This window comes from Amblyomma mixtum, chromosome 3 (assembly GCF_055824585.1).
Source record: "Amblyomma mixtum isolate Tamu chromosome 3, ASM5582458v1, whole genome shotgun sequence".
NCBI lineage: Eukaryota > Metazoa > Arthropoda > Arachnida > Ixodida > Ixodidae > Amblyomma > Amblyomma mixtum.
The window spans coordinates 7,192,052-7,675,858 of NC_143014.1; the positions used below are offsets into that span (position 1 = coordinate 7,192,052).

The 483,807-nt window shown below is 47.7% G+C and overlaps 3 protein-coding genes, 2 long non-coding RNA genes and 3 pseudogenes across 12 annotated transcripts; 2 read left to right on the forward strand and 6 right to left on the reverse strand.

Moving 5' to 3' along the window:
- Window positions 1-10,080: 10,080 nt before the first annotated feature.
- LOC149349161 (uncharacterized) lies at window positions 10,081-12,216 on the reverse strand. 3 transcript variants are annotated; one of them, XR_016289384.1, is made up of 5 exons: window positions 12,074-12,216; window positions 11,244-11,391; window positions 10,981-11,131; window positions 10,710-10,875; window positions 10,081-10,339 (listed from the first exon to the last, which is right to left on the reverse strand). It is a non-coding gene; the product is annotated as an uncharacterized LOC149349161 (long non-coding RNA). The 3 variants fall into 3 exon arrangements; XR_016289383.1 differs by having other exon boundaries at window positions 11,244-11,431; XR_016289385.1 differs by lacking the exon at window positions 10,981-11,131 and having other exon boundaries at window positions 11,244-11,431.
- A 33,247-nt stretch (window positions 12,217-45,463) lies between these two features.
- Window positions 45,464-424,458, forward strand: LOC149349162 (heat shock 70 kDa protein 12A-like). Of its 2 annotated transcripts, XM_089578106.1 has the most exons (11): window positions 45,464-45,528; window positions 83,166-83,290; window positions 156,104-156,506; window positions 233,728-234,429; window positions 234,609-234,785; window positions 266,350-266,525; window positions 316,138-316,359; window positions 319,539-319,722; window positions 337,646-337,977; window positions 371,512-371,775; window positions 422,036-424,458. In XM_089578106.1, exons 3-11 carry the CDS (start codon window positions 156,425-156,427, stop codon window positions 422,528-422,530), a joined length of 2,634 nt encoding a protein of 877 aa, XP_089434232.1. In that variant the 5' UTR covers window positions 45,464-45,528; window positions 83,166-83,290; window positions 156,104-156,424; the 3' UTR covers window positions 422,531-424,458. The 2 variants fall into 2 exon arrangements, with proteins under 2 accessions (XP_089434232.1, XP_089434233.1); XM_089578107.1 differs by lacking the exon at window positions 83,166-83,290 and having other exon boundaries at window positions 45,493-45,528.
- Window positions 79,214-81,621, reverse strand: LOC149349163 (uncharacterized; annotated as a pseudogene).
- On the reverse strand, window positions 151,482-156,426 carry LOC149349164 (uncharacterized; annotated as a pseudogene).
- Window positions 223,818-224,672, reverse strand: LOC149349165 (uncharacterized; annotated as a pseudogene).
- Window positions 381,915-383,689, reverse strand: LOC149349166 (uncharacterized). Its single transcript, XM_089578108.1, has one exon. The coding sequence runs from the start codon at window positions 383,679-383,681 to the stop codon at window positions 382,377-382,379; it is 1,305 nt and encodes a 434-aa protein (XP_089434234.1). The 5' UTR covers window positions 383,682-383,689; the 3' UTR covers window positions 381,915-382,376.
- Window positions 424,459-431,081: 6,623 nt separating the features above from the next.
- LOC149349167 (transmembrane protein 230) lies at window positions 431,082-468,352 on the reverse strand. 5 transcript variants are annotated; one of them, XM_089578113.1, is made up of 6 exons: window positions 468,253-468,351; window positions 449,461-449,566; window positions 447,544-447,655; window positions 447,366-447,488; window positions 433,430-433,508; window positions 431,311-431,450 (listed from the first exon to the last, which is right to left on the reverse strand). In XM_089578113.1, the coding sequence occupies exons 2-5, from the start codon at window positions 449,535-449,537 to the stop codon at window positions 433,458-433,460; spliced, it is 363 nt and encodes a 120-aa protein (XP_089434239.1). In that variant the 5' UTR covers window positions 449,538-449,566; window positions 468,253-468,351; the 3' UTR covers window positions 431,311-431,450; window positions 433,430-433,457. The 5 variants fall into 5 exon arrangements, with proteins under 5 accessions (XP_089434235.1, XP_089434236.1, XP_089434238.1 ...); XM_089578109.1 differs by lacking the exon at window positions 433,430-433,508 and having other exon boundaries at window positions 431,082-431,450; window positions 468,253-468,350; XM_089578110.1 differs by lacking the exons at window positions 433,430-433,508; window positions 449,461-449,566 and having other exon boundaries at window positions 431,082-431,450; window positions 468,253-468,352.
- A 736-nt stretch (window positions 468,353-469,088) lies between these two features.
- Window positions 469,089-477,792, forward strand: LOC149349168 (uncharacterized). The gene is made up of 4 exons (XR_016289970.1): window positions 469,089-469,178; window positions 469,271-469,328; window positions 469,785-469,897; window positions 477,612-477,792. It is a non-coding gene; the product is annotated as an uncharacterized LOC149349168 (long non-coding RNA).
- Window positions 477,793-483,807: the final 6,015 nt, after the last annotated feature.

The following is a 483,807-nucleotide window of genomic DNA, read 5'->3' on the forward strand; positions in this document are numbered from 1 at the left end:
GGCTCTAGCTACGGGCTGTGTCAGCGCTGTTTCTACAATGATCTTAAACCAATTAGCCAAACTCTCCACTGTGCTGAGTTTCATTCCTTCGACATCGGGACCTTTCTCTTTTGACGTTATTCACCCTCTCCGCAATCATTCCCTCTGTACTACCCTGCTTGCATCACTTTCGTGCTGTTCTCAGCTCTTCACGTTCCAGCGCCTGTGTAGTGCTCTAGCTGCATGCTGTGTCAGCGTGGTTTCTACCATGATCTTAGACATTTAAACCCTGCTCTCCACTCTCGTGAGTTTCATTCCTTCGACATCGGCTCTTTCCCTTTTGACATTCTTCTCGCGCTCCGCAATCGTTCCCTGTGCAACACGCTTCTTGTATCAGTTTCGTGCTGTGCTCAGCTCTTCACGTTCCAGCGCCTATTTTGTGCTCTAGCTATGTGCGGTTTCACCGCTGTTTCTACAATGATCTTAAAACAATAAGCCAAACTCTCCACTCTCCTGACTTTCCTTCCTTCGACATCGGGCCCTTTCCCTTCTGACATTCTTCTCGCTCCCCGCAATCCTTCCCTGTGTACTACGCTTCCTCTATCAGTTTCGTCCTGTGCTCAGCTCTTCATGTTCCAGCACCAGTTTTGTGCTCTAGCTACCTGCTCTGTCAGCGCAGTTTCTAGAACGATCTTAAACCAATAAGCCAAACTTTCCACTCTCCTGAGGTTCTTTCCTTCCACATCGGGCGCTTTCTTTTTTGATGTTCTTCATGCTCTCCGCAATATTTCCCTGTGTGCTACGCTGCTTACATCAATTTCGTGCTGTGCTCAGCTCTTCACGTTCCAGTCCCTGTGTTGTGCTCTAGCTTCGTGCTCTGTCAGCGCTGTTTCTTTAATGACCATAAACCTGTAAAACGAACTCTCCACTCTCCTGACTATCATTCCTTCAACATCAGGACCTTTCTTTTTTGACGTTCTTCACACTCTCCGCAATATTGCCCTGTGTGCTACGCTGCTTGCATCAGTTTCGTGCTGTGCTCAGCTCTTCACGTTCCAGTCCCAGTGTTGTGTTCTAGCTTCGTGCTGTGTCAGCTCTGTTTCTTTCATGATCTTTAACCTGTAAACCGAACTCTCCACTCTCCTGAGTTTCATTTCTTCGACATCGCGACCTTTCTCTTTTGACATTCTTCTCGCTCTTCGCCATCGTTCTCTGTGTACTACGCTTCTTATATCAGTTTCTCGCTGTGCTCAGCTCTTTACATTCTTGCGCCTGTCTTGTGCTCTAGCTTCGTGCTGTGTCCCCGCTGTTTCTACAATGATCTTAAACCAATAAGCCCAACTTTCCACTCTCCTGAGTTTGATTCCTTCTTCATCGGGCCCTTTCTCATTTGACGTTCTTCACGCTCTCCGCAATCCTTCCCTGTGTACTACGCTGCTTGCATCAGTATTGTGCTCTCCTCAGCTCTTTACTTCCCAGCGCCTGTGTTGTGCTCTAGCTTCGTGCTGTGTCAGCGCTGTTTCTACCATGATCTTAAACCTTTAAACCCTGCTCTCCACTCTCCTGAGTTTCCTACCTTCGACATCGGGGCCTTTCCCTTCTGACATTCTTCTCGCTCTCCGCAATCCTTCCCTGTGTACTACGCTTCCTCTATCAGTTTCTGTGGTGCTCAGCTCTTCACGTTCCAGCACCTGTTTTGGGCTCTAGCTACGGGTTCTGCAAGCGCTGTTTCTAGAACGATCTTAAACCAATAAGCCAAACTCTCCACTCTCCTGAGGTTCTTTCCTTTGACATCGGGCCCTTTCTTTTTTGATGTTCTTCATGCTCTCCGCAATATTTCCCTGTGTGCTACGCTGCTTGCATCAGTTTTGTACTGTGCTCACCTTTTCACGTTCCAGTCCCTGTGTCGTGCTCTAGCTTCGTGCTGTGTCAGCGCTGCTTCTTTCATGATATTTAACCTGTAAACCCAACTCTCCACTCTCCTGAGTTTCATATCTTCGACATCGGGACCTTTCTCTTTTGACATTCTTCTCGCTCTCCGCAATCGTTCTCTGTGTACTACGCTTCTTGTATCAGTTTCGTGCTGTGCCCAGCTGTTTACGTTCCAACGCCTGTGTTGTGCTCTAGCTTCGTGCTGTATCACCACTGCTTCTTCAATGATCTTTTAACCAATAAGCCCACATCTCCGCTCTCATGAGTTTGATTCCTTCGACATCGGGCCGTTTCTTTTTCGACATTCTTCACCCTCTCCGCAATCCTTCCCACTGTACTACGCTGCTTGCATCACTTTCGTGCTGTTCTCAGCTCTTCACGTTCCAGCGCCTGTGTTGTGCTCTAGCTAGGTGCTGTTTCAGCGCTGTTTCTACAATAATCTTAAACCGATAAGCCAAACTATCCACGCTGCTGAGTTTCATTCCTTTGACATCGGGCACTTTCTTTTTTGACGTTCTTCATGCTCTCCACAATATTGCCCTGTGTGCTACGCTGCTTGCATCAGTTTAGTGGTGTGCTCAGCTCTTCACGTTCCGGCGCCAGTTTTGGGCTCTAGCTACATGCTGTGTCAGCGCTGTTTCTACAATGATCTTAAACCAATAACCCAAACTATCCACTCTGCTGAGTTTCATTCCTTTGACATCGGGCACTTTCTTTTTTGACGTTCTTCATGCTCTCCACAATATTGCCCTGTGTGCTACGCTGCTTGCATCAGTTTATTGGTGTGCTCAGCTCTTCACGTTCCGGCGCCAGTTTTGGGCTCTAGCTACATTCTGTGTCAGCGCTGTTTCTACAATGATCTTAAACCAATAACCCAAACTATCCACTCTGCTGAGTTTCATTCCTTTGACATCGGGCACTTTCTTTTTTGACGTTCTTCATGCTCTCCACAATATTGCCCTGTGTGCTACGCTGCTTGCATCAGTTTAGTGGTGTGCTCAGCCCTTCTCGTTCCAGCCCCTGTGTTGTGCTCTAGCTTCGTGCTGTGTCATCGCTGTTTCTACCATAATCTTAAACCTTTAAGCCCTGCTCTCCACTCTCCTGAGTTTCATTCCTTCGACATCGGTTCTTTTCCCTTTTGACATTCTTCTCGCTCTCTGCAACCGTTCCCTGTGTACAACGCTTCTTGTATCAGTTTCGTGCTGTTCTCAGCTCTTCATGTTCCAGCGCCTGTTTTTGTGCTCTATCTACGTGTTGTGTGAGTGCTGTTTCTACAATGAACTTAAACCAATAAGCCCAACTCTCCACTCTCCTGAGTTTGATTCCTTCGACATCAGGACCTTTCTCTTTTGTCGTCATTCACGCTCTGCGCAATATTTCCCTCTGCACTAAGATGCTTGCATCAGTTTCGTTCTGTGCTCAGCTCTAGACTTTCCAGCGCCTGTGTCGTGCTTTACCTTCGTGCTGTGTCACCGTTGTTTCTACAATGATCTTAAACCGATAAGCCAACTCTCCACTCTCCTGAGTTTGATTCCTTCGACATCGGGCCCTTTGTTTTTTTTTATGTTCTCCATGCTCTCCGCAATATTTCCTTGTGTGCTACGCTGCTTGCATCATTTCCATGCTGTTCTCAGCACTTCTCGTTCCAGCGCCTGTGTTGTGCTCTAGCTTCGTGCTGTGTCAGCGCTGTTTCTACCATGATCTTAAACCTTTAAACCCTGCTCTCCACTCTGCTGAGATTCATTCCTTCTACATCGGCTCCTTTCCCTTTTGACATTCTTCTCGCTCTCTGCAATCGTTCCCTGTGTACTTACCTTCTCGCATCAGTTTCGTGCTGTGCCCAGCTCTTTACGTTCCAGCGCCTGTGTTGTGCTCTATCTTCGTGCTGTGTCACAACTGCTTCTACAATAATCTTAAACCAATAAGCCCTCATCTCCGCTCTCATGTGTTTGATTCCTTTGACATCGGGCACTTTCGCTTTTGACGTTCATCACGCTTTGCGCAATATTTCCCTGTGTACTACGCTGCTTGCATCAGTTTCGTGCTGTGCTCAGCTCTTCACGTTCCAGCGCCTGTGTTGTGCTCTAGCTACGTGCTGTTTCAGCGCTTTTTCTACAATGAAATCTAGGCAGTTAAATTTTCATGTAAGCTTAACTTATAGTGGAGCACCAATACAAATCACAAATAATATCAAAATTCTGGGTGTTACATTTTCTCAGAGTATGCTATGGGATGGTCACATTGATGCTGTTTTAACCAAGTTATCTCGAGCAGTTGGCATTATTTCCCGTTACAGAGCTTTTCTTCCGTATCAAGTAAAGATTCTGCTTTATAATTCCCTGTTTTACTCTCATCTTAATTACTGTTTTTTAATCTGGGGCACAACCACGTATACAAACTTGCAAAAGATCTTCATACTTCAAAAAAAACTTATCAGAATACTTTTCAATCAATCATACAACAGTCACTCGCAAGGTCTTTTCCCAAAAGCAAACATAATACCAGTATTCAATCTATACAATTATAAGCTAACACTTGCATTCCAGCGCGAATTAAAAAGTCATCTTGAATCTTTGCATGAGTTGTCTTTACTGGAAAAAAGAACTGTTTGTTACCCTACACGTCATAAAGAGGAGTGGATTGTACCAACTCCTAGAACCAACTATGCAATGGAAAAATTATCCTTCACCCTTCCAACACTATTAAATAACTATAAAAAATCCGGGACTGACCTGTTTATTATATCTAAACGCGAATTACGACAGCTTCACTGCATACACTCCTAAAAATTGTACCTTTGTTCCTATGATATGTATAGTTAATGTTTTGTTTATTGTACCTCTTTGTGCCCTCTGTATTTATTGCATTGTTGTTGTTTTTTCTTCTTTTTTCTTTCTACTGTATTTTATTTTCGCTCTGCTAAATCGCGAAGAGTTTAGATGTGTATATTTATGTTGTTCCATGCCTTGCTGCTGTTGCCCTGTACAGGGGGGTTGTGGGCCTTTGTCAAGCTGCCGTTTACGAGCAGCTTTTACCCACAACCTCCTCCATCATACCGATGGAAATAAAGATTATTATTATTATTATTATTATCTTATACCAATAAGCCAAACTATCCACTCTGCTGAGTTTCATTCCTTTTACATCGGGCACTTTCTTTTTTGACGTTCTTCATGCTCTCCACAATATTTCCCTGTGTGCTACGCTGCTTGCGTCAGTTTAGTAGTGTGCTCAACTCTTCACGTTCCGGCGCCAGATTTGGGCTCTAGCTACGTGCTGTGTCAGCGCTGTTTCTACAATGATCTTAAACAAGTAAGCCCAACTCTCCACTCTCCTCAGTTTGGTTCCTTCGACATCCGGTCATTTCCCTTTTGACGTTCTTCACGCTCTCCGCAATATTTCCCTGTGTACTACGATGCTTGCATCTGTTTCGTGCTGTGCTCAGCTCTTCACGTTCCAGCGCCTGTGTTGTGCTCTAGCTTCGTCCTGTATCAGTGCTGTTCCATTCATGATCTTAAACCTGTAAACCCAACTCGCCACTCTCCTGAGTTTCATTCCTTCGACATCAGGCCCTTTCTCTTTTGACATTCTTCTCGCTCTTCGCAATCCTTCCCTGTTTACTACGCGTCCTGTATCAGTTTCGTCCAGTGCTCATCTCTTCACGTTCCAGCGCCTGTTTTGGGCTCTAGCTAGGTGCTGTTTCAGCGCTGTTTCTACAATGATCTTAAACCAATAAGCCAAACTATCCACTCTGCTGAGTTTCATTCCTTTGACATCGGGCACTTTCTTTTTTGACGTTCTTCATGCTCTCCACAATATTTCCCTGTGTGCTATGCTCCTTGCATCAGTTTAGTGGTGTGCTGAGCTCTTCACGTTCCAGCCCCTGTGTTGTGCTCTAGCTTCGTGCTGTGTCAGCGCTGTTTCTACCATCATCTTAAACCTTTAAACCGTGCTCTCCACTCTCCAGAGTTTCCTTCCTTCCACATCGGTTCCTTTCCCTTTTGACATTCTTATCGCTCTCCGCAATCGTTCCCTGCGTACTACGCTTCTTGTATAGGTTTCGTGCTGTGCTCAGCTCTTCACGTTCCAGCGCCTGTTTTCTGCTCTAGCTACGTGTCTTGTGAGTGCTGTTTCTACAATGATCTTAAACCAATAAGCCCAACTCTCCACTCTCCTGAGTTTGATTCCTTCGACATCCGGCCGTTTCTCTTTTGACGTTCTTCACGCTCTCCGCAATATTGCCCTGTGTACTACGATGCTTGCATCAGTTTCCTGCTGTGCTCAGCTCTTCACGTTCCAGCCCCTGTGTTGTGCTCTAGCTTCGTGATGTGTCAGCGCTGTCTCTACAATGAACTTAAACCAGTAAGCCCAACTCTCCACTCTCCTGAGTTTAATTCCTTCGACATCCGGCCATTTCCGTTTTGACGTTCTTCACGCTCTCCGCAATATCTCCCTGTGTACTACGATGTTTGCATCAGTTTCGTGCTGAGCTGAACTCTTCACGTTCTAGCCCCTGTGTTCTCCTCTAGCTTCGTCGTGTATCAGCGCTGTTCCTTTCATGATCTTAAACCTGTAAACCCAACTCTCCACTCTGCTGAGTTTTCTTCCTTCGACATCGGTTCCTTTCCCTTTTGACATTCTTCTCGCTCTGCGCAATCGTTCCCTGCGTACTACGCGTCCTGTATCAGTTTCGTGCTGTGCTGAGCTCTTCACGTTCCAGCGCCTGTTTTGCGCTCTAGCTACCTGCTGTGTCAGCGCTGTTTCTACAATGATCCTAAAACAATAAGCCAAACTATCCACTCTCCTGAGTTTGATTCCTTTGACATCAGGCACTTTCTTTTTTGACGTTCATCATGCTCTCCACAATATTTCCCTCGTGCTACGCTGCTTGCATAAGTTTAGTGGTGTGCTCAGCTCTTCACGTTCCAGCGCCTGTGTTGTACTCTAGCTTAGTGCGTTGTCACCGCTGTTTCTACAATGATCTTAAACGAATAAGCCCAACTCTCCACTCTCCTGAGTGTGATTCCTCCGACATCGGGCCCTTTCTCTTTTGATGTTCTTCACGCTGTCCGCAATAATTTCCTGTGTACTGCTCTGCTTGCATCTGTTTCGTGTTGTGCTTAGCTCTTCACGTTCCAGCGCTTGCTTTGTGCTCTAGCTACGTGCTATGTCAGCGCTGTTTCTACAATGATCTTAGACCAATAAGCCCAACTCTCCAATCTCCTCAGTTTCATTCCTTTGACATCGGGCCCTTTCACTTCTGGCGTTCTTCACGCTCTCCGCAATATTTCCCTGCGTGCTACGCTGCTTGCATCACTTTCGTGCTGTGCTCAGATCTTCACGTTCCATCCCCTGTGTTGTGCTCTAGCTTCGTCCTGTGTCAGCGCTGTTTCTTTCATGATCTTAAACCTGTAACCCCAACTCTCCACTCTCCTGATTTTCATTCCTTCGACATCGGGCCCTTTCCCTTTGGACATTCTTTCGCTCTCCGCAATGCTTCCCTGTGTTCTTCGCGTCCTGTATCAGTTTCGTGCTGTGCTCAGCTCTTCACGTTCCAGCCCCAGTTTTGGGCTCCAGCTACGTGCTCTGTCAGCGCTGCTTCTACAATGATCTTAAACCAATAAGCCAAACAGTCTACTCTCCTGAGTTTCATACCTTTGACATGCGGCCCCTTCTTTTTTGACGTTCTTCATGCTCTCCACAATATTCCCCTGTGTGCTACGCTGTTTGCATCAGTTTAGTGGTGTGCTCAGCCCTTCTCGTTCCAGCCCCTGTGTTGTGCTCTAGCTTCGTCCTGTGTCAGCGCTGTTTCTTTCATGATCTTAAACCAATAAGCCAAACTATCTACTCTGCTCAGTTTGATTCTTTCGACATCGGGCCCTTTCTCTTTTGACGTTCTTCACGCTCTCCGCAATATTTTCCTGTGTACTACGATGCTTGCATCATTTTCGTGCTGTGCTCAGCTCTACACTTTCGAGCGCCTGTGTCGTGCTCTAGCTTCGTGCTGTGTCACCGCTGTTTCTACAATGATCTTAAACCAATAAGCCCAACTCTCCACTCTCCTGAGTTTGATTCCTTCTTGATCGGGCTCTTTATCATTTCACGTTCTTCACGCTCTCCGCAATATTTCCCTGCGTGCTACGCTGCTTGCATCAGTTTCGTGCTGTGCTCAGATCTTCACGTTCCAGCCCCTCTGTTGTGCTCTAGCTTCGTCCTGTGTCAGCGCTGTTTCTTTTATGATCTTAAACCTTTAACCCCAACTCTCCACTCACCTGATTTTCATTCCTTCGACATCGGGCCCTTTCCCTTTTGACATTCTTTCGCTATCCGCAATCCTTCCCTGTGTTCTACGCGTCCTGTATCAGTTTCGTGCTGTCCTCAGCTCTTCACGTTCCAGCGCCAGTTTTGGGCTCCACCTACGTGCTGTGTCAGCGCTGTTTCTACAATGATCTTAAACCAATAAGCCAAACAGTCCACTCTCCTGAGTTTCATACCTTTGACATCCGGCCCCTTCTTTTTTGACGTTCTTCATGCTCTCCGCAATATTCCCCTGTGTGCTACGCTGCTTGCATCAGTTTAGTGGTGTGCTCAGCCCTTCTCGTTCCAGCCCCTGTGTTGTGCTCTAGCTTCGTCCTGTGTCAGCGCTGTTTCTTTCATGATCTTAAACCAATAAGCCAAACTATCTACTCTGCTCAGTTTGATTCTTTCGACATCGGGCCCTTTCTCTTTTGACGTTCTTCACGCTCTCCGCAATATTTTCCTGTGTACTACGATGCTTGCATCATTTTCGTGCTGTGCTCAGCTCTACACTTTCGAGCGCCTGTGTCGTGCTCTAGCTTCGTGCTGTGTCACCGCTGTTTCTACAATGATCTTAAACCAATAAGCCCAACTCTCCACTCTCCTGAGTTTGATTCCTTCTTGATCGGGCTCTTTATCATTTCACGTTCTTCACGCTCTCCGCAATATTTCCCTGCGTGCTACGCTGCTTGCATCAGTTTCGTGCTGTGCTCAGATCTTCACGTTCCAGCCCCTCTGTTGTGCTCTAGCTTCGTCCTGTGTCAGCGCTGTTTCTTTTATGATCTTAAACCTTTAACCCCAACTCTCCACTCACCTGATTTTCATTCCTTCGACATCGGGCCCTTTCCCTTTTGACATTCTTTCGCTATCCGCAATCCTTCCCTGTGTTCTACGCGTCCTGTATCAGTTTCGTGCTGTCCTCAGCTCTTCACGTTCCAGCGCCAGTTTTGGGCTCCACCTACGTGCTGTGTCAGCGCTGTTTCTACAATGATCTTAAACCAATAAGCCAAACAGTCCACTCTCCTGAGTTTCATACCTTTGACATCCGGCCCCTTCTTTTTTGACGTTCTTCATGCTCTCCGCAATATTCCCCTGTGTGCTACGCTGCTTGCATCAGTTTAGTGGTGTGCTCAGCCCTTCTCGTTCCAGCCCCTGTGTTGTGCTCTAGCTTCGTGCTGTGTCACCGCTGTTTCTACAATGATCTTAAACCAATAAACCCAACTCGCCACTCTGCTGAGTTTGATTCCTTCTTCATCGGACCCTTTATCATTTGACGTTCTTCACGCTCTCCGCAATATTTCCCTGTGTTACCCTGCTTGCACCAGTTTCGTGCTATGCTCGCTCTTCACGTTCCAGCCCCTCCCACGAAACACAAAAAGCGCTAACAGACGTCTAAAAAAAGTCTCGGAAAAAAAAAGCTTGACATCTAGAAGTTTCATCTAAGGAGTGTTTTGGACTTAGACGTTTACTAGCCCTCTATTAGCTCTGCTAGCGCTACGCTTGTATACGGCTAGAAAACTTCTGAGGTAGAACTTTTCTAGAATTTTTTTAGACGTTCCTTTTTTTTCCGAAATGGGTGCCTATAATATCTTACGCATTTGAAGACTAATTTTTAGTGCTGCCTTTAAACCCTCTAAGGCTTTAAAAATGTTATAGTTCATTTTTCTGGAATACACTCAAAAATGAACTCAAAGCTGATTTGCAATGACCCGAACAATAAGCCCACATTACAAGGGATCTATGGCTGTAGTAATGAGCCATAAATGCATGTGCTAGCACAGTTTTCAGTCACTGCGTTACTCTTTATTGAATCCAGTGCATACACCCTCGCAAAAAAAGAAAGGGACCAGGAAATTAATGTTAGAAGCCATGGAGGAGGTAGCTTTACTGATTTGACTGACAATACAGTAAGCACTTGGATGGCGGGAAAGTGTCGAGCAGCAACCAATTGTTAAATCAAAAATTCATTCGGCCCCAGGCCTTGTTCACAACAGATGCGTTGATGATCAAGTTTCTGTGATGTGGACGGCAATGAAGAGCTAGCTAGGTGTTCCAAACATCGCTTTTCTTGGAAGAAGGATGCCAACTAGATGGTAACAAGGGGAAGTCAAATCCAGCTCTGTTCAGCAGCCTGCAGAAGTGAAAAATATTAGAGTAACCAAAAGCACAGTCAGTCAGCTGCATGTAGAATGGCCAATGAGGAGTCGGAAGCAAATAAGACCAGGAAATGGCAAGGAGTGACAGCACAGGCAATAAAATAAGCTAACCAAAAACATATATGCATATGATGTCATTGCAAGCGGCCTTTCAGCAGAGTGCTAAGGCTCACCATAAACTCAAGAAGTCAATCACTGTGGAGGCCTTTAACAGAAGCAAAATTCAAACAGCGTGCATGGACACTGAAAGCCAAGCAGTCAATAGCAAGTGCACTGCCTTACTGTGATGCACACTGCACTCACAGAACCTTCTAAGCTGCATCTTGCAAACAGGTTTTCTCTTACCTGCAAGATGTGGCTGAATCAAAAGTGGTTGATGGTTGACATCTTGCACCGTCGCACGAAAACATAGCAGAGATGCTGCTGTCCTGGTAATACCTGCATCACTTCAGTATACACCAGAGATGGGTTAAATCTTGGACCTTTCCTTGACAGCCACACAGGGGCACATCTGAAAGATAAGAGTGTATGTATAGGGCTCCTAACACTGCATTGCAAAACAAGCCCTTTCTAATCTGTACGATGAAGCTCAAACAGCGGGCAAGAGATTACTTACACCACTGCAAAAGAAGCATTTGTCCAGATTCCCACCTCAGAACTGAAACAATCTCCCAGCCAAGTTTTCTGAACAATCAAGTACAAGGTGCTGCGATTAATTTGCGTGAAACTAGACCAGGTCCTTGCTCCTCTGGCCAGCAGTTGGGGTTCTAAAGGACAAACAAATAATGGCGCTTGAGTAATGAACATTAGCAAACAGCCTAGACATATACAAGAAATCATGAAGTGAAAGAAAAGGTGTCAGCTGCAAAGCGTGCTTACCAAAACTTGAGAATTTGAGCAGGCAAGGAGGTCCTCTGAAAATCACTGTTGAACAGCCTGTACCCAAAACGAAATGCACGCAGTGAAGCAGGGACAACGCCAGCTGTGCACGGCGCAATGGTTTTCCAAAAAATAAAAGCTGCCATGCCTGCAAAGAGCCGTAGTACTTCACTGCACTGTCAAACAGCCTGCACACATACAGAACAGCACCACTGAGTAAACTACCTTTGTAACGGGGCTCTCAATCGTAATGAAATAAAAGCTTGCCGCAGTTAAGATAACCAAAAACTGAAGGCACAGCGCACGAAGGACAGGACAGGTCCTTCGTGCGCTGTGCCTTCAGTTTTAACAATGTACCGACTAGCCCAAACAAATACCTTAGTGAAGATAACCAAAGCCTTTTTAGCAAGAGTTTCACTGACGGCAATCACAGCAAGAATTAGAGCACACAGGTGGCCAGATAAGAGTCCTTGGCAAGAATAAAACCCTGCCAGAATGCAATAGAGCACAGACTTTAATCAACGTCTAGGAAAAAATTCGCGCCTTATCAACGTATGTTTAAACAAAGCTGGTTGGTTTGAAGCTTTGTCACGTTCACCTTGTCACCGCCTTGGTAAAGAAAGCAACTCGCATGCGAGAGCAGCCTAGCTGTATCCACCTAACAATAGCTCAAATAGTACTTTGGTATATAAAGCACTGGCTGATACTGTTTTGTGATTTGTAAACCAAAGGAGTGACACACTAGCCGACCGTTCAATCAGGCGCGTTAGAGGCTTAGCTAAAGCAAGGCCGACACTTTCACTACAGAAACGAAATGAAAGGTTACTTACTTTTGCGGAAAACGAGGCTCACATCTCAGTGCAGCACTCGTAGTAAACGATACCGCAGAAAAATGGGAAACTGCGAACTGCAGCGGCGTGAAGTGTCAACCAGCGCGGAAAAAAGTGCGCAGCGAAACGTACAACGTACACAGCATCCACTTCACGCGCGTAGCTATCGCTAGGCTCTGCAACGCTAAATGGCGAAATGAAGTACTAAATTTCTAAACGTAAAAATAAACAAATCATCAAAGAACCAAAAAACAAATTGAATCTAATACTTTCATGTAAAACTAAGCAATTGCAGCTTGCACTAAGATTTATTTCTGCTTGAAACGGTTAAAACCACTTTGGCAAACTAGCCTGCATCGCCACCGTGCGGAGCGACACCAAGCAGCAAGCCGCGGCGTGACTCAAGAAACCACGGAAAGATTATTGCCTCCAAGATCTGCCGACACGATAGCGCGCGGGTGATAAGTGCGCGAGCGAGCTCGGCGAAGGCGGCGGGAAGGCGGCGAAGGCAGTGTACGCTGTGCCTGTCAATCCGCGTGCTGCCGCCAGCTAGCCGAGGCGTAACAGGCGTTCACAACATGAAGCAAATTTTTTCGCTCGCGTAACTACCGTCGGCTTTCAGGGCCATCATATGTTACCTAAATCTAGCCTTACGAGTTGCGGGTTAGCTGCACTCGATGTGGAATGTGATTCGGGCTCCGTAGGAGAAAACGCGCTTTCAGTATTCGAATACAAAGAGCGGTCTTTGCACCGGCGCGCCTGCTCTTCGAAACGTCAAGCAGAAGAGCCATCTAATTTATGTGCCGTGATTTACAGCATGTTTAATCCACGGCGGCAACTCTCTGCTGATTGCTAGGCGCGTCTCCTTGACGTGGTCTCAAGTTCCACGTGTTAAAAACAAGTCTAGAAAACATCTGACTGCAGAAGTTTCACAGAAGTTTCACAGCAAACATCTGACTGCAGATGTTTAAGAGACGTCGCAGAGGAAACTTCTTCTTGTCGACATCTATGAGACGTTTGAACGCAGCGCAAGACATTTGTAGTCATTTGGAGCTGTCTCGAGACGTTTGTAAGACATTTTGTGTTTCGTGGACTGTGTTGTGCTCTAGCTTCGTGCTGTGTCAGCGCTGTTTCAAGAAAGATCTTAAACCAATAAGCCCAACTCTCCACTCTCATGAGTTTAATTCCTTCGACATCAGGCCCTTTCTCTTTTGACGTTCTTCAAGCTCCGCAATATATCCCTGTGCACTACGCTGCTTGCACCAGTTTCGTGCTGTGCTCAGCTCTTCACGTTCCAGCCCCAGTGTTGTGCCTTAGCTTCGTGCTGTGTCAGCGCTGTTTCTACGATGATCTTAAACCAATAAGCCCAACTCTCCACTCATTAGTTTGATTTCTTCGACATCGGGCCCTTTCTGTTTTGACGTTCTTCGCGCTCTCCGCAATATTTCTCTGTGTTCTACGCTGCTTGCACCAGTTTCGTGCTGTGCTCAGCTCTTCACGTTCCAGCCCCAGTGTTGTGCTCTAGCTTCGTGCTCTGTCAGCGCTGTTTCTACAATGATCTTAAATCAATAAGCCCAACTCTCCACTCTCATTAGTTTGATTCCTTCGACATCGTGCCCTTTCTCATTTGACGTTCTTCGCGCTCTCCGCAATATTTCTCTCTGCGCTACGCTGCTTGCACCAGTTTCGTGCTGTGCTCAGCTCTTCACGTTCCAGCCCCTGTGTAGTGCTCTAGCTTCGTGCTGTGAAAGCGCTGTTTCTACAATGATCTTAAACCAATAGCCCAACTCACCACTCTCATGAACTTGATTCCTTCGGCATCAGGTCATTTCCCTCTTTACGTTCTTCACCCTCTCCGCAATATTTGCCTGTGTACTACGCTTCCTCTATCAGTTTCCTGCTGTGGTCAGGTCTTCACGTTCCAGCACCTCTTTTGGGCTCTAGCTACAGGCTGTGTCAGCGCTGTTTCTACAATGATCTTAAACCAATGAGCCAAACTATCTACTCTCCTGAGTTTGATTCCTTTGACATCGGGCACTTTCTTTTTTGACGTTCTTCATGCTCTCCACAATATTTACCTGTGTGCTACACTGCTTACATCAGTTTAGTGGTGTGCTCAGCTCTTAGCGTTCCAGCTCCTGTGTTGTGCTCTAGCTTCGTGCTGTGTCATCGCTGTTTCTTTCACGATCTTTACCCTGTAAACCCAACGCTCCACTCTTCTGAGTTTCATTTCTAGGACATCGGGACCTTTCTCTTTTGACATTCTTCTCGCTCTCCACAATCGTTCCCTGTGTACTACGCATCTTGTATCAGTTTCGTGCTGTGCTCAGCTCTTCACGTTCCAGCGCCTGTTTTGTGCTCTAGCTACGTGCTGTGTCAGCGCTGTTTCTACAATGATCTTAAATCAATAAGCCCAACTCTCAACTCTCCTGAGCTTGATTCCTTCGATATCCGGACGTTTCTTCTTTGACATTCTTCACCCTCTCCGCAATCCTTCCCTCTGTACTACGCTGCTTGCATCACTTACGTGCTGTTCTCAGCTCTTCTCGTTCCAGCGCCTGTGTTGTGCTCTAGCTTTGTGCTGTGTCAGCGCTATTTCTACTATGATCTTAAACCTTTAAACCCTGCCCTCCACACTCCTGAGTTTCATTCCTTCGACATCGGTTCCTTTCCTTTTTGACATTATTCTCGCTCTCTGCAATCGTTCCTTGTGTATTTCGCTTCTTGTATCACTTTCGTGCTGTGCTCGGCTCTTCACGTTCCAGCGCCTGTGTTGTGCTCTAGCTTCGCGATCTGTCAGCGCTGTTTCTACAATGATCTTAAACCAGTAAGCCCAACTTTCCAATCTCATGAGGTTGATTCCTTCGACAACCGGCCGTTTCTCTTTTGACGTTCTTCACGCTCTCTGCAATATTTCCCTGTGTGCTACGCTGCTTGCATCAGTTTCGTGCAGTGCTCAGCTCAACAGGTTCCAGTCCCAGTGTTGTGCTCTAGCTTCGTGCTGTGTCAGCGCTGCTTCTTTCATGATCTTTAACCTGTAAACCCAACTCTCCACTCTCTTGAGTTTCATTCCTTCGACATCGGGCAATTTCTCTTTTGACATTCTTCTCGCTCTCCCGAATCCTTCCCTGTGTACTAAGCGTCCTGTATCAGTTTCGTCTTGTGCTCAGCTCTTGACGTTCTAGCGCCTGTTTTGGGCTCTAGCTACGTGCTGTTTGAGCACTGCTTCTACAATGATCTTAAACCAATAAGCCAAACTATCCACTCTGCTGAGTTTGATTCCTTCGACATCAGCACCTTTCTTTTTTCACGTTCTTCATGCTCTCCACAATATTTCCCTGTGTGCTACGGTGCTTGCACCAGCTTCGTGCTGTGCTCAGCTCTTCACGTTCCAGCCCCTGTGTAGTGCTCTATCACCGTGCTGTATCAGCGCTGTTTCTACAATGATCTTAAACCAATAAGCCCAACTTTCCAATCTCATGAGTTTGATTCCTTCGACATCCGGCCGTTTCTCTTTTGACGTTCTTCACGCTCTCCGCAATATTTCCCTGTGTGCTACGCTGCTTGCATCAGTTTCGTGCAGTGCTCAGCTCAACAGGTTCCAGTCCCAGTGTTGTGCTCTAGCTTCGTGCTGTGTCAGCGCTGCTTCTTTCATGATCTTTAACCTGTAAACCCAACTCTCCACTCTCCTCGGGACCTTTCTCTTTTGAAATTCTTCTCGTTCCCTGTGTACTACGCTGCTTGGATCAGTTTCGTGTTGTGCTCAGCTCTTCACATTCCAGCGCCTGTGTTGTGCTCTAGCTTCGTGCTGTGTCAGCGCTGTTTCTACAATGATCTTAAACCAATAAGCCCAACTCTCAACTCTCCTGAGCTTGATTCCTTCGATATCCGGATGTTTCTTTTTTGACATTCTTCACCCTCTCCGCAATCCTTCCCTCTGTACTACGCTGCTTGCATCACTTACGTGCTGTTCTCAGCTCTTCTCGTTGCAGCGCCTGTGTTGTGCTCTAGCTTTGTGCTGTGCCAGCGCTATCTCTACTATGATCTTAAACCTTTAAACCCTGCCCTCCACTCTTCTGAGTTTCATTTCTACGACATCGGGACCTTTCTCTTTTGACATTCTTCTCGCTCTCCACAATCGTTCCCTGTGTACTACGCTTCTTGTATCAGTTTCGTGCTTTGCTCAGCTCTTCACGTTCCAGCGCCTGTTTTGTGCTCTAGCTTCGTGCTGTGTCAGCGCTGTTTCTACAATGATCTTAAACCAATAAGCCCAACTCTCAACTCTCCTGACCTTGATTCCTTCGATATCCGGACGTTTCTTTTTTGACATTCTTCACCCTCTCCGCAATCCTTCCCTCTGTACTACGCTGCTTGCATCACTTACGTGCTGTTCTCAGCTCTTATCGTTGCAGCGCCTGTGTTGTGCTCTAGCTTCGTGCTGTGTCAGCGATATTTCTACTATGATCTTAAACCTTTAAACCCTGCCCTCCTCTCTTCTGAGTTTCATTTCTACGACATCGGGACCTTTCTCTTTTGACATTCTTCTCGCTCTCCACAATCGTTCCCTGTGTACTACGCTTCTTGTATCAGTTTCGTGCTGTGCTCAGCTCTACACGTTCCAGCGCCTGTTTTGTGCTCTAGCTACGTGCTGTGTCAGCGCTGTTTCTACAATGATCTTAAATCAATAAGCCCAACTCTCAACTCTCCTGAGCTTGATTCCTTCGATATCCGGACGTTTCTTTTTTGACATTCTTCACCCTCTCCGCAATCCTTCCCTCTGTACTACGCTGCTTGCATCACTTACGTGCTGTTCTCAGCTCTTCTCGTTGCAGCGCCTGTGTTGTGCTCTAGCTTCGTGCTGTGTCAGCGCTATTTCTACTATGATCTTAAACCTTTAAACCCTGCCCTCCACTCTTCTGAGTTTCATTCCTTCGACATCGGTTCCTTTCCTTTTTGACATTATTCTCGCTCTCTGCAATCGTTCCTTGTGTATTTCGCTTCTTGTATCACTTTCGTGCTGTGCTCGGCTCTTCACGTTCCAGCGCCTGTGTTGTGCTCTAGCTTCGCGATGTGTCAGCGCTGTTTCTACAATGATCTTAAACCAGTAAGCCCAACTCTCCACTTTCCTGAGTTTGATTCCATCGACATCCGGTCATTTCCCTTTTTATGTTCTTCACGCTCTCCGCAATATTTCCCTGTGTACTACGATGCTTCCATCTGTTTCGTGCTGTGCTCAGCTCTTCACGTTCCAGCGCCTGTGTTGTGCTCTAGCTTCGTCCTGTATCAGCGCTGTTCCATTCATGATCTTAAACCTGTAAACCCAACTCTCCACTCTCTTGAGTTTCATTCCTTCGACATCGGGCAATTTCTCTTTTGACATTCTTCTCGCTCTCCCCAATCCTTCCCTGTGTACTAAGCGTCCTGTATCAGTTTCGTCTTGTGCTCAGCTCTTGACGTTCTAGCGCCTGTTTTGGGCTCTAGCTACGTGCTGTTTGAGCACTGCTTCTACAATGACCTTAAACCAATAAGCCAAACTATCCACTCTGCTGAGTTTGATTCCTTCGACATCAGCACCTTTCTTTTTTCACGTTCTTCATGCTCTCCACAATATTTCCCTGTGTGCTACGGTGCTTGCACCAGCTTCGTGCTGTGCTCAGCTCTTCACGTTCCAGCCCCTGTGTAGTGCTCTATCACCGTGCTGCGTCAGCGCTGTTTCTACAATGATCTTAAACCAATAAGCCCAACTTTCCAATCTCATGAGTTTGATTCCTTCGACATCCGGCCGTTTCTCTTTTGACGTTCTTCACGCTCTCCGCAATATTTCCCTGTGTACTACGCTGCTTGCATCAGTTTCGTGTTGTGCTCAGCTCTTCACAGTCCAGCGCCTGTGTTGTGCTCTAGCTTCGTGCTGTGTCAGCGCTGTTTCTACAATGATCTTAACCTAGTGAGCTCTACTCTCCACTCTCCTGAGTTTGATTCCTTCGACATCAGGCCCTTTCTCTTTTGACGTTGTTCACGCTCTCCGCAATCCTTCCCTGTCTACTACACTGCTTGCATCACTTTCGCGATGTGCTCAGCTCTTCACGTTCCCGCGCCTGTGTTGTGCTCTAGCTTCGTGCTGTGCCAGCGTTGTTTCCTCCATGATCTTCAACCTTTAAACCCTGCTCTCCACTCGTCAGAGTTTTCTACCTTCGACATCGGGGCCTTTCCCTTCTGACATTCTTCTCGCTCTCCGCAATCCTTCCGTGTGTACTACGCTTCCTCTATCAGTTTCGTCCTGCGCTCAGCTCTTCATGTTCCAGCACCTGGTTTGTGCTCTAGCTACCTGCTGTGTCAGCGCTGTTTCTAGAACGATCTTAAACCAATAAGCCAAACTTTCCACTCTCCTTAGGTTCTTTCCTTTGACATCGGGCCCTTTCTTTTTTGATGTTCTTCATGCTCTCCGCTATATTTCCCTGTGTGCTACGCTGCTTGCATCAGTTTCGTGCTGTGCTCAGCTCTTCACGTTCCGGCCCCGGTGTTGTGTTCTAGAATCGTGCTGTGTCAGCGCTGTTTCTACCTGTAAACCCACCTCTCCACCCTCCTGAGTTTTATTCATTCGACATCAGTCCCGTTCTCTTTTGGCGTTCTTCACGCTCTCCGCATTTCTTCCAAGTGTGCTAGGCTTGTTGTATCAGTTTTGTCCTGTGCTCAGCTCTTCATGTTCCAGCAGCTGTTTTGTTCTCTAGCTACCTGCTGTGTCAGCGTTGTTTCTACAACGATCTTAAACTAATAAGCCAAACTCTCCACTCTCCTGAGTTTCATTCCTTCGACATCAGGACCTTTCTCTTTTGACGTTATTTATGCTCTCCGCAATCGTTCCCTCTGTACTACGATGCTTGTAATGGGTTTTTCGGGTACAACGCACAACGCACAGGACGACACAAAGCACAAAGCGCGGAACGGCGTTCAACGACAGGCACTGGTTCCAACGGCACCAACAGGAAGCGCGCGCTCGCCGAGAGCAGTCCCGCTGCCTTTCGGGCACTTCTTCGTCATCACAATGGCCCCCGGCGAAGGAGGAGCCATCCTGGCTACTCACGGCGTGGTACACATCACGGGCTCGTGGTAGGGCTTGAGGCGGCTGATGTGAACGGTTTCACGGCCACGGCGGCGGTGGTCAGAGGAGGGTGTCAAAGGTTCCACAACGTAGTTCACGGGGGAACTCTGACAGACAACACGGTAGGGGCCGTGATATTTGTTGAGGAACTTGGACGACAGGCCAGGAGGACCAGAAGGGATCCAGAGCCAAACAAGGGAGCCGGCGGGTAGGTGGGCAAAGGGTTGACCAGAATCACGCCGTTCTTTCCGACGATGTTGATCGTCAGACGTGAGGGATCGGGCTAGTTGGCGGCATTCTTCGGCGTACTCGGCGATTTCAGAAGCAGGTGAGCAGTCAGATGCGTCAGGATGGTAGGGGAGAATGGTGTCAATCAAGCAGGTAGGTTCGCGTCCATAAAGGAGGAAGAATGGCGAAAACCCTGTGGTAGACTGGACGGCGGTATTATAGGCGTACGTCACAAATGGGAGTACGAGGTCCCAGTTAGAGTTTTCGGGAGTGACATACATAGTGAGGATGTCACCGAGCGTCCGATTAAACCTTTCGGTCAGCCCGTTCGTCTGAGGATGGTACGCCGTGCTTGTTCTGTGAACTACGCGACATTCTTGTAGAAGCGCCTGAACAACGTCGGATAAAAACACGCGGCCGCGATCGCTGAGAAGTTCGCGGGGAGCACCGTGGCGAAGAACGAGGTTGCGAAGAATGAAGAAAGCGACTTCTCTGGCTGTAGCCGTCGAAAGAGCGGACGTCTCGGCATAGCGCGTAAGATGGTCGACAGCGACGACAATCCAGCGGTGACCAGAAGTAGAAGGCGGCAGAGGCCCATAAAGGTCGATGCCCACACGATCAAACGGACGGGCAGGGCAAGGTAAAGGCTGCAATGGCCCGTAAAGGCGCTTCGGTGGTGACTTGCGGCGTTGGCAGTCAAGGCATGAGCGAATATACTTTCGTAGAAAGGTATACATGCCGCGCCAGTAGTACCGGTGCCGAAGGCGCTTGTATGTTTTTAAGAGACCAGCATGGGCGTTCTCGGGTTCGGCATGAAAAGATGCGCAGACTTCAGCACGTAAGTGGCGAGGTATGACAAGCAGCCATTTTTGACCATCTGGCATGTAATTCCGGCGATAAAGACCGTCTTGCAAAGTGAAGTGGCGGGCTTGACGTCGAAGCGAGCGGGAGGGCGCTGACGTAGTGCGGCCGGAGAGGAGGTGCACGAGAGAGGTTACCCAGGCGTCTTTGCGCTGCTCCAGATGCATGTTTGGAGGGCGTAACGAAGAGAGCACGGGGTCAATGCTAGAGATTGTCGCATCGTTGGCAAGTAGCGGTGAGCGGGAGAGGGCGTCGGCGTCAGAGCGCTTGCGTCCGGAACGGTAGATGACTCGAATGTCGTACTCCTGAAGTCGCAGTGCCCAACGACCAAGTCGGCCGGATGGATCCTTCAAGGACGACAGCCAGCATAAAGCATGGTGGTCGGTGACCACGTCGAAGGGGCGGCCGTAGAGATGTGGTCGAAAGTTGGTTATTGCCCACAAAATGGCCAAACATTCTTTTTCGGACACGGAGTAATTGACCTCGGCTTTAGAAATTGTGCGGCTGGCATAGGCGACGACATATTCATGAAACCCAGGCTTCCGTTGTGCCAGCACAGCACCAATGCCAATGCCACTAGCATCCGTGTGGATCTCGGTCGGAGCGTTCGGGTCGTAATGGCGAAGTATGGGTGGTGAAGTAAGGAGCCGGCGCATTGTAGCGAAAGCATCATCACATTTGGAGCACCACGACGACAAGGAATTTTGGGCTTGAAGTCGCGTCAAAGGTGAAATGATGGTGGCGAAATTCCGGATGAAGCGGCGAAAATATGAGCATAGACCGATGAAACTCCGCAGGTCTTTGGGCGTGGACGCCTTCGGAAATTCGGCGACTGCACGAAGTTTTGCGGGATCCGGAAGGATGCCGTGTTTAGAGACGACGTGACCGAGGATGGTCAGTTGGCGAGCTCCGAAATGGCACTTTTTCAAATTTAATTGGAGCCCTGCGGTGGTGAGACGAGTGAGCACTTGGCGCAGGCGAGTCAGATGTGTCGATAAGTCGGCCGAAAACACGACGACGTCGTCAAGGTAGCAGAGGCACGTCTTCCAGCGTAGGCCCCGCAGGACATTGTCCATCATTCTTTCCAATGTAGCAGGGGCATTGCAAAGCCCAAATGGCATGACGTTAAACTCATATAACCCATCAGGCGTGACGAATGCTGTTTTTGCGCGATCATCGCCGGCCATGGGTATTTGCCAATAACCAGATCTCAGATCGAGTGACGAAAAAAATTCTGCTCCTTGTAGGCAATCGAGGGCGTCATCTATGCGCGGCAGAGGATAAACGTCTTTCCGGGTTACAGTGTTCAGCCGTCGATAATCCACGCATAATCGGATAGAGCCGTCTTTCTTTCGAACGAGAACGACCAGGGAAGACCATGGGCTCTTCGAGGGCTGTATAATCCCGCGCTCTAGCATGTCGTGCACTTACTTGCTCTGTGATGAAGCGACTCTCCGGAGCTGACACGCGATATGGTCGCTGGCGCAGAGGAGGATGGGTGCCAGTATCGATGGTATGTGTGACAGCGGCAGCACGGCCGAGTGGAGTTTGGCACGCATCAAAAGACTAACGAAATTCGCACAAAAGGGCGAACAGCTGGTCACGGCACGCCGAATGAAGGTCTCCATCGATAGCACTGTACAGGACATCAGAGGGTGGTCGGTGTGACAGGGGAGCCGGAGTGAGAGCATCGAGCGACGGTGTAGGAGCGGCCTGGGCGTCGTCAACGACTTGTAGGAGTTCAGCCGATGCTACGTAACCAATGCATTCACCACGAAGCAGACTCAAAGGAGAGGGCAGATGATTGCTGATGAGCATGGTTGCGGTTCCAGAAGTCATTGTGAGGACAGCGAAGGGAAGCGGTAGGTTCCTGCGGCGAACGAACAATTCCGAGGGAGTAAAGAGTAGAGCTGTGTCGGGTGGGTCGGCTGGAGAGACACAGGACAGGGAGACTACAACGGACGAGGAAGCAGGAAGTTCGACATCATGGGAAAGGAGAAGTTTGTCCGGATACTCAGCGGTTTCGGCAGTGGAGTCGTCGGGTAGGACAGAGAGTCTGACTTCCGCCCGGGCGCAGTCGACGACAGCAGAGTGTTCCGACAGAAAGTCCCACCCAAGAATGACGTCATGCGAGCAGGAGGAGAGTACCACAAACTCAACTGCGTAGATGGCGTCTTGGATAGCAACTCGTGCAGTGCAAGCGGCGAGCGGCTGAATTTGCTGGGCGTCAGCAGTACGCAGTAAAATACCAGGGAATGGCGTCAGAACTTTCTTGATGCGGCGGCAAAATTTCGCGTCTATAACTGATGCGGCTGCTCCGGTGTCAATCAAGGCACACGTCGCAACACCGTCTACTACTACATCAACGACATTCGCGGGGGACGTCAGCGGCCTTGTAAAGTTCGCCGAAGGCGCAGCTCTTGCCTCGTGAACTGCTCTCACCAGTTTTCCGCTTCACTGGGGCTGACGCGGCGGCGCATCGGGGAGATGGAACGGCGCCGCGGAGAATGGGAGCGGTGCGGCGTTGCGGACTGGTTGTCAGTGTTGAACGCAGATGGTGGCGAACTAGGCTGCATGCGGTACCGCTGCGTGTGAGGTCCGTATGCTGAGTGCGTCATGACGTCAGTAGGCGGATAATAAGAGTGATTGCGGTAGTAGCGAGCGACATGTCCGGCAATGCCACAGGCAAAACAAATGGGCCTGTTGTCGCGAGTGCGCCATGGGCGACCGTAGGGAAGGGGGGCCGACGCCATGTGCGGCAACGATGGTGGGGCGGGAACCCGACACGGACGGACAGGTTGTGGTGCCAAGGGCGGCGGAGCTGCTGTGGCGTCGGCATGAGGAGCCGGGCGGGACAGGACGGCGGCGTAGGTAAGCGGGGCAGCCACTGCCTGCTGGGGGACTGGTGGCACGGCATCCGCGATCTGCAGGGCGTCTGCGACCTGTGCCTGGATGGACTGCTGAAAGGCCGGCGCCTGTTTTGGGCTCTAGCTACGTGCTGTTTCTGCGCTGTTTCTACAATGATCTTAAACCCATAAGCCGAACTATCCACTCTCCTGAGTTTGATTCCTTTGACATCGGGCACTTTCTTTTATGCGAAGCATATTGCTAGAGCTACCACTCACGCCGTCGCCGTAGGACCCCCACGTGACACCATGACGTCACACCACGTGACACCGTGACGTCACACCACGTGACATCGGATGAGAGAGCCGGCCTCCACCTAGCGCCGTCGCCGTGGGACCCCTAGCCGTCCCGCCACGTGACACCGTGACGTCACACCACGTGACATCGGATGAGAGAGCCAGCCTCCACCTCGCGCCGTCGCCGTGGGACCCCTAGCCGTCACACCCGCGCATTCCCGAGCATTTCGAACGCGCGTTCACACTCGGTGTAGGTGAAACGCTCGCTCCACCGGGCAGGCAGACGCGGCTTCCGTGGCAATCCAGGTGCTCACCCAACGCGCGTCTCGGGGTTAGTCGGCGTTCCGCTGTAGCCATGCCGTTGTCTTCCCCCACGACGAAGGCTTCTAGTGGTTGTATTAAAATGACCAAGTATTCAACCAAGGAAAGTCATGTATTACCAAGCCTACCCACTAATATGCTTCGCATTTCCCAGGCTTAGCCAAGCTGAGCCTCAGCAATTTTTTTTACGTTCTTCATGCTCTCCACAATATTTCCCTGTGTGCTACGCTGCTTGCATCAGTTTATCGGTGTGCTCAGCTCTTCACGTTCGAGCGCCTGTTTTGAGCCCTAGCTACGTGCTGTGTCAGCGCTGTTTCTACAATGATCTTAAACCAATAAGCCAAACTTTCTACTCTCCTGAGTTTGATTCCTTCGACATCGCGCCCTTTCTCTTTTGACGTTCTTCACGCTCTCCGCAATATTTCCCTGTGTACTACGATGCTTGCACCAGTTTCGTGCTGTGCTCAGCTCTTCACGTTCCAGCCCCTGTGTTGCGCTCTAGCTTCGTGCTGTGTTAGCGCTGTTTCAACAATGATCTTAAACCAATAAGCCCAACTCTCCACTCTCATGAGTTTGATTCCTTCGACATCGTGCCCTTTCTCTTTTGACGTTCTTCACCCTCTCCGCAATATTACCCTGTGTACGACGATGCTTGCATCAGTTTCGTGCTGTGCTCAGCTCTTCACGTTCGAGCGTCTGTGTTGTGCTCTAGCTTCATGCTGTGTCAGCGCTGTTTCCACCATGATCTTAAAGCTTTAAGCCCTGCTCTCCACTCTCCTGAGTTTCCTTCCTTCGACATCGGGGCCTTTCCCTTCTGACATTCTTCTTGGTCTCCGCAATCCTTCCCTGTGTACTACGCTTCCTCTATCAGTTTCCTGCTGTGCTCAGGTCTTCACGTTCCAGCACCTCTTTTGGCCTCTAGCTACGGGCTGTGTCAGCGCTGTTTCTACAATGATCTTAAACCAATAAGCCAAACTCTCCACACTCCTGAGTTTCATTCCTTTGACATCGGGCCCCTTTTTTGACGTTCTTCATGCGCTCCGCAATATTCCCCTGTGTGCTACGCTGCTTGCATCAGTTTAGTGGTGTGCTCACCTCTTCACATTCCAGACCCTGTGTTGTGCGCTAGCTTCGTCCTGTGTCAGCGCTGTTTTTTTCATGATCTTAAACCTGTAAACCCAACACTCCACTCTCCTGAGTTTCATTCCTTCGATATCAGGACCTTTCTTTTTTGATGTTCTTCATGCTCCCCGCAATCCTTCCCTGTGTACTACGCTTCTTGTATCAGTTTCGTGCTGTGCTGAATTCTTCACGTTCCAACCCCTCTGTTCTGCTCTAGCTTCGTCCTGTATCAGCCCTGTTCCATTCATGATCTTAAACCTGTACACCCAACTCTCCACTCTCCTGAGTTTCATTACTTCGACATCGGGCCCTTTATCTTTTGACATTCTTTTCGCTCTCCGCAATCCTTCCCTGTGTACTACGCGTCCTGTATCAGTTTCGTGCTATGCTCAGCTCTTCACGTTCCAGCGCCTGTTTTGGGCTCTAGCTTCGACCTGTATCACCGATGTTCCATTCATGATTATAATCCTGTAAACCCAACTCTCCACTCTCCTGAGTTTGATTCCTTCGACATCGGGCCCTGTCTCTTTTGACGTTCTTCAAGCTCCGCAATATATCCCTCTGCACTACGGTGCTTGCACCAGTTTCGTGCTGTGCTCAGCTCTTCACGTTCCAGCCCCAGTGTTGTGCCTTAGCTTCGTGCTGTGTCAGCGCTGTTTCTACAATGATCTTAAACCAATAAGGCCAACTCTCCACTCATTAGTTTGATTTCTTCGACACCGGCCCCTTTCTGTTTTGACGTTCTTCGCGCTCTCCGCAATATTTCTCTGTGTTCTACGCTGCTTGCACCAGTTTCGTGCTGTGCTCAGCTCTTCACGTTCCAGCCCCAGTGTTGTGCTATAGCTTCGTGCTGTGTCAGCGCTGTTTCTACAATGATCTTAAACCAATAAGCCCAACTCTCCACTCTCATTAGTTTGATTCCTTCGACATCGTGCCCTTTCTCATTTGACGTTCTTCGCGCTCTCCGCAATATTTCTCTGTGCGCTACGCTGCTTGCACCAGTTTCGTGCTGTGCTCAGCTCTTCACGTTCCAGTCCCTGTGTAGTGCTCTAGCTTCGTGCTTGGTGAGCGCTGTTTCTACAATGATCTTAAACCAATAGCCCAAATCTCCACTCTCATGAACTTGATTCCTTCGGCATCAGGTCATTTCCCTCTTTACGTTCTTCACCCTCTCCGCAATATTTGCCTGTGTACTACGCTTCCTCTATCAGTTTCCTGCTGTGCTCAGCTCTTCACGTTCCAGCACCTGTTTTGGGCTCTAGCTTCGTGCTGTCTCAGCGCTGTTTCTACAATGATCTTAAATCAGTAAGCCAAACTCTCCACTCTCCTGACTTTCATTAATTTGGCATCGGGCGCTTTCTGTTTTGACGTTTTCTGTGTTTTGTGTTCCTGTGTTTTGATGTTTTCTGTGTTTTGACGTGTTCTGTTTTGACAGCGCTCGTCTTCGTGTCCTCTTGCTTCGTCCGTCATCTTGCTCGCGCTGTTCCCTCCCACGATGTATTCTTCATGCTCTCCGCAATATTTCCCCGTGTGCTCCACTGCTTGCATCAGTTTCGTCCTGTGCTCAGCTCTTCACTTTCCAGCGCCTGTTTTGTGCTCTAGCTACGAGCTGTGTCACCGCTGTTTCTGCAATGATCTTAAACCAATAAGCCCAACTCTCCACTCTCCTTAGTTTGATCCCTTCGACATCCGGCGTTTCTCTATTGACGTTCTTCACGCTCTCCGCAATATTTCCCTGTGTACTACGCTGCTTGCATCAGCTTCGTGCTGTGCTCAGCTCTTCACGTTCCAGCGCCTGTGTTGTTCTCCAGCTTCGCGCTGTGTCCCCGCTGTTTTTAGAATGATCTTAAACCAATAAGCCCAACTGTCCACTCTCCACAGTTTCATTCCTTTCACATTGGGCCCTTCCTCTTTTGACATTCCTCACGCTCTCCGCAATATTTCCCTGTATGCTACGCTGCTTGCATCAGCTTTGTGCTATGCTCAGCTGTTCACGTTCAAGCTCCTGTGTTGTGCTTTAGCTTCGTGCTGTGTCAGCGCTGTTTCTTTCAGGATCTTAAACCAATAAGCCCAACTCTCGCCTCTTTTGAGTTTTATTCCTTCGACATCAGGACCTTTCTCTTTTGACGTTCTTCACGCTCTCCGCAATATTTCCCTGTGTACTATGCTGCTTGCATCAGTTTCGTGCTGTGCTCAGCTCGTCACGTTCCTGCGCCTGTTTTGTGCTCCAGCTTCGTGATGTGTCGGCGCTGTTTCTACAATGATCTTCAACCAATAAGCCCAACTCTCCACTCTCCTGAGTTTGATTCCTTCGACATCCGGCCCTTTCTTTTTTGACGTCATTCACGCTCTCCGCAATATTTCCCTGTGTACTACGCTGCTTGCATCAGTTCCGTGCTGTGCTCAGCTCTTCACGTTCCTGCCCCTGTTTTGGGCTCTAGCTTCGTGCTTTGTCACAGCTGTTTCTACAATGATCTTAAACCAATAAGCCCAACTTTCCACTCTCCTGAGTTTGATCCCGTCGACATCGGGCCCTTTCTCTTTTGACGTTCTGCACACTCTCCGCAATATTTCCCTGTGTACTACGCTGCTTGCATCACTTCCGTGCTGTGCTCAGCTCTTCACGTTCCTGCCCGTTTTGGGATCTAGCTTCGTGATGTGTCAGCGCTGTTTCTACAATGATCTTTAACCAATAAGCCGAACTCTCCACTCTCCTGAGTTTGATTCCTTCGACATCCGGCCCTTTCTGTTTTGACGTTCTTTACGCTCTCCGCAATATTTCCCTCTGTACTACGATGCTTGCATTAGTTTCGTGCTGTGCTCAGCTCTTCACGTTCCAGCGCCTGTGCTGTGCTCTAGCTTCGTTGTGCGTCACCGCTGTTTCTACAATGATCTTATTGTGGCGAACATTTCGGCAGTGCCACTGCACAATCTCGAGGTCCTTGCCAAACGCCATTATGACAGTGGAGAGGTAGAGGCTCGCGGTGGTACGCGTTCCTTCTTTTTGCTGGGGGCAGTGACTCATGGACGGATTGGAGCATAGAAGTGAAATATTCTAATTGCTTTGATTATGCTTGGAGGGTGGTAAGATTTGGAGATCCGATGTCTCTAGCTTAACCAAGCGAGTGTGGTGTGCGTGTGTGGTGGTTTCGACAAGATCAGCCAAAGGGGCGACCTGGGCGGTGGAGGAGGGAGTGGTGAACGTGGCAAGGTGCTCATTTAGCTTTGTAAGCTGGGCGGTAAGAGAGGAAGTGGTTATCTGGAGGGTTTGGGTCAAGGCATCGATCTGCTGTTGTAGGTCCTGGGAAATGCGCTGCTGCTCTCGCTGTTGGCGTTCGAGCATAGCGAGCCGGAAGGCGAACGAGCGGCTCTCGTCAGTCAGGGATGGAGAGCGTGGTGTAGGGGAAGAGAGGGACGCTGGAACCGAGGATCCTTTAACTATGGCGGCATAGGAGCCTGGTGGTGGTGGTGGTGGATAACATTTATTTACACATACACTTCTGAAGGTTATACATGAGCTGACCCAGAGACGGCCAGCCCTTACAAGTACTAGGTGGAGGTCCCTAGTTCGGGACCCCAGTGGCGTCGGCCGCCGCCCGGGCTCGCGCGACCAAGGCCCGTTGGGCCAGCAGATGACTGCACCGAGCAGGGTCGCCTCCCAGTCCTCCCGGGTTGGGTTAGGGTGAGGGGGGATAACAGGGTTGGAGGGGCAGGCCCACACCATGTGGTAAATGTCGGAAGACTTCTCCGCACAGTGCGGACAGGTGCCCGAGAAAGAAGGGACGAAGTGTTTGAGAGCTGCCGGGCACAGCAAATTATTGGTATACAGGTGAAGCAGAAGCCGCTCCTCCACCTTTGAGAGACCTTTACTCGGGTTGGGATAAATACCGTGGCCAGATTGATGAAGTAAAACAATGTCTTTAAAGGAGTAAGCGGGAGTGAATTCGAGTTCCTGATCGTCGGGGTCGGAGGGGAATGTCCGGTGAGAGAGCGCGCTGGCGGCGGCGTCAGCTGCCTCATTTCCCTCAAGGCCCATGTGAGCAGGAGCCCAAACGATACGCCGGTGCTGCACAGAATGTCCTGCTACAACTAAATAGGGATGTCCTGGAGCCCGTCGAATGCCCTCACAATGACAAGGTCGTACTCGCCTTGGATTTGAAGGGTGCATTCGACAACGTTACCCACGAGATCATTCTCACCCACTTCTCTCAAACTAACTGCGGCAGAAATGCCTTTCAATACATTCGGAAATTTTTAACCGTCAGACAATCTTACTTTGGAATCCAGGATAAAGAACATGGCCCTTTTCATTTAGGAACCAGGGGTACACCCCAGGGCGCGGTTCTATCTCCCCTGTTGTTCAATTTGGCTATGATGCGCCTACCGGCCCAGCTGGGCGCTGTCGCCGGTGTGCAGCATGCGCTGTACGCCGATGACATCACCCTGTGGGCCACACAGGGTTCTCTTGGAGACATTAAGGCCAACCTGCATTAGGCGGCGGCCATAGTGGACCGTTATGCTCGCCGCTGCGGCCTCCAATGCTCCACCCAAAAGTGTGAATTTGTGCACATACGCCCCTCACCAAAGTGCACAGCCAAAATTTCATTGTCTCTTGAGACAGGTCCAATTCCTGAAAATATCGAAGTCCGGGTACTGGGGCTCTTCATACATCAAAACAGACAGTCAGAAACAACATTGGCCAAACTCCGTCAGGTGGGGGACCAGGTAGGCCGCTTGGTCAGCCGGGTTTCTAACAAGCGTGGGGGGTTACGATGTAAGGACGCCTTGTGGCTGGCGTATGCATTTGTAACCAGTCGAATTCTATATTCGACTCCATACCTCCACCTGCGGAAGCAAGACGAGGATTCACTCGAAGTCATCCTCAGCAAAATTATTAAGCGGCCTATGGGCCTCCCCGTGAACACCTCCAACAAGCGCCTCTTGGGGCTGGGCATAATGAACACATTTCGGGAGCTCCGGGAAGCCCACTTGACCAACCAATACACACGTCTCTCAAAGACATCGTCGGGTTGCCGCCTCCTTGCCCGACTGCACATCCAACACACCACTCTTATAGAAGAGAGCGTACGTATTCCATCCCAGTGGGAATGCGCCCTCCACGTGCGCCCTCTTCCCGCCAACATGACCCATTAAGACCATAATGGCCGGCGCCTGGCGCGGGCGGAAGCCCTGGCCCGCCACTATGGATCGAAATCCGGCGTATTCTACGTGGATGCCTCCGGCCCCCACCATGGGGGATGGTACACGGCCGCAGTCGTCCACCAATACAAAACAGCGAACGGCCTTGCTTTCCGAGTCCGTGACATAACACACGCGGAGGAGGTCGCCATTGCGTTGGCTGCATCTGATTCCAATTCAAAAACAATTATTTCCGACTGGCGAGGGGCATGTCGTAACGTCGAGCAGGGCCGGGTACCATATCTAGCCTACCGCATTCTCCAAAACAGCGTCTACACCGTGGACCCCGCGCCTGGTGGTGACGTGATCGGAGCTGACGGAGGTTCATGATTAGAGGAGAAAGAGGGGGTGGTGGGTTGAGTGGCCCGGCGCAAAGCTAGGCGTCGGAGGTATGCAGCTTTGGCACACTCGTGTTGTTTAGCAAGGAGGAAGGGGCAAGTGGGGTCGAGGGAGGGGTGGGTGTTTACCTGGCAATGAACCCACCAGGGCTGGTCACACACATGAGTGGAAGCGTCAGTGGGTAGAGGAGCAGCACAGCGACGGCACTTGGCCGGAACGCTGTGCTGGGGGCATTGGTGGGCGCGGTGTCCTAGAGTGAGACAACGGGTGCAGGTAGGAGGCGTAGGTTTATGAGGACGGCACCGGAAGGCAACGCGTTTGTAATATACAAAGTGGGGGATGACGGTACCAGCGAAAGTTATGAGCACCGATTGAGTGGATCCCATCATGCGAGCAGCGAGAATATCTATTTTGAAGGATTCGAGATCATGCATTAGATCATGCATTAGTGAAGTGGCCCCCGACGTTATGGATGACGCCGAGGCATGAGATGGGAGCATGGGGGGTATAAGTTTTGATGGTGACAGGTTTACCATGAAGCTGAAGATGCGTGACAGAAAGTAGGAGTTGGGCGGTGAGAGGAGAATGAGTTTTTAAAAACACAAGGCTTTGGGCTGGCTTGGCCTGAAGGGTGATGTCGGCCCTGGTCTTGGACGAAAGTTGTGCAGCGGAGGCGACTGCGGCGAGTACGTCGTTGAGAGGTAGCTTGGGGGTGAGGGTTCCAGGGGGAAGCTGGATGGCAACTGTGATGAGCTTGTCGCGGGGTCGGGCTGCGGAGGCAGGCTTACGGTTGGCACCGACGGTGCTCCAGCCGCTTTCCTGGGATGGAGTGTCGTCTGCCGGGAACGTCGTAAGGTCCATGTCTGAGTCCTCAGCCGGAGTCTCAATCTGCGTCGCGGGTGCCTGGCTGCAGGTCTTTGTGTCAGTGGGGCCTTTGGCTGGAGTAGGCGCAGTGGCTCCAGCGGCGGCGACGAACGTAGCCGGCTGCGACGTGTCTATGGCCCCGAAGGTCTTGGCGTCCCTTAGAGCGTGGAGTTGGCTAGCAGTGGACGCTGCGCCGACGACGAACGCTGCCGGCTGCGCCGTGGCCGTCGGTCCGGTGCTCCCAGAGTCGCTCAAGGCGTGCGATGCGGCAGGAATCTGCTCGGTGGCGTGGGTAGCGTTGAAAGTAGCCGTTTAAGAGACAGCTGTCGACGTGGTTGGAGCAGGCCCCGCGGTGGCAGCATCGGTGGGTCTGAGCTGCAGGGGCTTGGTCAGACGCTGCATTGCGGCGGTGCAGGCGCGGCGCGTTAGGGTTAGCGAGGCGCCGCGCCGCTTCAGTTTTGGAGACGCTTGGAGGGCCAGTTGATCCCCTGGCCCAAGCCTTCGGAGGACGGTGAGAGACGCACCCTTCGCCGCACCATAAAAGAAGTCTACCTCGAGCTCCGCCTAGACAAACGCCTTTACCCTCCCCGTCATCCATCGCTCACGGTGCCGGAGGCTCGCCTTCTTCGGCACATCCAAATGAATGCAGTTATCACCCCGTCTCGCCTCTTTCTCTATCACTATCGATCAGACCCTTCCTGTCCCAACTGCCCCTGTATCTATGCGGACCTGGCCCATTGCCTCTTCTATTGCCCACCTGCTCAGCAGTCGGGTTCCTAGCCCCCACCTTCTTTATCCATCACCACTTGGCTCATCTGGCTTGGCGCATGAAGGGGAGGAAGAACAGCGACTTCTGGTCGCCCAGGCGGTCGACATGCTCGGCCTGTAAATTATCGCCGGATAAAGGTCTTGTACTACTACTACAATGATCTTAAACCAATGAGCCCAACTCTCCGCTCTCTGATTCCCTCGATATCGGGCCCTTTCTCTTTTCACGTTCATCACGCTCTCCGCAATCTTTCTCTGTGTACTACGCTGCTTGCATCAGTTTCGTGCTGTGCTCAGCTCTTCACGTTCCAGCGCCTGTGTTGTGCTCTAGCTTCGTGCTTTGTCAGCGCTGTTTCTACAATGATCTTAAACCAATAAGCCCTACTCTCCACTGTCCTGAGTTTGATTCCTTCGACATCGCGGCCCTTCTCTTTTGACGTTCTTCACGCTCTCCGCAATATTTCTCTCTGTACTACGCTGCTTACATCAATCAGCTTCGTGCTGCACTCGGCTCTTCACGTTCCAGCGCCTGTGTTGTGCTCTAGCTTCGTGCGCACAGCACCTTCTTTCTACCTGCAATGCAGAATAACTTCCTGTTTTGCTTATAATGTACTGGCTCTTCAACATCCAATTTTCGTATGAAGTCCTCAAAACGGTTACTCTTCTGGAGCGGCTCTTTTTGAAGGTGAGTGCTATTACACCGCGGACACGCGTCGCGAAGTTTTTGAACAGGGTTGTGGAAAAGAAACTTGAAGTGCCAATGTGAAAAGTGGGGCGTTCAGTAGGATTTTCCAAGTTTTGATTGCTTTCAGATTTAAACTGAAGTGTGAGGCAATACTTACTCTGATGGATCACCACTTGTGAAAAATGGAAGCCAAGTGCTAGTTTTATTCATAGCATCTGGGCAGGATGAGCCAATTGTTTAGTGTAAATAAGTTTTATTTCTAGCAGTTCTGCGGAACCCGTGGTCCAATTAGACTCTATCACTAATACGTTTTACAAAGTCTGGACTACCTCTTTGTCCACGCTCTAGGTGACCAAGTAGGCATAGCTTGTAAGCGTAACCAGAGTAATAGCTCCAAGCGATCTTTTGATGTCTAGAGTTCCAGGTGCTTTGTGTTTCTGAAATGCCATCCAAAGACATTCTGCATGGTTCTGCCGAAAACCTTCTTGGGATCCAGCCATTTGTACAATACGGTGAGTGGGAGGTCGGTGCAAGCTGAATACGAGCGTGGATATAAAGGACGTCTCAGATGACTGACCACTGCTCTCGCCTGCAAGCGGATCTTTGGCATTTTCCACCGGTTGGTTACACTTTTATGTCCTGAATTTTTCCATAACACTACCGACCGCGGCTGTGCTGCGCCATTTCCTAGCTGTTGCTTTAATAAAGACATACAAAGCCCTTCATGAAGCACAAGGTGGAATTTGCCGAAGAAACACAGCCACTGTATGAGCACGTAGTATACATGCGTAAAGAACGCCCGGCTTTGAGAGGTGCAGATCGAGCACCCCGACTGCAAGGGTGCGGTTCCGAACCCCCATCGGAAAGGGGCTGAAATATATATCTCGAGGGCGCTCCCTATGCGACAAGTCATTTGCACACTTAAAGGGCCACTGACCAGGGTCCGGACATTTTTGAAAAACAAGCCCACTGCATAGATGAGGCATCGAAGATAACCTCTGCAAAATACTAGAGCCATGCGCGCCCCGAAAAGCTGCGAAAATTCAAATCAAAGCCCGTTCGTTCTTTCCTTCCTTCAAAAACGGGCCCGGCCCACTACTCTGCACCCCGCTGACGTCAAGGGAGGCTACCTTCGCTAAAGGCACTCCATTGGTGCATCGTTCTGACTGACGGGAGAAGGTTGGGCGTAGCCTTGGCGTCGCGTCGTCTGCACAACGCTTTCCGCAGCGCCTTCTGTTCTGGCTCATGCCTACAAACCCGCATGAAGGAACAAAAAAAAAACTGCGGAGGGAGCGTGCGGCGACAGCCTTGAACCCTAGCCATAAAAAGTAAAAAAACAGTAAAACTGAGGGAGTTGGCTCGCCCCCCCCCCCCCCCCCCCGCTGTGATCCCGTCACGAGACGCTCTGCGTGCGCGCTCCCTTCTCAGTTTCTTTTCTATGCGAGCCCCCCAAAACAAGGTTTTAATTAGTAGTGCAGCAGAGCCTTTCCCTCGCTCGCCCACTTTACCGCTCCGCACACATACCGCTTATCTTTCGTGCATCTTGCGTACGCCTTGACTCCAATGAATGACATATGCTTTGGAGCGGAGAAAAGACAAACACACAGAACACAAACACGCATGGAGAAAAGCAAACGGGCGGTTGCCGGGTCCGCGCTTCGCCGTGTGTTTCGAACACAACCGACTTCCGCCCCTCCGCTCGTGAAACGGTGGGGAGGCCTAAAAGAAAATGAAAAGGTGGCTCGTTAACTGGGAATGACAAACAGATGTATGAAAGGATGCGCTCGCTAACAAGTCTAGGTGGTCGAGCCGATCGCGCCTCTCGATCGTTCAGTGTGCGGAGAAAATGCAAAAACCAAGAAAAGAATTCTATTGAAGGCGGGGCCATGACGTCGCCCTGTGACGCACTCCACAGACACCACGCCTCCGGCTTACACCGGAGAAGGAAGGGGTGATTTTGCCTTGCCGAGCCTACTCGACGAGGAGCGGGAGAGAAAAATTTCTAGGAGGGAATGCAAGGAGAGGAGGCTCGCTCAAAGTGAGGTAGAGAGTGTCTGCTGGCCGCGGGTGGGCAGGGGGCCTTTAAAGGGCCACGGACCACCCCAGCTCAGCAGACACTCTCTACCTCTCTTTCAGCGAGCCTCCTCTCCTTCCACTCCCTCCTCGAAATTTTTCTCTCCCGCTCCTCGTCGAGTAGGCTCGGCAAGGCAAAATCACCCCTTCCTTCTCCGGTGTAAGCCGGAGGCGTGGTGTCTGTGGAGTGCGTCACAGGGCGACGTCATGGCCCCGCCTTCAATAGAATTCTTTTCTTGGTTTTTGCATTTTCTCCGCACACTGAACGATCGAGAGGCGCGATCGGCTCGACCACCTAGACTTGTTAGCGAGCGCATCCTTTCATACATCTGTTTGTCATTCCCAGTTAACGAGCCACCTTTTCATTTTCTTTTAGGCCTCCCCACCGTTTCACGAGCGGAGGGGCGGAAGTCGGTTGTGTTCGAAACACACGGCGAAGCGCGGACCCGGCAACCGCCCGTTTGCTTTTCTCCATGCGTGTTTGTGTTCTGTGTGTTTGTGTCTTTTCTCCGCTCCAAAGCATATGTCATTCATTGGAGTCAAGGCGTACGCAAGATGCACGAAAGATAAGCGGTATGTGTGCGGAGCGGTAAAGTGGGCGAGCGAGGGAAAGGCTCTGCTGCACTACTAATTAAAACCTTGTTTTGGGGGGCTCGCATAGAAGAAAAGAAACTGAGAAGGGAGCGCGCACGCAGAGCGTCTCGTGACGGGATCACGGCGGGGGGGGGGGGGGGAGGGAGAGGGGGGGGGGCGAGCCAACTCCCTCAGTTTTACTGTTTTTTTACTTTTTATGGCTAGGGTTCAAGGCTGTCGCCGCACGCTCCCTCCGCAGTTTTTTTTTTGTTCCTTCATGCGGGTTTGTAGGCATGAGCCAGAACAGAAGGCGCTGCGGAAAGCGTTGTGCAGACGACGCGACGCCAAGGCTACGCCCAACCTTCTCCCGTCAGTCAGAACGATGCACCAATGGAGTGCCTTTAGCGAAAGTAGCCCCCCCTGACGTCAGCGGGGTGCAGAGTAGTGGGCCGGGCCCGTTTTTGAAGGAAGGAAAGAACGAACGGGCTTTGATTTGAATTTTCGCAGCTTTTCGGGGCGCGCATGGCTCTAGTATTTTGCAGAGGTTATCTTCGATGCCTCATCTATGCAGTGGGCTTGTTTTTCAAAAATGTCCGGACCCTGGTCAGTAGCCCTTTAAGGGCGTAAATTTTTTGCTGTCTACTTTGTACTTTGAGTTGCTCAAGCTCTTCTGGGAACCTAATTAAGTTCAAGCTTCCACAGTTACCTTTCTAACAGTTGACACAGTGGTTGCTTCAAGAAAAAAGTTAATTTTGGTCATGTTTCTTATGCCTGATTTCGTGTGTAAAGCAGAATGATTTCGTGCAGCCACTACTCTCACTGAAACGTATTGTCGCAAAACTTCAACGCAATGCTTTCTCTATTCACTGCGATGCTGTCGTAACTGCTTTACCTTCGTATGGATTCAGTCCAGGAGAACGTTATTATCAAAAAAAGCCATGAGCACCGACATTCACGGCATAGGTATTATTCCAACAATTTATATTGGCATTTGTAACAAAATCAATAACTCGCATCTTTTTTTTTCTCAGCTGTAACTAAATTAATCATTTTTCTCGCCACTGCATATATGTTCTCACGGTCTCGAAAGATTGAAACCACGCCTCAAAGAGAAATCCTCAAGAGCGCATACTATGCATCTTAAGGCAGCGCGATACACAGGACGAGTGAAAGAAACAAGAGACGACACGAGCGCTCGTGTCGTCTCCTGTTTGTTTCACTCGTCCTGTGTATCGCGCTGCTTTCAGATGAATCCGTTCCAACTTGCCCAGTTTTCTGTTCTCGTTAGCATACTATGCGCGCAGCCAGAGCGTTTTTACTGCTTTCATAGTTTGGAAACTTTAAAAGGGCGCAAACACACGCGACCACAAAGAACAAGAGACGAGACACAAGCGCTTGTGTCTCGTCTCTTGTTCTTTGTGGTCGTGTGTGTTTGCGCCCTTTTAAAGTTTTCAAATATGAACCAACTTGCCCAAAAAGAAGTGTTCATAGTTTGGATCACCATGTGGAATGTTGCCTTAGCAGTCGCGTCCATGCATGTAACGTGCATGTTACTGCTTCACACGTGGACGTGACGTTGTCACAGGAACTACGCTAGCATCCTTAAATCACATGAGCTAGGGCTATATTTGTTGTTTTCCACATTTTGTTCCCCAATTAGTAAGGCATGCAGCATCGAGGTGAAGCCAGCTTTACGGTTTCAAAAGTAGCACCCTTGCACCTGGCGCATATTTTGTCTCAACTTTGTTTCAACTAACACCTAGAGAACACACTCATGCCATAAGAAACCGCGATAAATGGTTCATTCCCCAAATACGTACTAACTATGGACGTCAAATGCTCAGCTACCACTTACCATTTTTCCTAAATGATTTGTGTTAGTCTTACAAACCAGTATTTTTGCATCTTATTTCTTTTGCTGTTTTTGTCTGTTTTTATCTCTTGTTTATTTATTTTTTCCGAGTCAGTTGTGTCTCGCTTATTTTTCCTCAAACGCAATTTTTTTTTTAGTTGCTGCCAATATATGCAATCAAACAAACCTTGAAACCTTGTACAGGGGCGCCGGCGCGCAATCAAGCTCCAGTGAGAGCTTTTTGTCTGCGCCCCTAACATCTGGATGATGTAAATAAAGATTTGATTTGATTTGATTTGATTTGATTTGATGTATACAGCCGCCCCTAATACGCTGGTGTGCAGGATGGGTGCACGTGTAACCGAGGCACCTATTTTTTTGGCTGCGAGTGTAAGTTAGTCAGTGTGTTGCCTTAAAGGTGTGATATGTTTTACAGTGCAGACGCGAAGAAACGATTTCATTATTTTGCCGACAAATCATGGCCGTCGCCGCTCAATGCACTGCATCTACAACCTAGATCACTCGAGCCGCGGGAAACTAAGCGCACTCATATATTCGCGCTCAGTTTACTGCCTAGCTTCGCACGTGTTCAATTATTCTTAGATGAAAGCACTGTCGACTGTGGCGACGCAATGTTTTCCTCTAATGCCGTGCGATCGCGCCCGCATGTTATACTCGTTAATGCGTCTTTGGGATCTAATGCGCACTTTTTTTTTTAAACTGCGCTCAGATTGTGTTATTTTTTTAGGGTTTCTACAGTTTATATCCGCGGTCATGGGTCTGTTCAAAGAGACGATAACGTAGCTATATTACCGTGAAGGAGCTATGCATTTATAGGTTACAAATTAGGACAGTGAGCTAAAAGCGCTTCATGCCGTCTCCTTTTATTATCTTTGTGGCAAGCTGCAACAGTTGCTCTGCGACAAGTTTGTCCAGCTTTGGAAGCAAGACAGTTAAGTCCTGGGAGCAGCCAAAGCAAGCGAATTTCGAACCTATACGCTCAGCTTGACCATCGCATTGAGCCCATGCACCTACTGTTTCCGAAATCAAGCGCGTTCTTTATGGCAGCAGGGAAAGGCTGTTAACAATGCAAGAGCTACTTGGTGCTTCATACTGATCAATTCGCGCTAAAAGAGACTGACACACGAAAACACGCGCTTCGTCCGTTTGTGTTTTCGTGTGTCTGTCTCTTCTAGCGCGAATTGATCAGCAGGGAAAGATCCGCGCAACTCTCAATAGTGTTGCGTAAAGAAAAATTTAAGATCTCGCAATACAACTCTGTTTCCTGGAATTCCTCACAGCACCCTGCTGCAGAATAAAATACACTTTATTTGCGCAAGTAAAAAATGCGAAAAGAACCGTAGCTGCAGTATTTTAAATTGTATATCTGTGCATTCCTCTAGTCATTATCGACTCCTAAAAGTGCAATATTCTCTCCAACCCCGTCTTACTTAAGGCGCGTAATGTGGCGCTACAGGAGCTAAAACAGCAAAAATCGACAGTGGCAATGGCGCCAAGCTGACGTTGAAAACAGCTGAGGTTGAAGGAATGGTCATACTGCAATGAACGCAGCTGCTAACGTCGGCGCGCACGATAGTTTAAACTATCACGGAAGTTGGTGAACCCTCAGCGCAAAACAAACGCCAGATAAATTTTCGTTCACTTGAAACTAAAATAGCTTTAACCGGTGCTTAAATCCACGCAATAAAAGGGCTCAGGCTTCGGCTTTACAACACACTTCCCCCTGCCATTGGCGCCAAACATTGAGCGAAGCTGAGCAAAATGAGGAGTACAAGCAGCGCCGTGGCTTTTGAAATTCCACTCGCGAGGTGACGGAGATGCAGGCCAGAAGCCAGACAGACAGTGCTTTCCAGTCTCCAGTTGTAGTGCTCATATGTCTAAATTTTATAAATATTGCGAAAGCATTGCATGTCCCATTACCGCAAAAGCCAGCGTCCGCCGTCAATGGGAGGAAATTCAGAGGATGTCATAATGCGGGTGTACATGTCACAGCACAGGCAGGCGAACATTTACAGCCATGAATGATGAGACGCAATGTACTATGGCCTATATAAATCATCACTCATTAATCATAGTCATCCTGTAGCAATCATGACTCAGCTCTTTTGCAGGCTACGTAACGTATGGTGTCGTAATCATGAATCATGACGCTTAATCATTCTGCAATATAACATGACTCAGCACTTTACACCTATTGCAGTCATGACGTGTGTAATGGGAACGACCGGCATCCGTTCACGCGGTACGGCGAAGAGGAGAACGAAGTGCTGTGCTGGTCCCTGTGTGACTCCTGGGTGTGTGCCTGCCGCGACGCGTCTTTGATCAACGGCCTCCGACCTGAGCTTCGAGGACGCACCCGTACACTTGGTGGAGGTGCTTCGATCCCCGTCCCGGTGCTCAACCTGGAACTTAGGAGCGGAACGTTACTCGCACCGCAAACAATGCCAAACGCTCCGACTCAGTCATCGCCGGCCATCCCTCCCACCGTCCTCTGTTCCTGAGTCCAACGCCAGCGTGACCCTTCCCCATTTAGCGGTACGGACGACCAAGACGTCGACGATTGGCTGGCCTCCTACGAGCGCGTCAGCTCTTACAACCGGTGGGACGACGCCGTGAAGTTGAGCAACGTCCTCTTCTATTTCACAGACGTTCCCAACTTATGGTTTCGTAACCATGAAGCCGACCTTGTCACCTGGTCATCATTCAAGGCAAGCTTCGCAGACGTTGGCGGCCACCCCGCCGTGCGGAAACTTCGCACCGAGCAACGTCTCCGTGCTCGAGCCCAGATACCGGTTGAAACATTCACCAGTTATATTGAAGACGTCGTCGATTTATGTAAGCGCGTGAACCCTTCGATGCCCGAGACTGGCAAAGTTGACAACATTCTCAAAGGGATAGCCGATGACGCTTTTCAAATGCTCCTGGCGAAGAATCCCACCTCCATCAGTGCCGTCATCGAGCTGTGCCAAAGCTTTGACGAGTTGCGCAAGCAACGCGCTTCTACGCGGCAGTCTGGTGCGCCTACCGAGAGTCTTGCTGGCTTGGCCTTTGGTCCCTCACCTGCGGACCAATCACTCTTCATGGAGCGCGTCAAAGATTTTATACGCGAGGAAGTCACCCGCCAGTTTTCTCTTCTCCATCACGTTCCAGACCCTGTCTGCCCTACTGCCGAACTCGCGCCCCCCTTGCGCCGACTATCCGCCGTGTTGTTCAGGATCAGGTCGTTGCAGTCCTGCCATCCAGCCCCCCGCCTCCTCCTGTCGCAGCACCACTCACCTATGCTGAAGCCGTCACCCGGACACCGGGCTCGCTTGCCTCCCCCACGTATCGCAGCAGCCCTGCCTATTATGCTCCACCCTAGTCCATGCCACTTCCCCCAGCTTCGATTCCTCGCGCACGACGACACCCTACGAGCCCTTGGCGCACCACCAATAATCGGCCCATCTGCTACGCTTGTGGGCTTCCAGGGCACGTCGCACGTCTCTGCCGTCAGCGCTTACCTCGCTCTGGGGAGGCTATGCATCCGTACGGATACGATCACGAGCCGCGCTTGACCAATGGCTCTTCTGGCTCGTCTATGCCTCGCCCCCAGTATTCTACTCGCCGCTCGCCTTCCCCTCGGCGCCGTTCAATTTCCCCAATGCTTCGGCGACCGGAACCCCTCCGAGAGGAAAACTAACTGCCGCAGTTCCGGAGGCAAGAACTGCGTCTTTTGCGACCTCGCCAAGTCCTCCGATTCCTCCGCCAACGTGATTCACGTGATTGTCGAAGGTCTTCCTGTTCTCGCGCTCGTTGACGCGGGCGCTACCGTTTCTGTGATTAGTGACTCTCTTCGCCGCAAAATTCGCAAGGTGACGACGGCCCTGTCTGACTTTTCGCTCCGTACGGCCAGCTCACAGAGCATCCACCCCATCGCAGCCTGCACGGTACGAGCTTCTATCAACGACGTAGCATATCTCATCGAGTTTGCTGAGCTGAGTGCGTGCTCTCACGATGTCATCCTAGGATGGGACTTCCTCTCAACCCACCATGCAGTGATTGATTGTGCTCGTGCTGAACTCGCGCTATCTTCCGTGTGTAAAGTTTCCCTGTGCGACCTGCCTGTGACCTCCGCTAAACTTCTCGTAGCTGCCGACACCGCCATACTTCCCTTCTCTTCTGCCCTCTTCCCGCTCCTACCTGACTGTGCCCTCACCAGCCCTGTTCTCTTCACACCCACCACAGCTGCCACCCGCCGTCACCGCCTTCTGATTAATTTCGCCGTTCTCACGATTTCCGATGGTCACTGTACCATTTATGTCTCCAACCCTTTTGCTTGCCTGTCCTCTCTCCTTCGCGGCGAATGCCTCGGTCGTGCCTGTCCCGAGGTTGCTCCCCTCGACATTTGTGGGACCACGCCCGATCCGCTTCCCGTCGACGTCTTTCAACGCGCCATCGCTGCCGACCTTCTCCCCGCTCAACGTGACCAGCTACTGACACTTCTCCAGCGCTTCAGCACGTCTTTTGACCTTTCCCAACCTTCTTTGGGCCGTGCGTTTGCTTTCTCTCACCAAATCGACACCGGTACGCACGCCCCCTTGCGCCAGCGACCGTACCGCGTCTGGCCCACAGAGTGCCGCGTCATCCGTGAAAATGTCGACGATATGCTACAGCGCGGCATCATACAGCCCTCTCACAGCCCTTAACCCTCTCCTGTTGTCCTGGTGACGAAAAAAGATAGCTCCATCCGGTTCTGCGTGAACTACCGTCGTCTCAACCAGATTACTGGCAAGGATGTTTATCCTCTACCCCGAATCGACGACGCACTAGATTACTTGCAGGGAGCGGAGTATTTTTCGTCCTTAGACTTACGCTCTGGCTACTGGCAAATACCGATGGCTGCTGCTGACCGGCCGAAAACCGCCTGTATGAATTCAATGTCATGCCATTCGGCCTATGCAATGCTCCAGCCACATTCGAGAGAATGATGTATAATATTCTCAGCGGGCTCAGATGGGAAACGTGTCTGTGCTATCTGGAGGACATTGTTGTTTTTTCCAAAGTCTCATTTACTGCGCCTCCAGCGTGTTCTCACGTGCCTTACTGCTGCCGGGAATGATACTTCGGTGCCACGAAGCTGACGATATTAGGCCATGTCATCTCCAAAGATGGCGTTCTTCCTCACCCTGCCAAACTTCGCGCCGTCGCTGACTTTCCCAAACCGACCACCTTAAAAGAACTTTGCAGTTTTATAGGCTTGCGTTCCTACTTCCGCCGCTTCATCCGGAATTTCGCCTGTAGCATCGCCCCTTAACACAGCCTCTTGCCGGCAGCCCGAATCTATCGTCTTGGTCCACCGCTTGCGATGCAGCATTCACCACTTTACGTCGCCTCCTGGTCTCCCCCCAATACTCCGCCATTTTGATCCCGACTGTCCGACCGAAATTTACACTGACGCGAGCGGTGTGGGGTTGGGCGCAGTTCTTGCCCAACGGAAGTCTGGTCATCCGGAATATGTTGTCGCTTACGCCAGCCGCGCCCTCACCAAGGCGGAATCTAACTATTCTGTAACCGAAAAAGAATGTCTCGCCATCATTTGGGCGATTGCCAAGTTCCGCCCTTACGTCTACGGCCAGCCGTTCTATGTCGTCACCGACCGTCATGCTCTCTGCTGGCTGTCCTCGCTCAAAGATCCCTCTGGCCGACTTGCCCGCTGGGCTTTACGTCTCCAGGAATTTGATATTCACGTCATTTATCGCTCTGGACGCAAGCACTCCGACGACGACGCACTTTCCCGTTCCCTTGCGATTCCGCCTCTGCTCTCGTCTGTGCCTACGATTTCTCGTCGTTCGGTGTCGCTGATATGCTCTCCGAACAACAGCAGGATCCTTGGATAAACTCCCTCCTCACCTTCCTGTCTAATCGCTCGCCACTTTCTTCGTCCCGGACTCTTCGTCGCCAAGCCCACCATTTTGCCATTCGCGATGGCCTCTTATACCGGCGTAACTACCTCTCCGACGGGCGGAAGTGGCTATTGGTGATTCCTCGCCACCTCCGTGCTGCGATCTGCGCCTCTTTCCACGCCAATCCACCATGCGGCCATGCCGGTGTATTGAAAACGTATGCTCGCCTGCGTCTGCGCTATTATTGGCGCGGTATGTACCGCTTCGTACGTCAGAACATTCGGTCATGTACAGCCTGCCAACGTCGCAAGAACCCTCCCCGCCACGACCCCGCTCCATTGCAGCCGTTACCCTGCCCCGCCCGCCCCTTTGACCGCGTTGGCATTGATCTTTACGGTCCGCTTCCAACGAGTTCGGCTAGCAACTGCTGGGTCGTCGTGGCCGTTGACCACCTAGCCCGCTACGTAGAAAGGTCGCCTCTCCAATCTGCTACCGCCCAGGATGTTGCTTCTTTCATCCTACACCGTCTTGTTCTTCGTCACGGAGCCCCGAAAGAACTGCTCAGTGACCGTGGCCGTATTTTTCTATCGGAAGTCATCGCGGCGCTGCTAAAGGAATGCCAAATCGTTCATCGCCGTACCAGCGACTATCACCCACAAACCAACGGCATGACTGAGCGATTCAACCGCACACTCAGTGATATGCTCGCCATGTACGTTGATACCGCCCACTCCAACTAATACAAAGTACTTCCTTTCTGTAACCTACGCCTATAATAGGGCTACGCAGACAACGACGGGATTCTCCCGTTTCTTCCTCTTATATGGTCGAGAGCCTACATCCACCATGGACAGCATCCTCCGCTACCGCCCTGAGCCTTCCGAGACCACATCCCTTTCCGAAGCTCACATGTATGCCGAATAATGTCGAAAACTTGCGCGCTCTTTCACCACACAACTCCAGCGGCACCAGAAGCACCGTCGGCACCCCTCGGACCCTCCCGTGTCTTATCCCTCCGGTGCACTCGTTTGGCTCTGGGTGCCTTCCTCCACTCCCGGCCTCGCCACGAAACTGCTTTCCCGCTATCACGGCCCTTACCGCGTTCTACAACAAACTTCTCCCGTGAATTACATAGTTGAGCCCCTTGAGCCATCTCCGGATCATCGTCGCCGGGGGCGTGAAACTGCACACGTCGAGCATCTTAAGCCCTACTTCGACCCGACAACTCTTTCGTGCCCGTAAGTCGCCAGGATGGCTCCTTTTCGCCGGGGAAATAACTGTAATGGGAACGACTGGCATCCGTTCACACGGTGCGATGAAGAGGTGAACGAAGTGCTGTGCTGGTCCCTGAGTCACTCCTGGGTGTGTGCCTGCCGTGACGCGTCTTCGATCAACGGCCTCCGACCTGAGCTTCGAGGAATCACCCGTACACGTTAAACGTAACATTCTATTACCTATGAAAGTCATCACTGAGCGATTCTGCAACGTACTAGCAACATTACAAGTGAAGTAATGAAAAGTGTAGAGTTTTCACGGAGTATGCATACTTTTTAGGCGTTGTCATAGTCATAAAACCATTCTCCAACGTAGCATGACTCAGCACTTTAATTCTTTCGTATTCTCACGCGTAAGCAGTCATAAGTGTGCCGAATTTATTTGTGCTGCCTTCATTTAACTCTTAGTTTCATTGTTTAATGAACTTGTTAGGTTTCCTACGCTAAATCTTTGGTAAGTAGGTATCTATGAACGTTTTTTGGTTAAACTAATAAATTTCGAGACTTGTTCAGTCTAAAAATTGGTCGATTGAAGTTTTCGTTCATTCAGCGCTCTTTTCAGTGTAAATACTTCAAGCAATAACTGCGCAATTTGTTGCGTTATTATAACAAATTTCTATTACGCGTAGCACTGTAATTCGAAGCTTTTGGTCCAGAAAACTTTCCAGGCTAATGCTAAACTGAAAATCATTTCGACTTGACACATCTCCAGTTATTTGTAATTACAGTGAGGCCTCACTGAACCCAGGCCAATCCCCCGTCGTGGGTATGTGCCAAGCCACCAAGGCAAAAACAACAACAACAACTAAACAGCAGATAAACTTGGATCTCTAATTGACAAGTCAAGCCTGTTTCCTGGCATCCGGCTACTCGCGCAAACCATGCTGAAGAAAGCATTTAATACGTGGAGAAGTCAAGTACAGAAAATATAACAATGTTTTTTCTTCCATCAAAGCGAGCAACATTTCCATTTCAGTTAGACCACCATAGCCGACTCATCCCGCGGCGCGGCCCGCGTAGCATCCTCCTCGCGACAGCGATGACGACAACGGTGTCACGCTCTCTCTCATTGTCGCCCCGCAGTCCTGTGAGCGGTCGCAGCTGCCCTGAGAGCACGGAGACCTCGGCAACGCCGCTTCCAGCCGTCGCAGGTGAGTGGAATTTTCTCCCTTTTAGCAGGCGCACTGTCTGGCAAAGTTTCCCTGCTAGCAGCAAGTTCTCGAATATTTTACTGCGAGAACAAGCTCCTGACGAAACCACCCCATAGATGGTTTGTTGTTTAAGCATAAACCGCGTTTACTCTAATGATCCCTTTGAAACAGTTGTCCCCAAGATCGTCATCGAGACACACCGGTCGCAGGGTTATTGGCTGTGGTGTTGAAGCTGACTGGTTGTGTAGTGGCCCCGTCTTTTTCCCTTACGAACGCAACCCGCGGCCACCGCAACGGCTACATTGCAAGTGAGGTAGCGGTGGTAAACATTTTATTGAATGGAGAGCTTCGCCCCTGCCGGACTGAGAGGCGTGCTTGGTACAGGGCTTCAACGGCTTTAGCTGTTCCCTGCGCCAGCTGAACCAGCTGTCTTTGGTACCCTAGGTTTGGTAAACTAGACTGCACGGCCTCTACTTCTCAGATTGGGGGTTGCATTTTTCAGGGCGACCTGCGTACTTTGGCACAGGAGCACGTGTTGTCGGGCTAGTTGGTTCAATACTTCAGACATGCAGTTGCGCGAAACAGACACAAGACAGCGTACGAGACGAGCACAAACTTACAATTGATTTTATTCAATGGATACAGCGCATATTTGAAGGAAAAAGAGTGCACTTCGATCCTGCGTAGCGAAGGAGTACAGCATGTGTCAATAAGTAGCACACCAAAGCCAGAACTTCCACCGTCTTATCGAGGAAGGCTACCCCACTATTGAACAGTACAACAGAAGAATCCTTGATACGTGCATCTCCTCTTTTCTTTATGTAATAGGCTTCCATATCTTCACGTGCAATGGAATCGCCACTCTTGCCCAGAATTCTAATCTCATTCAGCCATGGGCGACATTGACTGCAGGACAGGGAATGCTTATCCAAATTATATCCCTCCCCCGTTGTTAGCGATAAACCATGTTCCCATGCACGATCGTTCAAGCTGCGTCAAGTCTGGCCTACGTACGTTTTTACACAACTCAGAGGTATTTCGTATACAACTCAGACGGCGCATCTCGCAAGGGGCCTAACGTGCTTCTTGTCACAACCACATTTCTTTGTTCCTTGATTGGTGATGCGGGGGCATAGCTTTGCCAGTTTGGACGATGCTGTAAACACCATTGGCACATTGTACTTTCCCGCCACATTCTTCAGGTTGTGTGATACTTTGTGCACGCACGGCATGGCTACTCATCTTGCTTTGCTTTCAGCCCTTTGGCGCCCTTTCCCTTTCATCTTTTCCATTAGCGTCTCAGCCACAGCCGCCAGGATCGCACAGGGGAACCCGGCAGAGAAAAGCCTGCCGACCTGATCATTAAAACTTTCCGGCATTCTGTAAGGAAACGATTTCATGAGGGCAGACTCTAGACACAGAGCAGCAATCCCCCTCTTAACAGTTTTTGAGTGCTCCGAACTATAGGGCAACAGATCTTTTTGGGCTCTGTAGCGGTACAACCAGCACACACCATAGTTCGAAAAGATCCCGTGGATGTCTAAAAACTGCAGGCAGTCCCCCGAAGGCATTTCATGGGTAAAAGTTAGACCTTTGCTTTGTTCCCTGAGCTGAAATAAAACCTCATTCACCGTATTCTGGGACGTCATAGCGTGGTTGTTGCAAATCATCCCAATACGTAAAAACTTTTAAAACCTTCCTCCCATCTAGGGCAGCTGCCAGCGACTGGTCACTACGTGCTAAAAAGGAAGAAACAGCGCGACGAAACACGGACAAAGGAAGAAACGACACACACACGAGCGCTGACTCACAACTGAAAGTTTATTCTGGTGGAAAGACCCTTAAATAGAAAACATGAGGGGGTGGGCAACAGGGCTGCTCCAGCGATAACCGGCAATCAGTGTGGTCGCGTCACAATATGACACAAAAACACAACAGGGAACAAAATAAAGTTATAAGCGAAAAAAAGACGGTGTAAAGGGCCGCGTAAGGGTAGTCAGGTAGGTAACATTAACGAAAACTATGAAAAGGTACCCAAAGGGCGGGTAAAGGTAAAAACTATGAAGGAGACAGATGAAAATTATAGAGGTGAAAACATAAAAATATAAAAAATGTAAAAACATGAAGAAGGTAAAAGATTTAAAAACGTGCCCAAAAGGGGGTGTGGAACTAAAAGTGAGCTAAAAGCGGTAGCAACGAGGATTCCGTGAATTAATCAGCTCTGTGTGGCGCACCAGAAACCTTAAGCGTTAGTCAACACACCCAGAAAATCTAGCTCTTTTTCTCACAAGGAGAGGGATGGAGTACTGAAGCAGTCTTGACCGGCATAATGGTTTTGAGGGCTTCAACGATTTCCCAGGTCAACCTATCTCGTCCTCGCCCAATAGTGGTGCAACGATTAAAGTCAGGGGTGCAGATTCTTTCAGGGGTGGTTTCTCCGATTTTGCACATCTTACAGTGCTTAGCCACGTGCCCAGAAATGGCTATACTTTTAACATTGTTGTCGTGTTCTTGGAGTCTGATATTGATACACCTTCCGGTTTGACCTATGTACCTCTTCCCACATGACACTGGCACAAAGTAAATTATTCCTGAATCACAGGGGACATATTGGTCAAAATGTGTCACCCAGCACCCTCGGTGTTCCTGCGGCTTATTCACTTTTGGAACAGAGGGCGGAAAGCTTGTTTGGAGACGTGAAGACGAGATCCACACCAGCGCGCTGTGCGACTGTTTTTAGACGGTGACTGGCTGTGTGGAGATAGGGCATTACCACAATATTTCTGCGCTTATCGTTTGATGTATCACGTTCGATGTGCTGCCGGGACTTCTTGATCATGGAGCCAGCTACGGAGACTAGCAGGTGTAAAGGGTAGCCTGCTGCTATAAGGCGATCGGTCTGGTTATTGAAGCTGTCCAGGAAGAAATGCTCACATGATTTTTGCAGCGCGTTTTGGAAGCCCAGTTTTACTTTTCCACGCTTGAAAAGTTTTGTGTGGGCTGACGCGAACGGCAGGAGTGCCTTCTTGCCTCTAGGTTGGTAAGACCAGCAGGTGTGGTTTTCAGAAAATCGGCGGCTTAGGTCAAGAAATCTGATTGACTGCTCGTTGGGTGTTTCATGTGCCAAAGGGAGAGATATGCATCGTTCAAATAAGGAAAGGGCCTGCGATACTGCTGAGGTAAAAGATTCGTGGCTGCAATTTAAAAGAACGAGATAGTCGTCGACGTAGCGGAAACTTTTTACCACGGCCGTCTCAGGGGTCATGTTATGAAGATTTCTGTCATTCTGGGCTAGAAAAAGTTCGCTAAGAATGGGCGCTACACAAGAACCAAATCGTTGAAGCCCTCCAAATCCATTATACCGGTCAAGACTGCGTCAGTACTCCATCCTTCTCCTTGTCAAAAAAGAGCTAGATTTTCTGTGTGTGGTGACTAACACCTAAGGTTTCTGGTGCGCCACACAGAGCTGATTAATTCACGGAATCCTCGTTGCTACCGCTTTTAGCTTGCTTTTAGTTCCACACCCGCTTTTGGGCACGTTTTTAAAACTTTTACCTTCTTCACGTTTATACATTTTTTTATATTTTTATGTTTTCACCTCTATAATTTTCAACTGTGTCCTTCATAGTTTTTGCCTTTCCCCGCCCTTTTGGGCACTTTTTCATTGTTTTTGTTAATATTACCTACCTGACCACCGTTACGCGGCCCTTTACACCGTCTTTTTTGCGCTTATAACTTTGTTTTGTTCCCTGTTGTGTTTTTGTGTCATCTTGTGACGCGACCACACTGATTGCCGGTTATCGCTGGAGCAGCCCTGTTACCAACCCCCTCATGTTTTCTATTTAAGGGTCTTTCCACCAGAATAAACTTTCATTGTGAGTCAGCGCTCGTGTGTGTGTCGTTTCTTCGTGTGTCCGTGTTTCGTCGCGCTGTTTCTTCCTTTAAATGCATTACCAACTAGCCCAGAACCTTGCTCTTCTGACGTGATAAAAAACGTTGGTTAGTACAGGTGCTACACGTCAACCAATGCATATGCCATGGCGTTGCAGATAATGATCTTTGTGGAATAAAATTTTCATTTTTCATTTTGTCATTCGACAAAGATCATTATCTGCGACGCTGTGGCATATGCATTGGTTGATGTGTAGCACCTGTACTAACCAACATTTTTTTATCATGTATTGATCAGTCACTGGCAACTGCTCTAGATGGGAGGAAGGTTTTGAAAGTTTTGGGGTATGTGGATGATTTTTTAGTTCTTTTGAGCAACCACCACGCTATGACGTCCCAGGATATGGTGAATGAGGTTTTATTTCAGCTCAGGACACGGGGTAAAGGTCTAACTTTTACTCATGAAATGCCTTCACGGGACTGCCTGCAGTTTTTAGACATTCACATGATCTTTTCGCGGGTTCGATCCCGGCCGCGACGGCTAGAATTTCTTTGGAGGAGAAATTCTAGAGGCCCGTGTACTGTGCGATGTCAGTGCACGATAAAGAACCCCAGGTGGTCGAAATTTCCGGAGCCCTCCACTACGGCGTCTCTCATAGCCTTAGTCGCTTTGGGACGTTAAACCCCATAAACTAAACTAAACTAAACATGATCTTTTCGAACCACAGTGTGTGCTGGTTGTACCGCTCCAGAGCCCAAAAAGATTTGTTGCCCTATACTTCGGAGTACTCAGAAACTGTTAAGAGGGGGATTGTTGCTCAGTGTCTAGAGTCTGCCCTCATGAAATCGTATCGTCACAGAATGCCGGAAAGTTTTAATGATCAGGTCGGTAGGCTGTTCTCTGCCGGGTTCCCCTGTGCGATCGTGGCGGTTGTGGCTGAGACGCTACTGCAAACGATGAAAGGGAAAGCGCGGCAAATGACTGAAAGCAAAGCAAGACCAGTAGTCATGCCGTACGTGCATAAAGTATCACACAACCTGAAGAAGGTGGCGGGAAAGTACAATGTGCCAATGGTCCTTACAGCACCGTCCAAACTGGCAAAGCTATGCCCCCGCATCACCAATCAAGGAATAAAGAAAAGTGGTTGTGACAAGAAGCACGCTAGGCCCTTTGCGGGATCTGCCGTCGGAGTTGTCCACGAAATACCTCTGAGTTGTGGGAAACGTACATAGGCCAGACTGGGCCGTTGTTCGGACGATCGTGTATGGAAACATGGTTTATCCCTAACAACGGGGGAGGGATCCAATTTGGCTAAGCATTACCTGTCCTGCAATGACTGTCACCCACCGCTGAATGATATTAGAATTCTGGGCAAGAATGGCGATTCCATTGCGCGTGAAGTTATGGAAGCCTATTACATGAAAAAAAGAAAAGATGCACGTATCAGTGATTCTTCTGTTGTACTGTTCAATAGTGGGGTAGCCTTCCTCGATAAGGCGATGTAAGTTCTGGCCTTGGTGTGATACTGATTGACACATTCTGTACCCCTTCGCTGCGCATGCTCTAAGTGCCCTCTTTTTCTTTCAAATATGTGCTGTGCCCACTGAATAAACTCAGTTGTAAGTTTTCACTCGTCCCGTACCCTGTCTTGAGTGCGTGTGCGCGCTCGTGCGTGCGCGTGCGTGCGCGTGCGTGCGCGTGCGTGCGCGTGCGTGCGCGTGCGTGCGCGTGCGTGCGCGTGCGTGCGCGTGCGTGCGCGTGCGTGCGCGTGCGTGCGCGTGCGTGCGCGTGCGTGCGCGTGCGTGCGCGTGCGTGCGCGTGCGTGCGCGTGCGTGCGCGTGCGTGCGCGTGCGTGCGCGTGCGTGCGCGTGCGTGCGCGTGCCTGCGCGTGCCTGCGCGTGCCTGCGCGTGCCTGCGCGTGCCTGCGCGTGCCTGCGCGTGCCTGCGCGTGCCTGCGCGTGCCTGCGCGTGCCTGCGCGTGCCTGCGCGTGCCTGCGCGTGCCTGCGCGTGCCTGCGCGTGCCTGCGCGTGCCTGCGCGTGCCTGCGCGTGCCTGCGCGTGCCTGCGCGTGCCTGCGCGTGCCTGCGCGTGCCTGCGCGTGCGTGCGCGTGCGTGCGCGTGCGTGCGCGTGCGTGCGCGTGCGTGCGCGTGCGTGCGCGTGCGTGCGCGTGCGTGCGCGTGCGTGCGCGTGCGTGCGCGTGCGTGCGCGTGCGTGCGAGTGCGTGCGAGTGCGTGCGCGTGCGTGCGCGTGCGTGCGCGTGTTTCGCACAACTAGCAAGTCTGAAGTACTTTGGCAGGCCGATGTAGTGTTATATAGTCTAGGTGTTCGACACAGTGGCATCGCCGGCAACCAACCGAGCGGACAAGGCCGCTCGAACTGCTCACCACGAGGGCGGTTGTGTTCATCCCCATCTCGAGAGCCGACGCAGCAAGTAGTCTTCTAACACTGCCGCTTTAGATCACGCTTTCTTTGTGGACTACCGGCCAGCCTTCGAACCTGCGTCTATTATCCCTGGATCCTCACCTGAAGTTACGGCTTCCATCTGGCATACAACGACGTGAAGCAACTTTTAGGGCGGAAGCCTTTAATGCCTCATCGTTGTAAGCAGCAGTTGTCGACAGCAATGTCACGCTTTTCAATAGGTCGAAACGGTCGTGACGTCACAGTGCGCGAATTTCAAAATGGGCCAATTGAACTTTGGCTAGTAACCATGCAACCAATGAAAGGGATCGTATAGTGATGCTGCAAGTAAGTGGGAATGAGTTTAGTTCATTCCTTAATTACTCAATTAGCCTAATTAGCCCTGCTAGGCAGGCCGCATAAATAAATAAAACCGAGTAGGAAATTGGTCGAGTTCGGGAATCGAACGCCGGTCTCCGGAATGCGAGACGAGCATGCTAACCACTCCGCCATGCCCGCTAGATGATTTGGAATGAACAAAGACGCGTCTAGTGAATACGGTGTCTTCGTTCACTTCCATCTTCCTCCCTTCCCGTTATGGCGAGGTTCAGGTGTCCACCGAGATATGCGAAACAGATACATTTCCCTTCCTCAAAATCCAATTTACCGACGAGCAAGCCGTAGAACCGAACGGGCGATGGCGTTCTATGGACTCCCTGGCAGCGTTGCAAGACGCTGTCGCGTTTCACTCTTAGAGGCCAAGCTTAACATCTTAACAACACATCAGCGACACAAGCACCAACACCCTGCTTAAGGCTTTCGCCTCACGGCACTTTAGGTCAACAAAGTGCCCCCCTGAACTTTTCTGTGTCGCCTATGGCTTTATGTCGCATAACCACTTCTCTACTGTGATCGGCATGGGTGATAACCTGCCTGTGACATCTGTGGCCGTGATGAGACCATATCTCGTATTCTTTGTGAATCTCCAGCGTACAGTTCTGCAATGCGTTCTCTCCGCGTTGCGCTAGAACCCACCGCTTCACGCCCGCTAACGGAGTTCCAGATTCTGAGACACTGGCCGGAGAGATAATCGACGGTGAGCGCCTGCCAGGCCCTCCTGCGGTTCTTGCGAGTGTCGGGCCTGCACTACAGGCTGTGTCTATGCCTAAGCCTTTTCGTTCTCCCTCTTGATTTCAACAAGGATTTCGTTAAGCCGCGTTTGTTCCCGCACCCACATCGCCCGCTTCCAGTCTCTTTACGTTACACCCATCATTTTTCGTTCCATAGCACACTGCGTTGTCTTTAACTTAAGCCGAATCATCTTGTTAACCTCCACGTTTCTGCCACATAGGTGAGTACCGGCAAGATACAGCTGTTTTATAGTTTGCTCTTGAGGGATATCGGTAAACTGCCATTCAAGGTCTGAGAAAACCTGCTTCCACACATTCTTATCCTTCTAGTTATTTCCGTCTCATGATCTGGATCAGCGGCCACTACCTGCGCTAAGTAGAAATATTCCCTTACTATTTCCAGCACCTCGCCACCAATTCCGAACTGCTCTTCCCTTGCTACACTGTTGAACATTACTTTGGATTTTTGCTTGTTAATTTTATACCGACTGTTCTGCTCTGCCTGTCTAACTCATTAACTATGCTTTGCAGTTCATGTCCTGAGTGATTTAGGAAGGCAATGTCATCAGCAAATTGCAGATTGCTAAGGTATTCTTCATTAACTCTTGTCCTCAACTGTTCCCAATTCAGGCCTCGGAATGTCTCCTGTACACGGGCGGTGAATAGCATTGGCGAGATCTTGTCTCCCTGCCTGACACACTTCCTTATAGCAATTTTATTGTGGACTATATGACGGACTATGATAGCTGTGCAGTGGTTATAGATACCTTCCACTATTTTGCTCATAACTGTCTCCTACATCCTGATTCCGCAATGCCTGCATGATAGATGAGGTTTCCACTGAGTCAAATGCTTTCTCGTAATCGATGAACGCTATTCATAGGGGTTGGTTATATTCTGCGCATTTCTGTACCATCTGACTTATATCGTGAATATGTATGGTCTATTGTCGAGTATTTTTGGTTCTGGTAGCGGCATGGCGAACGGTTCTTGCAAACACGTGTGCTTCATTTTGCAGATAGCCGCAAGCATCGCTGGTCCATACTTCCAGAGCAATGTTTTTTCTTGAAGCTTCCTTCACTAAAAATGAACCCTCACGGGCCCTCCATTCAGTTCCTACTGTCAAACGATAGATGACAATGCATCCATAGCCTCATGTTCCGTCGATCTAGCCTGTCTCGACCACGCATGGCACAACCCCGGAACGTCTTCGACACGGACCCGACGGGACATAAAAGCGACACTCCGGCCAATCCTCTTCAGTGGGTCTGGCAGCGGCATAACGAACAGTTCTTGCAAACACGTGTGCTTAATTTTGCAGATAGCCGCAAGCATCGCTGGTCCACACTTCCTGAGCAATGTTTCTTCTTCAAGCTTCCTTCACGGAAAATGCACCCTCACGGGCCCTTCATTCAGTTCCTGCTGTCAACCGATAGATGACAATGCATCCATAGCCTCATGTTCCGCCGATCTCGCCTGTCTCGACCACGCATGGCACAACCCCGGAACGTCATCGACACGGACCCGACGGTACATAAAAGCAACGCACCGGCCAATCCTCTTCAGTGGGTCCGGCAGCGGCATTGCGAACAGTTCTTGTTCGCTATGTTCGCTTGATCGCTGGTTCATCTTCCTGAGCAATGTTTCTTCATCAAGCTTCCTTCACGGAAAATGCACCCTCACGGGCTCTCCATTCAGTTCCTGCTGTCAACCGATAGATGGCAATGCATCCATAGCCTCATCTTCCGTCGATCTCGCTTGTCTCGACCACGCATGGCACAACCCCGGAACGTCATCGACACGGACCCGACGGGACATAAAAGCGACTAACCGGCCAACTCTCTTCAGTGGGTCTGGCAGGGGCATAGCGAACAGTTCTTGTTCGCTATGTTCGCTTGATCGCTGGTCCATACTTCCTGACCAATGTTTCTTCATCAAGCTTCCTTCACGGAAAATGTACCCTCACGGGCTCTCCATTCAGTTCCTGCTGTCAACCGATAGATGGCAATGCATCCATAGCTTCATCTTCCGTCGATCTCGCTTGTCTCGACCACGCATGGCACAACCCCGGAACGTCATCGATACGGACCCGACGGGACATAAAAGCGACGCACCGGCCAATCCTCTTCAGTGGGTCTGGCAGCGGCATAGCGAGCAGTTCTTTTTCGCTACGTTCGCTTGATCGCTAGTCCATACTTCCTGAGCAAAGTTGATTTATCAAGCTTCCTTCACGGAAAATGCACCCTCACGGGCTCTCCATTCAGTTCCTGCTGTCAACCGATAGATGGCAATGCATCCATTGCCTCATCTTCCGTCGATCTCGCTTGTCTCGACCACGCATGGCACAACCCCGGAACGTCATGGACACGGACCCGACGGGACATAAAAGCGACGCACCGGCCAATCCTCTTCAGTGGTCTGGCAGCGGCATAGCGAACAATTCTTGTTCGCTATATTCCTTTGATCGCTGGTCCATACTTCCTGAGCAATGTTTCTTCATCAAGCTTCCTTCACGGAAAATGCACCCTCACGGGCTCTCCATTCAGTTCCTACTGTCAACCGATAGATGGCAATGCATCCATAGCCGTCGATCTCGCTTGTCTCGACCACGCATGGCACAACCCCAAAACGTCATAGACACGGACCCGACGGGACATAAAAGCGACGCACCGGCCAATCCTCTTCCGTGCGACATGGAGAACGGTTCTTGCAAACACGTGTGCTTCATTTTGCATGTAGGGCAAAAATATGCTTTCAAATGTTATAGGAGCGATAATCGTTTTTTACTGCTGCTGCCAGACCCTCAGCACTTTGTGGGCATTTTTTGTTGCCTACTCCATTCCTTAAGAATTTTTGTTGCAACTGTCCGCCGATGTCGAGACTAATCCAGGGCCAAAGACAGAGAAAATGCTAACATAGCTGCTAGCTGGACAAGCACGAATCAGCGGAAAGCTTTCCGCTCTCCACTCTAGAATGGCTACCTTTGAACAGCGTATTGCGCACATAGAGGCGTTGGCTTCAACTGCAAACGACGCTCTTCAGCGTGTTCATGATCTTGAGATAACTGTTGCGAACCTTAAAGATGTCCATACCAAACTTGGCCGCAAAAATGATTCCCTGGAAAACCGATCCTATAGGAATGACTTAATCATCTACGGCTTGAAGGAACCATCAAATGAAACTTCTGAAGGGCTATTAGCTTCTGTATTGGAGTTACTATCTTCCAAACTTGGAATCTAATCTGAAGGTATTGAACGCTGTCACAGGCTTGGCACGCAAACAACTGAAAAGACGAGACCTTTAATTTTTAAACTGCTAGATTTTAGAACCAAACTTTCCATCCTTAAAAACGGCCGAAAACTAAAAGGATCTGATACGCACATTAGGGAACACTTTTCTGCGCGTGTACGGCAAATTCGAAAGGCTCTCTATGACAATTCTGTTGATATCCGCAAAGAAGCAGATAAGTGTAGGTTGCAAAACGATTCCCTGATAGTCTGCAGGGTTCGCTACACTTAGGATGATGTTTCCAAAAGGCTTGTTCAGGCTCCACGTTCTGCAGTGCCTAGGGAAACAGAGTGACTCGTTAATGAGCAGAAAGATAGAAATGAGCAGAAAGGAAAGCAGAAAATGACTCTTTTGAACTTAAACGCTAGAAGCTTACTTAATAAGATTGAAGATTTCAATTGGCTTGTAGAGTGCTACACTCCGTCAGTTTTTTGCGTAACAGAAACATGGTTGGACAACTCTATATCAGCTGTGGAATTTTTGCCTCCAGATTACCGGGTTATCAGAAACGACAGGAAGTTTGCTAGAGGAGGGGGCGTAGCTCTGTTCATTAGAAAAGTCATTGAAATTTTTGTATTGCCAGAACTTCCGAATGCTGAGTCTGTTTGCTGCCGGATAAACAGTTCTGGTTTCGTGACAGTTGAGGGTGCGGTGCTGTATACCGTCCGCCCGGTTGGGAAAACATTTTCTCGCACATTACAGAATACATAGCGGAACACGGGCTCCACAACTATAAAATGATCATTACAGGGGATTTCAATGCTCCTTGTATCGATTGGACGTTGTTAATTTCAACAGGTCGTGACAAAGTTGTTTGTGAATATCTAATTAATATGGCTACATCATTTGATTTAACACAAGTGGTTGAATGTCCAACTCGACTAAACCTTGTTCTTGACTTTGTTTCTGTTCATGAACAGTTGCTACAGCACGGATTTCAGTGTGATGTAGTCGACGGACTGTCCGATCACAAGGGTGTTTTCATGCAATTTAACGTGGTTTGTGAGCCCCAAAAGCCGAAATTCAATATTGTTAAAGATTTTACCCGTGCTGACGACCATGCTATTATTGAACTGCTAGCGTCGTCTTTCGGCGATTTCATGACAAGAAGTGAAACGTGCGGTGTTGATGCTTTGTTAGAGGAGTTTCATAATTTAGTACATAGCTGTGTGCTTCATTTCGTCCCCTCAAAATCTGTGAAACATAACCCGAAGCATCCGTGGTACACAAGAGACATAATTCATCTCATAAGACGCATCAAACGCTTGCGCAATCGCAGCCGGTCAGGAAACGAAAGCCGCGATTCACTACTTCTTTCACTCAAGTCTGAGCTAAAGACAAAAATTACACATGCTAAACACTTTTACTTCAACACAACACTGTCAACCTTTATGAAAGAGAACCCATCGAAATTTTGGAAAACAATATTACCCTCTTCCCATGACTCTGTACCCTTCATTATCAACGAGCAGCCTTGCGCTGATCCCGTAACCATTTCTGAAGCATTAAATAGCTACTTTCACTCTGTCTTTCATCTTGATAATGGTACCAATCCTCCTTTCATTCATAGCTCGGAACACCAGTTACCCAACCTAGAAGTAAGTTACACTGGGGTTCACAATCTGCTAGTAAAAGTTGACACAACTAAAAGTACGGGACTAGACGACATACCTAACATGTTCTTAAAGAGGTACTCGGAATGGAGTGCCCGTTATCTTAGTCATTTTCAACACATCACTGGATACATCCTCCGTTCCCCAGGCTTGGAAAATAGCCAATTTCGTCCAGGTGTTTAATTCTGGCGATAAACAAATTAGTAGTTACCGACCGATGTCCCTAATTTCCACTTGCTGCAAGCTTCTTGAGCACATTATTCACAAGCACTATTGTTCAGTTCTTAACTTTTCATAACCTACTGTCACACTGTCAGCACGGTTTTCAATCTGGTTTTTCCACTCTTACTCAGCTCATTGAATTTACTCACGACATCGCTTGCGCTTCAAATAACCGTGATCAAACCGATGCAATATTTATAGGTTATTACAAAGCATTTGACATGGTCTGCCATAATAAGCTTCTTCGTGAACTACGCACCATATTTAACGTCAATAAGTTACTGGACTGGATCACCGACTACTTATAAGTTCCCAGTTCGTCACTTAGTATCGGTGCTTGGGCCTCTACTCTTTATAACCTTTATTAATGATGTAGCTACTGCTAATAATGACACCCCAGTGAAGTTACGCCTATATGCCGATGACTGCGTGCTTTACCGCAACGTTGCTAACGCCAATTATCAACAGGAACTCAACAAAGTGTTTTCATTGTTCTGTGAATGGAGTAACACATTTCAAATGAAAATTAATTTCACTAAAACATTTGCAATGACCTTTGGCAACAAAAGAATCCGCTGCATTTCTCTTACAGTAATAACGGTAACTGCTTGACCCATGTCAGCGAGTTCAGATACCTGGGCGTTATTTTTTTTTTTATTCAAATACCCTAAGGGCCCGTGTGGGCATTACATAGCGGAGGAAATAACAGTGAAAAAAAGGAAACAGTATAAAAACTGCAATGACTACAAAGGTAGCAGCTGCGTACACCATCACGAAATACACATAAACCACTGTAAACATACATGTTCATATGACTGCGGTTTTTCACAATACATACACAATATGGAAGGGTCAACACTACAACTCGAGGTAGCGTGTCAGAAAGACCAAATTTGTCGTGATCTTTGAGAGATGCAACGGTGCGAGCGAGCTCATTCCACTGACGGATAGCGAGGAGGAGAGGCGAGTGAAAAAAGATATTGGTTCGGGCAAAGATAGGTTCTACTTTCAGTTCGTGATCAAATCGTGGAAAAATGTGACGGACCGGTGTGGTATGGCACATAGCAAAGGAAGAATGACTATGATATATCTTGTGAAAAAAAGAAGTGAAAACATTCTCCGTCTTTCGAGCAAAGGCAAGTGCAGGTCCTTTTTTATTTCTGTTACAATCGATGTTCGCCAATAGTTCTGGGATATAAACCGGGCGGCTTTATTTTGTAAGGACTCTAGTTTCGCTACCAAGTATGTTTGATTTGGATTCCATATCAAGGAGGCGTATTCCACTTTCGAGCGCACTAACGAATTGTACGCCAAGAGCATTGTGTTAGAGTTTGCTAAACGAATGTTTCGTCGGAGGAAGCCAAGAGTTTTCGATGCCTTGTTAATAATTGCATCTATGTGACGGTTCCACGATAGGTCGGATGCTAAGTGAACCCCTAAGTACTTGATGGCGGGTACTGATTCTATGGGCACATTGTTCAGGGTGTAATGGCATGGTAAAGGACTAGAAGCTGTGGTAAATGTGATTGTTTTTGTTTTCGATGTGTTAATTTTCATTTGCCATTGCGTGCACCAGTCATTAATCTTGTTAATATCTGACTGTAGATAATTGGTGTCGAAAGGATCATCTATCTGCCTGTGTATTACGCAGTCGTCTGCAAATAATCTCACCGTAGAATCCAGGTTGTTACCTAGGTCGTTATTATAAAGTAAAAATAAAATAGGTCCGAGTACAGACCCTTGTGGTACTCCAGATTTAACGTGAGATAGGGATGATGAATGACCATTTACAAAGACTGATTGGAGGCGATTGGTCAAGAAACTTCTGATCCATAGGATAAGCTTCGAATTTATGTTAAGATTATGAAGTTTTTTTATTAAACGTATGTGAGGGACTTTACCGAAAGCTTTCGCAAAATCAACAAAGACAGCATCTATTTTTGACTGAGCATGAACAGCATAATGAAGTTCAGTAACTAACTCAAACAGTTGAGTCTCACATGACCTTCCGTTTAAGAAACCGTGCTGATTAGGAAAAAAGAAATCTTGCTTCGTCAGATAGCCTATGATAGCAGATGAAATTATATGTTCTAACAATTTGCAGATGGGGCTAGTTAACGAGATGGGTCTGTAATTTGATAGATTAGAAGCATCGCCGGATTTAAAAACGGGAATGACGCGAGCAATTTTCCAGTCGTTTGGGACACAGCCCGTATCAATTTACTGCTAAAAAATAGCGACTAGGATGTGGCTTAACACAGGCTTTGTAAATTTCAGTAGTTTAGGGCATATTCCATCGGGACCGGGAGCCGAGTTAGCGGGGAGACGGTCGATGGCGCAGGATACGCCTTCTGACGTGACAGTTATGTCAGGCATTGTGGAATGTAGCCTTTGGAATTGCAGATCTAATGGTAAGGGGCTCTCATCAGTAAACACTGAGCAGAAAAACTTGTTGAATTCTGCTGCCATCTCAGCTGTTGTAAGGGGCTTTCCTTCTCTAGTCATTGGTGCTAAGGCCTTTGAACTATAATTTTGATTAACAACCCGCCAAAATTTTGGGGGGTTGTTTTTTAACATATTTGAAAGATCGCTATTATAAAACTTTTCCTTCGCGGTTTTAATTTCAGTTTTACAAAGCTGCGCATGCGTGCGGTAGTTACTCCAGTCTTGTTCAGATGATGATAGTTTAGCTTTTGCGTACAATCGCTTTTTTTTATTTATACATCGTTTAACGCTCCTCGTGAACCATGTGCTTCCTGTGGACGTGGTGATGGTGATTTTAGGCACATACTTATCTTTAAGCAAAATTAGTTGATCCCTAACAAGAGACCAGTTGTCATTTATATTCCGCGAATTGAAGAGAGGAAAAAAATCGACAGAGAATAATGACAGTTCATTCAGAAGCATGTCAACATTTGCTCTGGTGTAATCAAATATAACTTTGCTTCTTTCTTTTTTTCGCTTATTCATAGTTACCATGAAATCGCATTGCAAAATTTTGTGATCACTGACACCGTCTAGGACATTCACGGATGTCCTGTCTGGTGGTGTTGTCAGGGCAAGGTACAAAAGTGAATCGCCACGCGTGGGAATAGAAACCGTTTGGTGCAGATCAAAGAGTGATAGGAAATATAGAAAATTCTGGCATTCGCGCTTTCTTGTGCCGTGGAGGGGACTGCATGTCTGCCAGTCAATATTCGGGTAATTGAAATCACCAGCCAGGAATATTGGTAGGCGTGGAAATTTGTTCTGTACGCAGGTTAAAGACTCATTCAGGTGTTCCGGAAATTCTTCCTGCGAATCGGGTGGGCGATAGCAGACCCCAATAGCACAAGTTACAGAAGGCGATAAACACAAAGCAACCCACAGAATTTCGAAACATGATTTCGTGTCTACAACGTACGCTTGCAAGCATTTTCTTACGGCGATTAACACCTCGTCACCGCGTGAAGCAGCGCGGTCTTTTCTCAACAATGAAAACTGGGCGGACAAGGACAGTTCGGAATCAGTAACATCGGGAGATAACCACGTCTCTGTGCCTAATACAAGGTCAGCTGAGCATGCTTCAACATATGGACAGAAATAATCTTGCTTTGGAACGAGGCTTCGGAAGTTACACACTAAAATTGACAGCTTTGAATTACTGCATTTGCGTGGCAGTCAATGGTCTGCAGTGGACGCGTCGTGTTCGGGAATGTCAGGCACTTCAGGGGTGTTGGAACCCGAATGGGCCGTCGCGGTTTTTGTGTCAAGCTTTGGAAGAGCGGTCACCTCTCTAGTGGCATAGTTGAATGAATATAACGTATTGTTCAGAAGTAGTTTGTCAAATAGGAGCTTATATTTCTCGCCTGGATTCCGATTATTTCGAGCGAAATCTCTAAGCTGTTTTCTAATAAACTGCATCCTAGGCGAAAAGTCTTCCTCTATCCAAACGGAAGCAGATTCAAGGTCTTTGAGCTTCGAAGCGTTCTTTAGAATACTGGTCTTATCTTTAAAATTTAAAAACTTCACAATTATCGGACGGATACTGTTTTCCGTAGGTACTCCGATTCTGTGGGCACGCTCGATTTCACCGGTTGAAATTCCCAAGTTTTCGGTTACAAACGTTCTGACATCTTCGGTATCTTTCCATGTTTCTGTTGTTTTTTCTTCAATATCTTGAAAAATCAAGTTGTTACGACGCATTTTGTTGTTGAGGTCGTCAACAACGATGCTAGACTGCTGCGTTTGTCTTGTCTCTATAATCTGAAGCTGACCTTTGGGATTCTTTCAGCATCGAGCCTAAGTTATTGACCTCCTTGGAAACGTCACTGACAGCATCAGAGTTCTCTTCTATTTTATATAAGCGCCGCTTGATTTCCGTAACACTCAATTGGACGTCTTTAACCTTTCCAAGGACGTCTTTATGAAACTTGTCACTGGACAATGCAATCTCTTTAATCGCGGAGAGAATCTGATCCACCTTGTCAGGGCCGGGATTTGTCTCAATGTCACCAGCACAGATTAGCAGGAGGCATATGCAGAACACGGCCAAGGTCAGCCGAGCGCCTACGCGTAAATTAGCCGTAACTGACCCCGGGCGAAGCCATACTGGTGACAGTGACACAGTTGTCCCGTCAAACGGATGGAAACAACCTATTCGAGCGCAGTAAGTGCAGAGATCAACACCCATCACTGCAGGATTAACGGTTCAGAGCAACACAAAGCAACACACAGTTGGGATCTGCAGCCAAGACTTAGGTAGTTGTCTACATGGGCAATATAATTGTGACACTCACCTAGAATGTGAAGAACAGCAGTGTGTTACGGACAAGAATTGGGCTGCAAATCCCACTTGACAGTTGGTCGTCAGTCCTTTTATAGCAAACCCGTTAGGGGCGTTGTCACAGGCGATGATACAGGCGATGATGTCACAGGCGATGATGTCAAGGACGATGATGTCACGGGCGATGATGTCACAGGCGATGATGACGCTTGTGCTGTGGGCGATGCTCACGGTCGTATGATACTGGTCAACACGTGGCAGTGATTAGCTGCCACGAACGGTCAATAGTCAGATGGGCCGCGTGGGTTATCACGGTCCCTAGAATGTGAAGAACAGCAGTGTGTTACGGAGAAGAATTCGGCTGCAAATCCCGGCTGCATAACTTAAAATGGAATGCTCACATAAACAACATATCTGGGAAAGCACTTCGCAAACTTGGCTATCTCAAACAAACCTTTAAAAAATGCCACGAAGGAATGCAAATTAACTGCTTACAAATCACTACTTCGACCCATCCTTGAGTACGCCTCAATACACGTAAATGATATCACATCTGTTAGCCCTGTTCCACATTATATATCCTATGCAGATGACACTATCTTATTATTCCACGAGCGTAACCTTCAATCCTTAGAGGCTGGTATTAACACGATCCTTCAAGATCTCTACCAATGGAGTAAAGCGAACTCCCTGGACATTAATACGAAAAAAACAAAGGCAGTCATGCTCACTCCCAGGCAATCGAAAGCACCACACTTCTTAAATATCACATTAGGATCCGAACCAATAGAATTTGTTGATTCAGTTAGAGCACTTGGCGTATATCTGCACAAAAATATGCTATGGGACACTCACGTTAATTATGCTATAACAAAAATATCTAAATCTGTCGGAATACTAGCGAGGTTCCACTCTTTCCTACTACAAGCAATTAAACTGCGCATATACAATGCCTTGATTCTATCACATATAAGTTACTGCTTTCTTGTTTGGGGGAGAACAACCGCCACAAATCTAAATCGTTTGCACGCACTCCAAAAAAAATCTATTCGGCATATTGTAGGGGTCGACTCGCAAGCCCACACAGGTGAATAATTTATGCGGCTTAATGTAACAAGTGTACATAATCTATACCTAAATACATTGTCAAAAAGATACAACCAACAACTTCGTAACAGCCAGCAAGAATTAAAATGTATGGCACAGTTAACTCGATCAACACTTGTACGTGATACACGCTTTTCAGAACCTTGGAAAGTTCCTTATTCGCGGACAAATTATGGTCAACAAATGCTACGTCATTCATTACCAACACTTTTAAACAATCTTGAACATAACGAAATTGACATTAACCACATTAGTATTTCAAAAATTAGGTCTTTCCTGTCGGAGCAAGCATCAGACAACCCATACTAATTAATGCAACTGAAATAATAACATGCAATTCTGTTGCAAAACCGTTTGCCTTTATGAATATGTACCTGTATGCACTTTCCATTCTGTTTGTAAATTACTACAGTTTATTTTTTTGTCTTTGTACTGGCTGTACATATAAAAAATTGTTTAAGTTCCACAAGAGAGCTTTGCAAAACCACTCTATATTTTTTACCTTGTACGGTTTGTTTGCTTTGTTCCATATTTCCATACTCCACGAGTATGTTTTATATAATATCCACCTGTGTGTCGTCACTGCATGTCATGTAAAAGTTTGAAGTTTGAAGTTTGAGGTTTATTTTCCTTCAAATAAATGAAAGAGGGAACTGTGACAAAAGGCGGTAAGGCCTGACGAGGTCACAGTTCCCCAATACAGTTCATGCAGCAGTGTGCAGCACATAAATAACAAAATTTAAAGTAATATGACAAAAATACATTGGGACAAAAAAACATTGCAGCAAGCGACAGTATTTCAATAATAAATAAAACAAAGACAGTTCACCATAAATCACATCAAAGGTAGTATATAAACATGGCAGGGTCACAAAAGGAAACGCAAACACACAAACAATTTAACATGAAAACAAGAGATGCTACGCTAAGTAAAACCGAAATTATATTGCGTCAGTGCTGATTAGTAACCTTTTGATGTCTTTTTTAAACTTGTTCTTTGGGAAATCAAACATGACACTTAGAGATGGGTTATTGAGAACGACTGGAATCTGATAATCGAGCTTTTGTTTTCCGTAATTTGTTCTTGTTTTAGGGACCAAGTTTCTGTATTGCCGAAGGGGGTATTTACTAGGAGGGCGGTTTGGAGAAATGGAATATAAACGATTACGATGGATGTACTGTAACAGGCGAAATATGTAAACATGGTTTGCTTTAAGTAAATTATGCTTATGATAGAGTGGTGATGTTGGTAGGTTTTCCGGCCTACCATGGTAACCCTCAATAGCCCGTAATGCCTTCTTTTGCAAAATCAGTAACTTTTGAAAATTACCTATTGTTGTAGTGCCCCAGACCAGTGCACAATACGACAATTAGGAAAAAAATAGTGCATAGTATATGGACACTTTTAGGGAAACGGGCAAGAGATCGCTGATCCTGTAAAGACAACCAACAGTTTTACTGAGGTCAGTGAGAAGTTTGGAAATGTGTGGGTCCCATGATAAATGTTCATTAAACCAGACACCAAGAAACTTCTGAGTTGTTACCTGTTGCAGTTTTGTATTGGCATATGTAAGGTTAAGTGTGCAATGAACAGGGGCATTAATAGGCCTGAAAATTATGTACCTGGTTTTTGGCAAGTTTAAACTAAACTTATTCGCCTGCAGCCAAGTTTATAATTTTACCAAATAAGTGTTTACGATATTTTCTAATTCTGGCAGAGTACGTGATGTGAAAAAAACATTTGTATCGTCAGCGTACATAACCAAGTCTGGAGAATCAGGTATGTTACAGATATCGTTAATATACAATAAAAACAAAAGTGGACCTAATATAGACCCCTGAGGAACCCCTTGGGTTATGTACAAACGGTTCGAGACAAAATTATTCCATTTAACGTACTGTATCCTGTTAGTTAAGTAGCTTTTCAGCAGGTTTAGAGCTATTCCGCGTATACAGTAACTGTTCAGTTTACTTAAAAGAATATCATGCTGTACGCAGTCAAAAGCTTTCCGCTGGTCTAAGAACAGACCAAGAGTGTATGCTCTGGATTCAATGTTGTCAATAATCTTTTCTTCTTTTCTTTAACGGCGAGTAAAGCTTGCTCAGTCGATTTATGTTTCAAAAAGCCATACTGAGAGGGGTTAATAATGTTATGAACGCGAAGGAACTTTTCTGATCTGCTATTAATGGCTCCTTCAAGTACCTTCGATAACACTGATAAGATGGAGATCGGGCGATAGTTCGTGATTTCATTTCTGTTTCCTCCTTTATATATAGGACAAACAGGAGCAACCTTCAATTCATCTGGGAACACACCACATGTGAGCATCAGATTTATAATATACGCTAAAACATCGCATATTAATGCAGACACATACTTCAAAGGTACAGCTTTGATGTCGTCATGGCCTGCTGAAACATTGTTTTTTTTTATTTTCCCAATGTAGGCAGCTACTTCTTGTGGGATCACAGGCAGCAACGAAATAGAGTTAGGTAAAGAGACAATGAGGTTGCTTACGGGAGCATTAGAGAGAGCTTGATCTAATGTAAGCTTGCCAGCTTCAATGAAGAAGTTGTTTATGGTGTTAGCTAATTGAGTTCCGTTAGCTTCGGAATTAGTTGCAGCGAATTCTGAGTTACCCCTGCACTTGTGTTTGTTTAATAGCGTTAATCTCGCTCCAAACTTTCTTGCGGTCATTATAAATTCTGGAAAACCGTTTTGTATAGTAAACTGTTTTTGCAGACTTGAGGTCTTTATTTAGTTTATTTCTGAATTTTTTGAACTCTCTAAAAAGTGCAGCATCGCGAGTACGTACAAAGTCATGATACATTTTATTTTTAACACGTATCCTGTTATATAACACTTTATCAACCCACGGCTTTCTGGATTTTCGGAAATTGTGTTTTACCTCGATTGCAGGAAACGCAGCATTATAACATTCCATGAATTTTGCAATAAAAGCAGTATACGCCGCGTTAACTTCAGATATGCTGTATACGTTCTCCCAACACATATTCTGTATAAGAGTCGTAAATTTGGCTAGATTTTCATCAGAAATTACACTAGTTACCCTCGAGGCATTTTTAGATACTGACTTAATGCGGTTTACTAGAAGAAAACAAAAAATCGGGATGTGGAGGATAACAGGCCTGACTCAGTTTCTGGAGACACCATATTTGTGACACAAACATCCAACAGGGAAGCTGTAGCAACGGTAATTCTAGTAGGTATGTTTATAGTATTTAAACAACCATAAGATGCAATAAGGCTATTAAATTCGCGCGTACTGTGATCATCGTGCATGAGGTTAATGTTAATGTCACCCATTATTACAAAAGGCAACCGGGAATCGGCGAGGTTCAAGAGTAAGCTTTCAGGAAACTTGAAAAATAGTAGTTTGTTCCCTGCGGGAGGTCTGTACAGAACAGCTACAATGACACTGGAGAGTGATACGGCTAAACACTCAACATTGGAATTTGTCACAGAAATTTCGTTTAACACACAATGTGGATAACAACTGTTTACGTACACGGCAAGACCACCACCTCTCATATTCCAACGAAGGAGGCCATGACACTGGTAATCCTTGAATGGAAGATGATCATCATGGCGCCGCCGCGGTGGCTCAGTGGCTATGGTGCTCGGCTGCGGACCCGAAAGACGCGGGTTCGATCCCGGCCGCGGCGGCTGCAATTTCTTTGGAGGAGAAATTCTAGAGGCCCGTGTACTGTGCGATGGCAGGTGGTCGAAATTTCCGGAGCCCTTCACTACGGCGTCTCTCATAGCCTCAGTCGCTTTGGGACGTTAAACCCCATAAACCAAACCAAACCAAGATGATCATCATGTGTTGTAAGCCATGTTTCGGTAAACAAAAGTACATCAAACGGTCGGTTTATAGACCCAAGAAACATGTCTAGACAGTCGCGTTTGTTCTTCATACTGCGAACATTAACATGCATAGCAGAGAACATATCTGTGAGAGGAGAAACCTTATTGTTAAAGCAAGAAGTATCGCAAATAATACATTGGGGCGGGCAATCCATGCCAACGAGTGCCTAGTCACTAGCTGACAAAGATGTGGATGCCTACTCGGTCATTTTATTCAGGTCAGATCGTGCACAAATTTTGATTGTGTCAGACGTTTCATCCCTGCGTGCAAAAATTTTGCCTCCGTTTGTCCAAACAAATTTCCAACGTACTTCCTTCTTACGGGCAATAGTTGCTCCCAGCAGTTGTTTGTTGCCGTAAGTCAAATGTTCATTGACATAGATGCGCCCGCTATCAGTGAGACCAAGGTCCTTGTTAGATAGCTCGTGCTTTCTAGCCTTAGAAAGAAATGCTTGACGCTTATCTCGGCGAACAAAGCGGACCAAAATGTTGGTTTCGCCTTTAGTGCTTGTGGGAATTCTGTGACACGTGTCTAAGTCGGCGATAGAAACTTGTTCATTGATGGCCTCGCCAAGTTTCTCAATTACTTCTCGGGGTTCAATATCTGACTTCACACCTTTGATCTCTAGGTTGTTTAGGCGTCCGTATTGTTCAAGTTCTTCCACTTTTTGAGCCAAGCGTTTGCTTTCAGCTCGAAGATTTTCGTTGCAGCTTACAAGATCAGCAATCTCCTTTCTTAGGGCCTTGATATCAGAGCTGATAACTTTCGTCTCGACACAAGTGTCGCTGCAGAACTTCAGGCTATCCTTGACGGACCGCAGCTCAGCCCTCATCTCACGTTTGAAATCTTCTAAAGCCTTCATGATTTCTTTTTCTTTCGACATGGCACAAGAACAGCAGAAAAGCAAATAAGCAAAAGTTCAAGTTTGGCAGCAGTGCGCAACAAACTATGCACTGAATAAGAGGCGGTTTCAAATAGCTCACCTGCAAAGAGCAGAGGGAATTAGCGACGTGCTTTTCGTTTGCGCACCGCTGCCAAACTGTTGCAGATCCAGGAGTGTCGCTCTTTTAAAGCTCGCTGAAGACAGCTGTCGGCCGTTGATTGGTCGAAGATTGCGGCCCAGGTACCGCAGGAAAACCGCTCTGTCCCGGCGGGGGTGACAGCGCAACGAAGTCCGACGGAACTCAAGCACGGGTAGCTCGGGCACGAAATGCCGACGTTTGATGCTGCAAAGAGCAGAGGGAATTAGCGACGTGCTTTTCGTTTGCGCACCGCTGCCAAAGGGGGCTTGAGCGCAATCAAGTGAACATGTTTCACTTTTTGCTCGAGCCTCCTCCGTTGATTTCTTTCTGACGGAAATAAACTGCATTTTATTTGATTTGTCTGGTCCCCTCATTACGTTTCCGGCATTGACCGTTTAGAATCAGTTCAAAAAAAAAACAATACGCTTCATCTTCGGCCGGTACGATCACAAGTTTTCTCCTTCTTCCCATATGCACAGTTTATCTTTACAAACGTTAGAACATAGGCGCACACGTGAACGCATCATTATGCTGCAGAAGATCGTTCACATGTCATCTGGCATTCAGGCACCCTTCACATTTGTGTCCTCAAGCGCACGTGGAACCCGACGGAACCACCCATTAAACATTGTTCCTTTCACACCACAGGAAAATTGCTTTAAATTTTCTTTTTTCCCTCTAACTGTTTAAATCACGAATCGACTGGACGGCTCACTTCGCTTATTCCGAACTGAAGAGTTCGTTGTTCAGTGCCTGACAATTTGAACTGTTGATCTGTTTCTAATACTGCTATGTTACCTATTTCTATGCTACCCATGTTATTTGTGTTCACTAATGTATGTACCCACTCCTGCTATATCTCTCCCTCGAGACTGCAGTATTTGTAAAAAAATAAATAAAATTCTTTATTAAAGCCTGTCTGATCATTTCGTTCATTGAAGTCTGAGGTGGTCCTGATTCTATTTGCGATTACCTTACCTTATTAAAGATCTTGCAGGCAACGGACATAAGCTGATCGGTCTGTAATTTTGTAGCGATATCTCCACTACGCCATCTCTTCGAGCCTTCAGCGTGACTCCCCTTGAGCTCCGTGGCCTTGAGCCGGTTGGTCACGTGGTGCGGAGCAGCAGCTGCTGCCTGCGAAGCCGAGCTGCAACAGCTGTGCGCATGCGCCTTGTCGAGTGGGGAGGGGGAGAGGTGTCGCAGCTCTATAAGTAGGCGGCTAGGCAGAGCTCCAGGTTTAACCAGAGCTAAACCACAGCCAATTTTTTCATGTCGTTGACGACTCCTTTCTTAAAAATTAAGATTACGTTAGTGTTCTTCGGAGCTTTTGGCGCGCTCGAGGCCCAAATTCATTGCCACCCCACCGCGGTGGCTCAGTGGTTACGGCGCTCGGCTGCTGACCCGAAATACCCGGGTTCGATCTCGGCCGCGGCGGCCGAATTTCGATGGCGGCGAAATTCTAGAGGCCCGTTTACTGCGCGATGCCAGTGCACGTTGAAGAACCCCAGGTGGTCGAAATTTTCGGAGCCCTTCACTACGGCGCCTCTCATAGCTGGAGTCTCTTTGGGACGTTAAACCCTAATAAACAAACCAAACCAAGCATTGCCCATACTGGGTGGCTAGTTTTTCTAGCGCAAGCATCCCCCCGCCGATTAAAAGGTCTGCTGCTACCTGATCCTCACCAGTTCCTTTCCCCCAAGACTTTCCTCACCAAGGTTTACTTCCTATTTCTTTGCTGGCGGGGTGTCCCATTGCTGTGATCTGCTGCCTGTTTCGTTGACATTTTGATTACTTTGGCTGCTGTATAGATCTGTGTAGAACACTTGGGCTACTCTAACTATCTTATCCATATTGCTAATGGCATTTCTCTGTTTGTCTCCTAGCACATACATCTGGTTTTTGTCTATGAGTAGTTATCTGTTTACTGATTTTAGGCTACCTCTGTTATTTAGAGCACGCTCGATTTTCTTCATGTTAAACTTCCTTATGTCGGCTGTCTTACGCTAATTAATTAACTTCGATATCTCTGCTCGTTCTATTGTGTGCTAGGGCTGGCGGCTTTCATGCTTTGGCATTTCTTGAACAAGAATAGTGTCATGGCTGCGCAAAAATTGCATACAGCTTTCACGTATGTGGGTATAGAATTCTATATGAGAGCGCCCGGAAATTCTATTAAACTTCGGCCGCAAGTATTCCTGGCAACCGGTAGATTACAGCAGTTGTTCGGTGGAGCTCTTCTACTGCGTCCTGGTAGGGTAAATAAGCTTAATGGCAAGGGGTAATCATTTACTGTTATTCTATGTCATACCAGCAACACTTAATACATGAACAGAGTCCAGCAGAAGTACACGCTTCGGATGAAACAGGGTTTTGTAGTATCCGTTCTGCTTGAAATGGTAATGATTCTAACTGCTCTTTCTGTTAGCAGCTAATAGATTTTAAGTATGTTTTGTTTATGTATTTAATCATTTATTTATTTATTTATCTATTACAAGTACCTACAGCACCCATGAGACATTATAGTAGGGGGATTCCAGTGTTTTCCAGTATTCCAGTGTTTTTTAAGCTTGTACCCTAAACATGCAATAAATAAACCTTGAACCTTGATTGACAACATATACCGTATTTACTCGCATAATCCTCGCACTTTTTTCGCAGAAAATCGGTGCGAAGTTAGGGGGTGCGATAATTACGCGGGGAAAATTTTTGAACAATGCTTTGGAGTGCTGAAAGCAAATGTAAATAGGCTGTGAACCGGGGTTCTCAAGCCAGCTATTGTAAATTTAACCAAAACTTCAATTGCAAGCAGGACTTACGTTTGTAATAAAACCACAGAGACGACAAACACTAGCTGCAGAAACACTTTATTTGCGAAGGCTGGTCGCCCGCAACATCACCATCACTCAGAGTCCGCGGAGTCCACGTCGACATTGCCATCGCTATCGCTGGTCGCTGCTTCGTCGGCTTCCTCAGCTTCACCCTCTTCATCTTCGTCCCACACCAAGTGGTCTTCTGTCGCGTCCAGGGCGTTGGAAATGCCAGTTTTCTTGAAACTCTTCACGACCACGTCAGCGCCAATCATGCTCCATGCATCTGCTACTCAGCTGCACAGCAGCTCCACAGATGCCCTCTTTATCTTGCCACCCGGCGTAAGAGCGTGTTGGCCTTCGGCCATCCATTCTGCATACAGCCTCCGAACGTTATCTTTGAACGGCTTGTTCAAAGACACGTCCAGAGGCTGCAGCATCGATGTGAGGCCACCTGGTATTACTGCGATGTCCGTACGCAATTCCGTCAACTTCGCGCGAACAGAGTCCATGAGGTGACCGCGGAAGCTATCAAGAACGAGAAGCGACGGACAAAGAAGTGCTCCCGGTCGCCGTGCCCACACCGTCTTCAACCAGTCGATCATCAATTCTGCCGTCATCCAACCTTTCTCTTGCGCCCGCACGTGTATTCCGGAGGGCAGCTTTCCTTTTGGCAGGGTTTTCCGCTTAAAAATCACATATGGTGGCAGCTTCCGCCCGGCCGCAGTCACGCCTAGCATGACCGTGCATCGTTGTTTTTCGGCACCAGTCGTCCTTATGTGCACAGACCGCGCACCTGTCTGCTCCACTGTAGTGCTGCTCGGCATATCAAAATTGAGGGGCGTTTGGTCCGCGTTTCCGATATGGGAGAGCAAGAAGTTTTTTTCCTGCCGAATTCGTATCACGAAGCGATGGAAGTCCACAATCTTGTCTTCATAGGCTGCAGGTAGCCGCTGGCAAAGCGTCGTCCGCCTCCTGAGCGAAAGTCCATTGCGCCGCATGAACCGCGTGGCCCACCCGTTACTTGCCCGGAAATCTTGCGCCGAGATGCCTTCTTTCCTTGCAATTACGCGCGCCTGGTTCCGCATCAGATCTATTGACACGGCGCAACCATCCGCCCGTAGAGCCTTAATGTAGTCCAGCAGTGCAGTTTCAACCCCAGGAAACTTTCCCGTCTTCGGACCAAGGAAGGCACGCCGAGTCTTGCTGGTTGCCTTGAGCTTGTCGTGCTGCCGTCTCCAGTAGCGGACACAAAACTCGTTGACTCCGAAGTGTCTGCTGGCAGCGCGGTTGCCGTGCTCCAAAGCGTACTCGACAGCTTTTAGCTTAAAGGCAGCGGTGTAGCTTGCGTATCGCCCCATGCCGAAGCGGCACCGAGAGCACGGTGACAAAAGTAGCACGCACTGAGCGAGGCCTACGAAAGTCTTCGCAAAATGGCAGAACTATGCGCGGAACTCGGGAGAACGTGCGGCGGTACCAGCGGAACAAAACTGACGAAACACCTTCTCGCCTTCTCGCTCTCTTGAATGTTTTTATGTAGCCCAAAGATTCCGCTTTGCTTTGAAGTAATCATTTTCTTTCCTATCTGAGCTGTAGTTGTCTTAGGCTGTAGCTGGGTCATCCGCTCCTTTGTATCTGTTAGTCCTTTTATCATTAGTTTGGTAATGCTATATTTTGATAGTGCATGCACTTTTCCTTAGTTCTGTCGAGTGATGTTGGGGATGCGATGATTATGCGAGGAAAAAAAATTCCAATTTTCGATAGGCAATGTGGGGGGTGCGAGCATTATGCGAGTGCGAGCATTATGCGAGTAAATACGGTAATATCACACGCAAAGAAGATATTCGGTAACACAACATAAGAAAACAAGGAGAAATGATTTTACAACTAGTTAGTATCAACGATAACATAACATCAGATAGGTCAGGTTATTATCTCAATAACTGTTTGAAAATTTGGTGCGCAAATCACATCATTCGGAAGACTATTCCAGTGAAGAATTCTGTTAGGGAAAATGAATACTTGAATAGGTACTGCGCCATGATATTGTAACGTACTTGCTGACGAAGGGGGGCTTTATTAGCAGGCACGAAAGGGAAGGCCAGGCAAGCTGGGGCAACAACAGCGACAGACTCCACACGGCGCGAGCCCTACTTCGTCGTCGTCGCCCTACTTCCTATGCGCCACCTGGCAATACTAGGTGGCATTATTCCCCCCTTATGAAGGAAAAAAAAAAGAGCGCTGTCGCTGTCGACGTAAGGGTGAAACAAAAAATAAACAAAAAAAAGAAGCAAACTGCCGCAACTGAAGCGCGCGAAAACATCAGCACGGTTGCGTCACCGTGTATAGTACGGCTTAAGCCGCACAACGTGCACAATGTCAGAGTCGGGCTGTCGGCGTCGCGGTTGCGCAGCACCGTCCGGAACCACTTCATAGTTAACCTCACTCACACGCCGTACCACTCTGTAAGGGCCAAAATAGCGGGAGAGCAGTTTCTCACACAAGCCTTGGCGACGAACAGGAGTCCACACCCAGACTTGGTCACCGGGTTTGTAGTCAACCTGTCGGTGGCGAAGGTTGTAACGGCGCGCATCCGAGCTCTGCTGTTGCCCGATGTGCACGCGGGCCAGCTGACGGGCTTCTGCAGCACGTTGGGCAAACTGTTGGGCGTCTGGGGCGAGTTGGTCATCCTCTGGGCACGGGAGCATGGCATCAAGCATGCTCTGGACTTCGCGTCCGTACACAAGGCGAAACGGGGAGAAGCGTGTAGTTTCCTGCAGGGCGGTGTTGTAGGCAAAGGTGACATACGGCAGGACCTCATCCCAAGTTTTGTGTTGAACATCTACGTACATGGACAACATGTCCGCAAGGGTCCTGTTTAATCGTTCGGTCAAGCCATTGCTCTGCGGATGGTAGGCCGTGGTCTTGCGGTGTGTTGTGCAGCTCAGCCGAAAGATGTGGTCGATTAGTTGCGCTGTAAACGCCGTCCCTCTGTCTGTAATCACGTGCGAAGGAGCGCCATGTCGCAGGACGATGTTGTGCATGAAAAACTCTGCGACTTCTGAAGCTGTGCCACGAGGGATCGCCTTGGTCTCGGCGTAGCGAGTCAAATAGTCGGTAGCAACTATGATCCACTTATTGCCGCCCTGCGACAAGGGGAAAGGGCCGAGGAGGTCCATGCCGATCTGGTCGAACGGAGCACGAGGGGCAGTAACGGGCTTGAGAAAACCCGCCGGCTTAAGTGGGGGCGTTTTCCGGCGCTGGCATTCTCGGCAGCTTTTAACGTATCGTTTGACAACAGCAGAAAGTCCAGGCCAGTAATACATGTTCCGCACTCTGGCGAGCGTAGGTGAAAAGCCCAAGTGGCCAGACGTGGGCTCATCGTGGCAGGCGAAAAGAACGTCAGATCGGAGGTCGGCTGGAATGACGAGAAGGTAAGGTCTATCGTTGCCTCTCGAGTTCTTCTTGTACAAGAGACCTTGCCGCAAACAGAAGGAGCCAAGACGTCGAGAGAAGTGGCGAGGTATAACCGTATCACTACCTTCAAGGGCGTCAATGAGAGGGCGAAGGTCCGAGTCCGCCCTCTGCCGAGTCAGTAGGTCGGAGGCGGTGAGAGTACCAAGGAAGCCGCTGTCGTCATCGGGCGCTGCGTCGGCAGGATCAACTGGTGCACGCGACAGTGTGTCGGCGTCTTCGTGTCTGCGGCCGGACTTGTAAACAATAGTAATGTCAAATTCCTGGAGCCGTAAGCTCCAGCGTGCCAGGCGTCCAGATGGGTCTCGCAAATTTGCCAGCCAGCATAGGCAGTGGTGATCGGTGACCACTTTGAATGGGCGGCCGTAAAGATAAGGGCGAAACTTCATGGTGGCCCACACGACCGCAAGACATTCTTTTTCAGACGTGGAGTAATTGCTCTCGGCGCGGGAGAGAGTACGGCTAGCATAGGCAATAACCCTCTCAAGGCCGTCTTGGTGTTGAACAAGGACCGCGCCAAGACCGATGTTACTGGCGTCGGTGTGGACCTCGGTATCGGCATCTTCGTCGAAGTGCACAAGAACGGGAGGTGTCTGAAGGCGCTGGCGGAGCGTAGAGAAAGCGGTCTGTTGCTCAGTGGTCCAGACAAAGGAGGTGGTATTCCTTGTGAGGCGCGTCAACGGCTCAGCAATCGTGGAAAAGTCCGCAATAAAGCGCCGATAATACGCACAGAGACCCAGGAAGCGCTGGACAGCTTTCTTGTCGGTCGGAACGGGAAAACGTGCGACGGCGGCAGTCTTTTCGGGGTCCGGCCGCACTCCCTCAGCGCTCACAACGTGACCCAGAAATTTGAGCTCTTCGTAACCGAAATGACACTTCTGGGGCTTCAGGGTAAGGTCTGCCGAGCGGAGGGCTGCGAGGACAGCCCGCAGGCGCTGGAGATGTTGGTCAAACGTTTCCGAAAAAACTACGACGTCGTCCAAGTAAACAAGACAGCTTTGCCACTTGAGGCCTGTGAGGACGGTGTCCATCATCCGTTGGAACGTAGCCGGGGCGGAGCACAAACCGAAAGGAAGCACTTTAAATTCATAGAGGCCATCTGGAGTCACAAAGGCGGTTTTTTCGCGGTCCCGTTCGTCTACTTCAATTTGCCAATAGCCGCTTTTTAAGTCAATGGATGAGAAGTACTTAGTGCGCCGTAATCTATCCAGCGAGTCGTCAATGCGCGGCAACGGGTAGACGTCCTTTTTGGTCACACTGTTCAGTTTGCGATAGTCGACACAAAACCGGAGAGTGCCGTCCTTCTTCTTAACAAGGACTACAGGTGAAGACCACGGGCTTTGGGAAGGTTGAACAACGCCGTCGTCAAGCATTTCCTGAACCTGAGTTTGGATAACCGCCCGTTCTTTAGCAGAAACACGATAAGGCTGCTGTCGTATAGGGCGAGCGTCGTCATAGGTGATGATGCGGTGCTGCGTGATGGGTGTTTGACGAACCTTCGAGGAGGAAGCGAAGCACGACTTGTATTCCTTCAGCAGCTGTTCCAAAGCCAGGCGTTGCTCCCGAGACAGGTGGCAGTTTATGTCGACGTTTTCAAGGGAAGGTTCGTCAGTGCCGGCTGCCTCGGACGCAAAACAAACGGGAATATCGGTAATAGGTTCGGCAGAAGCGATAGCCGTTCCTGCAAAAAGGTGCCGGTACTCATTAGAAAAATTAGTGACCAGGACCGCAGACCGGCCACCACGAAGCGTCAGTAGACTGCGAGCGGCGCAGATGCCTTGAGTAAGCAGGAGTGAACGGTTAGCCTCGGCGACTGCTTCTGCGTCATGCAATTCGTTGCAAGTGACTTCAACCAAAACACTGCTCCGTGGCGGCAACGTGACACTGTCTGCAGAAACACGAAGGGCGGCACTGCGGTGGCAAGAGTCGGCGAGGTGGGTCGCGTTACTGGTCGAAAAGGTGATGATTCGTCGGCGGAGGTCGATGACAGCACCATACTCCCGCAGAAAGTCAATGCCGATAATGAGATCACGGGAGCAATTGCACAGAACTACACAACTGACGACGAACGTAGATCCCTGAATCTGAACGCGAGCCGTGCAAATACCCTTTGGAGTAACGAGATGACCACCGGCAGTACGGAGATGCACTACAGAACAAGGCGTAAGGACTTTTTTAGAAGAGTCGCCAATTTGTCACTGATAATTGAATAGTCGGCCCCGGTGTCCACTAATGCACTGACTCTGTGACCGTCGAGAAGAACAGGTATGTCCAAGGAAACGCAGCTGTTTTGGTCAGATGACGGTACTATTTGTTCACGGTCGGAGCGTAGCGGCGGCGGCGGGAGGTCTTCAGCGCAGCGACTCCCAGCGACCTCGCCCCCGAAGGTCGCTGGTCTCAGTTTTCCCGGCGAGGGCTCGGCGAGCGACCCTGTACTGCTCGCGGGGAGTTGTGCGGGTTCGGGGAAGAGCGCCGCGGAGAAGATGAGCGCGGCTGATGCGGCGCACGGGCTGAAAGTCGCTGTTCCGCGAGGAAGTCTTCAATGGCTGGAGGACGGTGGCCAAACCGGGGTCTGGGCGAATCGGCTCGAAAGCCCTGCAGACCGAGGCGTCGATAAGAGCAATTGCGGTAGAGATGGCCTGGTTCTCCGCAGTGAAAGCAGAGTGGCCGGTTGTCAGGTGTGCGCCAGACATCGGCCTTCCGCAAGTGCACTCGGCGATCGTCGAAAACGGGACTGGTGGAACTGGGGACCGCGGTGCAGGAGGCGTTACTGGAATCGGCGGTGGCGAAGCTGCAGCCGGGCGTCTCGCAACTTCGGCATAGGTGGGGCGGCTGTAGTCCCCCGCAGAGGTGGTGTTTCGACGGTAGGACCCCTGAACGCCTGTTGCACCTCCTCGCGAACAAGAGCGGAAATCGAACCAAGTGCAGACTGCGAAGGGCTGCAAAACTTGAGGACCTCTTCACGCACGATGGTGCGAATCAGTTCGCGCAAATCGTCAGGGTGGCTCCTGGCGGTGGCAAACGATTCGGTGACTGCAGCAGCATGCACGGGCCGGTTGTAAGTCGCAGAACGTTGTTGAAGAACCTTTTCCATCGTCGCGGCCTCGGCAAGGAAGGCAGCGACGGTCGATGGTGGGCTGCGCATGAGGCCTGCAAAGAGCTGTTCTTTGACGCCGCGCATGAGTTGGCGCACCTTTTTCTCTTCGGGCATGGCCGGGTCAGCTCGCCGGAAGAGCCGAGTCATATCCTCCACGTACATGGCTACAGACTCATTCGGCATTTGAATGCGAGACTGCAAAGCCCGTTCAGCCCGTTCTCGGCGATCCGTGCTGGTGTAGGTCTCCAGCAGGCGTCGGCGGAACTCATGCCATGATGTTAGCGCATCTTCTCGGTTCTCGTACCACGTACGTGCCCCATCCTCCAGGCTAAAGAAGACGTTTCGAAGCTTGGCTGCGTCGTCCCACTGGTTGAACGAGGCCACGCGTTCAAACTCGACCAGCCAGTCTTCGACGTCTTCGAGCTGACTGCCATGGAATGGTTTGGGCAGTCGTGGATTCTGCAAGGTATAGTAGGCTGCAGCTGGCATAACAGGTCGATGGGTGGGTGCTCTTGCAGACTCCAAAAGCCCGTGTTCGGGAGGTAGGCCTTGGTTTCTCCGGCTAGCACGGTGCACAGGGGTGTCCACACCAGCGAAGGACTGGAGCCCAGGGTATGCGGAGGAGTATTAGACATATACAGGGATCTTACCCAGCGCCTACACCAGACTGTAACGTACTTGCTGACGAAGGGGGGCTTTATTAGCAGGCACGAAAGGGAAGGCCAGGCAAGCTGGGGCAACAACAGCGACAGACTCCACACGGCGCGAGCCCTACTTCGTCGTCGTCGCCCTATTTCGTATGCGCCACCTGGCAATACTAGGTGGCAATATTCTACAGCAACTCAGATAACTATGTACAAATGAGAAATATAAAATACATAGAATTGTTGCGTCAAAATATTCACGGCCTTTTAATATCATGTTGCAAAAGTAAGCTAGCTTCGAAAATGTCTTACAAATATCCCAATGCCAATTCATACCTGAATCAAAAATTACCCCTAAATTGAAGTAAGACATGATGTTGGGCTAGTCGGTTCATGGTTAGAGGGAAACAAAACTGCGCGAAGAAGACGGGACAAAAGAAAGGCACGAATACACACACACAAAGCGCAGACTTCCATCTGACTTTATTTTGTAAAAGCAGGGTGCTTATAAAGGCAATCACAGCAAACTAGGAGACAAGCAGAAGCAACGTGCGAACGGCAGTGACAGAGTCAACAATACCACGTGTGATTACAACGCATGAAAAGTTCGAAGGTGACCATCTAAGAAATTGATTTCTTGACATGAAAGAGATAAAGAAGGGGCGCTAACACACTTATCACCCCTTTTAGAAATGAAATAGGCCTCGATAATTTCTATGCTTTTATTTTTAAGTTTTATGCTTCGTCGATGACGTTTAAGGCAACATGATGAGTTGCGCTCGTCGCAGCAGGTACGGCTTTGTCCGTGGAAAGCTTGATCGACTTAGATAGAAGGTCGATCATCGCCCGATGTTAATTCAGGAAGTCCATTCCCAAAATCACGTCTCGCGAGCATTGCTGTAGGACTAGGAAGGTTGTAGCATAGGTTCTCCCATTTACAGTAACTCTCGCCGTGCAGCGTCCTGACGGCGTAATCAGCTAACCACCTGCGGTGCAAATCAGCAAGCCATCGCAATTAGTTGTTACCTTCCTGAGTCGAACAGCGAGCGGCCCACTCATGACGGAGTAGTCAGCTCCGGTGTCCACCAAGGCAGTAACCGCGTGACCATCGGCCGTAACTTCAAGGTTACTTGTTCGCGTTTTCATATTGCACGTTGTCTTCGGTGTACGGTCTCGGCTTTGTCGGGCAGTGAGACTGCGGTCGGCGTATTCCGACGTTACTTCTCTGGGCGGTGGTATAAGGTTTAAGTCTGGCCGCGTCCTCGTCGTCGTCGTCGGTGTAGTCGTCGTAGTTGAGGAATGGTCTTGAGTTTTCGTCGATGGAGGATCTTTGTTCTTGCGCTCAGAAGCAACATCACCTCCAGAGGCTGCTTTATTTAGTTTAACCTTCGGGGGCTGGGGGAGCGTCCACGCACTGCGTAGCCTCGGCTAGGAGATACATAGCGCGGTGACGATGGCGACGGAGAACGCGGTAGGTGGCTCGGCGATGAGTATTCTTCCCGACGCAAAAACTTGTCCATTTCGGCTGGTCGCTGGCCGGGTCAGGGTCGTGGAGCGTCGTAAGAGAACCCTCGGATGCCCAGTCTTCTGTATGGGCAGTGCAGGAGGACGTGACCGGCTTCGCCACAGTGGAAGCATAGTTGGCGGCGCTCGTCGGGAGTTCTCCACTCACCGCATTTCCTCGGCTGTGTGCGACGCTTGTAGGACGGGTGGGTTGGGGCGAGAGGGCGGCGGTCTAGCGCAGCTGGCTGAGGGCGATAGGGGCTTGGGTCCCGTCGTCGATGTGCAGGACGGCGCACTGCTGCGGCGTAAGTCATGGCTGGGGGTTCCATAGGCTGCGTGGTGGTCGGCGTCACACCCAAGGCCTGTTGAACCTCGTCCCGCATGACGTCAGTGAGCGATGTAAGCTGCGGCGGCGTTCCTGTTGGCAGCAATCGTCGGAGCTCTTCTCGCACAACTCCACGTATAACCTCCCGCAGGTCATTGTTGTTAGCGGCGTCCAGGCAGCTTCCTGAGAAAACGCGCTGCTGGCGGTCATACTGGCGGGCTCGGGCATCAAGAGTTTTTTCCATCGTGGATGCCTCTTCTACGAATTCCGTGACGGTTTTCGGTGGGTTGCGGACGAGGCCGGCAAAGAGTTGTTCTTTAACTCCTCGCATAAGCAACTTCACCTTCTCTTCTTCCTTCATGTTCGTGTCGGCACGCCGGAAGAGACGCTTCATCTCCTCAGTATACACTGTAACGGTCTCGTTTGGGTGTTGTATGCGAGACTGCAGCAGCTGCTGGGCTCTCTCCTTTCGCACGACGTTTGTGAAGGTCTTCAGAAGCTGCTCCTTGAAGGTTTCCCAGTTCGTCAGACTAGCTTCCTCATTTCCAAATCAGATCTTTGCTGGTCCGTCCAAAGCGAAGAAGACGTACCTTAATTTCGTGGCATCGTCCCATTGGTTAAAAATAGCCACATGGTCGAACTGTTCTAGCCATTCTTCGGGGTCGGCGCCAGGCGAAGCGTCGAAGGTTGGTGGCACCCGGGGCTGCTGAAGAATGATTGGAGACATCGTCTGGGGCAAGCTCATGGTAGACGTTGCTGCTGGCTTTCGCTTTCGGGTAGGGTCCGGCAGAATCCCGAACTCAGGTGCGTCCCCTTGCAGGCGTCGGCTTGCGCGGTGGACTGGACTCAGGTCCTGCGGTAGATGACTCAGAGGGCTGGCGTCACGACTTGTAGTGGGTTTCCCGAACATGAGAGGCTACCGAGCACCTCCACCAGATGTCACGTTGTAGTGACGGCAGTCCAGCCGTCACGAAAACACCAACAAGACTTGGAAACGAAGCTCTTTATTTGGGCTGACTTGCGCCCGCAAAAGAACTGAATCACTCGGCGGCGGCGCAAGCAACAAACGTGCTCGTCAGTCGTCGAAGTACGAATGCCCGCTGCTCGCGGCATCGTTCAATTTAAAGCCGGCAAGGAAACTTCGAGATAACAGGTCGAGATCATCTAGAGTAATCTGGAAACACGTAGATGCAGCTGTTCATGGCTGTGAACAATCGAGATTAGACCGGTCGCTTTCCCAGTAGCACAAGGTGGCGGGCCCATGCGGGTCCGACATGGGCAATGAGGGCTGGTGGCTGCCCGCAATAAACCCACGTGGGTCCCCCGTGGGTGCAGTGCTGGCACAAAACTCTGGGGCTGCCCACTTCGTGCCCGGATGGGACCCTCGTCTGCTAGGCATGGGCTTAAACAGACTGGGCAGCCCACCTAGGTCCCACCGCAGATACACGCGGGCTAGGATGCGGGCTCTATTATGGTGAAGCGCGGGCAACCCAAAAGGGGGCTGCCCGTACACCACCGTGAGGTAGCCGCAGTGTTTTTGTGTGGGCAAAGAGCTAGTATTCCCGCCTTCAGCCTGCATGGGTCCCACGTAGGAAATACAGGGGCTAAACTATGGGCTTCACAGTGTCCAAGCGTTTCAGGCATGCAGTTTGGGCTGTCTTAACAACACCGGCGAAGGTCCCTCGTGGGCTGGGCATGGGCACATTTGCCATTCCGACGTCTTCGCCGCCATCTATTCTAAATCGGGTATGAAAGGGGTAAGCATGGGCTGCGTCCAGTTCGAGTGCATAAAAGATGGGGCTACATGACGGTGAAGTGCGGGCACACCCAACAGGGGCTGCCCGTGCAGCGCCCTAACGGAGCCAATTGGGCTGTGTGTGGGCTAACACCAGTATTCCCGCCTGTAGCCTAAATTGGTCCTGCATAAAAAATATATGGGCTAGGCATGGGCACAATTGCGATTCCAACATCTTCTCCGCCTGTATCGTGTATATCTGGTAGAAAAGGCCTAAGCGTGAGCTGCGCATTAGCAAAACATGCAGTGTGTGAGGGCAAACGGCTAGTATAATATCCGCCAGCAGCCTTCTTAAATCCGGCGCAGATTACTCTGGGCTTCACAGTGCAGAAACATCATGCGCCATTAGCGAGTTGCCGGGCAAAACCTATCGACAGTCCCACGTACACTAGTTGTACACGGGAAGAGTTGACATTCTCGCATTTAGTCTGTCTGCATATCCTACATCAGAGGTAAAAGGGTTAAGCGTGCCCAAATAGCAAGTAGACCTTGCACGTTTCACTCTGACGAAGAGCTGCTCTTTTAACGTCGTAATAACAAAATAACCCGCTTCTGAGATTTGTTGGTGCTTCTTTTGCGTTTATCTCATTGTATTTTTTATGGTGTGCTACGGTCACCGCGGAGGAAGCTGCCAGCATAAGGTTTCTTGCTTGTTTCAGTGCACTTCAATTACGCCAGCACTGCAAGCGCTTTCGTCGCCTCCAGGCAACATGAGGCGCATGGAATTCATGACTGGTTGATGAACATAGCGAGCCTCCGGCGACTGCGCCAGAGGCTGCAAAAGGTTTGTTACTGTCGCGTTCATTGCAGCAGCTTTCTTAATGTCCGCTAGCAGCAGTCTATAGTGACGCATCGATCATGACACAAAATTCTTGGTTTTTGTGCAGGCATTCTTAGCGCGTCTTCTTCGTCAAGTGATCGCACATTGATAACGCAACTTCGCCAAGTGCCATCGCGAGCGGCCCCACCCTTCACCCTATCAGGAAGACATACTAATCACAAATCTCCGCGAACATTTCTATCGACGAACAAGAAAAGGTTAACACAACGGAGCCGGCAGCTTGGGGTGTTGCTTAAAGGGCGACAATTCGAGCTAGCGAAAAGGTACAGTGCTAGAGAGAACAAAATAAAAACAAACTCCTGTAGAAACGTCCCACGAGTAACCTGTCTTTGCGCAAACATTTTTTTTTTCAAGTTTTTTCTTTCCTCTCACCACCGCCTTCCCTGCTTTTCCTGGGTCCGCTCTCAAAAAGAAAACCTGCTCAACCCTGGTTTTTCTGTCTGCCTTTGTTCCTTCCCCGAGGACTCCTCTGTGTCTGTCCTGTCCCTCCCAGCCCCCTTCCCCGAAATGGCGCGGAGGCACTCACTCTACAGCCCACTACCGAACATTTTAAGCCGCCCTCCCGACCACACTCCCAGCGACGCTGCCATCAAGTGGAGAGGGGCTCCGATGCTACTTTTTCACTGTGTCCGGTCGCTTCGCGGTGATGTTTGCAGAAGTGCTCCCCCGCCTTTCCTGCGTTGGTTTGAACAGGTTTTTCTTTCCTGCGGTTGGGTTGAGTGTCAAGGGAAGAAGGTAGCTGCGAAAACACGCTGGCACTCGCTGAATTTGTGTTATACAGTTGAATTTGTGTTATACAGTTTTTTGTGCCTTTCCCTGTGTTGCTTGATCAATGCACGATCGAAGATGACATCGCCTTCCATGCGTACGTCCAGTGCAAGTATGGTGGAATCCTGTCGTCCTTGTCTCAGTGTTGAATAACTTCGGTCCCAAAGACGTGAGTGGTGAACAGTAACATTTACTGACATTTGAGCGCTGGAGGCCACGGCGGTGAAGGCGGATTTTATGACGGCGACGTCGTGCTGCTAGGACGTAAGTACGCATTTGAAATCACTGTTTTCTGAGTACTGCCACCGTCTCAGTTATATGCTCGGCGTCAACAGAAACTTTTTAGATGTTCAGTTTCTTTTTTGAACCAGCCAGTTGTAGATTGCACAGCGTAGAGAGACAAAATACCGAAACATTTTTTCTCAGTTACATACCGAAATTTCTTGTCCTTCATGGTAACAAGACTAAAATTAGTTTTGTGGTGTGTATTCTTTCTTTACACAGGCATATGGTGCATACGTGCGAGCGCAATCAGCGACGAGCGTCCTGAGGGGGAGCGGCTCAAGGCCCTGAACAAGCATCACGCATCGCTTCGATGCTGAGGAATGAGCCGTAAATAAAGGAGGATGACCAAGCAAGCATTGGAATCGTACGAGCAACCTGTTTACACACCAACAATATTACGACACACATTTGCAACACAATATTGATTCAAATACGAAAGGCGTGAGGTGCATTCACGATACTGAGCATTGCCAATGTCCAGGGCCAGGCGTCATGAGACGCCTGGCTTGTCCGTACCTTCTCTTTCGTCCTGGCTTCTTTTGCACGCATTATCTCTTTTTAAGTAATGTGACGTACAACTTCTGCTGCATGAGATTCTCGGTAGCTGCTTTTCCTCTTTTTTTCCCTTTCTTATTTCTTAGCGATTACCAATCCACAGTCACTTTACCGATAACGATCGTCGATTACAATCCCAATTATCCATTACCTATCATCAATCCTTATCTAGCTTACACAGCACGGCATACTACGCCACTTCTACACATACACACCATTTGTTCCAGTACACTGAAGCACCATAACAACCCTTTTCATTCCGTCCAATTTCTGACGCGTAATTTGCATATTAATATTTGTCTGCCTCCGCGGTGGCTCAATGGTTACGGCTCTCGGCTGCTGACCCGAAAGACGCGGGTTCGATCCCGGCCGCGGCGGCCGAATTTCTATGAAGGCGAAATTCTAGAGGCCCGTGTACTGTGCGATGTCTTTGCACGTTAAAGAACCCCAGGTGGTCGAAATTTCCGAAGCCCTTCACTACATCGTCCCTCATAGCCTGAGTCGCTTTCGGACGTTAACCCCCATACACCAGACCAATATTTGTTTTTTTTTTCACTACTGTCGTACCAGAGCACATCCCAAACACAGGTTCCTAAGCCATACACCCGACCATGCGTTCAATGGGTGTCGCTCAAACACGCCTGAAGCAATTACCCTTCGTGGCCTACGGGAATAAGGAACAAACAAAAAACCTTCGTGGCATACGCGTTACTTGCCCACCTGGCGCAGTGTGGCTATTTTCTTTTTCTATTTACAGGAATTAGCCGCCGCGGTGGCTCAGTGGCTATGGTGCTCGGCTGCTGACCCGATAGACGCGGGTTCGATCCCGGCCGCGGCGGCTGGAATTTCTTTGGAGGAGAAATTCTAGAGGCCCGTGTACTGTGCGATGTCAGTGCACGTTAAAGAACCCCAGGTGGTCGAAATTTCCGGAGCCCTTCACTACGGCGTCTCTCATAGCCTCAGTCGCTTTGGGACGTTAAACCCCATAAACTAAACTAAACTATTTACAGGAATTGGGTTTTTTTTTCCGACGGACGGATCCGGGATTTCACCTGAACGAGCTCCTTACGCTGTCGCCTAATATCTGCGACTGTCCATAGACCTTTCGCAGAATGCATCACAGCTCGTGTTTCTTGTTCAATGGGAAAACGATAGCGCGCACCGAGGTGTCTCTAACAAGAAGAAAAAATTGGGCGGGGGAGCCATCACCCAAGGAAAACCGGTTGAGAAGCAAAAGTGGACTGTTTTGCCTGTGGATGAAGTCCAGATTGGGCTAATTAGTGTATATTCATAATGGTGGTTCAACAGCGCGAACACACCAAGACCAAGAAAGAGAGAGAACACACACACCAGCGCTGAATTTAGCGCTGGTGTGTGTCACGTCTCTTTCTTGGTCTATGTGTGGGCCGAACTTCGGCTAGCCCATGTGGACCGGACACGGGCTAGCCCACGTGGGCCGGACTTGGGCTAGCCCACGTTGGCCGGACTTGGGATTGCCCATGTGGGCCGAGCATGGGTTAGCCCATGTGGGTTCCCGCTGCACTGCCGCCTAAGCCCCCCTGGAGGTCCCCTCTGAGAAGCTCATTACTGCCCCTATGGGTCCCACAAAGGACCGAGGAAAGCCCCCTTTATCGTTTTTATGCATGCAGACCATAGGGGTGCCCTGCTGGTCCTATGTAGCAAGCCCACTGGGCTGCCCCTGTGGGTCTCGCGCGATGCCGAGTTGCAAATCCCGCACATATCCCACATCGGGCCCCCATGGGCTGCCCGTGTGGGGCCCACGAGGGCGCCCAATTACGAGCAACGTTTGTGCTAGTGGGGTTCTCTCGTCACGAACAAAAATGATAACACCCCTTTTCTACGGCCTTGCGCGAACGAACGGACGCTACAATGATACGTGGCATTATTATTGGTTGCAATACAATACAATACAATATTTTACTCACACTATTTATTTAGTCTGGGGGAATACTAGCGCTACAAATTTAAGACATGTGCTACATTGCAGAAAAGAATGTTGCGACACGTTTTCCATGTTCCACAGGATCACGCATCTTTGCCTTTATATGAAAAACTGGGGATTATAAACAATAGTCAGATATACCCATATTGCCTTAGGTTAACTTATAAGAAAGATGCCAAATAAACATAAACGTCCTTTCTTGCTTAGCTTCTATGTCAGAGAAAACAAAATCCCGTGATACACGTAGTAGGGAAATTTGGAATATAGAGAGGCGCATAACGAACTATGCACAGCAAATGATTAAACAAAAACCGCCAAAATTATTGCATCTTTGTTATTGATATGCCATACACTCCAAAAAGACGTCAAAGCAGAAGCTGAATTGTTTTTTCGATATTAAATGTATTTCCTTGTATTTAAATGTATTTCCTTGTATTTCCTTGTAATTGCTTCCATCCTAATATACATCTGTTAATATTCTCTTGGTAGTATTTACAATTTTCTCGGGATTTTTTCTGTACGAATTTTTTTATGGTCTGAATATACCCTTTGCCATGTGTAAAGGTGAATTCGTACTTTTATGTAGGTCTTCCACTAGAGCCATGTGCATATGGAATATATTAAACTGCACTGAAATTATCTCATTCTGCCCAGATAGGCCTCATTGTTAATACCATGGTCTTTCTTTTTGTCTGCTCCTCACTTCTTTTCGTGCGCGCTATTTTTATTTTTTGCCTTTATTTTTCTTCCTTCTCTCCCGCAGATCATTGTCATGACTGGGTTTATTTTTTCGATAATGAAAATTGAAATTCCCTGTTTTGTCTTCTGCTGAACTCTGTCTTTGTTGAAGCAAATATGCATCTTATATGAGGTGCGGTGGGAACTAGCCATTCTGTCCACCTTTTTCCCCAAACTCTCCCATTACGTTGATGGAAATAAAGACTATTATTATTATTATTATTATTATTATTATTATTATTATTATTATTATTATTATTATTATTATTATTATTATTATCTGTGTTGCCTTGTTTAGCGCAAATTTTAGAAAAACAAGTGTCCAGAGTTATGCACAGTTTCCTGGATTCACATCAAACGATTGCAGACAATCAGTACGGATTTGTGGCAGGAAAGGGCACACTGAGCCTGCTGGAAGACGTCTCGGACCTGTTGCACTCTACTCTTGAACTGAATCAGGTTGCCTGTGGTCTGTTCTTAGATGTGTCCAAAGCATTCGATTCAATAGACCATCAAATACTGCTTCAAAAATTGCATATTTATGGTTTCCGTGGTCATTTCCATGACTTTTTGAAGAGTTACTTGTGTCGTACTCAACTTGTTTGTATAGGAAAAAAGAGGAGCTCCCCCGTAGAACTTAGGTGTGGTGTTCCGCAGGGGTCTATTCTATCACCTTTGTTATTCAATATTTTTGTCAATGACTTGAAACAAAGCATTACTTCATCTAACCTGTACCAATATGCAGACGACACACTTCTTATTTCTCGCCACATAGACTATTACGCCTGTGTTGAGCTGCTCCAAAAAGATGCGACTGCCGTATTAGACTGGTATGACTCAAACCTAATCAGTATAAATAACACAAAGACCCAACTAGTATGTTTTAGAAGCCCTCTGAAGATTATCAACTTACATGCTCCTCTAAGGCTACATTCCTCTAACTGCTGTTCCTGTCAATGTTCGCCGGTTCCCTATGAAGAAATGGTAAAGTACATGGGTATTTATCTAGACTGTGACTTAAGTTGGCGCTCTCACCTATCTTATGTTTGTAAACAGCTGAGAAGTGTGTCTTGCCTTTTATACAATGTCAAATTATACACGCCTGTCTCGGTTAGAAGGGTGATACTTCACTCATTAGGCTACTCAGTGTTGCGATATGGTATTTGCTGTTTTTTTAACTGTGCGGAATTTTGGAAAACGCGGGTAAATAATTTGTTAAAGAGTGCGTTAAAAAGTGTAGCGTACAACCCTTCTGTGCCTAAGGAGGATTTGTTTCTTAGCTTTAGTTTCCCAAAATTTAACAATGTCTTTCTTCAGTATGCTGCCGTCAGACATATGTGGACTAACGAATTCAAAGTTGCTCGGTCATCTGGTCATAACCTCCGTTCTGTCTCCACCTATGAACTACCAATTACTAGAACTAAATACGGAGAAAGCCAGCGCTGCTTTTATGTCCCCGCAATATTTAACAGTCTACCTAATGAAATAAAGGTACTGAAGAATAAGAAGGCAATAAAGAAAGCCCTCATAACCTACACTGTCTTAAAGGAAAAGACAGTATAAAGGAAGAAGTGCTCCAGATTTGTTTTCTTGTGTTCTTAGGGTATAACGCTCTCATCACCTTCTTTTTTTTTCGGTTTCAGTAAGTAACCTAAAGCAAACCACTTGATCATTTCCTGTTGTTAATGACTTTATTGTGTTTCCTTGAAGTGTTTTTTTCTTTTCCTTGTGCATTGTCAATTTGAAATGTTTTTCCTGAGTAGGAAAAAAAGAGATTTGCCGCCTGCTGCCGGGTTTTGCCCAACAAGCCACTGATGGCTTTGGCATGCCCGGAATTGTATTGTATTGCCTGACAGGAAATAAAATTATTATTATTATTATTATTATTATTATTATTATTATTATTATTATTATTATTATTATTATTATTATTATTATTATTATTATTATTATTATTATTATTATTATTATTGCAGTCGGTGGCAACGAGCGCGGCCAGCACTTTTCTTCTATCGTGGGACAGTGCGAAGTCGGAATCTTCGCGCGGAACCATCTTGACAAATCAGCGCTGCAAGCCACGTGTTAAAGCGGGCGGACACTCTGTCAGCGGCGCAGTCGGTGGGAACGAGCGCGGCCAGCACTTTTCTTCTATCGTTGGACAGTGCGAAGTCGGAATCTTCGCGCGGAACCATCTTGACAAATCAGCGCTGCAAGCCACGTGTTAAAACGGGCGGACACTCTGTCAGCGGTGCAGTCGGTGGGAACGAGCGCGGCCAGCACCTTTCTTCTATCGTTGGAGAGTGCGAAGTCGGAATCTTCGCATGGAACCATCTTGACAAATAAGCGCTGCAAGCCACGTGTTAAAACGGGCGGACACTCTGTCAGCGGTGCAGTCGGTGGGAACGAGCGCGGCCAGCACATTTCTTCTATCGTTGGACAGTGCGAAGTCGGAATCTTCGCGCGGAACCATCTTGACAAATCATCGCTGCAAGCCACGTGTTAAAACGGGCGGACACTGTCAGCGGTGCAGTCGGTGGGAACGAGCGCGGCCAGCACTTTTCTTCTATCGTTGGACAGTGCGAAGTCGGAATCTTCGCGCGGAACCATCTCGACAAATCAGCGCTGCAAGCCACGTGTTAAAACGGGCGGACACTCTGTCAGCGGTGCAGTCGGTGGGAACGAGCGCGGCCAGCACTTTTCTTCTATCGTTGGAGAGTGCGAAGTCGGAATCTTCGCATGGAACCATCTTGACAAATCAGCGCTGCAAGCCACGTGTTAAAACGGGCGGACACTCTGTCAGCGGTGCAGTCGGTGGGAACGAGCGCGGCCAGCACCTTTCTTCTATCGTTGGACATTCGATAGGTTGGGGCAACCAAAAGGAAATAAGAATAATAAGCCTAGTGCGAAGTGCGAATTTCGCGCGGAACCATCTTGACAAATCAGCGCTGCAAGCCACGTGTAGAACGGGCGGACACTCTGTCAGCGGTGCAGTCATTGGCAATGAGCGCGTCCAGCACTTTTCTTCTATCGTGGGACAGCGCGAAGCGGGAATTTTCGCGCGGAACCATCTTGACAAATCAGCGCTGTAAGCTACGTGTTAGAACGGGCGGACACTCTGTCAGCGGTGCAGTCGGTGGCAACGAGCGCGGCCAGCACTTTTCTTCTATCGTGGGACAGTGCCGAGCGGGAATGTTCTCGCAGAACCATCGTGACAACTGTTTGCTTCGAACCACAAGTTAAAAGGGGCGGACACTCTGTCAGCAGTGGAGTCGGTGGCAATGAGCGCGGCCAGCACTTTTCTTCTATCGAGGAACAGTGCGAAGCGGGAATCTTCTCGCGGAGTCATCATGACAACTCTGCGCTTCAAGCCACAGGTTAAAAGGTGCGGACACTCTCTCATCGGTGCAGTTGGTGGGAACGAGCTGAGCCAGCATTTCTCTTCTCTCGTTGGACACGTAGTGTGAGTTTGATCTTGTTGCATAGACCCACTTCATTATCGTGATGCTAAGTTGTCTGAACTTTTTTACCGGTGATCGCTGATGATTGTCTAGTCTGCCAGAAGCCATTACCTGACGATGGCCGCTTCGTGAGATGTGCAGACTGTATACAACCGTACCACTTGGGGCAAAACTGTTCGGAAATCACTCCAAATACATTCAGTATTGCCGCGGATCTTTGTAGCGTTCGTTTGTAGTATTTGTTTGTTCATGCTTCAAGGCTGCCGACGCGCCGCTTTATCGCTTCGTTTGTGACGCAAGACGCGCCTAGATTTATCTCGATTGATCGCATGCGGACGGAGCCGGTTCTAGTTTGTGCGAGAAGGTTCTAGTAACTTCCTAAGCTTTATCCCGAATGCTCGCTATCAGCTTTAAAAAGAGCATGGCCGACAGCGGCGGGCACTCAGTTCGACGACCGCCGAGCACGCTTATTGCTGCACTAGCTCTTGCTCTTGTGTGTCGGCATGTTTGTTATGTGGCGGCAGCGTGGAGCTGCTTCCTTAAATGGGCGTCCGCAAAGAGCAATGTTTCCGATGTTGCAGCGCCTCCGCACGCGCCTCTTTGAGCAAGCATGCGTGGACGCACTGTCAATGAGCGAGGCGGAGTTTTTGCGCAAGTGGTCAACATACTTCATCGTGCCGCCGCGGTGGCTCAGCGGTTATGGTGCTCGGCTGCTGACCCGAAAGACGCGGGTTCGATCCCGGCCGCGGTGGCTAGAATTTCTTTGGAGGAGAAATTCTAGAGGCCCGTGTACTGTGCGATGTCAGTGCACGTTAAAGAACCCCAGGTGGTCAAAATTTCCGGAGCCCTCCACTACGGCGTCTCTCATAGCCTTAGTCGCTTTGGGACGTTAAACCCCATAAAACCAAACCATACTTCATCGTCCTGCGCGGCGGTCCAGTATCGGCTTTCTTATTGCCCTACTGACGTGCTGAGGGCAGCGGCACTGCGCATGTGCATGTGACATCAGACCTTTGAGTTCAGCCGTTTTTTTTGTGCTTTTGTTGACATTAGAAAAAATAAACTTCTCTTTCTATGCCCGAGCTCGTCCAGACCCAGCGAAGATTTTTCGGCGCTGGCTTGTTGAGAAGTTTCGTCAAGTGCAGGCGGGCCTCGGATCCACTGCGACCCCGAGGTTCGGCAACCAGCCTCCCAGCCCAGGCGCCGTGCCTTTGCCGGTGCTCGGGCAACTTCGAGAGCTTCAAGCAACAGCCCAGTCGGCCGCCCGTGACGTCATGGGAGGCCCGGGACCTGCTGCCTCTCCGGTGTTCCGTGCGCCGCCCCCAAAGGCGCACTGTTTCCAGTTTTCAGTTACTTCCGACGCGACTGCTGACGACATCGTCGACGGCATCGAGTCGGTTGTCCGCCCGAAAGGGCTAGAGAGCCTCCAGCACCATGGAGGCATGAAGTTCTGCGTCGCCATGGCCTCGGCTGCGGCGGCGGAGAAGATGCTCGTGGAAGGCGCCTTCAACGTGAACGGCACTTCCGTCCCAGTAGCCTGCGTGGGTCCTGCCGTGGTCCACGTGACGGCTTTTCGTGTGCCGCTGTTCGTGGGAGACGCGGCGCTGGCGGCGGCACTGAGCTCCTACGGCAAGGTGCTTGACATCACCCATCCCGTCCTCAAGGGCCGTCGTCACGTCGGCAACGGGACGCGCGTGGTCCGGATCGAGATGAAGCACGCGGTGCCGAACTTCTTGACCGTCCAGGGCCACCGCGTCATGTTTGACTACCGAGGCGTCCGGAAGGTGTGTTCCCGCTGCGGGCAGGACGGCCACATCGGCGCGGCGTGTCGAACGCCGCGGTGCGCTCGCTGCGAGGTGTTCGGCCACGACACGGCCGGATGCGGAGCGGCTTGCAGGCGCTGGGGTGGAAGCCACGCCACAGCGGACTGCCTGCGGCCACGGTCCTATGCGCCGGCCGCCGCCTCGAGGAAGGAACCGAGTAAGGACCACGTGGCCGCAGAAACGCGGAGCCCTCCAACCGTCCGGACGCCTGTTGCCGACGCAGGCCCAAAGACCAGCCGCCCGAGCGAGCCCGAATCCGCCCCCGCGACGGAGGTGCCTGAGAAAGAGCAGCACCATGAGGGATCACCTTCAAACGAGGTGGAACCGTTCGCTGCAGTTTTCGCCGAGCCCTTGGCGCCGTTTCCCGGCACAGACACCTACGACACCGTGAGCAGCAGCGACGAGTCGAGCGTGGCGTCGGGCGACCTGGTGGACGTACCAGACAAAGTCACGCCGCTTCGCCTGACAGGCGACTTGACGTGCGGCCAGGTGTCAGGACCGACGACTCCTGGAGGTGCGGACGACGCGCGCTTCCCGTCACCAGCCAGCCACACCCTCCCATCGGCGACCCGGGCGTCGGCATCGGCTTCAGCTGCGAGCGTCGCCAAGAACACGCAGCAACCGGTGAGCGAGGCCACAAGCGCCGACGACCCCGAAAAATTAGGAGTCACTTTGGCGACTAAAGTGGTGCAAGGCGAAAGCCTTAGTACAGCATTCTGTCACGAATGTGGTTGTGAATGATGATTCAAGTGCTGCCAGCGAATGACGCGTCCATTGGCTGTCTGCGTGTGTTACTGATGTGTGGTTAACATGTTAAGCTTCGCCTGTAAGAGTGGAACGCGACAGCGTCTTGCAACGCTGCCAGGGAGTCCACAGAACGCCATCGCCAATTCGGCTGTACGCCTTGCCGGACGGTAAATTTATTTTTTGAGGTAAGGAAATGTATCTCTCTCGCATATCTGGGTGGACACCTGCACCTCGCCGTAAGGGAAAGGGGGAAGATGGGAGTGAACGAAGACGCCGTATTAGCTAGACGCGCCTTTGTTCATTCCAAACCATTCAGCTGGCATTACGGAGTGGCTAGCGTGCTCGTATCGCACTCCGGAGACCCTGGTTCGATTCCCCAACTCGACCAATTTCGTTCTCGGTTTTATTGATTTATGCGGTCTAACTAGAAAGGTTATTTAGGCTATTTCATATTTATATTATTGTATTTCTATCCATCGTGTTCTGTCATTCACCTGTCAATTGTTGGAACTGTCTAGGATGTTCGACAAAACGTATACGAAACGAGCAACGTCGAACTGAGTGGGGAAGTGCGTGGTGGTGGAGGGAACGCGGCTTCGTACTTATCTGTTTTTTTTTCAGCAGCGTCTCCTTCCGCGGACGCTGTTGTCGCTGCGGCGCGCGTCTTTTCTTTTCCTCTTTCTTCTGACCTCTTCGAAGTACAATTGGCCCCATTTGAAATTCGCGCACTGTGACGTCACGAGCATTTCGACCAATTGAAAAGCGTGACATTTTCTGTCGACAACTCCTGCTTACAACGATGAGGCATTAAAGGCTTCCGCCTTAAAACATGGACTTTTCCCGACCAGACTTCAAACGTGCCCACCCCCAATCATCGGAATCTGAAGGGACAGTTAACGAACGTTGTAGTAAAAAAGTGGCGCGCGCGTCAAGCGCCACCCATGGCAGCGCTCTTTAGGTTGTATGTTATGCCGTCGGTGCCCTTGGCAGTCATGGCGGTTGTGCATCTCCTCTCCCTGAATGTTCGGGGATTCCAATCCGTAGACAGACAGAGAGAGGTGATGCACTTTGCCATGGCTAGGGGCGTCGACATCCTGTTTTTACAGGAATGCAACTTCCGTACTTCACTTGATGTGCTGAATTTCACCACCCGGTTTTCTGTTTTTGCTTACTTTTCGTTGACTGATTCTCATATGTGCGGTGTTGGTGTCGTTTTTGTAAACCCCTGCCTGCGCGCGGGTGCTCATTGCACTTTCGGGCTGGACGGCCGCACTCTTGCGGTCGACTTCACACTAAACCAGCGGCGGGTACGTGCGTTGGTTGTATATGCGCCAGCACGGCAGACTAGTAGTTCTGATTTTTTTGAGCGCCTCGACTCTTTCCTCCTTGATCCCTACCCCACTTTCATCGTCGGTGACTTTAATTGTGTACTTAACATCGACCGTGACGTCCGCGGACAGGGTCACGGTCGCCGTTATTGGGGTGCCCCCGCGCTCCGCGATCTCGTGACTCAGTTCCGCTTGTCTGACGCGTGGGTGCAGCTTCACGGGGATGCCTTTGGAGCGACGTGGGAGAGAGCAGAGTCAGCGAGTCGGATAGACAAATTCTATTTTCCACCAGAGCTCGCTTCTTTTGTCGTTAGCTGCGAAGTTCTCGCGTTCCCTGCAGGCACGCCGGTGATTTCCGATCACCACCCCTTGTCAGTCAGGCTCGACTTTGGTGGGGACACCCCACGTACTGTTACGTGGCGCATGGACACGAGCCTACTGGCGGACCCGGAAAGCATGGCGTCACTGCGTACGGCGTTGGCAGCATCGTCCAAGAGCTTCGTTGCGACTGATTCATGGGACACACTCAAGGCTCGTTGGCAGGCAACTCTGGTGGCGGCCGGTCAAGACCGCAGACGCCGGGTAACTCATGCACTGAATGACACCCTCAAGCGTATCCGTATAGTGCAAAGGGGAGCACCCTTAACCTTTGCCATGAGCGATTATCTGAGTCTACTTAAAGCACGTTACCACGTGTTGCTCTGCCAGTCATCACGGGCAGCTAGTCGTGCACACCAGCTCGGGCGGCCGATATCAGACCCGGCTGTGCTACGACACGTACGCGCAGGCACGGCAGAGGAATTCGCTCCCGCTACTGTACCTTTCGTGACACTCCCAGAAGGCACCCAAAGCAAAACCACGGCCGATATCTGCACGATCTTCGCAAGCCACTTTTCGAACCTGTTCTCTACGGACAGTTGGCTACATCTTCAAGATGGTTATGACGGGCTTCTACAAAGTTTTTTTGGAAACTTGCCACGAGTAGCTGAAGAGTTGCATGAAAACCTTTGCGCACCAGCCACAAGCCAAGAGCTGCACGCCATCCTGCAGAGTATGAATGCAGCCTCTGCCCCCGGTCCAGACGGCATTCCAACAAGTTTTTATTCAAAGTTTTTTTACGAGATCCAAGGAGCGCTCCTGAAAATGGTCAACGGCTTCCTCGCGGATGGGTTACGTCCAAACTCTTTCCGCGAATGTCGCATCATACTCATTCCGAAAGCGGGCGGTGACCCCTCCGACCCACAAGCATGGCGGCCCATAAGCCTCTTAAACGCAGACTACAAAATAGTCACATCTTTACTGAACACAAGAATGCGGACGATCCTACCTCACCTAATCCACCGGGCTCAAACCAGCAGCGTGCCTGACCGCTCTGTGTTTGATGCATTGGCACTCACTAGAGACCTGTTCACATTTGCCAGCAGGACGGGCTTCAGCGGGTGCTTTGTTTCGCTTGACCAGGCGAAAGCATTCGATCGGGTGGAACACTCGTATCTGTTCGGAGTCCTTGAAGCCTTCGGATTCCCTCCGCAAATTGTCAGCAGGCTGCGCTTACTTTACGCAGACCTGAATGCTCGTCTCTCCGTAAACGGCCACCAGAGCGCTCCCTTCTCAGTCACCCGGGGCATAAGGCAAGGATGCCCTCTCTCCCCAACATTCTTCGTGTTATGCCTGGATCCACTCATCCGGCGCATTAACGACAGCCCATCCATACGCGGCTTCCCTCTGCCTGGCCAGAGCCAAATCAAGGTATCAGCCTACGCCGATGACGTGTCGCTTTTCCTCAAGGACGAGGATAGCTACGCCGCTTTTTCGCGGCTGTTCCTCGAGTACAGCGAGATATCAGGGGCCCTAAAGAACAGGGGCAAAAGCAAGGCACTAAGGTTTGGCACCTTCACACCGAACCTTGCGGGCGAGGTGGAGTGGGTGCAGGGAGTGAAAGTCCTGGGAGTAGTATTCCTCGCCAGCGGAGAAGTAGCCCGCGAAACCTGGACTAACCTCCGCACGAACGCTGAGAAACGCCTCTCGGTGGTGTCAACTTTCCGCCTTTCAATGGCAGAGCGCTGCTATTTAGTTAAGTCCACAATCCTAGCCGCATGTTTTTTTGTCGCCCTCGTCGCAAACCCACCGCGCACGTTTGCTCGCAGGCTAACCTCGGCCTGTGGCTCTTTCGTTTGGGCGGGCAAAACCGAACTTGTGTCACGAATGTTCATGCGCCTTCCATCGTACATGGGTGGGTTTGGTATACCTTGTATCCGCACCATGTGCAATGTGCTCGCCTTGCGAGGAGTACGAGATCTTGTACGCAACCCAGACTATCCCGGGAGAACACTCCTCACATACTTTCTGGGTACAGCGCGTAACGTGTTTTTTACACAACACGTGGTTGGCCCTACAGCCGAGCAGCCGCCGGAATTTTTCGTTAACGTGCGTCGCACACCGGCGTCGTTTTCTGCCAGCGTGCCCGATCTGGATGTTGATGAAACCCCGCCCTCCAGGATGTGTGAAGCACTAACGGTAGACTTTTAGAACTAAAGGAGTGCAGAGGAGTGCCCAGAACACACTTTGGAGGAGTATTTGCTTGTCCCATATTCCACTCCTTTTTCCAGAATAAAATTACTCCCTCTGAACAAAGAGTGATTGAACACCTACTCATGGAGTACTGTCCTACTCCTGCAATAGAGTACAGGCACTCCTCCAAGGGAGTAAAGCTACCACATTGAAACAGCATCCTACTACTCTTTCAGGTAGAGTTCCAGGACTCCGTTTGTTAGAGTGACTATACTCCTTCAAGGAGTATCAGCCCAGATCTTATTTTACTCCTTCAAAAGGAGTTTCACGTGTTTTCAATGTATCCTACTAATTTTCTTATTTCACGTATTCTTCAGAACAAGTTGGTCATATGTTTTGCAGGATCCACCTGCGCTGCATCTACAAAGGAGTAATGAGCAAAAGGGATTATAATCTTTGAGTAGAATAATTTTTGCTCATACAACTACTTTATGGCTACACTACAGTTTGCACATTAGTATGGTGCTCTGTCTGCGTTGGGAGTAACAATGGTTCAAGAAATAATGACACATAATGTACAACACTGATAACTTTTATTTCTCAAGTCATTGCTGTGATTGCTGTGGCTGCCCAAAACACGCTCGGGAGGCGCTCGCTAGGATCAAGCCCCATTAGTGTCTCAAGCAGCAGACAAGCCCGCTTTGTTTTTGGGGTGTACTTGACATTAAATGCCAACAACACTGCCAAAAGCAAAGTAAACCCATCTACCAAATCCACCGCAGTGAGCTGTAAGCGCTCAAAAGAAACTAAGATGCTGGATGATGCCGTAGCTTGCTCGGCTGAGTGAAGGAGCTTTGGCTATGCGTGCATTTCTCCGGGTGCCTGCAAACATGAATGAAAATAATGCAAGTAAGAGTCAATTCCAATGCCCTTTTCATATTATCCTGCATATAACCCCATGAAAAAAAAGAAAGAATACAACTAGAATGTACTGATCGTGTGTGTCATGTCACCACTAGTGTGTACCTATATTGTGACCAAGTGCAGACACCTTTCATTGCAAACCTTCATTCAGAGCTACAATTTTATGAAGCCCAATACAATTATCACTATGCTAGTCATTTCAAAAGCTGTGTGCATGTAAAACAAGCACATATTTACCAAATGAAAATTTTAACATGAGCAAGCTCTTATGCAAGTATCATCATCAGCCTGACTACGCCCACTGCAAGGCAAAGGCCTCTCCCATGTTCTCCAATTAACCCTGTCCTTTGCCAGCTATGTCCACCGTGTTCCTGCAAACCTCCGCCCATGGAACTTTTTGCTGCTTCCTGCTACGCTTGCCTTCTCTTGGAATCCACTCCGTTACCCTTAAGGACCAGCGATTATCTTGCCTTCGTCTTACATGCCCTGCCCAAGCACCCTTTTTTCTCCTGATTTCGACTAGGATGTCTTCAATCCGCGTTTGTTCCCTCACCCACTCCGCCCTCTTCCGATCTCTTAACGTTACACCTATCATTTTTATTTCCATAGCTCGTTGCGTTTTCCTTAACTTAAGCTGAACCCTCTTCGTTAGCCTCCACGTTTCTGCCCCATAGGTGAATACCGGTAGGATACAGCTGTTGTATACTTTTCTCTTGAGGGGTATTGAAAAACTGCCATTCATGATCTGAGAGAACCTGCCATATGCACTCCACCCCATTCATATTCCTCTAGTTATTACCCTTCATGATCCGGATCAGCGGTCACTATACCTGCTCTAAGTAAATGTATTCCCTTATCACTTCCAGTCATTTCTAAAACCACACCTATTGTGCTTGACGGTTTCTTATCACATAATACATTGTGCAGTTTAAAATATAGGGTAACCTTGAATCGGGAAAACACTTAAACCAATGACAGTTTTCTTGCTGAAGAGAAATGGCTGTTGCAATTCCTGTTTCTCAGATACCTTTAACTGAATTTCATGCTCTAAAATAGTGAAGGAAAAATTCAAAATTTTTCACCTCAAAGAGGCAGACAACAAATTTCAGTTTGGTTTGGGTTGGTTTATGGGGTTTAACGTCCCAAAGCGACCCAGGCTATGAGAGACGCCGTAGTGAAGGGCTCCGGAAATTTCGACCTCCTGGGGTTCTTTAACGTGCACTGACATCGCACAGTACACGGGCCCCTAGAATTTCTCCTCCAAAGAAATTCCAGCCGCCGCGGCCGGGATCGAACCCGCGTCTTTTGGGTCAGCAGCCGAGCAAATTTCAGTTGCACATTTTTTTTTTTTTTTTAATGATGCATAAGGCATTACTATGCACGGATAACCACACAGTATTCGCCTATGACTGGTAAATAATTTGTAATTAAATATCTTCTCTCTCCTGCTTCACTTTTAAAAACTGAGCAATGGCAATGGCATCAAAGGTCAGTATAAGCCAGGGGAGGCATGAGGAAAACTGCAATATAATTGCGGCTTCGTCATTCATTGTGATTCCGACTCTTAAGGCAGGCTGGCTTTAGCATTGTAACTAATTAAAACGATGAAGTAGCGATATCGTAGCTTTTTTGTGCCTTCCATAACCTATACTGAACATTGATGTCATAGCAATTGCTATGCTATTGAAAAAGGGAAGAAAAGAAATCTGGTTGTAATTATTTAGCGATTGGAGACGAATACTATGCAACAATTCTATGTGTACGAATGCCCAGCACCTCGCTACAAAGAGCACACATAACCAAAAATTTAGTGTTTATGCTCATTTAAGGTAATACTACTTCCCACGCAAGAACACGACAGCCATGTGTAAACTTTTTGCTTTCATAGTAATAAAGTCTATCCAACGACAAGTTAGGCGCAGCATGTCTGCTCTTTATAAATATGCAATACTGACAATGTTCGACACTAGCATTTGGCATGAACGAGATAACTGTGATTACTTCGCACATTACGTGCCAGTCCATACTATTATGCACAATTTAGATTTGCAAATGTAATGTGTAATTCTCTATTACTGCCACGTTAGTGCACTGCAAACCAATGAAGTTGTCTTGCATTTGCAATGTTCTCACTACTTTTATGCAACACTGATCACTTCAGTATATCTGCATCGTTCTGTTAGACGGCCACGGGATAGCTAGAATTAAGGCTATTTTATGTGATGGAAACCATTGACTAGACAACAAAGAAGAAAAGCCTCAACTACTGTCCTGGTGCTGGGACGTCTAATAAGAGCTCAGAAAGACTCGGTTTCAATACGCCAAACCCTCCGCATAACATTACCCTGTGCGAAAATACCCCACCCCACCCTAGCTTAATTTCTGTCCACATGCACCAAGGCTCACTGCACCTGTTATAAATATTGCCCTAAATATTGCAATCAAGCTGCCCGTGTATGCATAGGCTATCTGTGCATGGAGAAAGAAAGAAGTTGTTAGGAATGTTTCACACCAAAAACAGAAAAAAAGGCAGCCTGTTTCTCAGAAACAGCTAAGAGCATGAAATGGTGTGTCCAAAAAGATTAGGCTGCTTTGTACTTATTTATGACAACGAGAACTGTCAGAGCTGCGCTTTCAAAAATTCAGGAGCTTTGTGCACAAACGTAGCTTCTGTATGCACGTCTTGCAGCACCAACGCTTCCGAATTGAAACGACCGATGAATATGCACAGGAAAAAGCAAATAGAGAGCGCTTGAATTTAAAAGAAAAGCTACCTTGCACAATCAGAAATTTTGCGACAGAACCTTCCAAACAGTGACGTGTACTGGTTGCGGTATACCGAATATATACCTAGCAAATAAGTGTGTGCTTTGTTAAGGAGCGGGATTCTGTGGCGGCAATGCTACAGCTCCAATTCCGAAAACCTAACGCTGCAAAAATTCAGTTTTCAAAATACGTGCGAATGCACGATACACTTTTGCACGCATTTAGAACTTTCAGTTGTGAAACACAGACAACGAATCTTGTGTATGCGTCTTCCTTGGCTGGTAAAAAAATTCTTCTATAAGTCTCCAGTTTTCCTGTGTACTCCACAAATTCTAGGATCCCTGTCCGCTACATGTCAAATTTCACTGAAGCGAAAGTAATACAACCTACAGCTGATGATCTGCTAGGGCAACAAGATTTCAAAAGTTTGAGAAGGACAGTGGGAGCCCAATCCAGGTGGAGTAGTGAAATTTGACTAGTAACAGACAGGTATCCTCCAATCTGTGGAGGAAACCGGCAAATTGGAGACTAAGGAGGAATTTTTTTACCCGCCAAGGAACACGCATACACAAGAGAGAACCACAGAGGAGTACGGCTTTTACCAGCCCTTGTCCTGTGCGGTTCTCTCTTGTGTATGCGTCTTTTTTGGCTGGTAAAAAAATTCTTCCATAAGTCGCCAATTTGCCTGTGTCCTCAACAAACCGCAGGATCCCTGTCCACTACTAGTCAAATATTTCAACTCCACCTGGCTTGGACTCCCACCGCCCTTCTCTGTGGAGAAAGGGTGACAGCAGCTGGCAAAGGACAAGGTTAACTGCATATCAACTGGGGAAGCATTATCCTGCACTGATTTTGACGGCAGGTTCACAAGACAAACAAAATCAACTCGAGGAGCGGGGTCCACATCATGCGACTGAATGTCAATGGCCAGTGAAAATGGCACCAGCACTGTGGAATGCACATGCAGAAAACCAGACGCATTTTTTTGTCAACTTTGAGTAGCAGTCTACTGCGCTTTTAAACAGCAAAGCTCTCAAGTATGGCAACACTGGCACTTTTTGTTTTACTGGGGTGAGGGTCGTCGTGAGGGTTGAAGTCCATATTTCTTTTCCATCCACTGTGTTAATTGCGAGCTATGTTTACCTAATAGGGGCTGGACATCTAACATCACCGTTATTTCTTTGCAGCAGTTAAAACAATACAGCATATATTTTATAACATGCTTAACGAATTTTTGGGAGCAGCATGCTTTTACCCTTCTACTATTTGTTGCTACTGAATCAGTTTGGCATTGACAAAAGATCTGTAATAAGGAGTAATTACTCATTGACATCCACTCGAGCACAGCCAAACGGCTACAAAGGAAAGCTATACAGCTTTCACAGAAACTTCGTAGTTAAAGAAAGATTCGTACTGGTCCGGTGTTCGAACTCAGAACCACCACTTCACTGGAGCAGTCGCTCTACCAATTTGTCCAACCTGGACGGCAAGCTTATAATAGGGCGAGAGCGAAGTGATCAATAACTCAAGTGGGAACTGTGTTGGTCCAATGCTTTTAGACCCCTAAAACATTGGACAAACTCAGTTCCCGCTTCATGTTACCTCTAAAACATTGGACAAACTGAGTTCCCGCTTCATGTTACAATACTGAGTGACATTTTGGTCTATACACCAGAAATACCGGTAAAGCATCATGATAGAACACAATGCTTTTAAAGGGATAAAGGAATATGTTCGCCCTTTCAGAGGGCACATATGCATAAGAGGCAACATGTGTGAAATAGTCACTGCACCTGAAGCAGTGTAAACTCCATTATGTTAACAGCAGCAGTCAAAAGCTTCATGAGCGACTATTTCATACAGATCATGCAATTACATTCATGTAATTTAGGATCAGATTCATGTGATTATACAGGGAGGTACTGCTGCTAAGTGCACGTAGAGCTCTGCATGCATTTCTAAACCCGGCTGTGAGCCTATGTCTACGAATTTTTTCTCAATAGGCAGGTAAGGTATGCATCACTGGAAAACAATACCTACCCCAAACAGCTGAGGAGAGATAGCAGAGCCAAAAGCTGGAAGCACGAATGGCCCAGTAGATACTGGCAGCTGGCAACTGCAAATAAATATGTCAGAGCAACTGTTGTCAGTGGCCGTAACAATGTCATGAATGACAAGAGAAGAAATTGTCTACTGCTTCATAAATTAGAATAAGGTATTAACATAGGAACACAAAAAGCAATGAGATGGCCCATGACAAAAGAAATGAACAGATTGTATGTGATGACCGATATACATTTTTTCAGTAGATATACATGACTGTCACAACCGCATAGAAAGATGAGCAGGCTGGAATACCACTATTTTTATGCATGATGAAAAGAGCGTAACTATTCGAATATAGCATGCACAGGATTTAATTATTACTACTAGATTGCTTTGCAGCAGCACCGAAGGTATTTTTAAATTGAACGTAGCGACCAGTAGACCCGTCTGCTTTGCACAAATGACGAGAGGATGGAAAAGGCATGCATTCATTAGCAAGAAGCACGATATCTCACATCACAGCATGAAACGAAAATTGGTATTGCATTTAACAAATCTGCACAGAAATAAAAACTGCCTAGTGGCAATGCAAGTAAGAGCAAGAGAAAAAAATACCGAAGAAAACTGGTGAGTGTGGTGCAGGGAGGTCTGTGGGTAGGGTCTCGTGCCTGGGAATAGTTCCGAGCGCGGAGAATCGCCGGCAGCACAGCTGGTGGCAGTCAACCAAGAATAAATAAGAGAAAGTGAAAATCAATAACAAACCATCACCGATATAGCGAACGACTTGAAAGCGGGCCGCACAAACGAGGGATATAGCAAAAAGCTTGAAATTCTAAATAAGTGCGCAGTTGCATCCGAAACAGTTCTCAAAATCTGAAGGCGAGGAAGCATCGACACCTACACCTCAGGGCAGACGCAAGAACGATCTAACTTTGACATAATACTGTGTCAAATTCTGTTCCATGGGGAAGCACAGATGAAAATTTACAAATGACTAGGCAAGGGATATGCCCCAGCCTTTTACACGCGATCATTGTCCCCTATAAAATTGTATGACAAATATTAAGGCGTAAGCACTAATCCGACGAGTACACACACTGAGCACTGTCTGTTGGCAGCTGGCCTAGCGCGAGTGCTCTGTCCCGCGGCACTGCCGCTCATCGTCATCTTCTAAGTAGCACAAATCAATCCGACGGGCACCAGCCGCGAGGCAACTCGACCGTTGTCAGTTCCCTTGTCTGTCCGCAGCTGGCCTAGCAAGAGCGCTCTTTAACGTGGCACTGCACGCTCATCATCCTCTCCTACGTAGCACAAATCTATGCTATTGGAATGTAGTAAACATTGTCTGTTGTTTTTCGCAGCGCTAGCAAGCGACCGCATAACTCTGTTGTGATAACTGGTGGCATTTTTATTTACCGCGGCACCCGAGTACTAAACGCAGATAGAGACTATAGAGCAACAGTTGCCATGCGGCCTCTACGCCCGTTCTTTTCTGGTAAAGGCCGATTCACACGACGGTCCGTTCGCCCGCTGCCGCGGCCGACAGCGCGCCTCTCAATGTGGTGACGCATGAATACGTAGTGCGCGGGCCGCGGGCCGCGGGCGAACGGACCGTCGTGTGAATCGGCCAACCGCACGCAGACTGCCTGCACTGCCATCCCTATATAGGCGCACACTAATAACGCGTGCGAATAGAGATCAGAAGTAAAGAAACGTATACACGGGACTCACCGTTCAGACGGCTCATCAAGGCTTAGCAAAACCGCACATTCTTCTTCGTTGCCTCTCCAGATAACGTGCTAGGTTCGATGAAGTCGTTGCAATACCCATTTTTCGGCCAAATATGTCGAAGAAATACATGGCTCAGGTGAGACTGCCCCTTCATAGAGTCACCCATAAATCTGCAGTGCGAGGTGATTTGTGACAAGGAGCTGATACAAATGTCATTGCTGCAATCTTCTAATTCATAATGGTTGTATAATTACTTTAGTTTCCTACATTCAGCACTGATTTCTGCATTGTTCATGCTAACATATAGGAGAATGCAATTGCACGCAAGATTACTCCAGCAGTGGTAACAGTTACGAGGGGGTACCCAAAACAAACCGGACTAAATTTTTTGGTCGGCAAAGCTTCTGTGGTACTGAGTTTTGCCACTACGAGCGCATAGAACGAACATTCCAGAGTCAGTAAGCCGAGTGCCGTCGTTGAAGGAGGTCAGACTACTTTAGGCTGAGTTTTAGAGTGACGACTGTTTTGTGTGAATGTCGTTTTTGCAATGGCTGATTTTCGTGCACAGCGTGCGCCGGTAAAATTCTGATTTTTTCTCGGAAAAAGTTGAATGGAAACTCTTGAAATATTAAGAAAGACGTACAAGGACGATGCTATGGGGACAACTCAAGTGTTCCTTAATCGAATACTGAATCAAAGCAACAATCATGCCAATGGTAAACTTCAAATTCACCTCGCCTCAAGAAAGCTCGTTAGGTGAAACCAAACCTCAAGACAATGCTGATTTGTTTTTTCGACGCGAGAGGAGTCGTCCATTGAGAATTTGTTCCGCAGGGTCAGACAGTTAGCCAGGCTTTCTACTTGGATGTTTTGAAAAGATTGGGCAACAGTGTGCGGTGGAAGTGGCCAGATTTGTGGCGGTCGGGTGACTGGTTTTTCCATCATGGCAAAAATGGCATGACCCCTATTTCACAACCCTCATATCTCCCGACCTTGCCGCGTGCTACTTTCTTTGTTTCCTAGAATGAAAAAATAGGTGAATGGAAAGCGTTTCGCTGATGTTGCTGAGGTGAAAAAAAAACGACAGAGGCACTGTCAAGCATCACAAAAGATGAATTTAAACAATGTTTTGAAAAATGTAATGAAAGATTCGACAAGCGTATCATTGCAAGTGGGGAATACTTTGAAGGAGATTGAACGTATCTGCTTAAAATGTGAACAAATAAGTTCAAACAAAAATAAGACCGGTTTCTTTTGGGTACCCCCTCGTACAACTAATGCTCGCTTGTAACCTTGGCTATGAACGAAACATTTTTCATATAAAATATATGCAGTGTTACGACCCAACTTGAGACCCGCGATGATAACGGTGGCGCATTCAACAGTGGAAATTTCGAAAGGTCGTTTGACCCCAAGTTGACCTCACCAAAAAGAATGACTAGCCGGGAAGCGGTCGATGAAGCTGTTCCCACGCTCGCCTCGGTGTGAACGACCTTCCCTTCTAGAAGCGACCGACGATGGACCGACGACAGGGGAAGAAAGGATTCAGCTCGTCTGAGAGGAACCGGAACGATTCAGAGGAAGCCAGCGCAGCTGCGGCCGCGGCGCCATCATACCACACCTGTGTTCGATGGACAAGTGCTGCTTGCAGGAATGTAGCACCGCAGTGCGAAAGAGGTGCAGACTTACGTTTCCTCCTCGCCAGTTCCCACGTGTGGACTCTGCAACAGGTGCCTTCGTTTGATGTGTTGTGTTGTGCCGATCTTTGTGTCGCGATGAATTGCCGCCTGGTGAAGGGGGCGGAGCCTTAGGCTATTTAACCAGCGCCCTAAGTGAGAACAAACACTCTCGGCCCTGGGTAAAAGGCTCATCCAGTCGCTCGACGTCATGAACTCTTGAATTTTTGTTTCTTTGCTCTTTTCTTCATTCTGTAAATAAGTGTCTTAAAAAAAGTGCCATTAAACCTGTTTGTTTTCGTATCCCCAACCTTCGAAGCTTCAGACGTTTCTCATCCCGGACGAGCCCCCTTGGTGATGCAACAACTGGCCACGCTACCTTGAGCCGTAACAACTGGTGGCAGCGCTGGGATGCTGCTACCCTACCCATAACAGCAGGTTGTCGGCTAATCAGTTCGGTCATATGTAACCCATGTAGCCCACATGTAACCGATACCTAACATGCAGTTAGGTATGCTTACTAATTCTACCTCGTTCAAGGAACAGGGCAAACTAGGATCACAAGAAAACTACGGACAGAGTAGCGGTTTGTGTGAGTCGGACAAACTACTTTGAAGATATTTTTGCTGACATTATAAAGAACCATTCTGTCTGGCATTATGTATGGAGCCAACACTAGCTTTGGATATGGGTTCAGTACCGTTGTAGTGTTTCATTGTACTTATTTCAGTTTTCAAATAAATAAAATTCTAAAAGATACTCATGCATGCGGCCATCTTCTTGACGTTTGAGTAGTTTCTCATTCTTTCTGCCAGTTCAGCCACACTTTTCAAAGAAAAGGCAAGACTGATGATCCACATCCGTCGTCCGAACATACAGACGAGGTCACCAGATGGAAGTGCCAAACACATCAATTTGGTTGCGAGGGCCAATATCGTTTTCTTCTGATTTTGAAAGGTTTACACTCCCAGTGTGGCTTTGAAGTTCAGTGGAGTTGGGTTTTGAGAGTTCAGCGTGACAAATAAGCTGAAAAGGAGAGTTGTAAAGTCAGCAAGAATAAGGTTGGTACCACAACTTACCGGTCAATGTCGGCAATAAGCCTTGCTGTACCTTCACATCCACTGAACTGTGGCAGCTTCAAATGCAGAGCGAGTTTCAGGCTTTTGCTCACAGGGGAGCTCAGCGTATGGGCGTCCAGCTCCATTTTCATTATTTGCCGATAATATTCAATGTGGCCTCTCCTTAGCATGTTAGAGGCTCGGAGGCCTACGGCCTCTTGGAGATCTTGTAGTTTTTCAATATAGCCCCATTCACTTGTCTGCAAAACAAAAATATTGCATTAAAACCTGCATGGTAGCCAGTCGCATAAACTGCTTCTTACTCCATATTCACTGCTCCGTAGAAGTTTTTTGTCTCCCAGGAGATTTCGAAGGCGTTTCAGGCCATGTACAGCATGAAATATTATTCGTACTTTTTGTAATCGTTCTTTGGGATGGGGGATTAATGTCTGGAAAAGGCTGCTGCAGGTTTCATGGACGCGATATCCAAACAACTTTGCCATTGAAACATTTCCTGCAAGCGCATCACATGTTACTGCTACCACATTTTTAGGGAGCATTCGCTAAGCAGGACTATAGCTTCACTAGCAATGTTCCTAAGTGTTTCCCCGCTGATGCCGTTTTTCAGAAAATGTCCAATTGGAATCTTCCATGGAGCAGCCACACCCACACCCATTATCACAAAGGCATCACCAGCCAGACATGTATCATCAATTTCCCTAGGATGCTGGCAGTTTCCCAAGTCTACATAACCGAAGACTCGACCACTTGGACTGTCCAAGTCTGACTTTTTCCTGATAGCCATGCCATCCACCATTACACAGCAAAGCTTTTCTCTGTCATTTTTTTTCTCTGAACCTTTCTTTGATGTGCTCCAAGGCCTCATGAGTGAACCCTGGCCAAGCATCCACCACTCTATGTCATGTCCGAATTGTTTGCCGGCTTGGCATCGGCAATATGCCGGACAGGCAGTTAGTTGTAGGCGCTGGGGGAATGGTAGTAAAGTGTTGTTGCAAACTTCTGCAGCTTTTCACTGGAGCTCCTTCGCCCTGGGGCTTTTTGGATGTTGGCACTCCAGTTCCTTACAAGTTCTTTCGGAAGTTCTCCAAATGATTCGAGTAGCTGCTGTCCTTCTGATGATAGCCAAATTTTCTCCTTCATTTCCTTTACCAAGCTGTTTAGGTTTATCAGTTTTACTTTTTTTCTTCAGCTGTTTCTTTGCGGCCTGGAACTTCCGCTTCATTTCAGAAAGTTTCTTGCTAGTACTGAGAAGCCTCGATTTTGGAGATGAGCGTGTAGAATATCTGTGGTCGTCGCTGTAGATTTTCTTCTCTCCATGAGGCCTAGGAGGTGATGCTGCCTGTAATGGAAGAAAAGCTACTGGTACATGTATAGCAAACATAATGTTACAACGGCATTGCACCTTTGCTATTTTGAGCAAAATTTCTTTGACCAGCCAAATTAACGAAGAAGCCATTGGTCACACCATACTATGATGTAGCCTCTAATGGCAACAGCAGTGCCATTTTAAATTTGCGATATAACATCTTATGTCAGCTCCATAAACAAATGTACTTCCATGCTGAAGTGCTACCATTCAAGGCAGAGCAAGTTCCACGTGTAGACATATGTACTTCTCACCATGTTTGCTACCAGCAGTGGCCTGTTTGGAGCCTTTGTTTCTATACTGGCTGCAGCTTCGCCTTCACGGGAGGTCCCCTGAAAGACAGCCCCTTACTTGTTGGCACTGGCCACTCTGCCCGTAGTGCATTATCATTGGGCGCTTGATTGGTGACCTGCGCGTTGAAGTTACGCCCTGAGAAGGCGTTTTGGTTGCCTTCGTCAGAAAAGCGGAGAATAACCAGAGGAATAAGCGCCACTTCTGCATGCCTGTTACCTGCAGTCGCCTCCTTGGTGTCACCGATTGCGAAGTGCCCGCAACTTGAGCTCCACGGTGGGGAGTAAAGTTCCCCTGAAAGAAAGACAGCTCCTCACTTGTTGGCACGGGCTCGTTGTGCCTAACGTTGGCTGCTCGTTGTGCCTAACGACTGGGCGCTTGATTGGTAACCATCATGTTGAAGCTACGCTAGAGAAGGCGTTTTGGTTGCCTGTTTGAGGAAAACGGAGGATAACCAGAGAAATAAGAGCCATCGCTGCATGTCTATCACGTGCAGTCCCCTCCTTGGCGTCATCGATTGCTAAGTGCCTGCAGCTTGAGCTCCACGGTGGGGAGTAAAGTTCCCCTGAAAGAAAGACAGCTCCTCACTTGTTGGCATGGGCCAATCTGCTCTTTGTGCCTAACGACTGGGCGCTTGATTGGTGACCATCATGTTGAAGCTACGCTAGAGAAGGCGTTTTGGTTGCCTGTTTGAGAAAAACGGAGGATAACCAGAGGAATAAGCGCCATCGCTGCATGTCTATCACCTGCAGTCGCCTCCTTGGCGTCATCGATTGCGAAGTGCCCTCACTTCAGCTCCATGGTGGGGAGTAAAGTTCCCCTGAAAGAAAGACAGCCCCTCACTTGTTAGCACTGACCAATCTGCCCTCTTTACATTTTCTTTGTCTTATGGTCGGGGCAACCTTGTTTTTTGAAGTTTTAAAACTACCTCACAAATTAAGTGTAAAGACAGTAGGTAGTAAATAAGTGAATGCGCTGGCTAGGAAATTAATCCACTGCGGGCCGATATTTCTATTCGTTATTGTGGACATATTTCTACAAAAATATGAGCGATAGAATACAAGCTGGGAGTAATTACAACTCGTTTCTTTTTTCAAATATATGAGCCACCGTCGTGGTTCCAAACTGAGGTAGGGCCGCCTTCGGGGACTTTTCCGTGCTGGCATAGAAAAATATTTGAATATTTGTAAGTATAATGCACATGGTTTCGCTTTTGTTGTTACTTACATGTTGTCGTTCTTGCAATGCAAAATTGCTCGGCACTGCGTCAGGTTTCAAAACCCTCATGATTCGGCCGGTACAAAAGGAAGACGGGTCAAAATGCTAAGAGCAGATCAGCGTCCTCAGGACAAGTTGAGACAGTTGTAACCCCGTTGCGACCAGCCACCTTCTCAGCAGTTCCCTATTCTTGTAAACAAACCTTTAAAAAAAAGAGGCTAATTCGCTTTGTGTCATCCGCCTTTAGAAATAGGGTCCGGGAGATTTTCGTTCACGGGCCTTGCAGTGCATAGCCCCTGTAGCTTTCATTAAGGAATGTAAAACCTATCGTGAAAAGTGCAGATGTGTCATTTGGTGCGCTTACTCACAGGTGATGCCAGATGGCCGATCCTTTTGAAGCTTTCGCCTTGCATACAACGCATGACAGAGGCATCGCGGTGCATGATAGCGAGAGTAGCTCTTTGTCCTATGCGGCTCCTTACTTAAGTGCCTTAATCCCACAGTTTAATCCCTTTAACCAAACCGAAACCTTTCTCCCGAAAGTTTGAAACCGGAGGAGGTTGACACCCAACTGCGCGGGAACGCGGACGTGCTCTGCATGGGCTGCGTGAATCGTCAGTGTTCTTGACCGGAAAACACCAGTTTAATGCAAAGTGTTTATTGGATGTGTTCCGTGAAGTTACGAGGACCATCTGGACACCAATTTTATCTCTGTGAGTAGAATATCTTTCCACTTACGGGACATTGAAACCTTGAGGCGGCGAGAGCCACGCTACACCTAACGCCGACGTATACCGTCGGCCGTGGCCGAAGCAGGAGACGCATGGGCTTCGCTGGCCCTACCGGGGCCGAGCAGCCTCGACGGCGGCATGGCATCAGCATCGACTGCGGCACACATTACGGCCCCGGTTATTGAAAATAACCCGGGTACGGACCAGCCCCAAGCCATGGAGCTTGCAAGCACCAACAACGCAGGAGCTACGAGGGGACCGCAAGAACAACCAAAAGTCTACCCAGTCAACGAGACCCCGTGGCGAGTGATGAAGGAATTAGTGAAGCGCAGAGCCCAGAAGGATAGGAAAGCTACCGGTCAGGCAAGTACACCTTCGGAGGCAAACAAGACTCCAGTGAGAACGAGCGAGCCACAGCAGCAGACACCTGGGACGCCGGGACTGAACGCCATGGTCCCGAACGCGCCACCGGCGTCCGCTGCCAACAACCAACTGAAGACACTCCCTGGTAACAGGCGAGATTTCGTACAGCTCCCGAAAGGAGGATACAAAATCGTATTCCGACCGAAGAGCCACAACCTAAGAGTGGGAGATTTCAAGCCCAGCGATTACATACAAGCCCTGGTGAAGGAATGCAATCTGGTATACATCGGCGACATGCTTGTCGCGGTGAAAGCCATCTCAAACATAATAATAGTCCGGACGCCAGATGGCGCGAAGGCAGAAGCTCTACAAAAGGCGAGGAAGTTGTGCCTCGGAGACAAAGAATTCGAGTTCAATGCCTACTGCTCCACGGCGGAGGGAACTGTCCGGGGTGTGGTGCATGGAGTGATGGCCGGCACCAAGCAAGAAATCCTAATGAACCACATCCAAGTAGCAACGCCGGGAATTCGTGCAGTCTACGCGAGAATGCTCGGGAAGTCAGAGTCAGCGCTCATCGCGTTCGACGGACCGAGGTTGCCCAAGACAGTCGCAGTGATGGGAGGACTGTACAGAGTTTACCCTTACCAACCTACGAAGCAGGTGTGCTTCAGATGCCACCTGCAGGGGCACCGATCAGACGTCTGCCCGGAACCAGAACCCATTCCGCAGTGTCCTAGATGCAAACGTGCCAACGTCGACGGACACGAGTGTGGGGAGCCCAGGTGTGAGTGGTGCGGCGAAGCTCACGCCACGGGCGATATAGGATGTAAGAGACGTCTCAAGCGGAAAGGCCAGCAGAACCGCGGCAAGGCAAGAAAAAAGAAAGCAGTTACCACGGTGGCCACAGGCCGCGGTGGTTCGACAGCGAGGAAGCCGAAACGAAAGGAAAGAACGGATCTTCGAGATCTGCGTCTCGGAACAGGTGCGGCGGCAGCAGAAGCCGAACGCCGTTCTTCAAAGAGGGAGACTTTCCGGGGCTAGCAGACGTGAGAACCACCGACCACGGTGGCGACAACGCCTGGGTTCGAGGGAACGCTCATGGCGCTTCCGCATCCAAACAGAAGACCAAGCAGTCCAAGAAGGTGAGTCAGTCTAGGAGCGAGTCTCCAGTCTATCCCACTGCTCTAGACTATTCGATACAGGCTAGATTCGAAGCTCTAGAAAAAACAAACAGGGAACTTAAAGAGGAAAATGAAAGACTAAAAAAGAGGCTCTCGTTTATAGAACAGCGACAACAAAGAGAAGAAAATGATACAAACCGAGGAAAAGTACACGGAGTACAATCGCCCACGACGAAAACAAGCACGCAGGGGCCAGCAGCCGTACAACCGCAAGTAAGGGAAGAAATGGATGCTACTATACCACTACACCAAATACAGGAGCAACAGAAAACAGTCTTGACGACGCTGGAACAAATCATGAGCAGACTGAACGCGACCGATCAGAGATTGGCAGAACTGTTCAGGAGACAAAACAAGAGAGGACCGGAACAGGTCGACCTAAACGAAAGCGCAAAGATCTTCGCGGCGCAGCAGTAGTGTCACATCATGGCTAACGCAGAAGAAAAATTTACAATATGGCAATGGAACTGTTGAGGATTTCAAAAAAAAACCGATTTCAACATACATGTAATGCAGCATAAACACCCTCCCACTGTAATAGCGCTGCAAGAAACTAACACTTCGCCGAAGATAGTCGGCTACGACACCATAGTAGATGAAAGATTTAAAAAAGTGGCCATTTTATGTCAGAAGGGGGTCACTACGCACAAGCACACGACACCAGAAGAAGATATAGAACACCTTTTAATAGAGGTAATACCTAAGAAGCGCGGGGAGAAGAGCCTATTCGTACTTAACATATATTCACCACCGCGCAAGAAGAGACATGACTTCAGAGAAATCATTAGAGCGGTGATCGGCCTGGTAAAACAAAACCACCTTGTGATTGTAGGAGATTTCAATGCTCCGCACAAAGAGTGGGGCTACAAGATGAATACAAAGAAAGGAAAAACCATCCTAGATGTAGTGGACACGCACGGGCTGGAAATCGTTACCGATAGCAGATACCCTACTAGGGTCGGAAACAGCGTTTCAAGAGACACTAGCCCTGATTTGACCATCATAGGAAATATCCTAGACTACGAATGGTCTAACACCGGGGAGCAGTTCGGAAGTGACCACTACGTAATTCAAACGCAAATTAAACTTACAAGGTTCAGCACAATCCAGAGAAAGACAAAAATCACAGATTGGAAAAAATTCCGTGCACAGTTGGAGAATGAAGCCGGAAGAACTGCGATAACGGACATCGAAAAGTGGACCAAACGACTACGGGAGGTCCACAGAGACAATACTACGGAGCTAGAGGTCACCGATGAATTTCCACGTGCGGATAAACGATTGCTACATCTTTGGGAGGCTCGTAGGGGACTGACGAAAAGATGGAAGAAACAAAAACATAACAGGAAATTGAGACTCAGAATAGCTCAAATCAATAGGGAGATAGAAGACCACACTGCAAACTTACTTAGAGATAATTGGCACCAAATTTGCAATGAACTAAACGGCAACTTGGGTAGCGCTAAAACATGGGCGCTGCTCAGGCACCTCATAGACCCGACAAAATCGAAAAGAGAAAACAGCAAAACGATAGAACGTATCACGCGCAATTTTCAGGGAACGGACGCCCAGATTACAGATTTTCTTTGGTCCAGGTACGTCGGAAGCACGCAAGTGCCACCCTGCACCATGGTATATTCAGGGACAAGGAACTCGAAGCTGGATGAACCGATAAAAGACTACGAGGTATACGCGGCTGCCAGGTCATTCACAAGGAACACAACACCGGGAAAAGATCAAGTAACAAATGCAATGATCAGAAACCTCAGTGATGACCAAATCGAAAGCCTGACTGGACTAATCAACGAGCACTGGGAAAGGGGCACGGTCCCAATGGAGTGGAAACACGCTGAGATTATCGTGATACCTAAACCAGGGAAAACACCCAGTTTAGAGAACCTTAGGCCCATTTCACTAACTTCATGCCTCGGTAAACTATACGAGAAAGTGGTCAAGACTAGACTGAGTATTTACATGCAGGACAACGGTCTGTTTCCGGATACCATGTTCGGGTTCAGAACGGGGCTCTCCGCGCAAGACGTGATGCTCCAGTTAAGAGACACGGTACTAAAACAAATATCGGGCACTCGAGAAGGCGTAATCTTGGCCGTAGACCTCAAGGGGGCCTTCGACAACATCGGCCACAATGCCATTCTCACAGAACTCTCGGCAACAAACTGTGGGGAGAGGATCTTCGCATACGTAAAGGCCTTCCTGTCTAACAGAACAGCAACGATCGGCATCAACAACATTAGGTCAGAAAAGAAGACGACGCCAAACAGAGGGACGCCACAAGGATCCATCATCTCACCTTTGCTCTTTAACATAGCAATGATTGGACTAACTAGGAGACTGAAAAACATCAAAGATGTAGAACATTCAATTTATGCGGACGACATCACAGTGTGGACGACAAAAGGATCGACGGGAAACAAGCAAGAAATACTGCAAAGAGCGGCGGATGAGATCGGTCAATTTGCTTTATTTAGCGGGATGCAGTGCTCCCCAGAAAAATCATAATTTATTAGACTTCACAAAAATAAAGAGGACAGGGGGACGATAGAATTAGAGATAGATGGACAACCCGTAAGAAGGACAAATAAGCTTCGCATCTTGGGAATATGGCTGCAGGAGAAAGGCAAACGGGACCATACCATCCAGCTCTTGGAACACTCCACGAAACAGATATCGCATTAAAAAAAAAAGATATGCAGGATGTTAAGCCGGATTACGAACAAGAGAAAAGGGGTGAAGGAGCGAGATGCGTTACGGATCACTTCTGCGCTCATCATACCGAGGATGACGTACGCGCTTCCGTACCTACAACCTAACAAAGGGGAAAAGAACAAAATGGCATCAGAAGGGCGTATAAGCAAGCCTTAGGCGTCATGACCTGCGCCTCGACAGACAAGCTGATGAACATGGGTGTGTACGGCACCTATGAGGAGCACAGCGAAACCATGCTCAGATTTCAAATGGAAAGACTTAAAAGAACAGCCGCTGGCCGCGCACTACTGGTCAAGCTAGGATACCCGGCAGAAGACGATGGCGAAGACAAGACAGACATTGACAGCCAAATTAGGAGCACTTTCTTGGTTAAACCAGTGCAAAGAAACATGGACCCGAAGAACCACGAAGGAAGACGGGCGGCGAGATCATTGGAGTTGGACAGGTTCCTAAAGAAGAAACAGATGGTTCTGTATGTTGACGCGTCCAAGTACAGAACGAAGGAAAACGCTAGGGCGGTAGCAGTAGTGAACGCCAATGGGAATATAGTTACTGGTGCATCAGTGCGCACAAGGACAACACAAGCAGCGGAAGAGATCGCCATAGCTCTAGCCCTCACTGAAGCCAATCGGCAGGGACTGAGTTACTGGATAGCCACGGATTCTCAGGCTGCAACAAGGGCATACAGAGATGGAAGGATCGGCCGAAAAGCCGCGAGTATTCTCTTCCAACAAAAACAACACAGACATGGATCAAACAATACAAACATTCAACACACCATCATTTGGGTCCCTGACACTGGGGTTGAGGGAAATCTCATGGCAGACACCGTTGTCCGAGGGTTCACGAACCGGAGGGCGGGTTTGCCTGTCGAACCCTTCAGCACGCCAGAATCTTACGGGGAGGCAATGAAGGCGTTGTTGGGAGCGCGCAAGAAGTACTCGGCTCCGGCGGATATCCTCGACAGAGAGCAGGCCACCCCGCTCAGACGACTACAAACAGACACATACCCAAGCAGAGCCATGTATCACAAAATGTGGCCGAACAGATACGCGAAAGAGTGCGTGTGGTGTGGGGGCTACGCCACAATGTGCCACGCCACCTGGGGCTGCGAAAAAAGCCCTTTACTACCAAAGGTAAATAGCCCTAGTCTAGAGCAGTGGGAGGCCCTCCTGGCTGACTCCGACCCGAGCACACAGCTTATGCTGGTGACGAGGGCCAAGGCAGCGGCGGAGGCCAACGGGATCCTGGACTAGGGAAGACCGACCACTGAAGCTCCACGTCTATCTATCCCCATCCCCCTACTCCCTAACTCTTCCTTCTGAAAAAAAAAATAAATAAATAAATGTTTTCACTACTCCTACTTGAAACCGGAAGTCAGCGTTTTCTCGGCAACGTCATTCACAATCGCCCAAAAATAAATCAAAATACCTCAATAAATATTTAAGCATCTCAAAATTTGTTTAAAACAAGAAATTACACGTAAGAGTGGCATAAGATTATTTTTTCTGCCGCAGCTTTCTGAACTCGTTCAAAGTTTACCCATCCTTGACTTCAGAAGAAAAAAATGTGCTGGCCATTATGATATGTGGAAAGATGGCGTCCAAGATGGCGACTTACATGCATGTACCGGTCTGCTAGCTCAGCTTTAGCCCCCTGTAGCACTGTACACGGGTCCCTAGCATTTCGTCTCCATCGAAATTCAAACTCCGCGGCCGGGATCGAACCCCCGTCTTTTGGGACAGCAGCCAAGCCCCATAACCTCTGAACCACCGCGGTGGCTTAAATGGAAAGCTTACACTAAGAAAAATCCACCCATATTTCAGACATGTGTTAATTGTATTGTGTGCTTAAATATTGCATTGTGTACTAAGAAAGCAGAGTGTGAGCTTAACTGCTTAGCTTGGGGGGTGCTCAAGCTCCGCCTTTAACGGTATGGCGCGACAGCGTGCATAAAGACTTTAAGAATAGGGGGCCCCTATCGATTAAGGGCATAGCGCAATAGCGGGGCGCCAGTGTGCATGTGCAGGACCGGAGGGCGCTATTGTCCTGCAGGCGCCTGCGCCCTGGCGCCCCGCTATTGCCCTATGCCCTGAACCGATAGGGTTCCCCTTTTCTAAAAGTCCCTAATGGTTTCTTTCAGTGGTTTCTTTCTACACGCAATCGATGTTTTTTGTTCACATTCACACATTTATCACGGTTATCACAACATGGTTTCCACATTCTTGTTTTTGAACTTTTCTGCGCTACTCTTCCAATTGTTACTTTGATTGGTATCTAACTATCACGTCTCCCTTTCGCTCTACTAATTACCACATTGCTGAGGTTCAAATTAAGACAGTGCCACATACATCACCCCCCCTCCCTGCATCTCATGTGCTGGCGTAGTCTGTAGCGTGTTTGTCTGACCCACCCAAGGGTTGTGGGTTTGAATCCCGACTAAGAAATATGTAAAATTTTCTTTACGTAAATTGAATTACTGTATAAAGTTAATTTGTTTGAGACATTCGCTGAGCTGCCGGCTATGTGCAACGCTACAAGTGTGCAGACGAGCCGCCGAGGTGGCTCAGTGGTTGCGGCGCTCGGCTGTTGACCCTAAAGACGCGGGTTCGATCCCGGCCGCGGCGGTAGAATTTCGATGGAGGCGAAATTCTAGAGGCCCATGTACTGTCCGATGTCAGCGCACGTTAAAGAACCCCAGGTTTTCGAAACTCCCGGAGCCCTTCACTACGGCGTCTATTATATAGCCTGAATTACTCTGGGACGTTAAGCCCCCATACCATAAACCATAAACAAGTGTGCAGACGAGATTTTAAAACTAACTTGTATTCCTTGCAGTGAAAGGCCGTGTCTCTATGCGCTGGCTTTGTACGCGCCACTGCTCTTTCGAAATGCATCTGCAATAGCAGCGAATCGATCGATTGCACCACTCCGGCGAAAGTGGCTTGACACGCTAAACACATCGACCGCTTGACCGCCGTGCGTGCAAAAGAGGAGTCGTGCATAATCCAATAACGGCAGTGCAAAGACAATGCAGAAAAGTGCTCAGCGGCCGTCCATGAAGCAAAGCCAAGGATTCCACTGAACAAACGTGGTGGCCTCGAGGACAGCAGTACACGAGCCAAGTTGTCGCTCCGGAAATGAAGCAACACATGGGTCATGCTGCTTATCTCGGAGATGGCGTGAGAACAGGAACGTATGCGCTTACTTACTCAAAAGAATGACATAGGAGTTGAAACTGCTCGCCAGGAATTCAATGGGAATGAATTGGCAGAATCATATTTGCTAGCGCTTAGTGACACACGGGACAAGAACACAAATACACAGAACAGACGCTAGTCTTCAACTGCCGTTTATTCGAAAAACAATCCTGTGCCCAGTGTGTTCACTAAGCGCTAGCAAATATGATTCTAAACGCTTTCCAACTAGCCCAAGTTTCCGCCTTAATAAGTGAATTGGCAGGAAAGCACGGCTTTCAATGGCCACAGTTTAGTCTTTCCTACGGGGAAGCCGTAGAAGTTGTCGACTGCATTGAGGCGAGTACACACCAATTGTACGGGAACAACGAAAGAAGAATATCAAGCTGAGGCCAGGAAAGACCCATGTTAGCGTAAGGGCTCGCCGCATTCTGCCTTTCCACACAAATCCGCCGAAACATAAGACGCGAAATAAGCCGAGTGTTTACTTCGGTGAGTCGAGACCCTTTGATCATGTTTGCGGGTCCGGGCCACAAAGCTGACCGAAACGCTTGGAACACTAGCGCATTGTTTCTCGCACTTATCTGTCACCCCTTACATCGTTTCCCAGCCGCGTGGAGAACCTTGCACGCCTCGTTGAACGCGAACGTGAGCTCCCTCCAGCAAGCTGACAAGGGACGGGGAACAGTGTCACGGAACGACTGAGGCCGGTTCGCATGGGTGAAAACTGTACGCCATGGGGTTCTGTGCCGTGCCACCTGTTTCGGTTTCTGTCCCAGTGTAAGGCTAGACCACAGCTTTCGCTTCTGCGCTGCTGGAGTGAATAGCGCAACTGCAAGGCAGCTGCGAAGGGAAAAGGAAGCGCCGTTCATGTTTACGTAAACATGCGGAAGGAAGCAGCCGCGGGCAAGAGCGGAGGAAAACCGAGGAGATTTATTATTTAGCACGCAGCGAGACGGGGCAGAGTGGCCATTGTTGCGCCGAAGCTGGATGCAATACCATTACGTGCCGCACGTATACGAGAGCGCGCTCCAGATGCTGCATGCAGGCGGATGCAGTGTTGAGTTGAAATACTCCCAGCTCGCTTGCTCTGTTTCGTTCGGCACGAGTGGGAAATTGCTTTTAACGTCGATTATTATTTTATCGCTATCAATGGCGCCATTGAGCACGGCCGGCCGGCCGGACGCGACCATCTAGCCTTATTGGGAAACGACGGGCGGTGCAGATCGGCCTAGGAATCTTGCTCGCCTTTGAAACTTCGTGGGTGATTATGTGCTCCTAAATTAGTCACTCCGACGCTGTTCAGAGCCCTTTGGACCCAAGTTTAGACGCATTGCAACAGGTATGCCATCGCGATATCACATGCACAAACCGAATGCGCTGCTTTCTTCAGAGACTTTCGCCTTCTGTCGCTGCGTCCGTGCACACTCTGGCTTCCCGCCATTCCCTCTTCGCGGCCATGCAAATGCAGCACCGTCGGCGCAGACGCAGCCGCCTCCTCTGTCGCAAGGCCTGGCTGGTCGATTGAGATCACGTGTCAGTGGCAACGCTGCGTTTAGCCTAGCCTGCTGTTTCTTTTTTTTTGTCATTTCGAATATCCTCACGACTCGGTAAGTGGTACGCGAAGCAGGCAAATGAAGAGCAACTCAAAGTAAGTACTGATGGCGTTCTGTGACAGGGTGCAGGAACCTTCAACTAGTGCCTTGTTGTTCGCCTCCCGGAGATGCCGCGAACCCTGTCGCACGCATGTTCTGCTTGCTCTGGCCGCTCTGATTACACGACGGCGGTACCCGCTGATAACGGAAAGGGGAGGCGCGGAAGTAACACGTAAGAGAAGCGACAGGGCAGAGTTGGCCAGCCCTGGGTGCCAAAGCGCAAAGTAAGAACGGAGCCGGGGCTCAGCTGGCGACTGGTGCTTTCTACTCAGGGGCGTCTTTACAGGATACGGGCTGTTGTACGTGCGAATAGACGGTCAAACATCAAGGCACAGTAAGCACTGCTGTGCGCAGTGTGCAAGCCAAAGTCGAGAATGATATAAGTTTCGAGGCATCGGTAATACGCAGCGGTATCGGCTTTAAGCAGTCGTGATACCTCCCAGTGCACAGAGGGTTTGATTTTATTATTTTTTTGCAAACATGCTGCATAAACATAAACTACCTAACACGCTGTAATTTAATCTGTGCTGAATGAAACGTTAATACAGACCACCTAGAAATTGTTTCATTTCATTTCATTTCATTTATTAAGTCCTCAAAGGCCCCATTTAAGGGGTATTACATGAGGGGTGGGCGGGGAGTACGGCAGTTATGACAAAAGAAAATGATTTTCGATGGCAGTCTTGAATTGTTGAAGATCTTCAAGGGAAGCGATATGGCCGGGAAGGTCTTTCCAGTCCAGGGCAGTACGGAGGAAAAAGGATTTTTGGAACGTTGTGGTATGGGCGCGCTGGGGGTAGACTGCTCTGAGATGGCTGTGACGGGATAAACGATGGGCTGGGCGGATGAGTGCGTTGTTCGGTGGCAAGCTGTGAAAAAATGTATGATAAAGAGAAAGGCGAGCTAGTTGACGACGGGATGCTAGGGTACGAAGTTCAAGTCGAGATTTTAGTCCAGTTACACTAGCGCGATATGAGTACTCTGAAAGAATAAATCGTGAAGCGCGATTTTGAATAGATTCCAGTAAATTCGACAGGTTGGTTTGGTGAGGATCGAATATAGAACTGGCGTACTCTAGTTTAGGTCGGACAAGTGATATATAGGCAATTAGTTTGACGGAAGGGGGTGCTAAGGAAAAGTTACGCCGTAAGTAGCCAAGGACGCGATTGGCTGAGTTAGCTATATTAGTAACATGACTGTGCCAGGATAGGTCACTGGAGATATGGACACCTAGGTACTTAATATTGTCGGTCTGAGTTATGGGACAACCGTAAAGGAGGTAGTTGGGAGGTGAGTAGTTACGTCGGTTTGACGTCGGTTTGAAGTAGTTAGGTTTGACGTGGAATACTGAATCAATTGGTCCCTCTAACAGCGATAGTAGTTCTCTTGGAAAAATTAGAAAGGATGTTGGCGGTGTTTTGGCGGCAGATTACTGTTTCTTTTCTTAACTAAAGCAGCGTACTTATTACAGCAATGAAATCTATACTAACCACTCCAGATGACGGGATAGCAACCTTTAATGATGTTTCCTTCGACGAAGTAGACAGATTTTGTTATTAGTAGCTGTCGGCTTTTGTTATGAGTTATCGATTATTTTTATTGCGCTATTGTTAGTTTCCGTAAATAATCATAATAAGCATAAAGACATCATTCACTGGTGTAATTAATAGCTACAGCTTAAATTTACGCAGAATCTCTAAAAGCGCGCGATGTTCAGCTAGCTCCGTAATGTTGTAAATTGTTTGAATTTCATGCGTTTCATTTACTGATTCCAAATGTATACAACTCCTAATATTCTACCCAGTGTGGCTGTATGTAGCTATTTTACAATTCCTACACTGAACGTGCTGCAATGGGTGGGGGGCAGTAATGTCAGAGGACTGATCTATTAACTAGCCATGATCACACATATATATATATATATATATATATATATATATATATATATATATATATATATATATATATATATATATATATATATATAATATTTACGCATCCCGGGTTACGTGCTCAAATTTTGGTGCACCTAACAAAAAATGGCTCGCGGGCGTGATTGAAGTTACCGCGTACGGCTATAATTGGCAATGGCAAGTCATCTTGTGGGCACCACAGTTTCGCGTTTGCTACGACTGTTCACCTGGCCGTTCTCTTCTTTGGGGCATCATTCAAGTGTAGAGCTTATGCACGCATGATTCCCTCATGTTTTTTTTTTTTGTTTTACCGGACGTCAATGACTTTGGAGATTAACATTCCTCGAAAAACGTCGACTATAAGGGCAACCTTATTCCTTCACACGACGTTAATGGCACGGTTGAGCAACATATGAGCACTGAGACTGCCTGCAGCTGCATTAAAACAATTCTGGAACATATTGGAATAACTGAACGCCTTCCACGCGTCACGCATTCTTAGCGTAAGCGTGAACAATCGTGGAAAACCGCCGACTTTTTTCATCGTGCTCTCGTGACGTCATCTTAGGGTGAGACTTTCTTTCCCAACATCCCGCCGTCATTGACTACACTCTTACCAAGGTCGATTTTTTTCCCTTTCATGATGATCAGATTAGCTAGACCCCAACAACGTGGACGAAATTAACTGTGGTCGACGATATCGCGATACCACCGTAATCATCTGCGCTAATCTCCGTATCCTGCGCCTCTCCTTCCGACGAACCTGTCGTCTTCAGTCTGTCCGACACCTTTGTTGCTCGCAACGGTCTCCGCCTGCCCTCCACCATGCTTACAGTCGCAGCTGGCTGTAGTGCAATGCCCGTCACAAACCTCTTTATGTGCCCTTTTACTTTGCATCGCTGCCAATAACTGGGCTTTGTACAGCCCTTTGCTTTTCTACTCGTCTGCAACTTTTACGAGGACGAGTCCGACGGTCTCCCAATGGATTCACTTACTCCTTGCGCCGCTCCTACTTATCCTGCTCTCATGGACGTCTTCGCCAGCTCTATCGACGCTACCCTTACGCCTGCGCAAAAGACCCAGTTTCTTGCCCTGCTAGCCCAGTTTCGTTCCCCCTTTGACTTTGCTACCCACCGTTTGGGCCGTACGTCAACCGTGACCCACCGGATCGACACCGGCTCCCACTCGCCGTTGCACCAACGACCGTACCGTGTGTCACCGGCCCAACGTCATGTCATCGACGAACAGGTGAACGACATGCTGCAGCGTGGCGTCATACAACCGCCCCACAGTCCTTGGGCCTCTCACGTAGTTCTTGTCACCAAGAAAGACGGCTCTATTCGCTTTTGCGGGGACTACCGCCACCTCAACAAAATCACTTGCAAAGACGTCTATCCTGTGCCCCGAACAGATGACGCCCTGGACTGTCTGCAGGGCGCTGAATTCTTTTCATCTCTAGATCTACGCTTCGGGTATTGGCAAGTCCCGACGGCCGACGATGACCGCGCCAAAACAGCCTTTGTGACGCCAGACGGGCTGTATGGAATCCCCCTAATGCCGTTCGGATTATGTAATGCCCTCGTAACGTTTGAGCGCATGATGGACACTATACTACGCGGCCTCAAATGGAAAAACTATTTGTGCTACCTCGACGACATTGTTGCTTTCGCCCCGGACTTTCAGACTCATCTCGCACCCCTGGGACATGTGTTGAAATATCTCACAAGCTGGGCTACAACTGAATTTGAAGAAATGTCGCTTTGCGGCCCGACAGTTGACAATTTTAGGCCACATAGTATCTAAGGACGGCGTGCTTCCCGATCCAGCAAAACTTTGTGCTGTGTCTGTGTTCCCGAAGCCCTCCACGATGAAGGAACTTCGCAGTTTCATCGGCCTATGCTCCTACTTTCGGCGTTTCATCCGTAATTTCGCTTCAATCATCGCGCCTCTGACTACGCTTTTTCGCGCCAGCAACGACCTCAGCGGCTGGAATCCTGCCTCTGACGACGCATTCAGAACCTTGCGCCGCCTGCTTACCTCTCCGCCCATATTACGCCACTTCGACCCCAATGCCCCCACTGAAATCCACACATATGCCAGTGGCGTTGGTATTGGTGCCGTCCTTGCGCAACACAAACCGGGCTTTCCTGAGTATGTTGTTGCATACGCGAGTCGCGCACTCACGAAGTCGGATTTGAACTACTATGTGACTGAACAAGAGTGTGTGGCAATCGTTTGGGCGATAGAAAAATTTCGGCCTTACTTGTACGGCTGACCATTTGACGTCGTCACAAACCATCATTCATTGCGTTGGCTGTCCACCATGAAGGACCCCAATGGACGCCTCACTACGCCTGAAGAGTGTGACCTTCATGTGGTATATCGCTCTGGCCGAAAGCATCAAGACGCCGACGCTTTGTCACGCTCACCTCTGACCACTGAACCTGCTTTCCCTCCCCGCGTCGACTGCGCTTCCTTATCGATGACCACCATGGCCACCGAGCAGCTCAAGGACCCATGGATCGCTTCTATTTTCAACTTTCTTTCGAACCCTTCCCTCACCTCGGTCGCACGAGCACTGCGCAGTCAAGCTGCCCCCTTCAAAATTCGTGATGGGCTCTTGTACCGCCGCAATTATATCTCTGACAGCCGCAAACAGCTCCTTGTGATCCCGAGACAATTACGTTCCAAAGTATGCGCCGCCTTTCGCAATGACTCAGCAGCCTCTCACGCCGGTGGCTTCAAAACTTATAGACGCCTTCGCCTCCGTTATTACTGGCGCGGTATGTACACCTACGTCCGCAAATTCGTCCGTTCTTGCTCAGACTGGCAACGCCGCAAGCCCACTCACCACCATCCGACCGGCCCCATGCAGCATCTACCTTGCCCATCCAGGCCTTTCGACCGGGTTGGAACTGACTTGTACGGGCCGCTTCCCTACACGGCTACAGGAAACCATTGGATCGTTGTCGCTGTCTATCATCTGACACGGTACGTCGAAACCGCTACCCTTCCCTCTGCTACGGCGCGGGATGTTGCAGCCTTCCTCCTGCACCGCTTCATACTTCGCCACGGAGCGCCACGTGAACTTCTGAGCGACCGTGGACGTGTGTTTCTGTCCGAAGTTGTTTCATTCCTTCTACAGCAATGCAACTTTACCCATCGCACCGCGACGGCTTACCACCCGCATACTAACGGGCTGACTGAACGCTTTAATCGTACGTTAGGTGACATGCTGTCAATGTACATGGCTGCGGACCATTCCAACTGGGACGCCGTGCTATCCTTTGTTACTTACGTTTACAACACTGCCATTCAGGGTGCTACTGATTTTTCGCCATTTTCCCTCCTCTACGGGCGTGAACCTTCGTCTCCACTTGACACCATTCTTCCTTACCGGCCCGATTACTCGGAATCCACAACTGTTTCCGCAGCCTCTCGCCACGCTGAAGAGTGCCGGCAGCTCGCTCGGGCGTTCACAACCGCCGACCAGGGGCGCCAGAAATACCGCTTCGACAGCACGCATGACAATTACAGTTTTCTATCACAATCCCTTGTTTGGCTCCGTGTTCCTCCTGCCTCAGCTGGCCTCTCTTCTAAGCTGCTTCCGAAGTACCATGGGCCCTACCGCGTCCTGTAGCGTACTTCCCCGGTTACCTACATCATCGAGCCTGTGACGCCTTCGCCAGATCACCGACGACGTGGGCGCGAGACAGTCCATGTGCCTCGCTTGAAGCCACATTACGACCCCTGCGTCTTGACGTCCCCTTAAATTGCCAGGAGGGCTCTTTTTTCTCCGGGGGGCTGACTGTAAAGAAGACGACGATCAGAGCCCGCAGTGGGACCGCCAACGCCCCGCGCGAGAGGAGAGCGCTGACTGTTCGGGCCTGGACGTGCGATTCTGCTGCTCCGCCTGATCGTCCCGGTCAAGCGCCTTTTACCAGTAAAGCCCGTTACTAGCGGTACATTGTGCCTTCTGGCCACTTTTTTGGGGTTTGCGAAACCTTACGCATCACCTCTGGTTTGGCCTTCGCGCGTTCAGAAGCAGCCGCCTTTTGATTGGTTTGGTTTATTCGGGTTTAACGTCCCAAAGCTGCTCAGGCTATGACGGACGCCGTAGTGAAGGGCTCCGCAAATTTCGACCACTTGGGGTTCTTTAACATGCAATGACAACGCACAGCACACGGGCCTCTAGAATTTCGCCTCCATCGAAATTCAGCCACTGTGGCCGGTATCGAGCCCGCGTCCTTAGGGTCAGCAGCCGAGCGCCGTAACTACTCACCCACCGCGGCGGGGCCAGCAGCCTTCTGACGGGATCCACATTTCTTGAGGCGGGCTACGGAAACTGCCGTGAGAACCGCGACCAAGAGAAGCCAGCGGCAAGCAGCCTGCGTACCTGATAGTCAAAACTATCGGGCATTCCGTGCGGACACGACTTCCGAAGCGCCGGTTCCAAAGAGAGTAATGCAATGGCTCTTTTAAGTCTTGGAATGGGACGATTCATAGGGCAAGTGCTCTTTTTTCACACATGGGAAATAAGCCCAACAGGTGTGTGCCTTCGATACTCTCAGCCTCAGTTCTAAGCAGTGAATCATTCAATTCTGCGGGAGTTCATGGGTGAACGACAAGCCTTTACCATTCTCATTAAACTTGCCTACGACATGTTGCGCATAATTTTCAAAAGAAGATTAATCATAGTCCTTTCAAAAGACGAAAAAATCATCGACATATCGCAAAACCTTCAGAACGGCGCCTACCATGAAGGACTGATGCAAAAGACAATCAACATGAGCTAAAAAAATATCACATAAAATGGGCGCCGCACAAGAACCTGTAAAAATACTATTACGCTGCAAAAAAGGCAGCTTGTCAAAAAGGGTAAAAGTGACACCGAAATAAAGCTCTAAAAGCTTTAAAACGTTGTCTAGGGATAGGCCTGCTGAGGACTGAAAAGAAAATTCTCCCGATACTTGAAGAGTTTCTCTCAAAGCAGCGAAAAGTTCTGTTTGAGGAATGGAATAAAATAAATACTCGACATTCACGCAGAATGTATATCCCACCCGGTGTTTAATATGCAGAAACGCTGAAACTTCTTTGGACTTCTCGGTCAAGAAAGAATCATTCACATTAATCAACCTAAGCTTATTCAACAGAAACCGGCTGACACATGGCTGTCAAGAGCCATTCTCATTAACAATCGTTCTAAAACGAATGCTAGGTTTTTGAGTCTTAGTAGTGAAAAAAGCATTCAGGAAATTTCCGTCCCCATGTCCCCAGTAGGCAAAATGAGGTCATTGTGTGCCTAGATTTTAACCATGAAAGCGGGGCTCCTGGTTGCCATTAAAGGTTTGTAGCTGACCGTCAGCAACAACCAGAGCATTTCTGAAAATTCTAAAATCATGTTCCAGTCATTCTAAAAGTAAATATAGCTTTCATTAACCGTCAGCTAGACAGCTCTAGTTACAGCCCCGTGGCTGGCTGCAGAATTTAAAGAGCTGAGCGGTATTCACTCGCTTTAATCTCGGCCACTGACCCCGTGCAGCCTGGAAGGGGTTGCGCGCACATTGGGATACGCTCCCCTGCAGCAGACTCCAAACTACGGTTATTTAAGGGAACATTGATGGCATCAAAATTATGATGTTAGCTCCGCCACCGGCGCTTTTTTCGAAGCTCCTAGCAGGGTGGTCCGTTCTTCCTTCTAGGTGCTCGTTTATTTGGCGATGGGCCCGTTCATCTCAGAACGCAGGAGAAGAGAAGAGCAAAGACGAGGCACAAGACCTTGTGCTCTTCTCTTCTCCTGTGTTGTCTTCCGGCTCGTTTTATGATGAATCACTACCAACTCGCCCAGCCTCGATGGACTCGAAGCAGGCAGCCAAACGATGGACGCACGATGACCCAGGAACGAAGGAATTGACTTTTATAACACTTAAAAATGAACTGCACCGAAACAAATACACACGGAGAAGAATATAGAAATTACGCACTGATCTTTAAGCTTTAAGCTGCGAAAGCAATAGAGCGGGAGCTTGGAAAGGAGAAAGTAAAAACCCAACCTCCTCCCCTCCTTCGCAACCGGCGTGCCAGTGGGGGGCGCAGCTGTGCATAGCAACCGTGACGTCACGCAGTAGCAGTAGAACGAGCGCGCGCGCGTCGGCGGTGGCAGCTACACCGCCGCTCCTTCGCCAGACGTCTCGTTGCAGTCGAGTGAGTGAGATGCATGGCTCATAAGCGGCCGAGTGATTCCGCGCCAAGCGCTTACACCTCAATCGTGCTTTAATCTATGTGGAGGTAGTGACACATGTGCGCGGCATGCTTTGGCATTGACAACGTTGTGCCAGAAACGCTGCCACCTGCCAGGGTGGCAGGGTGGGTGGGGACTTTAATGTAGTAATGAAGACAAGCGGGAATTTCTTACCACTTATACGGGAGAACATCCCGTTCCTGTCACTCGTAACGGCTCCTAGAGCTGTGACAACCTCGCGAATTACTTGCGCAGACCTCGTCTTTGAGAACCCGGCATTGGTGCAGCAAGTCGAGCATATATCCATCTATTTCTCCATCCACAAAGCTTCCTTCATGGCAATCAAGAACTGTTAGTGGAGTGTTTCTTCAAGAAGGAACATGTGTGAAAAATAACAAGTTTTCTGTAATTGCACGTGCATGGCTTGCTCAAATTCTTTGCCTCAATCTATCGAAAAGCTCAAACAGCTGATGAGCTGCGCTAAAATTTCGCATTAGGAAAAAACGTAATCGTCGGCAGTTTTTTTATGCGCGCACTGCAAACGCCTTGCGCTCGCTGCAGCGGCCTTACACTTCTGTTACTGCTGAGTTCTACTCGCCGCGGTGGCTCAGTGGCTACGGCGCTCGGCTGCTGACCCGAAAAACGCGGGTTCAATCCCGGCCGCGGCGGCCGAATTTCAATGAAGGCGAAATTCTAGAGGCCCGTGTGCTGTGCGATGTCAGTGCACGTTAAAGAACCCCAGGTGGTCGAAATTTCCGGCGCCCTTCACTACGGCGTCCCTCATAGCCTAATTTGCTTCGCGACGTTAAACCCCAATAAACCAAACCAAACTGCTGAGTTCTAGTGGAAGTGTTTTTTTTTTAATTTTCTAGGCAATAAAGGCGCTGTTGGACAGATATGAAATCCGTCAGAAGTAACTTTTATGGAGGAAAGTTTTGTGTGCGCTTAGTATCACTGACCCAAAGAAGGCGCTCTCGAATGCAGCATGGAAACACCGCCTAGGGGACCATCCGGCCTTGGGGCCTCGCCGACCGACATCTTGGACAATTGGCGCGTTGATCCGGCCGCCCCACGCCGAGGTGAGTGAAGGCGGTCCTCCTGCATGGCGTCTGAAAAAAGGGCGGGCAACCTCTCTACAAGGTGTCCGGAACAAAAATTTTATTGGCTTCAGTAGTTGTGAGCGATCTTCGTTCGTTAGTGCGTGATGAATTTTCTCTTGCTACCAAAGAAACCGTTCAGTTACGGAATGGCCTAAATTACTTGAATATTTATTACTAAAAAATGTATGGCACAGCTGTGACGACTCCGAGGATTTTAGCTGATAAGGTTTCTCGCATAAAATTGGCTTCTTGGCGAGCACACTTGTGCTTCTGAATCAGGAATGCGTACCGGGTAGCCACCGCTGGCACCGAGTCAGATTCCGGGAAAGGCTGCCTCTTTTACACGTGCCTCTTGCGCCAATCCACTCTCCTTGTGCGCGTCGTGTGTAGCTGCTCCTTACAGAGGGATTCCTACCATGCCTCAGCCTCATTTTTTTTTTGTTGGCGTTGCAGCCTGCCTATCCGGCTGTCAGTGCGGGCGGGCTTGGTGAACGTTGGGTGAACTGGAGGTATGGCTTTGGATGTTCGAAACATCCATCAACCGACACACTATGGACACCCTGCGAACTGTAGCGGGACTATAACACCGCTTAAATCGGCCGTGGGTGACATCCCCATACTGCCATGGTACGGGCATCCTCAACGGCGGCACGTTACATTTCGCTCAATCGGCAGCTGGAATGCATTTCTAGGTCTAGCCAGTGTTTTCTACCGAGTTTGAGGGTAACGGTTGATTTTTGGCTTTCCTAGGCCAGAAGTGCACAGTAATTAGCTTTCCAGTTGGTAACAATTTCTAAACGTACATGTGCTGAAAGCTTAGTTTATAGTGCAGATACTAGCTATTGCTTGGTAAGCCCATTGCGTCCCTTCGTGCTTAGGACTGAGTAAGAAAAATCTATGTTTGATTCTTCATACAGCAAAAGAAATGAAAATGCCAGCAGTCTATGTGCAGCTGCGGGGGCACTTCAGAGACTGGTGCGAAAATCTCTAAGGGCAGAAAGCGCACCGGCACGATGTACTTCGCTCGATGGGCTGCGCGGTTCACGCGGCGGCGGATCTCCTACGGCTGACCCACATCGGGATCCTCTTTATTAATGCATACGGCCCCAGATAAACTGGTTCCGCGGAGAACCCGCAGTCCACTTTCGGAACAGTGCGCAGTGCCTCTGAGGAATACGGCTGAAGCCGTTCGGCAGCAACTACGGGACAATGCCTATCTAGAACGATGGAGTGGGCCTTCGTTCTTCCAGGTAAGAAATTGTAACGCACTAAGCGCGACCAGCCAGCTCGCCGGCGGTCGTTGAAAAGGCCTGCGCTCCTCAGCGGTGCAACCGCCACTCCTGGCTGCAGGACATGTTCTGTTGCAACTGGTCGAGCGCGTTTTGTTGGCTATCCACAGAAAGCGAGGTCAGTACAGCCCTCTCATAACACCCATGTCTTATTTTGTGAAATGTGAAGCTAATTTGTGAGCACTCGGAAACTTGCGCCAGCCAAAGACATCATAGAGCACCCTTCAACTATTCGTTACCCGGCGTTGAGCTCCATTCGTCCTGTGTGCTTCCCTTCTGTCTCCCGTCCACTGCGCAGTTTTCGTATCTAAAGCAGTTTTTCCATGGCCCAAAACAGAACTGTAAGTGGCCCCTCAGACAGAGGCCGAATTTTTTAAATACTCCGTGGTGAATTCAAACTGACAGTTACAGTTTATCATTTTGTGCAAAGCTGCTTCATATGCGTTTCTCTGTTCCACTGAGGCCTGTCACGTTTAGACAAACTGTCTTGTCAATGTGGAGTTGCCTGAAAGGACAAATATGCGGAAGAGAGATGCGCGCGCCCAACCCAAGTGATGTGTGTGCACGGCTTTCAATTCCTGCTCCGGGCCGTCTGCTGCGGTGACCTGGTTATATCCCTGCTCGGTTTCCAATCCAAAGGTTGTGGGTTCCAATTCTGGTATTTTCATCTGAGTTTATTTCTTTTTCTTTGTTGTTGTTGTATGTAATAGGTACTGTCTCAATCATCCTGCTCTAAATTACGCCGAAAATCGCGCTTCGTTTCCATTTTTTTTCCCGGAGAATAACTGTTGCACACCTCTGCAAGGAGTCTAGTAGTACTTATAACTTTTGCAGTTAGTCTCTTAAAGGACGAATGGCAGTAGCAGGTCAGTTAGGCCCCAAAATGATTAACCTCTGACCTTCTTTTAGCCTTTTTTCTTAGAGAGTGTGGCCCTTTATTTTAATATCGGACGATTGTGAACGATGTTCCCGGATAGACGTCTTTGGGGTTTCGGTTTCAAACCTGTTTTCGAGAGTGGTTTCGGATTGCTTAAGGGGATTGAGCTATGGGATTAAGCCACTTAAAGCCAGGATTCGCATGCAATAAAGAGCAAAGCGCGCTCTCATATCCCGCGTTGCCACCTTCGTGCGTTGTAGGCAAGGCAAAAGCTCTATGCGCATCACCTGTGAGCAAACGCCAATCTGCACATTTCATGGCAGATGCTACCTTTCATATCGACAGATACATGAACTATGTACAGCAAGGCGTCTGAACGAAAATCTTCCGATCTCGGTACTCTTTCTGAAGGAGGACGACCCCAAGCGAATCAAAATTGCTGCTGTTTACTTTTTCACTGCATTCGGCTTTCTTATGGACATTTCTTCACTCAACTTGACAGAGTACACACTGGTGATACTAATAAAGGTTAACGTGGTTATCAGCACCGCTATGCGTTTAAGATTACGTTTTGCATCACTAATGCCTGTGGTAAGTAAAGGGGACACTGTTTTGGGCATTTTAACGCGATAGCGTCAAGGGCCCCGTGTCGCTGAAAAGCCGTGGCCTCGTCGGCGTCGGCAGCGAAAAATCCCAGAGGCATTAATAAATGAAACATTTTCGGGTGATAGCTTGGATTAGTCTACAAGGTTTTAACTATCTAGAGTACTGAATACCAGGACGTCCTGTCCTATACAAACCCTGTCACGCAGGCCTTCGCCGGTACGGAAATGCAGCTACAGCGTTCGCCGGGTGCCTCTGCAAAGTTTTCAAGCATAAACATAGGGTAGGGGGGGAAGGGGGGGAGCGATTAGCTGTACGAACTTGACACACTGCTGCTTCAACCAGTTGCTTTCTGACACTTGCATCCCAGCGTCATGATTTAAAGCACACGTGAGTGCCCCGGCCATCTTTTGATTTCTACTTCCACTGCCGATCTGCATCCTTGCGACCGAAGGCTAGCACTCCACGGTCGCGTGTGGTGCCTCACAACCCGCAAAGCTCTAACTCTGGAGTTAAGGTCAAAAAACAACAAATTACATGACGGTCACCACGTGCCAACACGATATTCAGCAACAGGGGTCAATGCGACACGTTGTGGCTGAGAATATGAGCGCGACCTCTTGTCTGTGTAGTTCTATGGCGCTCTTTTCAGTATCCCTCACATAGTAGTTTACGCGCCAACGTATACAGCTCGTTCGGTCGAAAAGCCGATGGCGTTGCAGTTGTAGTTGCCGGCACCTCGCGTCCGAAAAAAAGTCTATCATGCCAATCGTTTGCCGCAGAATGTTCCAGATGGTGTAACATCATTGAGCGTTTCGAGCAGCGTAAAAGTACTAGTTAAGTTAGCTTGCGGCAGAAATTCGAACCGACGACATGTAATCGGGGCTGCAGGTGTCCACCGAGGTGTGTGAAGCAGTTACCTCAACTTCCTTTCCTAAAATCCAATTTTCGCTTCCTTCATTATGGCACCTAGCTCTTTCTCTTTCTCGCGCTCTCTCTCTTCTTTCACTACCACCTACCGCCATTTTCTTACGATGGGGTTCGGGTGTCCACCGAGATGTGAGACAATGAATTACTGAGCCGTTGCCTTTCCTAAAAATGCGTTGCGTTCAAAGCTGTTTCCAACGGGCAAGGCGTCGCGCTGAACGGGCGATGGCGTTCCGTGGACTCCCTGGCAGCGCTGCAGCACGCTGTCGCATTCCACTCCTGAAGGCGAAGCTTAAGCGTCTTTCAATTTTTTTGCTTCCATCTAGCTGCTACTCATGCCTATCGGCAAACTGCTGTCAATCGTTCACAATGATGCTCTGCGCGTTGCTGTGGACGAAGAATCCCATTACGAGCTCGTCCCGCGTTCAAAAAGACAGGCACCTTTGTCCTCGGCGAAAGATAAGGATTTAAAAAATTCATGAGGCTCGGGGCAGTTTGAAAAGCCGTCGCATTTACTATAACAAAACGATGACCATCCACAATAAACCAGGTGGAGCTGTTCCTCTGAACATCGGAGAAATTGGGTATTGCGTTCGTCCTCTTGCGCCAAAGCGAATTTCCGACGAGTACTTGCGATCGGGAACAGAGAACCTTATAGTGTAGCACTTCTTCGAAGGCGCAGCGTCGCGAACGGCTAGCGGGACAGTCTCGGTTCAGTCCAGAGGCAGCGATCAGTCCCGCACACGCACGAACATCGGCTCCGTTATCTTCGTCGTCTTTTTCCTTAAGCCAGCCGCCGAGGGTTCGGGAGCCGAAGGCCTGTTTTACAACTGCCCCCGGGCGAAAAGGCGCCATCCTAGCGGCCTAGGGTGATGTGACGACGGCGGGGTCGCAATATGGTTTGAGGCGGTCGGTGTGGACAATTTCACGGCCTCGACGACGAAGATCAGTGTACGGAGTAAGGGGTTCTGAGGTAATTGACAGAGGGTGTCTGCTTAAGAATGCGGTAGGGGCCCTGGTACTTACTGAGAAGTTTGGAGGAAAGGCCGCGACTTCAGTAAGGAACCCAGAGCCAGACCAAAGAGTCAGGAAGATAAGTGGGAAGAAGTGCAGAGGGATCGCGGGTGCTTTTCTGCTTCTGCTGAGCGTGTGAAGTGAAAGACCGGGCAAGCTGGCGGCATTCTTCGGCATAAGTGGCGGCTTGAGAAAGAGTCGTGAATTCAGAAGCATCAGCGCGGTATCGGAAAATGGTGTCCATTGTGCAAGGAAGCTCACGGCCATACAGGAGAAAGTATGGAGAGAATCCGGTGGTGGCTAGAGCAACGGAGCTATAAGCATAGGTGCCGAAAGATAGAACACGGTGCCAGTTGCAGTGATCGGAAGCTACATACATGGCCAGCATGTCGCCAAGAGTACGGTTAAACCTCTCAACCATTCCATTTGTCTGCGGATGGTAGGCGTAGGAGGTGCGGGGAACTATGTTGCATTCCTGAAGGAGAGCTTCTACAATTTCAGATAGGAAGACGGACCTCTATCACTCAGCAATTCTTTCGGAGCACTATGGCGAAGAATGATGCGAAGGAGGATGAAGGATGCAATGTCCTGGTGTAAAGGCAACGTTTCGGCGTAGCGGCTAAGACGATCGATGGCGACGATGACCCAGCGGTTGCCGGCTGATGTGCTGGGACGAGGGCCGTAGAGGTCAATGCCAACGCGCTCGAAGGGCTGCGCTGAGCAAGGCAGCGGTTGCATAGGAGCGGCGGGTCGGCGAGGTGGGTTTTTTCGGCGCTGGCATGCGCTGCAGGGCTGAACGAACTTGCGCACATAACGGTACATCCCACGCCAGTAGTACCGATGTCGTAGGCGGCTGAAGGTCTTCAAGAAGCCGGCATGGGCACACTGGGGATCATCGTTGTAGGAAGAGCAAATGATGGGGCGCAGATGGATCGGAATGTCAAGCAGCCACTTGTGACCATCCGGAAGGTAGTTCCGGCGGTAAAGAAGCTCCTCCCTGATGGCGAAATGGTGGGACTGACCACGCAGAAAACGGGAACGAGGTCGAGACGATTGGCCAGATAAGAAATTCAAGAGGGAAGCGATCCACGGGTCTCTGCTTTGCTCGGAAGCCATATCAGCGGAATGAAGCGTCAAAGAATGCCGGGAGAATATAGAAGGCACTGCCTTAGACGGCAGAGGGGAGCGTGAGAGAGCATCAGCATAAACATGTTTACGGCCGGAACAATAGACCACGCGGATGTCGTACTCTTGAAGTTCCAGCGCGCCAGTCGACCAGAGGGATGTTGCAAACAGGACAACCAGCAGTGGGCGTGATGATCGGTGACAATGTCGAAAGGGCGCCCGTACAAGTAAGGGCGGAATTTGGCCATCGCCCACAGGATGGCTAAACACTCCTTCTAGGTGACAGAGTAATTAGCTTCAGCTTTTGTTAATGTCCGGCTGGCGTAAGCGACAACGTATTCGTCAAAGCCAGCCTTGCGCTGCGCGAGGACTGCGCCGAGGCCGATTCCGCTGGCATCGGTGTGGAGTTCCGTCGGAGAACGAGGGTCGAAATGACGCAGAATTGGCGGAGTGGTCGGGAGGCGACGGAGTGTCGTAAAGGCTTCATCACAGGCTGGCGACCACGCTTAAAGGTCGTGGCCGGAAAGGAGCTTGGTCAGAGGGTCGATGAAGTGAAGTGGAGTGAAGTGAAGATAGTGGCGAAGTTGCGGACAAAGCGGTGGAAGTAGGAGCACGGGCCGACGAAGCTGCGGAGGACTTTTACAGAAGTGGGTTTAGGAAATTCTGCTCGCACCTTTGCCGGGTCCGGGAGAACACCATTCTTGGACACGACATGTTCAAGAATGGTTAGCTGCCGAGCTCCGAAGCGGCACTTTTTTAAATTAAGTTGGAGGCCAGCGTCGGTCAGGCAGCGAAAAACAGTCGCAATATCTACGCATGCAACGTAATCAGCTTTAACCCCCCTCCCCACAAAGGGCTTAGCGCAGAGGAAGCGAGAGACTGGAGACAACGTTCGCAAATTTACATAAGTATGGTATCATTTTCCCCGAACACTACAAAGACGCATGCCCGTGAAGCGACCAACAAGCCTCCGCCTGCGACGCTACACGGGCGTGTACGGGCCCCAGTCCCGTGATGTACAAAACACAACAACCGGAGGAACAGTACGAGGCCATCCTGTCCAGCTCGGACCTAGCGACACAGTGGAACTTGATAATCGTACCCAGAGTGGCTTAAATCCCTGGGTGGTCCGCTGGGCCGGTCGCAGAGCACCGCAATAGTGCTCTTCCCACCACCGGACTTGAAAGCTTCATGGCTGACTCTGACTGACGTTGTCTGCAACCGCTCTGTGTATCCGCTTTCGCAGTGAAGTTATTATCAGTGACATTAAATTTATGCGTAGTTCAAAAAGCTAACTTGGAAATCATATGAACGGACACTTTGAATAAACGGGAAACAAAATTCCCTGACACTCGTATAAGCAACATCGAGCGCATAAATTCGAGCCCTGGAGCTCCGCCGCTCAACGGAAGGTGCCTGCCGTTAGTGGTGTTTGCTTGTGTGGCAACGTAGTCCCATTGGGCTCCGCCCGCGGCGAAGGCTCATTGGTTAGGGCGCTTGGCTACTGTGCTAGAATACTCGGGTTCGAACCTGACGGCCGGGTAGTTCTGAGGAAAGTAACGCTACAACAACCGTCACGGTTCACGACGGATACTTCAGAAACGTTGCGCTTAACGCATTGTGGCTACCATTCTATTCCCTCAATTGCTTCTTAAAATTTATCACACCTTTCGGTGTGACGCCAAAAAATAAAAATTGTCCAGCACACTTGCATTTCGCTTCCATATTCGCTCAGGAACGAAGCAACTTGAGTTTTGGACGCATGTCACGATATCGTGGGCGGCTTGATGTTTGGTTGGCGCCGAAATTCTAATTAATCGGGCCAACCTGCCCACTATTGCAATCTCCGTAAATTTGGAGGGGGAAGAGCGACAAACTTCGCCACCCCGCGTGCAAAAGATTAAGTTCCACAGCTGACCGGCGATAGGGGCCACGCCTGATTAGCCGTTGATTGGAGGCATGAGGCATAGGCAAGTTTCTTTAGCGACCCCTTTACTCGGGCAAATGATAAGAACAGAAAGTTACAACACAAAACCCAACAAGAAGAGTGCGTACACAGGCGCGACGCGAATTACACACACAAAATGAGGCCCCGAACACTACAATTAACACATAGAAGGAAACATCAGGGGGATTACTATACAGCAGCGTTAGAAGAATAACGCAATAATGTACAAAAGGTTAGGACGAGAAAGAGCGACAGGACAAATGAAAGAGTAAAGCGAGTGGGGAGAAACGGTGGCTTAGTTGCGGGATGGCAAGGTCCGATCGCAGGGAGCGTCGGGCTGCGGAGGCGCTCGGAGCTGATGGGGGGTTGCGGATACGGGCGAACTTGGGCCACGCGTCTTCGGGCCGCCGTCGCCGCGCTCAACGCGTCAGGCACACGCCTTAGCTCGCTTGCCGACCACTTCCCTGGCTGACCTCACACACGTCCGCACGCACCGAAATCTGCAAGCCAACTGCTCGGCTCGCGGTTTTCTCGGCACCGCGTTCCCGTGACAAACAATAAAAAAATACAAGCAAACGAATTCTCGAGGCCCAGTCGCCAACGATTTCCAGATGTTCAAAAACGGGGGAAAGAAACTCGAAGAGATTGAGAAGGGACTCGAGGGAAAGCTACGGTCCTAACAAGAAACTTGCGAAGGTTGGGAATGGTGCTGGGGCATTCAGCCGGCCGCTTCCCATCCCTACATTGTGCACGCGCCAGCTTCCCGGCGATAATCCTGGGGAGGGGGCGGAGTAGCCTAGACCCTCCAGCGTCGCGAGAGGTCAACTGCCCCCGCGAGGGGTGCAAAATCGTCGCCACCGCATTGTGACCCTTTCGGGAAAAACTGGGGCGCCTTGCCTGCCTATGTTGCTAAAGTAAAATACGTATAAGGCAGGCACGACTTTGTGACACAACCCCTACGAAAAGAAAGTTATTCTTAATATCATTCCAACACAAATAGCACAATTTCGTGTATGCACAACCTAGCCTTGCCAAGCAAGCAAACGCAGATGCAATACGCGCACTTCAGTCACCAGCGCGCACCATCTCGTCGCCTCATCAGTTTTCCCGACGGCTGGAAGGATCGCGCACTGCGCACTTCACATCGTCACGTCCCAGTCACTGCAGACTGTTCTACACTGCACTTGCAGTTGAAACAGTTCAACACTGTACCCAACATACGCACATCATGCGTTGCTAAACATGCCAAGCACTAAACAAGTCCGCAAGATACCAAAAAAAAGAGAAGGAATGATCACCTAAACGGAAAGGAGCTTCGGAGCTCGTGATGGTCCAGGTTCCGGTGCATATGATGACTGCCGAACTGTTGTCTTCCTTTCGTATGGCACTCAAAGCGACTTCTCTGTACCTCTTGGTGTAGAACTTCCCGGATAGAAACTTCCCGTTTCCTACCTCGACGTTAAGGCAGCTGGCACGAGAGATCGCTCGAGCGTCGACAACAGGGCGCTTCAACCGTCGGGTTTGAATTCGAAAGCGTCCCTTGCCGTTTGGCTTTTCCCTTAACTTTGTACGACGCATGAGAATCTTTCGCGCCTTTTCTGTCAGGCTTCTCGTGGAAATATCCCCCTTGGCGGGTGCCTAGTGACCCTACGTCATTTGCCGGTTGTGGGGTTGGTCGTGCAGAGACGGTAGTCTCGCAGCAACAGGCTGGCCCTACCCCCACGTATGCCTGTACTTCCACTTGCGCTGCTGGCTGCTGCTCGGAAAACGGGACATCCGTTAAAGCGACCGACCCTCTATATCGGCTGCTTGCTGCCGTTCTAGCCGCGCAAGAACTGCGGCATCACGATGATCCGCTGATTCCCCTACGGGCCACAACTTTGCTCCATTCTCCCGGTCAGGCTCTACAGCCGACGCGTCTCAGCAATGCTCCTCTACTCTGACCGCTCCGAGCTCCGTCGAGCTCGGCCTCTGGTTCTTCGACGACATCAAAGTCGTCACACTCCCCACCTTGCGGCTCTGTCAGCCTCTGAGGAACAGCGACAGGATCCTTTCGTATCTCGAAAAGCTGCTGCGCCCGTGCCCCATTCTCTAGGTCAGGAGGTGCTGTCGTCGCCATTGTGACGTCTGAGGGTGGTTCCAGCACTCGGCTGAACCTCTCTTCCAGCGTATTCGCTTCAGGTGTTTCCGGACTCACCTCTAGAGCGATTGCATGGTCGAGCTCACCACCTCGTTCCTTGACGATGCGAAGTTCCTTCCCTTGGAACGGGAGCTCACCATGCTCGGGAGGCGTCCGGAAGGCCACCTGGTCTGCTGCCGGTGCCACTTCTGCTACCGCCCTGCGGTCGCCTTGCCGGTAATTCCGTTCTCCGGCCTCAAGCACCTTCCGTGCTGTCTCACATGTCACTTCGCTTCCGTTCGAAGCGGCATCAGAGCCTTCGCTCCTGCTAGCCTTTGCTCGTGCTCGGAGAGCCTCAAATTCTCTCTGCATCTCCAGCACCCTGCGCGCCAACCGCACTTTATCTAGCCCGTCCTCCTGACGGCGACGCTCGCGTTCCGCTATCCGCTCGTCGCACGCAAATTGGCGAAGGGCTGCTCCCTCGAGACCTAACGCCCGGTGAGTCTTTCTAAGTCCTCCATCGCGCTGAGTCTTCGCGGCTTTCAATTGGGCGCGTACGTCAAGTCGGGCCTGAACACTACGCCTCCCGGTCAGGGCTAATCGTGGCCACCAAGTCCTGTCGCGGACGCCAGTTTGTCACGATATCGTCTTCGGTTGGCGCTGAAATTATAATTAATCGGGTCAACCTGCCCACTATTTTACTCTCCGTAAATTTGGAGAGGGAAGAGCGACAAACTTCTCCCGACAAAAGATTAGGTTCGACTGCTGACCGGCGATAGGGGCCACGCCTGATTACCGTTGACCGGAGGTATTAGGCGTAGGCAGGTTTTTTTAGCGACCCTTTTACTTGGGCAAATGATAAGAACAGAAAGTTATAACAGAGAGCCCAACAAAGAAGAGTCGTACACAGACGCGACGCGAATTACACACACAAAATGAGGCCGCGAAAACTACAATTAACGCATAGAAGGAAACATCAGGGGGATTGCTATACAGCAGCGTTACAAGAATAAAGCAATAATGTACAAAAGGTTAGGACGAGAAAGAGCGACAGGAAAATGAAAGAGTAAAGCGAGTGGGGAGAAACGGTGGCTTAGTTGCGGGATGGCAAGGTCCGGTCGCAGGGAGCGTCGCGCTTCGGAGGCGCGCGGTGCTAATGGGGGTTGCGGACACGGTCGAACTTGGGCCACGCGTCTTCCACGCGTCTTCGGGGTCACCGTCGCCGCGCTCTACGCGTCAGGCACACGCCGTAGCTCGTTTGCCGACCACTTCCCTGGCTGACCTCACACACGTCCGCAACGCACCAAAATCTCCAAGCCAATTGCTCGGCTCGCGGTTTTCCCGCCACCGCGTTCTCGTGTCAAACAACAAAAAAAAACAAATCCTCAAGGCTCAGTGCGCCAACGATTTGCAGATGTTGAAAACGGGGGGAAAGAAACTCGAAGAGATTGAGAAGGGACGCTAGGAAAAGCTACGGTCCTAACGAGAAACTTGCGAAGGTCGGGAATGGTGCTGGGGCATTACACCGGCCGCTTCCCGTCCCTACATCGTGCACGCGCCCGCTTCCCGGCGATAATCCTGGGGAGGGGCGGAGTACCCTTGACCCTCCAGCGTCGCGAGCGGTCAACTGCCCCCGCGAGGAGTGCAAAATCGTCGCCACCGCATTGTGACCCTTTCGGGAAAAACTGAGGCGCCTTGCCTACCTCTGCTGCAAAAATAAAATACGTGCAAGGCAGGCACGACTCTGTGACAACGCAGTAAGCTTGAATACGAGGCGCAGAATGCGGGAGACTACGTATATCGGGGGACCAACCCTCCGGAATACCTTCGGCTGTCCTGCGAGCCCGTGCGATCAGTCACTGCTGATCACAGCAACGCTCAGTGGAGTAGACGCGGTATCGTCCAGCACATGCATGCCAGTTGTGACCCCCAACCCGCGTTGCGATAAGTCGCACCCACTGCGGGTTCGTGCCACAGAGGAAAACTTCGTGTCTTCTACTGTAAAGAGCCTTTCTTGCTCCCGAGCACATCACAAGCAGCAACCGCAGTAGCGAGGGTGCTCGCGTACGCGCACACAGATCCTAAATACTGAAACATAACTACCTCTGCAGAAATACAAACTTTCGCAAACCATATATATATTGGAAACGTTATCTTACAGACAATATTGTCACGACCAGAGGAGCCGTGAAGGTAGACGTCGGGAAGAACCCAAGACCGGGAGCCTTCTTTTAATTATGGAGCCAGCTTCCACAACACAGAACAGAACAGCGCTCCACGAGAGCCCACCGCCGCTTCGTCGTCGTCTTCGACTCAGCGCGGAGGCCGCGCGGCGCGTTAGGCGCGTGGCATTATTCCCCCCCGCGAAAGCAAACATCGTCGCGATGTAGAATGGGGTATGTACAGTGAGGGGAGGAGGAACAAAAAAAAGACTGGGGGTGAGGTGAACTATACAGTGCGCGCTAGATGACATGCAGGGAGAGTCAAGTTCACACGTGGGGTAAGGGGAAAAGGTACGAAACAGCGTGAACACAGCGCTCAGTCACGCGAAAAGTACGGCTTTAAACGCACTACATGCACGATTTCAGGCCGTTGGCGCTGAGGGCCGGCGACCACAATTCCATGGGGGACAACTTCGTAGTTGACGCTGTTCAGGCGGCGCAGGACTCTGTACGGGCCAAAATACCTATTTAAAAGCTTTTCGCACAATCCCTTGCGGCGCACTGGTGTCCACACCCACACGTGGTCGCCCGGCTCGTAGTGCACGTCCCTGTGCCGAAGGTTATAGTGTCGGGCATCGGCGGATTGCTGGTCCCTGATGTGCAAGCGGGCCAGCTGACGGGCCTGCTCTGCTTGCTCCACGAAGTGGCCAGCTTCAGGGGCAAGCTCTGCGTTGCCGTACGGCAGCATGGCGTCTAGCATCATGCGGACCTCTCTGCCATACACGAGACGGAACGGGGTGAACTGGGTGGTTTCCTGCGTCGCGGTATTATATGCGAAGGTGACGTACGGCAAGACCTCATCCCAGGTTTTGTGTTCAACGTCGACGTACATCGAGATCATGTCCGCCAATGTTTTGTTGAGCCGTTCCATTAGACCATTGGTTTGGGGATGATACGCTGTTGTTGGTCGATGAGCAGTATGGCTAAGCGCTAAGATGTCACGTAGGAGTCGGGCTGTAAACGCCTTGCCTCGGTCAGTAATGATGGCCGATGGGGCGCCGTGTCTAAGCACGATGTCGTGCATAAAGAAGTGGGCAACTTCGGCGGCAGTACCTCGCGCAAGGGCCTTCGTTTCAGCGTAGCGGGTCAAGTAGTCTGTGGCGACTACGATCCACTTATGGCCGGAAGACGAGAGAGGAAATGGCCCCAGAAGGTCCATGCCGACTTTGTCGAATGGTATTTGTGGCGGCTCGATGCACTGAAGCAGTCCAGGAGGCTTGAGCGCGGGTTTTTTTCGCCGCTGGCATTGCCGGCATGTCCGGACATAATGCTTGACACTTGAAGTTAGGTTGGGCCAGTAATAGTTCTGCCGGATTCGGGACAAGGTGCGGGTAACTCCAAGGTGGCCGGAAGTCGGTTCATCATGGCAGGCAAGGAGGATTTCATCCCGCAGATCAGACGGTATGACGAGCAGGTAAGTTGTCGGACTTGAAGTAGAGTTCTTTTTATAAAGAACCCCTCTCCGCAGGCAGAACGACGATAGTCCACGAGCTAGGTTTCGTGGTATTTCAGGGCACCCACCTTCGAGATGTTCAATGAGCAGACGGAGCTCGGCGTCGGCACGCTGTCTGCAAACGAGCTCAGATGTGCTGACCGCTCCAAGGAAGCTATCATCGTCGGTGGTGTCTTGCGGAGGAGGTTCGACGGGAGCGCGTGACAAGGTATCAGCGTCGGTGTGTTTCCGGCCTGACTTTTAGGTGACGGTGAAATCGAATTCCTGCAGGCGTAATGCCCAACGTGCTAGGCGGCCGCAAGGGTCCTTTAAATTTTTCAGCCAGCACAGCGAGTGGTGCTCGGTGACGATACGAAACGGTCTGCCATAGAGGTATGGGCGGAACTTGGCGGCGGCCCAGACTACCGCTAAACATTCTTTTTCCGTGGTAGAGTAGTTCAACTCAGCACGCGACAGTGCGCGGCTGGCGTAGGCAATTACTTTGTCGACACCGTTTTGCCGCTGAACTAGAACGGCGCCAAGACCGACGTTGCTCGCATCCGTGTGCACCTCCGTATCGGCATCTTCGTCGAAATGTGCCAGGATGGGCGGTGATTGGAGTAGGCGTCGTAACTCGTCGGAGGCAGTCTGTTGTTCGTTGCCCCAGGAAAATGACGTGTCATCACGGGTTAGGAGCGTCAGAGGGCTGGCGAGCTGGGCGAAGTTTCTAATGAAGCGGCGATAATAGGAGCACAGGCCCAGAAAACGTCGGACTGCTTTTTTGTGGGAGGGGACCGGAAAGGCAGCAACGGCAGCAAGCTTCTCTGGGTCAGCGCGGATTCCGTCAGCACTAATGACGTGCCCGAGGAACTTCAATTCGGTGAACCCAAAGTGGCATTTTTCTGGTTTGAGGGAGAGGTTGGCGGATCGAACGGCTTCGAGGACAGTCCTGAGGCGGTGCAGATGTTCCGTGAACGTTGCGGAAAAAATGATGACATCGTCAAGATAAACAAGACAGGTCTGCCACTTCAAACCAGTGAGAACGGTGTCCATCATTCTTTGGAACGTGGCAGGAGCACAGCAGAGCCCGAATGGGAGGACGCGAAATTCATACAGCCCGTCCGGTGTAATGAAGGCGGTTTTCTCACGGTCCCTCTCATCAACTTCTATCTACCAACAACCACTTCTGAGGTCGACCGAAGAGAAGTACTTGGCTTGACGAAGTCGGTCGAGGGAGTCGTCGATACGCGGGAGCGGGTACACGCCTTTCTTGGTCACACTGTTCAGCTTCCTGTAGTCGACGCAGAACCGTAGTGTCCCGTCTTCCTTTTTCACAAGGACGACAGGAGACGACCACGGACTGCTTGACGGTTGGATGACGCCGTCTGTGAGCATCTCTTCGACCTGTGTTTGAATAGCATCTCGCTCACGAGGGGACACACGATAGGGCTGCTGATGGATGGGTCGGGCTCCTTCATGCGTGATAATGCGGTGTTTAACTATCGACGTTTGGCGGACTTTCGACGACGACGTGAAACACGCACCAAACTCCCGCAAGAGGTCCTGGAGTTACCTCTTTTTAGTGGGTGGAAGGCCAGGATTTATGTCTACGCTGGCGACCGCTTCGGCGTCAGCTCCAGGTGTGTCCTCTGCACAAGCAAAGCATTCGGCCACTTCCTGAACATGGTCGACGTAAGCGATGGCTGTGCCACGGAACAGATGTCGATGTTCATTGCGGAAGTTGGTGACAAGGACCTCTGTACAACCGTCATGAAAGGATCCAAGGCGCCGTGCCACCGCAACCCCCTTAATGAGTACGAGGGAGACATTAGGCTCGACAACCCGGAGTCTCCTATGTGGCTCGTCCCGGGTAACTCTCGTGAGAATGCTGGCACGTGGTGGCACCGTAACGTTATCGTCGGCGACTCGCAGGGCGGACCGAGAACCCTGATGCGCAGGTTCTTCTGTGGCCATTGCGGTAGAAAACGTCACCAAGCGGTTCGGGAGGTCTATGATAGCACCGTGCTCGCGAAGAAAGTCGATGCCAAGGATGACATCGCGAGAACATTCGCCGAGAACGAGAAAAGTGGCAACGATCGAATGTGCAGCCTCGAACCGTAACCCGGGCCGCACACATGCCGAGTGGTGCGACAAGATGTGCGCCTGCCGTGCGTATGTCGGGGCCGTCCCAGGGTGTCGTCACTTTTTTCAGGGCCGTCGCAAGCCGTCCGCTAAGGATAGAGTAATCTGCGTCCGTATCAACCAACGCGCTGACCTGCTTTGTGTCGACGAGAACAGGGATATCCAAGGAGACCCTGCCTTCAGCACGGCCCGTCGATGGCTGTTGTGGAGGATTTAGTCGGTGCGGCGGCGGAACCTGGTCGGCGACTGGGGTTGCGCTGTCGGAGCGATTCAAGCGGCGCGTTGGGGGAAACTCTTCGGCGATGCGGCGTTCGGCGTCGGGGCGATTGGGTCGGTGCAGCGGCGGAAGCGGGTCGGCGATTGGGGTTGCGGCATCGCGGCGATACGAAAGGCGCGTCGGGGAAAACTGTGCAGCGATGCGGCGTGCGACGTCGGGGCGATTCAGTTGCTGCGGCGGTGGAAGCTTTGCGTCGGAACGGCGTTCGGCGGCCTCGCCTCCAAAGGCCGCCGGAGCTAGTTTTCCCGACGAGGGCTCGAGGAACCACGTTCTCCTGAGGCGAAACGGGACCCAGATGGCGAAGACCGGCGTGGAGAGGGCGATCGCGACTCGCGGCGCGGAGGAGATGGTGAACTACGCTGGCGGGTGACATACTCGGCGATGTCTTGAGGGCGCTCTCCAGGGCGTGGACGGGGGCTGTCGACAGAAAAACCGCGTAGTCCCATTTCGCGATAGGGGCACCGCCGGTAGAGATGGCCGGCCTCACCACAGTGGTAGCAGAGCGGGCGTTGATCCGGAGTGCGCCAGAGGTCAGTCTTCCGCGGTGCCTGGCGCCGATCCGCCCAGTAAGGAGTCGGCTGGGCAGAGTGCACCGCGACCAATGGTGCGGTGTAAGGCGAAGGCCCAGGAGATGGGGCCGCGCGGCGCACGACGTCCGCGTCCGTGACTGGCTGGACAGGAGTCGGGTACGGCGCGGGATCGTATGGGGTCGGTTGCGGCGCCGGCACAGCTGCAGCGTCTTGTGCCCTGAGTGCCTGTCGGACTTCCTCGCGGATGACGCTGGTGACGGAATCGACGCGAGGGGCAAAGGTGGCTTGAAGGTGCTGCAGCTCCTCGCGGACCACGGAACGGATGAGTTCGCGTAGGGAGTCCGGATTCTTCCTGGGATCATGGTCGAACAGTCCAACGTTGATAGAGTCGACGTTTGGCGCAGTTGCCGGTCGTACTGATGGGATCTTTGCTGCAGCAATTTCTCCATGTGCACGGCGTCGGCCAGGATTTCCGCGACGGTGTTGGGCGGGTTCCGCACGAGGCCGGAAAAGAGCTGGTCTTTTACGCCGCGCATCAGGTGCCGCAGCTTTTTTTCTTCAGGCATGGCCGGATCGGCGCGATGGCAAAGACGCTTCACATCCTCGACGTTCATGGCAACACCCTCACTGGGAAGCTGAATTCGAGAGGACAGTGCACGCTCTGCGCTCTCCCGGCGGTCGCTGTTGGCGTACGTACTCAGGAGCTGACGTCGAAAGTCCGGCCACGTAGAGAAAGTAGTCTCATGGATTTCGAACCACGTTCGTGCAGAGTCTTCAAGGCTGAAGTAAACGTTACGCAGCTTTGTAGCGTCGTCCCAGCAGTTAAAGGTCGCGACCCGTTCGTAGTTAGCCAACCAGTCTTCGGCATCTTCAAACAGGTCGCCGTGAAAGGGCTTAGGCGTGCGTGGAGTCTGAAGGGTGAGATAGGTGGGGCTGGCTGCAGGGACAGTCGTAGGCAGGGCGGGCAGTGGCGTCGCCATGAGTGGAGTGGTAGTTGAAGGCGCGCTGACAATAGGAAGGGCCTCGGGGGACAGGCCGCGGATCCTCCGGCTGGCACGATGGACAGGGGTGGTCACAAGAGGCGGACGCGTCGAGTCGTCCTCAGGAGTAGGGAGCATCGGCCGCACCTCCACCAGTGTCACGACCAGAGGAGCCGTGAAGGTAGACGTCGGGAAGAACCCAAGACCGGGAGCCTTCTTTTAATTATGGAGCCAGCTTCCACGACACAGAACAGAACAGCGCTCCACGAGAGCCCACCGCCGCTTCGTCGTCGTCTTCGACTCAGCGCGGAGGCCGCGCGGCGCGTTAGGCGCGTGGCAATATATCCTGTATTAAAATTAGTGTAGTGTACTTTGCGATAAAAGCATGAAAGGCAAGCAGATAGGCGTAACCGAGCACCGAATTTGCCTATGGTGAGAGGGCGCCTTTTCTTTATGCCACCAAATATAGCTAACTGTGAAAAATAATTTTTTTGCATTCAACAGGCGCAGTTTTCACAGCCGATATTCAAACAAATTATTAACACTCCGAGACTATTAACTATTAACGCGCCGAGAAAGCATGCACGCGGTTCGCGCTCCACACCTGGCCAGACCAATTACACCCCGAGCCATACAAGCAAGTTTGGCCGTAAACGGTTATTCAATGAAATATGTCCGATAGGAATGTTTGGATCACTTAATTCTTGTCAAATGAAAATACATTGAATCAAAAGACTGCTTGCGATCTTACTTGAAACTTTTATGACAGTTACAATAAATTATAGATTATACGGCGAAATATACCATGGTATTAAAATCCTCAGCCGGGATTTGTAATTACAAGCGATAATGCTCTACTGGTGCTGTCAGAGAAGCCAAACGTTTGCCATGTTCAAAATGCCTGTAGGTAGCCAGTCTACGTCAATAACTGAAAATCCACTATAGCGCATTGGAAGTAAGGCTTGCTGAACATCGGCCCTTAACTGGCGTGAACGATGGTCACGCTTTCAAGAAGTAGCGCATTGCTCAAATGCCAATGAAAGACCGACTTTGGCACCAATTAGTTCCGTCGGTGGTTCATTACTGCCGTGTTTACTGGGCGCGCACTAGCGTAACACCAAGTTTTAAAAATAAGTCAAGACTCATTCATGGCTTTTCAGGGGGACACAGGGGCGCAATAAAAGACACGGACAGAGAAGTAGACAGGGACGAGCGCTTACTATCAACAGGCTTTATTCGACGTAGACCGTTAATATACCTTCGCTTAGCCAAACGCCACTGTGCGAATCACAAGCACGTGGGTACCAGAAAACACCAAAAGAAATCCAAAGGTAGGCGACTACAGAAATCTATCTAAGAAAACCATTTCAGATCGGCGAAGTATCATAGATGAATCACTGATGCAGTTATCTCCTTTTTTTCTGATGTAATAGGCTTCCATCAGTTCCCGTTCAATCTGATCGCGGCTTCTCAACAATACTCTACAGTCCGATAAGCGGGGAAAACAGGCGACCTTAGTCTTCTTAGTGCGTTCTTGGCAATGGTCCGGGAGATGGGAGCCTGTCTTCTTTAAAGAATTCTTGTGCTCCAGAAGGCGCTGGTTGAGGCAACGTCCAGTTTCCCAACGTAAAACTTCCCGCAAGTGAGCGGGAACTCATACACAACTCCTTTTGTGCAGGTTACGTGGGGCTTACGGTGTTTTACGCCACACTCTTGCCGTTTTTCTTTTCTTCTTATGCGTGCGCACAGACCGGACAACTTTCGCGGAGCAGAAAAAACTACTTCTACTCCGTACTTTTTGGCCACCTTCTTGATGTTGTGGGAAGTTCTGTGTACGTATGGTACCACCTTCGGCCTTGAACACTTCGTTGGGTCTTTCGCATTGCTCTGCTTGCTGCCCTTCAAAGACCCAACGAAGTGTTCAAGGCCAGAGGTGGTACCATACGTACACAGAACTTCCCACAACATCAAGAAGGTGGCCAAAAAGTACGGAGTAGAAGTAGTTTTTTCTGCGCCGCGAAAGTTGTCCGGTCTGTGCGCACGCATAAGAAGAAAAGAAAAACCGCAAGAGTGTGGCGTAAAACACCGTAAGCCCCACGTAACCTGCAAAAAAGGAGTTGTGTATGAGTTCCCGCTCACTTGCGGGAAGTTTTACGTTGGGCAAACTGGACGTTGCCTCAACCAGCGCCTTCTGGAGCACAAGAATTCTTTAAAGAAGACAGGCTCCCATCTCCCGGACCATTGCCAAGAACGCACTAAGAAGACTAAGGTCGCCTGTTTTCCCCGCTTATCGGACTGTAGAGTATTGTTGAGAAGCCGCGTTCAGATTGAACGGGAACTGGTGGAAGCCTATTACATCAGAAAAAAAGGAGATAACTGCATCAGTGATTCATCTGTGATACTTCGCCGATCTGAAATAATTTTCTTAGATAGATTTCTGTAATCGCCTACCTTTGGATTTCTTTTGGTGTTTTCTGGTACCCACGTGCTTGTGATTCGCACAGTGGCGCTTGGGTAAGCGAAGGTATATTAACGGTCTACGTCGAATAAAGCCTGTTGATAGTAAGCGCTCCTCCTTGTCTACTTCTCTGTCCGTGTCTTTTATTGCGCCCCTGTGTCCTCCTGAAAAGTTATGAACCAACACGCCCAAATACAAGTGCTTCTCATTCATGGCTATCTTTGCCACTAATTTTAAGCAAAATATGCAAATAAACGTCCATCTTGAAAGTGGGGAAGGTGGCTCCACAGCACAAATCAACTAATACCGATTCCCCATATAACTAAATCCTGAAATTACTAACTAGCATCCTGGTTTAAGTAGAGCAGCGTATTTTGTGCTCCGGAATTTTCCTTTTTTAAATCAAATTAAATTTTCTCACACACACACAACATGGCTTCCGGAGAGCGCTCTCCTGTTAAAACCAACTGATTTTATTTACACATAAGCTCCATTTCTTCCCTGACCACCAATTGGTCAGCCACTTGCCAATTGCATTTTCTATTTTTCAAAAGGTATTCAGCAGAGTTTGTCACAAGATGGTATTCATTAAATTGTGGTAAACGCATTCCACTGCCTTTCGCGTGCCCCAATCTGCCATTACATTTGCGTGGACAATAATATCGCCGGCTGCTCCTTTCCACACAGCGAGCTAGTGACATAAACCTCAACAAAACGCAACATAAAAAACGGTGTAAATGTCAGAAGTAGCATTAATGTGTGTCAAATCCATCAATATGCCATCCAAGCAGCCCCATCTGCCGCCTTGTGTGCGAGCATAATCCTTGCAAATGCAAACTAATCACTAAACAATATAATAGACGATACACACTATGAGAACAATAACTGCAAAAGCCCGAAACAAGCAAGGACAGAACATCACAAAAATAAGCAAGGACATACAAACGCAAGAATGGTTTAATCGCACACACATGAATGTCAACCTCAAAAATCGTCTTCCGGCTAACATCGCTGTCATAAACTAATAATGCCAGCACAGAAAAGTGGACCTTAAAGATATTGGAGACACTCAAGAGTTACCTTTAAAGATATGTAGCTCTAACATTCACTAATTCATGTAACACCCAAAAATCCTAAGAATGCCGGTGTATACTCTTGGAATGATTTAAGTGCCATGAGTGCTCGCTTTTGAAGCGCACGCGTCGGCTACAGGCCTCATGGCTTTTGAACACTGACAGTTCTTTTGTCAGCAGCGCTCAGGTCCCCCTTCATTGGAGACCTTTAATTGTCAGGCTCTGGGCATGAGATACCTCTTCGTCTTTATGGCCACACCGCGGGCTCTCTGCGCGGCCGAATCTATGTACAATGTTCTTCCGGTTTACACAATTTTACAATGAATTCATTCCTTTTCACCAAACGCTGCGCTTAGGTGATAACGAAGTTTTAGAAATACCTGTTTTTTTTTAGCTTTTTAAGAGAAGGAGGCTGCTACAAAGCTAGTACGCGCATTGCGCGTGCCGTGCTTCCATGGAACACAACAGACGCTTGGGATAGAAAGAGCGTTTATTCATCCCAATCAGCCAGCTTGTATGGCGTGAGCGGGCGAGGGTAAGGGGAGGAAGAGACGAGGGAAAGCGTGAAGAGTATGCGCTTGGCGTTCGCTGTAGCGAAGGCATAGCGTTCGCCGTTGTGAAGGCATAGAGTTCACACCATTTCTCTTCCCTTCATAAAAAAGTCGCTCTACTGGCTTCTTTTGGCGTGTGGAACGTTGCAGTGGCGGCCGCGTGCATGGTGGCTGTGCCGATGCAGTTTATTCCTGCCCTGCCGAGAGCCTTTTTCTTCTTGCGCTGCTGGCGAATGCGCCGGTGATGTAGGTGGTTGATGTAGCCTCTGCTCGCTTCACTCCTTTGTCTTGCGAGACCGGCGATGGCGTCTCCGCTCGCAAGCGTTGTCTTTGGCTGGGTTGTGATCACGTGGGGGAGTTGTGCGTCGAACACGCACCTGGTCAACGTGACGCCTGACCGGTCCGGCTGGTGTCTGTACGGTGACCATTTGTGACCCTCCTCTAGACGTGACTGTTCCAGGGAGCCATTTTTCTGTGCGCCAAAGTTACGTGCATACACTGCAGCTCCAGGTAGAGGTGGTGACCATTCATCTGGCTCCGAGACTGAATCTTTAACGATGGGAGGGAAGCATGTGTCCAGACGAGAACGGAGGCGATAGCCAAGAAGCGCCTCTGAAGGAGACTTACCCGAGCTGTTAGGTGTCCTTCTGTAATTAAAGAGCTATCTGGAAATGTCGTTATCTAATCTTCCACCCCTCATCTTCTTGGGGCCATCATTTATCGTTCTGACTGCTCTTTCAGCCAACCCATTCGACTGTGGGTGATGCCGTCCGAAGATGCGTTATATTATTCTTCTTCATGAAGGTAGCGAATTCATCACTGTGAATTGAATACCGTTGTCAGAGACCACAGTCCTTGGAATGCTAAACCTGCTGAATATCTCGCGCAAGCAATTCACTTTAGCTGTAGTAGTAGCTTGCTTCGTACGAACTGCCTCAATCCACTTGCCGTGCCCATCCAATAGAACGAGAATCATGCTTCCCGCAAATGGCCCTGCGAAATCCACATGTATCCTGGACCATGGTTCTCGAGCAGTCGGCCAGCTCTCTGGCGGTGCTGCGGCTGGCATGGGCAAGTTTTGGGCACAATTCTGACAACTTGCTGCTAGTCGTTCTATGTCGCGGTCCAATCCTGGCCACCAAAATGATGATCTTGCAGCTGTTTTCATAGCTGACGACCCCTGATGTGTTTCGTGCAGTAGGTGCAAAACACGACGTCGTGCTTCCTTCGGCACTATTACGCGGTGACCCCAATACACCAGTCCGTGGGCCAAAGACAGACCTTGTCTTTTATCAAAAAATTGAATAATACTCTCATCATCTATACCTCTTGCGGTCGACGGCCAGCCATGCTTTCTCAACTGCGCAACCCTTTTGAGTTGCGGGTCATTAGCAGTTAATTGCTTCAGTTCATCAACTGACACTGTTCCGTCCTCAAATCCAGCTAGAACAAGAATGTAATCAGGCGGATTGTCTCACTGCAACTCTGTCGTAGGTGGTGGCAGTCGACTCAGGGCGTCGGCATGTAGAAGTTGCTGACCCGGCGAGTACTGGAGCTTGTAACGGAAACCTCCAAGGAACAGAGACCAGCGTTGTATGCGAGTGGCTGCCAGCGATGGGGTCGGTCGATCTGCCCTCAGCAATCCCAGGAGAGGCTGGTGGTCAGTAACAAGTGTGAACTCTCGACCTACGAGAAAATCTCGGAACTTTGTTACGCCAAATACAAGGGCAAGGGCTTCGCGTTCGAGTTGAGAGTAATTCCTTGAAGCCTTTGTTAAGGTTCGCGAACGGAAGCCTATAGGCTTGTTCACCTTGCCATAAGTGTGGAATAGCACGGCGCCAATCCCATGTTGCGACGCGTCACACTCCAGCTTGAGGTCTGCAGCCGGATTCAAATGGACAAGTACCCCTGCCTCACGAAGGCCTTGCTTGGCTTGCATAAATGCTGCCTCCTGCTCGCATCACCAAATACATCGTGTGTTCTTCTCTAGCAGCTTGTACAAGGATGCAAGAACGGATGATAAATTCGGCATGAACTTTGCGTAAAATGTAATCATGCACAAAAATGCACGCAGCTGCTGCACATTTTGCGCACAAGGAGCCTGAATGATTGCTTCGATATACTGCTCCGTCGGATGTAAACCCTCGCGGTCAATTGGGTGACCTAAGCAGGAAACAGACGCCTGGCGAAATTTACATTTGTCGAGTCTGAGCTTAACCGCGTGCTCCTGGAAACGCTGGAGCACCAGCCTTAATGTGTCGGTGCCACCGTGTTTTTCCGATATCAGTATATTGTCGAGGTAAGCCTGGACACCTGATATGCCTTGTAAAACAGTGTCGATTTTCCGTTGAAAAATTGCAGGCGCGTAAGCTATACCAAAAGGCAAGCGGTTGTAGCAGAACAACCCCCGGTGCGTATTGATAACGCACAGTTTCTTCGACTGGTCATCGAGAGGGATCTGATTATAGGCGTCACGAAGGTCGAGCGTGCTGAACTGCTCGCCGCCATTCAAAAACCCAAAAATGTCATCAATGACAGGTAGTGGGTATTGCTCCAGCTCGCATGCAGTGTTTAGGGTTACTTTGAAATCTGCGCACATTCTAACGGTGCCATCCTTTTTTAGTACCGACACAATTGGTGCACCCACTCTCCGTTTCTTACAGGGGACAACACTCCGATGATTACAAGCCTTCCAATCTCTTTGGATACCTTGTCGCGCCAAGCAAATGGAAGAGAACGGGACTTACAGAATTTTGGTGTGGCTCCTTCTTTAAGTTGAAGATGCCCTGGTGGTTCGTCAATCAGGCCCATTTCTGTGCTGAAGACGTCTTGGAAGTCCGAGATCACATGGTCCACGGTTGATGCACAGTTCTTCCTGAAGGGCGCCTTGAGCTTCGCCCCCAGCTTTGCCCCGATGTTGAGGACTGAGGTGCTGGGGACTGGGCTAGTTGGAACATCTTCTAATGAATGCGGCGCTGCTTGGTTGTACACGGACAAAGAAAGTTGTACACGGACAGCGATTTGTTTTTGGCCCGTTTGTACAGGTCTTTTGTTAATATTGTAAAAGATACCAATGTAATCAAGATTTTTAGGTACTTTGATGACTTTCTGATTGTACTTAACAGTAATCACAGTTACTTTATGGATGACGTTCTTAATGTTCTCACTCTTTTTCGTAACCATTTTAGTCCTCTTGAACTAACGTTTAAACTACCTGAAAACGGGGTTATCCATTTCCTTGACATCAGCATCACAATGCATCATGACCGGACGTGCTGGATGTTCAACCCTCGTGGCGAAAAACCATTGTTACCTTTTCATTCAGCCCATTCTAAGCTTGTAAAAAGATCTATTGCTAGCCTTTCATATTTTAATTGTTTGAAGAAGTCTTGCCCGCACCTCATGCATCAAAGTTTTCTCAGCAGTGTAAGAGGCTTGAGAATGCTGGATACCCTTCCCATGTCCTAGTGTCTGTGGCGGAAGGTGTTTTAAAGAAAGTCTGCAATAAAAAAGGCCAGGATAACCAAGAAGCCATGGGTAAGAAAGGAAAAGTTGCCGTCATTCCTTGTTTTCATAAGGTTTTTCATAATCTCAAAAAAAAATAGCGCAACGTGGAGCCAGAGTGGTTTTTTCGGCGCCTAAGAAGTTGAGTCATCTGTGTACGAAACATTTCAAAAAATTTAGAAAGGGTGTTGATTGTACGAAAAACATAGGAAAAAGTTTGTCAATTGTATTGAAAATGTCATTTATCAGATTCCTCTTTCCTGTGGCAAGCAGTATGTAGGGCAAACCGGCAGATACCTGAATGATAGGCTTCGAGAGCATGGGCGTGACGTAATGATATGCGTGGAAAAGGGTTCTTAGCCCACTGCCGTGTGTGTCACTGCATACCGCTTCTTGAACAATGCATGGTTTTAGAAGTGCACAATAACCGGTTGACACGAGAAATCATAGAAGCGGAATGGATATCACTTTTGAAAGATGATTGTGTTAGTACCCCCTCTGTTTCATTGCTGGCAAAAGAGCTCGCATATCTGGCTAATACGCTTTGCTAGCGCATGGTTTGACGGCGTGTTGGTCTTGATGTCGATATAAAAACCACCTTTCCTTTCTGAAATAAACCAGTGTTGGTGGTTAGCGCCGTGTGTTGTCTGTCTTTCTGTGTCCTTGTCTCTTTGCGCTACGTTTTTACACCTAGGGTGATCTTCCCGTGCAGTTTGCGTTCACTGAATTTACGCAACGTACTCACAATCATCGAAGGGACACTGAAAGGCAGGTAACTGGTGAAGAAGCTCCTAGACGTGCTAGGATATTAGCGAGAGGCACACTACGAGCGCTGCCGGAGGGTCCGAGCGGCGAAATGAAGGTGAGCATCGAATAATTTGCGGGCACTTAAGCTCCGCCTTCAAAGGTATGACGCGACACCGGTTCCTCTCGCCCACTGTTTCCGGTCTCATTATGTGAAAGATGCGGACGTACTTGCGTGTCAACCTAGGAATAATTAATTTCCCTTACTTGTCCTAATGACGTTTCAGGCAAATCAGCCGCTCATCTACCCCATAGCCCACGTTGCCCTTCAAGAAGTTAACACATGTTAACATCGTCGCAAGTTTTTTCTTTGTGGGACAGACAGACTCATGCACCACGTGTGTCTAGATTACTATTGCTTTACAAAGTAGGTGGTTTGCAATTTCCGCTAGCAATATTAATCGTTTCTTGAAGCATTTTTTTCTGAATTTTCTTTCCCCTCTGCATTCGGCCGATTTATGTTTAATTTCATCTAATTGTCTCTTTTTTTTTGTTCACAGGAGGACACTTCCAACGAGATCCAGGCTACTCGAAGACGGCCAGCACAACACAGCCACTCGATGCTTTCTTAATGCGCCCCTTTGTTGCCGCCGTGCGCATGCGCGATGCGTGGGCGGCCGCGCAAGACCCGTCGCTGATGCTCCGCCACCTAAGAACGGGCCTTTGTGCGCTGCTGACCCAATTAGGCGCTCCCGGGTCGCGGCGCTAATTGGTGGCCGCCACACAGAGTCAGCCTCTTGCCTCGCGGGTGACCGGTCCGCAACTTCTGGGTGGTGTTCCGTTCCTGCTCCGAGGATACAATCGTTAGTTGGCTGGTTCGCATGCGGTCGCCGCAGCACCAGTGCGCGGCATCGCCACACTCCGACGCTGCTACGCTGCTCAAGATCGTCACCAGTATGAAAGGTGAGCGTTGCGTTCAACTTAGCCACGGCTCCCTGCATGTGTACCGCCGTTGACTAACGCGCCTGCGTCTTTCGTGGCCCGATACTTGTGCGCAGCTCCTTCCGGGCTGAGCCGCAACTTCCGCCGCAGTTTTCGACGCAAATGCCAACCCGATGAATTAAAGCACGATAATGTACTACACCGATTCTTCCGTTCCGACTGAAACTTGGATTTATGTTTGGTACAGTTATGTATAGACGGCCCGACCTAAAAAAAACTGTGGCACCTCAGCAGCCGCCTCAGACAGTCCAACTCTAGAATCAAGTGGGGCGCAAACAACTGCTGGGAGACGAGAGAAACAACCTTCTTTTTTCCCTCGGCTGCCCCCCCCCCCCCAAACTTCCCTGTAGGGCGCACATTGTCTTTTATGTCTTCTTACCCCATCGCTTCCACGTGTCAGCCCCGTCTTCATATGTGAAACAAAGTCCCTCGTATCCACTCGAATGGGGTATATTATGCATACGAGTTAATACGTGTCGCAAAAATTTATCTTGTGAATTTGTACGTGGCGCCTTTAAGTTCGACGCGTCTGAAGTATGTATAGTATAGGCTTGTATATATCAAGCCTCAACTGACGCGCCATAACGAGCGCACACATGAGCTCAGATGTGTCTTGTATCGACTCAAATCTGCGAAACAGATAGCGGCTCATGAGTGCTGGGTAAAATGATGTGCATTTCGTGAAACGCGTAAAAATAAGCGATGGGATAAACAAGCGACGAGCGAAGTCATGAAAAAAAAACGGGGCAGAATTTTCGGCGTGCATTGGCCTCTTTTTTTTCCTCAGACCAACCAAACTAGCTCGTTCTGCGTTTGCAATGTTCTTGATATACATTTAGTTGGAAGATAAAACTCGTCTTCTCTGCTTTGTTGAGTGGTTTGAAGCTACTTAACGAATAAAGCTTGGAATTTTCGTGGCAGACCTCCGCGTGTATCAAAAATAAAACGTTGACAATGAGAATGCAACCCAGCGCTGCACAAAATTTTGGTGTACCAAGACGTTTCAATGCTTATCACAGTGCACATTCGGATTCACAACATCGTGAGAGCCTGCAGGAAGACTCGGTACACTTCAGTAGGAATCGACCAGTGCGGCCGTAATTTGTACAACTTGACAGGAAGAACCAAGCATGGGGAAAAATCCCGATTCTTTTCATACAGAAATAACGCTGCGCTAGTTCCCGTAGCAGTCGTTTAGTGGTTAGTGCAATCAGTTGCAGATCCGCAGGATGCTGGCTACAATCATGCTGAAGCCGTGTTCTTTCAGTGCGAAAGCGCTCTTCCGAAGGGTAAATACCGAGCAAGCAAGATGTGGGTTTGTGCTAAGGGCATAGCAACCGCAGCGTCGTGGCAGCGCTATAACACAGTTATGTAAATAAATAAATAAAACAAATATTGCCGCAGCTGGGTTCTGAACTCGTGGTGGCGCGAACAGATCAACCTCGCTGACCTGCGCACGAGAGCACTTGTGCATTGCACGTCGTGGTCTTCATCAACTGATACTACTACTGAACCGTCCGCCATGGTGGCTTAGTGGTTATGGCACTCGGCTGCTGACCCGAAACTACGCGGGTTCGGTCCCGGCCGCGGCGGTTGAATTTCGATGGAGGCGAAATTCTAGAGGCCCGTGTTCTGTGCGATGTCAGCGCGCGTTAATGAACCTCAGGTGGTCGAAATTTCCGCAGCCCTTCACAACGGCGTCTCTCATAGCCTGACTCGCTTTTGGACGTTAAACCCCAATAAACCACTAAACTATTATCGAACTAATGTCGTCACCAGACGTTCCCACGACCCAGCAAAGCAAAACTTGAGCCAACCAGGCAAAACACATGCTTTCGCACGCCTACTCGGTTTTACTACGTTAAAACGCTGCCATTTTTGTCACCTTTTCAATTTCTTAAAGGTTTTTAGATTCGTAAATTGTACGGCAGCTATATTACAGTTCAATTCTTCTGATGCGAAAGCTTCACTATGGGACCTCCGGCTTTGTCAAGATATCGTGGCGGCTTGATGTTTGGCTGGCGCCTAAATTATAATTAAACGGGCCAACCTGCCCACCACCGCACTCAACGCAAGTTTGGAGGAGGAGGAGCTACAAACTTCTCCTCACCACATGCAAAAGATGAGATTCGACTGCCGACCGGCGATAGGGGCCACGCCTGATTAGCTTTGACCGGAGGCAAGAGGCGTAGACAAGTTTCTTAAAGGGATTTAAGGCAGACAGCTGGGCTAGTTGGTGTTTAGATTGAGAGGACATAGTAGTAGCGCTTAAAAACAAGGACCAGAGGGTAGAGAAAGACAGCACAGGCGCTAGACATCAACTGACTTTATTCTCGAGAACAACAACGAATTTATAGGCGACAATCAGGAGCAAAAAATCAACTTCAGAATCGCATGCGTGATGTCACTTCCCGATACAAGAACCTCAAATCTTTAGTGCACAGATAAACATTCGGTTTGCTCACGCAGGTTTGCCGTTCCGAGTGAATGAGAAAGGCTTCCAATACTTCCCGCTCTTTCTGATCTGCACTGACATAAATCACACGTGTCTGCTCAAGCAAAGGGGTACATTTTTTGTCATCATGTTTACAACGTTTGCAATGTGCCGCCAAGTGTCCCGGACCTGATATCGCAGCTGCCAAATTGTTATGCTCCATGAGGCGAACATTGATGCAACGGCCGGTTTGGCCGATGTAGCACTTTCTGCAAGATAGCGGAATCCGGTAGACCACATTGGTCCTGCAGGCCATAAACGGCTTCCCATGCTTGATGGGGCATGACAGCTTTCTGTTGCAGTCATCATTCACCACTCTGCAAAGTTTGCCGAGTTTGTTGGGTGCAGTAAGCTCTACCCTGATATTTCCTTTCGAGGCCACCTTTTTAAGGCGGTGAGTAAACTGGTGAACATAGGGCAGTGCAACGCATCTTGCCCGTTCGTGAGCTTGTCGCTCAGTCATCAGTTTATGGTCCCCAGCTTTTATCTTGTGTATAAGACACTCGGCGACCGATGCAACCAGTTCCACGGGAAAACCTGCATTAGTCAGGCGACCCGCCTGCTTTTCAACGCCCTCAAGCATCTTGTGCGAGCAAGACTTTTCTAAAGCAGCAAGAAGGCATGTCTTAGCAATGCCTCTTTTTACCAATTTGGAGTGGGCCGAATCAAAATTCAAAATTGCTTTCTTGGACCTTGGCTGGTACATGTGGCAAACGTGTGAATCACCAAAGAAAAAAAGAACATCAAGAAACTGTAGGCTACCATTATGTTCAAGCTCATGGGTAAAACTCAGAGCTCCGGCACAGGACTTAAAAAGATCTAGAGTATGCTGGATTAGATCCTCATTTCTGTGGTCTTCACGTTTTGCTACCACAAGAAAATCGTCAACATATCTAAAAATGCGTAAAATCTTGTCGTTAAGGCGCGCTTCAATGCGTTTGTCCAAACTTGCTAAAAACAGTTCACTAAGCACTGGGGCGATGCACGAGCCTATGCAGACGCCCTCGCGCTGAACAAATTTCCCGCCCTCAAAATTAACAAAGGTACTAGAAAGATAAAATTCTAAAAGCGATAAAAAAATTTCCAGAGAGACTCCTACGTCATTTTGAAAGCCTACAGTGCCTTTAGTTTCAATGCTTTCCTTCACTGTGATTAAAATATCTTTCTGGGGAATGTTCACCAGTTTACTCACCGCCTTAAAAAGGTGGCCTCGAAAGGAAATATCAGGGTAGTGCTTACTGCACCCAACAAACTCGGCAAACTTTGCATTGTGGTGAATGATGACTGCAACAGAAAGCTGTCATGCCCCATCAAGCATGGGAAGCCGTTTATGGCCTGCAGGACCAATGTGGTCTACCGGATTCCGCTATCTTGCGGAAAGTGCTACATCGGCCAAACCGGCCGTTGCATCAATGTTCGCCTCATGGAGCATAACAATTTGGCAGCTGCGATATCAGGTCCGGGACACTTGGCGGCACATTGCAAACGTTGTAAACATGATGACAAAAAATGTACCCCTTTGCTTGAGCAGACCGTGTGATTTATGTCAGTGCAGATCAGAAAGAGCGGGAAGTATTGGAAGCCTTTCTCATTCACTCGGAACGGCAAACCTGCGTGAGCAAACCGAATGTTTATCTGTGCACTAAAGATTTGAGGTTCTTGTATCGGGAAGTGACATCACGCATGCGATTCTAAAGTTGATTTTTTGTACTCAGTTCCCCAGAAAGATATTTTAATCACAGTGAAGGAGAGCATTGAAACTAAAGGCACTGTAGGCTTTCAAAATGACGTAGGAGTCTCTCTGGAAAATTTTTTATCGCTTTTAGAATTTTATCTTTCTAGTACCTTTGTTAATTTTGAGGGCGGGAAATTTGTTCAGCGCGAGGGCGTCTGCATAGGCTCGTGCATCGCCCCGGTGCTTAGTGAACTGTTTTTAGCAAGTTTGGACAAACGCATTGAAGCGCGCCTTAACGACAAGATTTTACGCATTTTTAGATATGTTGACGATTTTCTTGTGGTAGCAAAACGTGAAGACCACAGAAATGAGGATCTAATCCAGCATACTCTAGATCTTTTTAAGTCCGGTGCCGGAGCTCTGAGTTTAACCCATGAGCTTGAACATAATGGTAGCCTACAGTTTCTTGATGTTCTTTTTTTCTTTGGTGATTCACACGTTTGCCACATGTACCAGCCAAGGTCCAAGAAAGCAATTTTGAATTTTGATTCGGCCCACTCCAAATTGGTAAAAAGAGGCATTGCTAAGACATGCCTTCTTGCTGCTTTAGAAAAGTCTTGCTCGCACAAGATGCTTGAGGGCGTTGAAAAGCAGGCGGGTCGCCTGACTAATGCAGGTTTTCCCGTGGAACTGGTTGCATCGGTCGCCGAGTGTCTTATACACAAGATAAAAGCTGGGGACCATAAACTGACGACTGAGCGACAAGCTCACGAACGGGCAAGATGCGTTGCACTGCCCTATGTTCACCAGTTTACTCACCGCCTTAAAAAGGTGGCCTCGAAAGGAAATATCAGGGTAGAGCTTACTGCACCCAACAAACTCGGCAAACTTTGCAGAGTGGTGAATGATGACTGCAACAGAAAGCTGTCATGCCCCATCAAGCATGGGAAGCCGTTTATGGCCTGCAGGACCAATGTGGTCTACCGGATTCCGCTATCTTGCGGAAAGTGCTACATCGGCCAAACCGGCCGTTGCATCAATGTTCGCCTCATGGAGCATAACAATTTGGCAGCTGCGATATCAGGTCCGGGACACTTGGCGGCACATTGCAAACGTTGTAAACATGATGACAAAAAATGTACCCCTTTGCTTGAGCAGACACGTGTGATTTATGTCAGTGCAGATCAGAAAGAGCGGGAAGTATTGGAAGCCTTTCTCATTCACTCGGAACGGCAAACCTGCGTGAGCAAACCGAATGTTTATCTGTGCACTAAAGATTTGAGGTTCTTGTATCGGGAAGTGACATCACGCATGCGATTCTAAAGTTGATTTTTTGCTCCTGATTGTCGCCTATAAATTCGTTGTTGTTCTCGAGAATAAAGTCAGTTGATGTCTAGCGCCTGTGCTGTCTTTCTCTACCCTCTGGTCCTTGTTTTTAAGCGCTACTACTATGTCCTCTCTTAAAGGGACTAGGCAATAAATGAATTGAGATTACGTAAAGCAGACGGGAGATAGGCATTCCATCACTCGTCACCCCCGCGCAAATATTTTTGAGCTAGCATCAAGAACAAGGAAGTTAGAGACGATTAAAAATTATGCTCCTCCTCTTCCCCCCTCAACTCGTACTCGCGGGGCACCAGCAAAAAAATAAAGAAAACAGCTCTGGGACTGGGCTCTGCCCATGAATACGTCATTCGCTGGCGTTCGGTTTGCGACTTCCGGTTGTCGCACCCAGCACCCCAGCAGCAGTGTTGGCAGCGTCTCTCCGGTCTTTGTTCGTCTTCCTGGATTGCGTCGCGCGTCGGATTTCTTTGCTTGTCACTGCGACAAAAGCACTGCGAGTGGCTCCCGAACTGCCGACAGAAAAAGGCGGCAGAGGTAGCGCGGCGGCACAAGCAGACGATTTTCACGGCTACAGGAAGTGCGGCCGTGGCGTCGTGGCTCCGGCGAATGACAGCGTGTGGTCGCCTACCGACGTCACGGGACTAGTGAAGTCTATTTTCCCTATTTTAGTATCAAAATCGGTCACTACGAAGACACCAATCGGCCCGCGAATTTTAAAAAACACAGTTTTTAAAAATTCATAATAAATTGCCGGCTCAGCTCCGAAAACTCATACTTGGTGTGAATGCTTCTGAGCATCATTTCTAAGCATTGAAAACATTTACAAGCGACTTTTAATTCGTTGCATAGTCCCTTTAACAAACTCCTTTACTTGCGCAATAACCAGCGACAAAACGTAACGCAACCAGCCCAGCAAAATAGCGTAAATACACAGGCGCGACGCGAATAACAACCACAGAATGAGAACACAATAAACTATTAACACGAAAGAGGGAAACATCAGGGCGAGAACTATGTAAAAAAGTTACAAGATCAAAGAATCATCATCATCAGCCTGACTACGCCCACTGAAGGGCGAAGGCCTCTCCCATGTCTCTCCAATTAACCCTGTCCTTCGCCAGTTGCGGCTACCTTATTCCTGCAAATTTCTTAATCTCACCCGCCCACCTAGCTCTCTGCCGACGCCTGCTACGCTTGCCTTCCCTTGGAATCCACACCGTTACCCTTAAGGACCAGCGGTATCTTGCCTTCGCAGTACATGCCCTGCCCAAGCCCACTTCTTCCTCTTGATTTCAACTAGGATGTCATTAACCCGCGTTTGTTCGCTCACCCATTCCGCCCGCTTCCGATCTCTTAACGTTACACCTATCATTTTTATTTGCATAGCTCGCTGCGTTGTCCTTAACTTAAGCTGAACCCTCTTTGTTAGCCTCCACGTTTCGGCCCCACAGGTGAGTACCAGTAAGATACAGCTGTTGTATACTTTTAAGGCGGAAGCCTTTAATGTCTCATCGTTGTAAGCAGCAGTTGTCGACAGAAAATGTCACGCTTTTCAATTGGTGGAAACGGTCGTGACGTCACAGTGCGCGAATTTCAAACGGGGCCAATTGTACTTTGGCTAGTAACCATGCAACCAATTGAAGGGATCGTATAGTGATGCTCCAAGTAAGTGGGGCTGAGCTTAGTTAATTGCTTAATTACCCAATTAGCCTAATTAGCTTTACTAGTCAGGCCATATAAATAAATAAAATCGATTAAGAAATTGGTCGAGCTCAGGAATCGAACCCCGGTCTTCGGCGTGAGAGACGAGCATCTATCCACTCCGCCATGCCAGCTCGATGGTTTGGAATGAACAAAGGCGCGTCTAGTGAATACGGTGTCTTCACTCACTCTCATCCTCCTCCATTCCCTTCCGGCGAGGTTTAAGGTGTCCACCGACAAATGAGAGACAGATACATTTCCTTTCCTCAAAAACCAATTTACCGACGAGCGAGGCGTAGAACCGAATGGGCGATGGCGTTCTATGGACTCCTTGGCAGCGTTGCAAGACGCTGTCGCGTTCCACTCTTAGGGGCGAAGCTTAACATCTTAATCACACATCAGTGACCACACTTTAGGTCAAATAAGTGCCCCCCCCCCTGAATTTTCTGACACAGTTACTGCGTAATTTTCTTTCCTCAAATACAATTTTCATTTTCTTCATTACGGCTCCTCTTTATCTATCTTCTTTCACTCCCACTTCCTCCCTTCCTCTACGGTGCGGTTCAGGTGTCCACCGAGATGACAGAGAATTACTGCGCCATTTCCTTTCCTCAAAAAGCGTTGCGTTCAAAGGGCAAGGCATCGCGCCGAACGGGTGGTGGCGTTCCGTGTACTCCCTGGCAGCGCTACAACGCGCTGTCGCGTTCCACTCCTAATGGCGAAGCTTAAGCGTCATTAATTAGCAGTTAATTAGTGTTCAGGCATTAATCAGTAATTAACCATTAATTAGTGATTTGTCATCACTTAGTAATTAGTACTCAATTACATGTGACGCCACCAATGCCACAGAAACAGCGAAGGTGGTGCGGAAAACGCTTCCGCCTCTACCCACTTTAGACAGTCAAAGTGCCCCCTGAATTTTTTCTCTTGAGGGATATGGGTAAACTGCCATTCATGATCTGAGAGAACCTGTCATATGCGCTCCACCCCATTGCTATTCTTCTAGTTATTTCCCTTTCATGATCCGAATCAGCTGTCACTACCTGCCCTCAATAGACATCTTCTCTTACTACTTCCAGCAACGCGCCATCAATTGCGAACTGCTGTTCGCTTGCTATACTGTTGAATATTACTTTTGTAGTGTGCAAACTGTGACAGGTTCCGCTACCGCCATGCGCCGACACTACGCTGCACCTGACGACGACGAAGTTATGCGCCGACACTACACTGCGCCTGACGACGACGAAGTTGCCCCGCTCTCTTGGTGCTGGCTACGCCCGTCTACGCTGCCGGATCCTGCACGGCGGTTCGGTCTCTTGAGGACGCCTAATAAACGCACCCCTACAATTGGTGGAGGTGCTGGGTACGTCCCCTACCAACCTGGAACTCCGGAGCCGTACGCTGCCGCCTGTGTCAACCATGCCAGTTGAGACTGCCCCAACACCGGCGGCCAGTTCAACCACCGTCATTTGTCCTGGCGTCATCCGGCAGCGTGACCCTGCCCTCTTCAGTGTCACTGCCGACCAAGATGTTGACGACTGGTTGTCATCGTATGAGCGAGTGAGCAGCTATAACAAGTGGGATGACACTATCAAGCTGAGTAACGTCATCTTTTATCTCACGGACGTGGCGAACCTCTGGTTTCGAAACCATGAGGCGGACCTACCCACTTGGCCCGTATTTAAGAAGAGTTTTGCGGAAGTGTTCGGCCGCCCTGCGGTGCGCAAGCTACGTGCCGAACAGCGCTTACGGGACCGCGCTCAACACACCGACAAGACCTTCACAAGTTACATTGAGGACATCGTTGACTTCTGCAAACGTGTCAACGCCGCCATGCCAGAAGCGGACAAGATCCACCACATCCTCAAAGGCGTCGCTGACGACGCATTTGAGATGCTCCTCGCGAAAAATCCCACCACCGTCAGTGAGGTTATTAAGCTTTGCCAGAGCTACGACGAGCTCCGCAAGCAGCGCGCTTCTACACGGTGTGCCGGTGTCTGCGACGAGGCCCTCTCCACACTGGCCCTGGGCGGTACTACTCCTCCTGAGGACTCCCCTCTTCTCAACCAAATCAAAGCCTTCGTTTGTGAAGAGGTCGCCCGCCAGCTGTCCCTCATATCACATTTTCAAGACCCACCCGCCAAGTTCCTGACTCGACCCCGTCTTCGGCTCCTACCATTCGCCGTGTCGTGCAAGAGCAAGTCGCTGATCTGCTACCGTCCAGCCCTGTGCTCCCACCTGTGACAGCACCGCTGACGTACGCCCAAGCGGTGGCCAGGCCACGACATCCGCCGGCACCCGATTCCTACCAGACCGCCTTTTCTTTCCGTCCTCCGCCGCCGTCTGAGCCCTCGTCTCAAGCTCCGTTCTCAAGAGTTCGCCCACATCCTACGAATCCCTGGCGTACTGCGGACAACCGACCCATCTGTTACGCCTGTGGTCTGCCCGGCCATGTCGCGCGGCTTTGTCGCCAGCGCCTTCAGCCTTCTCGACCTGATCTGCGCTCCTGCCCGTACGATGCCGAACTATCCTCGCCGAGAAGGCCACCTGGTCCCCCCTTTGTTTCCCCTGATCGCCAAATTTACACCACTCGCCGATCGCCTTCCCCTCGACGCCGTTCCCCTTCTCCGATGCTGCGACGTTCTAGCTCCGCACTTGAGGGAAACTAACAGTCGCAATTCCACGGGCAAGAACTGCGCTTGTTTCGAACTCCTCAAGTCCTCCGTGTCGTCCCGCTAATGTAATCGTAGTGTTCGTGGAAGGTGCCAAGGTTCTCGCCCTCGTCGACACGGGCGCTGCAGTATCTGTCATAAGTGAAGCTCTCTGCTGCCGACTCCGGAAAGTGACTACCCCACTTTCTGACTTTTCGCTTCGCACCGCCTCATCACAGCGCATTCATCCCTCAGCCGCATGTATGGCCCGTGTCCTCATTCAAGATTTGTACACCATCGAGTTTACTGTGCTGTCTCACTGCTCACACGACATCATCCTGGGATGTGACTTCCTTTCGACTCATCGTGCCGTTATTGTCTGCGCTCGAGCTGAAATTGCCTTTTCTCCGCTGTGTGACGCTCCCTTTTGGGACGTACCTACGCAGTCTGCCAAACTTGTTGTCGCGACTGATACCGACATTCCTACGTTTTCTATTGAGAGGACATAGTAGTAGCGCTTAAAAAACAAGGACGACAGGGTAGAGAAAGACAGCACAGGCGCTAGTGCTGTCTCTAGCGCCTGTGCTGTCTTTCTCTACCCTGTCGTCCTTGTTTTTTAAGCGCTACTACTATGTCCTCTCAATCTAAACACCAACTAGCCCAGCTGTCTGCCTTAAATGCCCTACGTTTTCTGCTGCCCTCGTACCCCTCTCCTGTGCCGACGTCACTCATTCAACTGTTTTCTTTACGCCTTCCGAAACCGCTTCCCGCCATCCCTGCCTCCTACTTCCCTTTTGCTGTTCTGACGATCAACCATGGACAAAGTGCAATTTACGTCTCGAACCCATCTTCGTGCCTGTCAGCAGTGCTCCGAGGTGAATGCCTCGGGCGTATTGAAGAACTTGATTCCTGCCTTCCCTACCCTATTCTTGATACCACCGCTTCCTTCGATGTCGATGTGCTCAGCTCTTGTGATGTTAAGAACGATCCACCGCCCTCCGACGTCTTCCATCGTGCCATTGACCCTGACCTTCCACCCGCGCTACGTGATCAACTCGTCGCCCTCCTCCAGCGCTTCTGTTCTTCTTTCGATCTTCCTCAGACTGCCTTGGGCCGTACGTCTGTCGTTGCGCACACCATCGACACCGGTACACACGCCCCTCTTCGCCAGCGCCCCTATCGTGTCTCGGCTTCTGAGCGCCGCGTCATTTCTGATCACGTGGACGACATGCTCCGTTTGGGTGTCATACAGCCCTCCCACAGTCCCTGGGCGTCTCCTGTTGTGTTGGTAAAAAAGAAAGATGGTTCCATCAGGTTTTGTGTTGATTACCGCCGGCTCAACAACATCACACGCAAGGACGTCTATCCCCTGCCACGAATCGATGACGCCCTGGAATACTTGCAGGGAGCTGAGTATTTCTCCTCGCTGGATTTGAGGTCAGGCTACTGGCAGGTGCCCATGGCTGACGCTGATCGCTCAAAAACGGCCTTCATAACACCTGACGGCTTATATGAGTTCAACGTCATGCCGTTTGACCTTTGCAATGCCCCGGCAACCTTCGAACGCCTGATGGACACTATGCTTAGTGGACTCAAGTGGGAGAGTTGTCTTTGCTATCTCAATGACATCGTCGTCTTTTCTGCGGACTTTTCTTCTCATCTCCTCCACCTGGAGCGCGTTCTGAGTTGTCTTACTGATGCTGGGCTTCAGATGAATTTGAAAAAGTGCCGCTTTGCTGCCCGACAACTCACCATTTTAGGACATGTAGTCTCTGAAGACGGCATTCTTCCGGACCCCGCCAAACTTGTTGCCGAATTTCCGAAGCCCACCTCACTGAAGCAGCTTCGTAGCTTCGTTGGCCTTTGCTCGTACTTCCGTCGCTTCATCTTGAATTTCGCTTCGATCATCGCTCCTCTGACCCAGTTACTCGCAGGCAGCTCCAACCTCTCCGCTTGGACGCCTGCTTGCGATGACGCCTTCGACACCTTGCGCCGCCTTTTGGTTTCGCCTCCTATCCTGCGCCACTTTGACCCGACTGCGCCTACTGAGATCCATACTGACGCCAGCGGTATTGGACTGGGTGCCGTTCTCACCCAACGCAAACCTGGCTTCCGTGAATATGTTGTCGCCTACGCCAGTCGGACCTTCAGCAAAGCGGAGGCCAACTATTCTCTTACCGAACGAGAATGTTTGGCCATCATTTGGGCCATTGGAAAATTTCGTCCCTATGTCTACGGTCGCCCGTTCTGTATAGTAACCGACCACCATTCCCTGTGCTGGCTGGCCTCTCTCAAAGACCCGTCAGGCCGCCTAGCTCGCTGGGCTCTGCGATTGCAGGAGTATGACAATCAAGTCATTTACTGCTCTGGCCTCAAGCATAATCACGCGGATGCTCTTTCCCGCTCACCGCTACCTAGTGCTTCATCGCCTGCTCCTGTGTCTGCTTACGACTTGTCCTCGCTCGCCACTGCCGACATGCCCACCGAGCAGCGGAAAGACCCTTGGATCGCTACTCTTATTAACTTCCTTTCGAGTCCTACGACTGATAATTCGTCCCGTTCCCTCTTACGTCAAGCCCGTCACTTTTCTATTCGGGACGGTCTCCTCTATCGTCGCAATTACCTGTTCGACGGACGCAAATGGCTCCTAGTGATCCCCCGCTATCTACGCACCGACATTTGCGCCGCTTTCCATGCGGACCCCCAGTGTGCACACGGCGGCGTGTTGAAAACCTACACGCGTCTTCGTCTCCGATTCTACTGGCGTGGCATGTACCGCTCTGTTCGCCACTTTGTGCGATCTTGCCCATCATGTCAACGACGTAAGTGTCCGCCTCACACCTCGCCTGCTCCACTGCAGCCGTTACCCTGCCCTGCCCGCCTGTTTGACCGCGTTGACATAGACCTCTACGGCCCCCTCCCTCCCACTCCCGCTGGTCACCGCTGGATTATCGTGGCCGTGGATCATCTTACACGTTATACTGAAACGTCTCCATTACCATCTGCGTCCGCCCGTGACGTGGCTTCCTTTCTTCTAAAGAACCTGATTCTTCGCCATGGTGCTCCTCAACAACTGCTCAGCGACCGTGGACGCGTATTCCTGTCTGACGCTCTTGAGGCCCTCCTCAAGGAATGCCGCATTAGCCATCGAACCGCTTCGTCGTACCACCCTCAGACCAACGGTCTGACCGAGCGTTTCAACCGAACTCTCAGTGACATGCTGTCCATGTACGTCGACGCCAACCACTCCAACTGGGACCAAGTTCTTCCCTTCGTCACCTACGCATATAATACTGCGACACAAACCACCACTGGATTCTCTCCCTTCTTTCTTCTGTACGGCCGCGAGCACCCCTGCACGATGGATACTCTTCTTCGCTACCGGCCCGACATTTCCGAGTCCACGCCACTCTCCGACGCTGCCAGGTACGCCGAAGAATGCTGTCAGCTTTCTCGCTCGTTTACCACGCAGACCCAGTGGCAGCAAAAACATGACCGCGACACTTCCGCGGCCTCTACCTCCTACCCTGCCGACTCCCTTGTGTGGCTCTGGGTGCCTCCCACAACTCCCGGCCTTTCGCGGAAACTGCTGCATCGGTATCATGGTCCCTACCGGGTTCTCAAGGAAACCTCTCCGGTCAATTATATTGTTGAGCCCGTTGCACCCGCTGCGTACTTGCGTCGCCGTGGCCGCGAAACCGTCCACGTCAACCGACTGAAGCCGTACTACGACCCCTCTGTTCTTCCTTCCCCTTAAGACGCCAGGCTGGCTCCTTTTGACACGGGGGAAACTGTAGTGTGCTAACTGTGACAGGTTCCGCTACCGCCATGCGCCGACACTACGCTGCGCCTGACGACGACGAAGTTGCCCCGCTCCCTTGGTGCTGGCTACTTCCGTCTACGCTGCCGGATCCTGCACGGCGGTTCGGTCTCTTGAGGACGCCTAATAAACGCACCCCTGTCTAATTCATTGATCATACTTTGCAATTCATGTCCTGAGTGACTTAGCAAGGCAATGGCATCAGCGAATCGCAGATTCGCTGATGTCATTGCGTGGATTGCAGAATATCTTTCGTTACGAAAACAGGCTGTTGTTCTGAACAGTATTTCTTCACAGTATGCACCAGTTACGTCGGGAGTTCCCCAAGGCTCAGTATTGGGACCACTTTTGTTTTTGCTGTATATAAATGATATTTCAGTTGGCATGCAGTCTTCATTCAGGATGTTTGCCGATGATTGTGTTGTTTACAGAGTAGTAAATTCCACTTCTGATTCGCAAATCCTGCAAACTGATTTAGATACTGTAGCAGACTGGTGTGTACGTTGGGACATGTCCTTAAATATAAACAAAACTGTTCACGTCACCTTCACAAGAAAACATGCTAATCATCTGTATTGGTATAGAATTAATGATTTTACTCTAAACATAAGCAAGTCATTTAAATATCTAGGCGTCTTTTTTACATCGGACTTACGATGAAATAAGCACATTAATTATATTGCGAATAAGGCAGCATCACGTTTGGGTTTTCTACGGCGGAATTTTAGCCATTTCCCAAGTAACTTAAAAACACAGCTGTATTTCAGTCATGTACGCTCCAGACTTGAATATAGATGTGTTTGCTGGGACCCACACACATCTGAGTGTGTAGGAAAAATAGAGAAAATTCAGAATAGGGCTGTTAGATTTGTTCTTGGTAATTATAATCGGCAAGTGAGTATGACGGAAAGCAAACGAAAACTTAACTGGCAAGAGTTGAAGGACCGTAGAAGGTACATCAGATTGAAATTTTTCCATGAGATTTATTATTCGAAAACTGGCATAAACCGCGAACAATATATCCAGGCACCTCATTATATATCAAAGCGACTGGACCACTGCTTGAAGGTCAGGGAATTTTCTTGCAAGGGTGACGTCTTGCGTTATTCTTTTTTTGTTAGAACTGTTCGGGACTGGAACAGTTTGCCATCGAGCATTGTATGTATTACATCTAATGAAGCATTTTTGAAGTCTGAGGTAATGAAGTCTGTACCCCCCTGCAGTAATGCCCTGCTCGGCGATGCAGGTAACTAATAAATAAATAAATAAATTGGTTAGGTATTCTTCATTAACTCTTATCCCCAAGTGTAACCATTCCAGGCCCTGGAATTCCTCCTGTAAACAGGCAGTGAATAGCATAGGCGAGATCGTGTCTCCCTGCCGGACACCTTTTTCTGACAGAATTTTATTGCTGACTTTATAGAGAACTATGGTAGCTGTGCAATCGTTATGAATATCTTCCAATATTTTCACATAAGACTCAAATACGCAAAATATGCAAAATCGTCGCCGCCGCACTGCGACATATTTCTGAAACACAGAGGCGCCTTGCCTACCTCTGCTGCTAAAGTAAAAGACGTACAAGACGAAAAGAGTGTTATTCTTATTAGCGTTCAAAAATAAAATACACAAATGTCCTGCATGCACGAACTGTCTTGCCAGACAAAGAAACGAATTTGAAGTTTCGCGCACTTTGCTGTCACGAGCGCGCACCATTTCCTCGCGCCACCCGTTTTCCACGAAGGCTTGCACCATCGCGCACTTGAAACAACACCTCACACAGTGACGTCCTAGTAGTGCTAGTCAACCCACACTTTTCTACACGGCACTTTGAATAGAAACAATTCAACACTGCACACAACATACGCACATCTTGCGTTGCTGAACCTTCCAAGCACGACAGAATGCACAACATACAACGAAAAAGAAATACAATGAAAAGAAAGAAAATGAAACGCCTTCTCTTTTGGAAGTAGCTTCCGACTCGCGTAGGCTACGGGTTGCAGAAGTCCACCCCTTTCCTGGAGCAGCACTGCGCCAACCCCTTGATCTGAGGCTTCGGTACGCAGTACAAATGGCTTGCCGAAGTCTGCAACCTGCAGGATGGGGGCTTCTGTGAGCATTCGCTTCAAAGCTGTTAAATGCTTGTTCTTCTTTATCTCCCCACCTACCGCTGTTCGGCGCGAGCTTCCTGGTCAGGTCTGTCAGAGGGGCGGAAGCAGTTGCGTAATTCATGATGAATTTTCATTTCATTTCATTTTTTTTCATTTTATTTCGGACAACAATACAAGGTGTCCGCGGGGAGAGGCTAAAGGAGACTGGAGTGTCTCCTGACGAGGCCTAACACCCGCTTTACACGTCGGTGCAGATGGTGCAGAGTGACATATCAGTGAAAACAGTGGTACATAAAACACAGTGGTACAGGAATTCAACATAAGCAATTACACAAACACTGATCAGGCAGAAAATAATACTCAAGAAGTCATTAACAATGAGCGATAGTAATTGGAGTAGAAAAGAAAAACACATTCGAGCAGAACAAGAAGACGGTAGTATCCTGCTAGGCCCAAAAATTCTCGCACTTGGCGCTTGGTTATCGGTCGGGAGGCCTGGTGGATCCTTTCCAAGGTTGATTCCCTGGGGCCAACGGTCCCCTTTCCAATGGTGTGGCCCAGAAAACACAGCTGATCGACGCCGAGTTCGCAGTTCTTCGGGTGCACTGTCATCCCAGCCTTCCGGATTCGCGTGAGAACCTGCTCCAGTGCCTTTAGATGGTCCTCCTATGACTCAATCGCCATGAGCAGGTCGTCATAGTAATGAGACTTTGTCTATCCCGTCTAGAAGCTTCCTCATCAGCTTAGCGAAGACGGTTGAGGCGGTCTTGATGGCGAAAGGCAAGCTTCTAAATTGGTTAATAAAATTCCTGAGCTTGAATAAATACAAGATGGCGTAGCTTTAAGAGCAATACTGACTGGCAAACGTGGGTAGCGTGTTTCTGCGCAGTCATCTTTACACTCTACATGTCTTGCTTGCTCGCAGTGCTAAGTATGAAAAGTTGTTCAGTAGCTGCTCATTTTCGAACAGACTCTAGTTCATCCTGGCAAAAAGAGAGACTGCTTGGATTATACAGGGTTCACCGACAGAGGGCAAGTTTATCGTGAATCATTCCTCCGTAATGCCGCCATTCTCGATAATCTGAGGCCGAATACGAGCGAAGCTTAGTTTAAGCACTTTTACTGCCATGCTTGTTTGTAGACCTCATCCTCTGTATTCGTTTCTAAGCTTTCCAGCGGTCATGCAGATGGCATCATCATCATGTTCTTGACAGTTGCAGAATGCTTCACCACTGTATGGCTCTGCGACGTCGGTGTCATCGCCCGCGAAAACCAAGTAACCCTCTACGACTTCATATCCGGCCAGCCTTTGCATGAATGACACACAGCCATTGCATGAATGACCCACTGACATACTGACACATTTCCATGAGTTTGCACCCGTTTGCACACATTTGAGTGAATGACACATTGACAAGAGTGGGGCAGCCCCTTTTCAGAATTCGCCGCCGCGGTGGCTCAGTGGTTATGGTGCTCGGCTGCTGACCCGAAAGTCATCATCATCATCATCATTTATTTACCCTTAAGGGCCCTTGGCTTAGGGCATTACATAAGGGGGGGAAAGGTCGTTTCATAATCAGTGGTCAGTAAAATCAACAAGAAATACAAAGTACAGGATACATGGTCAACATTAACATTATCAAAATATTAACATGAGAAAGACACAGCAGCTCAAGAACAACTTGAGATAAGAAAAAAAAAGAAACACACATGCACACACTCAAAAACACGACAAAATAACTCAGCCCTTGAAATGTGATGATAATAACTGCCTGAATTAAATGGGTTCTGTTTCATTAACTATGAAATCGGGTAAGTCATTCCACATCGTAATGGAGCTAGGTAAAAAAGATTTATTAAATGAGTTTGTGGAGCCGTGTATGCGCTGCAGACTTAAAGAGTTAAAAAGTCGTCGTGAGGTGCGAAGCGGCGGGTGCAATACAGAGTTTCTTAGCTGTGGGAAGGTGTAGTACAATTTGTGAAACAAACAGAGCTGTGAAATTTTACGCCGGAGTGCCAGGGGTTGCAGATCAAGGGATGCCTTGATAAGAGTTACACTGTGTTGTCTGCCGTACTGCGATATGATAAAACGGGCCGCGCGATTTTGGATGGCTTCAAGCTGATCGATTAGATATTTTTGATGGGGATTCCAGATCGCCGAGGCATATTCGAGTTTGGAACGGATGAATGTTACGTAGGCGAGTCGCCGGTTCGATCCCGGTCGCGGCGGTTGAATTTCTTTGGAGGAGAAATTCTAGAGGCCCGTGTACTGTGCGATGTCAGTGCACGTTAAAGAACCCCAGGTGGTCGAAATTTCCGGAGCCCTCCACTACGGCGTCTCTCATAGCCTTAGTCGCTTTGGGACGTTAAACCCCATTAAACCAAACCAAACCTTTTCAGAATTCAGCTGGCATTTCGGTTGACAATTTCTGATCTCTTTTAGAGCTTTATCTGAAACGTACTTTTATCGCTTTTAACAACCAGTACTATTTACAGACTAAAGGCATATGCATTTGATAATGCGTAGCCCCCTTTTTGAGCGATATTTTTCTTTAGCCAGCATTGACCGCATTTTAGCCACTGTTCTTAACCTGGACAAGGTCACAAAAGTATATCGACATGTTGATGACTTTTTGGACTAGCAGAACTCTTTACACTACTGCGGTATTGTTAACAGGATTTTACATGCTTTTGAAAAGTGTGGAGAGGGACTAGCAATCACTTTTGAGACACCAAATCACAACGAACTTCAGAAATGTTGGTCAAGCTGAACAGAGAGTGTTGGGCGTATGCCCCTCATGGGCAAAAGCAACTCTTACCAGTCTGAAGCGATAAAAAGAGCTAGCTTGTGTCGGGAATTGGCGCTTCGGGAATCATGCGTTCATGAAATGCAAACTAGTTTTGAGAACCAATAGGAAAGAATTATGGCTTCGGGCTACCCTTCGTCGGTCTTGAAAGCTGTCGTTTAAACACTCCTGAAAAAAGTAAAGACACGCACAGCAACCCAGCGCGGTGGCTCAGAGGTTAGGGCGCACGGCTACTGAGCCAGAGTACCCGGGTTCGAACCCGACCGCGGCGGCCGCGTTTCGACGAAGGAGGAACTCAAAGAGGCTCCCGTGTGTGTGCGATCTTAGTGCACGTTAAAAGTCCCCAGGCGGTCGATATTCCAGAGCCCTCCACTACGGCACCTCTTCCTTCTTTCATTTCCTCCTTTATTCCTTCCTTACGGTGCGGTTTGGATGCCCACCGAGATACGTGAGACAGTTACTGCGCCACTTCCTTTCCTCAAAATCAATATTCATTATTTATATTCATTCACAACAAACCCGAAGACGAGCAGTACTATAAGAACCTTGCGAAAGTCACCCCCTACCTACACAAGCATTGAAAGAAGCAATCATAGTACCCTTCCTAAAACCAGGGAAACCACAAACTAGTCCCACCAGTTACAGGCCAATAGCACTCACTAGCTGTATAGCAAAATCATTCGAAAGCATTCTAAACATCAGACTAACCTTCATACTTCAGTCCCAGCAACTTTAGATATACACCAGTGCGGTTTTAAAAAGACATGTTCCACAACCGATCACCTTGTACGCTTTAAGAACACATTCCGGGAAGCGTTCATCCACAACCAACACTGTATCGGGGTCTTCTTCGACCTGGAGAAGGCTTACGATACCACGTGCAGGTTCGGTATCCTCCGTGACCTAGTGGACCTAGGTATCCGCGGCAGGGTGCTGAGCTGTTTGAGCGACTTCCTGACCAATCGAACGTTCAGAGTCCGCCTAGGCGCAACCTTCTCCATGACTTTTATCCAGGAAACTGGTGTACCCCAAGGGTGCATCCTCAGCACGACCTTATTTGTCATCAAAATGAACTCCATAGGAAAAATAATCTCAAAATCCATAATGTACTCTGTTTACGTAGACGACCTCCAAATAGCATGCACATCTTCCAGCATACCTACCTGTGAGCGGCAAATACAAATAACAATAAATAAACTGGCTACCTGGGCAGAGCCGCCGCGGTGGCTCAGCGGTTATGGTGCTCGGCTGCTGACCCGGAAGACGCGGGTTCGATCCCGGCCGCGGCGGCTAGAATTTCTTAGGGGGAGAAATTCTAGAGGCCCGTGTACTGTGCGATGTCAGTGCACGTTAAAGAACCCCAGGTGGTCGAAATTTCCGGAGCCCTCCATTACGGCGTCTCTCATAGCCTTAGTCGCTTTGGGACGTTAAACCCCATAAAACCAAACCAAGCTACCTGGGCAGATAGAAACGTATTTAAATTTTCCCCTCAGAAAACATTAGCGGTTCTGTTCTCTTTGAGACGAGGCCTACAGGCCAACCCCACACTATATCTAAACCAGACCCCATTACCTGTCAAACAAGAGCATAAATTTCTAGGAGTAACTTTCGATAAAAAGCTCACTTTCTTGCCACATATAAATAGCATAAAGAAAAAAGGTTCCCAGGCCCTCAATATACTGAAACTACTGTCAAGAAAACGCTGGGGGTCTGATAGGGCATGCCTGTTACATATATATCGTTCTCTGGTTCGCTCTAAGTTAGACTATGGGTCCATAGTATATGGCGCAGCAAGACCATCCTACATAAAACGACTGGATCCTATCCACAATCGTGGATTAAGGTTGTCTTCCGGTGCTTACAGAACTTCACCAATAGCAAGTCTGTATGTGGAAACGAATGAACCTTCCTTAGAAGATCGAAGAACTGCACTAACTTGTACATACATCCTCAAAATCCTTTCTCAGCCAAAACATCTCTGTTGCCCAATTGTCACGAAATGCCCATCCCGAATACTCTTCAACAACAAGCCCCATGCGATTAAGCCGTTGCTCTTGCGCTTCGAAGAAAAATGTCAAACTCTGAACATACTTAACGAAATCAAAAATATTGCCTCAAGACACGAAGCGCTACCACCGTGGTACACTCTCCCCACAGTGTGTGACGTCACACTAACACGCCTCAGGAAAACGTGTACACCACACGACCATATAATTCAAGAATATCTAGCACTACAACAAAAATACAGAAATTATACTGCCCTTTATACTGATGGGTCAAAAACTCATGCTCACGTAGGAAGCGCAGTAATACAAGGAAAAAATGAAAATGCAGTACGACTGCCCTCATGTGCTACAGTTTTCACCGCGGAGTGTTATGCTATTAGTGTTGCGGTACAGAAAATAACAAATGAAAACATCAAAAACAGCATCATTTATACAGATTCACTGAGCGTCCTTACAGCATTAAACTCCAAAAATGCCACGGAGTCACTCATTTGAAGCATCATACACAATATAGTAAAGGTCACAACACAAAAACATGTTATAAAATTCTGCTGGGTTCCCAGTCACATTGGCATTAGGGACACTGAGAGAGCCGACATGTGTGCTGCACAAACCAGAACCATGGAAATAAAACATGTGAATTTGCCTCCTAGAGATTACATGAAGTTAGAGCATAGCAGACTAAGAGCCAAGTGGCAAGCTTCTTGGGAAAATGAAGGACACAACAAGCTGCATACCATAAAGCCCATTTTAAAAGAATGGAAATCATGCCGCCATAAAGAGCGTTTTATCGAAGTAATTTTATGTCGTTTACGCATAGGTCACACACACATCACACATAACTTCTTATTAACAAAAAAAGACAAACCTCTGTGTGAAATTTGTGGTGAGGAGCTCACAGTAAATCACATTTTAATTTCTTGTTCGCATCTCGAAGAACTTAGAAAAAAAAAATTTACGGTATTTTACAATGAACACATTCGATTTCATCCCGCATTGCTTTTAGGCGAGCAAACAATTGTCGAGTTTTCACTTGTTTGTAAGTTTCTAAAGAAAGCCAATGTTTTAAATCTATTATAATGTAACCTCGGCACACTTGACATAAAATCATCTAACCTTGTGTTTGGCGCATGATAGCCATAGTTGCTTATGCGCCATAAAACCCCATATAACTAACTAACTAACCCTACCTACACAAAGCGTCGCATATCATGAAGAAGGTTACGAACAGGTTTGGCCTGCCGCTCGCTTTTTCCACTCCTGTGGAGCTTTCCGAACTATGTCCTCGTATCTGTGCCCTCAAGCTGCCCTCTTTATGTGCAGTTCACTTCAGGAGTCTACGAACTGCCACTTACCTGCGGGAAAGTGTACGTCGGCCAAACTTGTGTCAACGACCGGCTGAGGGAGCACCAGATAAATTTAAAGAGCAAAGAAAACTTTATTGCGCATTACGGATCATGCAGTAAATGTGCACAGCGTTTCCACAGAGCAAGAATTCTAGTCAAGAGCAAGGATCGAACCGGCTCTTCGAGGCCTATCTCATGAGATAAAGAGGCGGCAGGGTCTGTCCGCACCGGAATGCGACCTTTTATCGGCAAAAAAGATGTTTCCGACTTCACTTTGGCTTGTGAGTGCACCTTTGTATTCAGGATTCTCTTTATATTCAGGATTCCCCCTGTTACCAGTGAAGCCAGTTGTGAGTGCAGCGTTTGTCCGTGTGTTTCTTTTCTATCGGAAAGTGTTTTCTCGCTGCAGTTATGAAACAAGAATGCAACCAACTAGCCCAAAACCTTGCTTTGCTCACATTGCCATAAATCCAAGTCTCGCGGGCGTTGAACTGTGTCCTCCGTCGTTCCTGGGCGCATAAACCCTATTCCACTGAGGCACTACTATCCAAGGAGCTCTAATCAGTTTCACGACGGCAAACAAAGAGATCGTTGGTGACAAGAAAATTCAAACAGCGCTAGACAACTCGACCAGAAAGAGGAGGCAAACACGGCGCTGAAGTCTCCTCCTCTCTCTGGTCCTGCTGTCTAGCGCTGTTTGAATTGTTTCATCACCATGGAACACCAACTGGCCCGTCCTTCTAAAGAGATCCTATCTGGAACGTGGGCACGAGAGCGCGCGATTAATGTCCATGTCGACTGGTTGCTGTCACTGCAGTTAGAAGGCAGGAACTTAATTCTCGATGTAGCGCGTGAAATGGAACAGTCCTCATAAATAATGCCTAGTGGCCCCCGAGACGCATAATCAAGAGTCATCCCAACCTTTGTGTTCGGCCTGTGGAGTGTAGCTCGCAAAGCAGTTCGGCAATGACAAACGGCAGCAGCCGGTCGCTGTTATCCATTTTCAGAAAGAGGGTGACGTGAAGCTTGCTGTGCTTCATACTCTTTATTAATGTGAGAGGTCCACCAAAAAGCGCCACCTCACGATGACATCAACACAACTGCCGTAGCAACCACCAGAGAGTCTACAAGGGACCCATTATACAAATAGACACCCACACTGTAAACAGAAAAAACTCCCAGATAGGAGTCAATGGCTCGTCGCGTAGCGCACTCCCGAAAAGGTAGTTAGATACTCCTCAGAATTTAGGTGTATCGTCTACTCCTCTGTTTGAAGCGGTATTTTCGGAGTGTAAGAAGGAGTAAAGTGCTACCGCTCTCTAGACGGGAGTTTATATTGGAGTAAATTTCCGCTCACAAAGGAGTTAGCATGGTAATTAATAGAAGTATGATATACTCGTTTTCAGCTACCGTTATAGCGCATTTCAGGAGTATGTGCCTGGTCCTTTTAAGTAGTTTTTGCAGGAAATTAGTGGATCAATTTTCCTTACTACACGGTAGCATTTGTGACACCCCAACGAGTATATTTTACTTGATTAGGAATCCGATTTGAAATGCAGTATTCCTATGGAAGCCTCATTTCAGAGCTTTGTGTTCCAGAATAAATGTGTCATTGAAATTACAGTGACTGATTTCAAACAATATTTTATTGGGTACAAAACATTCGAGCCAAGAGTCCGTCAGCTTTCTTTCATTGTAAACAGAGAACCAATGCCTTGGCTCCTGTATAAAATAAGATGAGTGCCTTGAACCGCGCTGCCTTTGGGTATACAACTGAAATACCCAAGGGAATAAAAATAGAGATGCCACACTTGAAAGCAAGGAGTGCACCTTTAAATGCTTTGCTGTGTTGAAGACGAGGTTCGGGGTCGCGGCTCGACGGAACCAGGTCAGCACGACGCCCGTTCCCACCACCAGGACAGGAGTGCCACCGAGCGAAGGAGTTCGAAGGTGGCGAAAGAAGACTGAATTTATTTACATTTTTATATGAGTCAAGATCAGGAAGTGGGTTCTCGACCGCATTCGTCGCCGAGTTTCATAGCGTCTCTCTTCCTTAGTTTCTGCAGGCTGAGGACTCCGTCGCCAGGGTGGAAGTGGCCTGTAACTTTCACTCGTGGGCACAAGCTCACTCCCTCGCACTGGTGGACCCGTCAAGTGTTGAGCTTGGGAGAGGAGGACGCCTTCGAGGAAAGTCGACTGCGGAATGCGACGTTCTCGGACCCGCCGATGGTTCCACCGGGCCGCCGACACATGTCCGTCAGATGACATCCGTCGCTAAAGGTCGTCGCTAAAGCCAAACGTCGTCCAATAGACAGGGGTTTCACGGAACTATCCAGGAGAAACATGGGTGCTGGCGGCTTCCTGCTGGCGCCGATCTTAACAGCTAAGGCCAGGAGAATCTCGATCAGCCAGTGGTCACAATCACTTGCCGAGGAGTGATGGGCTTGGGTTGTAGCGTGGGATGCCTTTCTTGATTTTCTCTGCGAGCACACAGTGCAGTCCTAAGCCTCGCACAATGGAGGCATTAGTCGAAAACAACCACTCAACATAGCGCCATTCCCCAGGCAGTACAAGAAATTCGCCCTAGATCCGCCAGGCTGTTATGCAATACAAATGTGTTGTAAGCATAAACATTTCACTCAACATTTTGCAGTTGACAGCAATAGACGGGACCACAAAGCGATACTTCATGCAACCTCATAACCGCTGAAATCAAACCGCCACGTAGCACGATTTAGGCGTGGTCTCTATAAGCCTTCTCCCACAACTAAAACTTTGATGAAAACCGCAAGGCTAAGATCAGCCCAATACCCTCTGTCACTGAAAGAATTTGTCTAAGTTCAAAATTTTGCCTAGCTTGTCCTCACACGATCTTTTCGAGGGAACACCATCGAAAGCTTGCTATCTCGAAGTCAAGACTATATTGAAACGAGCAGATATAACTCTGCGTCCTGTTATTCTCGCCTTGTGCCCGTACACTATGCTCTGCCGGTTTCTTTCCGTTAGAGTCTATGAACACTACCGGCTAACAATGGTAAGAAAAAACCCTGTGCAAAGTTCCACCTCAAATGCCCTCAACAGACACAATTTATTCGCACTTATCATGGCTTGCCAAAATATCACATGCTGTCTTAACATGACAGTTCGCTGCACATATGAGAGTGATCTAACCTTTTGGCAAATTGAACTAACGAAACTTTTTTACCTCTTGTCTGCCTTTCTTCCCAAGGCAAAATCATAAACACAACTAAAAAGAAAGTTATTGGTCTTAACAAATCACTCTCCAGGACCCAGCATAAACTATCACTCTCAATTAATGCCTGTCTCAATGCCCATGGTCGCACCATTCAAATAAAAAAACTCTTCCATAATGCTCATAAAAAAGGAATGGCTAAGCACAAGTTTACTTTATTTTGTGTTCAGGGATTAACATTTCAGCCGCGTCCTTCTGGGTCGCGTCAGTCTCACCTTCCCTCCAGCTGCAGATGCGTGACGAATGAAGTCACCCCCCGCGTTAGTCACTCCCGGACCACTGTCTCCGTTTCTGTGCTCAGCCCAGATATTGTGAAAGCCTCGGTAGCGCGTGTAGTGCAGAACACTACTGCACAACAATAGTCTGCCGGCAAGGGGATTCCCTGTCCCTCCTTCACACTTGGAGTCAGCTGCACTGTTCTCCTTGTGGTCCGTCTGCTGACACAGTTTCGCGTGCCTTTGCCTGCAGCCTGTCATGGTTGCTTTCGATGTCGTCTTTTCCGCCTTGGGACCGACCCACACATTTTCAAAGAATCTCGCGGTCGAGTGTTTGTGACGTCAGAGTCTTTACTTTTTGCTTATACTTTTATTCTCGTTTTTCGAGAAGCCGATGCTCTTGGAATTATATTTGCTAGCGCTTAGTGAACACACTGGACAAGAACACAAATACACAGGAAAGACGCTAGTCTTCAACTGCCGTTTATTCGAAAAACAATCAATATAAGACATCTCAAAAATGCCGAACTCACACAGAAGACTAGCGTCTGTCCTGTGTATTTGTGTTCTTGTCCCGTGTGTTCACTAAGCGCTAGCAAATATGATTCCAAATGCTTTCCAACTAGCCCAAGTTTCAGCCGATGCTCTGTTTCTAGCAGGACGACTCATTCTCATCCTGACTACACTTGTCTTGAGAAAACATGACTACTATTTTTGCACTTCGCGGAGTTTTTGTTGGCTTATCGCCCCTTTCGCCCTTGGAAGACAATTTCCTGGCATTTCTGGGGGGGGGGGGTTGTCCTCTGACCTATCCGCACGCGTCGCATGATCAGAATCTACTCTGATACGCAATGCGGTACTTTTCTTTAGGATTTGGAACCACCCCACATTTTTTTATATCAGCGACCGTCCGGACTGAAAACTCTAGATAAGAGCCTTTCAGTCCTTTTTTCATCCGGTAGCCTCCCACGTGCACCTCGGGATCAACCACCCACTCCTAAGGTTTCCCGCACCAACTAAGGGCGCACTTCTCTTTGAGTTGACAAGCAACTATCTTGTTGGCGTCGCAGCTACGCACGAACTGCACGCGATCGACCTCCGAACGTTTCACTGCCTCTGGGTTATGTGAGTTATACCTCTGAGGATTGTCCTGTTGCGTTTGCGCGTCTTCCCTAACTGCCTTTGAGCTCGCCTGGTTCATCTTTGTCATCCATACGCCCGTGCCGCTTGGACGCCCGAACAAACTTGTTTCTCGTGGCGTCGCGCTTATTCACCTCGGCCACAGTCTGGCGTGTCTTTCCCTTAAGCTGTCGGGTCGGGTGTAACCCTTTTCTGGCTTTATCTTTTTGCTGGTCACACATTTGCATTGACTCCTGTTTCATGTCGACGCGGTGACCCGGCTCGGCAGCGGTTTCGTGTGCCTTTCGCTTAAGCTCTGGTGTCAGATGCAGTCCTTTTGCGGCTGCGCCTGGGTTTCGACCAGACGCTTGCATTGGTCCCTTTATCCGAGCGTCGCGTCGATCCAGCTCGGCAACGGTCTCTCTAGCCTCTTTGGAACCTCTCTCTATTTTCGCGTTCCGTTCCCACCCGGGCCAATTAAGCATCTGTTTTGTATTCGCAGCGTTGAGACTTCTACACTCCGCGACAGTCTAATGCTTAGCCGGTGTTCTCGGGACAGAAGCCGCATCGCACCTAAATGGCTCCCTCACTGTACAGTTTAAGTGTTTCTGGCCGTTCAGGCACTCTGTCTGTGGCGATTCCCCAAGTCAGCGGACGCGAAGTACACCGCAGGCGCCGTCTCTGCGGCACCCAGCTGCACGGGGAAGAAGAGAAAGGGAAATAAACGCTCCCTGGCTTTTCAAGGAGAGGAGCCAGTTTGACTCCCGCCAGCAACGTGTACTGTCGCTTTACGGGCGCCCCTTCCCGCGCCCTCCTCAGGGCACGTCGGTGACCCGTTTCGGCATGCGCTTCCAAGCTCGCCCCTTTACAATACTATAACAATTCTGGCGACGAGGTAAAAGTTTTCCGGCATCGCATCATCTGCAACCATGCCGACTTACGGAGCATTGGAGCATTCCACGGGGAAGGAGGAGCCTGGACAGAGTACGTGCAGCAAGTCAAGCTCTTCTTCGACGCCAACAGTGTTCCAGAGGAGAAGAAAAGGTCCGTGTTCCTGACATGCTGCGGGTCCAGCACCTACTCCTTACTACGGAGCCTGCTGACGCCTAAGACTCCAGATCAAGTCTCCATCGACGAGATATTCACCGTGCTGTCGGGCCACTACATTCCTAAGCCTTCCGTGGCGGTCTGCCGCTTCAGATTCAACAGTCGCTCTCGCCAACCGGATGAATCGGTCAGCGACTACATCGCATCACTGAAAAAGCTTTCAGCAAACTGTGAGTACGGCACCTTCCTTTCTGACATGCTGCGGGACAGACTCGCTTGCGGCATTAATGACGCGCCAATGCAACGGCGCATGCTTGAAGAGCCAAACCTGACGTTCGAGTCTGCAGTCAAGGTCCTAGTTGCAATCGAGACGGCGAAAAAAGACTCAAGCATGTTGATGCAAGCCCAGGGTATGGCCGAAGCGCAGCCAGTTCACAGTGTGATGCGAGCGCGAATGAAACAGACGATAAGTTGTTATCGCTGTGGAGAGCCGCACTGCGCAACAGTATGCCAGCACGCCAAATCCCGGTGCAACGCATGCAGCAAGATCGGGCATCTGGCCAGAGTATGCCGCTCAAGGGCTAGCGACACGAAGCAAAAGAACTTGTCAAGGAAGCACAATACGCAGAGGCAACAAAAGCAGCCGGTTCACAGCCTTGCAGAGAGTGGAAATCTTCCTGAAATCCAGTCACAGGTCTACGAGACGTGGCAGATGAAAAGCGACCAAACAATTCCTCCGTTTGTCGCAGTTTTACAAGTCGCAGGCAGACCTCTTAGAATGGAGCTGGACACGGGGGCCAGTGTCTCCGTAATAGGGGAGACCGAATTCCAACAGCGGTTTCCCGAGTGTGAGGATCTGTGAGATTGCAGGTCTTATTTTAAACAAACACAAAAGTACAAACAATAAACGAGGCGGCTTTTATCGGAAAGGAAACCAATTTCAATATGAGCGAGAAAAAAGGAAAGGAACAAGAGAGCAACGCAACAACATACGGGAAAAACACACGGGGGAACAGAACAAAGTGCTTACGAAAAATGCAGGAAAAAGAGTCAAAGAGGAAAGTTCACACTACTTGTCTTATTCGAGCAACGGGCGGGGAGGACTGGCTGGGTGTCGGGCAGTCAAGGAGTCTCTTGGCGTTCCAACGTCGATGCAACGCTACCGCAGCGTCAGCGTTCGTGGGCTCCCGGCACGGTTCCCAGGTCTGGTATCCCGGAAAAGTCACATAGGCGCCAGAAGCGGCCTGTGTGGAGCAGCTGGCGGATGGACGGAGAAGAGTGGCGCCTGGGCCTGGTGGTTGAGGCTCTCGACGATGGATGTCCAGGTCTGGTGGCCCGGACGTCTGCGGCTAAGGCCCAAGCCCGGAACTCGGGGAGCCAGGAGAACTCGTCCACGTCCGTCGCCCACCGCGCTCTTCTCTTCTCTCCCACGTAATCCTCTTCGACCTGTCCCGGCGTACCCCTCCGCACGCGCTCCTCGTGCTTTGTCTTCTTCTCCTCACGAACGCCGCTGGGTGGCGCTATCTCCTTACAGAAGGCCTCCTCTTCGGAAGTTTTTTCCAAGGGAAAGAACTCAACTTCAGGAGAGCGACACCAGACGCGTTCGACGATCGCAACACAGAACACCGCACCACAGCGCGCACACTACACACCACACACAATACGACGGTCGTCAATGTTCGAAGCGTTCACAGACCTTCGCACACACAGCACAGAGAGCACATGGAAAGTCAACGTGAAGCGTCCATAGAAGGCGAAGAAACACGGAAAGCATAAAAAGTAAGTAGCCGACACCCAAAAACAAACATGAACAAACACAGACAATGCCAACAAGAACAGGTGTGGGCTACATTCTTCCGTATTCTATTCTTCACATCAAACCCCTTCACCGTCGCGAGAACTCTTTCAACTAGTACTTCCGTTTTCCTTTGTGAAACCGGTTTCTCCAAACCGACCTCGGTCTCCACCATGGTTTTAAATGTCCCCGTCCTACGATGTTATACACTCTGTGCCGGTCGTTGTCCGCCGGCACCGATGGAACAACGGCGTCATTTACTTTGTTCTCCCTTTCCTTCGACACAGTCCGTTGACACTTATCACACGATCTGACATAACTCTTAATGTCAGCCTGTACACCGGGCCAGTAAAACTCACTGAGCACCCTAGCTATTGTTTGCCGTATTCCTTGATGGCCGGATACTGCACTCTTATGCGCCAACTTAAGAACTTGTGTGCGTAAGCCCTTCGGTACCACCGCTTGCTCAACGACTTGGCCGGGACACACTTGGTACGTTCGGAAAAGAACACCGTCATTTGTGTCAAAAGAGTGGGCGGTCTGTCCCTTTCCACGAAATATTTGCCCCAACTTCCTGCGACACACCTCTAAGGTCGGGTCTTCTTCCTGTTTGAGGCGAAACTCCGGCCGTGACAAGTGGAGTGTGTTCAGAGTGGGGCTTTTACTACTCACTGAAACCTTTCCTGTCATCGTGAGGGAAGGAACATCGACCGAACTCGTCATGGCAAGGGAAACTGCCTGATCAGTTAGAACTGGCGGGTCGACAGAGAATGGAGGTTTAGCCCCGGAGACATTGCCTATTATAATGTCGTACAAGGGTGTAGACAAGCAGCGCGCGATGGCCTTACCCGAGAAGTATGGAGAAGAAATCACCACCTCCGCTTCCGGAACTTCTACACGGGTCCCATTGGCCAAGAATAATGTAGCCTTTTTCCCTGTTAGTGCCGCTGGCGGTACAAGAGACTCACGCACAACAATACCGGTGCTGCCCGTATCCCGTAATACCGAACCAGGCTGGCCGAACACCTCACCGTGCCCCACGGGCATAGCAGTTTCCACCGGGTTGGAAGGACAGACCATCTCCCCCAACTGGCCCTCTACGCGCGTTACCTCTGCAGGGTTATCGGGATGTGAATATCGAGGTGTCACGCAACAGGAGGACTCCTCACGATCTCCTGGCCTCTTAGCTTTGCACGACTGGGCATCATGTCCTACCTCGCGGCACCAGGTGCAATACGATTGCTTCGGCTTCGTCCGACAATCCGCCGCCTTGTGCCCAGTCTTCTCGCAAAGAAAACACCGCAGGCGAGATTGTGAACCTGAAACCTCGTCCTTGGCTTTATTCATCGTATGCTCCCCCTGTTCTTTGAAGAACAACAAGTTGTTTTGCCGCTGTGCTTCGAGAAAATGATCGGCAGCCTCCGCCAGCTTGGAAACTGCCTTGCCCTCCCGCTCACGTAAGAAAAGGGCTAAACGAGAATGACAGTTGTTCAGAAATTGTTCGCTCACGACCATCTCGCGAACCACCTCAAAAGTGCGGCCTTCTCCCCGCATCTCGACCCAACGGTCAAAGAAGCTAAACAACCTGGCAGCATATTGCGAGGCCGTTTCTCCATCCTGGGGCTTGCTCTGGCGAAACTTCTCTCGGTACCCTTCCGCGGTGAACCTAAACCTCTGAAGCAAGGCAAGCTTCGCTTTGTCATAATCCACGGAATCCTCAGGCGAGAGCCGACCGAAGACCCTAAGTGCTTCGCCGCCAAGGCACAAGCTCAACGCCGTTGCCCACTTTTCTTTTGGCCAACCCTGCCCCGTGGCCACATGCTCAAACCTCTTTAAGTAGGCATCGAGGTCATCCCGCGCTTCATTGAACTGTGGTATGAGGCTGTGCGGGTTAATGGAGCTGGTCGATGAGACGCTACGCTCTCCACGGTCACTCGGAGGATTTGCGCCATCCTCCTTGAGCCTTATTTGTAGCTGCAAGTTCTGCGCCTCTAACTCCAATTTCTGTTTCTCCGTCTCTAAATTCCGTGCCTCTAACTCCAAATTCCGCGCCTCTAACTCCAGCTTCTGCTTCGCAGCTTCACGCTCAGCGGCTCTCTCTTCCCGTGCCTTACGAAGCTCGTCCTCCACCCACGCTCGTAACTCCGCGCCGCACAAGCCCATGCTCTCGCCTAAAGCAACCAAGTCTGAAGCGCTCATATTGTTCCTAAATTAACACAACAGGCAAATAAATAAAAACCGACCTCGTCCTGTCGTAGTGGACGCCAAATTTGTGAGGATCTGCGAGATTGCAGGTCTTATTTTAAACAAACACAAAAGTACAAACAATAAACGAGGCGGCTTTTATCGGAAAGGAAACCAATTTCAATATGAGCGAGAAAAAAGGAAAGGAACAAGAGAGCAACGCAACAACATACGGGAAAAACACACGGGGGAACAGAACAAAGTGCTTACGAAAAATGCAGGAAAAAGAGTCAAAGAGGAAAGTTCACACTACTTGTCTTATTCGAGCAACGAGCGGGGAGGACTGGCTGGGTGTCGGGCAGTCAAGGAGTCTCTTGGCGTTCCAACGTCGATGCAACGCTACCGCAGCGTCAGCGTTCGTGGGCTCCCGGCACGGTTCCCAGGTCTGGTATCCCGGAAAAGTCACATAGGCGCCAGAAGCGGCCTGTGTGGAGCAGCTGGCGGATGGACGGAGAAGAGTGGCGCCTGGGCCTGGTGGTTGAGGCTCTCGACGATGGATGTCCAGGTCTGGTGGCCCGGACGTCTGCGGCTAAGGCCCAAGCCCGGAACTCGGGGAGCCAGCAGAACTCGTCCACGCCCGTCGCCCACCGCGCTCTTCTCTTCTCTCCCACGTAATCCTCTTCGACCTGTCCCGGCGTACCCCTCCGCACGCGCTCCTCGTGCTTTGTCTTCTTCTCCTCACGAACGCCGCTGGGTGGCGCTATCTCCTTACACCGAGCTCTCAGTAGATCCATCAGACGTGATTCTGAAGAGTTAGTGCGGAAGACTGACACTCGTTAACGGCAAGGTTACCGTTCCAGTCCAATTCGGGCGAAGAGAGGCAACACTGCCTTTGTTTGTAGCTCCGGACCAGTGTCCAACTCTTCTCGGACGAAACTGGATCAGTGCGCTGCAGCTGAACCTCAATGACGTCCGATCCATTGACTCACTTACGAGCATTGACGAGCTGCTGACTTGCTACAAGGACGTATTTTCAGAGGGACTAGGCACATTCAAAGGCCAAGAACACCAGAGAATGGGAAGGAAAGTACAGTCTGATCCGTGGCCGTTTCCGAAGAAACCATGGTCTAGACTGCATGTCGACTTTGGTGGTCCATTTCAAGGACACTACTTTTTCGTCCTAGTCAATGCCTACTCTAAATGGGTAGAGGTGGTTCCCGTTCATGCACCTTCAGCGGACGCCACAATTCGATGCCTGCGAAGCATATTTTCTACACATGGCATTCCAGACATCATTGTCTCCGACAACGGCACCGCATTCACCAGCGAGAAGTACGTTGACTTCTTGAGCAAGAATGGCATACGGCGTATTCTTATCCCGCCATACCACCCGGCATCGAACGGAGCAGCGGAACGCATCGTGCAGACAATTAAGGGGAAGCTCAAGAAGGCAGCGCCTGGAGATTTCCAAACAAACATCGACAGGATCCTGCTTTCCTACAGAACAACGCCGCACGCGTTTACTGGTCCCCTCCCGCTGAGCTCCTTATGGGCAGGCAACTGCAAACACCCATTCAACGAGTGCACCCCGGCCTAAGGGCGCATGTGGACTTCAAGCAATTGAAGCAAAAGATGCGCTGCGACAGCAACGCACGCAAAAGCTCTTTGCCTTCGTCCGGCGAGCCCGTCTTTGTTCGAAACTTCCGACCAGGCCCAGCTTGGATTGCCGGAACGGTTCACCATCCCACAAGTTCTTCGTCGCTTCAAATACAGCTCGAAGACGGAACGCTGTGGAACAGACACGCGGACCATGTGCGACCGCGAAGGCCCCCCGGCGTTCTCTCCGACGACGAGGAGCCTCTTCCTGCACTGGCAGCGACAACGGACACGGAACAGCTGTGCCCACCTCGCTGCTCATTAAGCACCGAGCCGTCTACAACAGCCTGGGCGCCGCAACAGCAGTCAAGTGCGGCTCCTTTGCACCCCCAGCTTCGTCGGTCTTCCCGGGTCCGGAAGCCTGTTATCTACTACGGACTATAGAGGCGTAAACAAGCGCCGCTCGACACCAGTACCGTGCAGCAGGCTTCATAACAAAGGGAGTAGTGTGGCGATTCCCCAAGTCAGCGGACGCGAAGTACACCGCAGGCGCCATCTCTGCGGCACCCAGCTGCATGGGGAAGAAGGGAAAGGGAAATAAACGCTCCCTCGCTTTTCAAGGAGAGGAGCCAGTTTGACTCCCGCCAGCAACGTGTACTGTCGCTTTACGGGCGCCCCTTCCCGCGCCCTCCTCAGGGCACGTCGGTGACCCGTTTCGGCATGCGCTTCCAAGCTCGCCCCTTTACAATACTATAACACTGTCCTAACTCCGAAGTGACGGAATAGAGCTGCCTTTACTGTTCCGTTATTATCCATATACTCATCTGACAGGCTAAGTACGACATTAGTAGGCTGAGGTGACAAAAGGTACACTAGCATGTAGCTCCAAATGCCTGTCTCTTTTGGACTTCTCACAGATGCTTTCAAAGCTGTCAAGAAATTCTGAAATGTTTTCGCCTCTCTTGAACACTGGGAGCTGAGATTTCGTCACACTCCAGCTTCCTTCGCAAATGCTCTGGTCGATTTTTGCCAATATGCGCTTGTGCTCTACCTGTTGCACCTTTCTGCACAGTTTAAGACTGTCTTCTTGTGCTTGTTCTTGGCACTCTGCTTTCTCGCTCTCTGCTTTTGTCGAAGTTCCGCATCCTTCATTCTGGACTGTGCCTCGTAGTATCTCAACTTCAAGCTGCAATCTTTTCAACTCCAGTTCCTGTTCCTCTATTTCCCGTTTCTGTTGCCCTGCCGCTAGCCGTAGCTTTATTCTTTTCCGCTCATTTTCCTCTTTCTTTCGCTTAGCAAGTAAATCTGATTGTTTCCTCGTCGTCAGTTTCTAACAGCGATTTACAAATATCGGCTTTCTCTATCTCCTCCAGTACTTCCGCACCCAACTACTTGCACAGCGCAAACAAATCTGCCTCCGGCCATGTCATGAGAACCATGCTTGCTCCTCCTAGCCCCGGCTTTGCTGTTCAACCGTTGTCGTGAGGTTAACACACACGTGCCTCACCGAACAACTTCCCTCGATTCCTAGCAGTTAAAAGTAATAACCCAACATTTGAAGCCAGGCAAATCTCAAACAAAGTCCGAGCACTCACCCAAAGAAGCAGCACCATGCAGCATGGTCGATCCAACCGCTGCCAGCCAGTAGTTATTCAGGACGTGGTTCGGGGTCGTGGCTCGACGGAACCACGGTCAGCACGACGCCCATTCCCACCATCAGGACAGGAGTGCCACCGAGCGAAGCAGTTCGAAGGTGGCGAAAGAAGACTGAATTTATTTACATTTTTACATGAGTCAAGATCAGGAAGGGGGTTCTCGACCGCATTCGTCGCCGAGTTTTATAGCGTCCTTCTTCCTTAGTTTCTGCAGGCTGAGGACTCCGTCGCCAGGGTGGAAGTGGCCTGTAACTTTCACTCGTGGGCACAAGCTCACACCCTCGCACTTGTGGACCCGTCACGTGTTGAGCCTGGGAGAGGAGGACGCCTTCGAGGAAAGTCGACTGCGGAATGCGACGTTCTCGGACCCGCCGATGGTTCCCCCGGGCTGCCGACACATGTCCGTCAAATGGCATTTAGGGTGCCTCGATGCGCGCCCGCTCTACCCTAATGGCATTCGTCGCTAAAGGTTGGAATTAGAGGTTAAGAAAAGGGCGGAGTGGTCCTCTGTTCTTGGGGACGTCCGCGAAGGTTGCAGAAGTCTCCCGCCAGCCCGCCGCGATGCTCGGTACGCAGAAGAGCCACCGAAACGAGGGCCCTTGAATCCGCCATGGTCGCTTTTTTGGGTCCCGCACTGAGACGCAGCAACGTACGTTGCCCTTGCCTCACACTCAGTTTGGCACACCTTAAGGCAAGCGTCCTCGAGTGCACAGGGGTTTCTCGGAACCATCCAGGAGAAACTTGGGTGCTGGCTGCTTCCTGCTGGCGCCGATTTAACAGCTGTCAACATGCAGGCATGTGATGCTATCGCTGGTTAAAAGGCTTGACGTTAAGGAGGATCCTTCTGAAAGAAATATTAGAAAACAAAAATAAGCGCATGAAAGCAATTGCAGCTCCAAGCTTGAAGCATGTGGTGCTTCAAGCGTAGTTTAGGTAAATTTCACACAAGCAGCAATAGAGTACACTGCTCAATAAGGTAGGTATTGTTGCAGTTTAAACGTTTTTCAGGGCAAAAAAATAACCAATAGCCAATGTAATATCTAGCACATATCTGCACCCTGTCGGATGACAGGGGCTGAACGCGGTTTTCAGGGTGTCACAAGTTGCAGAGAGCCGATTTCGTAGACGTTAAGGAAATACGGCGAATGGAAAGCAGCGTCGATCAGGAACTTCTTCCCAATAAAGCATAAAGCTGAAAAATATAAGATGGTCTTGCTGAGGCACTTGCCCATTCGCACTGCCTTTGGCTGCTTTCCTGCACTGAAAAAGGCATTGCGGCAATTTTTTTCACTTGTCAGACCATTTCTCACGCGTTCCAGGTACCAGATCAAAAGCAATTATTGAAATCAGATTATACAAACAAAAAACGGCGCTTTGCATACGCGCAGTGGAAGTTTGCATGCAATTTCCTTCCTCGGAGAACCCACATTCGCGCATTTTGAGGGCGTCGTCATTCTGATTGCAGGTCAAAGGCCAGGCAAGGGTGACTAACACAGCAGGGCCAGCGAAGCTGTATTGTAATTTCTTTGGCATTGTTAGGAATAGAAAACTGCCACCACACACCTCACCCCTCCTCCCAGCCAAACTTTCTTGTGTTCTGCTTTGCCCTCACATTCCTGGCCAGTTCAAAAGCAAGCATTCCACACAAGTCAGTCTGGTTGGGAAAGGAATTTAAGTTAGGAAGAACGCCAACCACAAAAAAAAAACGAAAAACACCACATTTCGGAATCTTCTGGATTCTTCATCAGGTGTGACAGCGGGCGACTTTCAGCTTGCCTTTTTTAAGCCTTCAGTGAATCAAACGCCCGGACGTAGACCGTGGGTGTCAGAAGTGGGCAGGGTTTCTCAGGAGCGGTTAACATTGCCCCGCGTCTGCACAATAGTTCCCTCGAAGTCCATCTTGCCTACACGCGCTCGGTTCCCTGTCCATTGGTTTGATATCCGCTTTGTGCTGCTTTATTCTTTCGGCGAAGGGCTTGGTTTCGCCAATATACAACGCCGAGCACTTCGAGCAGAGGACCATGTATACTTGTCTATGAGTCATTCTTTTTCTTTCGCAGCCTATCCGGGATCAGCCGTTTGAACCGAAACGCTTCCCTCCACGAATTTCACATAAATGGAAGGTGTTCTGAAGCCGGAAGCGAAGAGGAAACTTCTTTTCACATTTTTCAAATCCTAAGAACTTACCAGATACTAATCTTGGAACTAGATATCTAACGAACCAGAGAGGTAATGCTCAGTATGGTTATGTCTGCTGCCGGAAATTGCGGTTCCGTTAAGACGCCACCAACCCAGAAAATGTGACAATTTAGGGAATCTCCTTGGGCGCTAAGGCGTCGCCTTGTCCTGTGCTATGACTGCAAAGAATAAAATCACTTGCATTGTTTGCATAACAAGGCCCTCTTAAAACATAGGAAAGGAAACAACCGATTAGGGTAGGCGATGTTTTGTTCTCATCACTGTTCATAATAATGCGGCAAAAATTGACGGACCCCAACGGCCGCGCATTTTCACGTGCTCCTTGCCTGTGCAGCTTTTCCACATACATAGGGTGCGAATGCATAAAGAAAAATTAGTCCCTAGGATAACTGGCCATACTTGCAGTTGTAGATATTAACGTAAAGAGCCACGGCTGTACTGCCCCACCCTTTTTTTCCAGCCACATGCAACAACAAATTTCTCAGATACTTGATGATCGCTATGTGACTTGGCTCCTCCGGGCGACGATGAAGCATTTCGTCTCGGCGCTCCCGGGTTTTACAGCAAGTCTTCGCACACTGAATAGGGAGCGGCGTTAAGTGCATACGTGTCTGTGGCATAAAAGGAGAGTTCAATACTGCTTACCCCTGTACACGGCGATAGCAATCCGGTCTTTCGCATCCCTGTAAGTTCACATGAAGAGAGAGTGAACGAACGAGAGCCTTCGGTGTCGAGAACACTGATGCGTCACACACACACACCTCCATGTCGGCGCGGCGAAACGGCAGCCGCCAACATTTGTATGCTACGTAGACAATGAAAAACCATTCGTTGCTTCTGCACGTAATCCCGGCTTGAGTGAGACGTTCATCGCTACATGTTGCTGCTAAGGTCGATGATGTCCACTTATGTCACGACAAACGCGCGCAAAGGAGCGGCCTGCAAGCTGGCGGCTGTGGTCAGGTCGACACGTCACACATCTCCATGTTGGCTCGGCTGAGCTAGGCTCTCTCGCGAACTGCCATCAAAGGCGATGCAACGTCAAACGAACACGCTAGAGGCTTCACAGGCACAGTCTGCTGCGCAAGACGGCGGCGATCCGGTGTCTTGTATCATGAGAAACGTGCGTGAACCAGCAAGAGCAGAGGCGAGAAGTGAGCAGGCAGCAATGAGGGAACTCACCCTGCAAGTGCAGGGAACCGGCAGCTGCCACTAGGCGGCGGGCAGACACTAAAGAGTTTCTAAAGCGCCTGAAGGAGTATTGAAGCCGACGTACTCCTGTTCGTAAAAGTAGTAAAGTCATGTGCAAGCTTTATCTTGCTCCTTGATTTCGTGACGGCAGTAAAGAAGGGGGATTTCCTCATTTTTACTGCTTACAGCCGGTCGCACAATTTTCGATAAGGAGATTAAAAGTGGGCGGAAGCCATTTAAACTCCCATTTGGGCTAATTTGTGTTTACATTGCACTGGTCGTTAGGTACTAGGCCAATTGGGTGAGGACCTTTGCCTTTAACCTGAGGTTAAAGGCTTTTAGCTCGGTTAAAAGCCATTAACCGGACGTTAAAGGCCATTAGCTCGGTCAAAAGCATTTACTCCAAAAGTTTTCGCCCTAAAGAGTCGAAGGTTTCTATGATGAAGACCTTCTGGTAAACGGCTTTCGTCTGAAGGCCTTTGAGACATCAGTACTACTTACTACCTAGTACATGTAATGAATTAATGATGGGAAAGAATTGGCTGTGGCTTAGCTTGGTTAAGCCCGGTAATTGCGAAAGCAATTTCCTCTGGCTGCGCCTAGGTTGGCTGGTGGTGTGTCTTGGTGTGGTGCTCTTAGTAAGGGTTATGTTATCAAAGTTAGCCATTCGTTACACCCGAATCTTCTTCAAAGTTTGTACGTAGTCGCCGAGCTCCATATTCAGCACGTCGTCTCGAAAGTCGTTCTTAACGTTCTTCTTCTGTCTCCGTAGCTCGTTGTTTCTTCCTGGTTTCACACTGGCGAGCCGCCTTCTCCTTAAGCTTGGCAGTAGACGGCATCGTACACGGTACGGCAGAACCGCCGTTGGTAGCTACCGCCGCTCCACAGTGACGGCGCGAGCTGAGGCCCTGGTTTTTAACAGCTGGTGTGACGTCACTCTGGCTGTAGCGCCCCCTAGCGGGAGGAGCGCAAGGCTCACCGCTGTTGGTAGCTACCGCCGCTCCACACTGACGGCGCGAGCTGGGGCCCTGTTTTTTCGCAGCTGGTGTGACGTCACAACAGAGGTCAAGCTAAAGGTCAATGGTAACTACCGCCGCGCCATGCTGAAGGCACAAACCTATAGCAGTATTGCTTTCGCAATAAAACTGCGCAACCCACGATGAGACACCGATGCTTTCACATTCACAGCACGTAAGTAGTGCCCTCCGCATCATGTCCTTTCCAAGGAGACTCTATACGATCCCGCAGGAAGCGCGCGGGGCGTCTTTGACGGCGAGCCGAGTAGGTGGCACCTCCTCGTTCGCTGGAACAGAGTTGTGCTGACACGCTTCTTCGCTGTACCTGAGACGCAGTGCCGTGTCCGTAACCATATTTCGACGGTAGTACCGTCCTCGTTCCTAATAAGCGAGCGTTCGTTATAAATGCAGCCGTTATAAGTGGGATCCATTGTATAGCGCAAATAACCTAAGCACGCTGGACGCAATCCCGGCCCCAGCGGTCGCATTGCAACGGAAGCAAAATGAAAAGCTCTTATACGACGTCAGCGCACGTTAACCGTTTAGGCACAGTCAAGCCGGATCAAAACACGATTAGCGCCTATGAACAAAGAAAAAAGTCTCTTAACTGTGTACTTTCAGTATAGAGCAAACGTGATCTATACGTCTGAGTCAGTAAAGTACAGCATGACTCAGTATGCAGTAATATGCGGTTGTGAAGCAATAACTCGCAAAAAAGTATAAAATAACGGTACATGCGTGTTTCACTTCGGCTCTATTGCACATAGCGAACTCGCATCATTTGCTGAAAGGACTGGTTTCTCTGTGTCAGCTTCGCGAGTTCTTTCATGCCGCACCGGCAGTGTTATTGTCTTTTTTTGTGTGCACCTTGAAACAAGGTGGGATTCCACGGTCCTTCAGACACTGAAATACTACATTTGCAACCAGTGGAGCAGGGCACTTTGCGCTAATTTTTAAAAATACCTGTAGCAAATGAATTGTTGGCGTTTTCCGCTGGAACGTAATGAAAGTAATGAAGTAATGAAATATCGCGCGGCACCTGAGAGGTCTAATAAAGTAATCCCTTCGCCACTCACTGTAAAAAAAAAATAGCACCCTTCAGGGTGCATTTCCATGTCTCTAACTCGCACCCTTGCGCCCTTGCAAAATAGTGCAATGTATGCTTGTCACACCCATAGTAAGGGTGGGATCGTTACAGTCGCACCGTTTTTCCGGCCGCTTTACAGTTGCATAGGTTTTGATTGCTTTGAAAGACCATCGCAGCGGTGGCCGAGTGGTTTGAGCATCCGCCTCGCATTCAGGAGGTGCGGGATTTGGTCCCCGGTGCCGCCAGGTATCCACTAGTGATACAATGATACAATGGGTGCAAGATTTCCCCTGCCTGCTGGTGCTCGGCTTCTTTACGGTGAAATGCTTGGGGAATGAGACTTTGGCCGCATCTTGCGCAATCAAAACTAACTTGTGTCGTGGCGCTCTTTGGCCAAAGCTGTTCTTGCGCCATAAAAATTCGTCAACGTCACCTTTAAAGTACTCTGAACATTTTTTTTTTTTTGGGGGGGGTGCACCCTTCGAGGGAAGCTAAACATTTCCTACGAAAAGCTGCCGAGGGCCTGTCTAACTTTCAACTACTGTTACGACACCGCCCACTATAATTGTAATCCCCAGTTGTCTCTTTCATAGTGTGTCGGGAGCTGTTTGCTGTGGGGTCACATTTGTGATGTCTGCATCATGTTCACAGTGTGATTTTTCAGATTATATTCAAAAAAGAAATAACTTGCTAAAGGAGGCCAACCGGCTCGCGCAGTAACATGATGCTATACAGGGTGTTTCACCTAAGACTTTCTGCAATTTTTAAAAATAAGCTTTTTGAATTAGATGCGCGCTTTTTCTGGCATAGCATTGTCAGTCGTGTAGTACATCATAATGCAGCTAAGACGTGCTAACTAGCAGGCTTGTTAACCAATATTTAATAGTTAACTTTTAAACTCTTACCGTTGGGCTCCTTAATTATTGAGAGGCATGTAGCCCACCGTAAGTAATGTCCATATCCGTTTTTAGAATTTCGAGAACGCGATTATCCTCGGCGCTGTGGTCCAACAAATTTTGGCTATTTCGACGAGTTAGGTTCACTGGAGAGGTTGCTTTGCCTGGAAGCTTCTCAAACCGCATGCATTTTGGCGCGATGTAGGCGAAATTTGTTGGGCCACAGCGCCGAGGATAATCGCGTTCTCGAAATTCTAAAAACGGCTATGGACATTACTTACGGTGGGCTGCATGCCTCTCAATAATTAAGGAGCCGAACGGTAATAGTTTAAAAGTTAACTATTAAATATTGGTTAACAAGCCTGCTAGTTAGCACGTCTTAGCTTCATTATGATGTACTACACCACTGACAATGCTATGCCAGAAAAAGCTCGCATCTAATTCAAATAGCTTATTTTTAAAAATTACAGAAAGTCTTACGTGAAACACCCTGTATAGTGCTACGTGTTTTCGCCAAAGAAACATAAACAGGTACAGGCGTAAGTGGAAAGAGTCATACAAAGCTACTGCGGCGACAGAGTTCACGCAGAAGACACCAGTGCTGCGCTCAAAATTGCGATGACGTGCATACTTTCTACAAGTTTTTATATGCCGTTTTAGAGAGCCCCTATCTGATACCAGTGATGCTTAGCACTTGAGCTAAAAAAATTCAGTTAATTATCACATTATGGGGGCGCGAATCGCAGTCATAGCTGCTCGAATCAAGGCTGCAGCTGTCACTTAATGGAAAGCCCGAACTGCTCACATAGTTTTAAAAGCTCGCTTGATTGAACTACTGCAATGTTTTTCAACAAGTCAAAGAACACCCGTAAACTCTTACGCGCCCTTTCACCCGAAGGAGATACACCACCTATGCACCGGTGCACCTTCGAAGGTTCCATAGGTGCATTAAAGGTGCTGAACATATCACCGCACCCTTTTTAAAAAAAGAAGAAAAAATGAAGGCGTGGGAAGGGTTACATCTTTAAGAGTGGAATTTTTTTACTGTGCTATGGCATCCCTTATCGCCTTACCATGTATCGCTCCGCGAAAATTCTTTCCTCTAGCAGCGTGACTACAAAACCGTGTTTATGCAAATGTTCACTCACAATTACACAGGTTGCATCGTGTTGATAGCCATACATTATTATGCAATAGTGTCGTCGCAAACTCTCAGCGAATGTTGGCGTGCATAAACTGTGCTGTCTTGAGCGCAGCCTAGATCGCTCACAAATCCCGGGAGCACCACGCGTCGTTTGGTGCGGGCGCTTAAATCCTTTTGAGAAGCCGCCTTTTCTTTCCGGCGCCGCTCCAAATCGCCCGCGAGTCACGCGAGCCGCCATGGCCCCCAATATTTGGGACTCAAAGGCTGACCTAGATGGGAGGAAACAATCGGCGGCCGCCAGATGGCGGACGAGTCACGCCTTTCGGCCAAGTCTAGCCCCGTTCAGCATAACGTACCGACTGGTTCTGCTAGACTCGTGAAATTGGCAGCTCCTGCAGGGTTGGCCAAGTGTCTCTCCGTCCGGGATCCATGACCGACGCTCGTCTCCCGCCCCAAACGAGCCGAGAGTGGGGCGGCCCGTTATAGCCTCCCACAACAGGTTTCTCGAGGACTCCCATCGTGCGCGGCCGCAGAGCGGACTGCCCGCGCCTGGTCAGCGGTACGCCGCCACGGTGAGTCCGGCAGCCCTTGGCGAAGCACGTGTGGGCAGCGAAGGCACAACTGACTGGCGCTCACTTGTGCTGTTCACTGGCCCATCCGAGGAGCCCGCTTTGCCGCTCATTCCTTGCTATGTGCACGCGTTGCCAATAGTGGTCGGCGCTATGGTCTCACGTTCGCTGCCGCTCTGTGCGCACCGCGGACGTTGGTCTTGCGAGCCAGATTCAGTAAAAGAGCAAAAAAAATGCAGCGCATGCTTCGATACACTCTTGCATGTTCGCGGACAGAAATTCTTTAAGATTAAGTAGGATATAAGATACCGACCAGGCCAAGAGTGGACTTTCATCTCCTGTAAAAGGATCCCATGCTCCGTAATTCTATCTCTGGCATTTGCATAAGCCTATAGTTATTCTCTAAGCCTGCGACAGATGCAACCGGTAACGATTGCGTATTTATGCTTTCATTTCATTATCAGCAGCATAGCTTACGCCGTCCAAGATACAGTCGTGCCCCGTTAATATGGACGAATCGAATTATGGACAATTTTTCTTAGTAACAAATGTGTTCAATCTGTTTACGCCTCGCCATTATGTAAACTTGCTCTCCGGACAATGGGCAGGGTGGAAATGCACAGAGCCCATTTGGACCCACGTATTTTTGTCTCGTTAATATGGACAGTCATGACAACAAACCTCGTCTGTCCGAACCAGATATATGTGTTCCTGTCTTTTGTGCAGCAAGAGACAGCGCGAAAGCGCAAAGTTCTCAGTAATAGCCTATATAATTTGTGGTTTTGCTGATTTACACTGCCAATTTGACCGCATTCCCTCCTGTCAACAGTACGCTCTCTGCACTCCTGCTACTCTGAGGGGCGACTCATACGGATATGCTTTGGCGCAGGAGATCCGCCCATGAGCCGCCATAACGGGTCTCGTGGGCCACGAAGTGCTCCATTCTGCACTAAAGGCTCCCAAGAAAGGTGTAATTTCCACTTTACTAGTGGCCAGTGTGCACAGAGGCATATCTTGGTCATAAAGGGTTTTGTTTTACATTTTTGCGTTTATTCTTCATGATTCGTTAATGGGGACGACTCGCTTTCTGTACAATTTCGCCCGCCACCAAAGTGTCCATATTAACGTGGCACGACTGTGTCAGGAATGACTTCTATAGTTTTTACTTACTTTTTAAGTACTTCCACACTTCCTTCGGGCTATCTTGGATTTTCTTGCCTAGTTTAATCAAATACGTATTCTGAGCTTCACGAGCCTCTTTCCTTATGGTTTTGCAGATTTTTTTTCAGCTTTGACTAAACTGACAGTACTGAAGAAGTAAACGTTTTTTTTTATTATTGTCAGTACCCGAATGTATGTAGAGAACATATTACTGGGATTTTCAGGACAACAAGGACATGCGCTTACGACAACTGTTTAATCAGGTGAAAGCAGTCGACATATACAGCCCTCCCTGCTGCAGCGCACGCGTACAAGGCACCAAGAAAATCTTGCCTGAGTAGGCGTGAAAGAAATTTCCGCTCAGCGTCATGAAGAAAAACTACAGAGAATGTTTACTACATTCGAATCGGAGCGAAAGCGCGGATTTGTGCTACGTCGAAGACGATGGTGAGCAGGCAGTGCCACGGGACGGAGCAGATGGAAGTTGATGAAGACGACGCTCTCCAATTCACAGCGCTAGCGTGTGGGGGATTTTAACACGAGGCGTGTTGGCTGCGGCGATAGCCAAGTTGTTTTTGTTTTTTCTAGCGGCCCTTAAAGGAGATCTGCTCGCGCGGCTGCGGACTCGACTCCCAGTCATGGATATTGACTCAATTTCTTTTTCTCTTTTTCGTGGTTTTTCCTCTAACTCAGCTGAAGGTCAAATTTGCATGGTGTGCGAGTGAAGCCCGAGGTCCCGTAGTGAAGCTTTCGCTTCAAAAACTGAAGTGGAATTGACACACCCGCTTTTTTTTATGCAAAAGGCTTCCAGTGTTTCACGAGCTGTCTGCCCAGAACCCTCACATTCCGGTAGTACTTCTCAAAACCAAATAGCTCTCTTCGAGAGAGGGGATGGGTATATGGTTCCTCTTGACACAGACAAGGTGAACAAGGGAGGTCTCAGGGTGCTTGCTAACGTTTCGACAATGGGACTCGCGTCCTTTTAAAGCGTTCATCATAATAGGGTCATCCTTCCGAAGGCCCAGTGAGGGGTCAGAGAGCGCTAAGTGGGAAGGTTGTTTGAATGGCAAGTGTGAATCTTGCCCAGGCATGACGGCAGCCAAAGAATTTCGACGTCTTGCAGAAATGAGTCGCGATGGAAAGGAGCTCTCAGTCAACGGTAATTGTTTTTTTGTACGTTCCACAGTGTATTCGCATTTTAGTATAAACTAATAGACTGGGACTCAGGTAGAAACGCACTCTGTTCAAGAAATGCGGAGAGATAGTTACTTTTTTTTCAGAAAAGAATGCCTTCAGTGGCCTAACGTAGTGGCTCATGAGAGAAATGGAGACGTTAACAAGAACAGCGTCGTTATCAAGAGTGAGCAGTGCGGGACTAGTTGGTACGACATCTGTTTGGTATTCTCAACACAGAAGATACAAGGCTGCTATCAGCGCACAGACAAATCCAGCACATTTTCACGGTGGCTTCAGTTCATGTTGGCGTTTCAACAAATAGTGGTAATGAGTGGGCGGAAGCAAAGAAGAGGAGTTGAACGCACCGGCTTATTCAGGACCATTTTACATCAGGCAGGTTGAAATCCCCACCAAGTATTATACATGGTGTTTCACGTAACTTGAAGCAAGGATTTACAAAAGAAGTGGTGCACTGCGGTTGGGCGAAACGACATAATTCGCGCTCTGTGGTGCTCCTCACAGCATTTTTTATCAGCTTAATTTGTTGATTAGCGAAGATATTTACGCAAATTTTTTAATGTTCACGTTATGCCCATGCTACACGAACATTCCAAAGGCTCCCCGCAGGGGCATCAGCTGCATGCAGATGTTGGCAAGTTGCGACACCACGGGTACCTGAGCATCCGCAGGGACATCCCCGCAGGGGGATGATGGTGAGCAGTGCGTCACCACGGACCCGAGCACCCGCGCTTAGCCGTGCGTGGCATCGCGTGTCCAGGGAAAAGGGGTTCCTGGTGGTTGAGCCGATGCCGAGAGTTTGGACCCTTAAGGCCCCTCGACGGAGGCAACACACCACTTTGGCCTCAGCTTCCTGTAGACGGCACCTCCGGCCTGACCCGACCGGGAGAAATCGGCAGTCGCCTTTTCCTACCCTTCCCTCTATCTTTCATTTCCTGCCTCCTCCTCCAGTCTTTGCTTTTTTTTCTTTTTTCCTGGCGGCTAGGGTTAACCTTGTGTTGCGGACTACCCTGAAATTTGTCATATTGGGTTATAATTAGGGTGTGCAGCTGTCGTGGCAGGGCTTGTTTGCAAGTTCCTGCCCCATCCCCTCGTTAGACTCCATGGTGGGTGGCTGGCATCACAGCCGAAAAACATACATATTTTATGGCTCCCCCTCCTTTATCAAATGATCGCCCTCTCAAGAGAGGGCGGACCGATATCGCCCAACAGTTCGTGGACAAGAACGAGCAAAGTTTCTCAAGTGAAGAAAAAGAAACGTCCGTAGAATAAACTCCCCATTCATTGCTGAGAAATCTCTTACGGGTGCCTTGGGCTTATGCTACAAAGCTACAAAAATGGCCAGTCAAAACCTCGTGTTCCAATTCCCAGATAACGTCCAACATTCAAAACTTTCGAAAATTTTCTCCATGGGGGAGATACCTGTCGCTATTTGTGCCCACCGATGAACACTCTGTGTGATGTGATTTCAAAAAACGATTCCTTCCACCTCATTGAAGCAAACATCGAAGAACGAGATTACTGAGCAGCACATCATTGATGTTCACGGAATGAAAATACGAAAAGAAGGCAACGTAATCATGTGAAAACACATAGTTTTGACTTTTGCGCAAAGTGCTCTCCATGACTGAATTGAAGTCGATTACCTCAAAGTCAATGTCAGACACTACATACCTAATCCTCGACGATGTTTCACTGCCAAAGCTTCAGCCGTGGCTCGCAGAGTTTCCGCGGCCACAAAACATGCGAAAAGTGTGCCTCTAATGACCATCAGTCCGAAAACAGTGAAGCCCCAATGCGCTGCGCAGGGGAACGCCCTGCATACTCATGACATGGAATGCCTAGAAAGAGGCAGACAAAGAACCCATTCTCGTTCACAGCGAAAACGAATTTCGGTGCGTGTGGGCGGTGCACCACTGCTCAGAAAAGGCCCCATCCACGCCCCAGACAAGGACAGCGAAGGCTGCCCTTTCATCTCCCAAAAATATCCCTTGAGGACCACCAGGCTTCTCCTCCACGTCGGACGAGGACTGAATTGCGTACACCCAGAACCTCCTTGCGCGCATCCAGTTCCTGGGCCGAGGTGAGGGATTCAAGCCCCGGGAGACCCGCACTGTAGGGGCGGGACAGCTCTCTGAAGCGTGCAAACAAGGCCCGGCTAACAGGGCCAGACGATCAACTTTTTCATTCAACTACCAAAATGCGGCGATGGCGTAGAGGTAGAGCATTCGCCTCGCGTGCAAGAGGACCGGGGTTCGAATCCCGGTGCCACACAATTCTCCACCGGATTAAAAAAAAACTCCGCGTGTCGATGGAATTGCATAACCAGGCTTGGAGTGCGGCCTGATTTCGGTGACCACAACCGACAACGCACTTCCTCACCAGAACAGGATTTGGCCACCCTGGTGTAGTACTTGACTGCAACCTTCTATGAACAAACCAATTAACCCTCGGCCCTCAGTCCCCAGCGGCTGCGGAGCAACTGACCAAGGCGGCGGTCAGATCTGTGACGCAGCGGAGGGTGCTAAGAATCTCTGGCTCCGGACAGGCCGCCATTGGAAACTGAACCTGGCAACGTTTAACGCAAGAACCTTATCAAGTGAGGCTAGCTTAGCAGTGCTATTGGAGGAATTAGCCGGTATTAAATGGGATGTCATAGGGCTTAGTGAGGTTAGGAGGACAGATGAGGCGTATACAGTACTAAAGGGAGGGCATGTACTGTGCTATCGTGGATTAGCAGATAGGCGAGAACTAGGTGTGGGATTCCTCATTAATCAGGATATAGCTGGCAACATCGAGGAGTTTTACAGTATTAACGAGAGGGTGGCAGCTATCGTAATTAGACTTAATAAGAGGTACAAGCTGAAGGTGGTGCAGGCTTACGCGCCTACATCAAGCCATCATGACCACATAGTTGAAAGCTTCTATGAGGATGTGGAATCGGCAATGACCAAAGTAAAATCACAGTACACTGTACTGATGGGCGACTTTAATGCAAAGGTAGGTAAAAAGCAGGCTGGAGACAAGGCGGTAGGTGACTATGGCATAGGTTCTAGGAACAGTAGGGGAGAGTTATTAGTAGAGTTCGCAGATAGAAATAATTTACGGATTATGAATACCTTCTTCCGCAAACGAGCAAACAGGAAGTGGACGTGGAAGAGCCCCAATGATGAGACTAAAAATGAAATAGACTTCATACTGTGTGCACACCCTGGCATCGTAGAGAATGTGGATGTCCTCGGTAAGGTCCGTTGCAGCGACCACAGAATGGTAAGGTCTCGTATTAGCTTAGATTTGAAGAGGGAACGGAGGAAACTGGTGAATCGGATGGCTATTAACGAGTTAGCATTAAGAGGGAAGGTAGAGGAATTCAGAATGTCGCTGCAAAACAGATTTTCCGCTTTAACTGAAGAAGACGACCGTAGTGTTGAAACAATGAATGATAATCTTACAGCTATCGTTACAGAGTGCGCCGCAGAAGTAGGTGGTAGGATGGTTCGACAGGATACCAGCAAGCTATCTCAGGAGACCAAAGATCTGATTAAGAAACGCCAAAGCATGAGGACGTCTAACTCCACAGACAGGATAGAACTAGCAGAGCTATCGAAGTTAATAAATAAGCGTAAGGTAGCCGACATAAGAAAGTTTAACATGGAGAAAATTGAGCATGCTCTAAGGAACGGCGGTAGCCTAAAATCAGTGAGTAGAAAACTGGGCATAGGTGAAAACCAGATGTATGCGCTAAAAGACAAACAGGGCAATGTCATCTGCAATATGGATAAGATAGATTAAGAGCGTACGTTGTTGGGCTAGTCGGTCAATCATGGTGAATACAAGGGGGGGTACTGCGCACAAAAAGACAAGGACAAGAAGATAACACAACAAGCGCAGACTCGCGACTAACTTTATTTGAAAACACGATACTCCTTTTATAGTTTCAAACTGTCACATCACACACATGTGGAAACCAAAAACCTTTCTTCATTCAGATACAGTTTGATAGACGGGTCACTTACGCAATCTTTATCCTTCTGTTTGATACAGAAACTATAAAACTATAAACTATAAAAGGAGTATCGTGTTTTCAAATAAAGTTAGTCGCGAGTCTGCGCTTGTTGTGTTATCTTCTTGTCCTTGTCTTTTTGTGCGCAGTACCCCCCCTTGTATTCACCATGGATAAGATAGTTGAATTAGCCGAAGAGTTCTACACAAATCTGTACAGTAACGAATGTAATCATCAAGTTACTGAGGGAGGCAGTCAAGCACAGCAATGGGACATCCTGCCAGTAACGAAGAAGGAAGTAAAGAAAGCCTTAGGAGCAATGCAAAGAGGGAAAGCAGCTGGTGGGGATCAGGTAACAGCAGATTTGCTGAAGGACGGAGGAGAGATTGTGCTACAAAGACTAGCCACCCTGTATACGCAATGCCTTGTGACCTCGAGAGTACCAGAAGCTTGGAAGAACGCTAACATTATCTTAATTCATAAGAAAGGAGATGTCAAGGACTTGAAGAATTACAGACCAATCAGCTTATTGCCCGTTGCCTACAAGGTATTTACTAAGGTAATCGCTAATAGAGTCAGGACAACCTTGGACTTTAGTCAACCAAATGATCAGGCAGGCTTTCGTAAAGGATACTCGACAATAGACCACATTCACACTATCAATCAGGTGATAGAGAAATGCGCAGAATATAACCAACCCTTATATATAGCCTTCATTGATTACGAGAAAGCATTTGACTCAGTGGAAACCTCAGCTGTCATGCAGGCATTGCGGAATCAGGGTGTAGAAGAGTGTTATGTGAAAATATTGGAAGATATTTATAACGATTGCACAGCTACTATAGTTCTCCATAAAGTCAGCAATAAAATTCCAATACGGAAAGGGGTCAGGCAGGGAGACACGATCTCGCCAATGCTCTTCACTGCCTGCTTACAGGAGGTATTCCGGGGACTGGAATGGGAACAGTTGGGGATAAGAGTTAATGGAGAATACCTGAGTAATTTGCGATTCGCTGATGACATTGCCTTGCTAAGCCACTCAGGACAAGAACTGCAAAGCATGATCAATCAGTTAGACAGGCAGAGCAGAACGGTGGGGCTAAGAATTAACATGCAGAAAACCAAAGTAATGTTCAACAGCCTAGCAAGGGAACAGCAGTTCGCAATTGGTAGCGAGGTGCTGGAAGTAGTAAGAGATTATGTCTACTTAGGGCAGGTAGTGACCGCAGATCCGGATCATGAGAGGGAAATAACTAGAAGAATACGAATGGGGTGGAGCGCATATGGTAGGTTCTCTCAGATCATGAATGGTAGCTTACCAATATCCCTGAAGAGAAAAGTATACAACAGCTGTATCCTACCGGTACTCACCTATGGGGCAGAAACGTGGAGGCTAACAAAGATGGTCCAGCTTAAGTTAAGAACAACGCAGCGAGCTATGGAAAGGAAAATGATAGGTGTAACGTTAAGAGATCGGAAGAGGGCGGAGTGGGTGAGGGAACAAACGCGGGTTAATGACATCTTAGTTGAAATCAAGAGGAATAAATGGGCTTGGGCAGGGCATGTAATGCGAAGGCAAGATAACCGCTGGTCCTTAAGGGTAACGGAGTGGATTCCAAGAGAAAGCAAACGTAGCAGGGGACGGCAGAAAGTTAGGTGGGCGGATGAGATTAAGAAGTTTGCAGGGATACAGTGGCGGCAGCTGACAAAGGACAGGGTTAATTGGAGAGACATGGGAGAGGCCTTTTCCCTGCAGTGGGTGTAGTCAGGCTGATGATGATGATGATGATGACCAAAAAACACAAATATGGCTTCCCTAGTTCAATGAAACTGTAACGATCTTTTGAAATCTACACCGACATAACACACATATAAGGATCGATGCTACCTGTAGCTTTTTGTCTCCAGGAAGGCAATCTAGGTCCACAACAGACGAAGGTCCTGAAAAAATACAAGACCATCAGTCAAAACCGCGAGCAAGCTTATAGGCTTTCAGGCGACGTCGCAATATTACACAAAGCGATGTCCCCGCACAAGAAATACAAGTAAAAACAAAATTCCAGGCCGTTGCGGTCAAAGTCATCAGCCACAAAACAATAACAATATGCTGTGTGTATATTGCACCAAAAATTACAATACATATTCATGATCTAAAAGGCCTTTTTGAACAACTACCCCAACCATACATGGTAGTCGGGGATTTTAATGCTCACTCTTATTTTTGGGAAACCGAACGAACTGTCAGCAGAGGACAAAAAATTGAAGATTTTATACTTTCCAGCAATAGATGCTTATTGAACGCAGGAAAAACCACTTACTATAACCCAAGCTCGGGAAAATCGGGCTGTCATGATTTCGCATTCGCATCACCTTCATTTTTTAAAGCGAAAGCTTCAGCTGCAGAGCATTTTGCCGTGTTGGGCGCAAGCCAAATCTGCGCTGTTTCTGTGGCAAGCGGTTGCCATGGAAACCAGGAACCGATCCGGTAGTGTGTGTGGAGGGATCTTACCAGCCCCTCCTCTATTTTTACAATGCCAGCCACATCTCCCGCTTCGCAATGGGAGCCGTCGGTACGCCTCATTTCAGTTGCCGCGCTGCGGCGCTACCAAGATGGTAGCACTGCTTGCGCACGGTCGCGCGATGGTGATAGCTCTGTCCTACGCCTACACCACTCGTCAGTCAGATGCTCGCTTCCTACCCCTTCCTCTGTAGCTATCGCTTCGTCCGTGGCATGGCGCTTTTTCCAACGACCATCGGCTCGAGTGGCAGCTTTGCTCGCCGTTTGCTGAGGTGGGAGGAGGCGTTCGCTCCGCCTTTCACTCGAGGATGTCGGCTGGCTTACTTGAGGCCCTGCTTCAGGTGTTTGCGCCGCTTATTGCTGCTCCTTGCCAGACGAATAGTGGCAACGTTCGTTCGTTTCGTGGGACCATGGTTGACGAAAATTGTTTTGCGCGGATAAATGGTCCTGTCCGCGACGCTGACGAGATGTCCTCGCAGCAGCAGTGAAATGGCACCGGTTAATTATGTTCAGTACGGCTGCTGCTTTCAATATTGTGAGAGGTGTGGGAGATTTTAAGCTCGTTTGTATGGAGCTGAGCTACTTCGCTGCGCACACTGTAGAAAAGAAGGGGACGTTTACGTGCATTCATTCACATATATTTACAACCATTTATAGTAATAGCATATGCAATACTTTGCATGTATCTGCTGCAGTATACATTACCACTCTTTGTTTATTGCCTTTTACAAGTGTAGAATTTTGTCTATTTGCTTGTTTTTAGACGTACTTATACACGAGAAATTTGCATTGTAGCGCAAACAACTTTGTACTCACCAGTGGGACAAAGCATCTCGCGCACGAGTAGAACACATCAGCGAACGAAACAAAACACCAAGTGCCAGTTCGTACGCCCTCATGCGTTTGATCGCCCTCTCCTGCGGCGCCGAGCGACAACGGCAGTAGAAGGGACGCTGCCTTGTGGTTGGGTCTTTACGGTTACTGCGCTTTAACACGTGCTGAAGCGGACTTGATTTCGGTTTTATCTGCCTCCTCTTCTTCAAGCCCTTTTTTTTAGTTTTGCGTCGTTTCATCTGCGCCTGGTTTAGTCAGGACCAGACACAACGTCCGAAATGCTTGGTATCAGCTGCTGCGCCGTGCCTTTGCAAATGGAGCTCACATTTCGCTTCTTAAAACTATTGTAGCTGCAGGCTGAGCGAAGAATCATTATATAGTAGTCGTAGCGATGACAGCTTATACTGCAAAAAGCAGAGCTACGACTTGAAAGCTATTGCTACCTGGTGGTTTCCAGAAATGCCTTCTCGAGAGCATTTACCATGCCTTAATTCTTTATTTCTTTCGCCCATTTTCGTCACTGGACATGATTGAATCGAAAACCAATATAGCAAAACGTATTACTAACTACCTTTACGATCTGATTTCATGTTTCCGCCAAGCAGTTTCAGTGACTCTCCCGGAATGTTTCAGCGTTGTAGCTAAAAGACATGCATGATTCGAACAGGCCGCCACAGCCTTTCGTTGCAGTGCCAACGTCGCTGCGCCGCACTCTCTGTGGTTCCATTTAGAATCAGCGCCTGCAGCGGCTCCACGATGAGCACCGTCGCGCTGTGTGACGCGTTCATACCTGATAGGAGGCTATGCCTGATGATCATGGCTAAAAGCCCCTTGCGTGCCCCTTCCCTGAGGGCCGGCTCTCCGCCCGATTTCCTGCGCGACGATTAGTCTCCCTGCCGTTGCCCTTGGAAACACGCGGGCCCGGCGTTTTGCTTGTGTTTTTCTTTTTCCTTCGCGCCATTTTTCTACTAGGCTCGGCGAGCAAATATCACGCGCTCTGCTTTTATTGCAACGTGCAAGCGCTATGCCGCTAAACTGCGCGGCCACAGTTTAACATTGTACGACTGTGCTATAAACATATTGATTAGAATAGTGGGATGCGCGAAAAAAAATGGTTTTCAAGTTGTTCCTCAGCTTGTACCAAGTAGGTACGTCTGTTGCAGAAAACTAATGGGATGACCTGTTAAGAATAATTGAGCAGCAACTGTAGAATGTTTTCCTAATGTTTTGTAAACAGATGGGTCAGAATGGCCTAACGTTCCAATGCGTATAAAAACATTGCTTTGAATGTTTATCTCGCGCTTCTGCCGAATAGGTGAGACTTTGAATGTTTATCTCGCGCTTCTGCCGAATAGGTGAGACTTCCATGGCAGTTAGTGGCAGTTAGCGGTTGCGAATGGCAGTTAGCGGTTGCGAATAACTGCGCGGCAACTGTTTAACATTGAATATTGTACGACACTGTTATAAACATACTGATTTGAATAGTCTAACGGTCCGATGCGCGCAAAATCTTTGTTTTAAAGTTGTTCCTCAGCTTTTACCGAGTAGGTAAGTCTGCGATAGGACATTCATGGGGTTACCTGTTAAGCATAATTGTGCAGCAACTATGGAATATTTTCCGACTCTGTTGTAAACACATTGATTAGAATGGCGTAACGTTCCAATGCGTAGAAAAATATTCCTTTTAATGTTTTTCTTGCGGTTGTACCGAGTAGGTGAGACTGCCATAAAAAAACCAGCGGCAGTGAGCTTTTGAGAATTACTGCGCGGACAGTTTAACATTGTACGACTGTGTTATAAACATACTGATTAGAATAGTCTAACCATGCGATGCGAGGAAAAATATTGGTTTTCAAGTTGTTCCTCAGCTTGTACCAAGTAGGTATGTCTGCTGTAAAAAACTAAGGGGGTGACCTGTTAATCCTAATTTGTGCAGCAACTGTAGAATATTTTCCGACTCTTTTGTAAACACATTGCTTAGAATGGCCTAACGTTCCAGTGCGTAGAAAAATATTGCTTTTAATGTTTTTCTTTCGCTTGTACCGAGTAGGTGAGACTGCCATAAAAAACAAGCGGCTGTGAGCTGTTAAAAATATGCGCGGCAACTGTTTAATATTGTACGACTCTGTTATAAACGTATTAATTAGAATAGCCTCACGGTCCGATTGGTAGAAAAAGCTGCCTTTTAATTTTTTATTGCCCTCGCACTGACTTCGTAAGACTGCTTTAGAAAACGAATGGGGCTTTTCGGGCACCAACTCATCAGTTGGTGTGAGGTCGGTCTGTCCGCCTCCAAAAGCGAAAATCTTCGGCTCTCGAATATATCTGCAAAGTGAGGAACTGACATTTTCAGTGGAGTGCACGGTTCTCGAATGCATTGTAGACATGAGCGTAGTGCATTCAACCGCGGTTTGCTGTGAATAAAGTCGAACGTGACGATAAAGACGTAAAAACATTTCATGAGCAAAGAGATTAAGCGCTTACAATTAATCATCTTGGCTGAATCACTTGCCGCGCTCCAACTCTAAATAAGGTTGGCGCACTCGCGGCCCGGGAAGCCGTACAGAAACTGCTGTGCGATACGCAATGTGCTCCATGATGATCCTGCAGTACTGGTCGTTTGGGGAAACACAGTCCAGAGCGAGAGGAAGCGCCGAGGACCAACGCCGCTGAAGCACAGGTGTCGTCTCACGCGGCTCCGAATAGACTGCGGGCATGCTTGAGTGAAACATGGCAGTGTTGGAGAGCTGTGTAGGTACAAAGAAAGGAACAAAATAGAAAGCGTAATGATTCTCCTACAGATTTTGTTTGATGCGCTATGCGTCTCTCCCTGGCGCTTGTGCGGACGACAGTTCAGAAATGTGGGTTGGCTCATCGGACAAACAATAACATGGCGCACGAACACACTCTGCTTCTGCTTGGTGCGCGTGCGCCCGCGTAGCCAAAATTTCTCCGCAAGCAAACGTCAAGCCAAGGTACGAATCATCGCTCAAATTGCTCTGTTCAGACGCGCATCCGCAGCGCCGCAGCGCGTTTGCGTCTCGAGCTCATAGCATGCATGGGAGACGGGAAGGTTGTGCCCTGCCGCCGACGTGAGATGGTGCAGACGCTGCAGCTTTCCTTCCGGCGCTGGCGATCCTCATGCACCACCCCTAACGCAGCACTGAAGAGGAGAGACCACCCATTTTTCGCTGATTACAATGCGTGTCTCCGTGGCTCCTGAAATGTCGAAAAGCTATCCCAAGCGAGGACCCCAGCCCGCTGTGGGTCAGCCACCGTGCTGCATCCCAACTGCGCCACATTCCTCGCGAAACCTGGAATTTCTATCCATTAGTTTAATGACATATGCAACAGCCAAGGTGAAATTTTCCCCTGGTTGCCCTCTTGACTACCTGAGCGAAGATGAGTTTTCCCTTTAGGCTTATTTTGAAGCAACAGCGCGCGAAACTCGACAAAGCAAGGATGGCCTCCGCCGCTCGTTGGGCCGTGGCATTCTAGGCTGAAGCAGCCGCAGCTCGAGTGATATCATTGGTAAGGCCGTTTTCTTCAGCCAGCCTAGGCATCCAGCCGCATAAAACAGCCGTTCTCCTCCGGTGCTCCTTGCCTTCCGGCCTCATCATCATCATCAACTGCAGGAGCGCACTTTGTTTGCACTACACGGGTCAAAAACAAGTGGCATCGCTCTGCCTGCCGTTCAAGTCCTGGGAGTCATAAAGAGGCCCTAAGGGCTTCCAACACACAACTTCCTTACTTTGATCATTTTTTTTTCCATATTAGTAATACTTTCAAACTCAAGCGTACAAAAATTCAATTTTATATCTGAACAACTCTTTTTCGACAACTTTTTCCCTTTTGCGCCTTGTGGAAAGACTGCCAACTAGACAAGAAGCGCTACAAAACTAGTTTATTATTCACTGCATTTCTGAATGCATGCTACGGGTGATGAGATGACATTCTTGTAATTTTTTGAAAGCACATTTTCTTTTCTTTTTGTTTTCAGAAAACAACTGCCATAGGCATGTTAAAACTGTTTATTTGTTTGTTTGTTTGTTTGTTTGTTTGTTTGTTTGTTTGTTTGTTTGTTTGTTTGTTTGTTTGATTGTTTGTTTGTTTGTTTGTGCAGTTCATTTTATTTTGACAGAACTGGGTGTACAATACAGGACCGAATATCCCACATGGGTATAAAGCACTGCCAAGGTCGACGAGGCAAAAGGCGTTTAAAGCACGCCTGACGAGGCCTCGTCTCCGGAATATTGCATCAGGATAGACAAGTGGCCGGTCGCGCCAAGAACAAGAAAGAATAATGAGGCAGCAATAACTGTACAGTTACAAAACAATAAGAAAGATGCGGTACAATTCGCCATTATTAAAACATCAATCACTGAGCATGTAGAATACAATACAAAGGAACAAACAAGATACAATAAAATACAAAATGCAATACAATAGAAAATATATAAAATTCATGAAAATGAAAAGCAAATTATCGTAGCATATAGCGGAGTTCTCTTAGTGCAAAAAGAAACGGGCCCGGGTCAAAACAGACAAAACAGTCTTGAAAAATTATGCTAGACAAGGTGAGTATCTAGTCAGGAAACGGTACGGAGAAAAAAGTCAATTCTTAGAGCGTTTCCCCCAACAACCACAGTTCACGAATACTTCGGGATAGCAACGGAAACGTTTCGTATATTGTCACCAAACCTATATTATGTTCTTTAAAACTGAACGAGGCAGTTTAGCCGCTAGGAACACGTGCATTCCGAGCGAACCCACTATGGAGACCGCTGCCCCTTTGTTGCACGCATTGACTGGCACCGAAGCTCGATCAGGAAACTGGGCCTTTTCGCGCAGCCGCTCGTGCAGCACCCGTGTCTTTCGGCTGCAAGACCGGTGAAGGGGATGAGCAGGTAACAAGGGAGCGAAAGGGCAGGGCGAGCTCATTGGCGTCCCCCGGGTGTGCGTTGTGCCGTGTTCGCATTGCACATCCAATCAAATCAATTTTTTTTCCTTCGTACAAGGTACATGGATGGAGCTGCCACAAAAAGCTGCTGCTGCCAGCAGCTTGACGAGGCGACTGCCCCACTCACAACAGCAGTATTGGCCCACTATACATCGTCTCATTCACAGAATCAACATGAATGTCAAATGGGTATCTCACAAGAGGAAAACAAAAGCGTCAATGGCTACACTTGAGTAAACAGGAAAAAAAAGGCCAAAAGATAACACAGGCTGCAAAGAACTGGCATCATGCGGACACAGTAAGAGGCTTATAAAGTAAAATGCATCACAAAAACAGTTGTTTCAATGATTTCAAGGGCAGTTTGGTGACACCAATAGACTGGCGAGAATATTAATTGAGGACGACTGGAAGCGTGTAGGTTATTGATTGAAGCGAACAGCCTTTGCGGGGAGTTGGTGTGTGCCACATATGCGGATGACGCGTGTTATATGCAATTGCATTTTTCTGTAATGTGGAAATATTTATGAAAAAGGAGTTTTATCCCTTACTGCGTTGCGTTACGATGCAGTCAGTCGATGGTTGTAACATTCCCAAGCAGTAATGATTGACAGATTTTTAAAGAAATGTTTTGCGTGAGAGTCATACGATGCATTAGCTATTATCCTTACTGCTTCCTTTTGTAAAAGCGACGATCTGTTTAAATTTGATTTAGTAGTTGTTCCCCACACCAACTGCGCATATGTAAGATGTGGAAGAATTAGGGAATTATATAACAGTAGCTTCATCTCCTGGGGAGCATATGCCTACATTTGTTCATTACGCCGATTGCTCGGCACATTTTCTTAGAGATTTCATTAATGTGGTGATCCCAAGTCAAGTGACTAGAAAAATTAACCCCAAGAACTTTTATGCTATCTACTATTTCGATCGGGAGCTTATCGAGCACAACTTTAAGTGAGGAAATATGCTTGTTTTTAGGCCGATATAGGACAGCTTTAGTTTTTTCCTCATTTATTATTAACGAGTTTTGTTTTGCCCATACTGTGAAATGCGGCAGTTACTCATCACAATGTTTTTCTATTTCCTGTGTTTTGACTGTGAACAGTAAACTTGCATCATCAGCGTAGCATACTAAGGAAACCTGCGGATTGTGAAATAAGCTGTATAAGTCGTTAATATACAAGCAAAAAAGCAGTGGACCGAGAATACTTCCTTGTGGTACACCACCTGTTTTTATCGCCTTAGTATCTGAAGAAAACCTACCAATTGCTACAAACTGTTGATGTTGACTGTGATAAGATGCTATTAACTTATAAACTACACCGCGTATACCGTACAGTCTGTTTCGCAAGGCGAGTTTCATGCTGCAAGGAATCGAAGGCTTTTGATAGGTCTATATATATTCCAAGTGTTACATTGTCATTTAGAAAATTGTTGATTATTATTTCCTTCTGCAGCCGCCGCGGTGGCTCAGCGGTTATGGTGCTCGGCTGCTGACCCAAAAGACGCGGGTTCGATCCCGGCCGCGGCGGCTAGAATTTCTTTGGAGAAATTCTAGAGGCCCGTGTACTGTGTGCTGTCAGTGCACGTTAAAGAACCCCAGGTGGTCGAAATTTCCGGAGCCCTCCACTACGGCGTCTCTCATAGCCTCAGTCGCTTTGGGACGTTAAACCCCTTAAACCAAACCAAACCTATTTCCTTCTGCACTAGTGGTGTTGTTTCTGTAGAACATTGTTTACGGAAACCATGTTGAAAGTCACGCAGCACGGCTGCTTAATGAGGTAGCTGGATAATCTATAGTAAATCACTTTTTCCATAGCCTTAGAAAAAATAGGCAAGACTGATATAGGCCACATTTCTCTCCCCGCCTTTGAATATTAGAATGACTTTCGCAGCCTGCATTGACTGCGGAAAGACGCCGGTTGAAAGGACAAGGTTGAATATGTACGCTAGTGGGGCTTTTGCGATTTCTACAGCGTGTTTGATAGGCTCTATCTGTAGATCATCAGCATCGCAAACACTGCTGTTCTTTAAATTCATTATTATAGAATCGACTTCATCCTCGTCCGTAGGGTACAGAGACATGGTACTCGCATTTGGGGAAATGTCCGGAAGTGGTGCATCATTTCCTGCTAGGGCAACATTCTGATGTGAAAATTGCTTTATGATGTGGTCATTAAAGATATTAGCTAGATGGTACTCTGAGACCACCATGCCATTGTGACAAATCGATTCAATTTCTTTAGAGCCACAAGTACGACCAAGAACAACCTCTAATTTCTTCCAAGTTAGATCAGATCGCTGAGTATCTTGTGAAAATAGATTAGAATAGTCGGCGCATTTAGCCTTCCGGAGAACGTTGACAAGCCTATTCCGGTTATATTTAAAATCTTGAATCTTGAAAGACGATTTGGTTTTTTGTTTTAAGAAATGTCTGAAAAAGACGGTTTTTATGATCAATATTTGTAGGATATTTTTTGTTATCCAAGGCATGCGGATTCGGTTTGCCTGCTTGGCGGTCTTCATAGCAAAGCTCTTGTTATAAATTACCTTTATGTTAGACAAAAAGGTTTCGTAAGCCCCTTCGGCGTCTCTGATTTTGTATGTGTTCGCAATTTTGTTTACGCAAGGATGTTTTGAAATGCTTTAAGTTAACTCGGAGATGTCTTGAAAGGTGCGTTTTTCTTTCTTCCTATTTGTGCGCGTTGCTATTTTTACAATCAGATAAACAGGTAAATGATCGCTAATTTCGGCAGCTATAGTGTCGGCAGATATTAATGAAGAATGATTAGTTACGAAAAAATCTAGCATAGTGGCGGACTTATCAGTGACCCTTGTTGGTGTTGTGTAAATGATTTCAGTGCCGTACACTGTAGTTATAGAAGTCAGTAATATGTGCTTTGTCTCCGGGACAACTAATTTAATCTCGGCCAATTACCAGCCTGTTTTCTGTAGCAAAAGAACTTGCTCAAAAAAAAATTGGCGGGGGCTTAGCTTTGGTTAAGCCTGTTAGGTTGCGAAAGCAGGTGTTTTATGCTGCATATGCAGCGCCTCTAGTGGCAAGAGCGCGGCGCGCCGTGGCAAGCGGCCGCCGTTGTTACCAGAGGAGCCGAGTTGGTCTCTCGCTCCTGGTATGACGACTCGCTATAACCTCACTAGCGCCTATACGTAATTTCCTTTCCTCTAATTCATTTTAAGGTGAAAGCCTTTAATGGCTCATGCTCGCGGCGTCCGTCCTTGCGCTGGAATCGTGCCAACTGTGGCCTCTCCTCCGCGCAGCGGCGCAACCTCCTGCGTAATTTCCTTTCCTCTAATTCATTTTCTTTACTACGGGCCCTCTTTGTGTTCCTTCTTTCACTTCCACTTCCTCCCTTCCTCTGCAAACGGATGGCGGGTGTCCACCGAGAGATGTGAGACAGTTCCTGCGCAATTTCCTTTCCTCAAATAGAATTTTCATTTTCTTCACTACGGCTCCTCTTCGTCTTTCTTCTTTCACTCCCACTGCCCCCCCCCTTCTTGTACGGTGCGGTTCAGGTGTCCACCGCGACGGTTGCTACGTCAGAGGTCATTCTAAAGGTCAAACGTGGCTACCGGCCACCGCTACACGAAAGGCCGTTAGTGAGCGTAGTATTGCTTTCGCAATAAAAGTACAGAAGTGGTCAAAACAACCCTGAGGCGGTCTGTACACGCCAACGAGCAGTTGATCATCGCAGCGCAGATCTACGGCTTTATAGTCGTCATTTACAGTGGCATAAGTGTTTCCCACAAAACAATTCAAAGAGTTACGCGCAAGTAGTGACACACCGCCACCTCGTTTAGTTTGTCGAGTGACAAAAAAAAATGAGAATACCCTGAAGGCGTAAACATTTCCGAATCATCCCGATACCATGTCTCCGTCAAGATGATAACCATGAAGGTAAAATTGAGTGCGTCTAATAACAGCTCGAGATCATCAATTTTTGTGCTTGCATAGCGGCAGTTAAGGTTTAAAAAAGACAGATAAGGTGCAGATCTTTTCCTGTACTTCAAAAAAATATGGAGTTGCGACAACTATGTTCGATCACAACTCACTATCATTTCATACTTCTAGTTCTTGAAATGTCATTTCCGAGTTCACGACGATTGCCGTATTCCAACGTCTTTTCGCCGAAGAACTTTTCCGTTCGCATACCATACAAAGCACGAATCGCTACTTTTAGCCCAGTCTTTAGCTTTCTGCAGTAGCTCACGGTTGCGTTTTGTTAGGTTTTCCAGAATGAAAGCGTTATTTTTTTATCGTTCAGCTTTTTCTTTTTTTCCAGCCTCATGTCACGTTCCGCCTGGCGTGCGTATCTGACGATGATTCCAGGGATTTTGTATGGTTTTGCGGGTGGGAGGTGAACAGCCGTGACGTCACCTGGCTGCAGGCAAGGCAATTCAAGATCAGTTGCGAGTTTGTTAATTTTCTGAAGTAAGTCTTCTTCAGGCGTAACAGGGATACCATGAAATTCTAGGTTGAGGCGCCTACTCCGCCATTCCAATTGACTGACGGCATCCTGCAGCTGCTTCTGGGTTTCCAGTACGCGTCCGTTCTCAATCTTATCAATCTTTTTCCTGAGCGAATGTATTTCCTTGTCCTCCTTGTCCAAGCGAGTGACGATGTCATCAGACATATGTGACATGTGCTGCACTGATTTTGCGATCTCAGCAACAGTATCTTTTAATGGTAGAAGCTGTTCCAGCTTTTCGTTTATCAGCGCCAGCTGCACTGTTATATCGGCTGTCGAAAAAGATTCCTTTCGTTTTCCAGCCTTACTGCCGGCGGCCGTCTTTTCCGGACATGCTGAACATTTCCAACTTTTGTAATAAGGGAGTAATTACTCATTGGCATCCACCCGAGCGCAGCCATACGGCTACAAAGGAAAGCTATACAGCTTTCTCAGAAACTTCGTAAAAGAAAAATTCCTCCTGGTGCGGGGTTCGAACCCGGGACCACCGTTTCACCGGAGCAGTCGCTCTACCAATTGAGCTAACCGGAACGGCAAGCTTATGGTACGGCGAGAGCGAATTGATCAGTAACTCGAAGTGGGAGCAGAGGGTCAAATGTTTCAGGGGAATTCCCCTTAAACATTTGACCATTTCCAAGTTTTGCGAGCAGTATCATTTCTCTAAAGAAGCGTTCTTTCTTTCACATAACTACACGTTCCTACGTGAAAGACACCAGCGCATGCGCAGCATGCAACAGAGTCATCCTCAACGCACAACTCGCTGCTGTCCGTCGGGTGTCGTGGTCGAGGATGCATCATCACTATCAGTATGACTACTCCCAGTGCAAGTCAAAAGCCTCTCTCCCATGAATCTACAATTAACCATGTCATTTACCAGCTGCGTCTACCGTGTCCGCACAAACTTCTCAATCTCAACCGCCCACCTAACTTTCTGCCGCACCCTGCCACGCTTGCCTTCTCTTGGAATAGCGGTTACCTTTCCTTCGCATTACATGCCCTGCCCAGGCCCATTTCTTCCTCTTGATTTCGACTAGGATGTCACTGACCCTCGCTTGTTCCCTCACCCACTCTAGCCGCTCCCGGTCTCTTAACGTTACACCTATCATTATTATTTCCATAGATCGCGGCGCTGTCCTTAACTTAAGCTGAACATTTTTCTCTAGCCTCCACGTTTCTGCCCCATAGGTGAGTACCGGTAAGGTACAAGTGTTGTATACATTTCTCTTGAGGAATATTGGTAAATTGCCATTCATGATCTGAGAGAACCTGCCATATGCGCTCCACCCCATTCTTATAATTGTAGTTATCTCCCTCTCATGATCCGGCTCTGCGGTCACTACCTGCCCTAAGCAGACGTAGTCCCTTACCACTTCCAGCAGCTCGCTACCAGTTGTGAACTGCTGTTTCCTTGCTAGACCGGTGAACATTACTTTGGTTTTCTGCTTGTTAATTTTCAGACCCACCGTTCTGCTCTGCCTGTCTAACTCATTGATCATGCTTTGCGATTCATCTCCTGAGTCACTCAGCAATAACAGCCAATCGCAGATTACTGATGTATTCTTCATTAACACTTATCTTCAACTGTTATCAATTCAGGTGGCTAGTACAGGATGGCTACACACAGGGTGTCTAGTGTCAGGTTGTAAGGGTGTCTACATACAGGGTGGCTAGTTTTTCCAGCACAATCTCTCCTTCGTCCTTCAATATGTATGCTGTTACCTGATCCCCTCCAGCTGCTTTTCTCATTTGACGGGATGACGCATTGCTCTGCGCTGCTGTCTCTCTCTTTAACGTTCTTTTACATTGGCTACTCCATAGATTTCTCTAGAACTGTTGGGCTACTTTCTCTTTCCCATATTGCTAATGACAATTCAGTTCAGTTTCAGTTCAGTTTATTACCTTGAAGACCCCCGTAGGGGTATTACATAACGGGTGGATTATACAGAAAAATAAGTACAATGGTTGCCATGTGGGTTCAACATACAATATGATCTGTTAGTGCTTTGGAAAAGTTGGATGGGCAGGTGATAGCGGCGATGCTGTGGTAAAGGCCGTTCCAATCTAATGCTGCTCGGGGGAAGAAGGAAGCAGCGAACGTTGTCGTATGGGTCCGAGGCCGGGCAACTTGAAGAATATGGCCAGTGCGATGCGATATGCGAGCTGCTGATGTGATATAGCCTGCGTAACCGTGGGTGCTGTAAAAGAACTTATGAAACAGGTTTAGGCTGGCAATGCGGCGACGAATAACAAGGGCTGATAAGGCGGATTCTGCTTTTAAAGACGGCACGCTGACTTGGTATGAATAGGTATTGTGGATGAATCTAGTGGCACGGTTCTGGACGGATTCGAGGGCATTTATGAGGTATATTTGATGTGGATTCCATATGGGGGATGCATATTCTAGTTTCGGTCTGATTAGCGATTGGTAAGCCAGGAGTTTAACTTGTTGGGGAGCGTGACGTAAGTGACGTTTCAAAAAGCCTAGTGTTTTATTCGCGGATGATATTGCCACGTATCATTGTAGTGTTTGTTCGTTCACGCTCAAGGCTGCAGGAAAGGGCTGTTATCATTTTTGTTCGTGACGCGAGAAGCGACCAGTCTAATCTCGATTGATCGCAGCCATGAAAGGCTGCATCTAGGTTTTTCCAGATTACTGTAGATGATTTTGCCCTGTTATCTGGAAGTTTCCTTGCCGGCTTTAAATTGAACGATGCCGCGAGCAGCGGGTATTCGTAGTTCGACGACTGACGAGCACGCTTGTTGCTTATGCCGCCGCCGAGTGATTCAGTTCTTTTGCGGGCGCAAGTCAGCCCAAATAAAGAGCTTCGTTTCCAAGATTGGCTGGTGTTTTCCTGACCACTGGACTGCCGTCACTACAACGTGACAATATTACATTAGAAATATGTGTGCGCCAAGATAAATCATAAGATAGCGTGACTCCTAAATACTTAAATGAGTTAACCGCTTCTATTTTGTACGAAAAAATAAATGGTTTAGTGCGATGAGTGACGGACACAATCTTGCATTTCTGAGGGTTAAGTGTCATCATCCACAGGTCGCTCCATTTCTGAACGTTAGTTAGGTCAGTCTGGAGGGCTTCTTGGTTGGAAGAGTTATTAATAGTACGATAAATGACGCAATCATCTGCGAACATACGAATGTGACATGATACGTGAAGGGGCAAGTCATTAATGTATATTAAGAATAATAACGGTCCGAGCACTGATCCTTGGGGGACGCCTGAGGTTACTGGAATGTAATCAGAAAATTCGTTATTAACTATGACAAATTGGGTTCGATTTGTTAAAAATTCCTTAATCCAGTTTAGAATGCTAGGGTGAATATTTAGGTAAGAGAGCTTAAGTAGTAATCTCTGGTGTGGTACTTTGTCAAAGGCTTTTGCGTAATCTAAAAAAATAGCATCAATCTGTTGGTTGCAATCAAGGTTAGCATGTAAGTCATGAACAAATGTAGCCAGTTGTGTCTCACAGGAAAGGTTTTTACGGAAGTCATGTTGTGATGAATGAAAGAAATTGTTGGAATCGAGAAAGTTCATGACTTGGGAATAAATTACATGCTCCATGATTTTGCAAGGAATGCTTGTTAGGGAAATGGGTCGATAATTTAAGGGCGAGTTTTTGTTACCAGACTTGAAGATTGGGACGACCTTTCCCACTTTCCAGTCATCCGGTATGTTACCTGAAGAGAGAGACTGAGAGTACAATAGTGATAAGTAGGCCGCGGAAATGTGCTTAGTATTTTTCAGAAATTTCGAGTTAATTTCATCGATCCCGGCTGATGACGTTAGCTTGATATTTTAGATACGAGATGATATATCATCTGCGAAGAAAGAAACTGGATCCATGGTTGACGCTGTGAAGGAACTTATGAAGGCGTTAGCAGGTAAATCACACTCTTTCGCAAAAACAGTTGAAAAGGCTCTATTGAAAATGTTAGCACATTCACAATCGCTGATGGTTTGACCCATATTGTTAGTAAGAACGATTGTGCGTGTATCCTGCGGGTTTACTACGTGCCAGAATTTTTTAGGGTTGTGTATTAGCATATTTGGCAAGTCAGAGTGGAAAAAGGTGTGTTTTGCGTTGCGGATAGCAGCAAGGTAATCAGCTTCGGCAGTGTAGTACTTTTCCCATGATGCTTGGCTTGGGTACCGCTTTGCTGCCCGATGGTGACGCTTTTTCTTGTTTTGCAGGCGTTTCAGGGCCGTAGTAAACCACGGTTTTTGCTGGTTAGCACGGAAACTAGCCACCGGAATGTACTTGTTTGTTAGTTCGTGAACTTTGGCCCTGAAAATTGTCCAGTTTTCGTGAAGAGACTTTGTGTGGAAATCGGTTTCATAAGTTGGAAAAAAAGCAGTTAGTTCTTCATTTATTGCTTGAAAATCACCTCTTTCATAAAGACGAATTGTTTTCTTGGAAACTTGACGAAGCATGGGTGTAAAACTGAAGGTAGCATGAATGACTTTATGATCACTTATTTCCCTTAGGTATGTAATACTTGTTGCGCTATCAGGGCTGTTGATTAATATCAGATCTAGAGTGTTGGCGGTATTCTGCGCAATGCGTGTTGGCTCTAATATTAGCTGAGTAAGGTTGAAGTTAAAACAGACATCGACAAAATTTTTTGCTTCTGAAGAATTTGTCATGGAGGTGTGGTTACGCCAGTCAATAGTGGGAAAATTGAAATCACCAAAAAGAACAATATCTGCGTTAGGATACGATGATGTCAGTTCACTCAACACATTGTTTAGTTTGTAGGAAAAGTCCGGATCATTTTGCGGTGGCCTGTAACAGACTCCTATCAGCACAGTTCGGGGGGCAGCGTGGCAGAGCAGCCATAGCAGTTCTAAGTTAGAACCTACATTGATTAAGGATGCTGAAAACTGCTGGTGTACGGCTATGAGTACGCCACCGCCACGGGCTCTCTCCCGGTCTTTACGGTAAACTTTAAAGTTGGGCAGCGCGGCTAAAATTTCGGTATCACTGATATTGTCTGTTAGCCACGTTTCTGTAAGAATGAGAAGGGTGCTGTTGGTTGATAAGACAAGACTAGATACGATTTCCCGTTTCGGTAAAAAGCTTCGTATGTTAGTAAATACTGCAGATAAGGTAAGATTAGTTCGGGGGGTGTGCTGTCGGGGAGTTGCTTTAGAGCGAGTAGAGTGCGATTGCTATGGCACTTCTTTTACCGTTTCCGTCAAGTCGTCGAATATATACTGCTTCGGGCCTATGTACAGTGTTTTAAAGCGCAGTGCGTACTTATCAGATGTTTCTTTTGCGAAACGTAGTAGGTGTTTGCGTGCCTTACGGACAGAATGTGAAAAGTCTTCTCCTATGCTGTAGTCTGTGTCTTTTAGTTTGCGGGCGTTTTTTAGGATGGATTCTTTTGTCTTATGCAAAGTGAATTTAACGATAATGGGTCGACATCGTTCCCTTGAATGACGGCCAAGACGATGTGCTCTTTTTGTTTCTTTTGGATCTATGGTGATGTCCAAATTTTCACTGCAAAGGCAGGTGACCAGTTCTTCAGACTCAGAGGACGTTTCCTTTGAGCTAGTATCAGGTAAGCCATAAAATAGCAGGTTGTTGCGGCGCGACCGGTTTTCGGCATCGTCTACTCTGGATTCGAGGTTACTGATTTGGCTCGCCGACGTGGCGGCATCAGTCTTAATGGATTCAACTTCTGTTTTAAGTGATGCGAGGTCCTGATGGTGGGTTTCTTATTCGGTAATGCGCTTACTTAATTCGGTGATCGATTTGTCTGTCGCTACTAGCCTGCTGCTGAGGTCTTTTACTTCGCTGATTAACGTGCTTTGGCCCGATGTTAGTTTCTGTAGTTCTGCAAGTATGGCGACAGTGTCAGGACCAGGGTTAGTTTCTATGTCACCGGATTGCATAAGCAACGAATGGACAACAGCAAAGCATTCAACGACAATACAAGTACAGCACTGCGGGCTCGGCAGCTGAATTAAGAAGTAGTTGCTCGATTTCTTTGCAAAAAGAGAGTATGATTTTCTAACCTGCATGGCGAAGACAAGAGGGTTACTCGTCTGCGCAGTGGCACAGCTGCCGAGCCCACCCTCCTTTTCTCTTAACGCACGCATCTGGTATATACATATGCCTAGTTTCCTCATCACCGCTTTTAGGCTACTCCCGTTCTTTAGAGCATGCGCGACTCTATCCATATTACGCTTCCTTTTAGCGGCTCCCTAGAGGTAATTTATTAACTTTGACAGCACGGCCTGTTCTATTCTGTTTGTAGGTTTAGATAAGGCCGCACCCCAGGCCTGGTTATGCAATTCCATCGACTCGCGGACTTTTTTTATACCCGGTGGAAAATTGCGCGGCACCGGGATTCGAACCCCGGTCCTCTTTGCACGCGAGGCGGATGCTCTACCTTTACGCCATCGCTGCATCTCCATCGCAAGGAAGCCGACATAAGGAAGTTTAATATCGAGGGAATCGAGCATGCTCTCAAGAACGGAGGTAGCCTAAAAGCGGTGAAGAGCAAATTAGACATAGGTAAAAACCAGGTGTATGCGTTAAGAGACAAAGAGGGCAATGTGGTTAGTAATATGGATAAGATAGTTCTAATAGCCGAAGCGCGCAGTATGAAGTCTATTTCATACTGTGCACTCACCTTGCATTGTAGAAGATGTGGAGCTCCTCGGAAAGCTCCGTTATAGCTACCACAGAATGGTAACGTCTGGTATTCGCTTAGATTGGAACAGGGAACGGAGGAAACTAGTGAAGCGGAAGGCTGCTAACGAGTTACCGTTAAGAGGGAAAGTAGAGGAATTCAGGATTTCGCTGGAGAACACATTTTCTGCTTTAACTGAAGAAAACGACCGTAATGCTGAAGCTATTAACGATAATCTCACAACTATCGCAACGGAGAGTGCCGCAGAAGTAGGTGGTAGGATGGTTCGACAGGGTACCGGCAAGCTATCTCAGGAGACTAAAGATCTGATTAAGAAACGCCAAACCATGAGGATGTCTAACTAGGCAGACAGAATAGAACTAGCGCAGCTTTCGAAGTTTAAGCGCACGGTAGCCGACATAAAGAAGTTTAACATCAAGAAAATCGGGCATCCTCTAAAGAACAGAGGTAGGCTAAAAGCAGTGAAGAGTAAACTAGGTATAGGTAAAAAACAGATGTATGCGCTAAGAGACAAAGACGGCAATGGCATTAGCAATATGGATAAGATAGTTTAAGTAGCCCAAAAGTTTTACACAAATCAATTCAGTCGCAAATGTAATCAGAACGTCACTGAGATATGCAGTTGAGCACAGCAATGGGACATCCCTCCAGTAACGAAGGAGGAAGTAAAGAAAGCCTTAGGAGCATTGCAAAAGGGGGAAAGCTGCTGGTGAGGATCCGATAACCGCAGATTTGTTCAAGGGCGGAGGAGAGATTGTGCTAGATAAACTTGTCACCCTGTATAAGCAATGCCTTGTGATCTCGAGCGTACCAGGAGCTCGGAAGAACGCTAACGTTGTCTTAAATCATAACAAAGGAGACATCAAGGACTTGAAGAATTACAGACCGATTAGCTTACTGTCCGTTGCCTACAGTATTTACAGAGGTAATCGCTAATGGAGTCAGGACAACCCTAGACTTCAATCAACCAAATGATCAGGCAGGCTTTCGTTAAGAATACTCGACAATAGACCATATTCACGCTATCAATCAGGAGATCGAAAAATGCGGAGAATACAACCAACCCCTGTATATGGTCTTCAATGATTACCAGAAAGCATTTGACTCAGTGGAAACCTCGGCTGTCTTGCAGGCATTGCGGAATCAGGGTGTAGAAGAGTGTCATGTGAAAATATTGGAAGATATTTATAACGATTACACAGCTACCATAGTCCTTCATAAAGTCAGCAATACGATTCCAATAATGAAAGGTTTCAGGCAGGTAGACACGATCTCGCCAATGCTATTCATCGCCTGTTTACAGCAAGCATTCCGGGGGCCTGAAATGGGAACAGTTGGGGATAAGAGATAGTGCAGAATAGCTTAGTAATTTGCGATTCGCGGATGACATTGCCTTGCCAAGTCACTCAGGACATGAACTTCAAAGCATGAACAATAAGTTAGACAGGCAGAGCAGAACGGTGGGGCTAAAAATTAACATACAGAAAGCCAAAGTAATGTTCAACAGTATAGCAATAGAACAGCAGTTCGCAATTGGTAGCGAGGTGCTAGAAGTTATAAGAGAATATGTCTACTTAGGGCAGGTAGTGACCGCTGATCCGGATCATGAGAGGGAAATAACTAGAACGATAAAAATGGGGTAGAGCGCATATGACAGGATCTCACAGATCATCAATGGCAGTTTGCCAATATCCCTCAAGAGAAAAGTCTACAACAGCTGTATCTTACCGGTACTCACCTATGAGGCAGAAATGTGGAGGCTAACAAAGAGGGTTCAGCTTAAGCTAATGACAACGAAGCTGGCTTTGTGAAGAAGAATGGTAGGTGTAATGTTAAGAGATCGGAAGCGGGCGGAGTGGGTGAGGTAACAAACGCTGATTAATGACATCCTAGTTGAAAAGCTGGGTTTACCACGAACTGTAGTTGACTGGGTATCGTCATATCTTGATAAGCGCCAGCAATTTGTTGATTTCGAAGGGCACCATTCCGACGTCCTCTCTGTCAATCCTGGTGTCCCGCAGGGCAGCGTCCTAGGCCCTCTTCTTTTCTTAATTTATGTGAATGACTTAACCTCCGTCATACATGAAAGCGTCAGTATTCGATTATTTGCGGATGACTGCTTGCTCTTCAAGGCTGTTAAAAATAGCAATGATCAGGCTGTGCTTAATGAAAGTCTTAATGCTGTTTCCAGTTGGTGTGATCGCTGGGATATGAAGCTGAATCCAGATAAAACTGTTTTCATGCGCATCACAAACAAAAAGTCTCCTCTTGCTCACCAGTACACTATCAAGCAGATCCCCATAACTCAAACTGACTGTTTTAAATATTTGGGCGTAACGATTACAGAACATTTAAGCTGGTCCGCTCATGTTAACAATATCTGCTCCTCGGCACGCCGCAAACTCGGCCAGTTAAGACACAGGCTCAAATACTGCCCCTCCCATGTAAAGCTTCTGGCCTACAACACTCTGATCAAATCTAGATTGCAGTACGCATGCGAGGTTTGGGACCCTTTCACTAAAAAAGACATTAGCAAACTTGAACAGATTCCAAGATCAGCACTTCGCTTCATTTATAACCGGTACCGTCGACATGACTCCCCATCTGAATTAATGAGAATCAACAACATCAAACCTTTAGAGTACTGGAGAAAGCTAGCAAGAATTAAATTCCTCTTTAAACTCTACCATTCTCAGTTCCGTCTTGACCCTTCATTGTATATGAAACCTTCAACAACTAGAGTAACAAGGCATTGTCATCCGCATAAATTATCTCCTTTGTTTGCCCGCACCAATAACTTTAAATATTATTTCTTTCCTCGAACTATAGAAGATTGGAACAACCTACCCCCTCATGTGTTTGTATCCGAAAATGTGCTTTCCGCCATTGAACAAGTACTTGACCGTTAAATATTGTCTGTTGTTTGTTGCGACTTGTTTTATTTTCATGCTCTGTATTTACTACATCCCTTCTACTGAATTCTGCTGTTGGCGTCGTCTTCTTCTGGTCGTCGGAGTTCTCTGTATGTTTATCCCACTCCTGCTTGGGCCTGAACAGCCTGCAGTATTGTATAAATAAATAAATAAATAAATAAAAATCAAGAGGAAGAAATGGGCTAGTTGGGCAGGGCATGTAAAGCGAAGGCAAGATAACAGGTGGTCCTTAAGCGTAACGGATTGTATTCCAAGCGAAGGCAAACGTATCAAGGGCCGGCAGAAAGTTAGGTGGCTGAATGAGATTAAGAAGTTTGCGGGGATACGGTGGCCTCAACTGGCAAATAACAGGGTTAATTGGAGAGATATGGCTGAGGTCTTTGCCCTGCAATGGGCATAGTCAGGCAGATGAGGCTGATGATTATGATGCCTTGGCGTTTCTTAATCAAATCTGCCGTCTCCTGATATAGCTTTACCCTGTCGAACCATCCTACCGCCTACTTCTACGGCACAGTCTGTAATAATAGCCGTGAGATTATCGTTCATTGTTTGAAGATTAAGATAGTCTGCCTCACTGAAAGCCAAATATCTGTTATGTAGCGCAATCCTCAGTTTCCGTACTTTCCCTCTTACCGCTAACTGGTTGATGCACTTCCGCTTCACTAGTTTCTTCCGTTCCTTCTTCAAATCTAGGCTAATCCGACACCATTCCAATGACCTCGACATCCTGCGCGATGCCAGGGTGAGCGTTTAGTATCAAGTCTATTGCATTTTTACTCCCATCATTGGGGATTTTCTACGCCCACTTCCTGTTCTCTCCTTGCATGCCCGTCGCGGTTAGTCTGATGGACTCGCGAACGCCTCTTGTATAATACCATCAGCCAAAAGTAGCTGCCCATTCCGGCTCAGGCTTTGGTGCGATCGTATTTAGTGAAAGAGGTGCTACTATACAATGGCGAGCGGGGGCTGCACTCAGACACACCTCCTCTCCACATTTCTGCTCTCAACTGCCTGCGTAAGTACCCAAAAACGCATTCTTTTTTACAAGATTTACACCATATTTCGCATATCAAATGCGCATTCGATTCCATGCCGAAAGACGGTGTAGGAAAACAAAATACCAGATCGTAGTTTCCTCTTTCACTATTGCCTATCCCGTTCTACAGTGTGAAAAAACTACACAAAGGAAGCTATCCCAGCACAGCAATTATTCCTGGGATGGGAATTAGCTCTCAAAACATCTCTCATTTAATTAGACACAGAAATTCTGCCCACTTAAGTCTTGTATGTTAGGGATATACGGCACATTTCTAATGTATACTACATCTCAGTAGTTCCTTACAGCACTACGAAAGGTGCGATGAGTGTACAGGCGATATTCCGACGCTACAGAATACAACGGCATATGGGACAGCGGGCTTTAAAGGGACTATGCAGTAAATTAATTGCGATTACGTAAAGCAGACGAGAGATAGGCATTCCATCACTCGTCAACCCAGCGCAAGAATTTTTGAGCTAGCATCAATAACAACGAAGTGATAGGCGATTAAAAATCACGCTCCTCCTCTCCCCCCTCAACTCGTACGCGCGGAGCACCAAGAAAAAATAAAGGAAACAGCTCTGGGACTGGGCCCCGCCCATGAATACGTCATTCGCTGACGTTCGGTTTGCGACTTTCAGTTGTCGCACTCAACCTCGCCCAGCACCCCAGCAGCACCATCGGCAGCGTCTCTCCGGTCTCTCTTCGCCTTCCTGGATAGCGGCGCACGTCGGATTTCTTTGCTTGTCACTGCGACAAAGGCACTGCGAGTGGTTCCCGAACTCCCGACAGAAAGAGGCGGCACAGGTAAACTGAAAACATATGCGTGAAGGTAATGCCTTGGCTCGCGCTTGCCGGAGGCGGTTGCGCGGCGGCTCGAGCAGACGATTTTCACGGCTGCCGGAAACATGCCCGTGACGTCGTGGCTGCCGTGGCTCCAGCGAATGACAACGTGTGGCGGCCTGCCGACATCACGGGACTAGTGACGTCTATTTTCCCGATTTTGGTTTCGAAGTCGGTCTATACGAAGACACCAATCGGCCCGCGAATTTTAAAAAAGGCGGTTTTTAAAAATTCATAATAAATTGTCGGCTCAGTTCCGAAGACTCATACTTGGTGTGAATGCTTCTTAGCATCATTTCTAAGGATTGAAAACGTTTACAAATGACTTTTGATTCATTGCAGAGTCCCTTTAAAATGCACATGCACGAAACGCCATTTTATATTGAGCCTTAACGTACGCTCGCGTTACGTAAGCATTTTTTCGAGTTTAGCGTGCGCTACTCTTGTTCAAACATCGTTTCCAAAATAGCGGCCCCTTCGAAGCTGGACCTCGAACTGAATCCGTAGTTGTAACTGCCGTTTTCAGTACGTCCGTAAATGTGCTTCCACTTCATCTCATCTCGCCTATGAGAGTGATATATATGCTTTCTTTTTTATTTAGAGTGACGATTATGCCGCTTCTAGTCCAGCTCCCACTCTAATAACCTGATGGCGCCACTGGACTAAGCGTATAGTTGTGTCTCCGTTTGCATACGCTGAACGGAAGATACAAATGTCACGTAACATCCTGCAAAATGCTCGTGTTTAGCGCACGTAAACGTGCATACGCTTATGGTACGTCGATAGCGTCGATTTAGGTTCTTTTCTAACCATATCTGTCGACAAGACGGGGAGAAGCACGTTTAATGCGCTCGCCTGATTGGCTAATGAGGTTTCTACCTTCTCTAATCCTGCAAGGAACTTCCGAGATGGGGTATAGTTGATCTCCGTTCCTGTGGACAGCCTAGCATAGATGGCAAAAATACTTTTAAAAGTAGTTAAATTACGTTACTAATTACTTCCTTAGAAATCTGTCAAAATAAAGAAATTACATTACAAAGTACTCCTCACAAAAAGTAATGACATTATATTACAATTACTTCCCGAAAGTAATGAGAATTACTTTTAAGCTACTTTTTCATTTCTACGCATAAAAAATGGCGTATTGGTCATAGTACCTAAAGAATTTTCCGATTTCTTTGCACTGCCACTGAACTTCAAAGCGCCCCTCAAAGCGCCCCTCAAATTTCGCCCCTCTTTGAAGAAAGGTAGCAATAGTCCACTGAACAGCCGCTTTGCTCGTGTAGATTAAGTCAGCATAGTCGAAAAATTTGTATAATTTCTCGCATCATTCTTCAATCAGAAGTTCATCGTTCAACGCGTAATGTAAGGTCCCTCTTGAGTTTGAAGAATGCGTCCTCCGCTTAAATCATCGACCACTTATTCATCGCCCCTGAAATGCACCTGGGCGCAGATACGCTGCCCATTCTGCTGCTCAGTTGAGTCCTTCTGAAGGGCAGAAATAAATTTCATCTCGCGGTGACGATGTCGGCTATGTTGCCCTTGGGTTAGAAATGGGGCTATGGATCCGGCCACAGAAGCTATTTTTCCTGAAAACTCACTACCAAGTTTGTTACATGTCAGTTGAGACTTGATGTCTGTCCGGGGACTTGGCAGTATATTGTAACATACTTGGTGACATAGGGTGCTTTAAAACCTTTAAAACCTGGTGCCAAGCAAGATGAGACAGCAAAGCCGGCCGATTCGCGACAGCGCCACCTTGCATGCTAGGTGGCAATGTAGGCACATGAAGCAGTCTAGAGGGAATCACTCGCAGTGCGCGTCTATAGGTGCCATGCGGCCTGCCGTGGAGCTCTTCTGGCCGCCCTGTAGTGCTGGAAGTTGCGCAGCAGGACTCTCCACCGAGGCGGCACTCTGCGTGCGCCCTTTCGCTGGCTGTTGCTGGTTCATCCCTCCTCCAAAGTAAACATTAATCATAAAAGTAATGAATTACGTTACAAATTAGCAAGAAAAGTAATTCAATTACTGTAATTTCATTACAGTAATTTACAGCCACTTCTGCAGTCTACTAATTATCCTCCATGCCGTGTCCTCGCACACCAACATGCCACAGTTGGCCGGGATTAGAGCTGTGAGCACTTAAGGGAATCCTGACTGCAACGCGAAAAAAAACGCCGAATTTTCTTGCGCTGACGACCTTTAGAAAACGGCGTTTTGCTTCTTTCGAAAACTTGTATATGACGTCGCCTTGTCCGTGGCTTCGAACTCCCAGCCACCGGACGGTGTTTCAAAACACAGAGACACCGACCAGTAAAATGAAAATTGTAATTGACGTTTCGCCGCCCAGAACGGGGGCCTTGTTCACAATTCAGATTCAGATTGTTCAGATTGTGAACAAGGCCCCCGTTCTGGGCGCCGAAACGTCAATTACAATTTTCATTTTACTGGTCGGCGTCTCTGTGTTTTGAAATGTATCCACCCGGCCAGACGTGTTTCCGTCACACTCTCGATTTCACCGGACGGTGTTCAGTAAAAATTATGGGTGAACTTTAGTTATTCAGCACCTGATTATTATGATTGTAATAGCAACCGAAGTCCGCCGCGGCTAAGAGTCCCTTCCTGAAAAAAAAAATGTTCTTTCTATTTTGAACCCCGCACATTCTTTTTAACCTATATAATACAGATCAGTATACCTCGGAATGAGTTCCATCGTAATAAACAGGAATTTTCACTTCAGAACCTGGATAAAAGTTTTAACCCGGTTTGGTTCCGTCGAGGTAAAATAAATTTCATTTAAGGCAGTAGCTACACATTAACAACCACCATGGGGCTACAAATGAGCTTCATCGTTGGAGACAAATTCCTTGAGTCTCGAACCCAGGAACACCGCATATACGCTCCACCAATATATCCAGGACGGCGAGAAAATGGCGAGGCGACAATCAACAACTCCAAGCAGAAAGGGTGTCATCCCAAATGGTTTTGGGGAATCCCCGAATGCGGACTTCACTTGAGGCATCTGGCGCTCGGCTGTATGATAACCGGGTTATTGCTGGTGCATGCAGAAATTTATTTATTTATTTATTTATTTATTCATTCATTCATTCACTCACTCATTCATTCATTCATTCATTCATTCATTCATGCATTCATTTATTCATTCAATCATGGTGTTAGCTCTTTTGGGGCCGATACAGGGTGGCGCTCAAATGACATTTGTTTTCCGCACAATCCCATGGCAACAAGAACATAGGTGCAGTATGCACAGCAGACCCCAAGCAATGCGCAAACACAAGTATACTCACGAGAAGCAGCCTTTTACGGCGAACCCTCTGCACCACAACTAAGCGGAAAAAATAAACAACACACAAACAAAACGCGCCATAATGCTGCCAATTCCACAGCATGTGCGATAATCACTTCTTACACACACAAAAGAAATAGCAGGCAAGAAATAGCAAATAGCAAGGAACACACGTGCCTCTCAAAAATACTTCGTACATAGCTATGAGATGCATGTAATATCGGTGGATGGATTCTTCGAATAATGCCGATGATTTTCGTGGATGCTGTCTGAGAGAATGCCGCGTTCCTTCTTCTTGCAGACCTGCAGTCGGGGGCCAGGCGGCAGGCCTATGAAGCCGTCCTCAGCCAGGAGTGTGCGCAGGGTGCCGTGTTCGGAGTTATTCCGACATGTCAGAGCAAGACTGCCTATCTCTACCGGGACGACTTGACGACGCAGCGGGAGGACCCTTTGGGGTACCGACGGCCTAGGCTGTCCGCCCACAGCCGAGCCCTCTGCAGCTTCGGCCGGCCGCTCGAGTCTGTGACACACTGCGTGAACCCCAACGTGCGTGCGCAGCGACAGGTTCTCAGCGAGAACTTCCAGGACTTCTGCCAGACGATGCTGGAGCCGCGAGTTCCGGCAGCCTTTCGGCTGGCAAGCAAGGACTCGCCCCGAAGGAGGTCACTCTCGAGTTTATACAGGACGTCCGTCGTTCAGGAGGCGCTCAAGAAGGTGTCGGCTGCAGAAGACGCGAGTCTGGACCAAGACGCCCTGCAGGTCATCCAACACCTAGACCTGTCCATTCCTGGGCCCCCGCCGCCGGTGTATCCCAAGCGAGGAGGCTTGGGAGACGTGCAGAGCGACAACCTCATCGAGGAAGTCTGCTTTCCGGGCTCCAACAAAAGGTCCTACGCGGCCTTCGGCGCACAGGAAGAGGACCAAATCACGCGCGCCACGAACAATGGGCTTGAGAAGCCGGGCAGGGAGCTCTCCGAGGCTGGAGAAATCTGCGTTATGCCGGGTAAGTCGAAATGTGCCTTCCAAGGACAACAGTAGCCCACACACGGAAACATTCTTTCTCTCTCTGATTTCCGACGATGCTAGCACTCCTTTCTAAAGTCATTGGTGCGGCGGAAGCGCCCTCTTTTGTGCTCCACTTGGCGGCCCACTTGCGAGCAGGCTGTGCCCCGTATCGCGCAGTGGACCAGCCACGGCACACCGACGACACGGCCGCCAGCAGCGGCGTGGCGGCGAGCCGGCTCGAGCCGGGCTCGCACTTCGTGGTGGTCGCCATCGACTTCGGCACAACGTACAGTGGCTACGCGTTCAGCTTCACAAGGGACCCGGACAACGTGCACATGATGCGCAAGTGGGAAGGTGAGATGTGCACGAAGGTAACCAGCACAGGCCCAATATTGGAAAGGGATGGTTTCCTTTGTAGGCACAGCGTTTTGCAGTGCATTACCAATATTGGGCCAATTACTTGAGCTACTTGGGGAAACTGCTATGGAGGGGAAAGAAAGAAAGGTGGTAGGGTTTTGACGAACTAGATGTGCTTCGGATTGTTCTGCTTTGCTGGGCACATCTGGCTGAGCGTGGAAATTGACGAAGACAGCGATGCACAGAGAGGGAATGTGGTCGGCTGCGGTGATAAGATAGTGCTCTCGTGCATTGGGCGGCGAGGCTGTTCGGTTCGCGCCGCCGAGGGCTCGAAGCTCAGCAGCGGCAATACTTTATTTATGCACCCTCAAGGTGAGGGAAGCCACAGGATTCTTGGTTGGTTAGTTGTACTGAGTTTAATTTATTTATTTATTTATTTAGAACATACTGCAGGCCTACAGTAGGCCCAAGCAGGAGGGGCGAATGCATAATAAATGCAAAAAAGAACAGGTTTAGCAAAATTGAAAAATGTTAAACACAAATTGTAACACAAAATACAGCAATAAATACAAGGCTCAGATGCAAAATACAAAAAGTAAACGTAGAAATAAATGGCTCTCAAATTAAATGCTGTGAAGAAAACATTGAGGCAAAAGAATCAGCTCTGGTTAAGAGATCTGGCGGACACCTGTTCCACTCCTCAATGGTGCGTGGAAAAAATTAGTATTTAAAGGCGTTAATCCTAGCACTGTAAGGGGTTATTGATTGTGTATGATGATTTCGTGTTTGGCGCGTAGTGTTAGGTTTAAGGAAGGGGTCTGCATTCATAGACAGTTTATGGTTTTTTAGTAAGAAAAGTAGTTTGTCTCTGAATTTTCCGGCGCAGCTGTAATGTTTCGATACCGTGAGTTCGCATGAGGGTCGTTGGTGAGTCAGTTACACGATACTTTGAAAAAATAAAACGGACGGCTTTGCGTTGAATCATTTCAAGGGCCTCGATGTTACGTTTAGTGTACGGATCCCAGACGGTGCACGCATATTCTAGTGATGGTCTTATTATTGAAAAGTAGGTTAGTTATTTAAGTTCAGGTGGGGCAAGTTTTAGTTTATATCTAAGAAAGCAGAGTTTACGAAAGGCTGAGGAGCATACGTTTGATACATATTGATACATGCATTCGAAGAAGAGACAGAAGTAGCGCATGCGCTAGAAGAGGAAGAAGTTAGTTGGCTCTCTCGCGCGCGCTCGAACCACTAGGGGACCGCCGCAGGTTTTTCGTCGTCTCTGCACGGGTGTTCTTTTTGCTTTGTCTACACGACTCTCTGCCCACAGTGACGGGATTTGAAGGCGCAGGCTCCTTTCCCCAGCAATGCAGCCCTAGGAAGCCGAGCACCAGGCCGGGCCATAGCTTGTACCCATTTTGAGAAAACCGGTGGGTACCCGGCCGGTGGCGGGAGTCGAACCCCACCACCTCCCGAAGCCGAGGCGGGCGCTCTGCCACGAGGCCACCGATTGCGACCGACCGATTGCGGAACGCCAGATACTTCTCGTCATTGGATCTTAAAAGCGGGTACTGGCAAATCGAAGTGGACGAGAGAGACCGGGAGAAGACGGCTTTCGTGACGCCTGACGGCCTCTATGAGTTTAAAGTGCTCCCATTTGGTCTGTGCTCAGCACCGGCCACTTTCCAACGCATGATGGACACTGTCCTCTCCGGCTTGAAATGGCAGTCCTGCCTGGTGTACCTGGACGATGTCGTTATATTTTCGCCCACCTTTGACCAACACTTGGAGCGGTTGCGCATTGTGCTACAAGCGCTCAAATCCGCGCAACTCACCATCAAAGCCGAGAAATGCCATTTTGGCTTTGAGGAACTTCGCTTTCTTGGTCACGTTGTCAGCGCACAAGGTGTTCGCCCGGACCCTGACAAGACTGCTGCCGTCTCAGGTTTTCCACGCCCAACTGACAAGAAGGCCGTTCGCCGGTTTTTAGGCCTGTGCTCCTATTATAGGCGCTTTATTCAAGATTTCTCGAAAATCGCGGAACCGCTGAACGCACTGACCCGTGACGACACGCCCTTCCTGTGGGGGACCGACGAAGAGGCTGCATTTGTCGAGCTTCGCAGCCGTCTGCAAAGCACTCCGATACTCGGCCATTTCGACGAGCATGCTGCCACGGACATCCACACTGAGGCCAGCAATGTTGGCCTTGGTGCAGTACTGATCCAGTTGCAAGACGGTGCAGAACGGGTCATCAGTTATGCTAGTCGGACACTTACGCGCTCCGAGACCAATTATTCTACGACGGAGAAAGAATGTCTTGCAGTGATACGGGCCATCTGCAAGTTCCGACCGTACCTCTACGGACGACCCTTCCGTGTGGTAAGCGACCACCACTCCTTATGCTGGCTGGCGAGCCTCAAAGACCCCTCAGGACGCTTGGCTAGATGGAGCTTACGCTTGCAAGAATACGACTTAACAGTAGTTTACAAGTCTGGCCGCAAGCATCAGGATGCGGATTGTCTGTCGCGCGCGACTATCCCAATCAATACCGAAGAAACCACCGATGATTTTCCTTTCCTGGGCTCTGTTAGTACCACCCAAATGGCGCAGCTTCAGAGGGCGGACACGGAGTTGGCGCCGCTCATCGATTACCTCGAAGGCAGTGAAGCTCCCATTCCGCGTGTTTTTCTTCGAGGGCTTCACACCTTCACTTTACGGTCTGGTGTTCTCTACAAGCGCAACTTTGCCAACAGCGAAGAAGTGTTCCTACTTGTCGTACCATCACAGCTGCGGTCTGAGATCTTGAGTGCCTGTCATGATGCACCATCCGCCGGCCACCTTGGAGTCAGCCGTACACTCGCGCGGATTAGACAAAAGTATTATTGGCCCAGGTTACTCCCATCGGTTACTCCAGGTTACTCCCAAAACATGCCGTGAATGCCAACGTCGGAAGACTCCTCCATTGAAACCGGCCGGATTTCTTCACCCCGTCGATCCACCGAAGACCCCTTTCCATCAAGTGGGCATGGACCTCCTTGGCCCATTTCCGAAGTCTTCGTCTGGAAAGCGTTGGATAGTCGTTGCGACTGACTACCTCACACGGTACGCTGAGACCACGTCTCTTGCCAAAGGCACTGCTGCTGAAGTGGCGCAGTTCTTCGTCCACAACATTGTCTTGCGTCATGGAGCACCCGCCGTTGTTGTTACTGACCGGGGAACTGCTTTCACGGCCCGCTTAACCCAGTCCGTGATGACTCTGACGCACACGAGCCACCGACGTGCTACGGCGTATCACCCGCAGACAAACGGGTTGGTAGAGCGACTCAACCGCACACTAGCCGACATGCTATCAATGTACGTTGACGTCGAGCATCGAACTTGGGACGCCATTCTGCCGTACGTAACGTTTGCGTACAACACCGCCCTGCAGGAAACAACCCGACTGACCCCCTTTCAGCTTGTCTTCGGTCGCCAGGTGACCACTCCGTTGGATGCTATGTTGCCCGTCGACCCTTACTGCGACTCTGACGCTGAAATCGACGTAGATACCTTCGTTCAGCGTGCTGAGGAAGCGCGTCAACTGGCCCGCCTGCGCATCCACCGTCAACAGGAGGCTGACGCCACTAACTACAACTGTGGACGCCGTTTCGTCAGTTATGCTCCCGGCGACCTTGTGTGGATTTGGATACCTGTTCGTCGCCGCGGGCTCTCTGAAAAGCTGCTGCGCCGATACTTCGGCCCTTACGAAGTAGTGCGCCGCATCAGTGATGTGACTTATGCAGTTGCTCCCGCCCCGACAGCTTGTTCATCGCGCCGGTCGCACCGAACTGAAGTCGTACACGTTGTTCGCATGAAGCCTTACCACGACCGGCTACCTGACTGAACTGCGGTCCACTGCAGCTGTGTTCTACCCTTTCGCTGACTTTTCACTCCCAGCCGCATCGTGTCGATGCTGCAGAAGAGGGGGGCAGTGATACATGCATTCGAAGAAGAGACAGAAGTAGCGCATGCGCTAGAAGAGGAAGAAGTTAGTTGGCTCTCTCGCGCGCGCTCGAACCACTAGGAGACCGCCGCAGGTTTTTCGTCTCTGCGCGGGTGTTCTTTTTGGCGTTGCACGCTACAATATTTATTTCAGCTAAGGTTTTTCGTTATTGTAACTCCTAGATACTTGTACTCGCTGACTTCGGTCAGAAGGTGAAATGAAATATTGTAAGGAAATGAGAAGGAAGCCTTTTTGTTAGTTATCGTCATGTATACGGTTTTCTCTAAATTTAGCTTCATGTCCCATTTATTACACCATGTATGTATGTTCTGAAGATTGGAGTTTATTAAAACTTGATCATCTTGGCAAGTAATTTGGTGAAATAAAACGCAGTCATCTGCAAATAATCTAATTTGAACAGGGGTAGTTATAACGTTAATAATGTCATTGATATATATCAAAAAGAGGAGAGGTCCGAGGACGCTTCCCTGTGGGACGCCTGAAATGACCGGCAGGTGGTTTGAATAGCAATCATCAATACAAACAAATTGTGTGCGGTGAGAAAGGTATGAGGAAATCCAACGAATTATGAAATGAGGAAGACCAATAAGTTCAAGTTTGTAAATTAGTTTGTCATGAGAAATAACATCAAAGGCTTTGCTGAAGTCTAAAAAAATAACATCCATTTGACCAGCGCTATTTAGTACACTTGCAAAAGTATGAATGACAGAAGTTAGCTGAGTGACAGTGGAAAAGCCTTTTCGAAACCCGTGCTGATGGGGGGTAAGTACCTTGTTATCGTTTAGAAATGTAGTTATGTAGTTAGCTATGATATGCTCAGCAAGTTTGCAACATGTGGAAGTTATTGATATGGGACGATAATTAGCAATCAAGGCAGGATCACCCTTTTTCAGCACGGGCACAATCCGCGCTTTCCTCCAGTCGGAAGGAATGTTTCCTGTTCCAAATGATTTGCGGAAAATAACAACCAGGAACTCTGTGATGGCTTCTGCATAACGGCGCAAAAAATATTTGGTATCCCGTCAGGTGCAGCGGACGCTTTAGTTTTGAGGTTGAGTAGCATGGAGAATACGCTAGATGAAGAAACAATGTCGGGGGTCGAGTTGGGAGACACGGTACTGGGTTGAACAAATAAACCATGATGGGAAAACACACTCTGAAATACTTATTGAATGCCTCAGGGATTTGCGATTTATCAGCAAGCTGCACACCTTGACATGAAGTGCGCGTAATTGTTTTTTCTTTTTAGATAAAAATTTACAGAACTTATGTGGTGAGTCACGAAGAAAATTTGGCAGGCTATGCTGAAAGTAATTTTGTTTAGCCTGGCGTAAAGCGCTTGTGAAGTTAGCCTGATGTATTTTAACTATATTTCGACAGGCACCCCCACGCTTCAGACGTTTGATTTTTCTTTTCAAATGTATTATTTCTCGCGTGATCCAAGGAGTTTTTTACACGTTTTGTTTGTTCTATTAGGAATGTAGTTATCAATGCAGTACATACAGATTTCTTTAAATTTATTCCAGAGTTCATCAACATTAGTTTCTCGAAACATGTCAAAGTGTAAGCTGAAGTAGTCTAACACACTTTCATCATTAGCTCTGGAGAAGTTTTTCACGGAAATAATTTTTGCAGGTTCACTGTCGACATTTTGTTGAATGGGACAAGTAAAATCCACCATGCAGTGATCAGATAACCCAGTTTCAACTGAAACAGTAAAACGTTCTGTTTCTTGGCTGAGAAAGACTAGGTCGAGAATAGATGCAGCTTCACCGTGTATGCGCGTTGGGTGCTTAACTCCCTGTTGCAAATTATGAATCAGCATAATATCACACATGTATGAAGCATTTATGTCATTGTTTGTACTAGGGAAGGTACTATTCCAGTCAATATTTGGGAGATTAAAATCACCGACAAGGTATATTTTATCACGGCGAAATTTAGACATGTGATCGGCCAGATCACATAAATATTGAGGTGGTGAATCAGGTGGTCTGTATACAGCAAAAAGCACAAACGATCTACCCCCGTACGACAGCTTTAAAGTCACACTTTCATGGTTAGCTATTTGCTGAAACGTGTGTGCCTCTGTGTTTTGATTCACCAGGACCGCAACTCCCACTCCACGTGTTGCTCTATCACGGCGAAAAACTTGATAAGAGCGGGGGAAAACAGTTTCATCATCAATATCATCTCTCAGCCAAGTCTCGGTTATAACAACGGCGTGTGGATTGTGAATCAACAAGATAGCCTCCAAAGCCTCCGATTTATTTACAATACTACGTGCATTTATATTAAGTAAGCGAAATTCGTTAACACGAGGTTGTGAAAGTCAGTCTCTGCTTTGATAACTGGTTTTATCACCGAGTTGAACTCTGCTGTTATCGCTGTCATCCCAGGTGTAAAGCATTTTTTCGATTCGCAGCTTGTCATTTATCAAGGTAACTTTTTTTCCTTCATCCCTTTCTGTTTTTGCGCTTCCTAAGTGTGTTTTGTGAATAATCGTTCTGTATTGAAACATTACTGCCTTTTAGTTTCTTGCAGTTTTTAAAGAGTTCTTGCTTTTCGTTATAGTCCTGGAAGAACACAATTACAGGGCGGTTTGTTGCTTTTTTGCCCAGCCTGTGTATTGTGCCCACAGAACTGCAAGATACATTAAGCTTTTCTGCAAAAACTTCAGTTACAGCCTTCTTTTTCAAGTCAGCCTCAGATTCCCCGGGTTCCTCTTTTACTCAAAAAACAATAAGGTTTGAGCGGCGGCTCCTGTCTTCTAAATCAGTTATTTTCGCCTGGAGTTCATATATTGCTTGTTCTAGAGTGTCAATCCTGTTTGTCTGCTTCTCCAAGGCTGTAAACCTTAGTCTCATATCATTCATGAGTTTTTCCATATTGCTCTGTTGCTCTCTCAAAGCAGTTACTTCAGTGGCTAGGCCTTTTTGCCCTTTAAGTAATTCTTTCAGCATTTCACTAGTATCCGGACCGGGATTAGTTTCAACGTCTCCACATAGATGCAGTTTGCACATACAAAAAGCATTGTAGGCAATTTCAACGAATTGCTGTGGGCACGGCAGGACCAGAAGACAGCGGCAATCACTTTTAACAGAACAGTAATCGGTACTAACCTGCACAAGGCAGAAGAGAAGCTTGTGAGACCACATGCCTACGCTGGTTCCGCCGCGCCCACTGAAGACAAATTCTTGTTGACGTTCTTTTAAAGGCGATTCGTACAAGGTCACGTGGTGGCTAGGTGGCGTTTCAGGCTTGATGTCACGCGGGAATGGACAATCAAAAGGAAGAGGCTCCAAAGGTGACGGTGCAGCCAGAGAACACGTGTCGATTGCTGATCCATTTACTGCAGTCGTTGATGCGGCAGAACTGGGCAAGAAAACCTGCACAAGGCAGAAGAGAAGCTTGTGAGACCACATGCCTACGCTGGTTCCGCCGCGCCCACTGATGTCTTGGTTGGGTTCGACCTCGTAAAGTAGTGCTTTCGCACCAAAACTACGCTGGCGGAAGTTTTCCTTCAAAAACGCTGGGCTTCTCCTCTCTGTTCGAAGTGCCTCGACTCCGTGCCTCCGTGCTAAACAAGATATCTCGAATGACCAACCAGCACCACTTTGGCAGTTACTAATTTTCCCGTTCAACGCAACATCCAATCTCATGCTGATGGTAACCTGGAGTGCTGATCAGTTAAATGCTAGATTTGAATTTGCCGTTTATGAGAGAAAATAAATGCAAGTCTGAAAGCACGGTCACATTATTCATTCGCGACCCTGTGTAGACTGTTTCGTTTTCAGTCGCGGTGCTGGCGACAGTCAAAACTTATGATGGAATCTTATCAGCGTTTTGTGCCCACTGTAAAGGCGAGAAAAGTTAATGTCGCGGAAACGGCAGGTTACATTGCGCTCTGTTTTGTACTGTGGGCGACTAGCCTGCTCTATCCTCTTCTGTCTGAGCGCAGTGACCAAACTGAATGCAGCGTAGCCATACGTGGGCTCATCGTTATCACTGTTGAGTTTGATGAGAAGCGAGAAGGTTTGCGCAAAGTAGGCAACATGCACAAGAAACAACCGTAGAAATGCACCGAACTAGTCAGATATCACACAAGTCCCGCTGTGCTCTCATCGCCATGTGTGCTCGTCACAGAAGTTCTGCGCAGCGGGTAATAGCAGTGTTTGTGGTGCTCTATGCTTCAGAAACGCGGTCAAGCAAAGGTCAAGTCCCTTGCACAGCTCTCCAGATTTACCACGGCAGCGCCAACAGTCCAGTTGCCGCGTCGGTCTACTTGACTGCTGTGGTTCTAGCGCGGGCCCCGCTACTTTTCCGCGCATGGGCACTCGTACCACGTACACGTGACGTGCGTCATTTCTCGTTGCAATCTGCCAAACATGGTGCGTCTCTTACCATAATGGTTTGAGATTATCTTGCACGCAAATAAATGTGGGGTTTAACGCTTATCGTCGACTGAGGGATCAGTATTAATGTTGGCAGCCAGGAGCTGCAGAAAAGATTGATTCACCGCAGGGAAGTCATTATAAGCAGTAATAAAAATATGAGCTAACTCTGTCTAGATATCACGGACAGGTGCAAACCTCTTGAATATGTGCGCGGACCCGACGAGCGGTTGTAAAGCACGCTTACAAGATCCACATTCTGCCTTCGGCCTCACACATTCCGCTTTCACTGTATCCTAGAGTTCGCCGCAAGACGGGCAAGTTCACTCCTCTAAGTTCATGATTCATTGGCTCCACACATTTTAACGCAATGGCGTCAAGGAGCTCGCGGCGCCGCTAACCGTGAATGGAAAATTTACTCAGGTTACGTGATCGTCAGACACCCTGCCCACCGTGGCACGTAGCATTTAAATTAGTCATTGGTTGCGCGGGAAGAAGAACCCGAGTGCTGGCACCTGCTATCGCAGGGCAGTGGCGCATCGCTTGACCGATGCACCGGGACCCCCAGGGATCTCATCAACATCATCATCAGCCTTACTACGCCCAATGCAGGGCCTCTCGCTTGTATCTCCAATTAACCCGGAAAAAAATTAATTGCGGCAAAAAAGTATCTGTGAATAGAAACTCACGGGCCGGCTGTCAACACACACAATGACGCTCCGACACACATAACCTTGATTTTCCGGAAAAATGCTTAAACGAAAATATTATTCAATACACTAATGTGGCTCCTACACCTTCTGTCACTCGTCAGAGATGGCGTGAACTTGTACTGGCAGTGAGACGGAAACTATGTCTGTCTCTCAGTCTTCGCGATCGGAGAAAGCGAAAGCCAGCAGCTGTAATGAAGGGACACCAAAGCTAGTTCTGTCCGTTTCTTCAGTTGTCTGCGACGGCAGTGAATGGGCGCATAATCGATACGTCCTTCCTTTCGGAAGGCTTGGGCTATCCCAGTTGCAGCATGACTCCCACTACTCTGAGGCACATGTATTTGTATCAGCAGCGCGAACACAACACAGAAAGAAGGAGAAGATACTACAGAGCGCTGTACTATCTTCTCCTCCTTCTTCCTGTGTTGTGTTCGCGCTGCTGATACATATGGATCGCAACCAACTAGCCCGGCAGATGGTGTTACTCTGAGACACGCAGCGCTGGCAGACAACGGACGAGAACAAGGACGACACACAACTGGGCCAACAACTTTTTTTCGCAAGGCACCCGATCCGCACCCTTTCTACATAAGTTCAAACAAGGAAAGAACCAACACATACGCCACCTTTTCATCATTGTCACCTACAAACAATAGCGCAGCCCGAACAATCGAAAAAAAGGACGGATGGGGAACAGGTGCGGGGAAAAACAAAAAACAGAGAGCCTAATCAAGCAAATCTAAAATGATCTCAATGAAGCCAACAACCAACACGGCTAAACGAGTGACAATGAAGGAGATGTAAAAACAGGAATGTAGTGAAAGCCTTACGAATAAAGTGACAGAAATAAACGGGCTACAACTTATTTAAACTAAAAAAAAACAGCAGGAAAAGCCTGAGAAACGAGTAAAAGAAATACACGCATAAATGATGACCCAATTAAAAGCGCTAAAACCGATTAAGACCAACAACCAGAAACGCTGGTGATAATGATAACAAGAAATGAAGTTAGTCACGTATGTATGAAATTCAATAGACAACCCGGCCTAAAACGAAGCAATGAAACACGAAAACAAGATGGCGATAACACCTATGCTGAGATACTAGATGTGTTGGCAGAAAATTAAGACGGGAAAGATCGTAAAAAGTGGGCGCGAAAAAAACATGACAGCCGAAAACCACAAGGTTGCATAGAACCATATCGAGCAAGAAGATAATGAATACTCTTTTTCTAAAAGGGAAACTGATGGTGAGCTAACGAACTCATCTGTTAGCTTGTTAATAGTGGCGGCTATGATTTCTTGGGTGAGTTGATTTTTTCTCTTTGCCAGAATTTGTTTTCTTGAAGTTCGGGGAGAGGCATCAGCAGGGGCTGCAATCTCCGCAGTGGATGCCGAAATTACCGAACTTTTTATTGTCAACCTTAGCTTTATGATCTATATTTTCTTATCGATGGGCCTTGTCTGGCCGATGTACTCCCTGCCGAAAGGCAAAGAGATAGAATGAACGACGCCCGATGAGCACGAATGGATCGCGGTGCTTAGTTGTGCATTCTGGAATTTTTACACCAGATCCATTGGCCCATCTGCAAAGTCTACAAAAACGGTGAGAAGCAGAGAAAATAACGTATACCGCTGCCTTTTTTCCACTTCTTTTAAGGTTATGGACGCTTGGTGGACGTAGAGCATTGCAGATATCTTTTTATTGGGAACCCGACCATCCCTTGAGGTTTGGGTCTTTCCTTGTCTAGTTCCTAACGTTTTCTCAACTGCTGAGGACAGGAGTGAGGCCGGGTACCCGGAATTGAGTAGTCTTTGGGCTTGGTTTAAGAAACTCTTCTCAAGACTGCCCGCAGGACTTCATTAACGCATTGTTGAAGATGGCCTGGACCATATTTCTTTTTACTAAATTCGAATGCGCTGACTACTGCGGTGAAAGTGCCTTATTGTCTCTTGGTTCGAAGTTCAAGCAGACGTGATCGGGCGAAAAATGCAGCTTAAGTGACAGAATGCGAATACAGTCATTTTCCGGCTACATTCCTTTGAGGCTCGTCGCTGAGCGACGTCCTGATATTTAGTAGCCCTTTACATACCATGCAATGGCCTCTAGAGAACTCCATGGGCTCGGACCGGAAGATGCGCTGTTCCGCCGGGCCCGGGCTTGAAATTGCGGGCGCGCTGCCGGGCTCGGGCGTACGTAGATGGCCAATGTCCGACCCTTGATTTATGATTGCATAGTGAAGTGCACTTGGGGCGTTCTAACCACGAGAGGGATGAAATAGGGCTTCACGCCAGAGAAGTTCCTAACAGTACAGTTTTTTTCGTGATGAAAGAATCCTGGCGCTAAAATCTTCGTTGAAGCGGAATGAGAGAACTACGCCACTGTAGACCTATGACAATGCTACAAGAATGTGACAGCGTCACTCACAGAGCAATGTCGAAGCAACTTCGCCAGTGTTGCCGAAATACAACAAAGGAAAATTACCTAGAATGCCACGTAAAAGTAGCTAGAGCCAAGAAAGAGTGAAAAGTCGCTAATTCTTTGTGTTTTAATGTATCTTGTTCGTATACGTAAAGTACTCTGAGCCAAGCTGCTATATTTCAACCGGATTGAAATGGCACCAGATGCTGTTCCATAAAATAGAAGTAGCACAAGAATATCCATTTCTGATTTTTTTTCCTCGTAACTCTGCGCATGACATTAGGAACGACAGAGAAAACAGGCTTCCATGTTGATTCAAATGATTTAATATAGTCCAACTTTTGGCCAAGAGTCGTTCACAAGAGATGACGATCTGCGAATGCACCACTGCTCTGTGAGCACAAAACCCTCACATCTAAAACTAAGCCAGAATCAAAAAGAAAATTCATGTTGAAGAACAGTGCAATATTGAATTGTTTGAAGTACGCGGAGGATAACCCAGTCGGCTACAACTGAAGACTGCACTGAAGCTCTACCCCCATTAAGGTCCGCCGAACGGAATTCCTCCGTGACAAAAAGTAGACCATTGTTAAAACTCTTCTTTTTACCTAAATAAAAAAGCTAATCACGGGGCGAAATTATGAGCTCAAGAATTTTGACCCCTCTGGCAATTTTAATACGGTCAAACATTGAAAAGCATTTTGTCCACTGTTGTGAATGGCCAGCGGAGCAATACAGGATGCCACGGGCCATGGCCCAGTGTTTAAATTGGATCCCACTGCAGAATACAACTTAAAGAAACAGCCACTGTGCGCTGCATACCTGACGCGATGGACGGAATCCAGTAGCCTAGCTATGGCGCTCTGTTTTCGCAGTGGAAGCTTGTTCAAACACCCTCCGTGACGGGGCCCAAAACACGCCACGGAAGCGTAGTGGGAGTTTTAAATTTTTTAGGCACCGTTCATCCGGTTTCGTGCCGTTCATCTCGCGATCCAAAGGGATGGCCAGCAGAGTCATCATCATCACCGTCCTGAATTGCTCCGGTGACCAATTACAACGATAAGCGAAGTCAACTTTTTAGTATTTGACAATATTATAGAATAGGTAACAAAATTCTAGAGGTCAGAATATTTTTTTTCTTGTAGTTAGATTGTTATTTAGGTACCAAGAAAAACATTGCTACTTTTTGCCGTGCGGGAATTCTGTTCAGCAGTCCTGAATATGTAGTCGGAGCTTCACTGCGGACCTGAGATCTATCCGACTATAGTACAGATTACATCTGCATACTGTTATCAGAAAAAGCAAGAAGCAAATTTTGTCGGTGTCGACGCTGAAGGTTTTTTTTTTTTTTGGCAAGATTACTCTTTTTTTTATTCTGTTGCTATGAGCCGTGCATTCTGTTACATTGTACTCTTTTTCCACGTTTGTGCCGCCGCGGTGGCTCAGTGGTTAAGGTGCTCGGCTGCTGACCCAAAAGACGCGGGTTCGATCCCAGCCGCGGCGGCTGGAATTTCTTTGGAGGAGAAATTCTAGAGGGCCGTGTACTGTGCGATGTCAGTGCACGTTAAAGAACCCCAGGTGGTCCAAATTTCCGGAGCCCTCCACTACGGCGTCTCTCATAGCCTTAGTCGCTTTGGGACGTTAAACCCCGATAAACTAACTAACTAAACTAAACTCTTTTTCTACGTTTACTAACCCTATTTTATTGCCAGCGTTGAGCTTGTCTCACCAGATAACTGCTAATGAAGGAAGCCTAAACGAAATGGCTAACACTAATCAATAAACGTCTCCTTCTTGTGAAACATGCTTAATGTGCATGACTGATTATCAGACTAAACTCCGCGCGCAACAGCCGCAACACACGGGCCTTTGGGCCGATCCTCAGGGGGACTTACGCGCGTAATTATGCGAACTGAAATGAAAATTTGCAGGCGCGTATCTCACAACATCATTGAATTTTGTAATAATATGACTGCTTCTGGTTTCCATTAAATACATGCCCGCATATATGCCCGCTTACTGCAGTTACTGAAAAGTTAATTAAGAGACCTTAGGTAATTGGTGCCTGACGGTGAAAATTACCGCCGCACTTTGTGTCCCGCTAACCACATAACTTACTTGCAGCGGTGGATCTCACGCACCTCTTCGTGCCTAATTTTAAGCAATCTATGAAGCTTACTTTTGATCACCCTGTGTATGCAACATGCTTCACCAACAACTCGTCCATGGGCTGCACACGTCAGCCAAAAATGCACCCCCCCCCCCTCATTAAAGGGGCGCTGAGAGGGGCTGTCAATAATGTTCCGGTATGCCGATGCTAAAGCAAGCCGCTTCACAAATATGCTTCAGCAAGAATTTTTTTAACGCGTTTCGTGGAACTCCCATTGAACTCCCCTGTTTTCGCGCGTTTCCTCTCCTTTTTGCACGCTGAAATGTCGGCGCTGATCCACCAGCCCCACTCAATAAGCCCCTCCGCCGGCTGCAGACGCGCGCGGGAATTCCCCGCGGGGCGGAGTTGTCCAATGACAGCTACAGTCACTCTAGCGCGAAAAGTACCGCGGCAGCTCCGATCGGCCCCATTTTCGGTCCACCGCAGCTGAAGCGACGGTCGCTCTGTGGGGAGCTCATATACGAATTGGGTGCGCTTTTACAGCAGCGAATGAAGCATACCGTTGCTCTCTTCCCAATTAGGCTTGGTTTGGTTTATTGAGGTTTAACGTCCCGAAGTAACGCAGGCTATGAGACACGCCGTAGTGAAGGGCTCCGGAAATTTCGACCACCTGGGGTTCTTTAACGTGCACTGACATCGCACAGCACACGGGCCTCTAGAATTTCGCCTTCATCGAAATTCGGCCGCCGCGGCCGGGATCGAACCCGCGTTTTTCGGGTCAGCAGCCGAGCGCCGTAACCACTGAGCTATCCTAATTAGACAAAAAAAGAGCAGCAGTTATAGCTTGGGTATGCATACGTGACCACACTCGCGATAAAAAAAATGCCAACAGCGCAGTACCTACGCACTCGCTTTTCGCATTTATTTTCATAACGCTTGTAACGTTACAACATGGCTGGTAATTAAACGACGCTCACATTGTTCTTGTTACAATCATAGACGACTCTAGAGTTTTTTTTTTATTCCCACCAAGGCAAGAGTGCTAGGAAAACAAATGTGAACAGCGAAGTACACAGGCGTCGCGAGGTTCGCGTTTCTTTTTTCCCCCCTGCAGATGCTGAAATACAGGACATGAATCGGCAGTGGATGGCGACAGAGGTGCTGGCGAGGGAACGGGGCCTTCCTTTCTTTTTCTGCTTAATGTGAGAAAAAAATAGTACGAATGGCATTCTACTCTTATCGCTTCCTTCCATCCACTCGAACTTTCTCGCTCCTGAAAAAAGCAGCATAAAAGTGTGCCAGTTTGCACCGCCAGCGATAACATGGTGATCAGTGAATAAACTGTGGTGACTGTGTACTTGTTACTGATTAAAAGGGAATCTTAACTGCGCTAGACAATTACTAGATAATTAAATCTTCAGGAGACGAAAAGGTGCAGGTATTGAACTAACGTTCAATTAGGTAGGGAAAGAGTTGGCCTAAGTTAAGAAGAACTTCTTGTTGGGCGAGTTGGTGCATACTGTTGTAGGAACGAATTGCGCACAAAAGACATACACAGGAAAACACGAGGGAGACTGAAAGAGCGCAAACTATCAACTGGTGTTTATTGGATTCAGAGCCGCTTTATAGGCAGTGAGCACACGTGCCTACAAAGAGGGGAAGGAGGGGGTAAGGAGGCAAATCAACACTGCGCGACAATCCATCAAAACCGCTCCAAAAAATTCTTTTCCGCGTTGTACAATGAAACAGAGGTGTCACTCACACATTTATCACCTCTTGCCTTGATGTGGTATGCCTCTAGAAGTTCACGGGAAACTTTGTCATTACTCCTGCCCAGAATTCTGATATTATTTAGCAGTGGCTCACAACCGGTGCATGCAATGCAATGAGCAGGCAAATTCGCTCCTTCTCTATTCCTAATTGAACGCTGATGCTCCCCTGCGCGTTCATTCACGCAGCGTCCTGTCTGGCCCACATACACGCGACCACACTTGAGCGGGATAAGATACACAACGCCCGTGGCGCATTTTACGAATTGTGCCGCATGCTTTATCACGCATGCTCTTCGTCGAGCGCCTTCGGCGCTGATCCTTGGGCACAACCCGGCGAGCTTACGTGGCGCCGAAAACACCACAGGGACGCCATGCCTTTTTGCCACTTTTTTTATGTTGTGGGCCACCTTGTGCATATACGGTATGACCGTAGTCTTTCTTCGCGGCAATCGCTCCTCGTTGTTGGCGCGGTTTCCTTTTTTTACCTTCCGAAGAAGGTTCTCGGCCACAGCTGAGATGACCTCGCAGGGGAAGCCGGCTGAAAGCAGCCTGTTTATCTGATTGTGAAAGCTGGTGTGCATTGCATGCGGGCATGACTTCGTCAGAGAAGATTCCAGGCACGAGCTAACTATGGCTCTCTTAACTATCTTCGAGTGGGCAGAATCATAGGGAAGAAGCCCTTTCTGCGCTCTCGGTGCGTAGTGCCAGCAGATGTGATGTAAACCAATCTCTAGGTTGAGATCTAAAAATCTAAGAACTTCGTCCAAGCCAATCCAGGGAAGAGGTCTTCAAGTCCTGGGAGACGTTGCGATACCTGAAGAAGTTGCATGTATACTCAGCAAGGGTCCAAAGTACAGCTACGAGCCTACGGTCCCAGCTCACGACCTGCTAGCACTTAACCGGCGTGTTTCAAGCAAGGTTGAACAAGAAGATCGTGAAAGGTGCCTCCTGGAAGGAGTAGAAGCTCTAACAAGAACAGTGAACACTAAACGCACCAAAGACCCGACCAGAAGTGTTGTTTCTTTCTTCAGGGAAAACAACCTGCGGTTGCTACAGGCTGATAAGACTGGAGGGTTCGTCGCTTTACGAGAAGAAGCGTTCAACGAAAAGGCTGGCCAAGCGATCGCTAAGAACTTTGTACGCGTGAAGCCCAGTGCAACAAGAATCAAGAGCAGGGCCGCGGCTCTGTGCAGTGATCTTGATTTAACTAAGCTGGCAAGATCGATAACTGATTGCAGGAAGAGAGCGTTATCGGTCTTCTTCACCGCAAAGACCCACAAGGACTCAGTGCCGTTCAGAGCAATTGTTAGTGAGAAGGGTTCGTGGCAGTTCCAAATAAGCCAGTATTTGCAGAAGCATCTGAGTGGGTTACAAGTTGAGGACCCATTTGCCACAAAAACCTCCGGTGATGTTGTGCGCTTTTTGAAATCCAACGCTCCTATTGGCTACGCATTCTCTGTAGATGTGGAGGATTTGTTTTATTCTGTGCCTCATGATGAATTGTTTGTTGCCGTCAGAGAATGTATTGAAAGGAATGGTGAAGTAAGTTTTCGAAACTCAGCCGGTGTGCCAGCAGACAGCTTCATTTCCTTACTAGAATTTTATTTGCAAGCCACTTTTATTTCTTTTAACGATGACTTTTACATTCAACGACAAGGCATTTGCATTGGATCCTGCGTCGCACCGACCCTTTGCAATATTTTTTTAGCCGCTATTGACCGATCCCTGAATCAGGTGTTTAGCAACCAGGGTGTACTTAAGGCATTTAGATACGTTGACGATTTTCTAATTGTTTTATCTAAACAAAAAACTTTGACCCCCACTCATTCAGTGGATAGCATTTTAACTCTTTTTAAACGTCATGGGAAGGGTTTAAATTTTACGCATGAACTTCCGAACCATGGTTCGTTGCAATTTTTAGATCTCAACCTAGAGATTGGTTTACATCACATCTGCTGGCACTACGCACCGAGAGCGCAGAAAGGGCTTCTTCCCTATGATTCTGCCCACTCGAAGATAGTTAAGAGAGCCATAGTTAGCTCGTGCCTGGAATCTTCTCTGACGAAGTCATGCCCGCATGCAATGCACACCAGCTTTCACAATCAGATAAACAGGCTGCTTTCAGCCGGCTTCCCCTGCGAGGTCATCTCAGCTGTGGCCGAGAACCTTCTTCGGAAGGTAAAAAAAGGAAACCGCGCCAACAACGAGGAGCGATTGCCGCGAAGAAAGACTACGGTCATACCGTATATGCACAAGGTGGCCCACAACATAAAAAAAGTGGCAAAAAGGCATGGCGTCCCTGTGGTGTTTTCGGCGCCACGTAAGCTCGCCGGGTTGTGCCCAAGGATCAGCGCCGAAGGCGCTCGACGAAGAGCATGCGTGATAAAGCATGCGGCACAATTCGTAAAATGCGCCACGGGCGTTGTGTATCTTATCCCGTTCAAGTGTGGTCGCGTGTATGTGGGCCAGACAGGACGCTGCGTGAATGAACGCGCAGGGGAGCATCAGCGTTCAATTAGGAATAGAGAAGGAGCGAATTTGCCTGCTCATTGCATTGCATGCACCGGTTGTGAGCCACTGCTAAATAATATCAGAATTCTGGGCAGGAGTAATGACAAAGTTTCCCGTGAACTTCTAGAGGCATACCACATCAAGGCAAGAGGTGATAAATGTGTGAGTGACACCTCTGTTTCATTGTACAACGCGGAAAAGAATTTTTTGGAGCGGTTTTGATGGATTGTCGCGCAGTGTTGATTTGCCTCCTTACCCCCTCCTTCCCCTCTTTGTAGGCACGTGTGCACACTGCCTATAAAGCGGCTCTGAATCCAATAAACACCAGTTGATAGTTTGCGCTCTTTCAGTCTCCCTCGTGTTTTCCTGTGTATGTCTTTTGTGCGCAATTCGTTCCTACAACAGTTGGCCTAAGAAAGCGTAACAATCATAATTTCTCATTCAATGCAATATACCTGATTCGAAGTCCTTTAACAATCAAAAACTGTTCCTACAAAGAACATATACCGATAAAAAGACACTTTCCAAAGAGCAAAGGATTGAGAAAGTGCAAGTGCTGGGAGTAAGGTTAAAACAACACTGAAATAAAAGCCCCCCCAAAAAATAAATTCTTTAAAGGCCCTTATAGTAGCACCCTTAGTATACGCGCTCAACAAAAACAATTTCATATGAGAACAGTCACGACGGAAACAATTAACAGCAGTGATTAAATAACGGGGTCATATTGAAATATACCGCACTCTCGTATTCTAGAAACGCTCACTCCATCACGGCAGCTTTTTCATCAAAATAGTATGGCGGAGACGAAACGGCAGACAAGATGAGGCGCTGTTCGACACGCCATTTCCTCGGCCAGGGACCCTTCTGTACGTGTGTGCGCGCGAGCAGACCAAGCGGCAGGCGCCGCGGCCTTCCCCCCGCGACCGTCCTTGAACTGGGCGGCGGGCTGTGAGGTCGGGCAGCGCCGTTGCCGGTACGCATCCACTACGTCTCGGCAACGACGACTATATATACCGATGTCATCAATCCGGTAAACGAATTGGCTAAACAAACTATAGAAGAGAATGGAGCGCCTTTTAAAGAAACGAAGAGCCTTCCGCTCGCAAATTACGCAGCTCATCAACCAAACGGAGGAGAGCCCAGCGTCCCTCACAAGCACAGAAGCTGTGTCGTTTCACGCTCGACTCAGTAAGCTGCAGCAACACCTAGAGCAGGTCAACGAAGAAGATGAACTATTGATACCAGAAGAAGATGCTGAAAACGAATACCAGCAAGTGTACGACTATCAAGATCGTGTCATATCCTGCCTTGCTGGAATGCAACTTCGAATCGACAGTGGTTCATCAATTGCCGTGGATTCGGTAGGCAGTGGCACTACCATCCATACGCCCACGCCAGCCACCCTAACGACCACTCCAGTGAAGACGAGAGTGAAGCTGCCGAAAATTGAATTAATCAAATTCACCGGGCGGCGCTCGGAGTGGCAATCCTTTTGGGAAGTGTTCCAGCAGCTGGTAGACAAAAACGAAGACTTGACTGACACAGACAGGTTTCACTACCTGCGAGCATTGGTTACAGGCGATGCGGCAGCTGCACTGGCGGGCCTTCCATCGACGTCACGATGTTACAACGACACCATCCAACTCCTGAGGAAACAGTTCGGCAACGAGGAACTGCGGACAAGGAAGGGGGCTTCCTTGTGCTTCCGTCCCAAATTTACTTATCCAAAGGTCAGGAAGCTATTCTTTCCTCATTCAGTGTTCAGACTATTTCTTTGGCCAAGGCCAAATCTAAGGCTAAGAAAGTTTGTAAACGCCTCAATCTGGAAACATTAAGTAAATCAATAGACAAAACCAAAGGACTCAGCTCACAACTATTTTTTGTGCGAAAACCCATAATCCAGATGTTCCGTTTCATGTAGTCGTTTCTGAGAACGAAACATGGCAAAAGTCTGTTTCAGTTTTGCTTAAGAAGATTTGAAATGCTCTGACCTTAGACGACCCGTATCAGGTGAGAAATTCACAGGACGTAATCCAGTTTTTGGAAACCCACAAGAACAAAGGTCTCTTAGCCTGCTCTTTTTACGTAAAAAAATTTGTATTATTCACTGCCGCATGACGAACTCTTTCTATGTATTGAGGAATATATTGACAAGCATGGCACAGTGGCGTTCCAAAATGAGGCAGGCATCTGTAGGAAGGTTTTTAGAGCTACTAAAACTATATTTAGAATCTACTTTCACCACCTGATATCATAAGATTTTCTTGCAAAGCCAAGGCGTATGCATTGGTTCCTGTATAGCGCCCGTGCTCAGTGACCTATACTTAGCAAAAAAGGACAGAGTGCTCAAAAAAAAAATGAGGTTCCAAGGTTATAGAATGCTTTCGTTATGTTGACGATTTTCTTGTCATGCTAGACGCTGATGTTCGTGATTTGAGTGCTGTATTCTCACAAATCCAAGGTATTTTTGTTTAGAGCTGTTTTCCTCTTAAATTAACTAGTGAATTGCCTCAAAACCAGTCCAGTCCAGTCCAGCCGCCGCGGGGGCTCAGTAGTTATGGTACTCGGCTGCTGACCCGAAAGACGCGGGTTCGATCCCTGCCGCGGCGGTTGAATTTCTTTGGAGGAGAAATTCTAGAAGCCTGTGTACTGTGCGATGTCAGTACACGTTAAACAACCCCAGGTGGTCGAAATTTCCGGAGCCCTCCACTACGGCGTCTCTCACAGCCTTAGTCGATTTGGGACGTTAAACCCCATAAACCAACCAACCAACCAACCATCCAAACCAGTCCATCAGATTTCCGGACCTGAAACTCTGCCTTGAGAAGAACCATAGTTGCCGGTCGCACGAACCGCGAGGGAACAAACCATTGCTTCCTTTTCCTTCGTGTCATTCCAAACTGGTAAAACATTCCGTAGCTAAGTCGTGCTTCACCAATGCACTAAGTCAATCTTGCATACACTCATTACAAGACAGTTTCAACCACCAAACCCATCGTCTCTTGAGGGTTGGTTATCTCAAACATCTGCTTATATCTATTTCAGAATCTATTCTTCGAAATTGGAACGAAAAAGAAAAGCCGGCTGATTCCGTTAACAAGAAAAAAGAAAAGACCACTGTGGTCCCCTACATTCATCGTTTCGCACACAGGCTGAAAAAGATTGGTAAACGCGCAGAAGTTGGGTTTGTCTTCTCGGCTCCCGATAAGCTAGGCAAAATTTGTAAAAAAGTTAACTCACCATACGTCGCACAAGAATGTACTACTAAACACGAGAACCGTTTCGTGGCTTGCCAAGAGGGTGTCGTCTATGTGATTCCACTTTCTTGCGGCGAGCAATATGTTGGCCAGACGGGCAGATGCTTAAACGAACAAAGAACACAACAACGTGCATAACACCATGGAAAGGCATCTAGTCATTTACTGCAGAGATTGTGAGAGCAGAAATTGCCAGCCGGACTTCAAGAAAACCAGTGATAAGAAAACACAAAAATCAGCTACCGCGTGAAATCATTCAAGCGGAACAAATCAGCCGGTGAGCAGAATCATGTGTCAGCAGCCCCTCTTTGGCACTTTCATGTAAAGAATTGTACTTTTTAAGGACATACAAGTGATATAGCGTATGGCTCCTTCAATATCATTATTTAGTGTGTATGAATGATGAGTGTGTATGATTAAATGTGTTGTTTTCCTTTATTGTTTGGTGGCCACCCATTTATTTTCATTGGCCAAGCAATAAAATTTTCAGTTGCAAGTCAGCGCCCGTCCATGTGTCTTTCTTAAGTCCTCGTCCAAGTTCGCGCTGGTATTCAGGAAAATATCGTACCACCTCGCCCAAGCATCCGCTTTAACATCACCCGAAGATGCGTTGTCGACACCGACAGCCTCGCCAGCGAGCAACAAGGCTCCGTCTCCGATACTTCGTCACACACTACCGACGAGAGAGTAAAAAGTACTGTCTCCTCATTCTCTAAGGTACTCTCCTTTTTGAGAGTACAGGTGGAAAGTACAGAGAACATGGCTGCATTGCAAGGCATGGACCTGAGACAACAACCTTGAGAAGGCATGAAGGAGAGTCACAAGCCGCATGGAAAAACGCATGACAAGCATGTCCGATCCGCAGCGATGCTGCATCAGAGCGCAACCCCGCTGACCTGCTTCTTCTGGGACTCTAACGAGCACCAAACGCAGAACAGTGACGCCTCAAAAACTCTAGAAGAGAAGAAACGACTTCTGCGTTCGTCCGGCCGTTGCTTCAGGTGCACGAAAACTGCACATCAGTCACGAGCATGCCGCGTAAACGTGCAGTGCAACAAATGCCGCAAGAAGCATGCCAGCATGATGTGCGACCAGACGTACTCTAGTAACAGGCCACCCGAAGCGAGCCGAACAGTGACGAGTGCACAAATCAGCCTCGAAGCGACAGCCACGGGAGACAGCTCCACTCACAAAAGAACTGTTTTGCTGCAGACCGCGACTGCGTTGTGTAGTGGAGAAGCTTCCAGCGCTCAGGTACGAGTTTGTTCGGCGGAGGCCGCCAGCGCTCTTACATCACCGCTGACACCTCGCGGAAACTAGGATGCACGCTTCTCGGGCAAGAAAGGTTGACTGTCGGTGTGTTCGGAGGCCATCAAGAGTTCCGATGAATAAGAGTAACGCTAAAGACAAAGCGCGGATGCGAGCGCGAACTCGCAGTGCTGGAAACAGATGTTATTTGTGACTAACCGATTCCCTTGCCAGCGGAAAATGTACTGCAGAAATTGAGGTCCCTTGGGTACGAAGCAGCGGACTTCTCAACAGACGGCGGTTCGGAAAATGTTGAGCTGCTGTCGGGTCTGATCACATATGGGACTTAACGACAAGCAGATCCGCCAAACTAGGGAAACGACTGAGGGCGGTGGAAACATCAGCTGGATAGACTGTTCAAGGGCCTGTTGAGGACGGTGCCGAGCAGACGAAGCTGACGCCGGTTCGTCACAATTCTGGCGAACCTTAAATGCAGAGGGAAAACTGCTTATCTTTTTTATGTTGATATATACTGAGTTTTTGGTGTTTTCTTCGCTTTTTCTTAATTTTGCATGTTTATTTTCGTTTTCCTACTAATTCTTATTTTTGTTGTTTTTTATTTTTATATTTGAATTTATATCTTTATCTCTTTTTATTTCACTTTATTACGTTTACATTTTTAATTCATTACTTTTATTTTGCGCACCGCTGCCTCCCAGGGTCGTTTTGCATACCGACACGACCTTGAAGAGCGGGAGCAGTAGAACTCTCGCGCCGATCGTTACTGGTGTGTCCAAAGGCGATTGGCTGCCTCTCTCTGTGCACGCACCTTCTCCGGCAAGCATGCGAAATAAGCAATCCCTACGCAAGTCTCGACACGATGTGTGTATCGCCGTCCGCTAGAGAGAATTAAGCGCGGCGGTATGGCGGGAAGAGACACGTGACCGTGGAGGGCGAACTACAGGTGCGCAGCGGCGATGAGAAAACGAAGACGGTACTTTTCCCGTTCCAGTGACTAATTATAGCTGTCAGATGCTGACGTAACGAGCGCTGCACGACGCATTGCGTGCGAATTGGGACTAAAGCCCGACATCTATGGTCGCTGCGAGGCACGGAAGAGGGAGTTTTTAAAAATGTATTATAAATTATGGCTCGTCATTGAGGTCCTGTACGCGGCATGAACGCTTGGTGGCCTGTACTCTACATAATGCAAGCGTTTTATGGCCAACCTCAAACACCCTTTTCAGGGACCCTTTAAGAGACTCTCTTAGGCTGCTTCATTCCTTATCTCCACAACTTCACCAGCGCTGCGACGAGGAAAGAGAAGGAAGGACAGAGCCAAGCGCTACTAACAACTGAAAGTTTATTTGAAAAAACACAGGTTATATACTCACAACTGACAATCCGAAGCGCTATCTGGATTCCTAACTTTCTGTTGTGTCCTTTTTTTGCGGGAAGCGCAGCCGCTTCCCGCAAAAAAGGACACAAAAGAAAGTTAGGAATCCAGATACGAAATTTGACACTCATGAATGGATACAGAAGGTGTGCTAACGCACGTGTCGCTGTTCTTGTGAATGTGATAGACTTCACACAACTCCCTAGTCAATTGATCTTGATGTCTAAACTTAATCATAGCCCTGTTAAGAAGAGGAAAGCACGCTTTTTTTATTAGGCACAATGGATACACCGGGTATGTTCATATGACAGTCTCTGTAATGAAGGGACAGATTTGATCAAGGAGCACCATCCAAGACGTTTTATGCTTGCGTAAGCGCGTGTTTATGCATTTCCCGGTTTGCCCAATGTAATTCTTGCCGCATTTAAAAGGTATGTCATAGACCACTCCCTCTACACATGGCACAAAAGGCGATTCATGTTCCACTTGGCATGCATTTTCTCTTTGGCCTCTTTTTTGCTTCCGTTCCCGGGCTCTTTTGTAAACAATAGCACAAACCTTGCCTAGCTTATTAGGGACCGAAAAGAGCACTTTAACCCCATATCTAGTGCCAACCTGCTGCATTTGAGAGTATATAACCTGTGTTTTTTCAAATAAACTTTCAGTTTTTAGTAGTGCTTTTCTCTGTCATTCCTCCTCTGTCTTTGTTCCTCGTCGCAGCGCTGGTGAAGTTGTGAAGAGGTACCAACTAGCTCAAATCACGGTTTTGCTATTCCTTATCTCAAGGCGCGGTTTGCATCTTCCTGCAACGGTATCAGATGGCGCACTATGTGTAAGAAGTATCTTTCCTGCCATGAACAGCTTAACATTTGCCAAGAGACCTATTCTTCAAATTTCCAAGACTGAATTTAGAATTTTGAAAAAGAGCTAAATTCGCAGCTAGATTTTGGAAAAGCAGATAAATTAACTACTTGTAGCTGAAGCAAATTGTTCGTAGCTAGTTACATACAGAAGTAGCTAAGTCTAGCTACAAAATGGCTAAACTGGCAGCCCTGCTTCACACGCAAGCAGAGGAGTAAAGCTCAGCAGCAAACCGGTCCGCACCAGTAGGTCGCCTTCTTACAACTCATCATTGTGGCCACCAGAGTTTTTATGCGAAGCATACTAGCCGCACAACCGAGCTCTTCCTTGCTGCGCCGCGCGCGGCCGCGTAGCTACCACTTGACCTACATCGGCGCACCACGTGATATGACGTCACAACAGCTGTGAAAGCTGGGGCTCAACTCGTGCGCTCGCTTGCGGACGCGCAGCCTCCACCGGCGGTATTCTTCGCATCCTAGGCTTAACCATAAGCTAAGCCAGGCCATTTTTTCTTCCTAAGTAAAGGTTGCGTAAAGGTTTAAACATGAATCCCGAAAACTGCCACCGTAAAAGAACTTATATGAAGGTCTTATGCATATTTTCTAGTTTTTAAACATACTTTCTGATGTTTTGGATACTGATTGGTGACCTTTTAATATCGGACGATTGTGAACGATGTTCACGAGTAAACGCTTTTGAAGTTTCTGTTTCAAACTTCTGTTCTGGAGTGTGGTTTCGGAATTCTAAGGGGATTAACCTATGCAATTAAGACACTTCAAGAAAGCAGCCACATAACACAGAGCCACTCGCGCTCTCATGCAGCACGTTACGGGTAGCTTACGTCTCTTGTGAGTAAACATTCCAAATGATACATCTGCACATTTCACGAGAGGTTTTGCCCGTCGTGAAATGTGCAGAGTACACATTGGTACTACTTATAACGGTTAATGGGTGCTCTCAATAGCGCTTAAATGTGGTTAGAAGTACGGTTTGCAGCATCAATCAATGCGGTTAGTAATGGCGACACTGTTTCGTGCATTTCTGCTTCCACTTTTGATCTACTATGTATACCGGTAAGCCGCAGTTCCAGTCGTTCGAGACGATGCTGTGAGCGTTGCTGTGGTCGAATAACCACGTTTTGTATGAGCTAGTCCCGTGCCATAAATGACACAGCAACGTTGTTCGCGGAGAAAGATAAACAAAATCATGAAGCAGTTGAAGCATTTAGTACAACAAAACGCTGACCATCCCAAATATGATGGTGATGATGAAGTTTTTTATGGCGCAAGGGCACCTGGGACGCTATGCATTTTTCCTCTTCTCAATTTGGAGTCACAGGCACATTCCCCTAGCATTTCCACCATTCAAATTACATCTTTGCTGTGGAGACTGGCAAAATTTAGTTTGGGTATTGTCTTCGTCCTCTTGCGCCCAAGCAAATTTCTTACGTGCATTTGCAATCAGGAACACAGGCCGTACATAATCCCCCGTGTGCTCTACAGGCAAATTGCACTCCAGGCACGTCCCATTGGTGGTGGCAGACTTCAAATAGCTATATAGAGAAACAGGGTCCCCATATGCAGTTCCATCAGGCATGTCACGCTTAATACCATACGAAATGCTGCAAACGCGAATATTTTGCCCTTGTTTATTTACTTATTTATTTACTGATACTGCGATCTTTTACAAGACCTTAGCAGGGTGGGCATACAATATACATGCAAACAGACGCTGGAAACAATAAACACGCTCTTAAGATGGTAAAATAAAATTATAAATCAAATATAGAAAATAAGAAATCAAGAACAGGAATGCAAAACACACGACACAAATGCAACAACAATATCATGGAGTGGAAAGCATATAAGGAAATTAAAGATAGGCTCCAAACATGTTTAGTGACGCTTGCGATACTGCATCATTATTGACATTATTCCAGTCTGTAATCGTTCTAGGGAAATATGAATATTTATAGGAGTTGCTGTAAGATTACATTGCTGTAAGATGCCCAACATTAGACTTAATGGCTGCAGTGATACGAGAAAAAGTGGCAGATCATTATTTTCAGGCTCTTTGTTTGGTCAGCAGCGAACCTGTAACACCAATGTCAACTGTACGTACAATAACCATACTAGACGACCGACGTGTAAATGGCCTGATCCAGAACTTTGACTGGGAAAGCTTAACAATACATCATCACACGGACGCATATGATTTGCTTGTTAAGAAATTCAACGAAATTTACTCATGTTCCATGAGAGAGGTGAAGCAAAAACTAAGAAACCCTGAAAAGAAGTGGATAACAAATGACATGTTGGCGTTATCATTTGAAAAAAGCAAGCTTTGGCAACTTTGTAAGAGTAGTCCCTCCGACACTGAGTTACAGAAGTTGTATCGTACAGTTCGGAATAAGCTTACATCAAAGTTAAGATTAGGAAAGCGGCGGTTTTACTCTGCTGAGTTTGTAAAATGCCGCGGTAATATGAAAAAAACGTGGGGACTTCTTCATGGCATAATGGGTAAAACTAAGAACAAAAATCTAGATACTGAATTAAGCCGCACCTTTGGCAGTGAAAGTAATCAATCTACGGCGGACTCGTTCAGCGAACAGTTTGCTACATCTGTGAAGGACTTAAAAGCACAACCGCAAGCGCCTCCGGCGCCATACAACGGTCCAAACGTATCAAACTCTGCGTACTTACCGGCGGTTGATGACACTGAGTTATGGAATATTCTTCAGGCCCTCCCACTGAGCAAACATCCCGGATACGATAAGATCAGACTACGAGATGTAAGAAATAATTACAGCAAACTAAAAATTGTGCTCCTGCATATTCTTAACGGTTGCTTCTCAACAGGGGAAATACCACAAGGTATGAAAATATCCGTTATACGGCCCATCTATAACTCGGGCAAAAAAACTGATAAGAGGAACTACCGACCAATAGCTATATTGCCTACCATTACTATTTTAATGGAGAAAATCGTATATCAGAGCATGTTGTCGTTTTGTGACAGATTTGATATCCTAAATGGCACACAGTATGGCTTCCGGCGCGAGACTAGCACTGTAGATCTTCTAGAAGATTGTTGTGACAATATTAACATGCATATAGATAGAAATGAGATTGTCCTTGGATTGTTCTTAGACTTAACCAAAGCTTTCGACACAGTGGACCACGGCATTCTGTTGCAGAAATTAGAGAACATTGGATTTCGCGGACCTTACCTCATATTTTTCTCAAACTACATTTCAAATCGTGTTCAGGTTGTGCGAGTCAAAGATAATTTCAGCGACTTCAAACCTCTTCTATATGGCGTGCCACAAGGCTCCGTTTTAGGACCTTTCCTTTTCAATATTTATGTAAATGACTTGGCATATCTTAGACTGAATTCGGTACTTTACCAGTACGCTGATCACACAGCGCTCCTTGTTCCGAATGAGTCGTACAACAGGGCTGCAGAGCTGCTACAAGCGGATGTTAAAAAGTGTGTGATTGGTTTTCAGGTAACCAGATTTACATTAACAAGCAGAAAACGGCTCTGGTTTGTTTTCGAAATCCGCACAAAAAGGTCACATTAAAGGAATCTGTTATTGTGCACGGTACTTTCTGCCCTAGATGTCAATGTGTTTCACTGCCCTTGTCTGAAAGAGTCAAATATCTAGGTATTCATCTCGACGCCAACATGTCTTGGTCTTTTCATGTTGAGCATCTCATCAAACGACTCCGTATAACTTCTATGTATCTTTACAGAATGAAATTCAATACTTCTGTTAGGTTGCGTCAGCTTGTGTTTAAGGCTATAGGAGAGTCTATATTAAGGTATGGTGTCACTGTTTATGGCTCATGTGCGTTGTCTAGAAGGAGCCAAATCGATAGATTACTACACAGAATTTCCGCAAACATTTTGTATGGCACGTCTAAGGAGACCTTAGATAGTGCTGAAAGAATGATTGCAGCTGATGTGTACTTCATTCAAGATTTATTTACACATGTACTAATTAGTAGAAACTACTTTTCTAATAACTTTAAGCTTCCTGTGAACAAACCTAAAATACTAAGAAAAGTAGAGTCGTTTAAGCTTCCCAAGATATATACACACTATGGAAAAAGGTGCCGAATGTTCTACATCCCCTTCCTTTTTAACCAGCTTCCAACAAAAATACTATCATTGCAGACTATCAAAGAGGTCAAATCACAAGTAAAATCCTGGCTAGTTACGTCTAGGACCTTTAAAACGGTACACTGACATAATGGCTCGAAACACTTTGGTCTTGTTGATATGTGTTACGAAGCACGGTTGCTTTATTGTTGTTGTTGTTGTTGTTGCATCCTCATAATCTATGTATTTAACCTACTTTTTCAGTGTGTACAAGTGTGATTGTTGTTCCTATCAATATATGTTTTTGATTCTTTTTTTTTATTTTATATTGCAAACCATGTAATTTTGTCTGTACTTAGTCTGCACTTTGTTTGATTGCCGTGGCCCGCCCACAAGCGCCCTGTCTTGCGCTTCCGCGGGCACACATACTTCCATGTGTAAATATGACAAAATAAATATGTATGTATGTATGTATGTATGTATGTTAATGCTTGCGTTTCATGGAATCAGTTAAATATCGTGCCGTTGCCTTGTGCTATATCCAGATGAGTACTATAAAATGTTTCACGTGTTATTATTGTATTCGCCTTTGATTAATTGAAAGAAGAATTTCAAATGCGGTTTCTATGAGACACTGGAAGCAAACGACTTTGAGTAGATGACTGATAGATGTACGACCAGACGAATAGTAAATAAACCGTGCTGCTTTCTTCTGAACTCGCTCTAATTTATCAGTGAAGGGATCCCAGATTACGACGGCATTGGGCGAATAATGGTATTTTATGCCAGCAAACGTACACTGTGGGGCGTGAGCTTCAAAGCACCTCAAAGGAAAAAGAGCTTGCGAAGGGCGCTCGCGGTGACGTCATCAACGTGTTCTGTCCAGGAGAGGTTATTGGAAATACGAAGCCCTAGATATTTGTAGCTATTTACTTCTGAAAGATAATTGTTATTAGCAGTATAGTTAAATAGCGGAGGCTTGCTTTTCTGTATTATGCACATGAACTGTTTTATCGTAGTTGATGCACATTTGCTATCCGTCACACCAAGGTAATACCTTCGCAAAATCTTTATATAGCCTGACCTGATCCTCAGTAGTAGTTATTCTTTCATACAACACACAATCATCAGCGTACAACTGGATTGAAACCGAGATATTGGGTGCAATGTCATTGATAAAAATCAAGAAAAGAAGCGGCCCAGAACGGACCCCTGGGGAATGCCAGAATCAACAGAAACAATAGGGGAAGAATTATTTAATGCCACAAACTAGTGGCCGTTTTTGAGGTAAGCTGAAATCCATGCGAGTAGTGTGTCATTTTCTATTACATTACCTAGTTTGTGAAGAATTTTATTACGCGAAACTTTGCTCTTTTAAAATCCATGTATATAGCATCAGTCTGCTTTCCTTCGTCTATTGCCTCTCTATTGCCTCAAACGCGCTCATTCACTCTTCTTAGGAATAGTACAGCGCTCATCCTTCGCTTCATCCCACCCAAACATAGCACCATCAACAACTAGCTTATCAAATAGCAGTTTCATTTTAGCGCCTTCTTTTCTGAACAGCTTTGTCACAGCGTTTTTCTAATGTCACGAATTCGGCTAGAAAAGTCTTCTGCCAAAGAAAAATCGGTGCCTTTCAACTTTGAGCATGCCTGCAGCACTTTAACTTTATCTCTGTAGTCCTGAAATTTCATAATTACGGGGCGATTCGGTCCTTGGATCTTCTTTCCCAGTCTGTGGCAGCTTTCCCTACTATTAATTTCTACTTCTAGTTTTTCTTCAAACACTTCGTTTGCAACCATATTCTGCAGACTAATAGGTGTTTTATTGTCCTTCTCAAATCCGTAAACAAGTAAGTTATTTCTACGGCTTCTGTTTTCTAAGTCATTAATCTTTTTGAGCATGTATGACCTGTCTTTTTCAAGTTCAGTTACAGTTGCTTTTAGGCTACTGACCTTTGTGTTTAATGTCGCAAGGCATGATAACTTGGCTTCTAGGTTGGTAATTCAGTTAAACCGCCAATTCTACCCTCGAGAACACTGCTGCGTAATTAATGTCTTAATAGAGGCAGTCATATTGGACTGGCCAGATATAAGCTGCAGCAACATTTCTTCCTGTGCTGGACCTGGATTAGATTAACGTCACCTCACACTAAAAAGTCATTTGAAATGCACACCTCGCAGATAAAAAGCCTTTGCCCTGCAGTGATAGCGTGCGATGATGTCTACCACCGCTACACGCGCGCATGCGCGCGCCAGAGCAGCAAACTAAGTGTAGACCAACCTCCTTTCTATAGAGGCCCGCGTAATAGGCCGCGCAGACGTGCGCACTAAACCCTGCCGGCACAACACATAAGGCATTCACTCTGAGAGCAAACAACCAGGGGCCTGTCTCGTAGCGTCGAGAAGCCATTGTACAAACAGCACGGTCTAGAGGAGGGGCGCCCGCAGCTGCTACGATACCGTCGCGCAGCAGGCGTTCGACAGTCCATGATAATATGAAGCACGCTGCTTCGGTGATCCTCTAATGCCTGACAGGTCACCCCATAGCAACACGCCCACACTGCCACGTTATTGAACTCGCATGCCTAGCGAAGGTGCGTTTTGCATATTCTGAGTAATGTCACGGAATGCGTAAGAAAGGTGTTGCCTTACCGGCAAATTCCGAAGAGGGACCGGCACCCTGTCTGCGGTGCAAAGAAGGGCGAGCGAGGGTGTCCAAATGACCCGTTTCAAAAAGCTCCACCGCACCCAACGAGTGGTCCTTCGCAGGCGGCGACCCAGGCGTCGTTAACCAGAAGACGCCAACCACGCTGCTGCTGAATCCAGATGGCGAGTTCCACTCGTTCGGCTTCACGGCGCGGGACGTCTACCATGACCTGGACGCCCAAGAGGCCAAGCGCTGGATGTTCTTCGAGAAGTTCAAGATGGCGCTGCACAGCAGCGAGGTGAGAGCTGTCTTTGCTTTTAAATAAATGAGCGGCGCAAACCTGAGTAATTTTATAAAGAATGAGCTTCAGACGTTGTGCAGCTGCATTTTGGCTTCCACCGCCATTTACTTTCCTTCAACTCCTATTTGTTCCACGAACTATAATCGTCTCCCTGGTACTTGATCTTTAATGCGTTATTACACAGTAATTTCCGTTCCAATTAATGTATAGTGTCTGGTGTTTTACTGATACCTGCATTTTTTTGTAAACACTGCCCTACAATGTTGTAAACTTATCAAAGTACCTAAGCAATTGATATATCGCCCTCGCAGTATCGTTTTCAGAAAGATAAGACAACTGAGGACGCTCTTCTTACTGTAAAGCAAAACAATGATCAAATTTTGAAGATAACCTCTACGCCTTAAGGATTTTGATGGAAGGATAACCCAGAAAAGACGAGACAATTCAGGAAGGCGCACGCGATAAGCGCTTACCAGCAACGAAGGCGTTTATACAAACGCTCGGTATAAAAATATGGGGCAATAAGAACAATACAGAAACTCACTGATCTCCACTATGGGGCTGGATGGCGCAACGGGCGCCCGAAAGTGAAGCCGCCGAAAGTAAGCGGCCTCGACCCAGAAGTTGGCCTTTGGCAGAGCACGAAATCGGACCTACGCACGGTTTGCCACTTTCAATTTTCATTTTCCACTTGGCATTTTATCTTTCGGCTGTTCTCGTCTTTTTCCACGACAGTGCCTACTTGTTGCGCCGTGAACTGCATGAGGTGACCAGCAACGTGTTCGGGAAAGACGTTTCAAAAATAAGCGTTCATGCATCGCAATGGGACGACACTAGCAGACGACAGGACGTCACTACACATAGCAAGTACGGAGCCTCGTCTGCTAATCCTTGTGTCGTCCCGTTGCGAAAGCGTCGCCAACTCTGCTCTTTAATGCGATGCACGTTCCCGCAAATCCAGCCTTAGTTATACCATCAATGGGGGATAAATTTAAGAAAGAGTAAGTGAAAACCTTCACCAGGCAGCCGACTTTGGAGTGACCAATTTCTGAATTATGTTTCCATCGTGCCGAAGCGAAGGCGAGGCTACTATCTGGTGTAATGCCAACGGTGTTCTGCTGGCTCACATTAGCGCGCCTCCAAAAAGTATAGTACTGCTTTTTCGGCGCATTGTATCAAGTAATATTTCCAACTGCAAGAAATAATGCCTGAGTGGGCTTTTATTCCTGATGCTTGGTGCAGCTGACTTCTAACAGCGCTTCTCACGCGCGCTGCAGCATTCGTCTTTCTTGTCAGTCGACCGTTTCTATCTGGCTGTGCAGCTCAAACGTGGCTGTGCTAAGCAGTTAGGATAAAAACACACCTGGAAGGCAAATGACGCCCGAAAGCGTTAAACATCACCCACCACAGATGAGGCGAAACATCGGCCGCCTTCAAGTCTCACCTGAAACTGCAGCAGCAGTAAACGAGCGGCTCTTCGATTCAGGATTCCCGCGCCATCATTCGCCTTGCCTCTGCTGCACGAAAATTCGGTTTTATGATGAACCAGCCTCATCGTCATTCCACTACTGCTCCTTTACGCTCGGAAGACAAGCACCAGATGAGGACGTACATTGCAAAGAAAAAAAAACACCTTTCAAGGCGTTTTCAGGTGTCTAACTCGCACCCTTGCGCCCGGTCCAGAAGGGAGTCTTCTGCTTGCCTACATCATTCACACGGGGTGTTTCGACCAAGAACCAGCCCGAAAAATGAGAAAAAACGTGACCCAAAGATGTTGGGGTGAATCACACGCTATTGCCGCCGAGCCATTGGCATTTAAGCGTTTCTTGCACCGCTACACCCTTCAGAAAAATGCATGCAATGGGTTCATAATTTGTTCCCACTTTCATTACTTTTCTTAAGCGTTCTTTAAATTTACCATTATAATGCCTGCACCATTAGGTAGAAATCCGGATGAAGCATGCGACCTAATTCTAGACATCTTTTTATGCTGCTACGATGCTACTTTTCCGTTGAAAAGGCCAAAAATGCGGAAATGGTACATTAGAAAGCCTTGGATTGATGCAGGGCTTCATAAAAGAATAAAACAAAAGAACACAATGTTTCATAAATGTGTTGCCAGTAAGGGTTATGGCTTATTTCTGGAGTTTAGGCGCATTCGGAACAAATTAAATACCGACGTAAAGAGTGCAAAAGAAGACTACTATGCATCACTATTCTCCCCAATAAAATCGGACCCAAGAAAAGTATGGGAAGAAGTCCATTTCTTAACAGGGAAAAGTCAAGCTGGCAGTGCGGCCCAAAAAATAAAAATGAACAACATGGCTTGGTCAGCCCCTAGCGAATGCGATAAATGAATACTTTGTACATGCAGCAGTGCCTGCGACAGACCAGGTTGAAAATGAATGTAACTATGATGAAACTAGTCCAATAAATTCTCTTCTGCTGTTTAACGCGTCCAGCTGAGGTCGTCAGGTTTATAAAGGAATTAAACGCCACTGCTTGGAGTGGATATGACAATATTAAGGTAGCGCAAATAAAGGAACTCTCGACTACAATTAGTCCACTGCTTGCGTTCCTAATAAACCTATCGTTTCTGACTGGAATCTTCCCACAGAAATTGAAGGTGGCGAAAGTAGTTCCCGTTCATAAAGGTGGCTCTACAAAGATATCTCAAATTACTGACCAGTTTCAGTCCTGGCCACATTTTCAAAAATTTATTAAGAGTGCATTCATTAGTGCCTTACAACATACCTTAACAAATACAATATACTTTCGCCACCTCAACACGGTTTTCAAGAAAACGATAGAACTAGCCCTCGTAAAAGTTAAACTCATATTATTAACATTTTTGATAGGAGACTGTATACCCTAGGTAACTTCCTCGATTTGCGGAAAGCCTTTGATTCGGTGAATCACGACATCATGCTTAGGAAATTGAACAGATATGAAAGCCTTTGATTCGGTGAATCACGACATCATGCTTAGGAAATTGAACAGATATGAAATTAGAGGCATTACCTTACAACTTTTCCAGAGTTTCTTGTCAGCCAGTGAATTGGGGTTTTGTTTTCGCACATGATTTTATTTTGCAGCACTTTTTGTAACAACCCATTTTCTATTATCGAAAAATGATAATGACCATGTTTAGAAATTCCAAACTTCGAGAAAAGAAGATGCAGCGAGAAGCTGCATCTCTGTATCGAAAGTTAGACTACGCTAGCTCAATAAGCACTGTCGTCTGGGCGAGTTGGTTCATAACAGCAATTAAAGGAATAAAATTGCGCAGAGGGGTTGAAGAAGAAAAACGCAAGAGGCGTGAGGACAGGACAGCGCGCAAACTTCCAACTAGTTTTTATTTCCGAGACACCAGCTGCTTATATACCAAAGATTCTGTTATCAAGGAGATGACAGGCAAACCAATGTGCACTCAACCAGCAAAAAAACACCACTGCCAAGCAAGGCGGACCAGCGCCCCTATCTCATCTTGAAGAGCAAACCAAACCAAAGGAGATACCATAGGAAAAAACCGCTGCGCCAGGACGGCTGCAGAAGAGAAGAAGGCGATGCCAGGCCTACGAACATATACCGTACTCACACATGCGACACTGTGCGCGCGCAGATAGCTCAACACATGCACACACAAACACACACACACACACACACACACACAAACAAAACGCATGCACATGCACAGGTAAAACGTATCTCATGGCAATGCCAGGTCAAATATAAAACCATAACGACAACAATGATGGGAAAAAAACATCATTGTTGTTGTTATGGTTTTATATTTGTCCTGGCATTGCCATGAGATACGTTTTACCTGTGCATGTGCATGCGTGTTGTTTGTGTGTGTGTGTTTGTGTGTGCGTGTGTTGAGTTATCTGCGCGCGCGCAGTGTCGCATGTGTGAGTACGGTATATGTTCGTAGGCTTGGCATCGGCTTCTTCTCTTCTGCAGCCGTCCTGGGGCAGCGGTTTTTTCCTATGGTATCTCCTTTGGTTTGGTTTGCTCGTCAAGATGAGATAGGACTGATGTTCCGCCTTGCTTGGCAGTGGTGTTTTTTGCTGGTTGAGTGCACATGGGTTTGCCTGTCATCCCCCTGATAATAGAATTTTTGGTATATAAGCAGCTGGTGTCTCGGAAATAAAAACTAGTTGGAAGTTTGCGCGCTGTCCTGTCCTCACGCCTCTTGCCGGCTTTCTTACTACCTTACTGACGCGCTCAGTGCTGCGTCACTGCGCGTGTGCTTGACTGATCAGAGCATTGAGTTCAGCTGTTTTGTTTTGTATTTTTTATGTTAACACAGAACAAAATAAACTTCTCTTTCCACGCCTCTTGCGTTTTTCTTCTTCAACCCCTTTGCGCAATTTTATTCCTTTAATTACTACGCTAGCAGAAGCGCATTTTGCGGTGCCTGCCAAAGGCCACTAGTGCGCATGCGCCGTTACCATGGCAGCCATGGCGCCACAGCCGCTGCGCCGCACTGCGCATGCGCAGAGTAGCGCTCTGCAGCTGGGGTACAAGCCGGAAGCGATGCGCTCGCTCCTCAGACGCGTACCAAGGAAGATTGGTTTACTGGGGTTTAACGTACCGAAGCAACTCAGGCTATGAGGGACGCCGTAGTGAAGGGCTCCGTAAATTTCGACCGCCTGGGGTTCTTTAACGTGCACTGACATCGCACAGCACACGGGCCACTAGAATTTTGCCTTCATCGAAATTCGGCCGCCACGGCCGGGATCGAAACCGCGTCTTTCTGGTCAGCAGCCGAGCGCCGTAGCCACTGAGCCACGGCGACGGGGCGTATGTGTACCAAGGAAGAAGGAGAGCGGCCGTGCTCGTCACGGCAGCAGTACAGGCTGCGTGGAATTGAGTTTTCCGACCCAGAAGTCGTCGCATGGAACAAGGCCAGCCAATTGCATGAAAACGACGCGAGAAAGGCGAAGCGGGCGGCCGAGACGCCCGAAGAACGAGAGGAACGTCTTACGAAGAGATGCCGCCAAGCTGCTGAACGACAACGACGGCGTGTAGCTACCGAAATGTCACTAGAAGAAACTGCTTTAGCTACTTAAAGTCAAAAGAACTACTACTGGGGCTAGTTGGAAATACATACTTGAAGGAATTGGTGAGCGCTAAAAAACACGGAAAAGGGACGAACACACAGGACGAAGCGCTTGTTGCTAACTTGCTCGGGCAGCGTGCGTCCCGAAAGATTGATTGCTCCGTGATCATTAGAAATAAATTTCTTTGATTTTTTTGGAAGACTAGCAAAATTGCTTTTCCATAGCTGTTCACCGCATGCTTCGGCGTGTTGGATGAAATACCTTGTTATCTGTCGCGAGGCTCCTTCGTCCAGGAAAGTAGTGCATATCACGTTGATGTAGTCTTCTGAAGAGTTCGACGGAAATCCGTCTGGTCAGGCATGGTGATGTGTATCCGTATCCTGAAGAGCCGTATTTTTCTCCAGCTTTCTGCTCGAAGAATCTTGCAGAGCCGTCTGGAAGTCTTTTCTGCAGGAGCCATGCTTCCAAGCATTGCTGTCAAAATTGGATTGGAAATTCCATGGCTGAGGGCGTATGAGAGAGCACGGGTGCGAAACCTTTCTTCTGCGATGGTTCTGACGAAATAGTGCACTTTCAGTAGAGGAGGAAGATGAGGAACATTCAGGCCCGATGTACTAGAAATTAAAGTCAAAAGAGCTCTACTGGGGCTAGTTTGAAATACATACTTGAAGAAATTGGTGAGCGCTAAAGAACACGGAAAAGGGACGAACACACAGGACGAAGCGCTTTAATTTAATTTCTAGTACATCGGGCCTGAATGTTCCTCATCTTCCTCCTCTACTGAAAGTGCACTATTTCGTCAGAACCATCGCAGAAGAAAGGTTTCGCACCCGTGCTCTCTCATACGCCCTCAGCCATGGAATTTCCAATCCAATTTTGAGAGCAATGCTTGGAAGCATGGCTCCTGCAGAAAAGACTTCCAGACGGCTCTGCAAGATTCTTCGAGCAGAAAGCTGGAGAAAAATACGGCTCTTCAGGATACACATCAACGTGATATGCACTACTTTCCTGGACGAAGGAGCCTCGCGACAGATGACAAGGTATTTCATCCAACACGCCGAAGCATGCGGTGAACAGCTATGGAAAAGCAATTTTGCTAGTCTTCCAAAAAAATCAAATAAATTTATGTCTAATGATCACGGAGCAATCAATCTTTCGGGACGCACGCTGCCTGAGCAAGTTAGCAACAAGCGCTTCGTCCTGTGTGTTCGTCCCTTTTCCATGTTTTTTAGCGCTCACCAATTACTTCAAGTATGCTTTAGCTACGTATATCCCGCTACGCGGCTGCCAATTGTTTTGTTCTAATCACATTCACATCATACAAAACAAACTCATCCACATATTGGCACTTCATTCGTTTAATCCAGAGTTTCAGAAAACTACGTTAAACAACACTTAAATTGGTTTACAATAATCCTATGCTGACAACGAACTAGCAAGGATGTACAGGATGCTCGTATTTATCTGTCCGGGTTGTAAATATTTCTCCTGCGCGAACTATTGGTTATTTAGACTCAAGCACAGACCACAGGGCAGCTTATAGTAGTTTGCGTTTTCCGATAAATAATTCAACATCGAAATTTACCCGGATTGACTGGAATCGGCGAAAAACTGCAGTCTTCTGCGCAGCGGAATAGCCGAATTGAGAGGATGCGCCATCTGGCAAACTGCGAGGCAACCAGTGAGCCTGCTTGGAGCTGGGGCAGGTCTCGCAGAACCCCAGATGGTTCAGACTGCTGTTTTGCTCGTCTCGACGAAAATTCTGCGTAAAGACGACTGCGGTTATTCGCCGATTCCGGACAGTCTAGGCAACTTCAAATGTTAAACTACTTCACAGACTATCATATGCTACCTTTTGGTCTGTGGTTGAGCCCAAATAGTCCACTAGTTTGTGCAGGAGGATTTTTACAACACGGACAGATAAACACAGCACACCATGTAGAAATAAATAAGGGCATGGTTAGGCTACGTATACTCTGTTTCATGAAGCAGCTTGATGAACGAAGGAAGCAAAAATGACCGAATGAGAACCTAACATACAATATAAAAAGGAGCTTGCAGCAAGTGCCAAAATGCACCTTTGCTTCCATAGTGCTCATGAATACTTCCCAGTGGTAACGATGTTAAAGTTGTGAAGCCCCATCTGGATGTTTCGCCCTCCAGACGTCCCTTTAATACCATCACGATTGCAGACCGCCAATATTCAGAAACTAGGTTACTCTCGCTCAGCAGTGAAGCTTTTAAAAGCTTGTAAAAGCGAGCTAAATACACGTAGCTTGAACAGCATAGGATTCCTTAATCTGAGAGCCGTTCTAAAAACAATTAAAAACCTAAATAGATGGCACCGTTATCATACTGTAAAGCGGCTTGATGCACAAAACAACTAGCGGACAAAGCTGAAAGTTCATCTCAAGAAACACGCTTACGAAATGCATTTTAAGCAGAAATAAGATACAGTCCCTAAGGAGGGCCCCGAAATTTACCACGCGCGACTTAAGCAATAGGAAAAGGAATTTGATGAAATATCTTTAAACGGCTTTAAGATTGATAGAACGCACATGCTAGAGCTCTTAAGCAGCATGCGGCAGTGCTCTGCGAAATTCTTTTCGTCAAAACAACAACAGCTGTGAGTAGAATCATTCTCGGCAAACTCTGTTCAGTGCTGCTTCTCTTCCTAGGACAGACGTGAAGAGCGACCTGTCGCAGTGCAGATCTTGGCACATAGGTACATAGAAGCGGAAAGCCCTAAGGCCGCTCTTCCGTAAAATATGATTTGAAAAATGCAAACCAGCATGCATGAAGACATACGTAGGATTACTTGCTATGCGAGGCAGGTGCGTAGTCGTGCCGCTGCTCTACATCTCCACATCACAGCAACGCTCGTGTTTTTGATGAACGCCGACTTCAAGACAATGATTTGTAAATTATAAACGCGTTGTGGCGCATTAACAGGCGCACATAATAACTTCGCCCGTGCTTTCTGATATCAAACCTTTAAAATGTGAGCAAGCGCCGGCCTTTTTGCCAGTCTAGAACAAAGAAACACATGCTACAAAGTCTCCAAAGGCTGCTTCTGTACCGATATGTCAGATACGGTACCTGGGCAGCACTGAACAAACCTACGCACTTCTCCAGTTACATGTGCACACTAAAAAACTTCAGTTCTACGCGGTACCTTCAAAAACGGGGTCGAAAACGTAGTTCACGGCAACCGCTGAAGCACGCACACCATGACGCACACATCATGCGCATTGCAAGCGCGAAAAAATCGACAAAGGCCCGAAGGTACCGATGGACGCCTAACTGCAGAAATGAAGTTTCGCTTTCAGTTTCGAATTGATTTTATTGCGCTTCTTACAATGCACACGGAAGCTGGAATGTATTTGCAGCATCCGAGCAACATACCTGCACACTGCGACTGACAACAGTTTCAGTTATGGAAAATTCGAAGTCATCAAATACGATATCTTTCTTCGGATTGAAAAGTTAGCATGAATTGGCCCCCTTGCCGAAATGTAGCCTATGTCGTCCTCGAAAGTGGAGGGGAGCATGAAATGTATGGCAGGCAACGCGTAGCACATTCTACGACGGCACCGCAGAAGTGGCACCGGCAGCAGATTTTACCGACATCTCCCGAGCATAGTGAGCTTACGTTCAAAGGGGCCGAACTTTGTGCCGTCAAGGGACGAGGTGTTGAGCTCGACTGTGCATGTGTAGTAGAGGTGAGCTCGGAAACGCCTGAAGCGAATACGCTGAAAGAGCGGTTCAGCCGAGTGCAGGTACCACCCTCAGACGTCAGAGTAGCGGTGACAGTGCCGCCTGACCTGAAGAATGGGCACTGGGGCAGACTTTCGGGAAACAAAAAGATCTCGGCAATGTCGCGGTTCCCGAGCCGCTGATAGAGCAACGAGCTACGGAATTCCCCGGCCCTCATGATGTCGAAGAAAGAACTGCCGAGCTCGACGGTGTGGTCCAAGCAGAGGGCAGTTCGGACACGGCTCAGGTGAACAGGCTGAGTAGTTATATCACCGAAGTCGAGGAGCATTGCTCAGACGCGTCGGCTGTAGAGCCTGACTGGGAGAATGGAGCTCAGTTGTGCGCCTTAGGGAACCATCGGATAAAGGTGATGCCGCAGTTCCCGTGCGGCTAGAACCGCTTCAAGGAGCCGATACGGAGTTGGTCGGTTTTAAGCTGGCTCCGTTTTACGAGGAGCCAGCAGTACAGGTGGGAGTACAGGCATGTGTGAGGGTAGAGCGAGCCGGTTGCTGCGGGCTGCCGTTTCCGCACAGCCGGCAAATAATGTTCAAACATTACCTTCCCGCCAAGGGAGTTCTTTTTGACGAGGGACCAGGTTGCAACACTGAGGCTGTATGCAGCTTTACGAACGAGACGGACAAGCCTAGCATTGACAAACAGGGCCCTCTTCCTTTTGTTGCATGGTCGGAAGGAGAAGCATCTGCAGTGCTTCTCAAAGGTGGGCTTGGGTCAACAGGCGTCCTGCGAAGGTAGAGAAAAAACCAGAAGGCAAAAGCCGCTCACACGTTCAAACCCTACGGCTGAAGAAGAGTCCTATTGCCGACGTTCGAACAGTCCCGTGCGCCAACTGCTTTAGCATCGACATAGGTCAAAGAAAATTTCTGTGCGGAAAGCGCCGCACCAAGAGGTACGGAGAAATCTCTTTTAGTGCCGTAGTAAAGCAAGACACGAGGCTGGTACTGATTCCCTTTGCCGGTACCTAGATGATCATGAGATATGAAGTCTCCTCTCCCTCTAGGTAGTCATTCATTTTTCTTCCTTATATTTTGTGGACTGTTTTCCAGTGTTTTGTAAGGTTATACAGCGCAAGATATTTATGTGTTGTCGCGTTTCAGTGAACTCTTGCAAGTGAATGTGCAGTGTTGAGCTGTTTTAGTTGACTGGCTGGTCAGTGCAAAAGGAACAAGGACGAGAGAGGCACAAGAACACAACCGTCTTGTGCCTCTCTCGTGCTTGTTCCTTTCGCACCGTCCTAACATCAACTAAACCTATGAACCAACTAGCCCAAACCAAAGTACTTCTTCATTGTCTGGGACGTGAGTGCGTGAGGTGGTGTGGCAGTGCGCGATCCTGCTAGTCTTTGTGAGAAACTGGTGGTACGACGAAGTGGTGCGCGCTCGTGACAGTGAAGTGCGCGTAACTTCCTCGTTGGCTGGCCCGGCAACACGGTTTTTGCATGCGCGATATTTGTGTGTTTTGTGTGTGAATGTTGCTGTAAATATCATTCTTTTGTGGTGGCTGTGTCACAAATTTCTCGCCTGCCTTGTTCGTCTTTCCGCTTTTCTCGCCCACCATCGCCGTCAGTCTCACGTTTCTCGTCGCCACGCCGCAACTATGCAGCCGCGGTACGAGGAAGATCTCCCAGCCCTCGTAGGGGAAACTAAAGACAGCAACCTATGGAGGTGAGGATGCTCACGAGCGAAACGCCGAAGATCCTCCAACAACCATACTTCATGAAGACGCTGCCACCGATACGCCGCCGGCGCATACAATGGCAACCTCGACCACGACGCGAACCGCCTTCAAAACTACGCCGCCATCAAGAAAAGCTCCGACCATACGCCTCACCCATGATTCACATACCCGACGAAGCCGTAACCCGACGCCGAGGACGACGTGTAACTCCAAAGCCAGGACATCCGACTTACAAGTGGTTATCGACGGCCGGAAAGTCACCGCTCTAGTCGACACAGGAGCCGATTATTCGGTGTTAAATGGGCCATTCGCTGCGCAGCTGAGGAAAGTAACGACCGCTTCGGACGGCCTACAAATTCGCACTGCAGGGGGCCACCTCAATACGCCATCAGGACGATGCACAGCGCGAGTGACTCTCAAGGGACATACCTATCCCGCCACCTTCGTTGCGCTACGGCAATGTTCCTGCGAAGTGATCTTGAGCATGGATTTCCTTAATGAGCATCAGGCGATCATCGACCTGCGATCTAAGATCATCACGCTTTCCACGAACGAGGCCATCTCTTCCATCAGAAGTGAGGAATATCACGTTGCATTGAGTATCCTGGAAGAACAAGTGAACGTCCCCCACCGCTTAAGCGTCATCACCACCGTAGGTGCCACGGAAGCCAATAGCACTGAAGCCATAATCGAGGGGAACACGCAGTTGTTTCTAGACCCAGGAATCGGCATCGCAAGAGGCGTCGCACATTTGCGCAAAGGTCAAGCCGAACTACTGCTCACTAACTTCAGCGAAGAGTAGCGGCACATTAACAGAGGAACGACGATTGCTTTCTTTGACGACAAAATTCAGGGGGCACTTTGACTGTGCACGGCGAAACCATAGGACCACGTCGCTGACCATGAAACTCTGTTTCGCTGTACAGATACTCCTGTCAGTGATTGCAGGATCACCAACCAACATCGACACGTGCTGTGGACCAGTGATTATCAACACTATCCATGACGCGTGCCTGGAAGCGCCATCTCCATTCACGGAACGCAAGATACTCCCCCATCTGCATGACCTGCGCATGACAGTGACATCATGGGTGGCCTTTGCTATAAAAGACTGCCCCAAACGCTATTTCTTCAGTGGGCACGGCGAAACCATGGAGACCAGGTCGCTGACCATAAAATTCTGTTTCGCTGTACAGGTTAGTTGTTCCTTCTCTAAAGTAAGGGCTGGTAATGAAGTCCTACTGGTCGTTGTGCCGTGCCCACACACCTGTCTGACTATAGCTTATGAGTGTTTCCTTGCATGCCAAATGTTGCTCTGCGGTGATGTCGAGCAGAACCCCGGTCCTCATGTTGAAGATATAGCTGTGCCGCAGTATTTTGGACGGACAGGCTGAAATACGTAGTGAACTTCTAGAAATGAAAACCCGTATCAAGAACACCGAAGAACTTTTACACGGTTTAAATTCACAGCTATCCTCGTTGAGCGGACTTTTGAAAGAATTGTCCTCTAATCCCCCACAGGTGGCTTCTCTCGTGAATTCAACTGCTGCCATGCAAGACATGATGGCATAGAAAAACAAATTCGTTGATCTCGAAGATCGAAGCCGATGCTCAAATATTATCGTATACGGTATAGACGAGCCTCCCGATGAAAACGAAGACACTTTAAGGAATGCGGTTATAACTGGGATCTTTCAAGAAAACCTTGGTTTAAAATGCAAATCTGTTGCCCGTATACATCGTCGTGGACAGCAAGGCAGCTGAAGACCCGTGATCGCGTATTTTCAAGATTTCATGAAAAAACAGGCTGTGTTGCAAAATTCAAAAAAAAACAAAGGGCCAAATACGTATGTTCAAAATGATTATAGCCAGTGCACGCTGCGCAAACGTAAACTATTGTGGCAAAGTTCAAAGATAGAACGAGATGCCAAGAAACGCGTGAGCCTAGTTCATGATAAGCTGAAAACTGACCGCGTGTTATACGTTTGGGATGACGCACGAAATGAGCGTGTGGCTCTTCCATCGCAAAGTGAAGCAAAAGATGACTGCCCGGAACCTTCGTCGCGAAACTCCACGAATGATTGACAGAAAGCAGGTGCTAAATCCAAAGAACTGAGAGTATTAAACTTGAATGGCCAGAGTCTCCTCAATAAGACGGATAAACTTGAATACCTTCTATTAGTGCATGACCCACACATAACAGTCATCACTGAGACTTGGTTGCATGATGCTGTCAGTGATTCCGTCCTGGTACCCAGCTCCCACGATATCTTTCGTCGGGACCGACCCACACGAGGAGGTGGTGTAGCAGTGGTATTAAAAAATCCTCTAAATGGAGTAGTCCTTAATCAAATCCCAGATCATGAAAGCTTAATTGTCGAAGTAAATTGTTGGGGTCATGTATTCACAGTGTGTGCTGCTTACAGACCACCATCGTGTTCTCCTGATTATTTGTTTAGACTTTACGATCACTTATGCCTGCTTAATGGTGATTTTAATCTACCTGAAATCAATTGGAGTAACCCAAAATCTGTCTTTGATGTCATTGGTAACCCTTTGACTGATATCATGCTCGCTTGCGATCTTGTGCAAACTGTGACTGATTATACTCGTGAAATCGGGAATGTCCGTTCTACTCTTGATTTAATCTTTGTCAACAGGAGTGTGTCTGATTACACGGTAACAGTAGACGCTGGTATTTCTGATCACCATGTCGTAAACTTGTCTTTTTCCATTGAAAATCGTCAAGGCCTCAAGCAACAATCTGTACGCGTTGTGAAAAATTTTCCACGTGCCAATGACCAAGCCATTTTCGGCACCCTGTGGCATTTTTCTGACAATCTATGTGATAATGTGAAATCTTTGTGGACGTCATTCAAGGAGGTTTTTTCAATTTTTTTCAATTCAATTTATTCTCCAGTTATACACTGGAACGTTCTCCGGGCTAAAAGGACCGACTGGGCCTTGACTGAGTACCGGAGACGTTTACAGAGCAGCGACAGGCAGTACATACGGATATATACTATACAGTGCAAAAATTAAACAGAGTATACAAATATAAAAAGTACATACATATATACAAAGCACACAAAAGAGGACACTTATACAGAGTTATATAAGTACAAAATGCGAGGAAGAAGGCAATTACAATTTAATGAAGTATTCGTGTAGCTTTTCGGGCGAAAAGTTATTCATATCTTTATGGCGATTTAATATAACAGGTAGATTGTGTTTTATGGACTGCAATTTATAATTGGTGCGAAAATGAGGAACGAGCCAAGGGTCGGTGTTACGGGTAGCAACATTGTGTTCGTGGCGTGTCAATGAAGATACCCGTTTAAAAAAGATTGGAACTCTTTTGTGGAAAAGAGAAATGACTTCAAGATGCGATACTCATAAAAGTGATGAATTCGGATGATATTGTAGTCAGCAAAACTATCGGCGGTGGTCAAGCCAGGATCAATATTTGCTATGTGGCGCATAATTTTCTTTTGAAGGACACTGATTTTATTTATGTTGGTTTGTGTTGTGGTAGGCCAAACTAGGTTGCAATAGTTTATTTGAGAGAAAAATAAGCCATAATATACTTGAAGCCTAGCTTTTACAGGAAGTAACATTCGACAGCGGGATAGCGCGCCAGCAACGACAGAAAGTTTCTTACAGATGTGACCGATATGATTGTTCCCGCTCAAATCGCTGTGAAACGTTACGCCTAGAATTTTATGTTGTTCGACAAGTTCGATAGGTTGGCCTTGATATTGTAGTGCGCTGTTCATCTTAAAAATCTTATTTCGGGCGCGAAATAATATTGCTTTGGTTTTGGTAGCATTCAGTTTAAGAAAATTAGACTGTGACCACATCCATGGTTTACCGAGTATTTCATTACATTTTACAACTAGTGTGTTTGGGTCAGTACCAGTAATTAGAAAGCTACTGTCGTCGGCATAAATGAAAAATTTAACTGTTTTATCAATTTCCACTAAATCGTTAATGTACATGTTAAAAAGAACGGGGCCCTATATACTTCCCTGCGGCACGCCGCGGACAATAGGTAACAAGGAAGATTGTTGGCTGTCTAGGGATACGCATTGTCTTCTGTTACTCAGGTAGGACTCAAGCAGCATTAGCGGTTCTCCACGAATGCCGTATGAATGTAACTTGCCAAGAAGAATTTTATGGTTTAGGCAGTCGAAGGCCTTACTAAAATCAATGAAAACGCCTAGTGTAAATTGGTTGCTGTCAATGTTTTGTACAATTTCTTCTTTTATTTCCACTAACGCTGATTCTGTTGATCTACCCTTTCGAATTCCAAATTGCGCATCGCTAAGAATATGAAATTGTTCTATGAATTTTGTTATGCGGAAAAGAATGATTTTTTCAAGTCCTTTTGAAAGACGGGAAGCACTGAAATTGGCCGATAGTTAGACATTAGGTTTTTGTCGCCGCTTTTGTAACTTACGATACTCTGGCTACTTTCATAGCGTCTGGAAATGTATGTGTTGCAATAGCCAAATTAAATATGTGGACAAGCACAGGAGTAATATATTCAAGGACATATTTGATTGGCTTGATTTGCAAGTTATCAAAGTCGAGGGCTCTACTGTTTCTAAGGTTCAGAAATGAACTGAAAACTTCAGATACATTTGTTGGTTCAAAGAAAATACTTCCCAAAGGAACGTTACTGATATTGACTGTGTTTTGGGGCACGTATGTGGCATTACTGATTGGCCCTGCTATATTTACAAAGTGATGATTAAAATGGTCAGCAAGCTCTTTTGCAGATAAGTTTTCGTTGGCGTGTAATATGAATTTCGGGGCTTGATCAATGTTCCCACGATTTAAGACCCTATTCAATATTTTCCAGATAGCAGTGGGGTGCTTTGTAGAAACATCTGCGAACAGTTGCTTGTAGTAGGTCATTTTCGCTTGTCGTAGTGTACAATTAAACTTATTCCTAGTAGTCTTAAATTCTTTCAAGGCCATTTCTGACCTTGAGAGCAGAAATCTGTGGTAAAGACGGTTTTTGTTTCTGATCATGCAGATATGCTCGTGTGAAATCCAGGGTTTTCTATGATTTTTCGATCGCTTACTAGTTTTTAGAGGGAAATGCTTAGCGTAAATACGTGCGAAGGCTTCAATAAATTTAGGATACGCTTTGTTGACGAGAACAGTAGACCAGTCATGTAAGCTTATCTCATATTTGAACGCTTCGAGTGCCGTATCAGAGACAGGCGTGAAACAGAAGGCCTCATTATGAAATGCATTTTTCCCGGTGTTACTGGAGTAGAACATAAAGATTGGACAGTGGTCGCTAATATCGGAAGTGATAGTGCCGGCGTCAGAAATACTGGTTTCCATATTTGTAATGAGAAGATCAAGGGCAGATGAGCAACTGGCAGTAATTCTTGTGGGACTCGTAATGACGTTTGAAAAACCAGATGACTGCAGCGTAGTTACAAGATCACATGTTCTGTTATTGTCTTCAAGGATATTGATGTTAAAGTCACCAGCACAAATAAGAGGAAGCAGATTAGTGAAACATATTGCAGAAAAACATAAAAAAAAACTTCAAGAACTCGTTAATATTCCCATCAGGGGGCCGGTCTAAAACAGATATCACTTCACCTCTGCTCCTCAAAGTCAGTATCTCATATTCATTCGTGATAAGGCTAAATTCTGGTATCACAGTGTACTGCGCACATTTTTTAGCATAAATTGCCACACCACCGCCTCTCCTATTTTCTCTATTTATGAAATAATGATTGTAAACAATGCAAGAGCGGGGGCTAGTTGGTGCTTCATACTGATCAATTCGCGCTACAAGGAATGCATACACACGGAAACACAAACGGACGAAGCGCATACTTTCAACTAGTTTACTTGACGGAAACGTATCGCTTTTATACAGAGTTGGATGGCATAAATGATCTACACACCAGATAATCAATTTTGCATCTGAACCGCAACCTTCAGCTTCCTGTCTACAATCTGGCCAGTGACCTTAACCAGACTACTTCTTTATCTTCGAGAGCTATTGATGGTGTGCTGACGCAGTTTTCTCTTCCACAAGTCCTGATATTGAAGGCTTCAATTATTTCACGTTCAGTTTTTGTTTTTCCGTGACCAAGTATGGTGGTGTCATCCAGGTGAGGCTTGCATCCTTCTTCTTGTTTGGTATTGGCGTGGCCTTGGATGGCTGCGTCAATGTGATGAGGGTTCCATTTGCAATGGTGACAGTGGGAAGCCAGATTGCCAGGGTGCGTTACCTGGCGGCATGAGTTGGCGTGTTCTCTCAGTCTAGTGTTGATGTGCCTACCGGTTTGTCCAATGTATCTCTTACCGCATTGGAGCGGCACATCATAGATGACTTCCTTGTCGCATTCAACAAATCTTACTTCGTGTGCGATCTCGCACGGCGGCTTTTGTCTGTCGATGTTCGTTTTTGCGCACATTCCGGTAAGCTTTCTGCGGGAGGAAAATACTATCGGGATATTTTGCTTGCCTGCGATCTTCTTTAGGCCGTGCGGCACCTTGTGGATATATGGTATAACGATGGGCCGAACCTTGTCCTGAGATGATTCTTCCTTTTTTGAAGCCTGAAACGTCATCCTTCTTAGTAGCTTTTCTGCCACTGAGGTCAATAAAGATTTTGGATAGCCGCTTTCTTTCAGTCTGGCAACTTGAGCCTCAAGGCTTTTTTGCACCATGTGTGCACAGGACTTCTTAGTAGCCTGTAGCATGCAGGAGAATGCGATCGATCTTTTGATGAGCTTCGAATGGCCAGAGTCGTATGGCAGGATGGCTTTTTCTCCTTTGGTTTTGTATTGCCAACAAGTGTGCAGATCGCCTTCCATTATCTCGAGGTCCATGAATCTCATTCGTGATGCTTCGGGGAGTTCGTGCGTGAATTCCAGTCCGGCGAATACGCGCTGGAAGGCCTCTATGATCGCTTCTGTGTCTACATCTCCTGCTTTTTCCGCAGGGTAACATAGCAGAAAATCATCCACGTATCTGAAACACGCGACTATTCCCATGTCTTCCAGGACAGGTTTTAAGCTACTATTCCCTTTAGCCATGTATAGGTTACATGTTCCTCATCTTCCCCCTCTGCCTCGAATATTTTACTTCATCAATTGCATCGCTGAAGAGCGAACGAGAACCCACCCGCACCTTCACCTATGCCTTGACCCACGGTTTGACAACACCGGTGCTTAACGCAATGTTCGGCAGAATGGCTCCAAGAGAAAAAACAGCAAGGCGACTATGCAAGAATGCAAGAGAATTGGCGCAAGATCCGGCTCTACCGACAGCACATTCGGACCACTTGCGACGAGACGCTGAACAACGATGCTCCAAAACTCATGGCACGTTACTTCGACGACATGGCAGAAAAGCTCAGCGAGGAACAGTGGAAGTCTTCGTTTCCAACGCTCCCTCGGAAAAACCAGACGACCAGAAGAGAAAAAGGACACATCAACCTGTCGGGAATGAATCTGCCGCCAAAGGTGATGTCCACTCTAGACAAAGGACCCAAGTTCGCTACGCAAACCCCAGCGACACCAGTGCAGCTACTGGGGATGGTACACGATGTGACAAAAGGGGTGCCTGAGCGGTTTAAAGCCAGTTGCATTTGTGAAGGCGTGGGCATCGTCAAGGCATATTCAAAACCCCGTGCGAGAGACTGCGCACCGAAGGAGACAGTCCGGTTCTTAAAAGAAAACAACCTTACGCTGCAAGTCTCAGACAAGACTGGGACCTTCGTTCTGAAGAGAGAAGAGCATGAACGTAAAGCAGAAGAGGCTATTCTGAAGAATTTCGTGCTCATCGACTCAGGCAACAGGAGAATGAGAAAAAATGGCTGAGGCTTAACTTGGTTAAGCCTGGAGAATGCGAAGCATCATCGTGTCGCGTAATTTGGAGGCGCACAACCACAGCGACGCCGCGAGGTGGGCCCCCGTTTCTCCACTGTCGTGACGTCATCAAGTCACGTGGTGTGACGTCATGTATCACGTGATTTGGAGGCGCACAACCACAGCGACGCCGCGAGGTGGGCCTCCGTTTCTCCACTGTCGTGACGTCATCGTGTCACGTGGTGTGACGTCATGTATCACGTGATTTGGAGGCGCACAACCACAGCGACGGCGCGAGGTGGGCCCCCGTTTCTCCACTGCCGTGACGTCATCGTGTCACGCGGTGTGGCATCATCGTGTCACGTGATTTGGAGGCGCACAACCACAGCGACGGCGCGAGGTGGGCCCCCGTTTCTCCACTGTCGTGACGTCATCGTGTCACGTGGTGTGACGTCATGTAGCACGTGATTTGGAGGCGCATAACCACGGTGAAGGGCTGAAGTGTGTGGGTTTCTACGTGGACACAGGCCACCAACCACCGCGGGCTCGAGCTTCGCGCGAGCCAAGGGCCCCGATCAGCTGTCACCACACACACACCCTGGGACACATATGCGGTGCACTCAACCTCCGCAGGGAGGAGAGCGATTCGCCGCAAAGAAATAGGCCTCCAAGTTCACAAAGGAGACGTTTATTCACGTCGTCCTCCAGCTGATACACACACACTCAATCGTCACCCCGTCCCGGGGGCGCTCGAGGAGCAAGGCTCCGCTGCGCGCACGAAGCGACTCGAGCAATGCGCGCCGCTAGCACGCCGCTGCAGGAGAATGTCCCCGCGGCAGTGCTGTGATCTCTCTCTCGTGTCGACCGTTGGGCCGGTTGCGAGAGAGAGTGGGCAATCAACACAAGGTACGCCTGTCGGAGGTCGCTGGACCCCGCTGGACAGGCTCGAGCCGCTGCAGGTCAGAGGACGTACACGTGCGGGCGAGCTCGAGTATATGCACTGGTCCGAGCGGCAAAGGCCGGCAGGGACAAACAGTAGCGTACGCAGCTTACGCTGTCTCCGAGGGATCTCTCTCTGGGCCCCGATCGGACGGTCGCGCGGTGCGCGGCCGCCCCAAGCGGGTCCCGAATTCCCGCCAAAAGGCACCAATGGTAAAGGCCGTTGGGGAGCCGGGGTGGAGCTGTGGCCAAATGACAGTTATTAGTCACCTAGCCGCCTCTCCACCGCCTGAGGCGGGAGCAAGGGAAAGAGGAGAAACAACGCGGGAAGCCGGCACAGCCGCGCATAGGCAACGGCGGAAAGCCAGGATTCCCACATCCCCCTCTCCTTAAATGCCCTCCTACCCATCGGCAAAGCACGCGGCCAAAATAAAAAAAATCAATACACAAAAAAGCTACACTTCAGTTCCAAAATAAAGAAATGAATACACAAAAAAACTAGCTACACTTAGCCAGAACAACGAAAAAAACACACAAACAAAGGAAAACAAGGCAAAGAAACAAACACTGGCGTACGCTTCAGTAAATCAAAACAGCTTGCAGATTATATGCACGGTACACAAGGCGATGTGAATTCAACTGTACAACTATGTGACAGGTGGATGTCAGCCTCAAAGTTCGATGGCGCGGCCCAGTGGGCCGGTCGGCGACTCACCGCTCGCAGACTTCAAGTTGAACGGGTTTGGAGGGCCGACGACTGATGGTGGTCTACTTTCCGTTGATGACGACGGGGCCGCGGCAGAGCACTAACCTCGCGCCCTGGGACACGACGTCACGTTCGGGCACAAGACAGTTAGTGCACCCCCTTCACGCCGGCTGAAACGGGAAACGGGCGAGGACGTTCGGCGGCGTCCTGATGTGTAACCTTGGCCACAGCGAGGGGTCCTTCTCATCCTCGCGCTCACGCAGAAGCACAACGGCACAACTCACAGGCGTCGCCTGGGCTCATGGTTACGCGCGCACACAGCCACAGCCACAAACACGCATACACCGGCACGTGCGCGGACGCTGGTCGGCGACAACAATCCCCTCATCAGAAGCGTCCAGAGGCGCCGCGGCGAGGGTCAAAGGTCAAAGGGTGCACTTTCCGCCCCCCATCGCCCCAAACGCCCCGCCAACTTCCCCTCCATACGGGCCGCACAAAACCACAAAACTCGCACCGCGACGCACGGCTCCTTAACGAGCCAACACCCCACAGTCGGGCCGGAAATGAGAAAAGGCGCGCCGTACAAAGCACGAGCGGGCTGAAGTTTGCCTATGTACATGTCGGGTAAAAAAAACTGAAGGCTAACGCAAACGCATGTTCCCTATGTACATCTCGGTACGTTAGAACGAAAACAGACGAACAAGCAGGAAACGAAAGTGGCTAGAAACTGACTCAAACAAACAAATAAATAAACTGATAAACACACAAGGCTGGAACTGAGCATGCTGCAAAACAAAAAAAAATAACACACCGTGCTTCACCTGGGTAGGGCCTAACGAGAAAGCTCGCCAGCTAGCTGAGGCTGCGTGCCTTCGGTTGCGGAAAAGTCCGCCGTCCGGCATCAATCACACCGGTGACCGTCGCCTCAGATTGTACCGGTGCTCCGTACGCTTGCGTTCCGCAGCACCAGTTGTGCCTTTGCGCTTGCCTTTGATACCAATGGGCACCGGCGCAAGCTCGTCAGACCGTGACGCGTAGGCCTTCAGGTCTGCGATGTGGGCACGGCTGGTTTTCCCCGTAAGGGGATCCTCCAGCAGGTACGCGAGTGGCGACCAGACTCTGACCACTCGGTACGGACCAAGCCACTTAGGAGCGAGCGAGGCTGAGAACCCCTTGCTCGCATCGCTAAGAACGTGGTTGCGCTTCAGGACAAGCTCACCCACCTGAAAAGTCAGGCGGCGGTGCTTGCGGTCATATTGAGCCTTCTGTTGGGCTCTGGCTGCCGCCAAACTCTGCCTTGCTCTGTTGAGAGCCCGGCCAAGCCGGTCCCGAAGCGTCGACGCATAAGCAGAGCAGTCTGCCCGCGTCTGCTCATCCCCGAGCTGGCTTTGCATGACGTTTGACATTGGATTCGCCAGCTCCCTCCCGAAATTGAGGAAGGCGGGAGAGAAACCAGTTGAGCGATTCTCAGCTGTTCGAATGGCGAACGCGAACTCACTCAAATGGTCTGCCCAATCCTTTTGACACTCGGCAAAGGCCGCCAGCATTGGCTTGAGCGTACGGTTGATTCCCTCGGTCAAGTTGGACGGGGGATGGTAGGGTGAAGTGGTGTAGTGCTCGATTCCGAGGGAACGGCACGTGTTACCGAACACCCGAGCGGTGAAATAGGACGCATTGTCCGTGATCAGTCTTTCCGGAAAGCCGAACCGACAGAACACTTCCTGGAGTTTATCCAGCACCGCTCGTGCTGACACTTTCCGAAGGGGGTACAACTCAACCCATTTGGAAAAATGGTCAGCGACTACCATCAGGTAAATGAACCCCTGCTTGCTCCTGGGGAAAGGCCCCATCAAATCGCAAGTGGCCATCTGCCACGGACGCACACTTTCAATTGGTTTCATCATTCCAGGCGGCTTGCCGCCCCGTGACTTCACCGCTTGACAGACATGTCAGGAACGGCAATAGCGGAAAATGTCACGCTTCATGCCGGGCCACGTCACCGATTGACTCAGTTTTGCAAAAACTTTGGAGCCACTCAGATGACCGGCCAGTGGTTCGTCATGAGAGAATCTCAACAGTGCGCCTCTCAGACTTTTGGGGATAACCACCTTAAATGGGTCGATGGACTCGTCATCGGTGGCTATGTACTTCAGCACGAGCCCGTCATTGTCCAGCAAATATGAATCCCCGGGGTTCGCCGCGACACACGCTGGCTTCTGCCCCCCTGCGCCCGCTACAATACCAGTAGCGTCACGGCGCTGCGTCTCCCTGAGACCGTCGCTCACCTCGCGACAAAAGGGGTCATTTTGCTGGGCTTTCAGTAGCTCTTTACGGCTGAAAACGGTTCCAGTCATCCCAGAGGGGAGCCTGATCTCGTCCCCACTCAGGTTTGCAGCCAAAATTTCCGTTCGCGTCGGCAACTCCGAGGCGCTCACGAAGAGCTTTGCCTCTTGTCCGCTTTGCGAAGCGCTGCTTGCCTGGTTAGCGGAATGGGTTAACCCGTTTGTGGGCTCCCCCTCCTTTCCGCCCGGCGGCTCGTCCGCTGTTTCGCCCCCTCCGCCTACAGGCGTCAAGGCGCCGCTGGCGAGTGGGGCACGGGATAGCGCGTCAGCTACCACGTTTGTGCTCCCCTTTCGATACTGCACCGAAAAGTCGTAATGCTGTATCAGGGGAGCCCAGCGCGCCAGCCGACCCGCAGGCTCGCGGAGCCGCATCAGCCAACTGAGCGCACTGTGGTCTGTCGGCACCACGAATTGCGTTCCATCAAGGTAGACGTCGAATTTGCGCAGTACAAACACGATGGCGAAGCACTCCTTCTCGGTCACGGAATAATTCCTCTCCGAGGGCAGCAAGGAGCGGCTGGCAAAGGCCAGCGGTTGCAGCACGCCATCGAAATCCTGTAGGAGAACTGCTCCTAAACCCAGATCGCTCGCGTCAGTCTGGACTGCGAACTGTCTGGTGAGGTCGGGTAGCCTGAGCTGCGCTGTCTCGGCAATGGCACTAGACAGGAGGCGAAAGGATCGCTCTTGCTCGGGCTCCCATCGCCACGCGGCACTCTTTCCCAAGAGCGATAGGTCAAGGGTGCCTGCACGCGGGCACAGGACGATAAAAGTTGGCCATTCCCACACAACGGCGCAGGCCGCGTACGTCCTTGGGCGCGGGAAATTCGAGTATGGCTCGAAGTTTCTCCGCATCTGGCTCAATGGAGCCCCGGCCTCAGCGACTGCACCCCTGCCTCAGTGGAGGCTTGGGCGGGCTGCACGAACGAGGGAGGCAAGGCTCCTAGTTCGATGAGCGGCGCGGTTTCCACAGGGAACCGGGCCAGCGCCTCGCCGTTCCCAGAGCAGAATTGACTGCTCGCGGGGCACGGCTGCTGCTGTTCGAAACTGCCGGTTGCGGCAGCGTGACACGAACTGCTTTCCCACTGGGCGGAAAGCTTGCACAGCTGAGGCATGTGACCAGCGGATGCACCGCAGGGTGCTCCCGGTACAGCTCCAATGGCAGCCGCGTGGTCGACATTTTGGGTTGTGTCGCCGTAAACCCCAATGGGGGCCGCGGCCAACCACGGTGTCTGGCTATTCGAAGGAACAGCAGCCAGCGGATAAAACGACGCTACAACTCCATAGGGAGCCGACATATAGCTGCCGAGTGCCCGCTGGGGATGTTAGACATGGTGCGCAAGCGTGATCAGCAAGGCGACCTGCTCGGCTAATGTGCCATCAAAGGCGTAAGCGCCAATGACTTAGCACGTTGGGCGCCAGTTGTGGGTTTCTACGTGGACACAGGCCACCAACCACCGCGGGTTCGAGCTTCGCCCGAGCCAAGGGCCCCGATCAGCCGTCACCACACACACACCCTGGGACACCGATGCGGCGCACTCAACCTCCGCAGGGAGGAGAGCGATTCGCCGCAAAGAAATAGGCCTCCAAGTTCACAAAGGAGACGTTTATTCACGTCGTCCTCCAGCTGATACACACACACTCAATCGACACCCCGTCCCGGGGGCGCGCGAGGAGCAAGGCTCCGCTGCGCGCACGAAGCGACTCGAGCAATGCGCGCCGCTAGCACGCCGCTGCAGGAGAATGTCCCCGCGGCAGTGCTGTGATCTCTCTCTCGTGTCGACCGTTGGGCCGGTTGCGAGAGAGAGTGGGCAATCAACGCAAGGTACGCCTGTCGGAGGTCGCTGGACCCCGCTGGACAGGCTCGAGCCGCTGCAGGTCAGAGGACGTACACGTGCGGGCGAGCTCGAGTATATGCACTGGTCCGAGCGGCAAAGGCCGGCAGGGACAAACAGTAGCGTACGCACCTTACGCTGTCTCCGAGGGATATCTCTCTGGGCCCCGCTTGGACGGTCGCGCGGTGCGCGGCCGCCCCAAGCGGGTCCCGAATTCCCGCCAAAAGGCACCAATGGTAAAGGCCGTTGGGGAGCCGGAGCGGAGCAGTGGCCAAATGACAGTGATTAGACACCTAGCCGCCTCTCCACCGCCTGAGGCGGGAGCAAGGGAAAGAGGAGAAACAACGCGGGAAGCCGGCACAGCCGCGCAAAGGCAACGGCGGAAAGCCAGGATTCCCACAAGTGGTAGCTAAAGTAGTATGCTTCGCATAAAAAATGGCTGAGGCTTAACTTGGTTAAGCCTAGAGAATGCGAAGCATCATCGTGTCGCGTAATTTGGAGGCGCACAACCACAGCGACGGCGCGAGGTGGGCCCCCGTTTCTCCACTGTCGTGACGTCATCGTGTCACGTGGTGTGACGTCATGTATCACGTGATTTGGGGGCGCACAACCACAGCGACGGCGCGAGGTAGGCCCCCGTTTCTGCACTGTCGTGACGTCATCGTGTCACGTGGTGTGACGTCATGTATCACGTGATTTGGAGGCGCACAACCACAGCGACGGCGCGAGGTGGGCCCCCGTTTCTCCACTGCCGTGACGTCATCGTGTCACGTGGTGTGACGTCATGTATCACGTGATTTGGAGGCGCATAACCACGGTGAAGGGCTGAAGTGGTAGCTAAAGTAGTATGCTTCGCATAAAAGCAAGCAAAAAGCGGCAAGCCTCTGCGCAAGCCTCAGCCTTGAAAGGCTTGAAAAAGACGTGAGAGGGTGTAAAACCCCGGCGTTGAGACCGTTTTTCACCGTCAAAACCCATAAACAAGACAGTCCGTTCCCACTCATTGTAGAGGACAAGGGCACCTGGCAACAACAAGTCGCAAGGTATCTTCAGACTCACCTGTCAAAAATTACAGGTACAAGACCCGTTCAAGGTTACAAGCTCGGACGAAATCACTGCAATCCTACGGGAAGGCCCACCAGTAACCTGCCTGTCAGTAGACGTGAAGGACATGTATTACAGCCTTCCAAAGTCCGGTGCTCTGACAGCCGTAGAAGAAGCAATCGAGAGTTTCGGTGCCACAAAATTCCAGAACATTTGTGGTGCTAGTGTCGAAGGTTTTCTGGGAATGATGTCGACATACCTGGATCCCTTGCTTGTTCACTGGAACGAGAAATGCTACCTGCAACGAGGCGGGATTTGTATACGTTCATGCTTAGCACCCGTGCTGTCTGACCTATACATGGCTAAAGGGAATAGGAGCTTAAAACCTGTCCTGGAAGACATGGGAATAGTCGCGTGTTTCAGATACGTGGATGATTTTCTGCTATGTTTCCCTGCGGCAAAAGCAGGAGATGTAGACACAGAAGCGATCATAGAGGGCTTCCAGCGCGTCTTCGCCGGATTGGAATTCACGCACGAACTCCCCGAAGCATCACGAATGAGATTCATGGACATCGAGATAATGGAAGGCGATCTGTACACTTGTTGGCAATACAAAACCAAAGGAGAAAAAGCCATCCTGCCATACGACTCTGGCCATTCGAAGCTCATCAAAAGATCGATCGCATTCTCCTGCATGCTACAGGCTACTAAGAAGTCCTGTGCACACATGGTGCAAAAAAGCCTTGAGGCTCAAGTTGCCAGACTGAAAGAAAGCGGCTATCCAAAATCTTTATTGACCTCAGTGGCAGAAAAGCTACTAAGAAGGATGACGTTTCAGGCTTCAAAAAAGGAAGAATCATCTCATGACAAGGTTCGGCCCATCGTTATACCATATATCCACAAGGTGCCGCACGGCCTAAAGAAGGTCGCAGGCAAGCAAAATATCCCGATAGTATTTTGCTCCCGCAGAAAGCTTACCGGAATGTGCGCAAAAACGAACATCGACAGACAAAAGCCGCCGTGCGAGATCGCACACGAAGTAAGATTTGTTGAATGCGACAAGGAAGTCATCTATGATGTGCCGCTCCAATGCGGTAAGAGGTACATTGGACAAACCGGTAGGCACATGAACACTAGGCTGAGAGAACACGCCAACTCATGCCGCCAGGTAACGCACCCTGGCAATCTGGCTTCCCACTGTCACCATTGCAAATGGAACCCTCATCACATTGACGCAGCCATCCAAGGCCACGCCAATACCAAACAAGAAGAAGGATGCAAGCCTCACCTGGATGACACCACCATACTTGGTCACGGAAAAACAAAAACTGAACGTGAAATAATTGAAGCCTTCAATATCAGGACTTGTGGAAGAGAAAACTGCGTCAGCACACCATCAATAGCTCTCGAAGATAAAGAAGTAGTCTGGTTAAGGTCACTGGCCAGATTGTAGACAGGAAGGTGAAGGTTGCGGTTCAGATGCAAAATTGATTATCTGGTGTGTAGGTCATTTGTGCCATCCAACTCTGTATAAAAGCGACACGTTTCCGTCAAGTAAACTAGTTGAAAGTATGCGCTTCGTCCGTTTGTGTTTCCGTGTGTATGTTCCTTGTAGCGCGAATTGATCAGAATGATTGTAACCATCAAGGAGGAGTGGATTACAGTTTTCTTGATACCACGTCTCTGATATCATTATGATATCAAAGCAAAATTGGAATTGACTTAGGAAGCATACTATTTCATTTTCATTGTTCAGTTCTGCCTAGAAAATCATGTACCAAGCAGACATGCCCAAACTAACAAAAAGAACCCATGGATGACACGAGAAATTATTCATATCCATCGCAAGTTAAAACGTGCCAAGCGTAGAGGTCATTTCAATAGCACCCATCAAGCCCTTAAAACTAAGCTAGCCAGTCAGTTATCCGACGCAAAAGCAAAATACTTCACTGATTCTCTCCCGAGGTTTTTAAAGGACAGTCCTGAGAAGTTCTGGCGATACCTCAGTGAAACTAAGAAAGAACTGAACCAGTTATCTGTTAGCAATTGTATCACACATGACGCGTCAGTTATTGCCAACCACTTTAATCACTACTTTCACTTTGTTTTCACCACGACTCACGACGACGTTCAGTTTGATTCTTCCCTCCTGAATCTCTCACCTGATTTCATTACGTACGAAGGTGTCTTTAATATGCTACTCAACCTTAAAGTGAAGACCTCTGTAGGACCTGATGATGTACCCAACGTATTCCTGCGCCGCTATGCGGAACCCCTGGCCAATATTCTTACTCATCTATTCCAGTTATCATTGCGGGACTGTGTTCTTCCTGACGATTGGCGAATAGCCCGAGTGATTCCAATCTTCAAAAAAGGTGACTGCCTTGATGTTAGTAACTATCGCCCAGTTTCATTAACCTCCAGTACGTGTAAACTCATGGAACATGTCTTGTTCAATTTCATAATCGCATTTCTTGAAAAACACAATGTTTTAACGCGTTTTCAGCATGGATTTCGGAAAGGTCTTTCAACTGTTACTCAGCTAGTAACTACCATTCACGAAGTGGCATCCTCACTTGTTAAGGGCGAGCAAATTGACATGATATTTGTTGACTTCAGTAAAGCGTTTGACCGCGTCTCACACAGCAAACTAATCTTAAAGCTCCAGAACATTGGTCTTCCTCTACCGATTGTGAAATGGATTCAAGCCTACCTTAATAACCGAAAACAGTTCGTCCACGTCAATGGCTGCTCATCTGGAATTCTACGGGTTGGCTCTGGGGTCCCCCAGGGAAGTGTCCTTGGCCCTTTTTTATTCCTCATATACATTAATGACATCGTCGCCTCAGTTGACACCGCATCCGTTAGTATAAGGCTGTTTGCAGATGACTGTGTCCTATTCAAAACTATCCGTTGTACCAATGACCAAATCGTTTTGAACAATAACCTTAATGCTGTGAACCAGTGGTGTAATCTTTGGTCTATTGAATTAAACAGAGAAAAATCTGTCCTTCTTCGGGTAACAAACAAGAAATCTCCGGCTCAGTTTTTGTACAAAATCAACGAATAACCAATAGTTCAGGTCAACGAGTGTAAATACTTGGGTTTTACGATAACTAACAACTTGAACTGGACCAGCCACATTAATAAAATCTGTACATCAGCCCTTAGGAAACTAGGGTTTCTTCGTTTCAAAATAATGTCGGCCCCTTCCAATGTTAAGCTGCTTGCATACAATACCCTTATCAGACCTCAGCTGGAATATGGCTGTACAGTATACCCTCACTTGAAAAAAGACGTAAATAAACTAGAAATGGTACAGAGAAAGGCAGTTCGTTTCATATTCAATTCATACCGCAGATTAGATTCACCATCGTCTCTAATGAGTGCTAAGATCATTTTTACGTTAGAAAGCAGAAGAAAGATTTCCAGGCTGCGGTTTCTGTATCGGCTCTGCAATCACCAACTTGGTATCAACGCGCGATTGTTCATTCATCCACGTGAGGGTCATCAAACTCGGCACTCCCATCTTTACAACCTGGAACCAATATTTGCGCGTACTAACAGGTTTAAGAACTCATTTTTTCCACGCATTGTCTTTCAATGGAATGCACTCCCAATAGAAGTTTTTTCCGCGCATGATGTAAAAGTTTTCGAAGAACGTGTACGAAAAGCTCTGGGTTGATGTTACTCTTCGCTTTTACTTATTCATTTCTTTTTCCTTCTTTTTCTGTGTTTGCACTGCATGCAGCGCGTTTTATACCCTTTGATTTCTTATGATTGCTTGATAATGGTGGCGCTGAATTGCGTTTACTTATGACCTGTATTGCACTCCTGCTTGGTCTTCGATGACTGCAGTATGTTTAAATAATAATATTAATAAATAATAATAAAGTGCGCAGAGGCGAAATCGTTTTTCGCACCACTTTGATTGCCTCTGTGGCACTGGTGACGTCACCACTGGATGACGTCACACATAATTGATGACTAACTACTAAGTAAGCAAAAATTACTAATTAATGGCTAATTACGGATTAATTGCTAAACACTAATTAACTGCTAATTAATTACGCTTAAGCTTCACCTTTAGGGGTGAAACACGACAGCGTTTTGTAGCGCTGCCTCGGAGTCCATGGAACGCCACCACCCGTTCGGCGCGATGCCTTTCCCTTTGAACGCGACGCTTTTTGAGCAAAGGAAATTGTGCAGTAATTCTCTGTCATCTCGGTGCACACCTGAACCTCACCGTACAGGAAGGGAGGAAGTGGGAGTGAAAGAAGAAAGAAGAGGGGGCGTAATGAAATGAAATTTGTATTTGAGGAAAGGAAATTACGCAGTAACTGTCTCTCATATCTCAGTGGACACCCGTCATCCATTTGTAGAGGAAGAGAGGAAGTGGGAGTGAAAGAAGAAAGGGAAAGAGGGGCCGTTATGAAGAAAATGAAAATTGTATTTGAGGAAAAACGAAATTGCGCAGTAACTGTCTCACATATCTCAGTGGACACCCGTCACAATTGTGGCACCTCTGCTGACAAGCTTCTGTCGACAACGATGAGGTATTCAAGGCTTTCGCCTTAATATCTGACATACGAGACTCCTTCGCCCTCTCCTGCCCACCCGCAGAAGATTCGCCTGAAGTCGTCCCTGACGAAATGACTGCATCCCAGCGACACCGCGTAAGACCAGTTATCTTTGTCGTCCGTCTAAAGTCCTATTATGCGAGCTAAAGGACGCTGTGTTTCCACACGGGGTGTTTATTTTTGCACAATGCGTTTTATTTGTTTCTATTCGCCTTTTGCTTTTACCCGGCCGCGGCGGCTAGAATTTCTTTGGAGGAGAAATTCTAGAGGCCCGTGTACTGTGCGATGTCAGTGCACGTTAAAGAACCCCAGGTGGTCGAAATTTCCGGAGCCCTCCACTACGGCGTCTCTCATAGCCTTAGTCGCTTTGGAGCCGCCGCGGTGGCTCAGTGGCTATGGTGCTCGGCTGCTGACCCGAAAGACGCGGGTTCGATCCCGGCCGCGGCGGCTGGAATTTCTTTGGAGGAGAAATTCTAGAGGCCCGTGTACTGTGCGATGTCAGTGCACGTTAAAGAACCCCAGGTGGTCGAAATTTCCGGAGCCCTCCACTACGGCGTCTCTCATAGCCTTAGTCGCTTTGGAGCCGCCGCGGTGGCTCAGTGGCTATGGTGCTCGGCTGCTGACCCGAAAGACGCGGGTTCGATCCCGGCCGCGGCGGCTGGAATTTCTTTGGAGGAGAAATTCTAGAGGCCCGTGTACTGTGCGATGTCAGTGCACGTTAAAGATCCCCTGGTGGTCGAAATTTCCGGAGCCCTCCACTACGGCGTCTCTCATAGCCTCAGTCGCTTTGGGACGTTAAACCCCATAAACCATAAACCTTAGTCGCTTTGGGACGTTGAACCCCAATAAACCAAACCAACCAAAGCCTTTTGCTTTTAAGCATCGGGTCGATGCTTCTTTGAGAAAGAGTAATGCCGCGAATCTTTTTAGTGTTTGTTTGTTCATTCTTCAAAGCTGCCGGCGGGCCGCTTTATCGCTTTGTTTATGGTGCAAGAAGCGACGAGATTTATCTCGATTCATCGCATCCGGCCCGAGGAGCCACTTCTCAATGTTCAAGTAACCTTGCACGCTTTATCTTGATAGTTTGCTACCAGCTTTAGATTCCGAGAGCGGCGGGCATTCGTAGTTCGACGACCGCCGCTCGTTGCTAGTTCCGCCGCCGCCGAGTTCTTTTGCGGCGGGCGCAAGTCAGCCCAAATAAAGAATTTCGTTGAGAAGAAATTTTCGCTGTTTTCCTGTTCGCCGGACTTCAGTCAACACTACGTGAAAATATTATAATCTGTATTGAGAAGGGTAATTAGATGCCATTTCGAGGGGTATAGCCCGTCTGCGTCTGGCATCCGTTGCTAACGTGCTATCTGGTGTTCCACAGGCATCGGTCCTTGAACCACTCCTATTCTTAATCTATATTAATGACCTTCCTTCTCCCATATCTTCTAACATTCGCCTTTTTGCTGACGATTGCGTAATATTTCGAGAAATAAATAATGTTAACGATACTGACACTCTCCAGTCAGACCTCAATTTGGTGTCTCACTGGTGCTCTACATGGAATATGGAATTAAGCATTAATAAATTTAAAGCTTTGCGTGTTTCCCGTGCGCCTAACGCTCTTCCTTCATATTATCTTAATGGCACTCCTCTTGATTGGGTAGAAACATACAAGTACCTAGGTATTCATATCACTCAAAATTTAACATTGTCTATTCATATTGACTACGTTATTAGTAACGCTAAACGCATGTTAGGGTACTTACGTCGAAATTTCTCAGCCGCTCCCTCATCTCTTTAACTTATACTCTATAAAACACTTATACGTCCTAAACTAGAATACGCAGCATCAATACGGGACCCTACACATGAAAACCTCGTATATTCCTTGGAACTACTCCAAAATAATTCCGTTCGCTTCATTCTTTCAAATTACAACCGTACGGCAAGCATCACAGCCATGAAATCTAATGTGTCACTCCCACCGTTACAATCTCGCCGTAAAATTGGTCGCCTAACACTATTTCACAAGCTATATCATCACGTTGCGCTTCACGACTATTTTATATCACCCCCAGAATACATTTCACGTCGCATCGATCAGCGCCACAAGGTTGGCATCCCAACATGCCACACCAAATCTTCTTTATTTATTTTTTTTAGTTATTTATTTATTTATTTCAACATACTTCTAGCCTCACATTTGAGGCCGTTGCAGGAAAGGGACACATTACACACTGAAAGCAACAAACTTCAAGTAGGAACGGTCATAAGCAATTTGAACTGTTGAGGCAGTAGATATGCATTCTATCTTCGCTTATACAAACGCTAAAAATGGCCATAAAGGGGAGTAAATGATAGGTTAGAATATTCAGCACACGAAAACACAGACAAAAAGCTAAAAAGTGAGTACATATTCAAGAAGCAAATGATAAGACGCATCATCTTTTGACAAATATCAAACAAACATACAGACAACCAAATCAAGAAGCAACATAACGCGCATGCATCCCTGTCTAAACTATACAGCATTGCTTGATATGTAAGCGATGAAAGCTTCGAGAGATACGCAGTTGACAGCATCGCTAGCCAAACCGTTCCACTCACGGATCGCTTTTGGGAAAAATGAGTATCGGAATATGTCGTTGTGAAATCTGTATTCAGTTAAATGTTTAGCATGTTTTGTTCTGGTACTACGTGTATTTGATTCCAGTAAGCACTTACTAGTATCGATTTTCATACAGCCATTAAAAAGAAGGAAAAGAAACTTGAGGCGCAGTAGTCTGTCTCCACTTTATATGGTAGGAAGGTTGGCTTCCCTTAATAGTTGCCTTTTCAGTCATATCTTCCTCGCACATCTCTGGAATGGAACCGCCTTCCCCCCCCCCCCCCCCCCCGATATTGCAGCGATTGCAGGCAACAAAACCTTTCACGACGCAATAGCTTACATTGTTTATTCAGAAGGAAGTTGATCATGCGTTATATCTGTTTCCACTGTGTTGTGTACATTGATTTTATGTTATTTACGCTTTGTGAATGTTGTGCGTTTTAATCTGGAGAAAATTTATTTTGTACTACCTGTTTTCACTGTATTATATTTGTATCAGTCGAGGTGGCCAGCGAACAAATGCACTTTATTGCTGAAAGTACAGTGCTTTTATAGCCGCAAGGGGTGTGGCAACCAAGGCGCATATCTAATCTAGGCGAGCACGATGAATCGCCGCACCAGGCATGGCACGTGCGTCATTCCCGATACATCTTCCCTCCTGTGGAGAAGAGATGCCAAGTACTTGGTTGAAATTGCGGTCGTACCGCAGGCGCTGCGGTGGTCTCCTATCTCTGGTAGATCGACGCAATGCAAGAGCCTGCGGAGCCGTTGAGCTCACAGTCGGTCCAGTCGTAGTCACAGGCGGCGGCGCCTGCGGAATGTTCTGGGAGCTCACAGGCGACTCTCCAGTTGCAGCAGGTGCCGTGGGTTGCAGTGCTTCACACGCCCGTTCGCTCTCCCGGTCTTCACATTCGGGGGCTTCTTGCTGGAACAGCTCACCAGTTGGAAGCAGATGCTGTCGGTTGCGACGTAGCACTCTGTTGCCCTCGGTAACTACTCGATAAGACCTCGGTACAACTGCTCCGGTAACTTGAGCTCGGCGATTCCATGTCTTTTCCTGTACTCTCACGACATCGCCGGTATTAAGAGGTGGTAACGTTCTCCCCCGAGTGTCTGCCTGGGCTCGCTTGAATACTGGTATGCTTGGCTGCTGCCAGAAGTCTGGGAGCAGAGTGCGAAGCCTCCTGCCCTGCAAGAGCTCACCAGGGGAGCGGCCATCTTAGAGTGGAGTGGATCTGTAGTTGAGCAACCCGAGCCAGAAGTCTTTCTTTTGTTTCTTCCGTTTTCTTTAGGACTCTTTTTCACAATTTGAACCCCCTTTTCAGCGAGTCCATTCGATCGCGGGAACTTGGAGCTCGACGTGACGTGGCTGAAGTCGTACCTGGATACAAAGAGAGCAAATTCATAAGACGAAAACTGCGGCCCATTGTCCGTGTGGACTTCCATTGGAATGCCGTGTCTTGAAAAGATGGCGCTCAACTTCTCAATTACGGCACTGGATGTTGTACGAGTCAGCTTCTCCACTTCTGGGAAGTTCGAATGGGCATCAAACACCGACAGGTACGAGCTCCCTCCGTACTGAAAAATGTCGACGCCCACGCGGTACCATGCATGGGCCGGTGTAGGTCTGATCATAAAAGGCTCACTTTGCTGTTTGTACGTATATTTGCGGCATACCGCACAACTCTGCAACAGGTTTTTGATATCAGAGTTCAGCCCCGGCCAGAACACTAGGCCCCTGGCTCTTGCTTGGCACTTGTTCAAGCCCATGTGTCCCTCATGAATATGTTCAAGAACTTCCTTCCGCATTGACTTCGGGACTACAACTTTGCTGCCTTTAAATACAATTCCTTTAATCAATGACAGCTCGGACGCGAATGGCTTCATTATTCCCACAATGTCACCTTTTATTTATTTATTTATTTATTTATTTATTTATTTATTTATTTATTTATTTATTTATTTATTTATTTATTTATTTAGCAATACTGTAAGCCTTTGACAGGCCTATACAGGCAGTGGGTTACAAAGGTATTCACAATGTACAACACTTTGTAAAATATACTAACATTAGAACTTGTTATCTGAAACAGAACATCATTCCAACCAAAATCAAACGGTAGAAAAGAGCAGGAAAAAAAGAAAAAAAAGCTTCCGCATTATCGCACTGAGTGAAACAAAGATTCTACCTTGTTGACAAAGCTAGACACAGAATCGTCGTCAACAACATCCCCTGGCAATGAATTCCAAATCTCTACGGACGACGGAAAAAAAGAAAACTTAAAAGTATTGCACCGTGTGACGTATGGCCGGATGTGCTTATCATGATTTTTTCGTTTAGTGTGACGGTGTGGTGGCTGCAGATACTGATCTTTGTTGATGCGCAGCGACCCATGGTACAGCATGAAAAGAAACTTCATGGCGGCAACACGACGCCTGCTCGCAAGTGTGGGAATGCCTGCTTGTGTTCTAAGAGCACTGACACTTTCAAACCGGGAGTACTTCGAGTAGATAAATCGTAGTGCTTTATTTTGCACCCTTTCCAAGGAATCTGTCAGGTACTGTTGATGCGGGTTCCAGACTATGCTACCATATTCCAGAATTGGTCGGACTAGAGTTTTGTAGGCTTTAAGTTTTACTTCAGGAGGAGCCTTGCCTAATTTTCTTCGTAAAAATCCTAGTGTTTTAAACGCTTTTGCACAGGTGTTGTTAATATGTACATCCCATTTCATTGTGCGTGTAAGTGTTACCCCTAAATACTTAACAGTGTCTGTTTGGCTGAGAACGGACCCCCCTAATGTGTAGCTAAACCTTAACAACGATTTTTTATGACTTACACTTAAATACTTAGTTTTTTCTGCGTTTATTTTCATGCCCCACGTTTCGCACCAGAGAGCAATATTATTTAATGACATATTGAGTTTCCATTGATCCTCGACTCCCCGCACGACTGTGTAAATCACACAGTCGTCAGCAAAAAGCCTGATTTTCACCCCATCGACAATACAAGAGCTAACATCATTAATATATATAAGGAATAATAAAGGTCCCAGGACGGATCCCTGCGGTACACCTGAAACTACTTCGAGGTTCTCCGATTCATTATTATTTATAACCACATATTGGGTGCGATTTGACAGATAAGCTTCTATCCATGCTATTACTTCCGAATTAATGCCAAGGAGCTTTAGTTTGTGAATTAATTTACAGTGCACAACACGGTCATAAGCCTTAGAAAAATCAATAAAAATGCTGTCAACTTGTTCTCGGGAACTGATTGCTCTCGTGAAGTCATGCGTTATTTCTAATAATTGCGTGACTGTGGACAGCCCTTTTCGGAAACCGTGTTGGGTCGGATTCAATAAGTTGTTTTCTTCCAAGTAACTCATAATTGCTTTGTTAATAATGTGCTCCATAAGCTTGCAACAACCACTTGTAAGCGATATTGGTCTGTAGTTGTCAACTACTAATTTGTTTCTGTGTTTATGAATGGGTATTATTTTCGCGCGAAGCCAGTCAGCAGGGAGCGTGGCAGTTTTCAGTGACTCGATGAATATAGTATGCAGGAAAGGGGATATCTGCTGCGCATATCGGTTCAAAAACAGATTTGGAATACTATCTGGGCCGGATGATTTTTTCGTGTCAACCTGCAGAAGTAAGTTTAGCACGCCATCCTCAGTTATTATTATCTCGGGCATCAGAGAATCAAAAGTTGTCTCAGCTATGCTTACCGCATTTGTTCGCGTGAAAACTGATTGGAAGTACGTGTTGAAGGAATTGGCTATTTCGTGTTCGTCCTCGACGACTATGCCAGCAATTTCTAATTTTCTGGTGTGGTCTCTTGGTTCCGCCAAATATCGCCAGAATTTCTGCGGCTGTGTTTTCAAGAAATTTGCTAATGTGTCGGTAAAAAATAACCTCCTTGCTGCCCTAATCTCCAACCTCAGTTGACTTGACAGCGCAACCACCTCTTTTCTTTTTCTCTTTCTACGCAATTTTCTTTTCAGGTGAATTGTTGAACGTGTTAACCACGGAGCTTTGCGTTTAATTCTTTTCTGTCTTGTCGGAATTAAGTTGGATTCGCAGTGCGCAATCGCATTCTTTAGTTTTACCCACAGGCTGTTTACGGACACTGGTCCTCGGGATTCTCCGGTTGAAAAATCATCTAGCGCTATTTCAAGGAAGTCTATTACACTCTCATCTTCAGCCCTGCTGTAGTCTTTCACTGCTTTCATCGAAGAACTTTTACGGCGTTTGTTACCCGCGCTGAAGTTACAGCATGTTAATACAAGCATCTTGTGATCAGAGATACCTTCTTCTATTGTTATTACTGGATTTAATGATTCTGACAGGAAGGCAAGATCAAGAATTGCGTGGGAGTTTCCTTGCACCCGAGTAGGTTCTTTAACAATTTGTGTCAATGAGAGACTGAACATTATATCTAGGAGCCGCTCACAGCTACGCACTTCTTTATTTCCAATCGTCATTGTATCCCAATCAATTCCCGAAAGGTTGAAATCCCCACTTATCAACAGTTTAGTCCGCTCGTTGACTTTGCTATGTAAGAAGTCATGCATTTGCGTAAGATAATCTTCAGTCTGCCCAGGACGTCTGTATATGGCACCTATTAATATCGAAGATTCGTTAAATCTTAAATTGCACCAAGTACTTTCATGATTAGCTATTCCGGGGTCTTGGTGGAATGTCAGACTTTGTTTAATGGCAATCGCCACCCCGCCTCCCCGGCCATCACGATCTGAACGAAGTAGCGAGTAGGAGGGAGGGATTATTTCATGATCGTCTATACTGGAATGCAACCATGTTTCTGTGATTATGACCACATCGGGGGAATACAACAGCAAAAGTTCTTCTAATTTGTCACTTTTATTGACAATGCTTCTGGCATTAAAGCTTAAAATTGTAAGTTGTGCTGTAGTATTCTTGTGTCAGTCCTGCTCACTTGTATTGCCGTTGACAGTGTTTTGTTTTCGATTCACTAGAATTCGCTTGTTTTCTGTGTCGTCCCACACATACATATCATCATTAACCTTCAGTTTGTTAAACACTAGGGCTACCTTATCGCCTTTCGAGCGCTCGATTTTAGATGATTCCCACAACTTTCGACGCGTTTCTCAGACACTTGCCGAGAAATCCTCTGATATCGATATTGCACTGTCTTTCAACTTGAAGCAATTGCGCAATACTTCCATCTTTTCGGCAAAATCATAAAATCGCAGGATAACTGGTCGTTCACGACGGGCATTTTTAGAACCAATTCGGTGAATTCGTTGTACAGAACGGACCTCGATGCCCAGAGTGTCTTTAGATGTCTCTTCTATGACTGCTTGTTCCAGTGCTGCTCTGTCTTCTTTAGCGCCTTCCTTTAAACTGAAGATGACCAAGTTATTCCTTCGACTACGATTCTCTAGATCGTCGATTTTCCTGTTTACATGTGTAAATTCTTTTTCCATGTCGCTGACTGCTTTCACGCATTCTTTTACCCTTTCATGGTCTTCCCTCAATGTGGCGAGTGATGCTTCCATTTCGGTCAGCCTACGCTCCACACATTGCAAGCCATTTTGTAAAGTAATTTGTGACGCCCTAATCTCTGACACCATAGCGTGTATCTCATCCAATTTATCCGGACCGGGGTTCTCCTCTACGTCACCGCTGAGCTTCAGCAACAATTTGGCTACACAGAGCATTTCACAGCAACAGCACAACAAGCACTGCGGGCTCGGCAGCACAACAAGACCAACGCAATTGCTCTTTACAGATTTGACATTGGACCATTTGTCACTAACCTGAAGAACGAAGAGCACACAGTTTAGCATTGTGCGTCGATCGGTGCCGCCGAGCCCACTGAGTCGTCCGCTGTGCTGGCTCTTTCTTTTAAAGGCTTCCCACGAAGTCCCGGATGACGCAGGTGTCCCGGATGTCGCACCGAAATCGTGATCCAGCCGGGGGATATCGTCCACGTGCTTCTGCGTTGTCGGCTTTAGTGCCAGCATGATGACCGGGCGGAACATTGCAGCGTGTCCTGTTGAAGTTGGCAAAGTGTATCGGCCCGAGGGTGGTGGAAAGATGCCATCGCCGGGTGAGCCTACCGCCAGGAATACCTGAAGAACGAAGAGCACACAGTTTAGCATTGTGCGCCAATCGGTGCCGCCGAGCCCACTTGGCCACTTGGCCCACTTGGCCCACTTGGCCATTAATGTAGCGCATCACTGACTGCAAGTCCTGATCATCCGCCGTTGCTTTGGCCAGACGGGCCAGTGTTCTAGCGCTTACCAAGGTTGACATGACTGCAACCGCGTGGACTTCCACATCTTCCGTGTCGTCGGAGTAGTCCTTAGTCGCTGTCCTTGGAGCCCTTGATAGCATGTCTGCGAGAAAGAATTTCTTTCCTGGTACATACTGCAGTTCAAAATCATAAGCCATTAGCCTCAAGAAAAAACGTTGAAGCCTGGGTTGAAGATCCGCAGGCGCGCATCGTGTTCTTCCTTAGACGAGCCCCATATTAGAATGTCATCAATGTACACTCTCACACCTTCACAGCCGTCAAATATTTCGCTCAGGAATTCCTGGAAAACTTCCGGGGCTGATGAGATTCCGAACGGGAGTCTCAAAAACCGGTAACGCCTGAACGGAGTACCGAACGTGCATATAGTTGCTGTGGAGTCATCCAAAGGTACCTGATGAAAACCCGCCCTTGCATCGAGGAGCGTGAAGTACTTAGCGCCGGCGAGCTCAGCTTCTATGTCCTCGCGTCTTGGCATCTGATAATGCTCTCGCTGTATGCACTCGTTGATACTTCTAGGGTCCATGCAAACCCGTATTTTTCTGTCTTTCTTCCGCACGATAACCAAAGGGCTCACCCAGTCTGTCGGTTTTTGGACCCTCTCAATGATGCCACTTCGCTGCATGCGCTCCAGCTCCTCCCTGAGAGGTTCCCTCAGCGCCAAGGGCACCCGCCGAGCTGGCTGGACAACTGGCGTCGCATCCTTGCGTAGGACCATTTTATACTGGCGACTCACGCAGCCGGTTCCCTGAAAAAGCTGGCGGAATTCGGTTAGAACGTCCTCACTGCCGCCGGCTGCGGTGCTTCCTTTTACAGCATCCACTGCACGTGACACCAGACCCAGCGACTCGCATGCTAGTAGTCCCAGTATAGCTTGGTTGCCCTTTTTGACGACATAGAAATTGACGTCCTTCGACCGGCCGTTCACGGTCACTGCAGTGGTAGCCTTGCCATACCGAAATGTCGAATGACGCCACCGCTGTATGATCGAAGCATCGAAGAGCTCGGTTTCAAATCTGCTGCCGTCTTGCATCGTCGGTAGATAGAGTAGGGCAGCAAGTTGGCCTGAGATCCCGTGTCCACTTTGAAGTTAACCATCTGGTCAGCTACTTTCGCATGTACTACCCAGTCCGCTCTCGCGTCGATGCTCGAGACTGTTACATCGAGAATGTCTAAGCTGTCTTGCTCCTCGCCAACTTCTCGGAATTGCGGGCCCTTATTGCAGCAAGCTGCGAAATGGTTAACACCTCGGCATATGAAACACGTTTTGCCGAACGCAGGGCATCTGCCGGGTATGGCGTGTAAACGATTGCATCTGGCACATTTCCGAGATTGCTGCTTGTCTAGCATCACGTGCTTATCGGGCTGTGCCCACGGTTCTTTTTGCTGCACCGCGTGCTCTGCTTTGCGAACCTGCCCAGACTGCTTCATGACTAGCGCTACGTGCTTATCGGGCTGCGCCCAGGCATCGTTTTGCAGCGATGCTGCTTCCTCCGCTTTGCAAATCTGCTCAGCCTTGGCAAGTGTCAAGTCTTTTTCTTTGAGGAGCTTTTCACGCAGTCGTGGGCTACTGGTGCCAAACACTATTTGGTCGCGGATTAAAGAATCAGCTATTCCTGAAAAATTGCAGCTTCTTGCTTGTTTTCTGAGGTCCCGCAAGAAATGCTCGAATGACTCCCCTTCGCCTTGCACTCTGGATCGGAATATGTACCGCTCATAGACTTCATTCTGTTGTTCTTGGCAGTACTCCTTGAATTTCTTAACAACGGTAGCATAATCTTGCTTGTTCTCGCCCTCGAGAAAAAGGAAGTTGTTAAAATACCTCCAATGCGTCATCTCCGGCAGTGCTGAGCAGCAGTGTTGTTTTGGCGGCCGTGGTTCGGGGCTCTTTTGGACATTCCGTTGATTCCAGAAAAAGCTCGAATTTCTGCTGGAACAATTCCCAGTTCTTGGCGATATTCCCAGACAACAGCAGTGGTTCAAGAAGCTTCAGCAGTTTCTCCATCGTGTTTCGGTCGCTGCAGTCTTGTGCTCAAACGGCAGGCCCCCCGACGTGAGCTATCCCACTTCTGACACCATGCATCAGTCGAGGTGGCCAGCGAACAAATGCACTTTATTGCTGAACGTACAGTGCTTTTATAGCCGCAAGGGGTGTGGCAACCAAGGCGCATATCTAATCTAGGCGAGCACGATGAATCGCCGCACCAGGCATGGCACGTGCGTCATTCCCGATACAATATTCATTGTTCTTTATCCTAATTAACCCACTCCCCTCTGTAATGCCTTTGGCCCTGAGCGTACAATAAATAAATAAATAAATAAGAAAGAAAGCGGAACGAATTCCCTGTCCAGTACAGAGTTTATCCAAGTCTAGGATGGTATGTGGATCTGTTGCCAGGTCACGCGGTAAAATTTGACGGGGTTGCCATCTGGTCCTGGGTAAGCACAACAATTCATGCGACATTGGTATTCTACACTTCGCCTACGGTATCTGAGCGAATAATGGACTGCGCGTCCTCATCAGACAGGCTCGGAAGAACAGACCCGAACTTCGCTACTCATGATGTGCACTCCGCAACGGTTTCGAACAGCTCTGGGGAGAATAGGTCGAAGAAAAAGTAAGTTCCAGAACACGCGCTGGATGTCGGGAATCGTCTCCCCGTTCTCCTTGAACGCTGACCCAACACGTGTGGACGCCTTCTCCGAGGTTCCCGCATCTCGTGCATGCTAGACGCAACACCTCCGGGTCCGCGATGGGACGCTTGAGTGCCACCGATCGCACCGCGGTTCTGGAGTGCTGGCACAAAAGGCGTGAGCAGCAGTCTCGCTGACACTCAAGGTGAGCCTGTCCTTCAGTCGTTCGTGAGTCCCTTAACTTTACAATCCTGATACGCCGCAAACAGCCCTTCAGGACTGCCGCATCACGTTCCCGCTTGAGACATATCCCGCACGTACACATGCACCTCTCCACTCCTTCAGTGCGTCCCAGTCTCGTGGCCTGAGCCCGGGACGCGCGAGCGACAAGGCGACTGCGTCCGGAACATTGCGTCAGCGATGCAAAAACACTGCAGTGTGCTATTTTGAATAACAAACTAAAAGTTTTAAGCATGAAATCTTAACTATTTCAAAAAGAATGTGATCACGTCATCATTGTGAAATCGTCGGGGCAGCGTAACTTTCAGAGCAGGCAGCATTCTGTTATTTTGGGGGATAAATCACGGGCCGTTGTGAGAACGTATCGTCGAACGAGCAGGAGTACTCGATTGCGATGTGACGCGTTTTTCAGTCTCTTGGGTAGAAACGGTCCATACACGTATCGTTTCCGACGACATTGCTTCAGATGAGCAGACTCGCCTTCGATCTTGCAAAGTTTTGTCGCGAATTTGTTCGCGGCCGTAAGGGTCGTCTAAACCGAGATTCGTGCCGTCTCAGCCCGAATCACAGGCGACCACGATTCCACCTTCGACGACCAAAAGAAACGTTGACGCAACGGATATTGTCTTGAATACGCCGCATTTAATACGGGTAATTTCTCCCGCAAGATATCTGCGTGTTTCGCTGCAAACACATGCCTGTACCGCCGCACGCGATTAGGTAGGCGGCACTGTCGGGAGCGCCAATCGGACCATTCGAACCATCCGCCTCGTCCGCCAGCAGCAAAGTGATCGTACAACACCATTCCGCCCCACGCCCGGGCGGAGGCTGAAAGCTGGCGGCCCGCTCGCTGGCGGATCTGCCCAAAAACGATCGGACAACGGCCTTAAGATCGGCGTCAGCAAGAAGCACCAAGCACTCACGTTTCTCCTGGATGGTTCCAAGAAACCCCTGTCTAGTCGACGATGTTTGCCTCAAGGCGTGCCGAATGGACCGCGAGGCAAGGGCAACGTACTTTGCTGCGTCTCAGTGCGGGATCCAAAGGAACAACGGGACACAAAAGCAACCATGGCGGATGTCAAGGGCCCTCGTTTCGGTGGCTCTCTGGGTACCGAGCATCGCGGCGGGCTGGCGGGGGACTTCTGCAGCCTTCGCGGACGTCCCAGGCTCCCAGGCTGAAGACGTGACGAGGGCGTGTCCACAAGTGCAGGGATGCGAGTTTGTGCGCACGAGTGAAAGTTTCAGGCCACTCCCACCCTGGCGACGGCGTCATCAACCTAGGGAAGTTAGGGAAGAGGCACGCTATAAAATTCGGCGACGAATGCGGTCGAGAACCCACTTCCTGATCTTGACTCATATAAAAAATTGGCAGAGACTTAGCTTGGTTAAGTCCGGTGAGTTGCGAAACCAATAGCCCTGGCTGCGCCTGGTTTGGCTGGTGGTGTGTCTTGGTATTGCTCTTAGTAAAGCTTATGTTTATCAAAGTTTTGCCCATTTGCTTTACATGGCATTATACTCACCACACGAGGGCCCCTACGTGCTGGGAGATTTATGCGTGCCTCGGTCGCCAAAACGAGCGGCTGACGCTAACGGATGATTGTCTAGAAGCTCCGAGCTACGCGGCCAAAGCCGGTGGCTGAGGTTGCGGTATGTTGCGGATAACCGCTGGATGGATGGATGGACGGATAGGAGCGCCTCCTTTGCAACGGGGTGGTGGCAATTGCCACCATGCTCAGCTTTTCTTTCTTTTTTTATTTTTTGTTTTTGTAATTCCTGGTTTCCATTACTTTTTTATTTTCTTTATTTTTTATTCCTTTTTATTATTTTTGTTTTACTTTCTTATTTTTTTATTTAATTTCCTTATTTTTTATTCGCGGCAGCGGCGCGCAGCTGCTGCGCAGCGCGGCGTGGTCCGCTGGGACCGCAGCGACGAGCTGAGTTGGTCCCCAGTTTTCTCTCCGTCTGGCATGACGTCACAACAGAGGTCAAGCTAAAGGTCAAACGTGGATCCGCCGGGACGACGCTGAAGGCTCAAAACCTATCGCAGTACTGCTTTCCCAATAAAATGTAAATAAATTCAGTCTTCTTTCTCCCCCTTCGAACTCCTTCCCTCGGTGGCACTCCTGTCCTGGTGGTGGGAACCGGCGTCGTGCTAACCGTGGTTCCGTCGAGCCGCGACCCGGAACAATCACCTTCAACATTGCTTGGAGTGCGGACACACTCACGATAGGCAACTCGTCGTTTTCCTGCGCTTCCCTAGCAAGCGCCGATCGCCGACACCAACTGTTGCGACGAGCTGGCTGGGCTAGAAGCAAGCTGCCTATCGGACAGCTCCTGCGATAGCTCAGCCGGTGTCGCTAGTGATGACGTAAACGGCGCTTTGAGTGGCCGCTGCTGCTTGGGCTCCTCTGCCGTCGCCAGCTCGCCGTTCGCCATGGCGTTAGCGGCAACGCCAGGCCCCTTGTTGCGTACCTCGGGGTCCTCCCGAACCAATCTCGCCGCGTGTGCAGCAGCGCTTGACTCGTTGGCCGCAGGAAAGCTCGCCTCGTGCGTGCTCCCATGGGTCCTCGCGCCGTGCTCCGGCTCCTTGTTCGCCACTTGTTGCGCCTAGTCCGCTGCGTGCAGCCTGCAGCGGCGTGCTTCCCGCCGCACCTCTGGCAGGCCGCAGTGCAACCCTCGGTAGCATGTCCCAATGCTGCACACCGTTCGCACCTAGGGGTCTTGCACCGCGCCGCCATGCGGCCCACCTAGTTGCAACGAGCGCAGACTCGCTGCGTCCCGCGGTACTCTAGCATGGCCTTGTGGCCCAGAATGAGCATAAAGTTTGATACCGGGTTCCGCACCTCGAGCCGCACTTCCCGCATGCTGGTGAACTTGCCTGAAGGCCACGTGCTGGACGCCGTGCACCTTGCCGAAAGGGGCCAACGCCGCGGCCACACGTCGTCCGGCACGAGCGAGGGTAGCCGGTAAAGGCCGATTCACACGACGGTCCGTTCGCCTGCGGCTCGCACATCACATGTTAATGCGTCAGCACATTGAGAGGCGCGCTCACCAGGCCGCGGGCCGGCAGCGCGCCTCTCAATGTGGTGATGCATGAACACGTATTGCGCGGGCCGCGGGCGACCGGACCGTCGTGTGAATCGGCCTTAAGGGGTAACAAACACAACAGGCGGGCCCACTGGGTCGACAGACACTCGCTGGTTTCCGAAGTTGACGGCTCCGCACGTTGATAACTTGGTGGCGTGTGCCTGGGTTCGCACGCGCACCAAGTACTCGCAACCACCGATGTGCTGGACGTGCAGCATGCCGTCGGCGCCAGTGATTTCCTCGACGGCATCGATGACGACGTCGTGGCCACTTGGAGCGCCCTAGGGTGCTACTAAGTAAAAGCAGTGAGCCTTGGGGGAGCTCAGGGCGACGCTCGGGTGGCCATCGCTGGCTGGTCTCGAGACCCGACGGCGGACGACGGGGGCCCTGAAAAAGCTGGACGACGGTCAGAGTGACGGCTTCTAGAGGTTCCTGGATACTACTCCCGATGCTAGCGTGCCCAGTGACTGCGAAGCCAGCGCGAGGCCTATTTTTAGCTATATTGCACTGTGTCGCACCTGGTGTAGCTGGCGGGCGAAAATCTTGATCCACATGTCCAATCAATGCATGGTGATCATGCGCAGATGCGTTGATGACGATGACGCGACACCGAAATGAAATTAAGTGCCGCGTCAAAAGATGTTCTGACATCCTCCGAATTTCGCGTCATGGACGGTGACAGACGGCGGACGCCAGATTTTTGTAAGTGAACATATCATGTTCTCGCTTTAAAAAAAGGCTGCCGGGGAAAGAAACGCGAGCATGCGCAAAAAATGTGATATCAAACATGCAAAGCCGCTGGTAGCCTGCAAGCGAAACGTGGTGTATAAGATCATGCGATGCTGTGTACATCGGCCAAAGTGGCCGTTGCATCTATACGCGACTGAGTAATCACCGCAGAGCGACAAAAAATGTGCAGGGCTCACCTTGCACGCCATGCGCGGAAACACCGGGAAACATAAAACCTGTGAAACCCAGCAGGCGCGAACATTTGTAACCTTTACACATCAGCATCAGAAGACTCGGCAGAGTATAGACGCCCACCATATTACTAAGACAATTCACTCTGTCAGCGAGCCATACCTTCCACTGACGAGCAAGATATTTCCTCTTTAGACAGTAACAAGTAATCTTTGGTTTTTGTTTTTTTAGTTTATTTGTTGTTATTTGTTGCCAGTAAGCGCTAGTAAGCTTTTGCCTAGTAGGCGCTAGTAACCGCCTTTGTTGCTAGTAACCGCTTGTCGTGTGTGCCTTCCTCCTCTTTCTTGCGCTGTCCTTCGATCAAAATAAACCAATGCCAACATGTCCAACTTTTCGCTCTACCTTATGGATATCTCTAGATCTGCGCAAGGCTTTTTTATTGTCTTGACCATGAAACCTTGGCTGTAAAAGTTGATCGCTATGGAAGCCGAGGCATTGCATTGGATTTTATCAAAGAGTTCAGGCGTCGGTTTGTAAAAATTGATTGTACCCATTCCAAGCAACTTGGTGTAAAACTAGACGTCCTACAGGGATCGATACTAGGCCCGTTACTTTTCCTTTTGTACATGTACGTTACCAAAATAATAAGAACATTCGCAATAGCCATGTTTACAGACGACGCTAGTCTATTTTTTACAGGTAAAGCATTGCACGTCACTGAACGATCGGCGAAGTTTTATTGTAGCGAGAGGTACATTACCCGCAGTCTCGCCGTTCCGCTGTGGGCCTTCGGCGCCACTTGTGCGCATGCGCGAAGAGCCGATTCACGTCACAGCCCCGCAGCTGGTGCGTCGCGCCGCTCGCCACCGACCGAGAGAGAGACTGAGCATGCGCGACACGCAGCTGGCGCGGCAAGGGGAGGAAGAGGGGGCGGTGGAAAAAGCCCACTGTCATGGCGTCCAGAGAGAGCGACGCCGACGCTGTGCGCCGTAGGAGAAACTCGAGTCGTCGCACCCCGGGGCCAAACTGGACGTGACCAGGGATACATACCGTACCTCTCGCTACGTACATCCTGGCATAGCTGAGCTAAGCCGCTGCTGCCATTTTTTAGACGATTTATCCGTGTGGCTTCACTAAAACAAAGTGGAGTTGAAGGCACACAAAAAAGTATAGTGTTTAAGCCAATCAATAGGGATAAAAAAAACAGTAGTTCACTTACAATACCGTATTGTGCGTTTTTATCGTAAAGACTTTCGAAAATTTTCCCGCCTCAACCGCTCGATCGTTTGCGGTGAAACTGCGCACAGAGCTTGCGCAATATGGTAACTTTTGTATCGTAGCAAGTTTTACAACGGTGCTTACTTAGTTGAGCCGTGCATGATGCGAAATCGTAGTTGTCTGCGTTGAGATCGTCGAACCAAAACTCGCAGACGCCGTTTTTTCGCTGAAGGGCGGCAGTGGCGCCATCTGTTTTCAGCAGTGAAAAGCGTCACGACAAAGTGCCGCGGCGATTTTGCAAATAATATCACCTGAAAGGTAAAGCCTCGTTAAATCAGTTGTTCTGATATTTTTTTTTCGCTCAGTTAGCCGAAAAAGCGGCATATTCAAAGGGCACGCGTACAATGTAGGCACGCGCTTCATGCAACGCTCACCTCGGCTACCTCGGCGCCTTGTCGTGACGCTTTTCACTGCTGAAAACAGATGGCGCTACTGCCGCCCTTCAGCGAAAAAACGGCGTCTGCGGGTTTTGGTTCGACGATCTCTACGCAGTCAAGTACGATTTCGCATCATGCACGGCTCAACTAAGTAAGCACCGTTGTAAAACTTGCTACGATACAAAAGTTACCATATTGCGCAAGCTCTGTGCGCAGTTTCACCGCAAACGAGCGAGCGGTTGAGGCGGGAAAATTTTTGAAAGTCTTCACGATAAAAACGCACAATACGGTACAAAGAACAAAACCAAGAAGAAATGAGTGTACAAGGCTTCTTTGGGTATGGCTCAGTGAAGACTTATGTTGGACCCCTCACGTCAGCTACCTCCTCTCCAAGCTAGCGATCTCGGTCGGGTGTCTGAGAAAAATGGCTTCCCTTTTACCTGTACGGTTGGAGCAATAACTCTGTTATTCGCTGTGTTATCCTAAACTACACTATGCTATTCTAGTCTGTGGAAAAACGAGGAGAGGGGACTACATTTGCAGCAAAAACCTGTCCTCCGTATTTTATGGCCTCGGTGCAGACTCTTTCATAACTTTGATATTTCACCGGCGAATAAGGTGGAATAAGGTGGAAGGAATAAGGAATAAGGGAATAAGGTGCAGCAAAAAGAAATCTCCACACTATCTACCTGGCGCATTGTCCCCACATGTGTAGAACTGCAAAAGAGAGGACAGTAATTAAAGGTACGTTAAATAACCTTGCCCCCTATATATAGCCCCTATATAAACAACCCCTATATATAGCCTTCATTGATTACGAGAAAGCATTTGACTCAGTGGAAACCTCAGCTGTCATGCAGGCAGTGCGGAATCAGGGTGTAGAAGAGTGCTATGAGAAAATATTAGAAGATATTTATAACGATTGCACAGCTACAATAGTTCTCCATAAAGTCAGCAATAAAATTCTAATACGGAAAGGTGTCAGGCAGGGAGACACGATCTCGCCAATGCTCTTCACTGCCTGCTTACAGGAGGTATTCCGGGGACTGGAATGGGAACAGTTGGGGATAAGAGTTAATGGAGAATACCTGAGTAATTTGCGATTCGCTGATGACATTGCCTTGCTAAGCCACTCAGGACAAGAACTGCAAAGCATGATCAATCAGTTAGACAGGCAGAGCAGAACGGTGGGGCTAAGAATTAACATGCAGAAAACCAAAGTAATGTTCAGCAGCCTAGCAAGGGAACAGCAGTTCGCCATTGGTAGGGAGGTGCTCGAAGTAGTAAGAGAATATGTCTACTTAGGGCAGGTAGTGACCGCAGATCCGGATCATGAGAGGGAAATAACTAGAAGAATAAGAATGGGGTGGAGCGCATATGGCAGGTTCTCTCAGATCATGAATGGTAGCTTACCAATATCCCTGAAGAGAAAAGTATACAACAGCTGTATCCTACCGGTACTCACCTATGGGGCAGAAACGTGGAGGCTAACAAAGAGGGTTCAGCTTAAGTTAAGAACAACGCAGCGAGCTATGGAAAGGAAACTGATAGGTGTAACGTTAAGAGATCGAAAGCGGGCGGAGTGGTTGAGGGAACAAACGCGGGTTAATGACATCTTAGTTGAAATCAAGAGGAAGAAGTGGGCTTGGGCAGGGCATGTAATGCGAAGGCAAGATAACCGCTGGTCCTTAAGGGTAACGGAGCGGATTCCAAGAGAAAGCAAACGTAGCAGGGGATGGCAGAAAGTTAGGTGGGCGGATGAGATTAAGAAGTTTGCGGGGATACAGTGGCGGCAACTGACAAAGGACAGGGTTAATTGGAGAGACATGGGAGAGACCTTTGCCCTGCAGTGGGTGTAGTCAGGCTGATGATGATGATGAAGAAATAACCTTGCTTCTACAATTTCGATTTTGTTCTCTGCAGAAGCAGTTCAGTTGCATTGATAAATTTATTTTTCTAATAACTGTGCCAGTGCGAACTTAAGGACTGTAGGCCATATATTTTGAGATACATGATCAAACAGTAAAGAAACAAAACTCAGCCGCTCCGGTTCATAGCGCTAGAGTAAACGGGACTATAGTGGACATAATATATGTGCGAATTGCTATTGTGCTCTTCCGTTCTTTGACATTTATTGATATCAGTTCTGATCTAATGCTGCAGGCTTTTCCTTTCGTTACAGTGTCAGAGACCTCCTCAGGTGAATATGCCTTTTGTCTCCGCAACCCACAAGAAGTTCTCTTTTTTTTCTAAATAAACCTGGCTGATTCATTGACTGATTGACTGACCGAATTTGATTTCTTTTTTCTGCTTAAACCCCGTTAGGGTTCTTGTAAATATGAAAAATGAACTTCCAATCCCAAAGAGCCTGAGCCGTGACACGGAGATCCGGGCGGCCAACGGGCGACCAATGGCGGCGCTGACGGTGTTCGCGCACGCTCTCCGCTACTTCCGGGACCAGGCGCTCAGGGAGCTCAGCGAGCAGTCGGCTACCACCATCCTGGCGGACGACGTGCGCTGGGTGGTCACCGTGCCGGCCATCTGGCGGCAGCCCGCCAAGCAGTTCATGCGTGCCGCTGCCTACAAGGTGATTTTGCTCCTCCCGTTCTGTTGGCGACCACTGGCGGAGCTCTGCTTCCAGGAGAGGAGAGGGCACATTACAAGCATCCTTCAGTGTTTGATGACATTCTGCGGCAGTCCCTCGTAAAAAACTTTTCTTGCCGCACCGCTGACTCGGTTCTGGTGGTGCAATTCCCGTTTCAAACAGGGTCAGCGCCAGCCCAGCCACTAGAGGCGCTACTGCTTGCAAGAGCGCATGAAGCCGCCGTTATACGTCGGACAGTATTTTCAACTAAACGTCGCAACTCTCCGTGATTGTATTACGTCAGAATGTGCTGTAACAGTTTTCTAAGGGAATTAGCGCCCTCCATTAGGCAATTGCAGCAAAGACGACGACGACGCTAATGACGTACTGGAGCTGACTTTTGCCGCAAAACTAACTGCTCAACATTTTGTCTCAAAATTGTTGAGGGTGAAATATATAACGAGTCAGGGCGCACCTAACATTCATTAGACGAACGGCAAGGCTGTTTGCTTGTCTCCTGTCATCACTCCGCTTTCTCCGACCGCAACATTTGCAGTAATCAAGCGAAAACGTCATCACAGTCCATAATGAACACTTCCTTTAAAAGGCAAACGGCGCATGATCGCCACGCTAAAGGCTCGGTTACACTGGGCTGATCTCGGACAGCATACCTTTGGACAACGCATTTTCCGTGCTCTTTTTGTCCTTGTCACACTACGCCGGCGCTCCGATAGTCGGCGTATACTTACTGCTGTGTCGGTGGCACACCGCCGAGATCGCAGCAGTCAACGGAGCAGTCGGCATGGTGCAAGAACGAAGGTCAAACTAACGAGAGGCCCTCGCTATCTAAGCTGCTTCACAAAAGTTTCCCGGAAATCACGTGCTGTCGCAAGGACTACATGGGAGTCTTTGGCCGATGGGACAGCCAACAGTGAAGTAGAAGACGCATAAGCGAAATGTTCGCCGGCGGCTTGCGAAGCAGGAACACATGGAGCGTCAAGAGCGGGCGCGCCGCTGATTTCAAACTCCGCCCACAGCCGGTATCACCTTCCCCGTGTCCGAGCGGTGCTTCGCTCGATGTGCTTGGCGGTGGCGCAAGCAAAGACAAAACAGCGATGCTATCCGGTAGGCTGCCTGCTGTGTTCGAGCAGCGACAGCATGTCCGCGCAAGCGCCTAGCACTCGATAACGCCCGCAGGTGCTCCGGGCGACGAACTGCGCTGCTGTCTGGCTGTCGTGGTCGTCGCTAGGCCTGTTTCGCGGCGGAGAAGCCACAGCGGACGAGAGTCGCCTTAGCTGTAATAAAAACTCTTGACATTGCTTTCCTCTCAACAGCATCATCAACACCCCGCAAGGGGTCTTTAAGGAAATTAAAGTGATGTGATCTCACAATAAACTAAAAATGATGGTCAAATTCCCCGACGCCTTCGGCAGCGGAGCTAGCGGACGCCAGGAGAGTGGGCCGCAACGGCGGGCCAGCCACAGCTCAGAGGCGGTTCGGGCAGGTATTGCATTTATTACTTCCACCACCAATTGGCCAAAGATCCTCAGAAATGATGTATTTTTCATATTTCTCTATCCCAGGGTTTAAGATTTACGTCAGAAACAATATTAAGGTTATTTTCATGACGCTCGCACGCAGGCAGGCTCGGTGTACTTCACGTTCGCACCAGAAAAGACGAAACAGTCATGCTATCAGAAGCACTGCCTTCTGTATCCGAGCAACTACAGCATGCCTGCACAAGCGCTGAGCACTCGCCAACGACAAAGCCGAGCATAAGCTTTGTAGAGTGAATGCAAGTGGCCTCAGAATCCATTTTTCTAAAGCTTATGCGGACATTCTCAGCGATGCATCTGCCCCAAAATCAATTTTTCTAGAGCTTATGGGTCCTTACTCAGCGACGCATCTACCCACGATCCATTTTTCTAAAGCTTATGGGACCTTGCTCAGCGACGCATCTACCCCACGATCCATTTTTCTAAAGCTCATGGGGCCATACTCAGTGACGCATCTACCCCAAGATCCATTTTTCTAAAGCTCATGGGCCCATACTCACTGACGCATCTACCCCATGATCCATTTTTCTAAAGCTTATGGATCCTTGCTCAGCGACGCATCTACCCCACGATCCATTTTTCTAAAGCTCATGGGGCCATACTCAGTGACGCATCTACCCCATGATCAATTTTTCTAAAGCTTATGGGTCCTCACTCAGCGACGCCCCACGATCCATTTTTCTAAAGCTTATGGATCCTTGCTCAGCGAAGCATCTACCCCATGATCCATTTTTCTAAAGCTTATGGGGCCATACTCAGTGACGCATCTACCCCACGATCCATTTTTTAAAGCTTATGGGTACTTGCTCAGCGACGCATCTACCCCACGATCCATTTTTCTAAAGCTTATGGATCCTTACTCAGCGACGCATCTACCCCACGATCGATATTTCTAAAGCTCATGGTGCCATACTCAGTGACGCATCGACCCCACGATCCATTTTTCTAAAGCTCATGGGTCCTTATTCAGTGACGCATCTACCCCACGATCCATTTTTCTAAAGCTTATGGATCCTTGCTCAGCGACGCATCTACCCCACGATCCATTTTTCTAAAGCACATGGGGCCATACTCAGTGATGCGTCTACCTCATGATCCATTTTTCTAAAGCTTATGGGTCCTCACTAAGCGACGCACCCACCCCACGATCCATTTTTCTAAAGCTTATGGATCCTTGCTCAGCGAGGCATCTACCCCACGATCCATTTTTATAAAGCTCATGGGACCATACTCAGTGACACATCTACCCCACGATCCATTTTTCCAAAGCCTATGGATCCTTACTCAGCGACGCATCTGCTCCACGATCCATTTTTCTAAAGCTTATTGGACCATACTCAGCGACGCATCTACCCATGATCCATTTTGCTAAACGTTATGAGGGCATACTCAGCGACGGATCTGTCCCACGATCAATTTTTCTAATGCTTCTGGGGTCATACTCAGTGACGCATCTACCCCATGATCCATATTTCTAAAGCTTATGGATCCTCGCTCAGCGACGCATCTACCCCACGATCCATTTTTCTAAAGCTCATGGGGCCATACTCAGTGACGCATCTCCCCCATCTATTTTTCTCAAGCTTACGGGGTCACACTCAGAGATGCCCACCAATGAATGCCCAGGCAGGAATTGGGTCGCCTGACTTCCCGGAGCACCTCATCATTGCGCTGGAGCCGGAGGCGGCATCCGTGTACTGCCGCAAGTTGCGTATGCATCAGCTAGTGCCCGAAGCCCCCGCCAGGGTGCACCGGTTCCGGGAGGCTGCGCCCGAGCTTAACACGGAGCCCGCCGTCGACCAGAGGCCAGGTGGGTCTGCCAGCTGTTGCCTGGAAGTTTCTTTATTTCTCCTTTAGTCTTTTTTATATGGCGCCACGTACAAGCCACTGACCTAAGGCTTGGAGAGATAATTATAATATGTGCCTAAGAGCTGTGGTCCGCAGAGTATGGTTTGAGGGATCACGCTGAGACGTGGTTGAGAGGGACGCTGTTGCCCATACTGAGATGCACTCCTAATACGAGGGCGGCCATGTGAAATATGTAGTATTCCGATGTATTGTGGCAGTTTCATTAATTCAGCTTTAGTTTTTTCCTACTGCGGTACCTCCAACTCATAGACCAAACGCTTGCCGAGACAAATGATGGAATATTTGCCTGCGAGAGGTGGTTCACCGAGCATGCTTAGAGGGATAATGTTTAGACGTGGTTGTGAGGGACGCTGTTATGCTTACTAAGATTTACTGTAGCACGAGGGCGGCCTTGTGATGTGTGCAGTATTCCGAAGTATCCCGCTAGTTTCATTAATTCCGCTTTAATTTTTTTTCTGCTGCGGTATCTACAAGCCACTGACCTAAAGCTTGGAGAGACAACTGTTGGAATATGTGCCTACGAGATGCGGTTCGCAGAGCATGGTTTCAGAGATAATGCTGAGACATGGTTGTGAGGGTTGCTCTTATGATTATTGAGATGCACTCTAACACGAGACGGCCTTGTGATCTGTGTTGTATTCCGAAGTATTCTCGCGGTTTGTTTACATCGGTTCAATTTTTATTACGGCGCTACCTACAAGCCACTGACCTAAGGCTTCGAGAAATAACTGTTGGAATATGTGCCTCCGAGAAGTGGTTCGCAGAGCATGGTTTCAGAGATAATGCTGAGACATGGTTGTGAGGTTTCTCTTATGATTATTGAGATGCACTCTAACACGAGACGGCCTTGCGATCTGTGTTGTATTCCGAAGTATTCTCGCGGTTTGTTTACATCGGTTCAATTTTTATTACGGCGCTACCTACAAGCCACTGACCTAAGGCTTCGAGAAATAACTGTTGGAATATGTGCCTCCGAGAAGTGGTTCGCAGAGCATGGTTTCAGAGATAATGCTGAGACATGGTTGTGAGGGTTGCTCTTATGATTATTGAGATGCACTCTAACACGAGACGGCCTTGCGATCTGTGTTGTATTCCGAAGTATTCTCGCGGTTTGTTTACATCGGTTCAATTTTTATTACGGCGCTACCTACAAGCCAATGACCTAAGGCTTCGAGAATTAACTGTTGGAATATGTGCCTTCGAGAAGTGGTTCGCAGAGCATGGTTTCAGAGATAATGCTGAGACATGGTTGTGAGGGTTGCTCTTATGATTATTGAGATGCACTCTAACACGAGATGGCCTTGTGATCTGTGTCGTATTCAGAAGTATTCTCACGGTTTGTTTACATCGGTTCAATTTTTATTACGGCGCTACCTAGAAGCCACTGACCTAAGCCTTCGAGAGATAACTGTTGGAATATGTGCCTTCGAGAAGTGGTTCGCAGAGCATGGTTTCAGAGATAATGCTGAGACATGGTTGTGAGGTTTCTCTTATGATTATTGAGATGCACTCTAACACGAGACGGCCTTGCGATCTGTGTTGTATTCCGAAGTATTCTCGCGGTTTGTTTACATCGGTTCAATTTTTATTACGGCGCTACCTACAAGCCAATGACCTAAGGCTTCGAGAATTAACTGTTGGAATATGTGCCTTCGAGAAGTGGTTCGCAGAGCATGGTTTCAGAGATAATGCTGAGACATGGTTGTGAGGGTTGCTCTTATGATTATTGAGATGCACTCTAACACGAGATGGCCTTGTGATCTGTGTCGTATTCAGAAGTATTCTCACGGTTTGTTTACATCGGTTCAATTTTTATTACGGCGCTACCTAGAAGCCACTGACCTAAGCCTTCGAGAGATAACTGTTGGAATATGTGCCTTCGAGAAGTGGTTCGCAGAGCATGGTTTCAGAGATAATGCTGAGACATGGTTGTGAGGTTTCTCTTATGATTATTGAGATGCACTCTAACACGAGACGGCCTTGCGATCTGTGTTGTATTCCGAAGTATTCTCGCGGTTTGTTTACATCGGTTCAATTTTTATTACGGCGCTACCTACAAGCCAATGACCTAAGGCTTCGAGAATTAACTGTTGGAATATGTGCCTTCGAGAAGTGGTTCGCAGAGCATGGTTTCAGAGATAATGCTGAGACATGGTTGTGAGGGTTGCTCTTATGATTATTGAGATGCACTCTAACACGAGATGGCCTTGTGATCTGTGTCGTATTCAGAAGTATTCTCACGGTTTGTTTACATCGGTTCAATTTTTATTACGGCGCTACCTAGAAGCCACTGACCTAAGCCTTCGAGAGATAACTGTTGGAATATGTGCCTTCGCGAAGTGGTTCGCTGAACATGGTCTGAGGGAACATGGTTGCGAGGGACGCTTTTATGCTTACTGCGATACACTCTAACACGAGGGCAGCCTTGTGGTCTGTGTAGTTTTGTGAAGTATTCTGGCTGTTTATCTATATCGGTTTAATTTTTTTAGGGCCATACGAACAAGTCAATGACCTAAGGCTTGGAGAGACCACTGATGGAATATGTGCCTACGGGAGGTTGATCGCAGAGCATCGTTTCAGAGATAATGCTGAGATGTTGTTGTGGGGGACGCTGTTATGCTTATTGAGGTGCACTGTAACACGAGCGTGGCCTTGTGGTCTTTGTAGTACTCCGAAATATTCTGGCAGTTTCTTTATATCGTTTTAGTTTTTTTGTATGACGCTGCGCACAAGCCATTCGCCTAAAGCTTGCAGAGACAACTGATGGAATATGTGGCTAGGACAGGTTGATCACAAAGCATCGTTTCAGGGATAATGCTAGATGTGGTTTGAGGGACGCTGCTATGCTTACTGAGGTGCACTGTAACAGGAGGATGGCCTTGTGATCTGTGTAGTTTTGTAAAGTATTCTGGATGTTTATTTATATCGGTTTAGATTTTTTTAGGGCCCTATGTACAAGCCTATGACCTAAGGCTTGGAGAGACAACTGTCGGAATATGTGCCTATGGGAGATTGATCGCAGAGCATCGTTTCAGAGATAATGCTGAGACTTGGTTGTGAGGGACGCTGTTATGCTCACTGATGTGCACTGTAAAAACAGGATGGCCTTGTGATCTGTGTACTTTTGTGAAGTATTCTGGCTGTTTATTTATATCGGTTTAGTTTTTTTAGGGCCCTACGTACAAGGCATTGGCCTAAAGCTTGGCGAGACAACTGGTGGAATATGTGCCTACGACAGGTTCATCACAGAGCATCGTTTCAGGGATAATGCTGAGATGTGGTTGTGAGGGACGCTGTTATGCTTACTGAGGTGCACTGTAACAAAAGGGTGGCCTTGTGATCTGTGTAGTTTTGTGAAGTATTCCCGGCCGCGGCGGTTGAATTTCTTTGGAGGAGAAATTCTAGAGGCCAATGTACTGTGCGATGTCAGTGCACGTTAAAGAACCCCACTGGTCGAAATTTCTGGAGCCCTTCACTACGGCGTCTCTCATAGCCTGAGTCGCTTTGGGACGTTAAACCCCATAAACTAAACTGTAAACTAAACTACGAGAGGTGGTTCGCAGAGATGCTTTAAGGGACAATGCTGAGACGTAATTTTGACGGTCGCTCTTATGCTTATTGCGTTGTACTCTAACAAAAGGGCGGCCATGTAATGTGTAGTATTCCGAAGGATTGTGTGGTTTCTTTATATCGGTTTAGTTTGTTTTTCTACGACGCTACGCACAAGCCTTTGGCTTAAAGCTTGGAGAGAAAACTGATGGAATATGTGCTTACGGGAGGTGGCTTCCAGAGCGTGTTCTGAGGGACAATGCTGAGACGTGGTTGTGAGGGACGCTCTTATGCTTACTCAGGTGCACTGAACACGAGGGCCGCCTTGTGATCTGTGTAGTATTCCGAAGTATTCTGGCTGTTTCTTCATATCGGTTTAGTTTTTAAAGGGCATCTCTTTGGCACCCGTTTCTGCGTCTCGCGGCGCCGCCGTTGTCCGTTGTAACCAACAGCAGACACCTTAGCCGCGCTTTAAGCTGCGAAACCAATGCAATGGGAGCTTGGAAAGCAGAGCGATAATAATTGGTAAATAAATTGGTTTTGGAAATGGCGCAGTATCTGTCTCACATATCTCGGTGGATAACTGAACGGCACCGTAACAGAAGCGAGGAAGATGGGAGTGAAAGTGGGAAGGACAGCGTATAACTGCTCTCTTGGAACAGTGGACACCTCTGTCGTACTTTAAGCTACGTGGCGATAGTGTGTTGGGATCGCCTCAGCGTGGTAGGGCCGGAGGAGGGGACGTGGAAGTCGGAGACGTGGTTACGAGATGAGAAAACAAGGAAGGAACTTTATACAGGCTATTTACATTATTTACAGAAAGGGCAACTGAGAGTGAATCTCAGTGGAAGGGAGCATCCCCGCCAACGGGAGTCAACGGGAGTCTCTTGGGCACACTCAGTGCCGAGTTAAATAGGGTTCGGATTCCTCAGATCCCTGACTGGGGAATAAAGTTCGAAGAACGATGTCCAATCGGATGGGCAGATGTGGACACTGGGGGCACCACCCACGGCAGGGGCGGTTCTGGGCTGCCCCGCTCTCTCGCAGCTCGGTCGATGGGAAGGGGTAGAGGCTGAGTAATCAAACAATGCGGCAAAGGAATCTCCCGCAGTCTACCAGCAGGTGAATGAATGTCCTCGTGCTTCCCCGCCGGATGTCCAAAACACGAGACCTCTGCCGAGGACAAAGCCGCCTTTCAATTAACAGCAACAGCTTGACCTTGCGTAGCACCACTCCGTCGTCCGGCGACCCGAGGGTAGACTCGGCCACCTGACGCCGCCATCATCGCCGCTGCTTCCGCCGCTGCTTCCGCCGCTGTTTCCGCCGCTGCTGCCGCCTTCGCCAGCCCTAGCCGCATATTCGGCCTTGGCCGGTCTTCGACCTCTGCCGTCTTCGATTTTCGCCGGTCCTTGGCCTTCGCCGCCGCCGCCGTGGTCACCCCGATCGAGGGAGTCCGCTGCCCTAATCCAATTAGGCTGGAAGGGGCGGGGGACATGCCAAGCGCTACAGCACCCCCGCCGCCAGACAATGCGTCCGGAAGATGAGCCGCTCCTACGCAGCTCGGCTGATTGGACTTGCGAGAAGGGCCTCTCGTTCCGCACTTTTCCAGGATCGGCTGTCGATGTCCAGCTCTCGGAATTGCTCTGCGAGGCGAGGCAAACGAAACCACAAACGCCAAGCCGCAGACCACAAAAGCAAGTGCCGTCTGTAGCCCACTCGGCCCGCCATACCAAAACCAAAGAAAAACTGATTATGCCTAGCCATCCCTCTAAGCAAAACCTGAAATTAAACAAAATTTTTCCCCCAACGAACACGAAGTGCGTAGCCGATAGAAGTCTTAGGGGTTAAGATCTCTTCAAATCGTTGTCATAATACATGACATTTCAAGACAGAGGAAAATGGGAATTGGTCTACAATCGGTCGCAAAGGTTGAAACGGTTCTCGGATGTCACCCGGGCAGGGAGGAACCTACCGAGAGGTCTGACTGAGGCATTAAATTTTGCCGCAAGCTATTCTCTATTCGCAAGTATACTACAGCTGCCCATGTTGTCTTCCTTGCATTCTGCATTGCAGCAGACAGGACATAAATGTGCGAAACTTGCGCAATAAATTACAATAAGTTGCGCAATAAGTTACATACCGCACAACTTCATACGGCCACAAAAAGTAGCACCTCTAGGAGCTCACACGAGCTACGTACGCTACAATGTCCAAGAGAGGCTTCGTTCGTGCATCTGCGTCAGCGGACACTGCCATGTAACAAATACTGCAAGTAACCCTCCTTGCAAAACCGCTCGACAGACACTGTCGAAGTAATAAAGTTCTGCAAAAGTCAATTCGGTTAAAAATTTTGAGCATCTCTGGGAGCTCACGCCAACTGCCTAAGCTACAGTGGCCAAGAGTGGCCTCGTTCGTGCTTCTGTATCATCGGACATTACCACACAATAATCAGCGCAGTTAAAGTTGGCGTGCAAATCTACGAAACAGAGCTAACAAAATTCAAGTTCGAAGTAATCTCGTAGCGCCTATGGGAGGGACTATGCCACATTGCCCCATGAGTTACTTCGCTGTACATTCGTGCCCCAGCGGGCACTCTCACAATTTGCAGCGAAGCTAAACCTATGTACAATGCATGCTGCACGATATTTCGCATCATCTAACCTTGTGTTTGGCGCATGACAGCCATAGTTGCTTATGCGCCATAAAACCCCATATGTTGGTCAAATGTTTAGGGGAATCCCCCAAGGTGGAGTAAATTTGTAATAAGGGAGTAATTACTCATTGGCATCCACCCAAGCGCAGCCATACGGCTACAAAGGAAAGTTATACAGCTTTCTCAGAAACTTCGTAGTTAAAGAAAAATTCGTCCTGGTCCGGGGTTCGAACCCGGGACCAGCCGTATGGCTGCGCTTGGGTGGATGCCAATGAGTAATTACTCCCTTATTACAAATTTACTCCACCTTGGGGGATTCCCCTAAACATTTGACCAACACTGTTCCCACTTCGAGTTATTGATCAATTTGCTCTCGCCCTACCATAAGCTTGCCGTCCCGCTTAGCTCAGTCGGTAGAGCGACTGCTCCGGTGAAGCGGTGGTCCCGGGTTCGAACCCCGGACCAGGACGAATTTTTCTTTCACTACGAAGTTTCTGAGAAAGCTTTATAGCTTTCCTCTGTAGCCGTATGGCTGTGCTCGGGTGGATGTCAATGAGTAATTACTCCCTTATTACAAATTTACTCCACCTTGGGAATTCCCCTAAACATTTGACCAACACTGTTCCCATTTCGAGTTATTGATCAATTCGCTCTCGCCCTACCATAAGCTTGCCGTCGCGGTTAGCTCAGTTGGTAGAGCGACTGCTCCGGTGTAGCGGTGGTCCCGGGTTCGAACCACGGACCAGGACGAATTTTTCTTTAACTACGAAGTTTCTGAGAAAGCTTTATAGCTTTCCTCTGTAGCCGTATGGCTGTGCTCGGGTGGATGTCAATGAGTAATTACTCCCTTATTACAAAACCCCATATAATTAACTATTTCGCATCAAATTTCAACTAAGTGTTGCCGGGTACGAATAGGAAGAAATAGCAAGGTAAACACGTGGGTGAGACCATATCTTACAAATAAACTCGTTCGCGCTACAAAAAAACTGCGTCATACAAAGGTTACATAAAATACACGCGTCGTCAAAGTTACATCCTTACGGCGGGAAAAGAATAAAAGTAAAAAATTCACTCAGGCAAAGCTCAAAAGTTTTTACAGGGGTAGAAATAGAAGAAGCATTTAGTGCTGGAATTCTCCATTCTTCAGCCGCGCCCTCCGCGGTCGCGGTCGGATGGCCGGGCTATCAGCTAAGGTCAGCTAAAATCTCAGGGGCTGATTAGTTCCGCCTGGGCTAAAGGGGCGATTCCCCCTCTCTTGGTTCCCCGCATAATGTGTTCCCCTCCGACTCACGCGCGATCTGCGGCGCCCTTTTGTCTAGTGACCGCGCGCCCTTTTTCTTAAAAGGCCAAAGGCCGTACGCATCAAATGTCCTGTGTCAGCCCCTGCTGTGGTCACACAATGGGGTAGGTGGCTTACACCCAAACTGCGCATGATTAGTCGCCTGGGTTTTTATGCAACGCTTGCGAACTCTTGAGCGCCGCGGTGGCAATTTCGAGAAATTACGCGGGGTCCTCAAATGCAGAACATTGACCCGCACTTTTTTTTTTCTCTCGCAGAAGTGTTCAGATTAGCCTTCTTCACGCGTAGCAGTGCTCCTGAAACTTCACCTGTTGATTTTCCTTCTCTGTCAAAAGTTCTCGTTTAGCCAACAGGTGCTAAGCTGTCGGCCCTCGCCTTAGTCGACCCATCAATTCTCAAAGGCTCGTCGTTTTCGCCATTTTCCTCGCGCAGTAAAGCCACTCGCGCTTTGCTCAGAGTGCCAGGCGACGGCTCACCTGAACAAGCGCTCGCTCCCGTGATTTCTGCGGAACCTGATGGTTCGCTGTCCTGCTGTCTATATTTCGGCGCTGCACCTTCACCTTTCTGGGTTGCAGCAACCATCCGTGTGGCATCGCCTTTTAAAGCTAACGCGGCGCTACAGCTTGGCGCTTTAACGTTGCTGTCCGGTAACGCACATTGCTGTCCGGTAACGCACAGTTACGCCTATTCCAGCGAAGCTTTCCTTCTGCACCCGGGAAGTTATCGCTCACCCAGCGGCTGGCAGAAGGAGCTTTTCTTACTCCTTCGGTGTGGTGGCATACGGGCTGACTGCTTTTCGCTCGAGCGGAAATGTCAGCTTCTTCTGCAACAACGGCATCTAACTTTAGGCTATAAGTGACCGTGTTACACATTTCTTTGTTGCTCTCGTTTCCGGCCAAACCATTCCTTGCGCGTTTGTTATAGCTGGCGGTGCAACAATCCTTTTCCTCTGCCTTTAAATCGACAGATGCTGCCGGAGTTTCTATTGAACTGGCAGTTCTTTCTAGGCTTATACCTGCCTTGTCGTTATTGTCTTGCGCTACTGTTGCGTCCCTAGCTGACCAAGCGGGGTTTCATGGCTGGTAGCTGACACTCTGATGGGAGCGCTGTCCCCTTCTACACGAATGCCGAAGAAGCGAAAGAGGGCACTTTTCGCTTTAGCGTAGTCGTCGTCATCCTCATCGGACCGCCACGCTAATACAGCGCTGACGTCACCAGGGAGGATTGTCACCAACAACATTGACTATTCGGCCTGGTCCAGCTCCTCCTCCCTGCAGATTCGCTAAAAATTTCCGAGGAAGGTTTTGAAGTTTTCACCTCTTCGGAAACTCCTGAAACGATCTCGGGTCCTTTGCCAATTGAGAAACTGAATCTTACGCGCTAGCTTATGCTGCTCTCGTCCACGCAGTTCCTCAAGCTCAGCCCGTCTCTAACAAGACTGCTCTTGTCATTCTCTTGCTTGCTTCTCGCGGAGCCTTCGCCTTTCCTGCTCCTCTCCCTTCTCTTTCTCCTGACGAAGCCTTCGCGTTTCTTGCTCCACTTTTCGTTCTGCAATCGTCTCCCACGTCTAGTCTGTTTCCTCGACTGTCACCTCCTCCGCCCGCATAGCATGTAAAATCGCCTCTCTCGTTTTAGTAGGGTCTACTGATATGCCCAGTTCTTTCAAAATTTCAAGGCGGTCCTCTACCTTGACCTTCTCCATCGCGAAACACATCTCGTGCCGCTAATCCCCGCTAAAACATAAGCCTCAGCCTGAAGCAACAAAAAACTCAAAACTGCCAAAATTTCATCTCCCAGAAAACACAGAACCCACTACTAACATCTGCCTGTGCTAGTGCGGTCTGTCGAAACGAATGGCAAACGTCGGGCACTCACCCTGCCGAGATACAACTGACGCCGTCAGTCGCGTAGCTGCCGGGGTCTGTTGGAGCCGGTGACTTGACGTGTCCATCTCTCGGTTCGCGGAAGCGTAGCTGATGCAGTCAATCACGTAGCTGCCGGGGTCCATTGGAGCCGGTGACTTCACTTCGACATCTCATCGAGCCATAGAGTTTTTGGGATGCAGCTTCTATCCCACCGCCGCCACCAGTTATTGGGATCGCCTCAGCGTGGTCGGGCCGGAGGAGGGGACGTGGAAGTCGGAGACGTGGTTACGAGATGAGAAAACAAGGAAGGAACTTTATACAGGCTATTTACATTATTTGCAGAAAGGGCAATTGAGAGTGAATCTCAGTGGAAGGGAGCTTCTCCGCCAACGGGAGTCGACGGGAGTCTCTCGGGCACACTCACAGCTGAGTTAAACAGGGTTCGGATTCCCCAGATTCCTGACTGGGGAATAAAGTTCGAAGAACGATGTCCAATCGGATGGACAGATGTGGACGCTGGTGACAACACCCACGGCAGGGGCGGTGCTGGGCTGTCCCGCTCTCGTGCAGCTCGGTCGATGGGAAGGGGTAGAGGCTGAGTAATCAAACACTGCGGGAAACGAATCTCCCGTAGTCTACCAGCAGGTGAATGAACGTCCTCGTGCTTCCCCGCCGTATGTCCAAAACACGAGACCTCTATCGAGGACACAGCCGCCTTTCAATTAACAGCAACAGCTTGACCTTGCGTAGCACCAATCCGTCGTCCGGCGACCCGAGGGTAGACTCGGCCACCTGACGCCGTCATCGTCGCCGCTGCTTCCGCCGCTCTTTCCACCGCTGCTGCAGTCTTTGCCAGCCCTCGCCGCATCTTCGGCCTTCGCAGGTGTTCGACCTTTGCCGTCTTCGACCTTCACCGGTCCATGGCCTTCGCCGCCGCCGCCGTGGTCACCCCGATCGAGGGAGTCTGCTGCCCTACTCCACTTAGGCAGGAGAGGAGGGGGGGAACATCCCAAGCACTACAAGTGACAGATGGGCGTTGCATGCGTTGACAACGTTGTGCCAGAAACGCGGTGCTGAAGCCTTGGGCCGTCGGTGTTCATTGCGTTCATTGGCGTTGTTGTTAACGTTTTGCTCCAATCATTTTAAGAAAAGAAATTGCACTTAAATGTCTACCTGGGTCCTTGGACACCTGAATCCGCTTATAGGTACGTGGGGTTATGGGAGAGACATGCGGGCTGCATGCGTTAGCGCTGACAACGGTGAGCGAACTCTCGCGATCAACCACTAACTGCCACCTGCCAGGGTGGCAGGCAAGGGGGGGACTTTAATGTAGGTATTTATTTTATTATTTATTTTATTTAGTCTTACTGGGACTGTTACAGGAGTGGATTGATAAGCAAGAATTAACAAACAATAATACAACACAAGGGCCAACAATCAGGTTTAAAAGACAAGATGTTAAATCATTCATATGCGGTCACATCAAGTGCGGCGTATTAGACGGGAGATAGTCGGCAACCGTCGTCTTGAAAGCGTGCACTCAAGCAGATCTCAAAGCATTTCTTCATGCAGTAACACACTGCGTACACATCGAGTGAGCAACAACACAAAACAAATACACACTGAACATGATGGTCAGGTCTGTCTTGTTGACAGGACTGATGAGGCTGCCAGCTTATAGAACTTTTCTAAGGAATCCTGCGAAGTTATAGATTTATCTAGGGCGTTCCGTTCTCTTACGGCTCGGGGAAAGAAGGAAAAGTAATATGAGTTGTTAGCCCAAGAGTATTCATTAATCGCAAGTTCATGCTTGTGACGTGTTTCTCTAGAACGATTAAAACTAATGTTAGCAGGATCCATGTTGAATGCGTTATGAATTAATTCGTATAAAAAGTTCAGTCAGTGCGGTGTGACGCGGCTTGATAAGGTGTCTGGCCTACGCAGTGAAGCATACTTAAGGGAAATAAATAGCGCACAAGAGAAGACGGGACAAGCGAGGAGACACAGACAAGTGCTAACTTTCAACAGACGGTTTATTGCAAAAACGGGAGCATATATACACATGTCCAGAAAGGCAACAAAGAACAGGATCGAAGATAAGATCAACAAGATACACACCCCCTCGACAGCCATCTGCTTATCGTGCCAGATATTCAAGCTCTTTTTTCGACAAATTAACGGAAGGTTCACTGACACAATCCGGTCCAAAACGCACGATGTTCGACGCTTCAACAATCTCCCTGGTGAGTTGGTCGCGGTGATGGCACAAGATTACAGTATCTTCAAAAATTGGACGGCAAGGAGGGTCACAGTCACATGTCTTGCAATGCAAAGCCAGATGCCCGTCGACACCACCTCTGACTTTCTTCGCATGCTCTTTTAAGCGTACGTTGAGGCATCTGCCCGTTTGCCCGATGTAGAATCTACCGCAGGACAAGGGGATCTTGTAGACTACCCCCAGCCGACAATGGACGTAGGTCTGCCTATGTCTGATAGTACAGTCGGGTCTACGCATTTTGACCGGGCAACTCATTCTGCACAATCTCCCCAGCCTCTCAGGAGCCGTGAACACGACCTTAACATGAGACCGCTGACCCACCTTCTTGAGGTTGTGTGAAACCTTATGCATGTATGGTATCACCGCCAACTTTTCTTTGTCTCTTCTATCCTTTTTCTTTTTCCTGTCCTCTGCTCTTTGTTCATGACTCAGGCGAGAAGCTTCCTTCCTTTTGCAATGCAAGCATTCAGCAACCGAAGCTATCACGTGAGTCGGATAGCTCGCGCCCTGCAAACGTGCAACTTGCATGTTTAAACCCTCCTCGAAGGTATGCCGGCATGACTTGTCAAGAGCATTGGACAGGAACGAAAGCACGATATTTCTTTTGACAAGTTTAGAATGTGCTGAACTGTATGGCAAAGGGGGCTTGTTAGCTCTGGGCTCGTATATCCAACAGGCATGGTCCTTTCGAAACCGCAGCCGCTGGTCTAAGAACCTAGTGCTGTCATGCTCAGGCATTTCAGACGTGAATGTCAGCGGGTGAAAACAATCAACAAAAGAATTTAAAATGCGCGTGACAATATAGTGACTACTAACGAGAAGATTAGATCGTCTGACAGGAGGGTCAGTAAAAACAGACAGGTCAAAAAGAATTAAAAAGTCATCCACATAACGAAAGATCTTTAAAATCTTTAGATCAGTTAGTCGCTCAAAAAGGGCCTTGTCACAATGAGCTAAAAACAAGTCACTCAAAATCGGTGCGATGCAGAATCCGATGCAAACACCTTGCTTTTGAAGGAAAACGTTGTTGTCAAAGGTAACAAAAGTAGAAGTAAGGTAAACGGATAAACGGATAAAGATCTTTCGTTATGTGGATGACTTTTTAATTCTTTTTGACCTGTCTGTTTTTACTGGCCCTCCTGTCAGACGATCTAATCTTCTCGTTAGTAGTCACCCTATTGTCACGCGCATTTTAAATTCTTTTGTTGATTGTTTTTACCCGTTGACATTCGCGTCTGAAATGCCTGAGCATGACAGCATTAGGTTCCTCGACCTGCGGCTGCGGTTTCGAAAGAACCATGCCTGTTGGATATACGAGCCCAGAGCTAACAAGCCCCCTTTGCCATCCAGTTCAGCGCATTCTAAACTTGTCAAAAGAAATATCGTTCTTTCGTTCCTGTCCAATGCACTTGACAAGTCATGCCGGCATACCTTCGAGGAGGGTTTAATCATGCAAGTTGCACGTTTGCAGGGCGCGGGCTATCCGACTCACGTGATAGCTTCGGTTGCGGAATGCTTGCATCGCAAAAGGAAAGAAGCTTCTCGCCTGAGTAATGAACAAAGAGCAGAGGACAGGAAAAAGAAAAAGGATCGAAGAGACAAAGAAAAGTTGGCGGTGATACCTTACATGCATAAGGTATCACACAACCTCAAGAAGGTGGGTCAGCGGTCTCATGTTAAGGTCGTGTTCACGGCTCCTGAGAGGCTGGGGAGATTGTGCAGAATGAGTTGCCCGGTCAAAATGCGTAGACCCGACTGTACTATCAGACATAGGCAGACCTACGTCCATTGTCGGCTGGGGGTAGTCTACAAGATCCCCTTGTCCTGCGGTAGATTCTACATAGGGCAAACGGGCAGATGCCTCAACGTACGCCTAAAAGAGCATGCGAAGAAAGTCAGAGGTGGTGTCGACGGGCATCTGGCTTTGCATTGCAAGACATGTGACTGTGACCCTCCTTGCCGTCCAATTTTTGAAGATACTGTAATCTTGTATCATCACCGCGACCAACTCACCAGGGAGATTGTTGAAGCGTCGAACATCGTGCGTTTTGGACCGGATTGTGTCAGTGAACCTTCCGTTAATTTGTCGAAAAAAGAGCTTGCATATCTGGCACGATAAGCAGATGGCTGTCGAGGGGGTGTGTGTCTTGTTGATCTTATCTTCGATCCTGTTCTTTGTTGCCTTTCTGGAGATGTGTATATATGCTCCCGTTTTTGCAATAAACCGTCTGTTGAAAGTTAGCGCTTGTCTGTGTTTCCTCGCTTGTCCCGTCTTCTCTTGTGCGCCATTTATTTCCCTTAAGTATGTCATACCAACATGCCCAAGCCTCATCTCTTCTGCAGTAAAGCAGCTCTGTGGGAGAGTCAGTGCGCCGGTATCTGTGGTATATAAAGTGAACAGCTTTTCGTTGAACTTATTCGAGTATGTGTACATCTTTTTGCATATACGGAAGCCAGACGACATTTGCATATTCTAAGATTGGACGGATAAGGACTTTATATGGGAGTAACTTAGTACCTGAAGTAGCAAAGCGCAAGGCGCGTTTCAGGAAGTATAAACTGCTCATTGCGTTTTTGGTAATGTTTTGTACTTGGATTTTGGAGCTGCGATCACCAGAAATAATCACACCAAGGTATTTATTTTCAAATAATGTTTAAAGAACGCCATTTCCACGCCATAAGGGACTCTAAGTTTTGTTTTCTTGTTTGTGACAGACATCACTACCGTTTTTTTCCATAATGATCAGCATTTGCCATGTGTTGCACCACTGCACGACGTTGCCTAAAGCTGTGTTTAACCTAACTTCTGCTTGTGTGTTTATGTTATGTTGTGTGTTCTGCTTGGTAGTTGCCATGTGATGCACCACTGCACGACGTTGCCTAAAGCTGTGTTTAACCTCACTTCTGCTTGTGTGTTTATGTTATGTTGTGTGTTCTGCTTGGCGTTTTCGATGTGTTGCACCACTGCACGACGTTGCCTAAAGCTGTGTTTGACCTCACTGCTGCTTGTGTGTTTATTTTTTGGTGCAGCACGCAATCATCCGCGAAAAGACGCACCTTCACATCCACATATCTTATGTCGTTTATGTATAAAATGAATAAAAATGGTGCTAGCACAGAGCCTTGCGGCACGCCAGAAACGACCGGAACGATATCAGAAGCATGGTCATTGTGCTGCACATATTGTCGGCGTTCAGATAAGTAGCTGGCTATCCACCGCGTAACAGGACCATAGCCAAGTAACTTGTTTAGTTTGAAATTCAGTTTAGTATGTGGCACACGATCAAGAGCCTTTGAGTAATCGAGGAAAATTATATCAGTTTGACTTTGATCTTAGATTCCCTGTGCGAGGTCATGAAAAATTTCTGCTAGTTCGGTAACAATGGACAAACCTGCTCTGAAGACATGCTGGTTATGATGAATGATGTTGTTAATCTCAGTATTATCTTTAAGAAATTTTAATAAGATATGCTCAAGAATTTTGCAGCAGGCACATGTGAGGGATATAGGCGGGTAATTGGACGGGGACGTTACGTCGCCTGATTTGTGAATGGGGACTATTTTTGCTATCTTTCATTCAACTGGCAGACAGCTGTCCTGAAGTGACTTAGAAATTATAAGGTAGAGATACTGACTGATTGGTTCGGCACAGCACCTAAGAAAGCAATTCGGAATTCAATCAGGACCACAACGTTTTTTTCATTGAAGTTCAACAATAGAGAAAGAATCCCAGGTATACTTATGACCGGAGCGCCTAAACTTTGAGTTGACTCATTAGTATCACACGTTAATGGTCCTAAAACAGCATTCTAGGTGGTGAAAATTGACTGGAAATAAGTGTTAAAGGAGTCATGTTTCTGTTTTCCGTATGTAGGCGAACTAGCAGTAAAATTCTTTTTGTTTGCATGCCTCCAGAACTTGGCCGGGGAATTTCTAATGAAGTTGTTAAATGTGGTGCCACAAAATGGTTTTTTAGTCTCGAGTACTTTATTCTTTGTTCCTATGTTTACCTTTAGTTCTAAGTTTGCTCGTTGCCTATTTCTTTGCCTTAACCTATTGATCTTTCGTTTCATTAGAATTATTTCTCTGGTAATCCATGGCTTGTGCTTGCTTATAGCCTTGTTTTTAAAACGCCGCCGCGGTGGCTCAGTGGCTATGGTGCTCGGCTGCTGACCCAAAAGACGCGGGTTCGATCCCGGCCGCGGCGGCTGGAATTTCTTTAGAGGAGAAATTCTAGAGGCCCGTGTACTGTGCGATGTCAGTGCACGTTAAAGAACCCCAGGTGGTCGAAATTTCCGGAGCCCTCCACTACGGCGTCTCTCATAGCCTTAGTCGCTTTGGGACGTTAAACCCCATAAACCAAACCAAACCTTGTTTTTAAAAGGGATAAAAGTTGTGAAGCAGTGAATCACATGCTTTTCAAATTGTACCCACAAGGCGTCAACAGTAGTCATACTGTGGACATACAAATAATAAAGATCATTAAATTCATGAATAAGATAAGTTATAACAGCCAAGTTGTTCGCTTTGTTAAATGCGCGCACAAATTTCGTCGGGCCCCGCTGTCGATCCGAGTTTGGCAAGTATAGCGTACGTAATACCATTTCATGGTCAGAAATACCTTTGGCCACTCCCACTTTACAGTCATCTGTTCTAAAGTGGTTACTAACAAACACCAAATCCAATATAGAATTATATGTTCCTTGCACACGAGTAGGCTCACCAACAATGGGTACAAGTTCCAAAGTGAACAGGATACGAAACATGGCATTGTTTGTTGCATCAGATGAGCATAAAGTATTCCAGTCAAGAAGCGGGCAATTGAAGTCGCCATCTAATATCTTCGTAGAGCCATAAATGTATGTATACATGTAATCAAACAGAAGATCCAGATACACAGTTTCGGCACTGGGCGGCCTGTAGACCGCACCCACGTAAACAGAATAACATTTCAGGTGAACTTTGCACAAAACGGCTTCTACACCTAGAATATCAGGCATTTTCGTGAAGGGTAGATCATTTTTCAAGATCAAGACTACTCCCCCACCCATAGTCTCCCTTTCTTTGCGAATGATAGCATAGCCCAGGGGAACAATTTCATGATCTTGAACGCCCGAGTGCAGCCAAGTCTCAGTGACCACAACAATATCTGGGTTCAAGGCGAGAAGGGTAGTTTCCAAGTGGTCGATCTTATTTAGAAGGCTGCCCGCGTTTATATTTAAGAGGGTTATCGGCGGCTGCTGCGTGTTCGCTTTGATGGATTGCTCGCATTTTCGTTTTTTTTTCTCCTTTCTTCTCATTTTTTTCTATTTCGACCAAGTCGTTAAGTTCGTGAAGAAGAAATACGTGTGAAAAATAACAAGCTGTCTGCAATTGCACATACATGTCTCGCTCAAATTCCTTGCATCAATCTATCGAAAAGCTGAAACAGCTGATGAGCTGCGCTCAAATTTCGCATTAGGAAGTAACGCAATCGTCGGCAATTTTTTCTTCGACGCTACGCACAAACCACTCACCTAAGGCTTGGAGAGACAACTGTTCGAATATGCGTCTACGAGAGGTGGTTCGCAGAGATGCTTTGAGGGGTAATGCTGAGATGTAATTGTGAGGGACGCTCTTATGCTTTTTAGTTGCACTCTAACAAACGGGCGGCCTTGTGATCTGTGTAATATTCCGAATGATTGTGCGGTTTCTTTATATCGGCTTAGTTTTTTTCTTCGACGCTACGTACCAGCCACTTACCTAAGGCTTGGAGAGACAACTGTTGGAATATGTGCTAACCAGAGGTAGTTCGGGGAGCATATTTTGAGGAATAAGACTGAGACGTGGTTATGAGGGACCCTGTTACGCTTACTGTGATGCATTATTTCAAGGGGGTGGCCTTCCGGGAATCTGTCTGTAGCTTCGGTGGCAGCTAGAGTGCGCATAGGCTGGTGTTCCTTTCTTCGGACACGCCATGGCAACTCTGCCTAATGCTCATCTCGCCGCGTGGGCTGCAACCTTCCAGTATCAGGTAAGGACGGCACCGAGCAAGGTCAAACAGCGACGTCTGTGTTTGTGTTAAAAGCACGCTGAAAGGCCTCCCCTGAAAGATTTTCCCCGAATTTTGGATCACGGAGGATGTCCTTGTCATATGACGTGTACCAAAAAGCGAAATGGTGAATCTGCCCTTGACTCGACTTGAACGAGCCGTCGTTAAACACGCTTTGTTTACAGGCACTAGGTACATTGTGGTGGACTGCGGCGGCGGCACGGTGGACATCACCGTGCATGAGCTGCACGACGGCACGCTCAAGGAGCTGCACAAGGCGACGGGCGGACCCTGCGGCTCTTTGGGCATCGACCGCGAGTTCGAGCGCCTGCTGGGCGCCATCTTCGGAGCCGACTTCATGGAGCAGTTCCGGCTCAAGAGGCCCGCTGCTTACGTCGACCTCATGGTGGCGTTTGAGGCGCGCAAGCGCAACGCGTCGCCCGACAAGGACACGCCGCGCAACATCTCTCTGCCGTTCTCCTTCATCGACTACTACAAAAAATGCAAGGGCGCCACGGTGAGTGCATTATTGTCGAGCTGGTTGTGAACAAGTTTTTAAACTGCCTTGGGCGGTGATTTTTAACAACACTGCTATCACTCGTCCGTCAGTAGACGGACTAACTGCCTGAAACATGCCTGAAACTGGCTGAAAGAATAGTGCAACATTCGTTGTCGGTTCCTTATTGGAGAAGAAACAAGAATAAAAAACCGCAATGAACTAGAACCGCAATAATCTAGAAAAAAAATGGAGGGTTCCTCCTGCACACCGAAAATTGAAATCACACATTCAAGTTCTGTGGTATATGCGCGAGGTGAACAGGTGCTTGAACAAAAAGAAAGCAGCTTACAGCAAAGAAACGCTCCTCCTGGCCCGGCCGAACTGAGAAACCTTTTACTGACGCTAAAATTGGTATTTAATTTTAATCTGCCTAAAATGGAAGTTTGGCAGCCGCGCATCACCAAGACCACATTCCGAATATTATCTGCCTTTTGCAGTCGAAAGAATCCAGGAAATAAGCGCCGCTTCAACTATGGCAGCAGTCGTTGCAAGGCCGGTCCCGACAGAAGGCTGCCAGCATCGGCTGAGCATCTATAAAAGGACGATGTTCTAGCTGTCTCTAGCGAGAGTGTGCGCTCATGCGCGTGCACCATGATTGTGTAGGAGTCTATCAGATATACACATGAAAAAACGCGGTCAACGAAACCTTACCGTTCTATGCTCTCTATGCCTGGCTGTAGCGAGAGTTTGTGTATGCGTGTGCATGGTGATACAAATGAGAATAGGATTCTTTCAAACATAAAACCCAAAAAACAAATGTGGTCCATGAAAACTTACCATTACATGCTCTTTCTGTTTATCTCTAGCCAGAGTGTGTGTGCGAGCTTGTGCACCCTGATACAAATGGGAATAGGCTTCTTTCACATATCTGCGTGAAAAAACAGCGGTCAATGAAACCCTCCCATTTATGCTCTGTCTGTGTCTAGTGAGATCGTGCACACTTACCTGTGCACCATGATACAAATGAGAATGCGCTTCGTTAATATATCCACATTCAAAAACAGCGGTCAATGAATCTCACCATTTATGCTCTGTCCAACTTCCTCTAGCGATAGTGTGCCTGTGCTCCATAATCCAAACGAGAGTATGCGTCTCTAATATATCTACATAAAAGACAGCGGTCAATGAAACCGTACATTTTACGCTTTGTCTCTCTGCCCCTCTCGAGAGTGTCCGTGCCAGTCTATGCACCATGATACAAATGAGAATTGACCTCTTTGATATTGTGGGGTTTGAAATTGGGAGATAAATCCGTTCTCCCCGCTTAACCGCGGCTGACGGAGTTCAGAACCGCGCAGACCTCACCCCGCGGTCGCGAGCGCTGCCGAGCGCACGGCGACCACGGCAGGCCTTGCTTTGCGGGAACAAAGGAACGACACACTGGCTGACACAAAGAAGGCATTTATTGCTACAGCAACAATAACGCCAGCTAGCAACAAAATACACTGAGGAATCGATGACGTCCGACTCACCAGCACGGTTACGAGCGAACGTTCGCCCACGCTAGGGCAAAGGGAAGCTCCTAGGCCCGACGGGACGGGGTGGCGGGAGCAAGTTCCAACCACGAGACGCCCGCGGCGAAGAGCGGAGTGGCTCGCGCAACGTCCGCGAGCTTCCCAGTCCCAAGGAGAAGAGAGCCCGTCGCTCCCCGCGAGCGCGCAGCAAAACGCCATCCGTGGCGCTGGTGTCGCTGCGACGCGAGCGCCCTCCGCTGTTAGTTAAAGTAACCAAATTGAGAAGAGTGCGTTTCGGGGGAGCTAACTACAGTTGGGGTGCACTGCGGGAAAGCGAACCACGGGGAGCCGAGTGCATCCCCACAATATATCCGCATGAAAACAAAACTGTGGTCGATGAAACCCTACCGATTGTGCTCTGTCTCTAGCCAGAGTATGCGTGCGCGCCTATGCAACATGATACAAATGAGAACAGGCTTCTTTAATAGATCCACATGAAAACAAAACAGCGGTCAATCAAACCCTAGAAAAACCAGCTGAACAGGACGCGTACACAGGAGAAAGAATTCACACGGACGACCCCGGACATTAAAGACCGGTTAAGACAGCTTAGCATATATACACATGAAGATACAGTGGTCAGTGAAAACCTACCAATCTATGGCCTCGGTCTGTCACTAGCGAGTGTGCGCGTGCGTGCGTGTGCACCATGATACAAATGAGAAAAGGCTTCTTTAATACATCCACATGAAAACAAAACAGCGGTCAATGAAAACAATATTGTATGCTCTCTCTCTCTGTCTCCAGCGATAGTGTGTGTGTGCGTGCATGTGCACCGTAAGAGAAGTGAGAATAGCTTTCTTTCATAAATACACACGAAAAAAAGTGCAGTCAATGAAACCCAACCAGTTATACTGGGGAGAGAAACCAGCAGAACAGGACGCGTGCACAAGAGAAGGAATTCACACGGACGACAATAATGACCAGGCTTATTTATTTATTTTTTATTTATTTATTTATTTATGGATGCTGCGATCTTGTGCACAAGATCATAGCAGGCGGGAAATAGTGTGTTAAATACAAAATACAGACACATACGAACAAAACAGAATTGTACATAGCAAATCATCAAGAAAACACCGCGGCAACGTCATCAACAACAATCATTTCAAGTGCTCTTCAAACAAATGCAATGATCTCTGCCTGACAACATCATCCGTGAGGTTACTCCAGTCAGTGATGGTCCTTGGAAAAAAAGAATATTTGAAACAATCAACTAGCGAATTTAATGGCGTTATGGAAAAAGATTGGTGATTTCTAGTTTGGTACCCCGAGGAATAAGTAAGGATAATAGAGGTGTCAACTTTGAAATTATTATTAATTAATTGAAAGAAAACTTTAAGCGACATATGCAATTTATGTTAGGAATAGAGGGTAAGCCGCTTTTTTGAGGAGATCACTGACTGATGCTCGCCCGTAAGTGTTATATATAAGCCTTACTGCTTTCTTTTGGATTCTTTCAAGTTTATTTATGTTGACCTTTGTGAACGGGTCCCAGATAGTTACTGCAATTCTAAGATTGGTCTAATAATAGTGCTGTAAGCAAGGAGGCGTGTAGCAGGGGTCGCTAACTTAAGCGAGCGTCGTAACAAGAAGAGCTTTCGGACAGCGTTTGCTGAAACATAGTCGACATGTTTGGTCCAAGAGAGGTTATCAGAAATCCATAGGCCTGTGATACTTATATTCTGTAACTTCATGAAGAAAATTATTATTAGCAGTGTACTGATATAGAAGAGGGATCTTTTTAAGTTTTATTCTCATAAATACGGTTTTTCCTCAAAATTAATTGACATTAGCCACTTCTCACACCAAGAAACTATTTTTGCAAAATCATTATTCAGCCTAATTTGATCATCAGTCGAACTTGTTTTCTCATACAGCGCACAGTCGTCCGTGTATAACTCAATACTTACTGACAGATCATTAACAATATCATTAATAAATATTAAAAACAGTAGCCGGCCGAAGACGGATCCCTGGGGAACGCCAGAATCTACAGGAAAGTGATTGGAGCGGGTTTTATGTAGTTATACAAATTGATGGTGATCAGAGAGGTACGATCGTACCCATGTTAATATCTGTTTTTTTATTTTTAACAATACTGAGTTTCTGAAGTAGTTTTTTGTGCGAAACCTTATCGAAAGCTTTTCGAAAGTCCATGAGGATAACATCTGTTTGTTTTCCTTCGTTGATTGCTGTTGCAAAATCATGGTTTGGTTGGTTTGGTTTATGGGGTTTAACGTCCCATAGCGACTAAGGCTATGAGAGACGCCGTAGTAGAGGGCTCCGGAAATTTCGACCACCTGGGGTTCTTTAACGTGCACTGACATCGCACAGTACACGGGGCTCTAGAATTTCTCCTCCAAAGAAATTCAACCGCCGCGGCCGGGATTGAACTCGCGTCCTTCGGGTCAGCAGCCGAGCACCATAACCACTGAGCCACCGCGGCGGCCAAAATCATGGATTGTCTTGACCAGCTGAGTGCATGTTAAACCCTCGTCTGAACCCATGTTGAACATCTGCCAGTACATTATGCTCGTCGAGGAAATTAGTTAGGTGCTTATGAATGATATGTTCTAATAATTTGCACGTTGTCGAAGTTAATGAAATAGGGCGATAATATTCGATACAGGTCATCTCTCCACTTTTATACAAAACACCTTCTTTTAAAGATCGAGTGAATAGGACGCACAAGTACTTGGAACACCCCTCTGCATACTGTTTAAGAAAGGCATTCGGAATATCACCTGGTCCAGGTGATTTCTTAACATCCAGTTTTAACAATAAATTTAAAACACCCTCTTCAGAAATTATAACATCAGGCATGGAAGGAAGGGACATGCTAAAGGGTGGCAGACGCCCGTTTTGAGAAAACTTTCTTAAAGGTGTCATTACCTGGACATTGTCACTTGCATTATGCCCACTTATAATAAACGTATCGGTAGAACTAGGAACTGGTGCAATTGACTGCCAGAATTTTTCAGGTGAAGTTTTATAAAAGTCAGAAGTTGCGTATTGTATTATTTTTCATCACCTTTTACGATGCACTGTTTTAATTCCTCTGAAACTTCATAAATTTTTGCCTCTAAATTGTCTGAGCTTGACTTTATTCTTTTCTTCAGTCGTTTTAGCTTGCGCTGCAATTGCAAAGTTTCTCGCGTAATTCAGGGATTGTGATTGTCGGACTTCTTGCATATCATGTTTACGCAAAAGGCGTACTGGCGCTAAAAAACGAAGACAACACGCACAACATGACGGGACTGGCGCCAACTTCCAACTGAGTTTATTCACAGAAAAAAAACTACTTAAAAACCACACTGCATGCAAAAAGATACAGACAAACCAGATACAAGGGGTGATTTAACAAAGATACACGTGCCAAACGGACCAAAGCAATATTATAACGCTTTTTGCATGCAGTGTGGTTTTTAAGTGGTTTTTTTTCTGTGAATAAACTCAGTTGGAAGTTGGTGCCAGTCCTGTCCTGTTGTGTGTATTGTCTTCGTTTTTTAGCGCCAGTACGCCTTTTGCGTAAACATGTCATGCTACAACCAACTAGCTCAAATCAAAGTATTGCTGGAACGTATTTCTTGCATATCATTGGTACAAAACGCTGAATGTAGTCACAAACAATGTTTTTGAAAACAAGCCACAGGTTATCCACGCTACAAGTGCTGTGCATAAAGCTATAATAATGAAGATCTAAAACATCAATGATCGATTCATTGTCAGCACGGGCGAAATTCCGAGAGTGTCGAATATCACCCTTTCCGTCCCATAACATGTCTTTTATTACCAGAATTGCTGCTTGATGATCAGAAATTCTGGCCACTGCATTGCATGAAAGTTTTTCTTTGATATTGCCGCGCACCAAGAATAAATCCAAAATTGATGCATAATCTTGCTGGATTCTAGTAGGGTGCTTCACAATTTGTAAGAGATCGAAATGAAACATGATATCAAGCGGTGAATCTCCTACTGCGCGTGGAGATTGAACAGAAAAAGTAGCCCAATTTATGTATGGTAAGTTGAAATCTCTTACTAAAATTAACTTGTCGCGTGGTTTCGTGTAGCAATAAAGATATTTCTTAACTTCATCCAAGACAGCGACACAGGAACCTGGAGGCCTATAGATAGCTCCAAGGATATATCAGAAATTGTTAGCGTATACTTTACAAAAGACAGCTTCAACTGCAGCGACATCGGGCAGTTTTAAAATCTGAAATGAGCTTTTGAACAGTATAGCCACTCCGCCACCTCTTCTGTCGCGGTCTTTCCGAAAGACTTTATAGTTTCTTGACACAAACTCGGAATCAAACATTTCTTCATCTATCTGCGTCACAGCTATGTCCGGACTATGCGACAACAGCATACCTACCAGATGGGCGACTTTGTTGACAACGCTACGACAATTGATATTAATTATTGTGAATTCCCTCCTATTTTCTCTTTGTGGTCATTTCTTTCTTTCAGAAATTTTATATCGAGCATTGTTTGCTGAGTACCATGCAAGCATTTTACCATCCACACACAGCTTGTTAAAATAAAGCTTGACCTTAGATCCGTTCAATCTTTCTTCCGCTGAGCTTTCTCATAACTTTTTTCTAATGTTTCGAACGGCAAAAGAAAAGTCCTCCGTGATAGAAAATTCTGTTCCCTTGAGCTTATAGCACGCTTTTAAGACAGAATTTTTTTCGCGGTAGTCCAAGAACTTAAGGCGGCGGTACCACGCTAGCAGCGGTCAGCAGCCGTTTTTCATCATGTTTGTGTGAGCGGTGTGTCTCATCGGTTTGCGCTAGAAAAATGATATTGAGCGCATTCTAAAGATAATTGTATCTTCTTTGCGGTGGTATGTATCGCTAAAAGCTATTCACATTATTATGATAGCAGTGTGCAAAAGAGCGAGGGGCATAAAACGATATTTTTGCTCGACTTGCCTGCGTTTGACCGGATTTTTACGAAAACTACTGCTCCGAAAAGAAAACTGCTTCTGCAGCTTTTAGATGAAGTGTGACTCGAGACCCTTGCAAGCGAGTTATTGAGCTATATTAGTAGTAGTAGTAGTAGTAGTAGTAGTAGTAGTATGTTTATTTGTCCATATTATATACAATATGCCCTCGAGGTGAGGCTAAAGGAGGTAGACCAAGCATGTCTCCTGACAAGGCCTACACCCCGATCAACACATCATGGAAACGGGGGCCGAATGGACAAAAGATAAAAAACAATGAGCAAACATGATCACAATAGAAAACAGTTAATGATAGACAATAATAAATATCAATTAACAATAAACAAAACATTTCATAATATGCACATTCAAAAAAAGCAGAAGACAAACACACACTCAAAAAACTAAGTATACAGAATTAACTGAAATTTAACAGGGGGGGGGGGAATCGTCAGTTTTTTGTTAAATACAGACACACTATAACTTTCTAAAGGAATCTGAATAAGAGACTGGTAGGCATTACACAATGTTATAATTTGTTAATCGGTTGTTTTGGGGTAGTTATTTAGGTAGTTATTTAGTTATTTATTGGGTAGTTATTTGGAACTGGTGCCATAAATAAGTCTGAAGTTTAGAAAAATGACGTATTAATAACTCCTAGTCCAATTCATAAATCACAAACATATTTAGCAGGATTGTAGATAGTACCCATTTTGTTAATTCTTGAAAATTTCATTCAGCTGCATGTCATAATTTTTTAGTTTTCATTGTTCAAAGTTCGTCGTAACCTAGAAACTGCGCGTTTTTCAACAGAATTTTAGAAGCAAGTAAACGTCGTATAGGGAACAAATTCGGCACACGAAATATTTAGGAAATATTCCAGATCCTCTCAACGCGGATTTTCGCTATGACAAACAGAACGGTAGTACTGCGCCATTCAATTGCGCCATTTTTTGTGTGCCGTAACCTCCGCAAAATACATCCAGCGCGAAAGATCACTGTTATATTCCAGGCTTTTTTCACAGGAACTGAAGTCGCTGGTCTTAATACGATCAGTGATGTAAATTTGGGCACCATAAACGACTCATGTTAGCTCGCGCTCGCCCCTTTGTTGGTCGACGGGGCTGCTGCATTTGAATCTCGCGGGCGTTTTGACTCAACAATGGAGTTCCGCCGGTCAATGACAGTGGCGCTGTCAAACATTTTGACGCAAGAGGGGGAGCTTGCGGAGCCGGCGAGCGTAGTGTGTGTGTGTGTGCGTGTGTGAGAGAGAGAGCGCGCTCGCCCTCTCCCGAAGTGCGCGCCTCACGTGTCAGGTCGCCAGCAACGCGAGGCTGCTGGAACTTTTCGCGGTCCTCCCCACTGGCTGTATCGCCTCGCGTAATGGAAATACCAGCAGGTGGGAAGGTATTCCCTCCTCTTCCCCTCTCTCTCTACCCTTTGTTTTCCCCCTCACTGTCATCTCGCTTTCCATTTCCTTCCCCCAGCCCCAGCTCAGGTGCTTCTAGACATGAATCCTTTTACCTTCCTTTTCATTTACAATAAAAGCCACTTACTACTACTACTCACGATAGTTCCGTGAACACGAGGGGCCAAGAGCTTCCGGTGAAATTTCTTGGAAAACGGTATGAAGTCCTTTGGCTGCGTGGTCTCTGGATGCCATTGGTGAAAACATTTCGTCTAAGAGCTATTTTTCAGCAGATTTCGAAGCCCTCTCACCAACACCATCAAGGACTTCAGGATAATGCAGCAAGGTTATGTGGGAAGCAGGTTTTACACGGCAAATTGTTTTTTGACCTGGTTTACAAAGCAGGGAACATAAAATGACGTTAGTGTCCATCCGTATTCACAAATTAGAAGAAAGACTATAAATATTTTCAAAATGGTGCTTGTCTACCTGATAAACATTTACGGCCAGATTTTCATTAGCGTGGTTATGAAAAAAAACCTAATTGGAAGGGGCCGGAACACTACATTTCACCAGATCTGACGAACGCTTCAGCCTCTTGCTCAGGACGGTTCCTCATGCTTGTTTATAAAAAAGCATACAGCAGCAGCATGCTTGCATTGTCTTCGCATTCCCGCCTCGAAAAAGCATTTGCCACAGTGGTTGCTTTTGTGTGCATGATCATGAAACGTGAAAAAAATCTGCCATCATTTACACAGACATCTATTTTCCTCAATATTTCATGAAATTTTAAGACAGTATGGGAGTAGGCATTGCTCTGGCTGAATGTAACTTCTGAGTCAAAATGTTTGCTTGCACATGAATGAGCACATATAGCGATGGCTCTGCAAATAAAGTGTTCTCGCATGCGCGTGCGCGGTAATCTCTTCAGCTTCGCATATCTGTTTAGAGGCACTTTATATTATGCTCACATAAAGATTGTGTTTATTATTATTAGCACAAAACCTAACAAAACCTCATTGTATTGGCCTGGAATTTCAAGTTCATTCACTTAGGACACACACTTCCCCATTGAGGTAACAGCGTTTTCATTGACAATCTGCTCCACTGAGTGCAATTTTCGATCCTTCAAGTTGGCAGAAAAAAAATGTTTTCACTATTTTCTCGGATACACATCTTAGGCTCTACATTTTTCTCACCTGAAAAATAACAAAAACGCGACTGCGCATACAGATATGCAGGCAGGCCAACACGTGCAAAGAAAACTGGCTTCCTTCAAGACCTAGCCCACAACCCTAGCAGCTACTCAGCAGACCTATCCGGACAATTATGAGGCACCGGCCGGAAAGGCGCTTTTCACTGGCGCCTGGAGCGCGCTCCTGCCATGCTGCAGCCTTTCCCCCGGCCTAAGTCATTCAGCGCAAGCGTTTCCCTCTTCTTTCCTGTGAGGGCCGGCGAGGCGTCTCGAATCAGGGTAGAAAGGCGGGGAAGGAGCCCTCGAGACCACTAACACCGACTCAGAACCAAAAGTTGTCAATTTTGCCCACCGGGCCCCAACTTTCTGACGTCACGCTGCTTACAATAGGGAGGGGTTTCACAATTCTGCGAAGCTGATGTTTTGCGAAGGCGATTGAAATGCGGCCGTTCCAATCCAAGCTTCTTCTGCAGCCAAGGCCAGGCTAGAAAGAGGAGACAGACCTGTGTGCCTCTGCTGCGGGGAGTGGGTAGAAGTTGTCAGGACGCACCCACCCTGGGCGCAGTGGGGTTTGTAATAAAAATCTTTAGCGCGGCACCCAACCCTTGCTCTCACCGTCGTGGTGAAGGGGTGCGTTGCGCGTTTCTGTCCAGGAACGACGCTTGCTCGGTCAACAACTGCGGGGGGGGGGGGGGGGGGGGGAATGTGCACTGCCAGTAGCCTTTAGGCGCTCGCAGTTACATGCGTGGTCCTGACAGTCACCAGACTCAAGCGACAGGACGCGGTCAGGTTCGCCAGCGTAGCCTTGTAAAGTGCACCAGCGAAGGCGTGTCCACAGATAACTCACCCCTTTCATTTCTGGCTATTGAAGCCAGCACTGCCCGTTACTGCTCTGGAGACCACCTGCACCCACGATTATAAATTCATTTTCGCAAAAAATATTCAAGGGCGTTCAGGCAACCCTGCAAACGCGTTTCTGAAAAACGGCAGATTGGGCTACTTGGAGTTGATTCATAGGGGTTGAGTGGACTTGATCTATAGTTGTTCTACAGCCCTGCCAGACACTGACAGAGAAAAAGATGAGACACACAGAAGGAGCCTCCTTGTACGTCGTCTTTTTCTCTGTGAGTGTCTGGTATCGCTGTTGAACCACTAACATAAAACGTGCTCCGCCTGGCGGCCGCTAGGAGGGTCCGCTAATGGAAAACTTGGCATAATGCAATACAGTAAGCCGTTAGTATAGGCTCGAGTATCCGAACTGCTGAACCAACACAGCAGCTTTTTCTTTTTTTTTTCTTTGCGCTATTAGCCTCCCCGGTATGCCTGCTCATGGATACAGCTGTGGACATATAACAAGCCGAAAATAGCTACACACACACAAATACGCGAGGCCTTGCGAGCCTTGCGCGAGTGCGTTTGTTGAGTCTATGTGGAGAAAGAAAACAAAGCAGTGTGCAGGGGCGTTATTGTTCATTTCCCCTATCCCCCTAGCTGACAGAGTCCCATTATCTAAAAGCGACCGTCCACCCGGAAAGACGTTTAGTCGATTTTTTTTTTAGGCAGCAGTGAAGAGAAATGAGGGCTGAGAGCCTACATGTTGCGCCGCCGGGGTGGGGGGTCTGTGCGCTGCAGGAAATCCAGAAATCTGAGTTTACCGTAGGAACTTCGTCCAGCGTACTTGTATATACGTGACGATAAAAAGTATTAAACCCTAATTTCTGAAAATGAAGTGGCATCATGTTTGAGTAGTAATTGCTACATTTTGATAGTTTTCAAATGCAATTTAGTGACTTTTCAAAAATGGTTTACCGTGTATGATCATACACGGCAAAGCTATTTTTGAAACCGTACCATTTTCCGTGTTTGAACGTGTTTGTGCGCGTGCGTGGGGGGATTTATACCCCTGTCACACGGGCAACTTTAGTGATACTTTCACGAAGTGCACTCCCCATGAACGAATGGCACTTTCATTGCGCTGTCACATGGCAAAAAGAGGTGCTATTTGGAAATCATGATAGTGACGATGAGTGTTGCAGGTAGTGACGATCAGTGCTGCAGCACATTGTGAAAATTAGTTTGTTTTGGCAAATACTTGGAGAATATTTCATAGCAGATGTAACTGCTTTCGCCTCTGATCCCATGGTATTATCTAAGAAAGCATCACGAGCTGAGATTAGGAATATCTCTGCTACACGGGCGTTTCAAATACCTTCCAACTGAGTGTCATTCGAGTCGAATGTCGCCTTGTGCAGCTGCACGAACTATTCAACGGCATTCGGCTGACATACATTCAAGTCAACGGAGCTCCGCGAAGGCATTCGAGATTTTGGAATGCCTTCGTATCACGAACACGGCCCGCACTTACGTCGCCATCCCCCGCCAATAACACAGGGCGACTGCACACCAGTACTCCTGTTTACAGCGCTGTATACAAACAGCTAGTGTTTGTTCGCGTGAGGTAAAACGAGAGCTACGCTTTTGTTTTATTAATCCTATTTGTGTACCGGTTGTTCCTTTGCTTGTTTATGCAGCGCGACAACTTTGTAGAAACCGCCGATGTGATCGCGCGCCTCGGAAACATTCGGTAGCTGGATTGCTGACATCGCGTAGGACCTACGCTTGTAATTGTCCCTGCTTTCTCCGATGTGATATTCAATTTTGAATCGCTTTATCGTTAAATCAAACGTCCTTATTCCTAATCAACAAGCGGCGCCGGTGACTGCTGCTGGCTGCCCAAGAGCGCGGCAGTCTGGGTCCGACCAGAGCTTTCCTTTCATTGTATGTGCATCCTGCACTGTGAAAATAGACGATATTAGGTCACCATTGTGAAAACTACATTTGTTGGCCATTTGCATTCCCCAAAACTCGCGAATTCGCGTTCGACGGTTGCGGAAATTGCACACACGAAACCTGCGGTACCGTTAGGCCTATCGCGGAAAGGGGTCGTCGTCACTGGCAGAGCGAGAGTAGCTCTATTCAGGTATGTACATTATATTTAGTTGCTCATGACCAAACAAAAGTTCGCACTAAGAACCAGAATAAAAAATAAAGATTCAGGGGGCACTTTGACTGTCTAAAGTGCGTAGAGGCGAAATCGTTTTCCGCACCACTTTCACTGCCTCTGTGGCACTGGTGGCGTCACATATAATTGAGTACTAATTACTAAGTGATGACAAATCACTAATTAAGGGTTAATTACTGATTAATGCCTGAATACTAACTGCTAATTAATGACGCTTAAGCTTCGCCTTTAGGAGTGGAACGCGACAGCGTGTTGTAGCGCTGCCAGGGAGTCCACGGGACGCCACCATCTGTTCGGCGCGATGCCTTGCCCTTTGAACGCAACGCTTTTTGAGGAAAGGAAATGGCGCAGAAATTCTCTGTCATCTCGGTGGACACCTGAACCGCACCATAGAGGAAGGGAGGAAGTGGGAGTGAACGAAGACAAAGAGGACCCGTAATAAAGAAAATGAAAATTGTATTTGAGGAAAGAAAATCACGCAGTAACTGTCTCACATATCTCGGTGGACACCCGTCAAAATTCAGGGGGGCTCTTTTTCGGCCTAAAGTGTGGTCGCTGATGTGTAGTTAAGATGTTAAGCTTCGCCTCTGAGTGTGGAATGCGACAGCGTCTTGCAACGCTGCCAGGGAGTCCACAGAACGCCATCGCCCCTTCGGTTCTACGCCTCGCTCGTCGGTAAATTGGTTTTTGAGGAAAGGAAATGTATCTGTCTCTCATATCTCGGTGGACACCTAAACCTCGCCGGAAGGGAAGGGAGGAGGATGGGAGTGAGCGAAGACACCGTTTTCAGTAGACGCACCTTTGTTCTTCCCAAACCATCGAGCTGGCATGGCGGAGTGGATAGCATGCTTGTCTCGCACGCCGAAGACCGGGGTTCGATTCCCGGGCTCGACCAATTTCTTACTCGGTTTTATTTATTTATATGGCGTGACTAGAAAAGTTAATTAGGCCAATTGGGTAATTAATCAATTAACTAAGCTCAGTCCCACTTACTTGGAGCATCACTATACGATCCCTTCAATTGGTTGCATGGTTACTAGCCGAAGTACAATTGGCCCCGTTTGTAATTCGCGCACTGTGACGTCACGACCATTTCGACCAATTGAAAAGCATGACATTTCTGTCGACAACTGCTGCTTACAACAATGAGACATTAAAGGCTTCCACCTTAAAACTTTATTTACAGCGGCGCACGGCTGCTGAGACTACACACTCGCCTTGCCGGACCAAGTGTAGTGTGTTCACCAAACTCACTGCTGGGCAAGTGCGTTTTGGTGCGAGGCTTTTGTCGCAAGCTTTCTGGCACGGGGTTTTTGACACACGAGGTTTATGTAGCACGGGACATACACTGCAAGGGCGTTTGTCACGCAGGGCTAACAAGGCAGAGCTTTGGAAACGGGTGTTCTGCACTCGAATCAATCATGCTATATCAGCAAGAGGTATGTTGCAATTTCCAATTAGCGGCTTGGAAGACGTCCTTTTAGTGCGAGTGCAAAGCGTGTCATAAGCATGATGGAGTTGCGCGATTGTTGTCAGTGCACCATCTAGTACCTGCCCCCAGAATAGGCCACGCCGCCACAGTGAAGGCGCTTTAGCTCTGCAGGGTACGTAACCGGCTTCTGGATTCTTGCAGATTCACTAAGAAGGTTTTTGTATGATGTTTTATCATCCTCCTTTATAAACAACGCAGCCAGCCCTGCCTGAAACAGGAAAGCAGAAGTACAGTCGTGATTAGCATTAGATTAGCAACAGTGACGTTTTTCTCTCGCAACGACAAAAGCAGCGGACGTGTTCATACAATCGTAACAGGATGCAGAGAACCGTGTAGGACATTTCGAAAAACCTGACATTTATTCTTTATCGTAAGCGTCGCTCACAACTTTTCCCCAACGGAATGTACAAGCTCTGCAGCGCTCGCGTCATTATTATTATTATTATTATTATTATTATTATTATTATTATTATTATTATTATTATTATTATTATTATTATTATTATTATTATTATTATTATTATTATTATTATTTACAAGATACCGCCGGCCTCAGTTTGAGGCCTTAGGCAGGAGTAGGCATATCAATAATACATTAAGGAAACGAACATAACAAAAAAAAACATCACAAGAATTTAAGTGAGAAGAAGAGACGAAATCCAGCAGTAATAATAGTAACGAAAAGTAAAGCGCGACAAAAACAACAAGGCGCGTACACAGCAGCACGACACAACCACGCATGCTCAATCACATGAGCAAGAAACGAAATGTACAAACAATGAAAACAATCATGCATATGAAGCACTCAAGGCATTGCGCATTAAGACACGATGGTGATTCTATTTTCCTTCAATACTGTTCAGCATGCCGCAGAATGACTGGACCGTCGGGCATTCCACTGTACTCGAGGTGAGCGTATTCCACTCACTTACTGTCCGTGGAAAAAACGAGTTTTTAAACACGTTAGTCCTGCAAGAAAATTCTTTTAATTTTTTCGAATGATTAGATCGTGTTGGGCGCTTAGAAACTAAATTAATCTACACATCCTTATCTATTCCCAGCATATCATGATATAGTAGGTACATATATTTCAGTCTGTCCCTATACCGTCTCAATTTTAATGGCTCTGAGTTTGCGTTGTTTAGAAGGACCGTCGGAGATACTTGCCAGCTATAACAGTTGAATATAAATCGAACCGATTTTCCTTGAATGCTTTCTAACTGTGTTATGTTTTCTGGGTATACGGGTCCCATACTACTGAGGCGTACTCAAGAATTGGTCTCATGTACGTTTTGTACGCTAAAAGACGGATTTCTTGTGTTGACTGTCGAAGCGACCTCCTCAAGTAACCAAGCTTGCGCATTGCTTTTTTTTGAAATATATGACATATGCTCGTTCCATCTGAAGTCAGATGTAATTACGAGACCCAAGTATTTGTAGCTGCTGACCGTAGACAGAATATTACCGCCAATGCTGTAAGAAAATTTTAAAGGGTTTCGTTTTCGCGTGATTGACATAGCGACCGTTTTCTTTGCATTCATAGTCATTTGCCATGTGGTGCACCATGCTTCTACGTTGGCTAGTGATGAATTGAAACAAACCTGGTCATTGCAGTTATTTATTTCTTGATATAGTATGCAGTCATCTGCAAATAACCTTATTTTCACGTTCACTACTTGTATTATGTCATTGACGAAGATAAGAAAGAAAAGGGGCCCAAGGACGGATCCCTGTGGAATGCCCGACTGTACCGGTGCTGAGTCAGAGCGCACACCATCAATAAACACACTCTGTCGCCGTGATGACAAATATGCAGAAATCCATGCAAGCAGCAGATCATTTTTGAGTATTGGCTGTAGTTTTAAAAGTAGTTTAGAATGAGACACACGGTCAAATGCCTTTTCGAAATCTATGAATATCATATCAATTTGACCCTGCTTGTCTAAAATTGCTGCGAATTCGTGAATGGTTTCGAGAAGCTGCGTTGTTGTAGATAATCCCTTTCGAAACCCATGCTGCCTGGAATCAATTATGTTGTTGTCATTCAGAAAGACCGAAATATGTTTGAATATAATATGTTCAAGTGTTTTGGCGCATGTGAGCAGCAATGAAATTGGTCGGTACGAAGTGATAAGCGACCGGTTTTCTGTTTTGGGTATTGGAGTAACCTTTGCGTACTTCCAGTCATTTGGAAGTGCTGCACACGATAAAGACTTATTAAACAGAATACACAAATACTTCGAGCACCACTCGGCGTATCTCATGAGAAAAGCAGTAGGTATGCCGTCCATTCCAGGCGATTTCTTGATATTTAGATTTAACAAGAGAGATAAAATGCCTTCTTCAGTCACTGAGATATTATCAATGGGTGGGCACTCAATTGAAGGATTAAAGGTTGGCTTTCGACCGTCATCATTCGTAAACACCGAACAAAAGAGCTGATTGAAAGTCTTTGCAATCAAAGATTTATCTGTTACGGTTTCTCCGTCTATGCAGAAACTGGATAGGGGCTGTTTTTTCGAAGAAAAGTGTCGCCAAAACTTAGCCGGGGAGGAAAGCAGATAATTCCTCAAAGATGGTAGCATTCCTTTGCATTTTTAATGGACATTTTTAGTTGGAGGCGTATGTTAGAAAGTTTACTGGTGTTAATCTCTGTTGGACGCTGGCGGTGTTGTTTTCTTATTCGTTTAGCTCTCCGCCCTATCCGTACTATTTTCTTCGTCATCCATGGACGTTTGTGCTGCTGTATACTTAGTTTCGTGGGAACAAAGTTCTTGACGCATTTCAGGACTAGGTTCTTAAAGAGAGACCATAGCTCGTTCACACAGCATGTGCTTGATTCAGAAAGCGAGATAAAATCCGACAGCGACCTATCCATGGCGTCTAAGATATCGACGTCTTCCGCGCGCGAAAAGTTTGGAATGAAACTTTTTTTTCTTTCATTGTCAGTGGTACGGCGAAGTTGAACTGTTAAAGATATCATTTTGTAGTCAGATATTCCATCAAAAATATGTACTTCGGGATTACGGTTGAGCACTGCATTGCTTACAAGAAATAGGTCTAAAATTGAAGCTGTATCGTTTTGAATTCTGGTGGGCACTTTTACCAACTTAGCTAAGTCATGAAATATTACGAGGTCAACAAAAGGTTCAGCGTTGCTTGTAAGGGGTTCGGGAAAATCGCTACTCCAGTTTATTGACGGCATATTAAAGTCGCCACCCAAGAGGACATTGCAAGAATAGCTTTGAATGGAACAAAGAAATTCGTTAAGCTCGGAAAAAAAGTTTTCTTGTGTAGGTGGACGATAAAAGCCACCCACAATTAAATTGCGCTCATCGAAATGTACTTTAATGACGACGCACTCGATTGCAGGTATATCAGGTAACTTTGAGACAAGTAATGACTGTTGGTAAATAATTGCAACCCCTCCGCCTCGCGAACTTCTGTCTTTCTGGTGAATTCCGTAACCTGGTGGTGTTATTTCGTCGTGGGAGATATCAGAGTGAAGCATATAAGAATATGCGGCTGGTGCGTCATAATAATACTTTCAATGTCATCTGATTTATTAATGATGCTGCGTGCGTTAACGTTGAGGCAACGGAGTGGCCTTTTGACATGGGTTTCGGTTCACTGGGGCGGTGACGGTGGGTTATGTGCGTCTACTGTTGATCTGCCTGTGGGAATCCTTCCGTTACTTCCACTACCCCAAAGGAACAGTTCGCCGTTAATTCTAATTTTGTCGTGCACTAGTTCCACTTTCCCTCCAGCTTCTCTAATTTCCGAAGTACTATCCCAGAGTTTCTTTCTTTTGAGTCTTGTATGTGCTGAAAAATCTTCCGAAACTCAGAATGCTTTATTCTTCAATTTGGAACAATTGTTTAGAATGGTCATTTTTTCGCGGTGGTCGAAGAGCTTAATTATTACCGGGCGAGGTGCAGCGACGTAGCTTAGTTTGCGGCGTTTCCTCTACTACAGTTGTAGAATTGCATGAAAATTGGCTACTGTTCCTGAAAACGCTTCCGGCAACCTTCGCAGCTGCAGGACAACCAGCTCTGTCAAAGCGTGCTGCATGCCCATGCACAGTGCGTGGACATCCAGCCTCCGGCATAATCGTCAGATATTCCAGGAGGCGAGGACCCGGTGCAGTTGTGCCGGCTTTACTGAGTCGGACAGGTAACGAATACTTGGGACGAAAGATGGTTACCATGTTGAGTCGAGGAAGCGATACCCAGCAAACGTGTGAGGTCAGAAAAATGCTACGCGTTCACATAACGAATAGGATGGCAGAATGGACCATTGTACGGAAAAAGAAAATGAACTTAAAAGGACAGGGGACGCTGGAAGAATGAACAGCAAGGAGTAGGCGGTGTAATGCCCTGTCTGATTCGTGGTATGCTTCCGCTACCTATCGCCGAAATTCACTAAATGTGCAAGGATCGATTCGCCCCAGACCTCAGCGTGAGCACAAAATGTTTTCTTATGCTAGAGCAAACATAACGAAACAGAGCAGCAGAAGCGATTTCAGTTGAAAAGTGACGTGAAAGCAAAAGTCCACTGATTTTGCGGACATCAGCTAGATGACTGCCACGGTGCGTATAGCTCTGACTTCCCGCATTCCCCGGCATGGAGAAAAAATAGGCCTTTTACTATACAAATTTACTACACAAACAGTGCCAGTACAAAAAGATGGGGGGGGGGGGGGGTGAAGTAGAGCAATATCCACATTCTACCGCTTATTTTCTAGACAGATGCTGCCGCACGCTCACATCCGTGTTTACAAGACAGCAGGTAATCAGAACTGTTGGAATTATCACAATTTCCTGCTGATCACTAACGATACCAGAAAAGCAGGAACGTTGCCTCGTGTGGCAACAAAATGCAGTTCCAATGAATGGATGGAATTGCTATGCTAAGGCCATAGTAGGGAGAAACTCGACGCGATTGTAATGAGTACTTATTAGCTCTTGCAGCTATGTCCAGCAGTCTCCAGTCGAAGTTTCACAGCCAGTGTTTCCTTTTCGATTTTCGAACCGTGTTGGTGGTAGTGGTTTATTTGACAATAAAAAGTGAACGAAAAGAATGTTGCCGGCTGGGGCCGTAAGCGCTTTCGGTATCTTTGTTATCATGCATGGATGCGCGGGCAGAAAAAAAATTCAGCATTACTTGCAACGCATCTCTAGGTCACAGACTGAAGCACAAAAGAGTTTACCTCTCCCAAGCTATTATCGGGAACGGGTGGGAGATGAAGGGGGCTAACACACTGATATTGCTTTCTTTTCTTCTCCGCAGCTACTGACCCAACAACATTCATCTTGAATGCAATATGTTTGTACCATTCTGATGTACCTTATTCTGCCCATTTTCTCTTATTTACTGGTACCATATCAGCTTTCTCTTAGAATTCTACATAGCACTGGCAGTGTGCGAGTAAACTATAAAAACACTCGCCATGCTTCGAAATCTCGGGTTGATGTTTCACTGCAGGTGTTTTTCCTGGAATTGCGAAATAAACGTTTGCATGGCGAACGGGAATCAATAGCACACAAGTCTTACGCGACACCCGCAGCTGCGTAGCGTCACGCGCCTTTGACGGCAGAAAAGGCTGTGACAACACACGTGGCAACCGCCCTTTGAAACCACTAGGTCATCTACTATTCCGCTGCATCCATTTCGACATCATCCACATTGTTTTACGAAGGCCATAGCCCATAGATGTCTTGTGGCCCTTTGTTATGGATACCAGTGGAACCTACGAAGCTTTATTTTGTAATATTTCTTGCCGTTGCTGCCGCTGCTAGTCATCAAAATATTGTTCAGGGTCGTGAGAAAAGCATAACTATAAAACAACGTGTACAACTCTGGAAAAAATGGAAACAAAATATGATTTCTGTAAATGTCAAAGATCTAGAGACTTTCCACATGCGAAATAGTACCTCCTAAAAAAGAATCGCCAGGCACCATGGCAGGGCCGCAAAGGGGTGCGTAGGGGCGAAAGAAGCCGTACGAGTGTGCCAAACACGTTCGAGCGTGGTCGTCATTGTCGGGGCGTTTATTCCCCCTCCGTGACTAACCGCCTCCTTCTGCCACAATGCGAGGGAGAGAAGGTCAAGGTAACGCAGAGAGGAGGACCAGGCCGTCTCGGAGGAGCGCTTTTTCGCTTCCACGGACAAGTGGAGCCGCCCTGGTGGTTGAACTAACGTCTTGTCCAAGATGGCCGCCGTGGTTCGCTCTTTCTTCCAAGCCTGTGGCATCTCTCTATGCATTTAACAGTAACGTCTAATTTTTCCTGGAACACCGTCTCGTTTACTTTCGTGGTAAGAGATTCAGTAGTTGCATCGCTGTCCTCTTTTATTCCGAACACAATCAAGTTATTCCTTCGGCTCCTGTTTTCTAGTTCATCAACCTTGTCTTGCAGGCGTGTCACTTTATCGTCCAGCTCAGTCGTTGTTGATTTTAACTCACAAATTCGCTCTTTTAGTTCATTCAAGGACGCCACTTGGACTTCTAACAATTTTATCTTTTCGTTCAGTCCTGCAATATCTGCTTCAATCTTTCCTTGATTGGTCAAAATGTTGTTGATGGAAGCTGTCATGTCACTCTGGCCCGAAAGAATCTTCTCCAACATTTCTTTATCAGTAGAACCCGCTGCTGGAAGCATATGATGCGACGTCACTGGTGACGGCGCAGGCGTAGTAGCCACGATGAGTGCCTGGAAGATGTTGTCTACGGGGCAGTGATTGTCTCGTGCAGATACGTCGATGACCAGGCGCTGCATGGGAATTTCATCTTCTGCGCAAGTGTCGGTGCTTGCATTTGCACCAAGAGAGCTAGAACCTGCGAACCTGCACGACAAAGCAGAATGGGTTGACCATTGTGTCCGATGTGCTGCTGCTGAGCCCACAGTTAAGACAGCATCGCACGTTATAGACATGAAAAAACGACGGCAAAGAAAACTTACCATTGTATGCTATCTCGGTTTCTAGCGAGAGTATGTGCGTGAGTGCGTGTGCACCATAATGCAAATGAGACTAGCCTTCTTTCATATATGCACGTGAAAAAAAACGGCACGCTGTGAAAATTTACCATTGTATGCATCTCTGTCTCTAGTGAGTGTGTGGGTGCTTGTGAGTGCAGCATGGAAAAAACAGTGCTGAATAAAAACTTACCAAGGTAAGGCCTCTGTCTCTGTCTCTAGCGAGTGTTTGCGTGCTTGCGTGTGCAGCGTGATACAAATTAGAATAGATTTTTTCGTATATACCCACACGAAAAAAACAGCGGTCAATGAAAAGTTACCATTGTATGCTCTCTGTGTGCCGCTAACGAGATTGTGCGTGCGTGTACAGCATGGTACATATGAGAATAGGCTTCCTGTATACATACACAAAAAAACAGCGGTCAACAAAATCTTACCATTGTACCCCATCTGTCTGCCTCTAGTGAATGTGTGCGTGTGTGTGCAGCATCATACAAATGATAATAGGCTTCCTTCATATATACACGCCAAAAAACAGCGGTCAATGAAAAGTTACAATCGCACGCTCTCTGTGCCTCTAACGAGAGTGTGCGCCCGTGCATGCTGCTTTAATGCTTTTTTTTGCAGTCTTCTTTTGCGCCAATGTACTACATCGGAGAACTTCCGTCAACTCGTGAATCTGTCACTGAAACCATGTCTGAATTGGTTTTTACTCACCAAGGTGTGTCAAAATTGCTTAGTGATGTCAATTCATCTTCTGCCGGTGGTCCTGATGGTGTTCCTAACTTTGTTTTAAAGTCATGCGCGAATGAAATACCTTATTACTTAGTCATCTTGTTCCGAGCATCACTTAAGTCGGAGTCACTGCCAAATGACTGGAAAAATGCTAATGTGGTACCAGTGCATAAAAGTGGTTCAAAAAGCTCTGTTGTTAATTACCGACCGATTTCTTTAACGAGTGTGTGCTGTAAAACGTTGGAGCACATAATATATAGCGCAGTCATAAAACACCTTCACTCTCATGAGTATTTTACAGAAGTTCAGCATGGCTTTAGGTCAGGTTTTTCCTGTACTACTCAGTTGCTTGAGTTTAGTAATGATCTGGTTTCATCCTTTGACCGGGGCTCTCAAATAGATTGCGTATTTCTAGATTTTAAGAAAGCCTTTGACTCTGTACCTCATTTACTACTGCTGCATAAGTTAAGTTGTCTTGGTCTGCACCCCAGTGTCATCGATTGGCTTCATTCTTATCTTCAGGGCCGCATGCAGCGTGTTTTGATTAATGGTTCGCACTCAGGTTATGTAAACGTTTCGTCAGGTGTACCGCAGGGGTCTGTTCTTGGACCCCTTCTTTTCCTGATTTATATCAATGATATTGTTTTGGATCTTACTTGCAAAGTCCGGCTCTATGTTGACGATTGTGTCGTGTACCGTGTTGTGGAAAGTTCCTCTGATGCGTTAAAACTACAGCGAAACTTGGATTCCATCCAGTCCTGGTGCTCAAAATGGCAAATGTCTTTGAATGCCACAAAATGCCAATTTGTCTCTTTCACTAGAAAGCGTTCCCCATTACAAACAAATTACTCACTACATAATGTTCCCTTGCAAAAAGTACTTGAATATGAGTACCTCGGCGTTTATTTTTCATCTAACCTAACATGGACGAGGCAAGTTGAGTACACTACATCCAAAGCCTACAGAATGCTTAATTTCTTAAAAAGAAATTTCAATAAAGCACCGTCTAATGTCAAACAACTCCTGTATTTCACTTACATCCAACCAATTCTTGAATATGCCTGCCCTGTATGGGACCCCCAGTTTGCTTACTTATGTGATATGCTCGAGCGCGTCCAAAATAATGCTGCGAGATTTGTGTCCAATAATTACAGCTTCTCAACTAGCGTCACGTCTCTTAAAAACCACCTTGGCTGGGGATCTTTAGCTAACCGTAGGAAACATTTGAGATTACAAATAATGCATCGCATCTATTTTGGAAAGCTAAGCATTGACAAAGACCGGTATCTGCTTCAACCTCACTTTTTTTCTAGACGAGTTGATCATCAGTGGAAGATTCGAGAGATTAAGTGTCGCACAGATGTTTACAAAACCTCATTCTTTCCACGGACGATCAATGAGTGGAACAGGCTACCAGCCGGCGTCACTGAGTGCTGCCCGGAAGGTCAATTCCGCGCATTCTTATCTGATGTATGACGTGGCGCGCAGTTGTCCTGCGCGTGTCTATTTCATTTCATTAGTGTTATTTTATTTGTGGAGCGTGGTTGTCTTCCTTCAGTGCATGCTTTTCCTCATCTATTAGTTGTGTGATTGTATTTCTGTTATTATGTGTACTTTCGGCCAAATGAGCAGAAGTTATTGTGTTCCCCCCCCCCCTGCAATAATGCCCTCGGGCGCTGCAGGTATCTGTAATAAATGAATAAAGTGAAAACTTTCCATTGTACGCGCTTTGTCTGTCTCTAGCGAATATGTGCATACGAGCTAGTGCAGCATGATACAAAATGGGTGTCATTACGCTGCTGCCACATGTAATGGCACCCCCTCCACAAATTCGCACCATAGTGTTGTCACTGAAACCATATTCCTCCAGCCAACTGATGAATCTGAGATATACAGTACTTTTATGTGCCTGCGGAACAGTAAAGCATTAGACATTCACGACCTGCAGATAAGACCAGTCAAGTACGTTTTACCGATAAATAGTCCTGTACTTGCGCATATCTTTAATTTAATTCTAGAGTCTGGAACCTTTCCTGAGCAAATGAAAACAGCCAGGGTATCTGTTATATTTAAACGCAACTTGTCCACTAACTACCGCCCAATATCTCTGCTGCCTATCTTCTCCAAGGGAATTGAAAAAATCATTTTCACTCGGATAACACAATTTTTCGACAAAGAAAACCTTATCACAGCTGCACAATACGGATTTAGGAAAGGCAGATCAACGGAATCAGCTCTGTTAGCACTCAAAGAAAATATCTTGCGGAATATTGAAAATAATTTGTTAACTGCTGCCATTTTTGTAGATTTCAGCAAGGCATTTGATTGCTTACATCATAAAGTGCTCCTTAGTAAGCTGTAGTCATATGGCATTCCCAGTAATTGTTTGGCCCTGCTGGAGTCCTACATCAGCCACAGGACTCAGCGTGTATATGTAAACGGTTATATGTCCTCCCTCCTACCAATTACTCACGGCGTTCCACAAGGTAGCATATTAGGACCGTTATTGTTCAATACTTATATAAATGATCTTGTAAACATAGATGCCAAGGTTCAATTTATAATATATGCTGACGACAGTACCATACTTATTCCCGAGTACAATGTGTACCGACTAATAAGAAAATGCAATGAAGTCCTCCAGAAGTTATCCATATGGTTTCAACTCAACGTAATTAAAATAAATACAATGAAAACAAAAGCAATTATATTCTGTGCACGTAATAAGCCTGTTGAAATACATCAGTCTATTAATTTTCAGTGCCATAACATGGAAATTGTGACCGTTCATAAAATCCTCGGTGTACATTTTCTCAGAACTTAAGCTGGGATGCACACACTCACTATCTTAGGAAAAAACTATCCTCAGTTGCAGGCATGATATCGCGTTGTCGGAGAGTGCTTCCAGTAAAAGCTAAACTTAAGAAGAAACCTTCCGCGAGGGGTCCGTATAACAATTTATGCTGATGATATCTGCATCTGGACCGCATCACGTTCGCGCTATATCACCCAGCAACGTCTACAGAGAGCGCTATTGCACATTTCGATGTACCTGGCTTCCAGAGGTCTTCGTCTCTCGCCAGAAAAGAGTGTTGCAATGGCGTTTACAAGAAAAACGATGACCCGATATCCGCTGCTCCTAGGCGGACGATCGCTACCATATGTACAATCTCAGCGATTCCTGGGTGTTGTAATCGACTATAATCTGTCATGGACACCTCAGATCAAAAACCTCCGCGAGAGGATCACTGCAGCATCGCAAGTGTTTAGGTTCATGGCGGGAACAAGGTGGGGTAGCAACTGCCGATCAATGCTTCTGCTTGAAAAAGCCTACGTTGAAGGAACCTTGCGCTACTGTCTACCAGTGTTTCAAAGATTATCTACATCAAGCAATAAGTCTCTCGTTGCCGCACGAAACAACTGCCTGCGAATATGCCTTGGCCTCCCAAAGGGTTCCTCTGCATCAGGAACAGTAGCGGAGGCAGGATGTCTCCCACTAGAGGTGATTGCCGCCCAGGAAACTATGCGTACCCATCTCCGCCATGTTCTTCAAGGGAAGAAGCACTTCCTGCACCGTGTCCACCTAACTCACAGCAACTCTAGCTTTGGCCAGGCAGTGCAGCTCCTGCCCATCCCTACTATTAATCAGCCACAGAAACTACTACCTCTGACCTTTCCTCCATGGACACTCTCTCCTCTAAAGGTGAAGAAGTTTGTTCCAGGTGTGAATGCAAAGAGCCGCATGCCACAGGCAGCTCTTCTGCAAACTACTCTCGCCTACTTAACGGAGGAATATAGGCAGCACACCCATATCTTCACCGATGGTTCAACTACTAAAGAAACCTCTTCATGTGGCCTTTATGTGCCCTCAATAGGCCATGCCCTTTCTTACCGGCTGCAGCGGAGGACATCCTCTACGACAGCTGAGCTTCAAGGCATTAAGGAAGCTGTTTCTTACATCCTGCGCCGAACTGCCGACCGTTGGGTTATCTTCACCGATTCGAAAGCATCTCTTCAGATCCTGGCCAACCTGCTGAAGAAAACGAATCACCAGCCAGTTTCCCTGGACATCGGATATCTACATCATTTAGCTATTGCCGCAGGCCACTGCATAACATTTCAGTGGGTACCTGCTCACTGTGGCATTCAGGCTAATGAAAAAGCAGATGAAGCGGCCCGTAAGGGCCACCAACATCGGAGATACATTAGCACTTTTTTTACGAAATCTGATGCGTCCCAGGTGGCCAAAAGTTTTGCTTCCGAAGAAATGTATCGGCTTTGGAGTTTGCCGACATATCAGTACCAATTTCTTCACTCAGTCGACCCACATCTTAGATCAAGACTCTCACCCAGAATTCCTCGACATCTGGAAACACTTTATCATCGACTTCGTCTTAATGCTGCATATACAAACGGCTTACGATACCGTTTTAGACAAATGGACAGTCCGCACTGTGACAACTGTGCCGCGATAGAAACTGTGGAGCATATCTTGCTTGAGTGCCCTGCATATGCCAACGAGCGTGCGTACTATGAACATTGCATGCAGAAGCTCTGCTCAGTGCCCCTTACAGTGGACAAAGTTTTAGGTCCCTTAGCCTGCCTTAGGCAACAGAGACTTGCAATGATTTTTCTATTCACATATTTAAAAGACATTGGACATCTTGATAAGCTTTAAACTCACTTGCACGTCACCTTCATGCATTCTTCATGCAGTGAACTTCGTCAGCCCATTTGACGGACTATGCACTCCATCACTCCATAGGTTACATCAATTCTCGCCATTGCATCCTTAGTACCCATTTCATGGCCGCATTTTATCTTCGTTTTTTTTTTTACCTCTTCCACTCTGCTCTCCTTCTGTCTTTATCTCCCAAATTCCCCTCCCTACGCAGAGTAGCATGCCAGCGATTTTTAAGCGCCGGCTAAATTCTCTGCTCTTCATTAAAGAGTCTCTCTCTCTCTCTCTCTCAAGTATATTGCCGCACTCTACCGGCGCCCCCGTGCGGTCAGTCTTCGACCTTTGTCGCGCGCCGGACTTCGTCCTCTTCTGCTCGGTGCTAGGGTCGGCCGGCTGCGCTCCGCCCAGTGTGCTCGCCAGGGATAGAACGTTCTACCGGCGCCCGTGACATTTTGGTGCAGCTGCTGGGTACGATCCATGTACGAAGAGGTCCCAGGAACCTCCAGCTCTCCGCCACACGCCCTGGACACGACACCTGTCCACAAGTCAAGCCGCCGCTTGAAAGGCTTAGCCCCCGAGTACAAACCCCTCACCGCGCCATCCCGCACGATGACCTCTACGGTGGCCAGCCAGACCTTCCAGCCATCTGTGAGTTCGCCACCGCTACTTCTTCACACGCCTCGCACACCTGCGTCGTTCCATGGTGACAAGTTTGAGGATGTGGAGGACTGGTTGGACGGGTACGACAGGGTCGCTGAATTTAATCTGTGGGACGAAGACCGCAAGCTTCGGAACGTCTACTTTGCCCTCCAGGACGCCGCCAAGACGTGGTTCGAAAACCACGAGTCCGCCATCCACACCTGGCAAGTCTTCCGGCGGCAGTTGCTGGATACCTTCAGCAGCAACGAACGGAGGGAGCGTGCTGAATTGGCCTTGCAATCGAGAGCGCATCAGCCAAACGAGAGCGTGGCGATGTTCGTGGAGGACATGACCCGGCTTTTCAACCGCGCTGATCCTTCGATGTCGGAAGCCAAGAAGGTGCGCCATTTGATGCGGGGAGTGAAGGAGCAATTGTTCGTTGGGCTCGTGCGCGATCCTCCGGCTACAGTCACCGATTTTGCAAAAGAAGCGGCAGGCATGGAGCGCGCCCTGCAACAGCGGTTTGCGCACTACGGCCGTCCATCAAACATCACTGCTGTGGAGTGCCACATGCCGAAGCCCGGGGATGAGAACACCTCCCTCCGAGAGCTCATCAGGAGCATCGTTCGCGAAGAGCTGCAGAAGCTTCGCTCTGTGGAGCAGCCTCCTAGTGTGACCGCCATCTCGGATGCTGTCCGTGACGAGATACGCCGCACGGTGCAGCCCATTCCACATCCCCAACCGCCAGCGCCCTATGTGATGACATACAGCGAGGCATTGCGAAGTTCTGCGCCACCACCGCCGGCGTTCTACCCTCCTGCCCCTACCGCGCCGTCCCGCCGATTCCCGTATACGGCAGCGCTGCCAGACGACCGCCCACCCGTCACGAAGGCAAACATGTGGCGCACGCCGAACAACAGGCCCTTGTGCTTCCACTGCGGCGAAGCAGGCCACATCCGTCGTCACTGCCCGTACCGCCGGATTGGCCTGCGCGGCTTTTCGCCAGACGCACCCCTGCCACGCTATGGTGAACGACCCCGCGAGATCGATCAGTACCTAGCGGCTAACGTCCCACCTGCACCCACTGCCCAACGTCAGTCCAGGTCACCGTCGCCTCGACGGTTGTCTTCACCAGCCCGCCAGTCCTACGTCCGGCAGTCCTCCAGCCCGCGCCGGGAAAACTGAGGACGGCGACCCCCGGAGGTAGGGCCGCCGTCACTGGACATAATGACGAACATCCTCCGCTCACCGACGTTAGCATGCGACCCGATCTCCGACCTCACGCCGCTACGACCTTTCGACGCCCAGAGACGCCTTCGCTTGACGCTTCAATTGGACGATGTGAACGACCCTTACGTCCGACGACTTTTCGACGAACAGAGACGTCTCCGCTTGACGCACCAACTCGACCGCGAGAACGATCCCCAAGTCCGACCTCCCCCACACAGCGTTTTTCTGAACGTGACCAAGCTTCGGCTGAAATTCCGATCATCGTTGATGGCCGCCGCGTGACTGCTCTCGTAGATACCGGCGCCGACTTCTCCGTCATGAGTCGTGGTCTGGCGACTGTCCTGAGGAAAGTCCTGACACCTTGGCCTGGAACGCACATCCGGACAGCTGGAGGCCATCTGGTGACACCGCTTGGTGTCTGCACCGCTAGAATGGAGATTCGCGGTGTAACCTTCATTTCCTGCTTCGCTGTGTTGGCTCATTGCTCGAAGGACCTCATCCTCGGGTTTGATTTTCTTCGAGAACACGGTGCGATAATCAACCTCCGCGAACTTGTCGTGACGTTCTCACCTCCGTGTGCCATAGCCGGCAGCAGCGAGCCCAACAGGCCTGTTTTTCGCGTGTGTGATGACAATGTCACGCTACCACCACGCTCCAGTTTGTTTATTACGGTGGAATGCTCCAACCCACGCACGCCTCACGGGATTGCGGAAGGTAACCTGTCGTTACTGCTGAGTCAGCAAGTCTGCGTTGCGCGGGGTGTTACTTCCCTCCGCGGAATGCGAACGCAGCTTTTTGTTACCAACTTTAGCGCCGAATACCGCCACTTGCCGCAAGCAACAGCCATAGCCTATTTCGATGAAATCAGTGACTCAGTCTCCCACTGCGCCTTGTCCCTCAACGATACCCATGAATCGACGACTGACGCCCCCGTTCTGACTGACGTGAACCCCGACCTAACCGCCGATCAGAAACACCGCCTCCACATGATCCTCGACTCTTTTCGTGACTGCTTTGCGACCACTTCTAAAGTTCGGCAAACATCGGTCGCTAAACACCGCATTGTAGTTGAAGAAAGCGAGAGGCCTATACAACACCGCCCCTATCGAGTGTCTGCGAAAGAACGGGAGGTGATTCGGAGGCAGGTTGAGGAAATGCTCCGCGACGAGGTTATCCAGCCGTCAACAAGCCCATGGGCTTCGCCCGTTGTGCTGGTCGCCAAGAAGGATGGCACTCTCCGATTCTGCGTCGACTATCGTCGCCTCAACAAGATTACTAAAAAGGACGTTTATCCGTTGCCCCGAATTGATGACTCATTCGATCGCCTGCGTCATGCGCGGTACTTTTCCTCTCTTGATCTACGCAGTGGGTACTGGCAGATCGAAGTCGATGAACGTGACCGTGAAAAGACCGCGTTCATAACCCCCGACGGTTTGTACGAGTTCAAGGTGCTCCCCTTTGGCCTGTGTACCGCTCCTGCCACCTTTCAAAGAATGATGGACACTGTCCTGGTTGGTCTCAAATGGCAGTCGTGTCTCGTCTATCTTGATGATGTGGTTATTTTCGCTGCGACCTACGAAGAACATCTCAAACGCTTGAGTGCAGTATTGACGGCAATCCGATCAGCCGGTCTGTCTCTAAAACCCGAAAAATGCCACTTCGCGTACCAACGGCTGAAGTTTTTGGGCCATGTTGTGACACCTGAGGGCGTCAGCCCCGACCCCGACAAGACGGCCGCTGTAGCTGCGTTCCCGACTCCCACTGATAAGCGAGCTGTGCGCCGGTTTCTTGGCCTCTGCGCATATTACAGACGCTTCGTGCAAGACTTCTCCAGGCTGGCTGAGCCTCTCACACGGCTGACAAAGGACGATCAGCCTTTCGTCTGGGCACAGGAACAGCAGGACGCCTTCGAAAAGCTCCGCGAACGCCTACAAACAACGCCCATTCTTGCCCATTTTGACGAGGAGGCGGACACGGAACTTCACACCGATGCCAGCAACATTGGCCTCGGTGCAGTCCTCGTCCAGTGGCAAGATGGTGTTGAGCGCGTGATTGCTTACGGCAGCCGCACACTGTCACGGTCCGAGGCAAATTACTCAACCACTGAAAAGGAGTGCCTGGCTGTTGTGTGGGCGATAACGAAGTTCCGGCCCTACTTGTATGGTCGCCCGTTTCGGGTCGTGAGTGACCACCACTCACTGTGTTGGCTCGCGAATCTTAAAGACCCCTCGGGCCGGCTAGCTCGTTGGAGCCTTCGCTTGCAAGAATTTGACGTTACAGTTGTCTACAAGTCGGGCAACAAACACAGCGATGCAGACTGCTTGTCCCGTGCTCCTATTCCGTCCAGCTCTGATGACCTCGAAGATGACCCTATATTTATCGGTGCTCTGACCACGTCCGCCCTCGCTCAACAACAGAGAGACGACACGGAATTGCGCCCACTCATCGATTATCTCGAGGGTACCGCCTCGTTACCGCCTCGTCTATTCGCGCGTGGCTTGTCGTCGTTTTGCTTGCGGGATGGCGTCCTCTACAAACGAAATTACGGCCCGACGGACTCTGGTTACCTGCTCGTGGTTCCAACGGCGCTCCGCACTGACGTTTTGCAGGCGTGCCACGACGAGCTTCCTTCCGGCCACCTCGGATTTTCTCGAACGATGGCACGAGTTCGTCACCGTTATTACTGGCCCAGGCTTTCTGCGGCTGTCAAGCGTTATGTGCGCACTTGCCGCGAGTGTCAACGTCGGAAGAAACCACCTTTCAAGCCGGCTGGCTTGCTCCAACCCATTGCTCCGCCGAGAATTCCTTTCCACCAAGTCGGCATGGACTTACTGGGCCCATTTCCCACGTCATCATTGGGTGACCGGTATATTGTGGTTGCCACCGACTACCTCACCCGGTATTGTGAGACGAAAGCCCTTCCCCGCGGTACTGCTGCTGAAATTGCTGACTTTTTCATCATCAGCATAGTCCTCCGCCATGGCGCCCCTTCTGTTGTTTTAACTGACCGAGGCACAGCGTTCACGTCCACGCTTACTCAGGAAGTTATGCGGCTCAGTGGCACAAGTCATCGTAAGACCACAGCTTACCATCCTCAAACCAACGGCCTAACCGAGCGCCTCAATAAGACTATCGCTGATATGATTTCTATGTACGTCGACGATGACCACAAGAACTGGGACGCAATACTTCCGTACGTCACGTTTGCCTACAACACTGCCCTTCAAGAGACGACGGGGTTCACGCCATTTCGTTTGGTACACTTGCCGACGCTGATGCATTCGTTCGCCATGCAGAAGCTGCCCGCCGGCTGGCTCGGCAACGAACCTGCGTGCGGCAAGAAGTCGATGCTCACCGCTATAACCTTCGTCATCGCGAAGTCATTTTCCAGCCTGGCGATCAACTGTGGGTTTGGAGCCCCATCCGTCTGCGCGGTCGCTCCGAGAAGCTTTTGCGCCGTTACTTCGGCCCCTACGAGGTACTCCGCAAACTCAGCGACGTTACGTATGAAGTGCGCCCGCAAGGGAGTGTTCGTTCTTCAAGACGCCCGCCGACATCCGAAATTGTGCACGTCGCAAGACTCAAGCCATACCATGCCCGCTAGAACAACTCTCACCACGTTCAGTGCCTGGGACTCTGTTCACGTACACACGTGGCTCCCCCTCAATCTCAGCCATCGAGTCGATGCCTTTCCAGAGGGGAGGGGCAATGCCGCACTCTACCGGCGCCCCCGTGCGGTCTGTCTTCGACCTTTGTCGCGCGCCGGACTTCGTCCTCTTCTTCTCGGTGCTAGGGTCGGCCGGCTGCGCTCCGCCCAGTGTGCTCGCCAGGGATAGAACGTTCTACCGGCGCCCGTGACAATATAATGCTTTATTCAATTCCTATTTAAACTACTGTTCGTTGGTATGGGCCACAACAACAAAGACAAACTTAGACAAACTCCATTTGTTACAAAAGAAGGTTATCCGCTACATTGGAAATATCGAACCAACAGCCAGTACTAAAGATGCGTTTGTTTCCTTTAACATCATAAGGGTTGATAACTTATACAAATATCGATCACTCCAAGCATTCTTTTTTCCTCTACTTTTTAACACTACGTAGCACGGATATACATACAAGAAGTAAAGATGTCTGGGAAATCCCCCACTTCCGCACATATTATAAACATCAATCATTAGCACATAACCTGCCATCAATGCTTAATATGTACCAAAACACAACTCATCTGAACCCCAAGAAATTGCGCACGTACTTCATAACCATGTGAACCACATTCGTTTTTATACTTCGTTTTTTTCTACTGTGCTTCCTTTGTTTACAATTTCGTACCGTTATTTATGTCAACTTGTACTATTTTTAACTATTTTTAGCTCATTTTGGCGAATATGATGCATCACATACTGTATTATGTTGCCGCAACTATTTTTTTGCGTATGGTGTACATTGCTATTCACATTATTGTTTTTTCTCAACTTCACTGTTCTGCCATGTAACGGTCTCCTGGGCCCCGTCAAGCTGCTCACCCAGCTTTTAGCCCCGGAGACCATTCCAGTTCTTTCTGGGAAAAATAAAGAATGATTGAATGATTGAACTGATACAAATACGAATAGGCTTCCTTCATGTACACATGTCAAAATAGCGCTCAATGAAAAGTTACCATACTATGCTCTCTGTGGGTCTCTAGCGAGTGTGCGTGCGTGCGTGTATAGCATGATACGAATGAGAATAGGCTTCTTTCACACATACACATGAAAAAAACAGCAATCAATGAAAACATATCATTGCACGCACTCTATGTCTAGTGAGTGTGTGCGTGTGCAGCATGATACAAATGAGAATAGGCTTCATTCACATATACTGTAAAAAACAGCGGTCAATGAAAACTTCCCACTTCACGCTCTTTGTTTCTAGCGAGTGCGTGCGTGCGTGCGTGCGCGTATAGCATGATACAAATAAGAATAGGCTTCCTTCATATATACACGCCAAAAAAATAGCGGTCAATGAAAAGTTACCATTGTATGCTCTCTGTATCTCTAGCGAGTGTGTTTGTGCGTGCATGTGCACCATGATACAAATGAGAATAGGCTTCTTTCACATACGCACATGAAAAAACAGCAGTCAGTGAAAAGTTCCCATTGTACGCTCTGTCTGTCTCCACCTAGTGTGTGTGCGTGTCTGTATGGCGAAAAGTTTCTAACTTGTTGGAACCTTGTCGCTCTGGTCATTGGCGCGACGGCTCGAAAGTTTTTTGCGCAGCGGCAAAAGGAATCGCGAGTGCTTTCGCTTAAATGTGAAACAAGTTTTAAGGAGGGAGTTCTCACACGCACCCCGAGAAGCAGCGAGCATCACAGGAAGCTATCCTTTGCGAACATTTTGGAATGCGGACTGAAGATGTTGAACTATAGATTAAAGCTTCGCTTTAAAGATGGCGCTTTAGGGATTCGACCGAGCCGTTTCAAAGCAGACGCTCTTAGCATCCATCTATACATCCAATCCATCTCTAGAGCCTGAGGGCGCGCGGAAAATAATAGTTCGCTGTGTCGATGACACATGTGTGACATGCGTTCATACGGTCGGGAGGTGTCCGCATATTTTCCGCATGCAGCGATTGGCTTTACATATGACACCAGCAGTGTGTCACTGTGGCTGCAGGTGGAGCAGGCCATAAAGCGCTACGGCAGCAAGGAGGTCAAGTGGTCGTCCCAGGGCATGCTGCGCCTGGAGCCCGCCGCCATGCGTGAGCTGTTCCGGCCGACGCTGGTGCGCATCAGGGAGCACATCCGCGGCGTGCTGGACGACCCGAGGCTGGGCGCCATCCACTACCTCTTCCTCGTGGGCGGCTTCGCCGAGTCGCAGATGCTGCAGAAGGAGCTCCGCGAGGCCTTCGCAACCCACACACGGGTCATCATACCGCAGGTAACCTCTGCCCCCTGCAGGTCAGAGCTTCATGTGCGCCCGGGCGGCAACATGGCACGCTGACGCTAAGCCTAGACAGTTTTGCACTGAAGCGTCAGCGAAGTAAAAGGGCGCAAATGACAGTGCTGCGACCGCCGTAGGTAACGTGTGAAAGTACACTGCAGAGTCCAAGAGGGCGCGACAAATAGCAACTCTACTTTCTCACCTGTTCATCTCGACGGAATGACCTCCCAAGCGCTCTTCTGCAGTAAAGGCACGATGCGCGCCAGTCCGAGACATTTCATCATGATCGCCCACGACAGGCCAAACATCACTCCCATATCTCTCGGAATAACTGGGTCCTATGCCAGCTAAAGCTACCACAGACTTGGTCATTTCATCCGCCCGCTGCTACGCTTCCGTTTCCTTGAGTGCAGTCTGGTACCCTTAACGGACGTCGGCTATTTTCCTTTCGCATTGAATGCCTTGCCCGTTCCCATTTATTCTTTTCTCAGTAGGATGTCATTAACTTGCGTTTGTTCAATGACCCACTCTGTCCCTTTAGCGTTACACATATCATTCTTAGTTACTCCCGTTCTGCAAAGCATCCGGCATCGTCGTCGTCCCCTCAGAAGCAACCTGACGTGACCTTATGGAGTCATCTGCCCACCGGGTTTTGAGCCTCAGTGCATTTTAATTAAGCACCGGTGACAGCATCGTATCGCGGTAGCGCTTTGCTTGCCCGCTGCGCCAGGAATGCTATAAGGACTCCCAGGGATTTAAATACCAGCGCAAGGAGACGAGGACTAGACGAGACAACAAGGACGGCGCTGAACATCCAACTTTTCTTGCCAACGAATCGTGCGAACATATATGCACTCTGAACAATCCGGCGTCATCGTCAGTGCATGCCCAAATATGTCAGCTCTTTATCAGAAAGAGTGATAGAAGCGGAGCTAACACATGCTTCTCCCCGATTATATATCAACTCCGATTCAATGATTTCGCGCGTTACACGTTGATTATTCTTTTTTCTAATGACGGTGCTAGTAAGATCTGGGGAACATTCTTCACACGTAAGGCAGTGGGCGGCCAGAAGGCCTTCAAAATCTTTTCCTTTAAGGGCATTATCCCACTGCCTTACGTGTGAAGAATGTTCCCCAGATCGTACTAGCACCGTCATTAGAAAAAAAAATAATCAACGTGTAACGCGCGAAATAATTGAATCGGAGTTGATATATAATCGGGGAGAAGCATGTGTTAGCTCCGCATCTATCACTCTTTCTGATAAAGAGCTGACGTATTTGCGCATGCACTGACGATGACGCCGGATTGTTCAGAGTGCATATATGTTCGCACGATTCGTTGGCAAGAAAAGTTGGATGTTCAGCGCCGTCCTTGTTGTCTCGTCTAGTCCTCGTCTCCTTGCGCTGGTATTTATTTGTTCTACCAACGTGCCCAATTTTCCACTCGGGGATCGATGAAAATCGTTCACGTAGGGGCATCAACGCTACCACGTCGTACCCTTAAGGCGGAGCTTAAGCGTCCCCTCAATTTTTCCTTGCCATAGTTCACTGCGTTGTCCTAAATTTTAGTTGAGCCGTTTTCGCTAGGCTCCAGGTTTCTGCCCCGTCGGTGAGCACCGATGGGATACAGCTGTTATATACTTTTCTACTAAGTAATAGTGGTCAACTATACGCCAAATGCGCTCCACCCCAAATTTATTCTTCCAGTTATTTCACTACCGTGGCCTTGATCAGCGGTCGATACAGAAAATTCAAGCACGTGATAGCACAGTGTGCAGACGCCTCCGCGAACACGCGCCAAAGTAGGTGTAGAGTGGTAGCGTAGCTTGCGTAGAAGTTCATACCTCAAAAACATGGTGGTTTATGGTGCGGAGCCATTGCTCTTTTCGAAGTGTGAGGACAATTAAATAATAAAATCAGAATTAAAAACAAGACCGTGACGTAATAGTCACGTGATTTCTGGCCGGAGAAATAAATCCTCGAATGTCTCGAGGTTCAGCGCGACGCACGAATCAAAAACGAACAAAAAACACGTTGAGAGCAGACTACAAGCGCTATATTTAGCAGTCTGCGCTCGTTTTGTCTTCCTTGGACGCTGCCTCGTGTGCCGCGCTCAAGTTTGAAAGGCCCAACTTCTATGGAAAAGGTGCATCCGTTGCTGCTGGCTCACTCGAAGACATCCATGAAGGCTCCAGAATCAAGGACGGTGCTCATTTAATGCCTCGCCCGCAAAATAAACTCTATCAAGCATTTACAGGCAAAAAGTCCCACTCAAGGCGTCCAACAACAAAAAAGTTCGACCAGAAAAAAACACTTAGAAAAAGACATAACTTCACCAGCGAAAGAAGAACACAACGCTGGACAAGTTTCCAGCGTTGTCCTGTGTTCTCCTCGATATGATATGATATGATTTATTTCCGTCAAAGCGGTAGGGGCTTGAACAAAAGTGAAAAATAGTTCACTTGACGAGGTTCAAGCCCCTCTTTACAAGGCATACAACGGTTGCGCAACGTAGTGATTAATTTTCCGGACACACTTTACACACACAAAAAAATGAATGTGCAAAGCCACTGCACGAACTGAAGCAAAATAACAAAATAAGAATATTGCATTTTCATGTCGGAACATAGCATAGGCACAATACATATATAAAGAGCAGGAAAAAATAAATACATCATCATTATACAATTCTTAGTGAAGGTACCATCTCTATTATGACGAAAAAAAACTCTTCAACATTGACATGCTAATATTTTCTAAATGGATGTTATGACTGTGAACAATACTCTAACATTTTACGGCTAAAATTTGTACGCAAAAAAGGAACCTTCCAAATTTCTGGAGACCGAGACGTCAACCTGCCTTCTCTTAATTCTAAGTTTGCTATGGATGGAATAAGAGCCTCCTCGCTATGAAGATCTTGCATATATCTTCTGGCCAAGGTGAAATAATAAAGGCTATGTATGGAAAGTATTTGGAATTTCGTGAAAAGGCTTCTGGTGTGTGTATTTGCCTCCACACCTGCGATTAGTCGAACGGCTTTCTTTTGTAGAATTTGAATTTGATTTAAGTTTGTAAATGTAGTGTTACCCCAAAACAAGAAAACAGTAGTTCACATTAGACATAAATAACGCATTAAACAAATGAAGTTTAACAGCAGGAGGTAAGAAATTTTTGAATTTAGCTAGTATACCCACGGTCCTTGAAATTCGAGAAACGACGTTATTTACATGCACATCCCCGAGCATATGTTTATGAAAATATACACCAAGAGTTTTAACTGTATCGACAAGTTCTATTGCTGTGTGACCAATAGATAAATTGATACTTTTTGTAAATGTATCAATTTTTTACATGCACATCCCATACATATTTACATGCACATCCCAGAGCATATGTTTATGAAAATATACACCAAGAGTTTTAACTCTATCGACAAGTTCTATTGCTGTGTGACCAATAGATAAATTGATACTTTTTGTAAATGTAGACTGTCTTGGGGTGAAAATTATTGCCTTTGTTTTTTTCCCATTTAGTTGTAATGAATTTAACGTGCTCCATAAAGTTAAGTCCTTGAGAGTTCTGTTCATGTCACTTTCTAGGCAATCATAACTTTGACTACGAAACAACAAGGTTGCATCATCTGCATATATGATAAACTTGGCATCCGAGGTGATATTTATGATATCATTAATGTAAAAATTAAATAGTAAGGGTCCTAGGATGCTTCCTTGAGGTACACCTGTCAAAACTCTTTTATAGGTTGATAAATGTTTGCCTATTGCTACACATTGGTTTCAATTTTGCAAATATGATGTCATTAATGATAATGAGATTCCCCGTATCCCATATAATTCCAATTTCTTTAATAGTGTTAGGTGATTGAGACTGTCGAATGCCTTAGAAAAGTCAATGTAGAGGCCCGCTGCAATTTTCCTATCCTCAAATGCCTTCAGGATTATTTCTTTTTGTGTTAAAAGTGCCAGTTCTGCAGATCTCCCTTTACGGAATCCGAACTGGGATGCACTGATAAGATCATATTTATTTGCAAATTTGGTTATTCTCAAGTGTATTATTTTTCTAAGCCTTTAGAAAACACCGGCAAAATCGAAATGGGCCGGTAATTATGGAATGAATTTTTGTCACCTGATTTAAATATTGCTATTACTTCGGATATTTGCATTCTCTCCGGGAAGATACCTATTGAGAGGGCAAGATTATAGATATGTGTAAGCTGTGGTAATATTAAGTCAAGAACATATTTGACAGGAATTATTTGAATATTGTCAATGTCAGTAGCATGGCTATTTCTGAGCGATAAGAACACTGTGCTGAGTTCGCTCTCACTTGTTGGCTCTAAGAAAAGTGTGTTTGAGTTTCTACTCACACCAATTTGAGCTTCAGGATAATAAGAACTTGAAACTAAATCACAAAAAAAGTGGTTAAATGCTTCGGCTAGATCCTTATCACGCAGAATTTCGTTGTTCACTGTTATCCCACTGAGGTCTCTGTTGGTGGGAAAACGATTTAATAATACATTTATTTTGTTCCACATTAGTTCCGGTTTCTTGCTGCTACCGAGTTCAAATACATTATGCAAGTAATTACGCTTTTGATTTCTTAGTAAAGCATTTGTTCTGTTTCTATGTTTCTTAAACTTATTCCAGTCACTTGGATCACGTGTGGTTAGGAAATGTTTAAATAGTTTGTCCTTCTTTTTTATCATATTAATGCATTCTTTCGTGATCCAAGGCTTGCGAGACTTCTTAGCTTTTTTAATCTGGACGAAAGGGAAAGATTGAGTATACGCAAGCGCAAAGAGGTTGAGAAACTCGTTATAGGCGTCATTGGCAGAGTTTAATCTATAAACGTTATCCCAGCTTGTCTCCATTATATTCTTCCTGAAGTTATTTAACGTTCGTTCATTGATGTTTTGCTTTACGCAACAGCCTTCGGCTTCCGCATCAGAGTGTGGTAACGGCAGTTTCGTGAACATGAATATGGGTAGGTGATCACTTACGGTTGCAGCGCACACGCCGGCGGAAGTCTCATGAGTAGGTAAATTTGTAATGAAGAGGTCTATTAATGTATTTGTACTTATTGTAATGCGGGTTGCTGTTTCTATTAGATTGCTGAAACCATTTGAAGAGAGTATAGTTTGCAATTGACGTTGAGCTGTTGACTGACTTAAAAGATCAATATTGAAGTCACCTCCTAAATAGAGCGTTAGACCATTTTCGTTTGTAAACCATAGCAGCCTTTCCAGGTTAGCAAAAAAGCTTTCTATATTGCCATCAGGAGGGCGATAAACGACCACGAAAAGATGTTTGCAGCTGATAGCCGCTAGACATTCAGTGTGTTCGCTGATAAAAGAGAACTCTTCCAGTAAATCGCAATTTAAATTCTTCTTCACATTTAACAATATGCCACCACCTCGCTTTTTATGTCTGTTTAAAAAAAAGGTGTTATAGCTTTTGTCCGTCATGACGTCACCATCGCAGGAATACCAAGTCTCCGTCAACATGAGGACATCGAAACTAAAGGAAAAACTGTTTAGAAGAATTTGCAACTGATCTTCCTTGTTTACTGCAGATCTTATATTTAAATTGAAGCACTTAAGGGAATTTATCTGTTCAGAAACAAAAATGTTATTGATATCCCACGGTAGTAGCGCCATTCTGGACAAAAAAAATGAAACGGTACAATTAGTTCAGTGCGGATTTAGGCAATCAACTGAACGTCACGTTCACTTCGTACATTGATAACGTTAGCTGTTTCATCTTTTCGAGCGAAAATCTTGCCATCCCTGGTCCACACGAACTTCCATTGGCATTCCTTCTTTTTTGCTACAGTCATTCCCAACAGTCGCTTCATTGCAGGACATAAATGCTCATTAATGTAAATGGGTGTGCTGACGCATTCTTCTTCGAGGTCTTTCATGGAAACACGCGTTTTCCGTGCTTTTAGAAGCAAGGCATCTCTCTTGGATCTGTTCTTGAATTGAACAATAATGTTCTCTGACGACTCATTGCGAGTTTTCACCCTGTGACACACTTCAATGTCCTCTTGTGCCACGGGTTCATTCAGGACATTTCCAATTTTACTAACAACCTGTATCAGGTCCTCACTCTCAACCTTTTCAACACCCTTGATTTCAACGTTGCGGTTTCTTGCATATTGCTCACTGGCAGTGATTCTAGTTTCATGCTCTTCTAGTTGCCTTTTTGTCTTTCTACACTCGTCTGCAAGTGCTTCATTTGCCTCTAGTGCTTCGTTTTCCTTTTTGAGCTGTTCGTTGTTACGTTTAGCAGTCTCATACTTTTGGTTAATAAAGTCTAGGCTATCCTTGAGTTCCCTCATTTCATGCCTTAGATCACGTTCGATCTTGCTTTTAAACTCTTTCATTTCCATTTTCATTTCCTCTTTGAACTCATCCCATGCTTTGGTTGACATAATGCAGCAGTTGCAAAATCAATAGGAAACACAAGAAATGCACTGTTGGCAGCAGCAAGGCAGAATAAAGAGAAGAATGTGTGAAGTACAAAGCTCTAACCTGCAGCAACAAGTAAAATGCGCTTAGGTGCTGTCCGTCGCCGCCCGCTGCTGCCAAGTGGTTCCAGACAGGGACTGTGCCGAACTTTTATAGCGTCGGAATCCTCCTAGCGGTAGATGCTGCCGGGGGGCGGTGGCCTGGTAGAGCCTGGTAGAGAGTTCTTTCGCTGGTGAAGTTATGTCTGATGTATACCAACTAGCCCACATGGCTACCTTGTTACTTAGAAAAAGGCTTTGAAAAGACGCTTAGTACAACGATCTTGGTCGGTGCCGCGGCAATGCACCCCTCGCTGCTCGTCCCTCTGCCATTTATTGCCCTCGCTGGCGTACTGCTCTGTGTGCTTGTGCCCCTGGAACATGGATGGCATTAGTGAAGCACATCCTCCTGCCCAGTATTACCTATTTTCCAGCAGAGGGCGCTTATGGCAGCGTGCGGCACTCTTAAAGTTTATTTCAAACAACACTTTGGCTGCCGAGGAGGAGGAAAAAGGCAAACAAAGTTGCCTGATGAAGTGTCACCCCCTTTTCACTCTTACGTTCAGAGCAGCGGGCAGTTTTTAAACACAATTCATAAACTCCTCATCCATAAGAATAGTACACAGAAAGCCCCCCGCAGGGGCATCTGCTACATGCAGATGTTGGTGAGTTGGGACACCCCAGTTTCCTGAGCATGCGCAGGGACATCCCCGCAGGGGTATGATGGTGAGCAGCGTGCCACACGGAGCCGAGCACCCGCGCTTAGCCGTGCATGGCATCGACGTGTCCAGGGAAAAGGAGATCCTGGTGGTTGAGCCAATGCTGAGCGTTTGGACCTGTAAGGCCCCTCGCAACACACCACTTTGGCCCCAGCTTCCTGTAGATGGTCGGCACCTCCGGCCTGACCCGACCGGGGGAAATCGGCAGTCGCCTTTTCCTGTCCTCCCATCCATCTTTCACTGTCCTATTCATTTCTCACAACTCTTTTCCCTGGTGATGAGGGTTGTGTAGCCCTGAGTTTATTTATTTATTAATTTATTTACCCTCAGGGCCGTTAGGCGTTACAGAGGGGAGTGGGAATAACATGCAAGTACAAAAAACAAAACAGCAGCTAGAAAAATTGAATATAGTTACAGCACACACTGGTATAAAATCAATAACAGAATTAACAAAAGGCAGCATTACACAAAACAAAACACAAAAGAAAACAGCAGCTAATAAATTAACAAAGTTATAGACACATACTTATATAAAATTAATAACAGCGTTACGAAATGCAGCAGTATCAGTAATTACAGCAATATTGTGGGGAAGGTGATTCCAGCTGACACAAGTTCTGGGTATGAATGAATCGTGAAAACATCTTGTACGACAAGGAGGGATCCAAACTTTGTGACGGTGATCAATGCGTGCGGAAATATGGGGTGGTCTTTTTAGTAACTTCTCTTTAAGATAAGGATTATGATAAATTTTGTGAAAAGTACATAATGAAGCTTTTGACCTGCGATTGGAAAGAAGCTGTAGGGAAAGGTTAGTTTTCATGGCAGTTACACTACTAGTACGATGATAGTTGGAAAGTATGAAGCGACAACCGCGATTTTGAATTGATTCTAAGTCAGAAATGAGAGATTCGACCCCAGGGTTCCACACCGATGAAGCATATTCCAATTTAGGGCGGACCAATGTTTTGTAAAGTAGTAGTTTTAATGAACTCGGTGCACATGAAAAATTTCTGCGAAGGTATCCAAGCATGCGATTGGCGTTATTTGTAATGTAGTCAACATGAGTTTTCCAAGACAGGTTAGAAGAGACGTGAACACCCAGATATTTATAAGACGACACAATTTCAAGAGTGATGCCATTAATGCAGTAGGTAGAGGGTGTATTAGATAGACGAGAAATGGGCAAATGCTTGCATTTAGTAATGTTTAGCTTCATATTCCACAGGTTACACCAATCCAGTACCTTGTTAATATCTGACTGAAGAACACATGCATCATTATCATCATTAATTTCGCGGTAAATAACACAGTCATCGGCAAACAGACAAATGGAAGACGATATATTAGTTGGTAAGTCGTTTATATAAATGAGAAAGAGGAGGGGCCCAAGAACGGACCCCTGAGGCACGCCAGAGCAAAGAGGAGAGGAATCTGAATTGACGTTATTTGCTGTTACGAACTGACTTCGGTTTGAAAGAAAACAATGCAACCATGCAAGCAATGTGGAATCAATGTTAAGGGTGTTTAGTTTAAGAAAAAGAAGCTCATGTGAAACCTTGTCAAATGCTTTAGAAAAATCCATAAATATAGAATCAGCATGGGACCCACGATCCAGAATGCAATGCAGGTCATTTGTGAAACATATGAGTTGCGTTTCGCATGAAAATGATTTACGGAAGCCGTGTTGGGCATTAGTGAAAAAGCAATTGGATTCTAAAAAGTTGACAAGATGAGAGTAGATGACATGTTCCATGATTTTACATGGAATGCTGGTGAGCGACACAGGGCGAAAGTTATCAGGGCAATGTTTATCGCCAGACTTATGCAGCGGAATCACCCTCCCAACCTTCCAGTCATTGGGAATACAGCCTGTTTCCAGAGACTGGTCAAACAGTTTGGTGAGGATCATGGAACTGTACATCTTTGTGTTAACCAGAAATTTCGAATTAATGTTATCGACGCCACAGGAGGAAGAAATCTTAAGGTTTTCAATTATCCTCAGGATGCCAGTTGTGTCAAAAAGAATTGGATCCATGGGAAAAGCATTCAAGACCGGACACTCATGATTGGTAAGGGAAACATTGCCAGAAAAAGCAGCAACAAAAACACTGTTAAGAACACTAGCGCATTGATGAGGTGAAAATGCAATGCCGTCAGAAGATGTAAGTAGTATTGACAAACTATCTTTCTTGTTCACAGTGTTCCAAAACTGTCTAGGGTTATTAATCAGCAAAGCAGGCAAAGTACTGTTAAAGAAGGTGTCCTTAGCATTTTTCAGAGCTAATTTGTACTCAGCGGCCGCAGAAAGGTAACAGTCCCATCGTTGTTGCGAATTCGACGATTTCGCCGAGCGAAACAAACGTTTTTTCTTATTGGATAGTCTTTTTAGAACGTTGTGAAACCACGGTGATTGGCTATTACACCGCAAAATTCTTAGCGGAACAAATGTATTAGTGAGACGTTCAACAGTGTCCCTAAACATTTCCCAGTTAGTGTGGACAGAACGCTGTGGAAAATCTGGTAAATAATTGTTTAAGAAAAGAGCTAATTCACGATTAATAGCATCATAGTCCGCCCGCTTGTAATCTCTAATTGACTTGAAGATGTTCCAGCGATTAGGAATAATAATTTTTACATCGAAATGAAGCAAGGTGTGATCACTAAGACTAGGTAAGTACGAGATTGAAGGGATAAGATCCGGCGCGTTGGTTAGCACAAGGTCTAAAACATTGGAAGATGATGGCGTGATACGAGTTGGCTTAGTAACTAGCTGCGAAAGGTTAAAGTCGAAACAGGTTCGCAAAAAGTTATTGCATTCGGTAGAAAAGGGGCGAGGATACGGTGACGTATTAGCCCACACGATACTGGGATAATTGAAGTCACCAGCAAGAAGGATTGCCGCGCCCGGATAACGTACTGAGATCATGTTAAGAGCATCATGCAAATCTTCAACGAAAGTTGCACACGAAGACGGGGGACGGTAGCATATGCCCAGAATCAGTTTCCTGAAATGAACACGAAGTTCAACCCAAACCAACTCTAAAGTGCTAGAAAGACTAATCGGTGAAGACACAATATTATCGGCGATGGCTATTAAAACACCTCCTCCACTTCTGTGACCTCTATCAGAACGATAAACATTGTAGCGCTTCTTGCAATCAAACAGTTCATTGCTCTCTATCTTTGCAGAGAGCCACGTTTCTGTCAGCAATACAACATCGGCATCACATGAGTCGATGACAGAGTTTAGATTTTCCCGCTTTGGTATTATGCTTCTTATGTTTGTGAAAAGAATTGAAAGCGCTGTCTTATCTCCAGTCGCCCGTCCACTGCCCCTCCCGCACCTCTATGGCGAAGCGTGTGGCGAGCCAGAAGCAGCGCGACAAGGGGCCACTAAAGATCCCGGTGGGCCAGCTAGCTCGAAAACGCTATCGTGAATAGGGTCATAGCCGTAGCATTTGTTGTTACAATACAGTTTGTTATACCTCAGCTTATAGTTAAAGTCAGCATCCTTCGCGAACTGCACAAGCTTCTTTCTAGCGACACGTGTCTGCAAAGAATAATCTTCACTTACAGTGACCTTTTTATCTTTAAGTTTAGCAGACTGCACTAGGATTTGTTGTTTTGTTTTGAAAGACCGGAACTTCACAACAATCGGACGATTCTTTTCGTCTGAGAACACACCAATCCTGTGTGCTCGTTCAAACATGTCATTCGTAAGAACAGGATCACAGCAGCCTGAAACAAGGTTCAGTAACTTTTCTTCCGTTTCATCCCACGTTTCGGACAAACTGTCCGGTACGCCGAAGAACAGAAGATTTTCCCTGCGCTGCCGGTCTTCCAGCTCTTCCTGTTCAAAACGTAACTTGCTATTTTCATTGACAAGCTGATCGGATAGCTCACGCAAAATCCGCAATTCACCGTGGGCCGCATCAGTGGCGGATGATTTAGATTCCACTGCCGACAGTCTCGCGTCAATATCGGCAATATTCCTAATCATAGATTCCTGATTTAGTTTCATTTCATTAATAGAGGCTATTAAGTGTGATTGCTCTAACTCCATTTTAGCGGTCCTTGAATTAACACCTTCTAACAGAGTCAACATGTCGTTGAGTTGTTTCTGCAGAGAATTATCAACAGCGCTGTCTTTGGACCGTGTGGCAGCGCCAGAGCCCGACCCAGGGCCGGGGTTAAGCTCAACGTCCCCCGACAACAAAAGCAGTTGACTAGAAACATCGAAGCACTGGGCGAGCAAAATCAACAGCACTCCCGGGCGTGGGAACAGCAGCAGGCACATATTGCTCGATTTCTTAGCAAACATGGAATAGTTATTACCAACCTGCATGAAGAAACGCATGCCGTGAAGCAGTCGCATGACGACGCTGTTCCAACGCCCACTGAAAGGCGCAGGGCGCTGCAGTCCGTTTTTATCCAGGTGGAAAGGTGATGTCGTGGACGATGCGGAGGACTTGTACGATGGAGCCATAGTGTAGTAGGGTTGCCAGAGCTCTCCGTTTTCCACGCTGCCAACTTGAATGTCGACAGTCACAGGCACAGCCGGAATGGCATCAGCCGATGTCATAGGTCCCGCGCTGAGTTGAAGGATTGCCGTTATCTGCATGAAGAAACGCATGCCGTGAAGCAGCCGCATGACGACGCTGTTCCCACGCCCACTGCTGAGTCATACTCGGCTATAGTTGGGGTGTACAGCTGGCGCGGCCAGGACTTAGTGCCTGTCCCATCCCCTAGTTGGGCTCCATGGTGGGTGGCTGGCACCGTAACCCAAAAACATGAATATTGTATGGCTACCCTTCTCTCATCAAGTGATCGCCCTCTCAAGAGAGGGTGGACTGATGTAACGAAACAGTTCGATCACGGCGCCGGGGAGAAGAAATCGACTGCCACTCAGAAAAAGAGGCAAGACCCGAACATCCGAAAAAGGGCACCAATGCCGAAGTTCCCGGAGAGCGACTATAAAATAATCTTCAGGCCCAGAGGCTGGAACTTGAACGATTACGTGCCACGTCACCTACTGCAGGCCACCTGCGCGGCCGCGCAACTACCATACGGAGATGTCCTGGACGAAGACACTTCAAGAATCAACTCCGTGAACAACACGTACACGATCAGCACACCGAATCGTCAACGCGCGAGCACCTACGCGAGGATAAAGACGATAGTTATCGGGGAGAAGACCCTCGCCATGGCACCCTACGTCGCGGCTCCCGACGACGCAATTAAGGGCGTGGTATACAACGCCTATGATATCGGAACACCGGAAGAAGTCCGTCAAGGATTCATCAAACGCAACCCGGACATCGTAGTACTCAACGCCAGAAGAATTGGCAAGTCGAGATCTATTCTCATCACCTTTGGAGAGAAAAAGCTTCCCAGACAAGTCTTCTACTGGGGATCAGTGTTCATCGTCTACCCGTACCGAGAGCGGGTAGAGGCCTGCTACAACTGCAGGAAGACGGGACACAGGACGGATGTGTGCTATAAGCCGTGGGTAAAGCGTTGCCGCAGATGCGGCGAAGACCATCCAGACCCACCAGAGGGAGAACTGCCGACATGCAAGCCCGAATGCATCGTATGCGGGGGGCCACACAACACCGGCAGCCGGAATTGCAAGTATCGGCTGGCAAAGAAAGAACCTTATAAAGCCAAGAACGACCTGGGGCAACTTGACTCCGGACACCAACCAAGACCAAAGACCAGGGACCACAGCGGCACCCGCCAAGGCCACCGGGAGAGAAGCAGATCGAGCTCCTTCCCACCATTACCGGGGACCGGAGGCGCCAGCTCGGGTCCTGACAGAGAGAGCAGCTCGAGCAGAGGAAGAGGCTCAAGCAAGGACAGAGACGCGGGCAAAAAGGTGAGCTGGCCAGATAAGGCCTCTTCTTGGGAAACCGCTCGGGAGAAGGAACCGGTAAAGCAGCTCGCTAAGAGAGACAGAGATCTAGACACCATAAAGAAGGAAATGGCGGAGCTGAGGAAACTCATTAACGATAACACAAAACAGCCGAAGGTGGTCGAAAAACCCCCTTTGCAACAATCACAAAACGCGAGTCAGGCGCCCCTGCGTGACACATATGAAGGGGGAGACATTCAAAACGCATTGGATACAGACACCAGAGTCCCCTTGAAAAGACCTCTACCCAGAGAGGGAAACACAGACGACAGTACTCCCAAAAAGGCGGCAGAAAGTACTAACGAGGACGCATCGGCTAAAACCCACATCAAGGTTAGGTCGGACATGAACACACTATTGAAGCGGGTTGACGCTCAAGACGCTAGGATTGATGCCCTTACCGCTAGGGTAGACAAAATAGCCGTACGTGCTGACAATCTGACGGCGGAATTCGTCATGTTCAGGGAACGAACCATGGGTTGCTTCCAGCAAATTCTGGAACAACTAGCAAACATAGAAGCCAGGCTTCCCCCTGTTGCCGGCAACACCCTCCCCTCGCTGCAACCGCAGCAGCAGCCTCTATAGGACATCATGGCCCCTCACCAACAAATTAGAATCTGGAAGTGGAACTGCAGAGGCTTCCAGTCCAAAAGATGGAACCTGCAGGCATACATTAAAAAAATGGCTGAGGCTTAACTTGGTTAAGCCTGGAGAATGCGAAGCATCATCGTGTCGCGTAATTTGGAGGCGCACAACCACAGCGACGGCGCGAGGTGGGCCCCCGTTTCTCCACTGTCGTGACGTCATCGTGTCACGTGGTGTGACGTCATGTATCACGTGAATTGGAGGCGTACAACCACAGCGACGGCGCGAAGTGGGCCCCCGTTTCTCTACTGTCGTGACGTCATCGTGTCACGTGGTGTGACGTCATGTATCACGTGGTTTGGAGGCGCATAACCACGGTGAAGGGCTGAAGTGGTAGCTAAAGTAGTATGCTTCGCATAAAAACATAACCACACCGGACGTAATCACGCTGCAGGAGGCAAGCGGCATGGTCAAATTAAATGGCTACGCCGCGTACACCCCGCTAGAAGTGCAAAAAGAGCACAAACTCAAGTCGTTCACGGCCACGCTAGTGCAAATAAATCTAACGGCAACACAACACGCACTCGAAAACACAAGCGAGGACTACGTGAGGTTAGAAATAATCCCAAACAGAAAAGGGGACAACAGCCTCTTTATTCTGAATATATACAACTCACCGAAAAACCGGGGCACAGGGCTGGCGGACCTATTACGTAAAGCCATTAGACTATCTTATAAGAAGGGATTAGTAATCACGGGGGACTTCAACGCCCCACATCCGGCATGGGGATATCGGACGGCCTCCCCTAAGGGAAACAAACTATGGACAGAAATCCAAAACTTAAGGCTCACGCTACTAAACAACCCGCAAGACCCCACGAGGATAGGCAATAGCGTCAGCGTAGACACGTCCCCAGACTTGACGCTAGGCAAAGACCTCGAGGGTGAAAGATGGTCAAACACAGGACACACCTTGGGTAGCGATCACTACATCATAGAGATTGAAACACAAACCAGGCCGATGAAGGGGAAGCTGAACGAAGCTGACAGACTGGGACACCCTCCGAAAAGTCCGGGACAGGACCGCTCCGAGGGAAATATCGGATCTAAATCAATGGGTTGAGACACTCAAAAGAGACGTAAACAGTCACACTAGACAGACCCCAACCACCGAACATGACATCACAGACTCGAGGCTGGCCCACATGTAGGAAGCCCACGAGAGCCTCTTGAAGAGGTGGAAAAAACATAAACACAATAGAAGGCTAAAGAAGAGAATATCGACACTCGAAAAACAGATAGAAGACTACACAAACGAGCTTCAGCGTCAACACTGGGGACAAATTTGCGATGAAATGAATGGAAAGCTAGGGTGCAAGAACACGTGGCATCTTCTTCGCCACTTACTAGACCCAGGACAAACAAAGTCGGCGGCACAAGGGCAGCTTAAACGATTGATTCACAAATACCAGGGAACAGCCGCGGACCTAATAGAGGAACTGAAGAGCAGGTACCTTAACACAGACGAAGGGGGTTCATCTCCAGCTTACCAAGGAGCAGAGAACACACAGCTAGATGAGGACATCTCGATAGCGGAGGTATGGAGAGCAATGAGTCAACTAAGAACCACGTCGGCAGCGGGGGCAGATGGGGTAACCAACAAAATGCTAAAGAACCTAGATCTAGTCTCGGTCACGGCAGTCACAGATTACCTAAATGAGATATGGAAACGAGGTAGTTTACCTTCACAATGGAAACATGCCAAAGTAATTTTTATTCCAAAACCCGGGAAGAAACTTGAAGTGGGCAACCTCAGGCCGATATCGCTAACGTCCTGCCTGGGGAAGCTGATGGAACATGTCATATTAAACAGACTCCAGGAATACGCAGAGGAAAGGGAAGTATTTCCTGAAACGATGCTAGGCTTCAGGAGCAAGTTGTCCACGCAGGACGTCATGCTCCAGCTCAAAGCAGACATCATAGACCCGCCCAACAAAGGGGGCGCCAAAACTATACTGGGCCTAGACCTACATAAAGCCTTCGATAACGTCAAACACGAGGTCATACTAACTAATCTGGCAGAGATTGCCCCTGGAAAGCGGACCTACGATTACGTAAGGGACTTTCTAACCAGCAGAACCGCAGAAATAAATCTAGGAGACATCCAGTCAGAAACTATTAAGCTGGGAGACAAGGGAACTCCGCAGGGCTCAGTGCTCTCTCCTTTCTTATTCAACCTGGCGTTGAAGAACCTACCGCCGCTATTGAAGACTGTCGAGGGTATAAACCATACGCTATATGCGGATGACATAACAATATGGACGCATACAGGAAACGATGGGGAAATAGAACAAAATCTCCAACACGCGATCGATATTGTCCAGGATTACGCGGTGGGCAGGACTAAAATGCTCGCCAAGCAAATCCGAACTTCTGGTGATCCGGGGGGCTAGCAAACGCGATACCAACGGAGGAGGCATTCACGTACTGGTAAATGAGACTCCGGTAGCCAGAGTTGACAAAATCAGGGTCCTAGGACTTATAATACAGGACAATAGAAAGAACACAGAGACAATAAACAGGCTTAAGTCCACAATTAACATGACAACCAGGCTCATAAGGCGAATAGCTAACAAAAGACGGGGAGTCAAAGAGAAAGATCTCTGCCGAATGGTTCAGGCTTTCGTGATAAGCAGAATAGTTTACGCCGTTCCCTACCTCAAGCTAGGGCTGGCGGAACAGAACAAAATAGATGGGATGATAAGGCAGGCATATAAAGCAGCATTGGGGCTGCCCCACTGCACTCCTACGGAAAGACTTCTTAAACTGGGGATCTACAACACCACCACAGAACTATGCGAGGCACATATATTTGCGCAATTAAGGAGGCTTGCGACCTCACCCCCGGGGAGAAAGATCTTGAGCAACCTAGGATTACATGATAGAAGTCCGGAAAGAAATGCGCAGGCAAAATTGCAGACCAAAGTTAGAAAATCACACACTATTAAACCACTTCCAAAAAACATGCACCCTGCTTTTCACGAAGGCAGGAGGAGAGCCAGAGCAAAGGCCCTTGAAGCCAAGCTCGAAGGCTCGGAATACACAACCTATGTAGACGCGGCGGAATACGAAGGAGGCGACTCCTTTGTGGTCGTGGCCGTGAACGACTCGGGTGAAACATTAACGGCCGGTTCGGTCAAAACAAAAAACTCAGGGACAGCGGAGGAGGCGGCTATCGCCATGACAATGGCCAGCACCAAAGCAGTCACCATAATTAGCGACTCCAAGGTGGCTATCAACAATTTTGTGCGGGGTATGATCTCCCAGGAGGCAGAACGAATCCTAAGAGATAAAGACTGGGACCAAAGAGAGGTGAAACTAATATGGGTGCCGGCACACTCGGGGAACAGGGGAAACGAGTTGGCTCACAGTATAGCTCGAGGTTATGTCAGCCGAGCAGTGAGCCGGGTTGAGTCCCCAAATTTCACGAGAGATGCATGCATTCATATCATTTCACGAATACACCAATCAGTTTAAACTGGAAAGGAGGATCTATCCGCCACCAGACAAAAAGCTCGACAAAAGCCAGGAGGTAACGTGGCGTCGGCTCCAGACGCGAGCCTTCTTTAGCCCGTCGAGACTAGCACACATGTATCCAACACAATACAACGCTACTTGCAAACAATGCGGCGAGATAGCCGGATATGACCACATTTTATGGAGCTGCAAAAAGGCGCCGCCACCGGCGGACCTACTATCAGTCCCTTCTCTAGAGCGGTGGGAGGCTATACTGGCCAGCTCAGACCCGTTGACGCAAGTCCGGGCCACTGAGTGGGCTCACAAGGTCGCCAAGAGCCATGGGCTCGAAGCCACCTAGTATAATGCTGCCCACTAGGGCTCAGTGCTGACAATAAACGTTTTCCAATCCAATCCAATCCTCCAGAAAACAAAAGATATCTTCCCCAAATAGCATGTCGTCCAAAGTGAAGATCCCGAACAACCAGCTATAAAAATATCACCATTCATAGTGCAAGATGCCTGAAAGAATCTTTGGGCCCCGATTACAAAGTGACCAAACTAGCTTGCGGAGACTTATTGCTCCTAGAGATCCGTGACAAAGTTCAAGTTTCTAAACGTTCAAAAATTTTTCCTTTTTGGGGACATTCGTGTCTCCTTTACACCCAACAGGTCGCTTAACACAGTCCGCGGTGTGAAAATTGATTTTCTGGAACTCACCGAGGAGAAAATGCTCGACGGTCTCGATGATCAAAATGTCACCAAAGTAGAAAAAAATCAAACTAAGAAAAGATGACAAAGAAATTCCAACCAAGCACCTTGTACTTACTTTCACTTGTGCACACACACTCCCTGACTCCATCAAAGTTAGGTACACAAAGATTGCAGTGAGACCGTACATTCCCAACCCCAGACGTTGCCAAAGATTTGGCCGTGGGTCCCAGAGTTGCCGTGGCCGCAAAACCTGCGCGAAATGCGCTTCAAAAGAAGACGCATCCGAAAACTGCGAGCCAGCATTCCGCTGCGCTAACTTTGAAGGCGAGCACCCAGCCTACTCCAGTCCTTGCCCATCGTGGAAGGCGGAAAAAGAGCGATTACGCTGAAAACGAAAGAAAACATTTCATTTAAGGAGGCAAGAACACGTATCAGATTGGCGAGCAATTTTTCTCTACATAGAAGCTTTGCCGATGTGGTGCGACGGGGCGACCCATCACACCGGCCTCGCGCAGTGAGGCTGCGGCGGAGCCATCCTCGCCCCATGTGGAAGTAGCTAACACTACTCCACCACCTCCAAAGCAGTTCATGTTGCCTCTCGGGGCAACGCACCTCAAGACCTCTGCCCACGAGGCGAGGTCTGTCACAAAGAACCACGTGCAGTCTGCACGATCGTCCAGCGCCTCTGCAGAGGCGATGACACGAGCCAGGGTAGCTCCGTGCCGTCGACGCCACAAGTACGGCGGAGCTCCCTGAATCGAAAAAAAGAGACAAGCCTCGAATCATGGGGCCAAACTAAACCCAGTTTCTCACCTTACATACATAAAACAGATGGCACTCATAATACATTGGAACTGCAGGTAACTTTTAAATAATGTTGTATAGTGGTTAGCATAGCTGCCTTCCAAGCTGTTGACCCGGGTTCGGTTCCCGGCCGAAAAAAACATCATATTTAAATATCAGCACGGTTTTCGCAAGGGCTTTTCTTGTGATGCTCAGCTCGCCGGATTTACTAACGACTTATTTCCTTCTTTGGATGCAGCAATTCAAGTCGATGCTTTGTTTTTAGATTTTTCGAAGGCATTTGATCGGGTTCCACACCATAGACTACTTCTCAAGATATCGCATCTTAATATTCACCCTCAGGTACTAGCATGGATTAAAGACTTGCTTTCATCTCGCGTTCAGTTCACTTCTGTTAATGGTTCTAACTCTATAATGACCCATGTCACATCTGGTGTGCCCCAGGGGAGTGTGCTTGGTCCCCTGCTCTTTCTAATATTTATTAATGACTTACCAAATTGGGTTTCTTCACAAATTAGACTGTTTGCTGACGACTGTGTTGTGTACCGAACCATTACAGGTGACTCTGACCGACAATCTTTACAAACTGACCTCGATTCTATTAACACTTGGTGCCAGCTGTGGCTTATGACCCTAAATGCCTCCAAGACAAAGCTCGTCTCCTTTACTAGAAATTCTTATCGCATCCCAACCACATACTCTCTTAATGACATAACAGTTGAGACAACTTCCACTTGCAAGTATCTAGGAGTTTACCCTCAATCAGAGTTAACCTGGAACTATCATATTAACTTCATTCTAGCAGCTGCTAACCGTTCTCTTGGCCTTTTAAAACGTAACCTTCGACATGCTCCGGTGCACGTTCGTAAACTTGCTTATATTACACTAATTCGACCTAAAATTCAGTATGCTCCCGCCATATGGGACCCAGATCAACCCTACATCAAAGATAACATAGAATCCCTGCAAAACCGTGCTGCTCGTTTCATTTATTCCGACTACTCACGTTTTACTAGCGCCACGGCGTTAAAAGCTCGTGCTGGACTTGACAGCCTTTCCCATCGTCGTAAACTGGCTCGCTTAACTCTTTTTCACAAAATCTACCATCATCCGTTGCTTCACGACGATTTCTTTCACTTACCCTCAGCAATGTTTCCCGCCGTGACCATCCTTTCAAGATCAAATGCATCACATGTCACACTTCAAGTTTTGCCAAATCATTCATACCCAAGACCATTATTGATTGGACCCGGCTGCCTTCCACAATCGCAACTGAAACGAATGCGACATCATTTCATGAACTTTTAAAAAGTCCAAGCGATGTGTAGTTTTCTTCTAGTTCTGTTCTGCTCACCGTAATGGGTTTGAGTTTTGGTTTTTCGTTCGGTTTATTCGGTTGTTTTTATCTTTGTGTTTTTTCTTGTTTTTTTTTTTCATTTTGTTTATTTTGCCTCTTGTTGTTCCGTCACATTTCGATTCTTGCTGACTACCAGTTATTGCTCTTTTCTTGCTTCTTTTTTTGCCCTGTTACTCATGTTAGATGTTCCTTCTATATATTCAACTAGTAATTTTACCACCCCCTATGTAATACCCTCGTAAAGAGGGCCTTAGGGGTATCTTGAAATAAAATAAATAAAGAAATAAAAAGAAATAAAGAAATGACGTAAAGGATATCTTAACTTCATTCTCCCCTGTAGTTTTGTGCCTGCAGGAAACTAACCTAGATCCGCAGCATAAAAATCTACTAAGAAAATATAAGGTATTCCGCCGTGACTAAGATCATGCAAACAGGCTATCGGCAGGGGTAGCCATCGTCGTTCAGAGTGGTATAGCAGCCCGTGAAGTAAAACTTGCAACTAAAGTAGAGGCTGGTCAAATGTTTTTAGGGGAATCCCCCAAGGTGGAGTAGATTTGTAATAAGGGAGTAATTACTCATTGGCATCCACCCAAGCGCAGCCATACGGCTACAAAGGAAAGCTATACAGCTTTCTCAGAAACTTCGTAGTTAAAGAAAAATTCGTCCTGGTCCGGGGTTCGAACCCGGAACCACCGCCACACCGGAGCAGTCGCTCTACCAATTGAGCTAACCGGGACGGCAAGCTTATGGTAGGGCGAGAGCGAATTGATCAGTAACTCGAAGTGGGAAGAGTGTTGGTCAAATTTTTTTAGGGGAATCCCCCAAGGTGGAGTAGATTTGTAATAAGGGAGTAATTACTCATTGGCATCCACCCAAGCGCAGCCATACGGCTACAAAGGAAAGCTATACAGCTTTCTCAGAAACTTCGTAGTTAAAGAAAAATTCGTCCTGGTCCGGGGTTCGAACCCGGAACCACCGCCACACCGGAGCAGTCGCTCTACCAATTGAGCTAACCGGGACGGCAAGCTTATGGTAGGGCGAGAGGGAATTGATCAGTAACTCGAAGTGGGAAGAGTGTTGGTCAAATGTTTTTAGGGGAATCCCCCAAGGTGGAGTAGATTTGTAATAAGGGAGTAATTACTCATTGGCATCCACCCAAGCGCAGCCATACGGCTACAAAGGAAAGCTATACAGCTTTCTCAGAAACTTCGTAGTTAAAGAAAAATTCGTCCTGGTCCGGGGTTCGAACCCGGAACCACCGCCACACCGGAGCAGTCGCTCTACCAATTGAGCTAACCGGGACGGCAAGCTTATGGTAGGGCGAGAGCGAATTGATCAGTAACTCGAAGTGGGAAGAGTGTTGGTCAAATGTTTTTAGGGGAATCCCCCAAGGTGGAGTAGATTTGTAATAAGGGAGTAATTACTCATTGGCATCCACCCAAGCGCAGCCATACGGCTACAAAGGAAAGCTATACAGCTTTCTCAGAAACTTCGTAGTTAAAGAAAAATTCGTCCTGGTCCGGGGTTCGAACCCGGAACCACCGCCACACCGGAGCAGTCGCTCTACCAATTGAGCTAACCGGGACGGCAAGCTTATGGTAGGGCGAGAGCGAATTGATCAGTAACTCGAAGTGGGAAGAGTGTTGGTCAAATGTTTTTAGGGGAATCCCCCAAGGTGGAGTAGATTTGTAATAAGGGAGTAATTACTCATTGGCATCCACCCAAGCGCAGCCATACGGCTACAAAGGAAAGCTATACAGCTTTCTCAGAAACTTCGTAGTTAAAGAAAAATTCGTCCTGGTCCGGGGTTCGAACCCGGAACCACCGCCACACCGGAGCAGTCGCTCTACCAATTGAGCTAACCGGGACGGCAAGCTTATGGTAGGGCGAGAGCGAATTGATCAGTAACTCGAAGTGGGAAGAGTGTTGGTCAAATGTTTTAGGGGAATCCCCCAAGGTGGAGTAGATTTGTAATAATTACTCCCTAATTCTCCCTAATAATTACTCCCTAATAATTACTCCCTAATGTAATTACTCCCTTATTACAAATCTACTCCACCTTGGGGGATTCCCCTAAAAACATTTGACCAACACTCTTCCCACTTCGAGTTACTGATCAATTCGCTCTCGCCCTACCATAAGCTTGCCGTCCCGGTTAGCTCAATTGGTAGAGCGACTGCTCCGGTGTGGCGGTGGTTCCGGGTTCGAACCCCGGACCAGGACGAATTTTTCTTTAACTACGAAGTTTCTGAGAAAGCTGTATAGCTTTCCTTTGTAGCCGTATGGCTGCGCTTGGGTGGATGCCAATGAGTAATTACTCCCTTATTACAAATCTACTCCACCTTGGGGGATTCCCCTAAAAACATTTGACCAACACTCTTCCCACTTCGAGTTACTGATCAATTCGCTCTCGCCCTACCATAAGCTTGCCGTCCCGGTTAGCTCAATTGGTAGAGCGACTGCTCCGGTGTGGCGGTGGTTCCGGGTTCGAACCCCGGACCAGGACGAATTTTTCTTTAACTACGAAGTTTCTGAGAAAGCTGTATAGCTTTCCTTTGTAGCCGTATGGCTGCGCTTGGGTGGATGCCAATGAGTAATTACTCCCTTATTACAAATCTACTCCACCTTGGGGGATTCCCCTAAAAACATTTGACCAACACTCTTCCCACTTCGAGTTACTGATCAATTCGCTCTCGCCCTACCATAAGCTTGCCGTCCCGGTTAGCTCAATTGGTAGAGCGACTGCTCCGGTGTGGCGGTGGTTCCGGGTTCGAACCCCGGACCAGGACGAATTTTTCTTTAACTACGAAGTTTCTGAGAAAGCTGTATAGCTTTCCTTTGTAGCCGTATGGCTGCGCTTGGGTGGATGCCAATGAGTAATTACTCCCTTATTACAAATCTACTCCACCTTGGGGGATTCCCCTAAAAACATTTGACCAACACTCTTCCCACTTCGAGTTACTGATCAATTCGCTCTCGCCCTACCATAAGCTTGCCGTCCCGGTTAGCTCAATTGGTAGAGCGACTGCTCCGGTGTGGCGGTGGTTCCGGGTTCGAACCCCGGACCAGGACGAATTTTTCTTTAACTACGAAGTTTCTGAGAAAGCTGTATAGCTTTCCTTTGTAGCCGTATGGCTGCGCTTGGGTGGATGCCAATGAGTAATTACTCCCTTATTACAAATCTACTCCACCTTGGGGGATTCCCCTAAAAACATTTGACCAACACTCTTCCCACTTCGAGTTACTGATCAATTCGCTCTCGCCCTACCATAAGCTTGCCGTCCCGGTTAGCTCAATTGGTAGAGCGACTGCTCCGGTGTGGCGGTGGTTCCGGGTTCGAACCCCGGACCAGGACGAATTTTTCTTTAACTACGAAGTTTCTGAGAAAGCTGTATAGCTTTCCTTTGTAGCCGTATGGCTGCGCTTGGGTGGATGCCAATGAGTAATTACTCCCTTATTAAAGTAGAGGCTGTAGCAGCCACTCTACTTATATATCAAACTATTACAGTGTGCTCTGTATACCTCGGGCAACACCCGAAAGTTACACACATAGAGTTAGAAAACTTTTAGCGAAACTACCCGAGCCATATCTAGTAGTTGGGGATTTTAACGCTCACTCCCCTTTTGCGGAAGCGAACGCTCGGACTCTAGGGGCCCAATAATCGAAGATCTTATCCTCACAAAAAATGTATCTTTTAAACATAGAAAAGGCCACAAACTGCTCCATGGCTTCGGGGAAAATGAGCTGCTTAGATTTGTCTTTTTGTTCACCGTCTGTTTTTAACGATTTTAGATGGGGTGTCATCGACAATCCATCTGGCAGTGATCACCTCCCCGTGCTAATCACTTTAGCATCTGCACCGGAAATCCTCTTAACAAATCATCCTAGTTTTCGTTCTTTCTTTGCCTTTTCTTATGTATGACCGTCGGACACTTGTATCCCCCCCCCTTATGTAATGTCCCCACGGGACCCTTAAAGGTTAATAGATGATGATGATGATGATAATGATGAAAACCGCGACGCTGGAAGCTTCATTTAGCAGACTGGCAACTTTTTACAGCAAAAGCCACTTTACAAAACTAGTCCTAGAAAATTTCAGCATCGATCAAATAAATGAAGAGTTTTGTATCATAACTGCCGCGCACATTGCTATTCCTCAGTCTTCAGGAGTGGTGCGACAAAACTACAGAGTATGGTGGACATAAGACTGCAAGGAAGCGAAAAAACGACAAAATAGAGCTTGGGATAAATTTCGCAGGTACCCGACACAGGAGAACCTCGTAAATTTCAAAAAGGCAAGAGCTAAAGCTCGGTACGTCCGTCGCAGTGCCGAGAAAGCATCATTGCAGTGTTATGTCTCATCTATAAACAATCAAATCACATCTAAAAAATGTGGGATCAGGTTCGAAAATTATATGGCAACTTCTTACCATTCACAATTCCTTTTTTGACAACACCTGGTACACAAACAAGCATAGGGCAACAGGCAGACATATTGGGAGAACACTTCGCTGCACTTTCAAGTTCGTCACACTATACATAGCTTCTTTTAAAATACAAAAACACAGCCGAAGAACAGACTTCCAACAAACGGAACTGCTAATGAAAAGTACAATAACTTAATTACCCTCCAAAAAATGTATATAATACTGTCGGCTAGGAAAAAAACCGCTTTAGGACCCGACCAGATACACTACGAAATGCTTTCCCACCTTTCCCAGCCTGCCGTAGAGGCCCTCTTAAATTTCTTTAACAAAATATTCATCGAAGAAAAAATACCTACGGAGTAGAAAATAGCCATTATAGTACCATTGCTTAACCCTGGAAAACGCCCAACTTCCCATAGTAGCTATAGGCCAATCGCCCTTACAAGCTCTCTCACCAAATCTTTTGAAAGTTACTTGAATATAAGATTAACTTTTGTCCTTGAATCCCGCGAAGTTCTTGACATCCATCAATGCGCTTTTAAAAAGGCATGCTCCACAACTCACCATCTAGTTCGCCTCGAAAATACAATCAGAGAGGCTTTCGTACATAAACAGCACTGTCTTTCTGTCTTTTTTGATACAGAAAAAGCATATGATACAACCTGGAGCCTTGGGATCCTCCGCGACTTACAGGACCTAGGCATCCGCGGTAGGATGTTGAGCTGCTTGAATGACTTGATTTCCAGGCCTTCTTTTCATGTACGCCTGGGCTCAACGCCCTCAAGGAACTTCATTCAAGAAAATAGTCCCTCAGGGGTGTACATTAAACACTACACTCTTTCTTATAGAAATGAATTCCATAATTAAAATAATCCTAACGCCTATTATGCATTCAGTATATGTTGACCATCTTCAAATAGCCTGCACATCATCAAACGTAGCAACATGCGAAAGGCAAATACAATTGACAATAAACGAACTAGTGACGTGGGCAGATAGAAATCGTTTCCAGTTTTCCACACAAAAAACAGTGGCTGTTCTGTTCTCGCTTAAATGAGGCCTACAAGCCGACCCCACCTTACACCTAAACGAAAGCGAACTGCCTGTAAAAAATAAACATAAATTTATAGGCATTACATTCGACAAAAACTCACATTTCTAGCTCACATAAATGCTCTCAAAAAGAAGGCCTCTCACTGAACACATATTGAAAATACCAGTATTGGTCAAATGTTTTAGGGGAATCCCCCAAGGTGGAGTAAATTTGTAATAAGGGAGTAATTGCTCATTGGCATCCACCCAAGCGCAGCCATACGGCTACAACACTGTTGGCCAACACTGTTCCCACTTCGAGTTATTGATCAGTTCGCTCTCGCCCTACCATAAGCTTGCCGTCCCGGTGAGCTCAGTTGGCAGAGCGACTGCTCCGGTGTAGCGGTGGTCCCGGGTTCGAACCTCGGACCAGGACGATTTTTTCTTTAACTACGAAGTTTCTGAGAAAGCTGTATAGCTTTCCTTTGTAGCCGTATGGCTGCGCTTCGGTGGATTCCAATGAGTAATTACTCCCTTATTGAAAATACCAGTGCCTTAGCAAAAACACTGGGGATCCGATAGAACACGTCTTTTACAAATCCACCGCTCTCTAATACGCTCTGCCTTAGGTGACGGATGTGTAGTGTATGGGTCAGCGAGACCATCCTACCTTAAACGACTAGATCCGGTACAGAACTTAGGTTTGTGTCTCTCAATTGGTGCATACACAACGTCCCCTGTGAATAGTATTTACGCCGAAGCAGATGAACCATCTCTCACAGATAGAACAAAGCTTATGCGCGCCTACGTGCTAAAAATGAAGTCCTCTGTTATCCCATAGTCACAAAGTGCCCTTCGAAGGCTCTCCAATAGCAAGCCCCATTCAATAACACCTCTATCATTACGCTTTGAAGATAAATGTCAAGAGTTAGGATTGCTGCATGCCCTACCTGAAATTGCTCCGAGACATAATCCACTGCCGCCATGGTACAGCCTACCCTCGGTGTGTGACTTCACATTAAGACACCTTTGCAAAAAACAAATACCGCATCAACACACACTACAGGATCATCTGGCACTTAAAGGAAAATACGCAAGCTACACAGAATTTTACCTAGATGGCTCAAAATCATAAAATTATGTCGGGAGTGCTGCAGTACAAGGAAAATGGGAAAAAATAGTAAGATTTCCAAATTGTGCATAAATTTTCACAGCTGAATGCTATGCAGTGTGTGTAGCTGCGGGCAGAATAATGAATTGCAATATTTAAAATAGCATAATACATTGATTCACTGAGCGTACTCCATACACTCCGTTCTAGAAACGCAGCTGAGCCCCTAGTCGGAGGCATAATTCATAACATAGAAAAAATCACAACGGAAGGCCACGGGATAATATTCTGCTGGGTGCCGAGCCATATCGGGATAGAGGGAAATGAGAGTGCAGACAGGTGCACATCACGAGCTTACAGCAGCAAAATCAAGAGAGCCCCATAGAGACTGCATGAAGTTAATACACACTAAGTTGGAAGATAAATGCCAAGCGGCTTGGGAAAACGAAGTGAACAAACTACACTCAGTTAAGCCCATCATGGGAGAATGGAAATCATGCAGGCACCAGAAACGTTTCATACAAGTAACCTTATGTCGGCATCCCATTGGACACATTCACCTCGCACATAATTTTCTGTTAACAAAACAGGATAAAACCCTATGTGAAAAATGTGGACAGGAACTCACAGTCAACCACGTTCGTGCTCAAAACTCGAAAAAGTAATTTACTCATTTTTTTTAAAGAATACATCCCTTTTCATTCAGCACTGCTTTTAAGTGGTAATGCAATTGTAGACATATCTTTTGTTTTTAGGTTTTTAAAGGAAGTAGGATTTCTTCAAAAACTGTGAATGCCGACCTACTGTTCTGCATGATTTTTGATACACCATAGCCACTACCTCACTCCTGAGAAGAAGGCTGAGCTCTTTATTTGGACCATCGGGAGCCTCCATATCCTTCCCAGCCAAGGAGGTTACCCGACCCTCTTTAAATCGTTTACTAGTGGCCATTCATAAAATGTATTTTCCTCGTCGCCATTATGTAGTAAAAAGTTTTAGGCCCTCTACAACTAAGATCAGTTTTCACACCTTATAAAATTCTGAGTAAAACTTTTCCGACACCTAGTGTTTGGCGCATGATGGCCTTAGCTGCCTATGTGCCATTACGCACAACATAACACAAAACAGTACACAGAAAGCAAAATACAATCACAACCACATATCACAGCTCAGTACAAAAAAAACGAAGAAAAAGAACATGAACAATCGATATGACTAAAATGTATCGTACATAAATACAAAACATTTAGGACAATAAGGTGAGGGCAGGTAGTGACCACTGATCCGGATCATGAGAGAGAAATAACTAGAAGAACAGGAATGGGGTGGAGCACACATGGCAGGTTTCCGCAAAACATGAATGGCACTTTATCAATATTCCCCAAGAGAAAAGTATACAACAGCCGTATCTTACCGGTACTCACCTATGGGCAGAAACGTGGAGGCCAATGAAGAGGGTTCAGCTTAAGAAAAATGAAAGGTGTAACGTATAATCTAAGATCGGAAGCGGGCGGAGTGGGTGAGGGAACAAACGAAGGTTAATGACATCCTAGACGAAATAAAGCGGAAGAAATGGGCTTGGGCAGGGCACGTGATGCGAAGGCAAGATAACCGCTGGTCCCTAAGGGTAGCAGAGTTGACTCGAGCAGAAGGCAAGCGTAGCAGGGAGGGGCAGAAAGTTACGTGGCCGTATAAGATTAATAAGTGTGCGGGGATACGGTGGGCGCAGCTGGCACAGGAAAGGGTTAACTGGAGAGACATGGGAGAGGCCTTTGCCCTGCAGTGGGAGTAGTCAGGCTGATGATGATGACGGTGATTATGGTGACAAAAAGAGGCCTCGCTTTCCATGCTGAAAATGCGCGACAAGGTCGATTCCGCATTATTAACTGCAAGCGTTGTGAACTGTCAGCAATGACAGCTTGAAACACCGCGCTACAGAAATATACCGTGGATGCATCTTCCACATTTCGCATCACGCGAACAGCAGGCTGAATGAACGTCTTTCAGTCTGCCGAACTGATGCCCTGTGCTGAGGGCATCGCAAATTTGTTGACCAACTTTATCGTGCAGTGGCCTCGCTTTTACTGCTGAAAATGCAAGCGACAAGGTCAATTCCACATCATTATCTCCAAGCGTCGTGAACTGTCAGCAGTGATACCATGAAATAACGCCGCTTCAGGAATCTACTTGGGGCTCATCTCCCGCATTTGGCAGCACGCGGACAGCAGGCCGACTGAACGTCTTTCACTCTGACGAACTGGTGGCCTCTGCTGAGCGCATCGCAAATTTGTTTACCAGCTTCATCGTGGAGTGGCCTCGCTTTTACTGCTGAAAATGACAGTAATAATGTCGATTCCGCATCATTATCTCAAACATCCTGAACTCTAAGCAATGATAACCACCGGGCTGGTTGGTACATGTTTTACGAATTGGAAAAACAGCGCAATCAAAGACGAGACACAAGAGAAGGACAAAACACCAGCGCTGGTGTTTTGTCCTTCTCTTGTGTCTCGTCTTTGATTGCGCTGTTTTTCCAATTCGTAAAACACGTACCAACCAGCCCGTATTTGCCCTCTTCTGGGATAACCACCGCAGGGGCATCTGCTTGTTCTTGTCCAGATAATGCACGCAGCAGCGGCTGTCGCAACTCCTGCAATACAGTGGTAGATTGCTACCCGTACCGGTGCGCATCGATCTTCTATGCTCAAATACACTGAAGCAGCGGTCGGTTTGGGCGATGTACACCCGCCCGAAAGATAGAGGTATCTGATAGATAACCTGGGAGACACATCTGGTGAACTTGGTGTGATGGCTCGTTTTGCACGTGATGCTCTCCTTTCTTTCTTCCTTGCTTTCTTTCTTTCTCTCTTTCTTTCTTCCTTTCTTTCCTTCCTTCCTTCCTTCCTTCTTTCTTTCTTTCCTTCTGAGAGCAGGGGACAGACTTTTCTCAGCTTAGAAGGCGCCAAAAAAACAACACGTATCCCAAATCTACCTGCCACCTTCTTGATGTTATGAGAAAGACTGTGAAAATAAGGCATGACGAAGGGAGGTGTTTAGTCTAAGCACTGTACTTTTCTTTCAGTATTCTTCAACCTCTGGAGAAGGCCTTAACATGAGCTAAGAATGAAATGCTGTTTTGTAGCTCGAATATTCGAGCCGCTTGACTTGATTCCGGAAATTCGATGACAGTAAGTGATCACATGATTTCCAATGGGCTGAGGAACAACTTTGCATGATGTTGCTGCGTGTCACTAACTTGGAATGTGCGCTTTCATTGGTAAAATAGTTTTGTCAGATCTAGGATTGGAGGAGCAGCAAACATGGGCACCGGAAAAATGCAATTTAATGTCTGGAAACTATTTTCTCTCTTGTCAATTCGTGAGTAAAATGCAGTGTCCTTGCCGTTCAGAGGAGAAGGTGTCAAGAATGCTGGCAACAACACTGTCGAGGTAACAGAGGAGTTATCTAAAATCGCAAGATAATCATCAACATAACCAAACGCATGTAACACCGTTTGCTTCGAAAGCTTTTTTTCCAGGCATCTGTCAAAAGATGCCTTAAAAATGTTGCACAATACACAGGCAAAAGATGACCCGACACAAATACCACATTTCTGGACGTAAAAATCCCCGTCGTAAAGGCCAACAGTGGAGGTAAGGCAAAATTGCAGAAGCTCTAGGAACTGTGCTGTGCTAATGCCTACGGTGTTCAGGAACGCTGTTTCGCCCCGTTGTTCAATTGTCTCTGATTGCTTTGTACAAACCATCGTGAGGTATGGAGCAGGACAAGTCCTCAACATGATTAGAAAAGGTCAAATGTTTAGGGGAATCCCCCAAGGTGGAGTAAATTTGTAATAAGGGAGTAATTACTCATAAGGGAGTAATGACTGCTCCGGTGAAGCGGTGGTCCCGGGTTCGAATCCCGGACCAGGACGAATTTTTCTTTAACTACAGTGTTTCTGAGAAAGCTGTATAGCTTTCCTTTGTAGCCGTATGACTGCGCTTGGGTGGATGCCAATGAGTAATTACCCCCTTATTAATGATTAGAAAAGGCCTTAGAATTTAGTGAGATTCCTTTTTCATGAATTATCAGCAGGTCCTTGGAGCTGCGGATGAGGTAAGGATCACATCCTACCAGCTTGTCGAGGTGTTGTTTCAGGAAGGATCCCACGACTTGTTACCAGCTCCCTCTCCCCGAAACAATGGCACGAAGAGGGCAATCCGCCTTGAGCGTTTTGCCGGTGAAAAACATTTATCCCTCTCGGCTTTTGAGACAGACAGCGCGTCAGCACTGAGGTTCTTTTGCTTCAGGGATCGTTCTTGAAACAACGCCTCGACAAGCTGGTAGGGTGTGATTCTTACCTCATCCGCAGCTCCAAGGATCTAATGAAAATTCTTGAAAGAAGAATACCACTACATTCTAAGGTATTTTCTATTCATGTAGAGGCCTTGTTCTGCTTCATACCTCACGATGGTTCATACAAAGCAGAGACAGATTTGAAGAACGGGGTGAAACAGACTTCCAGAACATCGTAGGCATTAGCACAGCACAGTTCCTAGAGCTTCTGCAATTTTAACATACCTCCACTGTCGGCCTTCACGACGGGGATTTTTACGTCTAGAAATTCGGCATTTGTATCGGGTCATCTGTTGCTCCTGTGTTGTGCCACATGTGCCACATTGATGGGCGACTTCAATGCGCAGGTAAGCAAGAAGCAGGCTGGAGACCAGGCGGTAGGCGACTATCGGATAGGTTCTAGGGATAGCAGGGGAGAGTGATTAGTAGAGTTCGCAGGTAGAAATAATTTACGGATCATGAATACCTTCTTTCGCAAACCAGCAAACAGGAAGTGGAAGAGCCCCAATGGTGAGACTAAAAATGAAATAGACTTCATACTGTGCGCTCACCCTGGCATCGTAGAGGATGTGGAGGTCCATGGAAAGGTCCGTTGCAGCGACCACAGAATGGTAAGGTCTCGTATTAGCTTATATTTGAAGAGGGAACGGTGGAAACTAGTGAAGCGGTAGGCTATTAACGAGTTAGCACTAAGAGGGAAAGTAGAGGAATTTAGGATTTCGCTGCAAAACAGATTTTCCGCTACAGCTGAAGAAGACGAAGATAACGTTGAAACAATGAACGATAATCTCACAGCTATCGTTACGGAGTGTGCCACAGAAGTAGGTCGTAGGATGGTTCGACAGGATACCGGCAAGCTATCTCAGTAAACTAAAGATCTGATAAAAAACGCCAAAGCATGAGGACGTCTAACTCCACAGACAGAATAGAACCAGCAGAGCTATCGAAGTTAATAAGGGCAAGGTAGCCGACATAAGGAGAGCTGCCTTTGCGCTCCATCCTGTCTCCATTGTCTTACTGTGTCGTCTTTGTGTGTGCTAAAAATAATTCTGAGAACGAAGCAACTAGCCCCACAACGCATATTACTGACATAAGGAAGTTTAACATGGAGAAAATCGTGCATGCTCTAAAGAACGGAGGTAGCCTAAAACCAGCAAAGAGAAAACTAGGTGCAGGTAAAAACCAGATGCATGCGCTAAGAGACCAAGAAGGCAATGTCATTAGCAATATGGATAAGATAGTTAAAGTAGCGGAGGAGTTTTCGACAAATCTATACAGTAGCTAATCTAATCAGAACGTTACTGAGAGAGGTAGTCGAGCACAGCAATGGGACATCCCGCCAGTAACGAACGAGGAAGTAAAGGAAGCCTTAGGAGAAATGCAAAGGGGGAAAGCAGCTGGTGAGGATCAGATAACAGCAGATTTGTTGAAGGACGCAAGAGAGATTGTGCTAGAAAAACTTTCCACCCTGTATACGCAGTGCCTTGTGAATCGAGCGTACCAGGAGCTTCGAAGAACGCTAACATTACCTTAATTCATAAGAAAGGAGACGTCAAGGACTTGAAGAATTACAGACCGATTAGCTTACTCTCAGTTGCCTACAAGGTATTTACTAAGGTAATCGCTAATAGAGTCAGGACAAACCCTAGACTTCAATCAACCAAATGATCAGGCAGGCTTTCGTAAAGCATACTCGGCAATAGACCATATTCACACTATCAATCAGGTGATAAAAAAATGCGGAGATTATAATCAACCCCTATGTATAGCCTTCATTGATTACGAGAAAACATTTGACTCAATGGAAACCTCCGCTGTCATGAAGGCGTTGCGGAATCAGGGTGTAGAGGAGTGTTATGTGAAAATATTGGAAGATATTTATAATGATTACACAGCTACCATAGCCCTCCATAAAGTCAGCAATAAAATTCCAATAAGGAAAGGTGTCAGGCAGGGAGACATGATCTCGCCAATGCTATTCACCGCCTGTTTACAGGAAGTATTCCGGGGCCTGAAATGGGAACAGTTGGGGATAAGAGTTAATGGAAAATACCTAAGTAATTTGCGATTCGCTGATGACATTGCCTTGCTAAGTCACTCAGGACATGAACTGCAAAGCATGATCAATGAGTTAGCCAGGCAGAGCAGAACGGTGGGGCTAAAAATTAACGTGCAGAAAACCTAAGTAATGTTCAACAGTCTAGCAAGGGAACAGCAGTTCGCACTTGGTAGCGAGGTGCTGGAAGTAGTAAGAGAATGTGTTTACTTAGGACAGGTAGTGACTGCTGATCCGGATCGTGAGAGGGAAATAACTAGGGGAATAAGAATGGGGTGGAGCGCATATGGCAGGTTCTCTCAGATCATGAATGGCAGCTTGCCAATATCCCTGAAGAGAAAAGTCTACAACAGCTGTAACTTGCCGGTACTCACCTATGGAGCAGAAACGAAGGGGCTAACAAAGAGGGTTCAGTTTAAGTTGAGGACAATGCAGCGAGCCATGGAAAGAAAAATGATAGGTGTAACGTTAAGAGATAGGAAGCGGACGGAGTGGGTGAGGGAACAAACGCGAGTTATTGCCATCCTAGTCGAAATAAAGAGGAAGAAACGGGCTTGGGCAGGGCATGTAATGCGAAGGCAAGATAACCGCTGGTCCTTAAGGGTAACGGAGTGTATTCCAAGAGAAGGCAAACGTAGCACGGAGCGGCAGAAAATTATGTGGGCGGATGAGTATAAGAAGTTTGCGGGGATACGGTGGCCGCAACTGGCAAAGGACAGGGTTAACTGGAGAGACATGGGAGAGGCCTTTGCCCTGCAGTGGGCGTAGTCAGGCTGATAATTATGAAAATTAGTGCACCTTCGAAGTTCGCGAAACGCAGCATCATCATGTCCAGTTGTTTTCCTGCCCTTAAGAAGTCATGTGATCACACACTGTCATCGAGTTTTCAGAATCAAGTCAAGCGGCGCGAATATGCGAGCTACCAAACAGCATTTCATTCTTAGGTTATGTGAAGGCCTTCTCCAGAGGTTGAAGCATACTGAAAGAAAAGTACAGTGCTTAGACTAAGCACCTCCCTTCGTCATGCCTTATTTTCACTGTCCCATAACATCAAGAAGGTGGTAGGTAGATATGGGATACGTGTTGTTTTTTTTCAGCGCCTTGTAAGCTGAGAAAAGCCTGTCCCATGCTCTCAGAAGGAAAGAAAGAAAGAAGGAAGGAAGAGAGAAAGAAAGAAAGAAAGAAAGAAGGAAAGAAAGGAAGAAAGAAAGAAAGAAAGAAAGAAAGAAAGAAAGAAAGAAAGAAAGAAAGAAAGAAAGAAAGAAAGAAAGAAAGAAAGAACGGAAGAAAGTAAGAAAGGAAGAAAGAAAGGAAGAAAGAAAGAAAGAAAGAAAGAAAGAAAGAAAGAAAGAAAGAAAGAAAGAAAGAAAGAAAGAAAGAAAGAAAGAAAGAAAGGAAGAAAGAGAGAAAGAAAGAAAGAAAGAAAGGAAGAAAGAGAGAAAGAAAGAAAGGAAGAAAGGAAGAAAGAAAGGAGGAAAGAAAGAAAATGAGAAAGAAAGAAAGAAAGAAAGAAAGAAGGAAAGAATGAAAGAAAGAAAGAAAGAAAGGAAGGAAGAAAGAAAGAAAGAAAGAAAGAAAGAAAGGAAGAAAGAAAGAAAGGAAGAGAGAAGGAAAGAAAGAAAGGAGAGCATCACGTGCAAAACGAGCCATCAGACCAAGTTCAGCAGATGTGTCTCCCAGGTTATCTATCAGATACCTCTATCTTTCGGGCGGGTGTACTTACATCGCCCAAACCGACCGCTGCTTCAGTGCATTGGAGCATAGAAGATCGATGCGCACCGGTACGGGTAGCAAGAAAGATAGAAAGAAAGAAAGGAAGAAAGAAAGGAAGAAAGAAAGCAAGAAGGAAAGAAAGGAAGAAAGAAGGAAAGAAAGAAGGAAAGGAAGAAAGAGAGAAAGAAAGAAAGGAAGAAAGAAGGAAAGAAAGAAGGAAGGAAAGAAGGAAAGAAAGAAGGAAAGAAAGAAAGAAAGAAGGAAAGAAAGAAAGAAGGAAGGAAAGAAAGAAAGAAAGAAAGAAAGAAAGAAAGAAAGAAAGAAAGAAAGAAAGAAAGAGAGAAAGAAAGAAAGAAAGAAAGAAAGAAAGAAAGAAAGAAAGAAAGAAAGAAAGAAAGAAAGAAAGAAAGAAAGAAAGAAAGAAAGAAAGAAAGAAAGAAAGAAAGAAAGAAAGAAAGAAAGAAAGGAAGAAAGGAAGGAAGAGAGAAAGAAAGAAGGAAAGAAAGAAAGGAAGAAAGAAGGAAAGAAAGAAAGAAAGAAAAAGGAGAGCAGTATACATGCAAAACGAACCATCAGACCATGTTCACCAGATGTGTCCCCCAGGTTATCAATCGATACCTCTATCTTCTGGGCGGCTGTACATCGGTTAAACCGGCCGGTGCTTCAATGTATTTGAGCATAGAAGATCGATGCGCAGCGGTACGGGTAGCAGTCTACCACTCCATTGCAAGATCCATTGCAGGAGTTGCGACAGCCGCTGCTGCGTGCCTTATCTGGACAAGACCATGTTCATCTCTAAGGCAAGCAGCAAAACTGAAAGGGAGGTCATCGAAGCTTTCCTTATTGTCAAAAGGGGTGACATGCGCTAGCTCGCCCTCGATATTGTTATCGAGGCAAGATATCGAATTTTTAGAAGCGCATGTTTGGGTTTCACATCGGCTCTGATATACCTGTGTCCTCTGTAGCGCTGTTGTCATTACGTTGAGCCTTTTCTGCGCTAGGGTATTTCTTGCTATGTTCATAGGCGTTGTAAGCCACCTGTTTTCATAAATAAAATCAGTTGGAAGTCTGCACCTTGTCTGTGCTTATGTGTGCCTTTCGTCCCGTTGTCTTTGTGCAGTTTTACTCGCTCGCTTCAAAGAATGAAAGTTTCCGCGGCGGCATCACCGCGGGCCGATAAAGGAACTGAGTGCTCTCCCTCGCAAACCTCCAGAACGGCGCGCACATAATATCGCGTGATAATTACGCGCGGTCGTTACTATGGGACAGGCGATTCATGTGTATCCCCATAACTTGCATCGTCATACATAAGGGGCCGGGGTTTCTATTTATTGTGTTAAGCCGGGGGGCAGAGGGGCGGGTCCTAGCCGAACGCGCGCCTGAGTGCTGTCCGAGGAAGCAGTCCAGACACCGTGTTCCCAGGTGATGAAAGAAGCCCCCCTTTATTATCCCACACAGCTTTTATACACTCGTGTCACATGTCCGCAGATCCACTATCGCAGTCGCAGCTGACGATGCCTGCTGACGTCACGCGTCAAGCATGAACCAACGATCCCAGCACATCCCCCTTTTCAAGAACTATTAACATCACACGCATACAAATTAAAATGGTATAGGAAGACACAAGCATTATTGACACTAAAGCAAACAACCCAGAACAAAGAATTAGTCGTCCACACACCGCCTTATGGGCTTGCGAACGACTCTACCAAATCTAGTCCTAGTTACAATCCTAGCTTCAGAATTGTTACCGTCAGTCTCCGTCTGAGTGAGAGGCACCGAAGATTCATCTATTAGGTTTTCTGGGCTCTTCCTGACTACCTGGAGACTCGTAGCTCCCGCTATCTACCCGGTCTTTTGGGAGACGGTTGAGCATTCTCCTGTTTCGACGGACTTGGACCCCGCCTTCCGTTTAAACCCGGTATGAACGCGGCTGTGGTGCTGCTCCGAGCACTGTACCTTTGGTACGGAGATCAGTCATCCATATCACGTCACCTGTTTCCAGCTCTGGGAGATTCTTAAACCGAGGACGTTGGTCGAAGTGGCGGCTTTGCCCCTTCCTGACCCTACGGTCATTCGCCACAGCTTCCTGCCTACAGCATTGTCCCGAATTGCGGTGCGAAGGCAGCATTGGGACTCCCGTCCTGAGCCTTCTACCCATTTAGTATCTCCGCTGGGCTGACTTTCAGAACGCCGGGCGCGGCCCCATAAGCCAGCAGGGCTAAGTAAGGTTCATCCGATTTCAAAATTAGATTCTTAACCGTCTTTACCATACGTTCGACTTCCCCATTTCCCTGGAGAGAGAGAGAATAAAATTTATTTATAGAGTCTTTGAAGAGGAAAGCTCTCTTCTGGCGCAGGCGGGCTACTGTCGCTTGGTGGCCTTGATCTCTTGGATCTCGACGACCTGGTTAGCTCTCTGTGAGCAACTTTTGCTACCACAGGTCCGAGCTGCGCAGCGCGGTTTCCCACTGCTCCTCTGTGGTTATTCCGCTTAAAGGGTTTTTACTGCAGGCCCACATGATGTGGTTAAGGTTAGCATACTCTCCGCAGCTTTTGCGTTCTGCAGAGTATACATCAGGATGAATTTTGGCGAGTATTGCGGGGCATGGGAATGTGTGCGTTCGGAGCTGCCTGAAAGTGGTTGCTTGCTCTTGCGTGAGCGTGGGGTTGGGAGGGAGATATTCAAATCTGCTCCTTTGATAGAAGGTCGTGATTTCCCTAAAAGTGAGAAGATGGTCCCTCGCTGAGCTGGCCCCGTGGTTTGGCAACGCGTCTGGTCCTGCCCGGATAGTTAGTTCTCGGGCTATGTCGTTGAACTTTTCGTTTCCTGGGAGGCCTGAGTGTGCGGGGCTCCATAATATTTTGATTCGAGTTTCTGGGCGGTATTTGCTAATTAGTTTTGCGGCCGGGGGATGTACTCTGCCTTTCATGAAGTTATTTATCGCAGTTTTTGAGTCGCTTATTATGGTCTTTTCCTGCGGAACTTTTATGCACATGGCGTGTGCTATTGCTGCTTCTTCTGCTTCTTCCGGGCTTTTCGCTGGTATGGTCGCAGCTGCTATGCATTCTCCTTTGTGGTCAGCTATAGCCACAACGTATGCCTCTTTGTGCCTGTACTCGGCAGCGTCTACATACAACGCTGACCTGTCGTCTTTAAGTTTATTGTGCATATTTGCCGCGCGGGCTTTCCTTCTGCTGATGTTGTGAGAGGGATGCATGTTTTTGGGAGGGGTGGTATTATGATACGTTCCCTTATTTCCCCATCGAGATCCATGATTTTAGGTGAGTTCGGCCTGCATTTCACGTTGACACTTTCTAGAATTTTTCTGCCGGCTGCAGTTTTGGAGAGTCGTGTTATTGCCCTTGATATGTTTTGCCAGGCTAGTACCGTGTTCCACCAGGCATCGGGTCCAGGAGCACCGCCGCTGTGCTGACGGAGGAAGGAACGTGGGCCGGAGACAGGGAGTAGGAGAAGCGAAGGAAAAACTGTATTCACATATTTACAAAGTTATATGCAAGCAATGACAAACAGGGTAAAAGCTGAGAAGTCTCAGGGAAACGCTGAGGGAATCGCTCAGGGACTAGCTCTTCGATGAACGTGTCGAGCGCTTTAAATAGTCCCTCCCGAGATCTTCCCGCCTTTTTCGACCAATCGTAGGGACTTGGTCCGGGTTCTCCTGAAGGTCGTTCCCCGCTTCGTCGTCTTCCTCGGCTGAGGCAGGTGATGAAAGAAGCCCCTCAGACAACGATGAGGCATCCTGAAAATGTCCTCAGGATGCCTCCACTGGGATGTTTGGTTGTCCTCAGGACGTCCTTCAATGGTCCTGAAATGGGTCTCAACAAGTCGTTTTGTCCGGCCCCAGTACGTTTTGAGAACATCCTCAAAAGAGCACCCTAGGCCTTTTGTAGTGCATTTTCAGGACATTTGTCAGAATTTAGGACATGCTCAGGATGTCCTAAAAAGGGCAACAAAGGACTAATTTCGTACATATCGAGGACACTACATTGAAGGCCTCGCTGCAGTTCACACTAAACATTGTGAAGTGTTCCTCGTATTTAAGCTCCATTACATGTACAGCTACACCTAACTGCCACTAGAACAATAACAGCTGCCACTGTAGGCAGCTAATATAGTGCAACATTTGGAAGCTATAGCCAAGCTGCAAATTTCCACGTGCATATGAAGTGTGCAATGCAGGAAACTGGCAGCAAGTTCTAGCATAACCAGTGCTAGAAAAGATCAGGTCTAAGTGCTATCCTCAAATAAACTGGCGCAACTTTCAGACAGATGAATCTGATGACAGATGAGTCTCAGACAGATCAGTTTACAGCTTGGAAAAGCAGAGAGGTCAGCCGTAAAGTTGAATATCTGGCCTGCTACTCTGCACTGGGGAAGGGGAAGAGAAGAGAGTCATGATGGGTGATTGAGCAACCTCAGTAGAATGTACGTAATGCATCAGTTCAGTTAGTATAGAAATGCTAGCGGAACACACAAAAATAACAGTGCATAAATATTTATGTTTACACTTGACTACAATGCTCATTTTGTGCTTCAGTGAGAAAATTCCGATTCTTCAGCTTAGTGCATCTCGGTGCCTTGACATAAAAGAATCAATCTTGGTAAAAGCAATATACCTCCAGGCCAACATTAGGAGCTTATGCTTTTTGTATTTTACTGCATATGTGCAAAGCATTTCCACAATTAAAAATATATAATGCCTTTAATAGCATCCTGAATTCTCGTTTAGTAAAGCCAGAATTTTTTTCATGTTGGATACATGCACATAATATTTCAGTTCCTACAGTAAGCACAAGCAAGTTAAAGAAGCAATTTCACCAGGAAAGATACCCCTCCCCTTTCTTGCAATTTGTTAACTTAAATCATCTGGCCACAGAATAAACAGAACTTTTCACTTACAGTCTTTGTACATGTGATAACTGTTCTTAACCGCATTTCATTTCAAAATGGCAGACATCTCTTGCTAGCCCAACCAGTATATCTCAGAAGGCTACGATACAAAGCGATCAATGCTTTCAAGATATTTCCTGGATACTCGTGGTATACAGCAATAACATGCTATTGCTTCTGCTCCAACAGCAGTTACAGTACAACGTACTATTGCTGTGAACACCTTCAAATGCAGTTTGCGCAGCCTCTCTGCAGTATGACTTTCAACAGCGATGTCACCGCGGCGTGAGATGACTGTGATTGCAGTGTCCAAATCTGTAGCTTCTGCCTGAATTCTGTCATGTCATCAGCATCACCTACGTCGCCCTCCGTGGAAGTGCCGTTCATACAGTTCAGAAGCGTTGGAGTTGGGTGCAGGAGGCATGTCTCCTTCAACACCGTCCACGCCGGGAGTACCTTCCGCAGCTTCCCAGCTCAACGCCGACCCATCATCACTGACGGAGCATGACGAGCAGGATGCCTCGACACCACAGTGCATTTAACTGTCGGATGGCACGCCATAAGTCAGTTTTCCACTGTCTGCCCCAGGATTGCTTGACAAGCGCCTGTTCTTCGCACCAGGCTCGCGCAATGTAGGGGTTCTACGCACAACGCACGCTGCTGAGGCTCCAGTTGACGCGAATTGGCTGGCCTTGCTAGTAATTCATTTCGCTCCAAGTTCAGCAGCTGACAACAGGAGTCAACACGCAGTTTCCTCTCCCGGCGGAACTGCCGATCACAACCTTGTCCGGCTTGCTGGCGGTGTGACTTAAAAATGGCGCGAACGTGTTGTTATCTGTAACAAAAACAACAAGAAAACCGCGAATGCCATAGGAAAAAGCGCAAGCGACAAGCAGTTTTGCCTCTCGTGGTGACTGCTAAGTTCGCAAGTTTTCCTTTCAAAACAAATTTAAGACAGAACGTCAAGCATCTCACCTTTGTCGCCGTCGCCTCCATGACTTTTTTTGCGACTTCGCTACCATGGCTTCGCTTAGCTTGAAGTGACTGGACTTGACCGATTGAAAGGTGGCGGTGGCACAAGGCGCTCGTGGCTACCCCAAAGATGACGTGGTAAACGACAGATCCGAAGAGGTTTGAAAGTATAACAGTTGTCTAACTTACTGATAATACAAACAAACACAATGCTACAGACAGTATGCACAACCAAGTCTCGATTACTGCAAAACAAAAACTGAAAGGAAATTGTGTCGTTTCCGGAACCTCAGTGCGCTCTTCCGCTGCTCGCGCGTTCGCGTACGAAGAAAAGCAACGCGCCCGCCTGCTTGCGCCTGCTGACCATGCGCTGCGACGTGCATGTTCACGCGTCGCTGTGCGGGCGGTAAATTTTCATGGTAGCGCTGCCCAACTCGATGCCGCTGTGCTGTTTCTCATAAAACGGAAAAACGGGAGGTTTAGCGGCGCGGCAGATATAAGTAAGCAAGCACAAATTTGTCAAGAATTCACCTGTGCGCTTTAGTTAGCGCAATAATTACCGCGCTTCAATTACCGCGATAATTACGTATAACAGTAGGAACAACCGCAATCAACAAAGGGTCTGTTTGTAACTGGGTCCTCATCAGGTCCTCGAGATGACATTTCTAGGGCCCTTGACTAGGCAGCGTCCTCAGGACGTCCTAAAGACTCAGTAAGAAAGCGTGAGGACGTTTGTATCTTTTGAGGACGTCCTCAGGATGAGTGGTGTTGTCTGGATCGCACTGAGCTTTAATACACTCTCATCGCATGATCGCAGATCCACTATCGCAGTCGCAGCTGCCGATGCCTGCTGACGTCACGCGTCAAGCATGAACCAACGATCCCAGCACATTTATGTGGAAAGCAAGCGTAAAGCAGAACTTTTGCCAGAATGCTCTTGATAACAAATCACTTAGAAATTCTTATATTAAAAGCTGCAAGTAATATTTCAGTTATTTACAGACCTCCGTCTGGTACGACTGTCTCCTGTCTAATGGTTGGTTGAACTTAATAACAACGTCTACTCAAGTAACGACAACTTTTTCTATCACGCTTGATCTCTTCATTCTCGATACTGTTTTCTGTATACTGAAACAGTAACTTGTGATGCTAGTGACCATTGTGCCATATCTGCTTCTCGCTATGTGCAAAGCTGTGCTCAAAAATTTTATCGTGAAACCTTCCGTTACCGATGTATAACCAGTGAATGACTCGACCGCTTCCGTAACTTAGTATTACCTACGGACTGGGCCCCCATTTTTAAGAGTACACATAGTGACGCGTGTTATGAGCTGTTTGTAAACATGTTGACGACTGTGATAAAGAACACTTTCCTTGGAAATCCAAAGCCAACATATATAAATTACGGAAACTATGGGTTACACTTCTTCGTGTAAAAATGATGAAAGAGCAAGCTGCATGTGAAGAAACTAACACTCACGAAGGTCAACTTTTCTTAATTTCACCTTGGTGAGTCTCCGTTTCTTGACATGCAGAAGTTTCCTTGCCAGATGGGTTTCCATCTAACCATGAACTAGAAAGAGCAAGTTGTTTCAGTGTTTTATGTTCATCAAAGACCTTGATTTAGCTTCAAGAGCTATCGTAACAATTTTAACAATGAATTAAGAGGAGCGAGACAAGCGTATCAGCAGCGCCTTTTGAACGGCAATAAGAACCTTAAACAATTGTGGAAAATTCTGAATGATGCATTTCTTCAGGGAAATAGTAGGAACCTAAGATCGCTAGTAACTGATGGTGCACCTGTATCTCGTTGTTCCCTTTCAGAACTCTGCAGGTTTTTCACCGGCTTTGCGCCACCGTGTGAGCACTGAAGTGGCACTTTCTTTTATTACTAATCGAATTAAGGAATCCGTAGCCTTTTCTCCCATTGATCCCACCAAAGTGTTCAGCATCCTAATGAACCTGAAATTGGCATCCGCTGTTGACTATGATGGCTTACAAATAAAGCCAATTAACTATGTGGCTGATGCAATAGCTCCTAGCTTTCATCTTTGTGCCTCACTCATATTTCCAGGCAGGGTGAAGAAAGCCCCAGTTTTAGTCATTTTTAAAGGTGCTGACAGGAATACTCTTTCCAATTATCGCCCTATTTCTGTTCCCCCGATTTTCTCTAAAGCCTTTGAGAAGGTAGCACTTAAAAGAACTGAAAAGTTTTCAATAAACACGCATTAATAAGTGACGCCCAGTTTGGTTTTCGCGAGGGTCCTTCCATTGCATCCACTTTACTTATACAAAAAGAGACAATCGTGAAAAAAAAATTGAAAACAAATATCTGACGCGTGGACTTGTCGACTTCAGCAAGGCGTTCGATCTTCTAAACCAAGGTATATTACTCTGCAAATAAAAAAATACGGCGTCCGCGGAATAGCTCTTTTTTCGTTCCCACTTAGACCAGCGAAAACAAGCGACATTGCGGCGTCCCCCAAAGAAGTGTTTCGAGCCAATTTCTATTTAATAATATCATTAACATAGCCACAGATACAGAATATATTTTGTACGCTGACGGCACAAGCCTCTCTCTATCTGGCTCTTCCCCCAATGACCTCTATGGTTCCAGTACAATGGTTTAGCCACAAAATGTAATAAGACCAAAGCTTTCATTCCCCCCCCCCCCCCCCAATAAACCATAAACAGACCTCTTTTACTTGACACCAAGGGGTGGAAATCATTTAGGTCACTTTGAGTTAAGTTTGATGCGCGTATGAAGTGGACTGACCATGTAACTTACCTCACAAAAAAACTACCACCACCAATTGGAGTCCTTTCTCATTGTCAATGTGATTTCACATCGCCTTTAAAATTAATCACCTATCATTCATTCTTTCAGCCACATATTAACTACGGTCACTTGGTCTGGGGGCGCGTACCATATCAAAAACAAGTTTCAACTCTGATCACTGCGAAAGAAAGCTATCAGACTTGTTCCTGGAGTCAGTTACACTGCCCCCACAGCAAATGTTGTTCTACAATATGAAATTATTCGTTTCAGTGTCTTATTTGAGTATCGTGTACTATATTGCATTCAGTTTTCTTCACCTGTAGTGTCTTTCTTTTGTACCTCGCCCAACTAAAGCAAATAGAAAGGTTAGTTTGAACCCCATCAAGCGATGCATGGGCAATTTCTTTCCCTTCCGTCATGCTGTGCGATGTATTTGTTTCTTGAAAGTCTTATTCAGTGCTTTGCGCGAGCTGCCTCTATTTCCATCTTGCTTTTGTCTGCATTTCTATAAGGCCACAGACTCCCTCAAGCTAAAATATCAGCTTTTCGTCTGTGGCCTATTCTCAGTCATTTGGGAATATATGTCTTACGAAATAAAAAAAAAAGTCAGAGACCTTTGACTAATTGGAGAATTCGAGGTGGCACCTCTTTTGTTGTCATGGCGAAAGGGTGTCATTTGGATATGTAACGTGGTTGTTTCAAGTAAATATTTGTATTGATTCCAGTCGTGTTAATTCTGGGAACAAAAATTCCACGGGGATTTTTCTTTTGACTTCACTGACTTCGTTCACTTTTATTCACTTTTCATTTTAGTGCAGTTCTGTCCTCGCTGATATCGTCGTATCGCAAGCATTATAGTTGAACTTTTAAAATTCGCGCTATAATATTTTCTATTAAATGTGCCATGCTGACCAAATTATAAAATAGGATTACAAATATATCGCAAGCATTATACGTCCCAGAATTTTTCTCACTATTCGTACATGTTTATCTTTTTTTTTCAACCAGCAGAACTTATCTCCACAATTTTGCACATTATCCATTCACTATTATCCCACATGGGACACCCCTTGTAGCTGATGCCTGCAGTAGGTGTGCTGTAGTAATGTAGAAGAACTTGCTGGGCGAGTTGGTGCATAGCTTTCTTGGGATGGCGTTGCGCACACGAACAAACATACACAGGAAAAGGCAGAAGACAGAAAGAGCGCTCTTTCTGTCTTCTGCTCCTTCCTGTGTATGTTTGTTCGTGTGCGCAACGCCATCACAAGAAAGTGTGCTGTAGTGCGTGTCATCCTCGTCAGCGCTGTTTTCTACGTTGGCTCGGTGACTACAGCTAACCGAAGACGGAAAAGATCTCTCTCGAATGCGCTCGAAGACAAACCCCGCTCCTTGAGACGGCCTAGCACCAGCCTGGGGAGAGAGACACAGCTGGGCTCAAGTGCGGCTCAAGCGATGTGAAATAATGTGCCTAACATTCTTGCTCCTTTCTCCAGGTGCTTTTTGCACAGCTCTGTGAGCACACAAAGTGTACGTATTACACAGACACATCTCCGCGCAGGCACCCTGCCTACAAAGCCCATGTAGTACGCACTGCACGCTCAATAACCTAACTTGGCGATCGCCACACGGCATTTGCATAAACGTACGAAAAATCAAATTCCCGCACTACGTTTCGAAAATTGCATGCTAGCCGTATTCGACATTACTACGCTGGTCGTAGCCGTTTTCCTGCGCACACTTTTTCTTCCGCCACCACTAGCCACACTCTACAATCAACCGCCACGGTCTGATATATTAGGTTCTGGTACTTCGTAACCACGCCAAATATTGCGCCGTAATGACAAATTGCACACAAACCAGCTCGCCAAGCTGTCTGCTTCCCGACACCCTTATATGCTGCACCCTGAGCTTTCATGGCTGAAACGACCCGGCCCACACTTGTGGTATGCCCTAAGGAAACTGGGAGCGTCCCTTCTGACCTCATATCAGAGCGAACACTCTACTTCACGACCAAAGCCGGCTGAAGCCTTGAATAAATACGACTGGGATTCGAAACCGCGGCGGCGCGAGCTTCGCTGTGCTATCACCGCGGCCGATCAAGCCTCGTGTGAAACTGCAACACGCGCTGTGCACTGCACATCGTCTTCAACTTCCACCTGCGGCACGAACAGGTCAGCTTAACCTCAGTCAGAACTTAACCCGAGTCTACTATCGTCGCCAGACGTGCCAACGACCCAGCAAAGCAAAACCATGAGTGAAGAAGGCTAAACACGTTTTCGCAAGTCTACTCGGTTTAACTACGCTAAAGCCCAGCCATTTTTCTTTATATTTCTTTAACAGTGTTATAAATCGGTCTATAAATTCGCCATTTGCTTTATATACATCTGTAACCTCTCTACTTTTCAGCCGCCAATCTTCCAATCGCTTCTTGCGAACTTCTACCGCAGATTCATCCACGTGTCCATTGTTATCTCTAAACCCCAGGGCATCAGAAATCTGAGATTTATGGTTTATGGGGGTTTAACGTCCCAAAGTGACTCAGGCTATGAGGGATGCCGTAGTGAAGGGCTCCGTAAATTTCGACCACCTGGGGTTCTTTAACGTGCACTGAGATCGCACAGCACACGGGCCTCTAGAATGTCTCCTCCAAAGAAATTCTTCTGGATTAGCAGCCAAGCGCCATAACCACTGAGCCACCGCGGCAGCTTTCAGGAAGAGTGGCAGTGCTTGCATCGACATCAGGATGAATACCACCGCATTCTAGCATCAGATGTTGAATTGCTTCTACAGATTTACTACACTCTGCACAGGTGTCATTTTCTTGGTTCAATTTCGTTCTAAGACACCCTGATCTAGCTTCAGAAAGTAGGACACTACCTCTTGATTTATCATAGATCGATTCCTTCCTGATCTGCATTTTTCTATTTTTGTATAGTTCCTCAGTCTGCTTCTTTTCCATTGAATTAATCCAGCTGCTACCTTCTTGTGAAACAGCGCAACGGCACAAGGCCAGAGGACAAGAAAGGCCGATACACAGCGCTGACTTCAGCGCTGACTTGTCTCTGTGAACTGTCACGTTTCATTCCTGTAATCGCCAACGCGTCGTGCAAATCACGAATGCTAGGTTTTTGCATTCTAAAGCGTCTTCTTCCTGCTGAAGTCAGCGCTGTGTATCGTCCTTTCTTGTCCTGTGGCCTTGTGCCGTTGCGCTGTTTCACAAGAAATCATGTCAGACCAACGCGCCCATCAGTTTTTATTGTACAGTTTCGTTTCTCGTACAAGGGGCTCTATTTCCTCGTCTTGTCTCTTTGAACCGTCACGTTTCATTCCTGTCATCGCCAACGGGTCGTGCAAATCACGAATGCTAGGTTCTTGCATTCGAAAGCGTCTTCTTCCTGCAGAAGTTAGCGCTGTGTATCGTCCTTTCTTGTCCTCTGGCCTTGTGCCGTTGCGCTGTTTCACAAGAAATCATGTCAGACCAACGCGCCCATCAGTTTTCATTGTACTGTTACCTTCTGCTTTATCACCTGCCGCTTAAAGTTTTTATTTCCCCGTCCTTGCTTCCTGGATACCTACTGGTTAACTTCCTAGCCTTTTTCCGCCACTGTGAGTCATCGCTCTTTCTGTATAAGTATTCAAATACCTTTGCAGCCCACCTTTTACCATTTAGTTTCCTCAGGCGCTCTTCATATATTTTACTCAAAGCTTCTCTCGCTTCGAACATTGCCCAGCCCATATCGCCCTTGTACTGCCTCGTTTGAGGTTTTGCTTTGGAAAGCTAGAGCTAATTTCCCAACAGTACTCCCACAATGTCCTGTTTCATTACCGTGGCATCTCTTCGCCCTTTCGCCTTAAAGGAGTATGGACACCAAATTTTTGCTTCCGTGTTTTCTTCTTTCAAACGATACGTTAGACATTCGTATGCATGGAGCACCCTGTGGCATTCCTGTACGACCCCTAAATAATTTATAATTGAATTTCTTCTTGACGCTATTTCGGTTTCATTAGTCTAACAATGGCCGATGCGTAGTTGGTGTTTAGGTCACGAGAGGCATAAAAAATCGGCCATATATAATCGCTGACAGCTCATTTTTTGTCATTCCGGGTCTTAGAAGAGGCTGGATTAAATGTCGCAGTGAATTAAAACTACATAACGATTATATTAGTTTTTCTAGTGGATCCCGTGACCAAAACATCAACTTGACGTCACATTCGTCGTTTAGTCAATAACACCGAAACAGCGTGAGAGAAGAAATTCAATTATAAATTCTCTACCGGTTGTAGGCAAATACCACCCAGTAATCCTTGTATTCTAATGTCTAACGCATCGTTTGACAGAAGAAAACGCGCAATAAAATTAGGTGTCTATAGTCCTTTAACAGTCTGTGCTTTTCCATGTATATTGGTCCATCCTTCAGCCACGAGACACCACGAGATATGCCACGAGACATGTACTCTGCCAGCCTGGGTTGTCCTTGTATAGTAAGCACCTGATCAATGGAATCGTTGAAAATCATCAAACCTGACTTAACTTTGCTAAAAGTGGAGCCTAGAGCGTCTCCTTCATCTCTACAAGAATATACCAGTCTGTAAATCTTCCTGAATATTAGCTAATAGTACAATATCGTCCACATGCATTAAACCCGGGAGCCGCTGCTCTACGACATTCCCGCCTAATTTGTACGATACATCAAAGAATTGCTTCCTTGTAGCCTCTTTTCATATTTATATCAAGCATGAACAGCAGCGCTGATAGAGGACAACCTTGCCGTAATCCTTTGCGCACCTCGACAGTTGTACTTCTTATCCCTTCCCATGCAATTTCCATTTCTTCTCGGTATATTTCCTTTATACCTTCATCTTTCCGTACGTTCCACAGGAGTTCCCTGTTCACGTTGTCCTATGCACCGCTTATGTCCAGGAAGGCTAAATACAGAGGTCTGTTTTCCGCCCTATAGTCATTTCTACGTACTGGGTGAGCACGAGCAGGCTACCGTCTAATACCGCTTCTGATCCGATCTGAAGATCTCCAAGTATGACATTACTTTCTATTCATGACTGCATCTTTTACTGCACCGCCTGCACTGCCAGCATGTATACAACAGATGTCGTAATCCCTCTCATGGCCTGAGTCGCTTTGGAACGTTAAAGCCCATAAACCAAACCAGATGTCGTAATCTGTCCGAAGGATTTTATGTTCATCCTATCTCCTTTCCTTTTGTAAACCAAATTCATTTTACTCTGTCGCTGGCTGTCCGGAATTTGCTTATTTGTTATGACTGTCTCCAATGCTTTTATCAGCGTGTGCTTGCTTCTTGGGCCAAGTTCATTAATCTACTTCATTTAAATTTCGTCTATCCATTGAATTACTCCGGAAGTACCTAGAATTGCGCGTTTGTTTTCCCTGGGCCACTCACGCCTCTATTGGCCAAATGCGGTCACATCGTTGAAAAGCATACAGGAATTGTGAAGAAGCCAACTCCTTTGCATCGTTTAGCGCTCCAGACCGTTGCTGACAGTAAATTTGTACACCTTCTGTTCTCGTGCTTTGCAGCACTTTTGTTTGTCCCAGAACAATGTTCACTGAAAACGATGTTTTCCTATCAATAACACGCAATTTTATCACAAGTGTTCGCTGAATGTTAAAAAGAAAACGTTCGCGATTTGAGGCGTTTAAGCAGATGGCGCCACCTATCCACAAGGCGAGTATTTTGGTCTCATTAAGGTATGCCTCGGTGCAGCCCATAGAGTTAATATACTGCCATAGAGTTAATATAACCAACTCTATACTGCAGCCAACGTATTACTAGCAAGCTGTGTGTCATTCAATGCAAGAGTAATTCGCCTGAAACAAAGCAAGTTCGGCAGCCAGAAACAAGCGGATTGAGCTTGCACTCGCTCTAACCACTGCACCAAGTCCGCCTCCTGCATGCAAGGTCAGCGTTTTCTCGGCAGACCTACGCATATGGTTTTTTCTTCCTCCACGCTTACGCACAACTACAGCCACGTGTACACTAACTCTGGATGGATGGATGGAAGATAGGAGCGTCCCCTTTGAAACAGGGTGGTGGCAATTGCTCGGCTTTATTTTTTCTTTTAGTTTAACTGTGGTGTAAATTGTCGTTAAAATTCGCCACTTTAACTACGATTTCTTCCACTTCTAACCTTATGTCACCTCTCTGCTTTTCAGCCACCAATCTTCCAATCGTTTTTGCTTACTTCCACCGCAGATTTATTTACATGAACATTGTTATCTCTAAACCCTAGGACCTCAGGAAGAGTGACTGTGCCTGCATCGACATCTGGATGAATACCATCACATTTGAGTATGAGGTGTTCAACTGTTTCTATAGATCTACGACACACATCACATGTGTCATCTTTGTTACCTTTTTTTGTGGCTGCGCGTTCTAAGACACCTAGCTTCAAAGAGTAGTGCACTGAGTTACCACAGAACAATTCCTTCCTGATCTGCCTTTTCCAGTATCGATATAGTTCTACACTCTAGAATTACTGTATATGATATACAGTAACTCTACTACACTCCTTCCTCCACCGCCACCTACTGTCGGCGCATGAAATAAAAACAAAAAAAAGGGAAATTCACTGTTGCCAATCTGGCCTCCCTCCGCCCAGCGCGACTCCCCCCCACTAAAGATTTCCTCCTTTTTCGCCCGAGGGTCAAATGAACACCAGAAATTGTGCCGCAGATGCCTTCTCTGCTTTCCTTCGGACCGCCCGGTATACGTATTTTCGCAGGGCGTCAGCCTGGCCATCCTGCGGGGCGCGGTGCTGTTCGGCCTGGACCCGATGGTGGTCAACGTGCGCCGGTCGAGACTCACGTACGGCGTGGGCGTGCTGAACCGCTTCGTGCACGGCGTCCACCCACCCGCTAAGCTGGTCGTCAAAGACGGCATCGAATGGTGCGCCGACGTGCTGGACGCATTCGTGTTGGCCGACCAGTCGGTGGGTCAGGGCGATGTCGTAGTGCGCAGCTACACGCCTGCCAAGAGCGGACAGACGCGCTCCATCATTCACGTGTACTGCAGCGAGCGTGACGACGTGCGCTTCATCACCGACGCGGGCGTAGTGCGTTGCGGCACGCTCGTACTCGACCTGTCGCACCAGGATGCGCCGCGGCGCCGCGAGATCCAGGCGCGCATGGTGTTTGGCGAGACGGAGATCAAGGTCAGCGCCCTGGACGTCGCCACCCACAAGTGCGTCCGCGCCGATATCGACTTCCTCAACCACTGACTCTTATCGCTGTGTCTGGCTGCAGCCCAGCTTTGTGTAGACCAGGGAATGTTCATTGGCATTTCTAGACAAAGGCTGCATATTACATGACGTTCAGTGAATCAGCTTTCTGCTTAAGGATGTCCAGCAGCAAGACAAAACTTTCACATTTTCTGGGATTAATTTAACCACGTCCGACGGACCCGGTTATAGTCATGTCCAAAGTATGCCCATCATGCTGTTACTTCGAGGAGCTCTAAACATAAGTTAGATCGCCCATTCTTAATCTCCGCAATCTCACAAATGACACAGAACGGCAGGCGACATACGCTCCATAGAGAGTCTTGTAATCTGTCGCCTCGATGTGCTCGTAATTTAAGCAAGCCGTCTGCGATTGTGCAGATGGTGACCGAGCGCCCGTCTCACCGTGTAGAACAAACACCAGTCCGTACATAATCCGTAAGAAATGTCCCGTGGCATTTCGAATCAATTTCAGGCTGGTACAGCGGCGACGACACATCTTGCACTGCAAATTTGCACTCATCCGTAATACTACGTGAGAAATATCATACTAGCTCTGCCACATCGAATGTACATCTTTCGCATTTGAAATTTTTGTGGAATTCATTTGGCACCTGCCGAGACGAAGTCGTGCTTCACCACAATGCACGGAGGAGGAGGAGCCGCAAAGCCGGACGCATGCATGTACGAGCCACTTCCGGACAAACACCAACGAAACCCCCCTGGGTTCGAGCTTAGTGCGGGAGAACGAGATGACAGATTCTGTTTAGTAAGCTGGATTGCAGAGGCACCGACATACGTCCCTTATCGCGAGCTAATTCCACCGCCCGCTTGCATGTGCGAGTGAAAGATGTTTGGGTCCGCTGAGAGTGTCGTGGTTTTCAGTGGTTCTAAGTAGCGACGATCGAGCGGGCGACGTAACTTGGTCGTCGATTGAGCGACAGCCGTGGAACTTCTCCCATTGCAGCTCCTCAAAAGTCGTGAATGCGGAAGCGTGTGGAACTATTGCTCCCATGCTAACATTGCCGTTGTGTCCCCAAGTCCGAACGTTGAGGCTTTCCTTACGGTGGCCGACGGCTGAGCATCGCCTCCACGGTTCGGCTCACGCTAAGCTCTAATAGGCCTCGGTGGTTTAATTAAACTCCATCCGCGGGAACGGGCTCGGCGCCTGCCTAGTCTTACAGCGTTAACTTCACGCTTCCAGGCTGAATCCAGAGCCGCTCCTGGGCGCGGCCATTTTTGCGCCGACTGGTGCGCCGCGGTGCGGGCGTTTCTTTGCTAAAAAAACATTGCCGAGCATACTTCCCCAGCGTGGCTGTGTTGCAGAAAGTATTCACGTTATCAAATGGAGCTCATTCATGCGTTTTAATGACATTTAGTTTGACATTCACGTGAATTGTGCTGACGCTTAGAACGCGCTCGTGCTTATATCGGCTACCGTCTTGGTACTCCACTGCAAAAAAAATTTTTTTTGTTCAATATCAAGCATTAGGTGTGCGGCTAGCATGCAGTTCCAATTCCCATGCACTCTTAATCCTTCGGCCATAAAGTACCACTCACAGACAGGGCATTCTTGTCGCATGCGTGGTGCGCCATTTTATCAACAAATTACCGCTGTGAGCTTAACTGAGTCGCAGCGCCAACAAAAAACAAAATTTGTCATTATTTATGCAACCTGGTGCATAAAAACGTTCTTTTGCTCAAATTATCAAAGCTTGAATAGATATTAGCAGCGAATCCAGCTTTCACGAATTCTGAGGTCCGAATAAGTCGCGTTCATTTTATTCGGTAGCTCTCGTCGCGTGTGACAGCGTTGCGTACGCGTTTGGCTAAGGGTGAATGAATGTATTAAAATCGCGCATATTTCCTATAATTAAGGTAGATAGCAAAAGCATAAAGACACTACGGCAAACCCTTTACCCCCCCCCCCCCCCCCCCCTGATCCCTATGACATGCGTGTGGAAAGAGCAACTGAAATCGGTAGCGGACGTGCTTATACAATCCTGTGCATGAAATGTGTTTAATGGGAACTAGAGCAAGCTCAGCGCAAGGAGGTGATCGAAAACACGCGCTTCGTCGGGACAACGTTCAGTATGCAGCTCGCCTATCCGACGGCAACAAACGACACGCCAGCGCAGAAACCTGCTTAGAAGTGCCGGTTTCCAGTCCGTACGCCACCTGGCCGACTACTACACGGGAAAAATTCTTGCTGTTTGCAATACTATTCCAGAATTTCCCTGAGCAGCGCCGCCGCACCAGCGGCTCGGTGGAGCAGCGTCGCCGCTGCGGTACCAGCGTTTAGAATCCTGAGCCAGCAGAATATCATCATTGAAAAACGTAGCGCGAAAAACGAGACACAGAAAAGGTGAAGACAGGACACGAGCGCTAATCATCAATATCAATATCACCATGGTGGGCACAAACAATGAGGCAGACGCGCACTGCCTCACCGCACTTACATCTAAATGAACGGGAAAAAAATGGCTGAGGCTTAGCTAAGGTTAAGCCTAGTCAGATGCGAAGCATATTGATGGCTAGGCTTGGTAATACATGGCTTTCCTTGGTTGAATACTTGGTCATTTTAATACAACCACTAGAAGTGTAGCAAGGATTGCCGTGGCAGCTATATACGGGATCATCGGTGAATTCAATGTAGAGTGTACAACCGCTGCCCCAGCACCGGCTACAACAGCATTCTTGGCACCCATGGAAAGTACATTGGAAACACCCTTAGTTATTCCACCACCGCCACCATTCCCTATAGACTGTATTGATGTACCCCCAGCAGCAGCAGCAGCTGTAGTACGCGGCATCCCAACACCTGGCCGCCTCGTAAGTGCCCGGAGAGCGAGGCAAGCTCAGCTTTATACCGCTGCTGTAGCGTCACGTGGTCAGCTGCAGCCCCTCTGATGTGGAACCTCCACCGCCGCGGCCGACCGCGCGAGCCGGCAGCCCATCTCTCCTCTGCCGTGACGTCATGTTGTCACGTGGTCAGCCGCCGCGCCTCTGATGTGGAGCCTCCACCGCCGCGGCCGACCGCGCGAGCCGGCAGCCCATCTCTCCTCTGCTGTGACGTCATGTTGTCACGTGGTCACGCTAAAGGTCAATGGTAGCTCCACCGCCGCGCTCGACGGGCTGTAGTGTAGCTCTAGTAATATGCTTCGCATAAAACTCGGAGATGTCACGTTAACGACTAACTGCGCGCAAGATAACCGCAGTACGGTCTGGTAGAGGGAAAATGTGAGTAGTGACGCACAGCGCACACCCTCATACGTTATGATGAAGCACTACAACGACAGAAGCGAACACGTAAACATGCATCCTACGCTCGGCGCCGGCGCGACCCGCAGTCCATCGGGCCGCGCACGCCGATAGATGGCGACTGGCGTCGAGAGTAGGGGCGCGCCAGCAGCCTGCGTGTGAGGGTAAAAGTAGTCTGCTGCTTAAATGCTTCTTGTTACGTTAACAAGAAGCTTATGACAAGAAAAAAAATTATGCGCTCTAGAATTTTTATTCACGAATTGTTTGATATAGTCAAACATTAAACAGATGATTTCGTTTACAGTGGCGATTGGCCAGCGGAGTAATACAAGACGCCGCGGACCGCGGTCCAGTGTTAGCAACTGCTGTTTTTTTCTAAGTTTTAAGTTACTGCATTCGAATCGGAGCGAAAGCATGGATTCGTGCTGCGTAGAAGACGGCGAACAGGCAGTGCCGCGGGATGGAGCAGATGGAAGCTGATGAAGCTAGACGACGCTCTCCAATGCGCAGCGCGAGAGTGTGGTGCAGTTTAACACGAGGCGTGTTGGCTGCGGCGATAGCCGAGTGTTCGCGCCGCCGCGGGTTCGACCAGACTCCCAGTCATGGATACTGATCCATCATTTCTCTTTTTCATAGTTTGACCTCTAACTCAGCAGAAGGTCAAATTTACATGGTCCGCGATTGAAGCCCGAGGTCCCATAGTGAAGCTTTCGCTGCAAAAATTTTTAATAATGAACTTCGTATTTGCTGTTTTAAAGCATTGAAGAGCTAGCATAAAATTTCTTACGGAACACGTACTATAGACCTCTGCGATAAGGGCTCCCTGGGCGCTGCCATATTGTTCACTGGACTATCATGAGCACCTGGCACTATACTCCGTTTCATACATAGTAGTCAACGCTGCCAAAGGTACGAAAGTAGTCCGCTGCAAAAAACAAGCGAAATTATCCGGCCGCCTCGCGTCGTGGCTGAGTGGTACGAAGCGTGTGCCTGTGTGTTCATTTTATAAGGGGTCAAGGTTCGACTCACGGCTTGGCTGGTTTTTTTTTTCTTTTTTTATTTTTCTTAAAAGATTCGTAGCAACTCGAAACTGTCAAACTCTAATACCTACTTTGAAAAACACAGCGCTGTTTACTTGTTTCGAAGGGAAAAGGCAGTGTAGTGTACGGCATACATACGGTGTAACTTGAGTCGGATGGCGCTGAGTGCAAAGCTGTCATATTTAACACTGCGAGAGCTAGATATTGTCACCTTGCTAGGTCGTTTTTGCGGTGATCTTATTCCAGTGGAGAGACCTTCTTTCTTGAACCTCGCAACTGTCCGAGGGCTCTCCCTGGTCATCTCGCCCACAGTTTCGAGAGCTTCACGCACAGTCTTCTCCGGGAAGCGCTTCCTTACGCTAGAGTAAACTTTGACAATCACCTGCTTGCAGTCTTTCGAAATTTTCGGAGACTTCAGCTTGGAGAATAGGCGAGCAGGAGATGTTTTTGAAGCCGCAGTTGACGAAGAAAACAAGCGAATAGGAGATAGCGGTGCCATTTTCGCAGACTCAGAAACCGAAAGACGAAAGCAGACAACATCACCGGCCGGCCTAGGTGCGAAAACCTGATACAGGAGGAGCCGGGAAAAAACCAGAAAACTAAGGCACTCTGTTTTGAAGAACACAAAAGAAAAAGCAATCTTTATGCAAAATAAAACACTTTTATTATTATACTACATTATCGACCAACATTTACTTTAATATTTTCATTCCTCTTTTCACTTTCGACGCACTACATTACGATGCGGACGAAGAGCGCGAACAGGGGCCGCAGCCTTCGCTGCGTTGACTGCTATGTATGAAACGGAGTATAGCACGGTGGAGGCTGCGGCGGAACCGGTTTCCTACAGTCCAGAGAGGAGGTGTTTCGACAACTCCCTCACCCGATGCAAAGGTCTACAGGGAAGCACACCTGTTTGCCCCACTGCACCAGCGCCGCCTCTCCCCTGGCGGTCATTTCCGAACTTCCGTCCGGGCACGTCGCTAACGGAGTACATTGAATCCCCAACGTCTCAACCAGTACATGTACTCTTCGCAACGCTGGCATTCTTTCTTTCATTGTCAGCACTTTCCATCCAGCTCACCGGTGCACAAAAGAGGTGTTGCCGCTCATTGTCAGTCATGGCTGGAATTCCGCCACGATTAGAGTGGTGAAACTTATTGTTGTGTCCCGGGCTGTCACAATAGTTCTCTGAACACCACCCGCCAAGAGCTGCCCCTGGAATTCTACAGATTTCCTGGACATCTCCTATATTCTTGGAAAAAAATTTTAAATATTGGGAAATTGTAAGATATTGTAATGGAAATACTGACGGCAATGGGCCATACTTTCAATGTGTAGCAAAATCTTTTAGAATTTTTCCATCGCTCACATCCAGCAGTTGACAACAGCAAAAACCTTAAAAGCAAAAAAAAGTAATTCAAGCCTGTCGATAGGAGATTGCTATAGTGAAATCTTCCAATATATGAAAAAAATGCGTTCATACACTCTTTCCTATTTAAAAATGCTTTTGTCCGGAATTGTTGGGTATGAAATGGTTGAGAACAAGAGATGGCAAGCCTGGCTAGCTGCTGTGCGCAGGTTGAAGTAAGCGTTTTTCTCTTGCTAAACATGTTTGGTATGTCGCAGATGTAATATTATTCGTGACCAGTTTTCGTTGTAATTCACTAAGCATGCAGTGTTTAGTTGAAGAGCTCAGAAACTTTTTTTTTTGCCAGTAAAGGCCTCAACCGGTCAGGAAATGCAAATTATTTTGGAGACAGCTCAGTTATGCAGATGCGTGTGAGGCAAGGTCAAGGTCAGTAATTGCCTCATTGTTCCGACAAATGACAAATGGCTCAATTTCCGAAGTTACATGTAAATGTAAAAATTATTTAAATGTTAAAAATTAAATAAAAACGTTACATGTAAAAAATTAAATAAATGTAGTCAAAATGTTTGCTTGCACATGAATGAGCATTTGCATATGAGTGAAGGCTCTGCAGATAAGTTGTTTTGGGGATGTGCATGCACTGTAATCAGCATTAAAATAAACATACCAACCGCTTCTCTCAGTGGCAGTGATTGACCGAACTAGAGCATTGTTTTTTGTTAACCATAAGCGAGCTGCTGGTCAGCGCATTTCTTGTGTGTTTTCATTTTTCTCTTCAGCTTCACGTATTGCCTTAAGGGCACTTTATGTTGAAATAAACGTTACTTCCATTATTATTCAGCGACAAACGGAACGAAATCCCAACCATTTGGCCAACAAAGTTGCGTGCACCGAACTGCTCAGCCACTCAACAAAATCAAGTATTTCGCAAAAATGACCGTACCTCCCCCCACCCCCCCCTGCCCCGCACACACACAAAAAAGGTATTTAGCTCAAATTCCAGGTCTTAAATGATCTTGTCATTTCCTTGCAACACACATTCTGATCTTGCGGTAATGGCATTTTAATCAACAATCTGGTCCATGGAGTGGACCTGATCCACTAGCAGTTCTCCTTTTTTTTTCCAAGTTTGCACTGCCCACTGTTTCTTTGAACATATACATCTCAGAGGCTGTTGTTGCGACAGAATGAAATGCGAACAGTGTGGCCCTATGGGCTCTGCTCTTGTAATTTTTTTCGTCTCGCTTATACTTGGCTCGCAACACAAATATGCTAGAGACATCCCTGATACAATAATATACCACTCTAGCGTCTTTTTGTTACCACCCAGGTACAAGCACATTGAAAGTAAATTCCAACTGCGCAGTGCGTGGGCGCGGCACTGTTCGCATTTCTTTCTATCGGCCCTGTACATTTCCCTATTGCTCTGAAGCTCGTCAGCGTTCAAGCACGAGGGAAAAAGCACGTGACTGCGCAAACAAATTTTCAGGCAGGCCAGTACATGCAGAACTGGCCTTTTTCAAAAGAAAGCGTGCTACTTGCGTAGCTACTCAATGGGGGGAGGGGTGATCAGACTCCCCGGTCAATTTTGGGGAGTCGGCCGGAGAGGGCGCTTTTCACCGGCACCTGCAAGCCCCCCTGTGAAGCTGCGGTCCCCTATGGACGGAGGTTTTTTCTGCACAGTAAGATGCACGCGCTGCGACAGGCACTCAATCCCCAGTACTGCGCTTCAGAGGTCGGTGCACAATCACACAAAGCGCAAATGCTTGTGATAGCACAAATTGCGAGACTGTTTATGGAGTGCAAGTCACGAAGGCAGAGAGCGTACGTCACGTTGCCTGCCGCATGCAACGAACAGCGGTGGTCGTTGCAGTCAACCGGGCGTGACGATCCATGCCATTTTTGGGAGTGCAGAGATGCAAGAATGGGCGATCGAACTTATGTTTACAGCTCCTCGAAGGCAGCAGCATGATGGGAATACTTTGGACATGACTATAGCCATGGACCTACAGGGATGTCTGACATACCTTTGGCCGCAGCCTTAATTCATATAGCAGAGCAATCTAGGGCACTATAGTGTGCAACAAATACAACTCTTAAGATCTTTACATGATACCCACATGGGCTCACATTAGCTTGGGCTTCATTCTCGATGCAGTCCTGAGCACAATCAGGCCAGAAATGAAACACCTCAAAGTGCCACACATTATGTCTGAAGACATTGTGTGCTCTGCGTTAGTATTCCTAGCTGCCAAAACCAGGGCACTGAAAAATATTAATGCGGTGGCATTTAGGCTGTCGCACAAAAAATTTCCCGCTTCTCTGTCACGGAACTCCCCGATCGGTCGAGGGTCATGACATCATCAAAACCATGTGACCACCAGAGTACCAATCATATGGCACCACCAAATTTGAAAGTCAGAGCATGTAGAGAGAAACTGTACTGCAAACATGGATGAAAATGAAACTGAGGAAATGACACAAAACATTACACACTTGTTGTAGACACCACAGCAGGCAACCTAAATGCTATCATCGCATTTTCTTCCTTAAGGATGCAGTTAAGAAGAAGGCCCCCCCCCCCAAAGTTTTTTAATGGGCCTAATGAGAGTTGTCACCTTTACACAGTCAGGTAGAAGCTTGCAAGGTGGTGCTGAAGTACAGCACTGGTCACAGCAGAGCATCTGACATGGGGAAGTCTCTTTATAGGGCAGCAACTATAGCACGTGCTGTAATGCCATCTTTGCATGTTGGCTACTACCATTCTTTACAAAGCTGGCACACAAATCTGCACAAAAGACAGGGGTTTGTTTCCTCACAGCCGAAAAGGAGAGTAAACTTTCCCCTCGTTGCATTACAAAAATCTTTTGAAACCAGACAATATGCAGAAACATTTACTGTCATTCGAAAATTGATACATTCACATCACATAATTCAACAACGTGCAGAACTGTACATAAGGCCCAGAAGATATGAACTGCATCTCACGACCTCAGCATTCCATATTGTCACAGTAACACATGTTCCAAGTGCACCGAGATGTGTCACACAAAAATACATGCATACACAAACTAACCTCAGTGCCCGGTTAAAATGTTAAAAGCCTATTCTAATCAAAATCTGGAATGTCATCAAATGTGAAGCCTGGATATTCCTTGTAAGCATAGTATGCAATGCGCACGTGGTAAGCACCAGGTATGAACATAAGGGTTCCCAGGACAAGGACTGGCCAGCTACTGTCATCATACTGCAACAGGAAAACAAATGCAGAAGCATTACAAAGTGCAAATACATTACCATCACCAATTATATGAACCGTTTCTCATTACTATGCTATCCTGAAATGTGTACGAAAATAAATCCAACGCTACTGAAAATTAATCCATTATTTTCATGACTACTCCTCAAGCAGCAAACAACAGCTATGCAGTAGGCTCTCATTAATTTGAACTTGAAGAGACCAGAAATTTTTGTTTGAATTATCAGAAGTTTGGATTGCAAGAAGTGCACCTTAACAATGTCCAAAGCTAAATACGATTTGCTCAATGGATATCTACGCACACAAATTGAATTTCAGATCTATTTCTTTAAACAATAGACCTCTCCCTGGTGTAAACAGTGTGAGCTCAAAAAGGTGTGGGCCGATGGGCAAAATTGTCCACTTTCAGTTCTGAACCGGTGTCAAGTGCTCGCCCGCCGCCTTTGTTCCCCACAGCCTTTCTTCTCCCTGAGAGAGCCTCCTCGGTGCGGTGCATGTTTTGCCCATCGAACCAGAAACACGTGCGCTGATGACGTAGGCCGGGAGAGGTCTATTATGCAGCTCTAAGTTTTAACACAACACAAATGTGGGTGAAAAGCAGTGGCATGTTTACTCAAGAGTGGTTGAAAAGAAGTCATCAATTGTGTGCTGGTTTCCCAATAGAGTAAAATCACTCAGGGCACTAGAAAAAGGTACGAATTATCCGAAGGTGGAATAGTCGAATTGCTACAAAAAGAAACTTTCAAAAACATCTTCGGGCCCGGCAATGGAGACTTTTTGCAATTTCGTCATGGTGTACTGCATGCTCACTGGCGGGAATATCAAAGAACTGCTCCCAAATAGCAGGGCCTTTCACAGCAGCCTCTTTCACAGCAGCGATGCAGAAAAGGGTGGATCCTAGTCGCAAGGGGGCTTCACCACACAAGTGATTAGCGCGCACTACAGACACTGCACCCAACGAAGTATCGTCCGAACCGGTGTGCCACTGGGCTCGGCCACAGACGCTGACAGCAACTACACGGTGATGGGGCAACCCTGACAGAAGAATTAACCGGTAGGAGGGGTTGAATTTTGAAAACCTGACGCACATCCGACCTCAGTTACAGCTCTTTAGCGCACCTGGGGCATAAGAGCAAAACAAAGTTTGAATTAATCTAATTTAAGAAAAATTGAGGTACAAATTAAGCAGCTTTAAAATGCATTGAAAATATAGCCAGCCAACCAAAATTTTGAAATTTGTTTAATTGACCGAAAGTACAAATTATCTGAGTGAATTATTCCGAGTGAACTATATCTAATGCATGTGAGCCCTCGCAAAAACAGGAGCATGAAATGAAAGCAATGCTTCGCCTGTGCCAATGACGAGTTTTCCCAGGACAAGTCACAAACCTCTCCTCCAGCACTCCACAATATCATTAGTGCTTTGTATGCCTCAATGCAACCACTAGTGCCGAGAGTCACCCCAGTGCGATGCCCTGTGAATGTATAATTTTTAAACCAATTATAATACGGCAATTAATAATATGCTTGGCCACATGACCTAGTGGCCATCCTATATGTGTCAAAAATCTCCTCCATTAACCAAGCAGTGTTACAAAGGCAACAGATATGCACGAGTGACATGGGCAAAGAGTAGCAGCTGTATACATGGCAACTATCTTGCCACCATGCCTTACTTATTGCCCTCTCGGGGTTCTGCGTAACTTGCTATATAAAAACTACACACATTTAGAACTAAAATCTGGAGAAGCCCTGATCCTAAGCAGCGTAAACCCATTGCCAAAAGCCAGCATATATAACTCTGAGCTATTAATAAGGTCTGATAAGTTAGTGCACACTCACAACAATACCACACATGGCACAGTAGACGAAGGGCTGGAAGAAGTACAGACAAGCATTGTGTGCATTAATGACAAGCGCATCGCAGAATGAAGCTGAAGAATGATTAAAAGAGGAAGGAACCGTACATATTGCTGGCAGTGGTGCGCCAGGCCATTAAATCATCTCTTGTTCATGGTTCATATGCACAAGTGTGTTGCTTGCACACTGTAAATGCACAGAAACAGACAACTTTGCATCTGTCCAGTGTTTTCAACTCATCTATTTCTCAATCATTTCTAGCCGCCGCGGTGGCTCAGTGGCTACGGTACTCAGCTGCTAACCCAAAATATGCAGGTTCAATCCCGGCCGTGGCAGGCGTATTTCGATGGAGGCGAAACGCTCGAGGCCCGGGTACTGTGTGATGTCAGCGCATGTTAAAACCCCAGGCAGTCTAAATTTCCAGAGTCCTTCACTACGGCGTCCCACTTTGGGACATTAACCAAACCAATCACTTCTAGCTGAGTCAGGACCACAAGTCACAAAATTAAGACCTGCCAGGCACACTGTGTGAATGAACTGCGCTGGTGCACCACCTGACGGCACATGCCAGTCTTAGAGACCGAAGCGCCATCTGAGCCCATTAAAAGGTGGCAGTTGCGCGAGGCCCTGCTAACTCGAGACATCACCCTGCCACTGCATATGCTAAACAAGCAGACATTAAGGCACATTGTACATTTTTAGACAATCGAAATAAGGACAAAATCACTGGTGTTTGGAGAAGCTTCAATGGGCACCTTGGTGCACACACTGGGAAAGACTCGCATTTGGTGTCCTTGTGCTGTCATTATTCCTGTGTCGCACAGCCTTGACCAACAACAGAAGTGTCTCACAAGCACCAATGCCTAGCAAAGGGCCATCCAAACCCCCTGGCACCAGCCACTCAACAGAGGCAGCCCAAACAAATGAGACACGGGCCTGCTTTCCAGCACCTTTTATTCGGAGAGGCATGTCCGATATTGCCAAGGGAAGACCCCTTTTTCAGTCAGCAACATGACAGGCGAATTAAGTTTGGTTGGTCTCCTCCGTGAATTCCCACATCAGCAGGCCCTTATGTTCAAGGCACAAAGCTGGGCTAGTTGGTGTTTGGATTGAGAGGACATAGTAGTAGCACTAAAAAAACAAGGACGACAGGGTAGAGAAAGACAACACAGAAAGTAAGGCATTTAGGGCAGAAAGCTGGGCTAGAAGAAATCTGATAAAAAAGCATGACCCTGAGAACTTATTAAAAGTGGAGGCCTAAGCTATAGCTGTAAACAAGAGAGCCCTAGCCTTGTGCAACAAAATGAACTGACTCTGCAAAGGGCCAATTTCGCCCATTCTTGCAGAGCAGCTGTATGTGACGCTAGGCAAGTCACTGGCGAGGTCTTTCACTTTCTCGGTGAGCAACAACCATTCAATCATGAATGCGGCCCAATAGCCTTCGAGCATTCGTATGAGTGAACTACTGACAACCTGGAACAATTCCTGTTTCCTCTCGTCTACAACTGCGGGCTTTAACAGGGAAGTGCCAAAGGATGGTCGCTGTATCAGCTTTTGTAGAGTGGACTGTCACAGGTGTACTGCTTCGTGCACAGACACTGCGAAATTTTCAGGTAAGTTGATGACCATCTTATTGCAATTAAGAACATACCCCAGAAGAAGGTGTTTGAGAGGTATGCGTCAACTGAGAGCAGCCTAAGGTTTTTGGACCAGCGCTTCCCGAGTCTGCCGGCTACCTTGCACGAGGAAGGCGATCTAAAATTACATTAAGCGAATAACTGGCCGAGAGCTGCCCTGTGAAAATCCTGTAAGTAGGCAGCTGTGTACGAGACCGTGTCGGCAAGGCCAGCTTCTCCATGGCAGAAGAACTGCTGAAGGGCCATGCACCACCACCTGAGGTGCAAGAATGGTCAGTCCAGTCCTCTTATATGGGCTTTCTGGCTGACTGATTGCAGCCTACGCTATGCTGCCCGGCAACGCACAAAGGCTCCACAAAGGCACTGCTCCTGCAGCACCCAATTAATACAGTTTCCCTGCTGCAAGGGCAGACAGAGAGCTTTCTTGACCACAGCAAACACCTGCCCTTTGGGGTTTAACGTCCCAAAGGGCTATGAGGGAGGCCGTAGTGTTTCGACCACCTGGCTTTCTTTAACGTGCTGACCTCCACTGAAATTCGACTGTGTGTGTAGCTTCCTGCAGTGGAGCCCCTACCTTCAGTGCTGGAAAAAATGCCTAGCCCTGCTGTCTCTGTTACCCAAGTTCACATTAAACAGGCTAGCCTAGGTGGCAACATTTTTCAGCATTGCATCCTTTGCATGCAGTTAGACCCTTCATAGTCCACACTGTGCAGTCAGCTGAAAAAGCGACATGGAAACTGCGCTTAGGCTAAAATAGCTTTCATTTCAAGCTGTTAGAGGCAGGGCTAAGTGCACAGGTAGATGACCCCAGTGCAAAGTTGAGCAAAAAAAGGCAAGAACAACCTTCCACTCAGCATGGTGCCAGTCAGATCCCAGCCACAATCTCAATCAATGTCTTTATTTCTTCCACAAGAGAAACTAGAGGAAGGGGAGGGCTCAAGGAAAAAGTGAAAATTTACACTTAACAAGCTTCAAGCCCCCTATTCACAAGGCATATATATCATCATCATCGTCCACCTGACTACGCCCACTGTAGGGCAAAGGCCTCTCCAATTAACCCTGTCCTCTGCCAGTTGCGACCGCCACACCCCCCAAACTTCTTAACCTCATCCGCCCACCTAACTTTCTGCCGCCCCCTGCTACGTTTGCTTTCTCTTGGAATCCACTCCATTACCCTTAAGGACCAGCGGTTATCTTGCCTTCACATTACATGCCCTGCCCAAGCCCATTTCTTCCTCTTGATTTCGACTAGGATGTCATTAACCCACGTGTGTTCCCTCACCCACTCCGCCCGCTTCCGATCTCTTAACGTTACACCTACCATTTTTCTTTCCGTATCTCGCTGCGTTGTCCTTAACTTAAGCTGAACCCTCTTTGTTAACCTCCACGTTTCTGCCCCATAGGTGAGGACTGGTAAGATACAGCTGTTGTACACTTTTCTCTAGAGGGATATTGGTAACCTGCCATTCATGATCTGAGAGAACCTACCATATGCGCTCCACCCCATTCTTATTCCCCTAGTTATTTCCCTCTCACGATCCGGATCAGCGGTCACTACCTGCCCTAAGTAGACATTTTCTCTTACTACTTTCACCACCTGGCTACCAACTGCGAGCTGCTGTTCCCCTGCTAGGCTGTTGGGCATTACTCTGTTTTTCTGCATGTTAATCTTTAGCCCCACCATTCTGCTCAGCCTGTCTAACTCATTGATTATGCTCTGCAGTTCATGTCCAGAGTGACTTAGCAAGGCGCTGTCATCAGGCATATACAGTGACAGTTAAAAGCACACATCTTTATACAGTAGAAAGCGATTGTGGAATACACCCGATACAATAAAATATATACGCAGGCTTGTGCTAGAAAGAAAGCTTCAAACATATTGTCCTAATAATAGTGCTGATGTTAATTCGCTGATGATGAAGGTGATAAGTAGGGCATGACAGAGCATTTGTCCAGATAATTTTAATCATGAAAAGGGAATTTTCCAATTTGATTATTGTGTGCATTGCAATGTTTTGTAAGTGTAAGGAGGAAATCTTGTGCGTCATGCCTACACCGTTTCGCCAGGCAGACTGAGTGCGTATTGGAACGTAGAGAGTTCATGATGACCAAAATTTGCAATACCATGCAGTGCACTTTCTGCAGGACATGAACGTGATTTAAATTAACAAGTATCGTTTTACCCCACACCAAAAAGCAGTAACTGATATACAGAAGGAAGCTTAAAACATAGTGACTGGCTAGTTGGTTCTGTAGTACTGGAAAATTGCAGCGCAGCAGTAACAAGGACGAGACGAGAAGGACGCAAACACAAGCGCTGACTAACAACTGTGTTTTATTGCTCTGAGCCAGCCTATATAAGAACTATAGGTACAAAACAACAAAACAGAAACCAACACATCACCTCACGCATTCGTGGCACGGTTATCGGAATTGTCTCCCGTTCCTCCAATCTTTCGTCCTATCATTGGCGTTCACAAATGACATTTCTGACATTTCTGGCCACATTAGGTTCTTAGATTTAGGACTGTACTTTGGCTCTGAACACGTTTGCTGGGCCTGCGAGCCGAGGGGTAACAAACCAGTCCTCCCGTATGCCTCAGCGCACTCAAAGCTTGTGAAGAGGGCCATTGTGAAGTCGTGCTTTGTGAGCGCTCTTGAGAAGACATGTGGGCACCGTAAAGAAGAAGCCTTTCGAAGCCAAGTGCGTCGTCTGGAGCAAGCCGGATACCCAGCGCATCTCCTAATTGCTGTTGCAGAGGGCATGGGCCCACCACAAATGAACGTCGAACAAAGGCAGCTGTGATACCATGCCTACATGCGGTATCACACGAACTGAAAGGGATAGGAAACAGAGCGGGGGTTGCTTCTCGGCCCCGAAGAAGCTGCATCAGTTGTGCAAAGGAGTAAATTCTGTGACCGAACGTGAGCCCGACTGCGTGACGAGGCACCGTTCACGTCTTGTCGATTGCAAAAAAGATGGTATATTCAATTCCCCTGTCGTGCGGCAACATCTATATAGGCCCGACAGGGAGATGCCTGAACACAAGGCTACAAGAGCACAAAAGGAACCTAAGGGACCCAAACTCAGGGGAACTCGCCTTACACTGTAGCCAGTGCGAGGGCTGCATCCCTGCCCTGGAAAGAAAAGTTGTTCTTCGCAAGTGTGGGGAAACCACCACAAGGTTGATAGCAGAAGCTCTGGCGATATCAAAATACGCAGATAAGTGTGTCAGCAACCCCTCTGAGCACCTTAGTGAAAAAGAAATGTCATTTGTGAACGCCAATGATAGGACGAAAGATTGGAGGAACGGGAGACAATTCCGATAACCGTGCCACGAATGCGTGAGGTGATGTGTTGGTTTCTGTTTTGTTGTTTTGTACCTATAGTTCTTATATAGGCTGGCTCAGAGCAATAAAACATCTCGTCCTTGTTACTGCTGCGCTGCAATTTTCCAGTACTACAGAAGGAAGAGTGGAATTTAACTGCCAGAGATAAGTAGCATTTAAATAAGACCCCGGCAGCTTTTGTTACCTGCGTGGCCACATATTTAGCATGCTTGTCCCAAGACACCATGAGATTTGACAGAATCTATATCTGCACCGCCTGAGGTACTAAATTTCATGTCATGTGCTCCGAGTGCCTGCCTTGTGCTGAAAATTATTGCCTTTGCTTTATCAACATTGATCTGTAAAGAGTTAATTGAGCTCCAAGAAGCCAGTTCTTGGAGGGTGCTATTTATGGTAGTTTGATGGGACTGATAGTAAGGACTGCGAAAAGATAGTGTTGTATTGTCTGCACATATTACGTATTCTGCATGACAACTAATGTTCGGAATATCATTTATGTAAAAATTAAATAAAAGGAGGCCAAATATGCTCCCTTGGGGGACACTGCAACGGAGCATACCTGGTGGTAGGTAATGATAGGGTAAATAACCAAAAATTTGATTTTAATTCTTTGATTACCAAAAAAATCAACACACAGTGCGAGGAGCAATCCAAGCCATTTAAAAGCATCGCCTCCTGGTATTTAAATGTGGCAGACACAGGCATTTGTTTGCATGTCCTTTTCCTGCTTTTCTGGCGTTACCCTCAGGGCCCAAAGGCATTACAGGGGGGAATGGGTGAATCAAAGCAAAATAAAACACAAAACTAAATGGTAATTATTAGTATACATTAAATATTAAACCCTGAGCCTCAGTCATGCTTCCAGGTACATGGTGGTGGTGTCCACCTAGTAAAAAAAAATGCTTCCGCACCATATTTCGTGCTTAACAATGCTGAACTGCCAGCAATTTTTTTCACAAGCAATATTGTTAGACGTGTAAAATAGGCATTTTTATTAGTGACTGGTTGTAACTGCACATTTTCCCAGTAGCGGCGCTTTTGCAGCGTAGTGGAGCATAGCCTTATTCTTATCGCTTTTAAAGTTATTCCCCTCGTTGTTGTGCCTCATCATGGCTACAAAAGTAATGCGGAAGGGGCCTGTATGTCGTACAGTGCAAGCATTATTTCTGCAAAAACAGCCTCCCAACAGCTGTTCTACTTCCATGGCAGAACACTTCATGAGCGAGCTGATACGGCATATGGTTCCCACCTGTGGTGCTGTGGCGTGGTGCGATGGTAGAGTGAGGCACTAAATGCTGCTTTGTACCCTGCAGCTTGACAAGGCAAAGCTCCCCAGAAAGAAGAGCAACCACAAGAAGGGAAGATGCCAAGAATACTCTCCTGGTGCCCTTTATTCCATTGCAGTAAATGTGTAAACAAAGTGCATTTTTTTTAAAAATGACCTCTTCAAATATTTTTCAGCTTTTGTGTACCTTTTATAAAAATCTACTCATACCATTACACTGATATTGAAATTGACATTGAAATCAGTTCGAAGTTGCCTGCACCTAAATGATTTGAAGAACATTTGATTCACAATTGTTAAAGAAATTAAGTTGAAAGTTTTCTCTTATGGTTCATAACAAGTAAAAGCAATTTTTTTTCTCCAACAATGCAAGTAAAAACCATTTTTTTAAGTTCAGCTAAAAGCTGCTAACACATGGAACTGGCATAAAGAACTTAATGGGCATACATTTTTTGTTGTTGAAAAAAAAAAAGCATAGTTAGCTCTCTATGCAAATTTGGTACTCAACTACTAAACGGGTAAAAAACAACTGCAGTAAATAAACTGCATGGTATTAAGACTACAGAAATTATTAATCAACGTACAAATTTTCACAGTAAATACGCAACAATTTTTTAGATACTATAGCGGGTTGACAAGGAACAGTATGCACCTATGCCACGAGTTGAAGACGGAAGATCTCTCTCGGTCGCAGCTATACCGGCTGCTGTTACTTTCCCTGTAAATGCCGGTAAATGTATTCTCTCATATTTGGTGGAGGTGAGGATTTTGCCAATGCCAACAGCACATGACAGAGCTACGAAGTGGATGCCAGCTCAGCCACTTAGACATGCCTCCAGAGGCCACGACATTGGTCGTTCTGGCCCCCCTCGTGACCCTGGGACCTTTTGCTATTGACTCAACATGTACGAACGTGCGATTACGTACAACTGCTGGGACTCATGTTTGCCAATGTAATACCGCATTAACAGGCGCACTTTTTTTTCTTCAAAAAATCTGGCTCAAAGTTAGGGGTGCGCTTATTACGCAGGGTAAAATTTCAGAAAATTTTTCAACTCATATTCTCACGCTTTACAACTGAACATACCGCATAAACGCACACGTGTACAGGCCAAACTGAGTTTTTCCTGAAGGAAATATTGAAAAAAAGATCCGTGCGAGGGCTGCACCCAAACTTTCCACGACCCACGCGGGAATAGCCTGCTAAATGCACGTGCCGTGGCCTCCATGATCAGCTCCTGCTGTGAGTAACAGTGCGCTTGATCTCGGAGGCCATGCACAGGAGCTTCCAGGTGCCGCCCAGGAGGCTGTGGATCATCATCATCATCAACAACTTTTTCCTTCGCCCTGAGCTGCTGCTATCAATACAGGCATCACCATCACCAGCTCCAGCTTTTTGTGACAGTCAAAGGCATGGGAGTTGTGGTAGCGTGTTGACCATAGTTGTGGCTTTCATGTACTGCCGCCGAGCGTTGCAATTTTAGCACGACAGGCAAGCACCTTAATATCTGCACGGCTGGGAGTTCACTCAAACATGGCAAGCGTGTTGCGGGCCAGAAATTCGGCGTGGCCAAGAAGTGCAGCAACTGTGGCATGCCTCAATTTTTGTATGTGACGCCAAGGTTGTCGTAGGCTGAACTAAGGCTGACGAAGCTTTCCAAGCAGACATGTAAAGTGAGCATCCCTGAAAACTGTGTTCCACCTGCCACAGCAGCAACAGTGAGGGAGGCACAAACTGTTTGGAATCGGCCGACCACCTGCTGCCCAGAGGGAACCCGCTTACGTCACCTGAAAGGGGTGCTCTTCCATGTGAGGGTGTGGCTGGTGCAAAACATGCAGAGTGGGACACCTGCTGTACCATTCCAGCGGCAACTAGAGTTCCGCAAAGAAGCAAACTATGCTGGGGGAAAAAAGGAACGAGGACCAGTCTTCAAGGTTAAAAACTTGTCGTACACCATGAGTGCCACCGAAGAAATGGTGCTAAGCCGAGGCTTGAATTTCAATCAGGGGAAACCGCCGGATACGCGGAAGATGATTTGCGCTGTGGAAAGAGCCATTAGTCTTCTTGATAAAGACGTACAAGAAGATGTCAGAATGAATGCGGTCGGTGTTCTTAAAGAAATGCGGAAACAGCACCGTGAGCACATTCTTTCCGAAGGTGAACGGAAGGCCCTCGAGTCGCTGAGAAAGAAGGAAGATATTGCAATTCTGCCCGCAGACAAAGGAAATGTGACTGTTGTGTTTGACCGGTCTGCGTACCACTCAAAAATGTCAGAGATGCTCAAGGACGCGACAACCTACTGTAAGCTCATTAAGGACCCTACGTCGAAAATACAGTCCCGCTTGCAAATGATCCTGCCTGACATATTCAGTGGTCTTCCACCTTCTCAAAGAAAGCTATACTACAGGCTTCTTTGCACTAATGGATCCGCTCCCACAATATACGGCTTGCCGAAAATTCACAAAAGTGGAACTCCACAAAGGCCAATCGTGGATTTCACCAGGTCGCCTCTTTTCCGTCTGTCCGGTTCTCTGCACAAAGTTCTGGCTCCGTTGGTGGGACAAACAGCGACGCACATCAAGAATTCGCAAGACTTTATTGAAAAAGTCAAGGATATCGTCCTCGAAGAAAGCGATGTGCTCCTGTCCTTTGATGTATGTTCCCTGTTCACAAGTGTCCCAGTCGATCTTCCTGTGGAAACCTGCAAAGAGCTCCTAAAAAACGACCCCTCATTTCCCGATCGCACGCCGTTGAGCGTCAGCGAGATCAGCGAATTGCTTCATTTCTGCTTAGCCAACACGTATTTTACTTACAACGGCACAGTGTACAAGCAGATCTTCGGAACCACAATGGGAGCGTCAATTTCAGTCATGGCTGCCAACCTGACAATGAAATCTATTGAACAGAAAGCCCTGAACTCGTTCACACCTTCATCCAAAGGCATTTCTGGGGTATGTTGATGACTGCTTTTGCATTTTAAACAAGCAGCATATTCACAGCTTTATTGAACACCTGAATGTCGTAGAGCCATCCATAAATTTCACTTTGGAAGAGGAAGCGAACGGCATGATCCCGTTCTTGGATGTGCTTGTCAAACGTGATGTGCATCGCTTAGCCTTCAATGTCTTCCGAAAAGCAACGCACACGGGAAGATACCCGGATTTTGAATCTGTTCACCCTACGGCTCACAAGCGTTCAGTGGTTGCGTCACTTGTCAACCGTGCTAAAAACATCTGTTCTGACCCGGTCAGCCCTGGCAATGAGATGGCGCTTACACAGCACGATCCTGAGCGAAACGGCTACCCTAGAAATTTTACCAGCAAAGTGACCAAGAAAGTCACCTGCACACGAGGAGCACAACAGCTGACAAAAAAGATAGAACGCGCTGCGATTCCCTACGTGCGTCAGATCAGCGAGGCCCTTTCTAGGATTTTCCGTAAACACGGAGTGCACATCGCACACGTGCCAACCAGCAAGCTGTGAGCCGATGTGGTCAACGAGAAGGACCCACTACCACGTGCCAAGTTCCCTGGCGTGCAGCGACTGCCCCTCCGTCTACATCGGGGAAACCGGGAACTTCCAGGAGCACCAGGGCAACGTCAGAAACAAGCGCGCAGCAAAAAATGCAGTTGCACAGCACGTGCTGTCCACTGGCCACAAGATAGGCTGGGATGAGGTGGAAATCTTGGCGATGGAAAGAAACCTATCTGCAAGACTGCATCTAGAATCCCTAATCATCCAGACAACGGCCAACACGCTAAACAAGAATCAGGGCACGCTACATCATATCTACGTAAAAAGATTGCAGAAGATTCTGAAGTGTATACAACCATCCCTTCTTCTATGACAGCCTTATTGTGAACAAGGGGCCCGTATGGGACCCGAAACGTCATTTTTCATCTTTTGACTTGGTGCCAGCAGAATGCATTTGCAGAAGCATGAAGGTGGTGTCCACATCAAGGCATGTTGTAGTTATTTTCTACAAATTTTGGTTCACTGTATCCACACCACAGTTCCCGTAAGCTTCACCGTGGGACACACTACCAGCGGGTTATCAGCCTCATCAGGTGTGAAAGAAATTTTTGAAACACTGTAGGAAAATCCAACCTGCAGATAAATTTTCTCACTGCACCTGGATATTCATATGGTATGAAAAAAAAAACAACCGAGATAACCTGTGTTAATGCGCTACTTTTAAGACTGATGAGAAAATATGTAAGCGATTATGAAGGGTTCCAGCGCGGACTTGGGCTCCCTAGGGCATTGCTGTTAATCGGTATGTGAACCCTCAATATGCCAGTCTTCTCCTGACTTGCGAGCAGCCTCCTGCAAAAAGCTCACCAAGATTGCGTGGAGACACATGTGGTAGCAGGCAGTTGGGCAATAACAGTCGAGGCCAGGAGCATTTCCTTTCGGGCAGACACCCCTACGCGGTCATTTCTTCAGCTGATACAATTGAAACTATGGCCTGATGACTAGGTGGCCTTCAAAAAAATTTGTGCTAAAGCGGTTTCCCAGTTTCTCACTTCAAGGGGGCAATCTCTCCCCTCCCATTAAATCTGCCCCTCATGTGCATACACTTAAGAGCTACCCTGTCATAATTTTCACACAGCATTTATGGAGGTCCAAGAAGCAGGAAACCACATTTCACTTTCCATACTTACTGATTGCGCAACTAGAAGCACACATATATTTAGGTGCACTGCGCCTGAAGGCTATGACGCGATAGGTTCATTCTCCACTCATCTGGTCCCTGGGAGACTTGTGCAACCCATCATCAATTTAACTGCCACGGTGGCCAGTTATGGTGCCACCAGGTAGGGGGACTTTTCATGGGGTTTCCACTCACGGTCGGAGACGCTCTCGCATTTGTCTTCTTGGAACCATGCATGCAAGGAGTGGTCTGACTAGATTAGAAAATATCTGAGCATAGCCTGAGTGCTTATGACTTGTGAAGTGGTATCAGTCAATCAATCAGCATCCTTGATTGGGATGCTATCAATCAGATTGTTCAAACAAGGAAGTTGAAATAAGACTAAAAAGCAAATCTAATCAGTCAGTCTGTTTTACGCTATTCGCATTCTAAAGTCTGAGCATTTGAATCATAAATCAAGAGGGAGGGGGGGTACTCATAAAAGAAAACAATCTGCATCCCTCCTTTTGTCACTCCATCAGTGCAACATGAAGACTTACTGAGTCGGAAGAAATCAGCACTACAGAGAAGGGCATAAATAAGGCCACCATTAGAGGTGGTTTCTCTATATTTAACATTTCTTAGACTCCTTCCTGCTTGCACTGAGTGAGCACAGTAGGAAATGCGACCTGTATCAGATGCTCAGCACGCTGCATTGTAAAAGAACACAAGAAAAGCAACTGGACAAGTGACACAATATTATTTGTACCTAGTATATCTGAAACGTTCAGCTAAAATACTGCAGCCTAATAAAATATGGCAAGCAGCATGCAATATAGGCTAAAAAGCATGGTGCCTGCATGCTTCTTTGAAAGTACAGCTGTGTGCGTTTTTATCGTGAATATTTTCAAAAATTTTCCCACCTCAACCGCTAGCTCGTTTGCGGTAAAACTGCACACAGAGCTTGCATATTATGGTAACTTTTGTATCATAGTAAGTTTTACAACGGTACTTACTTAGTTGAGCCGTGCATGATGCGAAACCGTAATCGTCTGTGTAGAGATCGGTGAACCGAAACCCACAAACGCAGTTTTTTCGCTGAAGGGCAACAGTGGTGCCATCTGTTTCCTGCAGCGGAAAGCGTCACGACAAGGCGCCGAGGCGAGCATTGCATGATGTGCGGACCCTTTGAATACGCCGTTCCGGCATTTGCATCCTTTTCAGCTGTAACGCTTCCAACATTTTCGGCTAACTGAGCAGAAAAAAATATAACACCTGATTTAACGAGTCTTTACCATTCAAAGGATATTGTTTGCAACGCTCACCTTGGCGCCTTGTCGCGACGCTTTCCACTGCAGAAAACAGATGGCGCCACTGTCGCCCTTCAGCGAAAAAACTGCGTTTGTAGGTTTTGATTCACCGATCTCTATGCAGACGATTATGTTTTCGCATCATGCATGGCTAAAGTACCGTTGTAAAGTAAAGTAAGTACCGTTGTAAAACTTGCTACGATACAAAAGTTACCATAATACGCAAGCTCTGTGTGCAGTTTCACCGCAAACGAGCAAGCGGTTGAAGCGGGAAAATTTTTGAAAATATTCAAGATAAAAACACACAATACTGTATATTGCGAAATGGCTTGTTATTTTTTGTTTTGTTTTTTTGCATCAGCGTTATGGGTTAAGCAAGTTACAGCCCCCCCCCCCCCCCCCCAATTGTCAAACACAACGCCAATGATTAAGCAACTACACAACTTTACAGTAGCCTCATTTTTTCCATTGTGAGGCGGATGGGTGTCCGGGCAGACGAAGACACAGGTGCAAAAGTATAACTGTTTATTTGAGAACGGCCATGGGCGTCCGGCGAGCCCGGTGGCACTCAACCGACTGCCTAACTGCGCTAGCAAGCCAGCGGCCTCCCTCGGGATATGCGCGACATGCGCATACTACTCTCGACTGAACTAAATGTGAGGCGCTGGCGCGCGGCATGCCGTCGACGCGTAGAGAGAGAAAGCAAGTCCAAGGTGCGCGCGGGGCTGGCGCGCACACGTGCACTCGAAGGGGCGTCGGAGACGTTATAATATGGTAGTCCTCACACCATAAAATGATAACCACCACTGAAGCACTAAAGGAACTATGCAATAAATTAATTGAGATTACATAAAGCAGACGAGAGATGGGCATGTCATCACTCGTCCCCCCAGCGCAAGAATTTTTGAGCTAGCATCAATAACAATGAAGGTATAGACAATTAAAAATTATGCTCCTCCTATTCCCCTCAACTTGTACAGACGAGGCACCAGAAAAAAAATTTAAAAAACAACTCTGGGACTGGGCCCCGCCCATGATAACGTCATTCACTGACATTCAGTTTGCCGACTTCCAGTTGTCGCACCCAGCACCCCAGCAGCAGTGTCTCTCTGGTCTCTCTTCGCCTCAGGCGGACGAAAAAAGCACTGCGAGTGGCTCCCGAACTCCCGACAGGAAGAGGCGGCAGAGGTAAATTGAAACCATATGCGCAAAGGCAATGCCCTGGCTCACGCTTGCCCGAGGGGGTCGCGCGGCAGCACGAGCAGACGATATTCATGGCTACCGGAAGTGTGCCCATGACGTCGCGGCTGCCGTGGCTCCAGCAAATGGCAGCATGTGATGGCCTGCCGACGTCACGGGACTAGTGACGTCTACTTTCACAATTTTAGTCTCAAAATCGGCCACTACGAGCACACCAATCGGCCCGCGAATTTAAAAAGCATGGTTTTTAAAAATTCATAATAAATTGCCAGCTCAGTTCCGAAGACTCATACTTGGTGCGAATGCCTCTTAGCATCATTTCTAAGCAACTTTTAATTAGTTGCATAGCCCCTTTAACAGGATTGATTACCTTGTCAATGAACTTCTCAAGAATGCTCGAGATAATGTTCCGTTTGAAAACTGGCAAAGCCACACAACATCCCAGCAAAGGCGGTTTGATGGAGGTGAGGTGCAAACACTGTGCAAATCCCCTGGCAGTTCTCCATTATGTCACCCCATATGGCCCATACCATACAAATTCTTTCTGTAGCAAATGTTGCTTATGTCAACCACAAATTGCAGACAAACCGACTTCTATGCAAAGAAACAGTCAACAACATACTCACTTTTGGATCAAAAAATCCAGCGAAAATAAATGATGCCAAGGTAATCAACACAGTGCCACCGATGAACAGGCATGCCGCAAGTGCAATGGCCTTCTTGGGCACCCGGGAGAGGGTTTTCTGAAACTATTTTGCACATCTTGGTGAGGGCTTTTAACAATGACAGGGCAAAAAGGCAGACCTGGATGTCTATGAAGCCATCCTCAGTCCGCTGCATGCGCTGGTACTTGACCCTGCTGAAGTGTTTCTTCTCCTTCCCATGCATAGCAGCAGCAGCATCCTTGCGGCCCATCCTAAAAGAAATCCTGGGTGTCACATATGCTGACACAACCTCACGCAATAAAAAGTGGGCCACTTCTTTCAACCCATTCTTGCACAGTGAAAAAAAACTGCAACCACATTTCTCCTTGCAAAAACGCTTCTAGATGTTGAACAGTGCATGTCGACATTAATAGCAATTATTCCTTTGCCTGAACCATTATGTGCAAGGATAACATAGTCAAAACATGATAAACAATCAGTAACTCTATAAAAAGTGCACATACGTGCCTGGTATGAGTATAAAGAGGGTTCGAAAAGAAAACAGATGTTAAAATGTTATGTAGAATCACCTAATCTCGTCGAAGCCAGGCTGAATGCGGAGGCCCCCACTGCATTCAATCAAGCCCCACGTGCTCAAGTTTCAATTTCCGCATCAGCTCCCTAATGCACTGCTCATGCATTTTGGCAGGGAGCCTCTTTCATGCACTTGACAGCATCAAAAAATGGCTTCACTGAGTGCGACATTCCTGGACTAACACAACAAAACTTGACTACATTACCTCTAAGGAAAGATGGCGGCTTTAAATATTTTCCCTGGCAGTGGGCAGAACATCTTAATGACAGATATTAAAAGAACACAGCTACCAAGTTTCCCAAGCTAAACGTGGTCACTTCAGCATTCAATGCAGATACTGTGGAGAAGCAAAAAAAGCAGGAAAAACAAGATACTGCAGTGGTGCACAAAATCGTGACAGATGCACATGAGAAATCAAGGCTCTCAAGATTAGAAGGCTGGGGAATTCATGTGTCAGCACCCCCTTAATTGCACTGCTTCAGAAGGAACTGGGAGAAGCATAATCATTGTAATGCTCTTATCCTGAGCATTTGTTTTTGTTCTTGGTGTGGATGCTCTCAACTACTTTCACATCATTTGTGTATTAATACTCCATGTCGTGAAAATAGATCCTTCGATTGATGGTCAGTGCTGTGTTTGTTCTCTCTTCGTCCCATTGTGTGTGTCCGAGATTTCGCTCTTCACTTCATGATGCTTGAAAGCATTCTTCATCTCAACTTTTTCAGACTCCTGTCTTATTCTCAAAGCACGACTTTTTGGATTTTCAGCCTCCTGGTCCTCGATAGCCAGACACACCTGCCCTTGCTGCATTTGTGTTTCTTGCCAAGTACATTGCACTGAACATCTGCAAACTGCATGGCACACCACTTTAACCCCTTAAGGACTCAGACGACCTCAGCTTGTCACAGGCGATCGCTACATTTTTGCTTATGACAAGCCGAGGTAGTTATGGGTGTTTCGCAATGTTCCAAGTGGCTTTTGACAAACCCAGCTCATCAAATGGTGATTTTCTGTTTAAAACAGATGGCAGCACAGGTTCCGTCATTTGCACTTTTACTGAATGAGAGCTTGCACACTGGATGGCGGAAAACGGGCCTCGTGTTTCCCGCGCTTCCAAACAGACATGGCATCATCCCTGTGACGTTCTGGTGCGGGAGATCACTCTATGTCGGATGATAGCGCAAGTGATGAGGATGTTGGCGTCATATTTTATTCTTCAAGTGAAGAAGGCAGTGATGATATTTTTACTGACAGCGGGTCTGAAGCAGAAGAAAGCACCGATGACACTATGGCCAGCTTGCGTAAATGGTGCCGGATAGACCACAGCAATATACCAGTCACACCTCCACGGTTTGAATTCAAGGGTTCTCCAGGACCGATACAGCAAGTGCTCCCCCCCAAACACTAGAGCTTTTTAAAGCTTACTTTGATGATGAACTGCTTGATGTTATCATAGTAGAGACAAACCAGGAAGCCTCTCACCTGTTGAATTCAAGTAAGCTGGGCAAACATTCTCTCTTCCAAAAATGGTTTCCACTTGTGCAAGAAGCACTAAGCATTTCCCTTAGCCTCTAGTTGCTGCAAGGCACTGTACAGAAACCAAATGAAAGGATGAACTGATCATGACTGACACTCCTGCCTGTGGCAAGATAATGCATAGAAACCGGTTCCAATTCATCATGAGAACGCTGCACTTTGCTGACAAAGCGATTATTCGGAAGTTGGAAGGAACCCTCAACATCATCTCCGAAAAATCTGGCCAGTATATCAGGAGCTTCTGAACAAATACTGCACGTTGTACATGCCTGAGCATGATGTATGTGTCAACAAGAGCTTGTTGCTATTGAAAGGCTAAATCAATTCGAGGCAGTACATGCCCCTAAAGAGAGCAAGGTTTGGCATAAATTCATTCTTGCTGCGCGAGTCTGAAAGCGGCTATATTTGGAACACAATAATACTATACAATCAGAAAGGCGCCAACCTGGAGGCCTCGTGTCAGGAACAGAAATCTTCGAAATGCCGACGAAAGTTGTATTGAAGCTTGCGGAGCACCTCATATACAAAGGCTACTGCATCACAATCGGCAACTTTTACACAGCCCCAGAGCTGGTTGACTTCTTGCTTAAGAGATCTATCCATATCTATGGAACAACATCAGAGACTCACACAGACCTTCCCCTCTCCCCATAACTGGTTGACTTCTTGCTTAAGAGGCCTATCGATATCTATGGCACAACATGAGTCACTCGCACAGACCTTCCCCTCTCCCCATAACTGGTTGACTTCTTGCTTAAGAGGTCTATCGATATCTATGGCACAACATGAGTCACTCGCACAGACCTTCGCCTCTCCCCATAACTGGTTGACTTCTTGCTTAAGAGGCCTATCGATATCTATGGCACAACATGAGTGACTCACACAGACCTTCCTCTCTCCCCATAACTGGTTGACTTCTTGCTTAAGAGGCCTATCGATATCTATGGCACAACATGAGTCACTCGCACAGACCTTCCTTTCTCCCCATAACTGGTTGACTTCTTGCTTAAGAGGCCTATCGATATCTATGGCACAACATGAGTCACTCGCACAGACCTTCACCTCTCCCCATAACTGGTTGACTTCTTGCTTAAGAGGCCTATCGATATCTATGGCACAACATGAGTGACTCACACAGACCTTCCTCTCTCCCCATAACTGGTTGACTTCTTGCTTAAGAGGCCTATCGATATCTATGGCACAACATGAGTGACTCACACAGACCTTCCTCTCTCCCCATAACTGGTTGACTTCTTGCTTAAGAGGCCTATCAATATCTATGGCACAACATGAGTCACTTGCACAGACCTTCCTCTCTCCCCATAACTGGTTAACTTCTTGCTTAAGAGGCCTATCGATATCTATGGCACAACATGAGTGACTCACACAGACCTTCCTCTCTCCCCATAACTGGTTGACTTCATGCTTAAGAGGCCTATCGATATCTATGGCACAACATGAGTGACTCGCACAGACCTTCCCCTCTCCCCATAACTGGTTGACTTCTTGCTTAAGAGGCCTATCGATATCTATGGCACAACATGAGTCACTTGCACAAACCTTCCTCTCTCCCCATAACTGGTTGACTTCTTGCTTAAGAGGCCTATCGATATCTATGGCACAACATGAGTGACTCGCACAGACCTTCCCCTCTCCCCATAACTGGTTGACTTCTTGCTTAAGAGGCCTATCGATATCTATGGCACAACGTGAGTCACTCGCACAGACCTTCGCCTCTCCCCATAACTGGTTGACTTCTTGCTTAAGAGATCTATCCATATCTATGGAACAACATCAGAGACTCACACAGACCTTCCCCTCTCCCCATAACTGGTTGACTTCTTGCTTAAGAGGCCTATCGATATCTATGGCACAACATGAGTCACTCGCACAGACCTTCCCCTCTCCCCATAACTGGTTGACTTCTTGCTTAAGAGGTCTATCGATATCTATGGCACAACATGAGTCACTCGCACAGACCTTCGCCTCTCCCCATAACTGGTTGACTTCTTGCTTAAGAGGCCTATCGATATCTATGGCACAACATGAGTGACTCACACAGACCTTCCTCTCTCCCCATAACTGGTTGACTTCTTGCTTAAGAGGCCTATCGATATCTATGGCACAACATGAGTCACTCGCACAGACCTTCCTTTCTCCCCATAACTGGTTGACTTCTTGCTTAAGAGGCCTATCGATATCTATGGCACAACATGAGTCACTCGCACAGACCTTCACCTCTCCCCATAACTGGTTGACTTCTTGCTTAAGAGGCCTATCGATATCTATGGCACAACATGAGTGACTCACACAGACCTTCCTCTCTCCCCATAACTGGTTGACTTCTTGCTTAAGAGGCCTATTGATATCTATGGCACAACATGAGTGACTCACACAGACCTTCCTCTCTCCCCATAACTGGTTGACTTCTTGCTTAAGAGGCCTATCAATATCTATGGCACAACATGAGTCACTTGCACAGACCTTCCTCTCTCCCCATAACTGGTTGACTTCTTGCTTAAGAGGCCTATCGATATCTATGGCACAACATGAGTGACTCGCACAGACCTTCCCCTCTCCCCATAACTGGTTAACTTCTTGCTTAAGAGGCCTATCGATATCTATGGCACAACATGAGTGACTCACACAGACCTTCCTCTCTCCCCATAACTGGTTGACTTCATGCTTAAGAGGCCTATCGATATCTATGGCACAACATGAGTGACTCGCACAGACCTTCCCCTCTCCCCATAACTGGTTGACTTCTTGCTTAAGAGGCCTATCGATATCTATGGCACAACATGAGTCACTTGCACAAACCTTCCTCTCTCCCCATAACTGGTTGACTTCTTGCTTAAGAGGCCTATCGATATCTATGGCACAACATGAGTGACTCGCACAGACCTTCCCCTCTCCCCATAACTGGTTGACTTCTTGCTTAAGAGGCCTATCGATATCTATGGCACAACGTGAGTCACTCGCACAGACCTTCGCCTCTCCCCATAACTGGTTGACTTCTTGCTTAAGAGGCCTATCGATATCTATGGCACAACATGAGTGCCTCGCACAGGCCTTCCTCTCTCCCCAGAACTGGTTGACTCCTTGCTTAAGAGGTCAATCGATATCTATGGCACAACATGAGTGACTCAAACAGACCCTCCTCTCTCCCAATAACTGGTTCACTACTTCCTTAAGAGGCCTATCAATATCTATGGCACAACATCAGTCACTCGCACAGACCTTCCTCCCTCCCCAGAACAGGCCGACTTCTTGCTTAAGAGGTCTATCGATATCTATGGCACAACATGAGTGACTCAAACAGACCCTCCTCTCTCCCCATAACTGGTTCACTTCTTGCTTAAGAGGCCTATCGATATCTATGGCACAACATGAGTGACTCGCACAGGCCTTCCTCTCTCCCCAGAACTGGTTGACTTCTTGCTTAAGAGGCCTATCGATATCTATGGCACAACATAAGTGACTCGCACAGACCTTCCCCTCTCCCCATAACTGGTTGACTTCTTGCTGAAGAGGCCTATCGATATCTATGGCACAACATGAGTGACTCACACAGACCTTCCTCTCTCCCCATAACTGGTTGACTTCTTGCTTAAGAGGCCTATCGATATCTATGGCACAACATGAGTGACTTGCACAGACCTTCCCCTCTCCCCATAACTGGTTGACTTCTTGCTTAAGAGGCCTATCGATATCTATGGCACAACATGAGTCACTTGCACAAACCTTCCTCTCTCCCCATAACTGGTTGACTTCTTGCTTAAGAGGCCTATCGATATCTATGGCACAACATGAGTGACTCGCACAGACCTTCCCCTCTCCCCATAACTGGTTGACTTCTTGCTTAAGAGGCCTATCGATATCTATGGCACAACATGAGTCACTCGCACAGACCTTCGCCTCTCCCCATAACTGGTTGACTTCTTGCTTAAGAGGCCTATCGATATCTATGGCACAACATGAGTCACTCGCACAGACCTTCCCCTCTCCCCATAACTGGTTGACTTCTTGCTTAAGAGGCCTATCGATATCTATGGCACAACATGAGTCACTCGCACAGACCTTCGCCTCTCCCCATAACTGGTTGACTTCTTGCTTAAGAGGCCTATCGATATCTATGGCACAACATGAGTCACTCGCACAGACCTTCCCCTCTCCCCATAACTGGTTGACTTCTTGCTTAAGAGGCCTATCGATATCTATGGCACAACATGAGTGCCTCGCACAGGCCTTCCTCTCTCCCCAGAACTGGTTGACTCCTTGCTTAAGAGGTCAATCGATATCTATGGCACAACATGAGTGACTCAAACAGACCCTCCTCTCTCCCAATAACTGGTTCACTACTTCCTTAAGAGGCCTATCAATATCTATGGCACAACATCAGTCACACGCACAGACCTTCCTCCCTCCCCAGAACAGGCCGACTTCTTGCTTAAGAGGTCTATCGATATCTATGGCACAACATGAGTGACTCGCACAGACCCTCCTCTCTCCCCATAACTGGTTCACTTCTTGCTTAAGAGGCCTATCGATATCTATGGCACAACATGAGTCACTTGCACAGACCTTCCCCTCTCCCCATAACTGGTTGACTTCTTGCTTAAGAGGCCTATTCATATCCATGGCACAACACAAGTGACTCGCACAGACCTTCCTCTCTCCCCATAACTGCTTGACTTCTTGCTTAAGAGGCCTATCAATATCTATGGCAGAACATGAGTCACTCGCACAGACCTTCCCCTCTCCACATAACTGGTTGACTTCTTGCTTAAGAGGTCTATTGATATATACGGCACAACATGAGTCACTCACAAAGACCTTCCCCTCTGCCCATAACTGGTTGACTTCTTGCTTAAGAGGCCTATAGATATCTATGGCACAACATGAGTCACTCGCACAGACCTTCCCCTCTCCCCATAACTGGTTGACTTCTTGCTTAAGAGGCCTATTCATATTGCCACCTAGCATTGCCAGGTGGCGCATAGCTGCTGACGACGACGAAGAAGGGCTCGCGCCGTGTGGAATCTGTCGCCCTTGCTGCCCCAGCTTGCGTGGCCTTGTCTGTCTTCGCACTTGTTATTAAAGCCCCCCTTCGTCAACAAGTACGTTACAGTTTGGTGGAGTGTGCCGGGTACCCGTGAGCCCATGCAAGAGACCCCTCCAGGCAGCCGTCGCGCCAGCCCTGTACCACTCGACACCCCGGTACACCGCTTCAGTCGGAGGATCCAGGGACTGCCTTCGGAGGTAGGACTAGTAGAGAGCGGCGCCATGGAGACAGCCGCTCCTTCTCCTCTGCAAACTGCCGCTGCCGCGCCATCTCACTACACCCTGCAGACTCCGCGGATTCCCAAGACGTTCCGTGGGGAACTTCTTGAGGATGTGGAGGACTGGCTCCTTCATTTTGAGCGCGTAGCTGCGTTTAACCAATGGGACCACGCAGCCAAACTCCGGAACGTTTACTTCAGCCTCGAGGATGGTGCTCGCACCTGGTTTGAGAACCGAGAGGACGTTTTAATCTCGTGGCATGAGTTCCGTCGTCGGCTGCTGAAGGCCTACACAAGCGCTGATCGTCGTGAACGAGCTGAGCGTGCACTACAATCTCGCATCCAGCTGCCGAACGAAAGTGTCCAGATGTACGTCGAGGACATGACGCGCCTTTTCAGAAGAGCTGACCCGGCCATGCCGGAAGACAAGAAACTCCGGCATTTGATGCGTGGCGTCAAAGAGCAGCTTTTCGCAGGCCTCGTGCGCAGCCCACCATCGACCGTTGCTGCATTCCTTACAGAGGCCACAACGATGGAAAAGGTGCTGCAACAACGTTCTGCGACCTACGACCGGCCCGTGCATGCTGCTGCTGTCACCGCATCGTTTGCTACCTCCGGGAGCCACCCTGACGATCTGCGTGAACTTATTCGCACCATCGTGCGTGAAGAGGTCCTGAAATTTTGCAGCCCTTCGCAGCCAGCGCTAGGTTCGATTTCTGCTCTTGTTCGCGAGGAAGTGCAACAGGCGTTCAGGGCTCCTGCTGTCGAAACACCTCCCCTACCAGGAGAATGCCACCGCCCCACCTATGCTGAAATTGCGAGGCGCCCGGCTGCGGTTTCGCCACCACCGTTTCCGGTAACGCCTCCTGAGCCGCAGTCCTCAGTGCCACCAGTGCAGTATTTCGACGATCGCCGAGCGCCCTTGCGGAAGGCCGATGTCTGGCGCACACCTGATAACCGGCCACTCTGCTTTCACTGCGGAGAACCAGGACATCTCTACCGTAACTGCTCTTATCGACGTCTCGGTCTGCAGGGCTTTCGAGCCGATTCACCCAGACCCCGGTTTGGCCATCGGCCCCCTGCCATTGAAGATTTCCTAGCGGAACAGCGAATTTCAGCCCGCACGCCGCATCAGCCGCGCTCATCGTCTCCGAGGCGCTCTTCCCCGAACCCCCACAGCTCCTCGCGAGCACCACAGGGTCGCTCGCCCAGCCCTCGTCGGGAAAACTGAGACCGGCGACCTTCGGGGGCGAGGTCGCTGGGAGTCGCTGCGCTGAAGACCTCCCGTCGCCGCCGCTACGTTCCGACCGTGAACAGATGGCACCGTCATCCGACCTAGACAGCCCCGTTTCTTTGGACATACCTGTTCTTCTCGACGGTCACAGAGTCAGTGCATTAGTGGACACCGGGGCCGACTATTCAATTATCAGTGATAAATTGGCGACTCTTCTGAAAAAAGTGCTTACTCCATGTTCTGTGGTGCATCTTCGTACAGCCGGTGGTCATCTCGTTACCCCAAAGGGCATTTGCACGGCTCGCGTTCAGATTCATGGATCTACGTTCGTCATCAGTTGTGTAGTTCTGTGCAATTGCTCCCGCGATCTCATTATCGGCATTGACTTTCTGCGGGAGTATGGTGCTGTGATCGACCTCCGCCACCGAATCATCAGCTTTTCGACCAGTCAAGCCACCCACCTCGCCGACTCTTGCCACCGCAGTGCCGCCCTTCGTGTTTCTGCTGACAGTGTCACGTTGCCGCCACGGAGCAGTGTTTTGGTTGAAGTCGCCTGCAACGACTTGCATGACGCAGAAGCAGTCGCCGAGGCTAACTGTTCACTCCTGCTTACTCAAGGCATCTGTGCCGCTCGCAGTCTACTAACGCTTCGTAGTGGCCGATCTGCGGTGCTGGTCACAAATTTTTCTAATGAATACCGACATCTTTTTGCAGGAACCGCTATTGCTTCTGCCGAACCTTTTATCGATACTCCTGTTTGTTTTGCTTCCGCGGCAGCCGGCACTGACGAGCCCTCCCTTGAAAACGTCGACATAAACTGCCACCTGCCTCGGGAACAACGACTGGCTTTGGAGCTTCTGCTGAAGGAATACAAGCCGTGCTTCGCTTCTTCCTCGAAGGTTCGTCAAACACCCATCACGCAGCACCGCATCATCACCTATGACGACGCTCGCCCTATACGACAGCAGCCTTACCGTGTTTCTGCTAAAGAACGGGCAGTTATTCAAACCCAGGTTCAGGAAATGCTTGATGATGGCGTTGTTCAACCTTCCCAAAGCCCGTGGTCTTCGCCTGTCGTCCTCGTTCGGAAGAAGGACGGCACTCTCCGGTTTTGTGTCGACTATCGCAAACTGAACAGTGTAACCAAAAAGGACGTCTACCCGTTGCCGCGCATTGACGATTCGCTGGATAGATTACGGCGCGCTAAGTACTTCTCATCTATTGACTTGAAGAGCGGCTATTGGCAAATTGAAGTAGATGAACGGGACCGCGAAAAAAACGCTTTTGTGACTCCAGATGGCCTCTATGAATTCAAAGTGCTTCCTTTCGGTTTGTGCTCCGCCCCGGCTACGTTTCAAAGGATGATGGACACCGTCCTCACAGGCCTCAAATGGCAAAGCTGTCTTGTCTACTTGGACGACGTCGTCGTTTTTTCGGAAACGTTTGATCAACATCTCCAGCGCCTGCGGGCTGTCCTCGACGCTCTCCGCTCGGCTGACCTTACCCTGAAGCCCCAGAAGTGTCATTTCGGTTACGAAGAGCTCAAATTTCTGGGTCACGTTGTGAGCGCTGAGGGAGTGCGGCCGGACCCCGAAAAGACTGCCGCCGTCGCGCGCTTTCCCGTTCCAACCGACAAGAAAGCTGTCCAGCGCCTCCTGGGTCTCTGTGCGTACTATCGGCGCTTTATTGCGGACTTTTCCACGATTGCCGAGCCGTTGACGCGTCTCACCAGGAATACCACCTCCTTTGTCTGGACCTCTGAGCAACAGACCGCTTTCTCTACGCTCCGCCAGCGCCTTCAAACATCTCCCGTTCTTGCGCACTTCGACGAAGATGCCGATACCGAGGTTCACACCGACGCCAGTAACATCGGTCTTGGAGCTGTCCTTGTTCAACACCAAGAGGGCCTTGAGAGGGTTATCGCCTATGCTAGCCGTACTCTCTCCCGCGCCGAGAGCAATTACTCCACGTCTGAAAAAGAATGTCTTGCGGTCGTGTGGGCCACCATGAAGTTTCGCCCTTATCTATACGGCCGCCCATTCAAAGTCGTAACCGATCACCACTGCCTATGCTGGCTGGCAAATTTGCGAGACCCATCTGGACGCCTGGCACGCTGGAGCTTACGGCTCCAGGAATTTGACATCACTATTGTCTACAAGTCCGGCCGCAGACACGAAGATGCCGACACACTGTCGCGTGCACCAGTTGATCCTGGCGACGCAGCGCCCGATGACGACAGCGGATTCCTTGGTACGCTCACCGCCTCCGACCTACTGACCCGGCAGAGGGCGGACTCGGAACTTCGCCCTCTCATTGACGGCCTTGAAGGTAGCGATACGGCTATACCTCGCCACTTCTCTCGACGTCTTGGCTCCTTCTGTTTGCGGCAAGGCCTCTTGTACAAGAAGAACTCGAGAGGCAACGATAGACCTTACCTTCTGGTCATTCCAGCCGATCTCCGAGGTGACGTTCTTTTCGCCTGCCACGATGAGCCCACATCTGGCCACTTGGGTTTTTCACGTACGCTCGCCAGAGTGCGGAACATGTACTACTGGCCTGGACTTTCTGATGATGTCAAACGCTACGTTAAAAGCTGCCGAGAATGCCAGCGCCGGAAACCGCCACTACTTAAGCCGGCGGGTTTTCTCAAGCCCGTTACAGCCCCTCGCGCTCCGTTCGACCAGATCGGTATGGACCTCCTCGGCCCTTTCCCTTTGTCGCAGGCCGGCAATAAGTGGATCATAGTTGCTACCGACTATTTGACTCGCTACGCCGAGACCAAGGCGATCCCTCGTGGCACAGCTTCCGAAGTCGCGGAGTTTTTCATGCACAACATCGTCTTGCGACACGGCGCCCCATCGCACGTCATTACAGACAGGGGGACGGCGTTTACAGCGCAGCTAATCGACCACATCTTTCGGCTGAGCTGCACAACGCACCGCAAGACCACAGCCTACCATCCGCAGAGCAATGGCTTGACCGAAAGATTGAACAGGACCCTTTCGGACATGTTGTCCATGTACGTAGATGTCCAGCACAAAACTTGGGATGAGGTCCTGCCGTATGTCACCTTCGCCTATAACACCGCCCTGCAGGAAACTACGCGCTTTACACCGTTCCGCCTTGTGTACGGACGTGAAGTTCAGAGCATGCTTGATGCCATGCTCCCGTGCCCAGAGGATGACCAACTCGACCCAGACGCCCAACAATTTGCCCAACGTGCTGAAGAAGCCCGTCAGCTGGCCCGCGTGCACATCGGGCAACAGCAGAGCACCGACGCGCGCCGTTACAACCTTCGCCACCGACAGGTTGACTACAAACCCGGTGACCAAGTCTGGGTATGGACTCCTGTCCATCGCCAAGGCTTGTGCGAGAAACTGCTCTGCCGCTATTTTGGCCCTTACAGAGTGATCCGGCGTGTGAGTGACGTAAACTATGAAGTGGTTCCGGACGGTGTTGCGCAACCCCGACGCCGACAGCCCAGCTCTGACATTGTGCACGTTGTACGGCTTAAACCGTACTATACTCGGTGACGCAGACGTGTTGATGTCTTGGAACGGTTCACTTGCGGAACTTTGCTCGTTTTTTGTTTATTTTTTTTGTTATGTCGACAGCGCTCTTTTTTCATAGGGGGGGAATAATGCCACCTAGCATTGCCAGGTGGCGCATAGCTGCTGACGACGACGAAGAAGGGCTCGCGCCGTGTGGAATCTGTCGCCCTTGCTGCCCCAGCTTGCGTGGCCTTGTCTGTCTTCGCACTTGTTATTAAAGCCCCCTTCGTCAACAAGTACGTTACAATATCCATGGCACAACACAAGTGACTCGCACAGACCTTCCTCTCTCCCCATAACTGCTTGACTTCTTGCTTAAGAGGCCTATCAATATCTATGGCAGAACATGAGTCACTCGCACAGACCTTCCCCTCTCCACATAACTGGTTGACTTCTTGCTTAAGAGGTCTATTGATATCTACGGCACAACATGAGTCACTCACAAAGACCTTCCCCTCTGCCCATAACTGGTTCACTTCTTGCTTAAGAGGCCTATAGATATCTATGGCACAACATGAGTCACTCACACAGACCTTCCCCTCTCCCCATAACTGGTTGACTTCTTGCTTAAGAGGCCTATCGATATCTATGGCACAACATGAGTCACTCGCACAGACCTTCCCCTCTCCCCATAACTGCTTGACTTCTTGCTTAAGAGATCTATATATATCTATGGAACAACATCAGAGACTCACACAGACCTTCCCCTCTCCCCATAACTGCTTGACTTCTTGCTTAAGAGATCTATATATATCTATGGAACAACATCAGAGACTCACACAGACCTTCCCCTCTCCCCATAACTGCTTGACTTCTTGCTTAAGAGATCTATATATATCTATGGAACAACATCAGAGACTCACACAGACCTTCCCCTCTCCCCATAACTGCTTGACTTCTTGCTTAAGAGATCTATATATATCTATGGAACAACATCAGAGACTCACACAGACCTTCCCCTCTCCCCATAACTGGTTGACTTCTTGCTTAAGAGGTCTATCGATATCTATGGCACAACATGAGTCACTCACACAGACCTTCCCCTCTCCCCATAACTGCTTGACTTCTTGCTTAAGAGATCTATATATATCTATGGAACAACATCAGAAACTCACAGATCTTCCCCTCTCCCCATAACTGGTTGACTTCTTGCTTAAGAGGTCTATCGATATCTATGGCACAACATGAGTCACTCACACAGACCTTCCCCTCTCCCCATAACTGCTTGACTTCTTGCTTAAGAGATCTATATATATCTATGGAACAACATCAGAAACTCACAGACCTTCCCCTCTCCCCATAACTGGTTGACTTCTTGCTTAAGAGGTCTATCGATATCTATGGCACAACATGAGTCACTCACACAGACCTTCCCCTCTCCCCATAACTGCTTGACTTCTTGCTTAAGAGATCTATATATATCTATGGAACAACATCAGAAACTCACAGACCTTCCCCTCTCCCCATAACTGCTTGACTTCTTGCTTAAGAGATCTATATATATCTATGGAACAACATCAGAAACTCACAGACCTTCCCCTCTCCCCATAACTGGTTGACTTCTTGCTTAAGAGGTCAATCGATATCTATGGCACAACATGAGTGACTTGCATAGACCTTCCTCTCTCCCCAGAACTGGTTGACTTCTTGCTTAAAGGGTCAGTCTACTGAATTTTATCGACCATATTTTCTTTGCGGCAACCGATAGCTCTTTACTCAAATTACCGTTTAGCCAGCTGTGGTGCCAAGGAGTGCGGTAGAACATTTTAAAATAGAATTTATTAATGTGGGAACACATCTGTATGAGATGGTTGTCTCATCTGGCAACCATCTGGATTTCCGCCGCGCGGCGACAAACATGGCGGCGCCCGTCGAAGCCGGACCTCTCGCTTCGGACTGAATTCTCGTTGTTGCTGCCTTTTTCAGTGCGTTCACTGGCCATAAATGGGGCGCCTGTCTTTCGCTTCGTCGCATCTCGCCTATAAGAAAAAATTTAAGAGATAAATTTGCTTTATTTTAATAATTAGAGTGACGATTCTGCCGCTCCTAGGCTTAAGTGGAGAGTCGGTTTGTTTACAGCAATGGTTCCCGTCCTGACGACCAGATGGCGCCACTATAGGCTGAGTTTATTTTTGCGTCTCTGCTAGCATACGCTGAAGTAAAAGTGGGAATGTGCCTGCGTTTTGCGTACGTGTAACTATAAATATTCATGTGATTTACAGAAAAAGCGAGCGGTACGCCTTCTACAGTTTACTAGAACAAAACGTACGTTTCTCTGACATTGGGGCATACAAATGGTACGTAGTATATTCACTTATGTTTCTACAAAAAAAGGCTACCACTTTCTTGAACAAAATGAACGTTTGGGGTCGCCACCATGCTTTTTTACGCGACTTTTAACGCCGAAATAAAATATAAATTCCTGCCTAAACCGGGCGCAGACCCCTTGCTATTGATGTTATAAGGTGCCAACTACCAGAATATGCCATTATTTATACACTCATCTCGGTGAGTAGACTGACCCTTTAAGAGATCTATCGATAGATCTCTTAAGCAAGAAGTCAACCAGTTCTGGGGATGTGTAAAAGTTGTCAATTGTGATGCAGTGGTTTCCTCCAGGCAAAGCTGAAGGAGAGATGCACACCTCTCAAAGGGGAAAATGTTTGGCTGTCCTGTGGATGGATAAAAAGCTGGTCTTATCCACTGTACACAGTGCTGAAATGGTGCCATTCACTGACAAAATGGGCAACCAAACCATGAGGCCAGAAGCTGTGGTGAATTACAGTGGGAGGAGTTGACGGGGCAGATTAGATGCCGACTCACTGCCGCGGAAGAAGACCTTCCAACGCTTATTGTATGAGGCGACCTACAATTCATTCTATCAGAAAGGAGGAGGCAGAGCATTCCACCACCGGCTGGAACTTGTTGAGCAGATCGTCAGCAAGTGCACCAAGAAGAAAGAGCAGCTAAGACGTCCCCTGAACATGAAGCAGTTTGCTGAGCGGCACTTTCCATAGCACGTCCCACCACCAGAGAAGAAGAAGCAAGAACGCAAATGGCAAAAACAGGATCAGGTGGTGCCAGAAGGCCCTCTGCGCAGTGCCGTGCTTTGCCCCACTAATGGTGGTCTCATCAAGGGAACTGTACAGGAGAGATATATGGTGCATTCTGTGCACGACAATTCCCTTACTTTCTGGAGGTATTTATTTCAGAATTGTAACATAGCCGCAGCCGATAGGCCACGGCAGGAACGGAACGAGCGTACACGCCTGGGAACGAGACAAGCGAAAAACCCACGTTTATTGCAACAGAGGGTGATTATATAGTATTCCAGGGGAGAGGGGAAATGGAAAGGGGGGACATGGCGAGGTAGAAAGAAAACTTCACGCTTGTGCAGTGTGTAGCCCGCACAATGACACAGCGGCCGATACAACACTTCTTCCTCCTAAAATCGGTCAACTGGTTTCCTCGTCCTCGTCGAGCGTCGTAAGGCTTAAGCGGGTTCGCTTGGCACTACTGCTCCGGATGACGGAAGTGCCGGGAATGCACCGTCAGCATGATGATCCCCAACTGCAAGCGGCAAAGTAGATACTTCCAGTCTCATATCGAGCTGGGATGCGGATTCCTCTGGCCTGAATGTAGCGCCGTCCGGGCGTGCGTCTTCCGCAGTGTCGGGTGACTGTTTCTGTAGCGCCGTCCGGGCGTGCCTCTTCCGCAGTGTCGGGTGACTGTGTTTCTGTAGCGCCGTCCGGGCGTGCCTCTTCCGCAGTGTCGGGTGACTGTGTTTCTGTAGCGCCGTCCGGGCGTGCCTCTTCCGCAGTGTCGGGAGACTGCGCTTCTGCATGCCGAAGACGTGCCTGGTCCATGTGCCGCCGGACAATTGCTCCAGGTGTTTCTACTGTAACCATTCTGGTTCCAGAAGTAGATGTCACATGCCCTGGTATCCATTTGTCTCCTGTCCCATAGTTGCGAACGTGCACACGGCTCTTTAGTTGGGGCAGCCACTCCTGGCTGTCCAACGGTGCGTCTCCACTACCCTTCGGGAAACACGTATCCAGACGCGATCTAATCTGGTATCCTAGAAGCATCTCTGATGGCAACTTGCCGCTCTTCTGGGGCGTCCTTCTGTAATTGAGCAGTAGACGCATAAGTTTGTGCTCCAATTTGCCTGGCCTCAACTTCCGGAGACCATCTTTCACCGTTCGGACTGCTCTTTCGGCAGCCCCGTTAGATTGCGGGTGGAAGGGGGCGGTCCTAACGTGGGATATGTTGTTGTTCTCGACAAATGTTGCAAATTCACGACTAGTGAATTGTGTTCCGTTATCGGAAACGATCGTTCTTGGCACGCCAAATCGGCTGAATATGTCCCGCAAACAGTGGATTGTAGCTGTCATGGTAGCGTGCTTCAGAGGGATTGCTTCTATCCACTTGGTGTGCGAATCGATTAGCACAAGCACCATCTTGCCTTCTATCGGTCCGGCAAAATCCACATGGATGCGCGACCACTTCTCAAACGTTTGTGGCCAGCTTGCTGGTGGAGCGGCTGGAGGCATGGGCAAATTGTCGATGCAATTCTTGCACTGAGCCGACATTTCCTCAATCTCTCGGTCTAGGCCTGGCCACCAAAACAACGATCGCGCAATGGATTTCATCGGCGAAGACCCTTGGTGGGTTTCATGCAGCAGCTGCAGCAATCGTTTTCGTGCACCGGCAGGTATAACCACTCGATGTCCCCAATAAATTAACCCATGTGCCAGGGACAACTCAAGTCGACGGTCAAAAAATACCGCCAGGCACGGCTCAAGGCCTTTAAAGCTTCTCGGCCAACCGTGTAGCACGTAATATTTGACGCGATCTAGTGTCGAGTCGACAGCTGTGAGTTCCTTCAGTTCTCGTGTCGTAACGGTGCCTTCGTCCAGGATTTCCAAAGAAAAAACGTACTCTTGCGGCTCTTGGGGCTCCATACTAGGACCGGGTGACTGCAGAGGAAGCCTGCTGAGGGCGTCAGAGTTCAGCAGTTCAGCTGTGTCATTGTGCGGGCTGCAGCCATAGAGGGTGTCGGTCGGTCGGGTCTTAGCAATCCGAGGAGAGGCTGGTGGTCTGTAACCAAGGTGAATTCACAGCCCAACAGATAGTCTCGGAATCTGGTGACCCCAAAAACTAGTGCCTACGCCTCACGCTCCAGTTGCGAGTAATTCCGCTCGGCTTTAGTAAGAGTCCTTGAACGGAATCCGATCGGTCTGTGGACGCTGCCTACTGTGTGAAACAGAACTGCGCCAATGCCGTGTGGCGAAGCGTCGCACTCTAGCTTCAGCTCCTTTAACGGGTCAAAATGGGCAAGCACTTCGGCATCCTTGAGGCACTGTTTGGCCTTGACGAACGCAGTTTCCTGGGGGTGGTTCCACTGCCATCGCGTATTCTTTTCCAGTAACTGGTATAACGGGGACAACACGGTTGACATGTTCGGCAGAAACCTTGAATAAAATGTTACCATTCCGACGAACGAACGCAGCTCACTCACGTTATGAGGGCTCGGTGCTTTCATGATAGCTTCCACGTTCTTTTCCGTCGGGTGAAGACCGAGACGATCAATACGGTGTCCCAGATAAGTAACCGATGGCTGGCTGAAATTGCATTTGTCGTATCGCAGCTTTACGCCGTGCTCTCGAAATCGCTGCAACACAGTTTTCAGCCGAGCTCCGTTGTCTGCTGCCTTTTCAGACACAAGCATGTCATCTAAGTATGCCTGAACTCCAGGAAGGCCCGCTAGAATGGTGTCCATCTTCCTTTGAAATATAGCAGGAGCAGAGGAAATGCCGAACGGCAGCCTGTTGTAACAGAAGAGCCCTTGGTGCGTATTAATCAAGCACAGCTTGCGTGAAGCTTCGTCTTGTGGCACCTGGTTGTAGGCGTCTTTGAGGTCGAGTGTACTAAAAACTTCACCACCGCTTAACGACGCGAACATGTCTTCAATCACCGGAAGGGGATACTGCTCAAGTGCACAAGCCTGGTTCAAGGTGGCTTTAAAATCCCCGCAAATCCGCACTGTGCCATCTTTTTTAAGCACTGGTACTATGGGGGTCGCCCAGTCCGAATATTTTATGGGAGATATTATGCCTAGCGACACTAGCCGATCCAACTCTTTTGCCACTTTGTCGCGGAGCGCGTACGGAAGCGGTCTTGCCTTGCAAAACTTGCTAACTGCACCGTCCCTCAGCACCAAGCTGGCTGGGGGTCCCTTCATCAGGCCCAATTCCTCCGAGAATACATCCCCGTAGTTGCTCCGTAAGGCATTGATGCGGCTGATGGCTTCTCCCGCCACTGGCACTTCACTTCTACTGACTTGCAGTACCGGAACTCCAGCTCTATCCAGCAGGGTTAACAGGTCTCGCCCGCACAGGCTTGGTCCGTTGAAGTCTAGCACTATGAGTGTGCATTCAACTGACACACCTTGGTGCGCAACAACTAGCTGAAGCTCGCCTAACACAGGCAGCCTTCCAGCGTAGCACGAAAGTTTCAGATGTGAAGGCTTCAATTTTGGCCAGTGTTTGCAATGCTTATCGAAAACCTGTCGCGCTATGACGCATACTGGTGATCCTGTGTCTACTTCCATTGCTAGTTCTACACTGCCCCAATTGAATGTGCGGCGAAGTGGCGGCTCGAGACACTTCGTTCGCGCCGACAGCAAAGTCCAGATATGAGCATTTTCATAGCGATCTTCCGAAGTGGTTTCTTGCACTGTTAATGTTTGGCCACGAGGCGCAGGTGCAGCAGCCCCGAGTTGCTTGTCACGGCGATTGGGACACATTTTTGCGAGATGTCCACGTTGACCACAGTGATAACAGCGCGATTTGGCCCAGCTGCAGCTGTTAGCGTCATGCTTCAAGCTTCCACATCTGCCGCATTGCCGACACGCCGCATTTTTGGCGCTTTCTCTCGGTGTTGGCCGGCGTCGCGCTTGCATTTTCAGTAGTGGTGTTACTTCTGGAGAAATTTTTGCGCATCGTTTTCTGCGGCTTCAGCAGCTATCGCTATCGCTTCGGCGTCGGCTTTGCCAGGAGTTGTTTCCGCACTGCACCTGAGCGTACACCGCAGACAATTCTATCTCGGATCATCTTGTCAAGGCAACTGCCAAAGTTGCAGTTGTCTCCGATGCGGCGAATCTCGACGAGGAAAGCCTGAATAGATTCTCCCTCCAGTTGGCAACGACTGAAGAATTTGTAGCTCTCCGAAATTTCATTCCATTTTGGGTCATAGTATTCATTCAGGGCTTTGATAACTTCATCATAACTCAAAGAGTTCGGCGCCTGAGGAGCCACCCTTCCGGCAAGGATCTGAATAGTCTGCGTGCTCAGTGCAGCCACAAGAAGTGCTCTCTTCTTACCTGACTCAGCGATGTCATTTGCTTCGAAATATGCCTCCACTTTGATCAAGTACGGCTTCCACTTATCTGTGCTTTCGTCGAAGCTCGGGAGCATCTGGAAGGCCATGGAAGTCGCTGGCAGTGCTGTCTTCAGGGCTGGAGCGTCTGGGTCTGCCTTGACAGCGTGGGTGTCGTTTTGACTCATCGCCACTGTAACATAGCCGCGGCCGATAGGCCACGGCAGGAACGGAACAAGCGTACACGCCTGGGAACGAGACAAGCGAAAAACCTACGTTTATTGCAACAGAGGGTGATTATATAGTATTCCAGGGGAGAGGGGAAATGGAAAGGGGGGACATGGCGAGGTAGAAAGAAAACTTCACGCTTGCGCAGTGTGTAGCCCGCACAATGACACAGCAGCCGATACAACAGAATACACCTCAAAGGTATGGGATATTAAATGAGGGAGCAAGGAATTACCAATAAAACCTAATCTGCCATCAAATGTTTTCACAAATATTTTTTGTTTTAAACATGTTACTGAAGAATTTCACATAATAAAATGAATTGGCAATTTTGGAACAATTTTTTCTGTTTAATGAACCCTTAACGGGTGAACATCATCAATGCAGCTCGCTCAACTACTATTCTGAAGCACATGACCCGATCTGTTCACAATGAAATTCTTTAAATTAATTTCAAAAATATAGGATAGGTGCATAAAATTAACTAGAATTTCGATCATGCTTAACCTTTGCATGTATGTGCAGTTAACAGTTTATGCTCGAAAATTGGGTGCAGCGGCCTATTTATAGTGACGTTCTCTCATTACTTGGACCAAATTAAAGCGTTTCGCAGCTGCCCGGGTACCTGACACAGCAGGAACAGACGCGGTTCATCAACGCACACAAGCTAACGCCCTTTATAAGTTGCGCCCGCAAAGAGCCCCTCACAGGCTCCAAAATTCGCATTTCTGCTACCTGAATGTCGGAAGTCAACGAAGGAGATGAGCTTCATGCCATTTCTCGAAGTACTTCTTTGTTTTCCAGAGATTCCCAAAGATAAATGGAAGGCTCGAGAACAGCGACATGTTATACAGAGGTGATATGCACGTGTTGATACAGCTGACATCCGACAAAAACACGGCTGCGGGCAGAGGACCACTTGTCAAGGCGGTTATGCCTCCATGCGAGGTGGTGTGTGAAACAACACTTCAGTCGTCAAAGGCATGCCCATAGCGGCGAGCGTGTTCACAACACTGAAGCGCAACAAAAGTGCCTCACCTAATTACTTCTACAATGTACTTACGCTGGCAACGCCCGCCGCCCACAGCAGGTGCGCAAATTGTCAAGAAATTGTCTCAATTGTCCCAGTGCGGAACCTCCCGCGCATGCTCCCGCGTGCCATATCAGCCTTTCTCCACTAGGGGGCTGGATGGCGCATCGGCCACAAGCGTTTGCGGGTATGTAAGCTGAAAACGCTGATTAGTAGGGGTGTGCGAATATCAAATTTTTCGAATACGATTAGAATATGAATACTTGATTCCGAATATCGAATCGAATATCAAATAATCAAGGGCAGACACATTTAACCCCTACGAAACATTTATTTGAGCACCCAAGAACATCACAGTTCAACTATCGATGATAAAATCAACACAAAAGGTGTGTGTGGCTGCACAAAAAGTATCAAGGTCTCGAACATTATTCTTAGAAGAGTGGAAATATCAGAGAAGACGGCTAGTACACAGCATTGATTAAGGCTATATAGCTTGCCATCAGCACAAAAGCGCGTTGCTGGGATGAACATAAAAGGTTGTCGTGAAGGAAAACCAGCTGCTCCACATGGTCAGGCAAAAGTAGTTAGTTCCCTTCTAGCTGAAACGACTCCTCCAGCCACAGAAAATGGGCCGGCGTTATTGCGACCGGGTGAGAATAACGGAAATCCAAGCCAAAGCGTTATTGCGACCCGGTGGAAATAACGAAAAGGGAAGTGTCTCCTGCGACCCGGTCGAAATAACGCAAGCGTTATTTCCACCCCTGACGTCGCATCCGGTTTGAAAAATGACGCCACGTCCGGCCATTTTTTTTTTTGTTGTTTTTGTCATGTTTGAGCCGAGCTACAGCCGAGCGAGCCGAGCCGAGCATTGCTTGCAGTAGGAGAATGGCCGGACGGTGGGAGGTACGCGCGCTCGTTTTGCCCGTGAGCAATTTCTCTGTTCTTCCTGTCTTTTGGTATGTATCGTATGTATTGAGTGATTGCCCGTTATATGGCATTCGGCATTTCATTTTGAACTTCCTTGCGCCCGAATATTTTGTGTTTGCAGATCACCCAGGACTAGCACTGAGCCCGCTTGCTCGGCAGTGGACACAAAGGCCCTAAAGGTGAGACTCGTCTGTTTTATCCTGAGTTCTGCTGAAAAGCTCAGTGCAGTTCGACAGAAGAGAATATGCGCTGAGTAAGTTTTTGTACCTTTTGTCAGCCCGGCCCAACGTAACTTTTGGTCATGTAAAACACGCATGGTTAGCGTGCGCCCGAAAAAAAGGCGGGAAACTTTTGACAACAGCCCGGTTGAACTAACCGTTTATGCGATGAGTTTTGTGCGCGGTCCGATTTTTTGTGCCCCCGCTAATAGGAAAGTGTTTAGGTTACTGATTTAATGGTTCATTTTACAGTTGTGTTGCTGTTTATCCATACGAGCCGCTTTCCGAAACAGGGGCACTAATTGCGGCGAGATAAGCGATTACGCTTTGGTGTCTGCAGCGCGTAAACATGTTCTTTTAAATTTATTTTCATTTCAGAAAACGGACTTGAAAAACCGAAATGCATTTTACTTGTAGGCACGGACCTTCCCGATTCCTGCATCGAGTCCGGCGTTCTCTTGCTGGCGCAGAGGCTGAACAAAATGGGACGATAGAATGCGGAAGCAGCAAAGGCTTTAAGGCGCCACTAGGTGAGCTCTCCACCTCCTGTGAATTTTAAAACTAGTGCTGTGCCACCTGCACTGAGCTTCGGTATTACACGGGGAAGGTGCTTGGACCCACGTAGCTAACTAGCATGGAGCGCGTGAGGCAACTGGAAAAGCAAGATTTCTTTTAAGGCCTCTAAGCTTAAGAGCTTATTACAGGTGATACTGCAAAGAGGCCTTAAGAAGGGGAACATTGTGGACAAAGTGCTTGATGTCCTTTGATATTTTGGAAGCTTGTGAGGTGCATAAAGCTCACAAGGCACTGTTGCAGTGTGTGACAGGGCATTGTGGTTATGATGATTATGTGGCCATTTGCTTTGCACGGGTGAGTGGCAGTTTTTCGCCCTGGCTGTCAAGTAGAAAGAAAAAACAAAGAAAACGTGGGAACATTAACTCTTAATATGGCTTTCACCTGCAGACCCCAGGTGAACAAAGCCTGCCTGTATAGTGAACAAAGCAACTCTGCTGTTATGGATCTAGCAAATTATAATTTTGAGAGTGGGCCTCCTGCTGTGAAACCGGGAACGTTTGTGCCCCTAGAGACAAGCAGAGGCGAAAAGCCATAGGCGAATGTAGGTAGGACTGGTAGCTGAACGAGGGAGTAGTTCCCATATTTGAAGCACACATGGAAAGACAAGGACGAGGCGTTGTTTATGTTGTTCCTTCTATGTTTGTCTCTTTTTTTTTCCCCCACAAGTTAAAAGTTGATATTTTGTTGTAGTTTCACTTTTTGAGGCAGCCAAAAGATGGAGCTCAGGGATGACTCACACAGCATTAGTGTTTTCGTTTCGTTCCTACTGTTTTGTGTACTTGCACCTCTTCACCTCAAATGCGGCATTGTCATGATCTTATGTGGCGCTATGCTGATAAAAGATGTGTGCGGCGCACCTATGGGTGTGTGGCATTCAGGTTCAAGCACCAACGTAGGGCTTCCAGTGCAGCAGGAATTATGAGAGGAAAAAAAGCCTCAAGGATGGGGATGGGCAGTTTAGCTCTTCAGTTTGCTTTTTGTGAAAAATTCTGTGGCAGGAGGTTACATGTCAGCCCACCCCTTATGTAATGCTGCCTTTGGGCCGTTGAGGTACAGATAAACTGATAAATGAACAACAAAAAGCAGTTTCTGTTCAAACAGTATAATTTGCAGCTTTGGTGGAGGATTTTCTGTGGCCCCTTCAGGGAGTGTTTACCCAGAAATTGTAGTTATTCCTTAATGCCTCTTGGTCCGAAGAACCAAACAGTAATCAATTGACCTCATGCCTCTTGGTGAGGGAATCTGAGAGGTCGAAATAATTTACCATAGCTGTGAACAGTAATGGCTGGGTGTATCGCCGGAGAGAACCGAGGTCATCTACTGGACTGAGTGGTAAGAATTTCGGGTTGGTTAAAGCACAGATGGCTTAACATCGTATCGCCAGATCTTGCACTGTTGGCGTGTGTGATTGTTGCGGTGTGTGTGGCTGGTGAGCTGTCAACTTGGGTGTGACAAAAGTTGTAAGCTCAGCCAGTCATGCCTGTGCTGTTTGAGCTCTGGGCAAGAGCTTTGAGCGAGGCCACTGCACTGTGTCCCTGTTGTACATTTGCATTTTGTGGTGCTCCAACTTCCTCCTTCCCCCACCTTTGCTCGGAATGTCGCCATGGGACTGAGAGAAAGTGGTGTGATGTAATTAGAGCAGTGGCATGGCCATAAGATCCATCCGCACAGTACCACTTATAGGTTGTTTGCTGGTTTGGCACCGCGGTCAGGATTGAGGTGTACGTTGTTGGGCTAGTCGGTCAATCACGGTAAATACAAGGGGGGGTACTGCACACAAAAAGACATGGACAAGAACATTGTTGTGTTATCTTCTTGTCCATACTGCGCTTGTTGTGTTATCTTCTTGTCCATGTCTTTTTGTGCACAGTACCCCCCCCCCCCCCCCCCCCCCCCTTGTATTTACCAGGATTGAGGTGAGTTGTGAGTGGGCCACTGTGGAAAATGACATTAGAGCAGCAGCAAACATGGCACCAATGGTGGAGAGCAAACTTTGATGTCTGTGTTGCCATTGTTGTCAAAGTTATTTGTGAGGCCATCAAGGGCAGCGCCTGTTCTGAATGCATCGCATAGCAGTAGATCAGAACTTCACTTTTACACTTGGGTCATGGGCCTCACTGCAGGAGGTGTATCAGTCAGTTCAGATTTCACGTTGAGACGCATCAAATTCAGCAACCTTACTACTCATAAGTACAGTGAAACCTCATTAAGGCGTACCTCGTAGCACTGCAGAAAAACTATGTGCAAAGCGGCAATATGCCCAAACTGAAAGCGGCCTGAATATATCCACTTACCTGGTAAATAATGATTCCTGATCAATTTTTTAAAATGTGCACATGAAACCTTTTAACTGCATAGCTACCGTTCAGCCTCGAATGCGGCTTGAGCAGGGTATGTAATCCGAAGGCAAAATAACCGCTGGTCCTTAAGGGTCCTTAAAGAAGGCTAGCATAGCAGGGGGCGGCAGAAAGGTACGTGGGTGGATGAGATTAAGCAGTTTGCCGGGATACGGCGGCCACAGCTGGCGAAGGACAGGGTTAATTGGAGAGACATGGGGGGAGAGGCCTTTGCCCTGCAGTGGGTGTAGTCAGGCTGATGGGGATGATGACACTGCCATCCTGCTGCAGAACATCTGCAAAGAGCCCTTCACAGGCAGCGTGGCTGTCAATACTGAGAGCTTCGCCCCAATGTGACACACTGCAGCTTATTTCATTTGAGAAGCACGCTATCCATGACAGCGTTGGTAATATGAGAAGGGGCTGGACCACAGCTGCACAGTGGCGCAGATCAGCCGGCAACGCAGCAATGGTAGGTGCGGTGCATGGAGAAAAACTGAAACTGAATGTGACAGCGATAAGCAGTAGCTATAGCAGTGGCACATCTGCATGGCTAGGGTCGTGGCTGCTCGTGCACCAGCACTTGCAAACAGGTTAGTGACGAGCCTCGGGTGTGGTGGGCACAGGCTGGCACCCCCCTTTCCTTACAGTGGGAGGGAAGAGTTCTCTCTTTCCAGATGCGTCAAGCAGCTGCAAGTAGGCTAGGCATGTCAGCAACATGTCTTATTATTAGGGGTGTGCGAATATCAAATTTTTCGAATACGAATCGAATATGAATACTTAGTTCCGAATATCGAATAATGAAGGACAGACGCATTTAATCACTACAAAACATTTATTTGGGCACCCAAGAACATCACAGTTCAGCTATCGATGATGAAATGAACACAAAAGGTGTGTGTGGGTGCACAAAAACTATCAAAGTCTCGAACAAAATTCTTAGAAGAGTGGAAATATCAGAGAAGATGGCTAGTACACAGCATTGATTAAGGCTAGCTTGCCATCAGTACAAAAGCGCTTTGCTGGGATGACGTAAAAGGTTGTCGTGAAGGAAAACCAGCTGCACCACATGGTCTGGCAAAAGTAGTTCCCTTCTAGCTGAAACGACTCCTCCAGCCACAGAAAATGCCCTCTCACTTGGCACTAACCTGGCACGTATTTGCCAGGTACTTCGTGCACAGCTCTGACTATACCAACTTCGCAGGTATAGCCACAAAAAAGCTCACCAGCGCAGTCAGCTGCGGCATGGCCCTTGGAGGAAGAAAGAAGCTTGAATTAGGAGCTTTGAAAAATTTGATTGCTGGTCTGCACACGATTGTCTCCATGTCCAGGTTTTGCACTATTTCCTAATCCCTGGCATTTATTGGCACTTTCACTTCATTAAAACTTTTTGTGTGTGTGTGCTGGCACAAATTTTGGAAAGCTCCTTTTCTAGCACTTGCAAGTTCTTTCCATATTTTCGTTTTTCATGGGGCTGGAGCTTCATGGCACATCCAGTCCATCAACTATTACTTGGCGTTTTGAGATACTTTGTCTCAATGCATTTGTGTAGTGTGGAGGAGCCGCCCGCTGCTCTTAAGATGCTTTGTCTCCTTGCTTTTTTTCATGGCCTTCTCCGCAGTTCTCAGGTGCATTTGGGCAAAGTATCGAAAAATGATGACTAGCTTGGCTGGCATTTCCTCTTGGTCTCTGAATGCACCATGCCGTCAGAATTTGACAAAATTATGGACATGTACACCAGGGAATCGTTCCACAAAGTTATCCAGGATTTATATTGTGAAGAAAAATAGCGTAACACGCATAATTTTTGGGTTTTTTATACGGCACATTACACGAACCAAGAACAGAATAGCAAGGTTCTACTATATTTCTCTGAAGGGCTGTGATGGCTTTACAGGGTGTTTAGCAACCTTGAATCATCAGGGGAATTTTCTTTACCTGGAAAAATGAGTGAATTGTGAGGGGTACGGTCAAGAAAGTGGCTAAGTTGGAAAAAAGGACTGACTGAAATTAACGCAGTAGTCTGCCACAAGTTTCAACGGTACTGCGAGTGCCCAGCACACGGTCTGTTCACATTTTGCTTCTAACATGTATGAGGCATGGCAGCCTGTCTGTTTTGGGTGTCTTTTTCTTGTCGTCCATGATGTGAGCATTGTATATACTGGTTCATTCTGTACAGGTTCCCGGACTCGACAGTTAATTTGGGCTAGTGCATATGGATAGACATAGCTGCATTCAAAAGTATTTTCTGTGGAATAAGCCGTAGTCATAGCAATGTAAAGAATTCATGCACTTTCAGTGTACTCATGCGAGGAGCCACGCCACCCTAGCGTGGCATCAAAATCAAACTGAAAATCTTGCTCTCAGGCCTCGTCAATCTTGTAGGCCATTGCAGAAACAAACAGGCTAGTTTCTCTGTGGTTCGAGCTGTGATAAGGTCATAGGAAGCTGATATTTTTTATGGAAATCTCTTGGTGCTTCTCTCATGGCATTGCTGCTGTCGAAAGGGATGCCAGTGTGAGCATAGGGCGCCTTCATTGGAAAGGCAGGAAACGGCAGTACTTTTCACTGATGGAAAAACCATCCTTTGAAAGCCTGAAATAATCTCTGGCAGTACAGTGAGCAGTTTATGAATCCCCTGAAAGCATGCGGAGTGTTTTGTTTAGATAATTTTCCAGCATTTTCTCAAAGTGGTGCTCTTTGTTTCTTCTGTAAAAGCACATATGACCACCACTCTTATGAACCATTAAAAGAGAGCAGAAACTTGTGAGCATAATTTTAAGAAACTTCCAAATCTGAGAGCCCAGATCACTGAGGCACTTTTCGTCTGGTGAGAAGGAAAACAGCTGCCGAAATTGCTGCACAGATTTTGAATTGAAATGTGCCAGCATTTGTGGGCCCGTTATGGCTAGGGGTTCCAGTGTGGTTAAACCCATACACAAGAGTTAAGCGGGCCATGTCCCGTCAAGAATGATGCATCCGGGACAGCATTCCACGGTTGGAGCTGTCTCTAGGTGTCACGAAGCAGCGTGGAAGACAGTCTTGTTAAAGCTCTCACTCACGTTGTAGCTTAAGCTGCTGTTCATTGATTTTTTGTGTAATCTTTTGTTTCTCAGCAGTGTGCACATCACGTCATACGCCTTTTCAGTGCGAACTGTGGCAAGAGCACCTCCACTTGCCAGCTTGCAAATTCAAGCTGTCAGGTTTTTCCCTGCACACATTTATGCTTTAGGCAAATTTTACCATTCTACATGATTTCCCCTCATTCATTGAAATGCTCGGTAAGCATTAGGATGTGATAAATTATGAGAAGTAAAATATTGGTGTGGAATAGTCAGTTTTATTGCTGCATTTTGGGGAAACATGTTTGTATTGTAATTTTAACTATCTGTATTGATATCTGAACTACTCTAGAATATTCAGTTGTATTTGCTGTGAATTTTATTACTATTGTCTGCTTCAAAATCAAAACTGATGTTGACACGCACTTCGTAGAGAACATCAAATGCTGGGAAGAATAAAGAAAAGGGTAGCCACCTATAATAAAGAGATGGACTTCGTAAAAGGAGCTTTCTCAAACAGGGGAAGCAAATCTCTTGCAATGCAGCTTTTGCGGCTTCATTAATTTTTTTCTGTGAATTGATCATGTATACTGTCCATTATTATCGCCACTATGTTTCTCGCTTCGGCCGTCGGGAATTCAAAATTAGTAGCTTGCTGGACGCCCAGTTTTAATTTTCTTTGTTGAATGCTTCAGCTCGCCTAGATAGCATATTTAACTCGGGAATGCATTTAACGGCTACATTTTAGTCTTTTTGTCTGCAGATTTTTGTTATTCCGTTCCTCACCGCAAGGAAACTCGACTATGTAAAGCACGCAAAAAGATATTTGTTTGAGTGGGATTAGATTCTTATTTTATGTGCAATGTGGATCGCAGCAATGCACTGCACTGTGAGCATTTCATCAAATGCAAGCAGATGCTGCTTTCAGTTGGCATCTAGATCACAAGGGCTTATCCAAGCTGCAACAGGAACAGCAACATTGCTGAGAACTAGCTCTAATTTCATACGCAGCAAAGCACAAGGAAAGCAAATATTTATTTTAAAAATACATTGTACAAAACAAATTTTATCTGCTTATGAATTCACAATATACTCGTGAGATCACCAAAAAGACTCCCAGAAATTGTTGCACCCTTTTATCCTTTTGGAATGGACGGAGTGTTCCAAAGCTAAATACAACGCTGAAATCGCGTATTCCGACTTGAGATCGTCCCAAGTGCGCTGCTTGGTTTCAGAACTCGACGTTGCCCCTCACCCGCTTGGCTTTGCTAAGCATGTCATAGTACTGGCCGGCAATTCAAAATGCCCTGCTATGCACAGCATGTGTACGAGAGCAGACAGCGCAGCAGTCCCTTTGTCTCTACTTTTGGGGCCCGCGTGACCAGGGTTGATGCTCTTCCTTGGGAGTGACGTCATAACACACCCCGGCGCTCAGAAAGCGAAACCGCTCAGTATAAGTAACGCGGTAATAAATTATTTATAGTGCATATATGAATCGTGCAGCATGTGTCATGTATATGTGCCCTGGGGCAATGCAATATTTGAAACAGACGCCAACCAAAAATTTGGTGTGTGTCCCCCCATTTTAAGGTTTTGGGTTTAGCGTATGGAGCTTTTGACCTCCTGTGTGCCAGCGTCGGAAGCCGCAAAAGGAAATGTGGCAGTGTTGTGGGCTGGCCAAGCTTAACTGCCAAGATTTGAAACGTGATCATTTGATTCTCTTAATTAGTACTGGTCTGACCCAGTGAAACCCTTTCGATGTTTGTCTTGACTATTTTCATTCTCTCTTGAGCTGTGTGCACACTTCTTTTTGTGTGTGGTTCTTCCAGCACATCTTCAACAATGTTGCTTTTATCCTTTAAGATCTTTCAAATGTCCATGCACAAGGCCACTAAGGAGTGTGTAGGCTGCTGCGATAGTCTGTTGGCAGATGTTTAACAGTACCTTTTGCTGGGCTAGTTGGTGTGACATTGTGTTCAGGAAATTAAAAACAGCGCTAAATTGTACACAAACCACACAGAAAGACAGCAGCGCCCGTCCTGTCCATCTTTCTGGGTGGTTTGTGTAGAATTTAGCGCTCTTTTTACTTTCCTGAACACAATTGGGAGATGTCCTTATCTTTTTCTCTCTTGCATGCATTCCATTTTTTTTTTGTGCATTTGTTTGTGGGTTTCTCTTAGTGGTTTATTAGTTGCATTTTACTTTTCTGAGCTTGCCCACTTTTGTTTTCTCTTTTCATGGCATCCAACCCTGCATATGGCTGACACTAGGGGAGGGACTGCAGCAACCGACCTTGCATGACGCAGCATTCTCTGGTCCAAGGCACCTATTCATCGTTCCAGGCTACTGGCTCAAGAACGTGCTCACAAGTCTGCACCTTGGCCTACAAGCAGAATGACAATATACCCATTGCTGCCAGAACTGCTGTGCCAAATAAAGTATTCCTACCAACGTGCCTTGTCGGTGATTAATGAAGCATATGAATAGATTACTAACAACTTGGCTGGCCCTATAGAAAAATCATGTTTCAAAACAGTCGGTTGAGACCATACCCAGCCTCCACATTGTTTCCTCTGCAGAGCCGCATATTGCCTTTCTGTTTATGCCCCTGCAGCAGAAAATGCTGCACAAAGTTAATGAGGAAAAGAAATTTCACTGACAAGCTGCTCCGAGACTACTGCTAGAAGGGTACTGAAGCCCAGTGAAAATGTAGATCAGGTAATGAATATTCGTGGGCGCTGCACATGTACTTTCAATGCATAGGAGGGACCATCCCTTGATGTGGGATGCTTCTGCCTATACCACCACCTCATACAGCACTGACAGTGCTAGGAAATAGTGCTGAATATTGTAATCTGGGTGCTTTTAACTGAATGGTCTTTGTTGGTATTTCAAAAAGGCTAGGCAACCATCCTAGCACTACTGGGGTTCCAACCCACTGCAAATGAGGCAGATTCTGTAGCGCTTGGCTCTCGCTGGCAGTTAGTGAAATTGGTATCTCCCGAAACTGCACTCTGAAAGAGCATAAAGAAAACTCTTCCACGGTAATTCATGGCATGCAACACGACCTGGAAAAGATCACATGGCTAGTTCATCCATTGTTTTCAGGTTCAAGACATCTGCCAATTTCAATACGGTAGCTTCAGTCTGTTGCAAACTACATTTCTCTTGAAGACACTTTTTGAGCAGGAATTGGGTTTCGCCCAGTTTTCATGATGATGCTTTGGGTGCACAAACTGGGTAATGTTGGTCTTTACCTGTTAACAAAGGGCCCTAAATGATTAAAACGATATTTGGCAAATTCGATTTACAGTCTTCTCTTACCATTTCTGACCTATCTTTCCTCAAACAGAACAGTGCCTTATTGAATTTGCGTCACTTGCTAATGTCAGATTTAATTTTTTTCTTGCTCTAACCTTGCTTAGCTGCTAAGGGCCATTATTGCCCGAGAGGTATGTAGGGTGTGTACTGTACACACACAAAAATCGCTTCATTCAAATCTGCGCTATTTACAAAAAGGTACTTCGGTCCCGTCAAAATCTCGTATTTCAGTGCGACAAAACTGCCGGTAGTACACGCTTATTCAACGGCCGTACAGCTTACCTGTCCTGACCGATGATGAAGCATGGCAATGCAGCGTGCTGCACGTGGCCATCGTGCTTTCGACAGCCCCCGGACCGACAGTCTATGAAGGGTCATTACATGCACTATGCGCGCGTTGCTTGGTGTGGGTTGTGGTCTTTGCGGCTGCTTCACTATAGTTCTTTTTTTTTTTCCCCTATGCTCCTGTCACGACGTGGGGCCAGTTTATTTTAGAACATGCGAGGCCGATCGAGTGGCATCTATGAGGCGCCGCTAATGCTGCCAGTGCTGATGAACGGTCGCATAAGAATGACAAGACCAGTGAATGCATTAAACCCTCTGGTCGGGCTCTCTTTATTCCGAACTCTATTTTCGGTCCCCTTACCTTTAATTTCAAATCGGCATGATTTGAACAAATTTTCAGTCCCTTAACAGTTTGAAGTATTGAGACTTCGAGATATGCCCGACCATTGGCGCGTGATTGAGACTTCGAGATATGCCCGACCATTGGCGCGTGGCGTTGCAACGATATATATATCCTTTTCATGGCGCGCGCACAATTTGGCTCTAAACGTGATGGTCCTTGCCTTCATCTTCAAAAGTCTTGGCGCAAATCTCAAAAGTTTACTCGCAACAAACATAAATATAAGACTGCTCAAAGAGAGCAGCATGCGGCTACAAAACCACCGTGCCGCTCACACGTGTCCACTCTTGGCACCCTCAGTTCGAATAGAATTTGACCAAAAGTTTGAGCTAAGAAAGCGAGCACGAAACAACGAGAGTTCTCCGTGAGTGCGTGTGTTTGAGGAAGGGTCGTGCTCAATAGGTTTTGCCACTAAAAGCACTGATCGTGGTGCTTGCGTGCGGTACAGCGAAACGGTGATATCGATACGAGATGGAAGTACGCGTTATATGTTGTTCCGCAGCTGGCGCTTCTATAGTCCTCACAATGAAAAGTGGAAGGATTGATTTTTTTTTTCCTGCAAAACAAACCTCGAGTAGAACCCCGCTGTTACGTTCGCGGTTGCTGCGTTTTACCAGTGCTACGTTTTCATGAGCCAGTCCAGCTGCCATAGATCGAAACCCATGTATACGTAATTGAAACTCGATCGCCTGTATCTGTTACATAATGCAATTGTTGCATTATTTCCGCATCGCATGCCGCGGAAGTCGCCTCGCGATGATAGTTTACACCGTTCCGGCATTTGTTCAATGCGTGTGCAATGTCAGTGCCGGGTAGAAAAAGCGAAACTATACACTCTATCGGCGCTTGTCCGCCGCTGTGTTAGGCGACTTCTGGCGGGAAGCCCCCACGACAAAGTGAGCGCGCTTACTGAATAGGTGATTTTTGGTGTGGCTGTTGGCACAGTTACATCGCCGCTGTGATGCCAGCGCGAACGACCCTAACGCGCGAAAACGAAACTATGCCGCGGCAGACGGCACACGAGATGCAGTTGCGCGCGTTGGCTCCGACGGTTTTGTTTCTGCCATCCGCTTTATTCTTGTCACCCGCACCTTAAGATACACAATTTCGAGATTCCAATAGGCGATGATCCTATGGGATTAATGTGGCCACCGCGAAAAAGCGAAGAGGAGCGCGCGTACCGCACCTTCGCACGCTCTAGGCATGCTCCCTCTTAGCTGCTAAAACCCTTCCACAGACAGCTGCTCAGAAGCGGAATCAAAATTTGAGCTATATGTATAGTTGGCATAGCATCATGGAAAAAATGGCACACTCATCACTTGTGTTGTTTGGTCTTCTTTGCTCATGCAGAACGATCCTGAGAACCACACAGCCTTGCTAATTCCAGAAAAGGATGTGACGCACACGTCATAATAATAAAAAAAAACTGCAGGCAACAGTGCAAAATTTTTTTTCACGCTAAACATTCATCTGTTACCTGGCTGTTACTTTTTTTTTTTTTGCGGTCCTATGAAAAACTCTGCAGCAATGTGTTTTGTTGCATTTGATGCTCTGGTGCATTTAACAACTATATGTGGACACTTGAGTGCACTCTCAACTCTCGCCTTAGGTCGTACACACATATGTGTAGCCCAAAAAAATTTAACTTCATATTGTCTCTCCCAGATGCACACAAATCACATACATCACCACCTGGACAACATGACCACAGATTTCATGCATATTCAAGAATGCTGATTCCATGGCTGCAGTTGAGGTTTTCGGCCAGAAGCATGGGTAACGGGGCGAGCTGGCACAGGTTGATTGCTTGCAACAGAGATGTAATCACTAGCGAAATGCGTCGTAGTATGTGCACCGACATTTGCAGCTGAACTGGTTTTTACTGAAATGTGAAATTTTTAGTAGTCACTGAAGAAGAAAATAAGTAAAGCGTGTATTGCAGAAACAAAAAAAAAATAAAATTAATTCAGCTGGTGAATGTGAGAGTTTTCAGTTGCAAAGTATATATGCCAATCCTAATTTATCTTTGAGAAAGTACTCTACAAGCTATAATTAGTCCAAAAGTGATGGCCTACAGAGTGTTTCACTGAAGATGTGGCAATTTTTTAAATAGATTAAATACAGCTAAGATATTTATTTAACCCGCAGGCTTGTAAATTAATATATAATATTTAACTTTTTACCAGTTACAGTAATGCCCCTTATTATAGCTGACCATAATATCCGCATCAGTTTTTAGATTTCTCAAATTGTGATTCTCTCGGCTGCAGTGCACTGAGTTTGGGGTGCCCAAATGGGCGAAACTGCACGGGCCAGGTGCACTCGCAGCCACGCCTATGAGTGCATACCCAGCTCTTTCCTCGAGCAGTTCCCACTGCGGTCACTAAAGTATATACACACTTCATTCCCTACTACTGTTTTTCAAGCTCAGCCAGTGTAAAAGCAGATCCCTTTAAGAGCTGTTAATTCCTTATAAAAGAACTAATCCCAGCTGGGACACACCTTGCACAGAAAGATTACAGCAGAAGCCTTAACACAGCTGCAATACATGCAGGTTTTTGACTGGTATCAACTGAAAATGTAGACAGTTTAGTCTGACAAATCCCAACTGACCCCTGCTGAGATCACACACAACCCTGTGGTTTCCATAGCTGGTGACCACTCGAAATCTGCCATGCTTGTGAAGTTGACCTGCTATTGACTAGGACAAACATTTGGCTTTTATTATGTCATCAACTAGAACTATTTGCAATGATATTTCAGGCACACTTCAGTTTTGATTACACAGTTTCACTTGGTTCCAGCTCGAACAGTGAAGCTGCTTTGCAAGAGAAGGTGTGGCATCATATATTAGCAAACAGCTATGATTCTTAATTTGAAACTGTGGCCAACAGATTTCTGGTTGAGGCTGAGCGATATTAGTTCATATCAGCTTTAACTATGTCAAATTCTCAGTTTAGGATGTTTCCCTTGCACGTATGTAAATCCAGATGGCAATTGCCCAGTGAAAGCAAATTATATTCACCTGAACTATAGCTTATCTACTGTCTTCATGACTGTAGAAAAAAAGGTTTAAAGCTCCTTCAAGTAAGTGCAATATCAGTACAAAACCCACTTAATTTTCATTGAAAGGTATGATGGCCTTTTCATCAAGCAGAGAGATACAGTAGGGATTAGAACTGCAATGTGGGACATGTGTCATATGGTTACTTGGTCATCACAAAGCTGAACTTTTCTTATTAAATAGAAGTAGAAATAATTTGCTTATTGTTCAGATGTCAGGTTGAAAGCTCTTGACTTTAGTTGTTACCAAAGCTGCTGAGGCAAGAAAATTGTGTAAAGCACACATTTTACCCCATTGAAGGTGAAGCATGGAAGAACATACCATCAGATGAACCTGTGCTCACTGAAAAAATAATGCAGACAGTACAATAAGAGCCAGCAGCCCCTGTAAAAGAATGTAAAGGCCCAGATTGCAGTATAAATCATTCATAAATCAATATGTTCAGAACAATCCTTGCAAAGTTTCAAATCAGGTTATTTACTGAGCAGAACAAATAAAATGTACTGCACTCATTCTGCCCACACATTTTTGAAAAGGCATGAATGAATGCCTGACAGTGTAACAGACCTCTTAGCTGTTTTTCTTCCATTCACACAATATTAAATTAAAGATCACGAACAGCCTGACAATTGTAGATACATAAAGGCAAACTGTGCAATTACTCCTACCGGAAGAAAAAAAATCAAAACAAGCAAAAGCTACAAGAAACAATTATTACAGGTACAACAATAGATTATTTTTTTTTTCTTTTTGAAATGTTAGTCATTCTGATCCTAGTGTATCAATAATGAGAGTGTGATATTGCAAGAAGTGTGCTATAAAGTAGAATTCCTTTTCATGACATAGATTCTATTGTGCCGCGATTATACATTGTCAGCCTCACCTTATTTATGTTCTTTCCCAAGATGCCATCTTGGAAAGGCACTTTCATTTAACCTGCACGCACACACACACACATCTTTTTCACTGCCAGAAAACTGCGCGTGGTAATGCAGAAAAACACTGAAGAATAATACAGCAGCTTCAGCTGCCCCTTAGGTTGTCCACAGATGGTACAGTAAAGAGCTCTTTGTGTGATCCACCAAAGCTGTCAGGTACATATATGCCAGTGTGCTGCCTTCCTGCACCTAGCAAAAGTTTTGTGGTTCCGATGGGAAGTGGATTTTGTTGAAAAGTTTCATATCTAAAAATGGTGATGAGTAATGTCTGTTTGTAAAAAAGACTATGGAAAGACCTAGAAACAGGAAAATGCGAACACTTGGTGACATAAGACAGCTATTCAAAACACATTGGAAACATTCTTCAAGCTTTATTGCCCACATGGAAAACATGAAGGAGTTGAAACAAATATTGTAATACCTTATCTAAGAGTATCATATCTGAGTTCTAATATTTT

Bases quoted from the DNA above. Each gene is read 5' to 3' on its own strand.
- LOC149349162 (XM_089578106.1), top strand. From the start codon at position 156,425: ATGCGGTCGCCGCAGCACCAGTGCGCGGCATCGCCACACTCCGACGCT. The intron at 234,430-234,608 runs GTAAGTCGAAAT...CGTATCGCGCAG, and splicing joins AGAAATCTGCGTTATGCCGG to TGGACCAGCCACGGCACACC. The intron at 266,526-316,137 runs GTGAGAGCTGTC...CCAATCCCAAAG, and splicing joins TGGCGCTGCACAGCAGCGAG to AGCCTGAGCCGTGACACGGA.
- LOC149349166 (XM_089578108.1), bottom strand. From the start codon at position 383,681: ATGCGGCTGCTTCACGGCATGCGTTTCTTCATGCAGATAACGGCAATC.
- LOC149349167 (XM_089578109.1), bottom strand. From the start codon at position 449,537: ATGCTTAGTGCTTCTTGCACAAGTGGAAACCATTTTTGGAAGAGAGAA. The intron at 447,489-447,543 runs GTCTGCCTTTTT...TGTGCAAAATAG, and splicing joins ATGGCTTCATAGACATCCAG to TTTCAGAAAACCCTCTCCCG. The intron at 431,451-447,365 runs GTGAGTATGTTG...TTCCTGTTGCAG, and splicing joins CTGGATTTTTTGATCCAAAA to TATGATGACAGTAGCTGGCC.